The following is a 576,716-nucleotide window of genomic DNA, read 5'->3' as shown; positions in this document are numbered from 1 at the left end:
TGAAGTTTGGATTTTTTGCCCCTATGCGCATCACTTTACATTTTGCGACATTGAACAGCATTTGCCATTTCTTAGCCCACTCACCTAATTTATAAAGGTCCGCTTGGAGCTCTTCGCAATCCTTTGCAGTTCTCACTACCCTACATAATTTGGTATCATCTGCAAACTTGGCCACCACACTACCCACCCCTACTTCCAGGTCATTTATGAATAGGTTAAAGATCCCTACATCTCTCCATTGTGAGAACTTCCCATTTACACCCACCCTTTGCTTCCTGTTTCTCAACCAGTTTTTAATCCACAGGAGGACTTCCCCTCTTATTCCTTGATTGCTGAGTTTTATCAATAGTCTCTGGTACTGACTGAAATAGAAATAACATTTTAAGGCAGAACATTCATTTTATTGTGGCAGTTCTGACCAACAGAGTCAGCTGCAAGTTCATCTGTATGTTTAGATCTTGTTTAACTTTCCTCCATTTTTAAAAATAATTATCAAATAGAGTATTATTTTTATGAGATATTTCAACTCCCAAATATTTACCTTTCTTTTCAATTTTAAATCCAATCATGGTTTCAAGTTTCATTTGATCCTGCCTATTCAGATTTACAATTTTTGTTTTCTGGTTATTTTTTTTTAGTCCTGATACTAATCCAAATTCTTCAAATATTACCACTGCTTTTTGAGATGATGGTATTGGGTTTTCCAGTAATAGAACTACAACATCATCTGCAAATGCCTTAATTTAATTTTTCCCCATGATCTTTTTTCCTTTCACTTCATCATCTCTCTAATTCTAGTAAATAACATTTCTAATATTAGGATAAATAATAGAGGAGAAAGAGAGCACTCTTGTGTCCCTTTCTGTTGTGATTTTTGAGAGAATTGTTCATTAACTTTAATATCAGCTATCTGCTCAGAATATATGGCCTTTTCCGCACATGCAGAATAATGCACTTTCAATACACTTTCAATGCACTTTGAAGATGGATTTTACTGTGCGGAATAGCGGAAAATCCACTGTGCGGAAAATCTACTTTCAAACAATTGTGAAAGTGGATTTAATGTGCATTATTCTGCATGTGCGGAAGGGGCCTAGGGTTAGGGTTCCTCTAAGAAAATGTTCCTCTAGCCCTACATTTTCTTTAAAAAATTGCATAAATTTCCAATTAACATTACCAAAGGCCTTTTCCAAGTCTAGAAAAATTAAGACTGCGGGGTTTTCAATGTGCAAATTTAAATATTCTATTACATTTATTACAATTCTTATGTTATCTTTAATCTGCCTTTTTATTTAAAAAAACTGATTGTTCCTTCTTAATATAATCTTTTAAAGCCTTTTTTAATCTTTGTGCTAAAATATCACTAAAAAAATTGGTAATAGTTATTTAACGACGTGATAGGTCTATAATTCCTTACGTCCATAAGATCATGGCCTTCTTTTGCAATTAATGTTATACAAGTTTGCTTCCATGTGCTAAGGAGCTCCCCTCCTTCTAGTTTATCATTCATTATCTTCTGTAATAGCAGCAATATTTCATCAGTGCAGATATTATAAAAATAGCTGAACTACCCACCTGGGCACAGGGCATTATTTAATTTGCTTCTTTTAATACTCTCTATAATTTCACATACCATAATCAAATTATTTAGTAATTTTCTTTGTTATAAGTTTCTTATTTTTTTTTGCACTAAGTAGTCCTCAATTAAGTTTTCATTTATAGTCGTGAAAAATAGTTTTAAAAATTTCTCTTGGATTTTCTCCTCTGTTATTACTATTTGCCGTTTTTTAAAATTAGTTATTCTTCCTTTTGCTTTCTTCTGTCTTAATTTATAGGCCAGCGATCTACCTAGCTTGTTTGCAAACTTGAAATTTTTCCTTTCAGTATATTTTAGTTTTTTCTCCATATCAGAGACTATTAACCTAGACAATTGTCTCTGGTGGTCTCTCACCTTTTGCTTAAGATGTTCATTTGTTGGATCTCCTTTTTCCTTTTCTATTTCTTTAATTCATTTAATATCTTTTCCCTCCCTTTTTCCTGGGATTTCATTTTTAATATAGTAGCCATCTGAATAAGTAAACCCTTTATGGATGCCTTACTAGTATTCCATGCAATATTATTTTTAACCTCATTATTGAGGTTAATCTCAAAAAAGTTTTTTTTATATTTTTCCACCAGTTTTTTCTTTTCAAAATTCATTCATTCATTTTCCACATGATCTTTTTTGTTCTTCTATCGTTAATTGCTAGCAATACAGCATTATGGTCTGAGAACACTCGTGGTTTGATATCAACTTTTGATGTTTTCAATGTTAAGTGACCTGTGTTGCATATCATGTCAAATGACTTATGCCTGTCTGAATCAGTGGCATCCCACTTCAAAGCAGTGGCGTACTCCCTGGCCCTGCCCAGTCCCCTGAATTCCCCCTGCCACGCAAGACACTTTCCTGTGTAGCCTGCCCAAAAGCAGAAGTGAATCAGCGGATTCAGCAGGGTTTGAAGGCTTTCAGTCAAATCCCAAATAAAGTTATGCTGGAAGTTCATTTAGAACTTCTCTTTAGAGTTGCAAAGCTACAGCTCCTTGCTTGTGCTGAGGTCCCAATACGACTCCTCACCTTCTCCCTGCGGTGGAAACCGGAGCAGGCAGTGTCCTTCCCAGCATCTTGCCAGCCCCTTGATCTACAATCCGCCTGCCTTTCCCTTCCTTTGCCCCCTTTCCTGTTTTGTAGTCAGGAACCAAAACTAAAAATCGATTCTGCACAAACACAGCTCTTCCTGTTACTGGCTGCCTGTCCCTTGCTGTGAGGTGGGGCCATGTGAGGTGGGCTTGTGTGAGGCGGCAGGCCAGGCAAGGTGGTGAGCAAATATAGATTGGTAGTTAGGGGCACAGGGGAGAAGGGGCAGCCAAATGCATCCCCCCATGTGACCAAGGCGAGTGGCACTTGGGTCGAAAGATACCCTCCCTCCCCGCCCCACAAGATATACCACTGGTTTGAATAGAAAGTTAAATTTTTAAAGGATTTTAGAGTTTAGACAGGATCAACCCATACCACCTCTATGAATTCCCTCATGAACTATTTCTGGCCTTCCAATGGGAACATGGGGTTTTATTGCTTCTATTTCAATAACTAAACCCTAAAGAAAGATGATTCTAGCAAATTATGCTGAGAACAGCTGAATGAGCTCCCTCCACCTGACCCAGAAGGAAAAATCAGGGCAGGCATTTTGCAGGGACAGAGACCTGATAGGGAAACTTGGAATTTATGTCCCTGCTGGATGAATCCAAAACCAGACTCTGAAGGTTTCACATGCAACTTTAGCATCAGAATAATAGCGACAAGGTGTTTTAGATTAGTGCAAGAACAGCAGATGTTTGGGAAGCTAAAAACCAGTTTGCTCACTTTTCGACTGCCAAAAATAATTTGATATTTCCTTGCTCCCCAAAATTTGTAATTAAAATAATTTTTCCACATGTTCAGGCACCTGTTCTTTCCCCTCTGTGATGGGTACAGTGGGACTTGCAGTGGGCAGAAGAGGCAGTTGGATCACTAAAGGCTCCAGCCAAAAGCAAAGACACTCCCCTTTAACCCACCCCTTTCCCCAATCCTTTGGAAAAAACAATAGCGTAAGTAGTGAAGTGTTTTACAGGTTATTGAGCAGTCTTCATAGCCACTGCTAGCAGCAACTGCGTGGCAAAATTCCAGCCCCTGCAGAGGAATCCGAATTCTGCTCTGCAATGAGCCTATTTTACAGTCCCTTCACCATGCACCAGAGCTCAGTGGCACAGAGTGGTAAGCTGTAGTACTGCAGTCAAAGCTCTGCTCACGACCTGAGTTGGATCCCGGTGGAGGTTGGTTTCAGGTAGCTGGCTCAAGGTTGGCTCAGCCGTCCATTCTTCCAAGGCTAGTAAAATGAGTACCCAGCTTGCTGGGGGTAATGTGTAGATGGCTGAGAAAGGTAACGGCAAACAAACACATAAGCAAAGTTGGTGTGGTAAGCGTCATGATGTGACATCACCCCATGGGTCAGTGGTGACCCGTTGTTAGCACTGGGGACTACCTTTCCTTTACCTCACTTTGCACCTAAATAAAACTCCAACTCACCAAGACCCTCTATTTCAATCTTCCTTTCTGGTGGAATGATATATTACAGTACTAATTTGTCTTTTCAAATGATAGGTTCATTTATGCCACTATAAAGTGTCAGTGATGAAGGATGCTTTTCAGGGAGAAAGGGCTAGGCGAGCAAAAGAGATACTTTTGCCTCTTGGGTTTCTCCTTATAATTTCAACACTCCTCTGACCATACATTCCAAATTTGGCTGACAGATGTGTGTTTCTGGCAGTCTGGAACCGGACCGGGAAGCAGAGGTGAACTGGGACACCAAAGGGGGTCAGGAGTAAGCCTAGCTGAGTGGACCACATGTACTAGCTACATCAAGGGGTTGTTTGGCTCTGATGGTCACTGATGGTCAGGTCATAGCCAAGATTCCTCTGCAGTGCTACCAGTGCACTTCGGCCACTCAACCCAGTTTGTTCTTGGCTTGTTTTAAAGTCCCAGCCCACCTGTTCTTCCAAGTCAGCAGCACTACTGAACTCACCTTCCTCTTGGTTGACAGTGGGCGTTTCCCCACTCTCCACGATCCCCCCTATGCCGCGCGCCCGGGTGTCCCCACAACCCCACGCTCTGCATGGGGTCATCAAAAGGCACCATTTACAAGAGCACTAGGGATGCTGTGCACTGAGGGGGCGCGACAGCGGCAGCGTTGGGGCGGCTGCGCTGTCACCGCCCCTGTCGTGGGGAGTGCCAGGGGACCCCACTCTACTTGAGGAGAGTAGCGCGGGGCTTAAGGTAAGTGGGGAAAGGCCCAGTGTCACACCGGAGCAGAAGATCACTGGGAATATTCTTAGAATAAAGTCGTTTGGTCATTTACCCCAGTGGTGGAATTCCACTTCAGCAGAACCGGTTGTTAAAATGGTGCTTGTAAACAACCAGTTGTTAAATGATTTGAATCCCACCACCGAAACCGGCTGTTAAATGATTTGAATCCCACCACTGATTTACCCCCATTTTCCACCAGTGCTTCCAAGGTTACAGGGAGAAAAATAGGAGAAAGTAGGAACGACGCCAGACAAATGTTGCAACATTACATCTAAGTGGTGTGATGCCACCTCTGGGTTCTCACTGGAAGTGACATTGTGGTGTTGAAGCAATATCATTCATAGGGGCTCAACCCTCCAGCTATAGGGGTTGCCAATGCTTGATTGGCAACTGTACACCATTCCAATATTTAGGAGTGGAATTAAGAGCTAGATTTAGCCTCTCCCACCTTTATCTACCCCTGCCAAAAGCTGATTATTAGGATTGGGGCCATCATATTCCATGTTTTTCACTTGGAAAACATATTTCCATTCTTCTCAAATATTTCTATTTCCTTTCCTGCAAAAAAAAGGGGGTATTCCTTTCCATTCGCTTCAAAAGATCCAGAAATATTACCCTTTTAATCTCAACATTAGCTAAATCATATCTGAAAATTCGGTACTGATCCCGGGTCAACAAGAAGAAGAAGAAGAAGAAGAAGAAGAAGAGTTTGGATTTATATCCCCCCTTTCTCTCCTGCAGGAGACTCAAAGGGGCTTACAATCTCCTTGCCCTTCCCCCCTCACAACAAACACCCTGTGAGGTAGGTGGGGCTGAGAGAGCTCCACGAAGCTGTGACTAGCCCAAGGTCACCCAGCTGGCGTGTGTGGGAGTGCACAGGCTAATCTGAATTCCCCAGATAAGCCTCCACAGCTCAAGTGGCAGAGCTGGGAATCAAACCCGGTTCCTCCAGATTAGATACACGAGCTCTTAACCTCCTACGCCACTGCTGCTCCTTTCTGTGATGAGAATTAAGTAGGTTCATTGTGGTAAGCTGTGGGATCTGTGAGCCTGGCCAGAGACTGGATTTCTTACTGTGTGAGATGTTTATTCGATAGGACATGGAGCCCTCTACAGCCTCCTGATACGAATGAGCAGCCAGTGAGGAAAGTGTTCATATGCTTACTAATGCTTCACCTCGGGAAGGGCAACACAACATCCAGCTTGTTCGGAACAGTCTTTTCCCTAAGGCTTAAAGAACGTCCTGTGCGAGAGGAGAGGGCCGCGGCATGCCTCGCAAGTGAGCTAAGGAAGGGAATGTGGTTTTAAAGTGTGACTGATGTGCTGTGCATTTAATAAGTCCCAGTGCATCCTGCTGGAAAGGGGATGGGACAAAACCGCTGACAGATTTATTTTCTGGTATCAGATGGCTCCATTATTAATCAGAGAAGGTAGATACTGAGGGAAGGAATGAGGTGAACAATAGAAATAACCTTAGGAACTGGGGAAACTTCTTATCTGTCTATTCTCTCTGAGTGTTCAAACGTTAAATGAAAGGTATTTGTTGAAATAACTCATATGTTTGCACTGTGCTTTAAATTCATTCCTTTGTATCGAATTCTGAACATGACCCTGGAGCGCTGATTTAAAAAATGCAGAATACAGTGGTTGCTTCTTTGCTACAGGTTTGGAGGAATCCCCCGGCTGGCAGAAAAATACAACTTAAAAACAACAACAAAAACATGGGAGGTTTTAAACCTCCTCAAATTGGAGAATGCAAACCAACAGCTTGTACAATATCACAACAGCATAGCTGGCATTGTGAGGTTGCCTAGCAACCAAGGCACAGGAGCTTTGGCCCAGGCAACCCCTGTATGACTTCCACTTTGAGGGGAGGCAGGAGCAGAGGGCGGGGAGAGGGGAAGGAAATTGGCAACTGGGAAGAAAGGGGAAAGAGGCAAACGGGAGATGGAGACGGAGAGACATCTTTTTTTTATGTTTAATCTACAACCGGGAGGTAGGTTAATTGGGGGACCCATCCAAGATTGGAGCTGATGACAGTCCTCCTGGTTGAAGGGAGGAGTCAGGTGTGTATGAAAAGAAAGCACAACGTTTTAGATTCTGATTTGGGAGAGGGGAAGAGAGAGAAAGGACAGTCCAGAGTTGGCAGCTCCGGGTTGGGAAACACCTGGAAATTTGGAAGTGGAACCTAAGGAGGATAGAGTTTGGCAGGAGGAGGGACTTCAATGTCAGAGAGCACACCTTCCAAAGTGTCCATTTTCTCCATGTGAGCTGATCTCTGTTGGCTGGAGATCAGTTGTAATCCCAGGAGATCTCCTGCCAGAACCTGGGGTTTGGCAACCCTGCTGTGAGTTGGCTGGAGCACTTTGCAGGGTTGCCAGCTATGGATTGGGAAATATCTGAGGATTTTGCGGGTGGAGCCTAGGGAGCGGGGTTGCCAACTTCCAGGTAGTGGCTGGAGGTCTCCTACGATTACTCAGGTTTCCAGGCAATAGAAACCAATGGTGTAGCAAAGGGGAGGTGTGAGGGAGCTTGAGCCCCAGACACCATTGAAACTGGTCACATAGAGGGCATGTTCAGCCAGCCACCCCCTCCCTCCCCCCAGCCAGCATCAAGCCTCCAGGTATGAGTAGAGTAGTCCCCGGGGGTGGAAGACCAGGAAGGCAATTGGAACGTGCAGAGTGTGTTCCACTGGGTACTGCCAACCTGGCTGGGAGAAGCATGCGAGATGAATCCAGCACAGTAGGCAAGACTCCAGCAGTGAGTAGACAGCAGGCCAAGTAGTGCCTGCTTCTGCTGCTCCCTAGGGGAGTTAGCCTCCTGCTGGGTGGGGACCAGTGACATAGGTATAGATTTTTTGTGGAGTGGGCTTGGGGGGGCGTGGCTCAGGGGGTGTGGCCACGACCAACCCCCACCCCTGGGGTTGTGGCCACACCTCCCCAAGTGCCACTATTCTGGTCATGTGGGGGGCACAAAATTGACCCCCCACCTGACTAGGAAGATGGCAGGGGTGGAGCCGTGCACCCTGGACCCTGCCCATGTCATGCCCATGTTGATGACAATGACATGGGTGGGGTCAAGGGCGCTCGAAGACGACGAGGCAGCAGGAAGTCCTGCTACCTCGTTGTCTTCGAGCACCCTCAACCCCACCCATGTCATCATCATCAACATGACATGGGCAGGGCAAGCAAGGAAATGCCAGACAGAGCAGTCCTTGCTGGGGCTGCTGTGGGGATCCGGAAGGCAGCGGGGGGAGCAATCCAGTGGGGAGCAGGCACCCTGGCTCTTCCCTGCCCCCGCCTGCTCTGGTGTTTCCTTGCTTGCAAGCAAGGAAACTCCAAAAGCAGGTGAACGCTCTGTCTGCAAGCAAGGAAACACCAGAGCAGCCAAGGGGATCCAAGGGGAGCCAAGGCTGCTGTGGGGATCCAGGAGGCGGCGGGGGGTGGGAGCGGTCCGGTGGGGAGCGGGCACCCCGGCTCTTCCCTGCCCCCACCTGCTTTGGAGTTACCACCCTAGGCTTATACACGAGTCAATACATTTTTCCAGTTTTAGGTGGTAAAATTAGGTGCCTCGGCTTATACACAGGTTGGCTTATACACGTTGGCTTATACACGAGTATATACGGTAGATTGCCCTCATGTATTTTGTCAGGAAATAGCAGCCTGTGAAGATTTTCAAATTAGTGCCACAGTACAAAGGAAGTAGGTTTTTAATGCTTTCTCCATGCAGTTTCACAGACTGAAATCTCCTTGCGTGGGGGCAGGAGTTATTAGTATTGGACGGAGAGAAAGTCATCTGCACTTTGGAAAGAAAGTCATCTGCACATTTTTCCACCTAGGGCACAAGGGAGTTTCAATTCAGCAAAGCCATGCAGCGGGAAGTGGTTAAAACATCTACTCCCTTTTATAGAGATTTCTGTCTGCTAATGAGATCATTTATTTGAAACTCCACCCCTGTGAAATATGGCTGCCCCACTTAAGGGAAGCTGACTGCTGCCCTGGTTCAGAATAAAAGGGGAGTAAGAGGAAAAGCAAAATGGTGGGCCACTCCCCACTTACCTCGTCTGAGTGCAACCCCACAGCGACCCCTCGTAGAAAAGCCTCCGTGGCTTTTGACAACGGAGACATTTGTTCCCCACTCATTTTCCATTCAGGAAATAGTGCGGGGTTCCACATCAAGAGTCAAAGAGGCAATCGAGCGTTCTGATTGGCTGGCACGTGTGTGCATCATTTACAAGTGGGAGTTGCAGCCAGCCGAAGGCGGGGCTCCATTTTGATTGGCTGACCCAAAAAAGTTACCGTTTGGATAGAGCTGGAGCGCATTGTTTTAAAGAGCGTCTGCACATGCTGGCGTCACTCACTTGCCATTGCAAATTGCTTGGGCAGAAAAAAATGAAAGTAAAATGCTCGGTTTGCGGTTTACAATCACGCCCGACAACCCTGTGCTCAGCAGCACTTTGCCAAGACTGCACAAAACAGTGGAGCTCGAAGCAAAAGAGCAAAAAAAAAGAGCAATGTTGGCACGTCTTGTTGTGCGTACTTTGCGTCTCAATTTCCAAGCACTTTCTGACGGGAATACCCTTCCTAAACAAAATGGTGGTTCCTGTTTCCTGATTGGCCGGAAGCTGCGCATCAGAGCGAATCAGCCGCGCGTAAACAGCCGAGGTTCCCCACCCCCCTTCAGCACCTGCGGGGTTTTTTGAAAATGTTGCTCTTTTCAGAGGACCTAATTTGCCGCTCGACAAGGAGGTGGGAGAGCGGCAAATTAAGGGCAGCTGCGCAGTGGGCGCTGGTGACGTGGGGAACGTCCATCCTCCTCGTGTCTTTTAAAGAGGTGACCCCGGGGCTTATGGTGAGTGGGGAGTGGCCCGGTGTGTTTCTTTGTGAACTTCTTCATGTTCTTCTGCCGCATAAATTAAATTTTAAATATTGTGTCAGAGAACATTAGATGTCTTCATCTAAAAATCTTCCACTTTTTTCTTGAGAAAGGGAGAGAGAGGCAGGAGCATCTCAATTACTAGCAACGTCACACTAAGCAGAGTTTCTCTAGTCTAAACTCAGCAATTTCTTTGTGCTACATGCATGACTTTGTGCTAAATGCAACGATGGGGCATGTTTCAACTTATGGAAAGGAATGAAGGGATTGAACTGATGCCAGATTGTGAGTTTTGCTAAAACAGGGAATCGCAGGACTTGTTGTCAGTCTCCGTGGCTGCAATAGCCAGAGACAGAAACAGCTCCCAAAAACCTTTGGGCATGGGGACATCCCACAACATCATGGAATCATTTCTGGCTGTATAATGATGTTTATGTTATGTTGAAACCGTTACATTTGAAGTGAATGCTACAGTGTCAGACGATGTGGGGATGTCACTTTCACAAGGATGTACAACGGGGGGTTCCCGTGCCCTCACTTGGCAAATTGTAATCATACCCTGGGAGGACTGGTTGGCAACCCCCTCCGTGTCCCCTCGGTTCCCTACATGCCCAATAGTGCCCTAGGATTTTTCTGGCTGGGAAAATGGTGCCCAGAAGAAGGGTTCTCCGTAGGCACTGCACTCCTGATCCTAATTGGGTACTGCAGGCTCAGAAATTGATCACAACTAATGTGAGATTGTGTCATGTATGACACAGGATGACAATCGGGACACAACTTGGGTACTCTGTAATGTGTGATGGCTTCCTTAATAGATCCTTGACTAGGCTGATGGGCCTCAAAAGAATAGAAGGCAGGAGATGTCAAGCAGCCCAGAGCTTGAACTGGGAGCCTTATGGACCAGAGCTGAATCCTCCTTGCTGAGAGCATTACGGGTCAAAGGACAGGCCCTTCAAGAAGTTCAATCATGGACCTCATAATTCCTCCAGATTCTGAGAATCAGATGACCCGGGCCAGTTCTGTGCCATTGCTTAGCTCCAAGATCTGCTGCAGTCCCTCAGTGTGGGGAATCTGTTGCCCAGGGCAACAGTGACTAGGGAAGTTGCTAGAATGATTTTTCAGACTGTTTCTCTGCCTGCTTCCTGACACCATCCTATAACCAAGGGCAGGCCCAAATGTCTTATCTGCAACCTGTCCCAGCTAACCTGCGCTTCTCTCAGGTATCATAATCCTTTCTGGTAATTGGGATCTGACTCCCAGCAATACTCAGAACTGGGCATTGGACAGCTAAGAAAAAGGAAGGGAAATTAGCTGGACTTTGAGAGTATTTTGTGCATATCTTGGAAATGACGGAAGTCACAAAGGGAACTGTAGCCTTCTCAGGAACTGATAATCTACAAAAAGGAAATGTGCCAGTGTGGTATAGCAGTTAAAGGTGGTGGATTCTAATCTGGAGAACCGAGTTTGATTCCCCACTCCTCCACAAGAGCAGCAGACTTTAATCTGGTAAACCAGGTTTGTTTCCCTGCTCCTGCACAAGGGCTGTGGACTCTAATCTGAACAATAGGGTTCGATTCCTTACTCCTTCACATGAGCAGGGGTCTCTTATCTGGTGAACTAGGTTTGTTTTCTCGCTCCTTTACATGCAGCCAGCTGGGTGACCTTGAGCTTGTCACAGTTCTCTCAGAATTCTCTCAGTTCCACCTACCTCACAAGGTGTCTGTTATGGGGGAGGGGAAAGTTTTATTATAATAAAACTTGTAAGCTGCTTTTAGACTCCTTTTGGTAGAAAAAAGCGGGGATGGGGGTATAAAAACCAACTCTTCTTCTAAAATTTGGCAGTTTTGACACCTGCCTGTAATTTTGACTTTCCATCCCAAAAGGACAATGTTTGCATCTTGGAAGCATACCTCTAGTTCCACACTTTAGGACTTGGAGCAATTTTTGAGAAAATAAGGTGCTAAGTGACCTCTAATTAAAACATCAGGCTGCAGGAAAACAGACAGGTACTGAGAATACTTGTTCTAGATGTCTTCTTTTAAAGGTGGGTTTCGGTTGTACACACATACACAGATCGCATATAATAACATCGTATGATCTAGGATAAAGAAAACCTTGCAAAAGGTGGCCAAGTATAAAAGAAAAATATATGTTTGATTGAAGTGGAGATGAAAGCTTTTAGCAAGGTTTGAAATTAAATTTCCATTATGTAAAATTTGAGTAAACTTCAAAAAGAGGCATGTTACAAAAATTGAGGTGCAGAATGGGGTGAGGGGGGAGAGATGCCAAATTATTCCTGCATTAAAAGAATCGACAATTCTTTTTATTCTGAAATTGCTTTGGCAAGGAACTCCAGCGGATCAAAGCAGCATTCCACATATGCTCCTCTATTAATGAGGTGCTCGGAGCATAATTACTCATACCTTTCCCCCCCTCTCTTTAACAGCTGAGCGGAAGCGTTCTCTTGGCAAAGACTACCATCCCCTTTGTCTGAAGTGCTACCACTGCAAACGGCAACTCAGCCCTGGCCAGCATGCCAAGGTAGGAGGGGAAACCCATCACCCCATCTGTCTCCTCCAGTGACTTCCTACAACCTGACAGCCATCATAGGACCTTCCAGCTTTTCAAAGGCTCCTCTAAGGGATTAGGTTGCACCATAGGCTGCTCAGAAGTGCTCTGATGTGACGGCAGGAAAGAGAGGGGGAGGAGAAGTGATGAGAAGAACATGCAGGTTTACAGCTGCCTCCAAGCTAGCAAAATGGCTGCCATTATAATAGGTGGGGTGTATGGGAAGAGACAACGTGGATGGAGAGCTAGGCCCCCTGGCTCAGGACATGCATGTGTGGGAGAAAACGGGCATTTTGGAACGCTGAGCCATGCAGAGTTTTTTTTAAAGAAAGAAATGTTGTGAACTGCATAGCAGAATGCAGTTGCGATTTGTGCTCATGTCACTGCTACACACTGGTGCTGTTTCCTTGTGCGCATGCATGCTTTGATGCTTATATTTCCACATGGATGTTTTGAACTGCCTCAGCCTCCTCAACGTGGTGCTGTTTTGGGGAACATCCTAATGAGGTAGGGCTTTTGTGCACTTACTGCTTGCCGCGTGGCTGATGAGCAGTCGATCCCCTCACAGTGAGGTTTCCCTGTGTTCACAGATTCACACCCACTGCCAAGGTTATTCTGTCTCCATTATGCCCTGTCCTCGATTTTGCCTGCTAACCTCATTTTTCCACCCCGCGCAGGATGGGAGGTTGCCTGCCTTTTTAAAATATAAGGGAGGGGCTGGTGTGTGTGCAGAGGTGTCTGGCACGATCAGCCAATGGAAAACATTCCCTGCTTCTCCCTCCTCCCCTTTCAATGTGTTTTCCTGTGCTTGGGAGGCTTGGGGGCACTTCCAACTTGGGGGCACTCCCAACTACCCAAGCCTTGTCAATTTCATTGGATGCACTGCAGTACCAATAGACTGCAGTTTAATGTTTTTTTAAAGGAATTCTACAGTGTGAACCTCCCAGGAAGGGAGGTGAGCACTGGTGTGGGAAAAGGAAGGTGGGCGTCATGAGCCAGCCCCTGGGTACTTACCAGGACACAGGACTCTGAGGCAGAACCAGGACACAGTGCAGCCAGAGTTGGCTGCTCCTGAGGAAGATGTGGCAGCAGAGCCAACGCCCAGCCCTTCCCTGCCTGATGGTGGAAGAGCCTGCAGATCCTCCTAGGAAACCCAGTAATGAGCCAGGTGTACATAGGAGGCAGAAGCAGAGGCTGCTACTGCAGAAGCAAAGAAGGAGTGCTCATTTGGCAGCAAGCTATGGGAGATTAGATGTCTCTGCATCTGATGAGGATTAACTCCTTGCAGAATCCCAGCCCCTTGAACAAGGCTCTCTATATAAGCCTTGCTGTGAGCTTGCTTCTGCCTGGGTGCAACAAGTGTGCTTCCTGCTGCTTTCGTGTGCCTGGTCTACTGCTGATCTCCAACCTGTTTACCTGATCTCCTGTGCCGTGACCTGTTGGACTGTGACCTGACTACACCTTGCCTGCCATGACCCATTGAACTGTGACCTGACTACGCTTGTGCTTGCCACTCGTTTGGCCCTGCTCAGTCAGACCTGATCATGCCCTGCCTGCTGGCAGCACAGCAGGGGATGGAGCGGAAAAACCCAAGGAAATCAATAAGTTTGGTGATTTCCTTTGCTTTCCCTTTGAAGCAGGAAAAGTCACATTTCAAGAGGTTTCAGAAAATGTTGAGACTCTCACATTTGAAACACAGCAGTTCAGAAGAGGGGAGAATGAGTGTCCAAACAAAAAGCTGGCCCACTGGGAATGTACCCTCAACACAAAGCAGACCACAAGTGCATAAAAGCTTGTTGTCTTTCTTGTTTTTTTAAATCCTGCTTCCATGTCCCCCCCACATTTCTGCAGTCTTTCCCAGACCACATTTTGATCTTTTAGAAAAGATCACAGTTAGAAAAATACCTGGAAATTTGAGGGTTGAATCTGGGAGGGTGAGCTTTAGAGAGGAGAGACCTCAGTAGGGTATAGTAGTGCCATACAGTCCACTTTCCAAAGCAGCCATTTTAACCAGGAGAAGTGGAATACATGTTTTAAATAGATAAATAGGCAGACTGGTGAGCTATCTCTGTTGTTTGGTGATTGGTTCTGATCCTGGGGGGAGTCTCCACCCCGCACTAGGAGGTCATCAAAGACTCAAAGAACAATTTGACTGTCAGGATCGGGCCATGCCCATTTCAGACTCAACTGTTACTCCGTCCTCCAGTGCTTGAGAAAAGCAAGCATGATTGGAACAGAAATACAGAGAAATGTGCAGAGATCTGCAAAGCTTATGAGAGCATCCCACACTCTGTTCCCCACGAGGCGCTCTGCTTTTGTCCCATTCTCTTGTGTTGCAGCCGTGCATTTTGCTCTGTGTGATGATTACAACCACATCGCTGCCAGAGTTTCAAGCCCATTAACAAGGACATTTGGAGGAGGTATAATGGCATGCCCCCGTACCTACATTTGAAATTGCTCTAGACTGAAAGTGTGTTTGGAGGGATCTTTAATAATAAGAAACGGCTGTCTCTCCTCTATAAATATTGGAAGGGCCTTACTGTACATACTTGATGTATGCATTCGAAATAATTTTCTATTAGTGCTGGGTTTAAGGTTCATTTGTTAGGCTTTAAGTGGGAAATAATATGGATGGACTGAAAAGTTTCTGAGATAAGCAACAGGTAACCCAGAGTTTCAGACTCTCAGATTCACGGGCTGCATCGAGTTAAAAGGAAGCAAATAAAATCATGTTCGTTAATTGCTTGTTTCAAATTTGCACCCCGTTTATAACAATGTATGCCCATGTTGCAGTATACTCCCTGCCTTGACATGGCTAACAACAATTCAAAAGGATAAACAATTACGATGTTATAATAAAATCAATTAAGGCTTAAAGTGTAGCATAAACAAACAATGACCACTCTAGGTTCTAATAAAACATCACTTCAATCTGGAATAAATTTTACCTTTCCCTAAATACTTGGGTTTATTTAAAAAAAAACCCCAACCTCTCTAGGGGGAGAATGTAATGTAGCAAGCCATAGTGCCTGTTGTAATTACCTTTGACATAACTGGTCTTTCATTTTGGCAATCTTTTGCAAGCAAGATCCAAGCTCAAAATATTTCAGGCTTTCCTGGCTGTGTTCAGATTGCAACAGGTATTGATCTTGAATCAAATGGGATGGAAGATAAATTCAAGGCCAAGGCACAGCCACTGATCACCAACAGACATGGATTAGGATTCCTTGTTTTCTACCTTCAAATGCCCAACTACTTAGTGAACCGAGAAAGGGAAGGTCTTCTATGTTCATTGTTTGTCCCATATTCTGCCTGTTTCCTTTGATTCCTGGCTGTAATTTAAATGGTTTACAGTGTGATGGCAGCATTTCTTATAACAGCACCTTCCTTATGAAGAGAGGCTGCCACGTTTGGGACTCTTTAGTTTGGAGAGGAGACGTCTGAGGGGGGATATGATTGAAGTCTATAAAAATTATGCATGGGGTAGAAAATGTTGACAGAGAGAAATTTTTCTCTCTTTCTCTCAATACTAAAGCCAGGGAGCATACACTGAAAATGCTGGGGGGAAGAATTAGGACTAATCAAAGGAAACACTTCTTCACGCAATGTGTGATTGGTGTTTGGAATATACTGCCACAGGAGGTGGTGATGGCCACTAACCTGGATAGCTTCAAAAGGGGCTTGGACATATTTATGAAGTTGATCTATGTCTACCAATCTTGATCCTCCTTGATCTGAGATTGCAACTGCCTTAGCAGACCAGGTGCTTGGGAGCAGCAGCAGAAGGCCTTTGCTTTCACATCCTGCATATGAGCACCCAAAGGCACCTGGTGGGCCACTGAGAGCAGAGTGCTGGACTAGATGGACTCCGGTCTGATCCAGCAGGCTCTTTCTTATGTTCTTAACACCTTGTAAGCTAGTGCTGATAAACGAAATGTTGTTAACAAAACTGCAACAATTAATCTTTTTTCTTGCCCTTGTTTCACAGTATGATGATAAACCCTATTGTTCCCACTGTTACATTCAACGCTTTGGACCAAGAGGTATCCTTCTCTAAACATCTGCAGCAAAAAACACTTATTGGGGCCAGACACGGTATAATTCCTGATTGACAACTGGTTTGTAGAGGAAGCTGTAGTATTGCCTGCTGGAGACCTCACAAGTGAGGCACACATAAAGAATCCATGTCTTCCACTTTGTCAGGAAACCTCCTGCCCCCACCACCCAGCATTACATGCCACCACTCATTGGGGTGTTGGGGGGGGGGGAATTCTGGAGGGCAACCAGCGTTGCACCAATGAGAGGATGTTATTTCCTGAATGACCCAGAATAAGATTCAATCAACAGTATCCACATAGCTATGATATGTATTATGTACCATCAAGTCACTTCTGACTCATGGTGACTGTATGAATCATGGCCGATTATACCCTAATGCTCTGTCCTGCAGCGAGGGTACATTTTCTTTGGGACAGAGTTTTCATTGTAAGCACACTCACACTTAGGGGACTACAGATTCCAGAAGCCCTGTGGTTCCTGACAGCAGGTAAACCCCGATGTTTTCCCTTGCTTTGGGGTTTCCACTCCTTCTGGACTCCCCACCCCCAGGCCCGGGCTGGCATTCCTGAGGTATCAACGGCAGACTTTTTCAAGAAACACAAACATTAATAATAACAAGCTGTAGACATTTTGAGATAAGGAATATAAAATGTTAAAGGGCTTTAAAAACAAAGCCAGCAATTTTGTGACTGACTGGGAGTGACCCAGAAGTGGAGACAGTCAAGTCGTGTAGCAGGCAGCGGTGCAACTCCTGGCGTGTAAACAGAGAAATGCGAGCAGACCCCACTATGGAGAGAAGAGTCCTGGGGAAAGCACTCCATGCATAAAGGGCCAGTGTCTTCCCAAACGTGCTATTGTTCATAGCCTTTCTCAGATCTGGCAGAGGGCCATAGCTTCCTTTAGAGAGTCCACCCATCTCATGTTGGGCCTTCCTCTTTTCCTGTTGCCGTCAACCGTTCCGAGCATTATCATCTTTTCCAGTCGCTCCTGTCTTCTCGCTATGTGACCAAAGAACAAAAGTTTTGTTGTTTTAGCTTCTAAGGACAGTTCAGGCCTGATTTGATCTAGAACTCACTCATTTGTGTGTTTTTGGGTGGTCCATGGTATCTGTAACATTCTCTTCCAACACCACATTTCAAGGGAACCTACTTTCTTCCTGCGAGCTTTCTTCATCATCCAGCTTTCACACCTGACACAATTCTGCAGAGCCTGAGAAACTGAGATGTTCTGCCAGGCCTGTGCTTTCCACCTTGCTGGCCTCTCTTTCTCCCTTCCGTATTCTCTTTCTCCTTTACCTTTCCCCTTCAACCCTTTTCTCCCTTCCCTTTTTCTCCCTCATGTTATCCATCAGTCCTCTTTTATTAGAAATCAATTTGGTCTGCCCGTCCTTTTGATTGGTTTGGTTGTTGTAGTGCCACTCAAGTTTTATTAACTAAGTTTTTAATGTTATTCTATGATTTTATTGTTAGGAAATTTGTTGGAACTACCCTGAACTCAATCTACTGGGAAAGGGCAGGGCAGAAATTGGGAATTCTAGGGAATTCTATGGGATGAATGAATTTAATCTTGGTCACCAGTGACATATCCTTTCAATCATTTCTAGCTCCTTCATTCATTTCTAGCTCCTCCTTCTCAGTCTCAGTTTCCTTCTGGTTTCTTGGCTGCCATGTGGATTTTCAACAACATGGCTTGCTGCTGACCTGTGGAACTATGAGCTGGTCAACTCCAGGTTTAAAGAAAGGCTGAACTACCAGTCTGAAATAATCTACAACTGATAATTGCTCCATGGGTGCTTAATGTCCCCATTTAATGAGACTGAGGGGACTATCAGGAATCCATAATATAGCTGGCTGTTTGCATGGTCCTTTATGAAATGCTTTGCTTCCTTGCCCCAATGGCCGTTCTGACTGTTCTCTAGAGTAGCGCTTTCCAAAATCCTTTGCAGCCTCCAAAAGCAAAGGAAGGCACTTGGCTTCGCCAGCATCAGCTTGGCAGAAAGCCAGCTTTCTGTCTGTGCCTGGCATCTGGCAGAAAGGGGTGAGAGAGGTGAAAATGCAGGAGCTGCTAATTCCCTCTTCATACCGTGTGTGCCTGCCACTGAGTCAGCATGCTCTTTCCTAGCTCAGGCCAAGTGGAACATGATACCATATGTTGCTTTCCATTTGTGAGAGTGGAGGAGACCGGGAGGAAAGGGTGGAGGGATGAGAGGCATTCCTTCTTCTGCTCAGCATCCAACGTGTGGGCAGGGAAAGCCACCACGACGGTCCACTGGAATTTTACTGGGTATGTGACATACATAGTTACAATAATAGTAATTCCATTTGAGAAAAGACTCCTGGTTTATTGCAAAGCATGGATCTGGGTGGAATGGAAAGAATAATCACAAAAGTGAGAAGTCTTGTTCTTGAGTTCCTACTGCTGCAATCCGAAGGGCACTTTCCGGGAGTAAGCCCCACAAGATAGCATGGGACATACTTCTGAGCAGACCAGATTAAGATTACTCCCTAAGGGTGCTCATTGTTTTGTGCCTAGCTTGTTTTCAACACAAGATTTGATTCTGCATTAGCAAACAAAATTTGAATCTGTGGATTTGTAGGCATGTTCTTACCTCTAAGCCCTGGTTTAGGTTTATATACAGAGTTGACGTCTTCCGAGTATACTTCAGAGACTGCTGTTCAGGGTCATTATTCCTGAATTAACAACATTTTTAAAACTCCAAAGACACCTCAGGATTCAGGCTTAGGTTTCACAGCACATCTTGGGTCACCGAGTTCTTGCTCTGGATTCTAAACGTCAGCCTCCCCTACAAATACCGTTCACATGACAGAACTTGTCCTAGTCCGTACCACTCTAGAATGCAGGGTGGTGAGAGACTGCTTGAATGCAGGCTTTTAAAAAAAATCCTCCCCTCACACAATACAATAGTAGTTCTTCCTCCTGTTGACAGGATGAAACTTTCGTCGATGTGCTCTATGAAAAACTTGGAAGTATTAGATCCAGTTCTCTCATTAGAAAAACATAAATATGGTAGCAAAAATGTTTTTTTTTACAGCTGCATTTAGTTCGGAAATGGGCCCTGTTTATGCAGATACTTTCCTGGGAGTAAACCAAGTGCTGACCGTGCTAATTCATGTGGTGGCTATTTTAGAGCTGGATTATTGCAATACGTTCTACGTGGGGCTTCCCTTGGAAAGGATTTGGACCCTTCAGTCAGCCCAAATTACTGCAGCCCATTTGCCATTAGGGTCCACTTGTCTGATCCACCTTCACCATCTGGTTAGGTATTGGTGCAGTCCTATGCCTGTCTTCTCAGAAGTAAGTCCCACACAGTTTGATGGTGCATAAGATCGTGTGCTGAATTGTGCAATACAAAGCCACTACTATGTGAGTTTCCCTCCTGCTGCTCCATTACTTCAGGTGACATTTGCAGGGCATAAAAACTTTCAATGCAATGACATGGTAGCACATGTTTTCATTTACTGGATATTACCATGGTACAGTCTAAAAGGAAATACAGGGATACTATTTTTGGCATCAGCCGTTTCTCAGCCATAATGTCAAGTTTCAACCTTAGGTCACTTACAGTATTGCCATAACTAGCATTGCACAGTACTGGTGTAATCTTTTCCAGTCTAGCCCATTATATCAGCTGGATTTGGATGCCCTGTCTACAACTTGTATGTCAAATGATATAAACAATTTTGGGGCTTATGTTCATTCTGGTTTCTCATGAGACCAAGCAGTTCAGAGAGTCTTTCCATTGAACGCTTTGGCTAGGCTACTGCAGAACTATGAGCTGGATGGATTTCCTGGCAAAAAAAAAAATCTTTGATAAGAGTTTCAAAGGAAGTTCTGCAGTTCAGGTCTAGGCAGCTTGGATCTGAACTTTAATTACCCAGTTCTTCAATTCTGAATTCCAGAATTTATGGCTATATTTTTGTTTTGTCATCTAACAATTTTTAAAATCTGTTTTAAAGGGACAAGACCATTAGCAAGTCACTCATCCTTTGGTGCATCCGCTTTATCAAAGGTTTCAGGAACAACCCGAAAGGCCTCTTAGATGTCCTGTTACACTGATGAGGTGGCAGTTCGTGCAACAAGAAGCAAGATCTGCATTTTCAGAATTTTCAGTCATTGGAGAACGTTGCTTGAACATGATGATGTAACGTTACAAGTTGAGACAGCATCCCGCAGGAAGTTACCCCTCCTGTTGATTAAAGCGGTACCTGCAATATATATATTTTAACCAGCTGTAACAAGGCTCGAGCAGGGGGTTCAATATTTTCTAGAGAATGGAGAATATTCCCAACTGAACTTTGATGAAGGGAAGTGCCCGTCTGGTATGTGAGAGCAGTTTAACCATAAAATATTGATGAACAACCGAGTTCCAGTTTAGATATTTACTTTTGTTGTTTTCTAATGTGATTAATGGAATGTGCACAGTAAGTTACAGAGAGAGGTGGGATCCAGAAGATTCTCACAGGTTCCTGAGAGTAGGTTACTAATTATTTGTGTGTGCCGAGAGGGGGTTACTAATTGGTGATTTTGCCACGTGATTTTTGCCTTAGTTACACCCCTCCTCTCAGCAGTAGCACGCAGAACTTGAAGCAGTCTAGCAGGAGGTGCACCGGCATGCGTGGCAGCCTGCGCCTGCATGCATTCGTTTCCCGCCCAAGGACCGGTGCAGCGGCTGCGTCCTTGCCACAGCCCCGCCCAGGAATGCCCCACCCCAGGAATGCCCGCCCACGCCCCCGTCATGCCCCGCCCAGCCCCATTGGTGCTACGCCACAGTTTGAATCCCACCACCATGGGAACCTGTTACTAAAATTTTTGGATCCCACCAGTTGTTACAGACAGTTTATGCATTTCTCTGAGACTTTTTAAAGCTAATTTTCTTATAATGCTGTGGCCATTTCCCCCTCTTAAGTCACTTTGAAGTGCTGCATGTTATAAGTCTTCTGCAAAGGAAGGTGATAAAGTTCTGTTCAAAAATTCTGCCCCTATGTTGATTGTCCCATTAAACTGGGACCTTTAAATTTGAATTAATAGAAATGTCTGGCAGAGAAAGTCTGTTTCCTCTGTGGAAAAAAATTATCTGCACACAGTGAGAGAAATCTTTGTGGCTGTATTTTCTGGTATTGTAAAAGCCTTAAAGGCTCAAGTAGATGAGTCGTCTCAGTCCATTCATAAAATGTGAATTGCAGGTGTATGCAGCCTCATTTTCCCTCAGTGTGTGGAATAAAGAGAACATTTAACTCTTCAATCTCTACTTCATGTTGCAATTCAAACCTCAAGTTCCCCAGGTTGATGTTAGAATTTTAAAGAAGAAAAGGCTGTTTTAAAAGGGCACACCTTTTCTTTTTTAAAAATATGAATAGCAAAATAGGGAACCTGTTTCCATTTGAAACAGAGCGGAAGTTGAAGGGTTAAATTCCCCATCTCTTCCATTCATGTAGACCTAAGGCAAATTGGGGCTTTATGCACCTGCACTTTTCATTTGATGCCCGACCAAGATATGCAATCTTTTTTGACTAAGTTCATGGAAACAAAGGAAGGTCTCCATTTATTCTGACACTCTGGGTTCTGTCCACATTGTTTTGGAAGAAGCAAGACAGTCAAAGCTGCATCCCATATGAACATAATGCAAATGTTCATAATTCCCAGTGGTGAAAACTAGCATGCCAAAGTGTCACAGAATTCATGGATTTAAATTCTGGTGTGGAAAGCAAGAATCTCAACATGCCAATCATGTGCGACATACATTAAAAACATACCACATGGGGAAGAAAGAGGAAAGCACCTGGTACATTTAACCTCTGCTCTGGAGCTCAGGTTTATTTTTTAGAAGAAGAAGAAGAGTTTGGATTTATATCCCCCCTTTCTCTCCTGTAGGAAACTCAAAGGGGCTGACAATCTCCTTGCCCTTCCCCCCTCACAACAAACACCCTGTGAGGTGGGTGGAGCTGAGAGAGCTCCGAAAAGCTGTGACTGGCCCAAGATCACCCAGCTGGCGTGTGTGGGAGTGCACAGGCTAGTCTGAATTCCCCAGATGAGCCTCCACAGCTCAAGCGGCAGAGTGGGGAATCAAACCCGGTTCCTCCAGATTAGAATGCACCTGCTCCTAACCACTATGCCACTGCTGCCCCTTTACACTAACATTTGGAAAAAAAACAAACATATGAATTCATCTATAACTCGACATCTTACAGGACTGTTCCAAATTCACACTCAATCCATACTGTCGCTTGCAAATAGTTAAGACTGGTTCTTACACTTAACACAGTTAAATGGTCCACTTTTTCCTGGATGCTGCATCTAAATGTTCTCATTAACTCTGCTATAAAACTAGTTGGACTTTTCACGAGGCAGCATTTGAAGAGGCACACCTGTACATTCATCCTGCGGAGAGACTGCACAACAAAATGTCAGCACTTGACTTGCCTGCATGTGTTTACATGAGGATGTTTAGTGAGACAGGAGTGCTCCAGAATCCATGGCAATGTCACTAAGGTACTAGAGTACAGGTGTCAAAATCACCTGTTATGGACTACAGCTCCCATCATCCCCTTCCAGCATGATGCTGGCAGGGAATGATGGGAACTGTAGTCCATAACATCTGGAGGACTACAGATGTACTAGAGCATGAATCTTGGATCATGAAGAATTGTGGGCAATCCACAAGCTCCTTTCCACCATCCCTGCAACATTCCAAGGGGGATTTGAATACTTTTTATTGCCTTGGATCCGATGGAGGATTTCTGTGAACAGATGGATTTCTGCTCCCAGAATGCCTCTTTCTTGCCTCCCCCTCCCACTGCAGCCCAAAATGTCCATTGAAATGCTGTTCTTGGCAATCTCCTGTTGTACTATCTGGGTAGAAATTCTGCTGCCTATGAGAACTCTCCAAGGTTTGGGTTGCATAATGTGAAAATATGTCTGAGAGAACCTGTCTGGCTGTTTCATATCAACATGGAAAATCCCAGCCTATTATTTCAAGTTAAAAACAAGAGGCAAGATATCACTTGAATAAATACTCAGTGCAGCCCTGAATCTTGATCGCATTTAAGAAAAGGATTATAGGATCCCCCCCGCAAAAAATGTAATGTGGATTTTACATAAGTACATTTTAAAGAATGGAATGAATAATGTAGATTAACAATAAAGACCTTCATCACGTTTGAGCACTGTAGCTGGTTTTTTAAAAACAGACATAAAACATATTTATACTTGGGAGATGAACAGTAACACTGCCAGATTCTTTTAGAACTTTACTGGATGATTTCGGTGCGCCAGAATGGGTTCTAAGATGTCTGAACTTCTTTACTGCATGGAGGAGCATTAGATTTGATGTGAGGCAACGGTATCTCTGTGGTCATACATTTGTACATGTAAGTATTCACTTGAGGCTGCGGTAGTCAACTCTGTGTATCCTAATCAACTGCAATGGAAACTCTTCCTGCAGAGAACAAAGGGCGTTTTCCCACTTACCTTCTGCCCCGCGCTACTGTAGGCAAGTAGCACGGGGTCCCCCGGCACTCCCCACTACAGGGGCGGCAACAACGCAGCCGCCCCGACTCTGCCGCTGTCACGCCCCCTCAGCGCTCTTCCTGGCGCTCTTCCAAACGGCGCCTTTTGATGACCCCGCGCTCGTGGGGAAGCCCAGGCACGCGCCAGAAATGACGCGCGCTGAGAGCAGTGCACGGCATAGGGGGGTCGTAGCAAGTGGGGAAACGCCCACTGTTACATGCTCTTTGCAGTTTGTTTCTTGCATAAATGGTTTTGGATGAACATCCTGGTGAGGTGATGCAACTTATCCGGCCAGGTTCAAAAAAAATCATTAAAATTTGCTGAAATAAATAAAGGACATGTGGGTGGGGGTGGGGTGGGTGGGTGGGGTGGGGAGGAAGAATATTGATGTCAAAAACAAATTGGCCTTTTCAAAACAGACTGGCCTTTTCTACACTGTTCACATCATAGAAAGCCTACACATGTGCTTACTCCCTAGGTAGAAGAAGAAGAAGAAGAGTTTGGATTTATATCCCCCCTTTCTCTCCTGTAGGAGACTCAAAGGGGCTTACAATCTCCTTGCCCTTCCCCCCTCACAACAAGCACCCTGTGAGGTGGGTGGGGCTGAGAGAGCTCAGAAGAACTGTGACTAGCCCAAGGTCACCCAGCTGGCGTGTGTGGGAGTGCCCAGGCTAATCTGAATTCCCCAGATAAGCCTCCACAGCTCAAGCGGCAGAACTGAGAATCAAACCCGGTTCCTCCAGATCAGAATGCACCTGCTCTTAGCCACTGCTCTTAGCCACTATGCCACAGGTAAAAGAAGACCTTGAAACTTCGTGGTTCAGTCAAGCGCTTTGAGATGACCAACCCACTACTCTAAATGCTTCAGCCCAAGCCCTGAACAATAAATAAGAATCATCTATTTAGGCACTGAGAAAACTGAAGCTTCATTCACATGACCCCTAGCAGGTGTTGAGATGTAGGCCAAGTGAATGCAACTCGAACTCCAACCAGTTTGGAGGTCAGTGTTGCACCGTCTGGAGAATTCAATGGTGATATGGAGAAGGGGAAAGTGATCACTCTCTTTGCAATCAGTATGTGGCCCAAAGGTACATTTTCATTGCAGCAGGTAATATATACAGTGTTATGTGCTGAGCCACTCCTTGCCTGGATGGTAGGGACATATGCTCCATAAATAGCCAGGCATATGTACTAACATTCCCTATTATTCAGAAATTTAACCCATATGTAATGTAAGTGACCACTTATGTTTCTAAACCAGTGTTTTATATTGCAAAAGTGGTTGATGGGCGTTACTCTCAAGCAAATTAGCCACCATGAATATTTTTTTTAAAAAGACATAGGAGGGTGTAGGTTTAAGATACTTGAGAATGTCTAACAAATTGAGCCATTAGAAACTTTAACAAGTGCAATTAAAACTTTGGCAGGTTTGAGAAAAAGACTTATGGATTCTGGGAGAGGAGGAATTTTTTAAAACAAATTTGGACCAGTTTTTTGGGGGGAAGAGAAAAGAAAGAAAGAAAGAAAGAAAGAAAGAAAGAAAGAAAGAAAGAAAGAAAGAAAGAAAGAAAGAAAGAAAGAAAGAAAGAAAGAAAGAAAGAAAGAAAGAAAGAAAGAAAGAAAGAAAGAAAGAAAGAAAGAAAGAGTGAGAGACACCGGTTGGTGGGTTTGGATGCCAACCGGGAGAAGATCCCCCCCCCCCCCCCAAGAATTGAGCCTCTGCCTTTTCTACAAATCCTCCTTCTTGGAATTTGGCCGGGGGTGGGAGCATTGTTTGGGAGCTGCCCAAAAAAGTAGCGGCTGCCGGCCTTAACCGAGAAGATGAAGGCACAAAGTGAAAGAGCCATTTCGCCACAAAGGCCCGGCACACTTACATGAGTAACATGAGTAACATCTAATTTAGGACAAAAAAAGAGAAGGGAACCTCGAAAAAAGCCACCGCCCCACTCCAAAAGAGCTGAGTGGCTGAGCATGTGCCGCGCTGCTTCCCCTCCTCTATGCTATCGGCTCTCTTTCCATGTCTGGGGGGAGGGAGAAGGAGATGGCAGCCATTTTGTGGCTGGGGCAAACAGCGGGAAACTCAGTCTGCCCAGGCTCCATTTTCCCTAGCTACGCCCCTGCAGGCTGGTGTGTGTCTGTGTAATAAGCCAGCACAGTTTGAATCCTGGAAGAGATGGCAGCAGACTGACTAGGTTGGGTAGTTGGCTAAAACACCGGGCTGGGGAGGGGGGCAGCACAGTGTGGTAGTTTACGTGCTGGATTAGGACCTGGGAGACACTCTGCCAGGGAATCTTGATGGGGGGACCTTGGACCAGTCATTCACTCTTAGCCTAACCTAACTCAAAGTGTTGTTGTAAGGATAAAAGGGAGGAGAGGAAATTGATGCCTGGTGCTTTGGGTGCCCAATAGAAAAGAGGGTGAGGTATAAGCATAAGCATTTATTGTCATTGTGCATGCACAACGAAATTTACAGCAGCATTCCTCGATGCACACAATTCCTCGATGCACACAATTTCAGACTCATACCCCATCCTCACTTTCCCCTTCCTCCACCCATCCCTACACAGCCCCAAACACATCAACACGTTCCAGTGGGGACTTCCGGTGGGGCAAGACGTTCCGTATAAATGGAATAAGTTAGTTAAGTAAATACAGTATCCCTCTCTACAGATCTGACGTGGGGAGGCTGCTTTGAATGTCCTGTAGGAGTGCTTCAGTCCCTCTCTACATGTGCACTACTTTGGTAGTAAGTACTACCAAGACATGATCAGCCTACTATGCTCTGTTTTCCAAGGGGAATCCACATGGCTAATTTCTGGCCCTTGGAATTTCTCACCAATTGGAGAAGTGGGCTGTGCTGGCTACCCACATTCCATTTGATGGTATATTACCACCATAGAGAAAGAGAACTATGAGTCTCTTTTAATGTACCTGCATCTTCTCTGTTTGTTCACTTTTGAGCATATGGATTGGCCCTCTGTTAGTTCTCTTTGGCTGGCTTGAATGCTGCTGTCTCAAAACCCTTGTTGCTTTTGTCTCTGGTTTCCACCTTTCTCTAACCAGCCTTTGCAAATGAGCCAGATGTTCCACACATCTGCACTTTCTCCTTGACTATCTGGCCTTCCAAAAAATGCATCCTTCTGAGATTAGTTGGGTGCACCATTGGGAAGTTTCTCTGGGTGGCATGAAAAGCAACAACTGAGCTGCAGTCAGGGCTAAGTAAACATCACTAAATGCTTACAAAATATTCATAATAGTTTTTAAATGGGTCCTTCAAGGTATGGGGGAGGGGGGGAATACGCGCAGTGAAATATGAAAAAAGCTTCATTGTTATCTCTTCTGCAACCATAATAGCAAAATTATGACATACCATAACTTGTAGGGGGAAATTATTGAAAGCATTCTTCTCAGGTGCTATTCTTCAAGAAGAGAGGCTATTACGGTGACACAGTCATTTTCCGTGGGTAATTTACTCGCTTGATTAAATGTTAATTTATTTTATTACGGACTATATTTGGGGATTAGCCAAACCATAATGTACTTCAGCGAGTAAGTCAAGGAAGAATGAGGAAGCCCTCGTGATAAATAACACCAGCTTCTCACAAAATAGGCAATAAGGTTATCGCCGCTGCTCCGGCACACCTGGAAGTCACCTGGAGGTTAAGGCCGGGGGGGCGGGGTTGCAGTTTGCTGTTTCTGCTGAATTATACAGTTCACACACAGTTAAAATTGTACATGGGCCCCTTGCACACATTTCCAATCAACCACATCTGGTTCTGATTAATTCTAACCTGGTTGATTCTAATGGGAGGAGAGGTGCAGTGGTGGGATTCAGCAGGATCGCACCACTACGGCAGAACCGGTTGCTAAAATGGTGCTTGTAAACAACGAACTGTCAAATTATTTGAATCCCACCACCGGAACCGGTTGTTAAATTATTTGAGTCCCACCACTGGAGAGGTATACCCACCACTGGAGAGGTATACCTATTTCATCAGATCATAGAAGCTAAGAAGGGTCAGTATTTGAATGGGGGACCACCAAGGAAGAGAGCGGTTGCTATGGAGAGGAAGACAATGGCAAACTTCCTCTTCTTGTCTCTTGACTGGAATGCCCTGTGGATGGGGTTGTCATAAGTCAGTTGTGACTTGATGGTAGATATGTATATAAAGGTAAAGTTTCCCCTTCAGTCATGTCTGACCCTGGGGTACCACTGTGAGCAGTGATTTCATAAGCAAGCCTATTTTGTGGGGTAGTTTGCCATTGCTTTCCCCGGCTATTCTTTACCCCCTAGCTATGAGCTAGGTACTCATTTACCGACCAAGAAATGGATGGATGGCTGAGTTGACCATGAGCCAGCTGCCAGGATATCTGACCCACAGGGGGCTCGAACTCCTGACCGTGTGAGTGGCAGTGCAAGCACTTAACCTCTACACCACGCGGCTCCTAGATATGTATATAGTAGGCTCTAAAGCAGGGCTAGGCAGCCCCTGTCATACATGCCAACGTCACATCAGACCCTTTCGATTGGCATCTAGGGCCAGAATTCTGCCCAAGCCACTGAGAGACTGGTGGAATTATTGAGACCAGCTCTGCGGAGGAGGCAACTGACATTGAATATTCCTGTCCCTTTCAAACTTAGCCACTGAGTTCCAGGATGGTGGCAGCACCACAAGGTCCTGGCTTCTTCCAAGTGTACCTGGAAGAATACAACCCTCTTCGCCCACCCACCCACTCCATTTTGTTTGCCAGCACACCTGTCTTCCCAGGTACTTGGGCTCTGAGGTCACATCAGGCAAGGTCGTAGCGAGCAACCACAAGTGACTGTGTTCTGAGGCATAGAGTCGAGCATACATGACAGTGCCCTGCACATTCAGTCGGCAGCATGCACCCCCAATCACAGCCACCACATTGTGTTGTGCTGTTTTCACACATGCCGAATAATGCATTTTCAATCTACTTTCACTGCACCTTATAACTAGATTTTACTGGGTGAAACGGCAAAATCCACTTGCAAACAATTGTCAAAGTGGATTGGAAGTGTATTATTCAGTATGTGTGAACGCACCAGTGCCAGACCAGGCAGAGACAGATGGAGTTGACAAACCAAACCGGGCACCAAGGATTACACTAGTATTTCTGCCTCATTTCTGCAACTTGTATTGGTCTCATTTCTGTAATCTGCATCCGGTCCCGACCCTAAATCTCAAAACCAGTTTGCCGGCAGCAGCCAGGTCGGCAGCACCTCTTCCTACAGAACCGTGAGCCCCGTTTGTGCTTTGCTGTTCATGAGCCAAAAGGCTTCTGGGAGCAGCCCCGACATAAGCAGTCAGCCAGTGAACATCTGAGCTTGGATGCATGGCTGTCCGAGCCAGAACCTTCATTGGAACCGGACAGATGGGGGGGATGTTTATTTATTTACTTTCGCTCAGCATTATCAATTCTGAGTAGCAGCTGTGATTCTGAGTCTCAGCAGAGGAAGGTCTGTTCCCAGGATTTACTATCCAAGATGAACTGACCTGGAGACGCTAAGGACTAGTGGACCTGGCACTGTTTGCGTAGCAAAGCATGTGCCCTGCCACTGAGCCACAGACCCTTCCTTTTCCCCCAAGAACTCTCCTACTCCAACCGTTTTTAACCTCTTTTTGCACAGGTAGCTTTCAGCACCAGAAGGAAGTGCAGGCAAAGGGCTGGAGACAGAGGGAGAGGCTGAGGGACTCCCACATATTGTCTCCCATTGCCCAAGGCTAGCAGACACACGGTTGCATTCATGGCATCCATCCAATCTTTCACCTTTGACCTTAGGGGGTCAAATGGGAAGCCTACCTAGTTAATTCATGATTATAGAGGAATTATATCTGTACATGGCTGCCGTGGGGGCTGGGACAAGTCACAAAATATTTGGAAGTTCCTCCTAGGACACTAAGGACAGAGATGGGTGCTTCCTGTTCCTCCTAGGACAGAGATGGGTGCTTCCTGTTAATGCTTCCCAGGCTCCTCTGCTGCTCCAGTGTAGTGGGGGGAAACCAAGACTGTCTCTTTGCTTTGAGGAATAGGGAAGTGGGTACCAGGAAACACAGTGACAGGCGTCATGATGCCCATGTGCACAGTGTTGGGAACACTGAATTAAGCTGTCCCTTCCTACCATTATTCCTAATTCTCACTGATGCCTCCTCACCCGCTCCTCTTGGCAAACCTGGATTTTAGAACATGTCCTTGGTGACATAACAGTAAACTCCATCCTTAGGCTGTATGATCTTTGTTCAGCTCCTCAAAATAGCTGCAGTATTGGTGGCAATTGTGAAATTGGCTTGGTCTCACATTAGGGTTCTCAGCTGCACACTGACAACCAAGCGGGAGGCTCAGGAGGACAGAGATATTCTGATGGAATGGTATTACTTCATTTCCATTGTGAAGCTGGAAGTGACATCATCACAATCTAGGATTCCATTGCAATTCTATGGTAAAACATTGGAATCCAACAGCATTGTCTTAACAAGATGATACCACTTCCAGATTTACACCAGAAGCGACATCAGGTCATGGGAGCAACTGTGATTTTTGCAGCAATTTCCCCCAGTTCTTACTGAGCAACAGCAGGGGACAGTTTGCTGGCTGGGATGTCTCCTGCTATAGTGGGTAAGCAGACAACAGTGTTACCAGCTCCAGATTGGGAAACATCTGGAGATTTTGGGGGTGGAGCCTGAGAAGGGTGGAACATTGGGAGCAGGGGTGTACCGCCAAGGGGGACATATGGGGTCAAATGTCCCCGGGCTGCAGCCATTTAGTCACGTGGGGGTGGAAAATCACCCCCCACACTCCTCCTCCTTCCTCCTGTGTCTCTCTGACTTTGAGATGACCTGGTGCAAATAAAGTTGTTTGGTCATGGTGGGGGAGCGTGACCGCCCATGCCCCCCCTCCCGAAAACTCAGATTTTGCACCAGGCTACATTATCCCTAGATACGCCTCTGATTGGGAGGGACATCAATGGGATATAATGCCATAGAGTCCACCTTCCAAAGTGGCCATTTTCTCCAGTTGGCCCCTGTTGCCTAGAAATCAACTGTAACCCCAGGCGATCTCCTGCCACAGCCTGGAGGTTGGGAACCCTAGTTGGGAACCCTCGTTCCTAGTGATCAGCTTAAAGCAGGTCAGTACAGTGTAGTTAAAAACAGCTCATCTTTCCCATGTTGTGATCTTCAGACGCTTGACAAGTATGTCCCACACTCTCACATATATACACACACAATTGTTTCATCACCAGGCATGTACTGTTGAGCTTCCATCTGTAACTGGTAAACATACATACATTAGCCTTTATTGGCATAATCAGAAAGCAAAACAAATACATCGGTAATAAAAGCAAAAAAGCCCCCAAAGGACCATAACAGATACATACTATTAGATACTCCCAGCTATCTCCATAATAAAATTGGCGACCTCTTCACAAAAACCAGGGTCCGAGTTATTCAGCAATAAAGATAACCTGATCAGATCTGGCAGCCCAGATTGAAAAAGAGGATATAAATTGATATATTTGGATCTGATTTTAACAAATCTGGTGCAGTGCAGAAGTTGGCGGGCCAGGGTTTCAGCTGCATAACCTTGCAGATTTTTCTAGGTTACTAAACCTACCCTTTAATAGGGCAGAGGGCATAACATTGAATCGCGCAATGGTGAGAGCTCTCCTTGCTCAGGGGTTGTAACTGCTGGTAAACTACATTCAGCTGGGCAGGTCTCAGCTTTCTGCAGGCTGGGCTTAAGGTGTTAAAATAGGAACATACGGCTGGAGTCTCAGCTCTGCACCCCCAAATCCCAAACTTAGCAAGAGGAAATTCAGGTTCCGTAGCAAAATCTAGTATGCAAATGAACAGCCGGCTATCGATGGATGCAATTTGCATAATCCTGACCACAAAATTTCCATGCCACGGGGGTCTTTGAGAATTTCCTGACAGTAAATGGAAGCAAACAATTTACCGGAGAGCATCTGAGATATTCAATAGCTTGCAGCCCTGTGCCTCTGGTGGAGAGAGGGGACTACGAGTGCTTATTGGAAGGAAATGCGAAAATGGAAGTGATACATAAACTGCGAGATGTTGATCAGCCACAGGAAAATGGCCTTGTCGGCCAAGGACATGATCTTACATCATTGCAAGGACAGGTGGCGGATCGGAAAGCTCTCCTGGGCTGCATTTTTGCTGGATCTGTACGGCATGGAAAAACCGCAAAGGCAGAGCTGTGGTGGCAGTACAGAAAGCAGTGCAAGTCTGCAATGCATTCTCTCAGGCAGCAATAAAATAATGCACTGCACACACGGGCTCCTTGATGCCTGCGTAGCACTAAGGGCAAAGACAGAAACAGCCTAAAGCCGTGGTGGCGAACCTTTGGCACTCCAGATGTTATGGACTATAATTCCCATCAGCCCCTTCCAACATGACCAATTGGCCATGCTGGAAGGGGCTGATGGGAATTGTAGTACATAACATCTGGAGTGCCAAAGGTTCGCCACCACTGGCCTAAAGGGAGGTCTGTGGGTACCGCTGAGGGCGAAGACAGAACTTACATGAAAGGAGGACAGTGCATGTACTTCAGCAAAGAGTGGCCTGAGAAACTGAAATGGCTCAGAAGCAAGGCAAGTTGAGCAGCCCTTGTAAGCATATCCACACCCAATCGCTTCAGACCCAACCAGTGGCTCTGTTTGCACCTGGCCTCTGGTGGCCCTGCAGGGCAGAAGCCCACCAGGAATTATTCTGGTGAGCCAAATGGCTTGTCCACCCCTGCTCTAGAGTTTCCAGCTCCGGGTTGGGAAATACCTACAGATTTGGGGGGATGAAGCATGGTGAGAGTGGGATTTGAGGAGGAAGGGACCTCAGCAGGGTATAATGGCATGAAGGCCACGCTCCAAAACCACCCTTTCCTCCAGAGGAACGAATCACCTGTAGATCAACTGGAATAGCAGGAGAGCTCCCAGCGCTATCTGGAGCTGATGCAGAATGCTGATGAGTCAGCCTGACCAAGCAATGCCGATTCAATCTGCACTGGCTGCCTATTCACTACTGAAGAAGAAGAAGAAGAAGAAGAAGAAGAAGAAGAAGAAGAAGAAGAAGAAGAAGAAGAAGAAGAAGAAGAAGAAGAAGAAGAAGAAGAAGAAGAAGAAGAAGAAGAAGAAGAAGAAGAAGAAGAGGAGGGGAGGGGAGGAGGAGGAGGAGGAGGAGGAGGAGGAGGAGGAGGAGGAGGAGTTTGGATTTATATCCCCCCCTTTCTCTCCTGTAGGAGACTCAAAGGGGCTTACAATCTCCTTGCCCTTCCCCCCTCACAACAAACACCCTGTGAGGTGGGTGGGACTGAGAGAGCTCCGAAAAGCTGTGACTAGCCCACAGTCACCCAGCTGGCATGTGTGGGAGTGCACAGGCTAATCTGAATTCCCCAGATAAGCCTCCACAACTCAAGCGGCAGAGCAGGGAATCAAACCCGGTCCCTCCAGATCAGAATGCACCTACTCTTAGCCACTATGCCACTGCTGCTCCCACTACTGGGTGCAATTCAAAGTTTTGACATTGTTGCTTAAAGCCCTAGATGGCTTGAATCCTACCTGTTTGAAGGGGCGCCTGCACCCATATGAACCTGTCCGAGCACTAAGGTCGAACGGGGTGGGGGGCTTTCCTAGGGGGCCCTTCCCCCACCAAGGTGCGGGGGGAGGGAATATGCTGGAGGGCTTTCTCCGTGGCTGGCCCCAGACTGTGGAACAGCCTCCCTGTGGAAATTCACCCTTATGAGTTTCAGTATCTGGTGAAGACCTTCCAATTTGGCCTTTGAACCTCTAAATAATTTCTCTAATGGCTGACCATCTGGGGTGGGGGAAAGTATGTGGGTGAGTACTGCTAGGGTTTTAAGGATTGCCTTATGTATACCTATGTTATATACATATGTTTTTAACTGATGTTTTATTGTTACTTCTAATTTTGTAAGCTGCCCTGAGACCTCCATATAGGGAGTGGCATCGATCTCAACCAACAAACAAACAAATTTATTATCAGGGCAAACCTTCCCCAGATGGGCTCAGGGCAACTTACAGTACTCACTATAGTAAAATAAAACAATAAATCTATGAACATACAGCGTCTCGGTGCCTTGGAAATAAAACTAATAGTGCATCCCCCCACTCATTTGTTGGTCACACCTGAGGGTAGGAAAGAAAGAAGGGGAGGGAGAAGGAAGAAGAAGAAGAGTTTGGATTTATATCCCCCCTTTCTCTCCTGCAGGAGACTCAATCTCCTTGCACTTCCCTCCTCACAACAAACACCCTGTGAGGTGGGTGGGGCTGAGAGAGCTCCGAGAAGCTGTGACTAGCCCAAGGTCACCCAGCTGACGTGTGTGGGAGTGCACAGGCTAATCTGAATTCCACAGATAAGCCTCCACAGCTCAGGCGGCAGAGCTGGGAATCAAACCTGGTTCCTCCAGATTAGATACACGAGCTCTTAACCTCCTACGCCACTGCTGCTCCTCAACTGCAGGCCTGGTGGAACAGCTCCGTCTTACAGGCCCAGCAGAACTGCAGTGAGTATCACAGAGGTTTCACTAGACAGAGTATTCCACCAGGACGTGGCCAGGGCTGAGAAGGCTCTGGTCCTTATCAAGCTCAACCAGACTATTTTCGGACCATGGCCCACCAGTATGTTATTTCCTGAGTGCAAGGCTCTTTGGAGAACGTAAGGGGAGAGGCAGTCCTGCAAGTATGACAGTCCCAGACCATTTAAGCTTTGACAGTCTCAAAGCCTTGAACCTGATTCAGTACTCCACCTTGAGCCAATGGAGCTGGAAACAGCCCTACCCTGTTGTTGGACCACTCAGCCTGGCATGTTCCAGGCCATTTTCATTTCTCAAACTACTCCTGCTGTATGAAACTGCCCAAAGGTAGGAGATGTGGCTCAGTGGTAGAGAACCTACTGGACATGTAGAAGGTTCCAGCTTCATTCCTCAACATCTCCACTAAAAAGGACCAGGTAATAGGTGATGTGAAAGAACTCATCTCCAAACCTTGGAGAGTGGCTGCCCATCAGAGTAGGCAATACAGATCCTGACAGACTGGTGGCCTGACTCAACTGTAAGCTAGCTTCGTGTGTGCAAGTCACAATCAATGTCTGTTTCACACAGAGAACACTGTAACTACAGAGACTTGCCCATCTCTTGTCATTCCACCTTCCATTCTGCCTTGCTGCTTTATGTAATTAAGGCTATAAGACCCTTCCTTAAGGGTATAAGACCCTTTTTTAATTAGGCAACAGTTCAGAAGAAAAATGATTCACACCACACTTGGGTCGAATCCCCACTACCGTCTTGGCCAGGTTTCAGAACACAAACTAACCAGGTTTGAGGGACGACCTCCCCGGTCGAATCCCCGCTACCGTCATAGCCAGGTTTCAGAACACAAACTAACCAGGTTTGAGGTTGTTTGTGTTCTGAAACCTGGCTAAGACGGTAGTGGGGATTTGACCATAGGCCCCTTTCACACATGCAGAATAATGCACTTTCAATCCACTTTGCAGCTGGATTTTACTGTGCAAAATAGCAAAATCCACTTGCAAACAATTGTGAAAGTGGATTGAAAGTGCATTATTCTGCATGTGCAGAAGGGGCCTCAGTCATGTTGATTAAAGCAGGTTTAGAAGCCAGCCATTACGCCTTCACAAGGAATGTGATTCTATCCATAATGTTGGGGAAGCAACATTAAAATGACATTTGCCCTCGCTGATTTTTTTCCCCAAAACCCACAGAACAGATGTTCCTGAACATCTGCGCCTCCAAGTTACTTCCTGGTCTGACTTCAATTGCAGGCAATTCCTCATTCTGTGCTTTGTCTATGTTATTGAAACGTGCATTCTACACTTCTTCTCAGAGAAATGAAAAGTTTCAGGAGCCATGTGGCAGAGTTTGGTTTCCTTTCAGATAAGAGAGCAAGTGTGGGAGACTTCTGGTATCTTTGAAATAGTTATTTGCCAATACACAAGCAGGGCTTACTGGAAGCAAGCAGAGCGCAGAAAAACTGGAAGCAGATCCCTTGAGAACAATTCTCGATCAGTTCCTGCCACATCCCGGTTTCAGCTAATGATAGCCAGAAACCCTCATCTGTCACTCACTTTCTGTCTCTGTCCATTCCAAGGCTGAAACCTGCTGTCTCTAGCCCCTCTACACATGACACTGAGCAGCCTGGACTCAACACGCCCAGAGAGGGAGCGGATAACCAATTCTTCTCTGTCCATATGTTCCCCTTTACCATTTATTTCCTCATCCCGAAGCTTTACTGGGAGCAAGATGACAAAAAACAGGTAGGTAGAAGCAGGCATTTGCAAAGGGAAGTCTTAATCAGAAAAAACTGTGTGCTGCCTGTTAGACTAGCATCTGGGAGATCCATGTTTGAATTTCTTCGCTGACAGGGAAGGGCAGTTTGGGCAGAGCCTTTTCTCCCAGCTATTCCGCAGGATCATTGAAAGAACAAACTTTTATACCAACTTCTCAAAGGAGCCTTTTCTTTCTTTTCCATTTTTCCGTTATGTCTTTTGGAGACTAGCACAGTTCTGTCAGCATCCCCACCCCCACCCCCCCCCAAATGGTTTTCAATACCCTCAAAGCCTCTTTCCCAGATGTGCTGTGGAGTCTCCCCCCCCCCCAGAAGAAAACTCAGGCTCCACGTACCCTTTGCCAAAAGTACGGTTGGAAATCCTAGAGAACAAGTAGGCAGAGACGCAGGAAGAACAGGGAAGTCAAGGCAAATAGGATTACAGTGGAACCTCGGTTTTTGTTGGTAATCCATCTGAAAAGAATAGATGAAAACCAAAACTGATGAAAACCGAGGCAAACTTTTCCATAGGAATCAATGTAAATCCAATTAATCCATTCTAGGCACTCCAAAAAACATACAAAAACCACATTTTTTTGGTGAATAAACATAGTGTTTAATGCTGAAAACAGAAACAAACAATAACACTAGGACCAGCTTCAGAGCCAGTGGACCAATGTCGCACCAGAAAGCTGTCCCAAGAGGTCTGTTTCTGACGCCTCTTCGAGATATGTCTGAAATGGGGCAAGACATTTTCATTAAACAAGTTGCAGAGACGGCCTGCAACAGCTTTGTGATTTTTCTCCACAAACCCCTGCACCTTACTGCAAATCCATGAAAACTGAGGCAAATCGATGAAAACCGAGACAAATTTTTCACTGAAAAAATCGATGAAAACCGAAGGCAATGAAAACCGAGATTCCACTGTATCTGGCAATGTAGCACTGTGGGGCACTGTTTGGGCTGGCATATGCTCCACTGGGAGAGAATGGGGAGAGCTCTGTCTCCGGGACCCAGCAGCAGAGAACAAGGTTATAATGGAGAGATTGAAAACAGAAGCCTCCAAACAGTTAAATTATTTATCTTGGCACCCTGATTCTTCCTTTCTGTAAGGCCTTGGCCTTCCTTAAGCCAAATGTGTAAGGGAGAGGCAGGGACTTTGTATCCTGTGGATGTTAAATCAACTGTGAGTACTGTGCTTCCAGTTCTTTAGTTGGTTTAGAATAAAAACTGCAAATAATATTGTAACAAATACATTATATGAATGATCTATGTGCCCTTGCTCTCCAGTAACACAGCTGCGATCCCTTTTTAGTACATGGCACAGTTTAGTTTTTAGACTGCCCCAGTCCTCTGAGATAAAATTTAACTACTCACTTTGATGCCCAATTCCTGTATAATTTATCAGCAATGTCACAATTATGTGGGCCTCGGGGGGTTATTTCCCTTCTGAGCACTGCATAAGCTTTTTTAAAATGAAATCTTTCTGAACTAAATTTGGAACAATCATACTGTACTTAGCTCATTTACTAAAATATGTTTGTAAGGGTCCTCACAAAATGGATGAGAAAAGGGACGTGGTTGAGGGGAGCGCAGAGAAGTAAAGACAGGAGTGGCAAACACAAACTGATAAGGATAATAAGTGTTATAAACTCACAGATGTGTTACGTATTAAATGAAAAGCTACTGAGAGATAAAAAATGGAAGATGCAGGGCTCGGTGCAGTGGAAATTTCCACTGATGGAAAACAGTCGATGTACACCAATTCCCCTCTCCCTTCTGCAAACAATAGCACACTCCTTTCATATCATTCTATCATGAAGGTGAGATTAGGGTTGCAGCAAGAGGGAGAAAGTCCTTCCCTGATGCTGATGGAAATCCCTTCATCCATCAGAGATTTTACACAGGATCCATCACACACACACACATTACATGATTGGATGTGGAAAGAAATGTTATGGCACAGTAAGGATCTCAACTGGACTACAGTGCAGCGAAAATGCTAAAGAGAGTTTGCTTATATTCTTGATAATAAACTGCCCTTTTCTGTATCCCAGAACACATCTGGTTGAAGTAGCATTACCAGTTGGGTTTCCAGTGAAGGTTGGGAAATATCTAGAGATTTTGAGGGTAGAGCCTGAGGGAACGGTTTGGCAGGGGAAAGGATTTTAATGAGGTATAATGCCATAAAACCCACCTTCCAAAGTGGCCATTTCCTTCAGGTGAATTAATCTCTGGGCCTTTCCCCACTTTCCCCACTTTTCCTGCTGCTGCCGTCGCTGCGCACTGCTCTCAGCGCGTGGCATCCCTGGCGTGCGTCCGAGTGTCCCCATCAAAAGGCACCATTTTCGCCAGCGCCAGGGATGCCGCGCACTGAGGGGGCACGAGAGCGGCAGCATCGGGGCGGCTGCGCTGTTGCCGCCCCTGACGTGGGGAGTGCAGTGGGAACCCACGCTACTTGCGGAGAGTAGTGCGGGGCTTAAGGTAAGTGGGGAAAGGGCCTCTGTCACCTGGAGATCAGTTGTAATAGTGGGAAGCCTCCAGCCACTACCTGGAGGTTGGCAACCTTAGTTACCAATGTTAAAGTCAGGCCTGGAGTTCTCCTACAGTTACAACTGGTGTCTGATCAGTTCCACTGGAGGAAATGGCACCTTTGGGAGTGGATTGTATTGGCAGCACATTCCTGATAAGCTTTCTATTCTCCCCAAACTCCACCCTCCCCTGGCACCACCGTCAAATCTCCAGAAATTCCCCAAGATAGAGTTGGCAGTGCTAAGCATAAGCTAAGGACCACAACTTTTCTGAGCGGGTTGTTAGAAACTGGAGACATGATTACAGATTCTTGGAAGAGTATAAGGCATATTGACTGGGTATGTGAAAGAAGATTACCGTAAACAGATGCGTGGAGGATAGGCTAATCAAAAGCTAATCGTTATGAGGACTCTTTAGGAGGCAACTTCAGGAGAAGGCCTCCAGGCCCTGTTCGTTGGTCTTCCAGGACAACTGGTGAAACAGGATGCTGTACTACAAAGGCCACACCGGTCTGAACCAGAATTAACACATGAATCTGTCTGATACTAAATCAGATCATGGATCCATCAAAGTTAAGATTCTCTGCTCAGCCTGGCAGTGGCTCCGCTGAGATCTTTCACATTACCTCCTCCACGGTCCTTTTAACTGGAGAAAATCCTTCTTGTGAGGCTTGGCACACTTCACTTGCTTCAGTTATCAGCCTGGCCTGAGTTGTCAGCAGGACACAAGGAGACAGAGCATCTTTTCCGACCTCCACCCCCCTGACATACTGGGCTGAACTCTACTGAGCTGATATCACAATATTGCCTGGATATCAGCAAATCCATGGAAGCAAGATAAGGAGCAAGCTCACCTGAAGCAATACCAGAGAGTTACCCAAGCACAGCCAGAGGTCAGCTGTTTCGCACCAGAAGATTCAAGTCTAACCTGAAAGCTAGTATAGCCATACCAGAGCTGGACTCGGGGCAGTGGTAGTGGAATACTGCTGAACTTGAGACGGCAGTGGTATTCTTTCTCAATGTCCTTGAATGGCTCACTACCTGGGATATCAATATGGGGCATCAAAAAGAACATAAGAACGAGCCTGCTGGATCAGACCAGAGTCCATCTAGTCCAGCACTCTGCTACTCTCAATGGCCCACCAGATGCCTTTGAGAGCTCACATGCAGGATGTGAAAGCAATGGCCTTCTGCTGCTGCTCCCAAGCACCTGGTCTGCTAAGGCATTTGCAATCTCAGATCAAAGAGGATCAAGATTGGTAGCCATAGATCGACTTCTCCTCCATATAAATCTGTCCAAACCCTTTTTAAAGCTATCCAGGTTAGTGGCCATCACCACCTCCTGTGGCAGCATACTCCAAACACCAATCACACGTTGCGTGAAGAAATGTTTCCTTTGATTAGTCCTAATTCTTCCCCCCAGCATTTTCAATACATGCCCCCTGGTTTTAGTATTGTGAAAAAGAGAGAAAAATTTCTCTATGTTGGCATTTTCTACCCCACGCATAATTTTATAGATTTCAATCATATCCCCCCTCAGACGTCTCCTCTCCAAACTAAAGAGTCCCAAATGTTGCAACCTCTCCTCATAAGGAAGGTGCTCCATTCCCTCAATAATCCTCGTTGCCTTTCTCTGCACTTTTTCTATCTCTTCGATATCCTTTTTGAGATGTGGTGACCAGAACTGAACACAGTACTCGAAGTGTGGTCGCACCACTGCTTTATATAAGGGCACGACAATAGTTTATTATTAATTTTATTATTAATTCCTTTGTATTATTTTTTTAAAATTTCTTTCCTAATTATTCCCAGCATAGAGTTTGCCTTTTTCACAGCTGCCATGCATTGAGTTGACATTCCCATGGAACTATCAACTAAGAAGCCCAAATCCCTTTCCTGGTCTGTGACTGATAGCACTGACCCCTGTAGCATGTATGTGAAGTTTGGATTTTTTGCCCCTATGTGCATCACTTTACATTTTGCTACATTGAACTGCATTTGCCATTTCTTAGCCCACTCACCTAATTTATCAAGGTCCGCTTGGAGCTCTTCCTCAAGCAATCCTTTTAAGGCTCTCACCACCCTACATAATTTGGTATCATCCGCAAACTTGGCCACCACGCTACCCACCCCTACTTCCAGGTCATTTATGAATAGGTTAAATATCCCTACATCTCTCCCTTGTGAGAACTTCCCATTTACACCCACCCTTTGCTTCCTGTTTCTCAACCAGTTTTTAATCCACAGGAGGACTTCCCCTCTTATTCCTTGATTGCAGAGTTTTATCAATAGTCTCTGGTACTGACTGAAATAGAAATAACATTGTAAGGCAGAACATTCATTTTATTGTGGCAGTTCTGCCCAACAGAGTCAGCTGCAAGTTCATCCGTATGTTTAGATCTTGTTGAACTTCCCTCCATTTTTAAAAATAATTGTTATCAAATAGAGTATTATTTTTATGAGATTTTTCAACCCCCAAATATTTAGGGAGGTTCTCACCACCCTACATAATTTGGTATCATCTGCAAACTTGGCCACCACGCTACCCACCCCTACTTCCAGGTCATTTCTGAATAGGTTAATCTGCAGGGGAGAGCCAGCATGGTAAGAGCAGGTGGATCTGAAGAACTGGGTTTGATTCCCCTCTCCTCCACAGGAGCTGCAGACTCTAATCTGGTGAACCGGGTGTTTCCCCACTCCTACACATGATGCTTGCAGGGTAACCTTGGGCTAGGTGAGGTTCTCTCAGCCCCACCTACCCCACAAGGTGTCTGTTGTGGGGAGAGGAAGGGAAGGAGCTTACAAACTGCTCTGAGACTCCTTATGGTGGAGAAAAGTGGGGTATAAATCCAAACTCTTCTTCTTCATGAGGCCCCTGATTCAACAGGCATAAGAACATAAGAACAAGCCAGCTGGATCAGACCAGAGTCCATCTAGTCCAGCTCTCTGCTACTCACAGTGGCCCACCAGGTGCCTTTGGGAGCTCACATGCAGGATGTGAAAGCAATGGCCTTCTGTGGCTGTTGCTCCCGAGCACGTGGACTGTTAAGGCATTTGCAATCTCAGATCAAAGAGGATCAAGATTGGTAGCCATAAATCGACTTCTCCTCCATAAATCTGTCCAAGCCCCTTTTAAAGCTACATATCCAGTGTTGAGTGGCCATCACCACCTCCCTGCAGCAGCATATTCCAAACACCAAATCACACGCTATGCGTGAAGTAAAGTGTTTCCTTTTATTAGTCCTAATTCTTCCCCCAGCATTTTCATAATGTATGCCCCTGGTTCTGAGTATTGTGAGAAAGAGAGAAAAATTTCTCTCTGTGGCCAACATTTTCTACCCCATGCATGAATTTTATAGACTTGCAATCCATATCTCCCCTCAGACATCTCCTCTCCAAGCTAAAGAGGTCCCTAAACTCTGCAGCCTCTCTCCTCATAAGGAAGGTGCTCCAGTCCCTCAATCATCCTCAAGTTGCCCTTCTCTGCACTTTTTTTCTATCTCTCTTTCAATTATCCTTTTTTGAGATGTGGTGACCAGAACTGAACAAACACGAGGTACTCCAAGATGCGGCCATGCACTCCCACAGCTTTATATAAGGGCATGACAATCTTTGCAGTTTCCCATTCTCAATTTCCTCTTTCCTAATTATCCCCAACATAGGAGTTTGCTCTTTTTCACAGCTGCCATGCATTGAGTTGACATTCCCATGCTGAACTATCAACTAAGACACACCCAAATCCCCTTTCCACTGGTCTGTGACTGGATAGCACTGGACCCCTGTAGCATGTATGTGAAGTTTGGATTTTTTGCCCCTATGGTGCATCATCCTTTACATTTTTGCCACATTGAACTGCATTTGCCATTTCTCTAGCCCACTCCACCTAATTTATCAAGGTCCACTTGGAGCTCTTAAGCGCAATCCTTTTCATGGTTCTCACCACACTACATATAATTTTGGTATCATCTGCAAATCTTGGGCCACCACCATGTTACCTACTCCACCCCTAATTCCAGGTCATTTATGAATAGGTTAAAGAGCGCTGGTCCCAAAACGGATCCTTGGGGACACCACTCCCGACATCTCTCCAATTGGCCGAGAATTTCCCATTTACACCCACTCTTTTGCTTCCCTGTTTCTCAACCAGTTTTTTTAATCCATAGGGAGGGACTTCCCCTCTTATTCCTTCATTGCTGAGTTTTCTCAATAGTCTCTGGTGTAGGAACTTTTGTCAAAAGCCTTTTGGAAATCCAAGTGAAGACAATGTCCACTGGTTCCCTTTCATATCCACATGCCTGTTTACACCCCTCAAAGCAACTCACGTAGTAAGTTTGGTAAGACAGGATTTTTGCCTTGCTGCAAAAGCCATGCTGACTCTCTTCTCAAGCAGGTCTTGCTTTTTCTACACATGTTTTATAATTTTATCTTTAATGATAGATTCTACTAATTTGCCAGGAACAGATGTGAAACTGATTGGCCTGTAATTTCCCGGGTCCCCCCTAGATCCTTTCTTAAAGATTGGTGTGACATTGGCCATCTTCCAGTCTTCAGGGATGGAGCCTGATTTCAGGGGATTAGAGTTGCATATTAAAAGTGAGAAGATCCGCAATTTCATGCTTGAGCTCTTTAAGAACTCTTGGGTGAATGCAATCTGGGCCAGGGGATTTGGTAGCATTTAGTTTATCATTGGCTGCCAGAACTTCTTCCTTGTCTACCACTATCATCGCTAGTTCCTCAGAATCGCCTCCTAAGAAACTTGGTTCAGGTGCAGGAATTTTCCTCACCTCCTCTTGGGTGAAGACAGATGCAAAGAATTCATTCAGCTTCTCTGCAATCTCTCTGTCATCTTCTAGCACACCCTTTGTTCCTTTGTCATCTAACGGGCCTACTGTTTCCCTTGCTGGCTTCCTGCTTTTGATGTACTTGAAGAACTGTTTGTTGCTGGTTCTGATGTTCGCAGCCATGCGTTCCTCATAATCTTTTTTTGCCTCCCTTACAGCTAACTTGCTTCTCTTTTGCCACCATTTGTGTTCCCTCTCATATTCTTCATCAGCCAAACTGGACTTCCATTTTCTAAAAGACATTTTCTTTTTTCTGATAATTTCCTCAACCTCTCTTGTTAACCATGGTGGCTTTCTTTTGGCCTGGGTGCTGCCTTTCCTAACCTGCGGAACACATTCCAGCTGAGCTTTTATTACTGTGTTTTTAAATAACCTCCAAGCATCCTGGACAGTTTTGACTCTCTTGATTTTCCCTTTCAGCTTCCTGCGCACTATCCCCCTCATCTTTGAGAAATTTCCCTTTCTGAAGGCAAATGTAACTACATTAGTAGTTGTCACTTGTTCGCATGCAAAGATACTGAAACTGACAGCATTGGTGGTTGCTGGTGGCATCCAGCTCGTATCGATCATTTTCACCAATTAGCATATTACGAAATTAATACCTTACAAGGGGCAGAAATTGTATTTTGTGCTACAGAATTTTCCCATTGTAATCTGTGCACCATCTCATAGGCTTCCAAACGAAAATACTGGCAAGTATGACTGATATTGTAACTTGGAATCTAACATAATAACCACTGATCTCTATTGGGGCGGGGTGGTGGTGGTGTTGTAATTTAGCAATCCTTCATTGTAACAAATACATTTTATTTCGAAGATGTATATGAGCTTGTTATCATCATCTATGTCTTTCATTAGAAATCAGGAGGGCAAGAATAGGGGAGAGGTTTTCTAGAAGACCAGGAAGTCCTGAAGGGAGAGATATCTGATTGCACCATCAGAGTAGATTGCAATGGGCATATTTATTCCGACTCCTGAAGGGAAAAAGGTTTGGTAATTTAATCTACCCATTGTGAAACAGCTTTCATTAGCAATGATTCATGATAAACCAGAGTTACAGCTTTGATGCGTTTCTGTTTAATACAGGATTCTGTGCATTTATATGACCCACGCAAAGTTAGATGAACCATCAACCCAGACTATTTGTCTGGTGGAAGTAGTGGATGCAAGTAGATGAGGGGAAAAAATCAGTTTCTTCTTCACCATCTGTGCTGTTAAGTTTCTGGGTGTAATTCAAGGAATTTGTGATTTGAACGCTTCGCAGCCCAGGGATCTAAATTCCTTAGAAAACCTTTCTTTTCATAGAAGCACTTTTTAATAGCATCTTCGAGACACCAGCTGCTAGTCTGTTACAATTAGGGGTGGGTCAGACCTATGTGGGGTGGGTCAGACCTATGTGGAGGCAACCATATTTTTGGGGTTCAGGCAGAGGCGTAGCTAGGGAAAATGGAGCCCGGGGTAAAGTTTTGTGCGCGCGCCCCCACTCCCTGTATGGGCAACCTCCCCCCCATCATGACCAAAGAATGATTTTTTGCACCAGGTCATCTCCAAGTCACCATCACATTATAGAACATGCCCCAACTCACAAATCGGAACACAGCAGTGGTCCAGCCCATACAGCGGAAATAAAAAAATTTTGACGACATTTTCAAAATGCTTTCAAAATGTTTAACAACTGTTATAACGCTTTAAAATGTTTTAAGTGTTACATGACTTAAAATGCTTTCAAAATGTTTTATTACTGCTGTGAAAACATTTTATGGGGTTACACCCATCACCCCCAATTGCCCCCCAGCATTGGAAACATAGCACAGAGCCATTTATCATCTGGGAGTGGCTAGAGGCATAAGCCTTTGGCTTGTAGCTATGGTTGTGGAACCACCATGAGCCTTAGATGATCTTGTAATTTATCAGTGTTTCAAGGACATATGGGGACCTGCTACATGAAAGGGTTGATGATGAGAAAGCCCACTTGCTCAAGCAGCACTCTGCTTGGAGAACATTAGATCTAAGCCATAACAAGCAAATGACATTTTTTAATGAGACAGTTACAACACTGGTTAAATAAAACAAAACTTGTAGATCTCAATTCTAATAAAACAACAGTATATATAGGCTTATTTAGCTCAAGGATATGTGGGTGTTCCTAGAATTTCAGCCTGATCAGTCAGCTGAAAGGAGACGGTGTTTCTCTGTGCATATTTGCAGTCCATTCTTCTTCTTCTTTTCTTTTTTGCCAAACTTGGTCATGGATACACTTTAAAAGTATTCTCCACGTTCCAAATGTTCGGTAGACAAACATGATTTGCAGTACAGGGGGCTACTGCTACCCCCCTTCCCCGCCAAACTTTGGTGCTGAAAAAGGCCAGGCGAGGAGGGAGGGGGCCGATGTGGTGCATCAGGCCACCTCCTCTGGGTGGGGGCACTGCCAAGAACCTTCCCACACTCGGATGCAACCCCCCACCAGTGCAGAGTTGGAAATGTCTGACGCCCACCCCTCCCCCAGGCCCGTGCCTAAGCCCTAGGAGGGGGCACTCACTCTGCACCTGCTCAGGGGCCCGAGGCTCGCCCCTTGCCCGGCACTCACTCACTCACTCGTTAGCAGCCCATGCAGCGCCTTCAGGCTCCTGGTGCAGCTGGCCTGTGCCGCTTCCTTCCCGCTTGCAGTGCTCTTGGTCTCCGCTCTAGTGCCTGTGCACACTGAGCCCCCTCTGCCTTGGCCCTCGAGCAGCAGCACGGAGCACGCCCACCAGGCCAATCGAGGCCTGCCCGCACAGCGCGTGCACATTGCACCTAGTCAGGCTAGAAGTATGGGGGGGGGCGATTTTCCACACCCCCCCCCCACATGACTGAACAGCGGCTGCCCAGGGCATTTGTCCCCAGATGTCCCCGTGGAAGCTCCGCCTCTGAGTTCAGGTTTAATAACCAAGACATTTTCAGAGAAACCTAAAAAAAGCTGATGTGTAATGTTGGCCTTTTCAGGTTCTTTGACAATGTTATGGGCCTTAGAAACCTGAACCTGAAAAATACCATAGGGTTGTTTTTTTTTTAAGGATACTGAGATCACTCACTGTTTTACCTTGCACCTTTCTTGCCTGTTGTGATCAGGAAGCCAATTTTTTGGCAAGCTGTTGAGATTTATCCAAACAAATTCAGTGTGTCCATTTGAACATTACACTGTTTCCTTGCTTTTCACCCCAGTCCCTGCACCACCCACCTGTCACTGCCTCCATTTTTTTTAAACATCCAGAGTTTAAAAATGAGCTTTTGAGTTGAAATTACTATTTAGATTTCTCTGTGTGCCTCTGGTGTCTGCCCATGAACCTAATTATTTTGCAATCAGTTCATGACATCATTTTATGATAGACTGAGCAGGGACAAAAAGCAGGCTAAATATCTAAGGTTGGTCATTTTTAGCAAGTGTCCGACTGTGAAGGCATGAAGGGAAGACACACTGAAAGCGATTCTACGCTTGATAAGTAGATCAGTTCTATGATTTGTCTAGGTGTCTTTTCTCTGGATCTCCAAGGAGCTCCAGGGAGCATACATGATCCAAGGTAGCCCTTTTTTTTATCCAAAACATTTCTGGGGAGTAGGCTAAAGAGACAATGACTGGATGAATGAACATTTGAAGATGGGCCTTCCAAGTCTAAGAGTGCTCTTTACCGAAGTCCATGGGCCTAAAAGGATACAACTGTGTTTAAGGCTGTAATCTTTAGGTATCTTCCAAAGAGCGCTGGCTCAACATGCCAATTCCAAAAGCTCTGAGAGTGGCGAGTCTCAGCTGCATCACAGGCAAAAATATATCCTTTTTTTGAAAGTTGCACTTTAATATATCCAAGACCAGGCCTTTAAGCTAAGCTAAGAATTTTTATCCTCTCCTTTTTTAGGAAATCTGAGATGGCTGAATAGTGCCAAAGCCATTATATGTCAACGGGTAGCTTATGCACCTCCCAAACCATCAGAAGAACAGATTTGGTCTACAGCCTTGGTTTTCCCTTTCTAGTAACCTTTTTCTTTTTGACAGCTGGTTATTGTGTACTATATGTCCAGGGAATGTGAAATCAGAAAGTGCTCTGATCCATCTGTTAATTGTAGCTACACCTCTCTGTTTTCGTTTTTTGGGGGTTTTTTTTGACAAATGAGGAAAAAATGCAAAACAGAACAACCACCCAAATTGCTCAACAACCAGAACATTTAGAGCCAAACTACTCAATATGTTTTCTGGCAAGTTGAACCTGGGGTTCCCAGACCAACTCATGAACCCTGAGGTTGCTCGGTAATTATGTTCCAGCTCAGGGAAATGACGGGGAGGGAAGACAGGAGCCCCATCCAGGCTGCAATTCTGAGCTGAATTGGGCTCCCGTCAGTTTTTGAAACGATGTGCCCTGTTGCTGTTGTGGTGGCTGTGAGGAAGCCAGTTGGGTTGCCGGGACCTGAGTCTCCCCCACAAACAAGTATTGTGCAGTTTGGCCATTAGTTGCACAAGGACCCACATTCAGTCACAGACTTGTGTGGTTAAAAGAATCTCAAGATATCTCTGGGAAAACTGTCAGATTGAGTAGTGTCTGGCTTTGACAGGCAAATAGCCTGATGGAGTACAAGTCAGTTTCCTATGTTCGATAAACAGTTAATATTTAAAATATCCAGGAGGGTACCCTCCGAGACTTCTTTCTGAAATGTGAGCCGTATCATCTTTGTGTATTCGTCTCTGACCCTTTACAAGACAGCACTTCTTCACTTTGTTCTAGGAATCATCCGGTCAACATGAAAGCATTGCATACAAAAGAAAAACACCACCCCACCTTAAAAAAATAAAAAACAACCGTTCATCCAAAACATGATGGATTCCTTCAGCAGACTTCCCGGGACAGTACCACATTGGAAACATGTTTTCTATATCAACATAGAATTTTTGCAGAAATGTTCCACTCGGTCAATAACATCTCTCAGTGCTCCGGGGTAGTGCAAGGTCTTGGAAGACGAGACATGCAGCTCATGTGGTCATTTGATGATGGAAAGCTGACGGGAGCCCAATCATCATTTTTGAAAAAGCGAACTTTTGTATTAAGAATGGCTGGAAAAGTAATCGTGGCGTCTAATTAATGAGGCATACCTTGCTCTTTCGATCAGAGTTTTCTTGCTAGCTTCCTCCTGGCAGAACCTCGTAGATGATGATGATGATGATGATGATGATGATGTATTAAGAAGAGTTTGAAGAAGAGTTTGGATTTATATCCCCCCTTTCTCTCCTGCAGGAGACTTAAAGGGGCTTACAATCTCCTTGCCCTTCCCCCCTCACAACAAACACCCTGTGAGGTAGGTGGGGCTGAGAGAGCTCCGAGAAGCTGTGACTAGCCCAAGGTCACCCAGCTGGTGTGTGTGGGAGTGCACAGGCTAATATGAATTCCCCAGATAAGCCTCCACAGCTCAGGCGGCAGAGCTGGGAATCAAACCCAGTTCCTCCAGATTAGATACATGAGCTCTTAACTTCCTACGCCACTGCTGCGCCACTGCTTAAATTTAGTATACCGCCCCATCCCCGAAGGGCTCTGGGCGGTTTACAACAGAACAACAAAACTAATACAATAAAACCAACACATAATTTAAATAAATACATTAAAAACTAATACAGATAAAGCCTCACTGTGGCGCCCCAGAGCCCTTCCGCCTCCTGCCGGGAAGCCAACATAGGTGTCACAATCGACTGGATGGCATAAAAATGTTACAGCGGGGAAAGCGGGGGAGCGGACAATCAGCGACTGGCTCCCCCAAAGGCCCGGTGGAACAGCTCCATTTTACAGGCCCTGCGGAACTCGTGTAGGTCCTGCAGGGCCCGAATAGCTGGAGGAAGAGTGTTCCACTAGGCTGGGGCCAGGGCGGTAAAAGCCCTGGCCCGGGTGGAAGCCAGTCGCATAATTGAGGGGTGGGGGACTACCAGTTAGTGCACCAGTTAGTGCAGAATGCAGAGGCCTCTGCATATGGGGTAAGACAGTCTCGCAGGTATGAGGGAGAAAGATGAGAAAGTTGCCGGGTTGCATTCTGGATCTGTAGTTGCATGTAAATGAAACAAGAGTTGGAACAGGGGGTGCCACGTTGCAACGGAGCATAACACACACACACACAGAGAAAAAAATCAGGATTCCACATAATGTTGTCAAGAGATAAGACATCCTCATATGAATCAATCTAACCAAATCAAAGGTTAAACCAAGCATTAGATCAAATCATAAAACTTTGAGTAAACATCCTGCTGAAAGTGAGGAAAGCCTCAATCTGTTTAGAAAACTGCAAGGTCCCTTTGAACAGCAAAAGAGCTGGCCTGAGTGTTAATCCTAAAGCAAATGGCAAGAGGGGGAGGGGGGTGTTCTTTAAGACAGGCAGAGTGAACAAAGAAGACAGCTCTTATGAGCATGGCCATGCACGTGCACCAAAACTATGAACCTCTTGTGACTTTACTTATGATTATGAGTATTAAAAGTTATTCATGTGAGTATTAAAAGTTAAATTTTGTTATGTCTAACTGCACCAACTTAATAGAATAGTGCTTCTACCTGAACTTTTTATTTTATACCAAAACAGTCAAAAGCTTTTACAGGTGTGGCTTTGCTGTTTGCAAGAGTACAACCCAGACTTGGCCACGGAATGACTGGCCACGCCCCTGTCATGCCCCGCCCAGCCCCATTGGTGCTATGCCACAATTTGAATCCCACCACCATGGGAACCTGTTACTAAAATTTTTGGATCCCACCACTGGGAAAGGGGCAGGTTTATGTCATACCTAGTAGATGACTGGTGACTGTGGTATCCCCTGTCATATAGTATTCACTCAGGCACTGGTTCTCAGACAAACTAGAAGTCTCATCTTGATGCCCATGATGCCCATGATAATTTCACCAAATTTCTGTGGATAAGGACCACAGAAACTGGGGAAATTCCTAGAATGTTACAGACAAGGTGACTGGAAGTGACATCACCATGCCCACAGGGTCGTTCCCTTCCTTCTTGTTTTTTCCTGCCACTGAATGTGGGGTTCAGCCAAGCTCGGTATTCAGCTCAGCCCTGCTACCTGTGAAGTTCACGTGGACTTTGGAGTGGGTGCAGAACTGAACACTGGGCTTGGCCAAGTCAAGTGGTAAGTTCTGCCCAGCTGCCTCTGATACACATGTACGCTTTGGAGGTGGTAGGACAGAAATGAAGGCTGGGCTTCGGCATTCAGCTCTGCCCTGCTATCTCCAGAGGGCACGTGGAGGTGGCAGCACAGAGCCAAATGCTGGGATTGGCCAGTCTGAGGCCGCCATTCAGTTCTCTGCCACCTGCTGCCTCTGAGCCCAGGTGGACTTCACCAGCAGTCAGCAGGTAAGTGAAGAGGAGAAGGAAAGGTGTTTCCCCATCTTTTTTCTAAAACAGCAATGTGGCCAAAGCTTTTTCGGTCCCTTATATTGCTTTTTGATTCCTTTATATTGCTGCCATTTTGGAGGGAAACCCCTCCCCCCCCCAAATACCAATCTTTTTCAGTTTTTTCTGGTTGGGCTTTGTCAAATGCACGCCCCTGTAAGTCCCACAGTGCTCAATTAGCCACACTTGCAACAGACTATCTTTTTTTTTGGGGGGGGGAGGTCTGCTGGGTTTGTGAGCTGGGGCCCCAGACTTCAAAGTGGAGCCTAGAAGTAGGGCTGAGGAAATTCCTGGAGATTTGGGGAGTACAGCCTGGGAAGGGCAGGGTTTGAGGACGGGAAGGACCTCAGCAGGGTATGATGCCATCGTGTCCACCCTACAAGGCAGCCATTTTCTCCAGGGGAACTTATCTGGGCAGCCTGAGATCAGCTGTAATTCCAGGAGGTCTCCAACCTTCATCTGCAGCTTCATAACCTCACCCAGATGGCACCACTATCCACATTGTGGGGTTGTTTTCTAAACAGCCTGTCGTGCATGTTAGTGGCATCTATGGGCAAAGAAGAGGAAGACACTGGAGGATGATCCAGCCCAGAGGCGTAGGGGGGGATGGTGCCCAGGGCAACACCTGCTCCAGGCGCCCCCAGCTCCTACACCCCCAACCCTCCATGCCCCACTACGGTAAGGAGCCTGCCCCAGGGCCCCCCCGACCCAGCCCTGCCAAGCTGCTCCTTCGGCTGGCGGAACTTCCGCTGGCCAAAGGAGCAGCCTGGTAGGGCGGGGCGGGGCGGGGTGGGGCGTGCCCGGCAGCAATACAGCCAGGCTGCTCCTTTGGCTGGCAGAAAAAGTGCAGAGAAGGGCAACGAGGATGATTGAGGGACTGGAGCACCTTCCTTATGAGGAGAGGCTGCAGCATTTGGGACTCTTTAGTTTGGAGAGGAGGCGTCTGAGGGGGGATATGATTGAAGTCTACAAAATTATGCATGGGGTAGAAAATGTTGACAGAGAGATTTTTTTCCCTCTTTCTCACAATACTAGAACCAGGGGGCATTCATTGAAAATGCTGGGGGGAAGAATTAGGACTAATAAAAGGAAACACTTCTTCACGCAACGTGCGATTGGTGTTTGGAATATGCTGCCACAGGAGGTGGTGATGGCAACTAACCTGGATAGCTTTAAAAGGGGCTTGGACAGATTTATGGAGGAGAAGTCGATTTATGGCTACCAATTTTGATCCTCTTTGATCTGAGATTGCAAATGCCTTAACAGACCAGGTGATCGGGAGCAACAGCCGCAGAAGGCCCTTGCGTTCACATCCTGAATGTGAGCTCCCAAAGGCACCTGGTGGGCCACTGCGAGTAGCAGAGTGATGGACTAGATGGACTCTGGTCTGATCCAGCTGGCTTGTTCTTATGTTCTTATGTTCTTAAGCTCCACCAGCTGAAGGAGCAACCCGGCGTGGCCAAGGGGAGGGGTGTGGGGGTCCAGCTGGCGTACACCCAGGGACCTGTGACCCCACATGTCCCCGTGAGCACTCCGCCTCTGATCCAGCCTCTCACATGGATTAGGAAAATATCCTCAAACATACTGTTCTCTTTGATGAATATAGTCCAACTTTACTGCTTGCAATTCTAGATCAGATCTAGAGAGTACAGCAACCGGTATAATCAAATTTTACCTTCATAACAGACTCCCTGATATTTATGATATTCTTTTTGAACATCGATCGGCCGAGAGACCATCAGTTCATCCTTCATCAGATCTTTCCTGGAGAAACATCTGCCTTATTGCGGCGTGCCCGTGGCTTTATTTCCTTTCAACCATTTTTTTCCTGCTCGGAGCAGTTTTGCATTTGAAAAGGCTCTTCTGTCACATCTGGGTGCCTGTCATCTTTCTTGGGCTTAAAGCCGCACCGTCCTTCACCGGGTCACAGAGCTCATCCTCTTAGAGAAAAGGAAACTTCACAATGCTACAGGGCGGTGTCATGAATTACGTGTCTTGAAGAAGAGATAACACGCTTGCGAGCTTTCTTCTGTTATTGTAATGTTTCAAAAGGGAGGAGAGATTCGAAGGGTTAGATTGTGATCTGCTCTCTGAACAAACTGAAAGCCGCTTCTTTCAGACAAGCAAAGGGGAGCAGACGCCTTGCTGAGGACGAGGCAGTGGCGAAATGAGTCTTTTCAACAGCATTTTCCCCTCAAATTTAAATGCCCCACTCTGAATACTGACCCGCTAACCCCGTACGGCTGCAGTCTTACAGCTCAGTGTGTCCTGGTTTTCTGACAACCGAGCGGACTTTTCGCATCCAAGATGAAAACAGGAGACACATTATCAGGTTCACACTGGAAAGGTTTACTTTTAGAGTGGGGAAGGAGAAGAATTGCCTACCATCAGAGGAGACAAAGGCTTGCATTTCTCCATGAACGTGCACCCTAACTGAAAGAAGACCACCTGGAGAAGTGCTTCGTGCAGATCCTGAGTGAACACCTCCTGTTTAGAGACATCTTTTTCATTAATAGAATCTACTGTGATTTCACTGGATTTAATTTGCAATGGCCCTCTTGAAGTTCTGTTACGGCACGCAGTTTGGAAGTCAGTAAATTAAGGATGTCGGTAATGTCCTGCAAAATTATGGGGAATGAGGTCTTGAGCAGGTGTTCCAAGAGCTTGGTACCCCCCCCCCCCAGTTGTTTCATCTAAGTATCATCAAGAAGAGTTTCCTAGATCATAATTGTCCCTTGAGGTGCTGTCTTTTAAATGAATTAGGTGAGATTTATTCTAACGAGTAATGTCATAGCTGGTAGGTTTTTGATTGGTACCTGGGCATCAGAGACGCCGCTGTGTCCTCTGCGGTAGGCAAGATCCACCAATGGTCCTCCAGGATAAGGCTCCACATCTGACCAGCTCGGGCCTCAGTTCTTCTGGTTCGGTCTCTGCCGGTGCTGGCATGACACACTATAGGGCAGTGATGGCGAACCTTTTCGAGACCGAGTGCCCAAATTGCAACCAAAAACCCACTTATTTATCGCAAAGTGCCCACACGGCAATTTAATCTGAATACTGAGGTTTTAGTTTAGAAACGCATTACTGGGGAGTAAGCTTGGTAAAGCAACCGTGCAACGCTTCAAATCGGTGAATCACGACCCTAGGAGGGTTTACTCAGAAGCAAGCCTCATTGCCAGCAACCGAGCTTACTCCCAGGTAAACAATCGTGTGGGGGGGTGATTTTCCGCCCCCTCCACATGACAGACTCTGTGCACGCGTGCCCACAGAAAGGGCTCTGAATGCCACCTCTGGCACCTGTGTCATAGGTTCGCCACTGTTGCTATAGGGTGCCAATTTCACGTTGAGATATATCTAGAGATCAGAGGGAGCTAGGGAGGGCAGATTTGGAAAGGAGAGGGGCCTCAGCAGGGCATAATGCCATTGAGCATAGGTGTCAAACTCGTGGCCCTCCAGATGTTATGGACTACAGTTCCCATCATCCCCTGCCAGCATCATGGAGGACCTCGAGTTTGACACCTGTGCCATAGAGTCTGCCCTTCAAAGCAGCCAGTGTGGAGATCAGTTGTAATTCTGGGAGATCTCCATGCCCCACCTGGAGGCTGGCAACGGTACTTCTAGCCCAGTCTTATTTACATCCAGCTGGGCTGATTGTGCAATGGAAAGTGAACAACCACTGCAGCCTCACCACCATGACAAAGGTCAGCTGCGTTTCTGAAATGCTTTCTGAACAGGACATCCTGTCAACTGAGGACAAGAGACGGTCAAAGTTAAGAAATTCAATGTCCCATTGGTTTCAGCAGAGGACAGGAAAGCATTACAACCTAACTGAATTCAATCTCAAAATGTGACTTCAGTCTTGAGGGTGAGTTGGTGTTTGCCTGTTTGAATTCTCCAGTGATTTAAAAAAAACTATTCTCTGCACATGGAAAATTAGGCTGTGAGGGACAAACTCTCTCCCTGCCATGCTAGCTGTCTACATCATAGGAAGTCCTCTTTATGTTGTCTTGTAATTTGCTATAAACACATTGTGCCCATTTTTACTAATTGTTGAGGATTGCCCTGCATATACCATGAAAAGGCTCTATATACCATATACCATGAAAAGGAGCAGCAGTGGTGTAGGAGGTTAAGAGCTTGTGTATCTAATCTGGAGGAACCGAGTTTGATTCCCAGCTCTGCCACCTGAGCTGTGGAGGCTTATCTGGGGAATTCAGATTAGCCTGTACACTCCCACACACGCCAGCTGGGTGACCTTGGGCTAGTCACAGCTTCTCAGAGCTCTCTCAGCCCCACCTACCTCACAGGGTGTTTGTTGTGAGGGGGGAAGGGCAAGGAGATTGTCAGCCCCTTTGAGTCTCCTACAGGAGAGAAAGGGGGGATATAAATCCAAACTCCTCCTCCTCCTCCTCCTCCTCCTCCTTCTTCTTCTTCTTCGGAAGCACTGACCAAAACTGGAGCAAATGTTAAGTCCCCTGAGCCTGTTTCAGCGTCTTCCTGGCTCGACAGCCTTATTTCAGCCATTCCTTTCGCCATTCCTGTGTCTGCTCTTTGTGCTATTATACTAATGAAGAAAGGAAGAGTCTCTAATAAGGGGGAATTAGTTTTCTAATCTCTGACTAGTGCCCATGGTTAATTGTTTTTAAAATTACAGCGCAAAGCACGTTCCTACCCTTCATTGCCCTCTTTATTATCAGCTGCAGGGAGAGAGAGAGAAAGAGAAAAGAGCTCTAAAGCTTTTTATACGGTTCATTAATTTCTCCATAATCTGTTGTATTTTTATTTGGGGACTCATAATACATTTGCAAAATGGCCGTTTGAAGTGATTTTCAGGACGTTCTTGGAGGTTTGCTCTTTGACTCATAATATTTTGCTCTTCCAAGGAGCAAATCAACCGTTCACCTCCCAAAGCTATCAATAACCCTGCTGTCCCTTGGTGGGTAACATTCAGAAGGGAATGCTGGCTTCTCACAACTTGCTCGGTTTTCATCTCCGGGACTGGCAAATTGCAAGGAATCACAATGACACCTGTTCAGAACACCCCAGAGAGACTCCTGTTTCTCTTGTTATGATTCTATCAGATTGGCAACCCTGCCTGCATTTCTTGGTGTAGCACCATTTCTCCCAGCAATTTCTGTAGTGAATGAATGCTCTTGCAGGGAGCAACTCTGTGTTTCCATCGGGCCTTGGAGAGTTCTGTTTGGAGAGGAGCTGTGGCTCAGTGGTAGAGCATCTGCTTCAGAGGCAGAAGGTCCCAGAAGCAAGCCCTGACATCCCTAGTTAGAAAGGACCAGGCAGCAGATGATGTTAAAGACCTCCACTTGAGACCCTGGAGGGCCGCTGCCAGTCTGAGTAGGCAGTACTGACCTTCATGGACCAGCATCTAATATAAGACAGCTTTATGTATGTTCATTTATCACTTGAGTCACCCAGAGCCTGTCATGTTAGGGGAAACCTGCATAGAAGTCCAAATAAATAAATAAATAAATGAATGAATGAATGAATGAATGAATGAATGAATGAATGAATGAATGAATGAATGAATGAATGAATGAATGATTGATTGATTGATTGATTGATTGATTGATTGATTGATTGATTGATTGAGCAGTTGCAGTGGAGAAGAGGAGTAGATTAGAAAGAGCTAAGTGAGCTCTGGTTTTCTTTTTGGAGGGCTTTTCTCAAAGACACATCTTTTTTAGCCACATCTTTTTAACAGGGGTTAAGATTTTTTTTAGCCACATCTTTTTAACAGGGGTTAATGGGTTAACAGCCACATTTTTTTAACAGGGGTTTTCTTGTTTTCTTTGTTCTGAGAGGTGGGGCTGCTGAGAGGTGGGGCTTCCAATTAGCTGTGTGACTCAGCCTCTGGAAGCAGCAGTTGTTTTACTGAATAAGGATATATCTTGAGGGATAGTAGAAGGTATAGAAAGCTCAAGGGGGAGGCACTCTGGCCACAAATTAACATCTGGCCTCCTGTGGGCGCAAGGAAGAGGAGGGGAAAAAACTAAATTTTCAGACGCCATCAACAATTTATGGTTCTTTTAACTTTGTGAGGGTGGAATGTTTTAGCTGTTTTAATGTATTTAATTGTTGTCAACCACTCTGAGCCCCTTGGGGAAGGCCGGTATATAAATTGAATAAATGAAATGAAATTTAAACCAAAAGAGAATCCCTGTGGTAGCTTTTATTAGGACCAACCCAAGGACTCATAACATTCTGCAAGTTTTTGAGTAGCCTGAAACTCTTCATCAGGCCAGATGTTTCAAAAAAAAGGAGGGAAAGCAGATATTTAAGTCTTTGAGATCTTAAGAGCTTCTCCAACCAGATTATGGTAGACCATCTCTGACAGGCAAAGAAGATCCGGGCATCAGGTTGCTAAAAGCAAGAGTCAATAAAGCAACAAAGTCCACAGCAACTATTCTTCCAGTGTTCTTAACCTCCCCCTTAACCAATGAGACTTCAGTTCCTTCTCAGAAGTAGAAATTGCTTGAAAATCCTGATATTCTCAGGAGGTAGATTTACAGTGTAGCGAGGTATATATAGCCAAATTGGACAGTGGTTTCATCTAGCCTGAAGAAGCGGTTGGTGCTGACAGTGCTGGCCTTCTCGACTGGGGAGCGAACTCCTGGTTCTTGCTCCGTTAGTGGCAATCAAGCATCCACCCCCAGCACAGACTTGCCTGGAAATAAAAAGCATTTGATTACCCAGTTCCTGGTTCAATGGAGTGGGGGACACGTGAAGCAGTTGCTTCTGTGCACAGATCACCTACACTGGGTTCGTTTGAGATCATCGGGTGTAGACTGAGAAATTAAAATGGCCTCTCAGCTTGCAGTATCACGAGCCAGCACTGGGGGAGGAGGCATTCAGCTGAACTCTGGCCAGCAGCACCAATTACGAGTGTTGGCTCACTGATTGCTTTCTCCCTCACCACCACCAAGCAGTACATGAGGATCAGAGAATCATACAGTTGGAAGAGACCCCAAGGGCCATCAAGTCCAAATCCTTGCAATACAATAACATATAATCAAAGCACTCTTGACAGATAGCCATCCAGCCGCTCTTTAAAAACCTCCAAAGAAGGACACTCCACCCACTATCAAACAGCCCTTACTGTCAGGAAGTTTTTCCTGATGTTTAGGTGGAATCTCTTTTCCTTCGCCTTGGACCCATTACTCCTGGTCCTAGTCTCTCGAGGAGGAAGTTGTTGAATAGCCATCAAAATGTCCAAGCCAAGTGGGCCCTGCAATACCTGGAGAGCCCCCTGGGTTTGGCTCAGCTTGCTCTGGCCTGATAGTGGCTATCCAAGGCATTGGCCCAACAGGAATTTTCCTGGTTGAGTCAAATGGCAAGTCGACCTCTGGAAATTGTCCTGAGTTGTTTCAAACATGTGCAACTCCTATACAACCCTAGTGATAAAAATTCATTTTAATACAAATATAAGATATTGCTTGAAAAAGATACAAATTGCTTGAGAAAGGCAGACATTGGTAAACTGGATCTTTGCAGAGTTTTGAAGTGATCAGGCGCTGATCAGTCAATATTTTAACTCATATTTCAGAGAGAAACTTTGTGATGGAAAACAGGTATCAACAGGTACTAAACCGGTACTAAACTGCCAAGCAGCTGACAATACTGTCTTGGGGTCTGATCCCAGGAGCCAAACAGATAGAGAAGAGGGCATTCACGACCACCATGCAAAACGTACGTACAAGTTAACATCGGAGTCCGCATAGTTAAAGGTAGCGGCATTTATGGCTTCAGCTATAAAAAACTTGAGACTGTTAAATCCTTTCTTATGCCAGAATGCTCAGAAACCCTCGTAATCTCTCTCTCATACACATATACAGGACATGTGTCCAGAGAGAGAAATAATTCTACACTCGGCTTGTGAGGCTTGGCGGCAACTCTGCAACCCTGCAATATTACTACTGAGTCCCAATTTTCAGAGATACACACACAAATTCCCTAGGCATCTTCCATAACGTTCTTTCACTCTATCCAGGTTTTGGCATGATAAATTGTACCATCATGTTTTTATGAGGATTTCAAGAAAGAGAATAAATAAGAACTGAAGTATATTTTCATGGCATACTTAAACAGTGTATAGACATTCCATTTCCCTGTCATCACAAGCCAGTTAGTTGTTAAGCAAAAGAATAGAGAGGCACAGACGGATATTTCAAAATATCAAGAGATACCAGTGGGAGGGCTTCTCACAGTGCAAACCTAAATAGAGTTACATCTTTCTAAGTCTTTCTAAGTGCATACCAAAAAAGAAGTATTGGATATATATTGGAATAAAAAAAAATCTGTACAGCCTTGCTGGTTCGAATGGCATGTCTATGTAGCATCCGATCTACCTCACACACACACACACAAAAGGACAAATGACATATATGTGTAATCGGCAAGCAAAACTGAATGTATTAATACACAGCAATGATGGAAATTGTGGGCTGCCATGATGACAGATGAGGAAACATCTGTTGGAAACTTCAGCAAATGGTGGACGTGCAAAATCACAGAATATTTTCAGGAATCTTAAAATATTCATCTCCATTATAACCTATAGGGAAGTTATCTGGAAGTCGGGGGAAGGGGGCTGTTTTTTAAGCTAGAGTCACCAAAATTGCAGCAGTGTTGTTGACTGTAAATAAATAAATGATTGAAATTGCAGCAGAGCTATAGGTGCCTGTCCACAGAAGAACCACCAAGTTTTAAGAATATTGGGTCAGGGGTGTCATGATGGGCTTCTTCCTGGCGATGACTCACCCCCCCCCCATCCAGAAGGCCATCAGCCTTGGCCAGGTGCCAGCTCGTCTGCTTCCCCCTCCCTTCCTGCAGCAGACTGATAGCTAGGTGGGGCCATGGCCCTCCGAGGTGTGGCATGGCTCCTACCTTTTGTGTTTACAACTTTGTATTTGAATTGGAGTATTCTTCCTTTTGTTACCTTGTTGCAGCTGCGGCACCTTGGGCCCGGCAAGGGGCGGGCCAAGGGCAGCAGGGATTTAAATTTTAGTTTGTGCTATGTTTTCTCAGAAATCGTCTATGTTTCGTTATGCTTTGGTCATCCAATAAAGTCTACAGTTTTAAAACTACGGATCGCTTTATTTTGGGATTGAGGTCTCACAAGGGGGTCCGATGCTATGGGTCCCTAAAACAGGTGCCCCATTGTTCCAATTGGGGGGAAAAATAGCCTTTTTTCTCCAGGGCAAAGGCAAACAGGGATACCTGCAGCAAACACTGGTCAATGCGTCCCATGCGAAGAACCAACACAATCCCAAAAGAACCAAAGCAGAACCCAGGAATCGCAGGAGCACAATAAGCCAATAGGGCAGGTTTAAAAGAATGAATGTCAAGCCAGATAATCTCAGCAGAAAAAAATCAAGGGGGGGGACCACTTTAGACTGATTTTTCACTTTCAAAATGCCCCGTGGCATATGCGGGAGCGTACCTGCTGCAGGGCCTCCCACCCTGCTTGTAGTTCCCCACGGCTGCCTGACTCTTTCCTTTACTCGAGTCAGGGCCAATGCGGGAAGCCCCAGCTGGTTCCCCACGAGCCTGGGGCTTTCCCATAAGCACCGCACTCTTCCGCAGCCTCTTCCAGGCGTGCGTGGTCAGCCTCCATTTCCTGCATTCAGATTGACTGAATCTCGTCCCGCTCCCCCCACTTACTTTCAGTACTTAAAAAAATTAAACAAAGAGAATCGCCCTCCCCCCGCAAACTCCTTGCACTTGGGGGCGGGGTCTCTTGGTGGGGAAGGCCAAAGCAGCGAGGCAGGAAAAATGGCCCTGGTGCTGTTGCCATGGAGTTCTTCACGGCAGGGAAGCCCCCAGAGCAACACAGGGGCATTCAAAAAGAACCTCCATTTTGGCAGTTGTGGAAAGCCACGGAGCAAAGGCAGTGCTCCGGGGTGGCGCTGGGGCAACAGTGTGGCAGACACGCTGCAACAAGGGGGCAGTGAAGAACTCTCCATTGCACCAGAGCATTTCCCGTGCTAACAAATTTGACCGTGAAAAAAAATGGCCTTTGTAAGTCCAAGAAGGCCTATGTGTAACAAAGAAACCCAGAAGAACCCAGGACCAATGTGGCAGTGCCAGCCCAACAGTACCAACGTCAAACCAGAGAATTCCAGCAGGATTTTTTTTTCTGCAAGACCAAGGGCAATTCACAGAAGCCTAATTCAATACACTGTCGAAGGCTTTCAAGAATTCAGGAGCTCCCTTCTGAAAAATGGAACTATAGGACATCCTAAAGTACTAGTTTCTAAAATTGCCTGGCTTCAATTGTTTTGAAGCTCAGAGTGGACACTAAAGAGGGTTTTTAAAAAAAGTTAATATATGCTAATTACTGTTTGACAAACAACTTTGCATCTTCTTAATTGCCTAGCACTAGCCTAATTGGGGAGAAACATAAGCCTTACGTTGAAGCTTCATTTGAGCTTTTTTGTTTTACAATTCCTGATACGCCCTTATTAAAAGTAACCGCTTTTTTAAACCTTACCGGAATCTCAACGATCAATGGCTCAACTTGTACTTGGTAAAGGCCATGCTCAGTAATGATGGAAACAGTAGTAGTACTAATAGTAGTACTAGTAGTAATAGCATTAGTTGTTCTCTTTGAAAGCTTAGTGGAAAACGTGCCTAGCAGGACACCTGCCCAGTTGTACTTGGGAATCATGCTTACAGAAATATTGGAAAAGTGATTATGAGAAGATCCATTTCCAGAGTTCTTTTTTTGTAAAAACATTTTCCATTTCTCAAGCTGTAGCAACATAAATAAGTATTAAAGCCAGCCTTTTATTTGTGTTTAACAGATGCCCACAAACACTGTTTCTCATCCCAGCAGGGGGCATTATTTTTGCCAAAAACTTTCCTTCTCTGAAGTGCTGAAAAGAATAACACCAGAAAACATCCTTGTTTTCTTTTCTGGCAGGCTCGCGCTCACTGCACCTGGGGGTCAAATGTGGTAATGTGGAGTAAAATGGAGCCATTTGCTTGTGAAAATCCTTCTAGGCTAATTTTGATGCCAACTCTTCACCTCATATCCTCTGAAAAATTGCAGAAGACTGTTGGCATTTGTAGTGGACCTACCACAACATAGATGAACAGTCTGTGTCCCTTCCACACATGCAGAATAATACACATTCAATCCACTTTCACAATGGTTTAAAAGTGGATTTTGCTATTCCACACAGTAAAAATCCAGCTTCATAGTGGATTGGGATTGAAAGTACACTGTTCTGCATGTGCGGAAGGGACTTTTAATCACTGACAGCATCTGAAGAGTGACATACATGAGGTAGGCTCAACAGATAAAACTTCATGCTGAACACCTTCCAAAATAAAAAAACTATCAGGTGGTACCAATATGAGTTCTGAGGGAATATGCATTCAAAATATACATTCAGCATTCTGCATTTGAGACTGGAATGGCAAAATCTGAAATTCTGAGGACCTTCAACTATTTATTTTGTAGCTCTTTTATTGCATGTCATCCTCACCAGGAACAGCATTGTCATTAGGCTGTCTTACTCCGAATCAGAGAGTTGGTCCATCAATGTCACTATCAAGTACTCAAACCAGCAAGGTCTCAGACAGAGATCTTGCATATCAACTACAACCTGATCCCTTTCACCAGAGATGGAATTTGGGACCTTCTGCATGCTAAGCAGTTGCTCTGCCAACATGGCACAGCTTGTCCCTTTACAGTACTATGACATTGACCTGTGGATTTGAATTCAACAATCTGTGCATTGAATTCAACCCTACAAGTTGCAGACCCAAGAAAGGAACAAAGTTGTCAAAGGTTCCTTGTCAATATTTAGGTGGCTGGTTGTCAGGAAGAGCTTTTGGGTGCTTGGGGAGGAATCTCTCTAGATCAGGGGTCTGCAACCTGCAGATGTTCATAGACTACAAATCCCAATTGGCCATGCTGGCAGGGGCTGATGGGATTTGTAGTCCATGAACATCTGGAGAGCTGCAGGTTGCAGACCCCTGCTCTAGATAAACGTCTTCTCTAGCTGGGCTGTGCTTTGCCCCTTCCTTTTCTTCTGCACTACATTGTGGCCTCTATGCAGAGTCTGACAGGTGTTAATGTCTAGTCTTATTTATTCAGGGCTGCCAACACTCACCATGGGCTCCTGGAAATATATCTGTTTTATCCCCCCAAGGATTGTCATTCTCTACATGGGGGCCTGCAGCTCTCCCAGAATTTCAACAGATCTTCAAATGACAGAGGTTAGTTACCCTAGAGCAGGGGTCTTCAAACTATGGCCCTCCAGATGTTCAGGAACTACAATTCCCATCAGCCCTGCCCCTTGGCCATGCTGGCAGAGGCTGATGGGAATTGTAGTTCCTGAACATCTGGAGGGCCATAGTTTGAAGACCTCTGCCCTAGAGAAAATGGTAGTTTTGGAAGATGGAGTCTATGGTATTATAACCTACTGAGATTTCTTTCCTTCTGCAATCCCTGCCCTTTCCAGGCTCCATCCCCCAAATTTTCAGCAATTTGATAATCCAGAGTTGGCAATTCTATCAGACCCCCTCCGCACTTTTACTTAAATTACAGAGAGAGACGGGGGAGGGGGGAAGGAGGGAAGGCATTGTCCAATCCTTAATAAAATGAAAAGCCTCTCTAGAAATCTATAATCACTTTAATCTTTTGATTATCTGGAAAATAAATCAAGTGTTCTCATGCTGCAGGAGAGCACTCGCTATAATTGCAAGTCAAGCAAAGGGTTAAAAAGAAAGATTATAATTTTTAGAGAGGTTTCTAGCTGTTGCCGCCAACCCCATCAGACTGGAATGAGTCAGGTGGACATCCTGCCCTTCCCCCACAAGCAATTTTGGCTCCTTGGTTCCACTCTCTCTAGGTTCCTGTACTGTTTATTATAGTTGTACTCCACTGTCTTCCGGCTGGACAAAACTGGTATGGTCACATGCAAGGTTTCCCAGCATAGAAATTGTAGCAGCACAAGAAAATCGAGTCGAAAGTAATAAAACAAAACGGTAGTATTTTTTTTAATTTACTGTACATTAAAATCATATGTGAAACCATAAGATGCCAGGATAGATAAGACCACCTCCAATTAAAACCACTGCAACAGAGTCAAAGAGTTATTAATGAGAAAAAAATCCAGCTGCTACCTCCTGGCCTCCAACAAATTCTTCAACGATCTACAACTGCCTGGGAATTTTTTTAAAATTAGCCTATTAGGGTTGTCCGCTCTCGATTGGTAAATTCCTGGAGGTTTGAGGGTGGAGCCTATGGAAGGCAGGTGGAGAGGGACCTCGGTGGGGTATAATGCCCTACAGACTACCTTCCGAAGCAGCCATTTTCTCCAGGGGGAATTTTGCTGTCTGGACATCAGTTGTAATTCTGGGAAATCTTCAGGCTCCACCTGGAGAATTGTTTATAACCCTGCTTGTCCCTGAATCAGTGCACAGCACTATTCAATGGATTCCACACAGCTCTAGGGCCACCTGGCCATTTTGTACCTGTGCAGAAGCTATTAAAGCAGTGGCGTAGTGGTTAAGAGCAGATGCAGTGGCATAGTGGTAAAGAGCAGGTGCATTCTAATCTGGAGGAACCGGGTTTGATTCCCAGCTCTGCCGCTTGAGCTGTGGAGGCTTATCTGGGGAATTTAGATTAGCCTGTGCACTCCCACACACGCCAGCTGGGTGACCTTGGGCTAGTCACAGTTCTTCGGAGCACTCTCAGCCCCACCCACCTCACAGGGTGTTTGTTGTGAGGGGGGAAGGGCAAGGAGATTGTAAGCCCCTTTGAGTCTCCTACAAGAGAGAAAGGGGGGATATAAATCCAACTCTTCTTCTTCTTCTTCTTCTTCTTCTTCTTCTTCTTCTTCTTCTTCTTCTTCTTCTTCTTCTTCTTCTTCTTCTTCTTCTAAAAAATAAACCTGAGCTCCAGTGCAGAGGTTAAACGTACCAGGTGCTTTCCTCTTTCTTCCCCAAGTTGTATGTTTTTAATGTATGTCGCACATGATTGGCATGTTGAGTTTCTTGCTTTCCACACCAGAATTTCAATCCATGAATTCTGTGACACTTTGGCATGCTAGTTTTCACCACTGGGAATTGAGAACATTTGCATTATGTTCATATGGGATGCAGCTTTGACTGTCATGCTGCTGCTGCTGCTGCTGCTGCTGCTGCTGCTGCTGCTGCTGCTGCTGCTGCTGCTGCTTCTTCTTCTTCTTCTTCTTCTTCTTCTTCTTCTTCTTCTTCTTCTTCTTCTTCTTCTTCTTCTTCTTCTTCTTCTTAACACTCCAGCTAATAAAGCACATGCTGATCTCCTGAACAGGGATATGACCCTCAAAATATAACAATGGCTTCTACAGTGAAGGAGGAGACTCAGGTTCTACTTGAACACCTCCCAGACTGCTTCTTGGGACCCATTCATAGGTGATTTGAGTGATGCAGGCCGCATCCTCCATGATGCTCTGATGACGTTCATACAGAAGGAGTGGATCAAGTACAAGATCATTCTGATTGGGAGGGTAATTTTTGAATGTGAATAATTAATAAGGTATCTCCCTGCACACCCAGATGTTAGCCTCCTCAAACATTCTTGGCACAATGTTGTATACAGCTGCAGGGAAAATGCAGCCCTGCCCCCCAAAATTTCGAATAGGACTAAGACAACCCATAACTAAGCCAATTGCTGCTGGTATGAAACTTTTAGAAATGATCGGCACCATCACCACCACCACCACCTGCCACAAAAAAATCCTTGAAGGTGCTATAATGGAACCGCACTTTTCCCCTCAAGTCTCCCCTTCCTTGTCATCTTAAAGTAGGTTTGGAGGTCTACAGAACTGATCCCTCTAGCCTTCTTTTTATCTGCTGCTCTCCAAGCCAAGGATAAGAGGGGAGATTGCTCAATGAACTATCTGTCCTGCATTTGAGAAAGGTTCTAGAAACATATTTTTTAATAGCCGGCCTTCCCATAAAGCAACACAAAACATACTGTCGAAGGTTTTCACAAATGGAATCAATTGGCTGTTGTGGGTTTTCTGAGATGTGTGACCGCGTCCGTCCGTCCGTCCGTCCGTCCGTCCGTCCGTCCGTCCGTCCGTCCGTCCGTCCGTCCTTCCTTCCTTCCTTCCTTCCTTCCTTCCTTCCTTCCTTCCTTCCTTCCTTCCTTCCTTCCTTCCTTCCTTCCTTCCTTCCTTCCTTCCTTCCTTCCCTCCCTCCCTCCCTCCCTCCCTCCCTCCCTCCCTCCCTTTATTAGGCATAGGATAAAACAACAGACTAACAATAACAACAATAAAAGGTTATTAGGTGATCAACAGGAGTGCACAGTTGTTGATAAAGCTGTTGCCAAAAACTTTGCTACGTCTGCAGTTCTTTTAGTGCAGCAGTCATTCCAAAGTTGACATAACTTGTCTTGGTCAGAAGTGGCAAGACATGAATTAATATCAGGTTCAATGTAGAGACTTCTGAGTTCTGTGTGGCGAGAACAATGCAGGAGTATATGAGCAGTTGTTTCCACTTGGTTGGCCGAACATTGACAAGTTCTCGCTTGTAATGGGACCTGAAGGAATCTGCCACAGACAACTGCAGAGGGGAGGACATTTAGACGAGCTTGCATAAAGAAGCTTCTCTGTACTGGGGATGAGAGATTTTTGAAGTAGGCCGGAAGGGATCCATCAGGTGGAAGAAGTCCATAGCTCAACGATGAATAAGGCCTGTCAGTTTCAGATAGCAGTTTTTTGTCTTTCTAGATCAAGTACTCTTTGTTTCAAGGTGCGAAAGGTACTGATCTCATCCAAGTTGGAAAAAAAATTCCACAGAGAAGCCTAAGGTTGTGATGTAATTTGTTGGTTCCATTTGGAGCGGTATGAATCAACGAACATGCGCCATGTTAACCTGCCTGCCCTTGCATTGTGATGGAGGTGCACCCAAAATTTCAAGGCTGGTAGCCAGACTCTCGTAGTCATAAGATTTAAACCCATTTCTAGGCATAGGCTGACATTTGCAACACGGTTGGGTAGTCCGAGAAGGCTGCGAAAAAACTTGGACCTGAATTCTTTCTAGGTCTTTAATCGGGCCACCTACCCATGTTGGGGCTCCATATAGCATCTTTGGAATTAATTAAGATTTGAAGATTTTAACTGCAGAAAGTATGTAATGACCTCCTTTGGTGAAAAAGAAGTGTTTAATCGCAGCAGTATTGCGTTTTGCAAGGGTGGTAATGCAGAGGCATAGCTGGGGGCGCACTCTGGATTTTTCGCCCCTCCCCCCATGGCGCCCACTCCCCCTTACTTTAGAAAATCAAGCAGGCTGCAGAACAGGCCTTCCTGTTCTGGTGGGAACTACATTTCCCAGGGTCTCCTGGGAAATGTAGTTCCCACCAGAACAGGAAGGCCTGTTCTGCAGCCGGCTCGGTTTCCTAAAGTAAGGGGGGGCGGCGCAGGGGGGCCGCTGTGGGAGGGAATCATACCGGATTCCCCCACGGGAATCATACCGGGCCCCCCATGGAGACCCTGGGAAATGTAGTTTCCACCAGAACAGGAAGGCCTGTTCTGCAGCCTGCTCGGTTTTCTAAAGTAAGTGTGTGGGGGGGGGGGGCGCCGCAGAGGGTGTGCTGCGGGGGGTGAGGGAAAGGGGGAGGGTCCGGGGGGATTTTGCACCCCCCATGTGACCCAAATCCATGCGCCCGGTGCGTCGCGCACCCCCCCCCCCCCGTCCCCTGGGAGCTTCGCCACTGTGGTAATGTGGCTGAGTTGAGGTAAGCATTTCAGATTGAAATGAAACATCACCCCCAGGTACCGGAAGCGTTCTGGTAGTCTTTGCTCCTAAAGCTTTGCCTGCATCTGTAGCTGTCATCTTCAGAGGCACATCGTGATCAGTTTCTCTCCATGGCACAGAATGGAGTGAGATATATATTTTATCTATCTCACAGGTGGGAGGGAGGGTGAGGAGCATTTGTGTGTGTCTCGATGGAGTTGCATTTGGATGTCTCTGTTTTTGGGGTTTGGCCACTACACCTACAAGTGCAGCTCTACTTGGACACATACAAATGCACCTCACCTCCCTACTCCCACCTGTGAAGTGGACAAAACATTTACCCCACCGCACAATCACTCCACGCTGTTCCACGGAGAGAAACACATCTTACCGTGACATGCCTCTGAAGATGCCAGCCGTGGACGCAGGTGAAACGTTAGCAACAAAAACTACCACAACACAGCCACATAGCCCAAAAAACCCACAACAGTGTGTGTAGAGGAGGGAGGGGGGAGTCATAATTTTCTTTTCAGATGGAAAAACTACCTCAAGCTGTCGTAGTGCATTTATGACCTGGGAAGGCTCAGTATGATCAACGTCAGAGCTGTGCTCTAGGGGGAAAAAGTCAATATGGTGTTCTCCTGATAAGAACTCCTATGGCTTTGGATCCTCTACCTTTGCTAATGGATAAAGGTCACAGAATTCCAATGCAAAGAAGGAGGGATGTTATTTCCGTGCAGCTTCATGAATTTAACACTGGCAGGATAAAAAAGTTGTTTTTGGAAATAAAAGGTCTTACCTGGAGAACCCCAATTTCTACACGATTCAACAGAAGATGCAAGATGCCCTCATGACTGCAGGGACAGCAGACATCTACAAAGCAAAAAGGTATGAAAATTGGGTGACCTATCATAGCAAAACAACCACACAGTCAAAACACACAATAACTGCCTGAAAATTCATTGCATTTCAAATATATAGGATTTTATATGTACGTGTGGGGAGTGTGTGCACGTATAAATATATATAGCACTTCAGTACCATGTCTGTCACGTGCAGTCCAGTCTTGTGGCCGTTTTCCTGGAACTCCACCCTGCTGAGTTCAGCACCATTTAGGGAACAACATCACATTTTGGAAGACACAAGGCGGCGGCTGAAAAAAGGCATCCCTGCGTTTTCTCCCTCTCGCCAGCTGTTAATTGGTTATTTGGTTTTGTGGTGTCATGACTTTATATCAGAACAGACCAATCCCATTAGTCTTTTGCAGTAACCCCCCCCCCCCTTTTTTTTTAAATTAGCAGAGTGTTCAAGGGCACATTCACACAGCAGTGCACCATCTGGTATGTGTGCTGCTATAAACAAGTGACCCCGGAGCCTCCTTATCTTTGCAAAAACTAATATTATTCCTTCATTCTAAGGAACTCCAATCTAGGCAGGATAAAGATAGGTTTCTAATCTACTCCAACTAGGATGGATAGAGATGCAGGATGCATGTCCGGCCTGCGTGGTGCCAAGATGAAGTGAGGTGGAGAGAGGGTGTAAAAGGTGGAAGGAAGATTCCCTGAGAGTAGCAATCTAAAACATCAAAGGGATAGCAGCAGAACAGTAGAAAAGATAAGATGTTCATTGTCCTGACCTATGTGTCTGGGGGGGAGGGGGCGTCTTGTAGTCCATCTCTGAAGTCTGGGGCTGAGAGGCAGCGCAAAGCCTTATACTTCCAACAATCCAATCAAGCAGAGCTTTTCTTGAGTTCTTAGGATAGTCACCATTTAGGATCAACAAAACTTGTAAATAACTTGTGGTCAATTGTTGAAGGCTTTCACGGCCGGAATCACTGGGGTGCTGTGTGGTTTCCGGGCCGTATGGCCGTGTTCTAGCAGCATTCTCTCCTGGAAGAAACCATGAAAATGAACAAAACTTGGCTACCAGTGTTGAAAAAACACTAGAGTCAAGGCAGTGACTAATCAGCTCCACACAAACACAGGATGACTATACACAGTAAACAATCAAAGGGAACAAAGACCAAGCTACTCCTATTCAGATGCCCTCACCTATTGACCTTGCTATCTTCATTGCCACTCACAAGTATATATACTCCACTTGCTTTACTACTGTCAGATCCTCTGAGGATGCCAGCCACAGATGCAGGCGAAACGTCAGGAGCGAATGCTGCTAGAACACGGCCATACTGCCCGGAAACCACACAGCACCCCAACTTGTGGTCTGGTCGCCTGTGGCAATTGCCCCAAGTGACTAAATTGGGAAGCTTTGTAATGTAGGAGTTGGGGCGTCACACCCAAGCTTGAATTCCCACTTTGCCATGGAAGCTGGACCGCTTTGAGTCCCCACTTTGCCACGGAAGCCATTCTCAGCCAAACCCACTTCACAGGGCTGTCTGAAGATAAACATTAGGAAGGGGAAAACACTTGTTGCTCTGAGCTCCTTGTAAGGAAGAGCAAAATACATAGAAAGACCATAGGCCACTTTAAAGATGTCAGTCTTTCCATCAATGTATTTGTTTCCTTTGTGTGTTGAGGTGCCTTAAAATGCTATATATAAGAACATACAAAGGCCCCTTCCAGTGAATAAAAGGGGTTTGCAGTACCTTTTAAAGACATCTAAAGACTTCAGGAAACCTACCTCACGAGGCTCTTGTAAAGATAAAATGGTGGAATCGTGCATATAGTCTTGCACTCCTTGGGAAGAAGGGCAGAATAAAAAGGTGCTTAAAATGTATTACGTAAAATGGGTCTATCTGGACAGGCAGTTTGTAAACGGATTTGGATTGACGAGACTGCAGGTGCCCAACAAGACTGAACACAAGAAGCAGTTCGCTCTGATTTTAACCATTTGATGTTGTCACCGGAGAGAATCCTTTTTACCCAATCCAGCTGGCACCTTCACCATCAAGTCATTTCCTGGTGAGTCCTCTGAAGGGCTTCTACTGATGTACACAAAATTCTTTGAGAAGTGCTGAGACAGTGATACTTAAAACAGCCAATAGACTGCCTTTGAAATAACGGCGTGCTCTACATTTGTATTCTCGGAAGAGAGTGAAAGATTGAGTTGAGCAGATAGCGTACTCCCATTATGCAGAAGGAAAGGAGTGCTGGCCTCAGGCAATAATTATAACTTCAAATTAAAGAATAGTTATTCTTTAATGACAGAGTAAAGAAAGCTCTTTCTTTGGAAAAACCCTCCACAGGCACAGCTACAGCTTAGGATGTTGCATTCATTCGACAAAAAGGTAGACAACAAAACCCACCTGCATTAATACGCATGAAGTCCTAAGAATATTTTTCTGGGGGTAGACTCCACTGAATAAAATGGGAGCTACTTCTAAGCAGATCTGTTCGGGATTGTTCTCTGCGTTTTTAACCAAAACAACACTGAAGATTTAAAGATAAATTTGAAGAAGAAGAAGCGTTGGATTTATATCCCCCCTTTCTCTCCTGTGAGGAGACTCAAAGGGGCTTACAAACTCCTTTCCCTTCCCCCATCACAACAAACACGCTGTGAGGTAGGTGGGGCTGAGAGAGCTCAGAAGAACTGTGACTAGTCCAAGGTCACCCAGCTGGCGTGTGTGGGAGTGCACTGGCTAATCTGAATTCCCCAGATAAGCCTTCACAACTCAAGTGGCAGAGTGGGGAATCAAACCTGGTTCCTCCAGATTAGAGTACACCTGCTCTTAACCACTACACCACTGCTTTAAAGATAAATTAAAGATAAATTTTCACACTGGACTCCAAGACAACAAGAATTTCCACAGCTCTTAAACAGAATCAATATAAATCCTTAGTATCAACACATACTGGGATCTTATGTGGGGCAATTCATGAAGCATGGAACTGCCATTTGGTGAAGGTTACCTTGTAATCTGAAACAGTTACATTCTTTTGAGCCCACTGATTTCAACAGACTTACAAGGGTAAGTCTCTGCTCAGCACGGTCAGTTCAGTACTCAGGCTTATACTAGCCCAACCTGAACCCATTATAAAACCTAGAAAACTTGCACGAGCAGAAAAAAGTTCATTGAAGTTTTATCAGGCACACAAAAACTGAGCTTGTTACAGCTCCTGAATATACAAAGACATATAGAAGAGATGAAAGGATTACAGATTCCTTCAAAGCAGAATCTTTAGAAGAAGAACCTGCAATTTTAGAAAGTGAAGTGAAACCAGCACTCAAGGCAGTTGGGAGAAACAAATCACCAGGTGTAGATGAGATACCAACACAGCGTTTGCAAGTCACGGAGTCCATCAAAATTTTAATAAGACTATGCCATCAAATAAAAATAATAAGTTAGGGTTGGGGTTAAGGCAAGGGCAGGGGCTCAGGCTTGCCTTAGTGTTATGTTGAGAACTAAGGCGCTGATCGAGAATAGGGCTATGGTCAGTTTCACATTTTGGGTTTTTGTTACAATTTTGGGAACAATTTATGACTGAATAAATTAAATAAAAATAATAAGTTAGGGATAGGGTTAAGGCAAGGACAGCAAGACAGCATTGCCTTAGTGTAACGAAGAGTTCTCGGGTACAGTCAGATTTAGATTTCGGGTTTTTATTACAATTTTGGGAACAATTTATGACTGAAAAAATTAAATAAAAAATAATAAGTTAGGGTTAAGTCAAGGGCAGGGGCTTAGGCTTTTTCGGACTGCGCCCTAGAACTCTACGTGACCCTAAGGCAATGCTGTCCCACTGCCATTGCCTTAACTCTAGCCCTAACTTATTATTTTTATTTAATTTATTCAGTCATAAATTGTTCCCAAAATTGTAACAAAAACCCGAAACGTGAAACTGACCATAGCCCTATTCTCAGGTTTCGGGTTTTTCTTTTGGGTTATTTTATCTTTTGGGTTCTTGTATCGTCATTTTAACGCCATTGTAATGCCGTTTCAACGCCATTGTAATGTCGTTGTAACGCCGTTGTAATGCCGTTGTAATGCTCAGGCTTGCTTTAGTGTGAAGTGGAGTTCTAGGGCACAGTCCGAGAATAGGGCTATGGTCAATTTTACTTTTTGGGTTTTTGTTCCAATTGTGGGAACAATTTATGAGTGAATGAATTAATAAAAAATAATAAGTTAGGGTTAAGGCAATGGCAGCAGCTGAGGCTTGCCCTAGTGTTACGTGGAGTTCTAGGGCGCAGTCCGAGAATAGGGCTATGGTCAGTTTTAGGTTTCGGGTTTTTATTACAATTTTGGGAACAATTTATGACTGAATAAATTAAATAAAAATAATAAGTTAGGGTTAGGGTTAAGGGAAGGGCAGCGGGTCAGTATTGCCTTAGTGTTCTGTTCAGTTCTCGGGTGCACTCTGAGAATTGGGCTATGGTCAGATTTATGTTTCACGTTATTATAATGCCAATGTAACGCTGTTGTAACGTCGTTATAAGGGTTAGGGTTTAGGCAAGGGCAACAGGTCAGCCTTGCCTTAGTCTTTCGTAGAGTTCTAGGGCATAATGCGAGAATAGGGCAATGGTCAGTTCTTGGTTTTGGTTTTTTTTTACAATTTTGGGAACAATTTATGACTGAATAAATTAAATAAAAATAATAAGTTAGGGTTAGGGTTAAGGCAAGGGCAGGGACTCAGGCTTGCCTTAGTGTTACTTAGAGTTCTAGGGCACAGTCCGAGAATAGAGCTATGGTCAGTTTTAGGTTTCGGGTTTTTGTTCCAAGTTTGGAAACAATTTACGACTGAATAAATTAAATAAAAATAATAAGTTAGGGTTAGGGTTAAGGCAACGGCAGCAGCTCAGGCTTGCCTTAGCGGAACATGGAGATCTAGGGTGCAGTCCGAGAATAGGGCTATGGTCAGTTTTAGGCTTTGGGTTTTTGTTCCAAGTTTGGGAAAAATTATGACTGAATAAATTAATTAAAAAGAATCTTTAGGGTGAGGGTTAAGGCAAGGGCAGGGGCTCAGGCTTGCCTTATTTTTATTTTGAGTTCTAAGGCACAGTCCAAGAATAGGGCTATGGTCAGTTTTAGGTTTCGGGTTTTTGTTCCAATTTTGGAAACAATTTTCGACTGAATAAATTAAATATAAATAAGAACTTAGGGTAAGGGTTTAGGCAAGGGCAACGGGTCAGCATTGCCTTAGTCTTTTGTAGGGTTCTAGTGTGCAATCTGAGAATAGGGCAATGGTCAGTTTTTGGTTTTGGGGTTTTGTTACAATTTTGGGAACAATTTATGATTGAATAAATTAAATAAAAATAATAAGTCAGGGTTAGGGTTAAGGTATGTTAAGTACAGTTCTAGGGCGCACTCCGAGAATTGGGCTATGGTCAGATTTATGTTTCATGTAATTGTAATGCCGTTGTAACGCCGTTATAAGGGTTAGGGATAAGGCAAGGGGAGCGGCTCAGGCTTGCCTTAATGTTACGTTGAGTTAGGTTTCAGGTTTTTGTTAGGTATGTTAGGTTTCGGGTTTTTGTTACAATCTTGGGAACAATTTATGACTGAATAAATTAAATAAAAATAATAAGTTAGGGTTAGGGTTTCGGCAAGGGCAACGGGTCAGCGTTGCCTTAGTGTTACTTTGAGTTCTAGGGCACAGTCTGAGAATAGGGCTATGGTCAGTTTCATGTTTCGGGTTTTTGTTACAATTTTGTTGTAATTTTGTGTTTTTGTTCTAATGCCCAGCAGACTGTAAATATTCAATCGACATTCTAATCCCTAAAAAAGAAAACGTCAGACCGCAGCCACTACCTGACCATTGTATTAATTTCTCATGCAAGTAATGCAATGCTCAAAAGTTTACAACAAAGATTGTTACCATAGATCAGGCGTAGGGAACCTGCGGCTCTCCAGATGTTCAGGAACTACAATTCCCATCAGCCCCTACCAGCATGGCCAATTGGCCATGCTGACAGAGGCTGATGGGAATTGTAGTTCCTGAACATCTGGAGAGCCGCAGGTTCCCTACCCCTGCCATAGATGAAAGAAATGCCAGATGTTCAAGCTGGATTCAGAAAAGTTAGTAGAGATCATACTGCAAATTTACAATGGGAGAATTTCAAAAAGAAATCAGCTTGTGTTTCTTCGGTTTTGACTGTGTGCATCAAGAAAAGCTATGGTTAGTTGTAAAAGAAATGGGTGTGCCATGTTATGAAAAGCCAGGACTGACTAGAAAACACAATAATGCTCAGAAAAGTTGAAAGCAGCAAGAAAATAGGAAGATGGATTGACTCAACAAAGGAAGTCACAGCTGTCAATTTGCAAGACCTGAACAAGGCTATTAACAATGGCACATTTTGGAAGCCATTCATAGGATTGTTTCTAAGTTGGAAATGATGACAGAACTTAACATACACACAAGCTGTTATTGGGAGTTGATCAATCTAATTCACCACATTGGAACATTTAAACTGAAAGGCTCTTAGCGATTTTTGTAATGGTGGCTTTATTTGTGTAGGACAGAGGGTTACTTCTTTTCTGGCACAATGCATCACAAAGTGCCTAGCCACTTGAAGAACCCACAATATAAATAAAACGATAGAAGGTACAGGAGAGAAAGTGTCATGGATATTTGTGAGAAAGAACCCTGAGGCTCATAGAATCACACTCTCCACTGCACACCAAACTACAAGAGACACTGTAGCTGAAGGGGGAACTGCATGTTATTAGCAGGTGGAAGCATAGCAATATGAATGATGACTAGTAGGATTAATATCTCTATGCAACAGAAGAGTTACTTTGGGGACAATAATGTTTATCTCAAAGTGCCACTTAAGAATGAGCGTCTCTTGAATGATGCATTCATGAATCAGGAGAAGTAGCCATTGTCTCAGAAAGCATATAGGAAAACCATTCGTCTTTAAGATGTGTTAAGATTGGCTGGGATGGGAGCAAAACACTGCACCTCCCGGAACATCTACATTAAAGTAATCATTTAGACAGCTTATTGAACAGCAGACTTGCCATAGATGCAATATCACAGCCGTTCAGAAAGAAAGCAGATAACGCTTGAGTGACTGTATATGACGGACCCAAAACTGGCAGAGCAGAGGAATAGCCAATATTCTGCTGCCACCTTCAGGCCTACATCAATCCCAGGGTTTTCAGAATAGTACAAAGGCACATTTCGTTTTATGGAAGGGATGTTAATTTAGAAATATTTGGCAAATATTTGCTACCAACATTCTTATGTTGTCAACGTGATGGAATGAATACTATTTTGCTTCCTCCAGATATGCTTGCTGATCTTTCTTAGGTGCTTCCTCAAAGTTCCAGGTTTCTGACCTACACAGGGTATTGTTAGCACAGCTTACATTATTACATTGGAGGATAAGCAGGCAGAGAAGCCTTTTCTGGTTTCTCTTTATACACATTTTCATGGTTGCAAACAAAGATCTCAAGGTCAAAACGGGGTCAAGGGAGCTTTTCACTCACAACACTTGAATCATCCTAATAATTTGTTGTAGTGAGGCACTAAGCCAGTGTAGTGTAGTGGTCAGTGTCAGACTAGGATGTGAGGGAACAGGGTTTGAATCCCCACTCTGCCTTGCTGGGTGACTTTGAGTCAGTCACAAACTCTCAGATTAACCTATCTCTTGGGGATGCTGAGAGAATAAATGAAAGAACAATGGTAGCCGTATTGGGTCCTCATTTGGGTGAAAGGATGCGATTTAAATGAAGAAATAAACAGAGTTAAGCCAGGTTAAATGTGTGTGAGTGTGTTATGTTCCACGAGCAATGCTGTCAGGTTGCCATTTCCCGCAGCAGCTGGCAGGAGATGGGGAACAGAGTTGCCAGATCCAGTTTGGGAAACTCCTGGAGATTGCAGATGGAACCTAGGGAGGAAAAGGACTTCAGTGAGCGACAATGCCAGATCCACCCTGCAGAGCACCCATTCAAATCAGAAAAACTGTACTTTGGATATGAGCTGTCATTCCTGGATATCCCCAGATTCCACCTGGAGGATGGAATCCCTAATTGCTAAATTGCTTTTCACTCATGGAGACCAATAAATTCCAAAACATCCTTTGCTAAGGTCTTGCAAACCTCATGATTTGTTAACTCATGATGAGCTAGTTGATCTATTCAGTGAAGTACTTTTTAACACTCTCTGAGGTCAATAAAATAAGTATCCAGCTTGCTGGGGGTAAAGTGCAGCTGTCTGGGGAAGGCAATGGCAAACCACCTCATAAATGTAGTCTGCCTAGTAAATGTGATGTGATGTGATCCCATGGGTCAGTAATGACCCGGTGCTTGCACACCTCTACCTTTGTAGAGGGAATGATAGTGAATGATGCCTTTTCCCAAGCTTACAAAATTAAATAAATAAAAAACTTCCTATCCCAGGTTTTTTAAAACTGCAATTTGAAGTTGACTTCAATTCAGCTTGAGGTTATAAAAACATAAAACTACATCCTGCACGCACACACACAAAAAATCCCCCTGCAATGATAACCCCAAACTGCTACGTTAAAAGGGCATCTTGAGCGCTCAAACCAACCCGCCTTTAGACGTGACCACACGAGGCAACCCGCCCAGCCTTACAGACACACTCAAGATAGCTCCCAACTGCCTGGCTTCGTTCCGCTTTTCTTCGACCTTCTTCCCATGCGCCCTTTCGTTAAACCCGCCTGTTCCGGTGGGAATGCGTGGCTCTCATTGGATGGCGATCGGAATTGAGATGCCCGTGAGGGAATTTTAAACGTTAGCTGACGGAGGGGCTGCTTTTTCTAGGAAGAACTGAACGGGACGGTTCTGCTCGGTGCTTCCCGTGGTCGCGTTGGTCTTGCAAGCGGGGGAGCGCCTCTTCACTCCTGTTAGTTTTTTGTCTTTTAAGGGTTTCGTCGTCTTTCTTCCCGCGCGACCCGATCCGCGTCTGCTCGTGAGCAAACCTCACGACGTTTGGGAGGTACCGGTAAGTCTGTGCGTTACAAAGATGAAGTGGCTACAACCTCCCCCCCCTTTTTTTAAAAAATAATTTTTATTTGTATATTTGGAATCATTTTTACATCTTTCCGCATCTCTGTGTTCAATCCAAAATATACTCCCCCCCCCTTTTTCTCCTCCCTCCCCCAAAGTTCTTTCTTCTCTCTTTAAGTAACCAGCAGCAGGTTCATCCGTTTCAATCTCTTGTCCCATCTTCCCTCTTTAACTCCGGTGGCTACAACCCCCCTAATTCCTTGAAGGTAGAGAAGGATTTAATAAATGTGATATGTGACCCCTGTGTATTTGGGAGAAAAATTGATGAGGCAGTTAGGTGTAGCTCTTTGGTATCTCTTCTTGGAAATCTAGCCACTGTGGCTAAATTTTAAAAAAGGGTTTCTCCATCCAATTCATCTGTGACTTATGCGGATGCTGTAATCATCTGGTTAATTTCTGAACAGAAGAACCAACTGGCCAACCAAAGAAATGTAAAAATGGGATAAGAAATTAAAATGCCTTAAATTGTAGCAGTAATTAGAGTTGGGTGCCTGAAGAAAGGACAATCTGGCCCCCAGGACAATCTCAGCCTACCAGCTCTGCCTTTCTTCTGAAGCAGTGGTGAGTATTTACAGAGTAACGTTAGTTAGATGTTCTAGTGCCGTGGTGGCGAACCTTTGGCACTCCAGATGTTATGGACTACAATGCCCATCAGCCCCTGCCAGCATGGCCAATTGGCCATGCTGGCAGGGGCTGATGGGAATTGTAGTCTATAACATCTGGAGTGCCAAAGGTTCGCCACCACTGTTCTAGTGGCTCCTTTTAAAAAAACCCGTCACACAACTCTACTCATATATGCACAGAATAGTAAATTTGACATGCCTCGGGAAGAATCCAAATGGCAGCTAAAAATAATCCACCTGTGTGTTGTATAATTCTGTAGTGAGTAGCTGGTCCTGGGTGAGGGTTCTCCGACTCAAAATCCTGTCTGGTCTTGAATCGGGCTGACCCCAAGCAGCACTTTCTCCCTGCCTGTTTCACTGAGTTGTAACAACTGCAATCCTACTTTGAGTTTTTGTAGTCAATGTATTGTTTTTGTAGGTATCAAATCTACACTTGTGTTTTAAGCATTACCCTTCCCTTCTTCCAAGGAGTTCAGGGCAGCCTAAATGGTGGTTCTCCATTTTATCCTAAAGGAGGCTAGGCTGAGAGAGACCCAACAAGCTTCTATGGTGGAGTATGGATTCAGACCTGGGTTTTCTAGGTCCTAGTCCAACACTATTCACTATGCCACAGTGCTTATAGTAAGAAAAGCTTCTACTTTATTCAATTTGAACTTCATCCTTGGTGATGTTAATGAGTATCTCCCTGCTCAAGTATTGCCCAAAATATGCAATACTTAGTTTCCTATCAAACCTAAACTTGTTTCTCTTCTTTAATAACATGAACAGCAATGTACTATTTTGCATCTTTCAAAGAAGCAGAAAAGTCTCAAGTGACTTACAACTCCCTCCCTTCCCCTCCCCGCAACAGACACGTTATGAAGTAGGTGGGGCTGAGAAAATTTGGAGAGAACTGTGACTAGTCCAAGGTCACCCAGAAGGCTTCATGTGTAAGAGCTGGGAAACAAATCCAGTTCACCAGATAACAGTCCACTGCTCCTGTGGAGAAGTGGGGGATCAAACCTGGTTCTCCAGATCCACATTTTTAAAGTATAATTTAAAGTATAATTGCCTTAGTTTTCTGTAAGCAAGAATGCAGATAAACTTAACACTAAAAAGAAGGCTGTAGACTTCAGCTCCCTGTGCTAACTCACCACATATATCTGAATTTTTGCTAGATGACAAATAGGAAACATGTGTTCGCATGCACAGTCTCATACAGTTATAGCAGAACTAGCAGCATATGTGGATGTACACTTAAACTTGGCAGCTTCGTTGTTGTACGTCCAAACTACACATTTTTTCTTTACAACACATTTGCGGTCAAACTTGGTCACGTTTAAACAAGATATGAACATTTTTAATGTTCATGGTGTTTATAGAATTGATCGCTTATCCAGTACTTTGGATTATCTGTTGTAAAAATCTTTGTATGCTACCCCGTCTGAATAAAACCTACTGTTGAAAGGCAGCTCATTAAGAACATAAGAACTAGCCTGCTGGATCAAACCAGAGTCCATCTAGTCCAGCTCTCTGCTACTCGCAGTGGCCCACCAGGTGCCTTTGGGAGCTCACATGCAGGAGGTGAAAGCAATGGCCTGCTGCTGCTCCTGAGCACCTGGTCTGCTAAGGCATTTGCAATCTGAGATCAAGGAGGATCAAGATTGGTAGTCATAGATCGACTTCTCTTCCATAAATCTGTCCAAGCCCTTTTTAAAGCTATCCAGGTTAGTGGCCATCACCACCTCCTGTGGCAGCATATTCCAAACACCAATCACACGTTGTGTGAAGAAGTGTTTCCTTTTATTAGTCCTAATTCTTCCCCCCAGCATTTTCAATGAATGCCCCCTGGTTCTAGTATTGTGAAAAAGAGAGAAAAATTTCTCTCTGTCAACATTTTCTACCCCATGCATAATTTTATAGACTTCAATTATATCCCCCCTCAGATGTCTCCTCTCCAAACTAAAGAGTCCCAAACGCTGCAACCTCTCCTCATAAGGAAGGTGCTCCAATCCGTCAATCATCCTCGTTGCCCTTCTCTGCACTTTTTCTATCTCTTCTATATCCTTTTGGAGATGTGGCAACCAGAACTGAACACAGTACTCCAAGTGCGGTCGCACCACGGCTTTATATAAGGGCATGACAATCCTTGCAGTTTTATTATCAACTCCTTTCCTAATGATCCCCAGCATGGAGTTTGCCTTTTTCACAGCTGCCGTGCATTGAGTTGACATTCCCATGGAACTATCAACTAAGACGCCCAAATCCCTTTCCTGATCTTTGACTGATAGCACTGACCCTTGTAGCGTGTATGTGAAGTTTGGATTTTTTGCCCCTATGTGCATCACTTTGCACTTTGCTACATTGAACTGCATTTGCCATTTCTTAGCCCACTCACCGAATTTATCAAGGTCCGCTTGGAGCTCTTCGCAATCCTTTGTGGTTCTCACCACCCTACATAATTTGGTATCATCTGCAAACTTGGCCACCACGCTACCCACCCCTACTTCCAGGTCATTCATTCAAAAGGAGAAAATATTTTTATGTGTGTTTTTTTCCTAGTGCTTTTCACAATTTCCATTTTTTTCTCTTGAAAAATGCTAAATGCTAAATGCAGACCACCCCTCCCCCACTGAAATAAGTTGTGTCTTTTCCAAACCTTCCCGTCTTTAAATGTAACATAAAGAATCAAGACCTAGTTTTATAGCTTACCTTTTGAACAGGACAGCAAACAGAAAAGAACCGTAGCAGTGGGAAAACTTGGCTAGAGTTGTATGAAGAATTCATTGCTGGATGTAGTGATAGCCATTAGCCTAGAATGCTTTTAAGAGGCATTTGAGATCCACAAAGAAAGGGTTAATCAATGGTTTCTAGCCAAGTATCTAAAGGAGACTGCCACCATCAGAGGCACCAAACTGGATTTTGGTGGTAGAAGGAACATCAAGGGAAGGCCTTCGTCTCAGTCCTCTGTTTGGCCCCCTAGGGCAGCTGGGTGCCCAGGGAAGGCTACATCATGCTGGACCGCTTGTCTGATCCAGCAGGGCACCTCTTATGGTTAAGTTTGAATGACAGAATCCTAAGCTGCACTGTGATGTCATTGTAATGCTTTGTGTCATCACCATCAATCCACCAACAGGCTGCTCTTCCCTTAGGAGGTTGCTTATAGAGCATTCCTCCCTCTACAGTTTTTTGTTTTGTCTTTCCTTCAGAATATATTGGCATAAATTATCACTTTCTGTTCTCAGGTTTTAGAGGGAGGAAAGCCTTGCTTGTCGCCATGGCTGTGGATGACTACGAGGAGCTTCTCAAGTACTATGAAATACGTGAAACAGTTGGTACAGGTAGGTTTCCTGAAGACTCTTGTTGAATGGTATACCAATGGTATCGAACAGGGCTGGATATTACATAAATGTACTTGGTTGGGCTGGGCCCAGGGGGGGAAGGGTGACTGCCTTGTCTTGTCCCAGAACAGCACTGGAGGTGTGTGTGTGTGCCTGGACTGATGAGCCCAGAGCAGGGTGGGTTGGCTGAGGGGACTCATCAGACCCACGAGCCAACCCTCCCCCTTGTTCATGATCTGGCAGACTCACCAGGTCCAAGCCGGGGCAGGGTGTTGCCTCAGCTGGCTCACAGGCCGGATCTGGCCCCCAGGCATCATATTTGACACCCTTGACCTTATGACCTTTCTGATACTGGTGAGCCTCAAAAAGCTGTACTTTTATTTAAAGGGACACTGGATGCAGCTGGCAATTCCTTAACCTAGTAATTACCCTTCTATCTGTGTCCCACAATTGCTGAAGTAAGAACAAGACTCATGAATCTCATCTTTCTTTTTTCCTTCCCGCTCTTAATGCAGGTGGCTTTGCGAAAGTGAAACTAGCGTGTCACAGGCTTACTGGCGAGCAGGTTGCAGTAAAAATAATGGACAAGTTAGCGCTGGGGGTGAGTTGCTGGCAGAGGAAGGATGTGGTTCAAAATGGCTTGTCAGCAATGAGGGGGGATAATAGGGGATAGATTCTGGCCTTATGAAGGCTAGAACTTAAAAGGGCTGCATTCTAGCTTCCAGATCCCTTCAGGGTCGACTGATTCTGCCTAGATAGCATTCTCCCAAGTGATCCAGACCTTAAGCTGACCTCTGATAGTAATAAATATTAACACAAGTGGGATGCCCACTAAAGAAGCCCCATCTATTTCAGCTGACCTTGTCCGGCCTTCCTTTTGCTTCTGTCCTCAGTTTGGTTTATGTCCTTGATTAAAGCCTCTACCTCCTTCCATTCTCCTCTTCAGCTAATACCCTCTGCCAATAAGATGGCCATCATATGTGGTCCTCTGGTAGATATCAAAGAGAAAAACAGCTCCCTTGTGACATCAGCAGTCATAAAACCATGCTGTTTGCTAGCATGCTATAATGTTCTGTTGTGGGTGGGATTGATCTTGATTCAGGTGGGTAACAGGGTTGACCTGCAGTAGCAAAGCAAGATTAAGGACCACCAAGACCTCTAGGATATTTTATTTATTTATTGAATTTTTATGCCGCCCTCCCCCGAGGGGCTCAGAGCTGTGTCCAACAATTATATATCTAACAATTGAAATCAGCTAAAAACAACCAATCCCCACTAATTAAGAAACCATAATTGCATAAATTACATAGATTTCAGATGACATCAGAAGTTCCCCTCCCTCCCCCTTCCTTGCACCCATGATATAAACTTTCAAGAGTCAAAACTGCTTTTGTCGGATTGATCTTGTGGCATCTGATGTCCTAAAAGCAACCCCCCCCCAAAAAAAACATGTGGGAAGGCACTGATGCTCCCCATATGGTTTATAGGAGGTAGGAGCATTGGGGGCAGGGGGAGGAGACACAACTTCCTGTAGATGAAAGGTGACAAGCTCTGCAAACGATCTGCTCCCAGTTTTTGGGTGGTGCTTCCTCCTATCCTAAATCTTGGAAGAGAGGGGACAGCCTTATTCACAGAGTTGTAGGGCAACAGTGCGTGTTGTGAAAGTTTATGCTATGGTTAATCTGGGTCCTTTTAAAGCATCAGCAGCTGCTCAGAGGGTGGGTTGCAGGGACTGGCCCATCTGCTGCTGCTGAAGGAGCAGAAGTACCCTTAATGGTGAAAATCAGGAAGTTCCTGGGGTGGGTGGGGGAGCATGGTTGAATTTTAAGGGTAATCGGGAACAGCAGAAGAGGAGTTTGGATTTGTACCCCACTTTTCTCAAACGTCAGAAGAAGCGTTTGGATTTATATCCCCCCTTTCTCCTGTAAAGAGACTCAAAGGGGCTTTCAATCTCCTTTCCTTTCCCCTCTCACAACAAACACTCTGTGAGGTAGGTGGGGCTGAAAGAGGAGAGCTTCAAAGAACTGTGACTCGCCCAAGGTCACTGTGTTGGAGTGCACAAGCTAATCTAGTTCTACAGATAAACCTCACAGCTCAAGTGGCAGAGCGGGGAATCAAACCTGGTTCCCCAGATTAGAGTGCACCTGTTCTTCACCACTACACCACGCCGGCAAGGAGTGGCTTACAAACTCCTTTCCCTTCCTCTCCCCACAATAGATACCATGTGAGGTAGATGGGGCTAAGAGAGTTCTGAGAGAACTGTGACTAGCCCAACGTCCCCCAGCAGCCTTCATGTGTAGGAGCATGGAAACAAATCCAGTTCACCAGATAAGAGTCCACCGCTCATATGGAAAAGTGGGGAATCAAACCCAGTTCTCCAGATTGGAGTCCACCCCTCTTAACCACTACACCAGCAGTGTACCACTACACCATTTCCTGTTGCTGCGTTCCCATACCCACATTTTTGCAAGGGGCAGCAGCCATGACCTGGCAGGTCTTCAACGTGTTACTAGGGCACTGCCTCCCCCTTCACCTGACCACAGTGGCAGGGTCTGGGATATTCTCTTTTGGCCAACCTGTGATTCGTGGCTGATTTTAAAATGCTGCAAGACTCCTGCGTTCTCAGCCCAAAAGGAATTGCAGAGGAGATTCTCCATTGTGCCGTCGGGTTGTGATGCTGCTGAGAATGGCATGAAAGCTCTTTGGAGAAAAAAAGGCAGTGACCTCTTTTCCCTTCTTAGGATGACTTGCCTCGTATCAAGATGGAGATTGAAGCCATGAAGAGCTTAAGCCATCAACATATCTGCCGGTTATATCAGGTGATTGAGACGCCGGAGAAAATATTTATGGTAATGGAGGTAAGACCAGAAAGCTTGTGGCCGTCCAGATTTCCTTCTGTGATGAATTGGTTTAGGATACAGGGATAAGGAAGTCACACCAGCCTGTTAAAACCTTTGATCCTCAGAGAAACCAAACTGGGCAGCCAAATGGTTTGGAACAAAGGATTAGTTTAGAAGCTCATGTCAGGAAACGGAAGTTACCTGAGAGGCAAAGTGAGACAAAGAGATAGATTTGACCATGGACCCTAGGAAGCATCTCTTGGCTCAAGGTCTGAACAGAAACCTAATGGGAACATGCTTGGCTGAGAAATCTTTGAACAGAAGTTTGTTTATTACTTTGTTTTCAATTTTGCAATAAAATCATTGAGAACTCAGCGATTGGGAGAAAAGAACCCAGAACTGAAATGCAGGATTGGACCTCCCCCAATTCCTGGTTATTGTGATATGGTTATCGTGATAACTTCCTTGGCCAAAAACTGGCAGGGAGATCTTTGGAATGTACATTTCTTCTTTGAGGAGATGAGCATCCAGTGGTGGCCCTAGACTAGGGTGGGAGGGCAGAGTAATACCTGGTTCTTGTCTCTAGTGGTTAAATTTCACTCTTGGCGGATCTTGTGAAAGTACAGTCCAGCACCCACCCCCTCCCAGAAAAGACCACAGGAAGCTTTGCTTTCCAAATTGAATGTTCACACTTAATGATGAAAGTGGGCACTCTCCTCCCAGCTTATTCCCGCAGGAGCAGAATATGTGCTAAGTGACCGCTGAAGCAAAAGCAAGAGGACTTGGCAGGATGGGGCCCCAGGCTTTTAGTGGTGGGGGATGGGGAAGAGGGCTCTTTGGATAGCTCTGACCTTAAGGGCCTTTACCCATGTAGCTTTTAGCGCTTGTTGACATAGTTGTCTGCATTAAGGGACAATCATTTTGTGTGAGGGTTGTCATGTTCCAGTGCCTGGAGAGTGGCAATAATGCGCCTTTCTTTGTTCAACGCAAACCTTCTTTTTCTGGCCCCCATGAGAGCATCCAGATTCTTCACACCTGTGGTCAAACTCTTTAATTTCTCTCCAAACGAGCTGGTACCCTTCCTGAAGCGCCCTTGTCTTCTCTCCCACTGCAGTACTGCCCTGGTGGAGAGCTCTTTGATTACATCATAGCGAAAGATCGCCTGACGGAAGAAGAAGCCTGTGTCTTTTTTCGTCAGATAGTCTCTGCAATTGCATACGTACATAATCACGGGTACGCACACAGGGATCTCAAGCCGGTAAGTGTGGAGGGTCAAACTTCCTGACACAACGGCTCCTCCGTGCAACAGGCTTCCTTGGGAGGTGGTGGATCCTCCTCCTTCGGAGGTGTTTAGCAGAGGCTAAATGCCCATCTGACATCACGGCTGGCTCTGTCAACTTCGCTCAGTCGTGAGAAGGAGGGCAGGAATGGACGAGCCAGTATTCAGTCGTTGTGGCTTTTGCTTACATGCTGAGGGTAATGCTGAGCACCACTTTGGGGTCCGGAAGGAATTGTCCACCAGGTCAAATCGGCCAGGGCATAGAGCAGGATCACTGGGGTAGTAAGGAGGTGGAAGTTGTTGTTAGTTTAGATGACCTTTGGTGCACCTTCTAGCTCAGTGATGGTGAACCTTTTTGAGACCAAGTGCCCAAACTGCAACCCCAAACCCACTGATTTATCGCAAAGTGCCAACACGGCAATTTAACCTGAATACTGAGGTTTTAGTTTAGAAAAAACGGTTGGCTTTGAGGCGTGCGTTACTCGGGAGTAAGCTTGGTGGTAGTTGTTGGCTTTGCTTTGAAGCAAACAGGCAACTCTTCGAACGGGTGAATCACAACCCTAGGAGGGTTTACTCAGAAGCAAGCCACATTGCCAGCAGTTGAGCTTACTCCCAGATAAAGGATTGTGCTTTAGTTTTTTGCATGAAAATCAGTGGGGTTTAACAGCGCTTAACAGGGTTACCTATACTGCTTCCCCAAAACTAGGTCTTAGGTTTAATGCTAATAATCAAGCCCCAGCAGCCCAGGCCAACATAGATGTGGGGGGGGGGGGCAATTTCCCTCCCTCATGATGAACTCTGTGCGTGCCCACAGAGAGGGCTCTGAGTGCCACCTCTGGCACCCGTGCCATAGGTTCGCCATCACTGTTCTAGCTCTATGTTTCTATGTTATTGGGGCTTCCATAGAAATAGACCAAATTTATGCCAGATCCCAGATGGCTGTGTCTGAATTCCCCATTCCCTTTTAGTTATGCCCAACTGGGTAATTTGTATGGCTTTTGTTCTTTTGCCTAATGGTAACAGGCTCCAGTTTTTAAAACCCAGTGTTGCTAAATTGTGAGCGATAAGTATTCGACCACTTTCTCTTGGAGAAAAAGAATAAAGCACTGTCTGTGGGCTGGCCAAGGGGATCCGGCTCCAAGGGACGGAATGACTCCTGGAGGTTTCATTGTCTAGCAGACATTGGAATGCTGGAGTGAGAAATGCACCTTCTCAGACTCCTGTGGCCCCCATCATTGCCCATCCGCCTTTGCAAGGATCCTCAACCTTGCTGACCTTGTGGGCACCCTGCGATATTGAGAACAGCTCGTGAGTACTGCCGCAAAATGGCAGCCTTGTAGGGGCAGCGGGGCCTATGATGGAGGCAGCTGTTTTCAGTTGGGTGCCCCCTGCAGACCCAGAGGTGGGGTTCCCTAGCCTTCTCTGAAGGCCCTACTGCTCCTGTGAATTTGAGGAAAGTTAGCACTGGCTCCTAGCTTTGGGGAAACACAGTACTCTGGCAGGCATCATGCTGGACATCACTGCACTGTTATCAAGGGACAAGTTTGATGCTGTGATGGGTTCTGGTCAGCTCAGTTGTGCTAACACGCAGTCTCTTTGGTCAGGAGAACTTGCTGATTGATGCTGAGCACAACTTGAAGCTGATCGACTTTGGTCTGTGTGCAAAACCAAAGGTGAGTGCCTGCAAGCAGCCATCTCTAAATGGCTCACCACTGGCGGTGGGAAGCAACTAATGGTCTTGCCCTGCTCCAGACGATACTCCTCCTTCCTCCATTAAGGTCTCCTGGAAGCATTTTGACTAAAATCTGAACGGAGGCTTATCTGTTGACATAATTCACACCAAAGCGCACACTTTGTCCCTACTTGCATTCCAACGGCGTGCCGCTTTTTCAATTTTGATCTTTCTCTTTCCTGCTGGCGCCTCCTTCCAGTTTAGCTAATTGGAGGGAATTTGAAAAGGTGTGCCCATGAAGTGTAATACTGAAGTGTAGTAAAAACTGTGGTAAAATCATACCATTCTAGAGCAGTGGTGGCGAACCTTTGGCACTCCAGATGTTATGGACTGCAATTCCCATCAGCCCCTGCCAGCATGGCAGTCCATAACATCTGGAGTGCCAAAGGTTCGCCACCACGGTTCTAGAGCCTGGTTGCCAACACACTGCAAAGCCTTGAACGGTAGCGCTCCAAATTTTGCTGGGGTCCTTATCAAACTGTCAACATTTGTGTTGCTTTCCGTTCAGCACTTTGGCAGGATGAAATGCTTTTGGGAAGTGTCTTTTTGGGACTATCTTTTCTGATACAGCTAATAAACCAACCAAATTTTTCAGGGCTCACATAAGTATTGTTCTGTTCTGGATGTAGGGTGGCTTGGATTACCATTTGAACACATGCTGCGGGAGTCCGGCTTATGCGGCGCCGGAGTTGATCCAGGGCAAAGCTTACATTGGTTCAGAGGTAATTTTAATCTGAAAAAAAATTAAAAAGGGGAAACTGTATATTGCCAGAAACAGCAGGACAAGCAGAGTGCAACCGTGTACTTTTTGGTCTGAAAATGTGTCCGGGATTGGAGCCTGCAGAGCAAACATCGGGGATCACCAAATAGCTGCCCTCACGGAAGTTCCCTGCAGCACGAAATGTTGGGTCCCAGTGGCAGAGAAGAGGAAGAAGAGTTTGGATTTATATCCCCCCTTTCTCTCCTGCAAGAGACTCAAAGGGGCTAACAATCTCCTTGCCCTTCCCCCCTCACAACAAACACCCTGTGAGGTGGGCGGGGCTGAGAGAGCTCTGAGAAGCTGTGACTAGCCCAAGGTCACCCAGCTGACGTGTGTGGGAGTGTACAGGCTAATCTGAATTCCCCAGATAAGCCTCCACAGCTCAGGCGGCAGAGCTGGGAATCAAACCCGGTTCCTCCAGATTAGATACATGAGCTCTTAACCTCCTACGCCACTGCTGCTCCTGACAAGAAATTGACAAGAGGCTTTAATGGTCAGGAGGGAAAAATCAGATGTCTCCTCAGTTCCGCACAGTTTGCAGGAAACGATTTCAGGGGAAAAAAGTCCACATTTTAGCGGCTTCAAAAAAAAGACTGAGCTGAAATGAGGTGTCCTGAGGACATCTTGGGGGGAAAAGCTGTGTGGAGTTCCCATGTTAGGATTTGACTCCTTTTCTGGTCTCTCAGCGTTTCTGGCTATTCTACAGTTCAACTTACCTCTCATTTGAAAGAAACACACACGCAGCATTTCAAATTGTTACAGGGTCTTTCCCCTTTTAATTGACACTCAGCAGCAGCAGCTGCCTCTTGGCTCAGTTTGGAAGGAATCAAGCGGCTGCTTAAGGGATGATAACCAGTCCAAAACAGGGACATTTGTAGTACTTTCTCCTTTATTCTGTGTCTTGGAGGCAGCCAGGTGGGGAATGGTTTGCTTTTGAAGTTCCCTGTTGTTTTTGCGTAAAAAAAGGCACATCGAGGCGTGAGGTTCTAGCCTTCCCCTCTGTGTGCAGTCCCACGTTCCCACTTTCAGGGAATTATTATTGTCAAGGGACTTCAAAAAGTAAACTTCCCGCCACAGCAGTCCAAAAGTGTTCAGTCCAACTTTTGTTCAGTCCAAAAGGAGCAGCAGTGGCGTAGTGGTTAAGAGCAAGTGCATTCTAATCTGGAGGAACCAGGTTTCATTCCCTGCTCTGCCACTAGAGCTGTGGAGGCTTATCTGGGGAATTCAGATTAGCCTGTGCACTCCCACACACGCCAGCTGGGTGACCTTGGGCTAGTCACAGTTCTTCTGAGCTCTCTCAGCCCCACCCACCTCACAGGGTGTTTGTTGTGAGGCGGGAAGGGCAAGGAGATTATCAGCCCCTTTGAGTCTCCTAAAGGAAAGGGGGGATATAAATCCAAACTCTTCTTCTTCATTCTGCTGCCTTATTGCCATCTCATTCTGCCGAATGTCTGTTCCAGGGTGAAGCTAGCATCTAAGGAACACTGTTGTGGTTTCTCTGTCTTGGATTCAGGGCTTATTGTGGGGGACTGACTAAGGCGATGCACCTGCACGTCACTCTGTGTTGCCAGCCCTGCTGAGGAATGAAGCCATTTTTATTTGCTTCCTTTATGCCCTTCTGTTCTCCCCAGTGTGGACCCAAAGTGCCTTGTGTTGTTCTCCCCTTCCCCTGTAGTGTGTCTGCCATCTGCTGAACAAAATGACTGTTTTGGCATTGGAGGGTAGACAACTAATTAAAAAGCAGGCATTATCTGTTACCCAAAGAGCCAGTGTGGTGTCCCGGTCAAGAGCGGCATACTCTCATCTGGAGAGATGGGCTTAGTTCCCCACTCCTGGTGTCCTCTGGCCAGAATGCACTCAGCCCACACAGAGGCAGGGAATGGTGAACCACATTTGAACATCTCTTGCCTTTACCTGTAACTTGGAGGCACTTTACACACACACACCTGTTACCTGCTTCACTCATGGGAATGATTACTAGTTTGACACTGAGCGGAATTCAACATGGATCTGTGCTTTGATAATGTTCTCTGCTCACATTCCAGGCAGATATTTGGAGCATGGGAGTACTCCTGTATGCCCTTCTCTGTGGATTTCTGCCTTTCGATGATGATAATGTGATGGCTCTCTATAAAAAGATAGTGGTACGTATCCTCAAGTATGACCAATGGGTCTGTATCCTATCAGCTTCTCTGCTGGTGAAAGACAGAGATGTGTGTATCTCTTCTGGCAGCCGAAAAATACTACATTCTGGGTCATGGGACCCAGTAGACAAAAGCCTCACTGGGTGGTAGCTTCGGTGAAATGGGGATGAGAAAAAATTGTGCAGGAGAACTGACTGGATGCAACCCTCTTTCTAAGGTGCTCCTCAGGGTCTTATGCATAACCACTCAGTGTAATACTGTGTGAAGTTGTGTTTCCTTGTTCACACCATTTTAGATCTTTTTTTCTAAAGGTCTTTTAAATTTTCTTCCGGAGTTGCCCAAGCATGATGGTGTGAACCTTTCTGACTCCAAAGGGGACTTTGGAACTGTTTTGGCAATTCAGATGCTGGCTTGCTTTTTCCTGTATTTTGTTCAGCAGCAGCTAGAAGGGACATGAGAACATAAGAAAGAGCCTGCTGGATCAGACCAGAGTCCATCTAGTCCAGCGCTCTGCCCACCAGATGCATTTGGGAGCTCACATACAGGATGTGAAAGCAATGGCCTTCTGCTGCTGCTCCCGAGCACCTGGTCTGCTAAGGCATTTGCAGTCTCAGATCAAGGAGGATCAAGATTGGTAGCCATAGATCAACTTCTCAATAAATCTGTCCAAACCCCTTTTAAAGCTATCCAGGTTAGCGGCCATTGCGTGAAAAAATGTTTCCTTTTATTAGTCCTAATTCTTCCCCCCAGCATTTTCAATGTATGCCCCTCACAATGTATTGTGAGAGAGAAAAATGTATCTCTGTCAACATTTTCTACCCTGTGCATAATTTTATAGACTTCAATCATATCTAATATTAAAGTTTTTTTTCCCTTGAAGTCCACAACTGGACAGCTTTGCTGGAAATGTTTTTTTTTTAAAGACAATTTTAGTGATACTTCTTAAAAATAAAGATTACAATTGTAGCTAATTAATAGCTAACAATTACAAATACAATTAATCAATAACTTATACAAACTCCAAATAAAACACAATTTACACAAAGCTATTCCGATTCATTTGTTACAAAAGTTGACTTTGGAAAATGTGTTAAAGGTTCCCACACGTGATAAATGGCTTGGCACGGCAGCCGCCCCACACAGAACGCTCTTGCGATTTTAAGCACCCACGTAATCCAATCTGTGCAAGACCATTTCCTCTCTTGCACCCCGGGCCGGTGTGTAATTCCTTTTTTTAATGCTAGCTGTGTCGTTCTCAGGGGTGGTGTGTTTATCTCCTGGCGTTGTCATGGAGTGAAATGAAGAGAAGAGGACTCCTGTAGAGTGGAAAACTTGGTTATTGTCTGGAGGCTCATTTTTATCTCAGCCTCTCTTTCCCTCCTTCCTGCTTCCCCTGCTGCTTGCTGGAGCAGGAGTCTAGGGAAACAAAGCATCTTTGCAGCAAGATGTTTTCTTTTCTTTTTTAAGAAAGCATCTTAATATTTGGTTATTACACCCCACCCCCTCCCTCCAAACCAAACAATTTCAATTGTGGTAAAAACTGTGGGGGGAAATATGCTGTCTAAACAGGTTCGGAACCGTATCTAAAACATTGGTCACTGTCATTTAGATTTAGAGAGTGCCTTTACTGATCTGAGCTTCAGAGTGCAAGTTTAATGTGCAAGTTACCCCATAAGTCCCTAATAGACTGCTAAGTTCTGCTTCGGCGGAGTTGCTGGAAGTCCCCGGCCCTTCAATGATGCGACTGGCCTGTACCTTGGCCAGGGCCTTTACGGCCTTGGCCCCTGCCTGGTGGAACGCTCTTCCTCCAGCTGTCCAGGCCCTGCGGGATCTTGGTGAGTTCTGCAGGGCCAGCCGCAATTGGCTGCCCCCTTGTGAGGCCCTGCCATATTAGTTCCATCTGGGGCGCTGCCAGCCCCTCCCAGCCTTAAGACCGGGTGCCACTAATATGGGTTGCTATGCTGCATACTGATCTCAATGTTTTTAGACGTATTTTAAGTAATTTATTGGTCGTTATTTTGTCTTTGTGTTGTGAACCGTCTAGAGCCCTCTGGGGATGAGGCGGTCTATGAAATCCAATGAAATTTTAAAAAATTAAATGGGGCTGGGACTTGGGCCCGTTTCACACCGTTGTGTGCACAACTTGCTTCCTTGCTGATTCGCAGCTGACAGTGTGAATGGGTTCATCGTTTAAAAAATGGTGTGATTCTGAAGACTGCTTCTGGCTTATTGATGAGCATATGCATGATAGGATTTTAGCCTCTGATGATGGCGAGGCGCTCCAGAAGGTCCCCTTTAGCACGAATGACAGCATCTTGTGATACTTAAACATAATGTTTGCCAGTGCTTTCAAAACTTATTCACCTGCCCTATTAAGCATAAGCATTTTATTGTCATTGTGCGCGCACAACGAAATTTACAGTATTACAGTATACACTGTGGAAATTTATTGTATTGCTGGACAGTGTTAGTTGGCTGTGTGGTAAAGAAACAGATACACAATGACCCACCCTGACCTGCATGGCCCCGTCGAGCCTGATCTTGACAGCCAAATGAGGTCATCCCTGGTTAATAGTTAGATGGGAGACTATCAAGGGTCACTGTGTGTAGGAAGGCAAAGGCAAACCACTTCGGTTCATCTCTTGCCTTGAAGACCTGCAGGGTTGCCTTAAGTCAGCTGTGACCTGATGGACTTCACAGATACATGTAATGGCCCATTCTCATAAGTAAGTTCGACTGTTACCAAGGGTGTTGGTGTGGACAAGCTTGAAAGCCAATACAATCAGGAAAAGATCTTGCTTTTTTTTGACCACAACGAATGAATGTCAAGATGAAGCATCCCTTACTCCCTTGTGCTGAAGGTGGTTGCCCTTGATGACTACTACTTCTTCGTCATTGTAAGGGAGGAGAAAGCTTAGAATCTTCCCAGCATTCTTGGAGTCAGTACATTAAAGTGTGCTGTAAAATAACTTATTTAAAATTCTTTTGCTGCATTAAAATTTATCTTCCAGTTAAATAGTTTCTGATTCTTAACTCCTAGCACTCCAAACTTCTTAGTCTTCTGAGAAGTCAGAGATAAAAGCACATGGCCAAAAGTGCAACGATTCCCACGTTTAGGCGCTGTGGAAATGGAATAAAATGCCCTTGACTGTCAAACACCGGGCTGATGTCTGTGATGATCAAGAGCTATGATGCAGACCTTGGGGGTGGGGGGGGGGGGGGGACACTTCAATCATATGAAGTGTTGGGAATTACACTGGCTATTAACACTGAATTTCATTCACGCTTCCTGATTCTGCTCTCCTCAAGGTGAGCGAGAGGTTTCCTGGCTAACCTTCTTGTCTGCTTCAGGCTTAATCTTTAGCTGCATTGACACCCACTTCAGATCACGCACTTAAAAGAAGTCGCTTAAAGCTGCAGCCAGGTTGCCTGTCACTGGTCAAGCTCTGCTGCTTTCAAGCTTGGAAACTGACCCTGAAAAGTAATGGGTGCTGCCCAGGGAGAGGGGTCCTGTTATACCTGGATGGTGCAGGGAGTAGTCTGAGATTCGCTGTTTCGTCTACTTGTGCTCACATGAAACTCCTTTTCTTGACAGAGGGGGAAATATGAGGTTCCGAAATGGCTTTCACCGGGCAGTGTACTGCTTCTTCACCAGATGTTGCAGGTAATCTTCAAATGCATCAGATAGCCTAGTACAGTGGTGGTGAACAGGGGCTGATGGGAATTGTAGTCCACAACATCTGGAGTGCCAGAGGTTCGCCACCACGGGCCTAGTATCCAATGCTGCTGAAATATTGAAAACGAATCTTCGAATGCATCAGATGTCCAACACCCTTTCCCACTGAAAGATCGAAGTCAAATTTTGGATTCATTCGGCACCACTTCCTGGACCTTTTTTTGTTCTAGAATGCTCTCGTTTGGGTCCTAGTTCCTGGCAGTATAGCCTCCCAGTTCCCCCCAACCCCATCCTCCCTCCGCCCCAAACACCAAGGATCGTGATGGGAAAATGGGGAAGCTGCTTGCTGCTGCAAACACCAAGCTAGGCCCAGTGGAACAGCGGCAGTAAGCCACTCTCCCGACAGGCCCAGCAACAGTATCGCCTTTCCCCTCTCACCGTCCCTCCACAGCCCAAACATTAAGCCACTACCGGCAACCGCCTCCCCATTCTCCCACCCACTCTCCCCCCTGCCCCAGCTCACCATTCAGGACTATTTTCTATGGCGGAAGCACACTCTTTCACCCCACTACTGCTGACTTCACTTATATTTTTTGGTGAGAAAGGGTGTAGTGTTAAGTGCTGCCAAAATATTGTGAATGAATTTTCAGATGCATTAGATGTCCTTGTCTCAATTGCTGAAAATTTGTAAATCGGTATTTTTTCAAGTTGATTTTCCCCACCTCAGTTAAACGCAAAGCTACAGAGGGTTTTCAGTTACTGGGTGAGCAGCATCGTGGTACTTCGTTTTGAAAATGTGCTGAGATGGAGATTGTTCAAAGCTTTCAGCAGAGCATAAATGGCTGCTCCCCTTGCCCCCACACCAAGTTTGTATTTATTGATTCAGGTTACTTTTCAACTTTCTCTTGACCTGAAGTGCCGGGGGGTATCGTCCAATCAGATAAAGCAGTTTTCAAAACTTTTTTTTAAAAAAGAGTATCCCAATGTTGACTCTTGCTATTCTACTAATGGGGATTCTTTAACTCCTTTTCCCATTTTCAACAAAAGAAATTTTGCTTCCTAATTTGTGCCTGCTGAGAGCTTGCTGGAGGGCCCCCAATTCACCTTCCAACTGTTCTTAGAAAGTGAAGAAGAAGAAGAGTTTGGATTTATATCCCCCCTTCTCTCCTGTAGGAGAGAAGGGGGGCTTACAATCTCCTTGCCCTTCCCCCCTCACAACAAACACCCTGTGAGGTGGGTGGGGCTGCGAGAGCTCCGAAAAGCTGTGACTAGCCCAAGGTCACCCAGCTGGCGTGTGTGTGAGTGTACAGGCTAATCTGAATTCCCCAGATAAGCCTCCACAGCTCAGGCGGCAGAGCTGGGAATCAAACCCGGTCCCTCCAGATCAGAGTGCACCTGCTCTTAAGTGGAGTGGAAAAGCAGTTTCCCTCTGGCTAGCCACTGGAAGAAGTCTCACTACCCTGTTTCCCCAAAAATATGACCTACCCCGAAAATAAACCCTAACATGATTGTACGGGATTTTTGGAAGATGCTTGAAATATGAGCCCTACTCCAAAAAATAAGCCGTAGTTACAGATTTCCCAGTACAGCTGATCTGGTCACGCGTGGGGTGCAAAATCATGCAAAAAAATAAAAGACATCCCCTGAAAAATGAGCCCTCTTTTGAAGCAAAAATTAATAAAAGACCCAGCCTTATTTTCGGGGAAACATGGGTATCTGCGCATCCAGCTGATAGCAGGAAGTCTGATTGTGGATTTTATATTTCTTCTTCCTTAAAGGAAGCTATGAATGGCTATAGCCTGAAATCCCTGACATTTGTGCTGATGGAATTTTGATTTCCAGATGTCCTCATCCATGAAAAGATTACTGTCAGGTTCTACTTAAAAGTCCAATAATGTTACAATACATGGCATATTTGTTTAACATCATCGCAGTAGCCGTCTTCAAAAACGTTCTTGCCCACTAGGTGGACCCAAAGAGACGGATTATGGTGAAACATCTCTTAAATCATCCCTGGCTCATGCAAGGCTATCCTTTTGCCGTCCAGTGGCAAAGTAAATACCCGGTAAGTAAACAATTTTGCTTGAACCAGAGTGCAAAATTAAACCATTTCAAAATGGGGCTGACAGGAGCAGTGCAGGACATCATCCCTAAGGAAACGGGACCATAGCAGTGAATGTTGACGGTCTTGAGTTTCAAACTCTGACGAAAAGAATGCGAAGGATGAACTGTGGTCGTTCTACTGCGCAAGCATGGTGTGTTCTGCCCCAGCAGGGACCTGTTGAAAGGGCTGCGAATTTACTTGCTAGAGGCAAATAGCAGACCTTTATTCTTTACTTTTGACAGAAAGTGTCATCGAGTCTTAGGCAAGGCATACGCAAGGCATATGCGGGCAGTTTGCCATTGCCTGCCACTGTGTAGCAACCTTAGACTTCCTTGGTAGTCATCCACCCAAATAGGAAGCAAGGTTGATCCAGCTTAGCTTCAAAGAGCTGATGAGATCAGGCTAGCCAGGGCCTAGTTCAGTGATGGTGAACCTATGGCACGGGTGCCAGAGGCGGCACTTGGACCCCTCTCTGTGGGCACGCACACACAGAGTTCGTCATGTGGGGTGCGGAAAATCACCACCACCACCCACACACACATCTAGGCTGGCCTGGGCCACTGAGCATGACGTGCGTGCACCGCAGTGAGCAGGGAGGACTCGGCTGGAGGACCTGGTGCCTGTGTTCCTGCCTGAGGTGGGGGTGCAGAAGAGGCAGAGATGCTAGAGAGGCACAGAGCGGTGTGTGCGGGACTTGCTGGAGGCTTGAGCAGGCTGGCCCCTTCTCGAGCAGCTTGGGCAGAGGAAGAGGGAACGAACCGGTTTGTTCTAAACTAAAACCTCGGCGTTCAGATTAAATTGCCGGGTTGGCACTTCGCGATAAACAAGTGCGGTTTGGGTTGCAATTTGGGCACTCGGTCTCAAAAAGGTTCGCCATTACTGGCCTAGTTCATAGTATTGCTAAGCATGAGTGTTAGACATTTCTAAACATGCTGCGTAAGTGCAACGATTAGACTAACCATTGCTTGGGAAAAAAACAACTGGGCTTTTGACAAAAGGAAATCTAGCTTGCCCAGTAACCAGGTTTCCATGCCACTCTCAAAAGTTTATGTGAAGATTTTCGTGGAATCTCCACTGTCCAAAAACAGATTCCACTGCATTGCTGACCAATTGCTTAGAAATATTCCTGACCTCCTTTTAATACTGAAACTTATCCATAAGATAGCACACTGGGTCAAATGTTCTGAGAACTGGGCTTCGTCAAAACACGAGAGGGGAACCCATGTAAAGATAATCGGAGGCATGATTTAAATCTAGCCAAGAATATATTGACGAGTGACCGGATGAAATTTTTCAGGCCTCCGACTGTCCATTGAGTGTCACTGTTTCTCTTCTGGAGAACATGTTGGGGTTTTTTGTTTGCGCCTAACAAGAAGAATTTTTGACCGATCACGTCTCAGTTTTATTTTTCCACCCGTACTAATGGAACAGTATGTTATAGTTCCGTGAATTACGACAGATTAACTGCCAACTCCTTTCTCCAGTCGAGAATTGAGAGTTCAGTAGCTCAGGTATTAAGAACAAGTGAGAACACTCGGTCTCAGCCTCTACAAATCTTTGTGACCAATGTTCCCTGCAAGCCTTGCGGCTGCGCAGTCACAGGATCAGGGCCGTATGGACTGGGCAGCCGCCTGGCAGGGGCAGCTCTCCCAGGCTGTTCAGTTCTGCTCAGAAGTAGGGAATTTCCATGCAGCACTGGGGAACAGTCAGAGGGACTATTGTTTGTGACAAAGGCAATGCTGATAGTACCTGTTCTTCCAAGATCAATCCGGCATAGTCAAAGTTGAATTTACAGAGCCTTTTTTTAAAAAAAGCACAAATGTGTGCTAAAATCAGTTTGTCCAGGATTTCAGGTAGTGTTTAAAAAAGCAAAGTGATCAGGTAGTGACGGTCTTCCAAGTGGTCATGTTTACAAATAAGTAAACAATGGGAAAGAGGTGGTGGAGGTGCCCAAAGCTGCAAGACCGTGAGCATGGGCAAATGAACACTAATACTGAGGTGGGTTTTTCCCCCCCCCAGCTTGGGCGTCTCGATGAAGACTGCGTCACAGAACTCTCAGTGTTTCACAAATGTAGCCGAGAAAGAATGGCGGATATCGTTTCAGAGGTATAAAGTTTCACTTCAATTATGGCTCTTGAACAAGACAAATGAGCCCAAATGAATTTGCTCATGCACCTGTTACCCTCTTGTACAGTGTTTCTCCAAGCTGAGATCTGTATTTTTGTTGAACATTTTAAGTACTTGTTCACTTTTCCATCTATCACTTTTGCTCCTTTAGAAACTTCCTTGGATATCTCTGAAGTTGTCCCATCTTCAGCTGTACTTTAGAGAAAGATGGATTTTTAAAAAAATGTTCAACATTAAATGTGGCTGACGAGAGCTGCAGGTGGTTTGGCACCCCTCCGACATTAAACCAGCGTTTTTCAATCTGTTTCAGCAAATGCTGGGGTTGTGGAGACCTTGCTTGAGCTTTTCTTGGCAAAATCCCCATTCCATTTATTGTCCTCCACCGCAGTGTGCGATTGTGGGGAGCTTGAGGTGCGGGTGTAAGCTGCTCACATGAAGCAACAATCAGGTCCATTTTCTTGGACAAAGTATGCCCTTGACAAAGTGATTGATATCCTGGGCCACACACAATGAATGAACAAATCTGTGTTTTAATTTTATTTTTTACCCCTTTCTGTGTCACTCTTTGCTGCCCCTCCCACAATTCTGTGCGGTAGAGTAGGCTCAAGAGAGGTTGGTTCGAGGTCACCCACGAGCCTCATGGTGGAATGGGGACTTTAATCAGACTGTCCAATGAAGTTGAACAACATGAAACTGCTGTTGGTGAGAGCCAGTGCGGTGCAGATAGTGGTGGTCCAGCGTGGTGGACTCTAATCTGATGTCCCATTCCTCCACATGAGTGGTGGACAAACCTGATGAACTGGATTTGCTTCTGCGCTCCTATATATGCAGCCTGCTGAGTGACTTTGGGCTAATCACAGTTCTCTGAGAATTATTTCTATCCCGTCCACCTCGCAAGATGTCTGTCGAGGGGAGAAAAAGGAAAGGGGTTTGTAAGCCGCTTTGAGACTCCTTGCAGTTGAGAAAAGCAGGGTATAAATCCAAACTGTTCTTTTCTTCTTCTTTATAGGGAAGTAACTAGAAATGCTATCTAAACATTATATATCTACTGCGAGTGTGAGAGGGCATTGAGAAACCAGCATTTGTCCCAAACGTTTTTGCCTTCTCAGAATGCATTGGGACACATGTGCTAAATATTGCTTATGTGCTGATGTCTTTTTATGTTTCTTTGAAACGCTGACTTGAGTTGGCGTCTGGAGGCTTCCTGCCTTCCAGGACACTTTGCACACTTGTGGCAGAACTGTTCGACATTGCTGCGGGTTCTGGGGTTGCAGGAGGGTCGGTGCTGCTTCATACAGGGTGCTGCCCTTGCTTCTTGGGCGTTTCCATTTTTCAGGAATGCACCTTAAAATTGTGCGCACGTTGCCAGGGCTCTAGTTGCACCAATAGGTATGTTCCCTTCTTCAGGGAATCTTGGCCCCCTCTGGGTCTTTTGATGTCAGAAGCACTGATACCCTTCTAAAGAGATGTAGAGTTCCCCGAAACACTCCTCTGAAAACTGCCAACTGAAACTCCTATAAATTAGCCGATCAACACACCTCACTGATAACGAGTTTTTGCACCTCTGGAGAAGGTTTCTCTTTCCCTTTTTTCCCCTTTGCTTTCCCCCCTTTTTTCCGTACTAAATTCTTGCTTCTCGAGCAATACCTTCACAGCAATCAGCTGCTTATTTCATGGTAAGCATTTGCATATTTCATGGCACATTGCCTTGACCAGTACAGACTGTTCTACAATTATAAAATTAATGTGGCAGGGGGCTCGAAGCAGAAGGTGAATTTCACAGAAATTGGGGAGCACCGTGGAGGAAGAAAGCGAACACAAATGCAATCTTGAATCCAAATTGCTCTACTTATTCAGATGGGCATTTTTTTAAAAACATCATGATGCTGCTATTAGTTTAGCTAGACAAAAAATGGTAGTTTTTTTTTTTAAAAATGATACTACAGAGATTTCTTTCCTCTAAAAAGGAAAGGATATGGCTACCTTTCTGCTGCAGGGTGTGCGGTATGACCACATGCGTGCCTGGGAAGACCAGAACACAGATCAGAGTCCTGGGAACCTTTCCTGATGTTAGAACATAAGAACAAGCCAGCTGGATCAGACCAGAGTCCATCTAGTCCAGCTCTCTGCTACTCGCAGTGGCCCACCAGGTGCCATTGGGAGCTCACATGCAGGATGTGAATGCAATGGCCTTCTGCGGCTGTTGCTCCCGAGCACCTGGAATGTTAAGGCATTTGCAATCTCAGATCAAAGAGGATCAAGATTGGTAGCCATAAATCGACTTCTCCTCCATAAATCTGTCCAAGCCCTTTTTAAAGCTATGTTATAGAAAGGGTCTCCTGTCTGGCACATGCACTGCAGGCTGGCCCTGTGTGATGCTTCAGGAGGTGAACTGCAGCAGGTGGTCTTTCCCATTCGAACACTGGAAGTTCTCTCTCCCTAACAAAAGCAGTTGCATGGGTTTGAAAATTACTGGAGGAGTGTCAGGCTCCCCATTCAGACAGTAACTCACTTGAAGGGTTCAAGGATTTTATTGATGACGCGAGAGTAACAGCGAAAGACAGTTCTGTCGAGAAGGCGCCAAAATTGTTGATAATATGGGGTGCTGTGTGGTTTCTGGGCTGTATGGCCGTGTTCTAGCAGCATTCTCTCCTGATGTTTCGCCTGCATCTGTGGCTGGCATCTTCAGAGGATCTGAAGGATCTGTTGATAATATGTTGGATCTGTTGGATCTGAAGGATCTGTTGATAATATGTTGCAGCAATTCCCCCCCTCCCCTCAATGAGAACCAAGACAGTAAAAAGAGTCCAGTCTGAGAGCCTGTCCCAGCCGCAGAGCTCCAAGGCCGGAGAACCAGATAAGCACCTGCATAAGCAAAAGCATTCCCTAGCAGCTCCCCCTCCCAGCAAATGGCATCCTGACAAAAGGCAATCACTAGCTGAGCTTCCTTCTTTGTGTTAGCCCAGGGGCCTGCAACCTGTGGCTCTCCAGATGTTCCTGGACTACAACTCCCATCAGCCCCTACCAGCATGGCCAATTGGCCCTTCTCCCCTGTTAGGACGGATTAATATCCACTGAAATCTGCCAAATGAATTCCCCCCCCCCTACTTGTTCCAAAACTGATGCTGCAAGTTTCCTCCTACTTGTAATGCATCATGAGGTTGGAGTGTGGAAATCCCATTGTTAGGTAGGGTGGAGAATTGGCCAGCATTCTCTTTTGTGCTTCATCTTTCTGCATGGTGTGTGCTGGAATTCCATCTCTGGGGCACAAACTGAGTCCACAGTGAGAATAAGCTGTAGCAGTTGTACAAGCAGCGATGCCGTTTATGCTTAGCGTACTGAAATCCAAAGGAAGAAGTCTGAATTCTGCTAATGAGCCTTTAATTCTGTTTCTGTTTTTAACCTGAAATAAGAATAAGCCTGACATGTAGCCTGGCTCTTGCAGTTCCCTCCCTGGGAGATGGAGAATCCTGGGGGCCGACAGAGTTATTGCAGTAGGTCTGTGAATCGATAGGCGGACTAAGCATTATCGCTGGATCTTTTTGTCATTATGTACTTGGTCAATCAATTGATGCTGACATGTAGAACTGCTATCATGTAGGGACCCGTGAATTTTTTTTAACTTTAAAAAGGGGTCTGCATGCGCGTAAAGGTTTGGAAATCTCTGATCTTGGATAAGGTGGGGTACTATACCATCTCTCTATCTCTGAGCCAGTGTATTGTAATGTTTAAGAGCAGATGCACTCTAATATGGGGAACCAGATTTGATTCCCCGCTCTGCCGCTTGAGCTGTGGAAGCTTATCTGGTGAACCAGATTAGCCTGTGCACTCCCAACACATGCCAGCTGGGTGACCTTAGGCTAGTCACAGTTCTTCAGAGCTCTCCCCACCCACCTCACAGGGTGTTTGTTGTTGGGGGGGAGGGAAAGGAGATTGTAAGCCCCTTTAAGTCTCCTTACAGGAGAGAAAGGGGGGATATAAATCCAAACTCTTCTTCTATTATCTCTGTATAATTTTTTGAGGAGGGGGTTAGAATTGTCTGCCCTCCACGGGATTCTCTAAGTACTTGGGAGACTTGAGAAGTCTGACTGCTCCCCCCACTCACTTTTAAGTTGCACTCTTGGTTGGGGAATTCCTGGAGTTTCAGGGTAGAGTTTGGGGAGGGTGCAGTTAGGGGAGAGAGCTCAACATGGGTGTGATCCCATGAGAGTCCACCCACCAGAGCTGCCATTTCCTCCGCAGGAACTGATCTCAGTAGTTTGAAGATCAGGTGTCATTCAAAAGAACTCCAGGCGCCACCTGGAGATTGACACCCCACAGTCATTCGCTTTCAACATTCTGTCTCCTGTATAGCACTTTCATCATCAGATTTTTGAAAGGTGAATTCTTTTATTTTGTTCCCCCATCAGGTTAATTTGCGAGTTCTATCTTTCTGCATGCCTGGGTAGTCTCCCAAGGAGGTGGAGATTACACACACACCCACACACACACACACACACACCACCACCACCACCACCACCACGTCTGCAAATGGTCTAGTTTTGCTGCTTTCATTATTGGCCCAGGGATTGGGGTCTTTTTATACTAGATATACTGGTGCCACTTTACGTCCTCTGGGGTCTGCTTGTGTAGGCTTATAGGTAGCTCCTCTTGTTCCACGGACAGTGGTCTGAAAAGGTAACCCAGGTTCTCCTTGCATTCTCAGTGGAGATACGACCACGTGTCCGCAATGTATCTCTTACTCCAGTCCAAGAAAGCTCACGGCAAGCCCGTTCGTCTGAGGATTCCTTCTCTAGCGTCCGACTGCGTAGACGTCACTGCAAGCAGAGCGCGGAAGGTGAGTTGTCTTTCTTCAGAGTCGTGAAGACAAGCCAAAACTTGTGCATTGAGCGGAGGACTCTTGAAAGTTTGACTCATGTTTTCGATCGCAACAAACCATAGGGCTGCATGAAAGACTGCTGAGTGTATTGGGCAATCAGTATTCTGACTTCAGTAGGGCAAAATGATGAGGGTTGATCATTACAAAGTCTTGTGAGGAGCAGTTTGAAGGCACACGTTTGTTCCACTGCTCAAGCTGAGTGGATACGAGCTCATGTCTGAGAGGGAGACTCTTGGTAGCATCTCCGAATGTGTCAGTGTGACGGGGGTAGAAGAGAGAAGAGCTTTTCTCTCTCATTAAGCTAGTGTGGCTAGTGTGAAGAAAAGTGTTAGAACATGAATGGAAATGGTGAAGGAGATGTTGCCACTTAGCATGAACTTAGCAAGCCTCTTAGGAGCCGCAGTGGCATAGTGGTTAAGAGCAGGTGCACTCTAATCTGAAAGAACTGGGTTTGATTCCCTGCTCTGCCACTTGAGCTGTGGAGACTTATCTGGGGAATTCAAATTAGCCTGTGCTCTCCAACACACACCAGCTGGGTGACCTTGGGCTAGTCACAGCTCTACGGAGCTCTCTCAGCCTCACGTACCTCACAGGGTGTTTGTTGTGAGGGGGGAAGGGAAAGGAGTTTGTAAGCCTCTTTGAGTCTTCTTACAGGAGAGAAAGGGGGGATATAAATCCAACTCTTCTTCTTCTTAACTGCATGGGGGCAGTGCCCTCTTAAGGAACTTATTAAACAGCAGGAAATCAAACCATCCCAAACTAGGCTTATTTCAATGTATTGTCGAAGGCTTTCGTGGCCGGATTCAACTGGTTCTGGTAGGTTTTCTGGGCTGTATGGCCATGGTCTGGTGGATCTTGTTCCTGATGTTTCGCCTGCATTTGCGGCTGGCATCTTCAGAGGTGTATCACAGAGGTGTATCACAGTGTCTAACAGACTTTCCTCTGTGATATACCTCTGAAGATGCCAGCCACAGATGCAGGCGAAACGTTAGGAACAAGATCCACCAGACCATGGCCACACAGCCCGGAAAACCCACCAGAACGAGTCTTATTTCGTTTGTTTATATCCCTCCTTTCTCCCCAGTAGTGACCTCTCCTCCATTTTATCCTCCCAAGTCCTGCCAGGAAGGCTAGTCTGAGAGAATATGATTGGCCCAAGGTTGCCCGGTGAATTTCCATGGCAGAGTGGGGTTCGAACCGTGCCCCTTCCCCTGCCCCTGGGGTCCTAATCGGATACTCCAACCCTCTCGTTTAGGCATGAACAGACAGACAGACAGACAGACAGACAGACAGACAGACAGACAGATAGATAGATAGATAATTAAGCCAAGGCACGAACTTATAAAAGTAGCCTGATAACTGGTTCAGATGCTTTGCAGCATTTTTTGAATTGTTTATGGATACATTCCATGAAGAAGCTGCTGTGTAGCTCTGTAACATAAATACAGTGATTTTAATTTGACGACAAATTATTTTTCGCTCTTCCTGAAAGAAGGGCAGCTGTTTCTCAAATTTTTCATTTTGTACCCCTCACAGTCAGCTACATTGCGGTGGAATGCAAGAATCTATAAGCGTCAGTGTTTCTTCCCAGGACAACTAAAAGCATTTGTAATTTTTAAAAAATCTGGTCATTTTACAAACAAAACACTTGTGCTTCGCCCATTTCAAAAGGGAAAATATTACCTATAAGGCTTTTTCTGTGGTCCTCAGAATTGGAGAGAAAAAAAAACTTCCCATGTGTTATAGGACGTTAGACCATTAAAACCCTCACTGTAGTTACATTACTGTTACTTGTTGATCTATAAAATATTTTACAGTGTTTTAGATTATGTTAACTTTAGGGTTGTACTGCTTTGAATTTTGAATGGTGACCCTCTGAGAATTTGGTCTAAAACACTGTGTGGATATATGGCAAATAAAGCATCTTCTTTGCAAGTCGAATTTAACACACACAAACACACACACAGCAGCTTCTTTAATTCTGAAAGGGTTAGGGAGACCGGTCTGTGTTTTCGCTCTAAGAACAGGAAAAAAAGGAAGAGCAGCGGGCCATTCCTGTTGAATAAGAAATACTTTTGTTTTTAAAAAGGAAAATTATGCCTGTCTGAGACACTGAGCTACAATTGGGCAGGGAAGGAAAGTCAGTTTGAAATCTTGCTTGAGCCGTTTTTAAAAAACCCCGTTAATGAAATAATCACTGCTTTGCCTGAGGCCTCCTGGGTGGTTGGCCTTAAATCTTCTCCTTCTGGTTACTGCAAGGATAAGGTGACCAGATGGTCACCTTTGTGATCTGGGACGGGTCACAAACAGGCGGCAAACGGCAAGCCCCAGAAGGCCGTGCTCCTGCGGCCACGCGCGCGGGAGGCTGCCACACTGCCTTGCGCCCCAGAAGGCAGTGCGGCAGCCTCCCAAAAATCGGGACAATTTGAAGAACCCGCGGGACAAATTGTTTAAAGGCAGGACTGTCCCGCCAAAAGCGGGATGTCTGGTCAGCCTATGCAAGGAGAACCGTTCTGTCCAGGATAAAATTGCTTGGTTATGTTTCTTGAAGTGTGCACGTGTGTGAATTTCTTTGCACTTTCCCCATATGTAGTAATGGAAATATGAGCAGAATCAATGATGTCATAAATTTGACCCTACTTTACATAGAATAGAAAACAAAACCCTAACTCCTGCACAATGAACGTTTTTTTTTGCAAGCCTTAAAGTCAGACGAGCGGTCTTCAGCATGAAGATTGATCCAATTCGGTTAAAAAGTTGTACTTGGTGTGGTGTAGTGGTTAAGAGCAGGTGGATTCTAATCTGGAGAACCGAGTTTGATCCCCCACTCCTCCACATGAGTGGCAGAGGCGTATCTGGTGAAACAGATATGTTTCTGCACTTCTACATTCCTGCTGGGCGACCTTGGGCTAGTCACTGTGCTTCGGAACTCTCTCAGCCCCACCTACCTGACAAGGTGTCTGTTGTGTGAAGGGAAAGGAGCTTGTAAGCCACCTTGAGTCTCCTTACAGGAGAGAAAGGTGGGGTATAAATACAGTCTCTTCTTCCTATGAACTTCCAAAGGGCAGCTGAACCATTCTAGTTTAGAATACTGAAGTGCAATGCTGTTCACTAGCCCTGCCCTCAAACCACACTGGTGCAATAGTGAGAAGGATTTAAAACTGCTTTTTCACGATTAAATGCTAAATAACTAAAATTAGAATACAAATAAAACTTCAAAAGAACGTCTGAGCCATAGGACCACACCCGAACAGCCTTCCTCGTTGGGTGGAGTTGCTCTGTTTCAGTTATGTTCCATGTCTGGGCTCGACCGTAGCACCCGGACTTGCCGCCCGCTGGGTCACGCGTGGGCTGGCACCGCGGGAGATGGGAAGGCTGCAGAGGTCTTGTTCAAAGAGGACGGTGGAGGCCTTAGAGGCCTTGTTCAAAAAGGAAGGCAGGGAAGAGGGGAGTTTTAGGCCCAGCAGGACCCACCTGCTCACAGCTGAGCCGGATGTGGGAGATGGGCTGGAGAAGCAGCTTAGACCAGGCAGGGCCTGCCCGCTCCCAGCTGAGGCGGATGTGGGAGATGGGCTGGGGAAACAGCTGGTATGAGGGAGAGAAATGAGAGGGCAGAAGGGATATAAGGAAGTGGGAAAGGGAGAGTCAGGAGCTGCCTCAACAGCAGGGAATGTGGGTGGTGTGAACAGACAAGGGAAAGGGGCAGCTCAATGGTGGGAAGGAGGGAAGAGGACCCTGGAGCCCAGACCCCCTACCAGAACCTACAGCACAGTTTAGGCTGGTCCCATCCCTGTGCAGTAACAGGGTGGGAGTTTTTCACTCAGGCTGGAAACACCTCTCCCTGTGGGGCAACAGGGGAGAGCCAAACCCCGGGAAACTCCTCTCCCTGTGAGACAACAAGGGAGAGAGAGGGAGGGTGTGAACTCTCAAGTCAGCCCGGGGAAGGAAGGCAGAGAGACCTGCTAAGAGGGGGGCGTTGGCTGTGTGGGGAAGGCCAGGGGGTACACTTACACAGGCGCCCTGTGGGCGAGGTTGTTTCTTGGCCCTCTGGGCCAAGGGGACGAAACACCATCTGGGGAATCCAACCCCCAGGTTAGGGAAGGAGGGACGGTACACTCACCTGAGGACACTGGGTGGCTAGGGGAAACACCACATTCCAAGTTAGGCCAAACTCTCTGTTGCCAATTTATATGGGCAGAAGTTAGACGCCACAGTGATTTTATAACCAGGGAGGATCTGGCCATCCTGACCCTAAGCACTGTGGGCATAGTAGCTCTAGGAAGATTTCTTGTTTGCCAGCAATGTTCCTCATTTATCAGCTCTGGTCTCTGAAAGCGAATTGCTTTGATACTTTATTGTTATGGGACAGATGAAACAGTGTTCCAGGTGGGGGAATATATCTGTTGGCCACAGCTCTGCAAATTGTTGTACGAATGCACTAATCTAACTCAAACATCTTTTCGAACAGGTCAAAAAGAGCATGACTTTTGAAGATGTTCCAGACAGTAGTAGCGAAATGCCTGGTGTGTTTGGGTCCTTGGAATTTCTCGGCTCTTTCGAAGCTCTACCTGGGTCATGTGTAACACCCAAAGCCAAACAGGTAACAATCCCTATGGTATACTTTTAAAATCGAAGTTAATGCTTTACCGATGCATCATTTCTGTAACTGTGTGGCAGCAGGCTTGTGTCCTTTTAAGAGGAGCGTCAAGAAAGACAGGGCACCTCCTTCCCCAGCTGCAGACTTTAGGGGGACTTGAAACGTCTCGCTGCTTTCCCAGTGTTTCCTGCAGTCAGTTTGGGGAGCAGAAGAACCCCCAGCTTCGTAGATGCTTTGAAGGCAACACAAAGATCTTGTGGTTTTTGAATCCTGCCAATGATCTTTGTCCTTCTGGTCTTGATGAAGGATGAAGCTCTCTCTAATGTTGAACCTTGGACACGCTCAGAAAATAACAAGAATTCTGGTTCCAAGTTTCTGAAAATATACAGTATATTCTTCTGCTGAGCAGCCTGGTTCCATAGCCAAGAAGGGAACAATGACTTCCTTGGTAACTCCCTTACAGTATCATGGGTTGGATTCAGCACAGTGTATTTATGGACACAAGGAGTTCAGGTATTTTAACCTGGTTCTTGGGGCATGATTGGAAGGTGGGGCATTTTCTCGCTGCTGCAGGAGGGTTTTAAGTTTTTGCCCCTGTGGAAAAAGCTGTAATGAACCTGATCCATTCTAATATGCTAATATAATAACTCTCCCATATTTAAACAGATGCTTTTTAAAGTATCTTGTATGCTTCCTAAGTACTGGGAAGCTTAGGCAGATCCCGCATGGGCCAAAAACAGTGGTATGAAAACGGTGTAAAAGGGTTTAAAACAGTGTAAAAGGGTTTACACAGTTTTCATATTGTTTTCACAATGCTGTTTTTTGGCCCCTGTGGAATCCGCCTTCGATCTAGGTCGAAAAGGTCTGTGTACCATTGCATGAATATTCTGATAACCTTTTGTTTGGCAAATATCTGACTCTTGGAATTCAAAGTCAGTGACAAGGAGCTAATCCAAAACCCAGAACAACAACAGAATCCATGTAATACCTTTTATTAGGGTCAACCAAGCTTTCTTGTACACCAGTTCACTTAAGCGGCTGGTTGTTACAAAATGTCAGGCAATATAGGGTAGAAAGCTGTTTCTTCAGGTTAAGACCTGATTTTTTCCCCAAGTGTCTGAGGTCTGCACATTTGCAATCAACATAACGTTGCTGCCGGTGTGATGTCATCTTAGGGTACAGCTTCTCGGGGAAGCTGAATTCAGTTCATGTTGCCCATTCTTTGTTCTTTCAGAACAGAAATGCAGTCCATCCAAAATTCTCCCATATGTCGAGCAAGAAACCCATTTCCCTTTGCTCTCCGCTTGCAGATTTTGTTCATGTTTTTCGAGAATCCAGTGCTGCTAATTTCTTAGATCATAACTTTCTCCCCATTGGGTTATATATGCATCTCTGAGCACTAAAGAGGCGGAACTAGAAGATTGTTCACAATGCAAATGGCCAAAAAATTTATGGCTGCAACCTGTGCAAACAGCTGCTAATGATAATAATCTCACATCAAGATGATGGGAGGATGGGACACATTTTCATACTTGATAGAGAATCCTGCCCCCATTGAGCTGTGTTCTGTCTAACAGAGGCTGTAGAGCAGGGGTCCCCAAGCTTTTTGAGCCTGTGGGCACATTTTGAATCCTCACATAGGGTGATGGGGGTCACAACAACATGGCTGTTGCAGAAGGGCAGAGCCAACCACAAAACATTACACGTCACTCTCACAGTAACACTTCAACATTAGGAGCAGGAGCTCTGCTTCAAAGGATTCTTTTTAGTCTGCACAGCCTATCAGAAGCTGGGCACAAGCACCACCTGACCTTGCCATCTTTCTAAAATACTTGGTGGGTGCCAGGAAAGATTTTGGCAGGTACAATGGCATCTGTGGGCACCCTGCTGTAGACAATCCCCTTGGGTCTTCACTTGAGCTGTGTACCATCTTCACCTGCAGCTTCAGTGCGTTAACAAAATTTGGACCTTAATAAAACCATTATTTTTTTAAAAGCACTGTGTGTTTCTGGATGGCGGAGAATTCACACCACCGCTCCTTCCTATGCCAAGAAGAGGAGCATCGTCCAAGAAAAAGGCCAACAAGGAGAACTCTGATGCCAAAGTTGCAGCAAAATTGGACCCTTTTGTGCTTCCTCCTCCCAAGATGTCGACATGGGCCATGAACGAGAAGAGGGTGTTGACCGCCCCAAATCACACACTTCCATCTGAAGGTATGGAGTATGGGCTGAGCTCAAGGAGGAGCTTCCTCTCTCACAAGTTAATGGGTTTGGTGGCTTAGTCATAGTGCGAAATTGTCTGTTGGAGGCGGTGTCTGCTGCTTGAAAACATGGAGGCTCCATAATCCTTCAGCTCGCATCCTGATGTGGATTGGTATACTGCTTTTCCCACACTCATAGCGGCTAGTACAGGGATGTCCAACTCTGGCGCTTCAGATGTTCATGGACTACAATTCCCATCAGTCCGTGCTGGCATGGCCAATTGGCCATGGGGCTGATGGGAATTGTAGTCTATGAACATCTGAAGCGCCAGAGTTGGACATCTCTGGGCTAATCGAATACCATGACACAACAAATGCAAGTACCAAACTGTGTTCTTTCTCCTCCCCCCACTTATCTCCTGATGTGTTTGTTTTCTCCCTTTTACCTCCACCTCCTCCTCACGGTAGCAACAGCCAGCCCCTCTGCCTCCTGCCATCCTGTGCTGCTATAGCAAATGCTTACAGAACTTTTTTTCCCTTTCCTGCTGTGTTTGCATGAGGGGACACTGGTATCATCTGGAGGATTACTCTTAAAATCCAGTTTCTTTTTGTGTTTTTCTGTCAGCCTAGAATTTTCCCACATTTACAAAATCCTACAATTTAGTGATCGACGGTCCCGTTATGCTATTTTTTAATCTGCACAACAGCGAGCCCTTGGCTGTTAGATAAAAAGCGTTGCGCCTACTCTCAGCTGATATTCGTAACAACTAATCTGTGAAATCCCTGTTTTTCCTGCGTTGCAGATGATGAAATTACATAGCAGACTTGCTTGAGACAGAGAATTGGGGCTGGGGTTTGCAGGCTGTCCCTCTCTGCCTCTTAGCTCCACTCGATCTTGCTAGCTACGTGGCCTCTCTGCCCCAAGTCTACTCAAGATATCTTATATCTGCATGCAAATGTCAAATCGTAATAACGCTTTTTTCCCCTAAACCTTGTTTGCTCAAATCTGACTCTTGGCAGAGAGCAGTCAGGCCATGACAGACAGCCCAGCTAAGAAGCCACCAACTCCCACCGATCCAAACGAATTGGCAACAGGGGTCATTAGCCCCGAGCGAAGGTAAATGTCCACTTTCTCGAGCACATTCCGATGACACAATAGACTATCCTAATCCTTGTATTGATGTGGAGAAAGCTTTTTTAAAAATGGCATCTGTTTGCCATGTTAAACCCTCTTTTAAATCCTTTCCTACACCTACCAACAAATGTTAAAAGGCTGGGGAGGAGGGGGGAAAAACTCTTAACATTACACACTTCAGTAGTCTTGGATACATTCCTATTTTCCATAATTAAAATTCACTCGTGCCCCCGGAGGATTGGAGCATGTATACAATTCGCTCTCGAAATCCCAAATTGCCGTTGAGCAGCAGATCCTTTTAACCATGTCTTTGTCTGGCAGATCCTCTCTCCTCTCTTCCCCCCCCCTTAAAAAAAAAGCAAGCCAGAGGTTGAAAGACCCTTTACTTAACGTATTTTCCAGGGTCCAGCCACTGAAAACCGACATGTGCCTTTTTGTCTCCACCTGTCCAGGTGCCGCTCGGTGGACTTGGATCTAAACCAGGCTCACCTGGAAAGCGGTCAGAAAAGGAAGGGGGCAAAGATGTTTGGAAGCTTTGAAAGAGGCTTGGATAAAGTGATCACCATGCTCACGCCCGGCAAAAGGAAAGGCTCGGCAAAAGAAGGCCCAAGGAAGCTAAGGGTAGGCTGCTCAGGCATAAAGAGGTCCTGTGACCAATTTGGAAGGGGTGGTGGTGAAGGATGTGGCCAAGCTAGGCCCCATCTCTAAAAACCAAACTACTGCTGGTTTTAGGAGGTAACTATGTCAGTCTGCAGTAGAAGAACTCGATTCCAATCCAATAGCACCTTAGAAACCAATGGGTTTTTTTTTTGTGGGGGGTATAAGCTTTCAAGAGTCAAAGCCCCCTTTGCCATATCTTGTTAGTCTCTAAGGTGCTCCTGGACTTGAATCCAGCTCTTCTACTGCTGGTTCTGTTGACCCCCAAGGGAACTCTTCTCTCTCTCCCCACCACTCACACACACTATTCCACCCCACTGCATAACAGTTAGGAAGTGGAGGGGGGTATTCCAAAGCTCTTTATGTTGTGCTGGTGATATCTGCTGCTTAGAGAGCTGAACGGCTCCGAGTCCACACCGGTCCCTTGTATTAAAGCCCACTGTTTTAGATCCTGGCCTGCATTTCCTTAGTCCAGGGGTGGGCAATTATTTTTTCCATGGGGCCACATAGGAAACAGAAAATATTGTGGAGGGCCGGGCCAAAAGGCAGGGGGGCAAGGCACTTTTGAAAGCCCTGCAGAAGCCGGCAGCCAAGGCAACCAGCTTATGCAGAGCTTTCAAAGGTGCCTCGGTCCCCAGCATGGCAGGGGGGCCAGTCAGGATCATCCAGCGGGCCGGATGTGGCCCGCGGGTCGTATAATGCCCAGGTCTGCCTTAGTCTGTAGCCACAGCTCTAAATATTCTTTCTTTATGCTGGTATATATTGGTTTGCGAAAGTTATACCCTACTTTTTTCTCCCAATGGAGACCCGAACTGGTTCACATCCGTCTCCTTTCCTCCATGTTATCCTCGCAACAAACTGTTGTGGTAGGTCCAAGGCCACCCAGCCGGCTTCTGTGGCAGAGTGGGGATTCGAACCTGGCTCCCCGACACCATACCGTATGACAGATCTCACCATCAGCCTGATTATGACAGTCGGGTTTAAGTTCTCGTGTATACAAGTGGTCTGCCTCTTTAATTTCTGCCCTCCTGCCTGAAGGCTTGTATTTAACTGGGCTTGTTTCCCTGCTCCTCAGTGTGAAACCTGCTGGGTGACCTTGGGCCACTCGCAGTTCTCTCATAAGAACGTAAGAACTAGCCTGCTGGATCAGACCAGAGTCCATCTAGTCCAGCACTCTGCTACTTGCAGTGGCCCAGCAGGTGCCTTTGGGAGCTCACGTGCAGGATGTTAAGGCAGTGGCCTTCTGCTGCTGCTCCTGAGCACCTGGTCTGCTAAGGGCATTTGCAATCTCAGATCAAGGAGGATCAAGATTGGTAGCCATAGATCAACTTCTCCTCCATAAATCTGTCCAAGCCCTTTTTAAAGCTATCCAGGTTAGTGGCCATCACCACCTCCTGTGGCAGCATATTCCAAACACCAATCACACGTTGCGTGAAGAAGTGTTTCCTTTGATTAGTCCTAATTCTTCCCCCCAGCATTTTCAATGAATGCCCCCTGGTTCTAGTATTGTGAGAAAGAGAGAAAAATTTCTCTCTGTCAACATTTTCTACCCCATGCATAATTTTATAGACTTCAATCATATCCCCTCTCAGACGTCTCCTCTCCAAACTACAGAGTCCCAAACGCTGCAGCCTCTCATAAGGAAGGTGCTCCAATCCTTCAATCATCCTTGTTGCCCTTCTCTGCCCTTTTTCTATCTCTTCGATATCCTTTTTAAGATGTGGCGACCAGAACTGGACACAGTGCTCCAAGTGCGGTCGCACCACGGCTCATCACTCTCTCCGCCCATGCGGAGACAGGAAACGGCAAACCACCTTAGAATCTCTCTTGTGTAGATAACTTTGCCCAGATCAGCTGTGGCTTGACAGCTCTTTCCATTACCATGATAGCTAGTATGTGTTTATGCTTAGAGAGGGTAAAATGGAGCATTTCAAATATTGAAGCTGATTTGGGTGAAATCTTTAGACGCTTTTGTGTGGCATACCTAGGTTTTAACGTCCAAAGCAGTTTCTTGTTCCTCGTTTTGCAGCTAATGTGCTGGCGATGCCAGTTTTTTGCACCTCACTAAGCTTGGCCGGCCACCACGGTGATTAAACGTATGTCGCACAATTGTTTCTAAAGTCACCAAGTTGCCTTGTCTTTCAAAACAAAAGCTTCCAAAGCGCACTGTCAGCATTTTCGAAACGCTCCCCCCTCCCCACAAGCTCCACTTAAATTCACAATCCAGTAAGTTTTACTGCTTTCACCGCTGAAGGGCAGTATTTGGAAGGTTACTTGCAGGTTTAGCTCCAAATAATGGTCTGCTTTTGGCTCCGTCTGCTGGAACACAGAAATTAAGGTTTTCAGCTTTTTCTTTTAAACTCAGCTGCATCCGGGTACCTGTTTGCGTTACTGAACAGCTTTTGAATCTAGCCCACCTGAGCAGGTCACTCCGCGAATGCAACAAGGGTCCAAATGTCTGGCATGAGGAGTAAAGAGGGAGCCACATCCAAAGGGCTTTCAGAGAATTTCCAGGCTTGGGATTTAAATGGCTGAACAGATTGACACGGAGCCATAACAGCTATCAGTTGAAACAGCCGCTCCTCTAAATCTCTCATTTTGAGGACTGTGAGGCCTCGGGTCTCTTTTGGACGAGGAGGGAGCTACTTTGCAGGTGGTGGGAGCACAAGACTCCGGAACCTGCAGTAGCCAACTCAAACTGAGCCAAACACTAGTCAGTATGTATTTCAAAAACGCATCTGCCGCCTCTCCAGAGACCTGCTTGAGCGAGGTCTCAACAACAGCGAAAGCCTAAAACCTCAGCCATCGATCCGGGACACAAACGTAACATTGAAACTCACTCAGCAGCTTCAGACAGAAGACCATAACATTGTCCATGCTGGAACGATAGTTTCCACCTGTCATATGGCAGACACTTGCCTAAACATCCTTCACTTTTACACATGAAAATATATTCCAAAAAAATGGATTCTTAACTCTATTGCATCTCATGCTTTCCCCCCCCTCTAACTCAGCCATAAACAAATTAGCCATGTGGAGCGCGATTGGGTCCTCCACTGCCATTCCTGACACCTGAAAATAAAAGTTGATGTTTAAATCCAAATCAAAAATCAAATCTAAAAGACCTAACAGGAAAAAAAAGCTGGAGGATGGAGCTCTTTTTGTCAATTTAACATAGTATCCTCCATAGTTCATGCCTCCTCATTTACTGACACTTTCTGGGACTTTCATTACAATGAATACGCACGGCCCCACTCCTCCTGAACGAGCGGAGGTGTTGTGCTGAGGTTTGAACTTGAAATGGGGAACCGCATCTTGAAGATGCACACCCAAGTTTCACACTGGTCCAAGTGCTGAAGGGTCATATCATCAAATGGAATATCAGGCAGATGAATCATAGGTTTCCTGCTTGTTGGGCTGTGTACACACAGCCATGAAACTGCCTGATGCGGAGCCACCCCATTGGTCCCATCAGGTCAGCATTGTCTCCTCAGACTGGCAGCAGTTGTCCAAGGTCTCAGGTCAAGGTCTTTCACATCACCTGTGAACTCTTCCCTTTAACTAGAAACCATAGAGTTGGAAGAGAACCCAAGGGCCATCAAGGCCAGCCCCCTGCAATGCAGGAACGCACAATCAAAGCACTCCTGATAGATGGCCATCCAGCCTCTCTTTAAAAACCTCCAAAGAAGGAGACTCCACCACCCTCTGAGGCAGTGCGTTCTGTTACCCAAGGTGGAGACACAGTGTCTTTCAATATAGTGGGGGAATTAGCTTAGAGCAGACTGCTTTTAAAATGTTGCAAGAGGCTCGGCTAGGAGATTTTTTAATACCACTGTATACAAGAAGAAACTCTCAGAAGAAAAACCACAGAGAGGAGTGTGATACAAATTTGACAATCTTTATTGTAGGGAGAAGGGGTTCACACGCATTTGATTCAATTCAGCAAACATCCATACACAGAGTTCCTAAGATATAGACAGGTTTGAAAATAGCTTGGGAACAGAAATAGGGCATGAGGTACATAGGCAATACGACCTGAAAATAAAGTAAATAAGATCCAGGGTCCAGAGCCAAACGACCAGCATCTGGTTCCAGTGGGGGTTGCAACGCATTGGGCCCAGCAGCGGAGATGGAAAGATGTCGATGGGGCTGGAACAAAGGTTTCTGGGGGGTGTTAGGCTTTTATGGTAAAGCTTCACCTTTGGGAGTGGCAGGACTACCTCTAGGGGCTGGCGAGTCAGCCTTTGGGAGGATTCTGGGTGGATGTTGTTGAGAAAACAATGGAGTTCTGTGAGGTGGTCACAAGACGTTAGTGACAAGAGGGAGAATTTTTGGTTAAGACAATTAAAGGCTTGACATCAGCAATTGTCTTGTGGCTGAAATGGGTATTGTATTCGGCTAACGTAGGTGTTGAACTTGTGGCCCTCCAGATGTTATGGACTACAGTTCCCATCATCCCCTGGCAGGAGATGATGGTAACGGTAGTCCATAACATATGGAGTGCCACGAGTTTGACACCTATGGGCTAGGATACTGTATCTTTTTGGGAACACTTTCTTCTGGGAAACTGAAAATATGCTGACAGGGCAGGCAGGCTGTGAGCATGAGAACCGGAAAACCATACTTCAGGTGAATATGGGGATTGCCAGAGAAAGCCTCTCTGCAATCCCAACATCACCTTTCTAGACTAGCATGTGGGCAAGGAGACCTGAGAACCACCACCCCCACACACACACTATGCCAGTGTGGTATGGTAACAATTCCACTGTCGAACATCCCTTGCTGTCTGGAAGTTTTTTCCTGATGTTTAGGTGGAATCTCTTTTCCTTCACCTTGAACCCATTACTCCTGGCCCTAGTCTCTGGAGCAGCAGAAAACAAGATTGCTCCCTCACCCACATGGCATCCCCTCACAAATGCCGAGGATCCCTTCAGAAAGGCTGAGGATCGAACCCGCGACCTTTTGAACGGCAAGCGGATGCTCTGCCGCTGAGTCACGGCCTCTCCTGTGTTGAGAGTAGCTTTTGGGGCTCTGTGGTTAAAGGGTCACAGTCACCAGTGCTCCTTATTGCTGTAAGGGTATGGAACTTGACGCATTGATTTGTTGTGGATGCTGAAAACTCGACATCCTCAGTACGCTAGCCTCACTTCAGTCGCACGCAATCGTGGGAAAAAAGTGTTTATCTTTGCCCCCTAGGCTCATTACAATGTGACCACAACTAACCTGCTGAATCCGGATGAGTTGCTAAAGGAAATAATTGCCATCCTTCCCAGAAAACATGTTGAATATGTACAGAAAGGGTAAGTTTAAACGTCCATCTTGGCAGCTAATGGCTGGAACTGTTTCCCCTGGGCCGTTTGTCCAAGCCTTGTTACCTTGCTGAACGTGATGCCCCTTGAGAAATGGGCATTTTGAAATTGTGGCGCTGCTTCTCCAGTGGAGGAGGAGGAGGGGAAAGTACTGGTTTTTATACCCCACGTTTTTGCTACCTTTAAGGTGAGACTTACAAAGCCAGCATGTTGTAGTTAAGAACAGATGGACTCTAATCTGGAGAACCGGGTTTGTTTCCCCACTCCTCCACATGAGCAGCGGACTCGTATCTGGTGAACCAGGTTTGTTTCCCCACACCTATATTCCTGGGTGACCTTGGGATAGTCACAGTTCTCTCAGAACTCTCCCACCTACCTCACACAGTGTCTGTTGTGGGGAGAGGAAGGAAAAGGAGTTTGTAAGCCACCTTGAGTCTCCTTACAGGAGAGAAAGTGGGAGGGGGGGGTATAAATCCAAACTCTTCTTCTTCTTTTCCCCTCCCCACATCAGACACCACGTGAGGTAAAACAGGACTGAAAGAGGAATGGGGAAACCAGCCTGGTTCTTCTGATTAGAGTGTGCCGCTCTTAACCACTGTACCATGCTGGAGAAACCAATAGAGTTGTCTTGGTGACTTTTGCAGCGAAAGGGAAGATGAATGTGCTGCTAATGACATCTTTGAAGACATTGCTTGGGAAGTAGTGGTCACAGGGGTTCATTTAGCAACGAACAGCCGGAGGATCCCCATAATGGATGGTGGTGGGGTCTGCACTTTGTCCTTCTGCATGCCAAGCTGGTGATCTGTTCACAAGTCATTTCTCCCATCCAACGATGGAAGATTATTAGGTGGTGGATTTAGATGCATTGGCCGACTACCAGGAGAGCAGCACAGAGGCCTCTTCTGAGATAAGGAAGTTAACTATCTTGGGCAAACTCTGGCAACTCTCTCTCTATTCGATTACCACCATATGCTACCCTCTTAGAGGGGAGTCCGGCCGTTCCCTTTCCTTAGGGAGGCCTTTAATTAAATTGGGTTTTGGGGTGCCTGATATCTTTGTATTGACCGCTGCCTTTAATAGATTTTAATAGATTTTATTGGTTTAATAATTTTACTGATTGTAATGAATATTGTTGTGCACCGCCCAGAGCCCCTAGGGGATGGGGCGGTCTACAAATTCAAAAAATAAATAAATAAATAAAAATAAACCCTTGGTTGGAAGGAAAGGAGGTTTCCTGTTTTCTCTGGTTCACAGCTTCATTAAAAGAACACACCAGGCTGAACGTGGTCTCAGAGAACAAATGCAAATTGTTCAATTTCTTTAGCCTCATTGCCATAAAGACTAACCTGGGCTATCCAGAAGATTAATTAGGCCACAGCTCTGAAGCAGGGGAGACTCTGGTTTGGGCTTAGATGGGAAACTACAACGGACATCGCTACACAGATGCAGGCAGTTGCAAACCAGCACCTTATAAACCCTACTGGGCCTCCCTAAGTTGGCTGTGACTCAGGGGCACTTTCAATCAATAACAGGAGGCACAGAAATGTCAACAGTGGCAAATTAGGAAGCAAGCATTATTGTGCAAGATGTACAACCGTTTTTCCTCTCAATTTTCCCATGAGCCATCTACTGGAATACTGACAGTGTTCTTTGTAGGCTGCAGCAGGCATCACCACGGAGCCACCATACTGGTATGGCACAGATAGGGAGCTGCCCGGCAAGGGGAGTTTTCCTGGGCAGATCAGTTCTGTGCAGTATTTCCAGGCTGCTACGTTGCACCCAGGAATGCTTAGAGGGACCACTGAATACTGAATTAATTTTAAAAGCTAGTGGAAGACATCCTGTCTAGCTGCAAATTGTTCGAGCTGATTGAACTGTTTGAACAGCTATATTGTTAAGTTGTTTTAAATTATGTGACTGCTGCTGGTTTTAAGAGTGTTAAATTGTGTTGTTGAGTTTGCTGTCGGAGAACAGCCATGTTGGAAGCCGCCTCGAGCCCCTTGGGGAAGAGGCGGCCTACAAGTTCGAAATATAAATAAATAATAAATAAATAAATAAATAAAAGCGTTACTTGGACTGTTACAATTCAGGCTGCGGGGGTGGGGTAGGGGGTCTAGCATGTTCTAGTGCTCCCAGCATGGTGTAATGGTTAAGAGGAATGGACTCGACTCTGGAGAACTAAACTGTGCAATTCCTCACTCCCCTAACATGGCTGGGGACTCTAATCTGGAAAATCATATTATTTGTTATTTAGATTTATTCTCCGCTCTTTATGTCCGTCTCAGATTGAATTCCTCACTCCTCCCCAAGAAGCTTGATAGGTGATCTTGGGCCAGTTACAGTTCTGTCAGAACTCTCTCAGCTCCACCTGCCACTCAAGATGCCTATTGTGTGTCGCGGAGGGGGGGGGGGGGGGGGGATTGTAAGCTGCCCTGAAAGAAAAGAAAAGTGGGGTACAAAAATTAATTCTTTTCCCCATGGTGCAAGGATAGAATGGCCCTTATGTGCTAGCTCAACAAGGCAAAGAGTTACCATATATACTCATGTCTAAGCTGACTTTTTCAGCACATTTTTTATGCTGAAAAAGCCCCCTCGGCTTATATTCGGGTCGGCTTATACTCGAGTATATACGGTATTTATATACAACTGTATGTGCCCTAGTCTGTGCTGATAACCTCACACCAGCTATAGCTGAAGCTCTGTTTGGACATACAGATGAGGAGGAATCCAGTTTTGAAGGATTTTAACTCTTGTGTTTTAGCTTGGTTGCTGATTGAGCTAAGGTTTTTGTACTTTTAAGGTTATTGTTGAGACCATATTGTTTTTTTTGACCCTCTTTTCCACTTACAGAGCTAGTTTACTGTTTTTCTTTGAAATTAATATTCAAAAATATTTATCCTACTGATGTCTCAATTAATGTAATTTTATTGGTATCTATTTTTATTTTTGAAATTTACCAGTAGCTGCTGCATTTCCCACCCTAGGCTTATACTCGAGTCAATAAGTTTTCCCAGTTTTTTGTGGTAAAATTAGGTGCCTCGGCTTATATTCGAGTCGGCTTATACTCGAGTATATTCGGTAATCTCATCCTTCTCTACCACTTGCCGTTTTCTCTGGGAAGGGAATGTTCTGTTCTGCGGGGGAGGCTTCAGTCATTCCATATACACCCCCTGGCACCCTGAACTGGTACAATCCAGGAAAAGCTGCCCGCCCCCCCCCCCCTTGATTCTACAGGTTATGTTTCTAGTATTTGGATGAAGCATTGGCTCTTCTCCCATTCAGTCACTGTAACAATCTGCACAGCATCCAACTTGTATGAGCACCTGGGCTAATTCCCACTTTTTAAACTTTCTTTTCCCACAGCTATAAGCTAAAGTGTCAAACACAGTCAGACTTTGGCAAGGTGACCATGCAGTTTGAGCTGGAAGTCTGCCATCTGGGCAAATCCGAAGCCGTGGGCATCAGGAGGCAGCGGCTGAAGGGGGACGCTTGGCTCTACAAAAGGCTAGTGGAAGACATCCTGTCTAGCTGCAAATTGTAGTCCTTGGTCTCCCCAGTAGGAGGCGCAGCAGCTTCAACTCGCCATGGTTCATTTGGTCATGACAAGAAGTTAACGCTGTCCGAAAGACTAGCGTGTTGTTTTTAAAATAGAAAATGTTTTGTGAATAAATATATAACCTTCCAGGTCATGTTGTCCTTTTAAAAACAATGCATACCTTTTGTGCATTTCTATGATTTGTGGGGGTCTGTACATAAAAACATTGATCTATGCCTTATTGAACCACCTTCTCAGCAATGAAATCTCATGGAGACTGTGCCATCTTTGCTAGGAAAGAAGGGGCTATGGTTTGAACTAGCAGGAAATTTCTGCTGATTGAGGGGCTTCACCAATTTTCCCTTCATACTGTTTCTGGGGGAGGACTGTATCCCCAGAGCTCCATTTTAGGGTGCAACAGGAAGGGGAAATCAAATGTCCTTTCCATCAGCAGACAATTTCTTGCTGGATCCCATCCACTGCATTAACTTTTTAGCAGCTTTTTTGGGGGGTGCGGAAGGGGGGATTAACAAAGAAGTGCTCCAAAGAAGCGGCATGTGCAAACCCATACCATCGTTGCACACAGAAGACTGACTGGCTGACCACGCCCTTTACACGGAGAATGGTTGGATCTGAAAGACGGCAATGAGGTGAATACCTTCTGATGCCAAATGATAGTGAGGATGTCCCTGAAACACCTGGAGGAGAACGTTTGAGCAAGACCTGAAGGCCTTTAATATTGCATGGAAAGAGGCTGAAACACTCGCCCAAGATCAGAAAGTGCAAGAGAACACTCGTTGCCTGATATGCTACTTAGCATGATGGATTTGATGATGATGACGACGACGACGGCAACTAACCATAAATTGGGGAATGGAAGACTACAATTTGAGCAGCATTTACTAGAAAGGCTAAATGAAGTCTGTGCTTTGATGTAATAAACTCTAGGCTGTGATTAGAACAAGCCTTATGTGCATGAAGACACATGAAGCTGCTTTCTCCTGGATCAGACTATTGGTTCATTGAGGACTGTCTATTTTCACCAGCAGTAGTTCTCCATAGTCTAAGGAAAAGGTCTTTCACATCACTTACTGCCCGATCCTTAGAACATAAGAAAGAGCCTGCTGGATCAGACCAGAGTCCATCTAGTCCAGCACTCTGCTACTCGCAGTGGCCCACCAGGTGCCTTTGGGAGCTCACATGCAGGAGGTGAAAGCTATGGTCTTCTGCTGCTGCTCCCGAGCAGCTGGTCTGCTAAGGCATTTGCAACCCCAGATCAAGGAGGATCAAGATTGGTAGCCATAGATTGACTTCTCCTCCATAAATCTGTCCAAGCCCCTTTTAAAGCTATCCAGGTTAGTGGCTATCACCACCTCCTGTGGCAACATGTTCCAAACACCAATCACGTGTTGCGTGAAGAAATGTTTCCTTTTATTAGTCCTAATTCGTCCTCCCAGCATTTTCAATGGATGTCCCCTGGTTTTAGCATTGTGAGAAAGAGAGAAACATTTCTCTCTATTAACATTTAACTTCAAGTGGGGATGTCTGTAATCGAATCTGGGACCAGGTGCATGGGAAGCAGATGCTTTACTCATGAGCAGTGGCCCCCTCCAAATCCATTTTCTGCTCTCGAGCCCCCGCCCCCCCTCTTTTGGTCAATGACATTCAGCAATGAACATCCACTATTTTATGTGCATCCAGTATCATAGCTCAATGCATTAAAAGCCTGACTGAAGACTTCCTGGTTTGAAAGAGTGCGTTTTGTGTGACATCCAAATAGGGCCATGCCAGCACATTGAAGTGTGTATCTGAAGAAGTGGGCATACATATTAAAGCATATACCAAGAATAAAGTGTTGGTCTTAAAGGTGCCATTGGACTCATACTTTTGTTTTACTCTGAAGTTAAGCAAGATGCAATCCAGGATTCTAAACCACCATGTAGTTTCACAATCCCCGTTTGTAGTAAAACAAACTGCAGTTTGTTGCAGTATCCAATCTGGGCTGCTTCAACCAGTTGTGACTTCGCCTTCAAGATTTCCTGGGTTGAAAGAATTTCCCCTCCATGCATGGGGTTTGAGGTAACCCAATCAGAGTTTCCGTGTCATCTGAATCCACAAACTCATGACTGGATCCAAAGATAAATTTGAATTTTGCGGTTCCAACAAAACTGGATTTTAATGCATGGAGCTATGATACTGGATGCACATAAAATAGTGGCTGTTCATTACTGAATGTCATTGACCAAAACCCATCTGCAGAGTTGTTAACTGCCAGCTCTACAACCGAATTCTGTCCTCTGCCTGGATAGACATCCCAAAGCACGTGTAACAGCTTCAGTTCATGGAAGAGCCCGCTGGAGAACTTCTGCTGTCATTAGTTGCTGGCCGACTGGACTGGCTGATGTTGGTGCTTCTCTTGAGCCTACCATTGTTGGAAAATAGCTGGGCTGCTTTGAGGGGCAGGACTTTGTAGATGTGACATGGTAACTCTTCTGAGCCTTGTCTGCCCTTGTTATTTGGATTTCCTTTAATTCAGAAAAGTAGTGAACACACACATAAAGCTGTCTTTATCAGTCCCACAAGATCAGTGTTGTCTGCTCAGACTAACAGCTCTTTCCTACTATGTTTGGCAGAGCCTTTCCCACCATCGATTGCTTGCAGTGGCGTATTTGCCTAGGGACAGCGGGTACTCTCTGTCCCCGGGCGCCACTAATCTGGTCACGTGGGCCCACCCGCAAAAACCCCTACGTGCCCAGGAAGTTCTGCTGCCTTGTCTTCTGATGCCCTCGGCCCCGCCCATGCCATCATTGACATTGGCGGGTCCAAGGAAGCTAGAGGACCCCCGCCCAGGCCTCGCCCCCCTCCTGGCTGCTGACTCCCTCAAGCCCTGCCCCCCCGACTGCCGGCTCGGAGCCGACAGTCCCTTCTGCCCTCCCCTTTGGGGAGGACAGAAGCAACTGGAAGTCTCTGTGCTGGGGCCTTTGCTTTTATAAGCTTGGGAGCGTGGCCCCACCCCCAAGCTTATAAAAGCAAAGGCCCCAGAGGGGAGGGCAGAAGGGACTGCTGGCTCGGAGCTGGCAGCCAGGAGGGGGCGGGGCTTGGGGGTGAGCCCCACCCCAGGCATAGCAGGGGGCATGCTTGGAAAACGGATGCCTCCAGGCGCCATTTTCCCCAGTACGCCTCTGATTGCCTCGGCCTTTTAACTGGAGATACATAAATATTAAAACAAATTATTTTCTTGCATAGTAAAGTAAATCATTTTTTTCATTTGCTGTACAGTCAGATAATATGACAAACGTCTGACACTTCAGCCATACATGGAGATATCAATTGCAATCATCAAAAGTAAAAAAGCTGCAATTTAAAAGAGAACCGGAGTGGTGTAGTGGTTAAGAGCAGATGAACTCTAAGCTGGAGAACTGGATTTGATTCCTCATTCCTCTGCATGAAGTCTGTTGGGTGTCCTTGGTCTAGCCGCAGTTCTCTCAGAACTCTCAGCCCTATCTACATCAGCCCAGGTGAAATGGTCTTTTGCAGGAAGAAAGCTTTGTGACCTGGCTTTCCTTCTATGGGTATGGGGCAAAAACTTTTCTAGTAGTCCACAAAGCAAAGTGATATATTGAGGCCAAGGGGAAAAAGAAAAGACACATTAACCATCATGAGGAATTAAAAGAAGAAACACAACCTGCTAATGCTAAACTTTGGCGTATGAATAAAACTGTGGGAAAACAAAAGGGTTTTTTCCCCTCCGAATCAATGAGGAGTTGAGGCTGTTAGTCTAATTATCCACCCTTTGTTTTACTTAATTAAGTCAATATATTAACCTGAGGGAATTATTGAGATGACATCTATAATTTATGAAAATAGTGTGCAGTATTTTAGGAAGCAAACATGCCAGGGTGCCATTTGGGAGGTTTGTCACATGTCTGAAAGCCGCCAGCCATCGTTTCGGGAACAGAAAGAGGGTGATAAGGTTGCTGTTGGCCCCTTCCTTGTTAATACTTTTGGCAACGGTGCTTGTGCCTGTAGCTTTAATTTGTTGGTCCTTGAGAAAGGTAATAGAATTGACGATATCTTCACCGAAAGGCTCCAAACGGCATGTTCTGTGATCAAAGCTCATTCAGCTAACAGAAGAGAAAGGAGGCTGCTTCTGTTTTCCTCACAGCAAAGCAGCTAAGAGTTGGAAGAGGAGCAGCCATATATGAAGCTATGGTCCCTTCTGCACAGCAAATGCATAATGGATTGCAGTCAAGATAAAGGACCCCGTTTTCCTGTTTATCCATTCACATGCGTCCCATACAGGCAGTGACTGAAGCCCACAAAAACAATCCGGGTTGCTTAAGCCCCTTTGCACAGAGATGCTTCCCTTTTTAAAAGATTTCCAGCAAAACGTGCGTAGCGACATAGGCATACAGAGATGAACACCCAGTGACGAAGCCACCAGGGGGCGGGGTGTGTGCGACGCACCGGGCACACCATTTCTAGTCACGTGGGGATGGAAAAATCCCCCTCCCCTCCCCCCGCGGCACCTTCTCCCTGCAGCGCCCCCCCCCCACTTTTAGGAATGGAGCAGGCCGGAAGCCTGCCTGTGTTGCCTGGACCTGGTGGGAGCTACATTTCCCAGGGGCCCCTGGGAAATGTAGTCCCCACCAGGCCCAGGCAACACAGGCAGGCTTCCGGCCTTCTTCTCCGGCCTGCTCCTTTCCTAAAAGTAAGTGGGGTAAGGTGCGTGGGGGGAGCCATGGGGGGGGGCGCGGGGGGACAGGAGGCGCTGCGGGGGGGGGCGCAAAAGCCAGAGTGTGCACCGGGTGCACTCTGGTCTAGCTACGCCTCTGTGAACACCCCCTCCCCCAGCCATGCCAGTCATCCCATGATATGACTTGACGGCACCTGCATAGCTATGCAGAAGCAACCGGCAAAATTTTTAAAAAGGAAAAGGGGCCTCCCTGGAACGACTGGGCAATGACAGGTGGCTTCTCCCTCACCGTGGACAGCGTGGTGGAAGGGAGGAAAATAAAGCACCTCCTACCCAGCTGTTTTCTCAGGAGCAGCTCCAACCAGGATTTTTCAAAAGAATCACTAGTCTAGTGATTTCAAAAAACCTGGGTTGGGGGAAATAAAACGGGTCAGATGCATTTTGGAGGCGGGACTTGTACAAAGCCCCCCCCCCTCCCCAAAGGGTTGTATAGCATCCTACACTTGTGTTTGTTGGCCCATGCGGAATGGGCCTATGTTATGTTGAATCAGACCAGTAGTTCACTCCGGGGTCTCCTGCCAAGGTCTTTCACATCAGTGCCATCTGATCCTTTTGACAGGCATGCTGGAACCTTCCACAGGTAATGCCCATGCTTTGGCACTGAACCTTATTTTTATCCAGCTGGTGCCCCAAATTGGCACAAGAAAGACCTCCAGCATAGAACAGAATATTTTTTTCATGGTTTGGTTTCATCCTGGGGCTGAAGCTACTAGCTCTGTTTCTAAAAATATGCTGCTTACAAATTGTTTATCAAGCCTGTGTAAGCAGGAAGGGTTGTTTAGGGTACTACAAATGATATGTAAAATGGGGCTATTAACTAGTCAGCAACATGGCTCCAAGGTATGTTTTTAAAAGGGGGTTTACGATGTCCCCATGGGCGTTTTAGAGACAGAAGTCAGAAGTTCAGAGATAGGAGCGCACAAAGGCCAAATAAGAAGTTAAGCTAAAATTGGGTCCTGTATAGTTGGCCCTTGGTCACACCATTGTGGGACCAGAATCCCTATCTAGCCCTGCTCAGTTACATATAGAAAAAGAATACCAAAGAATTAGGCTTTAGACAGAATAATATGTTTTACTGTGTAGAATAGGTATCTCTCACAGGGTGGTCTCTCTAAGATCGTCTTTTATAGGCACAGAGAATACATACATCATAATTCATAATCATACCTGCATACATACATACCCTCTATATGATCATATTTCTCCAACATATGCTTTCTTCCTTAAAATCAAATTGGCTTGTCTGACCTTCTTGTTACACAAAAGCTGGAAAGTTCTGTCCTTCTCTGCCCTAGGCTACATGTCCTTTCCCATGGGCAAAGGGGGCAATAAACTGAATTCTATATTTGGTTTCAGTCAAGATAGATAGTTCCCAACAGTCCTAAGTGTGGGGTTTTCCCATGGAGATCCCTCTTCAGGGTGTAAAGATTTCCCATGCACCTTATTCACTTTAAAATGTTAAAAATGATTATGACAATTATAATATGTGATTCTAGTAGAATACATGTTATTTATAGATATATATTATATATATACTTTTCACACTTTTATATATACTTTATATATACACACACACACACATATACTTTTCATATATTTCACTATCATTTTAGTGTTCATTAAAATATAGGAAAACAAATGTTCAATTATCTGATCAGATTCATCTCTATTCTAATCTTTGATCTCTTCATTTCTGTGTTTATTCACGTAGCCCATCTTATATAGCTGGGTATGCCTTAAAGATCTATAAGTTATGCTCTCTCTCACGTCTCTGAATCTGTACCATGATGTTATAAATTCCTTAGTGATATTATCTTTCTTGCATGACCAGTTGGCCTAAAGAGAGCCAAAGAACCATCTTAATTTTAAATATATTAATCCCTTATTCTTCAATCTCAAATACAATTTTAGGCCTATTCTCCTGTCCCACACCATAGTCCCAACCCAAAACTGGCTAAACAGGAAGGTACCCCCTTTCTTTTAATACATGAAGATGCCTTAAACATAATCATTCTTCTATCCACCTAATTATTGTCTGTTTCCATTGGCCTGGGTTCTTCAGGTCCTCAGGTGTTTCACATCACTACCTAACCCTTCTAACTGGAGATTGGGGGTGGGGGGGGGTGGAATTAGAGCTGGGTCATGATTCTACCAGTGAGCTGCAGCCTCTCTGCTCAGTCACAAATTCACTAGATTGGGAACTATGTGCTGGAAAACGCCGAGATTCATCAGTGGCTTTTGCTTGTCCTTTTACTGTGGCTTCACTTTGGCTTCACTTTTCCACAGTTGCCTTCCCTCCCATTCTTCAGCTGCTTTCTCCTCCTATCTGTTACCTTCTGTACCCTCTTGTTCCTCACCACCAGCACTGGTCCCCTCTGGTTCATTTACAGCCATTTTTGTGCCATTTAAGATACTGCTGTCCCCTCTTTCTTCTCTCTTGAACATTCCCTTCAGGAGGAAAAAGATGGTGGTGCCTGGGGAGGGGTGGATGCTGATCGTTGATCACTTTTAGGGAGGAGGGAACCTACAGCCACCCAGGTCCCATCCTAGCCCAAGCCTCACTGACAATGACGACCTTACCTATTTGCCTTTTTTTCTTCTCCCATGCCGATGCTTGTGGTTGCTAGGCAACTCCCAAGATGGCAGTTGAGATATCACAATGTACTGTCATGAGATCTCTTTCATTTTATTACATTTGAGGGGACTTTTAAATCCCCCTTGTCTTTTTTCAGGTTTTAGATTTTCTGCAAGTGGATTCCCCTGGCCCATAGAAATAACCATGGTCATAGCCCCATGGTGCAGATTCTTTAATCTGCGCTCTATGGTTCAGAATTAGATCTATGGATTACATGTGGAATCACTAGGCCAAGTCCAATGAGTCTCAGTTGTTTAGAATGCTGGGGATCTAGCAATTCTGAAAAAGAACTCAATTTACGTTCTAGAATCCTCTGCCAATGCTCAAGGGTTCCTTTGTGGTCTTGATGGCATGGGAACTGTTTCTGGAAGATAAGAGATGGGCAATCCAGTGAAGGAGGTGGTCTCTGGCCATCTCTGTCTCAGATTCCACATTAGCAATAAAAATGGTCTATTTACAGTATTGTTACAATGATTATAGAAAAAATGTGAAGTATTTTGAAGACAGGAATGTGTTATATAAATATAACATGCCAAGCTGCATGTTATACAGAGTTGTTTACCTGAATAACCAGATAATTGCAGTGCTCACAAAGTATCCACAGCCTTATGCCCGATTGTTAAATAGGAATCCACTCTGTTGAACTTACTTGCAATCCACATGCTTTGACCTTAGGAAACTTTGTCCCAATTTGAGATGTGCACAACAACATTGTGATTGTTCAGCACTAGCATTTATTTTATCTAGGAACGAATACAAATGCCACTTCTTCCAAAGCCTACTTGAAGTAGTTCACGAAATAAAATTGTTCAATAAAATCATATAACCACAGCATTAAACACATTTTTTTCAAAGCTAATACACATAAACAAGCCCAAGTAGATGATACTAACCATAACGGACCACTGGACTGGCTTGGTATCAGGCAGCTGCATATGTTTCTGTTAGAAATATAAACTTGCTCTTTTCAGCTGTATGTCAGTCATAGCATTTAGTTCAGGCTTTAATTAAATCCCATGGATGGAGTTGCCATGAGATGGTGGCAACTCAACAACACTTCCTTTTTCCTCTTCATTAGGTCCAGTCACAGTTCATAGTTTGAAGTATTGTCTTTCAAGTTATGCAGAACTTCTCTATGGTTAAAGTTTTTTTAAATGTCCAAAATGGTTACCACTATCCTAATATTATGATGTATCCGCACAAGAATATACATCTCTATAATTCCACCCTAGCACTTAATATAACAAGATGTCCCTTCCCTAAGGTAAGGTGACCAGATAGTCACCTTTGCTATTCGGGATGGGGAGGTGGCCTATATCGTCTTGCGCTGTATGTCCGCATCAGCGCCACCTGGGCTTCTGGGGCTCGCGAACCCCAGAAGCGGTGCCACCACACGTAATAATGCCACAGGCGCCTAAGATGGGCTTCTGGGGCTTTCGCCGTTTGCCGCTTCTGTCACAGGGCGGCAAAACTGCGTCGAACTCCCAGAAGCCGGTGCACCTACGGCCACAGGGTAGCGTGCGGGCTTCTGGGGCTCACCGCTTTTGACACTCTGTCACAGGTGACGGCAAACGGCGAGGCCCAGAAGCCTATGCGCTCCTGCTGGCACTGGCGCTATCGGATCGAGGCTGCTGCGATCGTCCTTGCACCCCCAAGGCAGTGCAGCAGCCATCTAATCAGAGAACAATTTGTTGATGATGTTGAACCAGCGGGGCCAGCGGACAAATTAATCCCAAAGAAGCGGTCCCGCCAAAAGCGGGACGGATGGTCAGCCTACCCTAAGGGCCTGGCATTTCAAAATTCAATAACAGTAGACAGTCCCAAAGAGATAGAGGAGGTTACAGGGAAAAAGAAAAGTTGAAGGGATGAATATAAACAGATACAATTGCAAAGTCATAGGCTTTATTTCAGTTGATGAAAGCCAGCGTGGCATAGTGATGTCCTGATCAACTAAGTGCTTTTACAACTGCTGTTATTTACCATCTAATCCCTGTCACATTTTCAACTACTAAACACCTAATTTGATGACAGGTTATTGCTGCTTCCTGCCAGGAGACTGGCACCCAAAAGCCTGTTCATGTCAGAGCTGACATCATTCAGTTTGCAACCATTTGGCCTTAATCTCTAACTGGTCTCGCTTCTCAGATTCTCCCAGCTCTACTTGGCCCCCACATTCCACAACCCCGTAGTCCTGGGCAACCAGATAATGTGAGTCACCTAGCTCAGGGGTCTGCAACCCGCGGCTCTCCAGATGTTCATGGACTACAAATCCCATCAGCCCCTGTCAGCATTTTGTCCTTGGTTCAAATTGTGAGTTTTCAAGTTTGGCCCAGGACTTTCCAGACTTCTTTTCCCACTTCAAACCTCTGAGGACATACGAGTCAAACTCTAGATCATACAGATTCCTCTTTAGGGTTCCCTACAATGCGCTGTCTCGTGACTTAGGTGATTATGAGGCTTTCTTTTCTGTAGGCATCTTCTGATCAGGTTTTATTGGCATGGGAGGAGATAGCACCAGTAAATTGAGTTCATCTTTGTGTGGATAATTCTGTAGATCTAGGCACTCTGATGCATTGCTATAATTCCTTGCACGCATACATATAATAGAATTGTCACATTCTTTCTCTCCATTCTCCTTGCTCTCTTTTGTAGGTGTCTGGTGATATCTTATCCTTTCTATTTTGTTTGTTTCCAGTCTTCTCTCAGAGTTTTGACTGGCCTCAGAGGTTTATTGCAATTAATTAATTCTTGTTTTGCTCTCTCCAGTAGTGATAACATTTTATCTGGGGGGAGTTAACTCTGCTTTTTGTTATTAATGGCCAGATCAGGATGTTAAATATTCACCTCAAAAGAATCTTCCTTCTAGCTAATTGTTCCTTCATATTCATTAAAACTGGGAGAATAGCATTTGAGTAAAAAGTCAGAGTTATTATTTGGTGGTGAGTAGGGAGCATTTCTATCATCTTCAAATCACAGCGTATAGCTCTCCCTCTCAATAAATCTTTCAAATACCCTTCCACCCATAGTTTATCAGGCCATTGTGGAGGGGAGGTTCTGCAATTCTCAGATTCCAGACAGATCTTATTTGTTGCAAGCATTAGCTGTGAGGGTTTTTCAGTTTCATTAAATATCAGTCCCTTTTCATCTGAAGTTGTCAGTTTCTGCCTCCTAATTGCATTTGGTTCGTTTGTTTTGAGAACTGAAATCTATTTTATGATTTAAAATTTGTATTTCTTTAAATATCTTCTCCATCATTTCAGCTGTGAGCAGGAGCAATTGGGCATACCCAGCTGCATTGGTTGCTGCTGCATACTTGTTTGTGAGTAGCTCCTCCTCCACCATAGAAGTTCTATCTCCTCTATTATTAGTTTTATTCATTTCTACAGGTGTTGGCTGTAGCTCTAAAGGGTAATTCTCTTCATCCCCCTCAGCCTGTAATATTCCATAGCGATTTGTTGTCGGTATTTGTACTGAATAAAATTTGTCAACCTTTGTCTGCTTGGCTTTAGGGGAGATACCTTCCTCATTATCTCTCCCACATTTTTTACAACCCACAGTAGTTTAATTTGCTGTTTCTCCATCTCCTCGTAACATTAACAGCCCAAAGATAGCACACACCTTCACTCCCACTATATTTATGGCAATAGAGATAAAATAAATTTGGTGCTGATCTGAGAGGAGTGACGGAGAGCAAAAACAAAACTGCCTAACGTGGACATGCCGGAACTGGAACCCAATAAAACTCATTCAGAATCACTTTTGAGTAAGCATTGGCTAGCACAGCATGACTCTTTCTGTGACACCTCATAGTTTGCCAGACTAGAAAATAGTTACAATTTTAATTTAAATTGAAATGGCTGTGTAATCATTCCAAGGTCCCTAGAGCTCTTAATTGTAATTCACCATTGTTTCTACGCATAAATTTTCTCTCTAAGTTCTCATTCTGAAATAGTCACTATTCCTCCTTTTTTAATGATTTGAATACTCAGTTAATTTTTTCTCTTAATGGTTAATGGCTTAATGATTAAACTTTAATGTTAAATATCAATGCTGAAACCGAAACCCTTAAGCAAGAATTTAGAAGGAAATCGAGGTTTAAGACCAGAAAAAAAAGGGACATAAGAAATTATGACAAAATATTACTATATTGTTTGCTTCCCCTTTCCAGTTTCAACAATTTGTGCTGTTCCTCTGAATGCTGATCAGGAGAGTCAGCAGAATTACAGAGTACATACCCTGTTTCCCCGAAAATAAGACCTATCCAGAAAATAAGCCCTAGCATGATTTTTCGGGATTTTTTGAGGATGCTTGAAATATAAGCCCTACTCCAAAAATAAGCCATAGTTACAGATTCCCTGGCACAGCTGATCTGGTCACGTGGGGGGCACAAAATCATGGAAAAAATAAGACATCCCCTGAAAATAAGCCCTAACACAATAAACCTACAGAATCCCGCATTTATCCCTGTTACCCAACACCTAGCACATGTAGTCAACACAGAAAGTTTGTTTTAGTAGGGCACTTGGTGAGTATGGTAGATTCTTTAACAATGAAAGGCCAAACACAGATTCTTCTCAGAAGTGGATTTGCAATGATTTCAGTGGAATGGGAACAATACTCATAAAACATAATTATTTTCACAGTTTGATTCTAGGTGCTCATTTTTTTTATTATATTGTATTCTTAGCGTATCCATTGACTAATGTTGTGATATTTGAAAACAACACTGGTGGCAAAGCAATTTACAAAGACTTTATGAATTTTCCTATAGAAAAACTGCTTTATTCGCCAGAAGCATTTTTATGACACATATTGCATTTTGCTAGGAACAGTTTTGCTTAGAAGTATACACACATTTAAACTAATTACTCAGTATATGTGGGGTTCTCAGCTTCTCACAGGGAATCCATTGACTTGATACCTTATGCAGGCTTTGAAAAATTGATTAATTTGGGCTCAGGTGGTCTTCCCAAGACGCAATGTCCTCTGGATTTCTGCCTACATGCCTCAGTTTATTAAGAGTAATAAAGAAAGTTACAAAAGGCAAGATCCTGCTTACGATGCAGAGTACAGAAAGAAAGAGAAAAGGTTAATCAACAAAGGTTAATCAACACATTCTAAATGAACACAGGTGCCTGCTGAAAAGCAATTATCTCTCCAGCAGCTTTGTCATCAGCCCTCCGCCCTCCCCCGCTGTAGTTGGGCGTAGTCTTGAGTCATACAGCACTCTATAAGAAGTATATCATTGTTCTAAAATGCTAACATTTTGCATCAGGTATATCCCTTCCTACTCACCTGAAGATGGTAAAGGACATAAGGTTCAAATGCCCCGGATACCGTAATTATCCTTGTATAATGCCAATAAAGGCTTCTGGCTTGATAATTATCCTTCCTCACTTGTTAAGAGAGCTTGTCTGGCTGTCTGGGTGTGCTCTGGATTGTGGTTCCCCATACCTGCCCATGATCACTTGACTGAGGAGGAGCCAAGCTCGGTAGCAGAGCATGTGATTTTCATGCACAGGGTCCATGTTCAATCCCCAACATCTCCATTTGAAAGAACCAGATAGTAGGTCACATGAAAGACCTTTGTCTATGACCCTGGAGAGCTACTGCCACTCAAAGTAGGCAGTACTGACCTGGATGGGCCAATGAGGTTACTCAGTGTAAGGCAGCTTGCAATTTACAGCCCCTCTGTCATGGACAGTGGACAAAGTGATGCATCAACGTGGTTGGTCCTCACCCTCTTTTTGAAAGTAGCCTTGAACTCAAAAGAATGTCTGTCTACTTATACAATGATAATGAGTACCACTGACCATGGGAAGGGGATTGGACTTTTTTCTTGACAAATGAAAACTTTCTTGCTGTTCCTGCTTGAGGTACCTGTTGGTAAAGTAGTCCCAAGAAATAACTGGTTTGATGAAGCTTGTAAGACTTCTAAGCATTGGGTATCTCATAATTTGTGACATTACAAGACAATGTCAGACTGATAGTTCAATAGTGCATCAACAAAGGGGGCAAATGCCTAGCTTATAAACCTCTTGGTAAGTTTTGCTTATGGAGAAAGGGAGAGCATGGATCAGTTTGCAGCCACAGGGAAGCACAGGGGTGCAGGAGAAAATTTCACCAACAGAGAGCTTGCAGTCCCCAAAGTGTCATTCCAGGAACTATGTTACCACTCAGTTACTGACTTGCTAGCACAGCTTTTAGGCTTTGTTTCTAGACCTCGAGTCTGTTAAGGAAATTCTGGGTCCCCAAAGATTTGAATCGTACCTGAGGTGGGCCAGCTATCAGAGCTTCAGGTGGGTTCAGCCCAGAGCATCTCCAGATGAATGGACCAGGTAGGATGTGATGGAAAGACCTCTGCCTGAGACCTTAGAGAACCACTGCCAGTCTGATGTGGTATAAGGTAACTTTATATGGAAAGACAATTGACATTTGTAAGAGCAAGTAATTTGACTTGGACAGAGAAAGCGGCCTTATGCCAAGTCTGGTAGTGACTCTCTATGATCTTGGCAAAAACACGTCTTTCCCAATACAGTTATCATATATCCTTTCTAATAGGAGACAGGACTGACCAGGTGATTTTCTAAGTCCAAATCAGATCCCCTGCCACCGAGCCATGGCCACTCCCCTTTTTGGAAAGAAGGTGGAACACATGATCTGAAATAGCTGAGTAGGGTTGTTGTTTAGCAGCTGAGCTCAGTTTTAGCTGCTGACTTCCATTCATGCACTTCCCCTGTGACCTGTTTGTACACCCTTCCCCATTTGTTTGATGTATTTTGCCATCTATGTTCCCTGCTGCCCAGCATCATTGGGGAAAGGAAAGCTATGTAGTGCACAAAGGTAATGCAGCTAGTGGGCATAGCAGCAGCACCTGCAGCTGCACATAGGCCAGTGCTATTGGGGAAAGGCAATGCATACCACACACACAAACACCCCTTTGACAGAGGGCAGGTCTACTCATACAGCAGAACTGTGCAGAATTCTGAGGAAGGAGCATGGCTTGCTGGTTGAGAATAACATTTTTAAAATATTCCCCTACATTAAAGGAAAGGGGGAGTGAGAATCCAAACTCTTCTTTTTCTTTGATTCCCTACTCCTCCACCTGTGGCAGAGCCTTATCTGGTGAACAAGATGTGTTTCTGTTATTCCTACATTCCAGCTGCGTTACCTTGGGCTAGTCACAGTTCTTTGGAACTCTCTCAGCCCCACCTATTTCACAAGGTGTCTGTTGTGGGGAGAGGAAGGGAAAGGAGTAAGCCACCTTGAGTCTCCTTACAGGAGATAAAGGTGGGGTATAAATACAAACCCTTCCTCCTCCTCCTCCTCTTCTTCTTCTCAAGTAGAAATGAAGCACAGCAAAACACAGTTGTGCCAAGTCACATTAGTTTTCTTTTTTGCAGGGAACTATATAGGGAAGGATTTTTTAAAAAAATGAAAACTACTACCTGAAGATGGGCAATCGGTTTTACCACCCTTGGGGGTCAGTCATTTCATTAGGCTGCATGTGTGGACCAGCTTTGACTAGTGAGGCAATGCTGCTAGAACACAGTCATACAGCCCGGAAACCACACAGCACCCCAGTAATGTGAATGGTAGAGTGTGCAGGGTGGAATGGACACAGAGAAGGAATCTGCTTACAGAAAGCCTCTGAGACATATTTCTTTTCCCCACTGTTGCAGACTTTATTGACTGGCTCACTGATCTGAGCAATCGGGGCGCCAACCTCCAGGGGAGGCCTGCTGTTACAACTGATCTTCTGGCTACAGAGACCAGTTCCTGTGGAGAAAATGTCTGCTTTGGAGAGTGGACTCTGGGTGTTGTACCCATCTGAGATCCTGCTCTTCCTCAAATCCTACCCTCTCCAAAATCTCCAGGTATTTCCCCACCTAACGCTGGCAGTCCTACTTTTTATTTTGCTGAATCACTTCGGATAGTACTTTCTTTTTGGCACCTGTAACATCTGCACTGAGAGCAGCAGTTAATCTGGGGCCTTTCCCCACTCTCTTTGATCCCCCCTATGCCGCGCGCTACTTTCTGCGTGCGGCATCCCAGGCGCGCGCCCAGGCGTCCCCACCCGGCACCGTTAAGAAGAGCCCCTGGGATGCTGCGCGCTGAGGGGGCGAGACAGTGGCAGTGTCGGGGCGGCTGCGCTGTCGCTGCCCCTGTTGTATGGAGTGCCGGAGGACCCCGCGCTACTCTCCTCAAGTAGCGCAGGGCTTAAGGTAAGTGGGGAAAGGCCCCTAGTAAGCTAAAAAAAATTTAATTTCCCACTCGTCAGTTGTAGTCCTGAAAGGCAGATTAGGGAGATCCCTGATAAAGAATACCCCTCCTCCTTGCCAAACTGTAATTTTCAGGATTTTTTTGAGTGAAGCTGGGGTGCTTAGACTAATATAAACTTGAAATGTTGGCATTGTCGATATGCCTTTTGCCCTTGCAATTAAAACAACAACTTTGTTTCGGCAAGGACAAAAAACAGGCAAATGCTTATGAATTCTATACAAGATTTCATCAAGTGCTTTGGGCTATACCTGCTTGTTGTGTATTCCTGTTCTTAGGGGTCAAATATGCGTCTGAGACTGCAGCTGCCAGTCTGCCTGTCACTTATTATTACTTAAAGAACAGGATCTTGCTACCAGCTAAAGATATTAATTTCTGACTTATTACTGACAAAAAAATTGCACAAAATAGCTAAAAGCAAGATATTAAAACAGAGATTTACCCAGAGGTGATTGATGCTCTCCATTACACTCCATTAGATATTTTATTCTTGTTAAATGAAGAGCAGCCAACTTTGTCAAGTATTTTCAGTTCCCTCTGGTCTTATTGGTCCAATCTATTCTGGGGGATGTCCCGTAAATGGCCGCATATGGCTTTGTGTCTGTAGGAGTGATGGTAGTACAGATGGCGTTCATTGCCCACCAATTTAGCAGAGCCCCTTTTTATTGTATGTCTGACAGCACCGGGGCGCTTTGTAGATCTAACAAAATATATCTATTTTCTAATTGTCTATTTATCACTTCCCCGGGATTTGCGGGGCCTCTCCTCAGAAAGCAAAAAAAAAGAGGGGGGGTGGGCGGCGTGAGGGGAAGGAATGGCCTTGAACAATGAGGCCTGTCAAGGCACTTGCTCACTTTAAATTAGGGGTCTAGTTGCTAAATAACTAATTTAGTCTTGCTATCAAGCTGAAAAAGTGGGTATTCAGTGTAAAGTGCCAACTAGGGAATTGATTATGTCTTCGGTCGGTGTGCATGATAAAACGGCCAGACCTGGCTAGTGTGGAAGGCTGTAGCTAGTTCCCGAGAGGCAGGCAGCTTTTCATCATGGAGAATTAGCACAAGATCTACCAAATAGGCCTCACGGTATGGCAGCTAAATCCCCAGGGGCCCAAAGGCACAAAACTGTAGAATTGGGTCCGTCACAAACATGGTTCATTGTTGGGAACGTTTTTGTCATTGCCGTTCCCTTGGCTATATAAAAGAAGTGGTGGTTGGTTTTCCTTTGTGGCAGGGAAGAGAAACTCTGCAGTGGGTGAGAAACAGCTGCAACAGCTGCTATTCCAAATTTGGGAATAATTCGAAGGTGAGTGATGTCAAGAGAGGAATATAATCGGGAGCGAGGGTGTCGAAAAAGATGTACTCCTGCTTGGCAGAAGTCTATGTCCCATTCTTACCAAAAACTCTATCCTGGAGGATTTTCTTCAAATGTCTTTGAAAACCAAATGTTCCCAGGTGATGTTCCTAAACGCCAGCATCAAACCTCTGGACAAAATGTGTACTGGACTTGCCTCTCTTTTTTAGCTGATAGTCATACCCAAGTTGCTCTCCAGGGGAGAGAGGCAATCACAATACTAGAACCAGGGGGCATTCATTGAAAATGCTGGGGGGAAGAATTAGAGCGTGTGATTGGTGTTTGGAATATGCTGCCACAGGAGGTGGTGATGGCCACTAACCTGGATAGCTTTAAAAAGGGCTTGGACAGATTTATGGAGGAGAAGTCGATCTATGGCTACCAATCTTGATCCTCCTTGATCTCAGATTGCAAATGCCTTAGCAGACCAGGTGCTCAGGAGCAGCAGCAGCAGAAGGCCATTGCTTTCACATCCTGCAGGTGAGCTCCCAAAGGCACCTGGTGGGCCACTGCGAGTAGCAGAGTGCTGGACTAGATGGACTCTGGTCTGATCCAGCAGGCTAGTTCTTATGTTCTTATGTTCTTAATCTGTCCCAAATGTGATGGAGTACCTTTGAGCTGTGCTAGTGCTTAGTAAATACCAGCCAAAAGGGTAATGGTAACCAGGGGCAGACTGGGACATTTAAATGTCTTGGAAATTCAGTTAGTAGGACGAGTCTGGAAGGGTTGGAGACATGGAGCCACTGGCCCAACAGCATTACATTATTTCTGAGAAGAACTCAGAAGTGACATCGCACTTCTCTTGGAATTTCCAGAGAGACATGACCTGACATTTTTATCCCCCAAAGTGATGTAATGGCATCAGACCAACAGCATTTTTTTTTGTTTACAATTCTCCCACCTGCTGATGGAGCAGTGGTGGGCAGCAGGGGTTGCTGGTGGATGGATTCCTGCCAATGCAGGAAACCTAGCAACCCAACCCAGGCACAAGCCTAGCTATGTAGTCTCTACAGAGGCAGTCAGTCAGCCCTGTAGAGGCTGTTCAGCTTACAGCCAACCTGCTGTGCTGTTTATGGGCATTGGTAGTGCCAGAAGAGTAGTGCCAGAAGAGGCAACTGGGGGAGCCAACAGAAATCACAGATGCTGCTGAAAGACCTGAGCCAACTAACTCCTGCTGTGCTAGTAGAGTTGCTGGGCTTTGGTTATGCTTATTCCAGCCACCAGCGGCCTCTATGGCAGCAGCTCATCAGAATGTGTCACATTAAGCTAGCTAGCCAGTCTGGTTCTGATGCTAACCCAGCAGTGACATCTCCATAAGAGGTATTAAAAAGACATGCAGTGGAGATGGGTGTATGATCCTGAAACAAGCACCCCTTGTCTTGCTGCTGGACAACATATTGTTATATTCTGTTTAGAATTATGGATCTGCCCAGTAGTGTGTGTGAGTGCAGTTTATAGAAACTTCTCAAAAGATAAAAGGTAAAAGGTAAAACTTACATTTATTCAAGCATCTCCCGTTCACAGCTTTGTTCCAGGAAAAAGGTAGATAGAAAGAAACCCTAGTCTAAGAGAATACTTTCCCTATGAACAAGTGGGCACTCTACCGCACGTTGGGACAACGAAGGGTTTCTTTTAGTATCAGGAAACATTTGATTGAACATTCAGTTCCTTACCTACAGCTTGAAATGTTACAATCCAGCAGAAGCTATGTCAGGTATTTACTGATAATACCACTCAACATTTGGGATTAGTGGGAAACAGCAGTTCAGTCTGAAACTTGTTTGCTTGAAAAGAAATTCAGTTTATTTGGATTTTCTTTCCAGATCAGAATGTTTGGAAGACATGCTGTAACCGTGTACCACCAGATTTACCATTTTTTCCAGAGCTCAATTGCTATGTTGGAATATAACAAGAACCCCACCCTGTTTAGTTTATTTTTAAAAATTGTTTTAATGCACAGGGTACACTGACTACCCATGCAGAAATGTGGTTATGAACAACTGTTACATAAATGAACCTACACAGACAACAAAACAGTGCTTTGAAAGGGCTGAGATATTGAGACCTCTTGGTGATCTTACTGCTCAATGGAATAAAACTCAGTAAATTTGTTTGCCAGTCTTATTTTTATCCCAGGATATTCAAGGGGATTTTTTTTGAAGCTGCAGGCATATATGTGAAGCATCTGACTTTAGACAAGACAAAAAAAATAGCAGCTTTACTAAATTAGCTGCTCTTTCCCAGGAACAAGTCCCAGCTTAAAATGTCTGGTTAAATTACAACAACATGAGAACTAATGAAGAGGTTTAAGTTACATAAGTATGAAGAACATCATGGGTTAAAAAATTAAAAGGGGAAATTTGTATGATTAATCAGAATAAGTAAAAAGATGAAAATCTGATACTACGATATACAGATTGTAACAAATGATTAGTAGAAACTAGTGATAGTAATCATATGTCAATGTTTATTTTGTATTAATATCTTTGATTACTAGAATTTGCATATGACTTTATAGAATATCATTTATATAAAATGCTAGCTTTCTAGTGATTAGTTATGTTACAGAAGATCCATTTTTTACTATTCTGTTCTATTGCTTTTACTGTCCCTATTATTTTAAAATAAAAATAATAAAAATAATAACTAATAAAAAAGAGATAGATTGAGCTTGATTGGCTGACCTAGGAAGGGTATTTAATAGTTGCCAGACCTCCCAACAATCACCCCTGTTAAAAATAAAAATGCTAACCTCTGTGCCAGTCTGCCTCTTCATCATTTCACTATTGAATCTACAACAATTCCTAGAATTACTCATTGGCCCTTTCAGCATAAACTTTTGAAAACGTTTTAAGGCAGGAAAAAAAATGTTTCCTCCATGGGGTTCTGCATTGTTTTTACCCCCAAATGTTTTATTTCCAGCCTCAAAATGTTTTAAATTGATCCCCTTTTAAAACAATTATCTGACTGAAACGTTTTGAAAACATCTTCAGTTGCTGTGTGATCTATTTACTATGTTTCCCATGTGTCTCTGATCCCCTGAATTTCATCCTTGCTGCCATTTTCTGGTCTCACTCAGTTTCCCCTCACCTGTTTATTTACAGCATTTTTCTGTTTGTTCTTTTATTTGGGGGGGGTAATCTTTGAAGCTTTGAGTGTACGAGGAGTCTAGAGAATGCAGCTACAAAACTGTGAAGCATTGAACTAAAAAAAGAGAGAACTAAAAAAAGAGAGAACTAAAAAAGAGAGAGAAAATCACGTATTGGAGGCCAGGAATCGTTTGGGGGGCAGAGTGAGTGAAGACATACATCATTGTAAAGGGTGGGATTGAAAATGTTTTAGAAACGTTTTACAGGATTTGTGAGAAAAGAGCCATGGTTTCTTGCAACAGTTCTCAAAAAGACAAAGGACTGTAGAGAGTTGTAGCTGACACCTCAAAAAACTGACTTTATACTTACAGGTAATACCTTGTTTCCCTAAATATAAGACATCCCCTGAAAATAAGACGTAGTAGAGGTTTTGCTGAAGTGCGAAATATAAGGCATCCCCCGAAAGTAAGACATAGCAAAGTTTTTGTTGGGAAGCATGCCCGACGAACAGAACACAGAAAAATAAGACATCCCCTGAAAATAAGACATAGCGCATCTTTGGGAGCAAAAATTAATATAAGACACTGTCTTATTTTTGGGGAAACACGGTATCATGTGCCCCTCATGTCTCCATACCCCACCTCTCCTGGTAGTATCCATGCTCAGCCTCTCAGTCCTGCTCAGCCTGGCAACCCTCTCTATTCCATGGTAGGTGCTGATAAAGAGAAGGCCTCCCCAATGAATGAGGGCATTTAATTGCTCAAAACCAAGTTATCCAAAGCAAGTTCTTTCTGGATGATCTCAAAGATCAAGGAATTCGTTTGTCAAGCTGACAGACTGAAATAGTCAAAACTCACAGAAATCTCCAGACTCACCATTTGCCTCTTTGCACATAAGTTGATATATTGCACATGAAAATTTCCCTCCAAATTTAAAATGGGAGCGTGCCTGTCTTGATGGCATTTCCTGACGGCATCAGGAGACTTCTCTTGTGTATCTCAGAGTCAGGAGCCAACAGGTGTCAACCACTAAGTATCACTACAAGTCTAGTATCAATTTTCTATTAAACATTAAAATCAGATATCATAAGTTGCCAGAAATAAATTTGTTGAATTTATAGAGACCATCTGGAGGGGATTTTACAATGAAATTCACAGAGGAGGCTATTTAGGAGTTCTTTTTTAGAAATTATTTTTTGAGTCTGGATTAAGAGATTAGAAAGTGAATAGCAGCAGAACGGACTGGTCCAACCGGCTCACACTAAAATGTGGAAAATATCCAAAGCTGCAGGAGAAATCTATCTGGGGAAACATTCCTGACATGGTCAAAACTTTGTAATTCATGTTTTTTATCTTCTCCATTGCCCCAGAAAATCAGGACAGCATTACAGTTGCCAACTCTTAGGAAATTCCTGGGAATTAGGGGGCAGAACTGGGACAGCGGAGTTTAAGGAGGGGAAAGAGCTCAGCTGGTATGTAATTCCATACAGCCTACTTTTGGAAGCTACCATCACTGCCAGGGGAATGGATCCCTGTGACTGGGAGAACAGTTGTAATTCTGTGAGAACTTCAGGCCCCAGCTGGAGGATACAAACCCTTGACGATTCCCAAATAAAATAATATCAAGTCTCTTTAAACAAGATACTGTCTCTGGCTCACTATATACCGGTATATATATTTTGCAGTTCTTCAGAAAAGCTCAGGAGGCAGTTTTTTTTAAATCTGCCTGGAACTATCCTTCAGAAACACCAACTTCTTCCATAGGAGGATACTTTGCTTGGAACCTCTCAACATTTTGTTATTGGCCTCGGTTCCCATGGCAGCCAGTTTGTGATTGGTCAAGCTTCAATCCCAGCCTTCTTTATGGTGATGTCAGAATTCTAACTATGTTCCTCAGAGTCCACAAGACTGAGAATCCCTGCTGTTACCAGCACAAACTGGGTCTCATATTTCATACAGGGCACTCAGACCATGGAGTAGAAAACATTTTTGTCACTATAAAGCTGATATATTTGTATTGTCCGATAGATTTTGAAATCTATTTCACTAAGAATGATTCTCTTCAAAGCAAGGTGGAATATTTCGCTCATTCTTCTTAGAAACTCAGTTTTAACTCAGTTTGTCTGGGAGAGTATTTTGACAGCATCTGGCAGAGGTAGGGATTTATATTTCATATAAACTGTTTGTTTGCAGCTAACTGGATGCTTTGCATCCCTAGTAGGATTGCCAGGAAGAAAAGCCAAAACCTTTTGAATTGGTTTGTTGTATATAATAATTGTTCATCCATCTGATGTGGGTTATGGCCAATAGCAGTCATACTGATTTCCACTCAGTTGCCCATGGTTTGGTACACCCAGTCCAAAACAGTTTAGCAGAGCTGCAGACTTATCTAACTGCTAATTTTTTTAAAAGGCTATATATATAGCCTTTTAAAAAAATTAGCAGTTAGAAAAGAATATATATTAGAAAATTAGTAGTTAGAAAAGCCTTTTAAAAATTAGCAGTTAGAAAAGAATATATATAGTTAGAAAATTAGCAGTTAGAAAAGAATATATATATTCTTTTTTGGAAATAAGAAATTATGCTGTTCACACAGAATTTAGGACAAGATTCTTCACAAAAAATTTAGGAAAATTTGGGGGATGGCTGGAATCCAGGAATCCCTGGCCTTGTTGAGTTTGTGAGCACTTCGCGAAGAGTACTGCTATAGGGCAGCACCACAAAATGGCTGCCCAAGGGGGTGGAAACAATCACAAAGAATTGGGAGGATTCAAACTAAGCATGCACCTGTAACAGAGGCAGATGTTTGTTGAATAAGTGTTGCCTTCAAACACAAAGCTTTAATGAAGCATGTCCTGCTCTTATGCAATGGGGAGGGGGGGGAGAAGAAGAAGAAGAAGAAGAAGAAGAAGAAGAAGAAGAAGAAGAAGAAGAAGAAGAAGAAGAAGAAGAAGAAGAAGAAGAAGAAGAAGAAGAAGAAGAAGAAGAAGAAGAAGAAGAAGAAGAAGAAGAAGAAGAAGAAGAAGAAGAAGAAGAAGAGGAGGAGGAGGAGGAGGAGGAGGAGGAGGAGGAGGAGGTTGGATTTATATCCCCCCTTTCTCTCCTGTAGGAGACTCAAAGGGGCTTACAATCTCCTTGCCCTTCCCCCCTCACAACAAACACCCTGTGAGGTAGGTGGGGCTGAGAGAGCTCCGAGAAGCTATGACAAGCCCAAGGTCACCCAGCTGGCGTGTGTGGGAGTGTACAGGCTAATCTGAATTCCCCAGATAAGCCTCCACAGCTCAGGCGGCAGAGTGGAGAATCAAACCCGGTTCCCCCAGATTAGATACACGAGCTCTTAACCTCCTACGCCACTGCTGCTCCTGGTGACTGGCTTTTTGCTTTGTAAAAGAAAAGCTTTGGAGAAGAAGGAATGTGCACGAGGAAACACATTGGTCAGCACTATTACACCAAGTACCACTGCATTAGCAATCACTGATCTGTGTCATAAGTAACACCACCAACTACCTGTTTGATAGGAGAGATCATTGCCTCAAGATTCCCACAAGCATTAGGGGATCACACCCAGGGTCTTCAAAGTGGGATGATTTTGGGAAGCATAGGCCTATTTAGTTTAACTTCTGTCTCTGGAATGTATTACTCTGGTGGATCACACAACAATAGTTTTGTAAACATAGAATATCTGTAAAGTCAAATAGAAATTGAAGTGAAAATTCCATGTGCAAACATGTTAGGGTTATAAGAACATCTTGGCTGAATCACCAAACTTGGGGGTTCTTCTGAGCAGAGTCACTTGCAGCTATGCTGGAAAGCTGGTTCCTCTACCTAGAAAAACAGCCCGTCCCCCCCCCCGCCCCCCGCGAGCCCCGCAAATATTCCTCATAGACTCCAATGGGCAATCACACTTGAGCATCTTGTGTGAAAACTCCCACTATTGATTTCAGTTGGGGTTAGGGGGGTTGAGAAACTGTTTTGCACCAAATGCCTTCAATGGGGGAACTTTACAGGGCTCAGGGAGACTATTTTTCAAAGTAGCACAAAATTTTCAGCACTGTTGCTGGAGACCCTCCGCAGAAGAACTCCCAAGTTTGATGAAGTTTAGGTTAGGGTGTCCAATTTTGCAGGCATCCAAATGGAGGGGAACTGGCTGTCCATAGAAATGGATCCCCTGACCCAAACTTGGAGGTTCTTCTAAGGAGAGTCACTAGCAGTTGTGCCTCCAGCTTGAAAAACAGCTCCCCCAAGTCGTGCAAAGATCTCCCATTGAATGCAATTGGAGCAAAGCCCCAATCCTCCCATTGTTTCCAATGGAGGAAAAAAAAAACTGTTTTTTTTTCATCCATAGGAAAAGCAAAGAGATATGCCTGTGAGCAACCACAGGTCAATGCCTCCCACCCCAAGAACCAACACAGGGTCAACAGAAGCACACCGGACTCCAATCCAGCAGAACCACAAACCTCTGCAAAGCCTAACAGAACCATTAAAAAAAAACCCCACAGAAACACCACATGAAAAAAAAATCAAAACAGGGGGTACTTTTGCCAGCCCAGACAGAGCTACAAGTCAATTCAATGCACAGGTGCCTGGCAAAACTCGGGCAGCACAAGCAAAAGAGAACCCATGTCGAACCACACAAGGGTGAAAAAGCAAAACAAAAAACCCCTCTGCGTCCAACTAAACTGCAAAATAAAATAAAAGTCAAGAACCACACAACCAATCAGAAGAGGCCAATCTGCTGGTGATCCCCGCCCCCTCTATGATGCGGCTGGCCTCCACTAGGGCCAGGGCATTTACAGCCCTGGCCCCCCCTGCCTTTGGGTGGAATGCTCTCCCTCCTAGTTGTCCCCACCCCAAGGGACCTTTAATGAGTTCCGCAGGGCCTGTAAGACTGAGTTATTCTGGCCGGGCCTTTGGGGGAGACTCAGCTATGCTGATAAGGTGCCCAGAAACATCCCAAGGCCCGCTGTTCCCTTCTGTAGGAGTTTTTAATAGATGCCATCTATTTTATTCAATTTTATGGAAATTGAACGCTGCTTTTAATTTTAATTTTAAATTTAATTTTAATTTTTTATGTATTTTATGTACCCACTGCTTTGTTATTGCTGTAAACCACCCTGAGCCCTTCGGTGGAGGGCAGTCTATAAGTGGAACAATAAATAAATAAATAAATAAATAAAGAGGACAACCAGTCCCTCAAGACTTGTAAAGACTTTTGTGCCACCTGCCCCTGCCATCCTACACCAAAAGAAAACAAGGATTTCCAAGCAAATATAGAAGGGGTGCCTTACTGAAATCCAGTTAGTCACTCTAAGGCTGATTTCGCACGGGCCAAAAACAGCAGTGTGAAAATAGTGTGAAAATGTTTTAAACCCTTTTACACCAATTTCACACCGTTTTCACACCACTGTTTTTGGCCCATGCGGAATCAGCCAAAGTTTCTGCCCCCCCCCCTTTCATCCTCCCCGCTGTATAAGTTGTTGCAATGGATTGCAGCAGTCCATTGCAGCCACTGGCCAAATAGGAAAGCTCTGAAAAGTTCTTCTATTTGTCCCTTCAAAATGATTCTCCCCCTCCCTCCTATTGCCCTGGAAACCAGCCAAAAGGAAGACAAAAGAGCAGCAGGAGAGTGCTCCTTCCAGAGCAATCTAGCAAAGCAGGGCACCTTTGCAAGCTGACAGAATCCACCTGGAAGTCCAGCAGAGCGCCAGCCAAGGTAAGTTTAAAGGGGGGTTAAAATTTAAAGCCCAATCACCAGCCTTTCAAACGGGCTTTAATTGTTTAAAAAGAATTTTTAAAATTTCCCCTTGTGCCCTTTCAAAAAAGCTGAAAAAAGGTGAAAATTTGTCAACTTTTTGGATTTCAGTTTTTCAGCTTCATCCCGATAGCTGGGTTTTTCTCCCTATCTGAATACACGCCCTATTAAACATACTGTAAATGAAGGTGATGGGACTCAGTGAGCAAACAAGTTATGGCTAGTTTATTCAAACTCTGTAAAAAGGATTTAAATTAAATTGTGACACCTCCCAGTGGGCGATCATCTTTTCCATTTCTACCATGTAGGAAATGCAATGACACCTGGGAATTGTTTTGAAAGAACTGCTATTTTTTTTTCCCAGCTTCTACGCTGATAACTATTACTACGGATAATGGGTCCTAGGAAATGATACATTGTTGGCGAACAGATGTTAATTTTAAGGTTGAAATAACATTAGAGATGAGAACACCATTATGATAGCTTCTCATCACAATATGGGCCAGCTCCACCATCCAGTTCTGCATTCAAGCTGGTATATGCAATTTCCTGGAGCTGCAATGTTTTTCATTCTTGGACTCTTCCCATACATAAAACAAGATATTTTAAACTAGAGTACTACATTCTGATCTCATGGAACTTGGTACAATTTTTCCAAACATTTCATTTGTCAAAAAAATACAGAATGTTGATTGTTATCAGGTAGATTGCAACTCCCATCCACGGACTGCTTACTGCAGATGTTTTAACAGTGGCGAAGCTCCCAGAAGGCGGGGAGAGGGGGGTGCTCACTGGCACACGGATTTGGGTCAATGGGGGGCACCTCTGGCCCCCCCCCCCCTTCTTCCCCTGTTTCCCCTCATTTTGTTATTTTAGGAACAGGTTGAGAATAGGTTTGTTTCCCTGTTCTGGTGGGAACTACATTTCCCAGGAGACCCTGGGAAATGTAATTCCCACCAGAACAGGAAGGCCTGTTCTCCAGCCTGCTCAGTTTCCTGGGTGCAAGTGTGTGTGTGTGGGCACCTAGGGGAAGCATGATTTCCCCATTTAAGCCCCCCCCCATGATGCCCCCCACACCCTAGATTCAAGTATTATCCAGGGCTGACCCTGCTTAACTTCTGAGATCTGACAAGATCAGTCTAGCCTGGATTATCCAGGCGGCTAGCATATTTCGAAGGAGAGACTTCTTCTTCATCATCATCATCATCCCAGAATCAAATTAAAATTTAGGACCTAGAAGAAGGGATCTTTTGTACCATTCTCTCAGTGTCTTTATTAGTCACCCTCCTCTGCTTTTGAATGCTAAGAAACCCTACTTTGTTGATGGTATCATCATTTCTTTGGTTAAAGCAGTTGCCAACAGTTCTGGAGAAAAATGTCCTTCTCCTTTTGGATCTCAGGCTGAAAGGAAGCTTATAACTTCCACCCTTAGCCAGTGGAGAACTTTTACACTGTGAAGCACCAAGCAGCTAGCAGGCATTCTGTGGGGTTTGGAGGCCTTGGGAAAAGTCAGGGTGGTCATCCCAAACTTCTCATTTTTCCTTTTTGTGGAGGTGGTTATCTCTTCCATCAGTTGAGACCCTTTCCTGTCATTCTCACTATGTAGCCTCATGCCCCTATTCAGCATAACCACTTTTGAAAGCAAGCTAACAGCACCTTGTTTGTAGAATTTGTTTTAGCAAATCACTCATATTTCCAATCTCTGTTGAAAAGCACCTGGAGATTTTCAGAAACTTTCTCAAAATTCATCAAGTCGGAGCCTAGGGGATTGCCACAAAATGATCAGCAAATCCCTACTTTCATTAAAATATATAACAACAAAAAAGGACATCAGTCCTTATTTGCTCCCCTTGGAAATGAAGCCAGTTTTTATAATGTGAAACTTAAATTAAAGAGATGACTAGGGAGAGGGGTACATGTTTCATTAATCAAGTTAAATCAGGTGTGTCATTAATGAAGAGTTAACGCTGATACACATTTTCAATCGGTAGAAAAAGGAGAACTGGCAACCACAGAAGAGCTAACAACTTGTTAAGTTGTTCAAGGTTTTTCTGAGAAGCATATCTGGAGAGGCATTCACACTTTTTGACAAAGAGGAAATGGAATTAGCAGAGTGTTCCTTTAGAATAGCAAGAAATAAATACCCTAGTACTTGAAAGGGACAATGTGCTCCTTGTGGAAGAAATCTTGAGCAGCACTACTCAGGAGTAAGTTCCATTGTCTTCAGTAGGGAACACCCTGAGGAAATTTGTTTTAGGGTTGAGTGATCTATGTACCATGAACCATGATCCTGACATTCATTCAGTAGGGCTCAGTAGGAACCATGGTAGGAACCATGATCCTGAAATTCTTCAGTAGGGCTCACCCTACTTCAGTAGGACTCAGTAGGAACCATGATCCTGGTAGGAACCATGGTCCTGAAACCATGGTAGGAACCATGATCCTCAGGGCTCACCCTGAGGAAATTTGTTTTAGGGTTGTGTGATCTATGTACCATGTACCAATGCACAGAAAGGATCCTGAAATTCATTCATGCCAACCTTCCGCCCCCTCCCCATGATGAACTCTGTGCACGTGTCCCCACAGAAAGGGCTCTGAGTGCCACCTCTGGCACCCGTGCCATAGGTTCGCCACCACTGCCCTATAAGGCTCTATTAAAAAGCGCATGAAGTTAAATATCAAACAATAAGATTTTTTTTAAAAAAATACAGTGTACCTTTATAATCACTGGCTCACTAATTGATTTACTAACAGTTTATATGATTGGCTTCCAAATGCTATGCAGCAAGAACAGGCCTGTGGGGGGTGGAGATGAGGAAAAAGAACTCCCAATCAGTTGTATGAAACACTGATGTTTCACTGTACTTTACAGTCCTGCTTGAAGATATAAGTAACCTGAAAAACAGACTTGAGGTGTTGAGGAACAGTTTGTTTGACAAAAAAAATCTGCTCCTTGTTTGTCACTGGCGAACAGACTGTGAGCCGAATCAGTTGTTCAAGCAACCCTTCATTTGTTCAGCCCTTCATTTGTTCAACCCTTCAGTTGTTCAAGCAACCATTCACCAAATGGTTGTTCAAGCAACCCTTCAGTTGTTCAAGCAACCCTTCAGTTGTTCAACCCTTCAGTTGTTCAAGCAACCATTCACCGAATGGTTGTTCAATCAAGCAACCCTTCATTTGTTTGGATTTTTTTATTTACTTGTTCGTTGAAAGCATTTCTGCAGTTTACATCAGCTATTAAAATACAGTTTACCAAATGTGAAACACAACAGAAAGTTGCAAATGCTGCAGTAGAATTAAATGGTAGTGGAGGACAGAAGAGGTAACAGTTCAAAACTGGTGGTGGAAAGTGTTGTCAAGTTTCCGCCTACTTAATGGTGACCCCGTAGGATTTCAATGCAAGAGACAAGTAGAGATAGCTATTGCCTGCCCTTATGTAGCAACAAAATGTCATCTTCGGTGCTCTCCCATCTAAGTACTAACCAGGGTTAACCCTGCTTTGCTTCCAAGACAGGACAACATTGGGCTAGCTTGAGCCAGCCAGGTCAGGAAGTTAAAAACTCTCTCCCACTGAAAACTCATATCAAGAATACGTATTTAATTTTATGCCAAAAGGAAAATAGTAAGTGCCTCTGGGGAGGAGGCATTTCCCCACTTGAGTGCCCACTACTGAAAAGCCCTTTGCCTCTGTGAGCTAATTTGGATTCCTGTATGAACATGATGGAACAGAATGGATTTATATTATTAGAGATTAATATGCATATAAAAGTTTTATTATTTGATAAGTGTAAAGTAAGATAGAGTTAAGCTACAGATTGCGAGGAAGTAAAGCCACAAGCCCATAGGTTATAAGCTAATAGAAGGATAGTGTTATTTAAGAAGAGAAGTATAAAAGAAAAAGGTTTAGATTTTATTATTTAGAAAGGAAAGGTATACCACAAAGTGTTTAGTTAGGTTTAGGTAAGGTCTTATATTTCCAGTGTTAGATTTAATCTGAGATCTTTACACTGGGCCAGGTCAGGACGCACAGGGAGCCTGGCGGGGGTGGCAAGTGCCAAGGGCACTCCTGGCCCAGGGGCCCAAGGCACCAGTGCCACCACTGGCTTCCAGGTACCCCTACCAAGCCCATCCCACCCCCGGTTGGCTCTAAGACTCCCCGGCGGCCTTGGTGGTGGTGGGGGGGGCATCTGGCGCTCTTTTCATGCTGGTGCGGGCCCAGCTTCTCTTGCCCTGGGCGCCATTTTGGTTAGGTACACCACTTGTTGTGTGGTGGTGTTGATGACTTCATGACTCACTTATGGATTGGAAAGGAACCATCCACCAGGATGAGAAGAGGCACACAGACAGTTTCCACAGTCCGCATCGGAATGCCAGGAGCGTTGCCACCCCCACCTCTGTTCATGGCTTTGCAAAGTTTGGGCTCATTGAACACGAAAGCATCGTGGTTCCTACCAGAATGCCCAGTCTTCCCCTTTGGTGAACCATCCCTTGTGGTCCACTGTGGCCAAGAGGAGGACAGAAGAGAACATCTTCCCATTGGGGTAGTTCCAGGGCACCCCTCCAGGATGTTTGATTGGGAGCTATCCATCATGCCAACACAGTGTGGGAATCCCAACTGCGCAGAGTCAGCCATCACCTGTGGATTCAGGGGAAAGTAAGGTTCAGTGGACAGTAACACACGTCATGTTTCACACTCCAGCATCATTCCCCAAGCATTCTTCTCTACTATTCATGTTATCACAGCTCAAAGTGCAACCTGAGTCCAGGAAAGTTAAAACCATAAGTGGAGATGAGCAAGGAGCAGATATGCCACAAGCATATGACTGTGCCATTCTGACATGGAAAAGAACTGCCTTGGAAATGAAGAAACAGAAGGAGAAAAGTTTGGATTCAAGCTTCTCCCCTTCCTCTCCTGTAAGGAGTCTCAGATTTCAAACTCCTTTCCCTTCCCCTCCTCACAACAGACAACTGGGGTTATTGGGGCTGGGAATGTTGTGAGAATAGTGAGATGGGCCCAAGGTCAGCAAGCAGGCTTAATGTGGAGGAACGGGAAAAGAAACCCAGTTCTGAAGGTTGGAGTACACCTGCTTTCAACCACTAAACTACAGCATCTCCCTCCCTCACGCTGGTTCTCCTCCAAAGGATCTTCAATGCACAGAATTATTACTGAACTGTGTTATAGGTGGGCATCTGTTAGTTCTTGCCACAAGACCAACAATAGTGATAACAGCATAGCACTAGTGACTTACAATACTGTAAGGCTCACTGTTCAGATATTAATGTATTGTGGTCCCATACATAGTACTGTTTATGGTATACTGCAAGGGAGGCAGGAAACATGACAGGGAACATTTCTCAAATCTGCAAGGCATAGGCAAATACCAGAGCCACAGAACAGACAGCAAGCACAAAACAAACATAACAGAGAATCCATTCACCTCTGCCATATCTTCCCCAAGACATACGGCCTTTCTGAAGAGCTCTGCCTCATTGGCCAGGCACACCTCCAGGGCTATCTCAATGACTGTGGTGACTCCAATGCTGAACTGGAGTTGAACCAGGCAGAAATATCTTGGGCTGGTAAGGTACTATAAGGAGATTGCCACACACTTCTCCACTAGAACTGCATGGTACATGGTGTTATCCAGACACTGCAGCTGTCCCCACAAATGTCCCTTTGGTCATTTGGAAGTTGGCCAGCCACTGCTCATCCCCCCAAGTCGCCATCACCAGGTTTCCCCACCACTGAGTAGTCCTGGGGTATACCCAGTAGTGAGGTTGGTTAGGGGTGCTCACCAGGGCAAACCAACCACGCCTGGCTCTGTGACTGGCATTGCCTGATATTGCCTGATAGCAGCAAGAGTCCTCCTTCCTGTAGTACTGCATGCCTTGGTGGGATCACAGGCTGAAGAAATGTCTAGAGATCTATGCGATCGTAGAACTCCATGGCCATGTTCATGGTCTCCTGCCAACAATTCAGCAACAATAGCTCTTCCAACTCCATTTCTGTCAGAGATCTCTGTTCACCATGGAGAACTGCCAAAATGGGCACCCACCAAGGCAACAGGAAGTTTATTTGAAAAACTGTTTGTGCTTTGTGTACATGCTGAACACAGGAAGTGAGGGCAGTGTCAGCAACACTTTCCTCCAATCAGATCGCAGGCCACACCAACATCCAATCAGAGAGCGTCGAGAGAATGGGGAAAAACACCATGGCTCCAGTGAATCACATTTCCATATCTTTGGATCTGCACATGTGTAAAAATAAAATTTTCAAAAACAGCCAGGAGAAACCTTAGTGGTCACAAATGCAGAACCAAACAAGAATGTGCCTCTTGTAAATAAGTCCTCTGTACATCTTACAAAGACTGTGCAGAGTGAAAATAGCAAGTCGCCTCCTGGCAAGATGTCCCACAGATGTCTTTTTTAGGCTATGTGGAACAGACCACTGTCTCTTAGGAGAAGAAGAGGAAGGAAAGACAAAGAGAAAGCAGCTATATCAGAGGATGTAGATATGAAGATAAATAACCCAAGTAGTTCTGGTCTTGGAGAATGGACGTGGTTATACAAGCTTCCCTCTTTATATGTCAGAAGTAGGTTCCTTTGCAGATATTACCCGACGTTTCCAAACATATCTTTAGCACGATGAAAACTGTAATGATTTTTTTTTAAAAAAAGGAAAATGAAAGCCCAGGTGTTCCCAGATTAAATGCCAAATACCGTGTGCCCACTTTCATAGCAAAAAGCCAAACCTGTGCATGATCTTCCTTTTTCACTTAACGTGACACAATTGCACCAATCTTAATCTGTTACTAGATATAGAGAATCCATTTTCAGGTAGGTTGGTTTTACCTATTAAAGGGTTTTATATGACACCCTTAAAAGCACAAAATGAATGGAAGCGAATAAGGCATTTTACAATATCCTTCCATGACTAAAAAGTGCAAATAAGATTTTTAAAGTGAAACATTCTGATATTTTAAGAGGCTTGAAACCATGAAAAATGCCAATAAATATGCAAAGTGGGTTAAAAGACCATCTTTCATTCAGAAGACAGTTTAGTGTTTGTCTTTCAGATTTAGCTCTGCTGTCTTGTGAATTTTCTTTTCTCAGAATGGGAAGAAAAAGGAGAGGGTTGTTTTTGTTTTTGAATGATAAATTTATTGGAACCTTTGTTTGTCTGATTGTTTTTTTCCTGTTATCCATTCATTCTAAAAGGAAACAGAAGGCCAAAAGAGAACTAACATCATGAATCTCCCAACAGCTTTTCCTCCCTTTACTTGGAAGCATCCATATGTGACTTCTACTTAGAGTAGAAATGATGAGGGAAGGGATGTTTAACCCTCTCCCCTCTGGCTGTTTTTGCAGTCAACAACACAACACAAGCCTTTATTGGCATATAAAACAGGACAAAATTTTAAAACAAAACAAGGTTAAGAAATACAGTTAAAATTACTAATTTCCAGTATAAAATTTGCAACCGTTTCACAAAAGAGTACATCAGAGCTGTTCAGGAGATTGGGTATCTTATAACACTCATGCCACTGAGAACATTGCAAGAAAATGGAATTCATGTATTTCATGCGTATCTTATTGTATTTAGGGCATAGAAACAAAGAATGGTCAAGTGTTTCAACCATAGTCATATCACATGAACAAACTCTTTTAGAACGTTCCATATTCTGTTTTTGCAGTCTAAATTCCCTTCAGCTGTTACTAACCCAAAATGGGGACCAACAATACAGGCATCATAATGGGCACTTAAATTTTTTAACCCCAGTAGGTCTATACCATCTGTTGGTACAAGGAGGAGAGAATTTAGACCAGGGGAGTAGTTGAGCTGGAAAGAGTTAAATATCTTTTTCCTGAATGCTTCCCAATCAGTTCAGAAGCTCCCTGTAGTAGCTTTGTGGCAAAAAGTCAGACGGATCCCTTCATGGATCTACTAAAGTGCAGAACCTTTCTCCAGTTTAAAAGGCCCTTCTGCCCCATTATGTATTTGCTGGAAAAATTTATATCCTGTCCGGCAAGGAGTCCTGAGACATAGTATTTCTCCCAGCATGGCTGACTATTCAGTAGGGGTGTCAGGGACTCTATAAATGGCATGCCCGAGTTCCTTGCATCCAGAGGGATCCTTGTCAGCATCCCGGAGGAACAAGGAGACTTGGGGCATGAGTTGTAGGCTCTCTGACATGGGTACCCTCCCTGTAAAAGATTTCCTGGGAACCTCATGTGCTGCTGTTTCAGAATACTGGGATCCAGAATACTGGCAGATGAGCCACTAAATTGTGGCTGCTGTTGCTACTTGCAGGCAATTGGTGGATCATGGTGAGGATCAGCCCAGAATGCATCATCGACCCAGTTTATCACCCATACCTTTCCATAGGTCACAGCTGATTTATATAGGGTTTTCAAGGCAAGAGCTGATCAGAGGAGGTTTGCCATGGCCAACCATTGCATAATGGCTCTGTTCTTCCTTGTTGGTCTCCTATCCAAATTCTAAGCACCCGGCTCAGCTTCCAACATCTGAAAAAATCAGGCTAGTCTGGGCAGTGAACAAAGCCATAGCAAGGGGGAACTGTCCCCAGGGCATGCGTGCGTCCTGCGCCCCTGCCACACCCCTGCCTGCCCCTGGAACGCCCCCACACTGGCACGTGCCCAGTGCACCACGCCGCCCCCCCAAACTCCCTTGGTGCTACGCCACTGGCAGTGTAGGTAGGACTTTTGCCCAGCTAGGCTTCTGGATGGCTACTGGAGATTTGATTGCCAGTGCAGATTTTTAAAAACGTTGCTTGGGCAACAGCTGCCACCACAGCACAAGGATCTTCACCATGATACTGAAAGTTAGCTATAACAGCCATTTTGTAGCTGGCTCTGTCTCCAGTGGCAGCCATTTTGTGACTATGTCCACCATGTTGTGTCAGAATTCCAAAGGCGTCCACAGGCTGAAAAGATTGGGAAGATCTTGTCTATTTAACAAGATCCCTCCCAGCCTTCGCAAAACATCTCCAATACTGAGCCCAACCACTGCGTCATCCTCCTAGTATTATCTTCCATGACTGGCTGTTCAAAGCCCTCCCAGAAGACCAGTCCCTCAGTCTGTGCACTAACAGTTACACTGTCATTGGAGATATTGGAGATTGACGCTGGAAAGGAGTGTGGCCTTCAAGGCAGTCAAACTCATTTATATTTCTTAATTAATTGGTGAGCTCATGGGTTACACAGTTCATTCATGCAACCTAGGGGTGGGATCCTGTGATTTCCCTTTCTTGAAGTGAGAAAGACTTCCTTCCACAAAGAAAGCGGAAGCCTTTCTTTACCAGGAAATGCCAATCTCCCATTAGACAGAAGAACCGAATAATCTGTTGTATATGATTTGATCTAATTGTATTAATCCCTTTTGCAATACTATACATGTAAACAATAAGAGGAAGGTCACATCTTGGAAGCGAAACACAGCCAGCCCTGGTTAATACTTTGATGGGAGATCCACCCCGAACATCCAGGTTTCCTATGCAAACTGTTTGCAGACTTTTCACAGCAAAATCTCATGTAGGTGGGAAATCCGCTTTCTCTTCTGAGGTGCTTTAGCCCCTTGGGAGAAAAAGAGGAGGGGAGGAAGCGAGGGGTGGCATGCGAGGGAGGGGAGGGAGGGGCGCATCTGGACATGGCCCACCCATCCTGGCAGAGGGAGAGGGAGGGGAGGGAGAGGCATCATGCAAGGGAAGGGGAGTGGGAAGGGGAGGTAGTGAGGGGTGGCATGCAAGGGAGGGAGGGACAATGGGGACATTTGGGGCAGCTTGTCCCAGGCGCCACCATTACCATCACGCGTCAGGGGCATTGGCGTGTCAGGGGCATTTGGAGGTGGGGCAGGAGGGGGCACGTGGGCAGCTCATGCCCTGAGCACAGTTCCCCCTCCCTTTGTCACTGTTTGTTTGTCTCTTGTCTTGAAAACCCTGCAGAGCCACCATACATTTGCCGTGACTTGATAGTGCTTTCCACCACCAACTTTCTAATCTAAAATTGCTCTTGAAATTAGGGGAGTATTTGGAGATTACAAGTGTCCTTTTTTCTGCCTCTTTTTTTTTTCAGGAGGAGATTTGCTCCTCGATGGGCTCATTGATCATGTTTATAATTAACTTGCAAACTGATCACCAGATACTTTGTTTCAGTGGTGTTACCTAGATATCTAAAATATGCACAAAGAGGGGTTCAAGACCTTTTAAGGGTGTGTATTTTTTTTAAAAAAAAACACACAACAGGAAAGTAAAACCCTGGCTTTGCACAAAGAAATATACCATAACCTTTGAGAAACAGATGTCGATGAACTGAAATTCATTAACTTTTTTTATCTTAGGCAACAAGGGAAATTGGTTTTTAATGCTCCTTTGTGCTAATAGAAGAGAATAAATCCATAGCACTTAAACAGAGACGGAAGTGTCTCTCTCCTGTCATCCAGTTCCATTTGGTTTGACTTTCGGCACCCTCCCATCTTATCCTCCAATGGCCAGCCCAGTAAAATAATTAAAACTTTAATTTATTTATGTATCTTTCATACAGATATTACAGATCTGACAATTACTGCCCTCTAATTTATTCATCCGGTGCGTCCTTCAGGGGTCTTCCACAACAAAATGTATTGCAGGAGATGGTTTTTCCGCTCCCCCCATGCACAGAAAAGCAAAGCAAGTTAAATACTCATATTCCTGAATTATTAGGCCAACTATATCTGGAAAGCCAGGAGATAGCTTGCTCTTGGCTCTTGAAAACTGGCTGGCTCTGGAAACATCAGCAGCAGCTTTTGTATCCCTGAGCCAAGGAACAATTAGGTGATGCTTAATCCTTTTAGTAAACAGGCCAGGCACATTTTTAGCCTTGGGTTCTATTTTGTTGCGAGTACACGGTTGTGTCCTCCCCCATCCGCCCCTGTCCTTTAGCCTGCTATAAAAAATGTTGATGTACATTCCGTCAACTTGATTATAATTTCTGTTTCCTCCAAGAAAGCCCCATTCTTTTCCCCCTCCGCTGTTGTTACTTGAATATGTAATAGGTACCTCCACCTGGGTGATGGGCACTTCCCGTGACTCCCTGGGACTACCTGACAACTGCACAGCTCCAATTTTTAATAGACTCCGAGTAGTTTTCTCGTGGAGAAGCCTTAAAAACTCCCCAAGGAGAGATCATCAAGCGGAATGGTCCCCAGTGCAGGATTTATTAGCAGGAAGGATGGGGAGGTTGATTAGCCGGTGTGGCTGAACAGACATGCTGTCAGGCGGGCCTCTTAATCTAATCAGTTACCTGTCAGAGGGGGAGCTGTCTGGCGTTCCCCAGAGCAGCGCATCCCCTGCCCGTTGCTCCCTATGCCTCCGTACCTGCCACCAAACAAGGAACGGTCCCTGCAACCCCTTTGAAAGTTGCATGCAAGAAAATGGAAACTGATGCAAACAGCTTTCCGATGCGTGGAACCACGGCAAAGTTGGTTAGTCTGAACTTGGAAAAAGAAAATGTTAATGCAAGAATTTAACAATAGTAAAAATGTGAATAAAAATATGTGCAAGACCCGCTGATGATCAGCTCCAGCTAAGAAGAGGCTGTCAGGACACTTGGAATTGGTTAATATAGTTAAGCCTGAGGCACTTGCTTCCCAAGGAAAAGAACGTATTTCTCTTCAGATCTCTTCAGATTCTTTACTACTGAACACCAAGTTGATAGTAAAAAGCAGAACAGGGTACAGGAGAATTGTCTTTGTTCTTATTTTACATTAATTCTGGGTTCTGAGATCTTTTTCGTTAGCTTTCTCGGGGTTGTAGGGGGGAGATCTCCTCTCCCGGGATTTCAGTGTAGCACCTCCCTTCAGGACTTTGTTGGCTATAGTCAGGCTCCTGGGGCCTAACTCTCGCCACGCCTATACATTCCTTCTTGGTCTATCACTTCCACAGCTCTCTTGCTTCTTCCACTTCCTGAGGGAATTCTCTGCTGAAGTTATCTGGACTTCAGCTCCGTCCCAGTTTTCTGAAGTTCTTCAGAGCTCTTCCTCTGTGTTCTTGGCTTAGCTAGTTCTAGTTATAGGCTGAATTGGAATGGAAACATCTAACTTTTGATTGGCTACTATCAAAGTTGCCAAAGGAACCAATAAGACTGCCACATTCTCCTTGCTCTTTGATCAGTTCTTCTCTTACCATACTAAAGGACCAGTACAACAGCTCTATTTACTGTCTTTCTACTCTAATTGGTTAGCTTTACAAACTCTGAATTTGTGTGTTTGCTAAGCTTTTTAATACATATACAGACCTTAAATTCATCATGCCTCTTTTGTGATACTGCCCGCTGCACCATGTTTGTATGTCACTAACAGTAAAGTACATTTTTCTTCCAAAACAATGCTTTTCTTCAAACACAGCTTTAAGTGGATTTAATCAATGGGTGGATAGATTGATTAATCAGTGGATAAATCAATTAAAGCTCATGCAATTAACTAATAAAATGTCTTTAACCCAGTGACAGCCCTAGTGAAAATACAACCCAAACTGGCTACGTAACAATATCACCGAAGAAAAATGTGGAATGTTGAGAGGGAGAATACGTGTGAGCTGAGATGTTTTCACAAGGAGTGCAGAAAAATTGTAAAAGGGAATTGCTGCAAAAAAAGAGCTTAAAATAATGGTGAATACTTTTATCTCTGCCTCTTTGCCTCTTTCTGAAGAGAAATCTTTTCTTATTTCAATGATCCTGACACAATTCTAGAGACGGCTTGAATGATCAAAACAGCCAGGGACCTGAAGGTCTAGCAACCCTTAAAATTGCCACTGTAATCTCAGAATGTCATCTCACAAAGGTGGATTCTGCACCGGGTGTTTTGGAAAGAAAAGTGATATTGAAATGGTATAGAACACCAAAACAACTAGCATATATGATTAAAGGCCTCAGTCCTAAATGCTGGCATTGTGGAGATCAAGAGGCATATTATAGCCATATGTCTGTGGTGGCAAACCTTTGGCACTCCAGATGTTATGGACTACAATTCCCATCAGCCCCTTCCAGCATGGCCAATTGGCCCAGTTATGATGGAATAGGAATCCTGATAGGAGCGTCCCTCAGCATCTGGAAGTGCTGGAGATTTTCCACTACCATATGGAGTGGGATAGAATGTGAAGAAGTGAAAAGGCCTGGACAACTGCTGATGTTATATAGGCACAAGTGGTAAAGATTCCAAGTACAGCCATTACGGGGATAAATAATGATTTAATGTTCGTCATGGTTGTAATGGATATGGACAGAATGTGTAGATAAAAATAGTAGCTATATGGCATAAAATAATTGACGTGCCAAAAGCAGCACATGCAACAAAAGAAAAAATGGACAATCCCGGTAATGGTTGGAATGATATCTGGAACCAAGTGACCCTGGAAAGTTTTTTGGACATTTTCTATTATTTCAATACGGGCCAGTAAATCAACTGTAAAAAAGATAAACAGAACCAGAAGTTCAGCATGAAGATATGGACCATATCATGAGGACTGGATTGTTAGAAGCTGGAGTCAATAATGAGCTAGTTGAGAAATGAGGAGAATGGAAAAGACTACAAAAAGAATGAACTTACTGCTGTTTGTTGTTTGACAAAACTATGAAAAATATAGGGGGGAGGGGGAAAAGGGGGAAATGTATTGTTTGAAAACAAATGAAGAAAAGCATCAATATAAAATGTAACATTCAAATAATACAATAAAAAAATTAAAAAAATATATCTGGTGTAGGTCGTTATATAAACCATTTTTCTGTTGTGGGGGGACGTCACAGAGGTCCCATTCTCAAAATGAGTTTGGCCCATTTTATTCCCCTCAAACCTGGATTTTCGAAGATCGCTAAACCAGCAATCCTTTTGCAGTCCCAGGTTGGAGGTGCTCCTGCACTAACACAACAGGCAGGAAACACTTTATTTCCTTTTTTTTTTTTGCAAACATGGGCTTCCCTTACATTTGGATAAAAAAATTCCCCTGACCGATCCTGGCTCCATTACATTAATTTTTGATCCCTACTCTAGGGTCAGATTCAGATTTCACTATAATGATGTACCCCTTAATCATCTTTTTAAAAAACTCAACAGCTGCACACAGTATTCAAAATGCCACCATACTATAAATAAACTGACTGTTTTATCTTCGATCTCTTCCTCCTTTGATAATGCCTTTAGCATTGGTAGAATTTTGCCATTTTTTTTAAAAAAAATTGTTATTCTGCCCTCACTGAACTGAGTCAAGATTTCCATCAACCTGCCCATCCCAACTCAGAATCTCCTTCCTGATCAGTCCCTGCCACATCAGAATGTACTTAAGAATAACTATATCTGGCGCTCAAAATCTGAACGGGGGCACCTTTCAATTTGCCACAGTCAGTCTCCGAGCATAAATTCAGACTTTGGTCATTTCCCCACTTACCATCGACCACCCTTGCTTGGCAAGATTCACTCTCAGCGCACGGTCATTTCTGGCGTGCTCCCCGGCTTCCCCATGACCCCAAGCGCCTCTGCATCGGGTCATCAAAAGGCGCCGCTTTGAGGAGCCGCCAGGAATGACCAGCTGCCGAGGGGCTGCCAGAGTGGCAGCGCCAGGGCAGCTGCTGCATTATGCTCTGCCGCTTCCCCTGTAGTGGGGGAGTGTTGGCGGGACCCCGCGCTTACTTGGCAAGAGTAGCTCGGAGCAGATGGAAAGTGGGGAAACGACCTTTCTCTCAGCACTGTCAGTATTCTCTCCCTCAGTGGCCCTCTGGGAGCCATACGTGGCTTGGGCAGTATCTGGGCAGGGGTGGGTGATGTTGCCAACTAGCCAACCCCTTTAAGGCTTCAGCAGGAATGATCAAGGCATGGAACAGCTTCTTGGCAGCTGAGGGGAGGGAGCAGGGCTCAGGGGGAACCACAGGACAAGACAGGTTGGCCTGCACTCCTGTAAGTCGGGGATTCCTAATGAGGAGGTAAGGGCTCAACTAGATCTGAGTAGCTTGGGAAGGGGGGGAAGAGGAAGCTGTCCCAACCGGCAAGGGATTAAGAAAGGGGGTACCCTTCAGGCTGTGTGGGAGGGTTGCAGAGAAGAGGAAGGAGGTGTCTGTAATCCTACTCCCCTCTACATTCTGAGGCCTATCCAGGCCCCCTCTGTTCAACAACAACTCCCAGAGAGCACCACCATGCCTCATAACTACCACTAATAGTTTCTGATTTCCTTTGTGCAAGTTTCCATGTTGCTTCCTCACAGCTGGCAAATATCAGGATAAAAGCATGGAAGGAATGGTGACCTTCATTGGAGTGGATGGGCTTACTAAGCAGAGAAAACACAGGGAAGAATGACCGTAAGGGATTCTAATAAAAGAGGGGAAAAACACCCCTCATGTACACGCGAGGCATCCAGAAATGCTGGCAAATTTAAGACAATGCTTTAAATAACAGCTAGGGCATCCACCATCACAGCAGAGAATACTCCAGGGCAATATTGGATAGTGGAAATCCTCATTATTAAGTATTGATCTGTTGTCTGTTTTGCAGATAGCTGCAGACTCTGGTGAGAGCTAGTATCAATTAGCACAGGAGCTTTAATCGATCCACTTTGCATATTTTTCTCATGCACAGCATTCATCAGGTGTTTGGAAAGCAAGAATGATGGCTATTTTTAGGAAGAGAAAAAAAGGAGAAAAAAGAGATCCATGACCTATATTATGTGTGCATCCAAACATGGTCGGATATTGTGCTACCCCTATACGATAGCTGTCATTCACCTGGATTGTCTTGTGCATGCAGTAAAAACCACTGGGGGTTGGCTGCTAGAGCATCACAACAGCACAATATCCCACAGTGTGTGGATGTTGCCAATGTCATTGTGGGTTTGGTGTCCTCTGGACAGCCAACATTCTAGAAAACTTGGAGATCCTTGTCTGAAAGTCCTACCAGACCTGAACATAAGAACATCAGAACTAGCCTGCTGGATCAGACCAGAGTCCATCTAGTCCAGCACTCTGCTACTCGCAATGGCCAACCAGGTGCCTTTGGGAACTCACATGCAGGATGTGAAAGCAATGGCCTTCTGCTGCTGCTGCTGCTCCTGAGCACCTGGTCTGCTAAGGCCTAAGGAGGATGAAGATTGGTAGCCATAGATTGACTCCATAAATCTGTCCAAGCCCCTTTTAAAGCTATCCAGGTTAGTGGCCATCACCACACCTACTGCGGCAGCACATTATTCCAAACACCAATCACACGCTGCATGAAGAAATGTTTCCTTTTATTAGTCCCTAATCTCTTCCCCCCCCAGCATTCTTTTAATGTATGCCCCCTGGTTTTAGTGATTGTGAGAAAGAGAGAAAATTTCTCTCTGTCAACATTTTCTACCCCATGCATAATTTTATATGACTTCAATCATATCCCCTCAGACATCTCTCTTTCTCCAAACTAAAGAGTCCCAAACACTGCAGCCTCTCTCCCTCATAAGAGGGGAAGGGATTATGCTCCAATCTCTCAATCATCCTCGTTGCCCTTCTCTGCACTTTTTCTATCTCTTTGATATCCTTTTTGAGATGTAGTGACCAGAACTGAACACAGTAGTCCAAGTGCAGTAACACCACTGCTTTATATAAGGGCATGACAATCTTTGCAGTTTTATTATCTATTCCTTTCCGTGCCTGAAAAGGCACGGCTGGTCAGCAAGCTTGCCCTTCTTGTTCCTTTGCTCAGCCGATAGGAGCAGTAACTAGTTAATTTTGTACCCAAGACAAGAATACCAAATGGCGTTCCCCACAGTTTCATAACAGTAAAAAGGTAAATATGTAAATAACAAGAAACAAGAATATAACAACACAATGTTTATTTTAGTCATGAGCTCTGCACACTCAATCAACGAACGCACAAATGAATGATTATTTCATTATTTTAAAAATATAAAATTCAACTCCATCAAGTACAACCATTTTTATCTTTGCTCTTTTAATGCTTTCAATGACATTGACATGAATATATATAATTTTAACATCTATTTGTCGCCAGGCAACCAAAACATTAAAACATGAGCCACCCAGCACTGATGACTTGAATTATTCCAAGCATTTGTATTTCAAACATTCTCCAATGCCACAAAGCAACTGACTGCTATTAAAAGAGCAGAGACAGTGGGGCAACATATCAATCAATCAATCAATCAGTCAATCAATCAATCTTTATAATGGTCATAGACCAGCATAGAAGTATACAGAAAAAAACTACTACACCCAGGCTACAGGCTACAAAAGGCAAACCAGCGCAACGTAAATATGGTAAAGTGTTCTTATTTAATAGTGTCTAATAATGCATAAGTTTGAATCAAGTGCACAATATACAACACTTACATAAATCATAGACAAAAAGAAAACAGTGAACAGATGTGTATAAGCCAAACAGCAGACACAGGTATGTCCTTAAAGTTTGAGCCCCAGTACAGAAGGTCTCAAAACAGGACACAGTGGAGGATTCTCTTATGCAAGCTGGAAGCAGGTAAGTCCCAGATAAGTAGATTGGAAATTACAGATCTTACCCGTTTTGCTGCCAAACAGCTTCATCAGTAATGTGCTTGTTCCAAAACCTGTCCATAAATAAGGTGACCAGATTTTCACCTTTTTAAACCGGGACCCAGGCGTGGTTTAAATTGGTTTAAGGCGGGACTGTCCTGCCAAAAGCGGGACGTCTGGTCACCTTGTCCATAAAGGGATAATTGAAGCAATCCAACCACAAATGTAGTGTAGCTTGTAACTGTTCCCACTATGTAAAGCCCTAAGCATTAGTAGTATCTTCTTGTACTTCTTATGATTTATGTAAGTGTCATATGTTGTGCATTTGATTCACACTTATAGGTTATTACAAGGTGACCAGACATCCTGCTTTTGGCAGGACAGTCCTGCCTTAAACCACTCTTGTCCCCGCCCCGTGGGGTTTCTTCTTTAACTGTTCTCGATTTTTTGGAAGGCTGCCGCACTGCCTTCTGGGGTGCTCCCCTTTTCCCGCCAGGGAGCACCCCAGAAGGCAGTGCGGCAGCCTCCCGCGCACGCGACCGCAGGAGCACACTGCCTTTGGGGTGCTCCCCTGTTTCCCCCCTGTCACAGGGGAGCGCCCCAGAAGGCAGCGCGGCAGCCTCCTGCGCTGCTGCACTGCCTTCTGGGGCGATCCCGGTTACCGCCCTGTCACAGGGCGGGAAACAGGGGAGCGCTCCAGAAGGCAGTGCAGCAGCCTCTTGCGCATGCGGCCGCAGGAGCGCACTGCCTTTAGGGGCGCTCCCCGGTTTCCCGCCCTGTGCAGGATATGTGACACCATCTCAGAGCAAGGCATTTGGGTGGCGGGAAAAGCCTAGGAATGGTACTTAGCACTACTGAGCGAGGACTTTGTGCCAACAAAAAGTATATTCTCTGTGGCTGACCTCTTACATTTCAGATGCCAAACAAGTACCTCCCAGATCCACACGGAGTCTGGAGGCAGGCATACATTTCAGGTATGATTTTAATAACCCAAACCTAAGAAATACCGATATTTTTTTTGCCCATTCCTACCTAAAATGAGATGTACCCTTCTAATCTAACTGAAATTAATGGGCTTAGAAGGGTGTAACTCTGTGTGGAGGATTGCACTGTCACAAGATGCAGTATCTTCCATTGAAGGCAGTGGACTTAAAAGTGCCTCAGGTTGATGGACCATGCACTGCAAGTTTTGTGGAGTTCTGTGAATAATCCTCATCTGATCATGCAGCTTTAAGTGAAAACGAACTTGAGGTTTCAGAAGAAAGCAAAAAAGAAATTTGGGGCAAGGAAAATGTGTAATAAATGGAGTTTCATCTACATAAATTAATGTCTAGATCTGATGAAGATTGCTGGACAAAACTGTAACCGTACATACAAACCATTCTTTACCTTTCGTCATTCTACCAGACTATAACGGTCCACTTCCAACTACTGTTGAATTCTCTCCATCGTTAGTTGCATAATATTCTCCAATGAAAATAGTCAACTTTAATATGTGGTCAGACTCATCGACTTTGACAGTGTGTTATTTAGGGACTCTCTCAATCAAACCTGCCTCAAAGGGTTGTTGTGAGGATAAAATGAGGCAGTGTTGCTTGGAGCTTCTTGGGGGAAGGGAGGGATAAAAATGCACTCAAAAGATTGACATGCAGTTGTCTTTGTGCCACAGCCAATATATCTGAGCCCTTTCGGTACAATTGAAGAGCTTGAAGAAGATTTGGCTTAGATGATTGGCGGGCAATTGAGCATCTCTGGTCAATGGAATTAAACTCCCCCTTAATATAGATAGCAAGATATGCCAGGCATCAAGGATAACCAGTTCTTCCAGTTTTTATACTTTCCCCTAATCTCTCACAATTTTTTGTCAGTTGGAGAAAAATGCTATCGAGTTTTCTGAAGCTCCTAAGATGATCTGACACCTTCAAGTGTATTTTTCTGTTAGTGGAGAAGACATGTGAAATAACATTTCTTTTCAGGAATCCCCTGTAGGTTTCCTCCCACAAATGCCCTGCACACTTCGAGAGTTTCCTGCTCGGCTTTTTGCTGAAGTCTATGAAAGATAGCAAGCAGTACATCAGAGGAGTAAAAGTACTGGGCTCTCCTTTCTCCTTCCCCCAACTACTGCTGCATCTGAGCTACAGGATATCCTGAGCATCAAGTGATGTTTGCTGGTCATCTACCTTTCTCTTATATCAGTTTTGTTTTGTTTTGTTTTAAGCTTACACTGACATGGTAAAAGCAAAACCAATCCGAGCAATCGAGCTATGAGCAAAGAAGAAATGCTGCGGTCAAGTATTATTCCCAAAGTATTTAAGAGCGATATTCCACTCTAAATTATAATTATCCATAATAGGGCCAGTATTTGAGAGTGTGTAGTGTGCCCTGATCTAGATGAGCTGATCTCTCCAAATTTCACGCGAACACACGAAGCATGAACACTGCTAGCGTTACCTGGAGGAAAATGTTCTGTTCCTTTAATAGTGGCTTAACGGAATATTATCTATCTCTGTACCATGAAGAACATCGCTTACTCATTTCCGTACACTAGCTCCTGTTTTCCTCTCCTTCCTTTCCTTTTATTCTCAACAATGCCTCGTTTTCCCTCACTTTGAACCTGACAGCTCACTTCCTGGCTTCATTTATCATTAAACTATTTATCAAAGCACCTCAGATACAACTTTGTCCTTAAAGGACCCACACACACCTTTTTTTTTTTGCTAAGGTTCCTATACTTTTATCAACCTCTAACCTTTTCCCATGGGTAAAAAGCTTCTCATCACTGTGATTCCTGTTGAATTTTATTAGGCGACTACTCGACCGAAGGAAGCCTGAATTCTCATTACAACTAAAATGACTAAACTGAGGCTCTTGTACTTTGGTTACATTATGAAAAGACAAGGGTCACCCGAAAAGACAATAAGGCTAGGAAAAGCTGAAGGCAGCAGGAAAAGAAGAAAACCCAACATGAGATGGATTGACTCCACACACACAAAAAGCCGCAGCCCTTCGTTTGCAAGACCTGAGAAAGGCTGTTAATAACAAGACATTTGGGAGGTCTTAAATTCATAAGGTTGCCATACATCGGAAGTGACTTGGTGGCACCTCTCTCTCTCTCTCTCTCTCTCTCTCTCTCTCTCTCTCTCTCACCCACCCACCCACAGTAAAAGCAAATCTTTCCACCTGTAAAAACTTCTATGAGACAAGCCAAGACAATTTCCTATTATACTACTTTATTCCGGGGGGGGGGGGGCACACTTTTAGTGGCACCTTAGACATTATATCACAGGTATTAGAGTTCAATTAGAATTTTAATTAAGGCAGCAAACCCATTGTCGTTTGGCTGCCATACGGTTTCTAGGCTGGGTGGCCATGGTCTGGTAGTTTTACTCCTAACACTTCACCCACATTTATAGCTGTCATCTTCAGAGACAAGTCATGGAGAGAAACACATTTTAACGTGACAAGCCTTTGAAGATGCCAGCCACAGACGTGGCAAAACCTTAGGAGCAAAAACTACCAGACCATGGCCACACAGCCTGGAAAATCCAGAACAGCCAGTTGATTCCGGCTGTGACAGCCTTCGACCAAGCACATTTATTTGAGAATAAATCCCACTAAACTCATTGGTACTTACTTTTGAGTAAGGGGATTCTATTGCATACTGCTGGGGGAAAATGTTAATTGAAGTGCCAGCTTTCTTGAAGTGGCGTAGTGGCTAAGAGCAGTGGCGCAGTGGCGTAGTGGCTAAGAGCAGTGGCTAAGAGCAGGTGCACTCTGATCTGGAGGAACCGGGTTTGATTCCCAGCTCTGCCGCTTGAGTTGTGGAGGCTTATCTGGGGAATTCAGATTAGCCTGTGCACTCCCACACACGCCAGCTGGGTGACCTTGGGCTAGTCAAAGCTCTACGGAGCTCTCTCAGCCCCACCCACCTCACAGGGTGTTTGTTGTGAGCGGGGAAGGGCAAGGAGATTGTAAGCCCCTTTGAGTCTCCTGCAGGAGAGAAAGGGGGGGATATGAATCCAAACTCCTCCTCCTCCTCCTCCTCCTCCTCCTCCTCCTCTTCTTCTTCTTCTTCATCATTACCAACATCTATGCTATTTGTACAGGATCAGAGCATTATGGGTAATTGGGAACTGTGTGGAAATGGCCAGGTGAAACTTTTCATGACATGGAGGTAAGTAACATCACGTGGTAAATCATGTCCCATGAAGCTTCTATTTTCTCCAGGCAATTGGTAACCCTTTCAGGGAAGAAACTCTCTCCTTTCTTTGAAACCTGAAACCAAATAATATGCCTTTCTCAAAACACAAGAGCCCACTGCAGTTTTCCTCTACCTTTTAAATGCAGGAGCATCTTCAGAGGAGCTCAAGATGCATCAATTTCATATTTACAGGAAGTGCCCCTTCAGAAGCAGGTGCGGCTGTCATTAGGGGATATATGATACAGATTCTCCATATGTTTTGTGAATTGCTTGGCCCACCTTCGTGGCAGCCATTTTGCGACAGATCAAGTCCATAGCAGCAATTGTGTTGTGGTGGGCCACCCTTCAACATCCCAGAACTTCCTGCCGGCTCAACAAAGATGAGGACTTTTGCTTTCAAGATTGTAATGGGCTCTGGGGCTTACAGGCTCCAGAATTTCCTAGTCCAGAAGTAGGGTACTTAAGAACTACCGCAGGCCTTCAAATTCCTTCTGCCCTTCCCCAACACATCTAAAAAACAGAACAATTTAAAAAAAGGAAGACAAAGAGGTGTGTAAAAGCCTCTCTTGCCATACCACTGTGGTTTTCTTGGCTGCCAGGTCAAGTTAAAGGTTAAATGGAGCAATTATGGATCCTCAGAGAAGATTCAAGTTGTTATGTTTCTCTTGTATGGAATTGCCTGACTTCTCAGCCGCTTAAAATGTTGTACCTGTACTTCCCCCCACCCACTCCCATTCCCCTGTTTCAGCCATGTCTAGAAGGTAGGCATCTAAGGCTGAAGTTTGGTAAGAGCATCTTGAACTGATGCTGAACTGAGGAATCCCTCTCCAACTGAGGTGAACTATTGGAGTTAGCTATGAGATTCATGTATGTATTGTGAGTTTTGGAAGATGTGTGGCTTGCTGCTTTGAGAATGATGGCCTGTAAGGCCCCCAGGGAGGAGCTGTGTTTGAGTGCTATAGCATCTATTTTATAATCAGAAGGTTACCGTTTCGATCCCTGGGATCTCCAGTTAAAGAGATTAGGGGTTCTGTGGTATAAAAGACCTCTATCTGAGACCCTGGAAAGCCATTTCATGTGTTCATGTGTGAACTTGATCCAATCCAGTAAGATACACACATGTAATATATGTGTGAAATGTATGTATTCATTTGTTCTGATGTAGGAATTGCTCGGGTCTTTTTGTAGGTTGTCTTGCCTCTCACTTTTTGCCTCTCACTTTTCACAGACACACAAATGTTCTCTTGGGTCCTAATAACCCATTTGGGCTGCAGTTTGCTTAGGATTGGGGCCTGTGTAGTTTCCGGGCTGTATGGCCGTGTTCTCGCAGCATTCTCTCCTGATGTTTCGCCTGCATCTGTGGCTGGCATCTTCAGAGGATCTGATCCTCTGAAGATGCCAGCCACAGATGCAGGAGAAACGTCAGGAGAGAATGCTGCTAGAATACAGCCATACAGCCCGGAAACCACACAACACCCTAGTGATTCCGGCCATGAAAGCCTTCGACAATACATTGCTTAGGATTGTTTGCTAACTTCTGCAGAAACACTCTGGGGATCTGGCCAACTCAAACTCAAAGAGTACTTAGAAAGATGAAACACTTTTCCCTGCAAAAGATCTGTTTGACCACTGCATTGAGTTCCTTGACTGAAAATTAGAAGTGACGTGCAGTTGTTTTGTGAGGCTATATGCATACGATAAATAATTCATTATAAACTGTTTACTTGACCTTAATTAAAGCTACATGGAAACAGGCCAAAATATACACCCGCACCCATATTTTGCTATGCATACATCACCTCTGTTTTTATGTTTACTCATTCCTATTTGCAAAAATTATTAACTCTATAGGAAAATCCCACTCATTAGGGTAAATTAGTACTTGCTATTGTGATTTGACTTTGCTTGTTGACAGGCTGCCACTGATAACCAAATTTGTACACTGGGAAATTGTTGAAGTAATGGTTTGTGTTAGGGAACAGGAAATTGCACTGTTATTTTATGTTCTTGTAGAAATATTTGATGCGACATTTGTTTGATACACCCCTTTTTACTTGAATTCAACTGAAAGTTGCAAATTCAGGAGGCACAATCTTCTGTCTCTCACCCATCCACCCCCAATGCTTCAGCTCAAATGTGATTGTTCCCCTAGAAACATTTATATTTCTGTCTAGATCTGTCATTTTCCGGCCTGCAGTAGGCAACCCTTGGCCCAATCATCCCACCCTTGAGAAACTGAGAAGTTGAAGAAAAAAATTGCCTCTGCAGCAACACTCCCGGAATTTCTCTATGACTGTATGATTTTTACCATAGAGATTAGGGTGTGATATCACTTGGAAGTGACATCATACCCCCCACAACTACCACCCTAAAAATCTCCTAGTATATGCTGAGGCAGTACTAGCAACCCTTCTACTTTCTAACTCAATGATTTTATATGCTGACCACATTTAGACATTCCCTTGCATGGTTTGTCTCACCCCCACTGTCATATTCCCCTTGTTTCCATAATTAAATAAATAGAAACATCTCCTCCCCTCACCTTTAAGTCCCAGGTACATGGAATAAAACCTTAGCTACCGTTCAGTCCCCGCACAACACAAAAGAACTCAGTGCCATGACTCTTCCTCATCTTTTCCTTCCCTTCCCTTCCCTTCTCCAAGTCCCTCATCCAAGATAATATAATGTTGCCCTTTCTGCACAGCCACAGTACAACAGCTTGCAACTGTCATAAATTAAGCTGTCTTCCCCACGGTCCATTTGCATGGGTGGCCATTCCGCAGTCAGCAAGCTATTTGACTCGTCTACGTGCCTTTGCATGAAGGTGCTTCACGGATTTCCCCCCCCGGTTGTGCCTGCATAGCTATGCCAGGACAACATACAGAAAACAAACAAACAAAAATATGCAGAGACCGTCTGGCTATTGCCAGCTGCTGGGGACCTTGCTGCCAAGTCTCCAGGTGCACCCTTGGATGCCCGCCGAGCCAGGCAGTTTGCAATCATGCCCATGGGACAAGCTGGCCATGAGTCACTACCATGGAAGGTGGTGGTGATGGCCACTAACCTGGATAGCTTTAAAAGGGGCTTGGACAGATTTATGGAGGAGAAGTCGATTTATGGCTACCAATCTTGATCCTCTTTGAGCTGAGATTGCAAATGCCTTAATAGTCCAGGTGCTCGGGAGCAACAGCCGCAGAAGGCCATTGCTTTCACATCCTGCAGGTGAGCTCCCAAGGGCACCTGGTGGGCCACTGTGAGTAGCAGAGAGCTGGACTAGATGGACTCTGGTCTGATCCAGCGAGCTTGTTCTTATGTTCTTATGGAAGCACCGCTGCAGGAGGCAGGAATAACAAACCCATCTCCTGCCTGGCCGTTTGCTCGGTGGCGGTGGCTCATGGCCGGATTTTTTCTGAAGGAGCTGCTTTTTCAGCAACTTTTGAAAAAACCCAGCTTGGCCACTTAAACACAGCTCTGACTCATTGTGGGGGCAGGAACTATGTGAAGCCCCCCCCTCCCAAAACAGTTTAAATAGCGGCCTACAGCTGTATTTTTTGGCCCATGCAGAAGGGGCCTATGAGATGTGCTAAGAAAAAAATATACAACTAAGAGCAATATAAGTAAAAATATTTCACGTTCTGCTTGTTTTAGTTGTGGAGGGATTCTGACTACAGCGGGGATCTTGACTGCATACATAACACGAGTTACCATCTCCTAAGTTTAGCAGATGTGCTGTAGAGTTTTCAGTTCTTTACCCTGTCCTGCAATTTTGGTGGAAAACTCAGCAAGACAGTTAATGATTGATTCACAGAGCTCCTACTGAGAACCTGGCAGTTCCAAACAGAAGGGCAGAGCCATTTGAGAGAGCTTTATACTTTAAGCTTGCAGGTTTCATGTGTTGAAAATTCAGTCAATCTGGTATGGTATATTCAGTGGTGGGGTTCAGCAGGTTTGCACCACTTCTGCAGAACCGGTTGTTAAAATGACGCTTGTAAACAACCAGTTGTTAAATTATTTGAATCTCACCACCGGAACCAGATGTTAAATTATTTGAATTCCACCACTGGGTATATTGTATATTTAATTTATATACCGGTGTCACAAGACCAGGAATGTGGGGGTCCATGCCTGTCTTATAAATCCTGGGTCCTTTTCCCCTGAGTTTTCCAAAGACTTTATTGAAAAAACAGAAAATAAGAAATGTTCTAATACATAGATTTCTCAGCTGTAGCATCGCTCCAAGCAGCTTTTGTTTCAGACCTGGGATCAGCAGTTGTTTTCTCCTCCCCAGCCTTTTGGTTTCCTATCCGGAGATCAAAGATCCTTGTCAGGCTAGTGTGAATCTGCCTGATACTGTAACCAGAACAACTTATTCACAACCGCCCTCCCCTGAAAGGCTCAGGGCGGTGCACAACAACATAACAACAACATCAATAAACATAACATCGTAGAACAACCATCAATAAAACACATCAAAAACATAGGGTGTCAATAAACATGACAGCATAAATCATAACATAGCATCATAAATCATAACATTGTACAACAACCATCTGACTAGGAATTCACTTTTAAAGCTTCTTTGTCATTTTGGGAATGAGTGAAAAGTAACCCAAATTCCCAGTTTTTTGAAAGCAAAATCCATTGTACATGATCTGCCACAATAGTACCAATACAGAGTTGAAGCTTTTCGGTTTTCTTTTCAGCTGCCACTGCTCTCCCATTTTGAGCAAACAAAACTGCCTCTCAGGAATTTACCTACCGCAAGGTAAGCAGAGGTAAAAGAATACTGATGGGGTTGCTAAGAAAATAGAGTTGGGACTTCATTAAAATATTCTGATTTGGGTGGAATTTTTTGTGTGCACACAAAATTAATTGCTTGCATTAGAATGTGCAGGATTGTTGCGTCTCCTTACATTAACCCCCACCCAGACACACAGTCTATTCAGCTCTAAAAACTAAGGGTACAGCCCTTCCGTACTTGAGGGTACCGATCCTGCTTTTGATGTGATCCCATAAAACTTACAGAAGTTTTGTCATTCTCCATTCTTCCTCCTTGACGCTTACAATCAAGCTGAGCAAAGGGCTGATATGTTGAATGTATTGAATGTGAGTGTATTCCTCCCATCCCTTTTTACTCGGTGTAGTTACTCACCCTCCCACATCTTAAGTGACTTGAGAGATTTTTAAAAAATCAAATTGCAGCTTTCTTACAGCTGATCTTATAGGATTTTCAAGGCAAGAGATGTGTGGAGGTTGTTTGCCATTGCCTGGCTCCGTGTGATATTCCTTGGAGGTCTCCCATCCAAAATACTAGCCAGAGTCAGAGTTTGCCACCCCAGAAAGAAGTAAAACTTACAGTTGGGCTCATACATGGTCACCAAGTTTCAAATGTGGCCTGGAGATCTTCCAGAATTGCAGCTGATAACCAGTCTACAGAGATCAGTTTTCCTTGGACAAAATGGCTGCTTTGAAAGGTGGACTCTGTGACATTACGCCCTGCTGAAGTCCCTCCCATCCACAAGTCCCACCCTTCCCAGGCTTTAAGTTTACCCCCAAATCTGTAGGAATTTCCCAACCTGGAGTTGGCTGGTGTTACAGGTAGGAATTGTAAGGTGCCTGTTGCAAGCACTCCGACAGAGGACCTACTAACACTCTTGGGATTCTCTGGCCCTGTTTCTCCTCTTTGCAGCTGATGTTCACTTTCTTCTAGTGTGAATAAACAGTGACAGGAGGAGAAGCTGTTCACACCTCCTCTCTCTGTGAGCAGTCCAGATTGGGCCCAGAGGGACAGGCAAATGAGTGCACTGCTGTGTAGACATGGACTTATAGTCAGCACCTTAGGAACCGTTGTAGTTATAGCAACTATTGTGACTGGACTATGACCTGGATTACTTGGATTCAGAACACTAGTCTGTCATGAAGTGGGCTGGGCAACCTTGGACCACACACTAGCAGCCTGATGTTCCTCACAAGGTTGTTAGCTCCTTGGTATAAGGGTAGGATCATAAGTTTATAAATAAAATTGAAGAACTCAGTGAAGACTGGAGAAAAAGAGGGAGTGGTCAGTTGGGAAGGGACAGCTGAAGCCTCGGAGATCGCGCAGACAGGAAGGGCTGAGCTACATGTGCAGTGTTCGAGTGGAAGGGCACTGCTGACACTGGAAGGCATGTATAACATTGGCAAATGAACAAGTGAATGAGTGGATATGAGGACAGATCTTGGTTTGTTGCAGGCCCTGGTTGGAGACTGTCTTTGGGCAAGAAAAGGTTTGCCTCCCGTTGACTGTGAGAAGAGCATCATTTTCCAGCATGGGTCGCTGGTTGTTAAGGATGTGTTCAGCCAGTTTGAACTGAGTGCCATATTTTAATGTTCTAAGCTTGTTGGAACCCGTCCAGAGCCCTTCGGGGATTGGGAGGGAAATCAAACAAACAAACAAACAAACAAACAAACAAACAAATAAATAGCCCAAGTCCTTCACTTCCATCACTCTTTTATTAAGTCTAACAAACTAAATTAAACTCTCAAAAAACTTTGTATAAGGTACACAAAACAAGTGCAGCTATTCTATTACCTGGACTACCCAGGTATTTTCCTTGATGTGAGCTTTATGCCTTAGCATTGCTCTGCTAAGGTATATGGGGTTCCCTCCATACATGGGAGCTGTGTCCTTTCCCAGGGTGCAACAGTGCCCTCACCTCAAAATCCTGGCTTTCAACACTTTTCTCTCTGCCTTTAAATATGATATTTGAACACTGCTTGAAAAGCACAAACTTAGAAAAATGTTAAAGTCAGCCTGCAAATATTGCAGTGTTAGCAAGAAGTGTGTATAAATTGTGACTTAGATATTTCCTGTTCCTTGCAGTTTGTAAAATTCACCATTACCATAAATTTCACTGCAGTTAGGCTTAATGTATGCAAAGATAAATCTAATAAGATGCAAAGGCCCTGAAGATCAGAATGTCATAACATTTACAGGCCGTGAGGAAGGGAACAGACCCTCAAATAACCAGCTACCATAAATTATATGCAGAAGACGAAAAACGAGTAACATCCATTCAACAGACAAGTCCAGAGTCTTAAGATCTTCCAAAGAAGAGGATGAGGTGGTTTCCACTGATTCTCCCCTGCTCCCCCATCCAACTGTAAACCCTCTGTTTTTCCCCAGTACCATTCATGGGGTCCACTGTGCTCCCCCCCACTGTGCTCCCCCCACAAGCTCATGAACACCTCTATGTCCCCACAGCTATGTCTCCACTAATGGGGATGCAATTTTTACACCTCTACTGAAAAGAAACATTGTAAATAGCCAATATTCTCATGTGACATTAAGTTTAAAAAACCCTCTAAACCACTAAAAGCCAATTAATTTATTTTTATCACCCCTTCAGCCTTCTACCTCATTCCCTGTATTAAGATCTATGAGGGCAAGGGATGATCAGAGACCCAACCTGTGATAGAAACCTGGCCATCAGCAACGCTCAGCCTACCAAAAGTATCAGACCAGCCTCCATTTTGACCTTTGCCAATCGAAGACTCGCATAAACATGAAGGGGATGACAAGAGGTATCTATCACATTTCAGCAATCATTACAATAGAAAGGTTGACCCCCATCCCCCATAGCAGGTGGACTGCCTCAATTATGATGGATGAGGAGTGTGACAGTTCTCAGGAGATGCACTGGGAAGCTGGCAATTGCTCACTGAGCTATGACATTGCTAGTAGAGATCTGACAAGAACAGCGTTTTTGTGAAACTACAGAGCTTAAGTTTCTCTGTTCTTTAATTTGCCTTATGACTGATTGCTCACACTGGGCCGTGAAGAAGAGAGAACAATTTCATAGCCACCAGAGATGTGGATGCTGGGTCAAGGTGATCCAAATATGCTCTTAGCAACCAATAGATTAAATACAGGATTTGGAAAAAAAAACAGTGAAATCCAAAGTGATACTGACACACTTCAAGAAGCATGAAATTTACCCATGAAAGAGGAATGTATTTAGATATGGGAAATATTACATAGGTGGGTATATTGATCAGATTATATCATAAACCCAGTATGAAAGAATGCAGTGTTAGGTGATGACTAGGAAAATCTTGGTTCAAATTCCAACTCATCTATGAAGATCAATGAGCCAGTTCGTGTAGACCAAAAGTAGATGTAATAGTGTCTGCTGTGTGTCTAGTTCCCCTTCTCCCTCAGTAAGTTCTAATAAAACTTACTGCATGTTGTAACTTCTTGATGTTCCATGTTTTTCCACCTTCCTCTCGTTGGCAGGGAAGGAGGTAGATCAAGCAGGAAATGCTGAAAGTTGTGGCATCAAGAAATACTCTACAAGAATGGATGGATGGATGGATGGATGGATGGATGGATGGATGGATGGATGGATGGATGGATGGATGGATGGATGGATGGATGGATGGATGGATGGGGTGCAGGGCTTGATGCATGGTGGCCATAAAGAGTTCCCATACAAAGTTTTCCTTCTCAAAATCTTTGTAGTAATAATCACAAGGAATTAATTAGTGTAGCATGGTGTGTTGAAGGGTAAAACTGTGGTTCAAATTTCCTCTCAGCCTTCAACTTGTAAAATAACTGTAGGCAATCAATATCACTGCCTTGATTGTGTATTCCTGCATGGCAGGGAGTTGGGGCATATTGCCCACAGGGATGGGGGGGTCAATGATCCCAGATGCACTGGTGGGGAAGCACAAAATCACTCCCGTCCTCCCCTGCACCAGCCCAGGAGGTCATTTGACACCCCCCCATCCCCACGGGTGGTACGTGGCGCCTATCCGAGCCACCTCCTTCCCTCCCCAGACCCTCGAAAGCCAGCCTGTCCCTGCAGTGCCCATCCAAGCTGCCCCCACCCCAAGCCCCACTCATGAGCCCCACCCCCAAGCACAGGGGGTGGGGCCAGGGGACACACAGAGCAGGGGTTGTCCCTGGGCGCCATTTCCCCTCGATATGCCTCTGGTTGGAGTTGATGGCCTTTGTGGTCTCTTCCAACTCTATGATTCTATGATTCTCAAACAGGAACCAACCAACTTTGCTAATGATTGGTTGAGGGGGGGCAATGCTATGAGCACCCAAGTGAAGGAGAAATTGGTGCCCACAGAACTGGGCTCTTACCCAAACTTCAGCAAAGTTGGTTGGTTCCTGTGAGGAGAGTCACCAGCAGCCCTGCAGCAAATTTGGTGCCCCTACCCACAGCAAGACCCTCATCAGGGCCCCCAGTAAAATCTTCAGCACAGTGTAATTTGAAGCACAACAGAAAGCCCCATGGAAGTCTATGATGGGAAAAAAGTAAACACATGCAAGTCTACGGAGGAAATTTTACTGCCATAGATAGTGAAGCCTGCCAGATCTTCGCTCTTTGTGGAATTCTGGGGGTGTTTGTAGAGGATGCATTTTTAAGGTAGAGGTACCAAACTTGCAGGGTGTTTTTGGGAAATTCTCCTGATGAGAGCACCCACTTTGGGTGATGTTTGGTTCAGGAGGTAATGGGGGATTTGGGGCTACCCCTTTAAGGACCTATAGCACTTGCCCCCCTGAACCAAACTTACCAAACCTTGGTGGTCTTACCAGGAGGGTCTACTGAAGCCACCCTGAAAGTTTGAAGCCTCTATCTTGAAAAATGTGCTCCCTGCATACACACCCAGAAATTCCCCATTGGCAACAATGAAGTCATGTCAGTTCAACAGGATAATTTGGGTGATTTCTGGGGGGGGGGGTGTCTGTAGGGGATGTATTTTTCAAGGTAGAGGCACCAAACTTTCAGGATAGCTTTAGGAGACTCTCCTAATAAAAGCAACAAGGTTTGGTGAAGTTTGGCTTGGGGGAGGGGTCCAACTTTATTGACTCCCAAAGGAGTAGCTCCCATCTCCCATCAGAAACATTGGAAACAATGCAGATGGGGCACCCCTTTGGGGGGTCCATAAAATTGGACCCCCTCAATCAAAATGTCACCAAGCCGGGGTGATCTCATTAAGAGAGTCTCCCAAAGACACCCTGCAAGTTTGGTGCTGCTATCTTAAAAATGCGCTCCTACTGGTAAAAACCGGGGGGGGGGGGGGGGGCCCTATAATATTAAATGGACCTGATTTTTTTCAGTTTTTTTTCAGGAAACTCAAATATTTTCAGGTTTGTCAAATCAGATATTTGGGGTTTGGGGTGGTTTTTTTTGATAATTTAAAAGCCTAGCGTGGAGTAGTTCTGCCTTTTCTCTGTCCCCGGTTAGCATTTTGCCATCTTCTCCATGCAGGGACCCTATCATATCCTTTTTCTTCCTTTTGCTACGGACCTAATGAAAAAAGCCTTTTTAATGGTTTTAATCTCTCTAGCATGCTTGAGCTCGTTCTGTGCTTTAGCTTTTCTTACTTTCTCCCTGTACGTCCTGGCTATTTGTTTGAATTCCTCTTCAGTGATTTCCCCCTTTTTCCATTTCTTGTACATGTCACTTTTAAATCTTAGCTCAGTTGAAAGGTCTTTAAACATCCATCCTGGTTTCCTTAGACACCTCCCATTTTTCCTCCTGATCAGAACTATTTGAAATTTTGCCTTCAAGATCTCACTTTTAACAAAACTCCCAGCTATTATGTACTCCTTTTTTTAGTATTCTTAACCATGGGATCACACCCAGTAGTTTACTGAAATCAGCTTTCTTAAAGCTTTTTTAACAGTGGTTCTCAACCTGGGGGTCGAACGACCCTTTCACAGGGGTTGCCTAAGACTCTCTGCATCAGTGTTCTCCATCTGTAAAATGGATAATTGTTAGGGTTGGGGGTCACCACAACATGAGGAACTGCATTAAAGGGTCGCAGCATTAGGAAGGTTGAGAACCACTGATCTAGAATGCATGTTTGACTACGCTTAGAATCCCCTGTCCACTGTATACCAAACTTCAGGAGAAAATGGTCACGCCCTCCTAAGGATCCTACCACCTCAACCCCATTAACCAGGACATCATTTTTGGCTAGGAGCAGAACTAAAATAATTGATCTTTTTGTTGCCTCATCTGCCTTCTGGACCATGAAACTGTCTGCCTGGCAAGTGAGGAATTTCTTGGACTTTCAGTGGGGCCCAGACGAGCATGCCATATAATGCACAAGCATGTGCATATTTTCATATACAGATCTTCCTTGCTGAAGTGGGGTGGGGAGGAAATTGTTTGAATGCAGAAAACTGGGAAGGGAAACAAATCACAAACAATGGTAAGAATACCAGGTTCTTGCATTATTCATAGCCACAAAGTTTGCATAGGTCAGTGGTGGTGAACCTTTGGCACTCCAGATGTTCATGGACTACAATTCCCATCAGCCCCTGCTGATTGGCCATGCTGGCAGGGGCTGATGGGAATTGTAGTCCATAACATCTGGAGTGCCAAAGGTTCGCCACCACGGGCATAGGTGAATCGTCTGCAATTTTCAGGTGCAGGTTTGTTTAGATCAAAAGGGGCAGGACCATCATGTATCAAGAGAGCTGAATGAATGAACCTGATATGGATAACCCATAAGTCTAGCCCCTGCCTTTCTATCTCATTAAAGCACACTTAATTTTTAATTCTTCATATTTGCCACACTCCCTTTACATTATCGAAACACAGTATTTTATCTTTGAATCATTAAGTTTTGCTGCCTTCTTCGGTTCTCCCTCTTCTCTGAACATCTCGGATTATAAATATTTCAATAATTCAAGTCTTTCTTATTTTAACTCTATCACTTATATAATTGGAAATATGAATGTGAAGCAAGTTAACACGGTTGCCATAAAAAAGCCAAAATAATTAATCGCTCAGGCTCTGTTAATGGATCAAGGGCAAGAGAACATACTGTACTTCCTCTAGAATTCTCTAAACGTTTCAGAAGGGCACAGGAGAGAGAAAAAATACTGTTTGGTGCAGATTCATACAAATTTACAGCAGAGGGAATCGGCTTCATGCTCTCTCCAGCCCTTTTCACACTTCATTCCTTTGCTATCAAATGAAACAACAGACCTTTTCAGATAACAGGCTCATGTGTAGCAGGAGCCTAACAAACACACTTAATGGGATTGTTCACTGCTCATAGGTAAATTCCCCACTTGCAGAATAGTCCAAGGTCGACCTCTCACCGTCAAATTTCTGACTTCACCAGGGAGGTACAACTTTTTCGGCAAACCTAGGTTGAACTCAGGTCGAAGCCAATAAAGTGGGGAATCGTCCTTTCCACGACTCTCCTGTTCAGCCAATCACAGTTCAGTGTTTTGGGCATGCGCAGAACGGGAGACTCACGGCTGGGAAAAGAGCGCCTTTAATTTTTTTTTCCTTCTTGTATACAAAGCGATGACCATATATATAAACAGCACACATTTAAATCTGCTTTTAGCTACATAGAGCACTGCTTTGTTATTTCGTGTCTATGTAGCCGTTAAAACAAAACAAAAAAGGGGCACATGTTCACGTTTCCCGTCATAGAACAGCAGCCAATTGGGAACGAGCAGCGAAGAGGTGGCAATGTGATCCTACCCTCTATGCTCAGCTCCAGCGGGATGACCTCAGCAGCTTTGGGGATTAACAACGGAGTCGACCTAGGTCAGTACTTTTCAGGGACCCAGGTCAAACCTAGGTTGATTCTCAAGTGCGGAATCAACCATAATAGTCTTTCCAATATGCAAGGTAATCAAGCTGTTTTAACTGACACAATGCACATATTTGCCATGCAGGTACAGACTCAGTATATGCAAACTGTCCTCTGAATTTTTCAGTGATTGTATCCACATTTTCTGAAACTATTTATGAGCTCTGTGTGTGTGTGTGTGTGTGTGTGTGTGTGTGTGTGTGTGTGTGTTGCTCCTGCTCACTCACCATGGAGACCCTGCATATTGGGAGGATTGCAGATTGCTCATGCTTTCCTTACAAACAGTTGGTGCAATTCCAATATGCATGATGCCCCTCCCCTCCCTTGCATGCCACCCCTCCCACCCCTCCCTCCCTCCCCCCTCTCTTGCATGCTGCCCCTCCCCTTCCCCTTCCTCTGCTAGGGTGAGTGGGCCATGTCCAGATGCTGGGCCCCCTCCCCCTCCCTTGCATGCAACAGGGGATATAAATTCAAACTCTTCCTTCTTCCCTGTACCCTTCACCCCTACCTCTCTAACCACATATATTGGGTGATTACAGTGTCTGTAATGGTTACATTGCATGATTACACTGTCTGAAAAGGACTCTTAAAGGGTCAAAAGTTTCAAGCTAGCATTTACTATTTCCATGTTAGGAAAAAGTACTTGAGATCTGTAGAGTTTTTGTAACACTTGTTTATTTACAGCTATACATGTTGATCAGGAAGGATCAAGCAGACAACAGGAAAGGCACCTCTAGAGGAGAAACTACTCCCTCCCTCCAAGTGTCATCATACTCTTGGGGCTTCCAGTGGGGGACTGTTGCCTTTACAAATGTGGAGGATCTTCAAGGCCTGATCTCTGATTAGTTGGTGAAAATAACCAGCTGAATAAATCATTCTGATCTAAAGAGTGATCAGCCCACATTGCTTCAAGAAGCTCTCCTCTTCAGTAAACCATAGAAATTGTGGCTCCAGAAAGAGTTGGGAAGCAGGTTGGAAAAAGACATCTCCTGATTATGTTGAATATAAATTGGACTTTCAGCATGACCAGCCCCCATTTCTTCACTGCTGAAGGATAATTAATCTTATAGATAAAGAAAGATTTCATCTGTGCTGAAGATTTCTAGCTTTGAGGTGAGATACTCCTTTTCTCTGGGAAAGTATACATCAAAGTGGAACTTTTTTTAAAAAAGGACTTAAAATAGATTTGCAGAAATAGGATTAAAGGAAAAATGTAAAATGGGATATTATTTTTTTCCTATTTCTGCACCTACTTGGGTTTTTTTTTCTTCTGTGGCAAAAGTGTGCTTGAAAGAAGTTCTCTGGGAAAGGTTCATGCTTGGAATACATGGATTATTTTCTTTTCATTTTTGGTTTTAATTCCAGCTCTGAGAAATGGTTGCTATGGAAATTACTCGAATGTAAACAGAGTAAGCTTCAGCCACGTGTATGCTTCAGGACAGCTGCTGCAGACAGGGTCTTTCAGATCAAAAAGTCTATTTTCTCTCTTTTTTAATTATTTGGAGCTTAATTTATGGCTGCAACCAGAAAAAAAATCTTGGGATACCACTCTTATAAAATCAGTTATATCTCAAATGCTGAAAAAAATGAGCAAATGACAGAGTGGGACTCTTTTGAAAATAAAATAAATGAGAGATTTACAAAATAAACCAAAGGTCCCTAAATTTGAGAAAGCAGATGTCAAAAGATGTTTAAAAATGGAAATTTCTATAAATCAAATATCTGGAGAAATAAAATAAACTGATTATAAAGTGGAAATTCTTGATGGGAAAGTGGAAGTTGTAAATAGAGAGCTCAAAAAAGAAATGGACAGTTTCGTTTTACAGTGCTGAGACAATTAATTTTATTTGAGATTCAATGCTATTCCTGGGACTGCAGATGAAAATATTAGACTAAGGATTACAATTGCTTTTGCTATTACTTCCGGGATGTTACCAAAAGTGGAGGAAGTCTCTCCCTTTTAAAGAGGGGAATTAGCAAGAGCAGACTTTTGGATTAACTAGAGGTCAGGCAAACTGGAGACCTTAATAGTCTGTATATACTGGAGTCAGGTTTTGCAAGAAACTCACAGGACAGTGAATAAAGGTTCACAATTTTTATTAAGGGATAATGGAGATACACAAGCACACAATAAAATCAATGCAGCTGAACACATACACAGTTCTGGGATATAGACAGTTTGTAAGGGGATAGGTCAGGGATAGATGAGGAAATTGGGGAGTGAGGGTTATAGTCATCTGAACTTGGAGTGAAATGGTCTGATGAACAGAACTGAGCAACCTGTGTTTATCTCTGGAAGAACAATGTGTTGTGGAGCAATATCACAGACAGGTGTCCAGAGATACTGAGCACTAGCCACTGGGAGAGGGGGCTTCTTACAGGGACCCTTAGGGTTATGCAGAGTGATCCTTAATCTCCCAGGACAAAGAAGAGTTCTGTCTTTCCCCAGACATCAACCTTAATGGTTGGGTTACTGGTCTAATGGGTTGAGAATCAGCTTGATATTCCAAGCTCGGGAGTGTCGCCAAGGGGGAAGTTAGCTGATGAAATTATAGTAAAACAAAGACAATGTAAATGATATGGTTATTAAAGGTATTAGTCAGAGGAAGAAGCATTGGTTAGTACAACACTGGTCAGGCAAGCACATTAGCACACCATTGTCTTCACCAGAGTGTATGGTTCTGGGCTGGAGATGGGAACTCTTGGTGTTTACTTAATCCTGTCAGTAAGGGTGTGAGAGAGACATTATGCAAGGCTGGTTTGGAGGGAGACAAGTCCAGACATAGTTTTTTCTCCTCGTGGAAACACTGAGCCAATGCACAGAATGGATTCCCCCATTTTGGAACTGCCTTGCTAAGCACCACCAGGGTTGTCTGAGGTGGGTATAGACACCACTGTATTCCAACATGGTCACCTTGGTCCACCATAGGTTGCTCTGGCAACAAGGAGGGCTTCTCAGCCAGGCAGGGAGGCTAAAAACAAACAAACAAAATTCTCCCTGCTGCCAAGAAGCCCTCCATTGGGCTTTATGGGTTTATATCACCCACAAGGGTGATGTAAGCCCAACCCCCCAGCATCAGCATTTAGGCAAGCAAAGGTGGGAAGAAACCAACTAATGTTGACTCTGCCTCCCACCAGAGTACTCTTGGCCGTGCCTGTGCAGTTTTTTGCACAGTGGGCCTAGGTGAGGGCCGCAGCTTCTAGGTCAGGTGCCATGCAGAGAGGTTACGTTAAGCTACCAGGTTAAGTAACCCTCCCTCCACTGGCACATTTGCCCCTTGGACTGGTGAGGCAGGTATCCACAGTTCCAGAGAAGGGTTTGCAATCACGCACGCACGCACGCACGCACGCACACACACACACACACACCGATTGAGCTGATAACAGAGAAACATAACAGTGAAAATTGGGAGCCTTCGCTTCCCCCTGTAGTGTGGTTTTTGTGTTTGCTATTTGTTGCTTTTTGTTTGTCTCTAAAAAGTCCTAACATTAAAAAATATTTTTTTAAATATATCAGTGTAGATCTAGTCCTTCTTCTTTTCTGGACAGATTTGAAAAGCAGAACTGCTTCCTGCAGTGCCATGTTGGCAGTAACGGGTGGGGTACAAATGCCAGCTGCAACCCCAGGCATTAGAAAAACATCTTTGGATATCTATGCATGCAACAGCCTAAAGAAAAAAATATCTTCTGATACTGCCTAGTAGAGCATTCCATAGAGCCATGTATAAAATTAGGCAGTATGGTGCTATCCTTAAAAGCTTATCACTACCATTGCTCTAAAAGCCTATGTCCACAAAAGTTAGCCTAATTTGTAATAGATGTGTAAAATTGCTGGGCTTGGGTTCTGGCATGTCTCTTGTGGAAAGAAGTTCCCTAATTGAGAGCTCATCCTCAGTCACGCCTCTCAGAACAAATGTGGCAGGCAGGTAATGCAATCATAAAGTGTTTTTCCCCCCTAAGTTGTTCTGAAATATCTTGATGGCACATAGGAAAAGAGGTCAGGCGGCCTGTTAAGAATGTAAGGAACAAGCAGGGATGCCATTTACACACTCCCATTGATCCTGCTAGGAACTGTGTTTTGAGATGCTGCGGCAGCCATTTTGTGATTGATTCTACCTCCTATGAGCTCCATTTTGTGTTGGTTCCCACTATTCTTTTTCAAAATTTCATAGGCTCAAAAGGGCTGGATACCCCAATCTAGTAAGTAAAGTTGCAGTGTAAATTGAAAAATTTTGCATTCTTCCCTGAGGAAGATGAGGGGTTTCATTTAAGGCAGGTTTTTTTTTACTGACCCTATGAGTTTTATTATAATAGACTAACACAACTACCTGATATTGTTCTATCCCTCAGGATATTATAGAAACAAAGTGGAAATGATAGGAAGAGACACAGGAAGGGGGACTTTTGGGTTGAAATGTTGTTCTCAGCCAAGCAGAAAATGGGGAGGGGGGGATCAGCTAGAGTGAACAAAAATTACACAATAAAGAGAAAACTTCTTTCTTATTCATGTCAACATTTGTCATTTATTGGCTTTGGAGGGCAGCATTTTGTTCTTTGTCTTTTTAAGTGTTTCTCCTTTTTCCCCCTTTGCTCCTGCCTTTCCAGACAACCGAGTATTAAAGCAATAAGGAAGTTTTATCACAGATTACAGGCAGGTCAGGGAGGGCAAATTATGTGCCAAAATGATCTCTCCATGGGATCTTCTTGGTGTTACACATTCTAAGTTATGTGATAAGTCAAAGTTACTGTTGCATAAAATCCTCTCAGTGTTTCATGTTAACTTTTTTTTATACCCAGGGAAAAGCAGTGATATGGTTTGCAGCACATTCCTGCCGTTTCTACAGATACACCCCGTCTCCCTCTCACTTTTCCCTTACCATTTTCTTCTTAGGGTCAGATTAAGATTATGCAGAAGCATCTGGGGCCAATAGCCAAAAGTTTCTGATACCTGATGATGCGGCAAGATGAGAGAGATCTCTAGGTCAGATCCCATGTCTTTAAAGTCAGATCGGGCGGAAGCATTGATTGGACAAGAGTTGTGACTCCGAGGAAGGCTGCGAATAACCCTTCCCCCAATCTGTTTCCACAAGAGTAATCACGCATCCCAAGCTCTATTCTTATCCATTGGGCCTAATTAATAGTTGAATGAAAGGAATGGTAACTTAAAGCAGAACTGTGAAATGCTTTATACTTACATTTTAATGGTTTATATATATCAGATATCAGGGTGAAAAATGGGCTTGAGGGTGAATTCACAAGTTCAAGTAAGGTCAATTTGATATTCTAGAACAGGAGTGTGCACTTCAAAAACAAAACAAAACAAAAAACAAAAACACTTCAAAAACAAAAAAACAAACTTTAATTTCTGGTTGGGTTTTTGTAAAAAGTATAATTTTGGGTGAGCCGAAATTTTAGAAGGGAGTTGAATCATTACTGTAATTATTCTTGGGTGCAGTTTCTGGGCTTGAGAAGTTCATTGCCTAAAAATCATGTCCTTAAAGAACACTCTGCCCAAACTTAAAACAGTTTGGGCTACATCCCCCACCCAGAGGAAGTGCACGCGCACGCATGCACACGCACACGCACACACACACAAAGCGCCCCCCCCCCCCAGCACCCTGGAACAGATAAGAGCTAGGTCATACTTCCTCTGTCTCTGTCTTTCTATCTCTATGGTGGATTCTTCACAGACCAAATATAATGAATGTAAAGCACAATACAAACCTTTTGGGGGGGGGGGGCTTCACACAGGTCTTGTGCCAAAAATGAGCCTGGCCCGCTTTAGTTCTCTAAACTAGCGATGCTTTTGCAAAATCTCAGGTTTGAGCCACTCCTGCATGAACGGCCGGGCAGGAGACGCTTTATTTTCCGCCCTTCCACTCGTTCACTGTAAGTTCCATGCCGTCCACCATCAGGGAGAAACTGCCCACCTGCCATTCTCTGAGGGTCCCACAGGGTACAAAGTCCCCCAAGCATGTTTCCTCCCCATGGCAGCGAGCATGACCAATCTACAACAACACTTTCATTATTGCCCTGCAGGGAGGTCTCTTTTCCCGCCCTTGTATTTAGCATGCTGCGCATATGCAGCTATGCAGGTGCAGCTAATCGGATTGTGGGACAATTGGCATGGCTATGGAGGTTCATTTCTGTATGCCTGCACAGCTACGAATGTATTACAGGAATTTTTTTAAGAAGAAGAAGAAGAGTTTGGATTTATATCCCCCCTTTCTCTCCTGTAGGAGACTCAAAGGGGCTTACAATCTCCTTGCCCTTCCCCCCTCACAACAATCACCCTGTGTTAAAAAGAGAGAAGTGTCTCTGTGTGAAGGCAAAAGCAACCTGGATTGTTTCCATGGGCTCCAATTGTTACCTGCATGGCACACATGTGAACAGGACAAAGGCAGAGGTGGGATCCAGCAGGTTCTCACCAGTTCCCGAGAGTGGGTTACTAATTATTTGTGTGTGCCGATAGGAGTTTACTAATTGGGTCTGCTTTTCCATTAGAAATTCCATTAGGTCCAAAAATCATGAAGTCCTGTTGTTTCCGATGTGGCTGGTTAACGAAGGTAGAAAACGGGATAATTCTCCCTGTTGGGCTGTTTTAAAAACATGTTTTAGAAATATGGTAAAGTTCCTTGTTTAAGGAAAGTATCCTTCTTTTGATTTCTACAAACAAAATTAAGTATTTGAAAGTAGTAAGTATTTGACAGGCAGTCAATTAGAGGAGAAGTAGTTGTTTCTGTTGGCAGTATACGATAGGACTTGCTATAATGAGTTTAAATTATGGACAGAAAGATACCAGCTGGAAATTAGGAACTTTTTTTTTACAGTAAGAGTTTTTTACAGTAACAGAGAAATTATTAATGCCCCGCCCCCGGAATGCCCGGCCACGCCCCCGTCGTGCCCCGCCCAGCTCCATTGGCACTACGCCACTGTTTGAATCCCACCACCATGGGAACCTGTTACTAAAATTTTTGGATCCCACTACTGGACAAAGGAAAATGGGTTCCGTTATAATGACTGCAAACTGTTATACATTTGCTCTGTGGAATCAGCCTACGTCTCAATCTGTGCTCCTGTGCCCCCCTGAAATCTGTAATTTTATTGAAATTCCAGAAGATAAATTATCAGTATTTCCCAAATTTGGAGTGAGTGTTTTGTATCATTTCAGATATTCTGAGCCAGTCTCTAGGATATCCAAATGGATATATCCCTATTCTAGAAACAGAAGCCAAACATTCTGTGTTTTCTACGTAGATTGTATTTAATAGAAATGTTTTAACAGACAGGGCGGCTAGCAGTTCCTAAAACCTTTCCTTCTGTGTTTCAGAGATACTTGATCTTCAGGTTATGGCAGTGGTGGCGAACCTTTGGCACTCCAGATGTTATGGACTACAATTCCCATAAGCCCCTGCCAGCATGGCCAATTGGCCATGGCCATGCCACTTATGGTCCTGCCAGCATGGCCAATTGGCCATGGCCACGGGCTTATGGTCTGTTTGGGAGTCCATTGACTGATATCTGATAAATAGTCTACTGGTGTTTGAACCATTTGAACATGTTTCATTGTGATGAAAAGCTGATTCATTATGCACAGTGACTTACAGATGCAAGATATTTCTGTGTCTCTGATTTGATGCTTGTTAATCACAAAGGTTGGGAAACTGTTTGGATGTGGATGGATTTGCACATTCTTACAGTGCCTCATGGGAATGGTAATCCCTCCTCTATCTGTTAAATGATTATTATTGTAGTTAAAAGTTTTTCACTTGCTGATTAAGCTTAATGCTGATTAAGACCACTTGCTGATGTCTGGAGGTCTATTCTTGGCTTATCACATTGTTTTATGATGTAGAGCTGCGTGGAATTCAAAATTCCCTGTTTTGTGATTTGTTTGGAACCCTAATACTTTGGCCTGGGGCTATTCGCTTGGAAAGTATGACCAAACACTCTACCCTCACCTTTGGTCTCAATTTGCAGCTGGTAATTTTTGGACACTGGCTCAAGATCACATTTACAACCCACTGAATCGTGAATTCTTAGAATGGCTGGGAAGAAAAAGCAAAAATTAGTCAAACAGAATAAGATTTCATCCAAGGCAATAACATTTCCTCATCCTCCCTTGAACTCCAGAGGCCAATTCATTCAAGCCTGTCTTACAGCAGTTCCTAATAGATGCTGAGGCAAAGGGCCAAATTAGATGATACTGCATCTTTGAGTCAACCCCGGGGATTTGGTGCCATTTTAGAACTCACTCTTTAACTTATCAAAATGTTATGGGGGCCTAACCCTGTTTGGTAGTGGAGGGTCTTCTCTGCCCCCTCCCCACAATATTTTCTAGACCCAAAATGATGGCCATTTTTGGCTCTTACAAATGGAACAGAGGGAGACAGAAGTCCTTCGCCACTCACACTGTGGTCTCCACCAGGACTGGACCCCCTCAGCATTTTGAAAAGATAACATCCCAAGCACACTTCACAATTAAAGGGTCCTGAATCGTGTTGTTGTATGCAAGCTCCAACCATTAGAGTGGAACTGCTGGCCTTTATTGGGGGCAGGGCCAGAAAGAATTGATTGATGACATCAGTACTCCAAGTCCTGGTACTCTCCAGCAACCTACACCCCTGATTTTGAGGGGGGGGGGGAAAGGGAACAACAAGGAAACTACAAAATGCTCAGGTGTTGCCTCTCTCTGTCCTAGAACAATTCGAAGGGCTGTTCTCTCAGCCCAGCACCTGTCAATCTGCAACTGATGTCCAGCTTAATTTTTTTTCTCCCCCAAAATAAAGGAAATGGAAATAAAAGGAAACCTTTTCAAATGGTAATACTTTTCCAATAGACCTTGCATATTCCAGGCTCCCTTTTGTGAGATGTCAGGAAGGAATCTGGCTTTTAAAATTCTCTTTGAATTGTTCTGTTTAATTTAACCACTCTACAATTTAATCGTCATTGTAGTTCACAATCCAGAAGATGCTTATCTGCCTGCTTAGTCTTTTTTTAAAACCCCATCGTTCTTTCAAGAAGCTCAAGGTACCTGGTTTCCAATTCCCTTTTTATTATTATAAAAATCCTGTGAGGTACATTAAGCTGAGTTGGAATTCAGATTAGCCTGTGTACTCCCACACACGCCAGCTGGGTGACCTTGGGCTACTCACAGCTTTTCGGAGCTCTCTCAGCCCCACCTGCCTCACAAGGTGTTTGTTGTGAGGGGGGAAGGGCAAGGAGATTGTAAGCCCCTTTGAGTCTCCTACAGGAGAGAAAGGGGGGGGGTATAAATTCTTCTTCTTCTTCTTCTTCTTCTTCTTCTTCTTCTTCTTCTTCTTCTTCTTCTTCTTCTTCTTCTTCTTCTTCTTCTTCTTCTTCTTCTTCTTCTTCTTCTTCTTCTTCTTCTTCTTCTTCTTCTTCTTCTTCTTCTTCTTGGTGTGGTTGGCCCAAGGTCACCCAGCAAGTTCCCAAGGTAGAATGGGGATTTGAATCAAAATCTCCCAGATCCTCATCATTCTACTACCTCACAACGGCTCCTTCCACATGCTCCCCCCAACACTGCACGTCAACAAAATAGCTCTGTAGTTCGCGAGCAGCAAAAAGACACATAACTCCAGTTGGGCTTAAATTAGTCACGATGAAGTCCCATTGAAAGCAGCAAGTTAAGTTAGTTAGATCAAAGTAACTCAATTAATTTGCATGGGGCTCAAGCATGGCTCAGAACACGGGTCGCACTTGCCGGATGAAAAGTTGCCAGGCTTGGACTGCTGAGAATTCTAAAGGTTGCCCTCTAGAGACAGCCAGCCTTTGAGAAATGTGTACAGATCTTGGTTTCATGCGGAGAGAGAAGAAGTTTGTGCCAGCCACCTGGCTGTGACTTCCTCTAACTCACTTCAGCTTAGAGGTTCTCAGACTTTTCCATGGGAGGCTTACTTCTAACCTTACCCAAGTAGAAGTAGAAGTTGAAGAGTTTAGATTTGTACCCCACCTTTCTCTTGTAAGGAGATTCAAGGTGGCTTACAAACTCATTTTCCCTTCTTCTCCCCTCCACAGACACCTTGTAAGGTAGGTGGGGCAGAGAGCGCCAAAGAACTGTGACTAGCCCAAGGTCACCCAGCAGGAATGCAAGAGTGCGGAAACACATCTGGTTCACCAGATAAGCCTCTGCCACTCAGGTGGAGGAGTGGGGAATCAAACCCAGTTCTCCAGATTAGAACCCACCTACTCTTAACCACTACACCACGCTGAATCTCAAGTAACTCTAGGCGGCTTTCTGCTCAAATCCCCGCTGGCTCAGCTCATGTCCTGTTTGCCAAGTAGACTATTTTTCAGCAGATTTCATTTGTTTGTCAACCCATTAGTGACAGTTCGGCAGATTGCCATATCCCTCCCTCGCAGTGCAGTACAGCGCAAGTGGTTTTTTGCACTGGCGCATTCCTCCGTCACTTGAGTTCTGTTCTCACCTTACTTCACTGCTGCACCAATTGGCAGGCAATTATTTAAAAAGGCAGTTAAATCGGCCACAAGCCATATAAATCAGTCACAAATAAACACATTAAAAAAAACAAACCTTCTACCATCTAGAGTCTATTTGGACTGGTGCATTTCCAGGCATGTGCTATACTGAAAAGGACCTGATGCGAAACTGTTTGGCAACCATTTGAGTTTTCTGGTGCAGAGTAAAAATACCAGGTGATCAGAACATATCTGATTGTCAAACAAAAAGCAGTAAGTTGGACCATCTAACCTGTTTGTGGCAAAACTGATAGCATCCCTCCTTACTATCTCCCCAATACAAAAGGCAGGAATCTTGCACCAGCTAACAATGAACAAGTTTCTCTTTTGTTTATGCTTAATATCTAGAAAAGTTAGTGTCTCCTGGTGTAACCTCTATCTGTGGGTTCTGTGGGACAGAACTTGGAATGAGTTTGCAACAACAAATTTTAAAAAACAAAATGGTTTACTTTCTTAACATATAACATATAACATCAACATTTAACATCACACTTCAAGGCCCTGTTCAGGTTGCATTTTCAAGTCCTTATATTTACAGTCTGATACTGCCAAGTCCAATTCTTCTTTGCAAGTGGGTTGGCTCCTGAAGACTCCAAGGGCTTGATGAACAGGATTCAACATGATGAAGGTTTCCAGGAGAACTCTCACCCATTACAAACATAAAAAACCCTTAACAAGGTGTTAAGGGCTTATAGAAATCAAGGTCCAAGTCTGGCAGCCTTGTCTCCTCCAAACTACATGAGCCCTGCAGCCTTCTGCTGCTTTGTCTCCACCCCTTTCTGGGTCAACCCATTCTGAGCATGGGGGTTACACTGGCACCAGGCTGTATTTTCTTGGCCATTTTCTACATGCAAACCTAAATGTTTGGGTTGGCCAGCGGGTAAAGATATTGTCTTGTCTGGCATTCCCTCACTCCATCCTGCTCCATGTTTTCCTTGTTGTTTTTATATTTCTGTATGTGTATTTTCCCCCTTTTAACGACGCGTTTTTAAATTTTAACGGCTTTTCAAGATGTGTTTTTATAATCTATGCTTTCAATTTGTTAGCTGTCTCAATAGCCCCGATGAGGGCAGGAGGGCAGGGTATAAATACTGCAAATAAACAAACTTTTCCTTCATCCAGCTCTCCACGTTCATCCCATTCTACCTCCTCCTTCTTGGTCCCGCAACTCACCTGCAAGCCACTTTTGGCTTCTGACTCACAGTTGGAGAAAATCTATCTCAGCGGCTTTGTCACAAAAAGACTTTAAAGTGGGGCTCAGGATCTAACCTGAGGACAACTTTTTTAAAAAATGCTGTGGTCCTGAGCAGCTAGCCACTTCTCTGTTGCATCCGTTTCTTTTAAGAGCGTGCTTAAATGTGCTTAACTGTGCATTGGATTGCGTTCAGTTAGCCACACTTTTTTACTTTGATGAGCTATGAACATTTCCTTTTGTGTGCACTTTTTGTGGATCTAAATGGAGTGACAAGAGCACAGTCTAAGCAGAATTCAGATGAAAGGACAAATGTGGCTGGCCAAAATGAACCATTACGGGGAAACAAAGGGAAAATAACGACTAAAGATCTTTCATTACAGCCAGCTAATTATCATGAGTTTTGGACTTAACTGTTCAGGCATAGAATTAAAAACCTTAATTATATTGTCACCTTTGTCTCTCGGCTTCTATTGCCCACAAATGAATCCATTTACTGTAACTGCGGCTGATGAGAAGAAATTGATGGGAGTCCCAGCGAGGTGGGAGAGAGGGATGCAGGAGGAGGGGCAGGGAGGAGAGAGGACTGGAGTGGGAGGAAGGAAGAGAAAAGTAACACTGTCATAGATGCACAGCTGGATGACAACTACATTCCAGGACATTATAAATTAAAAACACTTTTAATGAGACAAAAAATGTGTTTGATGGATCTGGAGTTCCTTTGTCTTCCCCTCCCCCTTTCCAAAGGCTTGCAGTACCTTCTCTCTTTATTCATCTCTTGCCTTCTTTTGAGATGCTGGACCCAGGAACCACACACAAAAAAAGTAGGATGTGACCCAAACACTCATTTATGGTTATAAATCTCCTATCGACTCAGTGGTTGCTGTCCGGTATGAAGCTAAGCTCACAGATCCATTGATTTCCAATAAACGTATGATACACAGCTCTAGGTTGGATTGTGGTATATATGTGTGACATTTGTTGGCCCAGACCGGCAGCTGAGATCCAGAAGCTAAAGGCCAATCAGAAATATCCTGGAAGGCAGTGGTCTACACCCTTTCTTGAACTGGAGCTACCCAGCATAGGATCCAGTGAGCAGCAAACATGTGACAGATAGTCACATGATACCGTTCCTATCTCAGAAAAAGAAGAGTTATTATATCAGCTATCTCCAGGCTCGGGTTGTGGACTGCAGATGGAAAGAGTTGAGGACAGGCAACATCCCAAATGCCAGGTGGTGTGGCTTAGTGACGACTAAGCCAAGAGTCACAGCCATGGATGGATTCTCACCACCCCAAGCAACCTCTTAGTTATTTCTGTACAAAGGGAAGCAGGAGAAGTGCAGAGGAGCACTGTGGTGATATAACTTGTGGATTCCTAGCAAGGAGTAATGTAGCAGTGTGATGTAATGCCATTTTGAAGTCACTCCCTCACCCCCAGAAATCCTGCCACAACTTGGAGTTAACCTGGCAACCATATACAAAAGTAGAGGGCAGGGCCATTATGTTCACTCTCCCTCCTCACAATGGTGAGTCAACATGCAGACAGGTCATCTGGACTAAGAAGCTTGATGGCTTTTAACACTTCCATGTTTCCTTGTCCTGCTTATTTCACTGTCCAATAGACCTGGTTTCTACTGAAGCCAAATCTGATGTGTGTTTATTCAGAAGTAAATTCCATTGTCTGTCTGCCTGCCTGCCTGCCTGCCTGCCTGCCTGCCTTCCTTCCTTGAATTTTTATGCTGACCCTCCCCTTTTGGAGTGGCTCATCTCATGATAAAACAGTATACACATTTTAAAAACCAATATAAACCTTCACAATAAAACCAACAGCAATAAATACATCTTCATAGGAGACTCTGCCATTTAACTCAGTAATGTTAACTCTTGGAAGTTCATTCATTCGGACCACTTTCTTATGGGAGTCTTATCAGCTTGGATTTCCAAAATAGAACCCTTTTTTGGAGCATTTACACAATATTCTGTTTGTACTGTCCTCTTTCCAAGTTTTCTCCATTCTCAGTACCATCTTTCCCAAACCTGCTTTACTTGGATCAAAGGAATGTAGAAAACTCCCCTATCCCAAAACCTAGTTAATTTTTCTGCCCCTTCCTGCAAGGAAAAAAACCATAGTATTAAAATCTAAATATTTTGCTAAGGGCTCTATTTGTTGAAGTAAAAAGTTAGATAATAAAATTACATTGTGCAATTTATCTCTTTTAAATGAAGCCAATGCTTGCCGATGGTATCTCAGTAATGGTCTCGCCTTGTCTTGCAGTTCTGGTTTAGGGTCATTCTGAAGCACCTGCTCGTTATAAATAAAATTAAGCAGATAGATAAAATAGGCTCCCGATAGCTCTGATACCTACAGAAGTTCTTCTAAGGCTTTCCCCAAGACAGGTGCTGAGGTACCTGGAAAGGATGCCTTTTCAAAGCCATGCAGTGTGTTCTTCACATGTGTTGCTATGGTTACACGGAAGGAGTTAATGTGTCGGAACTCCCAAGCAGAGCAGAGGGGGTTGTTTCAGACATAGTTTGCGAACATGGCTGCATCAGAGCCAATGTGCATTTATACCCTGGTTGATTATTGCTTTGATGTAGTGGCAAGGCTTCCAGCTGTGCGTTTGAAAGCTCCAGTTTCAAACTCTATTCTAGTCCCATTTCTGCAGGGCTTTGTCTCTGTTGGCTGCCATTGAACCAACAGTCGTTAGCAGTGTAGTGCAGCTCTCACAAATATTGATTTTATTACCAGTGTTCTCGTTTTCCTGAGCAGGAAGGGGCTCCTTTCCCAATCTTTTCATTATGGGCTGAAGACAAAATATGTTTTCCACCTTGATAATAACATGTTAATAATATCATACTGCCATTTTTTCTATGGAGAAGATAAGCCAGGGCCTTTTGGTTATTTATATAGATCTGGGGTGGCCAATTCGCAGTCTGTAGGATCTGTTATTCCCCCTGCCCCACTCCACCCAGTGCTGGAAAAGGCTGGTCAAATTACAAAGTTCAATGACTTTGTTTAGGAAAGAACACTGGTTAGACCAAACTTTTAACCTGACTGATGTTCTCCCAGGAGAATTTATTTATTTAGAAATTTATATCCCACTTTTCTCTGCAATGGGGACCAAAAGAAGCTTACAGCACTATTCTCTCCTCTACTTTATACACACAACTCCTATGTGAGAGGGGTTAGGTTGAGAAAGAGAGGGGACATAATTACTCAGTAAGCTTCCATGGGAGAGTGTGGATTCGAGGTTCCATGGCAGAATGTACCGGGGCATTTCCAGACTATATTCTCACACAGTAAACATTATAACATTCAGATTGTAAAAGGACACTATAGAAAAATCCAGCTCCTTTTCTGTGGAAAAGGTAAAGATGGTAATTGTGACATTATGGCTAGTTGACAGTTTAGATCCCATCCATCTAGATCAGTGGTTCTCAACCTGGGGGTCAGGACCCCTTTGGGGGTCGAACAACCCTTTCACAGGGGTCGCCTAAGACTCTCTGCATCAGTGTTCTCCATCTGTAAAATGGATAAATGTTAGGGTTGGGAGTCACCTCAACATGAGGAACTGTATTAAAGGGTCGCGGCATTAGGAAGGTTGAGAACCACTGATCTAGATCTTGGTTGGACAGTATCTGCCCTCCTCTTAAAGCAAAAAGGGTGACTATTCCTGATGTAGGTGCCTCATCTTTTGTCATCCTAAATCTCAGGTGAAGCACTCTGATGCCATCCTATATATTTTCTAGCTGCTTCTGTAGAAACATGGGACACAATTCTGTCAGAGATGAGCACTTTCAGCATCCATTGTTTTCTACTGTGAAAGCTAAGCATACACTTCACTTTGAAACCATCAGGACCTAAAAGCAACATATACTAGATTGCCTTCATTTAGCTTTGTTTGTGTCCAGAAGTCAAATGTCTTTCCCAGTGCCATCCATGGAACTGAACAGCATTTAAATCTAACTAGAGTAGACCTTATATTTTTAGTAATACTATCAAGAATTACAAAACCATCAATGGTTGTTAATTTAATTTAAGCTTATTTACTAGACATGTGTACTCACAAGTAAATCACACTGAATACCATCCAATTTACTCTCCCCAAAGTATATATAGAATTGCAGCCTAATTTGCATAGTTAAAGCATCTTCACCAGAGGTAGGATCCAACCAGTTCTCACCACTTCTCTAGAAGTGGTTACTAATTTTTTCTGAGTGCCAAGAAGGGGTTACTAAAGCAACCTCCCTGCCCAATAGGGATTCGGAAAAGGGAAAGCCACTGTTTTGAACTTCCAATCTCCTCATCGGAACCTGTTATTAAAATTTTTGGATCCCACCACTGATCTTCACATTTTAACCCAATGAATCTCTACTTGATACTTTGTCCCACAGATGTGGCTTTGCTTTGTTCTATGATTTCATCTGGAGCTATTGGCTTATGAACCATCTTTCTAGAATGTCAATGCACTTTGCCTATTTACTTCTGCCTGCTTCATGAAACTCATCTCCAAGAGGGAAGGGATGGGGGAAGAAACCTGTAGGATAGATGGTCCTCCATATCAGCCGAAAGTGTAACATACAGTGCAAACATTATATTGAGACTTTCACCTTTGGGACTTTCACCTGGTATTTGGGAGATGCCTTCTTTAAAAGACTCCAATGTGGGTTCTGCCAGGCCAGGGGTGTCCAACTCTGGTACTTCAGATGTTCATGGACTACAATTCCCATCAGCCCCTGCTGGAACCCTGACGAAGAGACAGCAATTGGTCATGCCAGCAGGGGCTGATGGGAATTGCAGTGCATGAACATCGGAAGCGCCAGAGTTGGACACCCCTGTGCTAGACCATTTGATGCCAGGTGACATGGTGCAGCGGTAACATGCCGAATGCCATTTTGTTCCATAAATTATTTGAATTGTTGACCACTAAAAGAACTTGTATTATCCATCACAAGCATTTCTGGCAGCTGAGGCATACTGAAACACGTTCTTTTCAATGGTAACTTCATTAATTGATATAGGTTTAGGATAAATCATCACCCATTTCGAATGCACTGCTACCAATGTGAGGAACATCTTTCCCAAAAAGGGGCCTGCATAATCTACATGTAATTGCCTCCAAGATTGATCTGGCCACTCCCAAGGATGGAGGGGAGTCACAGCAGGCATTTTATTACTTTCTCGCACGCATCACAAGCCTCTACCATGTGATCAATTTCATGCTCCATTCCCAGCCGCCACAAGTAGCTTCTAGCTAACTGTTTGATCTTAGTGATTTCAGAGTGAGCCTAGTGTAGGTCTCATAATATTTTCCCATCTTTGTTTTGAAATCACCACATGGGGGCCTCACAATAGCACCGTCATAAATGCCGAGCTCCCATTGGGAGAATAATATAAGCTCTTTGTTTTCTAAAAAATGTGGCCAACCTATCAATATAAATTCCCTGACTTTGGCCAACATGGGATCTGCATCAGTCCATAACCTGTTTGGCTGTCACTGGTGGAATGGCAAGACAATTTATTAGTAAGAAATGATTGTCATCATGCACTGTTGTTGGTACTTCAGGTAATGGTAGGCAGCTCTACATACAATATTATACTCATAGGCCGTTTTTGCACTGTCAGAATATCCTGGGGTGAGCACGGAAAATATCCCTGTGCAGCCAGGAATTCCACACAGTTCCTTAAGCTGCACAGGCTCTGCCCTGGTGTTGCCCTGCTATTTTTCCTTTGCCTCATGACTTTAAAAAGATCGCCAAGTGGACGGTTCTTTTAAAATGCCCCTGTGTAATCCCATTGCTATGCAAGCATTACGGGAGCAGACCTGGTAGATTTTCCCCTTCCCTCTTGCCTTGGAGCCGGTGATGTGTTGATTATGCAGGGGAAAGCGTGGTGGGGGAGCTGTTCCCTCTTGCCTTTGGAAACGGCGATGCGTGGATCATGCAGGGGAAGCCATTCCTTCTTGCCTTTGGAGCTGGCGAGACTTGAATCGTGCAGGGGAAAGTAGCAGAGGAGAGCAGTTTCCCTGTTTTTTTGTCAATGGGGTAAATACAAAAAACCCATGACGTGTGGAACAAACTGGAGTATTATCTCCAGGTCCTACCTCGTCTCCTGGAAAGAGCAGGGAGCCATGCAGAGGGAGAAACTGGGATAAAATAGCCCCGGTTTATACAATCCCAGGTCTACCCTGGTGTAATTGTGCTGTGCGGAGACAGCCATAGGCTCACAAAGTGACAGCCCATCTCTTGATCCTTGGTGAAGCCATCTGTGGCTTCATTTAATTCAGTAAATTCATTTCATTTAATTCAGTAAAAAAAAATCAGAAGTTTGTGGTCTGTTCAAATTCTAAAATTCCACGCATAAATATATTTATGGAATTTTTGAACTCCAAAACATAACAGCTAATCCTTCCCAATCCAGCTGTGAATAATTGTGTTCAGCAGGGGATAGACTTTGTGATTTAAATTCTATGGGTTTCTGAGATCCAACCTCCATCTGATGAGCCAATTCTGAAAGGAGAAGCATCACAAGTCAAAACCAGGGCTTTATCTGGTTGATGATGAACGAGCACATCTGAAATCTGCAGGAGTTGCTTCGAGTTCTCAAAAGTCTGTTCCTGAGAAGCTCTCCAATGCCATTTGACTTGTTTCTTGAGCACAGTGTAAAGAGGCCAGAGAGGTATTGATAAGTCTGGCAAAACCTTACTATAATAATTTAGCAATCCAAAATCTGCTTTTAGCTCAGAAATATATTTCAATCTGGGAACTTTCCAAATTGCTTGAGTTTTGTCCATTACAAGGTCCACTTTATATCCTAAATAGATCACTTCTGGGTTTTTTTTTTAAAAAAAGCACTTGCTTTTCTTAAGGTACTATCCTGCCCTCTTCCATCTATTTAAAACAAGAGCCCAATTTTGTGTATGTTCATCTGTTGTGGTCTCAGTAACTAATATGCCATTCAAGTAAACAACTACCTTGAACTAATACTTCCATAGTCCTTTGAAAGACAGCTAGGGTAGAAGAGACCCCAAAAGGCTGGCGATGATACCTGAACAACCCTTTGTGCATGTTTATTGTAACATAGTCCTTTGAGTCTTCATCCAGCACTAGTTGTTGATAGGTATGTTTCATATTTAGTTTCCTAATCAGCTGAACCTCCTGCTAATGCTGCAAAAAATAATTGTTCCAGCAACGCTACCCTGTCAGCAGTCAATTTGTAATCCCCACATATGTGCACAGAGCCATCAGGGTTTAATATAGGTACAATTGGTGGTACCCACACTAAAAACTTTACTGGTTCAATAATACCTGCTTTTATTGCTCTTGCCAATTCCATTTCAACTTTTGTTTCATGACAAAAAGAACAGATCTGGGCTAAAAATAATGAGGTCTTCTGTTCAGTTTCACACATATTCTTTCAACCATACCCTTCACAGCACCTACATTTTCCTCGAAGAGTTCCTGATGCATTGATAATACAACTTCCAAAGAAAATCTCCCCTCCAGGTTGAAAACCTGAAACTGTTCTTCAAAATTTAAACACAAATCAGCTAACCACCCTCTCACAAGTAAGTTGGGGCCACTCCCTGAAATAACTACAACAGTGGTAATAGTTTTACTTTATCTTTGTAGGACACAGTGGCTAAAAACTTGCCTAGTAATATAAGTGTTTCTCCTGTATATGTTCTTAATTGAACTGTACTAGGCTGCAACAAGAATGCCCTTCCATTCTGCCCTACAGCCTCTGTGTCTAACTCTAAAGTAATGCAAATATGGTATATCTTAGGAAGTTTTGTTCCAATCAGATTGTAAATTGTGTATATCACCTCCTCATCTACCTACAGGATTTTCTCCTCCATTGCATATATCCTATGCAGAAGCATATCTAGGGTGGGGAAAGGAAAGTCATGTGCTCTGGGTGCCCCCCCCCCCCCGTGACACCAGTGTGCACTCCATAGAGGAACTGTGCCCATCCTGAACTCCATGTGGAGTTTGGGATGGGTGAGTCCAGATGGAGTTCAGGGGCAGATATGCAGTTGAACGTTGAACCTAGTCAGTGTTCAGTTGGACTGTACCATCCCAAACTCTACATGGAGTTTGGAGGTGGGGCACACCTGTTCGACACTGGGCTTGTGGAGCTTGTGGGGGATCAAGCAGGATAAAACTGGAGCCAATCAGACTCAGTGGACAGTTTGATGCTGGGATGAGTCTGGCTATGTCAGGATTCAAACTGCTCATTCAAAGACTGCATTTGAAAGCTTGATCCAGCCGAGCCTAGTGTCAAACAGGTGTGACCTGCCCCTGAACTCTGCATGGAGTTTGGAGACAGAGTGAGCTGTAGTGTTTGCTCTGGGAATCCTTCGACAGATATGTGTGACAAGTGCTTGTGTAACCCCTATGTTAATAATGGGATGACCCAGAAATGGTGGAGACTGAAGGAAGCAGAAGGCTGCAGAACTCATGAAGTTGGAGGAAGCAAGGCTACCAGACTGGAACGATAGATTATTATAAGCTCTTAACACCTTATTTAAGGGCTTTTTGTGTGTAATTGGTGAGAGTTTTTTGGGGGGACCTTCATCATGTCAAAAAACGGACCGGAAAAATTATACAAGACACACGTATGCTGCTAAAAGTGGCATTCAATGTATTACCCTCTTATATTTCCAATCATACATAAAATACAAGTGCATCATCTCAAATCCAGTACGCCATGCATCTGGAGTCTTCACGAGCCATCCATTTGCAGGAAGAAATGGACTTGGTATTTTCGGACTGTAATTAGAGGGACGTGAAATGAAACTTAAACAGGACCTTGAATTTTTATGTTAAATGTTAATACTTGAAGGGTGTTATATGTCAAGGAAAACTAAGCAATTTTGTTTAAAATGTAGTTGTTGCAAACTCCTTCCAAGTTCTGCCCCACAGAACCCATAAGCTGAGGTTACCCTTGGTTAGCCACCTCTGCTTGAAAACCGCACAATAAGTCAGATGTGACTTTATGGCACTTAATTATTATCAGAGAGAAAAACAACTCCAGCAATTGCACAGATTTGCATCTAATTGCCTCAGAGATGCTGTGTTGCACAATGGTTAGAGTGTCCGACTAGGACTGGGGAAATCAGGTTGAATCTTTACTCTGTCATGGAAGCTTGCAGAGTGACCTTGGGCCAGTCACACAGCCAGTTTCATGCCACTGATTACCTACTACTGCCTAGTGCAGTGGTGGTGAACCTTTGGCACTCCAGATGTTATGGACTACAATTCCCATCAGCCCCTGCCAGCATGACCAATTGACCATGCTGGCAGGGGCTAATGGGAATTGTAGTTCATAACATCTGGAGTGCCAAAAGTTCGCCACCACAGGCCTAGTGGTATTTGTTTAGGAAACACACCACTGAGATGGTTACCTATTGTACTTCCAAATTATACTTCTGCCTCTTTCCTGCTTTAATGATTGCAGCCCTGTTGGAGGTGGCCAAACTCCAACCAATAAGACCAAAGGCCTACTCTGACTTCCCATCGGGGCTACAGCCTCCATTTCTTTTACCCAAGCTTTCTGCTTCCATAACAACAACCGGGGTATGACCCTTCCAGCACTTGGCATGGAGGCTTCTGACAGCAACAACGGAAAGGAATATATATATAAGAGCAATTGCTTAGCAGAATCTTGTTCATGACGAAAAGAGTATGTCTAATCATTACCCAGCCTTTGCTAAGCGTATCAACTAATGGAGCGAGAGACATGAATGATTTTCATGGGCCATCTGGAAATGTAATTCAAACCTAACCTGAGGAGGTCATACTAAGTAAGATGAATTCTTCGCCTCCTCTCCCTTCACAATATTGACCTTTGACTTGTGAAAAAGTCATCAAAAAGTGGTACTTTAGCATGAGACTTTGGTGTCCTGAGGAGGCCTATTTTCTGTGAACAGTAAAAATGGCTGAAAAGGCAGTGGATTTTTTTAAAACCATCTGTGCAAACCTGTATTTGTTTTAATTTTTAAAAAAACTAAAGTAATGGAGGTATTGAAAGATAAGTGCAAACACAATGCAAACATATCAGTTATTTCTTTAGGTCAGCAATGATCCTGTGCTGTCGCAGGAGACTACCTTTACTTTAAACTAAACATTACAGCAGTGGCTGTGAACCTGGGGTGTACGCAGTGGTGGGATTCAAATAATTTAACAACCGGTTCCGGTGGTGGGATTCAAATAATTTAACAACTGGTTGTTTACAAGCACCATTTTAACATCCGGTTCTGCCAAAGTGATGCGAACCTGCTGAATCCCACCACTGGGTGTACATGAAAACATTTGGGGGTATGTGAAAAAATTGGGTTTGCTAATGGGGGTACAATTTTAGGGAAATGAGTCACCAAGGGGTATGTGAGTGAAGAAAGGTTGGGAACCACTGAATTACAGCATCCACAGGTCATGTGTATTTATGACCACCATTTTAAAGCTGAAGACCTTTTAAAAATGCTGCAAGAACCTGATCAACCTCTAGGGGGCACCTTCCCATAATACAAGAGCCATTCCCCTACAGAAAATGGCTGCTTAGGAGGGTGGATTCTACAGCATTATACTCTGCTGAGGTCCCTCCCCTCCCCAAACCCCACCCTCCCCAGGCTCCACCCCCACAAAGCTCGGGGGTATTTCCCAACCCAGAGCTGGCAACCTACTGACAAGGCCATAGAAGTTTTTTTGTTAGTTTTGAGGAGGGCCTAATTTTCCACTCAGTTCTTTGAAGACCCATCTGAAAATGTGATGGGTAATGGTCCTGTTCCCTCTTCCCATCATCCTGTTCCCTTCCCATCTCCACCTTCTTGGTGCATTGACATCATCATTAACAGCCCCACCTATGTTTGAAGTTCTCTCCATGTTTAACAGTCATTTAAAATGCCCCAATGTTTCACATTAATCACAAATCACCCTGAACTTCAGCTTGTTTCTCTTGGCATTTCACTCATCATAATATTCTCTCTCTCTCTCTCTTTTTCCAGAGTACCTAAAGATATTAGAAGTGCACAGAGCTGACAAAATGAATTCTGACAAAAGATAATTGCATGAACCCTTCATAGTCAAGTACTTAAAATGTCTCGACATTGTCAGTTTTTATTTGAGTCAAATCTCAGAGTTGAAGCAGTTCTATCAAAGCAGGGCAGGTAGAAAAGGTGGTATTCAGGGTATGGGAAGGACACAGTGAAATTAGGGCTTTTAAAAATAAAGTTAGGGAGTTGGCACATTTGTTCATTGATACATATAATGCACAGAAGATGATTCAGAGCTTGGGGGATTTGCTTGCAGTGTACCAGCGCACAGCTAGAAATATATTAATGATGATTTTTAGACAATGTCATTGTACAGCCAGATATTTCTTAAATTGCTGCTAACATGGTTGTGTTGATAATCAACAGTTTCCCTGTACTGGACATGGTGGCTTACGAGTATCTAATAATGTCATTGGATTAGAATTACACCCTTCTAAATGTATCAACTTCCATAGATTTAGAAAGGTGTGACTCTGCTTAGGGGGACACAAGTAACCTTGAGATGTATCTCCATCAATCTGCGCTTTATTTAATTCCAGGTACCAAAAGTAATTGAATGGGATTTGTTCGTGCCAGTCACATTTCTGGGCTGTTAATTCATTTATATCTCATTCTGAATATGGCCCCTTAGAAACAGAAGTGGCTACAGTGTGTGAGTCCATTAGACCTCTCAGTTCAGAAGTACCGGTTTAAGTAACACACTTCCTCAATGACATCCCATCATATTTAGTCACTTTATTAACCTTATTCTCTCAATCCCACCTTCATTTAACTGTTAACACAATGCCCTCAAAATGTAATTTAGCAACTGCACACAACTTATAAGTAGAGTATAATTTCCTTCCCTCTCTCTTAGGGACCTCTATGTATAAAGCAAATGAACCTGGTCTCACAGTTATATAAACTTAGTTTTACTAAAGGAGGTGGGGGGATACGTAGTCACTTAAGCAAATCCCCCACCTGGCCCCCACCATCAAAAATTACGAGTCCTAATGGGCTTAGTCAAAGACACTCCATTTCCAGCTGAAAGAGCTAGAAATTTGTCAACCGGACATAATTAGAACTTGATGAAGTGCCATGTTAGGACAGCATAGTGCATATAAAGATGTGGCCTCAGTATAAAACCTTCCTCATCTTTTTTTAACACACTGAATCCCCTCTCTACAGACTTGAATATATATATATATATAGCAGCTGGGCCCAAGCGAGAGGAAAGAATGGTATGACAGAAACATACCCAATGGTAATTCCAGGCCTAACCCGAAAAGAAGGAAAATCTATGGATGGCCATTCAGGCTGAAACACTAAGAAATCATTAGTGAGCCAGGTCCATTGACAATGACAAAAGAGATTTAGGGATGGGGTGGAATTATTGGCATTTGCTTAAATTTGCCAATTTCAGCTGCATTGCGGACAGAGGACGCAGGCTGGAAACCTTGCAGGGGAAAATACAAGTCAAGAGGATGCATTCAGGCGCATGGCGAATGGTCACAAAAGGCTGACCAACCATTTATTTCTGCCTTCCAAGGAACTACTGTACTGGATTCCTCAGCTTATAAATGGCAGGGGAAAGGAAGGGTTCAAAGATCAGTTGTAGTAGACTAGCAGAGGTTTAAGAGCTAGGGGGAAGGCTGACATCCAAAGCAAATCTTGCAAATTTGCCTTCTGTAGTTTTTACATTGTTCCTCCCCATTAGGCCGTGTTTATTCCTGGTCCTGTGATGGAACAGTTTTAAGAGCTGGGCTGAAAAATCACCCCCAACGACAACTTCTTATCGATCCTTTGACAACAATAAATGCTGGATATTTGGGGAGAGGAGTTTTGTCTATTTGCAGCATGCATTGCTATTAAATAGTTGTCTACATAAAGCACTGAAGAGTTTGCTTACTATATTAGTTTACTGTTGCCATTTAGAAACTTCCAGTTCCAGTTTTGGTTAATGGATCATGGGCATTTGAACATGTGCATCTGTTTTCTATGGTGGCAGGCTACTGATTCCTCTTGCCTAATATTATCTTCTGAAACTGAAATAGATCTCAAAGGTCTCGTGCAGATGAATTTCCTCTCTCTCTTAGCGTGAGATCTTTCTAACCAACTGACCCAGGAATTGGACTGAGACATCCCCAAGGCCAGGGGTGGCCAACCTATAGTGCTCCAGATGTTAATGGACTACAATTCCCATCAGCCCCTGCCAGCCTGGCCATGCTGGCAGCGGCTGATGGGAATTGTAGTCCATGAACATCTGGAGCACTGTAGGTTGGCCACCTCTAGCTAAGGCAAAGCATGTGTTCTACAACTGAGCCCCTTTCCCTCTTAATTATTTTAACATCCTGCCTTGGAAGGAGGCAGAACTGAACCCATTACCCTAAAGCCGTGGTGGCAAACCTTTGGCACTCCAGATGTTATGGACTACAATTCCCATCAGCCCCTGCCAGCATGGCCAATTGGTCATGCTGGCAGGGGCTGATGGGAATTGTAGTCCACAACATCTGGAGTGCCAAAGGTTCGCCACCACTGCCCTAAAGCCACAAGTAGAAGGAAAACAGTCCAACCAGTTCGGGATGCTGATCCTTACTGGTTCAGCCTGTGTTCTATTCACTGGTGATGAATGGAAACTAGATATTTCAACAGTCAGTGCTGTAGTTCATTAATCCATCTATCAGTGTTCCACAGGTTGTTTCATTGCATTCTTTCACCATACACATTGTCACTCAGCCCTGTTGAGTTCTATTATCTCTCCCACCTGTGGTGGATCTACTATGATTCAAGGCCCCTAACCTCAGAGGGGCACCAGAAGCAACTTTAGCCCATATTGCTTAAAAAAAATTGGTTCTGATGTATGAGAGGGGGGTGCAAGTCAATACAAAATAATAATTAAAATAAAAAATTAAAAGATTATTAAAGTATCACATAGGCTAGCTGTAAATGAAAAAAAAAAACCCAGTTCAGATTAAGGATGTTTCATTCTAAATGTATTTAATATACAATCATTATAATGATTTAAAACACTATTAGCATTTATGACAGTAATTAAAACATTTATTAAAATTTTCTATCTCAGGCTAACTAACTTTAAAAAAAGAAAGCATATTTCATAACTTGCAATCATTGTAAAGGACAACATTTTGGTAACATTTTATTTTCATGAAAAATCTTCATAAAAATATCAACTAAAAACACACTTCATAAAAAAATCATAAAATTATTCATGTAATGTATAAACACAGACACTTGTCTATTCATATAATGAGATTGCTCCAGCCAGTGATAACAATGGTCTTTGATCAGTTTGAATTTGCAGCATTTTGCAAAACACTGATGTGGACCAGTTCAGCAAGCATTTGCAGCTGTTCAGCATGAACTAAGCACGCTGGGAGATTGAGTCAGATCTGATACATCCTTTCAAACATGGGAAGTTCAACATGTTTGTGGCAAAATTGACAGCAGCCCTGCGCTGTTCCCAAATATGTCCATGTGCACTGAGCAATAGGGAATCATTTGGGTAGGAATAAACCCTCTCCTAATCCCAGTCTGGGATTTCTCTATGATTTGATTGGACAAATAAAGAAAGCATCAGCCTGCATCTAGCCAATCAGTGCAGACCAAACATACATAACTGAGATTGTCTAATAAATTAGACAGCCTTGTACAAAGAGTCAAAAAACCTTTAATGGCATAAGAGGAAAAATTATAAACAATGAAATCAGTTAAAACAGCAAAAACAGTATAGTTAAATTGGTAGTTTGATTCATTTTGGACCTTCTTATTAAGAATTTCAGCTTAGTAGAGTGCAGCCACAGACATAATTTTGGGGTTACGTTCTTACATGAGATGGTAAGTGAGGCGTTGCTTATTCTGGCTGGGACTTTGCAGGGTAACTTGCTGAAAGATCTGTGAGATAATAAAGCAAGCAGTGGACAATCTAAAAGAACATGAAATAATGTTTCCAGAGAGTCAGCCTCACAGCTATATAACCTTTGGTAAAAGGGGATATGATGGCATCTCCCCTTAGTGACCACGGAGGGGAAGATGTTAAATTGCACCACATAAATGTTCTCCAATTTTGGACTACAGTTAAACTAAGCAGGTAGTTTGTGTCGTGTTCTGTGGATCTCCCAATAAACAGACTCAGATGAAAATGAAATCAATTTTATTGATTGGAGTTCAAACAGATTACACTGCAAGATCTTTGCCAAGGCTAAAACATTTTGTGTCAACTGTCCCAATAAGGATTACCGGAACACTTTCCATGCCCTGTTACTAGGCAGCAACTCTCCCCCACCCCACCTTCACTCATTCACAAGCTTACTCTTTCCCTCAAGCCCACCCCCAGATAACAGCCAGCTTTTTGAAATGATCATGACTTTGGACTTACTGTAATTCATTGTTGACTGGTTAGATGTCCAGCATTTAACAAACGCTTGAGGATATTGTTGTCAGTGGCATAGCTGCCACAGGGACTTCCAGGAACAAATGCCCCGAGTGCCCATAGGGGATGTGGGGATGTGGAAAAATCGCCCACACACTTCCGGAAAGGAGGAGGGGCATGGCTGGGCCTCGGCATGATGTCCATGGGCCAGGGAGGAAGGCAACCAGGGGCTTTCCCTCGACCCAGGAAGACCACCAGTAGCTCCCCATCCAGGCCCTGGGTCAGGGAGGGAGGCAGCCAGGAGCTTTCCCCTGGCCCCAGAAATCTAGCTGAGCTGTGACCCTACCCCCAGCATATCCCCAGCCGATCCCTGAGCCAGGGAGGGAGGTAGCTAGAGACTTTTTTTCCAAACCACCTGTTTGAAAGTAAAAAATATAGGAGAGAAGGCAGCACGCTGGGTCCAGGAGGCAAGTGGGCCGTGGGGGGCATGGCGTGGGGGCATGGCACGGGGGCCCATGGGGGTGTGTGCAGAAAATTCAGAGTCCACCCCGGACTCCATTTTCCCCAGCTATGCCTCTGATTGTTGTAATCCAATATTCATACAAGAGAGGATAACTGTATCATTGGTGTATAAAAGTAAGGGAATATGGTGTTTATCCAGTTTAGGAGTATGACGATTGACCTCTTCTGATTTTGCAGCTCCGTTAAGTCATATAAAAATTTGCAGCTCAGCCAAGTCATACAAAGATTGAATAAGTGGGGGGCTACCACACACCCCTGTTTAACACCTTTGGTGACTCTGATTTTTGGTGTTAGATTGCCGTCTGCTTTGTACTTTATTTGACAGGTTGTAGAGGTATGTAATTTATGAATTTAAAATAGAAAATGAGCATCCATTTTCAGACAGTTTGTTTATCCTGTAGGGTCTCTCTCAGCATTGCATTGAAGGAGATTCTCAGTTCAAAGAAGGCCACGTATAACTCCTTCCATCCCAGGCTAGTATATTTCTCAGCCAAGTAGGCTAAAACAGTACAATGATCAATTGTTGATCTTCCTTGTCCAAATCCATTCTGCTCACACCCTAATATGTTATTCTCTGTTATCCACTCAATCAGTTTCTCAGTAAGGTGCTTTGCATAGAGTTTCCTGATTATAGATAACAAGCTTATAGGCTGGTAATTTTCTGGTAATGTTGGAGCTCCTTTTTTGTAAATTGGATTGATAATAGATATTAGCCTGGAGTTGGATAATGCTCCAGATTGGTCAATTTTTAGTGAAGCCACTGGAGAGGACCACCAGTCAGAATGCTCAATTAGCAATTCTGCAGGTATCCCATCTGGGCTGGGGAATTTGTTTCTTTTTAGTTGTTTAATTATTTGGTATAGTTCTTCAGGTTGAACTGGCTGCCACTGGGGGGTATCTATGGAACAAGATAAATTAGAATGTAACTCTGTCCTTGGGTGAGCCAAATACAATGAGGATTAGCGATCAAGCCATTATTATTTTGGGATTAAACAGTTGATATTACTCCTGGAAGAACCAGCCACTATTTTCCACTATTTATGGCTCAATTTTACTTTTAAAATCTGCAGTTAGTGGCAGGGTGTTCAACATCCATCTATTGCTGAACATGCATGTAGTCTTCTTGGATGCTACAGTCTTCCAGTGTAAAGTATCCCTCAGGAACATCAGTGACAGGAAGTCTCTGACATCCATAACAATATAAAAGACCTGCTAGATCAGACAATGGTTCATCCACTCCAACATCCTATTTCCAACAGTTAGCAACCATTCACATTCCTCTGAGCACTCAGAGGCCTTTTATATATGACCTACTTACCTTGTGGCTGTTTGCTTCGCAGTGGGTTTTCCCCCACAGTGTTTTGTTTACACCCAGGATTCTCCTGCTGTGAAATGTCCCAAGCTGATCGGATCCACCATTTTGCTCCCTTCTCATTCCTTCTATACAACTTCCAAATGGGAACTATACCAAATGGGAAGATTGCCTGCCGCTTTTGTGAGTGTCTGTGTGTGCCGTCCACAGTCTAGCATTAATTTTATGCAAAAACAAATTGCCCTTTTGATCCTTTGGAAGTGGTGGCCAGAAGAGTGGGAGAAATTGTTGCTGTGTGGGTGGGGAAAGGTGGGGAGGAATGAGAAACCTTCCTTCACTCTCTCTGCAAAGGGAAAAGAAGAGTCTCATTTTTGGAGGTTTCAGAAACTGCATTCTCTGATCTGAAGTGTGTGAGTTCAAGAGCAGGGGAAATGTATGTGTATGCGAGAATCCAACGCTCAAAACAAAGTAGACCACAAGAACATAAATGGACATGAACATGACAATAATTCTGCTATTTACCTCTTGGTATGCAGTTATATTGTCTCTGAGTTTACATGTTCTGTTCAGTGTTTCTGGAAGGGAAGGAGTTTGTAAGTCCCTTTGAGTCTCCTTACAGTTGAGAAAAGTGAGGTATAAATCCAAACTCCTCTTCTGTCTTCTTCCTCTAAGGTTGATAACCCTAATAATAGAGTCAAACAAGATGTTGCATTTTAAGAGTAACCCTGCAGCCACACAGAAGCTGTGAGGAAAGTCTGTATACAAAGATGGGAGTGACAGATTTGGCTCAGAACTGTAGCGTGGAGTTGAAGAGGCTCCTTTCTTCCCCCAGCAGCAATGTGGCATCAAACCAATGTAGTTTCATTTAGGGAGTTTTTAAAGGAGGAAATGTCCCCCTGGCATCATTTTGACTGGGAAAAATGACCCTCCTCCCACCCCCACATACACAGACTGTAGTTCTGAGCCAGAGTGGGGGCCCCTCATTTTTAGAGAGGCATTTTCCACAGCTGCTGTGTGACTGTGGGGAGACACTTAAAAATGTAACATCCAGTTTGGCCGAAGGTCACCGAGAGAGGCTGTAGCAGTTTTGTCGAATTGTCCTTGTCTATTACCAGGAAACTGCAAAGATTACCCCTACATGGACATTTTAAAGCACTTCAAAATCTAGGAAAGACGGTTGCATCAGGAACCCATCGATACACACACTGGCTCATTACCTCGCCTCTCTGTTACTTCTCATTACTGTTCCACAGTTGGGAAGGGGATCATCTATTCATATGTTCCCACTAATTGTCTTATTTCTACAATGGTCTGTACTTTAACAAAATCTGAAACATTTAATGAGCAATATAATCTCTTTCTTACAAAAAGATGTCGCTTTTGTTCCTCTTTAATCAGCAATATGACTGCTTGCCCTTTTCCACCCCCAACAGTTGTAAATCATTCCTTTTGTTTCATTTGGGGAAGGAAGAGGAACAGGGCTGAGTAGCTAAAAATGCAACAGTGTCCTTCATTCATTTTATTTTCAGCACTGAAGTTCACCCAGAAAGGAGCCTGCAATCCTAAATACACCTAGGAGGGAGTATATGTCCTCAAGATGAGATTGCACTGCTGTTCTATATGAAGGATCTGCATTCCTTTCTTAATGTTTCAGGGGTATTTTAAAAAACACAGCTCTTTTTCTGAAAACACATTTTTTGGAACATCTGCTGTAATTTAAATCAAATCACCATCTAGCCATTAGGACAACCAGAGAGCAGGATTCCACAGTCAGTCAGGTAACTTCTCCTGTTCCTAGGCCTTTATATATACATACATACATAAAACCTTTATTAGGCATAATACTAATATAACAACCAGCATTATCCAGTCAAATGTTCCATACATAAAACCATCACAGGTATTATTCCAAAGTTCCTAAAAGGAACCTAGCTACAGAATTTAAAATCACAGAAGAAGAGTTGTTTAGTAGGAATGCAACCTTCCCAGCAACAGAGTATTCCTTAAACTTAGCAGGAAGAAGAGTCAAAAGCCTGGTCCTAGCTTCTTCGTATTTGGGGCAATTAAGCATTATATGTTCCATAGATTGCACCACTATAGAACAGTGGGGGCATTTCCGCTCTTGCGAGTCAATTTTAAGAAACCTCCCTTGGAGTACAGAACAAGGGAAGGAATTACAACGAGCCCTTGTGCATATCCATCTAAGCTTGGGCTCTTGGAGTATACTGTAATTTTAAAATGCAACTTGCCAAGGAGTCGCTTAAAATGGGCACTGCCCAATCAAATTTTGTATGAAGTTCTGGAAATGTGTGTGCTGCTTTTCCAGAGACTTGCTTGAAGTGGCAAGTAAAATAATAATAATATAGATTACTGTAAAATCATAACATTTAAAATATAAAAATAATCAACATTAAAACAGGCCATAAAAATTAGGGCGTGCAATGGAATGACACAATATTTATCGCTCTAAAATAATGCCATAAAACAGCCCTCGGGCTAGAAGTAGACCATCAAAAACGTCTAAAACGACTAGTGGTCATATGATGTATTTATGCCTTTAAACAAACTTGAAGATTTGATAGTTCAGTCAAATCCAGGAAAAAGGCCTCATTGCCATCTCTTCTTGTATTCATGATACAGTTGAAATGTGTTGGGTATACAAAACAGGTAGGGGGAAAGGTTTTTCAGTCAAGATTTTATTAGAAAAGACCTTCGGTGAAGTTGGTTTTTTTTTTAATTTAAGGATTAGAAAGGACTGCCTTTAATTATATTTTCCAGGGTATTAAACCCAATTAGGCTATCTAAAATTTCAGGAGGCACTGATCTTCACTGGAAATATGTAAAATCTGAGGGCTCTCTAATTCATATGTGGTAGGATTGTAGATCAGTTGGAAAATGTTGGGTCATGGTACACAAAAAGAGATAAACAGTTGGCTATACTTGTACCCCTTCACGTATGATTTATCTTCTGGTGGATCTATCCACATGAAAAAAGGAACCTCTTGGTTTAATTGTTGGATTTGACAGCCTTGCATTCAGCAGGCATAGAATTCTGGGAGAGCTCAGTGAACATTCTAAAAGTGACAGTTGGTCTGACCCTGAGGAAAGATGTTGTTCAGTGTTGTGTTAACTAAAGCTATGTAAAAGCCTCTGACTGAAAGTTAATACTGTAAACTGTGCTTGTCATTGGTAACCAAACTGTAACCAAAATGATGAACTGTAACTGTATCGACATAGGTGTCACTATGTTTATATATATATATATATATAGTCTTTCTTTTTCTCTCAGTATAAGTAAAGTTCTTTTGTTTATGATTTCTGAGGTTAAAAGGCTAGTTTTAACCAAGATAACTGTTCTTTTTTAAAGTGGCAGTCAAGCGACATTCTTCTCATTATTCTCTTTAAATAAGTACACCCTTCTGAATAAGACTGCCACTAAAATGCTAATTTGTATCTAATTCTAGTTATGGGTTGTGGTATGATGATTATTTGGTTGTGATGGTGTAGGTGCAGATTATATTCTGGGGATTCTTTAAATCCTCATAGAAAATTGCTTTCTCCTTAATTATATGGACTTTATAATTCTGTGCTTAAATCATAACCAATTGAATTAAATGCATGTAGGCCTTTTGCTCTTTGCCCTTCTTTTCTGTTGCTTACCAGAACTGTAACAGCCTTGATGAATACCCTTTGTTCTAACTTACCCCTTTGGAATCAAGAAGATGTTAAACTATGTTGTCTTTGAGGTCTTCTTGTCCTCACTGGCACCATAAGTCTGTCGTTTTTCTGATACAACTTAGAACACAGCCAAATGTTTAGGCTCTTTGTTTAGATAAGTAGGGCAACAGAGAACAACACTGATAAGGTGATGCTGGGCCTTAGTTCATAGGACGTCAAAAGCGTGACTTAACGACACCCTCCAATGAGGGCATCTGCCTGTCTAAAATGTTTTGGGTAAGGAGATGATCTCCACCCTCTTTGATGATTGATTGCTGATGCTAACTTTGGGGTGTATTCTTTCTAATGGTACCATTTTGATGTAACCTATAAAAATAAGAGACTTCAGCCACTTTGGTGTGGCTCCTCTGATGCTAACTTGCCCGTCGTTGGCCTGAATAAAATTTTTCTTGAATTTTATTCCTTTGTCGGCTTGAGGTCTTTGGGCTTTAATCTTTTTAACAAGTTACCCCACGGTAACATAGGCATTAAAAGAAAGAGAAGAGAAAGCTGTGCAACAGAATTTTGGGTCTGGCTTATATTTTGTTTTTGTCTCTGTGTGTAGCAATTGCGGTTTTGTAATTTTGTATGTAGCATAACATAAACGTTTGGGCCCGGCATGTAAAGCAAAGTGAAGTCCCTTATAAAATCCCCCAAAGTATGCCCTGAATCATGGTGCCCCATATGCAGTGTTGACAGGAGATCTAGGGGTTTCTTGGGGATTGGAGTTAGACCAAGTTACCAAACCAATGAAGGAAACTGCACCACAAGTCCAATTCATAGATTAAACTGTTGGTTAGATGCTGAGCTTTTTACAAGTGTGTTGATAACCACCACAAATCAACACTCCATTCATGCAAATTAACTAGTAATAACTTGTAGGGCTGTCAACCTCCAGGTGGTATCTGGAGATCTCCCACTTCGACAAGTGATCTTCAGGCAACAGAAATCAGGTCACCTGGTGAAAATGGCTGCTTTGGAAGGGGCACTTTATGGCATTATACCCAACTGAAGTTTTTTCTCTCCCCCTGTCCTCCTGAGGTTCCATCTGCAAAATCTCCCAGTACTCCCCAACCTGAAGGTGGCAGCCCTAATGACTTGCCAGGAATTGGACTGCCCAGGCTGGCCCAAGCTCATCATATCTTGGAAGTAGAGTTGCCAACCTACAGGTTATGGTTGGAGATCTCCCGCCATTACAACTGGTCCCCAGGTGACAGAAATTAGTTCACCTGGAGAAAGTAGCCACTTTGGAAGGTAGACTCTATGGCCGTGGTGGCAAACCTTTGGCACTCCAGATGTCATGGACTACAATTCCCATCAGCCCCTGCCAGATGACCATGCTGGCAGGGGCTGATGGGAATTGTAGTCCATAACATCTGGAGTGCCAAAGGTTCACCACCACTGCTCTATGGCATTATACCTCACTGAAGTCCCTCCCCTCCCCAAACTCTGCCCTGTACAGACTCCACCCCCAAATATCCAGGTGTTCCCCAACCCAGACCTGGCAATGCTACTTGGAAGCTAAGCAGAGGTGACCCTGGTCACTGCTTGAATGGGAGACCACCAAGGAATACCAGTGTCCCTACACAAAGGCAAGTGATGGTAAACCACCCCTGAATGTCTCTTGCACTGAAAACCCTACAGGGTCACTGTAAATCAGCTGTGACTTGTTGGCGAACCCTCTATTGTTCTGCGTAAAACAACAACAACAACATATTCAAAATTCCCCATCACTGAGTTCTGCTTTGCAATAACTCTAGGTTTTAAGACAAGCACTTCTAATTGTACACGCCAGCCCTTTTTTCCTCCGAGTATTTTAAAGCATCTTGCTACAAGAAACTTCTATCAGATCTAACTTTGCAACTAATACTGTGGTCCTCATCACTTAACACAAAACTCCCGGTTGGATTTTAGACAGTGAAGCATTAAGGAAATGAAATATATATTTAAATGCATACAGCAATGTGTGATTTGTTGGGAGCATTTGTTGAGTTGACAAGTTACAAGCCATGTCTGCAAAGCCCAGTGGGAACTTTCAAAACTCAGCCAGCAGTTTCTAATCACTGCCTATCATTAGCATTTTAGGAAATGGATTCTTTTGAAAAGAAAAATCTTAACTGTAAGGGGGGAAAAGATGACATTTGTGTGCATACAAACCATCCGGTACTTTTAAGGATAAAGATGTGATATTTCATGAGCAGTGATATTGGCATTCAATCAAAATCACGGCCCTCCAAATTCATACACATTTTTCTGTAGCTTTTCAACTTCCAACGAAGGAAGAACATTTTGAGTTGGGTGTCTGTTGGTAAGTATCTGAGACGTCTCCAATACCACCATTGCTGATACATACCACAATTTTACTACTTTTTAAAACACCTGTGGACTTTTTTTACAATATGAAAAATGAACACATAGCACATCTATGTAGTGCTTTAAAAAAAAGATAAGCAACTCCTTTGTTGAACAAAAGCAAAGGCTCACATTTCTCAGTGGTGTGGTAAGCAATTTGCTGCTACCGCATAAGTTTCTGCAGTGTGAAGCCTACTTATATGTTTCAATCAAGTATGAAGTAGTGGTTAAGCATATGAACCAGGATGTCTGTCACTCAAATTTCAACTCAATTATGAACTTAATAGTTGACCTAACTCGATTTTATGGCGTGGAATACATGATTGTCATTGACTTGTGTCTATATATACTTTTGAAAATGGCTTCACAAAATCTACACAATGGAGCCATTCACAGATGGAGTTGGAAGAATCCCAGAACAGGTACAAAAGGGGAGGGAACTAAAATCCTCCCAAAATACAGAATGCCAACTAAGATAGTGGAAAACCATGCAAGATCATAAACAGCATTTTGGGTGGTTGCCTAGCAACATGGTTGTGGAACAGACAGTGGTCATGGATTGACAGAAATAAAATAGCAAAATTTAGGGGGCTCCTGAATTTTCAGAAAAGTCTTCTGGGGGTCAGTTTGGCCCGTATTTATGGATTTAAATAAATTTATATTTAATAGGTTTTATATTATATAAAAAGTTATAGATATATAACATAGGTATACATATGTGTTGCTATACCAACGCCAGTTTGGAAACTCCTGAAATATTGTGGAACTATGCTTGCAACACAGCAGTTATTGAAGTGCACATTATTGGGCTATATTACCCCCCTGAATCCATTCGTTCAATTTGGTTACCCAAGGGTTCAGTCACACATGAGTCTTCAATGCTTGAATTCATCACATGGTTACTCAAGTCCTGTCCCAGATGACATATGCTTACTGATGGAATGTGTGAATGCAGGTTAGATTGCAGTCTCTGGATCCATCATCCAGGCATTTGCTATAACTTCTGAACAGTGTATATGGATATTGAGGAGATAGAAAAAGTGCAGAGATGGGCAACAAGGGTGATTGAGGGACTGGAGCACCTTCCCTTTGAGGAGAGACTGCAGCGTTTGGGACTCTTTAGTTTGGAGAGGAGACGGCTGAGGGGGGATATGATTGAAGTCTATAAAATTATGCATGGGGTAGACAATGTTGACAGAGAGAATTTTTTCTCTCTTTCTCACAATACTAGAACCAGGGGGCATTCATTGAAAATGCTGGGGGGAAGAATTAGGACTAATAAAAGGAAACACTTCTTCACGCAACGTATGATTGGTGTTTGGAATATGCTGCCACAGGAGGTGGTGATGGCCACTAACCTGGATAGCTTTAAAAGGGGTTTGGACAGATTTATGGAGGAGAAGTCGGTTTATGGCTACCACCTCCTGCAGGTGAGCTCCCAAAGGCACCTGGTGGGCCACTGCGAGTAGAAGAGAGCTGGACTAGATGGACTCTGGTCTGATCCAGCTGGCTTGTTCTTATGTGTTTGTGGTCACACATATAGGCACATATGCATTCAGTGCACATAGTTTTGCTGTCTGAACAGAATGCTGTCTGAATGCTTGTGATTCACAGATGAATGTGTTAACCAGCTCCACTGGAAAGCATAGCCATTGACTGAGACACTGTGCTAGCGCGGAGTCATGCAATGTATTTTGATGTTATTACTTGTCAACTTCGAGTAAGAAGTGCAGTTGCAAAGCCCCATACAGGTTGCAAAGGCCTTCCACAGAGCTATTACCATTGAAACATCAGAGATGGCTTCAGTTTTAAAAATACAAGTAACATTGTGTATAATTTCATCACATCATGTGCCCCAGCAACTGACTCCTGAGTGATTCCTGCCCCAGCAAATGGAAGCATGCAGCAAGTATATGTAGCTGTAGGAGACAAATAATCCTGAGTAGAATTATGCCCTTCTAAGCCTATAAACATCAGTGGGCTGAGAAATGTGTTATTTTACTTAGGATTGAACTGAAAGCTCATTATATTCAGGATCTCCTATGAAAATGCTCTAGCCTCTTGGAAATGTGTGCACAATGGGCTTTTCCGCACAATTCATTCAAAACACTTTGAGGCAGGAAATGTTTCCTCCATTTAAGTTCCACTTTGTTTTCAAACCCCAAAGATGTTATTTCCAGCCTGAAAATGTTTTAAATGAATCCCCTTTTAAAATGATTCTGTGGCTGAAATGTTTTGAAAATGTCTTCAGTTGCTGTGTGATCTATTGACTACATTTCACATGGTTCTCTGCTTCACTGAATTTCCTCCTCAACACCATTTTCTGAGCTCACTTAATTCCCCCTCACCTGTTTATTGGCATCACTTCTCTGTTTGTTATTTTATTTTGGGGGGAACAATCTTAGAAGCGTCGATTATATAAGGAGTATAGAATGCAGCAGGAAGCAGTAAAGCATCGTCAACACAAAACTAAAAAAGGAGGGGGGAATCACAAAATATAGTTCGATATAATGCTGCTGTTATTGTTGGGAAAATTGTTAGGCTTGATATGTTTCAGTCGCCATCTATAATATGATCTTCGTTCTTAGCTTTATTGTATGTTACCAGTATTTACTTTGTTGTAATGTTTACTGTTTTATGATGTTGTAAGCCGCCCTGAGCCCTGCGAGGATAGGGCAGGGTATAATTCGAATTACAAAAACAAAAATATAAAAATGGAGGCCAAGAATTATTTCAAGGGGGCAAGTTTTACAAAAATTTTAGGAAATTTGTTTGGAAACCAGGCGTGCACCAGTGCGGGGGCGTGGTGGGGGTGTGGTGGGAGTGTTCCAGGGCATTGTGGGGGTGTGGCAGGGGCGCAGGGCACACACGTGCCCCGGGCGCAGTTCCCCCTCGCTACAGCTCTGCAAAGATGCACATATAAGCTTTTTCTGCACAAGTCAATGAAAATGTTTACAAAACATTTGCAAAACATTTTCAATCTCCTTGGCCGTTTCCGCACGGCGGCGGAAATGGCGAGGTCGGCGCATTGTGCGCCGACCTGAAGATGTTGGGACCGTCCGCATGGACGGTCCTTGAAGCTTTAACTAAGCAGCCGGGCGCCGCTGAGCCGCTTCCAGCTGACTCCGGGTTTACCTGAAATTGGCGTCGCCGCTGAAAGCCTGGGGATTTCTGGCCCTGTGCCTGAAGCAGGCGCTGCGAGGGCCAAAGCATCCCCAGGCTCCTCGCGGCGCTGGAGGTCTGGAGAAGGTGAGTGCGGTGGGGGAGGCATGAAACGCTGCGCTCGCCGCAGCGGCGCCTACGCCGGCGTTTCAAAAGAGCTGGGAAGCCGGGGAAACGCCGCCTTCAGGCCGGGCCGCAGCGCGAGGGCGCGCGGCTGCATTGCCTAAGGCGCCCGTGCGAAGTGCCTGGAGACGGTGTTTTAACCGTCTCCAGGCCGCCATGAATTGCCCGTGCAGACACGGCCCTCCATTTGTTTGCACTTACCCCTCAAAAATGATTCTTAGCCACCATTTTGTGCTTGTTCCATTTTTTAAATACTTTTCCACAGATCCGATGCTTTGATGCTTCAAAGGCTCATGCTGTGATTCTTCAGAGGTCGTGCATGCGAAGCTTCGAAGACAACACCCCCCCCCCAGTTCTAAAAAACTGACAAAAATAACCAGGTGAGACAATGCAGCATGCTCAGAAAATGGTGCTGATGAGAAAGGCCAGGGACTTCAGAGAGGCAGGGAAACATTTTACAGAGATACACACAGCAAACTAATATCCCAAAAATACTCCCAAAATTCGGTAAATTTCGGATTCGGATTTTTGGGACATAAAATGATCTGTATGCCCAAATCCGACTCATAGCCAATTTGGATATGCCCAAAAATTCGGGTAAATCTGAAAAATTCGGGTCCGTTTTAATTTTCTTGTAATTTTTGCTGTTTTTACAAGTTTTGGCCTGCAGGGGTGAAGGCTGGTTCAGGGGGTCCAAAGTTATTGACCCCCAAAGAGGGTGCCCCCATCCCCCATTGTTTCCAATGGGAGCTAACAGGAGATGGGGGCTACACCTTGGAGAAAGTTCTTCCAAAAACCCATTCTGTGAATAGGCATTTTCAAGCTTGAAGTGGGTCTTGCCTTCACTCTGCACTGGCCAGAATGCTCATTTGCATTACAGATAGCTCAGGGGCCAATTTATCCCTCACATGGGAAAATGTTCCCTCTCCCTGTTGTGTTTGTCAATGTTTCTGACACAACCCCCCCCCCCCACAAGAAGCCATCTTTAGATTCTTGCTTTGCAAACAGCTATTCTTTCTGTTCATACAAGGGCTTGCAGTTCTTTAACAGGAGAGCCTTTCGAAGCATGCGACTGTGAACGAGGGTGAGGGGAATACACACATCACTAGCTGCCGTTCTGACCTTACCTGAGCTGGGTGGACATGTTGCAAGCTAATATATTTTTGTACTGATTTTAAGGCAAATGTTGGAAAGGGCAAGTTCTTGTTTCCTCCTCCTCTTGCCAGCCTGCCAGGCACAGCATTTTCTATTTTCTCAAAGTGCAGAATTTTTTTTAAAGGAATATTTTCAGCTCCGAAATAGAGCTAGCTACGGAATACTCTTGAGGATCTCCAAGCCAGGGAGGCAGTGGGGGGAACTGCGAAGCTTTCAAGGGGTTATTTATTTATCAGGAACGCAAGATTGAGCGAATTGTGCTGAGTGTCACTTGCCTTGTTGCTCACTGATAGGCTATCACTGACAGGGTGAGCTTGACAACATGACATGCAGTGTCCTATCCAGCTCGGAGGGTCAGCCAGAGCTTAGGGATGGGTGGCCAACCAGGAAATCGGAGCTGAGAGATGGAGTTTGGGGATTCGGCTCCCTCTGGGGCAGACAGTAAAAAGCTCGGCTGACTGCCACATGCCTCCTGCTGGCTGATCCATGGAGAGAAACGTCTGTAGGTTTTGGTGCCAGAGCTATGGGATGGATGCCCCTCAGGGACCCAAGAACACAAAGAGAGTAAAGAGACCTGGGGCAGCGGGAAAAAAGATGGACGCTTCTTGCCAGGAGGTGGAGAGTCTCCAGGGAATGAGGGCAGCAAATTATTGACTGAACTGGCACCTTTTGTTTGTTCCTCAAAGGAGCTACTTCAGTGGAAGACATAAAGTGTGTGTGTGTGTGTGGGGGGGTTCACTTACAGGAATACACAAAATGAGGTTTGCAATTAAAGCTTAAAAATTCTGCACCGAGCCATCCTCCTCTGGTGCCAAGAAAAGACGAATTCTGCAACTGGCATGCATTAAGAACATCAAGCAAATTTGCCTAACTAAGGGCTATATGTTTTGGCAAAACAGTCCTTTTTTATTAGTGCTGGAGAGGAAAAGAAAAACACTGAAGGCCCATGCCATGAACATGTATTCTACAATTCCCGTGACTTCTGAGATTTCAGTTGCCATTGCTTACTCTGAAATATATCTTCGCAACTGTGAGGTCTAGAAATTGCAACATACACAAAGCCTTGATAATTCTCACACATTCTGCAGTTATTTATTATATGACCTATCCTGGTTTTCCAAATGAAAACATGTCTCTTTTTACATGTAACATGAAATTCAGAGATGATATCTTCTTGGTTTCCTTTGCAATTTTTCTCTTCAGAAGGAAGTCTCTCAAAATCTTTAGATCATGGCAACTAAATTTCTATTGTGATCATGGCAACTTTATTGTATTGTGAACCACCTAGAGCCCCCTTTGGTGATGAGGCGGTCTACGAAATCTAATAAATATGAATGAATGAATGAATGAATGAATGAATGAATGAATGAATGAATGAATGAATGAATGAATGAATGAATGAATGAATGAAAGTGCACCCCTTTCCTTGCCCCTATTGAATGAGAGTATGGCTATCACAGGGCATTTTCATTCCATTCCGTTTTTTTCTCTGCAGATACAAGTAATACTTGGTTATTATGTCCAAAAGTTGACTGTTTGGACATTGTTTATGTTTAAATAAATATTTTTAAGTATTTGAAATTTGCAGCACTTTCCAACATTACTACTTAAATTTTTGTTATATTTTGAGCTACAAATAAACGTTTGACTTCTTGGCCTGAAATGTTACTTTAAAAAATTGGAAATATGAGTGTTTTAAACATGTTGGCAACATGAAACATCAACTCTCAAGCAGTCAGTTGCTAAATACCTTTGCAAGTCAACCATCCAACAGCGTCAAACACCAACATGTATAATAAAACATCAAATACAAATACTGGATAGAGGGACAAATGTTAAGAATGTCTGAACAGTATTCCATGACAAACTTTGGAGAGGAGAATTTGGGAAGGAAAGGTTAGGAGCAAATTCATCTGAGAAACACATTTTAGATCATATATAGTCATGAGTATATCACTGAATATGGAACAAATCTGTGTGAATCCTTTAAGACTCTGCTTTTTCAATTTAAATTATAAGGTTTCTGAAACAGATCTCTCTTCTCCTAGAATTTTATGTCCCAGTCCAAGAAAACTGCTCTAATTTACTAAACTGTATGGAGAATCTCTGAGGATAAACAGAATGAAGATTTATGAAGTGATCATGTACTTGGTACATGGGGCATGCTGCATCGTGCAAAATGGTAAGCATTTTATCATCTCCCTTAATTTCTGATGAAGCACAAAGTAAAATTCCCCTCACTGCTCTGTAGGACATGACAGATAACCAACTTGTCAAACATTGACCCTTTCCACACAAACCTTTTAAAATGTTTTGAGGCAGGAAATAAGATGTTTCCTCCGTGGAGTTGCACTTTTTACCCCCAAACGTTTCATTTGCAGCCTCACCACTCGTTAAATGAATCCTTTTTAAAAACAATTTTCTGGCTGAATCTTTTTGAAAATGTCTTCAGTTGCTGTGCCGTTTATTTATTATGTTTCTCTGGTTCCCTGAACTTCCTCCTCAGTGCCATTTCCTGAGCTGACTCAGTTCTCCTTTTCTTGTTTATTTCAACCATTTCTCTTTAATTTTTTTATTGGGGGGGGCTAACCTTCGATGCTTTGAGTATATGAGGAATGAGAATCGCGGCAAGAAGCTTTGAGGCATTGAAGCAATGATTTAACAGAAAAGTCAAACCAAAAATAAAAAAGAAGGAAAAATCACATAATGGTGGCCAGGAATCACTTTGAAGGGGTGAGTGCAGAAATACATCATGGTAAAGAGAGGGCTTGAAAACATTTTCCAAACATTTTCAGTGATTTGTATGGAAAGGGTGACCATGATGAATAACCCCTGAGTAAACAACTGCCTGTCTTTCCTCTCAGAAAAAAACCTGAGTCGGACAAGCTGTGTGAGGTCAAATTGCCTAAGGCCAAAACTCTGAGGTGAATGCAGTCCTTGATTGGCAAAATACAGAAGAAATGTTCCAAGAAGTGAAAAAGATGAGCAACGTCCCTGAACAGTATCTCAACCTCAGTTGCTCCAGAGGTCCACCTATAACCAAGTGCAAAGTGAATTGGGAGGAAACCGAATCTGATGAACTTTTAATGAACCATAAGATTAGCTGAAGTATTTTCATGTATCCATAATGTCAGGCGTAAGAGCCGCAGAAGGGTGGGATGGGGGAAAGGACTTTTCAATGTTCTCTTCCTCCCTGGGCTTTTTCCGTGGTAGGCCAAACTTCTGTGCTCCACCACAGCTGCCCTAAGCCGACTCTGACAGGAGGAAGGCTGGGAGCTGACAGTGCTTAAGAGAGAGGGGATGGAGGGGGGGGGGGCTGGTGTGCACAGCCAGCTCCAGTCCCCCTCTCAAAGCTGATAATTAATAAATGAAATGCCCTGGGACTCCACTAAAGCTTCTTTAGATGACATATCTGTCGTGAGCTCGGCAAAGCATTAAATGGCCATTTTCTGACAGAATGACTTCACTGCCTTGGCGCTTCCTTGACTTTGTGGGGAATGTCCCCCCCCCCTTTTTTCTCTTTTTCATTTTTTATTGCCTCTCTCTCTCTCTCTCTCTCTCTCTCTCTCTCTCTCTCTCTCTCTCTCTCTCTCTCTCTCTCTCTCCTTGGCTTATTCTTTCTCTCTCTCTCTCTCTCCCTGGTTGACGGCTCTAGTTCATTTCTGCCTGTTTAATTGGGCCCCGGATGAATTTACTCGACAGGGCCATTCATCATGTGGCAGCCGCTGGCGGACGAGCCCAGGGGGAGTGGGGCTGACAGCTCCGGCAGCCTCGGATGCTGCCTGACTCTGGGAAGTTCACATATTTGGGCATTAGTGCAGCTATTAGTTTAACAAGCTTCGTTTATCCTTGTCACTACCACTTCAGCTTCCCATGTAATCATTTGAAATGTAGATTACTGCTAGACAAATGGGACAGAGCAAGAGTATGGGGGGGGGGTTGTGGAAGTGACATGGATTGCTTGTTACGAGATGTGTTTTTTATTTATAATAAAACCTCACTCCTCTTAATTCCCTTCCAACGTGAGCTCTGTGATTAGCTTAATATTCACATTATTTCTACGGTGAGCGGTCTGCCACCTGTGCGCGCCCCTCTGTTTCAAGACTGGTTTGCTTTGACCCCAAAGCATTAAAATCCTTGTCCAAAAAAAAAGGCCAGACAACTGCATGCCCAGAGATTTTCTTCCTCCGCCTCCTCTCTTGCTATTAGTTAAAAACATAACAAAACTTGACTTTCCACAAGGCGGAAGCTACTGGCACCGCGTTAGACGAACCCATCAATGCAATCCATCATGTGCGTAAGGAGCAAAGCACCACTTTGCCAAATGACCAGAAGCATTCCTGGTAATTCCAGCTCTGTTCCTTGTTATCCCCCAAGACAGATTATTCTAAGCCTTGTTGCAAGAGAGATATTTGCCAAGACATGGAAATGCTCTTGTCCCCAGACCGTTGTATGCGGCATACACATTTATTTCCCTTTGCACTGCCTACAGTACTCTGGCTTTTTGAAGATTTCTGAAAACTTCAAGAGGAACCAGTAACATTTGAAATTCTCCAGAGCCCCTAGGATACCACGGACATCTATTGAAAAATGGCCACATCGTCACTGATGAGCACACACTCCCTACCCTTGCAGTCTGGAATTTTTTTTAAAAAAAGACTGTGGGTTGGTATTTTTTATCGGTTTGTTTGGAAAACGTTAACCTTGTCTTTCCAGAAACCTTCTTGAGGCAGATTACAACAAAAATATTTTTTTAAAAAACGAAAGAATGAAAGTGCTACATTAAGAACAAACCAAAACCATTTTCAAAAGGGCACAAAGCAGCATAAAGCAGACTAAAATGATATCAATGAAACAGTTGTCCAGCCAGAAGCAAACCATAAAACTGTTAAAAGAGATTAAAGCTATTAGCAAATAGCCAAAGTAAAAAAAGGAAGGTTCTGACCTGGTAACTAAAGGACAGTAAGAGAGAAGGCATTCCAAATAGAAGAAGAGTTGGATTTATATCCCCCCCTTTCTCTCCTGCATGGAGACTCAAAGGGGCTTACAAACTCCTTTCCCTTCCTTCCCTCACAACAAATACTCTGAGGTAGGTGGGGCTGAGAGAGCTCAGATGAACGGTGACTAGCCCAAGGCCACTCAGCTGGCGTGTGTTGGAGTGCAGGGGCTAATCTGAATTCCCCAGATAAGCCTTTGCAGCTCAAGCAGCAGAGCGGGGAATCAAACCCGGTTCCTCCGGATTAGAATACGCCTGCTCTTAACCACTACGCCACTGCTGCTACTTTGGGCCACCACTGAAAAAGTCCACTATCTGGTCACTACCCTTGCAGATGAGAGCACGTAACAGCAAGTTTTCAGAAGTAGATTTTAGAATGAACAGTATACCTGGAGATGGATGTTTGTAACTTTGCTGCTAAAACTCTCCTGGGCAGGATTACCAGAAAAGCAAGAATTTTCATACACATTTAAGAATAGTCAGATAATCACAAATCTTATGTGTATGCTGACAGGATTGAGCGGAAGTGTCTTCTTCAGCTTAGTGGACCATCTAGGAATGGGATTACTGAGAGAAAGGAGAATTCTAGAGAAGAAGTGAATTAAGGTGAATTGTGAGAGAAAGGGTGCAGGAGAAGACTAAAGTCACTACTCTCCTCCCCGGGGGATTTCTCAACACAAACTGAGTATTTTATTGGATATATTTATCTGTCGCTTTTCAACCATTCCAGAGACGGCAGTTTACAATTCAGTTCAACAGCCCTCAATATAAGAGACACATAACAAAAGGGATTGTTTGAAAATTTAATTACAATGTAGAGCAAGATTTCTAGGGTATAAGCACTTGAGAGTCAAAGCTCTGATGAAGGGAGCTTTGACCAGGGTCAGATCTCGGGGGGATTAGGGGGCAGGTGCCACGGGTGGCAGGCAGAGAGGGAGCAGTGGTGGAAGGTGGGGGAGGCTCAGTTGCCTAGCAGAGATTGCTCGTTCTGCAGTGTGTGTAATCATCCCACTGATTAGGCTGCTGCTCAGAGGTGGGGAAGGCCCAGTTGGCCCTCAAAGATGGCTTGTTCAGCAGTGCACATGCTCCATTCTGTTACCGCAGCGTGGGCAGCAATAAAACTGAAGCCACAAAATTTAAATTGAGAATAAAATAAAGTTTTAATGCGGTCGGACAGAGTTGCGTTCGGTAGGAAGAGAAGGCAGTAGCAGACATGTTGGTACAATGACACGAGGGCGCAGTGCGTGGGAAGGCACAAAACCAAGCCGGGTAAGGCACACTGAACACAGAAAAATACAGACTTCTTATAGATACAGGCTGACAAACCAGATAATAAAATACACTAAAAAAAGCAAAGAATTAATATTGTGTTCTAGAAGTTCCTTTTGAAATTAATCACTGATTAGCTTTCAAATATTGTTATGTTCTAAGGGATGTTGTTCCAGGGGCAGCACACCTGACACACCTGGTTCTCACTCAGATGATATACTCAGGGAGCCATACTGCACAAGACTCGTTTTCCTGGCAGCCACACAGGAACTTTGGGAGGCATCAATCGGAACACATGAAGCTGCCTTGTGCTGAATCAGATGTTTGGTCCATTAAGCTCAATTGTCTACAGACTGGCAGCATCTCTCCAGGGTTGCAGGTTGAGGTCTTTCACAGCAGCTACTACCTGGTCTTTTTTAGTTGAAGATGCCAGGGATAGAACCTGGGACTTGGAGATTTGAGTGCAATATATACCAGATTCGGCCCAAGTCTGGGCAAATTTGGGCATATTCGGGCCAAAATTGGCCAAATATGTGCTGTCCAAATATGAATGAATCCGAATGCAAGGATTTCGGGCTTTGGGGTTTTTTTTTTCCACATTTCAGCCTGCAGGGGCACATTTTTAAAGCTAGAAGCACTGAAAGTTCAGGGTATCATCTGGAGATGGTCTTGATGATATCACCCAAGTTTGGTGAAGCTTGGTTCAAGAGGGCCAAAGTTATGAACCCTCAAAGGGGGTCCCCCATCCTCCATTGTTTCCAATAGGAGCTAACAGGAGATGGGGGTACCCATTTGAGGGTCCATAACTTTGGCCCCCCTGAAGCAAACTCGGGCAGTATCATCAGGACAGTCTCCAGATGATGCCCTGAAATTGTGGTGCTGCTAGTTTTAAAAATGCACCCCCTGCAGGCCAAAATGTGAAAAACCACCAAAAATATCAAAAAAAAATCAGACGGACCCGAATTTTTTGGGTATACCCGAATATTCGGGTATATCTGAATATGTTATTTGTTTTATTCAGGTTTACAGATAATTTTATGCCCAAATAAATTCAAATCTGGATTTTACTGAATTTTTAGGGTATTGACCAAGCCTGCCTGGGACCTTCTGCATGCTAATCAGAGGCTCAACTGTTGAGCCATGGCCCCTCCTCTAAACATCTGTGGGGGCTCAATTTGGCTCAGATTTTCAAACGTCATTCCCAACAGCTATTGTGTGGCTGTAGGGAAAGCAAGGACCCAACTCATCTACCTTGGTGCTACTTCATAGTGGCCGTAGAGATGGTTCAAGGCATTTTGACATCCCAAGGGAGATATGCCCAAGCTCTCCTGATTCTGCATCATCACACTGCCACTGGAGCTTGTCTTGGACCTGCCAGTAGTGGCACGGGCCCAGATCATGAAGCCAGCCACCTGGCCTGTCTGATGGTTGGAGGAGAGATAAGTTCTTGCATTGCATCAGCACCCTTCCCCTCAAGCACTAGAATGGATGGTTTGTCCAAACAAACAAACAAACAAACAAACAAACAAACAAACAAACAAACAAGCCCAACAGCAACAACCCAACCACCTGCTGCTGGCATCCTCTGAAAATGCCAGCCACAGATGCAGGAGAAACGTCAGGAGAAAATACTACTTTAACACAGCCACACAACCCAGAAAACCCACAACACCCCAAACCCAACAACAACCCAGACTTCAGTGGGGGCTTGCACGATTGAATTCCTCCTTCACACCTTGCACATAGAAAACTAAGACATATCGAGAAGAAGTCTAGCTAGCCCGTTTTCTCCTGACCGCTGTTCTTCTATATGTAAGGAATATGTTCTAATCTGAAATAGCTTTCTGTTCCAAGTGTCTTCAGCTGCAGCCTGAAATGTTACATCCCACACCCCCTCAGTGACAACAAAAATAACTGTCTGAGCAACTGTGATGTCATAATGGGCTGAGAGGAGAGGGAAGCTTAGGGACAAGCAGCTCAAGGTGGAGTTCTTGAAGAAAGGCAGCAAAACTAGAAATGGACTAAACACCTGAGGGAAAGGTAGGTAGTGGGATGGAAAGACTCAATGAACTATGGGAAAGAGGCATTCAGGGAAGGATTTTTAGTCATAAGTGGACAGAGGAGATACAAGAAGACATACAAGCTTAGAAAAGAAAGGTGAGAAAATGTTCTCCATAGGAACCTGGCAAATAAGCTAGGTTCATACTTCTTACTGTTCAGTTTTGGCTGGTCCAACCAAGAGGGTGATGGTGCTACATGTGATGCTGTCAATACATATAGTCACTATTTTGTATGAACAGGGCAACACATTTTTCATCTTTGATATGCATGATTGGAAACCCAGATTTTTCAGCTCACACACTCGCATATACCCAAGCTGGGCAACTTATTCCCACAAAAAGCAACTGTGCTTATTGGGATGAATATGAATAGCATGTTCTTCTGTTTCGCGAAGTTGGAAGCAATACAACAGGGGAGAGAGGAATGGAAAAGGCAGAAAGGAGATGAAGAGAAAACGGGGCAGTGGCTCTTCGCAGAAGCAATCGTCGCCTTAGCTTTCTAGTATTGAATATTTTGGTCTCATCTTGTAGTGGCTAAGACAGGGGTCTGCAATCACCCCTGAGGGCTAATGGGAACTGTAGTTCATGAACATCTGGAGAGCTGCAGGTTGCAGACCCCTGGGCTAAGAGCAGCAGACTCTGGAGGACTAGGTTCAGTGTGCCACTCCTCCACATGAAGCCAGCTGGGTGATTTGGGGGACAGTCACAGTTCTCTCAGAACTCTCTCAGACTATGCAAAGACAGGAAATGGCTTTTTTGACGACAACATTATTGTAAGCCAGCTTATCACCTGCCTTTGGCACATGGGGATTCTTTTATCAGGAAACAGTTGAAGGCTGCAGGAAAAGAGGAGGACCAAGCACGCGATGGATTGACCCAATAAAGGAAACTATGACCCTCAGCTGGCAAGATCTGGCAAGGCTGTCAGTGATAGGATGTTTTGGATGTCATTAATGCATAAGTTACTTGACAGCACGTATTACACACAAGCTCTCCCTAAAGCAACAGAAAGCGAAGAGAAACTTGTAGCGGCGTAAGTCCCTTAGCAATTTTAATTGTCTTTTACTTAGCTTGGATTTGGTTTTAATTATTAATAGCTGTTTTAATTTTTTTATTAAATTGAGCTTTATGATGTTATGTTTTATTATTGTGAGCCGCTCTGAGCCCTTTTAGGAAGGGCAGCATATAAATAGAAATAAATAAACAAACATCACCAAAGAACACATATATGAACAACAGCCTACTCTGAGTTTCCTTTCATGTGTGTCCTATCCCAGAGGAGATACCCCAGAACCCTAGCATGAGGAGACATGTTTTATGTGGTTCTATAAACATACTAGCCAACTTTGCCTTTTTGACAGCACTTTGTTCATATAGAATACAGTAAGTTAACAGGTATTCTCAGTGGTGGGATCCAAACATTTTAATAACAGGTTCCGATGGTGGTGGGATTCAAACAGTGGCGCCACTGCACACACGCACCTCCAGTCCCTATTGGGCAGGGAGGTTGCTTCAGTAACCCCTTCTCGGCACTCAGAAAAAATTAGTAACCACTTCTAGAGAAGTGGTGAGAAATGGTTGGATCCACCTCTGGGTATACTCCAGAACACGACTGGAATGAGGAGGCTAGCTTCTTAGCCCCTGATAAACTGAGGTTCAACCCTAGTCCTATTGCCATGATGATCAGCCCCAGCCTGAGTATGGTGATCATGATGGAGCAGGGGTAGACAGACATGTGCTGAACATGCATGTGCTGAACACGCATGTGCCCCACACATGTGCTGAACAACAGCACACCACACCATTTTGTTTTGCAAGGACAATCCCCTCCAAAAGCTAAGGTGCTGACTTTCACACTGGTTAGGTAGTGTCAAGAAAATGAAGGACGTAGCTGAGGGCCAAGATCTCTTCCACACAGCTGCCTGCTGAGTCTATGGCAAGCCCCTGGGGCACTGGCAACACTTCCAGGGCTCAGTATGTTCCCAGCGAGTCCAAATATAGCCCTTGTCTCCCTTCTTCTTTTCACCACACATACCTTACTTTGGAGGGCGTGTTTTGGAGGGGGGTTGTTTTGTTTTGTTGGTGACAGATCAATATCTTTTCAGGAAGATTTCATGTTTTTCATCATGGACTGGAAAAGTTTCCTCTTGTATGAGAGAATGATGGGAAGTAGACTTCCTTCCTTCCATCTTCCATCTGTATCATGAAACTTAGGACTATGAACCAGTGTTCATGCATGCATGTAGTCCCAGGTGCAAATCAGGAGCTGGAAGAAGTAATTGAGAAGGAGCTACTCAGCAGCGGTCGTGGTAACAGCAGAAGCAGTTAAGGAAAAGAAAACACAGGAACCCAGGCGTTGTTCACTTCAAAGAACAGAAGGGTTTTATTCCTTGTTTCCAAAAGCACATTTGGTGATCACAACTGTCAAGTCCTAACACCCTTCCCAAAACTGCATGACAGCACCTTTATTACTTTCAGCTGTTCTAACATTGTCTGATGCTTATTCTGTGACACAGCTTTAGTAAACATCAGCAACATTTGGCTCTGTCTCAACATAGGCAAGAGTTGGATAGTTCCATTCTGTACTAGCTCTCTAACATTCTGGTACTTTACTCCTATGTACTTAGTTCTTGTCTTCATGTTTGCAGTCTCTGCTAACGCGATGCAGGTCTGTGAATCATCAAACACGATTATAGGCTTCTTTATTGATTCACCTAACTCAGTTAGCAGTGTCTCAACCCAAAATGAACATGTTTCGAACAATGCGCCAGAACTCAGCCTCAGAAGTGGACAGGCTGATTGTGGTCTGTTTTCTAGAACACCAGGTGATAGCTATCCATACTGAATGACAAAAACCAGTACAGGACTTCCTGTCACCACAGTCTGCAAATGAACTATCTGCAATAGCCGCCAACTCTGTGCTTTGCATGGACTGAATCAGTAAACCATGATCAGCAGTTCCTTTTAAAACCTAACCACCACGTTTAACACCCTCCCAATCATGTTTGCTGGGCTTGCTAGCTTTTCTGCTTAAGCGCACTAACAGCAAGCATATATCTGGCGTGTCAGTTAGATATATGGAGACTACCTACAACAGATTTATACAGTTCAGGATTGTTGAACTCCTCACTTTCACTAACTTTCTGAAAGTCTAGGGACATTGGTGTTGTAGCAGCCCTTGCCTTTGATAATCTAGTCTTTAGCACCAACTCATTTTGTTCTTCGGCAGGGAGATAACCTTGCTTTGGTGTAGATATGACATCAATACCCAAGTAATGTTTGATAAAACCTAAGTCCTTTAGAATATACATGTCACTGAGTTGTTTGTACAATTTGTCAAATTGTTGTGTAGATCTTGCACATATATCATCAACATATGACCTCTTGATTCTTTTAGTTCCCCTGATATATAAACAGCCATCAGCAATGAACTGCTTAAACCCCGGTTAAGCAATGTACTGTTCAGTTCATCATACCAGTTAGCACCAGCTTGTTTTAAACCATGCAAAGAACGATGCAAAGATAAACGAGTATTTGGGTCTCTTCTTCATGCCACAGTTACGGGCTTCAGATAAATTACTTCCTTCAATTTAGCACTTAAAAAAGCACACTGGAAGTCATAATGCTTCACCATAAAGCCTTTGTACAAGCATAACTCTCAAAGGCCTCAGATGGGTAACAGCCAGGAGAATAAGGTCACAGCAAAAGCGGTCTTGTACAAACCCCTGGGCGACAAGCCTTGCTTTATACGCGCAGTACCATTTGGCAGCTCTTTCCTCGAAACACCCACTTTGATGCCTCTTCTTCTGGCAAAAACAGTCTTGGTAAACACTGTTGTTGCACTAAGGTTTTACTCCTCAGCCATAGCCTCAGCATGAGCTCTATTTCAGCTGGCGGGTAGCTTTAACATCTCTTTATAGGGCTTTGGCTCTGATACCAGTAACCCGACAAACATAGGCGTTTGCATACCTGTCAGGAGGTATCCCTTTTGTGAACTATCCAGAATCACGAGGCACTTTAATTTGGTGCCTCATCTTCTTCGCTAATTATTAAAACTTAATCGCGCAGCCCTTCCCTTCTCAGCTTTCTTCCTTGGACGTTTGCCACTACTGGAAGCAGTTGGTTGACCTTGAGCTGCCGCGACGCTTGCCTGGCAGTTCTGTTTAACCTTCATGCTGAGTGAAGGTAGCAAAACCTCTGTGTTAGCACATGGATGGTTTCCCCATCTGCATGCTTTTCAAAGTTTGCGCCGAGAATCACAACCTTTCCATAGGAATGTGCAAAAGCGAAAACATGCATTACAGATTATAACCAAGAAACCTCAATCTCACCCACCTCTGATCCCCTTCGCCTTTGAGTCGATTTACCAACACATTGGCACTGCCAAAGATACCAAATGATCCAGAGATGGTTACAGCAAAATAAAGAGTCTAGTTCACACTAGAAGACCATACTCTGTTGAGTTAAGTATGTGGCAGTTCACAGCCTCGAAATGTTCAGGCATGTTGGCATCCAGCAGCAAACACCGTTTTACTCGTATGTAGAACCCCAAATTTCCTCTCCCGTAACCCCGTTTTTCAAAGAGAGTTGGATGTTTCTTAATGACGTATGCCTTTTCTTTTTCTCAACCAGTTCTGGAACCCAGAACCGGAACTCACCTCCTCTGTGTCGTTTGGAGCCGACGCCCTTTATCCGAAACTCTTTCCACCATTGCACCTCTTTAAACCTTGGGTAAACTCAGCTTTGGATTTCAGGAAAAGACTATAGGTGAACCTGCTATGATCTCCACACAAAACCATGTGGTACTTTGCATGCCTGACTGGGTTGAAATGGTCCAGAAAGGTCTGCATGAATTAAATGCTCTGACTTGTCACCAGTGCTTTCATGGCAGAATGCCTTTACTTTAACACCGGTACAATCAAGATTAGTGGGACGGACGGCTTTCAAACCACAACCTGGACATGTTTCCTAGCACTTTGAAACTGGCATGTCCCTGCTTGCGGTGCATATAATGAATACAGTCATGCATAGGTTTGTTAACTGCATTAGCCGTACTTTTGTCCTACATCATTGTTATTTAGCTGATAAGGTTATTCTGCAGTATGCCCGTGGCACAGACTCTCCCTTGTTTCTTAATAGAACGGGTCATACCCCGTTCCACCACATAACCCTCAGCTGTCAATCTTCTAGCGGCAACAAACAAAATTCAAATGAAGGCACAAAATATACATTATCAGAGAGCCATTTAGAGCAGGAACAAATGTTGATCCTTGTAGTTGCACCTTTGCTTTCTTGGTGCCATCAATGAAACAAATGTGGTCAAGCAACAGGTTGGCGCCGCGTGGTCAGTAAGGGAACTTTCCTTATTCACTATATGCTCAGAACAAAGCAGAGTCAATGAGCCATAGTGAGTTGGAGTCTTCTCGCTTGCTTGTTACCAGGAAAGTAGATGCTTGTGATTCTGTCTGTTAGCCCTCGCTTTCCAAGGTGGCTTGTTCCCCTGGCTACTCTGCGCCACTTTTGCATTTGTACAGGCCGGTGCAAAATGGCAGGATTCCAGCGAAAACATTTTTTTTCACAGCACAGGGAAGTAGGGGCGGCAGAATCAGCAGAAAATCCCTCTGCAATGATTTCTCAGCCCGTGCTCTCGAGCTAGTAGTCCCTCTGCTTCTGGTGGTCAAGCAGCTTGGCAGTGGCGTAATGGAGATCAGCGTGAATTCCCGCGGCTCTGGAAACTGCATACCAACTGGTCCCAGCTTTATCAACGGCGAAAGCAACAGATAAACTTTGTGGGAGTCTTCAGGCTGTAAGCCTCCATCAGCCGAGCTGTGCAAACAGTTCCGCGCATCTGCTTCAGATGCTCCAAACACAGATCCTCTGGCCTCAGTTTGATTGTAAGGATTGTCTTTAATGAGGAGGACCTTTGCTAGCCGACTCGCATTGTCCGATGCCTCAAAGCATGCCTTGTGGCTGCAGTCTCGGCTTCGCTGCATAGCCAACTGTGAGTTTTCACTGCTAGCACAATGGCGCCGTGCTTTTCATCTGCGATCACTCAGCAACTGTAGGGGCAGCTGGAGGTAGAGATAACATTCCACAGGTCCTCCCGCGAATGAGATAGCTCTGCATCTTCTGGCTCCAAAGCCATAGTTATGCTCGTTCAGCCTCTCAAACAGCCGGACATTGTGGAAGCCATGGCAATAGCTGAATCACGCAACGCGCCAGTACACTCCTGTTACTCACGAGTAACGCATTAAGGGCTGGGCCATAACTGAAGGAGCTACTCAGCAATACGATGCGTGGTAACAGCAGAAGCAGTTAAGGAAAAGAAAACACAGGAACCCAGGCGTTGTTCACTTCAAAGAACAGAAGGGTTTTATTCCTTGTTTCCAAAAGCACAAAACAGTCTGACAGAGTGCAGCGCAGCAACTGTATAACCAAAGCACGCATAGACCAAACTGTTCTGTGCATACATATAGAGACATTCAACCAATCAGGGAGCAGTGATGCAATCACACATGATGTGCTTGGTCATGGTTGCATCACCCACTGAAACTAGGTGAAAGGTGGAGGATTGCATCAGCCAAGCTGTCAAGTAGATTTTGGTGATCTAACTGTCAAGTCCTAACAGTAATTACATAGAGCCAGAGGTGGGATCCAATTAGTTCTCACCACTTCTCTAGAAGTGGTTACTAATTTTTTTTCTGAGTGCCGAGAAGGGGTTACTAAAGCAACCTCCCTGCCCAATGGGGGCTGGAGGTGCGTGTGTGTGGTGGCGCCACTGTTTGAATCCCACCACCATCAGAACCTGTTATTAAAATTTTTGGATCCCACCACTGCATAGAGCCAATTAAGGGCTACCATGCTTCCTATCATCTGCCACTGACTGTTTTTTCTCTCATGTATGAGAATGGGAAAGTTTTGTCTCCACCATAGCCCCAGGCAACTTTTATTCTGCTCTACAATCAGTGCCTTGAATCCAATCGGATCCATCCCACCAGCAGAAGAGCCTTGTGTCTTATGGGAAAGTTTCTGCCAATGTTCTTTCCCTAGCAAAATTGAACCAGGAGATCCAACCCAACAGTAGCCATAAATTGCTAGAAGATGGAAAGTTGATTCAGTCTGTCACACTGATGGCCAGTTCCCTTGTGACCAACATTTGTATGAGCAGAGAAAACAGACATACAGTACCAGATCTTCTTCTGGCAAACGAGGTTGACTTCTGGACCTACATTTATTTTCACTCCTCCACAACCTTGCTCTGTATCTGTGGCAGTTTATTCCAGTCACTCGCTGAAATGTCAGTCACGGTTTCCAACTTTGGAGGCTGTTGGGGTGAATCAGTGAGCCAGAGCCTTTTATCTTTGTGACCACCGGTCATGTCGGGTCTGTGTTTTGCAGGCACACAACTTTGCAAACCTTACTTCATTTCCCTAGTGAAATGCACTCTCTTGTCATGAACGGAGGTGGATATGGTTTCTTCTTAAGAGAGGCGCTACATCATGATATCAAACCTCAAACCTTTGTTTTCTTAGCTTGTTTCTGGGTCTGTGCGCGTGCTTCCGGTGGAAGAGAGGTCATTGTTTTCGGTGAATGTTCGTATTTGTCCATTTGAGCAACTTTTAAAACTGGTCTGCCTTCTGTTTTCTTTAAGGGAAAAGGCAAGAACAGAGAGTGCATTTAAGTGAAAATATGCGAAAAATAAGAAAAGACTAGCACATGGTGATGCAATTAGTTTTATATGCGATTTGTCACATTTATTAATTGTTACGTGGAGCCATCAAGAGGATTCTGTGAACTCTTCTGAATGAAATCCAACTTCTGCATAAAGAAAAGTTGAGCACATCAGTATAATTTGTATGCACGTCTCTAGTTTGACTGCTTCATTCTTTTTACTATTCTGCATATTTAATTCCAGATTTATTAACTGGTATCCTGCTACTCATCCTGATCTGGACAGCCCAAATTTGTGTGGTATCAGAAGGTAAGCAGGCTGTGATTAGTACTTGAATTGGAGACTTACATAGGAGCAACTTTGCATAGGGTACAATGTCATTCTACAGTAGGATGCATAGGACTTCAGTGTGAGCCAGTGTGGTGTAGTGGTTAAGAGCAGGTGGACTCTAATCTGGAGAACCAGTTTGATTCCTCACTCCTCCATACGAGTGCAGACTCTCACCGGTGAACTGGATTTGTTTCCATGCTTCTGCATATGAAGCCTGCTGGGTGATTTTGGGCTACTCACAATTCTCTCAGAACTCTCTCAGCCCCACCTACCTCACAAGGTGTCTGTTGTGGGGAAAGGAAAGGAGTTTGTAAGCTGCGTTGAGACTCTTTACAGGAGAGAAAGGCGGGGTATAAATCCAAACTCCTTTTCTTCTTCTGTACTTTCCCTTCTAGAAACATGAACTGACAAGGTGGTGCGAAGACCAAACAATACCATTCTCCACATCATGGTTATAAGAATGACCATGTAATTAAAGAGCACTAAAAGGAAATTAATTTGCCTTTAAATATTTTGTGGCTCACCCTTGTCTATTTAGGATGTCCTAAATAGGCACCCAGAATCAATAAGAGGCTGAATGGAGCGACTAAATTAAGGTCCTGTTGGTAAGCAATTGCTTCCTCCTGAATGAGATTGGTTTTGGGCCCCTTCCGCACATGCAGAATAATGCACTTTCAATCCACTTTCACAATTGTTTGCAAGTTTGCAAGTTGATTTCGCGATTTTGCTATTCCACACAGTTAATCCAACTTCAAAGTGGATTGAAAGTGCATTATTCTGCCTGTGCGGAAGAGACCATGGTGGTGGAAAGTGCCCTCAAGACGCAGTTGACTTTTGGCACCCCGTAGGGTTTTCAAGGCAAGAGAAAGAGTTGGTTTGCCATTGCTTGCCTCTGCATCTCACCCACAGACTTCCTAGTGGGCCCCCTCCCAAGTATTAATGAGGGGTGGCTTTGCTTAGCCACTGAGATTTGAAGACTGGACTCATCCCTTTCAGTGTGAGGTTACACTCCTTTAAGAATCGTGTTTGTCAGTGGGGTGTTTGTGAGCACAAATCTGTGACTGGACGTCCAAGTATCAACAATCCACAAAGGTAGGGTAAAATACCTAACATAACAAGTATACCAAATTTGCACATATAAACCACCCTTTACCGGTTTGGGAGAGCTCCTATTATCTGGAAGCTCAAGTTTCCTTGATCTCTTGTACATGATCTTGTTCTTTATGGCCACTAGAGGCCACTGTGACACCTATCTCAGTGTAAGCTTAGGGTCTCTGCCCTTTGCTCTCCTGCTGAGATTTACAGAAGAGGAGGGGCAGAAGACTGGAGGAAACCCAAGAGGAAAGAGTCAGGCCAATCCAGGGAGATTCAGTTCTGGATATTATTGGAGGCCTTGGCTGGTATAAAACACTTCCAAGTTGTGTCTCTCCACATCTTTGGTCTTTGTACTTTCCCGAATTATCATATAGTTCAACATTATCCTAAGTCTAATCCTTGGAAGAAAAGCCTGCTTATCTTCCATTAGACTTGGCGAGGGTGCTTAGGATATTTCAAATGTGACGCTTCAAGTGATGGTCTTTCACAAATGGAGCTATTACCCTCAACTGGGTTGTGCTCTGGCGAAGGTGATTCATACTACTGGCAACATCATAATTTGGTTTGCTTTGTTCATTTTGGAGTTCTTTTTTAGAGGGGGCTTGAGAAAGGAGAAATGTTTAAAAAGAAGAATTAATTTGATTATTGGAGAATGGAGGGCTTTTGGCTCAAGGGGGCAGCCAACTATGGCTTGAGTAATTCCTGGAGATTTGGGGGAGGTGCAAAGTTTGGGGCAGAAGGGAGCTCAGCAGGGTACAATACCATAGAGTCCATCTTCAGAAGCTCCTATTTCCTCCATAGTGGGCCCCCTCCCTAAGAGCAGGTACATTTTAATCTGGAGGAACCGGGTTTGATTCCCCGCTCTGCTGCCTGAGCTGTGGAGGTTTATCTGGGGAATTCAGATTAACCTGTGCACTCCCACACATGCCAGCTGGGTGACCTTGGGCTACTCACAGCTTTTCGAAGCTCTCTCAGCCCCACCCACCTCATAGATTGTTTGTTGTGAGGAGGGAAGGGCAAGGAGATTGAGCCCCTTTGAGACTCCGAAAGGAGAGAAAGGAGGGATATAAATCTAAACTCCTCCTCCTCCTCCTCCTCCTCCTCCTCCTCCTCCTCCTCCTCCTCCTCCTCTTCTTCTTCTTCTTCTTCTTCTTCTTCTTCTTCTTCTTCTTCTTCTTCTTCTTCTTCTTCTTCTTCTTCTTCTTCTTCTTCAGGGAAACTGATTTTTATATTCAGTTTCAGGTTGAGTCTCCAACATCTCCAGTTAAAAGGATCAGATAGCAGGTGATGTATAAGAAGAAGAAGAAGAAGAAGAAGAGTTTGGATTTATATCCCCCCTTTCTCTCCTGCAGGAGACTCAAAGGGGCTTACAATCTCCTTGCCCTTCCCCCCTCACAACAAACACCCTGTGAGGTAGGTGGGGCTGAGAGAGCTCTGAGAAGCTGTGACTAGCCCAAGGTCACCCAGCTGGCGTGTGTGGGAGTGTACAGGCTAATCTGAATTCCCCAGATAAGCCTCCACAGCTCAGGAGGCAGAGCTGGGAATCAAACCCGGTTCCTCCAGATTAGATATACGAGCTCTTAACCTCCTACGCCACTGCTGCTCCTCTTATTTTGAGAACCCAGGGACCAACCACCAGCCAGAGCAGAGAGCACTGACTTTGATGGACCATGGTTCTGACTCAATATAAGGCAGATTCATGTGTTGGGAATTTCAGCCAGTATTGACAGCATCTTTTCAAATTGCCTGTACAAGATTTGGGAGCCTTGTCCATTATGCCTGCTCACTGTAGAGAGGGTAGGAGAAAGTCTGAGTTATTTGATTTTCAAATTAAGAGATTGAGATGAAAAGTGGGTCTTGGGACAGAAATTGTTGCAGACTGATTCATTTAGAGTAAGAACCCTTGAACACCCACTAGGTCAGCTCACATCCTGTTCAGCAGTCACAAAATGGAGCCAATTTTTCAACATTTTCATCAACCCATTTGTGGCCGCTGGACAGGTTCCATCACCAATAATAGTACGGGGCAGGGAAATTGCCATTTTTTCACATGTGCCTTCTCGAACAGCCCAGCGGACGCCTGCTCCCTTGCTATATGGCTGCTTCACATAGCAGACATTGCCCATTCACACATTGGGCTTCCCAATGCAGCCTGCCTACCTTCTCGTCAGGGCAGATTTTCAGTTATGCACTTTGTTCGCTTCACTATCTGGATGTGATTTGCATTTATGCAGTGGTTCCAAATGCAAAATGGACCTGTTCCGCCAGGCTTTTGGCCAGCCGGGGTGACCATCAGACCCTCATACTACCTAGGTCTCCCGTGGGCGGGAATGGGGTTGGGACAAGTCGCCATCAGTTATCATTGGATGGATGGATGGATGGATGGATGGATGGATGGATGGATGGATGGATGGATGGATGGATGGATGGATGGATGGATGGATGGATGGATGGATGGATGGATGGATGGATGGATGGATGGATGGATGGATGGATGGATGGATGGATGGATGGATGGTAGGATGGATGGATGGATGGATGGATGGATGGATGGATGGATGGATGGATGGATGGATGGATGGATGGATGGATGGATGGATGGATGGATGGATGGATGGATGGATGGATGGATGGATGGATGGATGGATGGATGGATGGATGGATGGATGGATGGATGGATGGATGGATGGATGGATGGATGTCACTGTGCTTTTGATGGACGAAAGCACAGATCTTCCCAATTCATCCAAACTGCAACCTTTTCTCCAATTCACTGGAAATCCAAACTTGCACAAGTTTGCCATGCCTGCCTCAGGTTTGTTTTACTCCTTTTCCTGCCACTTCCTCACATCCCCCCCCTTCCATCCATCCACCCATCCACCCTTCGCCCATTCTGCTGCCGGCTGCCTGGTTCACTTCCCAGCTTTCCCCATTCATTGCTTACTATTGTCTGTTGAGGGTTGGGGGTTCCTTTCCCTCACTTGCCATTAGTGGTTTTCACCTCTCACAGTTACATTGGGTAGATGCTTTCCAGTGCTGCAACTAGCAGTTTCGTGTTTTTCATCTCACTTTGCCAATTGGTTGTTTTCATAAAACTATTATTGCCTCCCAACAACTATCAAATGCACAATCCCAACTTCACAAATCTGCACACTCCAATTCATACAGCTGTCTATTGTGTGTCTTATTTAATTCTGTTTTGGGGTGTTTGTGGCTTGCTGTTGAAGGGGAGGAAGTGCCCAAAATATTTGCTGATTTACAATAATGTTGGCCACACATGAGTGTAGCCTCAGGGCTGCACAGTTGCAATAGTTTCACTTAATGAATTTTTTTTAAAAAAAATTGCCCCATGATTGACATCACAGGGAGTAGGCAGAAATGCAGGGAACCGAAAACCGAATCCTTGCAGAGAGTAAATGATGCTCTGCCGCAAATTTGGGGGGGAAAGCAAGGAAAGGAGAAATGATTGATTGATTTGAGATGTCCTGGGGGAAACATATGATGCAAAACTAGGGGGGAGCCGAAATTGCGTAAAATGGCCACTGTTTGGATAAGTGGTTAAATCAGTCATAAGTCATTAAAAATCATAATTACATGATGTGATTAAAAAAAAACAGTCTAACATTCAGTGTTTATCTAAGAGCCCCATCCAAAAGGGGGGCGCAAATCTGCTCTTGAGAGTGATGCACCATTGCACTGGAGGATTTGCCCTCCCTGGAGCACTTACCTTGGTGGGCAATCCTGCAGGCATGCAGCCACCCCACCCCAGTGCTGGACCGCAACACCGAATGACGCCAGTGTCCCAAGCCCCTGCTGCTGGTGGCTTAGCAGGGGAGGGGCGTGCCCAGGGGAGGGGCTAACATTAGGAGCAGCAGTGGCGTAGGAGGTTAAGAGCTCGTGTATCTAATCTGGAGGAATCGGATTTGATTCCCAGCTCTGCCGCCTGAGCTGTGGAGGCTTATCTGGGGAACTCAGTTTAGCCTGTAGGCTCCCACACACGCCAGCTGGGTGACCTTGGGCTAGTCACAGTTCTTCTGAGCTCTCTCAGCCCCACCTACCTCACAGGATGTTTGTTGTGAGGGGGGAAGGGCAAGGAGATTGTAAGCTCCTTTGAGTCTCCTGCAGGAGAGAAAGGGGGGATATAAATCCAAACTCTTCTTCTCTTCTTCTTCCATCCTGGCCTTTGCTGGCATTATGCCAGTGGGTCCTACTGCAGACTTAAGCCACTGTAAATGTGGCATAAGTCTGTTGAGGCTGATAGAGACTTCTCAGTGGTGGGGAGACTTTTTTTCACTTTGCAAGCCTGTCCATGCTGCCTTGAAGCCCTTATGTGGTGGTGGCTGTGCAGGCACCCAACTCTTGGATGAGGCTGCCTGTAATCCATAGAAAGATTAATGGCTGCTGATGTTTGGATCAGCAATGTTTGCCTACATGGACAGTTTTGATGCACATAAGTTCAACTGGTTTCAAGACATATGGTGTGAACAAAACAGACCAGGCAATGAGCTCACATCTGACCATCACTGCCAAATATGTCTATGGCAAATTTGACAGCATCACTAACACTGTAAGAAGAAATGAATATAAAGAAGAATATAACCTAAGAGCAGTGGCGTAGTGCTAACGGTGCAGGGGCGCATGACTCCCCAGGTTCCGCCATGGCAGGGGTGTGGCCAGGCAGTGGAGGTATTCCGGGACAGAGCAGGCAGCACCGCAACGCCACAGCAAGGATGCAGGGTGCACACGTGCCCCAGGTGCAGTTCCCCTTCGCTCCGGCCCTGGCTACAAGCAATCTAAGAAGGCAACAATGATCCCTAATGCAGAATTCACAGCATCCGAAATGAACTACAATTTCTAGAATTTACTAAGGAACCAATAGTTTATTTGCATTATAGAAACACCAGCCTCAGCCGAAGAAATGTTTCCTCCACAGTAGGATACACTGCACAGTGATTCCTTTTCTGCAATCAGGAGCAGCACCTGATATAGCATTATGTTCCCCCTTTAAAGATCCAAGAATTCACGGTTCAATTTTCCTTTGTTTCCTTTCTTTACAGCCTAATTTGGCACTTCCTATGGTCAACGCATTCCTGAATTAGTGGTTCATTATAAAATTACTCTGTATTTCTTTACCTAAGATTTTCATTTTATGGTCTATTGATTACTGGTGTTTTATATTTTTTCATGATTGCAATTTTTAATAGCATTGTAAGAATGATAAAAATTAAGAGCGGCTTTGGATGCAAAGTGAAAAGCAGTTCTTAAAAACCTAGCTTCTCCAAAGCCTGTAGTTATCAATTAATTTATGATGTTGTTGTTAGTCAACAGGAATAAAATAAATAGATGCAGAAGGGAAGCATGAAAATGGAAAGGAATGAAAGTCCAGCACAGGTCAGAGTGTTATTGCATTTATATCTCCGTGTGTATAACATTTAAAAAAACCTACTAAAAATATCAGGACTGAAAAAGGATGGGATGAAATCTACAGAAATACTAGAATGTAGCAGGTAGCCAATAATTAAATCCAGCTTCTCTACTAAAGCCTATTGATGGCAATTCCATACTAAGCAGCTAGCGTGGAAGTAATTGGAGTATCTAAATCCATGTCAGGACAGCAAAAGCTGGTACTCCAGATCCAGAAGCAATAAAGCCCAAAATCGATCTCTATCTTCTTTTAGTAAGAGCCATTTTGGTGGCCTTTTCATAATAGACTGCAGTTGAAGAGACTAAAGTGGCCAGAAGGGCCTCCATTCACACCTTCTTTAGCCATCATAAGATGAACCTTTGGCAACTTTTGGACCCAGGGTGATTACAGGAGCCAGGAATGCCCACCTGACTGGGGACAGTACTTGGAGTACTGTGTTCAGTTCTGGTCGCCACATCTCAAAAAGGATATTGTAGAGATAGAAAAAGTGCAGAGAAGGGCAAAGAGGATGATTGAGGGATTGGAGCACCTTCCTTATGAGGAGAGGCTGCAGCGTTTGGGACTCTTTAGTTTGGAGAGGAGACAGCTGAGGGGGGATATGATTGAAGTCTATAAAATTATGCATGGGGTAGAAACCCCCCCCCCCCCCACCCCCCCCCCACCCCCACCCACCCCTCCTCCCCCCCCCCCCCCCCCCCCCCCCCACCCCCCCCCCCCCCCCCCCCCCCCCCCCCCCACCCCCTCCCCCCCCCCCCCCCCCCCCCCCCCCCCCCCCCCCCCCCCCACCCCCTCCCCCCCCCCCCCCCCCCCCCCCCCCACCCCCCCCCTCCCCCCCCCCCGCCCCCGCCCCTCCCCCCCCCCCCCCCCACCCCCACCCCACCCCCCCCCGACCCCCCCCCCCCCCCCCCCCCCCCCCCCCCCACCCCCCCCCCCCCCCACCCCCCCCCCCCCCCACCCCCCCCCCCCCCCACCCCCCCCCCCCCCCACCCCCCCCCCCCCCCACCCCCCCCCCCCCCCACCCCCCCCCCCCCCCACCCCCCCCCCCCCCCACCCCCCCCCCCCCCCACCCCCCCCCCCCCCCACCCCCCCCCCCCCCCACCCCCCCCCCCCCCCACCCCCCCCCCCCCCCACCCCCCCCCCCCCCCACCCCCCCCCCCCCCCACCCCCCCCCCCCCCCACCCCCCCCCCCCCCCACCCCCCCCCCCCCCCACCCCCCCCCCCCCCCACCCCCCCCCCCCCCCACCCCCCCCCCCCCCCACCCCCCCCCCCCCCCACCCCCCCCCCCCCCCACCCCCCCCCCCCCCCACCCCCCCCCCCCCCCACCCCCCCCCCCCCCCACCCCCCCCCCCCCCCACCCCCCCCCCCCCCCACCCCCCCCCCCCCCCACCCCCCCCCCCCCCCACCCCCCCCCCCCCCCACCCCCCCCCCCCCCCACCCCCCCCCCCCCCCACCCCCCCCCCCCCCCACCCCCCCCCCCCCCCACCCCCCCCCCCCCCCACCCCCCCCCCCCCCCACCCCCCCCCCCCCCCACCCCCCCCCCCCCCCACCCCCCCCCCCCCCCACCCCCCCCCCCCCCCACCCCCCCCCCCCCCCACCCCCCCCCCCCCCCACCCCCCCCCCCCCCCACCCCCCCCCCCCCCCACCCCCCCCCCCCCCCACCCCCCCCCCCCCCCACCCCCCCCCCCCCCCACCCCCCCCCCCCCCCACCCCCCCCCCCCCCCACCCCCCCCCCCCCCCACCCCCCCCCCCCCCCACCCCCCCCCCCCCCCACCCCCCCCCCCCCCCACCCCCCCCCCCCCCCACCCCCCCCCCCCCCCACCCCCCCCCCCCCCCACCCCCCCCCCCCCCCACCCCCCCCCCCCCCCACCCCCCCCCCCCCCCACCCCCCCCCCCCCCCACCCCCCCCCCCCCCCACCCCCCCCCCCCCCCACCCCCCCCCCCCCCCACCCCCCCCCCCCCCCACCCCCCCCCCCCCCCACCCCCCCCCCCCCCCACCCCCCCCCCCCCCCACCCCCCCCCCCCCCCACCCCCCCCCCCCCCCACCCCCCCCCCCCCCCACCCCCCCCCCCCCCCACCCCCCCCCCCCCCCACCCCCCCCCCCCCCCACCCCCCCCCCCCCCCACCCCCCCCCCCCCCCACCCCCCCCCCCCCCCACCCCCCCCCCCCCCCACCCCCCCCCCCCCCCACCCCCCCCCCCCCCCACCCCCCCCCCCCCCCACCCCCCCCCCCCCCCACCCCCCCCCCCCCCCACCCCCCCCCCCCCCCACCCCCCCCCCCCCCCACCCCCCCCCCCCCCCACCCCCCCCCCCCCCCACCCCCCCCCCCCCCCACCCCCCCCCCCCCCCACCCCCCCCCCCCCCCACCCCCCCCCCCCCCCACCCCCCCCCCCCCCCACCCCCCCCCCCCCCCACCCCCCCCCCCCCCCACCCCCCCCCCCCCCCACCCCCCCCCCCCCCCACCCCCCCCCCCCCCCACCCCCCCCCCCCCCCACCCCCCCCCCCCCCCACCCCCCCCCCCCCCCACCCCCCCCCCCCCCCACCCCCCCCCCCCCCCACCCCCCCCCCCCCCCACCCCCCCCCCCCCCCACCCCCCCCCCCCCCCACCCCCCCCCCCCCCCACCCCCCCCCCCCCCCACCCCCCCCCCCCCCCACCCCCCCCCCCCCCCACCCCCCCCCCCCCCCACCCCCCCCCCCCCCCACCCCCCCCCCCCCCCACCCCCCCCCCCCCCCACCCCCCCCCCCCCCCACCCCCCCCCCCCCCCACCCCCCCCCCCCCCCACCCCCCCCCCCCCCCACCCCCCCCCCCCCCCACCCCCCCCCCCCCCCACCCCCCCCCCCCCCCACCCCCCCCCCCCCCCACCCCCCCCCCCCCCCACCCCCCCCCCCCCCCACCCCCCCCCCCCCCCACCCCCCCCCCCCCCCACCCCCCCCCCCCCCCACCCCCCCCCCCCCCCACCCCCCCCCCCCCCCACCCCCCCCCCCCCCCACCCCCCCCCCCCCCCACCCCCCCCCCCCCCCACCCCCCCCCCCCCCCACCCCCCCCCCCCCCCACCCCCCCCCCCCCCCACCCCCCCCCCCCCCCACCCCCCCCCCCCCCCACCCCCCCCCCCCCCCACCCCCCCCCCCCCCCACCCCCCCCCCCCCCCACCCCCCCCCCCCCCCACCCCCCCCCCCCCCCACCCCCCCCCCCCCCCACCCCCCCCCCCCCCCACCCCCCCCCCCCCCCACCCCCCCCCCCCCCCACCCCCCCCCCCCCCCACCCCCCCCCCCCCCCACCCCCCCCCCCCCCCACCCCCCCCCCCCCCCACCCCCCCCCCCCCCCACCCCCCCCCCCCCCCACCCCCCCCCCCCCCCACCCCCCCCCCCCCCCACCCCCCCCCCCCCCCACCCCCCCCCCCCCCCACCCCCCCCCCCCCCCACCCCCCCCCCCCCCCACCCCCCCCCCCCCCCACCCCCCCCCCCCCCCACCCCCCCCCCCCCCCACCCCCCCCCCCCCCCACCCCCCCCCCCCCCCACCCCCCCCCCCCCCCACCCCCCCCCCCCCCCACCCCCCCCCCCCCCCACCCCCCCCCCCCCCCACCCCCCCCCCCCCCCACCCCCCCCCCCCCCCACCCCCCCCCCCCCCCACCCCCCCCCCCCCCCACCCCCCCCCCCCCCCACCCCCCCCCCCCCCCACCCCCCCCCCCCCCCACCCCCCCCCCCCCCCACCCCCCCCCCCCCCCACCCCCCCCCCCCCCCACCCCCCCCCCCCCCCACCCCCCCCCCCCCCCACCCCCCCCCCCCCCCACCCCCCCCCCCCCCCACCCCCCCCCCCCCCCACCCCCCCCCCCCCCCACCCCCCCCCCCCCCCACCCCCCCCCCCCCCCACCCCCCCCCCCCCCCACCCCCCCCCCCCCCCACCCCCCCCCCCCCCCACCCCCCCCCCCCCCCACCCCCCCCCCCCCCCACCCCCCCCCCCCCCCACCCCCCCCCCCCCCCACCCCCCCCCCCCCCCACCCCCCCCCCCCCCCACCCCCCCCCCCCCCCACCCCCCCCCCCCCCCACCCCCCCCCCCCCCCACCCCCCCCCCCCCCCACCCCCCCCCCCCCCCACCCCCCCCCCCCCCCACCCCCCCCCCCCCCCACCCCCCCCCCCCCCCACCCCCCCCCCCCCCCACCCCCCCCCCCCCCCACCCCCCCCCCCCCCCACCCCCCCCCCCCCCCACCCCCCCCCCCCCCCACCCCCCCCCCCCCCCACCCCCCCCCCCCCCCACCCCCCCCCCCCCCCACCCCCCCCCCCCCCCACCCCCCCCCCCCCCCACCCCCCCCCCCCCCCACCCCCCCCCCCCCCCACCCCCCCCCCCCCCCACCCCCCCCCCCCCCCACCCCCCCCCCCCCCCACCCCCCCCCCCCCCCACCCCCCCCCCCCCCCACCCCCCCCCCCCCCCACCCCCCCCCCCCCCCACCCCCCCCCCCCCCCACCCCCCCCCCCCCCCACCCCCCCCCCCCCCCACCCCCCCCCCCCCCCACCCCCCCCCCCCCCCACCCCCCCCCCCCCCCACCCCCCCCCCCCCCCACCCCCCCCCCCCCCCACCCCCCCCCCCCCCCACCCCCCCCCCCCCCCACCCCCCCCCCCCCCCACCCCCCCCCCCCCCCACCCCCCCCCCCCCCCACCCCCCCCCCCCCCCACCCCCCCCCCCCCCCACCCCCCCCCCCCCCCACCCCCCCCCCCCCCCACCCCCCCCCCCCCCCACCCCCCCCCCCCCCCACCCCCCCCCCCCCCCACCCCCCCCCCCCCCCACCCCCCCCCCCCCCCACCCCCCCCCCCCCCCACCCCCCCCCCCCCCCACCCCCCCCCCCCCCCACCCCCCCCCCCCCCCACCCCCCCCCCCCCCCACCCCCCCCCCCCCCCACCCCCCCCCCCCCCCACCCCCCCCCCCCCCCACCCCCCCCCCCCCCCACCCCCCCCCCCCCCCACCCCCCCCCCCCCCCACCCCCCCCCCCCCCCACCCCCCCCCCCCCCCACCCCCCCCCCCCCCCACCCCCCCCCCCCCCCACCCCCCCCCCCCCCCACCCCCCCCCCCCCCCACCCCCCCCCCCCCCCACCCCCCCCCCCCCCCACCCCCCCCCCCCCCCACCCCCCCCCCCCCCCACCCCCCCCCCCCCCCACCCCCCCCCCCCCCCACCCCCCCCCCCCCCCACCCCCCCCCCCCCCCACCCCCCCCCCCCCCCACCCCCCCCCCCCCCCACCCCCCCCCCCCCCCACCCCCCCCCCCCCCCACCCCCCCCCCCCCCCACCCCCCCCCCCCCCCACCCCCCCCCCCCCCCACCCCCCCCCCCCCCCACCCCCCCCCCCCCCCACCCCCCCCCCCCCCCACCCCCCCCCCCCCCCACCCCCCCCCCCCCCCACCCCCCCCCCCCCCCACCCCCCCCCCCCCCCACCCCCCCCCCCCCCCACCCCCCCCCCCCCCCACCCCCCCCCCCCCCCACCCCCCCCCCCCCCCACCCCCCCCCCCCCCCACCCCCCCCCCCCCCCACCCCCCCCCCCCCCCACCCCCCCCCCCCCCCACCCCCCCCCCCCCCCACCCCCCCCCCCCCCCACCCCCCCCCCCCCCCACCCCCCCCCCCCCCCACCCCCCCCCCCCCCCACCCCCCCCCCCCCCCACCCCCCCCCCCCCCCACCCCCCCCCCCCCCCACCCCCCCCCCCCCCCACCCCCCCCCCCCCCCACCCCCCCCCCCCCCCACCCCCCCCCCCCCCCACCCCCCCCCCCCCCCACCCCCCCCCCCCCCCACCCCCCCCCCCCCCCACCCCCCCCCCCCCCCACCCCCCCCCCCCCCCACCCCCCCCCCCCCCCACCCCCCCCCCCCCCCACCCCCCCCCCCCCCCACCCCCCCCCCCCCCCACCCCCCCCCCCCCCCACCCCCCCCCCCCCCCACCCCCCCCCCCCCCCACCCCCCCCCCCCCCCACCCCCCCCCCCCCCCACCCCCCCCCCCCCCCACCCCCCCCCCCCCCCACCCCCCCCCCCCCCCACCCCCCCCCCCCCCCACCCCCCCCCCCCCCCACCCCCCCCCCCCCCCACCCCCCCCCCCCCCCACCCCCCCCCCCCCCCACCCCCCCCCCCCCCCACCCCCCCCCCCCCCCACCCCCCCCCCCCCCCACCCCCCCCCCCCCCCACCCCCCCCCCCCCCCACCCCCCCCCCCCCCCACCCCCCCCCCCCCCCACCCCCCCCCCCCCCCACCCCCCCCCCCCCCCACCCCCCCCCCCCCCCACCCCCCCCCCCCCCCACCCCCCCCCCCCCCCACCCCCCCCCCCCCCCACCCCCCCCCCCCCCCACCCCCCCCCCCCCCCACCCCCCCCCCCCCCCACCCCCCCCCCCCCCCACCCCCCCCCCCCCCCACCCCCCCCCCCCCCCACCCCCCCCCCCCCCCACCCCCCCCCCCCCCCACCCCCCCCCCCCCCCACCCCCCCCCCCCCCCACCCCCCCCCCCCCCCACCCCCCCCCCCCCCCACCCCCCCCCCCCCCCACCCCCCCCCCCCCCCACCCCCCCCCCCCCCCACCCCCCCCCCCCCCCACCCCCCCCCCCCCCCACCCCCCCCCCCCCCCACCCCCCCCCCCCCCCACCCCCCCCCCCCCCCACCCCCCCCCCCCCCCACCCCCCCCCCCCCCCACCCCCCCCCCCCCCCACCCCCCCCCCCCCCCACCCCCCCCCCCCCCCACCCCCCCCCCCCCCCACCCCCCCCCCCCCCCACCCCCCCCCCCCCCCACCCCCCCCCCCCCCCACCCCCCCCCCCCCCCACCCCCCCCCCCCCCCACCCCCCCCCCCCCCCACCCCCCCCCCCCCCCACCCCCCCCCCCCCCCACCCCCCCCCCCCCCCACCCCCCCCCCCCCCCACCCCCCCCCCCCCCCACCCCCCCCCCCCCCCACCCCCCCCCCCCCCCACCCCCCCCCCCCCCCACCCCCCCCCCCCCCCACCCCCCCCCCCCCCCACCCCCCCCCCCCCCCACCCCCCCCCCCCCCCACCCCCCCCCCCCCCCACCCCCCCCCCCCCCCACCCCCCCCCCCCCCCACCCCCCCCCCCCCCCACCCCCCCCCCCCCCCACCCCCCCCCCCCCCCACCCCCCCCCCCCCCCACCCCCCCCCCCCCCCACCCCCCCCCCCCCCCACCCCCCCCCCCCCCCACCCCCCCCCCCCCCCACCCCCCCCCCCCCCCACCCCCCCCCCCCCCCACCCCCCCCCCCCCCCACCCCCCCCCCCCCCCACCCCCCCCCCCCCCCACCCCCCCCCCCCCCCACCCCCCCCCCCCCCCACCCCCCCCCCCCCCCACCCCCCCCCCCCCCCACCCCCCCCCCCCCCCACCCCCCCCCCCCCCCACCCCCCCCCCCCCCCACCCCCCCCCCCCCCCACCCCCCCCCCCCCCCACCCCCCCCCCCCCCCACCCCCCCCCCCCCCCACCCCCCCCCCCCCCCACCCCCCCCCCCCCCCACCCCCCCCCCCCCCCACCCCCCCCCCCCCCCACCCCCCCCCCCCCCCACCCCCCCCCCCCCCCACCCCCCCCCCCCCCCACCCCCCCCCCCCCCCACCCCCCCCCCCCCCCACCCCCCCCCCCCCCCACCCCCCCCCCCCCCCACCCCCCCCCCCCCCCACCCCCCCCCCCCCCCACCCCCCCCCCCCCCCACCCCCCCCCCCCCCCACCCCCCCCCCCCCCCACCCCCCCCCCCCCCCACCCCCCCCCCCCCCCACCCCCCCCCCCCCCCACCCCCCCCCCCCCCCACCCCCCCCCCCCCCCACCCCCCCCCCCCCCCACCCCCCCCCCCCCCCACCCCCCCCCCCCCCCACCCCCCCCCCCCCCCACCCCCCCCCCCCCCCACCCCCCCCCCCCCCCACCCCCCCCCCCCCCCACCCCCCCCCCCCCCCACCCCCCCCCCCCCCCACCCCCCCCCCCCCCCACCCCCCCCCCCCCCCACCCCCCCCCCCCCCCACCCCCCCCCCCCCCCACCCCCCCCCCCCCCCACCCCCCCCCCCCCCCACCCCCCCCCCCCCCCACCCCCCCCCCCCCCCACCCCCCCCCCCCCCCACCCCCCCCCCCCCCCACCCCCCCCCCCCCCCACCCCCCCCCCCCCCCACCCCCCCCCCCCCCCACCCCCCCCCCCCCCCACCCCCCCCCCCCCCCACCCCCCCCCCCCCCCACCCCCCCCCCCCCCCACCCCCCCCCCCCCCCACCCCCCCCCCCCCCCACCCCCCCCCCCCCCCACCCCCCCCCCCCCCCACCCCCCCCCCCCCCCACCCCCCCCCCCCCCCACCCCCCCCCCCCCCCACCCCCCCCCCCCCCCACCCCCCCCCCCCCCCACCCCCCCCCCCCCCCACCCCCCCCCCCCCCCACCCCCCCCCCCCCCCACCCCCCCCCCCCCCCACCCCCCCCCCCCCCCACCCCCCCCCCCCCCCACCCCCCCCCCCCCCCACCCCCCCCCCCCCCCACCCCCCCCCCCCCCCACCCCCCCCCCCCCCCACCCCCCCCCCCCCCCACCCCCCCCCCCCCCCACCCCCCCCCCCCCCCACCCCCCCCCCCCCCCACCCCCCCCCCCCCCCACCCCCCCCCCCCCCCACCCCCCCCCCCCCCCACCCCCCCCCCCCCCCACCCCCCCCCCCCCCCACCCCCCCCCCCCCCCACCCCCCCCCCCCCCCACCCCCCCCCCCCCCCACCCCCCCCCCCCCCCACCCCCCCCCCCCCCCACCCCCCCCCCCCCCCACCCCCCCCCCCCCCCACCCCCCCCCCCCCCCACCCCCCCCCCCCCCCACCCCCCCCCCCCCCCACCCCCCCCCCCCCCCACCCCCCCCCCCCCCCACCCCCCCCCCCCCCCACCCCCCCCCCCCCCCACCCCCCCCCCCCCCCACCCCCCCCCCCCCCCACCCCCCCCCCCCCCCACCCCCCCCCCCCCCCACCCCCCCCCCCCCCCACCCCCCCCCCCCCCCACCCCCCCCCCCCCCCACCCCCCCCCCCCCCCACCCCCCCCCCCCCCCACCCCCCCCCCCCCCCACCCCCCCCCCCCCCCACCCCCCCCCCCCCCCACCCCCCCCCCCCCCCACCCCCCCCCCCCCCCACCCCCCCCCCCCCCCACCCCCCCCCCCCCCCACCCCCCCCCCCCCCCACCCCCCCCCCCCCCCACCCCCCCCCCCCCCCACCCCCCCCCCCCCCCACCCCCCCCCCCCCCCACCCCCCCCCCCCCCCACCCCCCCCCCCCCCCACCCCCCCCCCCCCCCACCCCCCCCCCCCCCCACCCCCCCCCCCCCCCACCCCCCCCCCCCCCCACCCCCCCCCCCCCCCACCCCCCCCCCCCCCCACCCCCCCCCCCCCCCACCCCCCCCCCCCCCCACCCCCCCCCCCCCCCACCCCCCCCCCCCCCCACCCCCCCCCCCCCCCACCCCCCCCCCCCCCCACCCCCCCCCCCCCCCACCCCCCCCCCCCCCCACCCCCCCCCCCCCCCACCCCCCCCCCCCCCCACCCCCCCCCCCCCCCACCCCCCCCCCCCCCCACCCCCCCCCCCCCCCACCCCCCCCCCCCCCCACCCCCCCCCCCCCCCACCCCCCCCCCCCCCCACCCCCCCCCCCCCCCACCCCCCCCCCCCCCCACCCCCCCCCCCCCCCACCCCCCCCCCCCCCCACCCCCCCCCCCCCCCACCCCCCCCCCCCCCCACCCCCCCCCCCCCCCACCCCCCCCCCCCCCCACCCCCCCCCCCCCCCACCCCCCCCCCCCCCCACCCCCCCCCCCCCCCACCCCCCCCCCCCCCCACCCCCCCCCCCCCCCACCCCCCCCCCCCCCCACCCCCCCCCCCCCCCACCCCCCCCCCCCCCCACCCCCCCCCCCCCCCACCCCCCCCCCCCCCCACCCCCCCCCCCCCCCACCCCCCCCCCCCCCCACCCCCCCCCCCCCCCACCCCCCCCCCCCCCCACCCCCCCCCCCCCCCACCCCCCCCCCCCCCCACCCCCCCCCCCCCCCACCCCCCCCCCCCCCCACCCCCCCCCCCCCCCACCCCCCCCCCCCCCCACCCCCCCCCCCCCCCACCCCCCCCCCCCCCCACCCCCCCCCCCCCCCACCCCCCCCCCCCCCCACCCCCCCCCCCCCCCACCCCCCCCCCCCCCCACCCCCCCCCCCCCCCACCCCCCCCCCCCCCCACCCCCCCCCCCCCCCACCCCCCCCCCCCCCCACCCCCCCCCCCCCCCACCCCCCCCCCCCCCCACCCCCCCCCCCCCCCACCCCCCCCCCCCCCCACCCCCCCCCCCCCCCACCCCCCCCCCCCCCCACCCCCCCCCCCCCCCACCCCCCCCCCCCCCCACCCCCCCCCCCCCCCACCCCCCCCCCCCCCCACCCCCCCCCCCCCCCACCCCCCCCCCCCCCCACCCCCCCCCCCCCCCACCCCCCCCCCCCCCCACCCCCCCCCCCCCCCACCCCCCCCCCCCCCCACCCCCCCCCCCCCCCACCCCCCCCCCCCCCCACCCCCCCCCCCCCCCACCCCCCCCCCCCCCCACCCCCCCCCCCCCCCACCCCCCCCCCCCCCCACCCCCCCCCCCCCCCACCCCCCCCCCCCCCCACCCCCCCCCCCCCCCACCCCCCCCCCCCCCCACCCCCCCCCCCCCCCACCCCCCCCCCCCCCCACCCCCCCCCCCCCCCACCCCCCCCCCCCCCCACCCCCCCCCCCCCCCACCCCCCCCCCCCCCCACCCCCCCCCCCCCCCACCCCCCCCCCCCCCCACCCCCCCCCCCCCCCACCCCCCCCCCCCCCCACCCCCCCCCCCCCCCACCCCCCCCCCCCCCCACCCCCCCCCCCCCCCACCCCCCCCCCCCCCCACCCCCCCCCCCCCCCACCCCCCCCCCCCCCCACCCCCCCCCCCCCCCACCCCCCCCCCCCCCCACCCCCCCCCCCCCCCACCCCCCCCCCCCCCCACCCCCCCCCCCCCCCACCCCCCCCCCCCCCCACCCCCCCCCCCCCCCACCCCCCCCCCCCCCCACCCCCCCCCCCCCCCACCCCCCCCCCCCCCCACCCCCCCCCCCCCCCACCCCCCCCCCCCCCCACCCCCCCCCCCCCCCACCCCCCCCCCCCCCCACCCCCCCCCCCCCCCACCCCCCCCCCCCCCCACCCCCCCCCCCCCCCACCCCCCCCCCCCCCCACCCCCCCCCCCCCCCACCCCCCCCCCCCCCCACCCCCCCCCCCCCCCACCCCCCCCCCCCCCCACCCCCCCCCCCCCCCACCCCCCCCCCCCCCCACCCCCCCCCCCCCCCACCCCCCCCCCCCCCCACCCCCCCCCCCCCCCACCCCCCCCCCCCCCCACCCCCCCCCCCCCCCACCCCCCCCCCCCCCCACCCCCCCCCCCCCCCACCCCCCCCCCCCCCCACCCCCCCCCCCCCCCACCCCCCCCCCCCCCCACCCCCCCCCCCCCCCACCCCCCCCCCCCCCCACCCCCCCCCCCCCCCACCCCCCCCCCCCCCCACCCCCCCCCCCCCCCACCCCCCCCCCCCCCCACCCCCCCCCCCCCCCACCCCCCCCCCCCCCCACCCCCCCCCCCCCCCACCCCCCCCCCCCCCCACCCCCCCCCCCCCCCACCCCCCCCCCCCCCCACCCCCCCCCCCCCCCACCCCCCCCCCCCCCCACCCCCCCCCCCCCCCACCCCCCCCCCCCCCCACCCCCCCCCCCCCCCACCCCCCCCCCCCCCCACCCCCCCCCCCCCCCACCCCCCCCCCCCCCCACCCCCCCCCCCCCCCACCCCCCCCCCCCCCCACCCCCCCCCCCCCCCACCCCCCCCCCCCCCCACCCCCCCCCCCCCCCACCCCCCCCCCCCCCCACCCCCCCCCCCCCCCACCCCCCCCCCCCCCCACCCCCCCCCCCCCCCACCCCCCCCCCCCCCCACCCCCCCCCCCCCCCACCCCCCCCCCCCCCCACCCCCCCCCCCCCCCACCCCCCCCCCCCCCCACCCCCCCCCCCCCCCACCCCCCCCCCCCCCCACCCCCCCCCCCCCCCACCCCCCCCCCCCCCCACCCCCCCCCCCCCCCACCCCCCCCCCCCCCCACCCCCCCCCCCCCCCACCCCCCCCCCCCCCCACCCCCCCCCCCCCCCACCCCCCCCCCCCCCCACCCCCCCCCCCCCCCACCCCCCCCCCCCCCCACCCCCCCCCCCCCCCACCCCCCCCCCCCCCCACCCCCCCCCCCCCCCACCCCCCCCCCCCCCCACCCCCCCCCCCCCCCACCCCCCCCCCCCCCCACCCCCCCCCCCCCCCACCCCCCCCCCCCCCCACCCCCCCCCCCCCCCACCCCCCCCCCCCCCCACCCCCCCCCCCCCCCACCCCCCCCCCCCCCCACCCCCCCCCCCCCCCACCCCCCCCCCCCCCCACCCCCCCCCCCCCCCACCCCCCCCCCCCCCCACCCCCCCCCCCCCCCACCCCCCCCCCCCCCCACCCCCCCCCCCCCCCACCCCCCCCCCCCCCCACCCCCCCCCCCCCCCACCCCCCCCCCCCCCCACCCCCCCCCCCCCCCACCCCCCCCCCCCCCCACCCCCCCCCCCCCCCACCCCCCCCCCCCCCCACCCCCCCCCCCCCCCACCCCCCCCCCCCCCCACCCCCCCCCCCCCCCACCCCCCCCCCCCCCCACCCCCCCCCCCCCCCACCCCCCCCCCCCCCCACCCCCCCCCCCCCCCACCCCCCCCCCCCCCCACCCCCCCCCCCCCCCACCCCCCCCCCCCCCCACCCCCCCCCCCCCCCACCCCCCCCCCCCCCCACCCCCCCCCCCCCCCACCCCCCCCCCCCCCCACCCCCCCCCCCCCCCACCCCCCCCCCCCCCCACCCCCCCCCCCCCCCACCCCCCCCCCCCCCCACCCCCCCCCCCCCCCACCCCCCCCCCCCCCCACCCCCCCCCCCCCCCACCCCCCCCCCCCCCCACCCCCCCCCCCCCCCACCCCCCCCCCCCCCCACCCCCCCCCCCCCCCACCCCCCCCCCCCCCCACCCCCCCCCCCCCCCACCCCCCCCCCCCCCCACCCCCCCCCCCCCCCACCCCCCCCCCCCCCCACCCCCCCCCCCCCCCACCCCCCCCCCCCCCCACCCCCCCCCCCCCCCACCCCCCCCCCCCCCCACCCCCCCCCCCCCCCACCCCCCCCCCCCCCCACCCCCCCCCCCCCCCACCCCCCCCCCCCCCCACCCCCCCCCCCCCCCACCCCCCCCCCCCCCCACCCCCCCCCCCCCCCACCCCCCCCCCCCCCCACCCCCCCCCCCCCCCACCCCCCCCCCCCCCCACCCCCCCCCCCCCCCACCCCCCCCCCCCCCCACCCCCCCCCCCCCCCACCCCCCCCCCCCCCCACCCCCCCCCCCCCCCACCCCCCCCCCCCCCCACCCCCCCCCCCCCCCACCCCCCCCCCCCCCCACCCCCCCCCCCCCCCACCCCCCCCCCCCCCCACCCCCCCCCCCCCCCACCCCCCCCCCCCCCCACCCCCCCCCCCCCCCACCCCCCCCCCCCCCCACCCCCCCCCCCCCCCACCCCCCCCCCCCCCCACCCCCCCCCCCCCCCACCCCCCCCCCCCCCCACCCCCCCCCCCCCCCACCCCCCCCCCCCCCCACCCCCCCCCCCCCCCACCCCCCCCCCCCCCCACCCCCCCCCCCCCCCACCCCCCCCCCCCCCCACCCCCCCCCCCCCCCACCCCCCCCCCCCCCCACCCCCCCCCCCCCCCACCCCCCCCCCCCCCCACCCCCCCCCCCCCCCACCCCCCCCCCCCCCCACCCCCCCCCCCCCCCACCCCCCCCCCCCCCCACCCCCCCCCCCCCCCACCCCCCCCCCCCCCCACCCCCCCCCCCCCCCACCCCCCCCCCCCCCCACCCCCCCCCCCCCCCACCCCCCCCCCCCCCCACCCCCCCCCCCCCCCACCCCCCCCCCCCCCCACCCCCCCCCCCCCCCACCCCCCCCCCCCCCCACCCCCCCCCCCCCCCACCCCCCCCCCCCCCCACCCCCCCCCCCCCCCACCCCCCCCCCCCCCCACCCCCCCCCCCCCCCACCCCCCCCCCCCCCCACCCCCCCCCCCCCCCACCCCCCCCCCCCCCCACCCCCCCCCCCCCCCACCCCCCCCCCCCCCCACCCCCCCCCCCCCCCACCCCCCCCCCCCCCCACCCCCCCCCCCCCCCACCCCCCCCCCCCCCCACCCCCCCCCCCCCCCACCCCCCCCCCCCCCCACCCCCCCCCCCCCCCACCCCCCCCCCCCCCCACCCCCCCCCCCCCCCACCCCCCCCCCCCCCCACCCCCCCCCCCCCCCACCCCCCCCCCCCCCCACCCCCCCCCCCCCCCACCCCCCCCCCCCCCCACCCCCCCCCCCCCCCACCCCCCCCCCCCCCCACCCCCCCCCCCCCCCACCCCCCCCCCCCCCCACCCCCCCCCCCCCCCACCCCCCCCCCCCCCCACCCCCCCCCCCCCCCACCCCCCCCCCCCCCCACCCCCCCCCCCCCCCACCCCCCCCCCCCCCCACCCCCCCCCCCCCCCACCCCCCCCCCCCCCCACCCCCCCCCCCCCCCACCCCCCCCCCCCCCCACCCCCCCCCCCCCCCACCCCCCCCCCCCCCCACCCCCCCCCCCCCCCACCCCCCCCCCCCCCCACCCCCCCCCCCCCCCACCCCCCCCCCCCCCCACCCCCCCCCCCCCCCACCCCCCCCCCCCCCCACCCCCCCCCCCCCCCACCCCCCCCCCCCCCCACCCCCCCCCCCCCCCACCCCCCCCCCCCCCCACCCCCCCCCCCCCCCACCCCCCCCCCCCCCCACCCCCCCCCCCCCCCACCCCCCCCCCCCCCCACCCCCCCCCCCCCCCACCCCCCCCCCCCCCCACCCCCCCCCCCCCCCACCCCCCCCCCCCCCCACCCCCCCCCCCCCCCACCCCCCCCCCCCCCCACCCCCCCCCCCCCCCACCCCCCCCCCCCCCCACCCCCCCCCCCCCCCACCCCCCCCCCCCCCCACCCCCCCCCCCCCCCACCCCCCCCCCCCCCCACCCCCCCCCCCCCCCACCCCCCCCCCCCCCCACCCCCCCCCCCCCCCACCCCCCCCCCCCCCCACCCCCCCCCCCCCCCACCCCCCCCCCCCCCCACCCCCCCCCCCCCCCACCCCCCCCCCCCCCCACCCCCCCCCCCCCCCACCCCCCCCCCCCCCCACCCCCCCCCCCCCCCACCCCCCCCCCCCCCCACCCCCCCCCCCCCCCACCCCCCCCCCCCCCCACCCCCCCCCCCCCCCACCCCCCCCCCCCCCCACCCCCCCCCCCCCCCACCCCCCCCCCCCCCCACCCCCCCCCCCCCCCACCCCCCCCCCCCCCCACCCCCCCCCCCCCCCACCCCCCCCCCCCCCCACCCCCCCCCCCCCCCACCCCCCCCCCCCCCCACCCCCCCCCCCCCCCACCCCCCCCCCCCCCCACCCCCCCCCCCCCCCACCCCCCCCCCCCCCCACCCCCCCCCCCCCCCACCCCCCCCCCCCCCCACCCCCCCCCCCCCCCACCCCCCCCCCCCCCCACCCCCCCCCCCCCCCACCCCCCCCCCCCCCCACCCCCCCCCCCCCCCACCCCCCCCCCCCCCCACCCCCCCCCCCCCCCACCCCCCCCCCCCCCCACCCCCCCCCCCCCCCACCCCCCCCCCCCCCCACCCCCCCCCCCCCCCACCCCCCCCCCCCCCCACCCCCCCCCCCCCCCACCCCCCCCCCCCCCCACCCCCCCCCCCCCCCACCCCCCCCCCCCCCCACCCCCCCCCCCCCCCACCCCCCCCCCCCCCCACCCCCCCCCCCCCCCACCCCCCCCCCCCCCCACCCCCCCCCCCCCCCACCCCCCCCCCCCCCCACCCCCCCCCCCCCCCACCCCCCCCCCCCCCCACCCCCCCCCCCCCCCACCCCCCCCCCCCCCCACCCCCCCCCCCCCCCACCCCCCCCCCCCCCCACCCCCCCCCCCCCCCACCCCCCCCCCCCCCCACCCCCCCCCCCCCCCACCCCCCCCCCCCCCCACCCCCCCCCCCCCCCACCCCCCCCCCCCCCCACCCCCCCCCCCCCCCACCCCCCCCCCCCCCCACCCCCCCCCCCCCCCACCCCCCCCCCCCCCCACCCCCCCCCCCCCCCACCCCCCCCCCCCCCCACCCCCCCCCCCCCCCACCCCCCCCCCCCCCCACCCCCCCCCCCCCCCACCCCCCCCCCCCCCCACCCCCCCCCCCCCCCACCCCCCCCCCCCCCCACCCCCCCCCCCCCCCACCCCCCCCCCCCCCCACCCCCCCCCCCCCCCACCCCCCCCCCCCCCCACCCCCCCCCCCCCCCACCCCCCCCCCCCCCCACCCCCCCCCCCCCCCACCCCCCCCCCCCCCCACCCCCCCCCCCCCCCACCCCCCCCCCCCCCCACCCCCCCCCCCCCCCACCCCCCCCCCCCCCCACCCCCCCCCCCCCCCACCCCCCCCCCCCCCCACCCCCCCCCCCCCCCACCCCCCCCCCCCCCCACCCCCCCCCCCCCCCACCCCCCCCCCCCCCCACCCCCCCCCCCCCCCACCCCCCCCCCCCCCCACCCCCCCCCCCCCCCACCCCCCCCCCCCCCCACCCCCCCCCCCCCCCACCCCCCCCCCCCCCCACCCCCCCCCCCCCCCACCCCCCCCCCCCCCCACCCCCCCCCCCCCCCACCCCCCCCCCCCCCCACCCCCCCCCCCCCCCACCCCCCCCCCCCCCCACCCCCCCCCCCCCCCACCCCCCCCCCCCCCCACCCCCCCCCCCCCCCACCCCCCCCCCCCCCCACCCCCCCCCCCCCCCACCCCCCCCCCCCCCCACCCCCCCCCCCCCCCACCCCCCCCCCCCCCCACCCCCCCCCCCCCCCACCCCCCCCCCCCCCCACCCCCCCCCCCCCCCACCCCCCCCCCCCCCCACCCCCCCCCCCCCCCACCCCCCCCCCCCCCCACCCCCCCCCCCCCCCACCCCCCCCCCCCCCCACCCCCCCCCCCCCCCACCCCCCCCCCCCCCCACCCCCCCCCCCCCCCACCCCCCCCCCCCCCCACCCCCCCCCCCCCCCACCCCCCCCCCCCCCCACCCCCCCCCCCCCCCACCCCCCCCCCCCCCCACCCCCCCCCCCCCCCACCCCCCCCCCCCCCCACCCCCCCCCCCCCCCACCCCCCCCCCCCCCCACCCCCCCCCCCCCCCACCCCCCCCCCCCCCCACCCCCCCCCCCCCCCACCCCCCCCCCCCCCCACCCCCCCCCCCCCCCACCCCCCCCCCCCCCCACCCCCCCCCCCCCCCACCCCCCCCCCCCCCCACCCCCCCCCCCCCCCACCCCCCCCCCCCCCCACCCCCCCCCCCCCCCACCCCCCCCCCCCCCCACCCCCCCCCCCCCCCACCCCCCCCCCCCCCCACCCCCCCCCCCCCCCACCCCCCCCCCCCCCCACCCCCCCCCCCCCCCACCCCCCCCCCCCCCCACCCCCCCCCCCCCCCACCCCCCCCCCCCCCCACCCCCCCCCCCCCCCACCCCCCCCCCCCCCCACCCCCCCCCCCCCCCACCCCCCCCCCCCCCCACCCCCCCCCCCCCCCACCCCCCCCCCCCCCCACCCCCCCCCCCCCCCACCCCCCCCCCCCCCCACCCCCCCCCCCCCCCACCCCCCCCCCCCCCCACCCCCCCCCCCCCCCACCCCCCCCCCCCCCCACCCCCCCCCCCCCCCACCCCCCCCCCCCCCCACCCCCCCCCCCCCCCACCCCCCCCCCCCCCCACCCCCCCCCCCCCCCACCCCCCCCCCCCCCCACCCCCCCCCCCCCCCACCCCCCCCCCCCCCCACCCCCCCCCCCCCCCACCCCCCCCCCCCCCCACCCCCCCCCCCCCCCACCCCCCCCCCCCCCCACCCCCCCCCCCCCCCACCCCCCCCCCCCCCCACCCCCCCCCCCCCCCACCCCCCCCCCCCCCCACCCCCCCCCCCCCCCACCCCCCCCCCCCCCCACCCCCCCCCCCCCCCACCCCCCCCCCCCCCCACCCCCCCCCCCCCCCACCCCCCCCCCCCCCCACCCCCCCCCCCCCCCACCCCCCCCCCCCCCCACCCCCCCCCCCCCCCACCCCCCCCCCCCCCCACCCCCCCCCCCCCCCACCCCCCCCCCCCCCCACCCCCCCCCCCCCCCACCCCCCCCCCCCCCCACCCCCCCCCCCCCCCACCCCCCCCCCCCCCCACCCCCCCCCCCCCCCACCCCCCCCCCCCCCCACCCCCCCCCCCCCCCACCCCCCCCCCCCCCCACCCCCCCCCCCCCCCACCCCCCCCCCCCCCCACCCCCCCCCCCCCCCACCCCCCCCCCCCCCCACCCCCCCCCCCCCCCACCCCCCCCCCCCCCCACCCCCCCCCCCCCCCACCCCCCCCCCCCCCCACCCCCCCCCCCCCCCACCCCCCCCCCCCCCCACCCCCCCCCCCCCCCACCCCCCCCCCCCCCCACCCCCCCCCCCCCCCACCCCCCCCCCCCCCCACCCCCCCCCCCCCCCACCCCCCCCCCCCCCCACCCCCCCCCCCCCCCACCCCCCCCCCCCCCCACCCCCCCCCCCCCCCACCCCCCCCCCCCCCCACCCCCCCCCCCCCCCACCCCCCCCCCCCCCCACCCCCCCCCCCCCCCACCCCCCCCCCCCCCCACCCCCCCCCCCCCCCACCCCCCCCCCCCCCCACCCCCCCCCCCCCCCACCCCCCCCCCCCCCCACCCCCCCCCCCCCCCACCCCCCCCCCCCCCCACCCCCCCCCCCCCCCACCCCCCCCCCCCCCCACCCCCCCCCCCCCCCACCCCCCCCCCCCCCCACCCCCCCCCCCCCCCACCCCCCCCCCCCCCCACCCCCCCCCCCCCCCACCCCCCCCCCCCCCCACCCCCCCCCCCCCCCACCCCCCCCCCCCCCCACCCCCCCCCCCCCCCACCCCCCCCCCCCCCCACCCCCCCCCCCCCCCACCCCCCCCCCCCCCCACCCCCCCCCCCCCCCACCCCCCCCCCCCCCCACCCCCCCCCCCCCCCACCCCCCCCCCCCCCCACCCCCCCCCCCCCCCACCCCCCCCCCCCCCCACCCCCCCCCCCCCCCACCCCCCCCCCCCCCCACCCCCCCCCCCCCCCACCCCCCCCCCCCCCCACCCCCCCCCCCCCCCACCCCCCCCCCCCCCCACCCCCCCCCCCCCCCACCCCCCCCCCCCCCCACCCCCCCCCCCCCCCACCCCCCCCCCCCCCCACCCCCCCCCCCCCCCACCCCCCCCCCCCCCCACCCCCCCCCCCCCCCACCCCCCCCCCCCCCCACCCCCCCCCCCCCCCACCCCCCCCCCCCCCCACCCCCCCCCCCCCCCACCCCCCCCCCCCCCCACCCCCCCCCCCCCCCACCCCCCCCCCCCCCCACCCCCCCCCCCCCCCACCCCCCCCCCCCCCCACCCCCCCCCCCCCCCACCCCCCCCCCCCCCCACCCCCCCCCCCCCCCACCCCCCCCCCCCCCCACCCCCCCCCCCCCCCACCCCCCCCCCCCCCCACCCCCCCCCCCCCCCACCCCCCCCCCCCCCCACCCCCCCCCCCCCCCACCCCCCCCCCCCCCCACCCCCCCCCCCCCCCACCCCCCCCCCCCCCCACCCCCCCCCCCCCCCACCCCCCCCCCCCCCCACCCCCCCCCCCCCCCACCCCCCCCCCCCCCCACCCCCCCCCCCCCCCACCCCCCCCCCCCCCCACCCCCCCCCCCCCCCACCCCCCCCCCCCCCCACCCCCCCCCCCCCCCACCCCCCCCCCCCCCCACCCCCCCCCCCCCCCACCCCCCCCCCCCCCCACCCCCCCCCCCCCCCACCCCCCCCCCCCCCCACCCCCCCCCCCCCCCACCCCCCCCCCCCCCCACCCCCCCCCCCCCCCACCCCCCCCCCCCCCCACCCCCCCCCCCCCCCACCCCCCCCCCCCCCCACCCCCCCCCCCCCCCACCCCCCCCCCCCCCCACCCCCCCCCCCCCCCACCCCCCCCCCCCCCCACCCCCCCCCCCCCCCACCCCCCCCCCCCCCCACCCCCCCCCCCCCCCACCCCCCCCCCCCCCCACCCCCCCCCCCCCCCACCCCCCCCCCCCCCCACCCCCCCCCCCCCCCACCCCCCCCCCCCCCCACCCCCCCCCCCCCCCACCCCCCCCCCCCCCCACCCCCCCCCCCCCCCACCCCCCCCCCCCCCCACCCCCCCCCCCCCCCACCCCCCCCCCCCCCCACCCCCCCCCCCCCCCACCCCCCCCCCCCCCCACCCCCCCCCCCCCCCACCCCCCCCCCCCCCCACCCCCCCCCCCCCCCACCCCCCCCCCCCCCCACCCCCCCCCCCCCCCACCCCCCCCCCCCCCCACCCCCCCCCCCCCCCACCCCCCCCCCCCCCCACCCCCCCCCCCCCCCACCCCCCCCCCCCCCCACCCCCCCCCCCCCCCACCCCCCCCCCCCCCCACCCCCCCCCCCCCCCACCCCCCCCCCCCCCCACCCCCCCCCCCCCCCACCCCCCCCCCCCCCCACCCCCCCCCCCCCCCACCCCCCCCCCCCCCCACCCCCCCCCCCCCCCACCCCCCCCCCCCCCCACCCCCCCCCCCCCCCACCCCCCCCCCCCCCCACCCCCCCCCCCCCCCACCCCCCCCCCCCCCCACCCCCCCCCCCCCCCACCCCCCCCCCCCCCCACCCCCCCCCCCCCCCACCCCCCCCCCCCCCCACCCCCCCCCCCCCCCACCCCCCCCCCCCCCCACCCCCCCCCCCCCCCACCCCCCCCCCCCCCCACCCCCCCCCCCCCCCACCCCCCCCCCCCCCCACCCCCCCCCCCCCCCACCCCCCCCCCCCCCCACCCCCCCCCCCCCCCACCCCCCCCCCCCCCCACCCCCCCCCCCCCCCACCCCCCCCCCCCCCCACCCCCCCCCCCCCCCACCCCCCCCCCCCCCCACCCCCCCCCCCCCCCACCCCCCCCCCCCCCCACCCCCCCCCCCCCCCACCCCCCCCCCCCCCCACCCCCCCCCCCCCCCACCCCCCCCCCCCCCCACCCCCCCCCCCCCCCACCCCCCCCCCCCCCCACCCCCCCCCCCCCCCACCCCCCCCCCCCCCCACCCCCCCCCCCCCCCACCCCCCCCCCCCCCCACCCCCCCCCCCCCCCACCCCCCCCCCCCCCCACCCCCCCCCCCCCCCACCCCCCCCCCCCCCCACCCCCCCCCCCCCCCACCCCCCCCCCCCCCCACCCCCCCCCCCCCCCACCCCCCCCCCCCCCCACCCCCCCCCCCCCCCACCCCCCCCCCCCCCCACCCCCCCCCCCCCCCACCCCCCCCCCCCCCCACCCCCCCCCCCCCCCACCCCCCCCCCCCCCCACCCCCCCCCCCCCCCACCCCCCCCCCCCCCCACCCCCCCCCCCCCCCACCCCCCCCCCCCCCCACCCCCCCCCCCCCCCACCCCCCCCCCCCCCCACCCCCCCCCCCCCCCACCCCCCCCCCCCCCCACCCCCCCCCCCCCCCACCCCCCCCCCCCCCCACCCCCCCCCCCCCCCACCCCCCCCCCCCCCCACCCCCCCCCCCCCCCACCCCCCCCCCCCCCCACCCCCCCCCCCCCCCACCCCCCCCCCCCCCCACCCCCCCCCCCCCCCACCCCCCCCCCCCCCCACCCCCCCCCCCCCCCACCCCCCCCCCCCCCCACCCCCCCCCCCCCCCACCCCCCCCCCCCCCCACCCCCCCCCCCCCCCACCCCCCCCCCCCCCCACCCCCCCCCCCCCCCACCCCCCCCCCCCCCCACCCCCCCCCCCCCCCACCCCCCCCCCCCCCCACCCCCCCCCCCCCCCACCCCCCCCCCCCCCCACCCCCCCCCCCCCCCACCCCCCCCCCCCCCCACCCCCCCCCCCCCCCACCCCCCCCCCCCCCCACCCCCCCCCCCCCCCACCCCCCCCCCCCCCCACCCCCCCCCCCCCCCACCCCCCCCCCCCCCCACCCCCCCCCCCCCCCACCCCCCCCCCCCCCCACCCCCCCCCCCCCCCACCCCCCCCCCCCCCCACCCCCCCCCCCCCCCACCCCCCCCCCCCCCCACCCCCCCCCCCCCCCACCCCCCCCCCCCCCCACCCCCCCCCCCCCCCACCCCCCCCCCCCCCCACCCCCCCCCCCCCCCACCCCCCCCCCCCCCCACCCCCCCCCCCCCCCACCCCCCCCCCCCCCCACCCCCCCCCCCCCCCACCCCCCCCCCCCCCCACCCCCCCCCCCCCCCACCCCCCCCCCCCCCCACCCCCCCCCCCCCCCACCCCCCCCCCCCCCCACCCCCCCCCCCCCCCACCCCCCCCCCCCCCCACCCCCCCCCCCCCCCACCCCCCCCCCCCCCCACCCCCCCCCCCCCCCACCCCCCCCCCCCCCCACCCCCCCCCCCCCCCACCCCCCCCCCCCCCCACCCCCCCCCCCCCCCACCCCCCCCCCCCCCCACCCCCCCCCCCCCCCACCCCCCCCCCCCCCCACCCCCCCCCCCCCCCACCCCCCCCCCCCCCCACCCCCCCCCCCCCCCACCCCCCCCCCCCCCCACCCCCCCCCCCCCCCACCCCCCCCCCCCCCCACCCCCCCCCCCCCCCACCCCCCCCCCCCCCCACCCCCCCCCCCCCCCACCCCCCCCCCCCCCCACCCCCCCCCCCCCCCACCCCCCCCCCCCCCCACCCCCCCCCCCCCCCACCCCCCCCCCCCCCCACCCCCCCCCCCCCCCACCCCCCCCCCCCCCCACCCCCCCCCCCCCCCACCCCCCCCCCCCCCCACCCCCCCCCCCCCCCACCCCCCCCCCCCCCCACCCCCCCCCCCCCCCACCCCCCCCCCCCCCCACCCCCCCCCCCCCCCACCCCCCCCCCCCCCCACCCCCCCCCCCCCCCACCCCCCCCCCCCCCCACCCCCCCCCCCCCCCACCCCCCCCCCCCCCCACCCCCCCCCCCCCCCACCCCCCCCCCCCCCCACCCCCCCCCCCCCCCACCCCCCCCCCCCCCCACCCCCCCCCCCCCCCACCCCCCCCCCCCCCCACCCCCCCCCCCCCCCACCCCCCCCCCCCCCCACCCCCCCCCCCCCCCACCCCCCCCCCCCCCCACCCCCCCCCCCCCCCACCCCCCCCCCCCCCCACCCCCCCCCCCCCCCACCCCCCCCCCCCCCCACCCCCCCCCCCCCCCACCCCCCCCCCCCCCCACCCCCCCCCCCCCCCACCCCCCCCCCCCCCCACCCCCCCCCCCCCCCACCCCCCCCCCCCCCCACCCCCCCCCCCCCCCACCCCCCCCCCCCCCCACCCCCCCCCCCCCCCACCCCCCCCCCCCCCCACCCCCCCCCCCCCCCACCCCCCCCCCCCCCCACCCCCCCCCCCCCCCACCCCCCCCCCCCCCCACCCCCCCCCCCCCCCACCCCCCCCCCCCCCCACCCCCCCCCCCCCCCACCCCCCCCCCCCCCCACCCCCCCCCCCCCCCACCCCCCCCCCCCCCCACCCCCCCCCCCCCCCACCCCCCCCCCCCCCCACCCCCCCCCCCCCCCACCCCCCCCCCCCCCCACCCCCCCCCCCCCCCACCCCCCCCCCCCCCCACCCCCCCCCCCCCCCACCCCCCCCCCCCCCCACCCCCCCCCCCCCCCACCCCCCCCCCCCCCCACCCCCCCCCCCCCCCACCCCCCCCCCCCCCCACCCCCCCCCCCCCCCACCCCCCCCCCCCCCCACCCCCCCCCCCCCCCACCCCCCCCCCCCCCCACCCCCCCCCCCCCCCACCCCCCCCCCCCCCCACCCCCCCCCCCCCCCACCCCCCCCCCCCCCCACCCCCCCCCCCCCCCACCCCCCCCCCCCCCCACCCCCCCCCCCCCCCACCCCCCCCCCCCCCCACCCCCCCCCCCCCCCACCCCCCCCCCCCCCCACCCCCCCCCCCCCCCACCCCCCCCCCCCCCCACCCCCCCCCCCCCCCACCCCCCCCCCCCCCCACCCCCCCCCCCCCCCACCCCCCCCCCCCCCCACCCCCCCCCCCCCCCACCCCCCCCCCCCCCCACCCCCCCCCCCCCCCACCCCCCCCCCCCCCCACCCCCCCCCCCCCCCACCCCCCCCCCCCCCCACCCCCCCCCCCCCCCACCCCCCCCCCCCCCCACCCCCCCCCCCCCCCACCCCCCCCCCCCCCCACCCCCCCCCCCCCCCACCCCCCCCCCCCCCCACCCCCCCCCCCCCCCACCCCCCCCCCCCCCCACCCCCCCCCCCCCCCACCCCCCCCCCCCCCCACCCCCCCCCCCCCCCACCCCCCCCCCCCCCCACCCCCCCCCCCCCCCACCCCCCCCCCCCCCCACCCCCCCCCCCCCCCACCCCCCCCCCCCCCCACCCCCCCCCCCCCCCACCCCCCCCCCCCCCCACCCCCCCCCCCCCCCACCCCCCCCCCCCCCCACCCCCCCCCCCCCCCACCCCCCCCCCCCCCCACCCCCCCCCCCCCCCACCCCCCCCCCCCCCCACCCCCCCCCCCCCCCACCCCCCCCCCCCCCCACCCCCCCCCCCCCCCACCCCCCCCCCCCCCCACCCCCCCCCCCCCCCACCCCCCCCCCCCCCCACCCCCCCCCCCCCCCACCCCCCCCCCCCCCCACCCCCCCCCCCCCCCACCCCCCCCCCCCCCCACCCCCCCCCCCCCCCACCCCCCCCCCCCCCCACCCCCCCCCCCCCCCACCCCCCCCCCCCCCCACCCCCCCCCCCCCCCACCCCCCCCCCCCCCCACCCCCCCCCCCCCCCACCCCCCCCCCCCCCCACCCCCCCCCCCCCCCACCCCCCCCCCCCCCCACCCCCCCCCCCCCCCACCCCCCCCCCCCCCCACCCCCCCCCCCCCCCACCCCCCCCCCCCCCCACCCCCCCCCCCCCCCACCCCCCCCCCCCCCCACCCCCCCCCCCCCCCACCCCCCCCCCCCCCCACCCCCCCCCCCCCCCACCCCCCCCCCCCCCCACCCCCCCCCCCCCCCACCCCCCCCCCCCCCCACCCCCCCCCCCCCCCACCCCCCCCCCCCCCCACCCCCCCCCCCCCCCACCCCCCCCCCCCCCCACCCCCCCCCCCCCCCACCCCCCCCCCCCCCCACCCCCCCCCCCCCCCACCCCCCCCCCCCCCCACCCCCCCCCCCCCCCACCCCCCCCCCCCCCCACCCCCCCCCCCCCCCACCCCCCCCCCCCCCCACCCCCCCCCCCCCCCACCCCCCCCCCCCCCCACCCCCCCCCCCCCCCACCCCCCCCCCCCCCCACCCCCCCCCCCCCCCACCCCCCCCCCCCCCCACCCCCCCCCCCCCCCACCCCCCCCCCCCCCCACCCCCCCCCCCCCCCACCCCCCCCCCCCCCCACCCCCCCCCCCCCCCACCCCCCCCCCCCCCCACCCCCCCCCCCCCCCACCCCCCCCCCCCCCCACCCCCCCCCCCCCCCACCCCCCCCCCCCCCCACCCCCCCCCCCCCCCACCCCCCCCCCCCCCCACCCCCCCCCCCCCCCACCCCCCCCCCCCCCCACCCCCCCCCCCCCCCACCCCCCCCCCCCCCCACCCCCCCCCCCCCCCACCCCCCCCCCCCCCCACCCCCCCCCCCCCCCACCCCCCCCCCCCCCCACCCCCCCCCCCCCCCACCCCCCCCCCCCCCCACCCCCCCCCCCCCCCACCCCCCCCCCCCCCCACCCCCCCCCCCCCCCACCCCCCCCCCCCCCCACCCCCCCCCCCCCCCACCCCCCCCCCCCCCCACCCCCCCCCCCCCCCACCCCCCCCCCCCCCCACCCCCCCCCCCCCCCACCCCCCCCCCCCCCCACCCCCCCCCCCCCCCACCCCCCCCCCCCCCCACCCCCCCCCCCCCCCACCCCCCCCCCCCCCCACCCCCCCCCCCCCCCACCCCCCCCCCCCCCCACCCCCCCCCCCCCCCACCCCCCCCCCCCCCCACCCCCCCCCCCCCCCACCCCCCCCCCCCCCCACCCCCCCCCCCCCCCACCCCCCCCCCCCCCCACCCCCCCCCCCCCCCACCCCCCCCCCCCCCCACCCCCCCCCCCCCCCACCCCCCCCCCCCCCCACCCCCCCCCCCCCCCACCCCCCCCCCCCCCCACCCCCCCCCCCCCCCACCCCCCCCCCCCCCCACCCCCCCCCCCCCCCACCCCCCCCCCCCCCCACCCCCCCCCCCCCCCACCCCCCCCCCCCCCCACCCCCCCCCCCCCCCACCCCCCCCCCCCCCCACCCCCCCCCCCCCCCACCCCCCCCCCCCCCCACCCCCCCCCCCCCCCACCCCCCCCCCCCCCCACCCCCCCCCCCCCCCACCCCCCCCCCCCCCCACCCCCCCCCCCCCCCACCCCCCCCCCCCCCCACCCCCCCCCCCCCCCACCCCCCCCCCCCCCCACCCCCCCCCCCCCCCACCCCCCCCCCCCCCCACCCCCCCCCCCCCCCACCCCCCCCCCCCCCCACCCCCCCCCCCCCCCACCCCCCCCCCCCCCCACCCCCCCCCCCCCCCACCCCCCCCCCCCCCCACCCCCCCCCCCCCCCACCCCCCCCCCCCCCCACCCCCCCCCCCCCCCACCCCCCCCCCCCCCCACCCCCCCCCCCCCCCACCCCCCCCCCCCCCCACCCCCCCCCCCCCCCACCCCCCCCCCCCCCCACCCCCCCCCCCCCCCACCCCCCCCCCCCCCCACCCCCCCCCCCCCCCACCCCCCCCCCCCCCCACCCCCCCCCCCCCCCACCCCCCCCCCCCCCCACCCCCCCCCCCCCCCACCCCCCCCCCCCCCCACCCCCCCCCCCCCCCACCCCCCCCCCCCCCCACCCCCCCCCCCCCCCACCCCCCCCCCCCCCCACCCCCCCCCCCCCCCACCCCCCCCCCCCCCCACCCCCCCCCCCCCCCACCCCCCCCCCCCCCCACCCCCCCCCCCCCCCACCCCCCCCCCCCCCCACCCCCCCCCCCCCCCACCCCCCCCCCCCCCCACCCCCCCCCCCCCCCACCCCCCCCCCCCCCCACCCCCCCCCCCCCCCACCCCCCCCCCCCCCCACCCCCCCCCCCCCCCACCCCCCCCCCCCCCCACCCCCCCCCCCCCCCACCCCCCCCCCCCCCCACCCCCCCCCCCCCCCACCCCCCCCCCCCCCCACCCCCCCCCCCCCCCACCCCCCCCCCCCCCCACCCCCCCCCCCCCCCACCCCCCCCCCCCCCCACCCCCCCCCCCCCCCACCCCCCCCCCCCCCCACCCCCCCCCCCCCCCACCCCCCCCCCCCCCCACCCCCCCCCCCCCCCACCCCCCCCCCCCCCCACCCCCCCCCCCCCCCACCCCCCCCCCCCCCCACCCCCCCCCCCCCCCACCCCCCCCCCCCCCCACCCCCCCCCCCCCCCACCCCCCCCCCCCCCCACCCCCCCCCCCCCCCACCCCCCCCCCCCCCCACCCCCCCCCCCCCCCACCCCCCCCCCCCCCCACCCCCCCCCCCCCCCACCCCCCCCCCCCCCCACCCCCCCCCCCCCCCACCCCCCCCCCCCCCCACCCCCCCCCCCCCCCACCCCCCCCCCCCCCCACCCCCCCCCCCCCCCACCCCCCCCCCCCCCCACCCCCCCCCCCCCCCACCCCCCCCCCCCCCCACCCCCCCCCCCCCCCACCCCCCCCCCCCCCCACCCCCCCCCCCCCCCACCCCCCCCCCCCCCCACCCCCCCCCCCCCCCACCCCCCCCCCCCCCCACCCCCCCCCCCCCCCACCCCCCCCCCCCCCCACCCCCCCCCCCCCCCACCCCCCCCCCCCCCCACCCCCCCCCCCCCCCACCCCCCCCCCCCCCCACCCCCCCCCCCCCCCACCCCCCCCCCCCCCCACCCCCCCCCCCCCCCACCCCCCCCCCCCCCCACCCCCCCCCCCCCCCACCCCCCCCCCCCCCCACCCCCCCCCCCCCCCACCCCCCCCCCCCCCCACCCCCCCCCCCCCCCACCCCCCCCCCCCCCCACCCCCCCCCCCCCCCACCCCCCCCCCCCCCCACCCCCCCCCCCCCCCACCCCCCCCCCCCCCCACCCCCCCCCCCCCCCACCCCCCCCCCCCCCCACCCCCCCCCCCCCCCACCCCCCCCCCCCCCCACCCCCCCCCCCCCCCACCCCCCCCCCCCCCCACCCCCCCCCCCCCCCACCCCCCCCCCCCCCCACCCCCCCCCCCCCCCACCCCCCCCCCCCCCCACCCCCCCCCCCCCCCACCCCCCCCCCCCCCCACCCCCCCCCCCCCCCACCCCCCCCCCCCCCCACCCCCCCCCCCCCCCACCCCCCCCCCCCCCCACCCCCCCCCCCCCCCACCCCCCCCCCCCCCCACCCCCCCCCCCCCCCACCCCCCCCCCCCCCCACCCCCCCCCCCCCCCACCCCCCCCCCCCCCCACCCCCCCCCCCCCCCACCCCCCCCCCCCCCCACCCCCCCCCCCCCCCACCCCCCCCCCCCCCCACCCCCCCCCCCCCCCACCCCCCCCCCCCCCCACCCCCCCCCCCCCCCACCCCCCCCCCCCCCCACCCCCCCCCCCCCCCACCCCCCCCCCCCCCCACCCCCCCCCCCCCCCACCCCCCCCCCCCCCCACCCCCCCCCCCCCCCACCCCCCCCCCCCCCCACCCCCCCCCCCCCCCACCCCCCCCCCCCCCCACCCCCCCCCCCCCCCACCCCCCCCCCCCCCCACCCCCCCCCCCCCCCACCCCCCCCCCCCCCCACCCCCCCCCCCCCCCACCCCCCCCCCCCCCCACCCCCCCCCCCCCCCACCCCCCCCCCCCCCCACCCCCCCCCCCCCCCACCCCCCCCCCCCCCCACCCCCCCCCCCCCCCACCCCCCCCCCCCCCCACCCCCCCCCCCCCCCACCCCCCCCCCCCCCCACCCCCCCCCCCCCCCACCCCCCCCCCCCCCCACCCCCCCCCCCCCCCACCCCCCCCCCCCCCCACCCCCCCCCCCCCCCACCCCCCCCCCCCCCCACCCCCCCCCCCCCCCACCCCCCCCCCCCCCCACCCCCCCCCCCCCCCACCCCCCCCCCCCCCCACCCCCCCCCCCCCCCACCCCCCCCCCCCCCCACCCCCCCCCCCCCCCACCCCCCCCCCCCCCCACCCCCCCCCCCCCCCACCCCCCCCCCCCCCCACCCCCCCCCCCCCCCACCCCCCCCCCCCCCCACCCCCCCCCCCCCCCACCCCCCCCCCCCCCCACCCCCCCCCCCCCCCACCCCCCCCCCCCCCCACCCCCCCCCCCCCCCACCCCCCCCCCCCCCCACCCCCCCCCCCCCCCACCCCCCCCCCCCCCCACCCCCCCCCCCCCCCACCCCCCCCCCCCCCCACCCCCCCCCCCCCCCACCCCCCCCCCCCCCCACCCCCCCCCCCCCCCACCCCCCCCCCCCCCCACCCCCCCCCCCCCCCACCCCCCCCCCCCCCCACCCCCCCCCCCCCCCACCCCCCCCCCCCCCCACCCCCCCCCCCCCCCACCCCCCCCCCCCCCCACCCCCCCCCCCCCCCACCCCCCCCCCCCCCCACCCCCCCCCCCCCCCACCCCCCCCCCCCCCCACCCCCCCCCCCCCCCACCCCCCCCCCCCCCCACCCCCCCCCCCCCCCACCCCCCCCCCCCCCCACCCCCCCCCCCCCCCACCCCCCCCCCCCCCCACCCCCCCCCCCCCCCACCCCCCCCCCCCCCCACCCCCCCCCCCCCCCACCCCCCCCCCCCCCCACCCCCCCCCCCCCCCACCCCCCCCCCCCCCCACCCCCCCCCCCCCCCACCCCCCCCCCCCCCCACCCCCCCCCCCCCCCACCCCCCCCCCCCCCCACCCCCCCCCCCCCCCACCCCCCCCCCCCCCCACCCCCCCCCCCCCCCACCCCCCCCCCCCCCCACCCCCCCCCCCCCCCACCCCCCCCCCCCCCCACCCCCCCCCCCCCCCACCCCCCCCCCCCCCCACCCCCCCCCCCCCCCACCCCCCCCCCCCCCCACCCCCCCCCCCCCCCACCCCCCCCCCCCCCCACCCCCCCCCCCCCCCACCCCCCCCCCCCCCCACCCCCCCCCCCCCCCACCCCCCCCCCCCCCCACCCCCCCCCCCCCCCACCCCCCCCCCCCCCCACCCCCCCCCCCCCCCACCCCCCCCCCCCCCCACCCCCCCCCCCCCCCACCCCCCCCCCCCCCCACCCCCCCCCCCCCCCACCCCCCCCCCCCCCCACCCCCCCCCCCCCCCACCCCCCCCCCCCCCCACCCCCCCCCCCCCCCACCCCCCCCCCCCCCCACCCCCCCCCCCCCCCACCCCCCCCCCCCCCCACCCCCCCCCCCCCCCACCCCCCCCCCCCCCCACCCCCCCCCCCCCCCACCCCCCCCCCCCCCCACCCCCCCCCCCCCCCACCCCCCCCCCCCCCCACCCCCCCCCCCCCCCACCCCCCCCCCCCCCCACCCCCCCCCCCCCCCACCCCCCCCCCCCCCCACCCCCCCCCCCCCCCACCCCCCCCCCCCCCCACCCCCCCCCCCCCCCACCCCCCCCCCCCCCCACCCCCCCCCCCCCCCACCCCCCCCCCCCCCCACCCCCCCCCCCCCCCACCCCCCCCCCCCCCCACCCCCCCCCCCCCCCACCCCCCCCCCCCCCCACCCCCCCCCCCCCCCACCCCCCCCCCCCCCCACCCCCCCCCCCCCCCACCCCCCCCCCCCCCCACCCCCCCCCCCCCCCACCCCCCCCCCCCCCCACCCCCCCCCCCCCCCACCCCCCCCCCCCCCCACCCCCCCCCCCCCCCACCCCCCCCCCCCCCCACCCCCCCCCCCCCCCACCCCCCCCCCCCCCCACCCCCCCCCCCCCCCACCCCCCCCCCCCCCCACCCCCCCCCCCCCCCACCCCCCCCCCCCCCCACCCCCCCCCCCCCCCACCCCCCCCCCCCCCCACCCCCCCCCCCCCCCACCCCCCCCCCCCCCCACCCCCCCCCCCCCCCACCCCCCCCCCCCCCCACCCCCCCCCCCCCCCACCCCCCCCCCCCCCCACCCCCCCCCCCCCCCACCCCCCCCCCCCCCCACCCCCCCCCCCCCCCACCCCCCCCCCCCCCCACCCCCCCCCCCCCCCACCCCCCCCCCCCCCCACCCCCCCCCCCCCCCACCCCCCCCCCCCCCCACCCCCCCCCCCCCCCACCCCCCCCCCCCCCCACCCCCCCCCCCCCCCACCCCCCCCCCCCCCCACCCCCCCCCCCCCCCACCCCCCCCCCCCCCCACCCCCCCCCCCCCCCACCCCCCCCCCCCCCCACCCCCCCCCCCCCCCACCCCCCCCCCCCCCCACCCCCCCCCCCCCCCACCCCCCCCCCCCCCCACCCCCCCCCCCCCCCACCCCCCCCCCCCCCCACCCCCCCCCCCCCCCACCCCCCCCCCCCCCCACCCCCCCCCCCCCCCACCCCCCCCCCCCCCCACCCCCCCCCCCCCCCACCCCCCCCCCCCCCCACCCCCCCCCCCCCCCACCCCCCCCCCCCCCCACCCCCCCCCCCCCCCACCCCCCCCCCCCCCCACCCCCCCCCCCCCCCACCCCCCCCCCCCCCCACCCCCCCCCCCCCCCACCCCCCCCCCCCCCCACCCCCCCCCCCCCCCACCCCCCCCCCCCCCCACCCCCCCCCCCCCCCACCCCCCCCCCCCCCCACCCCCCCCCCCCCCCACCCCCCCCCCCCCCCACCCCCCCCCCCCCCCACCCCCCCCCCCCCCCACCCCCCCCCCCCCCCACCCCCCCCCCCCCCCACCCCCCCCCCCCCCCACCCCCCCCCCCCCCCACCCCCCCCCCCCCCCACCCCCCCCCCCCCCCACCCCCCCCCCCCCCCACCCCCCCCCCCCCCCACCCCCCCCCCCCCCCACCCCCCCCCCCCCCCACCCCCCCCCCCCCCCACCCCCCCCCCCCCCCACCCCCCCCCCCCCCCACCCCCCCCCCCCCCCACCCCCCCCCCCCCCCACCCCCCCCCCCCCCCACCCCCCCCCCCCCCCACCCCCCCCCCCCCCCACCCCCCCCCCCCCCCACCCCCCCCCCCCCCCACCCCCCCCCCCCCCCACCCCCCCCCCCCCCCACCCCCCCCCCCCCCCACCCCCCCCCCCCCCCACCCCCCCCCCCCCCCACCCCCCCCCCCCCCCACCCCCCCCCCCCCCCACCCCCCCCCCCCCCCACCCCCCCCCCCCCCCACCCCCCCCCCCCCCCACCCCCCCCCCCCCCCACCCCCCCCCCCCCCCACCCCCCCCCCCCCCCACCCCCCCCCCCCCCCACCCCCCCCCCCCCCCACCCCCCCCCCCCCCCACCCCCCCCCCCCCCCACCCCCCCCCCCCCCCACCCCCCCCCCCCCCCACCCCCCCCCCCCCCCACCCCCCCCCCCCCCCACCCCCCCCCCCCCCCACCCCCCCCCCCCCCCACCCCCCCCCCCCCCCACCCCCCCCCCCCCCCACCCCCCCCCCCCCCCACCCCCCCCCCCCCCCACCCCCCCCCCCCCCCACCCCCCCCCCCCCCCACCCCCCCCCCCCCCCACCCCCCCCCCCCCCCACCCCCCCCCCCCCCCACCCCCCCCCCCCCCCACCCCCCCCCCCCCCCACCCCCCCCCCCCCCCACCCCCCCCCCCCCCCACCCCCCCCCCCCCCCACCCCCCCCCCCCCCCACCCCCCCCCCCCCCCACCCCCCCCCCCCCCCACCCCCCCCCCCCCCCACCCCCCCCCCCCCCCACCCCCCCCCCCCCCCACCCCCCCCCCCCCCCACCCCCCCCCCCCCCCACCCCCCCCCCCCCCCACCCCCCCCCCCCCCCACCCCCCCCCCCCCCCACCCCCCCCCCCCCCCACCCCCCCCCCCCCCCACCCCCCCCCCCCCCCACCCCCCCCCCCCCCCACCCCCCCCCCCCCCCACCCCCCCCCCCCCCCACCCCCCCCCCCCCCCACCCCCCCCCCCCCCCACCCCCCCCCCCCCCCACCCCCCCCCCCCCCCACCCCCCCCCCCCCCCACCCCCCCCCCCCCCCACCCCCCCCCCCCCCCACCCCCCCCCCCCCCCACCCCCCCCCCCCCCCACCCCCCCCCCCCCCCACCCCCCCCCCCCCCCACCCCCCCCCCCCCCCACCCCCCCCCCCCCCCACCCCCCCCCCCCCCCACCCCCCCCCCCCCCCACCCCCCCCCCCCCCCACCCCCCCCCCCCCCCACCCCCCCCCCCCCCCACCCCCCCCCCCCCCCACCCCCCCCCCCCCCCACCCCCCCCCCCCCCCACCCCCCCCCCCCCCCACCCCCCCCCCCCCCCACCCCCCCCCCCCCCCACCCCCCCCCCCCCCCACCCCCCCCCCCCCCCACCCCCCCCCCCCCCCACCCCCCCCCCCCCCCACCCCCCCCCCCCCCCACCCCCCCCCCCCCCCACCCCCCCCCCCCCCCACCCCCCCCCCCCCCCACCCCCCCCCCCCCCCACCCCCCCCCCCCCCCACCCCCCCCCCCCCCCACCCCCCCCCCCCCCCACCCCCCCCCCCCCCCACCCCCCCCCCCCCCCACCCCCCCCCCCCCCCACCCCCCCCCCCCCCCACCCCCCCCCCCCCCCACCCCCCCCCCCCCCCACCCCCCCCCCCCCCCACCCCCCCCCCCCCCCACCCCCCCCCCCCCCCACCCCCCCCCCCCCCCACCCCCCCCCCCCCCCACCCCCCCCCCCCCCCACCCCCCCCCCCCCCCACCCCCCCCCCCCCCCACCCCCCCCCCCCCCCACCCCCCCCCCCCCCCACCCCCCCCCCCCCCCACCCCCCCCCCCCCCCACCCCCCCCCCCCCCCACCCCCCCCCCCCCCCACCCCCCCCCCCCCCCACCCCCCCCCCCCCCCACCCCCCCCCCCCCCCACCCCCCCCCCCCCCCACCCCCCCCCCCCCCCACCCCCCCCCCCCCCCACCCCCCCCCCCCCCCACCCCCCCCCCCCCCCACCCCCCCCCCCCCCCACCCCCCCCCCCCCCCACCCCCCCCCCCCCCCACCCCCCCCCCCCCCCACCCCCCCCCCCCCCCACCCCCCCCCCCCCCCACCCCCCCCCCCCCCCACCCCCCCCCCCCCCCACCCCCCCCCCCCCCCACCCCCCCCCCCCCCCACCCCCCCCCCCCCCCACCCCCCCCCCCCCCCACCCCCCCCCCCCCCCACCCCCCCCCCCCCCCACCCCCCCCCCCCCCCACCCCCCCCCCCCCCCACCCCCCCCCCCCCCCACCCCCCCCCCCCCCCACCCCCCCCCCCCCCCACCCCCCCCCCCCCCCACCCCCCCCCCCCCCCACCCCCCCCCCCCCCCACCCCCCCCCCCCCCCACCCCCCCCCCCCCCCACCCCCCCCCCCCCCCACCCCCCCCCCCCCCCACCCCCCCCCCCCCCCACCCCCCCCCCCCCCCACCCCCCCCCCCCCCCACCCCCCCCCCCCCCCACCCCCCCCCCCCCCCACCCCCCCCCCCCCCCACCCCCCCCCCCCCCCACCCCCCCCCCCCCCCACCCCCCCCCCCCCCCACCCCCCCCCCCCCCCACCCCCCCCCCCCCCCACCCCCCCCCCCCCCCACCCCCCCCCCCCCCCACCCCCCCCCCCCCCCACCCCCCCCCCCCCCCACCCCCCCCCCCCCCCACCCCCCCCCCCCCCCACCCCCCCCCCCCCCCACCCCCCCCCCCCCCCACCCCCCCCCCCCCCCACCCCCCCCCCCCCCCACCCCCCCCCCCCCCCACCCCCCCCCCCCCCCACCCCCCCCCCCCCCCACCCCCCCCCCCCCCCACCCCCCCCCCCCCCCACCCCCCCCCCCCCCCACCCCCCCCCCCCCCCACCCCCCCCCCCCCCCACCCCCCCCCCCCCCCACCCCCCCCCCCCCCCACCCCCCCCCCCCCCCACCCCCCCCCCCCCCCACCCCCCCCCCCCCCCACCCCCCCCCCCCCCCACCCCCCCCCCCCCCCACCCCCCCCCCCCCCCACCCCCCCCCCCCCCCACCCCCCCCCCCCCCCACCCCCCCCCCCCCCCACCCCCCCCCCCCCCCACCCCCCCCCCCCCCCACCCCCCCCCCCCCCCACCCCCCCCCCCCCCCACCCCCCCCCCCCCCCACCCCCCCCCCCCCCCACCCCCCCCCCCCCCCACCCCCCCCCCCCCCCACCCCCCCCCCCCCCCACCCCCCCCCCCCCCCACCCCCCCCCCCCCCCACCCCCCCCCCCCCCCACCCCCCCCCCCCCCCACCCCCCCCCCCCCCCACCCCCCCCCCCCCCCACCCCCCCCCCCCCCCACCCCCCCCCCCCCCCACCCCCCCCCCCCCCCACCCCCCCCCCCCCCCACCCCCCCCCCCCCCCACCCCCCCCCCCCCCCACCCCCCCCCCCCCCCACCCCCCCCCCCCCCCACCCCCCCCCCCCCCCACCCCCCCCCCCCCCCACCCCCCCCCCCCCCCACCCCCCCCCCCCCCCACCCCCCCCCCCCCCCACCCCCCCCCCCCCCCACCCCCCCCCCCCCCCACCCCCCCCCCCCCCCACCCCCCCCCCCCCCCACCCCCCCCCCCCCCCACCCCCCCCCCCCCCCACCCCCCCCCCCCCCCACCCCCCCCCCCCCCCACCCCCCCCCCCCCCCACCCCCCCCCCCCCCCACCCCCCCCCCCCCCCACCCCCCCCCCCCCCCACCCCCCCCCCCCCCCACCCCCCCCCCCCCCCACCCCCCCCCCCCCCCACCCCCCCCCCCCCCCACCCCCCCCCCCCCCCACCCCCCCCCCCCCCCACCCCCCCCCCCCCCCACCCCCCCCCCCCCCCACCCCCCCCCCCCCCCACCCCCCCCCCCCCCCACCCCCCCCCCCCCCCACCCCCCCCCCCCCCCACCCCCCCCCCCCCCCACCCCCCCCCCCCCCCACCCCCCCCCCCCCCCACCCCCCCCCCCCCCCACCCCCCCCCCCCCCCACCCCCCCCCCCCCCCACCCCCCCCCCCCCCCACCCCCCCCCCCCCCCACCCCCCCCCCCCCCCACCCCCCCCCCCCCCCACCCCCCCCCCCCCCCACCCCCCCCCCCCCCCACCCCCCCCCCCCCCCACCCCCCCCCCCCCCCACCCCCCCCCCCCCCCACCCCCCCCCCCCCCCACCCCCCCCCCCCCCCACCCCCCCCCCCCCCCACCCCCCCCCCCCCCCACCCCCCCCCCCCCCCACCCCCCCCCCCCCCCACCCCCCCCCCCCCCCACCCCCCCCCCCCCCCACCCCCCCCCCCCCCCACCCCCCCCCCCCCCCACCCCCCCCCCCCCCCACCCCCCCCCCCCCCCACCCCCCCCCCCCCCCACCCCCCCCCCCCCCCACCCCCCCCCCCCCCCACCCCCCCCCCCCCCCACCCCCCCCCCCCCCCACCCCCCCCCCCCCCCACCCCCCCCCCCCCCCACCCCCCCCCCCCCCCACCCCCCCCCCCCCCCACCCCCCCCCCCCCCCACCCCCCCCCCCCCCCACCCCCCCCCCCCCCCACCCCCCCCCCCCCCCACCCCCCCCCCCCCCCACCCCCCCCCCCCCCCACCCCCCCCCCCCCCCACCCCCCCCCCCCCCCACCCCCCCCCCCCCCCACCCCCCCCCCCCCCCACCCCCCCCCCCCCCCACCCCCCCCCCCCCCCACCCCCCCCCCCCCCCACCCCCCCCCCCCCCCACCCCCCCCCCCCCCCACCCCCCCCCCCCCCCACCCCCCCCCCCCCCCACCCCCCCCCCCCCCCACCCCCCCCCCCCCCCACCCCCCCCCCCCCCCACCCCCCCCCCCCCCCACCCCCCCCCCCCCCCACCCCCCCCCCCCCCCACCCCCCCCCCCCCCCACCCCCCCCCCCCCCCACCCCCCCCCCCCCCCACCCCCCCCCCCCCCCACCCCCCCCCCCCCCCACCCCCCCCCCCCCCCACCCCCCCCCCCCCCCACCCCCCCCCCCCCCCACCCCCCCCCCCCCCCACCCCCCCCCCCCCCCACCCCCCCCCCCCCCCACCCCCCCCCCCCCCCACCCCCCCCCCCCCCCACCCCCCCCCCCCCCCACCCCCCCCCCCCCCCACCCCCCCCCCCCCCCACCCCCCCCCCCCCCCACCCCCCCCCCCCCCCACCCCCCCCCCCCCCCACCCCCCCCCCCCCCCACCCCCCCCCCCCCCCACCCCCCCCCCCCCCCACCCCCCCCCCCCCCCACCCCCCCCCCCCCCCACCCCCCCCCCCCCCCACCCCCCCCCCCCCCCACCCCCCCCCCCCCCCACCCCCCCCCCCCCCCACCCCCCCCCCCCCCCACCCCCCCCCCCCCCCACCCCCCCCCCCCCCCACCCCCCCCCCCCCCCACCCCCCCCCCCCCCCACCCCCCCCCCCCCCCACCCCCCCCCCCCCCCACCCCCCCCCCCCCCCACCCCCCCCCCCCCCCACCCCCCCCCCCCCCCACCCCCCCCCCCCCCCACCCCCCCCCCCCCCCACCCCCCCCCCCCCCCACCCCCCCCCCCCCCCACCCCCCCCCCCCCCCACCCCCCCCCCCCCCCACCCCCCCCCCCCCCCACCCCCCCCCCCCCCCACCCCCCCCCCCCCCCACCCCCCCCCCCCCCCACCCCCCCCCCCCCCCACCCCCCCCCCCCCCCACCCCCCCCCCCCCCCACCCCCCCCCCCCCCCACCCCCCCCCCCCCCCACCCCCCCCCCCCCCCACCCCCCCCCCCCCCCACCCCCCCCCCCCCCCACCCCCCCCCCCCCCCACCCCCCCCCCCCCCCACCCCCCCCCCCCCCCACCCCCCCCCCCCCCCACCCCCCCCCCCCCCCACCCCCCCCCCCCCCCACCCCCCCCCCCCCCCACCCCCCCCCCCCCCCACCCCCCCCCCCCCCCACCCCCCCCCCCCCCCACCCCCCCCCCCCCCCACCCCCCCCCCCCCCCACCCCCCCCCCCCCCCACCCCCCCCCCCCCCCACCCCCCCCCCCCCCCACCCCCCCCCCCCCCCACCCCCCCCCCCCCCCACCCCCCCCCCCCCCCACCCCCCCCCCCCCCCACCCCCCCCCCCCCCCACCCCCCCCCCCCCCCACCCCCCCCCCCCCCCACCCCCCCCCCCCCCCACCCCCCCCCCCCCCCACCCCCCCCCCCCCCCACCCCCCCCCCCCCCCACCCCCCCCCCCCCCCACCCCCCCCCCCCCCCACCCCCCCCCCCCCCCACCCCCCCCCCCCCCCACCCCCCCCCCCCCCCACCCCCCCCCCCCCCCACCCCCCCCCCCCCCCACCCCCCCCCCCCCCCACCCCCCCCCCCCCCCACCCCCCCCCCCCCCCACCCCCCCCCCCCCCCACCCCCCCCCCCCCCCACCCCCCCCCCCCCCCACCCCCCCCCCCCCCCACCCCCCCCCCCCCCCACCCCCCCCCCCCCCCACCCCCCCCCCCCCCCACCCCCCCCCCCCCCCACCCCCCCCCCCCCCCACCCCCCCCCCCCCCCACCCCCCCCCCCCCCCACCCCCCCCCCCCCCCACCCCCCCCCCCCCCCACCCCCCCCCCCCCCCACCCCCCCCCCCCCCCACCCCCCCCCCCCCCCACCCCCCCCCCCCCCCACCCCCCCCCCCCCCCACCCCCCCCCCCCCCCACCCCCCCCCCCCCCCACCCCCCCCCCCCCCCACCCCCCCCCCCCCCCACCCCCCCCCCCCCCCACCCCCCCCCCCCCCCACCCCCCCCCCCCCCCACCCCCCCCCCCCCCCACCCCCCCCCCCCCCCACCCCCCCCCCCCCCCACCCCCCCCCCCCCCCACCCCCCCCCCCCCCCACCCCCCCCCCCCCCCACCCCCCCCCCCCCCCACCCCCCCCCCCCCCCACCCCCCCCCCCCCCCACCCCCCCCCCCCCCCACCCCCCCCCCCCCCCACCCCCCCCCCCCCCCACCCCCCCCCCCCCCCACCCCCCCCCCCCCCCACCCCCCCCCCCCCCCACCCCCCCCCCCCCCCACCCCCCCCCCCCCCCACCCCCCCCCCCCCCCACCCCCCCCCCCCCCCACCCCCCCCCCCCCCCACCCCCCCCCCCCCCCACCCCCCCCCCCCCCCACCCCCCCCCCCCCCCACCCCCCCCCCCCCCCACCCCCCCCCCCCCCCACCCCCCCCCCCCCCCACCCCCCCCCCCCCCCACCCCCCCCCCCCCCCACCCCCCCCCCCCCCCACCCCCCCCCCCCCCCACCCCCCCCCCCCCCCACCCCCCCCCCCCCCCACCCCCCCCCCCCCCCACCCCCCCCCCCCCCCACCCCCCCCCCCCCCCACCCCCCCCCCCCCCCACCCCCCCCCCCCCCCACCCCCCCCCCCCCCCACCCCCCCCCCCCCCCACCCCCCCCCCCCCCCACCCCCCCCCCCCCCCACCCCCCCCCCCCCCCACCCCCCCCCCCCCCCACCCCCCCCCCCCCCCACCCCCCCCCCCCCCCACCCCCCCCCCCCCCCACCCCCCCCCCCCCCCACCCCCCCCCCCCCCCACCCCCCCCCCCCCCCACCCCCCCCCCCCCCCACCCCCCCCCCCCCCCACCCCCCCCCCCCCCCACCCCCCCCCCCCCCCACCCCCCCCCCCCCCCACCCCCCCCCCCCCCCACCCCCCCCCCCCCCCACCCCCCCCCCCCCCCACCCCCCCCCCCCCCCACCCCCCCCCCCCCCCACCCCCCCCCCCCCCCACCCCCCCCCCCCCCCACCCCCCCCCCCCCCCACCCCCCCCCCCCCCCACCCCCCCCCCCCCCCACCCCCCCCCCCCCCCACCCCCCCCCCCCCCCACCCCCCCCCCCCCCCACCCCCCCCCCCCCCCACCCCCCCCCCCCCCCACCCCCCCCCCCCCCCACCCCCCCCCCCCCCCACCCCCCCCCCCCCCCACCCCCCCCCCCCCCCACCCCCCCCCCCCCCCACCCCCCCCCCCCCCCACCCCCCCCCCCCCCCACCCCCCCCCCCCCCCACCCCCCCCCCCCCCCACCCCCCCCCCCCCCCACCCCCCCCCCCCCCCACCCCCCCCCCCCCCCACCCCCCCCCCCCCCCACCCCCCCCCCCCCCCACCCCCCCCCCCCCCCACCCCCCCCCCCCCCCACCCCCCCCCCCCCCCACCCCCCCCCCCCCCCACCCCCCCCCCCCCCCACCCCCCCCCCCCCCCACCCCCCCCCCCCCCCACCCCCCCCCCCCCCCACCCCCCCCCCCCCCCACCCCCCCCCCCCCCCACCCCCCCCCCCCCCCACCCCCCCCCCCCCCCACCCCCCCCCCCCCCCACCCCCCCCCCCCCCCACCCCCCCCCCCCCCCACCCCCCCCCCCCCCCACCCCCCCCCCCCCCCACCCCCCCCCCCCCCCACCCCCCCCCCCCCCCACCCCCCCCCCCCCCCACCCCCCCCCCCCCCCACCCCCCCCCCCCCCCACCCCCCCCCCCCCCCACCCCCCCCCCCCCCCACCCCCCCCCCCCCCCACCCCCCCCCCCCCCCACCCCCCCCCCCCCCCACCCCCCCCCCCCCCCACCCCCCCCCCCCCCCACCCCCCCCCCCCCCCACCCCCCCCCCCCCCCACCCCCCCCCCCCCCCACCCCCCCCCCCCCCCACCCCCCCCCCCCCCCACCCCCCCCCCCCCCCACCCCCCCCCCCCCCCACCCCCCCCCCCCCCCACCCCCCCCCCCCCCCACCCCCCCCCCCCCCCACCCCCCCCCCCCCCCACCCCCCCCCCCCCCCACCCCCCCCCCCCCCCACCCCCCCCCCCCCCCACCCCCCCCCCCCCCCACCCCCCCCCCCCCCCACCCCCCCCCCCCCCCACCCCCCCCCCCCCCCACCCCCCCCCCCCCCCACCCCCCCCCCCCCCCCCCCCCCCCCCCCCCCCCCCCCCCCCCCCCCCACCCCCCCCCCCCCCCACATGTCAGCATGGCCAATTGGCCATGCTGGTAGGGGCTGATGGGAATTGTAGTTCCTGAACATCTGGAGAGCCGCAGGTTCCCTACCCCTGGTCTAAGCCAACTGGAGTAATCTTGCATTGGAATGTGTTGCAGGAGTTCTAGACTTGAACCGGACCATACTGCAGGGAAGCAGCTCCCATCCCGTAAAAGTAAATCAAACCAGTTCCATTGCTTAAAAGTTCTTAGAAACCTTTTTAAAAATCTAGCAACTCCACACACATTCATGATGTTGAGTTAATATACATCAGCTAGAGATCTGGAGCATGTGCTTATTAGGGCATTAGTAGAAGTCCCGCATCTTTGCCTTGTTAACAGTGTGATGTGAGGAGCAATTTCCGTCTCCAAGACCCTTCTAGGGATGCTTTGCAAAAGGTTTTAATAACACACAGTGCTCTTCCATGCTTACTAATGTAAGGGACAGCAGGGTCCTGAATTTAGAGAAAATTATTGAAGGAACCCTGTTGGTAACGCAAGGGAGGTCGGTGACAACATTGTTCCAGTTCTGAAATCTCTTATTCGGGCAGGATGTGTATGTGTCCCCTCCAGTGAAGTATATGGCTTGATGGTGACAGCAATTGTTTGTGTCTGTTTAATATTGATTGGTCACTCTCAAAAGATTTGGAGGTGTGACTCTCTTTTGATAAGCCCTAAAAAGTGTGGATGCTTATCTGAAGCATCTCCAGTTCTTTTGAGGTCTAATTTTTTCATTCCCTTTTCTGATCTGGAAGCTTGTTCCTGTGGATCTGGATTAAGTAAATAATTTTTCAGGGGAAAAAGCCCCTGTAAAAATGTGTACTGATATTCCCTGTATGGTCATTTTTTTTACACTTTCTGTTGGATTCTTTCAACCTGGCTAAGAGATTTTTATTAAAATACTGAGGAACTTCAAGCTATCTGCATTTCACATGGAAAAATCAAATTCGATCAACTTTCGGAATTTTACAACATTAAATTTGCATCCTCGGTTCCTTATGGATCATTCCATAACAACTTTATGGTGGTAGCTTCAATTTTTTAAATGCATATTCTGAAAAAATTAAGAAAGTTGGCTTTCTAGAAACAGGTCTCAAAACAGGAAACCAAGCCTAGTGCGAATGTCCAACAGATAAAAGTTATGGAATCTTGAGGTAATGGGCTATAACAGGGGTAGGGAACCTGCGGCTCTCCAGATGTTCAGGAACTACAATTCCCATCAGCCCCTACCAGCATGGCCAATTGGCCATGCTGACAGAGGCTGATGGGAATTGTAGTTCCTGAACATCTGGAGAGCCGCAGGTTCCCTACCCCTGGCTTAGACTGAAGTAACTCTGCACAGGACTGGAAGAGCAACATGGGAAATAACACCAAAAACATATGCAGAGACACACTCAGTGTGATGCTTGTTTATACGTTACCAAAACTGAATGGATCCAACCTAGAATTTGCCATGAATTGTCCTGCAGTGTTAACAAGTGATAATATTATCACGCAGTAGGCATCCTTCCATTGGTAGGTATTTTGTTTATTTAACTATAATACTCTGTGGCCTGGTACACCGGTTTGCCTTTCTGGGAATTCGATATGTATGATGGAACACTGAACATATCTCACATATCTCGCACATACACTCATAACTGCGCAATGTAAACTGTGATATGGGTGTATGTACATACTTCTATACACTTGTACATTTAATCCTTGTACACTTTTTAAAATCTAAAAATGGGATGGAGCATAGGGGTCTGGTATATATGTATATCACACTTGTTTGCTGCCCCTCTTTGTTTATGGGGCTATAAGATGGGTGAATGAATTGAAACCAACTAATATTTGATAGATGTTTTAGGTGACTGAGTTATGATTGTCTGAACTGACTCCGAGAGAAGCTTACAAAATGAGTGGAGTGGTAAAATTCTTGATATTGGTAAAATGTCTATCACCTCAAAATAGAGGTAAAATGGTAAAATGTCTGATATCACTTCAAAATAGACATGTTCTAGATCAATATCCTTAAAATGGTGAGAGAGGAGACAAAGAAAAAAACCTGTACTGGATGTTCATGAAATCCTAAACCATCAGTCAAAGGGGTGTATAAATGCATAGGCATAGCTAAAATGGAGATATCTGGGGACAACCGCCCCAGGCGGCCCACGTTAAGTCACATGGGGGGGGGGGCGGAAAATCACCAGTCAGATGCGACGTGGAGCAGAGTCAGGCACCGCCCGGCCAGGCCTCAGCCGGCTCAGCTGCTGTCCGAGGGGTGGGCTGAGGCGAGCCAGAGAGGGCCTCCACTTTTTTTCTCCCCACTGCTGGCCAAGGTAAGTGGGGTGGGGGGAGGCACGGGGGCCCATGGGGGGGTCGGAAAACTGGAAGTCTGCCCTGGGCTCCATTTTCCCTAACTACGCCACTGCATAAATGTCTGGTTGCCCTCTCTTTTCCACCAAGGCACACTGACTGTTCAACTGGAGAGGATATGAGGCAACAATAGATTTAGAAACTGTAGGGTATAATGTATGTCTGTATGTAGGAAGGAGGTTTTTTATCCAAGCTATTACGATCCTGCCAGCATTTTCACCTGTCTTCCCACAAGGGCTAACAAACCCAGGAACACACAAACATGATGCAATGCCATATGATGAGCTGGCTGGGTGGGGCACACTGGGGAACAGGACCCAACAAGATGGATTCTCAAGAGAAGCAGGCTTCTGCAAACACCAGTACTAGTCAGACCACGACATTTCTCAGTACAAGTGACTGAAAAACTGTAATAGGGCGCTGTGTAGAATCAGTAAAGGTTACATTTGTTATATTGTCAAAGGCTTTCACAGCTGGAATCAACTGGCTGTTGTGGGTTTTCTGGTCTGCATGGCTGTGATCCGGTAGTTTTTGCTCCTAACATTTCACCTGTATCTATGGCTGGCTTCTTCAGATATGTGTCACGGTGAGGTCGTGCCATGGAGAGAAATACATCTTGCCATGACATACCTCTGAAGACGCCAGCCATAGATACAGGTGAAATGTAAGGAGCAAAAACTACCAGATCACAGCCATGCAGACCAGAAAACCCACAACAGCCAAAGGTTAAATTCTTATTCTTTGCATTGTCTGATATTGCTCAAAATATACACACCAGCTCCTGAGGGTGCAGTGTGCATACATTTGCATGTGTTGGAGCAATGCAGTGAATAAAGAGAGCCTGAATAAATACCACAAGCATCACTTCTATAAATAAGGGATTTTGTTTGTTTGTTTGTTTTTGATGGCTTAAATGAAACTGGTTCTTCAGAAACTACAACATAGAGGGGTAGCAGGTGGGGTGTGTGTGTGTGGGGGGGGGTCAACTTTATACAGGAGCCCCTGCCTCTATGGGTTTTGAGTACTTTTGTCATTTGGAATAATATAGGTACCTGACACGTAATAATCTGTTCACTTTCAATCCATAGTTTGAAATGTTGCAACTTAGCAAGAATAAGGAGTTGTGTAAAACCAGGTCCCTATGCTAAAATTCAATCTGCAATCAACATTTATGTTCCAGTGTCATAGTCTGCCTTAATGCATACAATATGTGTTTGTGGAAAATTCAAGATAAAATTTCAAGATAATATTTGCCTATCTTCAAAAGATTGACCCAAAGAGTTCCAGACAGACAGTTCCAGTAGGACCACAGGTGTGGGGTAAAGTTTGGTGGAATCTGGGCTTTGTTCTGTCTTCTCTGCACAGTGGAGAATAGTACCTTCAAGGAGCAGCCCTACACAAGTCTATTTGGAAGTAAGTTATACAGTAAGGATTACTCCCAGTATTCTGAAAAGGGTTAGGCTCCATATCTTCCTTTAGTGCAAATTCCATTTATTTAAAGATGCTTACATACAAGGGCCCAAGAAACTGCAGCTGAAAATACATTTCTGACAACTTCAAGCAATCTGCCTCTTGTAAACCAGTATTATACTTTGTACAGTTGAGTTGGATACATTGTGATATGCTCGATAGCTGTTGGGAAACAAATCGTGCAAAAGAATATATTTGTAATGTTAATATTGAAAGGTCAAACTAGCCATTTGGGAACAACCTGGGTCTAAAAACTGCAGTCGAAAGGCATGATTTGGGGGGCAGGGGAAGTGCTTCTCCCCTACTTTCCCTGGCCATCTATCTCCTAAAGCCAGAGCAAACACACAGGGAGGCAGGGAGAGATAGGTTAAGGAAGAAGAGACAAATGTAGACCTTGCTTTAGATTTCCAGCATAACTATGTCTTCTATCAAGCAATTAATTTGGTGCTATTTTTAAAGTAGGGCTTGGGGCTGCTGCTGCTGTTTATTCCCAAAAGGAATGGCTTGGTCTTTTTTATGCCAGAAAAAGCAGTACAAAAACTTGCTGTTCGTGTAAAATTAACTACTTAAAATATTTGTGTATCATATGTTCTACAACAGTTGTGTGGAACATAGGGGACACATTTTGGCTGGTGTATGTTTTGAGTAAGCATGTGATACTCAGACCCCTTCTGCACATGCAGAATAAAGCACTTTCAATCCACTTTGAATGCACTGTACAGTTGGATTTTACTGTGGGGAACAGCAAAATCCACTTTCAAACAATTGTGAAAGTGGATTGAAAGTGGATTATTCTGCATGTGCGGAAGGGGCCTCACATTAACACTAACTTTCATTCCACCCACCAGCTAATGGGAAAAGGGCTTGGCCTACGCAAAACGGCTTGCCATGTTCCTGGCAGCTGGTGTGATGTCTGGCTAGACACTTGCCATGAGTGTTACTCTTATTCCGCACACGCAGAATAATGCACTTTCAAACTGCTTTCAGTGCTCTTTGAAGCTGTGTGGAATAGCAAAATCCACTTGCAAACAGTTGTGAAAGTGGTTTGAAAACGCATTATTTTGCGTGTGCGGAAGGGGCCTTAATCACTGCAAATGGTGATATGCATCGTATGGAGTAAAGGGTTAAAAAAAACCCCTCCTTTCCATAACAGTGTGCTTCCCCCTCCCTTCACTTGGAGCTTCAGAATTTCCAAATCCCAGGAATCAATACTAAAAGAAGTTGTAGAAGCCATTACGTTGAAAAAAATAATAGACAACTAGATTGTCTTCATTCTTTCAGGTCGTCTGGACTCAGAACTCTGAGCCCAAAAAAACCTAAAAGGCATTTTTCAGATGGACAAAATATTCCAGTGGATCATACATACCGGATCATACATGTTTCTAACTCAGTTTCTCCCTCTGCATGGCAGCCCGTCAGCGCATTCAGGCCAGGAGGAAGAACTGGCATAGCCCCCCGTTTAGTTTCATTTTCCTTACCGATATTGCCGCACATGCGCAAACAGTCCCGTTGTTCTGACATCCTGATTGGCTGCTGGCAGCAAGGTGGGAAAAATAGCCGTCTCCCGATGTTTGCATGGGAGCGGAATCAGTGCTGGTTTTTAAAAGAACCACCGATTTTATTGTTTTTTGAAAGGCGCGAGATAAGGGAAATCTCATGGGGTGGACCCTAGTTAGACCCAGAAGCACTGGCGTAATGCCCATTGGGCAAGGTGGGCAGCTGCCCAGGGCATCACCTTGTGGGGGGCATCAAAATGCTGGGTTCATTTTTGGGTATTTTTAGTGGTTTTCCATTTTTGGCCTGCAGGGGGCGTAGTTTTTTAGGCTAGCGGCACCAAAATTTCATCAGGTGACTGTCCTTATGCTACCCCCCAAGTTTGGTGAGGTTTGGTTCAGGGAGTCCAAAGTTATGGACTTCCAAAAGGGGTGCCCCTATCCCCCATTGTTTCCAATGGGAGCTAATAGGAGATGGGGGCTACAGTTTTGAGGGTCCATTTTTGGATGCATCGGCACCAACATTTCAGGGTATCATCTGGAAACTGTCCTTATGGTACCCCCAAAGTTTGGTGCAGTTTGCTTTAGGGAGTCCAAAGTTATGGACCATCAAAGGGAGTACCCCATCCCACATTCTTTGCTAAGAAGATGGGGGCTACCCTTTTGAGGGTCCATAACTTTGGACCCCCTGAACCAAACTGCACCAAACCTTGGGGGTGCCATCATGACAGTCTCCAGATGATACCCTGAAATTTTGGTGAGGAAACGTCCAAGAATTCCCTCCCTGAAAGAACATCCCAGAAATTTGCCCAAGAATCTTTGTTCTGCATTGAGTTTTCTGTATTGCTGTCAATGGGGGTTGCAGGCTTGGGGGGTACACATTTTTGAAGGCACAGTCTCAAAACTTTCAGGCTCTCATCAGGAGACTGCCCTGATGATACACCCCAGGTTTGGTGCAGTTTGGTTCAGGGGGGCCAAAGTTATGGACCCTCAAAACTGTAGCCCCCAGCTCCTATTAGCTCCCATTGGAAACAATGGGGGATGGGGCACACCCTTTGGGAGTCCATAACTTTGGACTCCTTGAACCAAACCTCACCAAACTTGGGGAGCATAAGGACAGTCTCCTGATGATATGCTGACATTTTGGTGCTGATATGTCTAAAAACTTCACCCCCTGCAGGCACCAATGTCCTGGTGCAAAAAAAAATTTGGTCGTGGTGGAGTGGCCGCCCATGGGGGGGCATCCAACTCAGGTTTTGCCCAGGGCTACAGTTTGCCCAGGGCTGCCTCGTTACGCCCCTGCCCAGAAGCCTTGTGGAAGTCACGGCCGAACTGGGATGTTTCAGCTCCTTATCCCAGGATATATTGGCCGTGGGGAAAACACCAAAATCTCTTTTCCGTGAGCTTGATGAAAACATTCTAACTGCCACATCAAAAGAAAAAAAAAGCACAGAATTGGCAAGCTAACACTTCAGTATGTCAAACATATTTGTTGTCCTTCCTGAATGAACAAATATGTGATGTGAAAGCAGAAGACTTCCAGCGGTGAGTATACTGTGCAGCCTAAACAAGGATCTCTCTCCCTGTACTCTTCCCTTTGTGAGACAAGTCATCACTGTTCCTGTGACTCAACAAAAAAATAATGGAAAAGATGAACTGATCTTCAATTTAGGAAAGCTTAAAAGCATCACAACTGATTGACTAATGTACATCATATCCTGTCATCTGTGAGGTTTGTTCCATAAGCATGGAGGTGTATATAACACTGAATAAAATGTTACTCCAGGCTATCCATCCTCTTTGAGCATGAAGGATGAAAATTTACACCATGAATGAGCAAATTTATCCTTGGCTCCAGTTGAGGGAAAATACACTGTGGCCCATGTTGTTTTAGAGGTAAAGGTCTTATCTTAGATATATGAGCATCCCAAACTGCATTACATCTCAAACAGCTTTCTTCTAGAAACCAAAATACTACTTTGGCCAAATTCCCACTAAAAATTTAATCTAGATACAACCAAGTTTCAAAAGAATCGGCACCTTTTCACCCAGGTTCCAACATCCTCACTGCAGCATGTTTCTAGTGAAGACATCTAGCTCTGCCACTTGGGGGGGGGGGGTGCCTGCTGTCAGGGGTGCAATTGTTCAGCTAGCAGCACCAACATTTCTGAGTACCTTTAGGAGACCCTCCTGATGATACCACCCAGGTTTGGTGAAGTTTGGTTCATGAGGGTTAAAGTTATGAACCCTCAAATGTGTAGCCCCCATCTCCTATTAGCTTCCATTGAAAACAATGGGGGATGGGGCACCCCCTTTGGGAGTCCATAGCTTTGGACTCCCTGGACCAAACTTCACAAAAACCTGGGTGGTATTAATAGGAGACTCTCCTGATGATACCACACAGGTTTGGTGAGGTTTGGTTCAGGGGGGGGCAAAGTTATGGACCCTCAAATATGTAGCCCCAATCTCCTATTAGCTCCCATTGGAGTGTTTTTTCAAAAAGGTGCATATACAAGCAGGTCCAGGAAAATCTCGTGATAAGGGGGGTGGGGGTGGGAGGAGCGTCAGAAACGGGACTGATCTGTGTTCTGCGGTTTGGCTATGAGGAGATCTCAAGGGAACCTGGATATTTCAGGTGACTATCCCAGGACTAATCGCCGGTGAGGAAATCACCGCTGTGGCTTTTATCATGGTCCAGAGGTACAACTGTTTAAGAAGACAGCTTGGGGGAAAAAATCATGCAGGGAAATATTGAACTACTTGAATTTTTACATCTAATTCATTTTGATGTGTGTAAGGCTTCGGTTATTTGGAATTTCTTCTTTGATATTTAGTTGAACGTAAAGCCACAAAGTGTGTACCAGTGCTAATAATGATTACAAATAAGAATAAATTAATATTCCTCAGTTAAAATATCACGGACTGTCCACGCCTGTCATTGGCTTGCATGTTTGATGCCAGCATATGGAGCACAGGATGTCCCCATGGTCATCAGATTAAGATGTATGTATCTAGAAAGAACAGCCCCAGAAAGACCCACAATGAATGTTAACCTGGTTCAGAGTTGGTTTAAAGCTTACTGAAACTAGGAGTCAGTGCACCAGATTCAAAACACATTTTTCCCAGTGTGTTTTGAACTCACCGTTTGTCCCATGTTGATGTTTTATGCTGAACCTCTCCTTAGCAACACAAAAGAAGCAAGGTATTTACATTGGTGTTTCTGTCATTTGAAGAGACTGATTTTTTTTTAACTGAATGCCTCCAAAATAAACCCCCAGACTCAGACAATACCATGTTAGTTCACAAAATCCTGTTAACAATGCACATTTAAGAGATATCCTGTAAAGGACTGCCTGACATTAGAGCGGTTCCTGTCCCCCCGATGTGTTTGGGAGAACACAGAGGCAACTAGCTCGTCCATAAGCAAGATGGCTGGGTGTAACACGATGACAGATGTATCTGGCGACCCACGTGGAATGCCAGCAAAGCTGTGATTGTTTTGCTTTTTTCATGGGAGATTCAGTTAAGGTCACTAGAATGTCATTGATTAAAAACAATAATTAATAACCAGTTCACCTAGCTCAAAGATTAAGGTTCAAGCCATTGTTTGAGTTTCCTTTTGTCCCGTAGCCTGATCTCTGTGGTTGCATTCCAGGTGGTTCCAGTGGTGTCATCCGGCATGATATGTTTCATAAGTGCTTCTTGATTCCTTGTGTCAGTGGCGGTCGTAAGCAGCAGTGGCTGCAGGAGGGGCTGCTCCTCGGGCGGCAGCGCTGTAATAATATGGAGAACCTAGAACAGAAGACACAATATCCTGGGTGAACCACAAAGTGTCAAAGGTATTGACAAGCCAATGGTTATCCAAGGCAAGATCACAGAAATGTTTACTGGATGGCTTCCTCAGCAAGTTATCTAGGCCCCAGGAACAAGATGGAATCTATGTATGTATGTTCCTGAGAAAATTAATAGCACCACCCTACGCAGAGTTATGTCTTCCTAAGGTCCATTTACACTGACCTGGATAGCCCAGGCTAGCCCAATCTCGTCAGTTCTTGGAAGCTAAACAGGGTCAGTCCTGGTTAGTACTTGGATGGGAGACCACCAAGAAAGTCTAGGGTCACTACACAGGGACAGGCAATGGCAAACCCACTCTGTTCACCTCTTGCCTTGAAAATCCAGTAAAGTCGAACATGTATCAGCTGTGACTTGACAGCACTTTACACATACAAGGTCCTTTGTAACCTATGGAGTTGGAATGCTTGGCACTGTAACCCATGTGGTTGTGTCTAGAGTAAGCCGGTTGGCGTGCTGCACCAGAAACACCTAATAATAATTCATTTACTGCCAGAAGTGATCTGTCATTCAAGTGGTATATCAATAAGCTGCTCGTCTCTAGTCCAGCTTGAGTACTTAACGAGCAAAAGTGAGCTGACTGAAATCAAGGAAGTGCAATATTATGCAGAGCTATAGTATTCTAAGCCAACTGATTGCAAAAGGGAAGTGGGGTGGAGCCCAAAAGATACCTGCTTGTACTTTTTCTTGCAAAAGCCCTCTTTGTTGAGATCAATCTCTTGGGCTGATTCCGCATGGGCCAAAAACAGCAGTGTGAAAACGGTGTGAAAACGGTGTAAAAGGGTTTAAAACAGTGTAAAAGGGTTTATACTGTTTTCACACTGTTTTCACACCGCTGTTTTTGGCCCATGCGGAATCAGCCTGGATCTCTCAATATGTGCACTTTAGAGAAGCAGGAAGGAGCTGGCAGCATGGGGTGGGGGGGGTGGGGAGGAAGGCTTCAGGGCACCTGGCAACTGAGGCTGTGCTGATAGAGGAGAGATGAGGTGGGGTTTCTCTTCCCACTGCACATATGAGAGATCCATCTATAGATCTCTTGATCAGTGCACTTAGGGAAGCAGGAAGGATCTGACAGCATGAAAAGGGGGTGAGGGGGAAGGCATGCAAAGTGCTGCCATGGAGTGGGAAGGCTGGCCATATGTGGGGGAAACAGGTCCAGGGCAAAGCTGGGCTCACTGACAAATCTGTCCCATTCTGGTGGCAAAGCAAGATTTAAGGTGGTTTTGCTTGCTGCGAAGACAGTGGAAAGTGAAAGTGGGGCTCCAGAAAATACATCCATACAAGAAATCTTCCTGCAACAACTCTGGCATCCGTTACACAGCAAAGACTTTATGCGTTATTGGCCATAATTTCTTAACTATGAAGTATTTTTTGTTATATTTAAAACTGATCAAATTACTTACCTGATTAACAAAGTCTACTCATGATTTGCATCATATTCCATTAGAGTAAAATGTTTTGAGGCAGGAAAATAAAATATTTTTCCCCAAAAAATGTTTTGGAAATATTTTATTTTGCCTCAAATAGTTTTATTTGGATTCATTAAACTCGTTTTCCAAAAATGTTTTCAAAATGTTTCCTGCTTGCTGTGTGGAGATCAGGAAACATTTTATTTCTCTCGCCTGACATTGAAGCTCTCACTTTCATTTCTGCTGCTTCAGTGATCCTCTGTGCTGTCTGCCATTTGCTGAAGTTTCCTGGGAACATTTTCTTTTCTGGCTTTGCAGATGCCCACCATTTTCATTATTGCTGTACAATAATAAATTCATTTTTGCCTGTTGACCACACAAATGTGCCATTTTTCCTCTTAAATTTTTTTTGGGGGGGGTGAGGTAGATTCTGTTACATAGTAACAACATCTGAATTAGCAAGGCTTCGCAGATTTCATGTCTTTGTAGGTTCAAAGACATGTCTCTGTGTGTATGTGTTTAAAGAACTGTTTTCAACTGAAATGGTTTATTTTTCCAAGCTATGTGGACAAAATCAATGAAAACAATTCTTTTCAAAATGTTTTAAATGCTTTGTGTGGAAAAAGCTGTTGTGTATAAGGATGTAAATCCAATTCCTGCTTCTGCATAAAAAGATACATCCAGTCAATTCTGTGGGATGCAAATACACCCCACAATAAATACACTTACATTGACACCGGCTGCATAGCTAGAAGGCTTCACCTGCACACAGAGCTTCCTTACTGGATCTGGGTGCTTGTGTTTGATACTAGGTCATGCATATGACTGATAAATATAGAATCAGCTTTAAAATATTAGACTTCACTTTCTTGTGTTTTAATTTAAATTTCATTTCCACCATGCTTTTTTCAAGTTTGCTATAGTTCGCACTAAAAATACTTCCCCAAATCAATGCATATAATTTGAAATCATACTTTTAAATATGTCATTGATTTCTGTCTAGCCTGCTACCCACCCATTTAATTGAACAATAAACAGGCTGGAATGAGTCACAGTCAATGGGAGAACAGAGCTCTGGGTATGAAAAGAGATAAGGGAAGGTGAGATGAATGAGTTTAAAGTTAGGATATGCACCCTTCCAGAAATTCCCAGCTAGCCAGAACTCATGTTCCCCTAGAACAGTGGTGGCAAACCTATGGCACGGTTGCCAGAGGCGGCACTCAGAGCCCTCTCTGTGGGCACGCGCACCGACACTCCAGCCAAAGGCGAAGCTGCCACGGGGTCATCAGAACAAATGTCCCGGCAGCTGCCATTCAGTCATTGGGGGGGATTGCCACCCATATCCCTCCTCCCTGATGCCACGCTCCAATCCCCGCCCTGCCTTTTAAGACAAATGATGTTAATGTATGAGTTGTTTTATCTAAACTAAAACCTCAGTATTCAGGTTAAATTACCATATTGGCACTTTATGATAAATAAGTGGGTTTTGGGTTGCAGTTTGGGCACTCGGTCTCTAAAAGGTTTGCCATCACTACCTTAGAAGGCTGCTTATGAGGTAAGTTACAAAAATGACCCGGGGAAAATGCTTCAACTAGAGGATTAGGTGCATAGCTTCTAAAGCACACATCATTTAAATGTAAAACCTGACTCTTCTCATTCTCCATACATTTCTGCAATGTATTTTGAACATTGTATTGGAACGATGTGAAATATGTTCTAATTACTAATGGTGTCATTTTAGCAAAACCAAGTTACTTTCTGTTGAAGAAAACAGTGGCTGAGAGTCAAGCTAGACACTATATATTTTAAAGAGCCCCAACTCCCCACTTTAAAAATCAGGAAGAGCCCAATTTGGTTCAGAGCTGTGGCACAGGAGGAAAAAAGGCACGGAGAAATGGTGCAAAGGAAGGAAGAAACCCTCCCCAGCCCCCCCCCCCCTTCCCCCTGCTGCAGTTCCAAGCCTAACCAGGCTCTCCCTGATTTTGAAATAGGCATTTGAAAAACTTCATTGTGGCTACATGTTTAAAAACATGTCATTTAAAAACATGTTGTCTTGTTTAACCCTGAGAAAGTTTGACTAGAGTCTTTCTCCCTGGCACCCTTACTTTCCACATGCAGGGAGTTTTTGTTGTGGAAGTACATGCCAGCTGCCAGCTATGTTCTAAAATTCACAGTCTCTCAAGGGCTGCACCATGTTTCTTTTGTGTTATAAATTGTCCCTTAGAAGAAGGAAATCGGCATTACAGCCAATTCTGGTCCAATTTATCAATTTCTTCACAGCATACATTAAAATACCTTGGATAAGAGAAAGTATACTCCAGTTATTTTTTCTTTTAAAAAAATTACTCATACTCTTTCAAAAGCTATTTCCAAACAAACAAAAAAAATTGTAAATCTCCACACAGGAGAAGCAACGAAATTGTTAACCAGCAAAAACCTTCTGTATCAGAGAGGACTCTACTGACAGTTTTAAAGGAGGAGAAACAGGGAGAAATCAATACCATAGTGACAGACATCATGGAGAAGTCACAAAGTTCAAGACATGTGTAAGGAACCAATATTTCAAACAGATGAGCATGCGGAAGGAGGCTAGAGGAACCACTACACAAAACTGATGAAAAAGACTTTTTGTAGAATACTAAAGGGAGCCAATTGGCACATATTTCAAAATAGGAAAGGCTTTCTCCCTCTCAGATGTCTTGCTGGCCAGACTAGGGGCAAGAGTAAATAACTAACACCTTTCCAAGCATTCTTTAATAATACCTACAATAAACAGATATATGCTTACTGGAGAATGTTCTTTGACCCTTTTTTTTTTCAAACAGAAAAAGTGGAACATTTGGGGGAGAAATGAAAAAAACCCTCCTTTTGGAATATGGGAAGTTCTTCTTAAAGCAAGATTTTCTCTCACTTGAGACGTACAGTATGAAGAATTAGTAAATGAGTGAAAAGTTTATGCTAAGGTTTTACTCAAAACATGCAAGGTAAAATGGTATATGTGACTATTTACAGCATTAAATAATCCCTTTGAATATTGACGCAACATCTACCGGTATGCATCTGATTCCAAAAAGCGCCCCCTGCTTGTGAATACTTATATCTGCACATAGGGGGCACACAAACCCCAACAGGTTTTTCTTCAGACTTCGGGGACCACCTTTGTCTTCAGAAAAATTGAAATAAAAAGTGGGGTTTGAATCCTCCTGATTTTTGAGACGATGTTGTCTACACATAAACACAATGCTTTTTCAAAATGGTGGTTGCGGCAGACCCTAGGACAGGCGTCAGCAACCCGTGGCTCCATAGCCGCACGCAGCTCTTTCGTCCTCGTACTGCGGCTCCACAGCGACGACGCCAACAACGGCAAGTTGCACTTAGATCTAGCCAGCACGCCTTCCTTTCCTGCTCATCTCCTCCCTCTCTTTCAGTCTGCCTTTCCCCTCCTTCCCTCGTCTGGTGCCTGGGAAGGAGAGGAAAGGACGCCGGAGAGAAGAAGGAAGGAAGGAGGGGGTAGGGAAGGAGGCGCCCAAGCCCCTCACCGCCCCAAGTGCGCTGATCACTTCTGCTTGTCGCTATTGGACAGCTGTGCGACTATCCCCGCTCGGCCATGGCTATTGGAAGGCTGACCTTGGAGAGGCCGGGGGCAGGGCTTGGGGAGGCGGGACCAAATGGTTTTTTGGGTGCTAAAGGTTGCCAACCCCTGCCCTAGGAGCAACTTCTAGACTACATTGGCACGGTGATGAATGCATCAGGTTGCTTCAGGGCGGCCACTGCCAAAAGTGGGCTGGCCATGATGCCACAGAAGTGGGTGCTAGGAGAAGTTCCGCTCCAGGGACAGCCAGGCTGAGCTTTCTGGAGTGGCAGCCATCCCCACTGCAGAGAGCCAGTCCTGACCAGGGGATTTCCCCTCCCTGAAGAGGGATGAATTCCACCCCCATGAGGGGGAGATAGTATTTTCCCCTGTGAGGGAAGGATGGCATCCCCCCCCCCCGAGGGGAAAATGGTGCCCCTCCTGCCAAGTTTTGCAGGTCTCCATTTGTCAAACATATTTTCAAAAATGTTTGTCATCTGAAGGTGAATAACTTCGACAGCAGTTAATATGACAAGACAAGGTTCATTGGAAAAGACAACAATGCTAGGAAAAGTTGAAGGCAGCAGAAAAAGGGAAGACCCACCATGAGATGGACTGTCTCCATCAAGGTCACTATCAACTTCAGTTTGAAACCTGGCTGTGGATGTTTTCAAGGGCATTAATTCATAGAATCACTGTACGTCAGAAAGGACTTGATGGAAAACACAGACAATATGCTGTAATAAGTTTAATGATGATATATAATTAAAACATTCAGCATTTTCAATGCTGGTAGCCTAATAAGTATGTATGAAAAGTGATCTGTTTATTACAGAACTTATTTTCTCTCTTCAAATTTCCTCCCTACTTTTGAGATAGCAAAAATTAAGACATGTGTGCTGAGGTACTACTGTCCCCAACTATCTCCCCAAAACTGGGTAATTTTCCTAACGTCCTTATAGAAAACTAAGACAGTTATACTTTTAAATTCCCTAAAAATCACAAATAGTACAATTTTACAAGCTAAGTTATAAATGATGTCTGTTTTGTGCTGTTAATCACTAAAATGTTTGATAGAAATATAAGTATTGTACATATTTCGATTTTCCCCAAATTTCTGTGATTTTTCTTCTTTAAAAATGGGTAAACTTCCCCCCCACAATTTCAACATTCCTGAAAATTTTGCATCATTACAAGCAGGGTCTGTCTCTCTCAGATTCCACTAGCAGAAATATTTCAGAGAATTATACTGAGGCATACAAGTGGGAGAAAACATTTCAGAAACCAAAGTCTGTAAATAGTAAAATGATCAAAGCTGAGTAATATTAAAAACAACAGAACAAACAACAGAAACAAAGCAAGCTAGTGTTTAAAAGGAAACACTTTGTTTGGCAAAAAAAAATAATCAAGCTCTTCTGAATCAGCTACCAGTTTCCCTTGACCTTCTTTTCCCTTCCTTACAGCTTCATGTTTTCCACTCCATCTGACTATTAAAGACCTATTTTTCTTTATAGCTCCTTGGCAGCATTCTTTATATCTTCTAGGTTGGACTTTTTTCCCAATTCACTTTTCAGTGGTGAAATCAAAAAGACTTGTATTTAAAGTGAAAAATGAAAATATTCCATCGCAAAACGTTCACTCTTCCTTTCCTGTCATTACGCCCTCCTCCAGAATAAACTTGTTCATGCTTCTGTCATTTTTCCCTCCACTTTCTAATTCATATTATCATCAATTTATTTCTTGACACAGTCATTTCTGGCTCATACTTGTTCTCTAATCTTTTCATAGAAATCCACAGAAGTACTGATTCTAATCCTAATTGACTGGTTCCAAACCCTTTCACCTTATATGAAGCCATGCCAATACTGGCAATCTCATGAACCCTGTACTCAGTATGACAACAGCTACATAGATACACACACACACGAGCCCAGGTATATCCAAAAGGGAGTCCTGTCAGGCTCACTTAGATCCCACAATGTACACAAATCACATCAGTTCAGAAGAGGGAACAGGGCATCAAACAAGATCTGCCCTGATCAACATCAAGTCGAAAGTAATGAGTGAAAATGGTAAAGAAGTTATTACAACAAACCAGCATGAAATTGAATCATTTTTCTTCATTAGTGCGGGTTGCTATTATCCACTTTTAGCGTGTTTGTATTAAGTAGACTTTAAACACGCAAGCTTGCCTGGTTTCAGTGGCTGAGGTCTCTTGGGGTGCGTGCGTGTATATTCATAGAAACAATGACAGCCATTACTGTTTCAACACTTCTGCACAATTGTCTCAAAGATCCCCACAATGCTCAGCTGTGTCCTAAATTCCCCAGTCAAACTATGGACTGGAGGTACATGAAGTCCTAGTTATTATTTCTGCCTAGCTACTGAAAAATACAGTGAAAACTGTTGGCTAGATCCAGACTGAACGCTGCAATTCCTGCTGATTTCCCTTTCACACAGAAGGTCATTCTATGCCACACCTATGCCATTCTTCAGGATTCCCCATCTCAGGAGCAGCATTTAGTGGACCTCAGTGTGGGAGGCCCTTGTGTCCCCCCACCTTAAATCTGAACCCCAATCTTCTAAGTTGTTGTGAAGGGCACCCACTTGAAAGCCTAAGCAGCAGTGGGGATCCCAAAAATGAGTTTCAAAAACACATCTGATCTGCCATAACTGAGGTAAATTCGAACACAGAGGCAGGATGTCACAGGAATGCATAGAGCATTTATGTTACCCCAGCTTCAAGGTGTGCCGAATTTAATCATGCCCCTTGCTCCAAGGGATACTTTATCAAGGCAATATGAACCGTCCCAGCTATAGACAGTTGGGCAATTGCTAATCCAATCCAGGCATTGATAAAAACAGCCTATCATCCTCTACACCCAGGGTGAACTATCAAACCCATTATTCACTCCTGGTCCTTGATCAATATCCAACAATCACTCCTCCTTGAAATGCTGGATATTTTTTCTCTTAATCGTCCTGGCAGATTTTAACAGCGCTCACCTTCAAACTGCCCAGGAGAATTCAAATCTCACCTCTTAGACCAATCCTGGCCCTGAGAAAATGGGGTCTTATGTCTACCTTTGTGACCTTTCCCCCCCAAAAGACCATCCCAAGTTGGTGGAAAATGTGTCAGGTCTTCCCTCCATCTAGATCAGGGGTCTGCAACCTGCAGCTCTCCAGATGTTCATGGACTACAAATCCCATCATGGCCAATTGGCCATGTTGTCAGGGGCTGATGGGATTTGTAGTCCATGAACATCTGGAGAGCTGCAGGTTGCAGACCCCTGATCTGGATAATGCTCCAACCCCCTTCTTGGCATTCTGCTGCCTTGGACCTCTGCTGCAGGGACTCTCTACAATCCTCCACCTTCTACCCCTTTGATCAGATACTGTTGCTCATTCGAATGTCCTCCCTTCCCTCTCCTTGTTTCGTAGTGTGTATGTGTGGCTTTTTCTGCACTGAACTTTTAAACATGGTACGCACGTTTTGAAAAGAACCATTTTGGGTTTTTTGTCTGCATAAGGTGGAAAAATAAATCATTCCAGGCAAAACCAATTCTTTTCTTTTTAAGATGTAGTATCTTTGAAGCTACAGAGACTTGAAATCTGGGTAGCCTCGCCTATTCTTATGTTGTGTCTACGAAGCTTCCAAGACACCTCACAGAAAACTGAAAAAGGAATGGAAAAACTTCATGCTTGCATAATTGGCAGGCAATATCGACTTTATGAGTGCATAGCAATGACAGAAATGGCGGGCAGCCACAATGCTAGATATAAGAAAATGTCAGTACGACCCTTCAGCAAATGGTGGACAGCATTGAGAAGTGACAGAAAATGATGCACAGCAAGCAGCGGAGAAACAAAAGCTGAGAGCTTCAAAATCGCACAGAAGAAATAAAACGTTTCTTGATCTCCACACAGCAACCAGGAAACATTTTGAAAACACTTCTGGAAAAAAAGATCATTCGTGTGTATTGGGAAGGAGTAGATGATTTATTTGTGGTCCTAAGGATTTGTTGCTTGGGTTTGTTCCAACTGGTGTATGTTTAATTGTTAGTAAATAAAACATTCATTATATCGGTTGGTCTCTGTCCCTTTTCCTTTAGAAATACTGCTCTAGAATAAAATCTCCCTATACGTAGAAGAAGAGTTTAGATTTATATCCCCCTTTCTCTCCTGTAAGGTGACTCAAAGGGGCTTACAATCTCCTTTCACTCCCCCCCCCCAACAAACACCCTGTGAGTTGGATGGGGCTGAGAGAGCTCCAAAGAACTGTGACTAGCCCAAAGTCACCCAGCTGGCACGTGTTGGAGTACACAAGCTAATCTAGTTCACCAGATAAGCCTCGGCAGCTAAAGTGGCAAAGCGGGGAATCAAATCTGGTTCTCCAGATTAAAGTGCACCTGCTCTTAACCACTACACCTTGCTGGGTAGTTCATGCCTCTGGAGATCCTTTAACAACTAATTCTCCCTCTCTTGGTCCAGTTTGGGTAACGTGGGCTGCAGAGGGAGGGGGGGGAGAAGGTTCCATTCTGGTGCTAAGAAATGTAAACTGGATCCAACCCCATACCTGAAAGAAGTTATGATCCAGATGACAAAACAGAACTGGAAGCTAAACACATGAAGAAACCAAAGATGAAACTGCATGCATAATTTCAGTAAAAAGCAGAGGGAATAATTTTAAGGCTAACTTCAACATGTTTCAGTTTGAAACAGGAGTCAAAGTGCAGAGCAAATCCTTTTTAGCTGCAGCAACAACACAACTAAGCCTTTTCTTATTGGAATCTGAAATGGATGAGCCTGTAAGTCATGACGCATGGCAGATGCCAGTCAGGCCATTTACAAAGCCCCAGGAAGGCCCTCATAAACCACAGTGATGGGTTACAATAAGGCCTTCAAGAGCACAAAAATATCATAATGCTAAGATTACTGACATTGGTGAACATGGTTTCTGTTGTCCACAGATGTCCTTATAAATGATGTGCTTATCGGATGAAATTCCAAATTGTAAAGTATGCAAATACATCTCCAAAAGTATAGATGGGTAGCTATAAATTTGATCTGTCCTTGCTATTATTGTAGCCCTCTTGTATGGAGCACAGAACAGACTGTGGGGTGAACAGAGATATCGGCATCTATCAAGCCCGTTAGCAAAGTTGTCGGAACACAGGGAGATGCATCAAGGCACCTCTGAGCTATGGAATAAATACTCCTAAGGGAAAAACAAATGTGTGGACAATAGCAGATATCAACTATTACACACATTAAAGACAAGGCTAAGCCCATAAGGAAAGAAGATGTATAAAATCAGAAAAAGTGGATAAAGAACTTGCCTTAAAGAGATTTCTTTGGCGTTGGGGGAAAAAATCTTTTAAATTAAATTTCCCACATGGTGGAAAAAAAGATTTAATGCAATTATTTGGATTTCTTTTTTTAATGGTTGGTTTGATTTTTGTTCACCCTATTTTTGTTTCATTCAATAATGATTATATCTTGTTCATTTTACAACCTCATTTCCCCTTATAGTGGGGAAAAAGCAATATAAATTAAAATTAACTGCTCAAAGTTTAAACAGTAATCTTTTGGGGATTGAGGCCAAGGTTACCTCTTTTTTTCTCTCCTTTTCTGTGTCAGTGATAGTGTTGGATTGGAATCTGTGAGTCTCGGGTTCAAATCCCCACTCTATCACGGAAGCCTATGAGGTGAATTTGGCCCAGTCTCTTTCTCAGCCTAAACTTCTTTATGGGGTCACTGTTGTGAGAATAAAATGGAGGCAGGTCAGACAATGTTGCAAACAGCTTTAGGCCATCGCTGGAGAGAAAAAAACAAGATATAAATATCTAAATAGAACAGTTAATGAAAACCTTCACAATAACTCTCTGAAGAAAGTTAGTTCAGAGATGGTGACTTACTCCATGCTATCCATCAAACCTCATAGCTGAGCAAAAGTCAGAACCCTTCCAGCAGTGGGTGTAGTGGTTAAGAGCAGGTGTACTCTAATCTGGAGGAACCGGGTTTGATTCCCTGCTCTGCTGCGTGAGCTGTGGAGGCTTATCTGGGGAATTCAGATTAGCTTGTGCACTCCAACACACGCTAGCTGGGTGACCTTGAGCTAGTCAAAGCTTTTCGGAGCTCTCTCAGCCCCACCCACCTCACAGGGTGTGTGTTGTGAGGGGAGAAGGGAAAGGAGTTTGTAAACCCCCTTGAGTCTCCTTACAGGAGAGAAAGGGGGGATATAGATCCAACTCTTCTTCTTCTCCTTTGCAAGCACTGATCCACCACACTTTGACATGAGAATATTATCATTGGCTTGAAATTCTTCTTTTGAGAAGCAGCAAGTTTTTAACTACCTAACATGAGAACTACCTAACATGAGATCCTCTTCCCTGTAGTGTGTTCCCAAATGCCTGGGGTACATTAGGGCATCCAATACACAGCTGTGTGTGTTGAACCAGTTATCTGAATCCATCCTACTCAGTTGGTACCCTTTCAGGAGAAAGGCTGAAATTTGGAGGGAAAGGCTCATTCAGTCTGCTCCCCCAACGTGGGCATAACGTTCACACACGTGCTGCAGCCATGTGGAAGCAACAGCGCTGTGGGCACAATTGTGTTTGTGAAGGAGGAAACTGAGGACTGAAAGTGAATGGGAAAGGAGTATGTGGGAGTAATTTCTCTTGCATACCTACGCTGCAGACCTCGGCACAGGATTGCAACAGTGCTGACCTGTTATAGTGGGGATTATATAGACAAATCCATCTGGTAAATGGCATTGCACGCCTAAGGATCAGTTTCCACTTGCATCGCTTGATGACTAATTCATCAAGTGATAACAGGGTTAGGCGATTGAGGTTTTCAAGCTGCATGTATCTCTTGATGTATAATGCTCACCAACAGAGTCACTTTACACATTCAAGCTTCGTCTACGTGTGCAACAGAATGTGGTGGGAATTGGATGGTAGCACCTTGGGGTTCCTGAATGTACTATATACTACTTTAGACTGCAGGTGGCAGAAGACATTTTAATGTACTCTTACATTTAAAAAAAACCCCTTTCCTTCAACTGCAGTGTATTGACTTATATGGGTAAATAAAATATTCCCACAAATCGATAACTAGAATTGCAGATAATACACTGAACTTCAACCTTTTGCCCTGATGGGCTAGCTTTTAAATTGCATGGATATTTTACATTTCACATTTTAAACTTGCATTGAAAATGTTTCGGATGTACACCTTGCCTATAGTTTGAAGCGGTACAGTGGATTCTACCACCTTGGCTGCGTGTGTGGATAAGGCCATAATTCATTGTGCTTTCTAATTAAGTGAAAAGAAATAGATTGACATGCATGCATTTGGGAAACCACACATTGGAAGCTAGGAATGGTCTTTCATGTGTTTCACACCTGTACAGATTGATTTGACACTGCCATCTGCTCTATTTGGGGCATGAATTGTGTAGCATTGAAGGGCAGTAATTTGTGGTGGTTAGACTGGGGCAGGGGCGGAGCAAGGGGGAATTGCACCTGGAGATCATGCGCGGCCTGCGCCCCTGCCATGGTGCTGCCCGCCCTGCCCCGGAATGCCCCTGGAACACCCTCACCACGCACCAGCCCCGCCCTGCACCAGCATGCGCCCAGGCCGTAGTGCCCCCACTGCCCCATGGGCACTATGCCGCTGGACTGGGGTGGGGAAGGTTCATATTCTATGCCTGCCCTAGAGGTTCGCTGGGTGACCTTAAGTCAGTCATTCTCCCTCAGCCCAACATTCCTCGCAGGACTGTTGTGAGGATAAAATGGAGAATAGAACGATCATATATGCTACTCTGAGCTCTTTGGAGGAAAGTTGGGATTAAAATGCAACAAATAATAACAAATGCACCTAACTGCAGCTGACATCAAATAGAAAGGAAACAGAAAACCATTCCTGCTTTTGGCTGGAAACAACAACAGAATGGAAGCCATAGTAAATGACCATTTTGTGCTATAAAAATCAGCGTGATGCAGGACACTAGAACCATCAGTTGCTCCCAAAGGATTAGTTTAAAGGCAAGAAATGCGATGGCTAAAAAGCTGAGGTGACTCAATTACTTAGGGACTCAATTACTTAAAACAAAGAAACTGGTTTTTTTTTAAATGACAAAAATTCAAAATTATTTCTCTGCTAGAGGTCGCTCATAACAACCTTTTCATCCATAAATCTGAAAGTCTCTAAGGTGCAATATCTCTCTGCGAGAGAGGTGACAATTAATTGGTATTTTACTTACCTCATCCACATAGATTATGCAGGAGAATTCTAATCACCATGTGCTACACACATGTAAGGTCAGCCTGGGCCAGATTTTGACAGTGGTATAAAATGGATGCTGCTTATTCTCCTTTTTTGAAGTGGGAGGTGGGAATGTAATTACCCTGGGATTTGCTGCATGAAGAGATTGCAAAGAGACTTCTGGAACCAATGGGATCCTACCTTACTATAAAAATGTTTTTGCTGGAGCATGATGCCTAACATACAGCAAAACGTGGAGCCAGCAAAAAATTTCAGGGATTTGGGGATTTTCAAGGGTTGTGTTATACTGATGTTATGCAAAGCAAGGTTTAGGAAAAAAAATCAAAATGAACCAGGCAGAACAGTGGAGGAGGGAGCACCTCTAGGACAATAACACTTGGTTTAGTAGTATAAGTGCTGAACTGGTTTCTTTAATAGCATCATGAATGTTGTGATATGCAGTGAGAACGTTTACAGGATACAACATGGAGAAATATGTCCACAGTTCCAGAAAACTGTCTGCTTCTCGGCTACTTTCCAAGACACCCACCCCCACTATTCTTCGATAGCAGGCAATTGGAAAGCAAAATAATGACCCTAACAAATAGCAAATTCTGTAGACAGCAGATAATTTCAAGGGGGTTGAGAAATGCTTTGCTTACATACAGGTCACATTTAGTCTCTGCCTGTGTCACTTGTATTCAAACAGATTTTTGCAATGTTTTGCTCTGCTTCGTGGTTTTTTTTGCTTTTTGGGGGGTATTGTAGTGTGTATTGAATGAAAACTGAAGGGATGAACACATCATGTGTACATACCCAGTGGTAGGATTCAGCAGGTTTGCACCACTTCGGCAGAACCGGTTGTTAAAATGATGCTTGTAAACAACCAATTGCTAAATTATTTGCATTCCATGACCGAAACCGGTTATTAAATTATTTGAATCCCACCACTGTACATACCCCTCTACCAATTTTTTAACAACTCTGCAAAAAACTATCATGTCTTCAGTCCTACAGAAATATAACACACTAACACTGTGATCCTAAACATGCTCGCTTAAAACCTATTGGAATTAGAAAGACTTCTGAAGAATTTAAACAGGCTGTTTCCCCACTCGCCTTTTGTTGCGCGCTACTCACTCCAAGTCCAGCGGCACTCCCCACTACCGGAGCAGCGACAACGCAGCTGCCCCGATTCTGCCGCCCTCGTGACCCTTCAGCACGCGTCATTTCTGCCCCTGTTCAGAATGGTGCCTTTTGCAAAACAGTGGGGAGCATGACTACGTGCTCAGAAACACCCGCGGTTAACGAAGCCCGGTAAGCCTCGCTTTTCTTTTCAAAGTGGGGAAACGGCCATAGAATAGGTTGTAGGTTCCTTACAGTTCCAATCCAGATACTCTGATATATAGGAGTTTAACACAGCAAGTTTACAGTATAGTTGATCACCAAGCACAAGGCTGTACCAAAAGTTGTACAACAGGGTTTCCTGGAGGCAACCTAAAGGTCTCAAACATAATGGTAAATGCTCTGCCATAGTATTATGCTTTGTAGTATTCCATTTGCACCAGTACCTTCAATGCTCAAGCTCAGGTGAAAACAAGGGAAGACTAAAATGTTCAGATTGTAGGCACTGTCAAATGGTTGCTCACCTAGTACTTAATGTCAGTTCTATACAGCAATTTTTTTCTGAAAACATGGTGGGTATATAAAACCCTAAACTGTAGTCATGACTCACCCTATTATGAAATTTTTTGTCCATTCATCAACCCTTGGCTGGTGGATATACATCTTACCTCGGTGCTGCTTTTTTCATTTTCTTGGTTATGGTTTTGATGAAAAAGCTTGAATTAAGCTATGTGTTCTTTTCTTACTAAATTGACTAGCAGTACAATCCAGAACAGAGTTACTCCAGTCAAAGCCCACTGATTGAAGTAACTCTGTTCTGAATTGCACTGCAAAGTGGCATTAGGTTAGATGTTCTAGCATTTGCATTGATATTCTTTTCATTTGGCGCTTGGTTGGTATATATTGTAGGATATGTATCTCCTACCTTATCCATCTTTCCTACTTACAGCTACAGTCCTGAGGTTGCCCTCCTGTCTTTTGGACTACAATGTTCAAGTTATAAGGGGGAAAAAACATACCTAGCAATCCAGGATTGGGAAATCTCCAGGAATCATTGTATGTTGAATACTGCGGGTGGCTGTATGGACTTCCAGAAAATTCACTCCCTGAATGAAAGAGAAAAGGAAGTCACAGCATTATTTAGAGAAAAAGAAATTTTAAATGTTACATTCTTGATATATTTGCAAAGGAAAACAACTTGAAGCAAAAGCCATTTCCCCACTGAGAAATTAAAGCTGGATACAACCATGATTCAAAAGAAACAGAGTCTTTTCATTGCGGTTTCACCCTCCCCACTGCAGCGTGTGTCTGATGATGTCTATCACGGTTTCAAACAGTGCAGCAATCCCCACGAACGCGCAATCTGCTCAGCGGCTCTGTTCTTCCTCGTCCTGATCGGCTGTTCTGTTGTGCTGGGTCGGGAATTTTTTAAAAACTTTTTTTGTGTGTAGCTACGTCACCACACACATGCGTAGATAGAATTTCCCCAACACTTTTTTTCGCGCTAAGCTATGTTTATACACGACTTTGACTTTTTCAGCACTCTTTACCCACGCAGCTGCTCTGGCACAAAAGTCTAATTTTAGTTTCCAGTTGGCACAGAAATCACATTCCATGCAGCCACGTTTCAATGGTGCGGAACAAAAAAAAGGGCTGTGCGCACATTGCGCACAACCCACTATGCTCTGATTGGCTGGAAGGCTTCACGTCACTTCCTACGGTGGGAAAATAAACCTAGATTCTGTCCCCTAATCCTCCCCACCGATCTGGCTTTGGCACGAGTTTTTTAAAAAGGTGCACTTCCATGCAGGTTCTTTAAAAACACGTGATAATGCGGAGAGGAGGAACCGGGTTGAATCCATGTTCGGCGGCTAAGCAGTGGGGAGTTCTTGCTGAAACCTTGATTAATTGACCGTGGGGAATCAACCAAAGTGTAGTTTTATCTGTCTAACTTGGCTTTCAAGTTACTTGCAAGTTGCAACAATAACTGCTCAAAGAAAGCCATTTTAAAGATCTGGCACTTATGTTCCAAAAATAAAATTGTGGACCATTTGACTGTTGGACAATGGGTTTTTCAGTGTAGTACTCTTTTTAACCTGAATCACAACTAAACAACGGACTGAAGACTGCTGTCCTGTGTTTTACAAGCAAGCAATGAATAAACGAGTCTTGGAATTATGCTGATTTTGATTTCATAGCACTTTGAAGGAGATGGGCCCAAGTGGCCCTGGCAGGGGGGATTGATTGCAAGGTTCAGGCAGCCGAGGGGATGCCCTCCCTCAAGCCATTGGCCCACCAGGATTTCCTCCATACAGGAAATGGCCTCCTGTATGGCCTCCATGCAGTGACAGGGGACATCTTGAATCTGTCTTGGGGGGATGGGGGGAAGATTGCAAGTTTAGCAGTTCCAAAATAAAATGGGTTGAGCTGAAATAAAACATCCTAAAGATGTTTTGGAGGAGGAAAGCTGTGCAGAACTCCTCCTCAAAACGCTTCTATTTACGTCCTCAAGACGTTTTATTTGTGTTATGTGGAAAGGGCAGTTGTAAACATAGAAACGATGCTGAGGACTTCCACTGATGCCAGATTAAGCACAGAGTCATTTCCCTGAGGCAGTGTCTCCACACTGTCTCACCATAGGTACCCAGTCGCTTTCACTGGCTCACACATGACAGCTGGAAAATATATCAGCAGTCAATTCTTTCTCTTTCATTTTTGTCCTGCCCTTCCTCCAAGGAGCTGAGGGTGGCAGACATGATTCTCATTTTTCTCCACTTCACTCTCACAAAGACCTTATGAGGTAGGTTAAATCGAAAAGAAAATAGTGCCAGCAGGGGCTGATGGGAATTGTAGTCCATGAACATCTGAAGCGCCAGAGTTGGACACCCCTGCTCTACTCCATGCATAACTCACAGGAAAAGACAAAAGAAAACAACCCTAATTTTTGATGTAGATTGCTGTGATGTTCACATAGCTAACAACTTCCTGCATGATAGCTGATCCAGTACAACCCCATTAGAAAACTAAACCATTGCAGAAAGAAAAGATTGTTCCTGCTTCATGTGTTCAGGGTGAGGGCAGGTTTTCCTCTGAGCATATACATTATATTTGAATTGATTCCTGTGTTTCCCACAACAACGAGACTAATTTTTCCCAAAAAATGTTGGGTTATGAGGTTGCTAGTATGGCTAAAAACCACAACTGCATTACCAGCGCCATGCATAAAAACACCAGCTTACTTGTTTTTCAAACAGTGAGGCATGAATGACAGTGAACCTCTAAAGAAAACTGTGGCATGTCCCCAGACAGAACCAAATTTGTAACTCAACTTCAGTCTTAGAAATGGTTCAGTTAGCAAAAACCACACATCTGACTCCCTTCCTTTGCAGCAGAGCTTGCCTGCTCAACCCAAGCTCCACTTCCTTTTCCCTAGGGCTTCCATATTGCTAGTGGTTCCTGCCTCATCAGAGACCAGAAGTGACTCCCTCAGACCCCTTAACACAGACTCTGTCCTACTGGCAGGTCTTTGGTAGCAAGGCCCGTGGGACAGCAAGATATGTAGTAACTGTACGGATGAGTGACACGCTTCTCTTCCTCCCCAGAGTCTTCAGGGAAGAGTGCTTCCTTGCAGTGTTTAGTATGTAGGAATTGTTTGGCATACAGAAACATTTCACGGAATTTCTACCTCAACTGCACAACCTCTCAGACATCTACAGAGTTTTCTTTATTGTTATTGTTATTATTATTTAATTTTGTTTTTTTTAATTAGCAAGCCTTTATTGGCATAGATTTAATTTTGTTTAATATCACAGCTGCCAGTTCTTTAGCTGGTTGTTTGCTTTTCATTACAAGTCAAGCATCACCCAGAGGCATAGGGCGTTGTAATGTATTGGTGTAGTATTCGTGTGGATCCCAGCCTTCTGAATCTGTCAGAGGTTGATTTTGTTGATTTGAAGATGTTTCAAGAGCCACCCTCGTGTTTTTGGAATGGGGCCCAGGATGCCAATTACCATTGGGATGCCCGCAGTATTGTTATTGTTGTTACAATTAACTGAAATTATTAATTCAGTTAGACCATAGGTTTTATACCCTAATTTCACATCTTACAAATTCCCATTCCACACAGCACAAAAAAGATATCTGTGGGACATCTTAAAAAGAGGCAAGTGCCTCTTTTCACTCCACACATCCAAACTAAAACTTTAGGGGGACGTCTTAAAAAGAGGCGGCTTCTGGGTGCTTTCCAGACAGCAAAAGCATCAGAGGAAAAGAGAGGCTATTAGGTTGTACACCACCCAGAGCCCTTCGGGGGTGAGCGATATAGTAAATCTGAAAGGAAGGAAGGAAGGAAGGAAGGAAGGAAGGAAGGAAGGAAGGAAGGAAGGAAGGAAGGAAGGAAGGAAGGAAGGAAGGAAGGAAGGAAGGAAGGAAGGAAGGAAGGAAGGAAGGAAGGAAGGAAGGAAGGAAGGAAGGAAGGAATGTCCTGGGTCAACCGTTAGCAAATGGCGTCAGGGAGAATCCCTTCAGCTGCAAACAAAATGTCAAGCGCAAGCTGAGGGTGAAACAGACCAGAGAGTAAAACGTTCAAGTGGAAAACATAAGATGTCTCCCGAACTCTCCATTCTGCACAGCCAAGCATGGACATCTTGCAGGTGGCTTAGGGGGAAAGGGTGAGCTTCGAAGTTTTTTTTTTTAAAAAAAAGACATATTGAGCAGAAATAAGGTATCCTAAGGATGCCTTGGGGAAAAGACGGTGCAGAGTGCCTTCCCAGATGCCTTTTTTTTTGCGTCCTCAGGATGTCTTATTTCAGCTGTGCAGAACGAACCACAGTGCTTCAGGAGATGTATCTGGGCAATAGGTTGGAGCTCTTTCTGCCATTATAATTACAGCATTTTGAATGTATTATTTAGGAAAAAATAGAGGGAGGACACACATTTTATACAGAATCAGTTGTTACAGTACAAGGTAGTAAATGATTATGTGCTGCATAATATTTTGCATCCCCCCAATATATATGTTCAAATATTTGCTATTATTCTATTCATTGTGAAGAATCATGTTCTACAGGTGCAACAAAAATAGAAATAAATGTTAGTTCAATACTTTTAAGGCATATAATTCTTAAATTCACAGCCTCTCTGCCTCAAACATACACAGGCACCAAATTCATAATATCTAGGTAGAACTAGTACAACATGTGGAGAGAGCTTGTGGAAATATAGAGCCAGTTTTGTTGTTCCTGACTCTTCTGCTAGCCTGGCACATGAATGAACAAGTTAAATGGCCCTTTCCGCGCAACCAAAGTAAAACATTTTGAGGCAGGAAATAAAACATTTCCCCTGACAAGGGCCTGTTCAGCATGGGCGGAAGAAGCGGCTGGCCACCAGCCTAATTTATGCAGGGGGAGCCTCGGGACCGCTCACACAGTCCCGTGCTGGCAGCCCTAAAGCCGCCGTGGGCCGCAGAGGCAGCTCTGCACAGAGCCGCCTTCGGTTTGTTTGTTTTCCTTACCTTTGCTCGCTGTGATGCTCCACAGGGAGGAAGGGACATGCCCTCGTGGGACTCCGACCCTGAGGGTTAGAGGGCCATGTGGGCGTGTCCCTTCATCCCTGGGGAGTGTCGCAGCGAGCAAAGATAAGGATCAAAAATAGGCAGCACCTAAAAGTAGCATACTCACACTGGTGCCCTTTGCATGGCCCCAGCGGGAAGATGCCGCTTTCGAAATAATTTACTCATTGAGCGAGTTACGAAAGCAGCATTTTCCCGCTGGTTGGAGGGAAATAGCATAGTGCTGCCTCCCTGCGGAGGTGGCAGCTGTGCTAATAGTGCCCCAGGGACGGTGTTTTTAGTGTCTCTGAGGTGCTGTTATTGGCCCATGTGAAATAGGCCTAGTTCCGTATAGCTTTCAGCCCAAAAAGTTTTATTTCCACTTTTAAACTGTTTTATTTGTTGTATCCTGTTTCATTTTCTGAAAACGTTTTGAAACGTTTTTACTTGCTGGGCATAGGACTTTACGACATTTCATCAGTGCCAGCGTATTTTTGTCAGTTTTTAAAAATTATTGGGGGGGGGGGGCGGGGTCAGGTCTCTGTAGCTTCAAAGATATAACCCCAGGGAATCACAGCACAGGTTTTTGAAGTTTCACCCCATGTTTTACAGAGTTGTAAAAAAAACACCCCAGAATGACCACATAACCGCAGCCGGGAATTGTTTCAAGGGGGTGAGTGTGAACAAATGGGGGGGGGGGGATTGAAAACGTTTTATAAATGTTTTCAATATGTTTTATAAATATTTTCAATATGTCCCTACATGGCCTCTCCGCTCGGTTGAGGCCAATCTACTGGTGGTCCCTGGCCCCTCAATGATGCGGCTGGCCTCCACACGGGCCAGGGCCTTTACAGCTCTGTCCCCGGCCTGGTGGAACACTCTTCCCCCAGCTGTCCGGGCCCTGCGGGACCTTGGCGAGTTCCGCAGGGCCTGTAAGACGGAGTTGTTCCGCCGGGCCTTTGGAGGGACCAGCCGCTGAAGGTGCCCCCCCTTTTAGCTCTTAATATCTAGGCTTTTCCCATCAAATGGGACTCGCCGCTCCCTCCCTCCTGGGGAGGATTTAAAATTAGGGTTTGTCGGACGCCTCTTGTTATTTTTACTGCTGTTTTTAAAAGGTTTTAATTATATTTATATCTGTACAGAGATTCTATGTTGTACACCGCCCGGAGCCCCTCGGGGATAGGGCGGTATAAAAGTCTAAATAATAAATAAATAAAAATAAATAAATTCAATGATTTGTGTGGAAAGGGCCAATGTGTGACATTACTTGTATCCCTAGTTTAAGTAAACTCAGGATATGAAAACAAGGAATGCAGTAAGAACTTGCCTAGGGTCCCATGAGAGGAAAGTAATTAAAAAATGTTATTTTTATTAATATGAAAAGTTCAGCTGCATTCCTCGAGGACCCTGCCCATTGGTTGCCCATCTCTGTTATCTCACAGGAAGTTTCTTGGAGGAGTCAACCTCCCCACAAGGGAAGAGTCAGTTCACTCAGAGTTTCATCGGAATCTCCTTTCTCCTGGCTCCAGTAAACCTCCTTCATGTTCTTGCAGCTTGCTAATCAAAAAAATAGCCTGCACTGGCATTTCCTTGCCTGGATGTGTTGTTAAGCAGGAGGCTGCACTTTCCCCAACAATAATCAACACCCCGGCACAAGTATCAGTGGAGGCAAGCTGACATTTCAGTGCCGAATCTTCAAACCTCCTCTTTTCCCTGCTACCCCCTCCCTCTATACAGGCACACACACACACACACACACACACACACACATCTCCAGGCCTCTCTGGGGGACACTCCAGTGCCTGACAGGCTGAGGCTTCCAATTCTCTGTTTTTTATGCCTCAGCGGTCAGGGTGTCAAGTTCCTGCAATAGAGACCAGCCAAGAGCTAGAGGAGTCACTGAATACCATCAGTTCGGTGACAGTATTGCTTGCTTCATCCCACATACTCTGCATATCCATCAGCCATGCAAAAGGAGGGAGGGCAGAAGATGGAGGGAGATAAGCCAGCCAGGAACAGAAGGGGGTGGAAAGAGAGCGAAGAGGAAAGCCACCAGCCCCGCTATTAGCATCACAGGCTTCGGACAGACAAATGGTGCGGTAGTACAGTGAAACTAAACGAGATGAATGAACGCCGCATGAGCGCCTCCTGATTTCCTCCAGATACTCCCGCACCCATCAGATATACTTCTTGACAGCACTGTTTAATGATCAGCCCAGTCAAAAGAAATACTATGCACCAGCCACCCAGGGGAGTTGTGAGTGCTTCTTCTTTTTTTGAGGGGGTGGGGAGGCATAGATTAAGAAGATGAAATACTTGGGAAAACGATAGTTCGATACAACCGGGCTTTTGTAAGATGCACAGCTTAGTACTTCATTAAGGATGCTAATTTTTTTTAAAAAAGAATATTGCATCATACAACCTACCTTAAACTAATGGGCCTTTGTCAGCCACCAAGATACAAAGAAATAACAGTGATCTCGTTTGTCCTATGTTTGATGACCCTAGAAAATACTTTTAATATGCTTTCCACAAAAAGGACAGGATTTACGGTTAATTGTTATTTAGGCCCCTTCCACACATGCAGAATAATGCATATTCAATCCACTTTCACAATTGTTTGAAGGTGGATTTTGCTGTTCCACACAGTAAAATCCAGCTTCAAAGTGGATTGGAAGTGGATTATTCTGCATGTGCGGAAGGGGCCTTAGAGCTATTGGCTCAGTGGACAATACTCAGGATGAGTGTTGCTAGATTCCTAGTGGAGCTTGGAGATCTCCAGGAATTACAACTGATCCCCTGAAGAAACGGCAGCTTTGGAGGGTGGACTCTATGGTATTATACCGGCTGATATAGTTGTGAATTTCCTGCATTGTGCAAGGGGTTGGATTGGATGGTCTTTGAGGCCCCTTCGAGTTCTATGTTTCTAATCCAGGTAGCAATGGGGGAGAGTGGGCAGATACAAAAACGGAGTGACAGTAAAAGATTGGCTTGACTTGGTGGCAGTGCCTAGGCGTGGTGTAAACCTAAAGGCCTCTTCCGCACATCCACTTTCAATGCAACTGGATTTTACTGTGCGGAATAGCAAAATCCACTTGCAAACAATTGTGAAAGGATTGAAAGTGCATTATTCTGCGTTTGCGGAAGGGACCAAAGAGTTACCCGCTGACTTCAATGGGCTTAGAAGTGCATAATTCTATTTTGAATCATACAGATGTTTCATATTTCCCTAACTGATAGGCTCAGGAATGGACCAGGAAATGAAAACAGATCCAGAGCAAGCCAAGCTGAGCAGCTCTCATGGCTCTACCAGCAGGTGCTGCAGAGATCTCTCAGCTTGGTGATACAAATAATAGGTATCAGCTCACCAATTGCTCCCTCCTGTAATTTGGCAGCATTGTGGGAAATGACACCCATTACCATTGCGAATGAAGTGTCTGGACCAAGCAGTCTTTGAGACTCTGGTAAAGTTTCAAACACTTGGTCAGGCTTGCTTCTGGCCACTAGCAGCCTTCTAGGGCAGGGGCAACAGGGATAAAGGACCAGAAGAACTACAAGGGAAAGGGGAAGTTAGTGCAAATATTTTTTTTTACAAACTCTTGCTCCAAGTGATTTCTACCATTTTCTATGGCTACCCCTTAAGTTGTAACTTAATGAGCGAAGATCTCTTCCCCAAATTTTGTTCTGTTTGTGATCCAGGTCATAAAAATTGATACATTAAAATACTAATGGTTCACAGAAACCGGGGGAAAGTACTCCTAGCCACCAATCTCACCAGAGCATCAAGTATCAACAATGGTTCTAGGAGACCCTTGAACTGCAAAATTAGAGTGGAGAAAGATGTCACCACAGAGAAAGGGCCAAAATCTGGTTTTTCTCACCCACATTACAGTGTGACACCCTCAGCATCTTACCTCTGCTTGGTAGGAATGTGCAGTATGTTTTGTGTGGCTAATGCCCATTAGCGACATAGCTACAACGGTTCAGATCAGGAAGTTTCCATGTACAGAATTATTGTAGTACTCAAGATTTTGAGAGTATCTGTTGCAAGAATTGCTGGGGAAAGGCACATATGTGAGACAGCCTTTGTAAGGAGTCTGTCACATTACAGGGAGGGTGGTACGCAAACTGTCCATAATACCCAGCAACTGTATGTACAGTCACTACCAGAAGTCCAGTGCCAAAGTATTAATGAAGAATCCTAGCTGTTAGAAACCAGGTGGGCATTTGATTGCAGCAGGAGAAATGGGGAAGGGGCCGTGGCTGAGTGGTGGAACTTTTCATGTAGAAGGTCCCAGGCTAAATCTCTGGCATCTCCAGTTAAAAGGATCACGTAGTGGGCGATGTGAAATACCTTCACCTAATACCCTGGAGTGCTGCTGACAGAAAATAGTGACCTTCACAGAACAAAGGTCTTACTTCAGTATAAAGCAGTTTCACGTGTTCATGTCCTCAGTTATTCCATTTCTCTTTTGAAACACTTGGTTCTACCCATAATTAGCAATTAAAACATGGTGAAAAGACAAATCCCCTCACCCAGTCTTCTAGCAATTTATCTCCAATTTCTCATAAGATCTTTTTTTTAGTTCTAGGGTGGACGGGTGATGATAGAGATGATATAAAATCCTTTCAGCCCCTTTTAAGAAATAAGTAACCCGTAGCCACAAACCATGGGTAACATTAATAAGATCACTACTAACCGTTTTACTTTAGATCCAAAACAAGGATTCAACATCAACAAAATCTGAAACTAAGGCCCTTTCCACACGGGCCATATATGGCGCCCTGGGGATGGCAAAAACGCCGTCCCCAGGGAGCCGTTTGCTAAAACGCAGCAGCGCCGACCTGGCTCCCCTCCACCACGCCCAGGGCGGCATCAGTCCACCTCCAAAAACCTCCCTCCTGCGAACGGCACCGCCGGGAACACGCTGTTTCCCCCATCCCTCTCCCACTCACCTCGTCGTCCTGCATCGCTCTACTGGACTGTGAGACCCTCCCTCGCTGTCCTCCAACCCCTGGAGGTTGGAGGGCAGCGTGGGCAGGTCTTAGGAGTCCAGCCTCTGCGAGGGCCACTCGCATGCTCCCGTGCGAACGGCCCCCACCCCTCCACTGGCAGAATTCCTGCCGGTGCAGGGGCACCCTTTCCGCAGTGCGGAAAGGGCCTATGACTTAAAAACTTGGGTTCAGTTCTTTTCCAGGTAGACTTTTAAAAAGAGAAGTTCAACATTTCTTGATTTTAACAAAGTGATATTAGATATCAAGTAATTTACTGGACCATTCCCAACTTCCACCTAAACAGACTTTTTGTATTCAGTGTTTAACATTTCAGGCTTTTTTGAAGAGCGTGGGTCATAAATTTCTTCAGTAAATTTCAATAGCAATCATTAGCTAGTGTGTTAGGATATGCTTGACTGCGTGGAGACCAGGACTAAATACTACATTTAACAAACAAAGTGTGCTGAAGCAGTTTGTATTTTACATATTCCCATTATGAAATAGCAGTTAAAATACACACTTTAAAATCTATTTTTAAAAAATCCTGTTTGCAAGAAGGAAAATTTGAAGTGAATAAACTAAACAGTGATAAGGGTCTTTCAGCGTAACAAAATTATATCACTATCTAAATTACTGGGATTTTAACTATGGCAATTTATATCAATGGAAATGTTGGACAACAGTTACATTTACTATGAAATGTGGTTCATTTTTTTGAAAAAAGAAAGAGTGGTCATTCAGTCTTACAAGAGACTGGATTCATGAAATCCAGTATCACAATATTTTCAATTTAAATTGCAAACTAAGCAGGGAATTGATTGATGGAAGAACTTTCTCTTCAGACTACATATTCTTCATATGTGTTTATTGATTTAATATGTCATCCCTTCACTTCCGAATCGGGTCGGCTTACCATACACAAAACATTTAAAACATCTGATAAACTCAATAATAAATACCATAATAAACTCAATAATAAATACAATTTCTTCCAAACAATCCTGCAAATGTTTGCATTGTGATTTTTCAATGCTTTGTAACCAGAACTTTAGCAGTTACAAAACTGCCACAATTGTAACAGACACATAGTTTTATATTTCAATATACTGATTGGTTTACGTCATTTACAACTTGCCTAGACGAGGCTTACCCTACCAATAAATCAAACAAAATTTTATCTTCCATATCAACAAAGATCCTCATGATGCCTTAAAAACTAACTGAAGTACTGTAGGTCAACTGAAGTACTGTAGGTCAACTGAAGTACTGTAGGTGGGGCGGGGTAAATATAGCGGTAGGCGGTGGCCAGATTATAGAAGGCGGACGAGATATGGGAATGCTCGTTCGCCTTCTGACCTCCGACCTATCTCGAAGAACGAGGATGGCAGGGTTCAGGAATACTCCGCTTCGTCCCTGGTGTTGATAAATGCCAGGTCCATTAATAATAAAACCGCTATACTCCGAGATTTTCTCGGAGGCCAGCAGATGGACCTGGCTTGTGTCACCGAGACCTGGGTGCGTGAAGGTGAGACCGTCGCCTTGGGCGAGGTCGCGCCCCCAGGTTTCGCGTGCCTCCACCGGTCACGAACCCGGGGCCGGGGGGGTGGGGTGGCAATGTTCACCCGTGATTCTACCACCTTCAGGGCTGCCCCAGTCCCGGAGGATCTCTGGGTAATGGAATGTGCCGGTTTTGAGTGGATTTGGCGCTTGGAGAGGTATTGGCTGTTCTCCTGGTGTACCGGTCACATACAAGCGCGACCGGGAGACAGCCTGCTTCGCGGCTGCTGGAGGTGGTGGCAGACTGGGCATTTTCGCGGTACCCTAGACTTATAGTCTTGAAGGCGACTTCAATGTCCATGTCGCATAATCGCCTGCGTGTGCAGCTGCCTGCGGACCTTAGTGTCATCCATGGCGACGCTGGGCCTTTCCTTCGTAAAAGGTGGCCCCACCCATGAAGCCGGTCACAGTCTAGAGTTGGCCTTCGGGCTGGGGATTGCTATGGTCGGGTCCTCTGTCGATAGTGTGCCATGGTTCGTCCATTACGCCCTGAGGGTTCGCCGGTGGAGCCTGCCACAACATTACTCCCTAGACTGAAGCGGCCGGAGCTGATTTATGCCCGCCCGCGGAGACTTCATGGGATCCACTTGGCTTCCTGGAATGCTCTGCGGGATCCTGCTCCCCTGCCGGCACACTTTCGATGAGCAGGTGGATGACTGGTATTCCCGGCTTTCCGATGCCATCGTATGTTGTTGCCCCCCCGGCGCCTTCAAGGCGTCCCGGATGTTCGGCGGGCTCCATGGTATACGGCTTGAGGGAGCTCCGCCACATGAAACGGGCACTCAGACGGCTTGAAGCGAAAGTGGTGGAGGAAATCTCGTAGACGGTGCGGCGCTAACATCTTATAGGACGCTTTATGAAAGCCTATGAGATGGCGGCGAATTTGCTGAGGCTGGCTAGAACTTTCTTCTCCTCCTCTCTCAAGCATCTGCTAGCTCACGCCCAGCACACTATTGTCTTCGTGATAATTCGGTCCCTGGACCTCCTTATCGGAAGGCTCTGTAAAATCCATCAATTGGCTATTAGTTAGCTGGTGAGGCATTTATGAGCTTCTTTGCAGACAAAATCTCCGATGCCGCTCGCCAGGATCTTCTCCTCCACTTTGACTACAATGAGTGAACTGGAGGCTCCCTTTGCCGCCTTCTTCTCCGCCCTTTGTTTGGCCCAGTTCTCCCTTGCTCTCCCGAAAGGCCGCTAAGCTGACAGGGCCCCTGGCTGCTGTTAGACCTACTACCTGCCCTCTGGATCCATGCCCTCCTGGCTTATTCAAAACCTGCCGGGCGGAGCTCACGGTAATCTCCCACATCTGTTGAATATCATCAATAGCTCCCTTTGAGCAAGGAGTTTTTCCGGATGGGTTGAAGGAGGCAGTGGTCCCGCCCACTCTTGAAAAGAACGACATCGCTAGATCCAGGGGATCTGGCCACATTACCGCCCCGGCCTCTCGAATCTTTCTTCGCTCTCTGGGGAAGGTAATTGAGAGAGTGGTGTTAGAGCAGCTTCAGGGGTTCCTGGATGACACATCGGTCGCTTTGACCCCTTCCAGTCCGGCTTCCGTGCTGGGCATGGGACGGAGATCGGTTCTCGTCAGCCACGATACAGATACGCCCTCGGTATGCAGCTTGACCAAGCAGGCGGATCGGGCGCTGCTGGTTTTGTTAGACCTTACCGCAGCATTTCTGATGTGGTTGGATCACTCCGACACCTTGACCCAATCACCGCCACTGGCCAAGTTTCCGGGATCACGGGGCACTGTCGCTTCCAATGGATTGCCTCGCGTTTCTCCGGGACCGCTGCCAGCAAGTGTGGCCGAATCGCGGGGACCAAGCCTCTCGGAGGTGCCCACTTCAATGTGGGGTGCCTCAGGGAGCTGCTGCTGTCCCCGCTATTATTCTAACATCTATATGCACCACTTGCTCAGCTGGTACGGGAGCTTTGGGCTGATTTGTCACCGAGTACGGCTGATGACACTCCTCAGCTCATTCTGTTGGATGGAGGGGGGGAGCTGTCCACGGCCCCTGCAGCTCTACAGCATTATTGTTTGGAGGCTGGTCGCTGGTTGGTTACAGCAGAGCAGGCTGAAACTGAATCCATCGAAGACGGAGATCCTTTGGCTGGGCCGCAGGGGAGGCAGGGGATTTCCAGCCGCCGGGAGTGGGAGGGGACTCATTTTGGCGCCGGCCCCCTCTGTCCGGCGAGTCTGGGGGGTCCGCACCGTTTGGATTCGCCTCTCTTCAATGGAGAGCCCAGGTGGCCCTTGTAACCCTCGGACTGCATTTTTTTCCATCTTCGACAGGCCCGGCGGCTGGCCCCCTTCCTCTCTCAGGCAGACCTGGCCACTGTGATACATGCAACGGTCACCTCCAGGAAACTTGACTATTGTAACTTTCAGCTCTACGCTGGCCTTCCCCGCCTAGCGCTCTGATTCGAAATTGAAACTGGTCCAACATGCAGCGTAGCGCTGCTTGCTCACAGGGGGCTCTCTTCTGTGATCATATATTCAACCTGTGCTCAAAGGCGCTCTAGCTGCACTGGCTTCCAGTGGGAATTCCGAATCATCTTCAAGGTGTGGGTTTTAACTCCCTTTGTGCCTTACGCTGCCTGGGACTCCTCGTAGATTCTGAGAGACCGCATTACCCCCCCATATGCCCCTACTCGCCTCCTTCTGGCGATCAGCAGAGGCCAATTTGCTGGCGGTTCCTGGCTCCCTACGATGATGCGGCTGAGCCTTCCACACGGGCCAGGGACGCTTTACGGCCCTGGTCCCCAGCCTGGTGGAACACTTCTTTCCTCCAGCTGTCCTGGCACCCTCGCGGGACCTTTGATGAGTTCCGCGAGGGCCTGTAAAGACCGAAGTTGTTCCGCCGGGCCTTAGGAGTGTCCAGTCGCTGAGTGGCGCCCCCCTCCCCCCCCCCCCCTCCTTCCCCCCCTGCATCTTCTTGCACATACCATCTGTTGCACTTTACCACCTATTATCCTCCCAGAGAGGAACCTGACCCCTCCCTTTTCTTTTACTGGGGTGATCTAAATTGAATTGGCCATAATAGGGCACCTATTATGATGCTAACCGCTGTTTTTAAGTAGTTTTTAATGGTTTTTAGTATTATATTGTTGTTATCGATTTAATTAATTGTATATGTGAATGTTGTTCACCGCCCAGAGCCCCCAGGGGATGGGGCGGTTTATAAATCGAAACAATAAATAAATAAATAAATAAACTGTAAGTCAAATTTTCAAATACATGAAATGTTACCAGCAGTGGCATAGTGGTTAAGAGCATGTGTACACTAATCTGGAGGAACCGGGTTTGATTCTCCTTGTCGCCTGAGATGTGGAGGCTTATCTGGGGAATTCACGCCAGCTCGGTGACCTTGGGCTAGTCACAGTTCTTTGGAGCTCTCTCAGCCCCACTTACCTCACAGGGTATTTGTTGTGAGAGGGGAAGGGAAAGGAGTTTGTAAGCCCCTTTGAGTCTCCTATAGGAGAGAAAGGGGGGGGGGATATAAATGCAACTCTTCTTCTTCTTCCTATATACAACATTTTTATTCTTCCCTTCCTCCAAGGAACTCAGATTGATATACATGGTTCTTCCCTTTTCTGTGTTATCCTCCAAGAAACCATATAGGATAGACTGAAATGAATGAGAATGGATGCACCAAAATAACCCAGCAAGTTCACGGCTGAGTTGGAATTTGAACCAAGGTTGGTCAGTTCTAGATCTACATTCCAGTCATGGCACAGTTTTGGTATCCTCTCAAATCACCTCAGACTCAACGTTTACCAACAGAATTACTGTACACATCCATCAAGTGCTGAGAAATCAAGTCACATACATTCACATGTGAATAAGCTCTTTTAAAAATCCCTTGTTTCTCCGAGAAAAGTCTGGGATTTGTCAACTCTATAAATGTGGAAAGAATTCCACAGAAGTGTTGCTGCCTCTATTATTCTTTGTGCCACAAAAAGTGATATTGAACAGAGCAAGGCTTAGTTTACCTTCAGATCTCAATATTTGGGAGAGGTTTACACAGAAGAAGGTGTTCCATACTATACAATGGACCTAAGTTTTAAAGGCCACCACCAGTAACTTGAGTTGAGCTTGAAGGAAACAGGAAGGCAGTGCTGCTGCTTTTAGAAAAGGGAGCGACGTTTTCTGGGCTGCGGCATTTTGCACCAGCTGTATTTTCTGGACAATCTCCAAGGGAAGCCCCATGTATTTTAAATTACAGTAATCAACACTGAAGGTTACTAAACAATGGGTCATAATGGCAATGTCCCTATGCACCAGGAAAGAGACATGGCAAACCAGCTGTAACTGATACAAAACACCCCTGACCAGCACTGCTAATTGGGCATCCTAGAGTCAATCTGGGTCCAAATGGACTCTCAAGCTGTATTCCTCATCTTTCAATGAGTGTGTAATTCCACATATTACAGGTGAAAACCTTGTAATCGCTCAAATTTTATTTATACCCTGTCAGCCTGTCCATCACAGCCCTCAGATGCAAGTTCAGAACACCGATCATGTCTGAGAATCCCTTCCAGTAACTTCATGCAGATATTATTATTATTTATTATTATTATTTATTATATTAGACTTCTATACCGCCCATCCCCGGAGGGCTCTGGGCGGTGTACAACATATAAGAATACAATATGAAGTTACTGGAAGGGATTCTCAGACATGATATATAAATAGAACAGGAATACAATTGTGCCCAGTGGTAATGAGACTGCAGAAGAGAAAGATGGGGAGAAATCAACTTTCCTCTTTTTCGTACTGGTGGAAAAGCTGGCATGATCTATCTATCCCCTTGTGCCACCCTTATTCTTTCCCTAATGATATATCCATCAGTGAACATGCCAGCAATCCAACTGGGAAATTCGTGGAGATTTGGAGGCCGTGTCCAGAGAGGGAGGAGTTGGAAGGGGAGGGAGTTCAGCAGTAAGTAGGGTTGCCAACTCCCAGCTGAGAAACTCCTGGAGACCTGTGGGCAGTGCCGATGGCAGAGTGAAGTTTGAAGCAGGAAAGGAGCTTAGTGGGATATAATACTAAAGAGTACACACTCAAAAGCAGATATTTTCTACAGAGGAACTGAGCTCTGTTATCTGGAGATTCTTTGCAATTCCAGGAGATCAGTGGCCATTTCCCCACTTTTAAAATTATGTCGGTTTCATCTGGTCCAGGACCTTTTTAGCACGAGGGTCGTGTTCCTGGGCTTCCCCACTGCCTCGCACTCCACACGGGGTCATAGAAAGGCGCCGTTTTGAGCAGCGCCAGAATGACCCGCGCTGAGGGGGCACAAGAGCAGTAGAGTCGGGGCGGCTGCGTTGTTGCCGCCCCTGTAGTGGGGAGTGCAGGTGGACCCCGCGCTACTCGGCAAGAGTAGTGCGCAGCAAACGGTGAGTGGGGAAAGGGCCTCCAAATTCCAGACAGAGGTTGAAAAACCCCACCAACCTTCAGAGTATAGGTGTGAGGAAGGAGATAGGGCTAAAACTGGGCTCCTTTGACCTCAGATAGGAGATTATTTCCATTAGATTTTGTCCTCTTAGGATCATGTTTCCTTTTGGCCTCCCGCTTTCCTTTTGGCCTCCCACATCTTCCGCTGTATATCCATCAGTTCCCATGTATACGTACTTCCCAGCTTCTTAGTAAGATTGCAACTGTAAATCCATCACATCAGAACCATCTTTATCTTTCAAGCACACTCGGCATTCAGAATTAAGACAACCTATTTGTGGCAAATGGTTGCAAGGCACTATTTGCGAGTCTTTTGAAAAATCCCAGGTTGTAGCTGCGTGCAAGTGAATGGCCGGGCAGGAGGCGCTTTATTAACCTCAGTTTTCCTTTTTAAAAAATTCCATGGCTTACATCTGTGTAGCCACACAGGTGCAAATGGCCATATCGTCAGACGTCAGCATGGGTGCGGGGTTCATTCGTACATGCCTGCGTAACTACGCATCGGTGGGAAGTAAACTAAAAAAAGAGACGTGTTTCCATGCGAAGGCACAACAGCAACTAGCATTGTTTCCATGGGCTCCAATCACAGCCTGCATGGATGAATGTGACCGCGAAAACAGGAAAAACGGGTCACTATCCCGATTGCAGCCCGCTATACATTTGCTGTGCTGAAGGGGCCTTGTATGTTCACTTTCAATCTCCCTTTGCTTGTCATTCAGGAATTATAAGATGCGGAAGAAGACATCATACCATCTCAATGTCTTTGTGGGCTTGATCTTGCAATTACATACTACAGTTTGTTGTTATGTTTGTTATTACGTCTGTATATCCTAATCAGAGTTTCTTCTTCTTTTCTCTCTCTCTCTCTCTCTCTCTTTCACACACATGCACACACCTGCCCTCTCTCATCAGCTATCATCTCCCCAACCCTGATGGCTCCTTCAACAAAACAGTGAGAGAGATACCTGTAGACCATACCCGCAAAATCAGCTCCAACCAAAGAAATGTCTAAAGCCATTCAGGCACATTCATGCTCTTGTGTCATAGATCTCAGCTCCAGCAATTGACCCATTCACAGAACTCAGACCACAATCTTACAGCAATATGAAACCACAAATGAAGCATTCATCGTTAGAAACCAGAGTTTTACAACATTTAGCACAGAGCCATCAATAAGATAATATTAAGAGCTGTAGCTTTGGACAAGGGGAAACTGAGTTCAAATGCTTACTCAGCCATGAAGCTCACAGGCCGAAAAGCCAAGCAGCATATATCCCAAAACATCTAGAGCTGTGAAGACTTTATTATTAGCTATGCAATCCCAAAAGCACTAAATGGTTCATAAGCACACTAAGATCTCTGTGGGAAGAGATGTATAACAGGAGAAAGAAAGATACTTTATGTTCCATGCCCTAAAAATGATCAGCAGGTATTGACGATGGGTACTGCCTACAGCAGCGGTTCTCAACCTGTGGGTCGTGACAACTTTGGGGGTCAAACGACCCTTTCACAGGGGTCGCCTAAGACCAATGGAAAATGGTCTTTTAATATTTTATATATACCAATTTTATGGTTGGGGGTCACCACAACATGAGGAACTGTATTAAAGGGTTGTGGCATTAGGAAGGTTGAGAACCACTGGCCTACAGCATCTTTCCAGAGGACAAGGGGGCTATTTCATCTGGCCATACCCTGGCTCTGTTAAGGAATCAGCTGTAGTCAGACTGTCTAAAGTGGATGAGCATGATCCCTCTCCCAGTACTATAGCAACTGTCGAACAAAACGTAGCCCATGCTATCAAAAGTAACCTAGAGATGCAGTAGGGGTGTGAATCCAGATGAAGCCAAACTGAAAATAATATTTTGGTCCAAAAATGGTGGTAATTTTAAGAGAGCCCAAAAGTGGATCTAGAAAAAAGCAGAATTTTTCTGGCATTTTCAGGTCACTTCAGCCTCCCCGTCATTAAAAAAAAATAGGGGGAACCTCTCGCCCCCCTCCCTCTTCCCCTCCCTTACCTGCTGACTGGTGTTTCTGCAGTCCACATGGGCTGGGAGGAGGAAGGCAGATAAAAGCTGGACACTGAATGGAAGTTTGCCGTTTTTCAAACATTTCCAAGTTTTTTAAACCTGAAAAATCCTGAAAAAATGGCACACATCCCTTCATGGAGATGATCCTTTCCCTAGGAAAGATCATTGGGTAGCTCTGAAGGGTTCTGCCTAGGGTTGCCAGCTCTAGATTAGGAAATACCTGAAGATTTGAGGGTGAAATAAAGTGGTGACTGAAATATCTGGAGATTTTGGAGGTGGAGCCTAAGGAGGGTGGGGTTTGGGGAGGGGAGGGGAGGGACTTCAGTGGGGCATAATACCATCAAGTCCACCATTCAAAGCTGCCCTTTTTTCCAGCTGAACTGATCTATGCTATGCTGCCCACAGATCCGGTATAACCCCAGAAGAACTCCAGTCACCACCCAGAAGTTAGCAACCCCAGTTCTGCCCCACAGCATCCTTCCAGTGAGAAAAGCTGTGATGTCCACTGACTTTGTAATGCACCAGGAGTGTACTGCATTACTGTGTTTCAGCTGCAGGAGTGTAATGCACCAGGAGTGTACAGGAATGAGAGTCTAGGTATCCTCATATTGCAGCTGAAACACAGCCTTATAAGTCACAGATAGACAGATCTGTTAAAAACCTATCCTCTTATTTAGAAAACAAATCTTAATGCAGTCCAACTTGATTAAAATGAAATACCACAGTGGATAAAAGTTTAAAAGCAAGACTGTGTGGTAGCAAATGCAGGTGTAAAAATCTTTGTGTTCCTGGGAAAGGCTTGGGGGACGTATTTCATAAAGATGTCCAAAGCAGCATTAAAATTTCATGGAAGGCAGCACAGGTTGAGAATAGTACAGGGACTTCACAGCAAGGTTTGTCCACCTTAATCCACAACTCATTAGTCATAGCTGCATAATTGTTGTTTGTACCGTTTGGCTCCATAGCAAAAAATTGTACAAAGTTGTGAGTTCCTTTGCAAGTTTAAGTTTTTCACAGGGAAATATCCTTCTAAAACCTTTCCTGAGTGTAAGTCCTATTTCTAGGATTGCTCTCCAATAGCATGGTCCTAAGCTGCGTTACCTCCTTCTAAATCCAGTTAAGCCCATGGCCTTAAACTGGTGTAACTCTGCTTAGGATGGCACTATGAATTGCTACAGTATGAAGGAAAATGCAAAAGATCAATTTGGACTGTACAATTGATAAGATATAACAGATTGCTTGCTTATTATATCACTTCATGGTCACCACGGAAACTGACAACCTGTAGAAACTCAGGATTATATTGGAGGTCTATTATCTGAATCCCTGACCTGGAGGGCCTGATCTCTGCTTATTCCTTTCACCAACTATGCAATAATGTGTGTGTGTAAAGTGTCACCAAGCCATAGTTGTCTTAGGGCAACCAACCAGGGTTTCCAAGGCAGGACATTTGGAGGCGGTTTGCTATTGCCTGGCATTGCATCACATCCCTGGACTTCCTTGGTGGTCTCCCTGCTTAGCTTCTGAGATTTAATGAGAACAGGCTAGCCCGTGCCAGCCACGTCAGGGCACACTATAGTCGCCCACCTATGTTAACAAATAGGGAAGATGATTCTCCCAGTCACATATACCCCAGATCTTCACTCTTCAGAAATTAAGCACCGATATCGGTCAGCAACTTGCAACGATACCTGAGGATACCTAGACTCTCATTCCTGCACACCAAGAGTTTTCCAAAAAACCCAAAAGTAGCTTTCAGGGGGAGTTAGGAGAAATGTCAGCTTCCTCAAAAGTGTCATACATAGTAAAGTCAAGAAAAATACAATAGCCAGCTACAATTAAGGCTAGCCAGTAGCCTAATTAACATTCCCTACCCACCCTCAAAAATGTAAAATTGGAGAACAGTCGCTAATTAGATTTATGACTCATGTTCAACAGTTCCTCCTAGATGGCTGGGATTTGACCACCAAGTGGAAAGCTGTTATGCGGAATTTCTGATTGGGCCATTATGAAATTATGCCAATGATGATGAAGAATCCAAGGCTGGGTTCCATGGTAACCTTAATTTCCAAGATTCTCTTTAATGAATGTGTGAGATTAAATATTAAATACATTTGTGCTGCTTTGTTTCACCGCGTTTTCAATTTATTTGGTTGGAGAAAAGAGAGTGCTGGATGGAAGCAGAGTGTGCAGGATTCTGAACACTGAGCAATCCAATCTTTTAGTGGAAGAAGAGGTCAAAGTTGGGAGACTGGGGGTGGGTTAAATTAGTGTTGGGAATTCACAAAAAAACTACCTGTTTAGTAACTGAGGTCACATCAAAGGAACTAGGTGAGAAGCATCAAAATGAAATCAGATACCAAGAAAGAGAACTGCAAGTTTTGCCAGAATTCCCCTAACCCTTTTCTGGTACAACCCTACATTTATTGCTTACAACCCAATGTATTGATCTTCCCCGAATCAAGGATTTTTGTATGAAAAAGTGCTGGAAAGATCTAATCTGTTTGTTATTTTGGTATAGAACGTATAGAACGTATGTCTGATAATAGAATCCTACATTTTTAGTGCAACCCTAAACAGAGACAACTCCTCTAAAATTGACTTCACAGGGCGTAACTCTTTAAGATTGCTAACATCCTTAAATCTGGGAGACCTGAGTGCATATTTGACACGACTAAAAACAAAAACTATTGCCTATATCTGATTTTGCTGGAAAGCTATATATTTGATATAGCACTCCAGACACATTTGCCTGGATGATAATCCACACGTTTTGAAATCATGAAGCATTGGCCCATTACACATGGAACGCTTACCTCGGGACTCTTCTCTGCACAGTGGGCTTGCAGAGGCAATCCAGTACCCAGCCTTGCAGCTGCTTGCTGAAGTCTTAACTGACCTCTCCTTTTGCCGCTTCCTTCCTGCTTCTCTTAACTCCACCCATCAGAAACTTTAGAGACCTCGTCACACTCAGTAGTTCCAAGACTAGAGCTGATATTCTCTTCCCTTCTGTTGCCCCACTCTCTCTCTCTCTCTCTCTCTCTCTACCTTCAACCATTCTGAGCATTATCAATCAATCAATCAATCAATCAATCAATCAATCAATCAATCATCGGCCATTAGTTTATAAATGTGAAATTCTAGGGAGGAAATTGGGGGGGGGATTGGGTTTTCTCCCCAAGGACTCCCCCTCACCCATTTTTTTCTGATGGAAACATTGGAACATTTTGAGGGAGCATTTTAAAAAACCCTCCTCAAGGATGTTCTTTTCTTTGAAATGGGTGCAATTCCTGTAAAGTTTTACTCGTTCAAAATGTATAGCATGAAAGTCTGAGAATCCCCCTTTCCCAGATTTTCCAACAGCAATTTTGGGAGCAATAACAAGATCCCACCCCCCACCCCCTTTCAGAATAAGTGAGGAAAGTCTCTTCAAAATTTTCAGAAATTTTACAACCTTGTAATAGTTAACAGGAGGGGAAGCAGAACGGCCTAGGCTAGCCCAATCTCATCAGCTCTCAAAAGCTAAGCAGGATTGATACTTGGAAGTGAGACCACCAAGGAAGATTCTGCAGAAGAAGGGAATGGCAAACCATCTCTGCTTAATGTATTGATGAAGGCTTTCATGGCCGAATTGAACTGGTTTCCGGTCTGTGTGGCCGTGGTCTGAGGGATCTTGTTCCTAACGTTGTTCAACCACATCTTTGCATAGCAAGTTCCACCCAAACACTTACTGATTGGTTCCCCACCCTGGGACGTGGACAATATATATCCCAAACATTCCCTTCTCTCTGGACACAGTGGGTCACTATCCACTCACCATAAGCCGCGGGGTCACCTCTGTAAAAGACGCGGGGATCCCGGACGCTCCCCACATCACTGGCGCTCACTGCGCAGCTGCCCGGGATTTGCCGCTCTCCCACCTCCTTGCCGCGCGGCAAATTAGGTCCTCTACGAAGAGGAACATTTTCAAAAACCCCGCGGCAAGGAGGTGGGAGAGCGGCAAAGACTCCTCCAGGCAACTGACAGGAGTGTTTCCGGAGTGGGCTGAACGGCTTGAAACAGTCTAAAATCCCCAAACCTCGCCCGAGTTGGCAACGGAGGGGACTTTTCACGGAAAGCGAAAGCAGCCAGGACGACGGAGAAGGGAGGGGGAAGAGCGAGAAGGAGGGGGGAGGAGTAGAGCGAGAGGCCGAAAGCGAAACCGGCCAGCAACAGCAGAAACCACAAGAGCAACAGCAACAGCAGGGAGAGATCCCCGTTGCTGTAGCACCCGCCGAGAGACAAATGACAGAGACGCCACCAGTGTCCAGGGAGCAAGTGGGAAACAAATGTCTCCATGGTCAAAAGCCACGGAGGCTTTTCCAGGCGGGGGCGCTGCGGGGTTGCACAGTAAGAGGTGAGTGGATAGTGACCCAGTGTGTACCAGACTTCCCTCTGTGATACACCTCTGAAGATGCCAGCCACAGATGCAGGTGAGACGTTAGGAACAAGATCCACCAGACCATGGCCACACAGCCAGGAAAACCCACCACAACCATCTCTGCTTAATCACTTGCCTTGAAAGCCCCTTGCTGGGGTCGCCATAAGCCAACTGCTACTACTTGATGGCATTCTACATACGCACATAATAGCTTACAGTCAAATTAAAACTTGAAGAATCAAATCTGAGATTCAGATTTTTAGAAAAACATCTCTCAAATGATATTCCAAAATGGAGAACATATTAAAGCTAATATTGACTTATACTAAAGGTAATGATCAAGTTAATTCATGCCGTAGTATTCCCTATTACTATGAATGGGTATGAAAAGCTGGACAAAGAAGGAAAAAATAAGTTCCTTTGAAATGTGCTGTGGGAAGAGAGTGTTACAGATACTACGGACTGCTAAAAAACACACACAAATGAGTGGGTTCTAGATCAAATCAAGCCTGAACTTGTCCGTAGAAGCTAAAATGACTAAATTGAGACTGTTATATCTTGGTCACACAATGGAAAACAAGAGTCACCCGAAAAGACAATAATGCTCAGAATGGTTGAAGGTAGCAGGAAAAGAGGAAGACCCACCATGAGATGAATTGACTCTGTAAATCAAGCCACGGCTGTTAGTTAACAAGACCTGACCAAGGGTGTTAACAACAGGACGTTTTAAAGGACACTGATTCATAGGACACTGATTCATCAGTTGGAAGAGACTTGACGGCACTTAGCACATGTGTGAACACACACACAATGACATTTATTTATGAAAATTCTTGTCTAGATAGCTTCTGGAAATGGTATGAAGCATTTTATTTAAATTGCCATTTAATAGTCAAGAACTGCCCTAACCTAAATGGCCCAGTCTAGCCTGATCTTGGAGGTTCTTGGAAGGTAAGCAGGATCAGCCTTAATTTGCACTTGGATGAGAGTCAAGCAAGGAAGTTCAAGGTTGCTCACTTCTCACCGGAAGAAGAAGAAGAAGAAGAAGAAGAAGAAGAAGAAGAAGAAGAAGAAGAAGAAGAAGAAGAGGAGGAGGAGGAGGAGGAGGAGGAGGAGGAGGAGGAGGAGGAGGAGGAGGAGGAGGAGGAGGAGGAGGATTTATATCCCCCCTTTCTCTCCTGTAGCAGACTCCAACGAGCGTACAAACTCCTTTCCCTTCCCCCCTCACAACAAACACCCTGTGAGGTAGGTGGGGCTGAGAGAGCTCAAAACTGTGACTAGTCCAAGGTCACTGCCCTTAAGCCCTTGGAACAAGGCAGGCTAAAATGAAGAATGCAAGACTCCCTATTGTGCTCTGATAGGGCTGGCTCAAGTTTCCACATAACTTATTTGTTGGTGGAAGCTCATCAACTTGCTGAGACACAATGGCCTCAAGCAGTTGACAATGGACGAACTGAATTTTGCATACTCTGAAAATAAATTCACCTGCCAGATAAAATGTGGACATTTCCTCCCCCTCCAGCCTTCTCCTTCGCTGCTCTGTTTCCTTGCCATGTCTGGTGTGTGGTAGTCTCAACAATTACACTGCATGAGCTCAGTTGCACGCCTCCCCCTTAAAAAAAAACCCAGGGCCTTTAGTGCAATACCAGAAGAAATTATTATAAACACCAGCTTTCATCCATCAGCATTAAATACGTATGAATAGGAAGCCTTCTTTTTTTTTTTGCAGTGCGCACGGTCGCTGTTCTTGAAAATCAATATCTGAATATAAAAATCCTTTGATGCACTCCCTTGCCCCCACAGGCAATGTTTCAAACAAATTGTTTAGGGAGCACCGAGAGACCCCTGTTCCCTGCTGTAGGCCTTTGATGGGCCATGGAAAGTTTGGGTTATTGGGTCTGCTGGAAAAGGGTGGCCTTCTGCCCCTATCTCCCCCTTCTCCTCCAGCATAGCTTGCTCACTGCTACTAGTTGACGTGACTGATTTATTTGACTGAAGCCGGCCCAACTGTCACTCAGCAAGTGCCCCCTAGGTGCCTCCTCTGGCTGGAACTACTTGAGGGTGGGATTGCATAAACCGTTCCTGTCAGGGATTTCAAATGGAAACAAGCCACTGAATGTGAATCTGACAGCTCAGAGTACTGAATTAGGGCTATTTGCATGCTAATTTTCACCATGCTTAACTCACTGGCAGACCTAGAGCGAGGAGCAGTCTCCGTATGTTTGGAACAATGCTTGACTGATCTAGCAGCGGTAACGAGCAAATTATGGTAATTTTGTTATTACAAATGCATAGAAATTTCCAAAGAGTGGAGCAATACAATATGGTTTTTTTCCCTCTCTCCTCCTCCCCATTTCTAAATATGGAGGCTTTTGTTTATACACATTTTGCCTTGCTTACTTATGTTTAGATATGCATAATGTTTCACTTTTAAAAGGAAGGAGGAGAAAATGAGTGTGTACAGCAAAAACCAGTACACTAGCACCTCTGTACATGTCGCCAGGTCCTTGAGTGATGTAAATTGGGTGGTGATCTATGGAACTCAACAGAATCATGCCAGTTTATACCAGTCGAGTTTTTACCTCATTACAAATAAATACCGCACTTGTGGTAGATGATATCGCTGTGCCCATTCTTACCAAAGTAAACTCAAAATCCATAAAATATTAGATTATACCAAGAATATATAATCTAGACCTACACGAATAGGTTTATTATGCTCCCGGATGCTAAATATCAGGATATATTTAGAAAATGTTTTAAAGAACCTGTAACAATATAATCAAGTTCTGTTTGTGACAGAGGCACAAATGCTAGCATTCATGTTATTAGCTAAGCAAGTTGTCAGAGAGAATTAACAAGCTCACTGGAAATAATAACGACCTTAAGAAACCAGTCCCCAAACTTGTTGAACCCAAGATACTTTTGAAAACATGTAGTGGGTGGGGTAGATGACATCATAAAATGGCTTCCAATGGGGAAGGGGGTCAAAGACAATGACTATGGTGGCTCCTGTCAATCAGAAAACGTTAGGCGATTCCTATCCAGGCATCTTCCTCCACTGGAGGCACCTCTTTCTGAATGGGTATTCTGAAGAGATATAAAGGTGATGCCTCCTGAACATTTCTGAAGCACTTCCTACTCCAATGGGAGTACTGGCTTTTCTCATGAACGGACTCCAGGGCAGAAGGAAGAGGCTAGCAGGAAACATAATAATGGACACCATGGGACCCATGGGTAATATAACATCAGGGCGAGAGTAATTTCAGCAGTTTTGGTGTGCCCAACACTCCATTTACTGAGCCAGGGATTTTCATGGATCTGCTATTATTTGTTGGTTGGTTGGTTTATCCCACTGTCCTCCCTAATGGAGAGCAAGTGGCTCTTGTTGACCAGTTTCATCTGCAAATTTAATGAATGTGCCAACTCTGCTCGCTCAATGTGTAGACAGACCAGCGGCTGGACTAGAGCACACTCCAGCCAATGGGGCTGGAATGTGCCATAAAGTCACAGCTGACACATGGTGACCCAGCAGGGTTTTCAAGGAAGAGATTGCCAGAAGTGGTTTTGTTATGGCCTTCCTCTGCATAGCAGCCAGGACTTCCTTGGTGGTCTCCCATCAAAACACTAGCAGCAAAAATATTTACCAGCTCAGCACAAGATTTCAATAGGGAACTTTGTCATTGGCTTTCCCTCTCAGAATCCCATCAACCTGAGACTCCAACTCCACTACTATAGGTCTTATGCGTTGAAGCTGAATTTAATAGTTTGTGTTTCATTTTTTGAAGACAGACATCAACATACACCTATGTTCGTTTCTGACAGCAAGCAGAGATTATTTTTGAAATATTATGTGTGGCGGTGTTTGTTTATTTATGCCATAAAAAACTGATGTTGTCACAGCTTGCCATGAGAAAGGAGGGACTCAAATGACACTCAGGTCATGGCCTCTCAAAATCTTTTAAAAGGGCCTGGTTATTTTATTATAGACTGTGACTACTGTTCTTTAAGGTTGTGGATTTCAGTTTCTCACACACCACAGGACTTAACCCAAAAACTCTCAAGACCAGGTACAAGTATTCATTATTTCCTGAGTAACTGGTTGAAGGCATTTCAATCTAGGAAATAAGAGTGCTGTGAGGAAAAATATAGGTAGCAAAAACATGCTACCCTGAATTTCTTAAGGAAATAAGGAATGCAAATATAAAGCTTTTCTAAAGCCACGGTTCTTCAGTCACATTTTCTCAGTCATAAAACCAGCATAAGTTCTGCTGGAGGAAGTAAAAAACCAGCATAAGTTCTGCTGACTCTTTGCTCCCAGGATGCCAGGATGCAGCGGATAACCGCTGGGAACAATCAGAGGCAGGAACTGACATGCCAGCATGATGTCATGGAACACTCTAGGAATGGCAAAACTGTATGGTAAAGTCAAAGGAAAGGTGGCACTTGCACAAGGATGTTTTCTACACTATGTAATCCTCCGCGGGACAGGTCTACCTATTGCTTCTTAATGGGAGGTAGACCAGCCCTCCAAGCAGCTGCTTTTTATGCTCATATTGTGACTTCATAACTATGCAGACACCTACATAGCTGTAGGTGGCCTGTGTGCGGGATTACCTGGCAAAACAAACTTTATTGATGTAATTTTTAAGGTGAAATCACGCACGGATGAGCTGTTGCCAGAGGAAACCTTCAGCAAATATAGGCAGGGACAGAGAATCTCTGCAGAAAAAAAATGGCGAATGCGAGCGGCAAAAATGAAAGTAAGAGGCTGAAAATTATGGGGCAGGAAAAGTAATCTGTTTCCTGCTCACCTGCTCTCTGCACAGCAAGCAGGAAACTACTTCACACTGTCTGGAGGGGGAGACTGATAGTTTGTCAATTTTTGAAAAACCCAGATTGGGAGAAAACCCAATCTGAAGATCACTTGAGGGAGAAAGCTGTGCAGAGTTCCTCCCAAAAACGTTTTTATAACATCCTCAAGACGTTATATTTATGCTGCGCAGAATCAGCCATTGTTTATTTAAAACATTTTAATGCCGCCTTTTGATCGTGTCAGGGTCAACAAGGCAGCAAACATGAAAACATTTTAACAATTTAAAAATACTCATAAAATGATAAAATTCAGTTAAAAACATAAACAGCACTAGAAGTAGGTCGATAACCATTATTGGGATATGGCAGATGAAACAAAAAAGATCTCCATGTACTGGAGACAGACACTGATATACAGTCAGACAAATCTCTCTGGGGAGGGGGCTTCACAGATTTGGTGTCACAATAGAGAAGGTCCTTTCTTGGCTCTCGGATGGAAGTGGCAACCAACACACGGTGTCTGAGAATGACTAAAGTGAGCATGGTAGAAGGTGGTCCTTAAAGTATGCTGCTCCAGGCCATACAAGACTTTAAAGGTCAATACCAGCACTGTGAACTGAGCCTGGAAGCAAACTGAAAAATACTGTACGTGAATCAAATCTGGAGTGATATGTTCCTTACAACCCGCTCCAGTCAAAACTCTGACCACAGCATTCTGTACCAACAGTAGCCTCTGAATAGTATTCAGGGGGCAGCCTCACATAGAGCACATCACAGTAATCTGACCTAGTTATTAGCAAGGCACACACCACAGTGGCAAGATTTTTTCTGCCCAGGAAGAGCAACAACTGACTTACTATTGAAGCTGACTAAAGGCACCCCTGTCCCCCTAGTAATCCAAATAGGAGACCTGGACTCAGGAGCATCCCAAAGCAGTGATGTAGCGCCCACGGGACAGGGGGGAGCGACGCCCCAGGCAAAGCAGCAATGGAGGCTTGGCCAGACCGTCAAGGGGGTGTGGCATTACAGGGTGTTCTGGGGCGGGGCGGGCAATGCCGTGGCAGGGGTGCAGGGCATGTGCACGCCCTGGGCGCAATTTCCCCTTGCTCCACCTCTGTCCCAAAGCTACAACTCTGGACCTTTAGGAGGCAACCCATACAGAACACAGGCAACCCATTTCCTGGACCAGAGCGTTCCCTGTTCTTTCTCCAAGATGCTTAGTGCACAGGGTTACCAACCTGAAGGAGATCTCCCAGAATTACAGCTGGTCTCCAAATGACAGAGATCAGTTCCCTCGGAATATGTGACTGCTTTACAGGGTCGCTTCTGTAACATTATATCCCATTTAGGCCCTTCTCCTTTCCTAAATTCCAGAATCCATCCCCAACAATCTCCAAGAATTTTCCAATCCAGAGTTGGCAAACCTATACAATGCAGTGTACACACAGACATCCCATTTTATACATACAACAACCCAGTCAGACAGTTTAGACTGAGAGATATCACCAGAGGTGGGATCCAGCAGGTTCTCACAGGTTCCCGAGAGTAGGTTACTAATTATTTGTGTGTGCCAAGCGGTGGTTACTAATTGGTGATTTTGCCACATGATTTTTGCCTTAGTTACGCCCCTCCTCTCAGCAGTAGCGTGCAGAACTTGAAGCAGTCTAGAAGGTGCACCAGCGTGCGTGGCAGCCTGCGCCTGCGTGCATTCGTTTCCCGCCCAAGGACTGGCGCAGCGGCTGCGTCCTTGCCACAGCCCCGGCCAGGAATGCCCCGCCAACAAAATGCCCAATCACACCCCTGTTGTGCCCCGCCCAGTCCCATTGGTGCTGTGCCACAGTTTAAATCCCACCACCATGGGAACCTGTTACTAAAATGTTTGGATCCCACCACTGGATATCACCCAAAATCACCCAGAAAACCTCAGGGATAAGCAGAGATTTGAATGTAAATCTTTCTGCTGTGGTTGCCAATCCCCAGGTGGGGCCAAATTTCTCTAGGAAGTACAACTGATATCCAGACTACAAACATCAGTTCCACCTAAATAGATTTTAGGTGAAATTCACCCAAATTTCCCCCTTAAATCACTAGGAATTCCCCAAGCCAGACTTGGCAATGCTACAACCTGCCCAACACTCTGTTCACTACACTAGAGTGCTAAACAGGTTCACTTAACTTATGTGCCCAGCCAAAGGAATTCTACTTCAGTGCTGTAGCTTTGCCATGAAGCCTGAATCAGTCATGACCAAGTGACATAACATGAAAACACAAGGTTTGGCAAGGCTCCCTGCATACTTAAAACAGGGGCGACAAAATAATGTTGCTTGACCACCAGGTCCCAAGGTTTTTTGGCTGACCACTGTTGGGCTGAAATCTGAACTAGGTGGCAGTTCTATCCAGCAAAGCAATTCCAACGTTCCTACATCAATACCCTCCAGGTGCTACCAGCTGCTTTACAGCAACATATATGCCTCGGCCATGAATTTTCGGTTCTTATTCTTAATAGAAAATCTATCTGGAGCAAATGAAAAAGAGAGGAATACAGCTTGCCCAGTTAGTGTTCAGAGCCTGTAAAAATGTTGCTTCTCTGGAACACAATATCAGCTCCCTCCACATGAGTGTTGAAAAACCATTTGTCACACTATCAGTTTACGAAGTAGAGCTAGGATAGAGACGGCCTGCATTGAAAAGAGCATGTGTCTCCTTCCACTCATATCTGTGTCATTCTAAATTCAATAAAGTCACACCCGTGTAAAAGTTACATAAGTCAGAAGGAAAATAAAATGCTGGCCTCCTGAACCACTAGGGAGCATGCCCTGGCCCCAACAGCCCAAAAGGATTCAGTGCTTTTACCACAGGGCCCCTCAAGAAGATTTAAAGCTGCCAAATACTAAAAGAGGTTGTTTTTTTTAAAAAAAATCTATCTTCTGATATTATGCATAAACTCATATCTTTGTACCCAAAAATGGAACAGTTGTGCTTCATTTTCCTTTTTGCGAAGTAAATTTCAAATACATTTCTTTGCATGTATAGGTGAGATATAGAGCCATTTCACACAGGGAGATGTGTGAACCTCTGCTGTTGCTGTTTCTGTGAAAATTTTGATGGTTGTTGATACGGATTGAAGAGTCTTTGTAATTCGAACAGCCAATGTCAGTTTCAAATGGGAACTGAACTTAGAAAAGCAGCAACTGTTTTAAGCCTCCTGAGTGTCACGAGAGAACTAATCTCACCATCAAAACAACTCCTAAACACTATTCTCAAGTATGTTGTTTTTCACTCACACACACACACACACACACACACACACACACACACACACACACACACACACACACACACACACACACACACACACACACACACACACACACACACACACACACACACACACACACACACACACCCGCCCCATTCTTTAAGCATGTTTTAATGTTTCACACTTTGGATCTAGCAACTTAAACAAAAGGATACTGGACACCATCTACCTTGTGTGTATATATATTTTAGTGAACCAAGGGTTTGCGTTTGATCATTTTCAGATCCCTTTAGTCGGGTAATTGCACACATAGAATTCGTATAAAGGAAATTCATTTGTTCAGGGTCACTGCATGGTTTTTCATTAAAAATAAATTACCAATGTTCAGAAAGGACATCTGGGTTTCCCGAGTCCCATTAATGACTATATTTTCAGCATCGCTATCCCGGACGGTCTATCCTTTCCTGTCACCCTCCGTTTAGAGCCCCAGGAGGACAATGAGAATGACAGTCGAGTGAAAGGCAAAGCATGAAGGATGAGGCCAAAACCTTAGTCCCCAGAGAGAGGAATAAGGTACAAGAGAAATAAAAAAATATATAGCCAGAGGGTAACAGGGGCCATTGTCTGAGCTTTTCCAGTACAAGAACCAGAACAAATATTTAAATGAACAAGCATGATTATTTAAGCATAACCTTATTGCAATTCAATTACAAAACCATGTAAGCCCTCAGGGCAAAGTAGATGCTTAGAAAGTTTTCAACCTGAAGATATAAGAACCAGGCAAAAGAAAATGTCCCCTTCACTTTATACATAATAGGGATAATTCCCTCATCAAAAGTGATGCCTAAAAGGTTCACTGTATGGTGCATATGAGTGAATTGACCAAAACTGTGAAAGGCAGTACTTGGTGTGTATGTGTGTCAGAGAGAGATAAAAATCACTATTGGGATCCACTCAGTGCTACCCCTTTCATATGGGGTCTTAAACCCAGTTTGGCTTCTGAAGACAGTTTAAAAAAAGATCCTCTGAAGATGCCAGCCACAGATGCAGGCGAAACGTCAGGAGAAAATGCTGCTAGAACACGGCCATACAGCCCGGAAACCACACAGCACCCAAGTTTTTAAAAAGTTTCTACATGCCTAAAGGATACAGTGCAACAACAACAGCAAAGCAGTTCAAAATAGGTTTGTGAAAGTCCCGATAAAAGTGTTACAAACTGCAGGACAGCATTTTATCCTTAAGGTATGTAAAACCTAAAAAAAAAACTTTTGTCTTCAGAAACCAAAGTGGATTAAAGACTAGGCTTGAAAGGGACCTAAAACTCGTCTCTCTTTGTTGACTGACGGGAAAGATGTGACAGGATATGTACAAAGCTGTAAACACAATCCATTTTTCCTACTCCTGATATTTTGAAGTAACACATTTCTTTGGAACAAAGCAACATTAATCGAAAACATTAAAATACACTGTTCACTCCTCTCATACCAAATGTGTTCACGTAATTAATTTTGTCTTTGGTTTGTTTGTTTTTTGATGGGTCAGAAAATTGTGGGAAGCTCTCCTCAACTGCAGGCCAGCAACAGTTAAAATTAGCTCACTGCAATCACACTTGGGGGTATATGTGAACTTAACGCTAAGGAGAGCGGATCCATTCGAACGCTATTGTTCTCTTAGATGGACACCAGGAACCAAACAGAGCACACTGAAACAAAGACGGTCCAGCATGTGGTACATGAAGTCACTCATTTGGTTTTTTTCTTTTGGTGAGCCCGCCTCCCCTTCCCCATCCCCTCAGCTGACAAGATCACACGAACTGATTATAAACAACATCAAAGGTGGCTTCCCACTGCAAAGTCTTCCTTGTTGGTCTCCCATCCAAATACTGACTCCGCTTAGTTTTCAAGAGCTGATGAGATCAGGATATACACCATGCAACCTTCTCTCTTATTAAACATTTAGACCAACAACACTGGGCGGGGTAGGACCCTTTGTGAGGCATATAAGGGCTCAACAATCACCATTCCCACTTTCAGAGGGTAACCGTGTCGGCCTGCAACTGAAGAGCTAGGTTCGAGTCCAGAAATCTCTTAGACACTTAAGATTTTACAGGTCTAACGTTTCAAGAGCTAAATGAGATATAAACAACCAGAGAATCTCCATTCCTGCTAGTATCTTGTATATGCAAGGAGTCCTCTAGAATTATATTACCATTGATAATGCTTTAAAAGCAGCCCAACGTTTGACCAGGTGAAGTCAAAGAGGACCTTTGTCGCATAGAGGTTCTGCATGACCCATTACCTGGATGGGTTCCTAGCATTCTAAAAACCTCCCACCATTACATTTGCTTGTCCTCCCTCTCTCTCATACTCACTCACTCACTCACTCACTCACTCACTCTCTTTAATTTCTACATACAGGAAAGGCACTGTCAACTCCACTAGTAGATACTGAACTGGCAGATACTTACAAAAGACCCTTTCCAAGGCAATAAGACATCCTGTGGCTTATTTGACATTTTGTCATGGCTCCCTCAAGACTTCTGCCAGTCTCTCACAAAACAGATGACAGGGGCATAATATTTAGAGAGCTTTTTTAAAATTAAAATGCACATAAGGAATCAATTATCCTCCACTGATGGAGCGAGCTACCTATTTTTGGAACTGCAACTTGATTCTCACCAGGGAACAGATTCTTCATAGTCAATTAAACCATTCAGAGCAAGAGTTTGCAAATTTTCGGTCTCCGGGAACCATTTCTGCACCACACGCGTGGTACTCTCGTATCTTTCAAATGATTCTGGGATCATTCACCAGGGGAGGTTGGAGTGGTGGTGGTTGGGATCGTGAACATTATGTGCACCATTTCTAGCCTTTTCATTGAGTAGCTCACTCCATCAGTGGAGGATAATGGATTCCTTAAGCGCATAGAGCTAGCATGGTATAGTGGTTAAGAGCAGGTGCATTCTAATCTGGGGAACAGGGTCAGATTCCCTGCTCAGCCACTTGAGCTGTGGAGGCTTATCTGGTGAACTAGATTAGCTTGTGCACTCCAACACATGCCAGCTGGGTGATCTTGGGCTAGTCACAGTTCTTTGGAGTTCTCTCAGCCCCACCTACCTCACAGGGTGTTTGTTGTGAGGGGGGGAAGGGAAGAGTTTGCAAGCCCCCTTTTAGTCTCCTTACAGGAGAGAAAGGGGAGATATAAATTCAACTCTTCTTCTTCTAATCCCTGATGAGCTCCAGAGAGAAAACTAAGGTTCCTCCACACACCGTTTGAAAACCATTGGTTTAGATCATTTACAGTCCATCTCTGTCTTTCCCTGGTTCTGCTAGATGGCATCTTCTACATTTTAAAGGCAACTCATCCCATTGATGTATTCTGATTGAACTACTAGCATAACTGATGTGCACAGGCAAATCTATTGCTTTGTTCTTTATGGTTCATTGAATTAATCTCTTTGACCATTCTTGCCTTCTGTGTTCACAGTGAAAGACAAAAAGCATACAAAATGTGGAACATTTCTGCGGGACGTATTCAGTGATTCCATAAAAAATACATTCTCAAACCTTGTTAACCTGTAATGGAACTCATGCTTTTTACATATCCATCCATGAAATGATTTGACAGTCTCAGTGCCAACATCAGAACCACAGAGAACAAAATTATAGGAAGACTGGAAATGAATTGACAACTATACTTTGTCTCAGAAAAAGATGTTAGTATGATCAGTTGAGGTGTAGAAGTAGAGAAAAGTATATGCTTTCGCGTTAGAATATAGTCCAAAACAAATATGAGAATCATTCATCTTTGCATGCTGCCTTTGTCAAACCATTACTTTGTGTAATATTGAACATGGTACTTTGATACAAAAGCATGTATTTTTACTTCAAAGCTTTCGAACGGACAGTGGGGAGCACGGCTAGGTAAACACTAGGACCCAGGCAAGATGGTCCTGCATGTTGAGTTTTGTGGCAGAGGAATATACAACTCTACTAACATCTTTTTCTGAGGCAGACTTATCTAGAACAAGCCCCATCTCCAAAGGAAGTCTCTCCCACAAATTAACCCAGATCCATACCACAGATCTCATCCACTCACCCCACAGTTATTAACAGGTGCCTTGCAAGACAGAGCATGCTTCAAATATAAGAGCAAACAAAATGGCAGAAAATTATTTGTTAGTTGTATCTGTTCAGAGCAGATTTTTCCCCTGTCCCCTGAGATCTAGTATGATGCAGTAGAGCAAGATTCAAATCTAGCACCAACTTAAAAGTCCAAAAGATTTCCAGGGTATAAGTTTTCAATAGTCAAAGCATCCTTTGTCAGATAGCCTAGTAGTTAGAGCAGTGGAGCAGTTAAAGTGTTGGGCTAGGATATGTGTTTGAATCCTCACACTGTCACAGATATTTGCTGGGAAACTTTGGGTCAGTCATACACTACCTTGCAGAGTTGCTGTGATAGTAAAATGGAAAAGAGAACAGAATAAGTCACTTTGGGATCCCACTGGGGAGAAAGGTCGGGTTAGGCTTGGTCAATACCCTAAAAATTCTGTATAATTCAGATTTGGATTTATTTGGGCATTAAATTATCTGTAAACCCGAATGAGACAAATAACATATTCAGATATAACCAAATATTCGAGTATACCAAAAATTCCGGTCAATCTTTGGGTTTTTTGGTGTTTTTTCACATTTTGGCCTGAAGGGGGTGCATTTATTAAGCTAGCAGCACCGAAATTTTAGGGTATCATCCAGAGACTGTCCTGATGATACTGCCTGAGTTTGGTGAAGTTTGGTTCAGGGGAGCCAAAGTTATGGACCCTCAAAAGGGTAGTCCTCATCTCCTGTAAGCTCCCATTGGAAACAATGGAGGATGGGGCACTCCCTTTGGGGATCCATAACTTTGGCCCTCCTGAACCAAACTTCACCAAACTCAGGTGGTATCATCAGGACAGTCTCCAAATGACACCCTGAACTTTTGGTGCTGCTAGCTTTAAAAATGCACCACCTGCAGGCCGAAATGTGAAACAAATACCAAAAAAACCCCGAATACCTTGCACTCGGATTCATTCATATTCGGGCAGCACATATTCCGCCAGTTTTTGCCCGAATATGTCCAAATTCGCCCAGATTTGGGCCGAATCTGGTATATGTTGCACTCGAATCTCCAAGCCTAGAGGGGACTATAAATTAAGTAATTTTAAAAAGATAATGCAATGCTGATTTACACGAGGCACCAACATGTTTTTACTTCTGTATTGTTTTGCCCCATAATGGACCAGCAAATGTTTCTGGAATATCTATGTGGGGAGAGGGATAATCCTGTGGTACTTCCCATGCAAGTATCACCCTCCCTCTCAGCCAGCCAATGTTCACATGAGAACAGACTACAGCAGTCATCCCAGACTTCTGGACTGTTTATGACTGCATGTGGGATGCAGGTATCAGAAACTACGTGGTAGAGTTCCCCATGCCTCTGCCATTCAGTGTAAATCGGCCTTGGACCCAATTTCTTTGTTATTTCTGCAACACAACTGTTGAAACAAAGAATTCGTCATCAAGGGCTTAGTTTATGGATACAGATATACCATTCTAAATAGGCATACTATCGAGTGAGTAGAGATTGGAGTGTCAAACTAGAATCTGGGAGACACAACTTCAAATACCCATTTGACCATAAAGCTCACATGCCCCATTCACACTCTCATCCTAGCTTAGCTTGGTGGTTCTGAGGATACAATGGCGAAGGAGAGAACAATGTTTGCCACCCAGCACTCCTTGGAGGAAGAATGTGTTTAAAATGTACTTAATAATAAAAAACCCACAGTATTTATTGATTTATATTATATGTCACTTCATGCCTAAAAAACTTCAATGTTTAAATTGTCCTCTGCATAGATGCTACAGGAAAAAGAAGTTGCGGTGGTACATTTGGGAAGAGTAGCATTTAAAAGTTAGAATCATGGATTCGGAAGGGTCATGCAGGCCATCTAGTCCAGCCCCCTGCTCAATGCAGGATCAGCCCAGAGCACTTCCAATATATGTTTGTCCAGCCACTGCTTAAAGACTGCCAGCTCATCACCTCCTTCAGCAGTTGATTCCACTGTTGAACAACTCTTACTGTAATTTTTTTTCTAATATCCAGATAGTACCTTTCCACCAGAAATTTAAATGTATTATTGAGAGTCCTATCATTTGCTGCCAACAGGAACAGCCTGCCCTTCTCTAAGGCCCCTTCCGCACATGCAGAATAATGCACTTTCAATCCACTTTCAGTGCACTTTGCAGCTGGATTTTACGGTGTGGAATAGCAAAATCCACTTGCCAACAGTTGTGAAAGTGGATTAACAGTGCATTATTCGGCATGTACGGAAGGGGCCTAAGTGACAGCCCTTCAAATGCTTAAGGGGAGCAGCCATGTTCCCCCCTCAACCTCCTCTTCACCAGACTAAACTTTCCCATCAGCCTTTTCTCCTAGGGCTTGATATCCAGGCCTCTGATCATCCTCATTGCTCTCCTCTGTACCTACTTCATTTCGTCCACAGCCTTCAGAACTGCACAAAATATTCCAGGTGGAGCCTGGTCAATGCAGTATAATGGGACTATAACTTCTTGCAGTTTTCATGTTGTTCCTCTATTGCTACACTCCAAGATCACATTAGCCTTTTTTGTTACTGCATCACACTGGCTGTTCATATTTAACTTACTGTCGATAGAGAAGAATGTGAGTTGAGGAGTAATTTACAGCTATGACTCCAATCAATATCAAAACGTACAGTCATGGTTGCTTGACAGCATCGACCTACACAAAAGATTTAAGGTTACTCATATTTAAGTTTTCCAGTGCTCACTGGAAGGCAAAGTGTACTCTTTTCAACCACAGCACCAGCATGTTAACAGAGTTGAGGTGAACCTCATGGTTGCCATACTTCTCAAGTCTCCATGTATTTGCAGTTGAGTTACACAAAGCCACGAGAAAACCCCCTCCTGAGCTGCCATTGGCCTGTTGGATGTCAGTCAAGCCCTACCAGTCCCCTGACTGGCCCCTTTGCCTGTGGGGCCACCTCTCCTTTTAGGCCAGGGAGGGGAGGGGCAAGGACGGCTCTCCCATGGGTTTCTCGCTGTCCCTAGCCCCACCTGGCACTTCCTCGCACCCAGGTCCATTAATAATAAAACAACGACACTCCGAGATTTCCTCGGGGTGCAGTCAGTGGACCTGGCCTGCATCACTGAGACCTGGGTGCGAGAAGGCGAAACGGTCGCCTTGAACGAAGTCTCGCCCCCAGGTTTCGCTTGTGTCCACCAGCCTCGAACACAGGGCCGGGGGGGAGGTGTGGCGATGTTCATCCGGGAGTCTATCGCCTTCAGGGCAGTCCCTGCCCCTCAAATTTCCGGGTTCGAGTGTGCCGGACTGGAGTGGCTGTCAAGGGAGAGGTTGGCCGTTCTCCTGGTGTACCGGTCGCCTAGCGCACCCGGTGACGGCCTGCCGCAGCTGCTGGAGGCGGTGGCCGAGTGGACGTTGCGATTCCCCCGACTTATTGTCTTGGGGGATTTCAACGTCCATGTGGACACTGCCTCATGCTCAGCGGCAGCGGACCTGGTGTCATCCATGGCGACGCTGGGACTCTCCCTATTACACACTGACGCCACTCATGAGGCCGGTCACACTTTAGACCTGGTTTTGGGGGCAGGAGTGAATATGGTCGTATCCTCTGTTAGCAGAGTGCCGTGGTCCGACCATTTTGCCCTGAGGGTCCGGGTGGATTTGCCGTGCCAATCCCGTCTAGGCGACGGACTTATTTATGTCCGCCCGCGGAGACTTATGGAACCAGATAGGTTCCTGAATGCTCTGCGGGACCCTGAGCCCCCTGGCGCCCTCGATGAGCAGGTGACAGACTGGAATTCCAGGCTCTCTGATGCCATCGAGGAGATTGCTCCCAAGCGCCCTCTGCGTCCCCGCTTACGGCAGGCCCCTTGGTATACCGAGGAGCTGCGCCAAATGAAGCGGAAACTCAGACGGCTAGAGCGAGTGTGGAGGAAGCTCCGTGACGAAGGGACGCGAACAACTTATAGGACGTTTATGAAGGCCTATGAGTTGGCGACACGGAGGGCGAAGAATGCCCATTTCTCGTCCTCCCTCGCATCTGCTAGCTCCCGCCCAGCACAACTTTTTCGGATCGTTCGATCCCTCACCTCTTTGGTGGAGGGGTCTACAAATTCTCAATTGGCAATTGGCTGTGAGGCATTTCAGAGCTTTTTTGTAGATAAAGTCGCATCCCTCCGCCGGGACCTTCCGGCCACGCTTGATACAGTAACAGAACTCGAGGCTCCCTCGCCGGCTTCAGGTCCTAGTCTGGACCGGTTTTCCCTACTCTGTGAGTCCGATGTTGACAGGGCCCTAGCTGCTGTTAGACCTACTACCTGTCCTCTGGATCCGTGCCCCTCCTGGCTGATTAAAGCTTGCCGGGAGGAGTTACGACCCCACCTGTTGAATATAGTTAACTGCTCCCTTGAGCAAGGAGTATTTCCGGGTGGGTTGAAGGAGGCAGTGGTCCGCCCACTCTTAAAAAGACCATCCTTAGATCCTGGAGATCTGGCCAATTACCGTCCCGTTTCGAACTTGTCGTTCCTCGGGAAGGTAATTGAGAGAGTGGTGTTGGAGCAGCTTCAGGGCTTTCTGGAGGACACATCGGCACTCGATCCCTTCCAGTCCGGCTTCCGTGCTGGGCATGGGACGGAGACCGTTCTCATCGCCATCACAGATATGCTCCGCATGCAGCTAGACCGAGGCGGATCGGCGCTGCTGGTATTGCTCGATCTTACAGCAGCGTTTGATGTGGTCGATCACGACCTTTTGATCCACCGCCTGGCTGCCTCTGGAGTGCGAGGCACAGTCCTTCAATGGATTACCTCGTTTCTCCAGGGTCGGGGCCAGCAGGTATGGTGCGGGGATGAGGCCTCCCACAGAGCCCCACTTAATTGTGGGGTTCCTCAGGGGGCCTTGCTTTCCCCGCTCTTATTTAACATCTACATGCAGCCCCTCGCTCAGCTGGTGAGGAGTTTTGGGCTGGTCTGTCACCAATATGCGGATGACACCCAGCTCATTCTGTTGATGGAGGGGGGAGCGACCTCCGCCCCTGCAGCTCTACAGCACTGTCTGGAGTCGGTTGCTGGTTGGTTGAGACAGAGTAGGTTAAAGCTTAACCCAACGAAGACGGAGGTCCTTTGGCTGGGCCGGGGGGAGAGACCGAGGGAATTTCAGCCGCCGAATCTGGAGGGGGTCATGTTAGCCCCAACATCTCTGGCTCGCAGCCTGGGGGTCCGCCTGGACTCTTCATTATCTATGGAGAACCAGGTGGCCCATGTTACCCAGGTTGCGTTCTTCCACCTTCGCCAGGCACGGCGGCTGGCTCCCTATCTCTCCCAGTCCGACCTGGCCACTGTGATCCATGCGACGGTCACCTCGAGGCTTGATTATTGTAACTCGCTCTACGCGGGCCTTCCCTTGCGACTGATCCGGAAGCTGAAGCTGGTCCAGAATGCAGCGGCACGGCTTCTAACAGGTGGTGGTTATTCAGATCATATCACCCCTGTGCTGTGCCGTCTGCACTGGCTTCCGGTGGAGTTCCGGATCGTTTTCAAGGTGCTGGTTTTAACCTTTAAGGCCTTACGCGGCATGGGGCCCACATACCTGCGGGACCGCATCACCCCTTATGTCCCACATAGGTCGCTGCGCTCGGCAACGGCAGATCTACTGGTGACCCCTGGTCCTGCAATGATACGGCTGGCCTCAACCCGGGCCAGAGCCTTTACGGCTCTGGCCCCCGCCTGGTGGAATGCCTTACCTCCGGCTGTGCGGGCCCTGCGGGACCTTAATGAGTTCCGCAGGGCCTGCAAGACGGAGCTTTTCCACCGGGCTTTCGGGGAGGCCGACCGTGGATCTACTGCCCCCTATCGACACTGGAATTGAAATCAAAACTGAGACTGCCGTTCCATTCTATTAAAGCTGGGCCTGTCTTACTTATAAATTCCATCCCAGGCCCTACTTACTCCCTCCCCTTTTTCTTCTTTTAATGGCCTTCGGCGGGGCGCCTGTCTTAATTAATTTATGAACTGGGTTGCTTAACCTATAGTTCTGTAGTAAACTGCTGCTTAGTTCTTAGGTTTTAATGATTTTAGTATTTTATGTTGTTGATTGCTGTCTATGTAACAGCCATGTTGGAAGCCGCCTTGAGCCCTTCGGGGATAGGCGGCCTATAAGTTTAATAAAATAAAACTTCCTCCCTCCCCCTGGGCATTCTGCCTCAGAGCCCAGCCTCCCGTCTGCTTTGCCCAGCAGCACCAACCCTCCCCGCTTGCCTCCTCTGATACATCTGGATTCAAACCAGCAGACTTTCAGACCTTCAGCTCTTGCACATGCATTATGAACACTGTATACACACTGATAAATGAAAGATTACCTATCAACAGTAACATTTTGTAAAGCAGTACCAGGCTGTAAGGTAAGATGAAAACATGAAAGGAAAGATTCCTCACTACTCAATTATTTCTTAGCTTGCATTTCTTCCTCTTCCCATGACTTAATAACTTCAGAATTCTATAATTCTAGGCTAATTATTAAAGGTTGTATCAGAACCACTTTTTTGCATATGCTTTCATAATTATTACAAGAGATCGATATGTCTAGAAGTGGGTCTTTGAGAATTGGTGGAACAAACTCTCCTTGTAAAAATGTCAGAACAGAATAATCCAGTCATATCAGAGTGCAAACACTGATGTGCGTGTAATAAAGCTGATCTATCGGCTGTTTCAGAGCCAAATCATAAAAGACTGCATGAATTCACAAGAGGCTTCCGAAACCGCCCCTCTAAATGATAAGAGACAAGAGAGGATCAAGAACTTAGTTTGGATGCTAGTTAGCAATGTCTAGCTTTAAATGAGGAAGAGAGCTTGGAAAGAATTGCAGATAACCTTCACGTTTCTACAGCAGAAGGCAGTTACTAAAGAAAGAGCTGAAGCAATGATGGTAACTACCTAGCTAAAGTCTATTAAATATGGAAATTAGCCCAACAGAGCTTGGAACACTGAAATTCAAACTAGAATTTATCTTAAGTGGGTTGGTTATTGTTTAAAAAATGTGAATTTTTGAATTTGTGATTACTGACAGAAAACTACCTCAAATAGCAGCTATTTGTAAGAGCATAGACCAGTGTTTCCCAACCTTTTTGAGGTCAGGGTACCCTTGACCTCATTCTTCATATCTCACGGTACCGCTACTGCCACCCCCCACCTTCCCCTCCCATTGCTCCTGCTTGCCACACCCCCACCTTCCCCTCCCAGGGTGAAGGGAAGCGCTGGGGGGGAGGTGGTTGCTGACCTTGCAGCAGGCCCTGCCCCATGGGTCAGCTCCATGTCTTTGTTGGCACCGGTGGGAGACACCACAAAAATGAGGGGGGGTAGTGTTGCCGCGATACCCCTGGGACATGCTCATGGCACCCCAGGGTACCACGGAACCCTGGTTGAGAATGGCTGGCATAGACATATACCAGACTCATTCATTTCAGTGACTAGGTCTGGTGCTATTTCATGGACACTGTCTGCTCCCCAAGCAAACTAAAATTCAGGTGCCTTGCACTTGGCCAGAACAGAGTGTAAGACCCACAGACAAATAACAGTTCAGAAATGGTTTAATAATATTGAAAGTTTAGGACTCTAACTCATCCCATGAAATCTAACTAAATAAAGAACACTTGCAATGCTGGGAATGTTTGGAGAGTGTTTGAAGAACTTGAGAACGTCAACTCTTTCCTTAACTGCTTCTAAGGAAGTCTGTGCTGCTTGTGCTGCTTCTGAGATCTCCTGGAGTCTTCTACTTGGACTCTGTTTCCTTGTAATTCTGTTGAAACTGGATTACTGAAAACATCATGGATCTTTTACACCTTAAACGTAACACCTTACACATGTGAGATATTGCTGTCTCCAGCCTTTCCCAGACACCTGAACTAAAAACAAAACTGTAAAACAGGAACTGCTAACCAATAAGAATGCTATATTGCTCTTGCCTCTAGAGCACTTCTTAAAGGGACAGGGTCTAACTAAGGTTCCCTCCCACAGAATGCTGTACAAAAAGCAACTAAACCCATTCTAACTAAAGGCTTAAATAAGGAAAATAGTGAGGGTGTCTCTAGGGGCATGACACTATCACTAGACCAAATGTCACCCACACATTGGATATTTGCAATACTGTTGTGCAATAGCAATCTTTCGTGTGCTGCAGTAATCACTGTTACCGTACAGCAATAATTTGCAGCTGGATTTTCTGTGGACAAAAAATCCTATTGAGTCGGACTTCTATAGCACAGCAACAGTGGAATATCCACTGTGCAGCCAAAGGCATCTGCACTGCCACTAATCCCATACACACCACCATCTGCAAGTTATATCTTTCAGTAACATATCAGGGGAAAGGAGAATATCTATGAGCAAAAGAACAAATGAACCCAAGTTAAACTGGGAATGTACAAACAGAAGGGAGCAGTTCATTTTCTCTGTCGCTCTGTCCTCTGATCTTAAGATAACTATTCTGAATAGCTAGATTCTAGTCCAGTAGCTCCTTAGAGAACCACAAGGTTTTGGGGATATGAACTTTCAAGAGTCAAAGCTCCCATCATCAAATATAGCCTTCATTTGGTCCAGTCTCCAAGGTGCTACTGGACTAGCATGTAGCTGTTCTACTGCAGAACAACACAGTTACCTTCTGAACATATCATGGGGATGGGGCGGTATAAAAATCTAATAAATAAATAAATAAATAAATAAATAAATAAATAAATAAATAAATAAATAAATAAATAAATAAATAAATAAATAAATAAATAAATTAAAAAAGGCATCTTTCCAGAAACCACTGGAGCAATAGGCAACAGAACTGGAGTTCACTGACACATATGGTTGGCTTTTTCATTTGAACAAGAACTATCGGTGGTTCTCCCAAGAAATAGGTGACTAACTGCAGACACTTGGTGGGGCTTTACCTGGCATCCGACCATGCTAAACACCCAACCACTTTTAAAACTAAAAAAATATTAAAAGGCAGTTTGACATTATGGGTTTTTTTAAAAATCTGAGACATTTCTATGCTGTTTTCAAAACACAAGTCTTAACACAGCTTACAAAACGTCATACTATAAAATACACCCAAAAAAGTAGCAATAATAGCTGGTAGCAGCAACAGAACAAGCATTAAAACTACAGTCTAGGACCGTAATGGCGAACCTTTGGCACTCCAGATGTTATGGACTACAATTCCCATCAGCCCTGCCAGGATGGCCAATTGGCCATGCTGGCAGGGGCTGATGGGAATTGTAGTCCATAACATCTGGAGTGCCAAAGGTTCACCACCACTGGTCTAGGAGTTAGAACAATCCATCATGAGGAAAGGAAATCATTCCTATTGCAAAAAAACCGGGGCCAAAAGCAGCATCAACTCCTGGTGTTTAAGGCTTAATAGAGCAGATACTAGTGAGTGGATGCAGGGAGAGAATTCCATAAATAGGGAAGGTTTTCCCTCCTCACCTCTGCATAGGAAGAATATACAGAGAAGGGCTTCAGCTGAGGATCTTAACAGCTGTGGGGTGGTTAACAAGGGGGGCAGATAGCCCTTGAGATACTCTGGTCCTAGTTAGCTCAAACTTTTATCTATTAGAACCAGATTTTTTAATTACAGCCATCAGGGTTGTTTTTTTTTCATGACTAGTGAGCTATGTTTCCAGTAACCTCCTGGCCTCTTGAATGGTTCTGCTAGTCACCAACTTTACAGCTAATTTTGGCACCTGAAATTTTCAGGTGGTTTTAAATAAAGTTCACTGCAGTAAACTAACATGGATGTGACCAGATCATTGGCAATCACAGCCAGATCTTGCTTTTCCAGAGAGAGAGCAGCTGGTGAACTTACTGAAGTTTATTTAAAGAGCTGCATGTCACAGATGAGATATGAGCAGCCATGGAGACATAGCTCTAATATTCCACCCACCCACCAGACTGTAAACCTGATCTTTCAAGGGGGGTGGAGCATTGGTATCTGGCGGGCTACTATATTGCTGACCAGCAGCACCTCTACCCTGCCTAGGTCCCATTTAATTCACATGGCAAGCAGGCTACTCATTTATAGAAAAATATCACCAAGCCTACTTAGAAAACAGAATTCCTGCTGTGTTCATAAGAAGAAGAGGAAGAAGAGTGTGGACGTATACACTGCTTTTCTCAATCGTAAGGAGTTCCAAAGCAGCTTACAAATTCCTTCCCTTCCTCTCCACAACACACACCTTGTGAGGTAGGTGGGCTGAGAGAGTTCTGAGAAAACTGTGATTAGCCCAAGGTCACCCAGCAGGCTGCCTGTGGAGGAGCAGGGAAGCAACCCAGTTCGCCAGATAAAAGCTAGTTGCTCATATGAAGGAATGGGACATCAATCCCAGTTTCCCAGATTAGAGTCCACTGCTCTTAACCACTGCACCATGGATTATGGCCATTATCTTCAGTTCACCTATGTACTCTATAACAAAATTAAGGAAACAGAAGCTAATTAGAGTGATGGAGACTGGCACAAAGTCATGTCTTTTTAATAGTCCACATAACCCAATGTATGTGTGAGAAAGCACTGGGTCTATGAATGAGAGTGTGAGAGTTTGAGAGGAAGATCGCATTCTGATTTTTCAGATAACACTTTTATTGGAGTTACAGATAAAAATGGATGGTTGAGAAGACATGTCAATCAATCATGTACTCACCAATAGAGCAAAAAACTGCTGGCAAGCAGATGAACAATGAACGGATTGATATTGATAACAGTGTCGTTCTATTTATTTATACAAATAGACTTTGACTAGTTTAATAGTCAGAGAGAGCAGAAGTAGTGTAGAATAGTCCAGAGGGGAACCTACCAGGATCTTTTTCCGAGTGAACCAATGTGGCTGTTCAGAACTGGAGATGGTGGTAGCATGGTAAAAGAAACCTCTATATTTCCAGGGAATTTAACTGGTTTCCATTTATGAACAACAAAAAAAGTTATGCTAAATCATCATCTCTCTCCAGCAATTAAGTACAGTACTAAAATACAAGGATAAATAATGCTCCTGCACTTGCAATGTAAAGCTCTCATAAATTAAGTTGCTGAGGGCCTTTTTAAAAAACGCATCACACTGTTCCAACTCTCCAGAAGTGTTTGAATGTCCTTCCTATGGCAAAGGGCACACGGTATTCTAATGCTCAAACCCGGCTCAAGCCACAGTGACTTCGAAAACAACCAAGAAATGGTTGACTTCTCTTCAAGAAGATATAATCAAGAGCAAAGGTGAACGTTGAGGAACATTAGGTGATTCAGTGGAGACGTTAAATGGCTAAGATCTCCCGTGTGAAAAGCCTTGGGTAAGATCATTTGCAGGCACCCATAGTAAGCAGCATAATTTCAAAATAGGAGATTCTGCTTATGGCTGAGTTAATTAAAATGATTCACATGACAAAAATTCAGAGGAGCGAGGTATGTCTGAGATTAACCTTACGTACAATTTATCATGTGTATCTAACAGCTGTGTGGCAGGGCTAAATACTTTTTTTTCCCCCGGTCTATTCCGACTGAATATTAGATTCCACAATTCCAGTTAAGCCAAGTGCATGGATTTATGTCTCCCACCGATTTATCACAGGCTGCATTAGCTCGCCCTCCTGTTCTTCAGCTTATTTGGGTTATGGGTCAATGTGGGAACGATGAAATTATGAAGCGCATAGGAAGGCAGATGTTTAATTTGCCCCATTTTACATCTCGTCTTCCTTTTGTCGCCATAACTTTGTCTGCCTCTGGTATAAAGCAGAACACAAAGGAAGCGCTTGGCTCTGCCGCTAAAAGACAGCTTTTTTTTTCCAATGTGAAAACTCACCAGGCACCATTCCTGTCAGTGTTGGAGCAGAATAGCTGCCCTGTCCAGCAGGGGGGACGTGTGGAGGGTATCCAGGGAGGGTTGTGCTTGCCAAATCACGACCTGAAGAATCAAACCAACAAATCACCATGTGAGCATTCGCAACAACTAGACATGTTTTTACATTTCCCTTAACACTCAGAACACAGGCCATGCATTTGTCATAACTGTACTGCGAATACCAAAGTGGAATGTGTTTTTTTTTTCCCCTCAGCCTTAGCTTTGGCAGATAGGAGAAACATTCCCTTTTCCTTCGAAGCTGCCACAAAATAAGAGACAGAACAGTGGCACGAAACATCACAAGCCGCTTAGTAGTACTTTGAACACAAAGTTTTCTCCCCAATTTGTCAAATATACTGATTGTACTTCAAAAGGGAGGGGGGAGGAGGATTTCAGAGGCCGAGAACCTGAAGAGCGCTCTTGTAATTAGTTCTATTCAAATAAACACAAGAACTGTAGATGGGAATTTGAGACTTCGTTGCAAGGATAGATAAGTATGTACAGAAATTTTGTAGATACTCGTTTTCAACAAAAGACATACAGATGATGGAAAAGGTATTTTCCATTTGACCAAAAAAAGGCCAAATCATATCTGAGTACTTCCACCTGTTCAGGCTGATATCCAGTGCTTATTTGTGAATGCATGAAGCATCATGTGCTTAAATCTCATTGATTCCAACATTTAAAAACTGGGTGAAATTGGGCTATTACATAAGAAAAGGTAAAGGCACAGCACCGTTAAGCTTGTTTGCCGTTCCCATTTAACAAAAACTTCTTTACAATTTGGCAAGGCTGCCATTCAAGTCATGCTTTCCTGTAATTGGGGTCCACCAAACATGAGTCTGAAAAGTGGTGTTGAGGTTGAACAACTTAACTAGGGCTTAGATGTGTGATATGGAATATTGTTGGGAGTGCTCCAGAAAGATATATTGTGGATTTTAAAAACTACTGGAGAAAAATTGGCTAATAATTTGAATTGCTAGATTCAAGGGGATTCCAAAGATCTTTTTTCAGACTTCCAGGGTACATATTCTCCCATTATTTTTACTACCTGTCACTGTTTATTTTGCAGGACAGAACAAAAGAAAATTAAAACGTCCAGTGATTCATAACATCACAATTTCAACAGTTTTCAATACTACAGAAAGGTTCTTGATATCGATCAACATAAATAGTGCATAGTTTCCAGAAAAATAACAGTCCGTCCCTAAATTACATCCTTTGACGAAGCATTCCCTGATTATGCAGAATCCTCTGCAGTCGCTCTGTGGTGAGAGAAATGCCTTCTGCTCACTCTCAGGGACATGTTAATTTATTTCAGGGATCGATAAGGGGCAGTGAAGATTCAGAACTTTTAGAACTATACAGAATCAGAGAAAAGTAAGATGAGAAGATTATGTTTGAAACAGAGGCTCATTCTGCACATGCAGAATAATGCACTTTCAAACTGCTTTCAATGCTCCTTGAAGCTGTGCAGAATAGCAAAATCCACTTGCAAACAGTTGTGAAAGTAGTTTGAAAATGCATTATTCTGTGTGTGCGGAAGGGGCCAGAGAGATGTTGGAGACACCCACTGAACAGGGAAATACAAGTACAGACTCACAAGGATGCACAGAACTCACTTCATTTCCTCAGCACCTTCCACAATGGCCATCAGATGGCATTCTTTTCTGACAGGTACATTCTTTTCTTAAAGGTGCATTATTTTCATAAAGGTGTTGAGGAATTTTACCCTTCTCCTGTACTTTTTATTTTGTTTTGGATTTTTTTTAATGCAAATCTGGTTTTTTTCCCTGTTTTTTTTCTGCCCATAGCCCCACAGATGAGGCCATGTTGAGAATTAGCACATATTCAGCACAGACTCAGCAAATAAAGATTGAGAAGGTCACCAAAATAAAGAAGCGGCATATAAATGAAACAAGCAACATCATGACTGGAAAGAAGAAAATATTCTAATATTGTGATTCTTAAAGCCATACCCTTCCATCCTCACCTAGGCAATTTACGAACCTTGTGTGGCATTCAATACTTTTAGGTGCAAATGGGAGGCATTTGGGAATTTAAGGAACTTGTTTGCATATGGCTTCTGAAAGGAAAGGAGTTGTTACTGCTCAACCAACCTGCACATAAAATCTCAGATTCATCCCTCAGCCCATGAACAGCGTAATCGAGAGCAGAGTTACAGACCTCTAAATCCCTTGACGTCAGCGGGCTTAGAACTGTGTAACTCTGTGCAGGACTGGACTGTAAAACGGGGACACAGCAAAGAGGAATACAACAAGAATACTGCCTCATAACTTGCCTCCAATACCCTTTTATCCATGAAACAAAGTACAATATTTATTCGCTGAGAGGAAGATGACTCTGACTGTAAGACCTTCTAAAATAATGTTATACATCCAAAACAATGTTTTTACTGGACATAAATTTAACTGTATACAAATGCATACAAGTTTGTCATGGTATACCTGGATGAAAACCTAGTTTTGCACTGGAGTAAATATTATATGTGTGATGAGGCTCCAGAAAGAAAATAACAGTGAGGCACTGTAATAGCATCACAAAGAAGAAGAAGAAGAAGAAGAAGAAGAAGAAGAAGAAGAAGAAGAAGAAGAAGAAGAAGAAGAAGAAGAAGAAGAAGAAGAAGAAGAAGAAGAAGAAGAAGAAGAAGAAGAAGAAGAAGAAGAAGAAGAAGAAGAAGAAGAAGAAGAAGAAGAAGAAGAAGAAGAAGAAGAAGAAGAATTGAATTTATATCCCCCTTCTCTCCTATAGGAGACTCAAAGGGGCTCACAAAACTCCTTACCCTTCCCCCCTCACAACAAACACCCTGTGAGGTAGGTGGGGCTGAGAGAGCTCAGAAGAGCTGTGACTAGCCCAAGGTCATCCAGCTGGTGTCTGTTGGAGTGTACAGGCTAATCTGAATCTCAAAGGGAGAAATCAGTCCTTCAAGCAAAGATCTTGTCTACAAAGATCACAAATATACCTCTGTACATACAACTGGCTTGCCTATAGAGCTGCTCTTGGCTGCACCCCCAAGAACTCTTTCTTAGGAGAAGGCCAACTGAATATAATGGGACTAACTTCCATATAAACCTGGCAATGATTGCTCTTATTTTTCCTGTTGCTGTCGTTCTTTTATTAGTGGCTTAAGGGCATTTGATAATAATGTTGTATACGTGGTAGACAGTAATGGATTAAAAATTAAGAATCACTGCTGTGATCCGTTAAATTCTATAAAACAGAGATTTGTCAGAGGCTTTTGGCAAATATTATCCAAACATCAGGCACCTAATAAGACATAATGGCATTATTACTTACAGGATTTCCAAAAATGATGTAAAATGTAATTGCCAACTGGCCTGGAGGGAAAAAATGTACCTTTAAAAGAGCTTAAAGTGTGGAAAAGCACAAGCTTTTCAGGCATGGAAATAACTAATGGCACTGGGTAAATAACTTCCTATTAAGCCTCCATTAAAGAGACACAACATTCTTCTCCAGGTTAGTTAGCAACTCCACTAAGAGACAATGTTAGCTAACAGCCAATCTATACTTTTTGAGAGATTTATCTCTGTTCTAGGTATTCCTATTCTAAAATTGCCCCATTTCAGAATTCGGAAGCTGTATGTTAGTGTAGTATAGTCAACATGGAGGAACACTCCTCCACATCAAATTCTTGGATCACAGAAAGCTAACATGTCAGGAAGATGGACTTTAGTTTAACCCTATCATTGACATGGTAGCTCTCTATGTGCAAGGAAGTTTTTGGTGGGACAGGTAGTATGGGATATTTAAAATATTTTTTTTATTTATGAGGATGAGCCATGTCTTAGATATAGCATCTGACTGACACACAGAAGGTCTTAGGTTTCATCTTCAGCCTCTCCGGTTTAAAAAAGTATCAAGTAGCAGTTTTCCAACATGGTGCTGACACCGAACAACACCTTTTCTGGCACTTGCTAACTGTTTGTAGAAAATAAGCAGGGCCGGGTATGGCTTTTGCTCACTGGGGCTTCTGATTGGCTGTGCAGACTTTTTAAAAAAGTTGTGACTGTCGGAGATCTGATTGGCTGATCAGCTTCCACCACAGAACGAAGTTCTTAGAATCTGTCATGCAGGGAAGCTGTGTGTATGCATGAAAACATTTTAAATAATTTCCTCACTTTAAAAGGCATCCTGTTAAACAGGCCTTTTGCTTGAAATGTTGAAGAGTTACCTCACTCGCCTGACATTTTGTGGTTGGCTCTGCTTCCTAAGGCAGCTTTTCGTCATTCGCTCTGTCTCTAGGAGCAGCCATTTTGTGATAGCCCCCACAACCCCGTGTCAAAATTCCAAAGTGTTCACAGGCTCAAAAGGTTTGGGGAGCCCTTGGTAGGTGATGTGAGAGTGCTGCTAGTAGAAGTAGTGACTCTGTGGTTCCCTTTTCTTCGTCTTCAAGTGTTAAAAGTCCCAACAGCATTGTATCACATTTCTCCCCCTGAAAATGAGGATTGGTTCTTAATCTGCAGATAGTAAGCTTCAACACAACTGCTTGGCTTTTTTTAAAATGCAAAGGTTAGCCAATGATTACAGTTCATAAAGATCTTCAAAGAGGAAAATGTCGGTCACTAAAGGGTGTTTTAATCTAGCACAGCGAGGCATAGCAATAGACCAGAGATGTTAAAACCTGGACATAATGAAATCAGAAAAAAATAAGCTGCAGATACAAAATGGTCTTATATGGAATAGATTTCTAATGAACCGACAAACTGATATTTGCTTTGCTATGTTTATGCTACTATGCTCTCTAATACTAAGACTTCCATCGCATTACAAAAATAATGACTATAAATTATTCCATACAGGCATACCTATAGTTTCAGAGGCAATCAGCAAGGCTAGGCTTTAAATCAGACAACCAATCAGCAATGACCTTCCTGCGCAGAATGTGCAGTTAGTAACTACCTGCCATGGGGCTGATGGCTTGACTGAATGTCTTTTTTTGAAGGTCTAAGTAGGAGACAGCAATCCCGCACATTTTCCTTCTTTTCTAAATTTATATGTTTCACTGGTAATTATTAGATTTTTGCAAAATAACAACTATAATATTTTTTTAAAAAACTAAAGTAAACTATATTTTTTTTAATTGGTGGCCTATAGGGAAAAAGCCATCAATAAAAAGACAAACAAGAAACAGAAGCAGGGGTATGTTGATAATTTCAGAGAGTAGATGTGTTAGTGAGCAGACTAAGAGCTAGATTTGAGTCCAATAGCTCCTTAGAGACCTGTTAGATATAAGCTTTTGAGACTCAAAGGTATCTCACAAAAGGAGCTTTTACACTCAAAAGCTTATAACCCAAAACCTTGTTTGTTTCTAAGGAGGTACTGGACCCAAATCTAGAGGCATGTTTGTAAGAGTCCATTTCATAAGTGTCCTGACTTCACTTTACTTTGCAGACACAGTTCAAGGTTACAGTTTTAATATATGAAAACCCTCAATAGCATGGGTTCATACTACATGTTTCAGAAATCATTTTGCATCTTATGTGACATTTATGATTAACAGTGCCTCCTTGATTGTACTATATTGACAGTAGGTCAAGAAAAATGGAGACTCATTTTTAGTCACTGTCCCGAAATGATAGAACTCTCTTCCCCCAAAATACCATCAAAGGATTAATGGGAATACCACCTTGAAGTGTTATACAAGTTTTTAAAACCAGTCAGCCTCCCTGATTTTCACAGGAGCAGGTTGCAGTGCGATCCTATGAAGAATGAATCCCATCTAAACCCATTTATTTCAATAGGCTTAGATGGTAATAAGTCCACACAGGATTGGACCATTAAGCATGTATTGAATTTTCCTATTGAAATAAATCCAATTTAACTTTGCCCGGACCATTTTTTTAAAATTACAGGTATGATGCAATCAAAGTTAATTACTCTTAGGCTGAATTCTACTGATACTCTCCTGGGAATAACTCCCACTGAATAATATAGGACTTGAGTAGACCTGATTTAAAACCGCTCCCTTAAAATTGCAATTGTTTCAATGGGAGGGCTATAAGTTCACACTTATTTCTCATGCTTGAAGTCAACAGAAATCAAATGGATGTTGGATTGTGACTGCATTTTCATTTTTTGTTTGTTAAACTGCAGTTAATTGCCTGCAAAATGGGAAGAGGAGCAACAAAAAATAAAACTACATAAAAATAATTTAATGAGATTTCTTTATTTAAAAAATTGATTGCAGAAACTTTGGAAGTATCAACAGTGAGCATGATCCATTTTTACTTAACACCATTTCTACCTCCAGCTAAACTTAACTGTTCAAGGCTCAGATAATCATGATAAACAACCACGGTCCCTTCATCAACCTGTCAACACTGGCACTAAGGATTACCGGGAAACATTTTTTTTCTTATGATGTCAGCAAAATTTGATTTGAAATAAATAATTTGTGAGGTTCTGAAGAAGCAATGAATTCTACAATCTCTCAGTAATGTATCATATTCATGCCACATGCTATTAGTTTTCAATATTCTAGCGTATCTGCTGTATTTCTGGCGTAAAGGATGGCTAGGTATGTCGAATACGGCCACTAGGATTTTATCCTGAGTAGGCCATGCTGAAATGAGTTAGAGTTCTGCAAATCCTCTAGTGTCTTGAATAGATACTCATAAAGTAGAATTAAATGTAGAAGGAAAATTAAGGTTGCCATTACTTGATCCACAGACACCACCGATAGTGACCCTTCTATTAAGGACTTCAAACCTAAATCACCAGTCCATGCACAGCCACTCAATCTACTAGAAACACAAGAACACAAACTCCCTCCAAGGCATCGGATACAAGGCTAGATTGCGAATGTATAGACATCTGAGACCTTCCAACTAAGTCAGCTGAATCAACCTGACTAATCTCATTGAAAGTTGTCAGGTTCACAAGACATCCCTGATCAAAAAGGCAAAGCTATTCTATGGAGGCACAGAGTTACAGATCCAAGCCAAACATCACCCACTACATTTCTTGCAATTTCACTTATGGGGTGGTCCTTCATAAAAAATTGTCTCAGAATTCTTGGTATCTCTTAGACGGTTCCTTGTTGCCAGCAGTGTGTCCTGGTCTAAGCCCGGTCCTCCTGGTCTTTGCCAGCATCCTCCAGATCCTCTGAAATGTATGGATGTTTACAGCCTTGGATTAACCATTAAGCAAAATAAGTAAGGACCTCAAGTAAAGAGAGCCCAATAGAAGGGGTTTTTTTCTCCTTATCTCTGCTAAGTACTGAAGCAGATTTGTTACATCAGATTAATTTTGAGTATAATCAAAGACTTTGCAATTAAAAAATGAAGGAGAAAACTTTTTGTAGTATAAATAAAATTATAAATACGCAACAGTAAACATTATTTTGCATCTTTGATTCGTAGAAGTTAAAATGCTATGTATCTTCAAGACAAGAAATTAATGGAATAATAGGTGTTTTGTTTCATACAAATAATGATATTTGTTCATAAGAATATATACATATATATTACAGTTTACTATTGTTTATATTTTGAATTACATATACAGTATATTTGGGGGAGTGGGGCATTCCATAATCTTGTCAGTGTTTAGGGCATCTAAAGATCTTAATCCAGGCCTGGATGTTGATTTGGTGGGAGGAAGGAAGATAAATAGAATCGCTGTATGCAGTGAAGTGCCCAAGCAGATATAAGAAATATCTCTCTCTCTCTCTCTCTCTCTCTCCCTCCCTCCCTCCCTCCCTCCCTCCCTCTCTCTCTCTCTCTCTCTCCCCATACACTACCACCTGCTATCTGTCCTCTTGTTGCAGACATTAGTTTTAAATAACTGTAATCTATTCTTTTGGGATGGATCTTCATATGGTTTGTGGACATCAGTCCAAAACAGACAGTGTTCTTCAGATTTCCTCCACCCCCATTATTACAATCCCTCTAGGGTTCCTAGGCCTTGAAGGTCCAGCAGTTGGAGGCTCCAGCATTGTGAATGGGCAGAAATGGCATCGTTCAATGTCATTGCTGGCTGGAAAACAGTAATTGATGTCACCACATTGCAGTGATGCTCTAGGAATGCAAGGTGCTCTATGGTTTAACCATAGAGATCCAGGGGATTCCTACAGTATCACCAGAACACAGTGACGTCATTCAAGTTTTTGAGCTGGAAATATTGCTGTCATGTGACACTATTTTACTCTCTCTATTTCCCCTTGCTGCTCATTTGATCAGTTTCAGGGATCAAGGAAGATCAACGGGAGCCATTCTACTGGAAGCAGCTAAGTGGCATGCCTGAATCCCTCAGATGTCTCAACTTGATTTTATTCTGTTGGCATGTATTATATAATGCAGTGCTAATAACACATTTTAACATCAGATACAGAAGACCTAGAATATTATACATGAAGTAAGCAAGAGTCTGGAGGGAAGGTAGCATGGTGTAGACAAATCTTGTCAGATCTTGGAAGCTAAGCAGGGTCAGTAATTGAAAGGGAGACCACTAAGGAAGACTCTGCAGAAGAAGACAATGGAAAACCACCTTTGCATCTCACTTGCCTTGAAAGCCCCTTGCTGGGGTTGTCATAACACGGTTGCAACTTAACAGCACTTCACTCATACACACACGCACACACTCAAGTCTATCATATTTAAGGAAACAGAGATACAGAACTAGATAGATAGACAGACGGACGGACGAACAGATAATCAGTTGATCTTTTTTTTTGTTTGGTTGGTTGGTTGCACATACACAGTCTCATAAAACAATTGCTGGTACCCAGAGGTGAGTTGTCATTGTTTTTTAAAATCTGCCTTTTTCCTCATTGATTGGATCCAGCCCATTTACTTCACCCAATTGTTCAGCACGCTACAGCTCTCATTCCACATGACTTTAGTATAAACAGGTCCCATATTCGTTAGCACAGCCCTTTAGGGTGGTCTAAGAGGACTCCTCCCTCCCACTTTCACCAGCAGAAAAGCTAGTTAGATTCAGCTCATCATGTTCAATCTAGAGAATAACCTAAGCTACATGACTAGAAGATAGGCTCAGCAGCTGCTGATACAATTTCACAGATTCTGCCGATTGTTCAAAACCAATTGATCTAATATATATTACCATATAATGATCATATATTCCATGGCGGGTCTCCCAGACTTGATGAGACCTCTCCTCCAATATAATTTTCAGTTAGATTACATCATTTATATTTCAGTTAAATTGATTAAGTTAAATTATAGGTATTTAATTAATATGATGTAGCATCACTGCTTGAAGCAGGTTGAAAAAAAAATGTCAGAAAGAAGGTGAAAAGCTGTCATTTTAAAAAACCAAACAAAATGGATCCATCCAGTTTTCTCAGAATACCATATAGACACTTAGGAGGAACTGCAGTGAGTTAGCAACTTAAAGAAGCAGGACATTAATTTTAATGCAAATGCTTTATCATGAATTTCAAGTAACTAATTTTCAACACACATGTTTGAAACTTCTGACCTGAGGGTTGCATTCAAGTTTTATCAAATCCAATAAATGGCTGATTGTCCTTAAGAGACCGCTTAGCTGCAGTTTGTGAGTTCTGTTTTTCCCTTTCCACTAGGTCATAGCAGGAGGTAAGCTTATCACCCGGGGAGCATTTTCAAATTAGATAACTTTTGTTGCTGAGTTTTGAAACAATGCAGATGTTGAGCTTGCAAGAGGATAGTTTGCAACAGCAAGTTTCCAGGAAAAGAGAATGAAGAACAGTACTATCCTTTTACTAACCCTGCAGCCATAGGGATCATCACGCTATGGGTCAGGAAGAAACCTAATTTCGGACGTAATTGGTTGTGAGATGCAGAATATATTGTGACCAGTTTTTTCGGTGTGTGTCAGCATTACAAGATTGTTCGGGGAGGGGTAGTGTGGAGCTGTTCTGAGAAATTTTTTACAAACTGATGTGAAATGAAAGTAAATAATACCCCGTAAGAACAGTACTAATCATGGTTATCTTTCCCACCACATTGATACCCATCAGATAGAAAGAACATGCAATAAGTTATATGCTATGTGACTTCAGTAGTCATGTACGCATTGCAGTTACACTGGAAGGCACTATATATCATATTTTTATGCCACCTTTCCTCCAAGAAGCTCAGGATGGGGTACACGTTTTCTCCTCTTCCATGTTATCCCAGATAGCAATCCTATGAAGTAGATTAGGTCAGCCCAAGATCACCCAGTAAGTATCATTGTAGAGTTGGGCTTTGAAGCAAGCTTATCCCAATCCTAGTTCAACACAGGCCCTTTCCGCACAAATCTCCTACAACATTTGGAAAATGTTTTTAATCACAAACACCCCCCCCCCCCCATGATATACTACCACACTCAACCCCTCGGAATGATTCATGGCCGCCATTACTTGTTTTTTTCCCTTTTTTAAGTTGGCTGATAAATTGATGCATCCATGCTTCACAGCATTGAGCTATGATTCTCCAAACCTTGTATGATGTGCTATGATTCTCCAAACCAATGTCTCAAAAATTAGCCCCTCCCCAAAAATAAACTCACAGAAATGCTCCAAAACAAGTGAGGTGGAACGTAATATGAGCTCAGAAAATGGCGCTGAGGAGAAAGTTCAGTGAAGGCAGAGAGGCATGGAAAACATCTTAAAGTGACTGCACAGCAGTGTAGCCATTTTGAAAATGTTTCAACCTAAGGAATTATTTTAAAGGGAATTCACTGAAAACATTTTAAGGCTGAAAATGTTTCCAGAACCAAAGGGGGAAAAACAATGCAGACCTCAATGGAAGAAACATTTGTTTGCCTGCCTCAAAATATTTTAAAAGGTTTATGTGGAAAGGGTCGATGTCTTAACCATTACACGACAGTGGCACATATGAAGCACAAAGCAGCATGGTGAAACAGGTCCCAAGTGGGTATTCTAAAGAAGCTGCAATATTTTCCATTAGAAGCATTACAATTATGAAATTCCTTCCCCAGGACATCTATCATGTGAAAAGGGATTTTTTGAACGCATAGGTTTTAGAAGGCAAGTGAAACTCTTCTTTCCCATAGCCATTTGTTGATGGTTGGTCACTGCTAGCTCTGTTCTGTTGTTATTGTCGTTGCTGCTGCTGCTCTTTAATGTTGGGCAAACTTTTACACGTGGAGACGTTACAGTGAGTAGTTTCAAATAGCGATTTGATTGTAAACTGCATTTTGAAAAGTGCACAGAGATGATCCAGAAATACCCCAAAAAAGTAACACTAAAAGTCATATTCCTAACTGCAGGTACAATGTATCTTTTGTCTTTAGTTTTACTAGCAAACACTAGGTGAAATCGAAAAACAGCACACAATCTGCCTGGCTTGTGTTATTTGGCCCTAACATTAGTCCACTAATACGAAGGGGGTGGTGGGAATCAAAAACTGAGAGGGAAGGTTTAAGGATAGGATTAATGCGCCGAGTGAACTAAATAAAATTGTCAAATGGTTAACTTTGATTGGATCAAACTGCTACTTTATAACCTCAGTTCTGAAGGATGAGTGGTAAGTAAACATACAAAATACTTAAAATATAAATGCAATATATACAAATGATATGCTATGCAAAAGTAAATAGACCCAATAAAACCAATGAAGGCAGGCAGGATTATCTATCACTTATAGATCAGATGCTACGCTGTTAGAATCTACAATGTCAAAGAAATGTATTAACCTATTAATGACCACACTGTATGATGATTTCCTCTTCACAGATGAACTTTGTTCTCAATGACAGATATTACCTTCAAATACACTGAAAAAAATAACTGCAGAAAAACTTTAAATAACTTGCCCATCTCATTCAAAAATCATGATTTTGTGAATCTGCCTTCAGGGTGTAATTGAAGTATGACATTTTTGTTATCATGCTAATGTTATTTTGACTACAAGATACCAAAACAGGAGCTAAGTCATTTTTATGTACTGGACAACCTCACCACACTCTGGGTGCCAACTGAATGCAGTGTAGTAGTAGCAGGAGAAACTGTGAATTACTTACAGACTGGACCTTACAGTGCAGTCATGAATTCACTGCAAATGCGCTCCAATTCTGCAGTTGTTTACAACACAGAATATAGTGATCTTGCTCAACATGGCATGATCTATAGATGTCCTATTACTTTGGATGGAAGAAGCAAAAATCAATTGCTGAATTATTACCTATTAGCAACCGCTAATTGGTTGAAAACTGGGAATTGAACCAACAGTTGGTTAGAAATTTTGGCTTTTTTTTTTTTTGCAACTTAAGAACAAGAAGAAAAGTACAAAGCCCAGGAATCAGGGTGGGGGGGAATGTTGATTTCATCTGCAGAAGCCTAAGGAACTCAGTAACAAAGGAATGTAAAACAGATAGCAGGAGCCTGTGGAGTTTGTAATATCACAGTTCAAAAACGGCAGCCGACAGTTCTTAGAGCTGCCCAGTCTCACTGGGGATGAAAAGATGACCTTATGTCATTTCAAACAGGGCTGACTGTATGTCATTGTCAATGACAGAGGGAACATATACAGCTCACTCGTGTCTATCCGTAAGAGGAGTATTGTCTACTGTTAGCTGCTGAGCCCTCCAGATAATTGATTAGCTGACAAATGGCAGCTTACATTTTGCTGATAATCAACCGCTTTCGACCTTCTGCGCAAAGGCAGCCCTTGCTGCAGTAAGGATGTTATTACTGATCTTTTTTAAATTGTCTTTTAAATATTCAACTTCATAAAGGTATATATATTTTCCAGACACTTTTTTAAATTTTGTTTTTTAAAACACATTGAATGTAATCAAGTAGAAAGAATTTTAGTGGAAGCAGCACTTCTGAATGCTGCATGCCGTCTAAATTCGTCTGATGGAACTCCCATTAATTTCAACAGAGCTTGGACAAAACCTTTCTGGATTATATCCCTGTTCATTCCTAACATTTAGATACTCTATGGCTGCTGCTAAAACTAAAACAGACACCTGTCCCCATTGGGTGAAGACCATCAGTTGTATGCAAAATCTTTCTATAGCTTTTGGATATATAGAATGATAAAATATTGTAACACTAATGGATATAAGTAATCATCAAGTGCTTTTTTACTTAAATAGGGCCATAGAAGTTGTAATTTGAGCAGTGATAACCTGAAACATTGCACAATGTTCGCATGCCTATTGATTGCAAAAAAAATCTGTGAAAAGGTCAACCATCTGTTGCAAGCAGAGTCCTTCGCTCAAGAAGCTGGTGGTGGAAAGTGTTCTCAAGTCACAGTAGACTTATGGTGACTCCGTAGGAGTTTTAAGGCAAGACACAAGCAGGTGGATTTATTTTCTCTATTTCCTCTAGCCCCGCTTTCACTTTCCACTTTCTTGGCGGCAAGCAAATTCACTTACAGCATGATTTTAATTTTGCTTTCCTGCCAGAGAAGGATAGATTTGCCAGTGGGCACAATTTTGCCCCAGACTTCTTCAAGCTTCCACCTGCCGCCAGCCCACCTAGTCTTACCCTGCACCAGGGGCGTAACGAGGCAAACTGTAGCCCTGGGCAAAACCTGAATTGGATGCCCCCATCCCCCATTCTTTGCTAAGGAGATGGGACTACCCTTTTGAGGGCCCATAACTTTGCCCCCCCCCCGAACCAAACTGCACAAAACCTTGGGGGTGCCATCATGACAGTCTCCAGATGATACCCTGAAATTTTGGTGCTGATACATCCAAGAATGACCTCCCTGCAAGAACATCCCGAAATTTGCCCAGGAATCTTTGTTCTGCATTGAGTTTTCTGCATTGCTGTCAATGGGGGTTGCAGGCTGGGGGGGGCACATTTCTGAAGGCACAGTCTCAAAACTTTCAGTGTCTCATTAGGAGACTGCCCTAATGATACCCCCCAGTTTTGGTACAGTTTGGTTCAGGGGGGCCAAAGTTATGGACCCTCAAAACTGTAGCCCCCATCTTCTATTAGCTCCCATTGGAAACAATGGGGGATAGGGACACCCCTTTGGGAATCCATAACTTTGGACTCCCTGAACCAAACCTCACCAAACTTGGGGGGTAGCATAAGGACAGTCACCTGATGATACGATGAAATCTTGGTGCCACTAGCCTAAAAAACTGCACCCCCTGCAGGCCAAAAATGGAAAACCACTAAAAATACCCAAAAACGAAGCAGCATTTTGATGCCCCCCCCACAAGGTGATGCCCTGGGCAGCTGCCCACCTTGCCCAATGGGCATTACGCCAGTGCCCTGCACTCACTCGAGCTGCTTTGCATGCTTCCCCTTTACCTTCCTCCCTGTTGGTGATGACTACCCCCTTTTTGACCTTCTGCGTCCTTTCTACCGCCCATGGCATCCCCACAACCACACATCTTTAGATACTTTGATTTTTTAAACAAAATGAAATGACCATATCAATAGAACAATAAATTGATACTAACTCCAACAAAATTCAAAAACAATAAGACTAGTCCAAACACCCAAATTGCCTTTGAGAATACACCCAATTTGCCTCTGCTTTTGATCAACAAACTGGGACATATCCAACCTCATAGTTTTATACACAAGCAATCAGTGATTCCAGACCACATGGAGAAAAGCCCATCGGTCTTGATGCTTGGGTTTACAGCACATTGGGAGACAAGTGTTTGTCAGCTTGGGGAGCTTAGCAAATGGAAGTTCTCACTGTCTTTTTGCAGTGCACATCCCCATTACACCCCTTCACTTCCCACCATAAAAGACAATCAGTGTTCAGGCAAAGTATACTGATGCCATATTCAAGACTTTTCTTTCATAGTTTGCATTTTTTATTTTGATCTATTGATCTACTGATAGATTGATCGATTAATATATTGATCTATTGATAAGATTAAAAATAAAAATTAAAGATCATATTAAAACTTAAAGCAAGCGTGCATGATAGAGACCCCACAAAACATCCCCCCCCCCTCAGATGCAAAAAGCCAGCTGATGGGTAATGCCTGCCCCATTGCAAACAAGGCGGTGGGTAATAATGTTGAACATGCCCTGAAACAAAGACTCCCTGGGCCAATTCTTTTTGAAGTCACGGGAACTTCGCAGTGTGTAATTGCCAATATATCCGCACTGTACACTCAGAAGTAAAATTTAACTAAACAAAGCAAAATTATTTCATCAGTCATAGTGAGTTTTCAATTATACTTCCGTGTTTCCCCGAATATAAGACAGTGTCTTATATTAATTTTTGCTCCCAAAGATGCGCTATGTCTTATTTTCAGGGGATGTCTTATTTTTCTGTGTTCTGTTCGACGGGCATGCTTCCAAACAAAAACTTTGCTATGTCTTACTTTCGGGGGATGCCTTATATTTCGCACTTCAGCAAAACCTCTACTATGTCTTATTTTTAGGGGATGTTTTATATTCGGGGAAACAGGGTATATATTTGTTGATTTCTTCACTGAGCAAAGGACAGAAAAGCCTTCTGTAAATGTTCACTTGCTGCTCCACTAGCATCTGTATCCCTTGCTTTGCCTTGCAAAAAAATGCTCTCAGAATATTATTTCCGCTGTGCCCAGGTTTTTTGTGAAGGTTTCATTTGCCAAGTGACCTGTGAAGCTGTCTGGTGGTCTTGCTGGACTTGTAATACTTCCTTTCCTAGGTGTTGGTTCATCTAAAGTTGGTGGGAAGGTTTTGGCAGGAGGGGATCTTAACCCCTTTTCTGCAGAGTTCCCAGGAATGTGGTAGTTACAAGTCTCCTGTAGGACATATTCATTATTTATTTATTTATTTATTTATTTATTTATTTATTTATTTATTTATTTATTTATTTATTTATTTATTTATTTTATTGGATTTATATCCCGCCCTCCCCCCAGAGGGCTCAGGGCAGGCTACAAGACGACTTAGAACATTCAATAAACTTTAAAATATAAATTCCAATATAAATAATTAAAACCAATTAAACTGCTTTGCAACAACGCTAAGCTGATAATTAAAAAACGATAGCATAGATTAATCTTTCCCGCCTTTTCCACCTTATATGCCTTCCTCCCTTTCCCCAGAGACCGAAAGATGTTCTGCTAAATTCAATCAACCTGGCTGGCTAGTTGGAAAAGGCCTGGTGACATAATTCCTGCAGGTCCCTAACATCACCAGGTAACTTGTTCCACCAGGCCAGGGCCAGGGTCATAAAAGGCCTGGCTCTTGTCGAAGCCAGCCAGATATCTCTCGGGCCAGGGATCACCAAGAGGTTCCCCTCCAACGAGCAGAGGGGTCTTGTAGGGCAGTCCACCTTATGGTAATGGGCACTCTGTTGCTTTTGTTCCTTCCTTAATTGTGTTCTGTGGGTGGGTCGGGGCAGGATGATATTGGAGGAGACATGCCAGCATTGCCATGCATTGATTAGCTACTTGCATCCTTTCCTAACATCATCAGCAAGCTGCTCCATGATCAGTGAATGACTTCAATCCCTCTGCTATGCTCCTTCAACCTAGGTCTTTTTTGGCATTGTTGAGAAACACAGGATATGGACTATGTATGCCAAAGTTTCGGCAGCTTTGATGGTGGACTAGCATGCAGTTTTTAAGACAGAACTGTAAATGTTGATACTAATGTGTATTTGAGGTACATGCAACAATCTTCTAATGGAGATGTTCAGTAAACAGAAGAATAATGAACAGCTGATATTACAATGGCTGCAGAATGGGAAACAATGAGAAAAGGAGAAATGTTCAGTTGAGTTACCCATTATTTAGCCCACAAAGATTCATCTATTCTTTGAGAAATGTATCACTAACTCCTTAGAGAATGTTTCTCCACACAAACTCCCCATCAGTTTCATACAACTCACACAGTTTCATACAGCTACACTCTTCTCAGTGCACTCAAGATAATGAAATTAGAAGACTGTAACATTGTTCAGGACTGCACTTGTCACAGATTTTGCTGCTAAAATTTCAGAAATCCCTTCATTTGTTTTGTTCATATAATAGGTTTGCTGAGTTAATGCATAGAGAAACAAGTCTTAAAATTAGCCCTAGCTGAAAGGATCAAAAAGGAAACATTGTCCACAATGTATTATATATTCTAAGCCTCTACCAAAGGGTTTTTCAAAGATGGAATTAAGTATTTGGTCTTATCAGTATCAATGAGCATAGGCAGTTCATATATTGATTTTGAAATTCTTTAGCCCACTGCCGGATTTCTACTGGTGAAGGACAGAAATATATAAACATGGTAAAAGAGATACAGAAACTAGTTTCTTGTCCTACATCTTAGGAGTTAAAGGAAGCAAATGTTATTGTCAGTGCTGATTCAATTTTTTTAAATGGACAAATGAAATTACAGAAGATATGCAATGCATTTACTGACTATGCTTGACCACAATAGTGCATTCATTCAGAATGTATGATCATATGATATATGCATAGCTAAAAATAAGCAATTAACAGTGTTGCTACCAATACTCAAATGTCTAGCAGAGCTCTCAATGTTCCATTCCAGATTTCGAGGCAGGACTTTAAATTTATGTATATACAACAGGAACAATGACTTTATAATGACGTTTAACTCCAGCCCCAAAGCATCATCTGCTTGTGACGACCTCACATGAACAACAGTGAAAAGGGTTGAAACCATGGCAAACAATTCAAAGAAAACTTTACTGTAAGCTCATGCTGCTCTTCTAACAATGCCTACTTTACAGTAAAACTGAAATCAATGGGCTTACTTCTAAGTAAACATAGGCTCAGGTTGCAGAGCATGCAAACTATGTACTGAAGAGGATTCAAAAGAACAGACAAAAAATTGACTGTCTCAAATCAAACCATGGAGATGCAGCCAACTAAATTTCATAGCCCCTCTCAGTCATTACAATTCTGGTGATACACAATTCACTTGATGCATGTGGTTATCAGCTTCAAGGAGTGCAATAAGAAACCAAGACTTCTGAGGATACACATTTGCCCGTGCCGAAGATGGAAAATAAACGTATTGCCCTATTCATACAAAATGGGAATTCTGTGTGTCAGGGGAGCTGTAGGCACAGTATTCTCCCATTATGAGAGGCTGGAGCATCAAAATCGTAACAATTGTGCTGGGTTTATGGCTCGCCTAAGCTGTGGTAAGCAAGCGAGCTGTGTCATTTGTTTGTTTGCTGTGTCCTCAGAATAAATAGCTGATTCAAACCCATCAGGAAGACTGCTTATCTTTCCTGGTCTTTTTCTCTGAAATACAGCAGAAAGAAATGCTTCCATTTGCCTCTGCAAATCAGAGGCCTTTCCAATACTTCTCAGAGTTGTGCTTTTTTTAAAGTTAAGTTTTTAAGCATCTGGAATCACGTTCACAGATTTTTAAAACCTCCATTCAGAAGACACTGGGAAATTAAAAGTTATGACCCAGCCAAAGTTAATTTCATTTAAGTCTCATTGATTTCATTGAGAGATATTTCAGTATATGTTCAACTCTTCCACTGAAATTTATGGAGCATAAACACCCTTTCTCACTGTTGAAATAACACAAGCCTTAATAACATATTTCTAGAAAAATAAAAATACAGGAATTTGCACTCAGATAAACACTTTCAACTTTCTGTGTAAAAAGAGTTATGCAAAAAAAAATCACTGCAACAAGAAAAGGGCTCTTAAAAGACCGAGGTATTGTGACTCATAGGTCCTTTCCGCACATGCAGAATAATGCACTTTCAATCCACTTTCACAATTGTTTGCAAGTGGATTTTGCTATTCCACACAGTAAAATCCAGCTGCAAAGTGCATTGAAAGTAGATTAAAAGTGCATTATTCTGCTTGCGCAGAAGGGGCCTTAATGAAAACAAATACATTTCCTGAAAAAAATAATACAGCACAGCATTAATGTTTTACCTTTCCTAAATTGTATCTTATTGCTAATAGCTGGGAAACTGTCACAAAACAGGACACAGGGCTAGACTGCCCACTGATCTGACCTACCCAGGTTGTTCCGTGAGTTTCAGTCCTGTGCACAAAGTCAAGCTGCTTCAATTGCATAAACTCCAAAGGGATTTGCACAGCCCAAGATTGGAGCAAAGATCTTATGAAAACTCTTTGAAAGAAAATCAGGAATTAAGAAGATATATTACACACAAACACACACAAAACCCCACTCCGAACGCATAAAGTCAGAAAAGCAAGAGGGCAGAAGGGTTGCTCTATGCTTCAACTTATGCGCAACTTTCTTCTCACTAAAAAGAGCTTTTCTGGGGGTCTCTTTGTATACTAATGGGTGAAAATGTGAATCCAATTAACTCCAAATTTAGCTCATAATGAACTTATCTCATTTCGCTACCAGCTCAGCTCTCATCCATGGCAGTAATTAACCACTGGGGGTTGTCACTCCCAGACACATGACACAGAGAGAGTTCCCCACGCTCAAGCGCTTCAAACCCTTGCAGAATTCATTACCCTGACAGTGTGAAAACCCTTCACTTTTAATACCACAGGGCACCAACCAACAAAAAAAAATTCACTTTATCTACCTGATTGCCAGCAACAGTATGAATGAAAGGAATCCGCAAGAGATGTAATTAATTACTGCAAAAGATACATTAGAAAATGAGGGTGGGTGCAGGTGGTAGGAGGGGAAGACACCCAAGCCACTTATCAGTGCTTCAGTTTCCTGCTCTTCTTTCTCTCGATACAGGGACCTTTGGCTTCTGTCCTAAACTGTGCGACACTTTATGAAAAAAAAAACCATATTTTTTTCCCCAGTACGGACAGTTATCGGTTAATTTGAGAATACAGTCTCTCCTGGTCTGGCAATACAATCGTGAATTGGGTTAATAAACTAACCCCTCCTCTCTTGAGACCAGGGTTCAGATTTAGAATAGGTCACACGTAAAAATGATTTTGATTGTCACAGATTAATCCCTAGTGGGTGTTTGCGCACCTCGCAAACATCACAAGGTTGTCAGCTTAGGAAAGAACCTGGTTTGATGATCTTTCACGGTCTTACCCTGTAATTTAAAGCTATCTACAGCAGACCCGTACATAACAAAGCCTTCGATTCATACAATTCCAAAACTACACGACTGAAGTATAATGTTCAAGAATTATCATGTCAAGGCTTTTCATCAAAAGTTCTTTCTTTTTTTTTCCTTTTTTGCATCCTTCCTTAAAATAGGCACAGAGATTGAGCTGCAGGGTCTAACTGTAGGACTGTGTCTTTCTGCACTCCAAAAACTAATCTACATGAAAGATACCCCTAAAATCATAAAACTTGTGTGTGGCAAAGCAAATATATTCAGTGTTGCCAGCAGGCATGAGGGAAAAACATGCCCTATCCCTTTAATAGAGGTTAATAAAGGTGAAGCTTTTCAGATATGGAGTTAAGTAACCTCAAGTAGTAAATAACATCCCATTACACCTCTGTTAAATGGAAAGGACAATTTTTCCCGTGACTATTGGCAACTCCCAGTATATTCCTGAGACTATTGAGCTCACAAAGAACTGCACTGTTGAGTTCATAATAGTCTTGCAGGTGTCCTTGTAAACCATGCGAGTAGATCCTGGAAATAGTACAAACGGAAGCTTTCAGAATATGTGGATAGTTGCATGAAAAGTTGCCTACATCTAAGCCCAGAAGCAAGTGCCCTTCAGAAGTGCCCAGACTGAATAATTCCATAATAATTAAAGTTTTTTTTAAAAAGGCATTATGGTTGATTCCCCACGGACAATTAATCGCGTGGTACTCACGCAAAAAAATGAGGTTTCAGGCATGCCTCCTCACTGCTTGAGCAACAAAGGGGGTTTCTTCCCAGTTCTGTCACTCGTCTCCCCCCTTATTCCGCGTTTTCTCTGTACCTGCTTAGAAGATCAACTTTCTGTTTTGCCATGGTTCTTTCTAGTCTCGAGGGGAGGGACGGGGTACTAATCTTCACCAATTTCCCACCCTAAAGAGTGACACAGATCCCATTGACCAATCAGTGGTCGCCGGGACTTAGCGATGCATGCGCAACGTTTATTGGTTTCGTTTTCGCCTTTCAGGTCAGAAGAAAGCACAAGCGCTAGAAGGAGATGGGAAAATGTGCGAGCTCGGTAAACATGAGATCAAGCAGACTCTTAAATGATTTGCCATCCACCAATTTGCCAATCAAAAGGCAGGGGTGGACATGCTTACATGTCTAACGTTATGACGTGATTGTGTCATGACGTGATCATGTTTTTTGCGGGAAAGAAGGAACCCTCCCAAACACGGCACGGCAGCCAATTGGGAGAGGCAAAAAACGGAGATCAATTTGTTGTGGGGAGTGCTGCATTTCCGGAACCTGATGTAGACCTACATGTTTCGCAGAATAAATCAGCAGTGGGGAGGTTGAAACCCCGATGAAAAGGTGCAGTTTATTTTAAAACTTGGTTTAAACTATGTTAAATTTCCAGTGGGGAATCAACCTATGATGGCATTAATATTGGAAGGTGACTATGTACATCTCCTTATACATACACAGACAGAATCTTTAAGACCCAAACATGTTTTCTTCAGTCAATTGCTGCCTTTATTCAACAGAGTATATCATGCAAAACACAGCTGGTCCTCTATATTTCTTAAGAATGTAAATTATCAGCTGAAAACTCCTGTTTCCTAATCAAAGAATTTATTTACTTCATTTATACTGTACCTTTTGTACCCAACAGGACACAAAGTGGCTTACATTGTTCTCCTCACCTCCATTTTATCTTCACAACAACCATATGGATAGATTAGGCTGAGTGTTTGTGACTGGCCCAAAGTCATCCAGCAAGTTTCAAAGGCAGAATGAGAATTTGAGCCTGAGTCACCAAATCAACACTCTAACCACTATACGTCACTGTCTGTCTAAATGTAGAGAGGTGTGTGTTTTGCTTTTGAAGTATGCTGCATCCCACCCACTTCCAAAACTCAACTTATACATGGACTCAGTAGGTGAACGAATATGTGCAATCACCACACTGTCAAAAGGGCCAAGTCCCATATTTACTATTTGCTTACAGTTACAGTATGTGTGAACATGAACCCTTAAAAATCCAGGGGTAATTTTGTGCATACCAAGGCTGTATGTGCATGGCAAATATACCCATTGTCACTGTTCACATAACATGGCAGCTATACATATCAGAAGGATCCCAGGTCGCATGCACTCCCCTCATGCAAGGTCACAGAGTATGTGTGATCCTAAAGTCTGAAAAGGTCTTGTATTATGCAATATTACTGCTCGTTTTTGATGCTTACATTATGTTGCAAATCACTCTTACAGTAAACTGTTGGGCTTTGAAAGCTGTGCAACAGGCCACCCACAAGCAAGGGGCATACATGGGATCAATGGGATCCCTAAATATGCAGATGTTTCCACACGTGCAGAATAATGCACTTTCAATTCACTTTCACAATTGTTTGCAAGTGGATTTTGCTATTCCGCACAGTACAATCCAGCTGCAGAGTGCATTGAAAGTGGATTGAGAGCGCATTATTCTGCATGTGCTTTAAGTTAACCAAAATACTTGATATTACAGCTTGATGAATCCTAAATATGCTCCAGAAGGTACAGAATATAAGCATGCGTTGAAACGTTTTGAGGCAAGAAATATAACATTTCCTCCATGGAGTTCAACATTGTTTTATGTGCAGCCTCAAAACATTTAAAACAAATCCACTTTTAAAACAATTCTGTATCTGAAAGCTTTTAAAAATGGTTTCATTTGCCTCTGCAGTCCCTTTCCCAGGCCTCTCTGCCTCTGAACTTCCTCACTGGCATCATTTCGGAGCTCACTCCAAGCCCCTTGCCTATTTTTGGAGCATTTGAGTAATTTGTTCAGTTTGGGGCAGCTAATTTTCAAAGGAGGGAGGGCAGAAGGCGCACTGCATCACCCTACTGTGAAGCATTAAAGCAGCGATTCCACATGACAAACTCATGTTTGGAGTGGTGTAGTGGTTAAGAGCATTCTAATCTGGAGAACCAGGTTTGATTCCCCACTCTGCCACTTGATCTGTGGAAGCTTATCTGGTGAACTTGATTATCTTGAGCACTCCCAACACATGCCAGCTGGGTGACCTTCGGCTAGTCACAGTTCTTCAGAACTCTCTCAGCCCCACCTACCTCACAGGTTGCTTGTTGTGAGGGGGGAAGGGAAAGGAGATTGTCAGCCCCTTTGAGTCTCCTTACAGGAGAGAAAGGGGGGGATATAAATCTAACTCTTCTTCTTCTCCTTCTTCTCCTTCTTCAAAATAAAAGGCAAAAATCACAAAATGGTGGCCAGCAGTCATCTGCAGGGGGTGAGTGCAGAAGTTAATCATTGTAAAGGGGGAAACTGAAAATGTTTTAGAATCATTTGAGGGGATTTGTGTGGAAAGGGCCAATATTTAAAAAATCTCTAAGGGCCGAACTAGACATAATTTTTTAAAAGAGCCACATGTGGGTTCCCAGATCTGTGTCTGTTTCCCCACAGCCAAAACATCTCAGGGGTGGGGGGTAGGGACTTTTACCTTCCCACCACTACCATTTTCCATTTGGCTTTGAGTGTCAGTTAAAGTGGGGTTCAGGATGCTCAAGAGCCTGATAAATTAAAGAATCCTAAAAAAGAAGATTTGTCTCCCCTCCCATGATTCTTCACAGGCTCTCAGTTTGTAAACCCTTGATATGCCATTAAAGGTTTAATTCATTCATTCAGTTTGTAAATTCTAATGTTCAAAGTATCATCAGTGACATGGTACTGTAGCCAAAGGGGGAACACTTGGCAGTTCTAGAAGGGCATGAGGTACATATTCTTTTTAATGGAGAAAAATAGGAGAACGAAAATGTCATTTGGCTCAACATGAAGAGCATCAGTTGGTAAGGACTCTGAAAAAATATTTTTACAATGATAACGCATGTGGGACAGCTGTATATTTCAGGTGCACTAGCATGTGAAACACAAAAAGCTGCCTTATGCTGACACCCCTTTGGACCACCATGCCAAGTATTGTCTACTCTGATTGGCAGTAGTTCTCCAAAGATTCAGGCAGGCAACATTTTAAAGCACTGGGCACAATCTAGTCCATGAAAGGATAATTTATTTCCAGTTGAAATCAATAGAACTAAAGTAACTTTGGTTGGACTATGAACATTCTTTTTATGATTAAACAGTTTTATACACTAACATACAGGCAGGCAAATTTTAATCCAAATTCAGCAGAAAGAAAGAAAGAAAGAAAGAAAGAAAGAAAGAAAGAAAGAAAGAAAGAAAGAAAGAAAGAAAGAAAGAAAGAAAGAAAGAAAGAAAGAAAGAAAGAAAGAAAGAAAGAAAGAAAGAAAGAACAATATTTATATTAATTCCTGCTTCTTTATCTGTTTCTAGGATTTTCTATTTGATCCTGAATAATTCTCATCACCATTTGAGTGTATTTATTTCTGCCCCTTATAAATGAATTTGCTATCAAACAACAAACATCTGCAACAAATATGCCATCAAACAACTCATGGTCACACCATCCACAGAGTGTTTAAAGCAAGAAATGATGATTTGCCACTGCCTTTTTCTGTATAGTGACCAGGGACTTCTTTGGCATCTTCCCAGCCAAGTACTAACCACAGCCAACCCTGCTTAGTTTTGCAGTTCCAACAAGCTCAGCCTAAGGTAGGGTATTCTGCCACATTCTCAAATCTCACACAGAGTACAATTTCAAGTCTTATTCTTATCAAAAAGTTATTGTGCTGTCCCTTGGCTTGTGAATATCTTTCCATTCCTCTGAATGCCTAAGTTTTATTCTTATTTAGAAGAAACATGATCCAAGAAGATTCCACATACAGAAACAGAAGTCTTATGTTCACATCTTCCAGATAGCACAGGCAGGAGGCTATTAGTGGGAATAGTGGGAAGGTAGGAACATCAGCTCCTCGCCCACTTACCCAACCCAGGCAAACCCTCTCGGGTAGATGTGTTCATGGCCTTGCTCCTAGAAGTTCTGCTGATGTGGCAGGATGTAATATTTGATTTTCAACCAAAACAAAAATTTGGTTCAATGTTTGCTAGAGAAATGGGAAACCTCAAATGTGAAAACATAGCATTCAAACTTGCACGATTCCTGTTTTTACATGCTCCCTAATGGCCATCACTATTGGATCTGATATACTTTTCAAATTGATCAGATATCCCGTTATCTGAAGCTTAAGTTTAATCATGTGTTTCTCACTTGCCTCTATTGTCGGTATGTGTGTAATATTTGGGTGCTGCTATGGTAAATGGGATACTCATGTGCCAATTCTTTTGGAGATGAATCTATCCATGTATCAATCTGAAGTTTAGGGGAGGATACGTTTCTGCAGGCAAACTCTTTCACATGGCAGTGGTGCTCATTGTTGGTGTTGGAAAACCTCAGTAAGAGAAGGCATGTCTTGCTTCAGTTTATGGTTCTTTCTTAATATCCCTCTGCGTGAGAACCCACCACCATCTTTCCACCTGTTCACTCTAATCACCATAGAAACAGTGAAGCCTAGCAAGAGTAAGAGAGAAACAGGGATACACCTTCCAGCACCACAAACCCATTCCAGTCTCACTAAGCTTACCACCTCCCGTCCCTCTGCCCACTGAAAACTCCTCTTTGCTATTTACACAGAAGCAAAATGGTAGCTTTCATCAGCACTGACTTGTGCTTAGATCTGGAGTACTGCCCTACTACCATCCAAAAAATTAGATATGCATGGGGCAGCATTTAAAGATTGGAAGATGCTTTTGAGGGACAGTATTAATTCCTTTCTGTCTGAGGACATCATCTTCATCATAAACCTGATCCTCCAGACTTTGGACTGTTATTGTATAAATTATTACAGGAACTAGTTTGAAAATTCAAACATGCTATATAAACTGTAGCATTATTATCTAATGAGAACCAGTGTGGTATAGTCATTAGAGTGTCATATTAGGGTCTAGAAGTCCCAGGTTCAAATCCCCACACTACCATGGAAACTCACTAGATAGCCTTGGTCCAGACATACTCTTAGCCTAACCTGCCTCATAGCATTATTCGTTCATTCGTTCGTTCGTTCGTTCGTTCATTCATTCATTATTGAGTTTTATATACCGCCCTACCCCCGGAGGGCTCTGGGCAGTGCACAGCATAACTTCACAACAAAATACAAGCAGAACAGATGGAGCAAACAACAAATACAGAATATAATAAACAACACAGGCCTCATTAACTATAAAAAACTTTAAAAAACCATTAAAATGCAGTGGTCAATACGACAAAGCGGCATCTAGTGATAAAACCCTTATTTAAACCCTCCCAAGGAGGGGGGGGGATGGTGGGTCCCATTGATGTTAAAGGGACCCAAGATGTAAGGAGAATAAAAGGGAGCATTATGGTGATGTTACAATGGAGGGGGGAGTATAAATGAAGTAAATAAATCAATATGAATAAATGAAATCATCTGAAGAACTTTGATTGTTTTATAAAAACAATCACCGTCCTGAGCCTTTGGGGAGGGTGGTATATAAATATAATAAATAAATAAATAAATAAAATGGGGGGGGGAAATTCCCCAGTCTGGAATAGTCCTTTAAGGAATAACAACTCCAGTCACTATATAAAACTGGGAACTGTCAAGGTCTACCAGGATATGAGTTAGTAACCAACCAAGGACACTGCAGGGCCCAGGACATCTGCAGGTAAAAGGTTAAGGAGATATAATGACAAGTACTGCAATGCTCTCAGCCTAGTTAACTTCACAGCATTGTTGTGAGAATGAAAGGGAGAAAGGAGAAATAATGCTATAAGACGTCAGGAGAAAATGCTACTGGAACATGGCCATACAACCTGGAAAACCCACAACACCCTAATACTGTAAGACATTTTAGATCCCCACTGGGGGAGAAAGGTGTGGTATAAATATCTAAATGATAAATAAATAAGAACAAACACAGGATTGAGGAGTTGGGTTAACAAGGGAAGTTGAATTAATGGCTGCCTCTTGCAGATCTGACACATTAATAGGATTGCTACTCCTGTATGAGCTGCAGAGAAATTTCATTCACTCTTGATCTTTTGCTGGCCCAGATATAACCAAGCTGTGCAGCTTAGCTGAGATCCTCTCTTGAGTTACTTCTGGATGTACTTTTTTGCCCCCACGGAGGACAGAATCCAGTGTGTACTTATAAGAAGCCAGGTGGAAGACTGAATCCTGGAATCAGGATGAAAATGGCTAGGTTCACAGCAGCCATAGACAGATAACCAGGTGAGGAAATCCATGATACGTCCTTGATGGAGGAACCAAGACTTCACTTGGGATCTCAAGGAATCAGCCCCTGAAGAGATGTCTTCCTACAGGATTACATCTTTCCTAGTTCCCAGAATAGGAGTCCAGCGAGGAGGATGTTCATCATACTATTCTGAGGAGGGTCACTGTGCCCACCATTTTTAAGTCACAGTCCTTGGATCAAGGTGGAGCTACAGAAACTATCTGACAACACCAAATAGAGAATGCAAGAGGCAAAAGGGAAACAGAAGCAGAAAACAAGATTTCCAGGACCATGGACAGCTCTATGCAGACAACTTAAATGCCAAGACAAGCTCTGAAAATCATCACCGCCAAGACCACCAAGGAGACCAGGGTTGCTACACAGAAGTAGGAACATCAAACCACCTCTGTTCATCTCTTGCTTTGAAAACCCTTATGGGGGCACCATAAGTCAGCCGCAACTTGATGCCACTTTGCACCACTATTTTGGCAGATGTAGTTTGTCAAACAGAAGGCATTCCAAAGTCCTGTTTATTTCAAACTGAACTCCTTTTTAAAGGAAAATGCAAACAGGACAGAGGGGTTCAAATCGACCTGCATAAAAACCAGTTTGATTGTGATCTTAGTAAAATATCCATTGATACAAATAAATCGCACAGGTCATCACTTTCCCCTGAAATTAGTTCCTATTGGAAAATTCTTTTGGGCACAAGAGCAACATAATATTTCCGGAAACAAACTACCGGCAGGCACAAGGAGTCCCTGTACATCCATCTCACAAACAACACCGCAAGAGTTGAGAATGCAGATCAGAATTAAAATGCCAAAATGAACTTGTCAAAGTGACCATGATTTTCCCCCTCGTCATGCTGCCCAGCAAAGTACATTCAAGCATCAAATCTCACGTAGCTTGCTTACTATGATCTGCTACCTCCCCAGCACCTAATTAGGAGACAGATAAAACAGTGGTAACACACAGATCAGCTGTAATGATTTTGTTAGCTCGATTATTCTTCTGACAATTAGGTCCGGCTGCCATGGCCTCACAGGAATGTCAAAGTCTTCTTTCTACAAAGCAGGTAATGTCACAGGTGTGACCGTGAAATCAATAATGAGGCATCGCTCTTTGCAGAGGGCATCCAGGTCAGACAGAACAGCCCTTAAATTAAACATTGATAAGCAGAACACAATTATCCATCATGTTTAAGTGCCTGCGTGAAATTAGCAGCTAGGGAATGGGAGCAGTGTGGGAAAGATTAGAGAGGATGCGTTGAAATGCACAGTGGCCACTAACCCTGTTGCTGTTTGTCTCTGACAGCGGTATTGGTATCTGCTATCTAAAGCCGTAAAATTCAAATTACAAACACTGCTGAAATCATAGCCCAGATGTTGCTTTGTTTATTCCTTTTTCTTGCTTGCTATAAAACCAGGACATCAAAGAGTGCATCCCTGTCTTTGGGAGTAGTTTTAGAGTTCAGCTATGCTTTCCCTGCATGGAAAGTAAGGCCATGTCAGGCAAATGTTTGTCATTGAAAGGGAGATGAAGGGGAGGACACGTGTTATCTGCACACCATTTTACAGCAGCTTTGTTGGTTTGATTCCTTTCATGGGGATGAAATCAAACTACCTAGCTTAAAATTCTACTTTTATTCAACGTGAAATGGTTCTACTTATATTTAAATTAAGCAAAATAAGCATGTTTAAAACTGAAATCATTCTTCTGTGCTAAAGTTTCACTACATTGGTTTTTCATCAGTATTTGGGCAATTTCTAATGGGCTCTTAAATTTTTAACAGTGAGATACCAAGGCTGCAGATGGTTAATAATACATGAAGTAATAAAAGAAATACAAACTAGTGGTTTAGACTAAATATTACCCAAAAGTACTGAAAAGCAAAGATTTACTTTGGTTAACAAAAGACAGAGAAGTCTACATAACAAAAGGGAAGTATGTAAGAATTCTCATTTGTTAACAATGAGTATATCCATTTCTTGTTTCCCTTTCCATGTCTCACACCCACCTTTCTACATCATTTATGCTCAATATATTGTCTGCCTGGACCACAGAAATGAAATATTGAAGATCTTTGTTATTCAGAGCAAAGTTAACTAAAAATTGGGGGACCCACTGGAAACTACTGAAAACAGACTGAAGTGAACTAATTCCAATGCAGTGTGGATTCTACACCTTTCTTCTGTCTCTGTAATTATTCTGAATGGCTTCAATATTTACGTGAATTGCATCCTGCTAATATGATGACATCAATGACTCCATGATGAACTGAAAGTGTACTTGCTTGGGGGTGATGCCTAGTATTGAATAGGAATGCCATTTAACCTCTCTGGACTGTGATTAAGTCCACATTTAATTTGGGGCACAGTTCCCACAGAAAAGGAGCCCTCAAATCTAGGGAGATTTTGAGATCCCAGGGAATATAAGTAGTAAATATTATCCAATAATTCAAGAATTCTACTTGGGCATAATTTCACATGTTGTAGTGGATAAGAGTTGTGGACTCTTGTGGGGTGAACCAGGTATGTTTCCCCACTCCCACACATGAAGCCTGCTGGGTGACCTTGGGCCAGTCACAATTCTCTCAGAACCCTTTCAACCCCACCTGCCTCACAAGGTGTCTACTGTGGGGAGAGGAAGGGAAGGAGTTTGCAAGTTGCTTTGAGATTCCTTACAGTTGAGAAAAGTGGGGTATAAATCCAAACTCTTCTCTTGTCCCTTCTTCCCTTGGTACAACCATGTGAATACAAATAGCTTCACAAAGAGGTCATTCAAAGCCGTGTGGAGAACCAAATAACCAGGAATGGCTAAATTGTGGGCTGTGGGCCTAATCTGCAAAGAAGTATTACTTAATTCCTAGATATTTTTTCAACTGTTAATCAAGTTGAGGTTACTAAAACTTTTTCTTTTTGCTCTCACTTGCAAGAAAAAGAAACAATGATTCTGCATGAGTTTTACTGTCAATAGTCTTTCCAATATAATTTCATTGCCAATAGACACTGCCAATAGAGACAGTGTGGTGCAGTGGTTAAAAGCAGTAGACTCTAATCTGGGGGACCGGGTTTGATTACCCACTCCTCCACATGAAGCCTGTTGGGTGTCTTTGGGCTAGTCACAGTTCCCTCAGAACTCTCTTAGACCCACCGACCTCACAAGGTGTCTGTTGGGGGAAGAGGAAGGGAAGGAGCTTGTAAGCCACTTTGAGACTCCTCATGGTTGAGAAAAGCAGGATATAAATCTAAACTCTTCTTATCCTCCTAAAAGAGATCCTACATGAAGCATTCTCACTGGTCAACATCTCCATTGCCACCTTTCGTAAATAATAATTGCATACTATCTGATCCCACCTTCTACATATGTGTGAAGTTAGGTGATGGACAACTTCTCACACAACCAGATAAGGTCAGATTCCCTGGGGAATACAATAACCCCACCTCAAAAGTGTATCATCCCTGAAACAGAACATTGACCAAGGAATTGCATGGTCATAATAAGGAAGACGAACAGCTTAGAACTGCACCTTCAATCACTTGCTGAATTGAAAATTGTATTTTGTACTGTTGACAGAGAAGTGCAGTTTGCATTTGGAATGGAAGGTAAGCTACCCAGCTTTCCTACTTGCCAAAAAGTACTTTGGCCCACTTTCTTTAAAACAATACAGCTTCATGTATTTCATCATAACTAAGGATTGTTGTCTACAGTATGGCTTGTTATCAGAAGCTGTTGTGGCTGACTAGGAATGGAGACCGGTCCCGGTCGTGGCACAAAGGAATCATTGAATCTACATAGCTGTACCGAGACCCTTATGCCCAGTCTTAAGAGAAATTTGGTCATGAGCTCTAGCTTTTAGAAATGAGCTAAACATGTCTTAAAACAATAAACACCTTCAAAACAAGAACTGTATCAAAAGCTCTCCAAAACAAAGCTGTTTATAAACGTTATTTAGAATTCATCTACCAATCTTTCCAATAAACGTATGCTAAAGGAAGAAAAAGGAACTCTCCATCTTCAGTCTGAAAAACCCTGACTGCCAATATTTCTCTCTTTTTTTGCCCTTAAGTCACAGATGACCTCTGGAAACGCCATAGGGCTGTCAAGGCAAGAGTCCTAGGCCCCGTCCACACATGCAGAATAATGCACTTTCAATCCACATTCACAACTGCTTGCAAGTGGCTTTTGCTATTTCGCACAGTAAAATCCAGCTGCAAAATGCATTGATAGTGCATTATTCTGCATGTGCGGAAAGCGCCATTATTCTGCATGTGCGGAAAGCGCCATTGCCATTGAGAGGTGGTTTGCTATTGGGCACCTCTGCATATCCCTGGTATTCCTGAGAGGTCTCCCATCCAAATACTAGCCAGGGTCAAGACAGAGAGTGTGTGACTGCCCCAAGGTCACCCAGCAAGTTTCTATGACAGAGTGGAAATTTGGACCTGTTTTTTTCCAGATCCTGGACCAAACCTTACCACTACACCATACTGAGTCTCAGGTGCGAATTATACAAAGCTATAAATTGCACGATCTCAGAAGGAAATTGTTCCACACATATCACTGTTTTGCATGGCAATTTGTGTTAGTTTTGACCAGATATTAAGAGTAAACTTCAAAGGCTACTTGAGATATATTTGGACATCTCACCTCATGAAAATGGGTTGAAAAGTCCTAGAAATAAACAGGTCTTCCAAGAAATCGCAATCTTAGATTCCAACAAATTATCTCCTCCTTACAAAATGCGGCCTGTGTTCTTCCCTGAGCTTTGCAATCAGGAATGAAATGAAAATTTAATCCAATGAATAACCTCCAAAGACATAAAACATTAATAATGGGAGCAAACTTCTGGGAAAGGACCATTTTCTGCTCTCATGCAGCATACCCTGTTTATTTCATATCTTCTTCCATTTCAGCATTGAACTGCCCTGATGCACCTCACCACCGGTGCCAAATTAAAGATGGGTTTTTTTCACCCCATTATTTCTGAAATGTACTGCAGCCAGCATGCTATACGCAGTGAATGGAAGAACTAAGAGAATTAAAACCACGCAATGAAACAGCTTTTTGACGGATAAAGCTATGGAAATTTTAGGCTCCATTTACTTCTCAATCTAATTTTGCCCTCTGATGCACATTATGCCCGAAATGGGATCTCATGTGGTTTGATCAGTGCTCTTAACGCGTGCCGGAGCAACACATTCCCCACTATTGTTGTTCCTTTTTCAGTGGCACAGCAATACTTTTAATAAGAGCAGCTCAGCAGGCGCTTAAAGGACATCTCCCTGGCATCTCACCGCCAGTATTAGGAAGCTGCAAAGATTACAAAAGACAGCCTCCCACTTGTTATATGAACTTTAGCACTATAAAGTACTATACAAAGTCTTTTACTATTTTGATCTCCAGAATAAACTGAAAGAGAGGCATTCTGCAGTGATTAACTCTTAATTAGGCTACCAAAAGCCATTCAGGCTGCTTAAGCTTCTAATTCTTTAAAAGTATTCAACATGGGCAGATAATACCGGTCAGAGCATCTGTTGGCATGCTAAATAATCCATATTTCCAACACTTTTGGAACCACTTTATTGGACATGACAGAAAACCAGGAAAACCTGACTATCAGTTCTGCCAGATTTTTTTTACTCCACAGTACCAGCTGCATTTTAAAAAAAAATCTAGCTTCACATTTTTTTAACAAACAATGCCATTTTAATGAGGAAAAACTATAATTATATAGGGGACAATCTATGGAGGACTTGACATTATAGATAAAGTTATTGAGCAGTCACTGTTTCTAACTTGATTTGGACTGCTTGTGTAAGCTCACTTCTATTAAATGGCATTGTGCTTGAGGTAAAACTGTGAGGTTATATGTATGTTCTCTCTGTGATATTTGGGACTTGATGGAAGATTCATTCTTGTTAAGTTACCAGCCTTGAAATATGGACATGCACATTGGAATTTGTCCATCAGGGAAATGTGAGCACAACAAACTTTAGTTTAGCCTAAATGAGAAAATGAAGAAAAGAGACCACTCTTGTAAAGAAGAGAAGATCACGTTTAAAAATTTAAGACTTAACTGAGAATATATTCCAGATCAGAATAATAATACCCATGGTCTAGAACAGTGGTGGCGAACCTATGGCACGGGTGCCAGAGGTGGCACTCAGAGCCCTCTTTGTGGGCACATGAGCTGTCGCCCCAGTTTGGGCGCTTGGCAGTGGCTTAGAACCAAGGGGACAAGGGGTGTGCAACGTACTGGGCGTGCGCCCCTGCAGAGGTGTGGCAAAGGTGTTCTGGGGGGCAGGGTGTTTTGGGTCATTCTGGGGGCATTCCAGGGCAGAGTGGGAGCGTGGAAGGGGCACAGGGCGCACATGTGTCCCAGGTGCAGTTTCCCCTCGCTCTGCCCCTGGCATTCAGTCTCTAAAAGGTTCACCATCACTGGTCCAGAAGCATACAGAATACTTAATATATAGGATGTTTTTATGTTGTCATTGGATGCATTAAGAACAATGGAAATGGAATACAATTAAAGCATTTTAAAAGCTACTATCCTTAGCAGTAGCATGAGATGCAAAATAGAATTGACGCTTCCTAAATTTGAAAAGAGTTTTCACAACCATGTAAACGATGGAAACATGAAAATAAGCTATTCGTTATCATTATATATAATCCTGAACATGACCCCAATGGATACAAAAAAAATTCCTATTTGCATATGTCTGTGTGTATGTGTGTGGTTTATGGATATAGATATATGGATTAGAAAAACACAAAGAATATTGAAGCAATGCCTGTGTTTTCTCTTATAAATAAAATAAGGCCATGTTGTGAGATCTTGGTGTCCATCTGCGGTGTTGCTAGGCAACCCCCAACCCACATTGCTGAATGCTGCAAGCCTCAGTTAGTGTCATCACAGGAGAAGGGAGAAAGAGAAAGAATGTTTAAAAATTAAAAGGCAGGGAGAGGGAAGGTAAAGGTGGACTGGAAAAGAGCTAAAAAGGTAAAAAGGGGAAGTTGAAGATAGGGGAAGATAAAGAAAAGTGGTGGCAGAGACTGTCAAGGGGAAGACATAGAAAAAGGCCAGTGGGTTTGTAACACGTGTTACAAACAATACAAATGTAAATGTACAGTTTTTTGATAAGGGTACAGTAGAACAGAAAATTGGTACGGTAAACTGAAATATATCTACTTACTCAGAAATAGAAACAAAACAAGCGATAACGACAAAGAGATAAGGGGAAGTCGCACACTTTTAGATGGGGTGGGTAAGGGGCTCCATTTTGAAATCTTATCTAGGGCTAAGGGTCTAAACCTATTCTATTCTTTGTATGAATTTAGCAGCCAATGCAGAGGTGGGATGCAGCCTATTCGTACCTATTCGGTAGAACCGGTTACTAAAATTTTCTCAGTCCGGAGAACCGGTTATTAATGATTAACTCCACTAGAGACAAGGGGGTAATCTCTGTCCCTGGGTACAACAAATCTCGTCAAGTGGGGGATGCAAAATCTGCCCCCCATGGCACCCCCCACGTGTGTATTAACTATATGAAATAATACAATATATAGTAATTCTATTTTTTTTGTTCATTGGTATAAAGGTTGGGAAAGTATTATAGGTAAAGATTTTTCATTTTCTTTTTTCCCCTTGAAATTTATATTGGAAAGAGAGGAGTTTAAACTACTCTTTTAGATTAAGGATTTTGGATCTCTCCCTTTGTTAGTTTTCTTTCAAGTGGAATAGATAAAGTAGTTATAGGAATCTGAAGGGGAAGTAGAAAGTAGGGAGGGAGGGAAATATGGGAAGGAGGGAGGCAATAGTTGGGAGGGAGGAGGATGTTTTAGTTGGGAGGATTGAGAGAGATAGACAATTAGATATGTTTGTAATGTTAACAATTGTAAACAGTTTTTGGTTTCTCTCCTTACTTATGTTATTATTTAAAATCAATCAATATAATTATATAAAAAAGAAATAATACACTACCTTTCGGTATATTGCTTTTTTAATACTTTAAACAGCCATTATTTGAGGCAGGACGAAGGGGAACTGCACCTGGGGTGTGCGCGCCCTGCGTCCTTGCCACAGCCCCGCCCAGGAATGCCCCACCCCTGGAATGCTTGGCCATGCCCCCATCATGTCCTGCCCAGACCCATTGGCGCTACGCCACTGTTTAAATCCCACCACCATGGAAACCTGTTACTAAAATTTTTGAATCCCACCACTGAGCCAATGGATCAATTCCAAGCTACAATTGTATGTTCTTACTATCCTTTCTTTTTCTTCTTTCTTTTCTTTGCATGTTATTTGTATTGGATACATATGTTTCTATAATTAAATAAACTATTTTTTAAAAAAAAGAAAAAGGTCAGTGGGTGGGAAGAAGAGGCTGAATTACCAGCGGAGGCGGGGAAAAAAGCAGGAGCAAGCCATGGGATGAGAAAATTACATCCATCTACCTCAATGCTCAAGTTCATTCCTAATGGAAATTCATGTCACTAATAATACCAAACCAACAGCAACAATACAATAAAAACTGGAAAAAAAACCAAATCAAATAATATTAAATAAATAAATTAAGGCCAGATCAAACAGAAAGCATGATTAAATAGAAAGTTCTCAGGCTGCCCAACCAAAATACCAACTTTGTGCCCCATGCAGACTGTATTGCTTGGATAGATAAAACTCAGGGCAGGATTCCCCCCCCCCCCAAATTATCTTAGGATGCACAGAGGATTATAGGGTACAAGAATCTCCCATACGGAATGCATACCTAATTCTTAATCCAACTAAAATCAATGCATCCAATATTTTGCGGAGAAAAAAAATAAACGGAATTGTGTGTATTATTTTAATCATATGTGAACCATGAATGTGATGTTAAGTTAATCAATCCTGGCCCTGGTTATTTATTTATTTTACAGCCCAATTTGGGCTGGGGAAGGGGGAGGGAGAATTTCCTGGAACCGGCACAGGAATACACTGACATGTTTGTCCACCCTGTCAGCATAAGTGGCATCTACTGTGGCAGGGAGGGCAAACAGGCCAGGCACTGCACAGCTCTGGGGCACTTGACTTGGAAGAGGCTGAGTTCAGGATGCTGCACCGGCATAACAGAGGACACCAGCATGACTGGGGACAGGCAAGAGGTATTCCTGGTGTTGGAGCCACATTTAATCAGCTTCCAACATGTTTTCAGCCTGGGAATGTCTCCTTCCCCAGTAACAGACTTATGGCACAAGTCTGTTTTGCCCGATGGGCGCTTTTCAGGTGCCTGGGGTTTTTCGTGTTTGCCATACCTTCCTGCACCACCTGAACCCATTTTGGAGGCAGCAGCAGCACTGCAGTGCCCTCTGGATTCGGCTTTAACTGTGTTAAGTCAAACAGCAGAGTTATGGCTATTTTGCCAGAAAATAGTACTTTATATTATTTAATTTGTCCATACCTCATGCTTAAACCCTCCATTTATTTTGCTCTTGAATATATTGCCTTTACATATGTTCCCTACTAATCCAAGTAGTTTTATGCTTTTGTACAGGCAAGGGACACTAAAAGGAATGAGCATTCAGAATTATGAATTAGCATAAAGAAATCACCAAAGAAATGCTCCATAATACAGACGTAGAGTCAGAATTATGAACCAGAGAGATATATTATAAGTCAATGATTAAAGTAACAACAAAAACCTTGGGAATGAAAACTTCAATTGGTTTATTTCACAGAGGAGTTAATCCCATGTTAAATTTCCTATTTCACAAAAATCAATATTTATGATCTGCATCTCTGGAATTAATTTGGAATTGAGAGACATCAGAATTCAAGATAATTTTAAATGCAATGAACAGAGGTTTTAATATTAGGGTCTGGAAAGATTATACTTAGCCCTGAGCTTTAACATCTGATTTGCATGCAGGATGGTTTTACCTAAAGAATTACTGCTAAGCCACCACACATACAAGACAATGTTCCCTATGAGAATTAAGGAATGCCTGCGTCTTTGGTCAACAAAATGCAAAAGGCGACAAAACAGAGCAGAGGTGAAAAGCAATTACCAATTTTAGGTTTTTGGCCAGCCAAATGCAGTTGGGAAATCAGTGACAATACAAAGAAAACATGCTTTTCCCATACCTCAAAAGCTGCTTAAGTGTCTTGGATCTGGGTGCATGTTTTGACAAGCTATGTCTTTTATCTTGTAAATGTAGCTTCTGCTGATCTACACTGATAAGAAATACTGAAGGTTTTATCATGATGTGGGTGAATAAAGTTCAGCGATCAGCAGAGGTGGCACAGTCAATGTGGCCTCTTCTACAACTGAAATCACCACAGATTCCTAGATTAAAAATCTACCCATTGTCTGAACCCATTCTGCCAGGCACAAACATCAGACGAGTCCATTTCTTATATGGATTTTCCTTGTTGCTACTTGCCCTGTGCACCTTCCAAAATATGTTGAAATACAAGATCCAATAATTTCCCCAGCTATTTAGTATTTTTCCCACAAAAATTGCTGCCCCTAAGTTGCTTTTTCCTGTGTTAAATAAGAAATGGAGGCACTTGTAACTTTTTCCAATGTTAGCAGAAGCAGTTGGTAGTGCTGCTATTCTGCAGAAAGAAGTTAAATTACCTCTACAACCTCCAAACCAATTTCTCTTTTTCAACTGCAACCCTCATAACTGCATTATGGTTTTAAAAAATCATCAGGAAAATAACCGCACAACTTCCCTGAAATTATTCAAAGAACTACACGTGAATACATTGATTAGTTCTTGTAATTACCCTGTAAGGCTGGCCGGTACTATTACATTCTGCATAGTGGAAACCACAGTGGTTTGTGAAGAGCTCCAAGAGGATCTATTCAGATTTGGAAAGTGGACAACAACTTGGTGAAGAAAGTTCAGTGTAAGTACAAGCTGATGCCAATTGGAGCAAGAAAAAAAATCTGATTTTAAATATATGATAATCGGTCAGAACTGGAAATACTAAGAAAGGAAAAGATCTTGGGGTGACAGTGGATAGCTCAATGAAAATGTCAAACCAGTAAGAGGCAGCAGTGGAAAAAAGCGAATTTCGTGTTGAATATTAAGGAGCCGAAAATAAAATTACCAATATCGTAACACCCTATATAAGTAAAGCTATGAGGCAGCCATGTTTGGAATATTATGCACAGTTCTGGTCAGGGTATCTCAAAAGGGATCACTTAACTGGAAAAAAGTAAAGAGGATTATTGAGGAGTTCGAACACCTGTCCTTCAAGGAGAAGACAAAGTGTGTAGTTTGGCCAACAGTTACTGACAATTCTGACACTGATGAATTGCTATGATTTTGTAACTGGTAAATACTTTTGAAAATATAATATTGATTGGTGATTGAATTTGAAATGTAATTCCTCCCTCCCTTTCTTTCTTTTAGGGGACTTGATAGTTGGTGCCATCTGTTATGGTGATTAGTGTGCTGCGTTTTAATGGGGTGGGGTTTATTTATATAGAGCCAAATTAACTAATATTTAATTGATTTTAGTCTCTGGTTTTATTGTGCTCTATTTATGTTCTGTTGTTCACCGCCCTGAGCCCTCCGGGGGAGGGCGGTAGACAGACAGACAGACAGACAGACAGACAGACAGACAGACAGACAGACAGACAGACAAGATAGATAGATAGATAGATAGATAGATAGATAGATAGATAGATAGATAGATAGATAGATAGATAGATAGATAGATAGATAGATAGATAGATAGATAGATAGATAGATAGATAGATAGATAGATAGATAGATAGATAGATAGATAGATAGTTTTTCCAAAAATTGCTGGTGTCCACCCACCAACCCACAACAAATCCTTAACAGTTTTAGTTGCCGAACAATCATAATTTAATGTATTGTCGAAGACTTTCACGGCCAGAATCACTGGGATGTTGTGTGGTTTCCAGGCTGTATGGCCGTGTTCTAGTAGCAATTTCTCCTGACGTTTCGCCTGCATCTGTGGCTGGCATCCACAGCCACAGATGCCAGCCATAAATGCAAGCAAAACGTCAGGAGAAAGTGCTACTAGAACACAGCCATACAGCCCGGAAACCACACAACACCCCAATCATAATTTAGTTTCGGACAACTGAGCATTTTTTCAGATTCTGGATTTCAGAGAACAAAATTAAGTCCAGGTACTCAGGATTACCAACCATTGTCTGGCAACCAGCAGGAGGTCCGTGGTGGGGGGCACAGACAGGCATGAACAGCTTTGCATGACACTGGAACATAATTTCCAGCTGGAAAACTGGAAGCAGTGTCACTGCATCATGTGATGCTCTAGGTACATCCCCCCTCCCCCATCTGTATGGTTTTTACTACAGGGATTATGGGGATTCCTAGAGCACGGCACAGTGTAGTGATGTCACTTCTACATTTTCAGCCAGAAATGAAGTTGTGGCATTGTACAATATCATCCCCCACCCATTCATCCCAGTCTGCTTCTATTGCTCATTAGAACAGTGATGGGGTCGGCATAAAGGGCAGGAGGTTATCTGGTGAAGTAGGCAAGCTGGCCGCTGTACACTAGATAGCAAAAAATCTGATCATGTTTAAACTTGGGATGAAAGGTGTTAACTCTGTTTTAGTTAACCTCTCGCAACTAAAAGCCATTCAGAATTCTAAAATACTGTGGAACATAAAGCCATAAAGTTGGTCAAACACTTTGTTCAACTTTTTTTTACCAATTATAAAATGAAAAGGAGGGATGCTTCCTCGGCTGCGCTTATGTTTCACAACAAGCTCCAACTAAATCAACATTTGTGTATATCATGGCTTGTCACAACATTCATCTCCTCCTTCCTCACATGGAATGTGATTCCTTGTTTGAAACAAACATGACATAGGAATACAAGAAGCTTGGTGAACCGGAATATGTTTATACCCACAAACTGGGGTTCTATACCTGAATTAAACTTACCTAGGTTTAGGACCTGCAGAGGGAGTGGGGCTAAACAAACTCAGTTTCACTAAGAGCTCCTGAAGTTTTATGTCACAGGGAACTGGAATATGTTTTGGACCAGAATCAGAGAAGGAGACCTTTCTGTGCATTCATGCAGATGAATTAACCGGACTTAGTTCTGATGTCTGATTGAAGCTCACGTACTTTTCTTCTAGCTTCTTTAATTCAACTGCTTCCTAACTTTATAGCTGCAGTTACTTTTTACAGGAACTTTCCATAATTTCAAGTGCCACATGGATTGCCTTGACTCAGCGACTAGCACCACACTTGAGCCTATGACACGGCTGCATGAATTCCACACATTCCTTAAATAGCACCGTCTTACACTGCAGAAATCCCATGGCAGCGTTTGCAATGAGGAAGCCCCCTGTAATCACCCATTTGATGTGATCCCTGCTCCACCTCTTCTCACCACTCTCTGCCTCCCCTCCTGAGCATCTGGTAGAAATTTTGGCTGTTGGGGACTCCCATGCTTTTAAATTACAGTCTGAACACTGCCCTCTGATGAGTATAATAGTGACAGTCAGGCCAAGAGCTGTGAAAAGGGAGAATCTATAAAAGTTTAATGAAGACCGGGGAGGGGGCGGAGAGGGAGAGCCAGCCGGAGCAGTTCGTTCTGCTGGAGAGTGGGTGACGTCAGGATTTATAACTGTATTAAACGCCATGACAGTGAGCCATGATAAATCAGTTCCCCCTTCTTCCCAAATCACAGACAATAAAAGCTTTGGCAGTGAAAGTCATTCATCATCATAAAGACTGGAGACGTTCTAGTCATCAATTTCACTCACATCCCTAATACTCTGGAGAGGAGTGCAGGAGTTTGAAAGGGGGGGGGGAGGAAAAATAACACGAAGAAAGATTGAACAGGAATAATTACAAAGGTCAAAAGGAAAAATCCCTCTAGAAAGCAAGTTTGTATTTTGGCAGACCAAAAGACTACAGTCCTAATGCTTGAAGGGTGTTATTCTTGCAAAACCATGCTGCACCTAGTGGCGAGGAATACTCAGAAACATGACAGGCTGATCAGGAGGCAAAGAACACCAGGTTTCACCTTAAATATATTTGCAACCTTACTTTGGGGGATGCACTCTCTCAAACAAATCCCTGTAGCAAATGAAATCCTTGGGGAGAGGCTGACAGGTGTTCCATTTCTTACGATTTATTATTTGGTTATTTAAATATTAATATGCCGCTTCTCCCCTTGAAGGGATCCCAAACAGCTGACAATAATAGCAGAAATATATCAATATAAACAAATCAATAAATAAAGAGGACAAACTCTTATTTCAGGGTTGGCTCACATCTTGGGCCCCAGCCAGCAGGCATGATGGAGACAACCCCCCCTCCCCCACCACCACCACCCAGACAAAGCTGAGTTGTTCAGCTGACATGATGATTCTCAGAAACAGTTCCCCTGATTTTTTTATATGACTTCTACCAAACCAAAGTATGAGCTCTGAAAATATATTTGCCAGACCAAAGTCACATTGGAAGTTTGGCGGACTTTTGCTCTGATCCACAGTAATATTTTTTTCTAGCAAGATTCCTCCCCAAAGGGACAGGAGTATCGGGGTCAGGATAAACTTTCATGGGCCCAGACTTGGATGACCCATGCTAGCCCCATCTCATCCGATTTCAGAAAGTAAGCAGAGTCAGCCATGGTGAGTACAGCTCAGTGTAATGGTTAGGAAGTGCAGACTCTAATCCAACATCATGCTCCCCATGACACCTGGGTATCAATCCCGACATGGGTAAGATGGCCAATTATCTATTACAAATTTCAGATCCCAAACAACGCTGGGTTCTGACTAGAGCCAGATGCAATGTCTTCTCCCCTGCCCTTTTACAAGGTTGGATTGAGAAGCTCCCCCTATCTGACAGAGGATGCCCACATTGTCCTACCGCAGTGGAAGCGTTGGAGAATATTGCATGTTATATTGGAGCATTGGAGAATATTGCATGTTACCTTGTCCTACTGCAGTGGAAGCACTGGAGAATATTACATTGGAGCATTGGAGAATATTGCATGTTACCTTGTCCTACCGCAGTGGAAGCATTGGAGAATATTGTATGTTAGTGTCCAAAATATAATTCACAGAGGGAAGCTCTATTATCTTCAATTATGAATAAAGCCTCTCCCAAAGTTTGCATGGTAAAACTATTTAATAGTAATGATCCTCTGATTTTAGGAAAAACAGCTCACTATTTGTTGCAGGTCATGTCGCTAAGAGTGAATTAACAGCATACATTATACCTTTTCTTGTTGTAATTTTATATAAGACAAATATGCCAAATAAAGGTCTTTGTATTATATTGTATTGCAGACTCTAATCTGGAGAACTGGGTTTGATTCCCCACTCCTCCACATGAGGAGCAGACTCTTATCTGGTGAACTGGATTTGTTTTCCTGCTCCTACACATGAAGCCTGCTGGGTGACCTTGAGCTAGTCAAAGTTCTTTCAAAACTCTCTCCACCTCACCTATCTCTCAAAGTGTCTGTTGTGGGGAGAGGAAAGGAAGGTGATTGTAAGCCGCTTTGAGGCTCCTTACAGGAGAGAAAGGTGAGATATAAATCCAAGCTCCTCCTTTCTCCTCCTTGGAAGAGAAATCTCCACATAACTCCAGGGCTTACATGCAGAGGAAGGCAATGGCAAACCATCTCTTGTCTTGAAATCCCTACCGGGTTGCCATAAATCAGTTGCAATTTGACAGCAAAAAAACCCCTCTCATGGACTAGAGGTCACTTCTAACCCTGAGAGCTTACGTTGGAATTAAAAAATCAGTAAGTGTTTGGGTAGAACTTGTTATGCAAAGATGTGGTTGATAGTATTGTATTGCGGGTGGGGCTTATCAGTCCAGTGAGTGATTCACCTTTTCATGCCCTGCAGCAGCAGCAGTATTGGTGAATGCAAATCCTGTGTTTGGGTGGAGTCCATTGGTTCCCCACCCTGGGACATGGACAATATATACCCCAAACATTCCCTTCTCTCTGGACACAGTGTGCAACAGACTTCCCTCTGTGATATACCTCTGAAGATGCCAGCCACAGATGCAGGCGAAATGTTAAGAACAAGATCCACCAGACCACACCCACACCGCCTGGGAAACCCACCACAACCAGTTGAATCCAGCCGTGAAAGCCTTCAACAATGCATTTTCATAGCTTTCTTTTTTTTCTGTAGATACATTTAATATTGCATCTTCAGTCTCTATCCAACTAGATGTCTTCCTTTTTAAAAAAAAACATCAAAAGGTAGAATGTCAGTAAGATAGTTTATGATATAATCATTCCAATGGAAGTGTTGAACTTTAATTATAAGATAGGTCACTGTTTAGTGGCTCAATTTTGAACCTGCCCCAGTGTGTTACTTAGGACTTAGTCAGAGGTGCCCTTTCCCTTTCATTTAGTGTGTCCCAGAAAGTAATTAGTTCTGTTGTCAATAAATTGCCTTTCTTAACAGATTAAAGTCATAGCAGAGCATACTTATTATTTGGGCAACTGAATTTGCCCATTATGACTTCCCAGAGTAGTATTTTTTTAAAAAAAAATCTCTTTCATTGCTGTCATCACAGGAAATTTTTATTGTTTTTCTGATCTACGGGCTTACTATTAAATGTTCTAATGACTTACAGTGCAACCCTGTGCCAAGTTACTGCAGGCTAAGTCCTTTGAAGTCAATGTCTGTATAAGTAATTATTTTTGTACAATGATCATTTCGTCCAGAAATTTTACTTAAAAAAAATGGAATCTTTAATCTCTTGCATTAATCTCATTTATTTCAGGAAATAATTTATTTATTAGCCACGCCACTTCTCTCATATTATCTTTGTTTCACTAGGTGAAACAAGGGCAAGATTATCATTGCCCTTTCCACACAACACAAATAAAACATTTTCAGGCAGGAAATAAAACATTTTACATGGTTTTCACGCCAAAACATTTTATTTCTATCTTGAAAACATTTTATGTGCATGTTGTTCCCCAGCCATTCTTTTTGTTAAAAAATCTTGAAAATGTTCTCCTTTACTGTGCAATCTCTTTAGACATTTCCCATGCCTCTTTGCAGCCAGACTTCCTTGTTGGCACCATTTTCTAAACTCATATCAGTTGTCTCGTGCTGTGTTTCCATCAGTTTTTTTCATTGGGGGAGGCATGGCCAGTGGTGGGATTCAGCAAGTTCGCACCACTTTGGCAGAACCGGTTGTTAAAATGGTGCTTGTAAACAACCAGTTGTTAAATTATTTGAATCCCACCACCGGAACCGGTTGCTAAATTATTTGAATCCCACCACTGGGCATGGCTATGTAGCTATGCAGACACAACCCTTAGAGAATCGCAACATAAGGCTTTGAGACTTCATAGCTACAAACCTAAGAAAAAGTTTTTTAAAAATAGAACAACCACAAAATGGTGGCCAGGATGTGTTTTTAAGGAGATGAGTGTGAACAAACAGGAAGTTTTGAAATTTTTTTGAAAACATTTGCAAAACGTTTTCAGGGGCTTGTGCGGAAAGGGTCATAGTCATAAAATTCATAGTCATGTGTCCTGCAATCCGCTACTTCTCTCATATTACCTCATCCTACAGCTCTCTTTACTGCCTGAGTAAAGTTTGCTACACTGACCCGGTAGTTTGTAATACAATATTCAGATGGTGTCCTAGAAAAGATGCTACTTTGAATTATCTAGCCAAAAGCACCTGCTGTCAATTATCAGTTCTAGAACCTGTGGCAAACTCAGATCAAAATCCTAACATGGACCATTGGTGGCCATTCTTTTGGGCAAATGTGTAAGTCCAAAGTATTTGAAAGCTGGATTCTAGAGAGTCATATCATATAGTATGTAAAAGCCACTTAATACCTTCTTATAAGACTAATCAAAATGACATAAAACAGCATGTGAGCTTTCAAATACTCTGGAGCTCTTCATCAGGCTGGACACTTTAAAAAAAAGATATTTCAGACTGTGATGTTGAGACCTTTTGTCGACTCCTGTTTGAAGTCCTGCAGACTTATGATGTATTAGAGCTCTGGGCAGAGCTGCTATCAGGTCCTCAAGCCATCTGGGAGAAAGGTGACAATAATGACAGTTATCATTGTGAATATAAAAATCAGTGGTTAATGAAATGTCTCCCTAATGCTAGTTAAATTACGCAAGTCTCTTTAAAGGCTGAGAGCAGAGGGAAAAGATTATTATAATTATTGTCATCATTATTATTTGAAAGATATTTGTACCCACTTTTCTCCACACTGGAGATGAAAAGCATCTTACAGTATCATTCTCCTCTCTCCCACTGTATCCTCACAACAAACCTATGAGGATGACTAGACTTGTGAGAGAGAGAAAGAGAATTAGCCCAACATTACTCAGCAAGCTTCCATGACAGAGTGAAGATTTGAACCTGGGTCTGACACTCTGACTATTATAACACACAGGAATTTTTACAGTAACAAAATTGAAGGTTCATTTTTATTTTATAGCCTACAAAATAAGTAGTAAGCAAACAAGGAGTATAGGAAATTAGAAGCTGTTGGTGCCAGGGGATGATTTTGACTTTAGTCATGTGATCTGAGGATTAGGCAGCAGCCAGAGAAGTACAGCAAAAGCAGCAAGCCAGCCTCTGTCAGCTCTTTACAGTTTGTGACACACAAAACGAGGTTTGCCGAGTCTCCTACTATGGCAGGAGACCTCCAACCAGAAACCCCACTTCGCTCCACCACTCGGTGGGCCAGCAGGAGAAAAAGTAATACTTAAATATTGCCACTAGCACACTGGCATTGTCACTTCCAGGAAAATCTGAATGTGATATCATTCCACTCCAGAAATCATCGGAAACTCTATGGTTTTACCATAGAGTTTTACCATAGAGTTTACCACAGAGTAACATCATTTCTGGGTTTTTCTCAAAGTGGCATTAACTTCATCACCCAGTGGTGCCTTCATGTCTCCCCTACTCCAGCTTCGGCCAATTGCTAACCTGTTGCTGCCAACTCTATACTAAACTGAACACGGTTCTGAAGATATGCTTGTGGCTTACTAGTGTGGCACAATGGCAAGAGTGCTGGGTCCCCAGTTTCAAATCCCCACTCTGTCATGGAAGTTGCTTGAATGTCCTTTCCCCTCGGTCACATACTCTCAGCCTAACCTACCTCACAGGGTTGTTGTGAGGATAAAATGGAGGAAATGAAATTGACAAATGCCATTTAGAGTCTCATTTGATAAAAACACAGGCTACAATTAGGTAAATGTATTTTAATGATACTGTTCATTTAGTTAACTGGCCTTAAGCAATGTCACACTAGACACAACCAAAACTAAGTAATTTCAATTATCAACCAGTTTCTATCCCTGAAGTCCTTTAGATTTAATTACATAAGCCAAAAAAGACTACTACCTACTACTACTCCTAACTTCATGCCTACCAAGCATTTCTTAACCTTACTTGATGTTAGCAACCCTTCATTAGCATAAAGAAAAGGAATAATTCACAAATCTCTAATATTAGAGATTCACAAATCTCTAATACCACATTCCAGCAATGCTCCAACATGCTCACTGTGCCACACAGAGAAACACATCTTACTGTGACATGCCTCTGAAAATGCCAGCCATAGATGCAAGTGAAATATTAGGAGCAAAAACTACCAGACCATGGACACACAGCCCAGAAAACCCACAACAGTCAATGCTTCAAAGTTTCTATCTGTCCAGAAGTACAATCACAAAGTCTATCAGAGTATGGCATCCTTTGTATTTGAACTTGCATTGCTTGGAATGGATAAATAAATTACATGAAACAGCAGAAGGAAATCTGCATTCCTCGATTTGAGGAGTGCCTTTGATTTGGTCACAAGGAATCTTTTATGATGTAAACTGCTATTAATGGACATGCACTCTTCTTTATTCATACTCATTCGAAGATTGTATTCCAATACAAGCTGTAGAGTTTGCTGCAATCTCAAGGGTCATCTAACACCTGATATTCCCTCTAATAGAGGTGTAAAACAAGGCTGTGTATTGGCTCCTCTTCTGTTTAACTTGTTCATTAGTGACCTGACATCCCATTTTCTGAAAACAAAAGACCACAACCTCACCTTGAACTTACAGAAGATCCTAGCGTTATTATACATGGACGATGTGGTTTTGCTTTCACAAACAAAAATCAGACTTACCCACATTCTCCAGGCATTTTCTGACTATTGTAAATGAAATGCTTTAAAGATAAATTATACCAAATCCAAGATCATGGTGATCTGTTTCCAAAGCTTGGTGACCTGTTTCTTGGGAAATTGACAGGAATATACTATAACAACTGCCATCTTTCCATTATCTGAGGTTGATGTTTTATTTCAATCTGAAATGGTCACCTCAATTCAGCACATTACCACCCTTGCAAAACACAATAGAGCTGCAATCAAACGTGTGTTTCACCAAAGGAGATCAACTCATACCTTCTGCAGTTAAAATCTTCAAATCTAAACTAATCCCAAAGACGCTATATGGGGCTCCAATATGGGTAGGTGGCCTAATCAGAGATCTAGAAGGAATTCAGTCCAAGTTTTTCCACATCCTTCTTGGACTACCCAACTGTGTTGCGTAAGTCAGCTTATGTCTAGAAATGGGACTAAATCTTATGACTTCGAGAGTTTGGATATCAACTCTGAAATTCTAGATGTACCTCCATCATAGAGTAAGACCAGGTAGTTTAACACGGCACATACTAGCTGATTCCTATCGCTTCAAATGGAATCACCCAATCATAAATTACACCATGACCTTAGATAAAATTTTCTCCAACTCAAACAAGATCAGCACCTTTTGTACCTTAAAACAAAGAGTACTTGATTTGGAAAAGCAAGAATTGCTATTGGAATTTAACAAGCCTCGCTCATCTTTGAGCTATGGGCTTCCTCCATCTAATGGATCCCTTCCAGCCTACTGTAAAAATCTTTCATCCCACTACTGAGACAATTTTTTATGCAAGTCCATCTAAATGTACTCCCCTCTGCAGTTCTCCGTGGCAGATTTCTTCAGGTCCCGTTGCACGCAAGAACTTGTCAATGTTCGCCCAACCAAGTGGAAACAACTGCTCATATACTCTTGTATTGAACTTGTTATACAGAATTCAGCAGCCTTTGCACTGAACCCCATATTCATTTAAATCTTGCCACTTCTGATCAAGACAAGATACACCTGCTTCTGAATGGTCGCTGTACGAAAAGAACTGTGGACGTAACAAAGTTTTTGGCAACAACCGCTCCCTCTTGATGATCATCCATTAACCTTTTTCTTTTGCTTACTTGATCCTTGTTTTATCTATGCCTAATAAAGGTCCCAGCGGACAGACAAAAGGTTTTTTCTTTTAAAAAACCATATTGGGTCTCCAGTCCCTTCCTAATGGAGAGACCAGAACACTTAAATGAGACAAAAAATGCTTTCAAGACTGGCTGGTGTTTGAAGAGAGTTTATGTGCCTCTTTTCTAAGTCTTGAACATGACAGGCCCTATTTGGAGTGACAAATAGATTATTGGAAAATGCATCTGCACTTTTATCTATTAAATATAGTGAGAAGGAGCTGTAAATCTGGTACTGTGCTGCTTTTGAGAAGGCAACTACTAATGCCCATTCGTACATCATCGTACAGATCAGTATCAAAGTCCACTATTATCCAGAAGCCTCAAAAGAAATAGCTGGCATATTTGCATGATGCAACACATTTCAAATCAGAGCAGCCAACAATATTTGGATTGAAATTTAAAAAAAAACCCTAAAAATGAATTAAAAGTTCCAGGGCATTTGTAGAGTGGAAAATTAAACTTCTCTAAATGTCACAGCATTAAATTTGATCCCCTTTAGCCCACATAAGTTTAAAAGATAGCTGCCTCCCGGAAGGAAGTTATCCCATCTAGGGTACCTGTTTACCATCCACTCTTGCACAGCGAGAGAAGATGGTTTGAAAAGGTTGCAAACAGGGGAATTGTTACAAAAGGGGTTTCATAAAAACCATTTTCAGGCTGGAAATAAAATGTTTCCAAAACCAAATGGGGGGGGGGGCGGAGGAATGGTGCAGATTCTGAAGAACTCCTCAGAGGAAACATTTCATTTCCCATCTGGAAACATTTTAAAAGTTGTGCTGCTGTTTTCCACACCTCCATGCCCTGGCTCAACTCCCCCCCCCCCCAGCACCATTTTTCCCCATCCCTGAGCTGATCTTTTGCCCTGGCCTCTTTATTTTCCTACGCAGTGGCATAGGAGGTTAAGAGCTCGTGTATCTAATCTGGAGGAACCGGGTTTGATTCCCAGCTCTGCTGCCTGAGCTGTGGAGACTTATCTGGGGAATTCAGATTAGCCTGTACACTCCCACACTCGCCAGCTGGGTGATCTTGGGCTAGTCACAGCTTCTCGGAGCTCTCTCAGCCCCACCTACCTCACAGGGTGTTTGTTGTGAGGGGGGAAGGGCAAGGAGATTGTCAGCCCCTTTGAGTCTCCTGCAGGAGAGAAAGGGGGGATATAAATCCAAACTCTCTTCTTCTTCTTCTTCTTCCTCCCCCTTGCATTTTCTCTTATGCGTGGGCAAATTGACTCAAGAGTAAACCCACAATTACACAAAGCAGCAATTTTCTTCCTGCAGTTTCTTTTACACACTTCATTTACTCATGAATAAAAGTAGCCCCGCAATTAGTACAGAGAAGCTAAGACTCTATGAAACATTGTTTCTATGAACAGCCAAAAAAAAAAGATTTTAAAAAACCCTCACAGCTCCAAGAAATGTTTGGTGGGGATGAACGTGGACAAATATTGTGGCAAAGGTGGGGATCAAAAACATTTGGTAAACATTTTAGGTGATTCGTGTAGAAAGGGCCTTCTCCTATATTGGACTCATTCCACTCAATTACGGTTGCCAACCTCCAGGTCACACCTGGAGATCCCCTGCTATTACAATTGATATCCAGAGAACTAAGATCAGTCCACCTGGAGAAAATGGCTGCTTTGGGGGGTGGACTCTATGGCAGTGTTTCCCAACCGTTTCGACATCACGGTACCCTTGACCTCACTCTTCATCTCTCATGGTACCCCTGCCACCCCCCCTTCCCCTCCCAGTGCCCCTGCTTGCTACCCCCACCCCCACCTTCCCCTCCCAGGGTGAAGGGAAGCACTGGGGAGGGGGGTTCGGGAATTGGCTGCTGACATTGCGGCAGGCCCTGCCTCCTGGGCCAGCTCCATGTCCTTGCTGGCGCCGGCAGGAGACACCACAAAAGTGAGGGGGGCAGTAGCGTTGCCGCAGCACCCCAGGGTACCACAGAACCCTGGTTGGGAATCACTGCTCTATGGTATTATACCCTGTTGAGATGCCGCCTCTCTCCAAACCCAACCCTCCCCAGGCTCCACCCCCAAAAAACTCTTTTAAGTATTTCCTAATCCAAGGCTGGCAATTCAGTGCATCCTGATGTTTATGATGTGTGGGACAACTGATTTTGTTGTTAGGGATGTCATGAGAGGAAAAGAAAAGAAGGGGAAAAGAAAGTTGTCACCATGAAGTGAAAAAAGTTTTAAAGTTACAAAAATAATAATGGGCATCTTACAATTTTAAAAGAATATAGCAATAATAGAATTAATAGAATTATCCCCCAACAGCTTCTATAAAAATATTTCCTATAATATTATCCGGGGCTATTTCATTTTATTCTCAATGTGATCTAACCAATCCATGTGCGTCCTCCCCCTCCACTCAATAACTGACTTCAAACTGAAATTCAGGGTGATTCAACTCATATTTGATTAATTTGTGTATTTATTTAATATATTTTGCTATCCAAAGATAAACAACAAGATTGTTTCTGTCTGTTTTCTATTCTTCTCTTTGTGTGTTTTTCTTACCGTCACGTTACATTTTCAATTTGACACAAAAAGTAGTTAGCTGTCTTGGATCATCATCCAAAAATGGGTCATAAAAGGCAGGGCAAAGAAGGTGCCCTCGCTAAAAGAAAAATAGCCCTTTCATAGCTCCTTTGGCATCAATCCCAGAAGGGTTGAAGGGGGCAGAGCACTATCTGTTAGTTAAACTTTTTTCTTCTTCTCTTTTCATCATGACTGGAATGAAGATGAGGTAAAGTGAGAAAAGCAGTTACCATGATATAGAACAAACCTATTCATGAAATCCATGAGGGCTTCAGGGTAAAAGGTATATACTCTAGCAGATGGGATAAGTGGTTTTACAATTAATGATCATATTCTATTAAAAAAACTGTGTTTTGTTTTGATGTCATAACAAGAGATTCCTTCCTGCATTCTATTAGAAGACCTGCACTAAACAATTTGAAAGGCTTTGCTTGTACTAAACTGTCTAGTAGCAGAGTCCTCCAGGATTTATCTGTTAAGAGGTGATTAACATCCTTTAATTCTGATAATAAAAAAGATTAAGGGGGTTGAGTTGGTTCTTTGAGCTATTAACGAGCAAACCATACCAAACACCTATAGAAACTTTTTTTATTGAGATGAGAAAATATTCTTTTTATTAAGACAAAAAGGCATAAAAAGTGAACCCTACCATTAATGTGAAGAGAAATTATAAAATTACAACAGTTCCGATCGTTGCTTAATCATACTATAGCATGCAATAATATTAAAAGCAAATCAGGGTCCAGCTTTCATCTCATTGCTTCTTCTTCTTTTTCCCATCAAGACACAGCTGGCCCATGGTGACTCCATCAGGTTTTCAAAATGACAGAAGATCAGAGATAGTTTGCCATTCCCTGCCTCTACATCACAAGCCTGATACTCACTGGAGGTCTCCCATCCAAATACTTTCCAGGGTTGAAGTTGAAAGTGTGTTACTGCCCCAAGGTGACCCAGCAAATTTCTATGGCAGAGTAGCTATTTGAACCTGGGTTACCCAGATCCAAGTCCAGGGGTGGCCAACCTATGGCGCTCCAGATGTTCATGGACTACAATTGGCCATGCTGGTAAGGGCTGTCGGGAATTGTAGTCCATGAACATCTGAAGTGCCATAGGCTGGCCACCCCTGTCCTAGTCTAACAACTTAACTACTACACCACTGTTCGAGGCTTTTAGGGATTATCAAAAGGCCCATCTCACCTATTCTTCTGAAACTTCCATCCAGAGAAATTTGATTTGTTTATCAAGGAGTGCAAATTCATAGGAAAATACCAATCTCATCCTTCTATAAATCTGTTCTATCATAATCACGTGGTTGTTGCCTAGATAACTGATTGGTTCATAACTAAATATGACATAATCAGCATAAGTACAAACGAACCAATCAGCATTGGCATATGAGTTACATCTGACATAGCAAAATAAGGCCAATTTCACCCTTAACCTCTATTAAAAACAATTAAACTAACTTTTCTATAACTGTTTCAATTAACCGTCCAAGATGAAAGCAGCTCGAAGCAAACAAGTTCATTGACAGTTGACAAGTGCTTGAACTCTCAGTTAACTTGCAAACTCAGCAAGAAAACAAGGAGACTCAAAGAAGCTTACAATCTCCTTACAAGTTTGGATAATCTTGTTTTTTGAAATATACATTACAACCCAACATGCATGTAATGGCATGTGCATCCTATTGGAAATCCTGTCATTATAAAAACTGAGAGGAGCCATTCAGTGCTAGAGTTGCTAACTTCAGGGTGGGGAAATTCCTGGAGATTTGGGGGTGGAGCTTGGGGAACATGGAATTTAGGAAGGAAGCTCATCAGGTATCTGATACCATAATTTCTGCCCTGCAAAGATGCTATTTTTTACAGGGAAATTGATCTCAGTTGTAATTCCAGATGATTATCAGGCTCCACTTGGAGGTTAGCAACCCTTTGAACATTTCCTACAGTCACATCATGTCACTAAATCGCTGGTTAGACCCATCCAATGTGCCAGGCACCTGGACACCACAACTGTCCCGCTGTTCCCAAGGGGGCTTCCCAGCAAAATGAGGGGGGCAAAAGTACAAAAAAAACCCCACTTCCCCACTGCCAGAAATCCCTAAAAGGTGGAGTAAGTCTAAAGCTTTGGCTGGCAGCACACTGGAGACAATAGCTAGCTAGAAGCCGATTAGTGTCGGCTCTTCCCCCAGTCACGCTCCCAAATCACCCTCCGCTACACCGGGGGCGCAGGGATGCTGGTACAGTGTTCAACACTGCATCCTACCACCATGGAGCACCACAGCAGCTGCCTCCTGGCTGATTCACTCCTCCACCAGGGCAAGTGCCCAGGGGAGGGCAATTTCACAGGTGCTGCCCTGCACCACTCCCAACGGTGGATTCACCTCCCACACCCCTTTGGACGGGGCTGTTGGTGAATCAGGCTGTTCATTTTTGAACATCTTGATCATTATCTTCAACCACATTTTCACTAGGCTAACATTAATGCCTCATTCTGGTCCATCCCCAGCCCCCACCATAACTACAATCACATTATAATTTCAGATATTTCCAGAGAATACATAAAACCAATTTCAGCATAGGAATGTAAAACTCTGGAACTGGATGAGAAGTGGAGATGTAAGAGTATTGCAAGAAACATAATGAACACATAACAAAAAAATTGGAAACCATTTTGTTTTTGCAAAGCTTTCTTTCTTCATTTCTACTCGATTTTTTTCTATCATGACATCTGAAGAGTTGCACTATTAATTCTGGGCACCCACATAGTCTTTCGACTTGCTAGATTCAAGTCCAGTAGTAACAAAATTTTCAAATTATAAGCTCTCGCAAGTCAATGCTCCCTTAGTCAAATATGTCAGAATTGACTCTTCACCAGAATTGACTCTCAAAAGTTTATAACCAGTAAATTTTGTTGGTCTTTAATGTGCTACTGGACTCAAATCTAACTGTTTTATCTATAATTGTATTTTACCATTGTTCATTCATATAAACAAGGAAGAGTAACACCTAGCATAGGCGTAGCTATAGGGGGACAGGGGTGCACCATACACCGAGTGCTCGCCAGTGGAGGTGGAAAATCGCCCCGCCTCGCCGCCTCCACCTTGCCAGGCCTGGCCCCACCCCACCAGCCTGGTCCATTTTCAGCCGGCAGAAACGGTTTTCAGGTGGCAGGAAAAAAATGGGTCGGGAAGGGTGGGCCAAGAGGGGGGCATGGCCTGGGAACCATTTTGACCCAACTCCATTTTCTCCCCCTACACCCCTGACTTCTAATGAGGCGATAAACCTGTGTCTGAGCTTTATTACCAGACTGCAAGTATGGCTTCATGTGATGGAATGCTCCTCCTTAACATAATAAAACACAACCTATTCACACAGAAAGCTAGCAAATCAGAGGGAATTATTATAGCCCAGCCCACTAACTATCAAAGTGCAGGGATTTTCTTTGTAGTGAGGAGAATTCAATAATGTGAGCGACTCCTTTCTGCAGTCTGAAGTGGTGCAAACCAGAAGAGGCAGTTAGCTTGCTTCATTGAGAACTAGACTTTGATTTAAGGATGAGTCAACATAGGCCATTTATACAGGCACTAGTTATATCATGGCTGTTTGCTTCACAGTGGGTTTTTCTTGCATTTTTTGTTTGTTTACACAGGGAGTCTCCCCCTACAGTGTATCCCTAGCCAAGCTGATCTGCCATTTTGCCCACCCACCACTTTCTTGTTCTCACCATGCAACCTCCATCTGCCTTCTGCTTCTCTGTGTGGCCCATCTTTGGCCTAGTGTTACTTTGCTAAACCATGTAAATTTCATTTCAATTTCACTAGGTCTGTAGCTCTATAGTGTTAAAATTAAAAAAGAGCCCTTCTAATTGTTTTGAAATGGTGGCCCGAAGAGTAGGAGAAACTGCTGTTGTTTGTGTGGAGGAAGGTGGAGAGGAGGGGGAAAAACAGAGAAAGCTTATGCAAAGTGATGTCCTTCACTTTCCCTGTGAAGGGAGAGAAAAAGTCACAGATTTTAACAGATTTTGTAAATGGCACAGAATCTCTGAGAGTGTGGTAAGTGTCAAAGAGGGGGAAACATGGACGTATCCAAGAATCAAGACCAAAAGGAATGTATGCTCAATGTGAAAGAAACTACGGGTATGTAAATATAAGACACTAACAATGCACCGGGAGGGTCAAGATGTCCTCTTGCCTACTAAGAGAAGGACCTTCTCGGTGAGTAACCAATGGACCGTTCTCTTCGAGTCGGAGGACATCTTCATGGGACCTCCCAAAGCAGAGTCCCTAATCAGGGTGGGCTACCGTTAAGTGTCTATAATGTGTTTGAGGACTCTCCTACCAAAGACTGTTTCAGCAGCCCCCCAGGCATGCAGCTTATAGTGGCTGATGGATATGACAAGTACAGACCAAATCTAGAAGAAAGGAAGGACAGATTGGACACACAGATCACCAACAGACCGAAGAGTGGAGACCAAAGAATTCCATGTGCTCCCTGTTGAGGCAGGAAAAATACTGGCCAAAACGGACACCTGAGCACGACAGGAAGTGACGGAATTCTTTTCCTGCCTCCCTGAGTTCGGGCGGAAATCACCCATGAAGATGTCCTCTGCCTCCAATAGAATGTATGCTCAATGTGAAGGAGACTACAGGTATGTAAATAGCAGAGGGGTAACTGTGTAATGTATAGTGTGACAGACCACTCACAAGTTTATTACAGCAGTGACAGTGATGCCTGTGTGTATCTTGATGATGTATTCCTCCACTGCTCACAATGTGGGGATTCAAAGCAACCTCTTTCATGAAAAGGCCTCCTCACTGGCAGCTCCTGCCCCTGCCATGGCTCTATGGGCAGTGACAGTAGGGATGGAATAACTGTTGCTCTTATGGTGCAACTTCACCTCTGCACAAACTCAGAAGTAAAATAATCTCACTGGGCCAAAGCTCCAGAATTCTACTAAAACTCAATGGTGGATTCTAGAGCATCACCCCAACTTGATGATGTCTCGTCCAACACTTTACATTTCCCCATCCCCTTGAACCTCTCACCCTAGCAACCCAGGGAAGAGAGTGAGCATACCTTGGTAATGTTTGTAACCTTCCTTAATAGGTAGAAGAGGGGGGGGGAGAATACTTTAATGATTGAACCAGATGCATTATCTTCTCAGACACTGGGATCTATAGGACAATATAGTATAGCATTTTAGGACAGAATTAGCTCATTCGTTTTCACTGAGAAAATTTTCAACCAATGAAACTGAAAGGCACTAGGTTGACAACAGAGAAAAGAAAATCCTCTATACAAAATATATAACTACTGTAACCTCAATGTTCCTCCACAGTGCCGAAACAAAACAAACAAGAGCTTCAACATCTATTGTTTTACTCTCAGATACCTTTTATAGACTTCAACTGTTCTTGGCATCCACATTATCAACCAATTATTTGATTTTTTTTAAAAATGGCTACTCTCCATGACCCCAGAAAGCAAGAAAAGCTAATGTGATATTCACAAGTCAAGGAAACATACACTGAGCACATAATTTAACATGCTGACAATCTTCAGAGCAATTATTTAGTGGATATCAGACCTAAGTTGCTAATTTAGCCCTTTGACCAAAAAAACTATCAAATCTCCCTAGACACCAAGGGGCAAGAAGCCACTAATAAAAAAAAGACATCAGGAAGCAGAGAAATAGCACAGGAAACAATGGCTTACGATGCATTGATGGATGCCTTTTTATGATTTATATAACCCTTATTTTTCCTTTAAGTACTCAATAAATTGTTGTTAAAAGTATATGCTGCAGGTACCATTTCTACCCAGGGTTTTTAAATCTGGTCTTTTAAAATCTGCTTCTAATCTGAAGACTTTCACAGGAGCATTGTTTTAGGTTGTTAAGTGTTTTGTGCTGTTTTTATGCTGGGTGTTGTTGCTTTTTTATTGGCTAGGTTTGTTATGGTTTGGCAATTTAAATTATTTTAATTTTGGTTTTGTTGCTATATCTTGTTTTATTTTGTGAGCAAATATCTGGAAAGGCAGCATATACATTTTCTAAACAACTAAATATATATATAAAGAATTTCCATTACTTTTTATTTGTTGTTTTGGTGTCTTATTTTATTCATGACTGCTGATTGTTTTACATGTGTTTATGCTTTGATAGTAAACTACTTTGAACACAATTTTAGAACAATTTTCTTTTCAATGCCATTAAACTTAAAATATCATTGGATTAACTTGGCAAAAACCTAGTACACAAGTGAGACCAGACACAGAACATAATAAAAAAACCAAGTAGAAAACTGTTGCTCCAGAAGGGGGGATTATCCGAAATATTTCTATGAGCTTAGCCTGTTAAGCACCATCGTGTGGGAGGGTTACCAGTTTCCTACTCAGCAACTCCATCTGTTGAATTATGCCACAAAGAAGTATTGAGATTCTGCATGATCCAAGCTAATAAAATGTTGACAGCCAGCTGGTAGAATGCAGGTGGAATAAGAGTCAAAAGAAGTGGTATGGCCAATGGTAGTTCATGGCAGTCTTGGATCAAAACAGAAAGGTCTGTGGGGCTGGTTTAGGCATAATAGATGGGATTGCAATCCTATCTCCTTTTTTCAGCACTACATTCCTGCTGTCTGAATCATGCCTTACAATTCAAACTTAAGCAGAATTGCATCCTTCCAAGCCCATTGACTTCCACATTGACTTCCACAGATGTAGGAGCAGCAGTGGCATAGTGATTAAGAGCAGGTGCACTCTAATCTGGAGGAACTGGGTTTGATCCCCAGCTCTGCCACTTGAGCTGTGGAGGCTTATCTGGGGAATTCAGATTAGCCTGTGCACTCCCACACACACCAGCTGGGTGACCTTGGGCTAGTCACAGTTCTTCTGAGCTCTCTCAGCCCCACCTATCACACAGGGTGTTTGCTGTGAGGGGGGAAGGGCAAGGAGATTGTAAGCCCCATTGAGTCTCCTACAGGAGAGAACAAGGGGATATAAATCCAAACTCTTCTTTTTCTTCTTCTTAATGCTTGCAGGGGATGATGGGGACTGTAGTCCGTAACATCTGGAGGGCCATGAATTTGACACCTGTGCTCTAAAGGGACAAATTTATAAAAATACAGCTGAGGCCATAGCACCATTATTACTAATATATATGGTTCTTCAGACAGTAAGATGAATGAAATTATGTGAGATTTGTAAATAAAAACATATAATATTGAACAGTTGCTGAACCCACAAAATTAAAAGTTTTTTTTTTTTGCTATAACACAAAATTCCCGATTATCCAGTTAAAGGTCAAGGTCATGCAAGTACTGGGTCGTTACCATATGGTGATGTCACATCAGCAGGCTTACTAGGCAGACTATGTTAACAGGGTGATTTGCCATTGCCTTCTTCAGTTGTCTACACTTTACCTCCAGCAAGCTGGGGACTCATTTTATCAGCTTCCAAAGGATGGAAGGCTTGAGCAGGAGACCTGAAACTGACTTCTGCCAGGATCAAACTCAGGCCCTTTCCACACCGCGGAAAGGGTGCCCCTGCGCTGGCAGGAATTCTGCCAATGGAGGGGTGGGGGCCGTTCGCACGGGAGCGTGCGAGCGGCCCCCGCAGAGGCCGGCGCGGGAGAGGTGGCTCTGCACGGAGCCGTCTCTTCCCCATCCCCCCCCCCACTCACCTCGTCGCCTTTGTTGCCCTGCTGGACTCCTAAGACCCGCCCACGCTGCCCTCTGACCTCCAGGGGTTGGAGGAAAGCGCGGGAGGGTCTCAGCAGTCCAGTAGAGCGACGAAGGCGACGAGGTGAGTGGGAGAGGGACGGGGAAAACAGCATGTTCCCGGGGGTGCCGTTCGAACCACGCCGGCGGAAACGCGCTGTTTTCTAAAAACCTCCCTCCAGGAAGGAGGTTTTTGGAGGCGGCCTGATGACGCCCTGGGGGTGGTGGAGGGGAGCCAGGTCGGCGCTGCTACATTTTAGCAGCGCTGCCTGTGCAAACGGCTCCCTGGGGACGGCGTTTTTGCCATCCCCAGGGCGCTGTATATGGCCCGTGCGGAAAGGGCCTCAGATTGTAAGCAGAGCTTTGACTGGAGGACTGCAGTTGACCACAGAGTTCCCAACACTGGATAAAAATGACACAAAAAATGGATACTTAACTGTGGTGTATCAAAATGAACTTCATGCTATGGCTCGTTGGAAAGGCAAAAGAATAAGCTGCAATTGTCTAATAAACTTCAAGTGACTATCTGGATTAGGTAAAGTTTTGTAAGCTGTAAACCATATAAAAATGTGAGGGAAAGTGCTTGGGCCAAGGAACTTGGTCCCAACTCTTCAAAAGCAGTAACACTTAGTTGGGTCATAACCTCGAATGAAATGCCAGGAATTTGTTTAGATTCTTCTCTGCCTCCATTTCTTCATGCATTATTCCTTCTAACTGTTAAAGCCATACTCCTTCTTCAAATTACATCTTAATCCCACACTTTCTCCAAGGAACTCAAGGCAACATTCATAAGTCTAGGCTCCTACATTTTATCTATTAACAACCTGCAAGGTAAGTGAAACTGAGATAACAGTGAGTGGTTCAAGGTCATCCAGCAGGCTGACAAGGGATTTGAACCCATGACTGAGTAGGGATTTGAAGTCAGGTCCTCTCTGGTCCAACGCTTTAAACACCACATGGTTTCTCAGCAATTTGATCTGCGAATTCCTTTTAGACTTGCCTTATTTTATTACCTATATTTGTCCTCTTTTTTCTCTCTCCACTGGATACAGCCTTCATTACATTTGTGACAAGGATACATATGAATTGTTTACATATACCTCCTATTTAAAGTACTAATACACACCTTGCAAGGTAATTCATTAGGGTTATCCTGATAAATGTTATTTGTATTGCTCATGTAATACAGGAAGCACTCATGTATATAGAAAGCAGTACATGATTTTTTCCCCCCTCAGAACATTGTACGTCGGTATCTGGTCACCAAATGTGAGTGGCACCAGAGGGTCCTTCCAAAACCCATAAATGAAGCTATCCATCTTTTAACTAAAACATGCAGTTTATCACTAAAAACAGCCTCCCTACCAGAAAACTAACACCAGTTTTTAAAAGTGATCCAGGGGGATCTAAGACATTAATATTATAATACTAACCATCAGGGCATATGTATATATACTTGTTCAAAGACCTTCTTAGCAATCCTGACAGATGTCCACTGAAGTAGCATTAACACGCAGAGCACGTGCTGCTATATGAGAGCGAGCTAATACATTTTAGGTGGGTGCGTTGCCCTTACTGTACTCAGTTTAAAACAAAGCAGGGAATGAAATATGCTAAGTGACAAGGTCTTCCTCACAAAACCCGCAGAAGGGAATCCAACATGACTGACATTCAGCAAATTTCTCCCCACCTCCCAGCATGACATTTTTCAAGGGGACTTGGCTTCTAGCTTCCTGCTCGTTCTTCTTTTCTCCATGCCTTTAAACAGAAACTCCCCAAACTCTGAAAATCATCCTGATGGCGGAAAGCACAAAATTTAGCTGAGAAACTTTTTCACAGGACAGCACGCAAACATGCAGTCCCACTACTCATACTGAAAAGCAGTACGCTGCAGTACAGGAAAAGCTATATCAGAGATTTCCACAGCATATTGTTTAGCAAATTGGCTCTTAGCCACACATACAGCCAAGACACTGAACCTAGAATAACAGACTAGGGAGAAGAGTTAGGGGAGGAATTTTCAGCCTATGGCTCCAGAGTCCAATGTGGAGCATATGGAGTTTAAAAAGATGACTCTTTTTTTTAAAAAAAGGAAAGGAAATATTGAAACGAGGGTGTTCTGTGAGGTGCTGGAATAACCAGCATGTGAAGGGAACTGCAGGCAAAAAAATTTATGGGACCAAAGGACATCTTGGAAATACTTTGCAGAAAGAGGAAAACATACAGGTCAACAGCAGTCAGTAATTCTGAGTGCAAACAATGCATAGATTTATGTCAGTGCATGAAAACAATCCTGTGTATATCACATAACGGTGATATGGAGATCTCATAATAAAGGACTTTCAACAACCACTCTTTGGGTTGAAGAAACTGTATGGATTATATTCCCACATATCTGTAAAGTCAAATTCTATATTTTAGTGATGCAAATGAGATTCCTTATGCTGGCTTTTTTTTTTAATCCCTCCCTCGGAATTATGGTGCAGTTTGGTTCATTAAAGGTTGCAGAGCCCCTGTGCTAGGGAAAAGAGGGATTTTTCAAATCTGCAAACACTCCTGAAAAGAGCAGCTCCTACATCGGACCATCTGTTATAAAAAACACACTCGAAGCTGCCTTGAAAGCGCTTTTTTATGCGATGGGAAAGTGTGTGAGATATCGTTTGCATCCATGTCCACGGAAACGAAATGTTCTCGTCCAGCTCCCTTTTGCTAAGTCGCTCAGCCCTCTCATCCGTTTCTAGGGACTGAGAACACAACGTGAGTTCTCCGGCCAGCTGCAGCCGCAGCCGCCTGTGGATTTGTCAACCTGCCCTCCGCGCCTTATTGGAGAGGCGAGCAAAAGTGTCAGTTCCAGGGGCCACTTTGTCCTCTCAAAGTGATCCTCGGACCAAGCTGAAGTCAGCACAGTCGGAGCAGAGAAAATGCATCTGCAGGTAATTAGTAACAATCAGAGGCTGTTCAGGAAGTGCTGACGACGGCAGTAATGAGCTGGGCACATGTCATTGGCTTGCAAATGGAGAGCACGCTTATGAACCGTGGCAGCAGGCAGTAAGAGCAAGAGGGGTTTTTTTAACTTAATATTTAATGTGGCATAAAAACGATGGAAAGAAATCAACTAGTTCTCTAATCAGATGTTCAGCCAGTGGTCCATAACCACAAGCAAGTTGGTGGATGAAGCAGTATAGGAAAGTGTCATCAAAATTTCCTTTTACCATTACTTAGGCCTATTTTTTTTATGGATGCCTGATGTGAATGCCAATGTCTAAACAGTACTTTTTCATTCAAATGATATTACCGACAGATCAGATCTGCAGATCTGCTAGGAAATGCAAACCCCACAGACTGACACCCCAGCTGCACGGAGGGATCTTTGACATTATTATTTCCTCAATGCTGCCTTTCCTACGGCAGGCCAAGGGTTTGAAAACAAGAACAATGAAACACTGTGGTCATAATTCTCTTATCTGCATGGTTCTCAGCCTATTTTGAATTGATTAAACTATTTTATGAGTTGGCTTAAGAACTCGGGACTCACAATACAAACTAGACGTAGGGTCAGTTTGTGAATGGAAGCCAAGCTCCGGCCCTAGACATTCTCATAAAAACTGCTGAAGCTTGAACTGCAGATCTGAGCCCTATCAAAAGAACCAGATTAGTTTTCTTGGCCACAATAAAACCCATTTCTCAAATTCTCTTCATCCCAGAATATGGGGGCTTTTAAGCATTCGGCACACTAATATCCTGCTTGTTGTTGAATTGTGGAGCTCTAAGGAATTTGCTGTTGTTTTTTAATTTTATTTTATTTTTATGAAACAGAATTGTATCGTGTATTCATGGATGCCATTTACAATTCATTAAAAACACACACACATACACGGTTTTTGGTCTCCCACACTGAACAAAGATGTTCAAACATGTAGGTTTATGCACAAATACAATATCCTTCAGAGTGAAAAAAACATATTCAGAGATGACCAGATTTCAGACTCGCACAATTGGATTCTGTTAAACATCTAGAGAAAGGCTAGGGGTCTTCAACCTTGTGTGGTCTAGTTGTTTTTTAACCTGTGTTCTCCTAAGTGCATTAAATTCAGAGTAACAACACCTACTTTTTATCTCTTGATATGGTATAGCAAATCCATATTAATGGATTCTTCATTAAAAATATGTGCCTTGCAAAATCAATCCAAGGTCCACTCAGCTGAGAACTTTTTGCAAGTATCAAAGCAACCAGTACATGCTTTATTTATAATATGATGGAAACTGCCCTGAGCCCATGAGGGGAAGGGGAGGCATACAAGTTAAATAAAATAAAATGATTTACTGGGAATTAGCCAGTAGTCTACTGGTAGATCCTAAAGTCTATCTTCTACCCACATTTGACGTAGAGTTTTGGAGGCTTGCTGACCTAATGCATAATACTACAGAAACGTGACTGTGAGTGGCTTAATTTATTCTGGCATCGTGGCATCTAGGAGTGTTGCTTTTCAACAGGCCCACAGAAAAAGGCATCCTTTCTTCTGGATGCTGTGATCCTATTCACACTTATCTGGGAATTATTTCTGTCTAGGACTGAGCTTTGAAGTAGACACAGGCACTCAATTCAGCACTCTGCAGGACTCTGAAGAGGAGGCACAGAAATATTCTAAATTAATAAATAAACATAGGCATCCCCACTATATGATAATGATTATACATGTGACTCTGAATCACTTCCTAGCTTTCCAAATAAAACATTTCCCCTCTTACTGAAAGCATTCTATGCAGTGAAGTATTTTTGTTTTATTTTTTAAAACATGATTAATTGCCAGCTGACCAGACCCCTTTTGCCACCCAGACAATCCTAGTCAATGGCAATTTTTTTTCAAATGGGCAAATGCTTAAATAAATCATATGCAAATGAGCTCTGACAGTTTTTTTATTCCCCTCTGAAAAGGTGGCCACCTTAATTCATTTGCCCTTTGGAGGTTTCTATTACTTTTTTTGTTAGGTGGAGTACCTACAACTGAGAATGACCCGCCAATTGAAGTAACAATAATACAGCATGTTGACTACTCACGAAAATTCATTTTAATAATTAGATCGACATAGTGATGGGTTACATTTGAGGAGGTGTGGTTTCTGTTTTCTTGACTGCAGCGCACATATCTCCTCTGAGCTGCAACGCACTCCTTCTATATTATTTATTCTTTTTTATTAGTATTATGGTTGCATCTTTTAATTAGCTCAAGCTGCATATTAATCAACTAAAGGCATAATCCGGAGGAAATTCTCCTATCCAAAGTTCACTGGGATGAATGTAAGGAGATCAAGAGCTCCCATTTATTCCAAAGAAGCTTGAAAAGGAGAAATTCCCTCTTAGGAATGATCAAAAGCTTTAACAGATTTTTTTTTTGGCATCAACAAATTTTAATCACCGTTACTGAGAGATGGAGCACTAGTAGCACTTTTTTTGCTTTTTTTTTAAATGGAAGATTGATGTTATTTGGGCTCTAGTGTTAAAAACTGGGGTAGAAATTAAATACAAAATAAAACATTGGATGGGTTTTATGTGTAGTAGGTTTGGTTTTTGGTGCTTGCTTTTTGGTACTTGCTTTTGGTGCTTGTGTTGTGATGGGTGTGGCCCTTATATCCTGTTTTTCCTTCACATGCTTGGAGGATTCAAGGGGTGGTGGCAGTCAGTTCATTGTTGCTCTGTTGAGCTGGTGAGGTTTTATTGTTGTGCCCTTTCAGGCAGTTTTTATTTGAGCCGTTTTGATCTAGTCGTTGAGATTTAAATGGAGTCCAGTTTAATAATGGTATGTTGGGGATTCGTTTTTTAAAACCTCAAATTTTAACTTAGTTGTAGGGCTTTAGTTTCTTCCTAATTAGGCATGCAGTAGGCATTAAGAATAGTCAAGTTCAAAAGTGTCTGTGCCAAATATTTAATTAGCATATAGTAAGGCTTTTCAGTGCCATCTCTGAGCTTCATAACAATTGTAGTTGGGTGGCCTTGGAAAACCAGTTCATCAGTTCGGGCTGCAGCTTGACTTGCAGAGGAGCTCTTCGTAATGTTTTTCTGGAACTGGGGAGCTTGTAGTGGAGGAGCCAGGACAAATTTTAGTGCAGTTGCCTTTCACTTTTTTTAAAAAAAAAATTTCATTCCATCTCCTTGATAGTTGCAAGTTAACCTTAGACAGGTTATCTAGAATAGCAGACACGTACCTGACCACACATGTCCCCAGGCACAAGCCTTCCAGTCACGTGGAGGGCACAGAATCGCCCCCACATGGTAGCAGCAGCCGCGGCCTGTGGCACGGCACCCAGTGGCTCCCTCCATGCCAGGGCCGCGCTTGCCGGCTTCAGGCCCGCCGCGGGTTTGCTGGCAGCCACAGTTGAAGCTGCCTTGACAGAGAGAGCTTCCAGGCACTGGCCAGGTTCTTGTGCCTGGTGGCTCCTTCTGTGCAGCAGCTGCCGGCAGACCTGCGGCAGGCCCGAAGCTGGCGAGTGTGACCCCTGCACAGCGGGAGCCGCGGGGCGCATGGACCCAGACAGCTCCCAGTGGCTCTTTCCATGAAGGCAGCAGCAACTGTGGCTGAAATACTACTCCTGAAATGCCACTCCTGCCCAGCTGGAGGAAAACCTCTCCAGGCAGGGGGTAGTGGTGGTGGCAGGGGCGGAACAATCAGGTCTTGCCACCGGGTGCCATTTTCTACATATATGCCTCTGGTCACTAGGTAAGTGTTCTTTAAACAAAACAAAACGGAAAATCCCACTTTGAAGCAAGGTCTGATTAAGTGAATTTTTACAAAACTATGGCCCATTTCACACAGCAAATGTATAATGGGTTGCAGTTGTGATAAAGGAGCCTGTTTTCCTGTTTTCCCATTTGCATGCATTCCATGCGGGCAGCGACTGGAGCCTACAGAAACAATCTGGCTTGCTGTCACACCTTCGCACGGAGATACTTCCCTCTCTTTAAAAAAATTCCAGTAATATATGCATACTACACAGGCATGCAGAAATGAACCCGCACAGCCATGCCAATGTCCCATGATATGACAAGCTGTATCTATGTAGCTACACAGATGAAAGCCACAAAGTAAATTTTTTTAAAAGGAAAAGGGCCCTCCTGCAATGGTAGGCAGATTCTCCCTGACCATTGGGTTGCAAGAGAAGGAAATAAAGCACCTCCTGCCTGGACTTTGCTTAGGAGCAGCTCCAACCCGGGACTTTTCAAAAGGATCAATTGTTTAGCGATTTTCAAAAACCTGGGTTAAAGGAGATAAAAAACGGGGCAGACTCATTGGCCCTTTCCTCACGGGCCAAAAACAGCACCCTGGGGATGGCAAAAACGCCATCCCCAGGGAGCTGTTCAACTCCGGAGCGGTCATGCAGGGCAGGGGGGCGTGTCCCCTGGCCTCAGCGACATGCCGGATGGTCACAGGGAAAGTAGGTCGATTGGGCGACGGCGCAGCGCGGCGCCATCTTCCCGGTAGTTTCTGGGACCATTTGTGCGAATGGTCCCAGGGGGTTAGGTCGGCGTCATGTACGCCGACCTGACCCCCAGCGTGGCCGTGCGGAAATGGCCCTAGGGATGGCAGGACCTGTGCGAAGTCCCCCCCCCAAAAAAAACGGGTTATATTGCGTCCTGCACCCGTGTTTCTTGGCCCATACGGAATAGGCCACAACCTTAGTTTTCTTGGGGGCGGGTTTTTAAGAAGTTTTCAGGGTCTCTCAGGTTGCAGTGCAGAACAGGTAGCTAGACACCACAAAAATCTCCCATTGAATACAACTGGAGGAAAAAAGTTTTCCTGCCCCACCCCATTGGAGTCAATGGGGGGAATTTTTCCCATGAGGTGCTCAGGCATGACAACAGCCCATTAAAGTCTATGGGAAATTTGGGAGGCTTGGGGGGCTGTTTTTTAAGACGTTGGAGACAAAATTTGCAGCATAGCTGCAGGTGACTGTCCTCAGAAGAACTGCCAGGTTTGGATAAGTTTTGGTCAGGGAATCCAATTTTATGGGGCCCCAAAAGAGGTGCCCTGATTTTCCATTGAAACAATTGAAAACTCCATTGGAAAACTCCATGCTGCAAATTTGCTGTCACCGTCTTGAAAAACAGTGCCACAGCTCCTCCCCGCCCACGCCTCTCAAAAATACCCCACAGACTTTAATGGAGCAAAAAATTTTTTTCACATATCTAGACAAAAGTGGGGGGGGGGCATTTACCCACCTTTTTTCAGCTTTTCCAAAAAAATTCAGGTCTAGGAAACCCAAACCCAATACATACATACATACATACATACATACATACATGCATACATACATACATACATACATACATACATACATGTCATATCCTTACCTTTGTGTGTTCCTCATGTCTCTCTGAATCTCTAACATAACCACTAGCCCCCAATTCCCTATGGCATTTAAAGAGAAAACCCCTTTAACCTCAAAAGGATTTTAGCTTTTCGTTACAAATAAATGCATTCTGGTAATGCTAAATGCAGACTTATGACATGAGTAAGAAAGAAAAGTTATTTATCCCCCTATTCATAAACGGAGCTATTCTTATTTCTTTATCTGCCTGGGACAGGCAAGTCTTGGCTCTGTCCTGCAGCTATTATCCTCCTCCAAATCCATGCAATGAAATGAACCGATATAACACATGGCTAATTAAATTGTCCTTATCTTCATCATTGCTCTGGATGCCTAACAAAAAAAGCATGGCAAATCTCCACAGTGTTTATAGTGTGTATTTAAGGCATATTGGTAGGAGAGAAAGGAGAACAGAGGCAAACTCTCCTGTTGCAATCAACCACACGTGCACAGAAGTCATTAATGTATACCGAATTCACAGCAGGACTTGAACTCAACAACTATTTTAGTTAATTGATTTATAATGTATATTTTCAACTCAAAGTGTCCAAGCAAGAACATCCAATCCAAACATCCAAACTAAAATAATAAGCACATGTTTACAAATGAACCACCAGAAACTCAATGGTAATTAAGAAATTAACCACTATTGCCACAAAGCAAGAGGAAAGTTCTTAAAAACAGGAAAATAATCTCCAGTTCACAGAAAGTATAGCCTGGCAGGTGTAGCTTAATACAGGTGTTCAACAATGTGAGCACAGCAATGCTTCATTTGTATATATGGTGACAGAGAAGAGAGTTGTTTTAACCAGTGTGAGAAAACCAGGAACACATGCAGGACAAGGTGTTCCCTAAGGTATAAGGCCCTTTAGGGACTTACATACTTTAGGGCCAAAGTTCAAATGTCAAAAGCAAAACAATTCCACAAGAATCGAAGTAACATGCTAACGAAGAAATAATCCATTGCCACAAGTACAACACAAACATCTCAATTTTTAATATACTCTCGGGTTACATTATCTGGCATTTCTTACCTGTCACAATAGGATATGACTGTGGTCCTGGGACACTGGCTCCTATATCTGTTGAAGCAGGGCTTGATAAATTGGCCTTCATATCATCTAATCCACCAGCTAATGATGCCATGGCTGAATATTCTGAAGACTGGGGGGTGGAGAAAAAAGATACAATTTAAGGCATCTTTGGGGTGTCGGCAACGTATGTCTAATGCATAATAAAACTAAGCTATCAGAGCCTCTTTTTAACCTTATAAAGCAAAGATGTAGATTTCTGCATTCATGTGCAGCAGGTTAGGGGAAGGTTTTCAACTAGGGTTGTCGACTGCCATGTGCAGACTGGAGATTTCTTGGAATTACAACTGATCTTTAGACAACAGAGGTCAGTTCCGCTGGAGAACATGTCTGCTCTGGAGGGTGCACTCTGTGGCATGATAACCAGCTGAGATCGCTCTCCTCCCTAAACTCTGGCTCCCCAAGTTCCACTCCCAAAATCTCCAGGGATTTCCAACTCAGTTGTAGCAACCCTATTTTCAACCTGCACTGGGCTCACTTGCCAACATGAATTCTGCAAGGCTCAAATTATCTAGCTTGCTGGATATATGTTGACTAACACAAGTTTTGTGAGAGCCAGTGTGGTGTAGTGGTTAAGATGTTGGAACAGGACCTGGGAAACCCAGGTACAAACCCTCACTCACATAATAAAGTGACCTGGATGGCCTTGGGCCAGTCACACACTCTCAGCCCTGACCCTGGCTAGTATCTGGAGGGGAGACCTCCAAGGAATACCAACCAGGGGCATGACACGGAGGCAGGCAGTGGCAAACCATTTCAGAAAATCTCTTGAAAACCCCATGGGATCATAGCCGTAAGTCAGTGTGAAGGCAAAAAATAAATAAACAAAATTCTGGGCTTCAAGAAATTTTGATGTTCCTTTCCTTCAGTCTCTCTCGATCTAAACCAGGGGCGTCCAACTCTGGTGTCCCAGATGTTCATGGACTACAATTCTCATCTGCCCCTGCCAACATTTGGGACCAATTGGGACTGATGGGAATCGTAGTCCAGAACATCTGGGGCACCAGAGTTGGACACACCTGATCTAAACACACAAGGTGTTTCCTAAAAAGTTAATACACAGTGCAAAAAAATTGTTGTATGACTCCACAAAACTAGGGCTCCAGAATATCATAAAGCAACATCCTTCAATAGTAACATTCAGCATAACAATAGAAATCTAAACTTCATGAGAATTTTATGTTCACCAATTATTTTGAAGTTTCTCTTCCTTTTAACCCTGTTTGCTTTTTTAATGCAGTGAATTCTTTATTCATAATGTGTTATATTTATCTATTCATTTATATGTTCATTTACTTGCTTAATTTATACTCCATCTTTCTACCTAAGGCTCCTTCCACACATGCAGAATAATGCACTTTCAAACTGCTTTCAGTGCTCTTTAAAGCTGTGCGGAATAGCAAAATCCACTTGCAAACAGTTGTGAAAGTGGTTTGAAAACACATTATTCTGCGTGTGCGGAAGGGGGCTAAGACTCAAGGCAGATTTTAGGAATTTAAAGCAGTGTAATCATACAGCATAAAACAACCAAGGAACAATGCAACAGGACAAGGATTACAGAATTAGAGAGCAATGCAGATGACAAACAAAAGCAAATGTATACTATAAACAATGCTGAATGTTGGTTACAAGGCAATGCAGCAAAAGCAAGCATCCTCTGTGCATGCGTGCGTGCGTGCGTGCGTGCGTGCGTGCGTGCGTGCGTGCGTGCCATCAAGATACTTCCAACTCATGGCAACCCTATGAATCAACGTCCTCCAAAATGCCCCATCAGTAACAGCCTCGCTCAGGTCTTGCAAACTGCAAGCTTCCCATCTCACGTTAGGATTTCTTTTTTGTTACCTGCTGTGGTCTTTTATTATGTATGTAATTTGTTTTTGCAGCAGTTTGTGTACCGGTGCTACAATAGACATGGACATTTTAAAAAAATGTCACTGTTTATTTTACATTCTGGCCATTTGCCCAATTTGTTGTGTGAAAGTCAGAATTTGGAGCTGGCTGCCAGACACATTACAAATAAAACTGACATTTTGAAGTAACACTCAGCATTATTACTTTCTCTTTTTCATGTACACTACAGGCACACAAAGCTGCCAGGTTCCTGAGCTCAGTTTCTCTGCTGGACAAGAGAATGCAGAGTGCATATATGTCTGCTTCCTGTGCAGCCAACACAACACCACTGTTCACAGCAACTTGGGAGCTGAAGCTGTGTAAGGCTGCTCTTCCACCTACTTTCCTATGTAACTCCCTCACCCCATCTTAGAACCCCCATCAATGGCTCAGCTTAATGAAAGCTTCCGCTTTCAGCTCTGTCAATGCTGGAGTTCAGTACATTCCAAGCACCAACCTATCTCAGGTTGTCCCTGATGACATCCAGGAATCAGATCTTTTACAAAGTCAATGGAAACATGGAGTTTCTGAGATTCATAGAACCAGTACCAATGAGTCATGTGGTCAGCACCTGAAGCCAGCAGGCCTTGACAGAGATTACATGCTACAAGAAGACTGGTTTGGATAGCACCTAGATGCGTGCTTTGGCTCTAGATCCAGGATAGGGTGTCCTCTGCACTTACAAAGCAATAACCTAAAATCCTTCCCAGGTCAGCCTCTCCTTTGAAAACAGGGTTGCCAACTTTGGGTTGGGAAATACCTGGAGTCTGATGAAGAACAGGTTTGGGAGGGAAGGGACTTCGTTGATATATAATGCCATAGAGCCATGGTGGCGAACCTTTGGCACTCCAGAGGTTATGGACTACAATTCCCATCAGCCCCTGCCAGCATGGCCAATTGGCAGGGGCTGATGGGAATTGTAGTCCATAACATATGGAGTGCCAAAGGTTCGCCACCACTGCCATAGAGTTTACCCTCTAAAGCAGCCGTTTATTCCAGGGGGACTGACCTCTCTCATCTAGAGATCAGTCATAATAGTGGGACATTTCCGAGCAGTATTTGGAGGTTGGCAACTCTATCTGCCCAAAGAAATGCTCAATTCTGCAACCTCTGTAAACTGTAGTAATTTGCAGGATTTCTCTTATTCTGTACAATTTATTCTGCATTTGCTTCATCCTGGGGGGAGGAGGAAAAAAGCAGCACTGATGAGAGAGTGCCAGGATTGTATAGCGGTTAAGAGCAGGTGGACTCTAATCTGGAGAACCAGGTTTGATTCTCCACTCTGCCATCTGAGCAGCGGACTCTTATCTGGTGAACCAGATTTGTTTCCCAGTTCTACACTCCTGCTGAGTGACCTTGGGCTAGTCACAGTTCCTCTCAGAACTCTCTCAGCCCCACCTACCTCACAGGGTGTCTGTTGTGTGCAGAGGAAGGGAAAGGAATTTGCAAGTCCCTTTGAGTCTCCTTACAGGACAGAAGTGGGTGGTGGTGGTGGTGGTATACAAATCCAAACTCTTCTTCTTCTTCCAGCATTCCCAATACTGGAAATCCTATTTAATGTTTCCTCAGATTCCAGAGATTTCACAAGGCACTGTCCATATAATTTATTATATCTGTATGATATATTAGAAACTCAAACCCTTTTTTGAAAAATGAAAGCTGAAATTCTTAGCACGCTAAATGCTATGGTCAGTTTAGATTGTCTGTGCCTCTAGAGAATCATAGCTAACAGCCTTGCAGCTATCTTCATTCTCTTTCTTCCTTGCTACATATCCTATTAATGCACTGTTATTCATTCTCCCACTTGCATCTTCTTGAGCATTCCAACATATTTCCACATCAGCTTTTGTCAACAAAGTAGTTGTTCCTTTCCAGCATACTCCGACATCCACTAGTTTCTCCTGCCTTTACCGCCGTTCTGCTTTACCATCCTCTGTTTTCCTGCCTCCAGCTCTGTCTTTAAGATTGTGAGCCCCCTTGTGGCCGGGAACGGTGACACAGCTAGGCTCTGCACAAAGCATTTACACTGTAGTGCCTGCAGGTTAGCCCAATCTCATCCGACTGACTCTGGCAAGTATTTGGATGGGAGACCTCCAAGGAGTACCACAATCATGACATGGAGGCAGGCAATGGCAAATCACCACTCAACATCTCTTGCCTTGAAAATCCCACTTGGCATTGCTATAAATCAGATATGACTTGATTGTTAAAATAAAAGTGCTTCCAAAACATATTTGACTAGACTACAACAGGCTAGGAAGGAAAAACAATGTGTATTGTAGACAGCAAATGCGAACAGAGGGACTTCTGAGCAGTGATGACTTTATCAAATGTTCTTCAAGGCTCTGAAGAAAAACACCATCTATCCACCACTTCTGACAAAAGACATGCAAAGGACATGCAAACATATGAAGCTGCCTTGCTGAACTATCAAGGGTCAGTATCGTCCACTCAGGCTGGCAGCAGGTCTCCAGGGACTCAGGTTGAAGTCTTTTACATCACCTATCACCTGATCCTTTTAACTGGAGATGCCAGGAATTGAACCTGGGGGCTCCTGTATGCACAGCAGATACTCTGGCACTGAGCAACAGCCCTTCTTTACTCTAATTTTGATGAGCAGCCTTAAACAATTAAATTGGGTTTGCGGCTTGATTCGTATTTTGACTGACTTTGTTTCCAAGCAAAATACCTAAAAGCAACCCTTTCTTACTAATAAACCTATTAGATCAAATCAATGCTCCATCCTAGTTCTGGAATTTGCATGCATTAGCTATGCTAGACACTTCACTGCTTATATTTCTCAAGCCCAGCCTTGGCTGGTGGGCTTCATGAGAGGTTGGACTAAATGTGTTTTTTTTGAAATCCCAGTCTTATTACATTGCTTATTAGATATCTCATCCTATTAACTGCATTGATTTACAATATGTGATCCCATCTTGAGTCTCAGTGATAAAGGTGGACTGTAAATGATATGAATAAATAAAAATAAACGGGAAAAGATGGTCCATTCTGCCCAGCATCCTTCTCCAGCAGTGATGCCTCAGGGAAGCCCATAAGCAGGGCCTATTGAAAAAGACATCCCCTATTGACCAAGCATTCATTTTGGCTTATCCTGGCTAATGGCAACGATAGATCCATCCTTTATAAAGAACATATTTCCTTCTAAATATAAGAATATAATGCTACAATCTTAACATCCCAGTCCAGAGGGCTCCAGAGGACAGTCACAGCACCACTCCCACACCATCACACCACCTCCAGAAGACTTCCAGGTGGTATGGGAAGGCAACAAAACCCAGGAAACTCCCAGTTGCTGGAAAGCCCTCCAGGGCGAAATGAACTTACACCACCCTTTTAAGTAGCATAAGTCCGAGGCCTGCACCAAGGGTGTTCCCAGCTCAAAAGCCTGGTGGAAGCTGTCTAAAGTCTGCTCCACCCCGGGAACCCCTCTAGCCCACCCCCAGTGCCAGTGACCAGGTTTAGGCTGGCGCAGCTCTGCAGGGTACAAACTCTTCTAGATTGGATGCCATGGAGCTCTGTGGAGCCCACCTACTTCCCTGTTTGCCCTCCAAGTAAGTGCCACTAATGCCAAACGCACCAGAATGACCATCCATGGGTTCCAGCAGCCAATTTGCCCCGCCCACATCAGGACTGGGCTGTAAGTCATATATGCCACCATTTTTTGACATCTGTTATTTAAAGAATTCAATTTCATCCATAACATCACCCATACCAATTGTTAACAACTCCATATGGTTTTGAAAGTGCTGGAGATGATCTGGTAGAACTAACTTCAGAAAAGCTCTGTTTGACTAGAGATGATGGTGTTGGAAAGTGCCTTCAAGTCACAGCTGAATTATCATGGGCCCCTTCCGCACACGCAAAATAATGCGTTTTCAAACCACTTTCACAACTGTTTGCAAGTGGATTTTGCTATTCCGGACAGCTTCAAAGAGCACTGAAAGCAGTTTGAAAGTGCATTATTCTGCATGTGCGGAATGAGCCATGGTGACTCTGTAAGTAGGGCATAGGTGTCAAATACAGGCCCTCCAGGTGTTCATGGACCTTCAGGTGTTCATGGACAATTCCCATCAGCCCATGCCAGCAGGGCTAATTGGCCATGCTAGCAGGGGCTGTTGGGAATGGTAGTCCATGAACATCTGGAGGGCCTGAGTTATGTAATGACACTTATGCTGTAAGGTTTCCATGTCAAGAGACCAACAGGGGTAGTTTGTTTTTGCTTGCTTCTGCCTTAGCAACCCAGGACATCCTTCGTGGTCTCCTACCCAACTACTAACCAGGGCAGCTGACCGTGCTTAGCTTCTGAGATCTTATGACAATGGGCTAGCCTGGGCATGACAGGTCAGGCCATCAGAGGTGACAGGCAAGTAAAACTAGTTTATATTTGTTAATAACTATTTTTCTCTTCTCCCAAAGAAATTTGGAATATCATTGCTTTTTAATAAATTGCTTTCAATTTAGATTTGACAGGCAGGCAGGCAGACCAGATTGCATAATATTATGCATGTATGGTTAAAGTATTTGTTGTTTATTATACTATAAAATAAAACAAATCATTTAACAGAAAATGTTTTTGTGCACCATGGCCAACCATGAATCTATTTTACTACCTCCCACTCTTACAAAAACCACTATCTGAAGCCAAACAGCCAAATTCAGAGAAAGTTAGTTGTGTTTGTACCCCACTGAAATTAATAGGACTAAATTCAGTCATGGCCAACTTGTTCCTATTCACTTCAGTGGCACATAGCTTCCTCCAAGTTATGGTCAGTGTCCCCTGTGGTTTTGGCATGAATGCTTTCTCACTTTTACTTGGGAGGAAGACCCCACTACTATCATTTTCAGTTTCTTTACCTATTTTAGAACCCAGCTTTAATTCGCATGTATTGGGAAGAAAGTTCTTCAATTTTTGTTATTGTTATTATTTAATTTTGTTTAATATTGCAGCTGCCAGTTCTTTAGCTGGTTGCTGGCCTTTCATTACATTTCGAGCCTCACCCAGAGGCCTAGGAAGTTGTAATGTATCAGCGTAATATTTGTGCAGATACCAGTAGGGCTGTCTTCTGAATCTGACAGATGTTAATTTTGTCGATTTGAAGATCGTCCAAGTGCTGCCCTAGTGTTTTCGGAATGGTGCCCAGAGTTCCAAATACCAGTGGGACAACTTCGTCTGGTTTGTGCCATAGTCACGGAATCTCGATTTTCAAATCGAGTATTTAGCAACCTTTTCATGTTTTTTTCAACAACCCTGCTGTCACCAGGTATCGCTATGTTGATGATGGTCACTTTCTTGTCCTTGATCATTGCGATGTCCGGTTTATTGTGTGCCGACATTTTGTCTGTTGGACGTGAAAGTCTCACAAGATCTTGACCTCACCTTCCGTGACTTTCTCCGGACAATGTTTCCACTAGTTTTTAGCTATCCGGATGTTGCAATTCTTGCATAAATTCTTGTGGATCATCTTGGCCACTGAGTTGTGCCTCTGTTTGTACTCAGTCTGGGCGATTATTATTTTTTTGCAACAGCTGAGTACATGATCTACAGTTTGGTTGACTTCGTTGCACATTTTTCACTTTGCATCATATGAGGATTTTTTGTTTCTGGCCTTGATCCTATTTGTCCTAATTTCCAGGTCTTGAGTGGCTAAAATCAGTTATTCAGTTTCCTTTTTCAGAGTTCCAGTTGCTAACTACAACCAGGACTTTTCAGTGTCCACCTTGCCTTAATGATGATGACGACGACGGCGACTACGACTATTATTATCATATTAACACCAGTTTCATTTATTTCATTCCAAGATACATACCTTTTAGGAAGCAAAGACACAGGTGGCAGTTCAGTGCAGTTATACTAAGAGAGCTTTACTATCTCACACTTAGGGACCATTTAGTCCAGCATCCTGTTTCCCAGTGTTGCTTACCAAATGCCTCTGGGAAACCCAAAGCAGGAAAGAAGGCAGAATTATTTTCATCCAGCAATGGTGGTATATACTGCTTCTGAAGATGGAGGCTCCATTTAGACATCACAGCTGAGACATCCCAGCTAATAGCCATTGATGAAACAATCCTCCATGATTGTTTAACCCTGCATTAAATCCATCTAAGCCAATGACCACCACTGCATTTTGCAGCAGTGAATTTCATAATATTAATGATTCACTGTGTGAAGAAGGACTTTATTTTATCTGACCTGAATTGACTGCCAGCCAGTTTCATTAGCCAGAGAGTTGTTTGCACAGAGTTCTGCCAACCAGCCAGGCCAACTTGTCCACGGTCCAGGTCAAATCAATCAAACGACAAAATGTGTTAATTTTGCCTCTCACCAACTGACAACTGTGCCTCATGTTTCTCAACCAAAATTGCACACAGTGCAATAACCATCCAGGAACAACTTCAGTTGACTTTATATCAATATGGCATGTAAATAATCTGAAACCTTCCCGTTCAATGTCGTAAAGTAATCACATTAGCAGACCATGTAAATTTCACGCAATCACTGCTGATTAAAACACTGTAGAAACTTTCATCTACCACATTTGTATGTCCCCCATTTCCCACCCCACCCCTGCTCTCTTGCTGTAGCACAAGGCACTTCCTCACCTATTGCAACCCTACATCAACCCTAAGAGGTAGGTAGAGCTTAGACATAGCAAATTACTCACCACCCTCCAATCAGCTTTATTTTTATTTTAAAAATCATTGTTTTGAAAAGATTTACAACAAACACCATAGCAACAACAACCACTTGGCTTCATGGCTAAGTGGGGGGACTTGAACCCAGATCACAACAGTCTAAGACCCAAACTTTGCCCAATATGTCATTCTGTCCCTTGAGCAAAAGAAGATTCTTGGATTTCACATGTGTAGCTGTAGTAACATTCAGTGCTTGGCAACCTGTTTTTCATATCACTACCCTTTTTGAAAAGCAGTCACTACTACTACTACTACTACTATTATTATTATTATTATTATTATTATTATTATTATTATTATTATTATTATTATTATTATTATTGTAGATTTCACAGCTGCCAGATTGTTGGCCTTCATTACAATTCGAGCCTCACCCAGAGGCCTAGGAAGTTGTAATGTATCGGCGTAGTATTCGTGCGGATCGTCCGGATTCGGCGTAGTATTCGTAGTATTCGTGCGGATCCCAGCAGGGCTGCCTTCTGAATTTGACAGATGTTAATTTTGTCAATTCGAAGATGTTTCAAGTGTTGTTGTTGTTGTTGTTGTTGTTTAGATTTAATGAACCGCCCACCCCAAAGGGCTCTGGGCGGTATACAACAAAACAACAACTAAAACAATAATACACAATAAATAAGTAATTAATTAATTAATTAAAATGCATAGCTTAAAACTCAGTAGAACAATATTAGACACTTAGGAATGTACGTTTGTAGCTAGTTTCCTTATGAAACTGCCTGTTCGAATACGAGCAGGAAAGACAAGATACATATGTTTGCTAAGAATCTCAAAACTCAAATTCTTCAGCATTTATCAAAGCTGACAGTATTAGTGAGAGAAGACTTTCAGTTTTGAAATTATTAGCAAGTATCTATTTCTTATCTTTCCCTTTAAAAGCCCCATTTCAATTACACATTATTTGAACCCGTGGCAGCTGTTCAGTAAAGTCATGACAATGTTGTGCTTGTCAGCTACCCGTTTATCAACAGTTGGCTACCTAACAATGCAGTCCCATGCAGAGTTACTCCAACCTAAGGTCACCGATTTCAATGGTCTTATGCCGGCATAACCTTGCATCGAATTGTACTGTAAATCAGCTACCATGAGCAGGATTCAGCTTCAAGCAAGTAACTGTATGTTCAATAAACAGTGTTGGTAGTGGTTGGGTCTTGCATATGATAGCTGATGTACTCACTGTTGTGGGTTTTTGGGTCTGTGTAGCTGTGGTTTGATAGTTTTTCCTCCTAACATTCCACCCTCTTCTATGGCTAACATCTTCAGAGGCATGTCACAGTAAGATGTGTTTCCCCTTGTGGCAAAGATAGCTGATGTACATGAATAATCAACCATGAGAGAAAAGCTAGATGCACTGGTTTTTCCAGTGTCTACACTCCCTAAAATAGTTGCATTAAAAACCTCAGTGGTTGGCCAAACATCATCTCTCACAAATGCCCTGTTAAACTATCCTATTTGAATATACTTCCATATCCCAGAACTGGTCCATGAACTCTTAAGAAGAGGCCTGCTGAATCAAACCAGTCGTCTACCTAGTCCAGTGGTTCTCAACCTTCCTAATGCCGCGACCCTTTAATACAGTTCCTCTTGTTGTGGTGACCCCCAACCCTAATATTTATCCATTTTACAGATGGAGAACACTGATGCAGAGAGTCTTAGGCGACCCCTGTGAAAGGGTCATTCAACCCACAAAGAGGTCCCGATCCACAGGTTGAGAAACACTGATCTAGTCCAACATCCTGTTTCACACAATGGCCAACCTGTTCCCCTGGAGGGCCAACAAACAGGGAACAGAGGCCAAGACCTTCCACTGACATTTCCTCCTAGCAATAATATTCAGAGGCTTACTGATTCTGAATTTAGAGGTTAGTCATCTTGGCTAGCAGCCATTGGTGGACTTATCCTTCATGAATCTAACCCTTTTCTAAAGCTGTCAGTGCTAGCATCCCTCATAGTGGTAGCAAATTCCAGAATTTCACTGAAACACTATACAGTCTATGTTTCTGTTAAATTGTGACGTTCATGCACTACAAAAGAAGAAGAAAAAAATCAAATGATGATGCAGATGCCTGAATGTCATGTCAGCCTCTGCAAGCGAGAACCATATAACTATTGGTTCATTCCGCACATGCAGAATAATGCACTTTCAAACTGCTTTCAGTGCATTTTGAAGCTGTGCGGAATAGCAAAATCCACTTGAAAACAGTTGTGAAAGTGGTTTGAAAACGCATTATTTTGCATGTGCGGAAGGGGCCATTGGCAGTTCCAAACTAAGCTGCTGAACTATCTAATTATGCTTCTTCTGCAAAAACATACTGCAAAAAATTGTATTCTTCCCTTTCAGATTCTGGGTCAGCACACTGAAACACACAACAATGTAATTTGGTTACAACTGTAAAGAGACTTTCAGATGTTACAGAAGTGACCCAGATTAGCAACTGCATAGATCAGTTCACAGCTGATTTCCTGATTTCTAGAACTTCTTATTTTCTAGGAAATGTGAAGAGGTAACTCATATTGTCCTCATTGCTCCATGTTTAGCACAATAAAGCTGCTGAGGGTTTCTCAATAAACAAGTACTTTCAGGGACCACAAAATTGGTTCAGAGGAGCCTGTTATGGTTGTACACCAACGGGATCTTGAATCACACAGATTGATGTGTGGATCTAATCAATCCACTTATCTTAACACTGTTTCCAGCTTTAGCCAGTCAGATGCTAAGAAAATGATTTTAGGCATCCCACATTTTTTAATCCTCAGCATTTCATGTTGACATCTGTTCATAGAGGATCTGTTTTGCTATCACAACTTATAACAGTGGTGGTGAACCTATGGCACGGGTGCCACAGGTGGCACTCAGAGCCCTCTCTATGGGCACACGCAAACAGAGTGCCCCCCCCCCATCTAAGCTGGCCTGGGTCGCTGGGCTCGATTACTAGCATTAAACCTAAGACCAAGTTTTGGGAAGCAGTGTAGGTAACCCTGTTAAGTGCTGTTAAACCCCACTGATTTTCATGCAAAGAACAAAAGCGCAATCCTTTACCTGGGAGTAAACTCGGTTGCTGGCAATGGGGCTTGCTTCTGAGTAAACCCTCTAGGGTTGTGACCCATTGGAAGAGATGCACAGTTGCTTCAAAGCCAACTACCAACTACCACCAAGCTTACTCCTGAGTAACGCACGCCTCGGAGCCAACCATTTTTTCTAAACTAAATCCTCAGTATTCAAGTTAAATTGCCGTGTTGGCACTTTGCAATAAATGTGAGTTTTGGGTTGCAGTTTGGGCACTCAGTCTCGAAAAGGTTCTCCATCACTGACATACAATGTGTTCCATGAATCCTCCATGAATTTTTCTAAACCCTTTCTTAAAAGGGTTCCCTTCCCTCCCTTGCATGCCCCCCTCACTCCCTCCCCTTCCCTTGCATGTCACCCCCCCTCTCCCTCCCTCTGCTAGGGTGGGTGGGCCAGGTCCAGATGCCTGGGACCCTCCCCTTCCCTCCCCTTCCTTGCATGCCACCCCTCACCCCCTCCCCTCCCTCCACTAGGGTGCGTGAGTCAGGTCCAGATGCTGGGCTCCCTCCCCTTCCCTTCCCTTCCCTCCCTTGCATGCCACCCCTCACTCCCTCCCATAGTTCTCCCATCATACCAAGGTTCCCATCATACCAAGCCACAAGGTTGACATCACTATTGCAATATTCCACAACCACAGTGTGTTAGGGTTGCCAGCTCTGGGTTTGGAAACTCTTGGGTGGAGCTTGGGAAGGACAGGATTTTGGGAGGGGAAGGATTCCAGCAGCATATTATGCCACAGAGCCCACCCTCCAAAGCAGCCATTTTCTCTAAGGTGACTTTCCTCCATCATTTAGAAATGAGCTGGAATTCCAGAAAATCTCTACACTCTACCTGAAGACTGGAAACTTTACTGTGTATGCACAATTGCTACAACTATATAAGCAGGACTGAATAGGAAGACTTTATCTCAAGTAGGTGTGAGACTTCAGTCTTCATTTACTAATCATCATTGTACTAAATTAGCAAGATCCTACCAAATGGTGCAAGATGGAAATGTGGTCATATCTCTCATCCTAACTTAGATCTGCCTCCTCTTCTCCATTCCTTGCTTCAAGTTTTGGGCTTTCAAGTCCATTGTTTCATCGCACTTCTCAGGCCCCCTTCCTCTCCTCCATTCCTTCTTGCAGAGGTCTTCACAAAATTTTAACAAGTGTCGCCATTGATCTGCCTGGCAGCATACTTCTACTGCATCTTTATATTTAGAGGCTGAGGGTCAGACCCCAACAGCTGAGTCCAGTAGTCATAAACACTCTCACAGGAGAGAGATACCAAGCATGGCGTATGTTTGTTGCCAGGCAAGTAAGTAGCAAGGGAGAGAAGAATAGTCTTTGTGACATCAGAAGCCATAGCACCAATCCCCACTCACTGCTAACACTGCTTGAATCCTTGTGTTGGTTGGTAGACCTGGAGGTAGTTTGTGGATTAGTCTAAGAATTTCTAACATCACCAAGGCTGTGAAAGTCCCTACAAGAAGGGGTTCCTTATTGATCCTGCCATGTTATATCCACCTGGGGCCTGGGCACTTGCTTCTGTTCAGACCTCCCCGCCCCCCCTTCATCTTTTTCCTTTTCTCAGACTTGTTATCAGATAATTAGCCACCTGCCATTGCAGCTCTCTCAGTAGTGTGGAATGCAGGTTGTTTTGACCCTGGTGGGGAGGGCAGTTTCTCCTTCCAGCAGACCATTGGATGGAGGAATGGACTCTCCTCCTTGGGAACTCGGGGGCAGGGTGGGGGGACTGGACTTTGGGGTGATATGGGGTGTAATGGTGCTTGCAGTATTGAATATGCTTAGTTCTGGCAGTAGATAGTCAAATGCTCATTTCCTGATATGGTTTCATAATAAAGAAATCAACTGAACCCAGAGTCTTCTATTGAACAGTCCGGGGCTATGGCACTACTGTTCCCTTATCAATTCCTTGGGCAATGAGCATTTTGAGGATTCTTTCCCACGTTCCCCAAACATAGTTATCTTAACTTCCCTCTCTGCTTCTAAGCAATACCTCCCTGACATGTCATAGCAAAGAAGTCTGGGAAATAAACCCTTGGAGAAAATTATGGCCTTGAAACCAGCAGAATATTATGGAAACCTGTTCTCAACAACAGTGTTGTTGAGAGCACTGGGGGGGAAGGGGATTGATTTCACTTGTAGTAATGAAGTGATACCTGCAATTATACAGCTAAGCTCAGAAAAAAAGGACAGACCATTATATAGCTGGAGAGGAGCTACAGTTCAATATAAATGTATCTTCTTGGCATGCAGAAGGTCCCAGGCTCAATAATCAGCATCTCCAGTTAAAAGGGTCAGGCAATAAATGATGAGATCTTGGCCAGAGATGCAGAAGAGCCACTCTGAGCAGACAACTCTAACCTTGATAGACCAATAGTCTGATTCAGTATACCTCAGATTCATGAGTTCGTTGCTCCCCATCACCAATAAAAATAAAATATATTCCAGGTTTTTTCTTCACTTTTCTAGCCTGGATTTTTATTTTTTTGTAGTGTTAAATCCCTCAAAATCTTTAATTTTCTGAACAAGAGTTGCATAGTTACCTGAACCCTGTAATATTTTGGAAACTGAATAATAAGTATTCTGTTTTGAAGGAAACTAACATCTTCTTCCAGCCTTCTCCCCGAGTCTTAGAGTTATTTATGGGTCTCGGTCAAATGGAGACCAAAAACTCCATTGAGGTTATCCCAGAAATCATGTTACTGGTCCATGTTTCAAAATCATATGAAAGAAAAAACAATGTGTTATAAATTCTGTAGCCACACTTCCTATCACAACCAAACCCACAGTCTAGTTAAATAGTGTGCAGCATAGAGGAGAACCATGCAGACAGAGGTAGCTGTTTCACTGACATTTCTCGATGTGCTCTGTTGAAGAAGCAAGCCACATTTCAAATTGACAAGCCACATGCCTCTTGAACAATGTTATTTGATGCTATAGACATCGGCCACACTCACATGTAGTTTTGCATGCAGCCCATCGTGTCCTCCATCCTTTGAATCACCTGCTTTTTATCTACAAATCTAATTCTGCAGCTGGTCCCAAAGAGCAAACCCAAAAATCCACACAATGGGGCCAGATGCAGACAGTGAGGATATCCCTGCAAATCTGGATGAAATGAAAGTGACGGGAGGGTGTAAAAAAATTGTGAAGATTCCCTCATGAGAATTTGACAACCATTTTTATGAATGGCAATGAGAAAATTCAAATTGGCTACCACTGTTTCACTTTGAATCTGTCTGGAGGGGAACTGGAGGGGAAGAAGGCACCTAAAGTAACATCATCATCGAGTGACACTCTAGGAGTTTCCCAATCTCTATGGTACATATAGTTCCCCCTCCCGTTCTGCCCCCACCACCTCCATTGAGGGAATGCTTAACAATGCCTAACAATGGCAGCGACTTCACTGACATCACACACATACCCTGATCCTGCCCCCAACTGTCCTACTGATTGCCAGGCTCAACCTAGGGCCCTGCTTGTAGGCCACAAGGCAAAACATAGCCTTGTCTTTACCACCTTCCTGGAACTTCAAAAACTGGGAGTTTATCAAGCACTCTGCAGATTACAATAAGCAGCTAGTGAAATGCATTCAATTTTTATGTGTTGCGCTGCACAGATCTTGTCCAGGACTGTTCTAATCTACTAAGGACTGTTCTAATCTACTGTTCTAATCTACTGTTCTAATCTACTAATCTACTAAGCATAAGAAATAACCAAGAATGTTGTATTTTTCCCCCACCTACAATATAGCACCATGATCACTGGGCCAGTCAAAAACAGGATACGCAATCTACCTGGGTACAGCCAGAGTACCCCCTCCATAATCAGGAAACCCGACCTGCTTCATACCTTTAAGCATATGAGTCGGGTGTTTGGTATCCTAAGAAATTACCTGAAAAATGACTGCCTGGGGTTGCACCAAGTATTGCCTCATCAGCATGGAGCACCACTGCCATAGCATGAAGGAGAAAAAAAAAACAGAAAAGTAAGGATGTATTTTTTCTATAAAGTGTGCAGTGAGCACTTGACAAGAACTATTATTTCTTTTCCTGTACCCTAACCTACCAAACAGCAGCAAATGGACATGTCTGAATTACACAATGCTAAAAGTAGCTATTGCCAACCTTTCTACAGTGCCTGAGCATTGTGTCAGAAATACCATCACACTGTTGTCCACTTTGCACATCCTATGACCCACCATATCGGGGGCGGGGGGGGAAAGTCCACTGTAGAAATTGCCCACTCCTTCTTGGAAAGTTCTTGCAAATTTGGAGGCAATGGCTGTGAAGAACAGAGTATAGAGAAGAGAGAGAGCTTAGCAGGGACGTGGTTCCATACTGTCACATCTCCCAAACTGCCACTTCCTACAGAGGTAACTTATTTTTTTTTGTCTGGAACTCTGGATATCAGTTGCAACTACAGGAGAACTCCAGGCACCACCTTGAGGTTGGCAACAATAGTCCACCAGCCATGTATGTGACCTAGCAAGTGCTCGACAGCCCTTCCCATTTGGCAATCCCAGGCAAGCAGCAAAGCAGGAAGAGTATGAAACTTTCAGTGGGCTGCTACTCGTTGTGGCTAAATTACATTTCATTCACAATATCCACTGGTCTGATGTACAAATTTCACTGAAAAATTGAATATTCTAAGGGACTTGGCAACCAGTGGGAAAGCAAGGTCATTGGGTGGGGGGCGCCATCAGTGATGATGTGATGTCAACACTGGAAAAAACAGAAAAGAGTGATGTCACTTACTGAAAAAATTGAAGTGACATCATACCTTTCTAGGAATTGCTTGGATCTCTATAAGTTTTGGTTATTCCTAGAGAGGACTGGTCCCATTTTCAGGTTTTCATTGGAAATGTCATCATACATCTCTAGGAATCTCCAAAAACTCTGTGCTAAAACCAAAATGCTTTCAGCAATTCCTTGAGATATGTGACATCATTTCTGGGTTTCCCCCAGGGGATAATGAAGAAGAAGGAGACTCAAGGTGGTTTACAAACTCCTTTCCCTTCCTCCCACAACAAACACCTTGTGAGGTAGGTGGTACTGAGAGAGTTCTGAACTGTGACTAGCCCAAAGTCACCCAACAGGAATGTAGGAGTGAGGAAACAATTCTGATTCACCAGATAAGAGTCTGCCGCTCATGTGGAGGAGTAGGAAATCAAAACTGTCTCCCCAGATTAGAGTCCACCTGCTCTTTGAGAGATTCTGTTTCTAGTAATCTTTTTTTTTCAAACTATTATAGGCTTCAGAAAGGAACAGCATACCCAAAGATTCCATAGAAATGCCAATTTCCTCAACTTTGTTTGTAATTAATGGAAGCAAGTTGGAAAATTTGGGTTCGGTAATCATTAAATATAAATAGCTTGAAGGATCCTGTTGAAGATGGATGCGCAATGAGAACCTAAAAGTTCTCAACCAAGCTTTTGTTTCCAAAGTTGATTGTCCAGTTTCTAAACACAATGCTGCATAGGGCACACAATTTGGCAGCCCCATAATTTTGTGTAGAAATTTGGAGTGGACTGAATTTAAAGAATAGTTTACCAATTTAATCCAAATAGGGGCTCATATAACAGTTGAGCCGCCTGCTCTTAACCACTACACCACACTCTCACTAACGTCATGCCATCAGCCTGATTACCATTTTTAAAGATTTTTCTCCTACTGGGAGGATTGGCAACTCTAAATACTCCAGATATTCATAAACAAGGTGGTAATTAATTTTTTAAAAACCCTCTCTCGTTCTTTCTCCTACAGGTTCTCAAATTTTCCAAAAGGCTTTATTTTAATGCAGTTTTTTGAACCCTACCCATGGTCCCTTCCACACATGCAGAATAATGCACTTTCAATCCACTTTCAATGCACTTTGCAGCTGGATTTCACTGTGCGAAATAGCAAAATCCACTTGCAAACAATTGTGAAAGTGGATTGAAAGTGCATTATTCTGCATGTGCGGAAAGGGACACCGTTCACTATTAAGCTCCTCCTAGAGAAAGACCCCATAGTCCAATCGTAGGGCCCATTCATTTAATTTGTAATATTTCTAAAAAGATTCTAAGTAGCAAAGCTGGAGGGAGAACCGATAACCTCTGCCTTGACCTTGGGGAGTTACTGCCAATTACTGACTCCACCAGCAGTCTGACTGAGAATATGTATGTTCATCATCAGCTGCCCTGGAGTGGCACTCTTGTAAATCATGCCCAAACATCTTGTAACTCACTAAATCCAGCACCAGTTAAGCACTGCAGACTATCAGATCCTTCTCAATTATCATGTTTTGGAGTCTTAAGAGAAGCAGGGGGGAAATCTCCTGCAGGGCTACCATCCATGGATAGCAGGCTGAATCTGGGCTAGTAGATCTCAACATACATGGGACTGATCAGACTCACCATGGCTTCCTATTATCTGCTTCACAAGTACAGCAATACCTTCACCATGTCAAACATGCTTTCCGAGGATCATGACTAATAATGTAAATAGGTTTTAAACAAATATTTCTCTGCTTTAGCATCGAAGGCACTGCTACCACCTTCTGGGCTGTTCAAGTTAGGGGAATACTTGGAGAATCCCCCAAAGTAAGCACTGCTATGAAAAGAACTATACCCAATAACATAACAAGTGCAATGCTTTACAGTGCAGCCGAATTAAACCGAATTTAAGTCCACTGATGTCAACTGACTGATAATACTAAGAACACTTTCCTTGGAGTGAACCCCACTGAATAGACCTGAGTAGAATTCTGAGTAGTAGAAGAAGTTGGTTTCTATATCCTGTTTAGGTCCACAGCTTATGATTTGGCCATTCCTGGTTTATTTGGTTCTCCACATGGCTTATAATGACCTCTTGGTAAAGCTATATGTACACACATGGTTGTACCAAAGGGAAGAAGAGACGACAGAAGAGTGTGGATTTCCCCTTTTCTCAACTGCAAGGAATCTCAAAGTGGCCTACAATCGCCTTCCCTTCCCCTCCCTACAACAGACACCTTGTGAGGTGGGGTGGGGGATGAGAAGTTCTGAGAGAGCTATGACTAATCCAAGGTCACCCAGAAGGCTTCATGTGGTGGGGAGGGGAAACAAACATGGTTTACCTGCAGAGGATTTCTCTGTTAGAATGGCATAGAATGGCAAGCCTTCACCTGGGCCAGAGCAATGTCAACCTTTGGTGTACAAGGTAGAACACTCTGATAAGAGAAATCAAGGTCCCGTGGGACATGATGCAGTTCCACAGGACCTGTAAGACAGAGGATCCTTCTAAGACAGAGCTATTGCACCAGGCATATGGCAGCTATGGTTGACCATCATTCAGACCTCCCCTTTTCACTCTTCTGCCACCCTACTTTCCCCCCTTGCACTGGATAGGCAATGGTTGAAATCCTGTTGCCCTCATTTTATTACACTGTGTTTGTTGTAGAATTGTTGGAAGCCACCCTGAGCTGCTAAGGGGAAGGGCAGCATACAAATCTACACCTTCACCGGCAGTCTCACAGGCCCCTGGGGCGTAGCCACACCTTTCCAAGCCCCACCCCCAGCCTCAGTGCTTATAAAAGCAGCTCTCCGAGGCCAGTAACGGCAGACTCCAAAGTTATGGACCCTCAAAGATGTAGCCCCCATCTTCTATTAGCTCCCATTGGAAACAATGGGGATGGGGCACCCCTTTTGGGAGTTCATAACTTTGGACCCCCTGAACCAAACCTCACCTAACTTGGGTGGTATCATCAAGAGAGTCTCCCAACAAATCCCTGAAATGTTTGTGCTGCTAGCCTAAAAACTGTGCCTCCTGCAGGCCAAAAACCAAAAAAACACTAAAAACAAAAAACCCACAAAAGGGGGGCGGAGCTTCGGAAATGTAATGGGGGGGTTGAACCCAGGAAAAAAACCCTTACCTACGTCCTTGACTATGTAGTGGAGTACCTGTCAGACTGTGCCCAGTTTGTCTCAGAAATCTTAGCACAAAGCCCTGGGCTGAAGTAATGGGCCTCAGGATCACTGATGCCACGTGGCCAGCTCCTTTGCCAGGCCAAGGCCTTTCTTCACCCCTGCAAAGTGGATGGAGATGCTACCAGAAGCCAGCTGTCAAGACCCTAAACCAGGTGGGTGTGAGCAGCCTCAGGAGCCAGCTCTTCATTTGCCCACTCCTTTCGGAAAACGGGCGCATATGTGGTTGCGGACCCTCCAAGTATGGGGCCCGGCCAGCTGTCCTTTTTCCCATTAGCTAAGACCAAAAGCTATTCCTCTAATACAGCATTAAATGCATAAAGGGAAGAAAGAATGTAGATGAAGGGTAGCATCTTGCTATTTATTAGGTCATCCTTCCAGTAACTTATGCCTACATAAAAAAGATGTTGATGTTGGCCTTGAATATATGGGTCAAATAACATTGTCAACAATATACAGTATAAGTTTTTATTTTAAAGACTCCTCTGACCCGGGAGGCTGAGGAGAGTTAAGAGGTTAGATTTCCTACCATTGCATTCTCCATTGCTTATAAAGTGCTTTTTTCTCGACAAATAAAAATAGACGCAAGATTAAGAGACCTTCACCATTACCACAGACTTCCAACAGTGACTAACCCATTCAAATAGACAGGATATATTAAGTAGGCTACCTGCTGAGTAGAACTGGATGCCCATCTGACTTTATGGCATTGCAGCAGTGGTAGATTATAACAATTGTGTGTGTGTGCGTGCACCTGCTTGAGTGTGTGTGTGCATACAGAATTCACCCTGCTTTAGATCTTTGAAGAAATTTCTGGGTTGTGCCCATAGAGAAAAGGTTATGACTCAAGAGTGTTTCAGTTCTCAAGCTCAAATTCTTTCCCTCTTCCCTGTTACAGAGATTGGTCAGCAAAACTTGTGATACACATTTATGATCAAAATTAAACATTTCTTTACCAATTTATTTTGACTTCAGTAATTTACAAGCGTATTAAGAGGACAAATCAAATAAACAATAGAAATGTCCCTTTGTGGTTCAGTATAGATTGGTCTAAATTACACACTGATGCGTATTTGTTGTTATTTACTGAGTTAAGTCATTTGAATGATATAAACAATTTGTCCACTAAAGTTTTTTTTTTTAAGATAGGAAAAGGAAACGATTATGCCACTTTAGGAAACTATCACTGTAAACATAATTGTCTGTTCTTTGGTTTATAGAAAATATTATTAGGGTTTTTTTCTCTAGTGAGAATTACACAGTTGGACATTCAATGCTGAAAGCTATGTTACTGTATCTCATTATTTAAGTTTGACTCATATTTTAGAAACAAAACAATTGCATGATTGAAGCCAAATGCTTCTAAAACCATATGACCAAATCTAAATCATTTCCAAAAAGTTGCAAGATATTACAATTTTGTATTTGTTTTTCCTTCCTATCCACAGACTTTCTTTGGGGTTTATGCCATTAGGAAAAATCATTTGGTGAGTATATTTAGAAAAACAAATTACAGTGTTTTGGGCATACAATCAAACATTTCAACCTTGCCCCCCACCCCCATCCCAGCACAACTCCTTCATCTATCCACCATTATCCCTACTTTAGATATTACATTTGAATTATCTGGATTTTCATTACATAAGCAATAATGGGCAATGTCCTATTGCCCAAACATGAGAATGAGGGGCAGGGGTAGAATATAAGGATCATATTAGCAAGCAGTTTTTCCACAAAAGCTCTGCTGTCAGGCCACAAAGACAGGAGGAAAAATTGTAACATTTGACATGGTTCGAAGACTTTAATCCAAAGCAGTTCTAATTAATCTCCACAGCTTTGCAGAACCCCTGTGCCATGTGCAGCTCTATTGGGCATTGATGTTCTTCTGTCTTAAATTTTATAGGGATTGAAATTTCATTACCAGAGCCCCCTCCATGCCTCCCCCAGATCTGAACTGGAAAGATTCTGATGGACCATTTATCAAAAATGAGTGCTCCCCTCCCCCCTGTCCTCATCTATCTATCATTTACATCACATTTTCAATTCCACTTTGCACTATCAATGCCACTAATTTTTCTTGGGGGTAAATTCTATTTACACAGCCAATTACAGCAGCGTTCTAAATCCCCTTTGTTTTATGCAATGTTTGTCCATCGACTTTTCAAAAAGCAGCAGGAGCTCTATGTCAAAGTTGGGATCATTTTCCTCCCTTTACGCAAATTATTTCTAAATCTCCAATATTTTTTTTTAAGATTTAAAAAATTTTGTAGCTGCATTTCATTTTCCCCCAAAATCCAATTAGACTCACGACACTCCCTGGAGATCTTCCTTTAAAGACTAAGAATTATTTAGCGCACCCTGCCATGAACACTTTTACTCTGATACTTCAGAATAACTGACCTGTTTTTGACCTAAACCTTTTTATTATTTGCATGCCGAAAGCCATATAGGCTACGTTTTACAGTTTTCCTACTAAAATCTGCAAATACATTAAGTCACTCAGAGTCGTTTTTGTAAAGGGACCCCCAAATCCAATCTAAATGCTTAGAATTTACCTGTTGTTTTCCTTTTATACATATAAATAGCTGCATTTCCATTCTCTCTTTGTTTCTCATTTTCATTTTCTCCTAATATCTGCATGTAAATGTCTGAAAATAGCATCTGTAATTGAGGATTATGAAGTATAGCCAGCTCCTGACAGGCTGCTAAGGAAGATGGATTATCCTCATTTTTCTGTAAATTTTGTCAATTTTGGAATTCATAAGCTATCAACACTGATCAAAATGTGACCGCACAGCTGTGTCAAAAAAGAAAGGAGCGATGACGACGGAGCTCCCTTGTTCGCTGAGAAGATTGGTTCTCTCGTCCATCCCCCAGTCCTCAACCCTTACTCCCCAACACACCCCTCCTGAGCAGGGAACGAGCGAGAGAGAATAAGAAAGCACCACTTGTCACTGGTATTTTCAACTACAGCCCCCTCTCACCCACCCCCCAAAATATTTAGATAAACAAATTGAACGTACACAAATCCTCTAGTGCACTGATTCAAATCACAAAGTATAATTTATTGCATGTTCTCCCTTCTTTATTTATCCCTAAGTAGTGAACACGATTTCCATTCAGGAGGTTTGTTATGTTCCACTCCTACCAGACAATCACAGCACACTTGAGGCAATTGTTTAGTCTCTTCCTCTCAATTTTCCCATTACTGGGAGTAAGTACTGTTGGGACTCTTTAATAGCCTGACTGCAGCCCATATCAATAACAGATGAGGTTTAATCGTCCAACACAAAAATTATTTAGGCTCGGTAAGGACATTCAATGTCATTTGCATAATGGCATTTCTATCCTGAGCACCTAGGCCGTCGTGCATAAACAAGGCCCTGGGACCATAAATAATAATAAATCATGACGTCCACGCTCCTCTTGCCATAATAGGAGCCACTCTTTGTAGAAATTATTTTGGCAGAAAATGGGCACTGTAATTTTAAAGACATGTGACAGGCCACAGATTCGTAAATCACACACACCCCTCAGTCAGCCTTTCTCTCTCACTTACACACAGACATTAAGTGTTTCCAAAGTGAGAATCAAAACATGTGAATTGCTGCTAAAATTACTGAGACTTGGGGCTGAAACTGTTAATTCTTTTTTTTGTAATGTCTGTTTATATTTTTTTCCATGTTACCAGAGAATTTGTTATCAATTCAGGTGTTACCTAAACAAAATAAGCAATAGTGTGGAGTTCCACACCCACCCCCACCCCCCACACACACCTTTATTGTAAACAGACCATGTTACATGAAAATGAACTGAGATGAACAAACAGAGCAGAAGTAGATCTGTAAACCTAAGGTGCAGAGAGACCTTGTGGGTTGTGGGTTTTTTCCCAGAAAAGTTGAGATTCTGAAAATAGTCACCCCCCTCAAGTTACCCAATTTAAAAAACTTGTTTTAAAAAAACCTTCTACCTACACACGTACATTTGAAAACAGTAACAGCTACTGCAAGGAAAGCACATATACAATAATGAGAAAGACAGGAAAGAAGACTCCCTTTGAAAAGTGGTCACCATCCCAGGCATACTTTGTGGAGGAGATTTGCATCATGTTGCGAAACTTCACAAATTCAAAAGATGTCATAAGAATTACAAAGTGAAGGTGTGCAAACGCAATTATTTTGGAGGAAACCCATCTCCTCATTTTGTTGGCTAGATCATTCAGGAAGGTTCATGTCATCAAAGAAATTCTTAACATGCTGGAAAACCCGGCACACCAAAGTGTACATTATCACCCTGAACTTCCTTGGTTTCCCATCCAAGTCTTCATCAGGGCTAACCTTCCTTAGCTTCCAAGATCTCATCAGACAGAGCCAGCTAGGGCAACTTTATTACCTATTCTTTTCATACCAGAAGCTACGACTGGTTCTAACCAGTCCCTTTTAACTCCCAGCCCCTTCCAGGTGTATTAACTAAACTCAGCCTGATTATCAACTAAAGCTGTACAAGGCAAAGTCTAAGAAATTTACTCAGAAGTAGACCCAATTACTGTCTTTGTAACTGTGCATTAAGGATTAAAGCCTTAATTGGTTAATGTATCAATTAAGTCAATCAATGCCAGCAGTCCTAATTGAAAGTCTTAGAAATGGCAAGGGAATTAAAATTGACTTATTACAGGAAATTCCAAGAGAAAAAGAACATGGGCAGCCAAATCCATAGCTCGAGGCAGGTCAGAGACAGAACTGCTGCCGCACCGCCACACGGCCTCCAGAGAGCTTCCAGGCGGTATAGGGAGGCAGCTAAAGGAGAATAACCTGGCCAACTTAATGGATTATTCCACCATTTTGGTCTGAAAGTTATACCCTAGCAATCTTGTTGGTCCTTACAATGTTACTGGACTCAAATCTTGCTGATCCCTCTGAGTAAATAACCCTGTCAAAGGCAAGGAACAACCACATTCCCAGGGTGTCTTTTCTGAGACTCATTCTAAAGGACAATTTTCAGAAGCTGAAAACTTCTGAGGACAAAGCCAGCAAGAACCCCATGCCAAGACATTTTGAAAGTTTCCCATTGCTGGAGGATTTTAGCTGCGTTGTGTCCCTGTTAGAGAGGGAAGTGAGGTATTAATGGAGGAAATGAACTTAGAAAAATTGTGTATGTTGTAACACATGTTGTGGATTCATTCGCAGTAACATCAAGGCTATGCTACTGTAACACAGTCTTCTTGGATCTCTCCTTAAGAAACTCCAGCTGTTTCATACCACCACCCTCCAGTATTTTCAGGAGCTAGGTAGAATATGCATATTACACCTAATCATTGCATTAGTTGCCAATGAGTCACTAGGTCTGATTCAAGGTACTAGTTATCTCCCACGAAGTCCTTCATGACCTAGAATCATGCACCAGCTTTGCACATGTGAGTGAAATCTCCTGAAGGTACTGAACCCTACAAATGGGTAAGATCAACAGCTGCCCTACCTCAGTTTTCTATGTTGTGAAAAGTGCCATCAAGTCACAGGCAAGTTATGGCAATCCCATCAAGTTTTCAAGCCAATAATGGTCTCCCATCCCATTACTAACCAAGGCTGACCCTGTTTAGCTTCTGAGATCTGAAGAATTCAGGCTAACCTGGGCTTTCCGGGTTAGGGCACCTTGTGGGATAGCCTGCTCAAAGAGGCCAGGAAGCTCACACTCTTATCATTCCATAACATGCATAAAACAGAATTATATAGGAGGCCATTCCTGTAAAGGGAACAAGAAGGGTATATACTTTAGACAGTCTGTGGCTATTATATAGCCCAGCCATTCTCAACCAGGGTTCCCAGGTACTCTGGGGTGCTGTGAGCATGTCCCAGGGGTACCGCAGCAACACTACCGCCCCGCCCCCCTCATTTTTGTGGTGTCTCCCACCGGCGCCAGCAAGGACATGGAGCTGGCCCATGGGGCAGGGCCTGCCACAAAGTCAGCAGCCACCGCCACCCCCCAGTGCTACCCTTCACCCTGGGAGGGGAAGGTGGGGGTGTGGCAAGCAGGGGCAATGGAAGGTGGAGAGTGGCAGCAGGGGTACCGTGAGATATGAAGAGTGAGGTCAAGGGTACCCTGACCTCGAAAAGGTTGGGAAACACTGGTATAGCCTATATACCATTTTGAGTGTACTGCTCTGAACTTACAATCAAATTTAATTGCATTGTTTGGTATTTAACATTGTCCCTATTTGTATTGATTTATAATTACCTTATAGTTTCCTTACTGCATTATTTTTAATTTTATATTTAGCCTTGAGTTTCAGTGAGAAAGGCAAACTGCAAATGAATTTAGTAAGTAAATAAATTTTCAGTCTATCTTCTTGCTTTGTTTGACTGCCAATCGATGGCTGCACAAATTCCCCTTAGAACAGTACAAATCTGGCTTAGAAGAGCCATTTTGCTAAGAATTGCTTGTTAGAGAATGCTCTTAGTATCACCTACCTCACAGAGCTGTTGTTAGGGCAAAATAAGGAGAGCCTTGTTTGGTATCCACTCTTGTATGAAAAGTAGGATCATGGAACTGTGTGTAACAAGTGCTTGCTTTTAGCAAACAGCTACCGTGTTTCCCCCGAATATAAGACAGTGTCTAATATTAATTTTTGCTCCCAAAGATGCGCTATGTCTTATTTTCAGGGGATGTCTTATTTTTCTGTTTTCTGTTCGTCGGGCATGCTTCCAAACTTTGCTATGTCTTACTTTTGGGGGATGCCTTATATTTCACACTTCAGCAAAACCTCTACTACGTCTTATTTTCCGGGGATGTCTTATATTCGGGGAAACAGGGTAAATATGATTGCTCAGAGAGAAGGAGAAAGCCAATAAGATGTTTAAGCAAGAAAGAGTTAAGCCTGATCTCATATGAGCATGATATTATGGGAATAATGTTTTTCTCCTTCTCTTTCCTAGGAGAAGTTGTAGTGGACTGTTAGCCAACTATTTAAGTCTAATTAGATATTTTTCCAGTAATTAGATACTTTCTGTTTTCACTAAAGTGGATATGCCTGCCTCCTTCATCACAAAGCTAAACTAATTAGGGTAAGTTCACACAAGAATTTCTACTGTGGCTAACATTTGACAAGATAGTGCTAACACCAGATGGAAATTTCAAGAGAACAGGCGGCTACTGCACAACTTGGTACCTCAAAGTGTGTGTGTGTGCATATGTGAGTCCCCATAAATACAAAATATGTGGGATGGGACATTGCACCACTGGTATGAATGAGAGCTAGTAGAACGACAGCATTAAGGCTAAAACCTGGGTTTTTTATTATTTAGCAAGAGTCCCTCTGCCAAACACGCTCTAGGTGATACATAACATTTGATGCTGTCATACAAATTAATATTAAAATCCTTAAAATCAAACAGTCATGGCATAATCTGTGCAATTTGCAATAGGCAGGGTCAGTTCCCATTTTTAAAAAATGTGGCTTATATTTTGGGGAAATGCAACATCTGAGTTTGTGTGAATAGATACACAGCATACACAAATATTACAATTCTCATTTTGTAAATAGATGCATAAATTCATCTTCATCTTCTGTATGCCTCCCACCCCATGGCAGGTATATGGGAGAATCAAAATATCTCATGACTTTATACACCATGCCGCTCCTTCTCATATGCTATTTTATGGTACCTTGTCTACTTTAAAGCACCTATAAACTCTGTTCACATATCATATGAAACCATGGTTTTATTAAACTGGTTAATGTGATTTTCTCAATGTGGGCCACTCTGCTAACTGAAGTTAGTTAAAGTATGCCAAATCAGGATCTGAAACCATGCTTTGAAGCAGAGGCGTAGCTCCAAGGGGACAGGGGGGCGCGACACACCGGGCAAGTGCCCCTGTTGGGGTGTGGCGAGGGCGTTCCGGGGGCATGGCAGGGGTGGGGCAGGGGGCAGAGGACACACCAGTGCACCAGAAGCTTTTCCCTCTTGCTATGCCTCTGCTTTGAAATAAGTTATGACCCATAGATAATCTTAGCTGCAGTTTTGGGTGGTGGGAAGTTGCCAACTCTGACATGTCAGATTTTTGGACAGCTGGGGGGCAGAGCCTGCATTCAGGAGAATTCGGAAGTGATTTCACCTAAAGTCATATACCATAAAGTCTGCCTTCTGAAGATTCCATGTTCTCCAGATGAATTGATCTCTGTAGTTTGGAAATCTGCTGCAATGCTGGGCAAACTCCAACCCCAACTGGAAGCTGGCAACCCTAGCTGGTGTGTGAACATGATCAACCGGGTCATGATCATGGATTGCTCTTCAGCACTCTCCTCCCCAGAGAAGGTGATGAAGCCTGCATTCATAGAGGCAAATCAGGATTTGACTGATGACTTACTAATTGAATGCTGGTTTCATAAACTAGGCATGGCTAAACGAAACCATGATTTGACACTGGATCTGAACTGAGCCATAGCATTCAGATGTACCTTCACAGTTCTCTTAGAATTCTTTCAACCCACTTGGAGGCAGGCAATGGCAAACCACTTCCAAATGTCTCTTGCCTTAAAAACCCTACAAGGTCACCATAAATCAGCTATGTCTTGATGCTATGCAAATATACCCATGCTGCAGTATTCAATCAGTTATATAAAGCTGGGGAACTACCATGATTATACGTTTTTTTTAAACGTGCCAGCAGCAATTGTATCTATGGCCATTCATGCACTTGTGGTCTCCTTCACATTGAGAGTCCATTCCCTCAGAGTTTGATTGTCATATACCATGTACACATTTTCCCCTTTTTGGCAGTCACCCCATCTTCAGAGAATCCCTGTAATTTCTGGAAGTTCTGAAATGGCAGCTTTTCCCCTCCCTTTGCAGGGAAACCGAAGATCAGAATGCATTTAGCTTTCTTCCGGTTTTCTCACTCCTCCTTGCCTTCCCCCTGACCACACCACCGCAGTCCCTTCCAGTCATTGGGCCATGGTTTCATTAGGATCAGAAGGGCTTTCTTTTTAAATTTTCACACTGAAGGCCTATTGCTGGAGCAACAGACTCAGTGAAATTGACAAGAAATTGACATGGTCCAGCAAACGAATGCTAGAAGCAGCAGGAAAAAAAACAGCCAGCAGGCAACCTCCCCTAGGAAACAACAAGGAAGTTGTGGGGAGGAAATGACAGTTGGTGACATTTTGCAGAAGGAGAATCCCTCTAACCAAAAAACTGTGGGATAACCCTGCTGTGAAGCACAGTCGGGTGGGTAAATAGTGCATGAATAAATGGCCTATTTTAAGTCCACAAAATCCATACAATGGCCTTTCATCTATGAAATGTCTTCCCAACATGACAGAGCACAGCAAAAGAACCTAACTAACTACCATGCAAGTGATCATGTTATTAGATTAGCTCATCTTTAATGGAGAAAGCAGAAATGGTGTCCTATTCCAGGCGATAGCTGACCGCACAATCTAGAAATCTGAATCCATGGTCACTCATACAACATTTTCACCACAACTGCTCAACAAGCCCTGAAATAACACTGCCAAATTGGAGGAATTCCTTTTTAAAAAAAATCTGGTACTTCTTCAAGGCACCACACTTTAAAAACTATATGGCAAATACTGCCTTGAAAGATGTACCTTGGAAATATAAATTGGCTCATAAATGTAAGAAGTTTCTGCAAAATGAGGTGGAGAATATTAGCAATTTACAGATCTAAACATGAAAGAATTCTATTCTGGTTTAGTGAAGAATGAAAGCAAAGGATAATTGCAGAAACTATACTATGAACCAATATAACAGGATGCTTCCATTAGTTGAGGTTTAAGTGCATATTTCCAGCCATTTCCAAAACTCAACTGCAACACGGCACAAAGACTTTCTGTTTAAATTAGCAGGTTCTGGGTTATCGCAGCTTCCCATTACACAAGTCAACAACCAGGTTTACTTGCTTATAGATTTCTCTTTCACTCTCTAGTAGGGGTAATACAGGCAGCATAGTAAGTGAAGCTTCCATACCATGGGATATAGTTTTTGTCTCCATTATAATGCCCAGTTCCAGACAGTTCTATATCTATTTTCCCAGCACAAGCAGTGAACATCACATACACACTGTAAACTGCATGGATGATCTCCCTGGTTCTATTATTTTTCAAAGGCACAAAGACTATGTGAGCAATTATATTGTACTCATCTCACTCAAACATTATGTCTTGACATTATATTGAAAAATCTGAAGGATGGCCAGTAAATCACTGCTCAGCCCCAGTTCATGTGCAGAGTCCAGTGCTTACTTTGCTACTGTATGTGATGCCTGAGACTTACGGAGTTACCAATAGCTGTCTGTCAAAACATATGGGAGCTATGAAATCAAAAATGCTTTCCAACACTACCCACACTTTGGTTTTCTTTTAGATAGTTAAAAGCGGGCTATTTAAACTCATGTGGGTATGCTACCAAACAAGAACAAACTTACTAACAAAATAGCCAAAAATATTTAACAAGCTGCTAACATTCATGAGCAATATAGTTTGTTTTCATAAAAGATTCATTAGCCACCTTTCTACCTTACAAAACTCAAGGGGCAATCAAAGCAATAACCATAACAATACTGTATTGTCGAAGGCTTTCACGGCCGGAATCACTTGGGTGCTGTGTGGTTTCCGGGCTGTATGGCCGTGTTCTAGCAGCATTCTCTCCTGACGTTTCGCCTGCATCTATGGCTGGCATCCTCTGAAGATCCTCTGAAGATGCCAGCCACAGATGCAGGTGAAACGTCAGGAGAGAATGCTGCTAGAACACGGCCATACAGCCCGGAAACCACACAGCACCCAAACATAACAATATTTTTAATTAAAAATCACAGTTTATGACAGATCCTAGAATTGCACCAAAAGCACATTAGGGGCTCTGGCCAATGGCAATACTTAACTTGGCAGTGCCTAAATAAATCAACATGTATTAAAAGAGTATTGCAAACTCTCCATAGCGTTGTTGGCTCTGCTCCTGATTCTGCTTCCACTGCTGACAAGAGACTACAGGATTCTCTCTTCAAGATAAGACAGAAAGACTACGTGGAATATCTTACATTTATCTCTGCTGAAGTTCATTTTGTTAGCTTTGGCCCATCTCTCTAACCTGTCCAGGTCATTTTACATCCTGACTCTGTCCTCTGGGGAATTAGCTACTCCTCCTAATTTGGTGTCATCTTTAAATTTGATTAGAATGCCCTCTGTTTCATCATCCAAGTTATTGATAAAAATATTGAATAGCACTGGGGCCAGGACAGAACCCTGTGGCACGCCACTAATCACTTACCCCCACAATGAGATCACTGCTGCTTTTCTCTCCCTTAATTTTTACCCAGATGCTCTCAACATGGCCACCAGGATTTAAGTCATGGACCTGCTCACAGCTGTAATCATCCCTGATGTATAATGCTACTCCTCCTCCTTTCCTGTTTGATCTATTTCTCTGAAATAGGCTATACCCTTCAATTATTACATTCCATGAAATAATAGGCTATACCCTTCAATTATTACATTACATGAAATAAGCTATACCCTTCAATTATTACATTTGCTCCTTAGGTTGGTTTTCTCCAGAACACCCACAAGAGGGACACAATTTCAGGTTCAAATAACTATAACTGTGCATTAGACTAAAGCAGGGTTGTCAGACCTGTTAATCACTACAGTGGGAGAACAGAGGAGGGATTATATCTGGACTAGAAATTGTGTTACTTCCAGGCAACACTCTAGGAATATCCCAAATCGCTATGGTAAAAACGACGGACACTGGAAGGGATTCCAAGGGGAATGCCCATCTCTTTCAGGTTCAGACGCCAGTCCCACCCCTGATTTCTCCTACTGCAATGATAAGCACTGGTTGGCAAATGAATAGATTAGAAGGCAAATGCTTGCTTCACCCAGCCAAATGGCAATAATAGTAAATAACTACAACGGGACACTAGGATTTTGCAAAGTGAATGGCACATATATAGGATTGCCACAAGTAAGCTGTTAGTATTTGTTATCATCGAATAATTTAGTTTTGCTATCTTATACTGCTATCATTTTATTTTTCTTGCTACTCTGTACCCTTGTTCAGTACAACAAAACACCTCTCCATTTAAGCACCTGTCTGCTTTCCTACTTATCTTTCATTACAAGATTATTTATGCCAAGAACCAGAGCTGCACAGACAACAGACTGAAATATCTTGTGTCTAATTCCATACCTGTAGGGGATGCTCTTACATCCATATCCCAACATGGAGACCAACCTGGGTAAATCATTGCCTGACTTTCAGGAAAATACCAACATAAAACCATACATGTTCCAGAAGCTCAAGCAGTATAAATCAATGAAGTTTAGCCACGCTGACCCAGGAAGGCTTAAGTGTACAGCTGTGGGGCTTTTCAGGTGAGTAGTCATGTTTGTCTGCAGTAGTAGAACAAATTTTGAGTCCAGTAGCACTTTAAAGACCAGCAACCTTTCCCAGGATATAAGCTTTCATGAGACAAAGCTCACTTGGATATAATGTTGTTAAGAAGTCTCTATTGGACAATCTTAGCTGCAAAGAATCAATGAATAAGAATTAAATGAGGATAGGACCAAATAAATGGGCTGAATTAAATGAAGAAGCATGGTGCCAAATGTTCATGTGACTGCATATCAGATTTCATTTCAGATGTTATCGCATGCTTTATGATATTATACTAGCATATCTGTTGCTAAAGTCCATGCCATGGTTAAGAAGTGACATAACAGTACTATGTGTCTTAAACAGGTTGCTAAAGAAACAAAGCACACTGCTTTTTTTGAAGAGGTGCTTAAATGTTTTCACAAGTTGTAGAAACCCTTTCAAAAGCAAAAAAAAAACCCTGTAAACTGCATACGTGAGTCCAGCAGCTATTCTTTTCACAACACATTTCTCAGTAACCACAAGTCGATTGTCATGCAACACGCCGGGCTGCATCAATCACACTGTGTAATGTTGTGTCACATAACATAACACAATATGACTGACGCCACCCAACTTGACATGCTGCAACATGGTGCGATACGTAAAGAAATTTTATACAGTTTTCCATGAAAACTGCAAGCACAAAACCAGCTTGTCAGAAATGTACGCAGAGAGGGTGGAGGTTGTGGCTTGTGAAGGCTGAAGCTTTTGCAATTGAAAAGGTATAATTCACAGTCTGTTTACACAACTGTAATAAATGTGATCAAAGCAACAGAAATGGTCTCTAAGACATTATCCCTTTAATCGGAAACGTGTCAATTTAAACAAGCATCTTCTTGCCAGAGGAAAGGCATCTTCTGTTGTTCTGTCCATTGTCACAAACATGCTCTTGATTATGCAAAGAGGTCTTCTTGTGGCCTGAGCTGTGATGGGCCTATTAAGTTGCTCTCATAAAAAGACCATCTAGGGATGCTGTATCCACCTGCTTTCATTGGAGGTTATAGACTTTGTTGTGAGCTGACGCAGGGGAAAATAATTTGACCAGAGAAAGCAGTTTGAGATTTGGCTTTCGGCAGTTACAAGGGGCTGCAGTTCCTTGAAGGGTGGGGGGGGGGGGGCGGGCTGATGTTGCCTTTGGACTGGTCCAGCCTGTGAGCCTTATTTGCTACCTAAAAGAATTGGGACCATGCAAAAACACAAGACTCCAGGACTTTATCCTCACAAGAAAATGAGAAGTTGGCACAGCCTCAGAGCTTCCTGCAGCTTAAAGAATTGGCAAATGCAAAATACTGTAGTTGATATTTGTAATACAAAATATTCATTACTTTAAATTTCAATCTGATCATCTGGATGGGACAAGAATTCCTTGAAGTCAATAGGTAAAGGTAAAAGAACACTGGGCCATTACTAATCCATCGGTGGCCATCACCTCATGACACTTATTAGGCAGACTACGTTTACGGGGTGGTTTGCCATTGCCTTTCCCAGCCATATTGAAATCCAATACCTGCCATAAAGTAGGATTCTCCAGCCTCTGGTAGGTTAATCCAAATAACTCTAGACGATGCAGCATTTGCAAGATTCAGGAATGCTGCAGTACGCCACTTCTCATCCTTTGAGCCTTGCACACACTACATGAGATGGCAGGAGAGGCTTCTAACCAATAAGATCCAGGAGATCTTCCCAACTTCATCTTTTAACTTATCTTTTTTTCTTTGAACTTATCTTTTCTGGAACTTATCTTTTTCTTCCCAACTTCAAACATGCCAATCCATATTTGGTTTACTATTGGCCAATGGAAATCCTGAATAGGTAAGAACATTTAGGCACCACATTTCTGTAATGTCTTTGAGGGGTGGGAGGGGGGAGGGGGGGTGGCTCAGTAGTAAAGTATCTGCATGGCATACAGAAGGTCCCAAAATTAATCCCTGGCATCTCCATTTAATAGGACCAGGTAGTAGGTGATGTCAAAGAAACTGAGCAAAGAATACTGACTCATGGTCAAATTCAATATATTGCAGCTTTATGCAGTGCTGGGGCATGGGGGGAGGGGGCTGAAGCCCCAGGACCCATTTCCTTGGGGTGCATTGCAGCACCATGACCCTGTGCAACTGCCTCCTGCCCCCGGTCGCTATGTGGAGATGGGGGCCACCAGGCTGTTTGATGCTGGCCTCAGCTCATCCAGGTTCAGTCTAAAGCTCAATCCAAGCCTCAATGATGCCAGGATCAGATTGAGCAGTAGGGGATGACCAGCTCTAGCTATACACAGTTGGCTCCACCACCCCAGCAGCTCCAGCTCCAGTCAGCCTGCAGTTTAATGCTGGACCTAGGCGAGCTGAGGCCAGCATCAAACTCCCCCCCCCACCCGCACAACATCTCCACATGGAAGTTGGGGGCAGGGTGAGCTGGAAGGCTCCAATCAGAACTCCATGTGGCAATTGGGGGTGAGGTAGTCTGGCTGGCCCTGCTCCTGAGCTCCACATGGAGTTTGGTGGGCACAACTTGGGATGGGTGGGGGGGGGAGTTTTGGTCCCACCCATGGTTAGCCCCAGGCACCATTTTATAAAGTTATGCCCCTGGCTTTATGTGTGGTCATGTGTGTATATTAATGAAAAAATTGAGGATTTTTTTCACCACACTGATTTATTTTGTACCAAAAATAACGTTAAGCAAGTTTGCAAAATAAATATGCCTTCCCCTAGGCTTGTCAAATTTTTATTTCAAAAATACCGGGAAAGTGTCTTGTGAGGTCAGAGGTAGGAACTGGGTTAAGACAGGACACCAGAAGACCAACAACACAACCAAGGAGGTAAACTGACTAGCCATGGGCCGACAGATGGGCAGCGTTACAGGACAAGTCAATGGCAGAAAGTCTATGTCAAGTGAGATCTAAAATGAGGTGTACTTAACCTTTTTGAGCCTGTGTGCTCCTTTGGAATTCTCACTCAGGGTGGCGGGCACAACTACATATGGCTGCCACAGGATGTAGAGCCAACCACAAAACGTCAGGGAGTAAAGTTGTGCATAATTGTAATAGAAACTCTTCCACATCTCAGGCAGAGTTCTGACTTAGCCAGATACCTTTTAAAATTAACACAGCTTTTAAAAAAACGCATTACTGTCACACAGTAAATATCCCTGTGCTGTGCTGATATTTCCTATCATAACTATCTGAACAGTCAATCAAATCTCCAATAGCCAATCGGAAGCCCTGCTAGGCAAATTGCCCTAGCAATTTTCTATCAACACTTAGGAGTTGGGGACCCCTGTTCTAGTGATATCTGATTTTTAAAACTCTGATTGTCCACATAGAATTGTATCAGTTAGGTCAATAAAATAACAACTGATTTGACAAGCCTATCTGATCTGAGCTCTTCAAAGATGCAAAGTCGTTTCCAGGAATTCTATGTGGCCCAAGTAGAACCATCCTAAATAGGGGGACCTCTCTCATTTTACCAGAATAAAACAGGTCCATGAAAGATATCATAAATCAAAGAAGTTGTATTACCAGCACATTGTTAGCCCTTCAGCATGGAGCTTACATGCCTGTCTGTAAATATACTAACAGACAGGTATCACTCTAGAGTGGCGTAGTGGTTAAGAGTGGTGAACTCTAACTCTAATCTGGGGAACTGGGTTTGTTTCCCCACTCTTACATATGGAGTTGGCCGGGTGACCTTGGGTCAGTCACAGTTCTCTTAGAACTCTCTCAGCCCCACCTACCTCACAAGGTCTGTTGTGGGGAGGGCAAGGGAAGGTAACTGTAAGCAACCTTGAGACCTTAATGGTAGTGAAAAGCAGGGTATAAAAACTAACTCTTCGTTTAAAAATAGAACACTGCCAAAGCAAACCAAATTCCTCTGCATACAATGCCCAGTAGATGCTATCTGAGATAACTATGCTTATTCCGTGATATTATTATGCTAGCTCTGTGTAACTGGAATGGTTAGGAGAAAACAAAACAATACTGGTACATTTGCTGTATTTACAGATTCTTACAGATTCTAGTACTCAGTTGGTAGTCCAGAAGAGGATGCATATCTTTAAAAAGAAAAAGAGAAGATACCCATTGCACAGTTTAACCCCCACTGACCTTTGAACTCTGAGGGGGGTCATACACATGTCACTGTTCCCAGCTGTCTTTCTGACACTCTGCCCATCGCAGGCCTTAGCCCTTTCCATTTTGTGGAGGTATTGATCTGTTGGCGGCAATGTGCTGGATAATTAGCCAGGAATTAGGGTTTCTATTACAGCCAGGAGGTTGCCCCAGCTGATTTATCACCTGAATAATTTACTGTGATTGAAGGGAAATTAAAATGAACTCCATTCGACAACTGTGCACTTTTATGGGCTTTAGTGAAGACTCAAAATCCAAATTAATAGCCTGGTGCTGTTTAATAGTCTACTGAGAGTAAATAAGGGAAGGTTTTTCTCTGCTGCTGATGTGCTTTCTTGTGCGGGATTTAGAAGCCATTCCTCCTCCCCCTCCCCCAGTATAACTACTGATACACCGAAAAGTAATTTCACTTGAAGGAGATACAACTGTAATAATGATTAAACTGCTTTAAAGTTTTTTTAAAAAACAGTTGTGACAGTATATTTGTCCTTTTCTTCTGATACCATTCCTCAGTTTTGAGACAAAATTATGACAAATCATATAAAAAAGACTGCATCCTACATTATTATTTCTATTTACATACATGCATTTACAAATCATTTGATGAAAACTATAGTAATACATCTACTGCTAAGTCCAGGACAGGTTTGCACAACAATCTGATAGTACGTGGCTTCCGACTCACAATTCTTTCTGTTTGCTTCTTTACAATGGGTTTAGCATCCCTCTTCAATTTCTAAAAATTTTGAATTGGAACTGAAGGTTGAACATGAAATTTTAACTCATAATTCAAGGGGTTTGGACTGGTGGACAACTTTTGAATATTTTGATTTTGTGACAGTCAAATAAACAAAATCACAAGCTGTCAATTAAGAAATGCTGTCAAATTCTAAAGGCCGTTTATCAAACATTGTTAGTCATAAGAACATAAGAACTAGCCTGCTGGATCACACCAGAGTCCATCTAGTCCAGCACTCTGCTACTCGCAGTGGCCCACCAGGTGCCTTTGGGAGCTCACATGAAGGATGTGAAAACAATGGCCTTCTGTGGCTGCTGCTGCTCCCGACCACCTGATCTGCTAAGGCATTTGCAATCTGAGATCAAGGAGGATCAAGATTGGTAGCCATAGATCGACTTCTCCTCCATAAATCTGTCCAAGCCCCTTTTAAAGGTATCCAAGTAGTGGCCATCACCATCTCCTGTGGCAGCATATTCCAAACACCAATCACACGTTGCGTGAAGAAGTGTTTCCTTTTATTATTTATTATTTGCACATTTCCAAACTGTCCTGCCAAAATTGTCACTTTCCATTTCAACAATTACCTGTACTACATATACATCACTGGATATTAGAGACTGTTATTGTCCTTCCCAACCTAGGATCCTATTATTCATGCAGATCTGATCCATATTGATCAGTTATTCATACCTGTTAGGTCTCACAACCTTAAGCCAATAAATGGACTCTGAAGCATTGATCAATAGCGTTTGTTGAACAGGCATTGAAGCAACACACCTGGCAAAGTCAGTTCTGACAAAGCTGGCATTCACAGTCCCCTTTATCTCCCATAGAGAATCCTCCTCCCGTTTTCCCAAGAGTTCATGAAAAACAGACTTTGGAGCTAAGGTGTCCCAAGGTCGGTGGCAGATAGCAAGAGAAAGCCACCTGGTTTCCTGGCCTACAAGATAACAGATTTAAAAGTTCCCATGGGACAGGAGCACCAGGGGAAGCCTAGTTGTCAACAAAACATGTGAAGCCATAAAGTAAAGATCAAGGAAAGAATGCAGAGATTGCAGTGGATACATATAGCAGGCTGGTTACAGATATCTTTCTAGCAGCAGTAATTTGTTATTTTAAGCAGTTGCACGGTTCCAAGAATGTGTCTCAATCACCTAGATAGCATCTCCCTGACAATAACTGAATGTGATATCATTGTTCCACACTTTGGGTTCTAAATATTAGCACAACCTGTAATGTTATCATTGCTAAAGCAATTAAAGGAAGGGAGATTGGTCCTTACCAATTTCTATTGAAAATGTCTTGCATTTCTCTAAAATGTAATGCATTTCTTTTTGGACGGGTTTTTTTCTGAACCAAAGGGACAAAGAAACGGCATGAGTCCTTGATGAATACGGTGCACACATTGTGAACCAGACTGTGGACATAACAATTATTTGCTGTTCAATGCTGTTATCAGTCAACCCATGATAAGCATCCCATCAGTAGCAAACTTCTAATCCCACCATCCCTGACTACTGGGCAGTCTCACACATAGTTTGTTGCATGAGGAAACTGGAGGGAGGAAACTCTATGTGGTGCCACGGACATCACCAAAACATCTAGCAACAAGCCATTATCGTATGCACAATAGATATGCACAGTGTGTAGGTCAGATCTGTTTCATATACTTCATCGCTCCTTAAATTCCTCTGTTTGCCAAAAGTGAATTTATTATCAGTATCCTTTCTCTCTTCCCACACCCATCTATGCCTTTTCCTTCTTTTTTTAAAGTTCTTTCTAAAGACCTGAACCTTTGACAAAGATTGTCCTAATTCAATACAGTTGCCAACCTCCAGGTGGTGGCTGCATAACTCCTGATCTCCAGGCAACAGAAAATGGCCAGTTTGGAAGGTGGACTCTATTGCATTATCCCCATTGAAGTCCCTCTCCTTGTCAGAGAAAGGCCCTTACCAAGCACAATTGGAAGCAGCTCACAGCCAGTTCATCAGCTTAATGTAATCAAGCACCAAGTACAGAAGGGTACAACAGAGCTGAGTCCAGAATCCAAAGCAAGGTCAAAACTGGGTTCAGGCAATAGAAACACAAACCGTGGTTTTTAAGGCCAAACATGACATTGCTGCCACAACACAGCTTATCTTCCAACTCCTTACATAGCAGATATCCCACCCACCAGTGCAATAACCTCATGTAGCTGTGTTACTTCAATCTGGCTCCTGCAGAGACTTCTCGATGAACCCAATTCACCCCAGAGCTGCTAGCCTGCTGCTACGTCCCCTTTCCTGCATACTGGCGTGCAGTGTCCTCCAGAATTGCTGCTAGGGCTCGGAGACAAAGGGAGCAAGAAAGCTGGCAGGGCCTTCCCTGGCTTGGTGTCAGGAGGCTGGGGGATCTCACAGTTGGGGTCTGGCTGTGGCTCTCAGTCTGTGTGCTCTGACTGAGCCTCTGGACCTGGTCCTTGGGAAATTACTGAAGGTTCTGTCTGAGCCTGTGGGCCAAATCCTCCAGGTACTACTGAAGGCTCTGGTTTCAAGCTTGTAGCAGTACCTTGGACTCTAGAGTCAAAGCTGTGCCCTCTCTTACATCTGAGTCTTCCTCCAAGGACATTCCAGACATACTAGGTTGGGCCATAATACCCTCCCCCCCAACTCCGCCCCCCCCCCCTCAGACTCCAACCCCCCTGACATTTCCAGGAACTGGACTGGCAACCCTAGATCTAGCCTATTCACCCAGAAATCTTTTTAGACATGAAGATTGTAGCACTTTTGTGTGTGATTGCACCCAGATCTGGATAGCCCAGACTAGCCTGATCTCTTCAGATCTTGGAACCTAAGCAGGGTTGACCCTGGCTAGTATTTGGATGGGAGACCTCCCTGGAATGCTATGGTCACGACACAGAGGCAATTAATGGCAAACCAACTCTGAATGCCTCTTGCCTTGAAAACACTATAGGGTCGCCATAAGTCAGCTTTGATTTGATGGTGCTTTCCACCACCATAGCCCATTCCGCACAGGATAAAAACAGTGCCCCTGGAATGGTAAAAACACCATTCCAGGGGAGCACTTCACATGGCTGCAACAAGGCAGCACCGTGCTTCCCCACCACCACCACCACCAGCAAAGAAACGCTATTTTTGAAATTCGTTCAATGAGCAAGTCTTTTCAAAAATAGTGTTTTGAACCCAGTGCTGAGCAAATGGCACTGGATCAGAGACACTGCTTTTAGGTGCCTCCATTTTGTTTGCAAACTTACCTCTTCTTCCCTGCACTGCTCCACAGGGACAAGGGGACACACCTCCTGCCCTCCACCTCCAAGGTGTTGCCATGGCCCCGGGGCATGGCCCCTCATCCCTGTGGAGCTGCTCAGGGAAGAGGAGGTTTAGGAAGAGGAGGTTAGAAACAGAATGGAGGTGCCTCGGTGCAAAGGTGCCTCTGTGGGCTGCGACAGCTCTGCGACCAACCGCACGGGAGCATGAGAATGGTCCCGGGGCTCCACCAGCATCATATATACCGGTGTGCCACCACTTTACTGGCCCGTGCAGAATGGGCCCAGGTGTGATTGCCATTTTGTGTGAATAGAGTAATGTGTATATTTTTCACCTACTTGGTAACCCCTTCTAAAATTTTAATTTTTAGGATTTATGATAATGTATACTGAAAAATACATTGTCCTGTCCACACAAAAAATGGCAGCCAGCCATGTTGAGACCATAGCATATAGAATATTCTCCTGGTGCATGGAGGAACAGCACAACCAGAACAAATGAAAAGAAGTACTGTCCTTTGACTATCTTCCTCCTTCATCACATGGGACTTGTGTGTTAACCCCTTTCAAGGACGTAGGTAAGGGGGGGTTCTCGGGTTCAACCCCCCCATTATATGTCCGAAGCTCCGCCCCCCGTTTGTGGGTTTTTTGTATTTTAAAGTGTTTTTTCTATTTCCGGCCTGCAGGGGGCACAGTTTTTAAGCGAGCAGCACCAAAATTTCAGGGTATCATCAGGTGACACTCCTGATGATACCACCCAGGTTTGGTGAAGTTTGGTTTAGGGGGTCCAAAGTTATGGACCCCCAAAGGGGGTGCCCCCATCCCCCATTGTTTCCAATGGAAGCTAATAGGAGATGGGGGCGACACATTTGAGGGTCCATAACTTTGGCTCCCAAGAACCAAACTTCTCCAAACCTGGGTGGTATCATCAGGAGGGCCTCCTAAAGATACCCTAAGAGTTTGGTGCTGCTAGCTTAACAATTGCACCCCTGACAGCATGCACCCCCAAATTTCCCCAGATTCTCTTTTTAAATCCACCCCCTTCGGCATGAATTTAAATCTGAGAATCTGAGGTCCCAGTTTAAACATTGAAAGTGATGCTGTTTAAGGGTGGGGGATAATCCACCCCCAAACAGCATCACTTTCAATGTTGTTTTAACTAAGGACCCCAGATTCTCCCTTTAAGGTGGATTTAAAAGGAGAATCTGGGCTCCCTAGTTTAAACACCATTGAAAGTGATGCTGTTTGGAGGTGGATTCCAGCATCACAGTGGCCCCCATGGGGGGGTGCAAAACTCAGATTTTGCTCCGGACTCCATTTTCCCTAGCTACACCTCTGCCCGGAGGAGAGGGCAGAAGGGACTGCCGGCTGGGAGCCCAGCCGGTGGGGGGGTGGGGCGGAGGGGCAGGGATGTTTGCCGTCCCTGGCCTCGGAGAGCTCTCTGACTGGGCAGCGGGGTGTGGTGGGTAGAGTGTCGTGCTGAGATTCAGGAGCCTCGAGTTCGAATCCCCAGTCTGCTGCAGAACCTAGCTGGATGACCTTGGCCTAGTAACATGTTCTCAGACTCTGCTACCTCAGAGGGCTGTTGTAAGGATGACAGTGGAGAGCTCTGGGAAGCAGAATGGAGTTCCCAAATGTGTTAGTGCGCTCCCTTCTCTTTCTTCTCTACTAAGCTCCTCCAAATGTTTATATTTCTGTTAATATATGTTTATATCCTCCAAATGTTTACATTTTTGTAATGTTTTAATGTTTACACTTTGTAATGTTTTATATTATTGTATTTTTATAACTAAAATTTAAATAAAAAATAAGTACTGAGGCCAGGGTGCGGCTTGGGGAGGCATGGCCACGCCCCCCAGGGGTGGCTGGGGGCATGGTCCCACCCCCGAACCCTCCCATAAAAAATCTATACCTACATCCCTGATCCCTTTCTTTATCTGTCCCCATTGTTTTGATTGTATTGCATTTTTAAAAACCATGATAACTTGAGTTCATAGTAATGATGAAAATATTTTCATTTCTAAAAGGAACTTTCCTGGAACATGGGGCAGGTTCCATAGGGAACAGTGCTCAGGAGAGCCACTGGTGGTCTATCTAAAAGCACTATGTGACTCCCAAGTAAGTAAATATCACTGCCACAGACCCTATCAAGATGTAATCATGAAATCTCCTTATTTACTTTGGAACAATTCATTTGGGCCCTTGAAAATTATTTTTCCAAACATTCATCCTAAACTTGCAGTAACCAAATGAAATGTTGCAGGCTAGTATGTTTTAGGAAGATGTGGTTTTGAATTTGATATTTGCAAGGTGCCAAATTAAAAATTACTGCCCCACTCTGCCATGGAAGCTTGCTGGGTGAGGGCAACCTTGGGTCAGTCACTCACAAGTCATTTATGCATGCACTACTTACCCCGCAGCTGTTTACTTCACAGTGGGGTTTTCCCACAGATTTTTTTTACACAGGCATTCTCCCCCTGTGAAGTTTCCCTTGCCAAGCTGATCTGCCATTTTTCCCCACCCACCACTTCCTTGTTCTTTTCATGCAACTCCCATTTGGAAAGGTTGGCTGTCACCTTTCTTTGATTAGCATTTCTTTGCTAGACCATGTCAATTTCACAAGGTCTATCATTCCAGCAACAGAACTTCAGAGTTAAAAAAAAATTAAAAGCCCTTCTATTTTTAAATGGTAGCCTGAAGAGTAGGAGAAACTGCTGTTGTGTGGGCAGGGGAAGCAGGGAGGAACAAGAAAATCCAAATAAAGTTTAATGCACGGTGATCTTTACTTTCCCTGAGAAGGGAGAGAAAAAGTCACACTTTAACATGTTTTGGAAACCATACAGAGTCTCTGATCTGAGAGTGTGATGACCTCCAAAGCGGGGAGGAAATGTGTACATAACCAAGAATCAAACAAAAAGGGAATGTATGCTCACTGTGAAGGAGACCACAATGACCTCAATCTAACCTACTGCACAAGCTTATGGCAAGCATAAAAATAGAAGAGAGGAGAACGATAGAAGCTGCTTTGGGGATCCAATGCAGAGAAAGGCAGGGAATAAATGAAGTAAACTAAACAGATAAAAATAAACTGGCAAATAAGAAACTACACATTTCTTACATATGGAATACATTTTGTTCTACAAGTTTGCATAGTTGCATCCCTTTAATCCCTTCCAGGTTCCTGGATTTCTGATTTCTGTGTGCCTTGTAAACAACTGTTCCATTTAAACCTTTTACAATAGCTAAAATAATTTACACTAGCTAAAAATAAGTGCATTTTCCCAACATGTTTGCTCAATTTAGTCCCAATACACTGGGGCTGCTGAGCTAAAAGAACCCAGAGAATTCTCTGAACTTTTCAAATTATTATTAAAACATTTGTGATCTGGATTTCTGCTGTCTCTCACCAAATTGCTACCAATATCTCTTGTCGAGAGTCAACTCCACCTAATGGTTCATAAAAGCATTTCAGTCTTCACTGTTTTGCAAACTTGGAAAAAATGTAGTTTGACAGCCAAATGTTCCTACAGACTCTAAATCTGAGGTAAAATATAGGATAGAAACTCAGGCCATTTATGTACGTGTGGTCTCTCCACTCGATTTTCTTGGGGGAAATCTATGGGTAACGCACATAGCTTTCCCTGCCCCACACTCACTGTGCCTCAAAGGACCAAGGCTCTGCAGCTCAATTCTTCCCCTCCCTTTGCACCAAAAGCATGTACATTTTGCCTTTTGCTGGTCTTCTTGCTCTTCCTGGTTGTCTCTGCCCTCACAGCAGCAGGAACTCTGGGAGGGAGAAAATCAAGAAGCTGGGGGGCCGAGCTGCATAGCTGCCAGGTGCCTCGCTGCTGGAGAAACCCCATTTGCCCAGGAAGCTCATAGCCACGGTGCAGGAGGTAGCCATAGGAACCTAAAGCCAAATGCAACCTCAAGGGTTCAATACTTTGCCCAATGCTGGAATAACCCTTCTGCCTTCCGCCTCCGACTCCAGTGACCCCTGGTCTATGAATATTTACTGCTTGATAAATGTTTACTGCTTCTGGGAAATTTTATAAAATGCAGGTTCAAGGCAAAGATTTAATTTAGAACCAGGTCTGACACTCATAAAGAATCTTACGCATTGAATGGGAAGTTCCATCGTAGATGAGGGTCTTTCTCCATACAAAACAAACTTTTTAGCTCAACAGTATATTATATATGTAACCTTAAGTATTTGACAGTTTTCAAGCAATATTCTTTCTAATTGCTAAATAACAGTCCAGATTGATACCTTACTCTTGTGCACATTGTTATTTCTAGCTGAAATACAGATGTTTGGAAAGTTGTTATAAAGATGTACAATAATAATAGGGGGAAATCAAAAACTTTGATTTTGTTTATTGAAGTTTACCTCAAAAACAAAAAATCTGGTAGAATTTTGTATGTATCCACTTCAGAGTGCAACATCTTTTAAGGTAGAGGTTTTTATTATTTTATTTTCGGCTCTTGCAGATATGTTGACTGATTAACTGGACATAAGAGACAGAAATTAGTATCTGACTGCACAGGCCTTTCTAGAGATTGTAATTTTTCTACATTAACTGTAACTCTGCCAGATTTCTCTTCAGTGTGAACGTGAGAATACAAATTCTATGTTTTCCTCTGATTTATAACCCCTTCATACTTGATTTTGTAAATCCTTTTTTTCTTCAGTTCTTGAACTACCTTCTTTTCATTTTTAGCATGATCTCAAAGGGTTCTATATACCACTATGTTTAGGTTTCAAAAAAGAGAAGATCGAATACAAAGTATCAGTTATCAGTGAATAGCAAATATTGAATATGATGTATAGATTATTCAATACTACTGAATATCAAATAAGATTATAATGTGCTGAAATCAAATTTCAAATACTATGACAAATGTCATATATTGGATATCAAATGGCTGATGTCAAACACTGTTTGATGAACAGTGGTCAAAAGTTAGGTATTAGGGACAAAGTGAAGAAGAAAAGCCTGCTTTAAAAATTACCTGCTCTGGTTTGATGGGTTCAGTTGTTGTGAAGATGTCAGAATAATGCTGTCTTTCAAATACTCGATCCAACACTTCTAACTGTTGCTGGGTGAAAAGATCTCCCCGCATTTGTTTCCGTAGGAAATCTCTACCCGGAAGGGAATGGCCGTTTGGTACTGGAGATTCCTGAATACCTTTCCAAGAGGGAACAAATACAGATACAGATATATAGCTGTTATAATGGCAATCACCTTTTTAACAGGTAATTTCTATACATTTGTAACATAAGTGATAAAATTTAGTTGTGTATTTTCTTTAATTCCAGTATGACCTTTGATATATTTAACTTTATATTTATATAATACGAGAAATGTATTCCAGAAGAGGCACATGGAAATGCTTCAAGAAGATCACACAGCTGTTGAATAACTGATAGTAGATAATTAAATGTAAAAAGAGTCCAAAGTATCCATAGCATATGACAAACATTTCTCAAAAATATAATAGTTTGCCTCATGGAATAACTTCATATAACAGAATAGCAGAGATAGGCTTGGACCCTGCATAGAATTTCAGCAAGCACAATATTTATCAATATCCCCACCCCCCCCATCTGCCAGAGAACTTTAATTCCCTCTTCCTCCACCTATTCCTGGGAGCCATTCTCCCAGGACAGCATTTGGGGAGTCATTTGGGATTGCCTTAGGAGGGGAAAGTGGTGAAAATACCTCCCTTTGCACATGCAAAAATTTTAGACACTATCCAAACCACAAAACACTAAGTCACTTATATAGTCATAGGCCGATTACATACAACATGTCTGCTGCACAATGGGGGGAAATGTCCATTATAGCAAGATTTCTTGTACGAACCTATTTCTGCAAGCCCTGCTTTCACTTTCTATCTTCCCTGCAGCAAGTAATAGCACTTCTAGCATGAATTTAATTTTGTTTCACTGCCAGAGAGGGCAGATGCGCCAGTGAGCATAGCTTTGCCAGGGACCTCTTTCCTCTTCCCATGACCAGCCTCCTAGCTCCAACCTTCCCAGTCCATCACTCTGCTATCTATGCCTTTCTCCTCTCCCATTCCATATTGCCAGTTTTTTCCTGCTTTAAGTGCTTATTTTGAGATTTCAATATAAGTCAGTATCTTTCTGGCTCCAGCTCACCTCCCCCGCTCTGCTTCCGCACTCCCAGGTGGTCAGGAGGGCTTTAAAAACTTTATTTGAAACAAACTCTTTTAAAAACAAGTATCTCCCTCTTGCAGCAGTAGCAGCAGTGAGGGGGGAGGGGAAGGGAAAGGGACAGAATATCAGTGGCATTAAAAGAACCAATGATGGGCAGAGTTAAGAGAAGCAGCAAAAGGAAAGGACAGATGAGACTAGCAAGCAGCTGCGAGGTAGGCATTGGACTGCGTCCTCATATGTAAACAGAGAAATGCGAGGAGACCACACTTCAGTCCCACCATGCAGCCACCAGCCCCAAAGTAAGGGTTTCATGAGTAATGGCCATAGAGTGCTGCTATCACTGGTGCTTTTTAAATTCAGTGTAAAGTTTTCACTGACTTCAGTGATGTATATTTCTTCCCTACTATGTATTAGTCTTTGTTTCAAAAGTAGTTCAGAATTCAAGTCAAGAATTCAGAAGTCAAGACCATCTAAATTAGGAACGGTGAGAGAGATCTGGATCTGAAAGCAATTTTTTTTTCTTCTGGTCCTTGACTGAGCCACTGTTTGAAGAATCAAAACCTTTTAAAATAACCCGGGGAAAGAATTAATAACAATCATAATCTCATCAAATGACACAGGAACATCTGTGGGGTTTTCTGAGGTTAAAAAGTATTTTTAAATTCTTTTGAAGCTGAATATTGTACACTGTGAGATTTTGTTGTTAGCAATAACAATAATAATCACTAGTTCCATAATCTTTTGCTGGTTTATTTGTTTAATGGAGATAAATTTGTTCTCATACTGGCATTGTGGGATGTCTGATCCTGAATAAAAATTATATTCTGGCATACTAAAGGGCAAAAAAGAACAAATGCATAAAAACACACAGTATCTTCCCCGACTTCTCCAAATAATATAATGTCTAGAAGAACAAGTGCTGGGTTTAATCAACCGTGGCTTATAAAATTAAAACTGTGGTTGGTAGCTGCATGATAGCAAAAGGCCAGAAGCCCCTTTCTGCGGAGCATGGAATTGCTTGTTTTACATTTCAGGTTAAACCAACATTATTTGCAATTGGGCTTGGAAGTTATATATTTATATATAGCTAGTGATGTGAAAACAAAAAAAAAAGTTCTGCTCTGCTTTATTAAAACGATAGCCTCATTCCCATAGGAAATGTTTGTTAGTTATGTGAAGTTTCTCTCTCTCTCTCTCTCTCTCTCTCTCTCTCTCTCTCTCTCTCTCCCCCCCCCCCCCATTTTACCTCAGATAACTATGCAAGAAGCCTTGGGCTGAATTCAATCTAGACCAAACCAAGTTTGAAAATAAACTGCACCTTTTCATCAAGGTTTCAACCTCCCCACCGCAGCATGTTTCCAGTGAAGCCATCTAGGCCTATCTCGGATTCAAGAAATGTAACAATCCCCACTACCATGCAGTCTCCTGATTGGCTGTTGTGCCATGTTGGGGTGGGACCTTTTTTTCTCCCACAAAAACGTGCTCACATTATGATGTCAGCACGTCATCACATCAGCACAACTCCCCCACCCAAGTTTCTGGTTGGTTATTGTTCTCTCGTGCTCTCGCGAGAACAGCACTGCATGCACTGATTGGTTGTAAGGCATTTGCGTCACACTCCGTGGTGGGAAATTTGAACCAGGATTAGACTCCCGATCCTCCCCTCCAAACTGGATTGAAGACGTGTTTTTTTTAAGTAGTACTTTCAAGCAGGTTCAGCAAAGACGCAGGATAAGGGGGAGAATGAGCGCCAGAACCGGGATGAATCCTTGTTCATCGATCAGGCAATGGGGAGTTCTTCCTGAATCCTTGATATTTCGCGTGAGTATCACGCTATTAATTGACCGTGGGGAATCGGCCTTTTTAAAAGTTAAATAAATTGTAGAATTTTATTAACAACTTCAGGGGATTAGATTAGGAATTGTCAGCATAGAAAAAAGGCAGTTTTTATTTACATATATTAAGGTGTTTTCAGAGTTCAGCACAGATGGTAATTGATTTTTAGAAAAGATATCAGTTTGTCACAGAATTCTTAATGCTTGTAAAATGTGATAAATTTTCAAGATGTTACACAGAATATATTCAAGCTAGCACCCAGAAGTTGTGATAACTCTGGTGTTCTGTTAACTATATGGAAAAAGTATTTCACCACTCACTTTCCCTTCAGATTTTTCAATTCTTTGGATTACCTCACAGCATTTGAAGTAAATCCTATCGCAGAACTAGGGATATCTCTCTCACAATATGCAGCATGATTTCCCTCTTCTGATAAGAAAACTGGTCCCTTTCTGACACAGTCCATTTCCTTGTCAGTTCCCTTTGTTCTAACCATCTAGAACACTGATCACCTCTGTTCCAAGAACCTGGGCTAGGAATTCTTCTCTACCTAGAAATAAATTCCTTTCCTAGCTAGAGATAGGGATTTTCTTTTTCCCAATACTCGCTCCTCCAGCCAAAACCACAGGTTTCTCCCAGACATTAAAACACATCTGTTCTCTCTGGAATTCAGAGCTGAACTCCTTTCAGATCTAAGTTCTAGTGCTTCTTAAACTCCATCCACTTCCAGCTTATCACTCACAGGTTCTGTGAAGGTTCAACACTTTTTATTCCAGCTTTATGGCTCTGCACGTTGCCAGATTCATTACAACAACAAAGAGGCCTTACACTGGACTTGAGTGTACATGTGGCCAGATCACATGGGCCATCTGCAGATTTTGTCTGATCACATAACTGAGTATCCAATTTGAACATTAACCTGCCCCTCAAAAAGACTTTGGAGATTGAATAGACGCATCCTCACTCCTCACCAAATTTGGGAGAGAAGGTCACCTTTGCATTATCCCCTTGTAGGGAAGACATTTTGGAAACCATTTGCAAGTGTCTTTAGAAGAACAGAAGAAAACAAATGGAGTAAATAATTAATATATCAGATGTATCCCAGTTGTACATTTACCCTTCACAAAAAGTGTAAAATCAGAGGGAATTGCAGCCAGGGACATATTGCCCAGGGGGACATATGGGGTCAAATATCCCCGGGCTGTGGCCACTTAGTCATGTGGGGGGATGGAAAATTGCCCCCACACCCCTCTTCCTTCCCCCTGTACACCCCTTCCAAGTTGAATATCCAAACGCTTGTGCATAAATCTGTCCTCTAGGTTTCCTTGACTGTAACGCCCACGTAACCCATCTTCATACATTGTCTGCCATTGACATCACTGGCATCTGACCTGACATCACTGATGTTTCCCTGGTAATGGACTGTGATGTCAAAGAGGGAACTGGGAGAAAACCGTGGGGGCGTTGAGATTTTGCAAACGTCTGGGCACAGTTTCTATGGAAACTAAACTGACTACTAAAGCCGCTTGGTAGGAGGCCTCTGTTTCCACAGCCCAGAATCCAACGCGAGAGGCAAGTTCCGGGGGTGCAGGATACTGCTCAGTTTCCCCTTTCCTCCCTTGCATTGCACAATACTGGATTGCAGCAACCAGCAGTGCTTTGAATTGCTTTTTACTCCTCTCTACTTTTTGGGTGGGGGCACCCACCACCTCTGTGACAGATAATAAATTGGCCCTCGCTTCTCTCGTGCTGCTCGCCCCCAAAGAGCTGGGCTGCCTCACTGCAAGGTTCCCACTGCAAAGGCAAGCTGCGAGTAACTTCCGTAACCCTGCAAGTGACATCCTCTCCACACAGGCTCCCGTCTTTCCCTTTCCTCCGGGCCCCTACCTCTGCACTCCTTTATACACACTGTTTGTTTTGTCAAAGTGGGGGAGGGTGGCCACCCATATGGGAGGAGGGACTCAGATTTTCCACCAGGCTACAAAAAAAATACCATGTGGGAAGGACAGCCATAGTTTCCTTTTATAGAATCTGTTGTAGACTGTTTATATCTGCCTATTCAATTTCAACTCACTCCAAGGACACAGAAAACCACATACACAGCTGCCTCACAGTCACCGGTTTTCTAGAAGAGTTTGATTGTCATTTCCATTGACTGATATATCCTGCTTTTGTTTCATGTATTTATCACTTCATTTACACCCTGCCAATAGGGATTCAAAATGGCTTACATTGTTCTCTATTTTATCCTCACAACAACTCTATGAGTAGGATTGCCAGCTCATGACAGGCAACCAGAAGGAAATCACAGGGGAAGGGGCCTACCTTTTCAGCATGGTGCCCACCTGGAAATGATGTCATCACACCAGGATGATGCTGAAGTTTAACATTAAAAATTCAGGTGAATGCTAAACCATTGCCAAATATGATGATGTGAGTCTGGACCACACCAGATGATGTAATCACGTTGGCATGCTGCTGATCTCCCCCCCCCCCCCGATTTCCTACAATATTTTTGCTTGCTGCCCAGAAAGAGCATTGAGAGGAGGAGCCAACAAGGGGCTGGAGCTGTCCCACTGAAGCAGAAAACCTGCACACACACACACAGCTCAACCAGGTAGCTTAAGCACCCTATCAGATAAGTGTGTGTCCAGCTCAAAGTCAGCCACTGAGCTTCCAATGGCAGTGTTGAGTTCAAATGTGAGCTATTTCTGCACAGATTCTTGGTTGCACACACGTTTAACCTGTTCCTGAACTCGCTGCGCTGCAAATCAGAGAACCCCCACAATTTTTGACACCTGGCAAAATGCACATTCCCACCCTGCTTCACAGGTAAGGTGAAGGGAATTAGCATGCATTTTGCTTTCTTTTGTTTCCTCGCTCCTTCCGGCTTTACACACACACACACAACAGCAGTTCCTCCCTGCGTAGATAGAACAAACACGTGGAGGGTAGGCAAAAGGATAGATTGGATCAGTTGTGTTCACTTTACAGAGGGAGAAACCCATTGAAACAGTAAACTGCGGGAAAAATCCACTGCAAAGCAAACAGATGCAAGGTAAATATTGCATTCGTAGATGGCTATGGAGTCTCCGAGATCCTATATTCTAGCCACTGAACCATACTTTGGCTAACTTTGAATGGATTCTTTATGTTCCAGAAGCACTCTGGTATTCAAACATGTATTCACCAGTAAAGTAGTAATCAGAGCCCTTTCTCCACTCATACTGACCAATTTCAAACATTTTTGTGTCCAGTTTTACAAAATTCTTGTGCATTAAAACAGCTATGTACATACACATGCAACCATTTTAACTTCAGTCAAACATAATAATTTTAACAATTTGCATTTTAATTTCTCCTATTATGAATTTAGGCATTACTACTGTATGCTGTTAAATGCTTGTTACATTTCATTATGAAGGTTTTTAATATGAATAAATTGTGAAGGAAGATGGATTTTTCAAATGAGGCCTAGGTGACCATGTCAGCTGAAAGCCAAGATAGTAACTACACTTGAAAGAAATTCAGTTTTGAATCTGAAACTGCACTGTGAACATTAAACAAGAAATTGCTGCGCGGTTGTACAATGAAAAAATAATAGTACAATCCTAATCAAAGAACACCCTTCTGAACCCATTGACTTCAATGTACTTAGAAGGCTATAAATCTGTTTGGGATTACAATGCAAATTACCATTAAAAGATCAAGCCTTCTTTGTGTTGTTAAACGCTGTAGTGTCAACACTTCAGAAACATACAAATTTCATAACTAAAACCCAGGTTGTATGTGATTTGTAATAATGAGTGATAATTCACAACTGAATGGGGCAATTACACATGTAGAGAATTTGTCAGAGTTTGAATCCCTGTAATAATTCATCTCAATACTCGGATAGATGTGAGATAATTACCATTACCATAAGACATTGTTTTTGAGTACACCAGAACATCTCTGATAATTAAAAATAGTGGTGGCAGACTTCTAACATTTCAAATTGTAAATATGCTCCAGGGAGCACTAAAGGAATTCTTCATCCAGTCGTTCCATGATGTAGGGAAATTGTGCTTTCCTGCATACCGCTAGCATTCTAGTCCTAAGCATCTTTCTGAGATCAGTGGGGTATACTTCCAAGCAAGCATAGGTATGCCAGGATCCAAAAAATCATGAAACCAGTTCAAAGCAACCAAGGGGGCTTTACACTCGTTTCACTTGAGCATAAACCCTCTCATTCCGCTTTCCAAACTGGTTTTGAAACCGAGTGAGAGGAGCTGCAGGAAGCCTTGATGATATGATAGCTGCCCCAAAAAAAGTTCCACTGAGATAATGAACACATGAAGCTACCTTGTACTGAATCAAACACTTGATCTATCGAGGTCTGGGTTGTCTACTCACTGGCAGCTGCTGTCCAGGGTCTCAGACATAAATCTTTTCCATCATCTACTCCCTGGTCCTTTCAAATGGGGCTGTCAAGGAATGAAACCAGGGCCTTCCACACAGTGGCGTAGTGCCAACGGGATAGGAGGCACAATGCCCCAGGCCTGCGCCGGTGCAGGGGTATGGCCGGGGTGTGGAAGGGGCGTTCCGGGGTGTTCTGGGGGCGTTCCGGGCAGGGGTGTGGCAGGGGCGCAAGGCATGCACGTTCCCCGGGCACAGTTCCCCCTCACTCCACCCCTGCTTCCTCATGCAAACTAGATGCTCTATCACTGTACCACATCCCTTGCTTTTCTGGTGTAAGCATCAGTATCTTTTTGGGATCCATCCATGATTAGGAATGGGGTTGTAAATGTGGTTTTGCACTGTGATGCCTTTCAACACCTTTTTCCCAAGCTGAAATACAGATGAGGAGTCCCCATAGCGCCCCCTGGAATGCCCTCGCCAAACCCCCACAGGGGCGTGCACCCAGTCCATTGCACACACCCGTCCCCTTGGAGCTACGCCTCTGGCACCCTGTAAGGAAGGTTAGGTTGACAGTGATTAGCTGAACATTCCATGGCAAACTGAGGAATCAAGCCAGGGTCTTTGCGATCCCAATCTGATCCTCTAACCACTACACCAAGTAGAAGAACTTTCTGCTGTGACCAGCTGGTTCTAATCTTATTTAACCAAGACTTAGATCCTCAAGTCTCAAACAGAAATGTATTGCTGTAAGTATAACCACCTTGACTGTGTAAATAGGCCTACTCCTGGGCCAACTGATGGCTTAACAAAAGACAATGGTAATTTGCTGGATTTTTTTCTTTCATAGCCTCAAACCTTTTTCCAGCCTTTAGCAAGTGATATCCTCTCTAGCTAAGCATATAAACTCTTAAGAGCAAGTCTGAATTAGGATATTTACAGTGCAATCCTAAACAAAATTATGCCCTTTTATGTCCAAAAAAGTCAAACGAGCAAAAATCAGGCAAAAGCACACACAAAAAGGTACCATAAACCGTCAGTCATTAATTTGGTCCTTCCCAAGCCAGTTATGACTCCTGAAATATTTCTATCATGAAATGCACTTTACCACAAGAGACCAGCTGTTAAATTGAATACTCTGACTTTCTGATGTAAACAAAAGGCCATCGGCAATTTGTGTTGAAAGAATAACATAATTGGACCACCACAACAGTCTAAAGGCTGATCCATCCCTGCCTCAGGGCGGCTCTTCTATGCTCAGATGCAGTCTACGCTTTATCCCACTTCCTTCAAGCCCAAGACTAGTAATTTGTCTCATTCAGACAGAAGAAGAAGAATTAGGCCGTTTCCACACGAATGCGGAAATGGCCGGGTCGGCATACTTGACGCCGACCCGACGACGCTAGGACCGTCCACACGGACGGTCCTGGAAAGAGCCGGACAGCTGGCGCGTCGCCAAGGCCTGGGGACACGCCCCCCCTGGCCCTGCATGCCTGCGATGCGCCGGAGGCCCGGGGACAAGGTAAGTGCCGGGAGCAAGGAGGGGGGGGAGGCGTCTCGAAGCCGCTGCCGTTACCGCCGGGCAGTGGCGCTTCTGAGGTACAAGGCGTTTCAACAAGAGCGCTTCCGAAGCCTCTTGGGAAACGCCGGCTTCAAGAGCATGTAGGGCGCTGCTGCTTTATGCAGCTGCGCCCTCTGGTGCGATTCGGAGGCCTGGGGACGCATTTTGCCATCCCCAGGTCAGCCATATTCACTGGCAAGGAAACGGCCTTAGATTTAGACCCCACTTTTCTCTACTGCAAGGAATCTTAAAGCAGCTTACAACCCTTTCCCTTCCCCTCCCCACAACAGACACCGTGTGAGGCAGGTGAGGCTGAGAGAGTTCTGAGAGAACTGTGACTGGCCCAAGGTAAATCTAATTTTGATCAAGGTTTTCAGACATAGTTAAGTAAAGAAAAAAAATCTGGGCAGCCTTCTGTTCCCTGAATCAATAAATTATTCTGACCCACTAGTACTGGCCACATTTTTCGGGGCTAACCTGAACTAACGCCAAGCAGCTATTATTGTGCAAGACAAAATAAGAAATGTACTCTACGCTGCTACTATGATGTTAATAAAAAATATTCTACGATAGGATTTTAAAGTTGATAGTTTAGGAAATGAAGAAGCTATAAAACAGAATACTAAGAATAGCCTTTACCCATGAAGAGAATGGAAGGGGAGGTTTTCCACTCAAGCCCACTCTGTCCGCATTATTTCCTTAACTAATATAACAGCATTATTTTACCTAATAAGATGATCTAGGCTAATTAGGAAAGGCATTTAATGATACCTTTTAAAACTCTGCTTAATCCAATTAAACGTTACCAGGATGCATAAACCACATTCCTTTTCTTGCTGTTTTTAACTGAGACTAGAGAAGAAACCAAGACTTTGCTTTGTTGCCACTTATGAAGCTTTGTTTACAAACTGAGGAGTGTTAGAGTTCTGCAAATCTACTCCTTTTATCTGACATGCAGTTCAGGCATTCTGACTTAAATAGCAGAGGAGTTATTTCAATATAATAAAACAGTGGGAGATTTCTTTGCATGTACCCTATTTGAGTTTTCGAAATGCCGTTATATGATGGGATTTTTATGTTTTGAAAGACAATATCGCTAAGAAAAAGCTTTATATTTTGCAGGGCATGTGACTGAAGATTGCCCAAATGTTTTCAAGAGAAATCACTATATTTCTCCAAGATGAGTATGGGTTTTTGCTGTATATCAAAGGGAGGAGGGAGGGGGTGGCTGAAGAGAGAGAAAGAAAAGATAAATCATCAGAGATCCAAAAATACTTTTCATTTGGAGAAGATATCAGACCATTTTGATGGCACTGATAGAGTCTCAGCTCTGTCTCCATTACCCACTGAAGGCAGCCGGAGTCGGGAGCTGACAACAGTAGATTATATTCCCTATAAGATGGTCACCAATATATATATATATGATCTTCAACCTCTATTGATTGACCAATTTCACAAGCAAAGACTGGTGAAATGAAGCTGAAATGAACATCATGCTTTAACTCATTGAACCTATCAGACCTGAGTTAATCTCACTGTCCACTATCTCTGATAGAATTCAATTGATCAATCATGTTTCGGTGATAGTACCATTTCACTGGCTTATTGCTTCTTCATTTCAAAGCTTGACCTGTTAGATATACTTGGACCACTGCTAGTCTCGATACACAGAGATCAGCATCACTACCAAAGTCTATTGTCTGGTGTGCAAGAACTCAGAGAATTTTCATCCTTTATTTCACACATGCTAGCAATATAGTAGTCATAATGACTATAGTAAATATAACTCAGCAAAATACAATGCTAAGATTAACATTCAGATTTCCTCTGTTGCTTGTGCCTTTGCCATGATATCTTTTTGTAATAAATTCACTGTACTTTCCCAGATTAAAACAATAATAATTTAATTTCTCACTAGCTATATACAGAAACTTCTGATAAAGAATGTGATAGCATGGACTCAGATTTTCACAGCAGACCCAGCAATTTAAAAGTATTTCAAAAGAAAAAAACAAAGGCTGAACGTTACATGATTGTTATTCAGAGACCACAGAGTTATTGCTACCTGCATTTACATGCATTCCTCTTTTTCTCTGGTTTCAGTATGGTCTCAGCTTCAACAGGGCTAGCAGGTTCTAGTACTGCTTTAAAAACCTGCCAAGCATATTGACTATAAAGCATGGAGGGCCAAAGTAAGCTGCCATTCATGGTTAAAAAAGAAAAAACAATTTTATATTTTCTTTATTCCATATTATAGTAGCACATGTCTATTAAACTAACCTCCCCCAAAGTAACTGTGCAATCCAATGAGAAGAAGAAGAGGAGTTTGGATTTATATCTCCCCTTTCTCTCCTGCAGGAGACTCAAAATGGGCTTACAATCTCCTTGCCCTTCCCCCCTCACAACAAACACCCTGTGAGGTGGGTGGGGCTGAGAGAGCTCTGACTAGCCCAAGATCACCCAGCTGGCGGGTGTGGGAGTGCACAGGCTAATCTGAATTCCCCAGATAAGCCTCCACAGCTCAAGTGGCAGAGCAGGGAATCAAACCCGGTTCCTCCAGATTAGAATGCACCTGCTCTTAACCACTACGCCATTGCTGAGGGGGACTGAAGCCTCATTAGAAGTGGCAGAAGGGTTGTGCCAGCGCCCACACCATAAGCACTGTGCAAAGTGGCACAAATACCAGTGCCAAGGGAGGTATCTCAGCAGCCAGCCACCACAGCACCCCGAAGGTGGTCCCTACAATGGCAGGTCCCAGGTCACCACCACAAATGCCCACACCAGCATGGAGAAGGGCATTCTAGAGACATTCCTGGAGGTAGGGCTAACATTCTTTGGCTCCCAGTGAGCTATCAGGGAAGAAAGGCCGGCTCCCAGTGGTGCAGATTTATACTACCAAAAAGTGTGGCATATGTCACTTTATGCTACAGGCTTTGCCAAGGGAATAAAGGTTTTCTCCTTCTTCCTCAGTGACTGTGGCACCAACCGCCTCTTTGCAGGCAGCGTGGCAGCACTGTCCCCAACCACTTCTCTACCACCACCACCACCACCCTTAGGATTGGGTTGTAAGTGTTGTGTTCCTACCAATTAATCAACTGAATAACCTACTAATTAAAGATGAATAGTACATCTTAAACACAGTTATGCCCTTGACTTCAATGGGTTTATAAGCTCTACCCTGTGTTTAAAATATTAAAGACATTTTTTTACTGTTTGGAAATAGAATCATGGCCCTTGGGGTCTCTTCCAACTCCATGATTCTATGAAATCATTGATAACTGCAATCACCTCCAATGTATGAATACAAAGGAATATTTTATAAATAAGTTTGTAAAATATTCTCAATGAAATTGCATAAGATTGCTCTGAAACACCCTACCTTTAGTTTTTCCAGATTTCAGAGAGGGGCTGTGCCTCGGTGGTTGAGCATCTGGCTAGCATATATAAAATTCCAGGTTCGATCTCCTGCATATCCAGCTAAAATAATCAGGTAGTGGGCTGATATGAAAGCCCTCATATCATGAAAGTGGTAGGGAGGGAGTGGCATGAAAATGGGAGGGAGGGAGGGAGGGAGGGAGGGAGGAGTGGCATTCAAGGGGCGGGTCCGGCATCTGGACATGGCCCTCCCACCCTAGCGGAGGAGAGGAAGGGGGAGGGGTGGCATGCACGGGATGGGGAGTGGGGAAGGGAGAGACGGTGCTGTGGAGAACTGCTGCTAGTCTGAGTAGAAAATACTAACACTGATGAACCAACGGTCTAATTCAGTAGAAGGCAACCTTATGTGTTCATGTTGCGATCTCAATATTTCACCAGTACTCAAAGCGCTTTCAGAGAAAACTTCTTTTAGAAATCAGGAGAAATGCCAAGACTTTCCTTTTAGGAAAAGTTTGTAATATTTAAACAGAATAATTATTCTGTCACAGATATGTACATAAATACAGTACTGACACATAACTATTCTAATGTATCAATAATAATAATGGTGGTGATGATGTATTCATAAACACATTTATAATCACAGCCCACGGCTGAAAGTGAAATTCATTTTTTAATAAACAAACATGAATTGAATTACCATTCAATTCCTCTAACTACAAACTAATACTTATAACCCAATCATGACAGCAACGGCACTTTCAGCGCCAGACTTTGGGAAGGACTTAAAAGCAGGCTGCAGCTTTGCATTCACATGATCATGTAAGGAACCCCATGAGGCCATTCAGTCCAAAGCCTAAAACTGTCTAATTGTATCATTGCATGATAGAATTTTTCCAAGAAAAGCCAATTCAGAAGGAGGGTGTCCATGGGATGTACAGGGAAAAAAAAGAATGGGGGTAAATTCCACTCTCCATTTCCCTATTTCAAATCCCTCAAAGCAGCTTTCCCCCCAAGGGAGTGGTGTCCAAATGCTTCCTTATGAAGGCAAATATGCAGTTGAAACTCTGGCTCATTCCGCACATGCAGAATAATGCACTTTCAAACTGCTTTCAGTGCTCTTTAAAGCTGTGTGGAATGGCAAAATCCACTTGCAAACTGTTGTGAAAGTGGTTTGAAAACGCATTATTTTGCGTGTGTGGAAGGGGCCTCAGTTAGGGAAAAGCAGCTTGGAGGAGTGATTTAGAATACGTAGTTGTGCAGTGGCCAGGGTAGGTCACAGAATTGCAGCTAACTACAGAGATCAGTTCCTTGGAAGATTAATTCTACGGCATTACACCCTGCTGAGGTCCCTCCCCTCCCCCAGGCTCCACCTCTATATTGACAGGTATTTTACAAACCAGAGGTGGTAGTTCTAAGTAATGGATACGGAAATGTAAAGGGCATGATATTCTTTCTTCTCTGCTGGAAAGCACCAACCCCAAAATGGCTTTCCTGGATGAAATGGGACTCACTGGGGACTGCATGCATGAGATTACATGTAGGTAGCGTAACAGCAGCTAAGCTTAAATATACTTAATGTATATTGGTAGTACATTACTTAAACTGTCATAGCTTCCCGCAAAGTGTCCTGGAAATTGCAATTTGATAAGAATTTACATCTCCATAGATACCTCTACAGAACTACATTTCCCAGTTTTCTCTGGAAAGACAGGATGGCTTTTCCCACACAGAACATTCAAAACATTTCGAAAAGAATTGCTTTGGGGGGGTTTTGTCCACATAACATGGAAAACTTAAGTGTTTTAGTTGAAAACGGTTCTTTCATTTTTTAAAAAAACAGTCATATCTTCAAATCTATGGAGACTTGATATCTGAAGCTCTGCTGATTCAGACGTCATGTCTGTGCGACATTGAATATACCTCACTGGAAAAAAAATTTCAAAGGAAAACTCATGTAATCAGCAGGCAATACTGAGTTTAGTAGTACACATCAATGACAGAAATGGTGGTCATTGACAGCCATGATGCTAGATGAGAAATCATCTGTAGGACACTCCGGCAAATGGCGGACAGCATGGAGAATCACTGAAGTGGCAAAAAATGGCGGGAAGCAGCAGAGAAATGAAAGTGAGAGCTTCAAAATCAGGCAGGGAAAATAAAATGTTTCCTGATCTCTGCACAGCAAGCAGGAAATGTTTTGAAACCATTTGGGGGGTGGGGAGATTGCGGATCCTAAAAAGTTTAGCACATCCTAAACAAAACGTTTTGAGCTGAAATAAAATGTTCTCAAAATGTTTTGGGGAACCAACTGTGCAGAACTCCTCCCCACTCCGTCCTCAAGATGTTTTATTTATGTTTTGAGGAATCGGCCAGTGATTCCTCAGTTAAATCTGAAGTAGTCAGAATTACTCAGAGCAGTCACTTCAAACATGGGGTCAGAATTACTCAGAGCAGTCACTTCAAACATGGGGTCAGAATTACTCAGAGCAGTCACTTCAAACATGGGGATCAGGTTTGCCGAACACATTATGCAGAAATCCCAATGAAATGTGAATGTTTCCCATGGTGGAACTAGCTGTACCAAGAAGTCTGAAATATGCTGCAGAATAGGCATCAGATGAATCAGTGCTGGTGGTAAAGTTTTGTTTGTTTGTTTTTGCTCCCAAGTAACAACTGACTTATGGAGACCCTTCAGAGGGTTTTCAAGGCCAGAGACATTCGGAAGTGGTTTGCCATCACCTGCCTATGCATAGCAAACCTGGAGTTCACTAGTAGTCTCCCATCCAAGTACTAACCAGGGCAGGAAATTAATTGAAGGGGAAGAAACTAAGCTAGAAAAACAAAGTGACTCATGCCAAGTAACCCACACTAAACATACTTAGAACAGATTGTAGGATAAATCTTTGCCATTTCCATGCCTTCATTAGCAGCATGGTATAGTGGTTATGAGAGGTGGTCTCTAATCTGGAAAACCAGGTTTAATCCCCCACTCCTCCACATAAGTGGCAGACTCAAATCTGGTGAACCAGGTTTGTTTCCCTTCCTCTGCACATGAAGCCAGCTGGGTGTCCTTTGGCTAATCACAATTCTCGTAGAATTCTCTCAGCCCCACCTACCTCACAGAGTGTCTGTTGTGGGGAGAGGAAGGGGAAAAGTTTGTAAAGCATTTCAGGACTCCTTACAGTTGAGAAAAGCAGAGTATAAAGCCAAACTCTTCTTCTTGTGCCACCCCACGTGATTAGCTACTTCCAAGAATCTAAGAACCTTGGAGTAAAAATGACTTCTACTATACAGTTTTTGCCCAAATACCGAGCATCCCATGTCAACAGCGACACAATAACAGCACTTCAGAAACAACACTGCTGTGTTACTGGTGACATCCCTGGCATACCAGGGTAGGCCTTAAGTAAGACAGTAAGTCCCCCCCACCCCTCACCAGTTGCCAGAAAGAATATGGCAACCCCATCTCCGAGAGAACTGATCCCGGTAGTCGGGAAATCAGCTGTAATTCCAGGAAAACTCCAGGTCACAACAAGGGCCCCTTCTGCACATGCAGAATAGTGCACTTCCAAACCACTTTCAGTGCACTTTGCAGCTGGATTTTACTGTGCGGAATAGGAAAATCCACTTGCAAACAATTGTGAAAGTGAATCGAAAGTGCATTATTCTGCTTGTGCGGAAGGGGCCAAGGTTTAAACAGAAAGAGGAAATGAGCAGGAATAATAAACTCCCCTTTGCAGCTACAGAAGCATCAAGGCCATAACTTTTGTTTCTGCCAACAGGGAAATTCTGTTCCTGGCAGGAGCCTGGAGAAGCATTGCTGGATAAGTCTTTGTCTTTCCTTCCACACATATTTTTGCTGCTCATAGTCTGAACACAGAAGGGCTGTTTTGATTTTGCTTGTGTCCCTCTGAAACTGCTGCAGCAAAGACACATTCGGTCTTATGCTTCTTAGCTGTAGGGTTGTTATGGATATAATACATACAGGGAGACTAATGAGACAGAGGAGCTGGCTCTCCCACAATGACTAGCCCCTACAGCCACTTCTTTATTTAAGGAGGGAGAGAAAGAGAATCATGATAATGAATTTTGGAAGTCCGCGCTTCATCCCAGCCTCTCGTGCTTTGCTCCTGGTTCCATCAGCACAAGGTGGAATCACTCAACCTTATTGACATTTCATCTGCCAAAGCGCTCCTTGCTGCATGTGGATCATCTGGTACACTGCCCGGTTTCTTGCGGCTGGACTCCACTCTAAAACACCTCCCCTGAGCCTCTGAGGAAAGCTGGCATCCGATGTTACCATAACAAACTCAATTGTTCTCAGCAGTGCTCCGGCAAATAAAGTCATTAATTATGGCCCTCTCTCTTGGCCGCCGTTGGCTGGAGCGGCAATCAATGTGAAACCGCTCATTGCCTTCTCTCGGGGAGAGGAGGCAGATGTCATAAAAATAAACGGCAGCCCAAGCAGAACCCCGCCAGTATGGCAGCAGTGAGCTCTACCCAGTAACGGCCATCACGCTGGTTCTATGTGCCTGGCTACATTCATTTGCCCTGCCTCAGCCATGGGGGAAGGTATCCCATTAGGCAATTATTTTTATCTTATAACGTCAATTTACTTATACTGATTGGCTTCCTGCCGCCAAATATCAATTAAATTGCAAATGCCTGCAGAAGCTGATTTTCTATCTCTGTTCCTACACACATACACACACACACACACACACCTTTGTACCGCGCTGTATATCCCCCCCCCCTCTATTTCCCTCCCTTCCCTTCTCTTTTTATAAACTATGTTCCAACATAATTTAATTTATTTCCCTTTCCATATCTCAAAGGAAAATCTATATCTCCTCCTGGAAGGCCATTTGCCCTATGTTATTGGGAGGCTGAGGTATCACACTATCAAGCCATTTGTTTCAGCTGACTATCGGCAGCTCATCAGCACTCGTGAAGAGCTCTCTGCCACCTCCCCGCAGTTGTATCCAGGATTGCTCAGTTTATAATTTGTTTTTAAAGAAAAGTGTGTCACCATCAAGCTTGTGTGTTTTTTTCCTTTTAAATTCATTTGCTTAAATGATATTTCCTGCTCTCCCTCCCGCCGACCAACTCATTCGATGAGATCTACTTTATTAGCAAACTTGAAAGGACCGGGCTGTCACTTATTTTACGCTGTCCTTTCTTTGAAGATGTGGATCTCAAGAGGAGATGAGGATATCAAAAGAGGCTAGTGGCTGCTGGCGGTGTGTTCTTCTGTGATAACTAAATGAAAGGCCTTCACAAAATGAAAAAAGGCAGGTGGGGAAAAGTGAATTCTCTGTGTGTAAACCATCAGTGGCCTTTGTGAACTGTAAAGGATATAACAGTTTGTGCGAGTGCAGTCCAACAGTAAAACGTATCCAGATATATACCTACGGGGTATAGTTCTGTTTTGTTCCAAACACATTTTTCTATACAGAAAAATCAGGTACATTAGTTTTTGTTTGTTCATCAACTGAAAGCCCCCTACCTCTTTAATAGTTATACGGAAAAGTGTTTCAAGTATGTGCACATTTTTCCTTTGTGGAAAGCTGCTGAAATTTCCACCATTCCAAAACTATGAAAGGTACCAGAGAGTCCTGTTCTCCTTTATAACTAGTAATTGTTTATATTGTTTATGCACTTCAAGTTGTATTTTCACCCAGCAATCATCAGATACCAAAAAGTTTGTCATGAGGAAACATTTCTCAAGTAAGCTCTTAGATGAGACACCAAAACTGGGCCTTGACATCCTGGAGTACTTTAACCCAGGCAAACCTTGTGCTTGGCTATAATTTTTGTCTGCATTTATTAATTTGAAATATTTATGCACTCTACTTTCTTCCAGGCTCCTCAAGACACATGGTAGCAGGTATTTTATTTTAAAATCTAGTAATCTACTTTATTTTTTAAGGTTATTGATTGGCCTATTAGCATCACACCTATTACAATTTAATTAGGACCATTGTATCACTTCATTAGCATGCTAATGCATGATAATAATATATTATGAGCCCACAACCAGTGGTAATGGTGTTCGAATGCCATCAAGTTGTGGCCAATTTATGGCACTCCCATAGGGTTTTCAAGATCAGAGACATTCAGAGGTAGTTTGCCATTGAGGGTTGGATCATTACATAAAGTACACTTGGTTTGGTGTTCTGTTCAGAATGGGATGGGAACAGTCCACTGATGAACAAATAATTATCTGGCAAATTTTGTAGCCCTAGTCCTGTTGATTCATATACATTGTGATCAGCTCCTATAATCCAGTTCCAATAGGTCAGGGTCCAGCAGTTTTCCAGAGGGAAATTAGGGAATCATAATTCCCCATCAGCCCCTACCAGCATGGCCAATTGGCCATGCTGGTAGGGGCTGATGGGAATTGTAGTTCCTGAACATCTGGAGAGCCGCAGGTTCCCTACCCCTGCAATAGGTGATGGCTCCATTGGGGTTCCAGAAGGATTTTGAAGCTGATTCTGCCCATTTGCCTATCAAATCTCTAGTCACAGGGAGATAACCCCAACAGTTGATGTGATCCTTCTTCAGTGCCCTCTCTCCCTGAACAGAGTCCAAGAAGCTTGCTAGTTAAAAGAGAATCTTAAGGACAATGAAGCTGTAGGAACCATGGGTGGAACACAAGTACAGAAAAACTCACTGACCTTCAGTTAATTTCAAAGCCTACTTTGTGACAGTAATGGCAGGGAAATATATTCCTATTTCTCCACCACCATGGGTTTTCTGAAGGACCTTAACCACCTTAGACTAAATAATTTCTATTACAAAAGGATACTCAGTACTGATACTCTTGTGAAGCCTTTCACAGATAAAATTGTGTTCATTCTAGCTTGGATTCTACATATTAGAGGCAGTGTCTGTACATGAGGTTTCTTGGGCTTCCTCCTATCCAATTTGTTCTGATTAGTTATTTATTGAAGCTTGCCAATGGGCTTGATGCAGTGAGGCCAAGTGGTACATGTAATCTGATTCCTTACTGTACCTGGTTGGTTCAAGTCTCCAGAGGTAAACTGGCCAGTATCACTGAAGAAGCTAAATACCTCATTGAGAGACAACATATGGTCACCAGAGTTTTAAAAAGAGGGCAGGAGAGAAGCACTTTAATAAGTTGTCCCTTATAAGACCATCAGAGGAGGGCAATGGTTTCATTATTCCGGAGGCAGAAAATATCAGACTCCGGGGCATCCCTCGGTAGCTCAATTGTTTGCAACTATTTCCCCACATATGTGTACTTGGTTAAATTCCTTACCAGTTTTACGAACTAGAAAAGACCTTTTTAAAAGGAGGCTTTAGATCAGGGAGGAATTGGACCTTTAACTCACAGGGATATTTCCCAGAAGGCCACTGCTCTTGAAAGCAAATGGAAGTCAGGATGAAGCTAAGGTAAGTCCCAGGAGTGTTTCCAATAACTGGGGCTACTTGGGTCAGCTTGCTCGTGGCCAATTTAACATCTCAGTTTACCCTTGCCTACTTGATTGTTTAATTGATTTATTTAAATGTATTTGTTTATTTAAAACATTTCTATGCCTTCTTTTCAGCTAACCAGGTCCTGAAGATGGTGAACCAGTTGAATCCGGCCGTGAAAGCCTTTGACAATACAAATCATTTTTAATCCTCATATTGATTATCAACTTTCAGAGAGTTTTGGTATTTTAGCTTTAGAAGCTTTCCCACCTTGCTGCTTTTATGTATTTGTTTAATTGGGTCTTTTGATGTGTTTTATTTCTATGATCCCTGCCACCCTAGAGTTTGTAAGCTGCAATCCCTGCTTGAACTGAGTACTGCAGGGTAAAAATACGAGTTAGTAAATCTAGATTAGCTCTTAGCTATTTACTTGATGCTGGTTTTGACTGGCTCAATCCAGGGAAGGGACAGTACCATGATTTTAAATAGCTGGTGGAAGTTATTGAAAGGTTTCGTCTGGTGCTCAATACAGGGGAATCTTAGTTCTCAGGGCTGTATGTAATGGGTTTCTAAACAGAAAGCTCTGGACTCACACCAGTGTAGTAAAGTGCCCAAGGATGTTCTCATAAATGAGATTTAAATAGGTATTGAATCTCTCCGAAGCTATTTTGTTACAGCAGAAAAGAAAGCAAAAGAGAAGCATTTATAACACAAATAACTTTATGAGCAATGTACATGCTATATTTGCATGTTAACTTTCCTATGCGAAAATGGCCCAAGAGTCCTCAGTGGAAAGTCCCTGGTTGAAATCTCACCCACAACCAGGCAGGATTGAGCAGCCACTTAGCACATTAAGATGTTTAGGGGATGCAAAAATCTCTGGAGGGAAAGCCCCTGTGACTAAAAAAGGCAAAGGTGAAGAGCTGAGGGAGCATTCCTTTAATCTCGGCTTCAGCTGATCCATAGGAAAGACTTGAGTTGCATTTTCAGCAGGTTTGTTCTTCATCAGAAAGGTAGATACTCAATAGCTTCCTTGTGCTTTGTTATGCATTGCAGTAATCTAATTAGTTTTGAATTTTGGGAAGCATATTTTCACTGAGGTCCCTTCTGCACAGCAAATGTATAACGGGTTGCAGTCGGGATAAAGTAATCATTTTCCTGTTTTCCTGTTCACATGCATTCTATGCAGGCAGCAACTGGAGCCCACAGAAACAATCCAGGTTGCTGTCGCACCTTCGCATGGAGACGTGTCTATTTTTAAAAAATTTACTTCCCACCGATGCGTAGCTATGCAGGCATGCACAAATGAACCCCCACAGCCATGCTGATGTCTCACGATACAACAACCTGCACCTGCACAGCTACGTAGATGCAAGCCATAAAAAAAAGTAAGGAAAACTGAGGCAAATAAAGCACCTCTGACCTGGCCGTTCGCTTGCAAGTGGCTGCAACCCAGGAGTTTAAAAAAGACTCGCTAATAGAGCGATTCTCAAAAACCCATTTTAAGGGAAGTAACATGGGGCAGACTCATTTTAGGGGCAGGATCTGTGTGAAGTTCCCCCCACAAAAAAACAAATATGGATTTTTTTACAGTCCTCCACCCGTGTTTATTGGCCTATGCAGAAGGGACCTGAGATCCTTAAAATTTGAAATTTCAAAATTAACACACGAATTTGGTTGTCTCGCAGGCTGTTTACACATCATTGATCTCCTTCGTACTCCTCTTAGGGTGCATTCTCATCAGACTTTTTTGCACTTGTGCTTTTTTCCCTCTTCAGCAGTGACCTTGCTTTCAGTTTTCTGATGACCTCCGTTTTGTGGATGCTCGCAAAACACAACTTTCTTTTCCCTTCACAGGGAAAGTGAAGGAAATCCCAGTGCATAAAGATTTATCTTGGATTTATTTCCTCCACCCCCCCCCCCACCTCTCCCTGCCCACACCACAGTCATCCCTCCCCCTCAACTACCCACCCACCCCTTCATTCCCATGCCCATGTCACTTCCATTTTCAGACTTGCATTCTGGAAGTTTTGGGATCTTCATCCAATGGTTTGTGTTTTGGGCACTGGCGGCAGCATGACAATGGTCTCCTTGTGCCTCCCAGCTGTGGACCCAGAGCCTATTCCTTGGGATCGGTTCAGCACCACTACCAGTGGTGGGGTTGAATGTGGTGGCCTGCGGGAGGTGGGGGTAGACTGCATTGGGAGGGGGCTGCCCAGCATGCATCTAAGGGCCTGCTCAGCCACCTTCTCTTAACCACTACACCACGCTGGCTCTCCAAGCACTGAGTGAGAACATTGCAGCGCTCAGACCATGGCCTTCAACTTTAACAATATAGTCAAGCAAGGCTGCATAAAAATCCGGTCTTTCTTTCTTTCTTTTCTATTTTAGTGGCAGCAATCTATTAAAAGAACGATGAACCTAACTGACATTGGCAAGATTGTTTTCTTGGATTTGATGTAGCCTTTCCCATGCTGCTGCTTCTCCTGTCATCCTGCCTAAAATGAGGAGGACTTCCTTGGTCACACCAACATCCTGGAAGGATTTTTTTTTTCAAGTGCTGTTCTCTGAGCAGTGGAGGAGGAGGAGGAAGAGGGGGCTTCGGTTTTCAACAGAATGCAAGGGCAATCAATTGGCACCCCTGACAGCCTACCCCACACACCAGCCCCACCCCCAGTCACACAACGGCACCCACTTTCACAGGGTGCTTGTTGATTAATGTGAATGTGTTTTGTGGCACAATAAAAAGCTCGACTTTTTGGATCACTTAGAGCCCTTACAGATTAGACCACATTCACTAGTCCTCTGCCCCCGAAACAAACCTAGGGGGCAAAACGGTGGATCAGGACACTTCAGAGGAAGGGCAGGCAATGAATGGGGAATGCTGGCATGCAAGCATCTACAATGTGCCTCGGAGATTCACGTTTTGCACAGCTGCAATAGAACTTGTGCCCAAAAGGGGGGAAAGGAACACCCCTTGTCACCAAGACACAAGTTACACACCCACGCCCAGATATGCACAAATGAAAACCCTCAGTACATGAAACAAAAACTGGAATTTGGGGGCGGGGGGGGGGGGGGGGAGAATGGTCCACAAGAAAAACAACTTTGAAGCCAAGATTGCAAATCGACTTCATCTCAACCATGTGACAAGTAGTGCACATGTAAATGGCCACAACAGGCCCCAGCATGCAATCTGAAGACACTAAGGAGGAGCATAATTGAGACCCTTTGACTGTAAACTGCCTCAGGCCTCCACAGTGGCCTTTGGTATTCAACAGCATCACCAAACAGCAGAAATATTAAACTAACTCAAAAACTGGATCCAAACCACCTCAGAGTCAAATCTTAATTTCTTATCTTCCTGTACATAAAAAGGGGGAGTGTTTTTTTTTAAGCAGAGACACACCGTTCCAAATTGACTGAACCAATGGACTTAGAAATATGTTAATTTTGCTTAGGAATGCACTGTTAAGGTCACATAAGCACAAGGTTTTTTGATCCATGTTCTCTTTAGAATTACTAATAGTAAATCTGAAAGCATGCACACAAAATCCTAGAGTGCCAAAGAACTTAGAAGCTGCCTAAGCCAAGGGAGCAGCAGTGGCGTAGTGGCTAAGAGCAGTGGTTAAGAGCAGGTGCACTCTGATCTGGAGGAACCGGGTTTGATTCTCCGCTCTGCCGCTTGAGTTGTGGAGGCTTATCTGGGGAATTTAGATTAGCCTGTGCACTTCCACACACGCCAGCTGGGTGGCCTAGGGCTAGTCACAGTTTTTTGGAGCTCTCTCAGCCCTACCCACCTCACAGGGTGTTTGTTGTGAGGGGGGAAGGGCAAGGAGATTGTAAGCCCCTTTGAGTCTCCTACAGGAAAGAAAGGGGGGATATAAATCAAAACTCTTCTTCTTCTTCTTCTTAATGCTGGAATGACTGCAAGACTAAATCTACTTCAGGAACACTAAATCTACTTCAGGAAAAATTTTTATCATACAGTGGAATAGATACCCTCCCCCATTACAATGAAGAACAACAGTGATCTGAACAGAAAGCGGACAGAACATAGGGTTCAGTCAGTGCATGAAGTAGCTGGCAGCCTGCCATGATAAGAGAGACCATTGCCTCAAGGTCATGCCCCATGGGGCAGAGTGGTAAGCAGCAGAACCACAGTCAAAGCTCTGCTCACAACCTGAGTTTGATCCTGACAGAAGATGGTTTCAGGTAGCCGGCTCAAGGTTGACTCAGCCTTTCGTCCTTTCAAGGTTGGTAAAATGAGTACCCAGCTTGCTGGGGGTAAAGTGTAGATCACTGGGGAAAGCAACGGCATATCACTCCGTAAACACAGTCTACCTAGTAAACATTGTGATGTGACATCACCCCATGGGTCAGCAATGTGCTTGCGCAGGGGACTACCTTTGCTCATAAATATGCTGATGATCTGTCCTACTACACGAGCAACAAAAAGCATTGAAAAGAAACAGTGATTTTTTTTCTGTCAAAGGAACTTGCAGCACACTAAGATTCCATGCACTGAGTGTGTGTAAAGTGCCATCAAGCCGCAATCAATTTATGGCAACTCCGTGGGGTTTTCAAAGCAAGAGACTAGCAGAATTGGTTTGTCATAGCCTTCCTCTGCTTAACAGCTATGATATTCCCTGGTGGTCTCCAATCCAAGTACTAACCGGGGGCAGCCCTGCTTTAGTTTCCAAGATCTGATGAGATTGGCCTAGCCTGGGCCCTCTAGGTCAAGGCATTCCACCCATTGCCATAAACTAACTGATGTGCCAGCATAATATTACAGTTTGTGGCAGAGATGTTGGCATGATTGACCTCCCTGCAGATTCTGCCTCCACTCAGATGCATAAGACCAGAGGGATAAATTGCAGAGTTCAAAATATACTTTTGATAGCACTCCACTGTGGGACCATACTTGATCCAAATAGCTTGAGGGTGGTGAATCAAACATAACTAACAGGACATTCATATGCTGTGCAGTTATTCCAGTTGAAGTCCACTGATTTCAGATTTGGACTTGTTGAGAGCAATAAGCAGGTCTGCTTAGAATCTTGCTGAGGATTATTCACTGGGGCGTATTCCCTGGAAAGTATCCTTAGGAATTCAGTTAGAGAGCCAGCTTGGTATAGTGGTGAGGACATGGATCTCTAACAAGCAACTCGTAAGCTGCCCGTGGTTCACCAGCTGCTGCAAAGTAGTTCATGTGACCCTTAGAAGACTCAGGAAAAAGACTGCAAAAATAGCTGCTGCTCCTTTTTTTTTTAATTGAACAAAACAAAACTTGGTACTATGCCGGCAGGCAGAAGTAGCTCTTGATATTTGTCATGCTTCAGAAATATCTCTCATTAAAGAAGGTTTTGGCAAGCCCTAGATTAGGATGTCAGACTAGGATCTGAAAGACACAGGTTCAAACCCCACTCTTCCATGGAGCTTGCTGAGTGGCCTTGGGCCAGTTGTTCTGGATAAAATGGAGGGGGGGATGTCATATGCTGCCCTCAAGCCAGCGTGGTGTAGTGGTTAAGAGCAGGTGCACTCTGATCTGGAGAACCAGGTTTGATTCCCCACTTTGCCACTTGAGCTGTGGAGGCTTATCTGGTGAACCAGATTAGCCTGTGCACTCCAACACATGCCAGCTGGGTGACCTTGGGCTAGTCACAGTTCTTTGAAGCTCTCTCAACCCCACCCACCTGTTGTGGGGGGGAGGAGATTGTAAGCCCCTTTGAGTCTCCTTACAGAAGAAAAAGGGGGGATACAAATCCAAACTCTATCTGGAGACTGGCTCAAGGTAACACATAACACTGAACTGTGGTTTGGTGCTGTGCAAAAGCCCTGCTCATTGTCTGAATTGATAAACCCTATTTTCAGCGGCTGTTGTGTCTCTGAACTACAGTACTGTGGAGATGGGAATGAGTTGATTATGGTATTTGAGTGAAAAAACCAATAAACCCTGTCTTGCTAACTTTAGATCTGGAAGCTCAAACCATCTTTTGGGTTCTAAACTATGACTCGTGCAAACAAACCACAATTTGGGGAGATGTTGGAGTTGAGGTAACAGACACAATAGCGTGGGAGGGGGAATGAAAAAGGTAGCACAAAGGCTGTTCAGTAAGGGATCATGGCCTCACAACTAGTGTAAGGAAGAAGAGGTTTTACACCATGGGTTGAAGATTACTGGACTAGAATAATCAACAGCCTGGCTCACTAGAACTTTGCAGCGATAAAACACATGCACCCACACATCCACAAATAACACTGAACTCCGGGAAAACAATTCTCAGATAAGAGACTCTATTATTCTTAGACAACAATCTTACACACACTTGTTTGGCAACTCAGTGAGATTTCCTTCTGGAAAAAGATAAGATTGGGGTGCTGGTTATATATTACAGTTATAATAATCAAACACCTGTTTTTAAAGAAGCTGGGATTCACTGAAATCAGTCAAGAACTTTTGAGGACTTAGGATCATAGAAGAAGCTGGAATTCACTGAAGTCAGTCAAGAACTTTTTGAGCATTTAGGATCATAGGGCGGGATCCAACTAGCTTTTTCACTCAGTCTCTCCTGGTTTCCCTCCATACTAAAGCCCCTTGCCACACGGTTTTTGTACATGCCCTTTCCATGATTCTCTGTATAGTCTTTGAGGGGGGAGGGTTTAAACAGGACACCCACTTCCTTTTTCACCAGCAATGAGCTGATTGGATCCAACCCATAGAGAACAGACACCAAAAAAACCCACATTATTCCTATTGATTTAATGATTTCAATTTACTAATCTTTGGCATATGTTTTGACGAGAATCTTTAATATAATTAAATTTATTTAATTCTATTAAAGCACAGTTTTAATACTGTCACTATTTTTCTGGCCTCTTTTCTTTAGAAGTAATATATACATGCGCACACAAATACAAATTAAATAGGTGAAACTTTTGGGTATGAGGAGAGGCTGCAGCGTTTGGGGCTCTTTAGTTTGGATAGGAGAAGTCTGAGGGGGGATATGATTGAAGTCCATAAAATTATGCATGGGGTAGAAAATGTTGACAATACTATGTTGACAATTTCTCACAATACTAAAACCAGGGGACATACATTGAAAATGCTGGGGGGTGGGGGTGGGATTAGGACTAATAAAAGGAAACATTTCTTCACTATTACTGTCTTTTTCAGTGAGTCTTTTTCCAGTAACAAAAGTACAATAGCTCCTCACGGTGACATACCTCTGAAGATGACAGCCATAGATGCGGGAGAAACATTAGGAGCAAAAACTACTCGACCACAGCCACACAGCCTGGAAAACCCACAACAGCCAGTTGATTCTGGCCATTTGACAATACAGTAGCTTCAGTCTAGTTGTTTTAGACTCTAGCAGCATAATTACCAGATGAAGCTTTTCTTGGGGTGTACTTTATCAGGCTGCAAAGGAGTGTGGGGTGTGTTTGGTGTTTCCCATGTCAAAATTATATGTGCTATATTTTTTTAAAAAAGCTGGGCTGAAAAACTTTTTCCCTGGTTGGGTTTTTTGTGTGGAAAGTGTTTGAGGGAGTATTCAAACATTAAAAGTGTAATTATTCATTAACAGTTTGTAGGAGTCAACATAATTTATCATTTAAAAGAGTAGTATATGTTGATTATATACATGCATGGAAACAAAATATGTATATAATGTATGTACGAGGACATCATTTTTTACTTTTGCCTCCTTCAAAAAAATGTATATTGAACTCTCTTTCTGCTAAACCAACAGAACCAGAGTCCCTAGTGCTCAGTCCCAGAGAGAAATAAGTATATCTGTTATTCATGGGGTGAATGTACCTGCGGGGGGGGGGGGGTTGTGTGTGTATGGGTTGGATCCAAACTGCAGCCCACTGATCTCTCTGAAATGCAGTTCTTATGGTATGAGATACAGGGGACCCTCAAGGATGGTATGAGGGACAAACAAGGGTCTGCAGTAGAAATGAGAACTGGCAGGAGTTGCACCTCTTTTTCCATTAGCAGGAAATTTAGTCTGGATCCAACCCTCTGTCACTAGTGGAATCCCCACAGTCAATTAATCACATGATACTCACACGAAACATCAAGGTTTCAGGAAGAACTCCCCACTGCCTGATTGCCAACACGGATTCATCCCGGTTCTGGCACTCCCTCTCCCCCCCCCCCCATCACATGTTTTTAAAGAACCTGCATGAAAGTGCACCTTTTTAAAAAAACACGCGCCGAATCCAGATCGGTGGAAAGGTTTGGGGTTTGAATCTAGATTTGTTTTCCCGCTGTAGGAAGTGACGCAGAGCCTTCCAGCCAATCAGAGCACGGCGGGCTGTGCACGATGCTCACGCAGCCTTTTTTGTTGTTGTTTCACGCCAGCAGAGGCTGTGTTGAAAAGTGGCTGCATGGAACATAATTTTTGTGCCAACTGTAAACTAAAATTAGACTTTTGTGCCAGCACAGCTGCATGGGTTAAGAGTGCCGAAAAACACGAAGTCACACATAAACATAACTTAGCATAGGGGAGAAATTCTATCTACGAATGCGCATAGTGACATAGCCACAACACAACAGCCAATCAGAACGGACCCCCCCAAGCCGATCGCGTGTCCATGGGGAGTGTAACATTGTTTGAATCCGTGATAGACATCGTGGTCTTCACTAGAAACACACTGGAGTGGAGAGGGAGAAAACGCGATGAAACCTGGTTATATCTGGCTTTCATTTCTCAGTGGGGATTCAGCCTCTATGCACCCGAAGTGACAAGGAATAGCATCATTTCCTAAATTATTTCATTTTTGCTACGGTTCTGCATTTAAAAAAGTAAGATTGCAGCTGGATCTTACTTCTGCTATGAGAACATTCTGTTTCTTTCTAAACAGGCTATAAACCAAGGGAGTTGCCAAAGTTTCAAAATTTGGAAGAAAACCAAAGAATCTCCCTCTATATCAGCTGTGGACCAATTGCTCTCTCTTGAGCAAAAGAAATAGTACAAGGACAGAACAGCCTGCCATGTATTTCCCCAGAATGTTCTCAAACCCAGAGAAGAAAGGCAGACAGAACAGAGTGCCAGATACTTGTGTGTTACTGCATTCACCAATAACAATACATAATGGATGGTAAATATCATTCACTAGTGGCAGGAGAAAATGGCTACATAAAAAGATCTTCCCTCTGTTTCTTTCCCATCTGTCTTGTGCCATCATCAAACTCAAAGCAATTGGCTGAAGAATGCCCAAAATTCATAATGCTTAATCGTTCGCTAGCAAGTTGTGCAGTATGCAAACTGAGGTTTCCAGATTTGTGGGACAGCTGTGTGGAAAGCCTCCCTGAATCTGAGGAAATAAGGCAGGAAAGAAACATTTTAAATAATTAACAAACACTAGCAACCATGTGTTTGTGCAGCTTTTAAAAATATGCATAAAGCCCTCATACTGTGGTCATTCGCAAGTATATTATTATTATCCATAACATGAAATCCAACTATTAGCGGTCACTAGATAAAATGGATTATTTCACTGACTTACAACTAGCAAGAAACATGAAAAGAAATGGACAATTTTCAGAACTGAGAGAGCTAGAAATATGTTGGAAATAGTCTGACATAAGCTTTTTCAAATTCATCCATAAACAGCCTTGAAGACACTGGTAACTAGTACTGTGGCTGTGACTTTTTTGTTATTGTTAATATCTGAACTTTTGTATATTGGACTATTGGAGTCATTGAGCCAAGGCACTTTATTTTTTCACACTGCAGTTTTTTCGTTATATAAAAATAGCAGCTATACCACACCCTCTCTCCAGAGTATACCATGGGTTTCTCTATGATTAAATTGAAGGCTGAACTAAAACTGAAAAAAAAATGTTTTGTTTCCACAATGACCAAACAGCATTATTTTTTTCTTTCTTTTTTTCTTTTTCAAAAAACTGATCTTACTCACTGGGGACTTCTCTATTTTTCTCCAATTTCACTTCCTCGGGGACTTTACATCTCCAACGCTGGAAAATTACTCTCCAGAAAACAGTCTCAAAAGCATCGATTTTCACATCAGTTGCCTACTTTTTCTAACAAAAACTTCAGCTTGTTGACAGCACAACTTTCATTACAAAAATTGAATCACTTGAAAATTCATCCCAAGCCCTGTTTCACATCTCTTATTTTAAAGGACACTGTGTGGAACATGGCGCCTTGTGGAGTTCTCTGATTAGCACCTGAAGTTCCCCTGTCCATGAGGCCTTCCTTAATCATTGTAAAGGAAGGGTACGATTACATGTTCTGCATCCTTTTGTTCCGCTGCCTCCTGAAAATGCTGGAGGTTTTATCAGCCTCATTTTTACTTAGAAGCAATGCCCCCCTTAGAAACATCTGTGCCCCCTCTCTGAATTTCTCAGTTTCATCTTTCAAAAAACAAACCAATACAACTCTAGAGCCCTTATGGAGGCAAAAGGGAGATGAGCAATTTTTTACTAGGCGCCCTCAGAAGCGAAGGAATGGGGAAGCTGCAAAAACTGTTGCAGCTCCGATCTTAAATCTGCATCCCCTACTGACCATGTTCGTCCTCATCAGTTCCATAACCTTTTGTCCTTGTTCCTTTCCCTTACCCCCACAATTTTCTCTCTTCTTACTGCTGACCATGGCCCCTTCCACACAGACCAATCAACCCGGGATAGGGATGGTTAAAAAAACCTGTTTCAGGAGGGAACTTTGCACGGGTCCCGCCCCTAAAGCGAGGCTGCCCCATTTTAAGTCCCCCGAACCAGTTTTTTTGAGAATCGCACTATCCATTATTCTTTTGTTTAAACCCAGGTTGCAGCCACTCACAAGCGAATGGCTGCCCAGGAGGCACTTTAATCAGCCGCACCTCCCTTTTAAAAAAGTCCCTGCCTCGCAGCTGCGTAGCCACGCAGGATCACACGGACGTCTCGTGCCATTGTGAGAAGTCAGCATGGTTGTGGGGGTCCATGCCTGCCTGCCCGCGTAGCTACACAGCAGAGGGGGGTAAGTTTTTTAAAAGACTTGCCTCTGTGCGAAGGCACGACAGCAACCCGCATTGTTCCTGTAGGCTCCTGCTGCTGCCTGCATGGAGGCTTGCGAATGCAAAAACAGGAGAGAGGGTTACCATATTCAAGCAGTCTTAACATTTCACAACTGAAAAACATATTCTTTAGGAGAATCTGAATTAATTTTTCTCAAAGATAACCACATGAGCACAAGAAGTTGCCTTATACTGAATCAAAGATCATTGGTCCATCAAGGGCAGTATTGTCTACTCAAGCTGCTAATGACTTTAGCATTAAGTCTCAGGTAGAGGTTTTTCATATCACCTGTTACCTGATCCTTTGAACTAGAGATAATGGGGATTAAATCAGGTACCTTCTTCATGCCAAACAGATAATCCACCATTTCACCATGATTGCTCCCTACTTCTCCTGAAGGAAAAATCTGTGAATCAACTAAACAGAGCATTCAGGGAATGTGCAGAATTACTTTCTATCATTACGCAGAAACTGAAGGGCAACAGGTGTATTTACAATATATAATCCTGTCAAGCAGAGTAACGAGCAGAAATGTGGATTGTGTGGCACGTTAAATAGGAATAGTTATCTTTCAAAAGACCAGTCGTTTTTCCTGAGAAGTTCATAAATATAAAGAGAACTTTACTTTTAACCAAGAGAGAAAAATAAACAGAGTGTGTGAGTGTGTGAGTGAGCGAGTGAGTGAGTGAGTGAGTGAGAGAGAGAGAGAGAAAGAGAGAGAGAGAGAGAGAGAGAGAGAGAGAGAGAGAGCTTATACAGTATCTTAGGCAAAGGCAATTTTACATAGCATTGGTTAGCAGTACACAGAGAACATCTTTCTCTCAGTTAGTCAGGGAGCAGAAGAAAACAACTACCATTGGTTTTTTACTGTTATCACAGAGGTATCCCAGCGTTCCTTGCTGCTGGTGCTGCTGGTGCATGTAAGCAAGGCTGAACATTCCAACATAAACCATGCACATCTATCTACCTGACATTAGGAAGATGAATTTCAAGGCTGCAGGCAATGAAGCCCACATGGGACTATGGATCAAGAAGCATTTATGTGTGTTTCTGTGTTCCACAGAATAACATGGCTCCAGTTTTTTAAGATTTGTAATTTAATTAAAATGTTTAGTAATGTGGATTCATAATATATAATGAGCACACCCTATTTTCTTGTAAAATAAAAAAAAAAGTCAACACCATGTCGTATGCTTTGGTAGCCTTGCAGATTGCAATGGCCATGCATAGTATTTGGGGTTGGCTTTAAAAAATTGCCAGGAATCTTCAACTGTTCTAAAATGTGGCTATCCACAGTGCAGATCATAGAGGTCATACTACTGTAATTTTGGCCCAATTGCCCAAGTTCCCAATACACAAACCCTCTTCAAGGGTCAGAATATGCTCTTTAAAGCCCTAGCACAATTTGGACCTAGGGTAACTCAGTGAATTTCTGCTCTCCTGTGAACTGTCCTAATTATTAAACTTGTATGTCATTTATTGTAGACTGGGTGTATTTTGATGTAAAGTGAAATATGAGTTCCATAAACGTACAGATGAACTCCTGTCTGAAAGGACTGGCATTATCACTACTCCAGTTTGATTATTTTACTGTCTTAGTCTTTTAAAAAACCCAGCTAGATTCAAGCCCAGGAGTACTTTAGAGATCAACAAGATTTTAGAGGTATAAGCTTTTGAGACCCAAAGCTCCTTTCATCAGATATCTTTCAAGAGCTTTGTCTCTTAAAAGCTTATACCTAAAAATCTTTACATCTCCAAGGGGCTACTAGACATGCATCTAGCTGTTCTACTGCAGACCAAAATGGCAACCTTCTGAAATTAAAGGAGAAGGGGGGGGTGAGGAGGAAAAGAGAAAAAGCAAAGCCAGGAATAAGTCCACACCTACCTTTCAGCAGGATCTTTAATAGGGATCTAAATGCATAATTGATCATGTCCTAGGCTTCCTTTCTAAATGAGAATGTCAGCGAGGTGGCTATGCAGCAAAACATAATGTTCTGGGCTGCTCCGCTCAAGCCTGGCGGCAGGTGTCACAATTCACCTCCTGATACTTGGCCCATTGAAAGCAGATTTCATCCAATTGACCTTCACTAAGAGGTCAACTGACCTATAATTAAAAAACCTGAAGTTGCTTGCCTGGAACTGTTTTACTGACCTGCACTTGCAGATTTGCCCCAACCAGTGAATACACTGATTTCTCTTTCTGCTTTCACACGAAAGCTCACCAGTGCTGTGTAGCTGAGGAGTAGATCCAATAGTATGATTTAATTTTTCTGTCATTTCCTACAATTATTTTTTCTACAATTTCCCATTAGAACTAAACTATGCGCCATATTGAAATTGCTGCCTAGGACACTATTAACAGTTTTTTTTAAAAAAAAAATACTAATCCAATTATTATTTAGATTTTCATGTATGGAATAGAACTCATGCAAGCTCTACCTCTGTTGTGGCCCCTAGCCAGCATGATAGCATTTCTGAGGAGATGAGGAAGGCTCTGTCATTCCGCAAGCTGCATAATGTTTAGGAAGGTGATTTTATAAAGGGAAATGAATACTATGCTACTGTTTCTAATATATATTAACTTGCTTTAGCTGTATTGTTTTTCTACTTTTGTAATTTCATTTTTTTCCCATTGCTTGACACAATCCTAAACAGGTCAACACAGAGGTGAGCCCTAGGCCCGTGGTGGCAAACCTTTGGCACTCCAGATGTTATGGACTACAATTCACATCAGCCCCTGCCAGCATGGCCAACTGGTCGTGCTGGCAAGGGCTGATGGGAATTGTAGTCCATAACATCTGGAGTGCCAAAGGTTCGCCACCACTGCCCTATGCTATACCATGCAACTTCCTCCCAGGAAAATGTCCTTAGTATTTCAGTCCATGTTCCATATTTTTTTTTGAATTGTTTCTAAATTTTCTAATCCCAATCCTATTACATTGGTTATTGGGTATCTCATGCTATTATACCGCATTTTTTTAATACCTTGTATTAAACTGCGAAAGGCAGGTTACAAATAAAGCAAAATAAAATAAATAACTTTCCCTACACCCATTCATTCAAAATGTTATTGTTCTAATATTTTGGCTTTTTTGCAACATATTACAAATTAAACACTGTTTTAAATTGACGAAAGAGGAATTGTGCAAAACAGATTCAAGGAGAGATGCATATTAAATATGTTGTTTTAGTCTGGAGGAGTGTTTATAACATATTGATTAAATTTTGATGAGACAATTATTATAGCTATTAAATCCAACACAGCACTGCATTTTAAAAAATCTAACAGCCCAGAAGGAAGGTTTCTAGAAAACATATCTTTCTCTGGTGCAATTTTAATTGGAAAAATTGCAGCTTCCACAAAAAAAAATTAATTTTTTACACACAACAACTGTGTATGATCACTCCCTTGTGTTTGCATCTGGAAGCTCGGGTGAACTGGTTTGCCCACCTAGATTCCAGCCCTATAGCACCTTAGAGACCAACAAAGGTATAAGCTTTCAAGGGTCAAGGGTCATTCTGTAATGGAAAAGTCCTGATGTTCAAAGAGTTGGCCTCTTGTGAGTATTCAGGCCAAATAACAGTTTAATATTTTGCACCCACTGAATTTTGAAAGAACATTTCCCCCCTCTCCAGTTTCAATCTGCTAGTTCTTAACCATGCCCATGTACCACCCAGACTCTATTATAGTAATTCATTCTATAGAGATAGCTCTTGGAAGTATATTTTACATCTTTACCTGGTATAAGATTAGGGTTGCCAGGTCCCCTGGCCCTTGGCAGGGGGTGATAGGAAGGGCTGCCAGATACAGGCTATGGAACTCGTGGAGACATGGGGGTGGAGATTGGGGGTGGCAGGGACCCCAGTGCGGTACAATGCCATAGAGTTCACCCTCCAAAGCATACATTTTCTCCAAGAGAACTGACCTCTATAGTCTGCAGATAAGCTGTAATTCTGGGATCCACAGATTTCACCTGCAGGCTGGCATCACTACATGTGGTACTAACATGGTGATAGTTTCACAAAGGTAGCCAGGTTGGTATGTGGTAGAAGAGCTACAAGATTCACCTTGTCTTTCTGTACCTTAGAGAAAGATAAGCAGCACCATAGAGACCAGCAAGGCACGACCTTTCAGGAGTCAAAGCTCTGTCACTCTCCGACACTTACACCTGGACAATTTGTTGGACTGTAATGTACATCTGGACTTAGATCTAGCTCTTAAAAGGGCAAGTCACAAGAAGGTCATGCTGTCTCCCACCTCACGGACCAACCAGATCCCTATGGGTAGGATAGCTCGTGAGCAATAAGTGTTGATAATCACTCGCTCCCAGTTTTTGGAATCTAAAAATCTGTTTCCAAACGTGAAGATTCCATTTAGCTCCTAGACATCAACCTAGCTATCCTCTTTGCACAATTTTCTGTTGTTGTGGGCATAGTGTCATTATCTCAACTACATTTGAAAGCACAGATAAATGTGCATATGATGCTACTTTGTCAGCAGACATACACCCTTCCTATACTACTACTACTTTTACTTCTTCTAAAGCTGAAGTGTAACACAGGGCAGTTACGACAAGCAGCTAAATGTGCATAGCATGGATTTGCAAGCATTACACAAACATTATTGTTTCATCAAGGTCGGTATTGTCTCTTCTGATTGGCTATGATTCTCCAGGGTCTCAGGATGAGGCCTTTCATATAACTTTCTGCTTGTTCTTCCCATAGGGTATCCAACCTCCACGTGGAGCCTAGAGAACTCCCGGAATAAAAACTAATCTCTACAGAGAATAGTTTGGATTTATACCCTGCTTTTCTCCAGTGTAAAGAATCTTGAAATGGCTCACAGATTTCTTCCCTCCCTCTCCCCACAACAAACACCTTGTGAGGTAGGTGGGGCTGAGAGAGTTCTGAGAGAACTGTGACTAGCCCAAGGTCACCTAGCAGGCTTCATGCAGAGAAGCAGGACAACAAATCTGGTTCACCCGGTAAGAATCTGCTGCCCGTGTTGGGGGGTGGGGGATCAAACCCAGTTCTCCAGATTAAAGTCCACCACTCCTAACCACTACTACACCATGCTGGCTCTAGACTACACAGATCAGTTCCTCGGGAGGAAATGACAGCTCAGGAGACTGGACACTATTGCATTACCTCCCTACTGATCTCTTTCCCCAAACTCCAGCTTCCCTCCAAAATCTCCAGGAATTTCTCAAACTGGAACTGGCAAGCGTATCTTCTTGCCCTCAGCCCCTCTTCGAGAACAGCTGTGGTTAACATACACAAAACTGCGTTATACTGATTGTGACCATTGGTTTACTCGGGTCGGTGTTATGCTTTCTGATCAGCAATGGATTCCCCGCCTCTCGGGTTTGTAGGGTGTCACCTACAAACTGATCCTTTTAACCAGAGATGTCAGCAAGTTACATGCAAAGTGGAAGCTCTACCACTCTACCCAGTCAACCACCCCCCACACACAAACACATCCTTAAGGGAGAAAGGTCATTGCTCAAAGCTAATACTTAACAGTAGGTGATGTTATTATAGGATAATGTGAAGTAACAAATGCTTTTCCATTCACTTTAATCTCAGTTAAAGGTATATCCAACAGCTAACCTTTGAGATTCTTGACATCCATACCCAATAAATCTGACATACTTGTGACTCTAATGTGATCGTGCAAAACTGCAGGCGTCATCAAAAGAGGAGTGCAAAATCCTACCATAACATGTTCAGTCTACCTTTAAGGCTCTCTGTGTTGTTTCCCCCACCATTATTTTAAGTCTATAAACTCCTTGGGGCACAAGAATATTTATGCTTGTGACTAATTAACCACAATTCCAAACAGAGTTACATCGTTCTAAGGTTATTGACTTCAGTGGATTTAGAAGGATGCGACTCTCCTAAGGATTGCAGTATAAAACTCTTTGAACCCTAATGATTAAGTAATAATAACTAGAACACCCTTCATTGGTTTTCAATAAGTTTGCACACAAATGGCCTGCCTACAGAAAGGTAACTACATTAGTCTGAATCTAGTGCAACAGAGAAGAACTTCTCCTCATATAAAGAGACCAGAAAATACTTCCTACCACCATTTCATTAAATTTCAGTATCAGAGTTTTGTAGCATTTTTAGGGTAATGTAGGTATTTTACCATTAAAGAAGTGACAGTACAATCTTATGCAGGGTTACTCCAGTCTAAGCCTATTGAAATAAATGGACTGAGATTGATAACTGTCCTCAGAATTTCACTATAAATGCGTCTTGGGGATAGAGTTCAACTAATTTTGTACATCCGCGTGGGATGACTTGGAATGTTTACTGAGGAAAAAGAATATTCAAATATTATTTTTAACTTTTAAAAAATATGCCATTTGATATCCTGTTTTTTATATATATCCCATTCTACACCTGTGACAAGAAAAGCAGAACAAATGTAATAAAACTTGACAGTTAAAAAATAGCAACTGCTCAAGAAAACTACACCCAACCTCCTTCCTCCTATTTGCCTATCAGACTTCAATTATTATGTTTTTTCTTTCTGTTCCTCTTTTCAATCAATATTTTATTTCGGTCAAAGACCAGAAAATATCAGATATAAAATATAAAATCCAGATAGTACATTTACAGACCAGATACAAAATAAAATTCAGGTAACCAGTTTCCAAAGACTGTTTGTCCAAACCGTAATATAAGTTCAAGTTAAAAACTGGAATAAAATTTGAATAAAAGATAAAATCATTAATCCAAAGTTCCTATTTTTATTGCCCTACTTGTCCACGCCTTTTAACCACATAAGCACTGAATTTTGCCACCTCTCTTTCTGTTCCTCTTTTTGGGGGGGCTGGGAGGGTTCAAACTGGAAAACATCGACACTGTGTGTGTGTGTGTGTGTGTGTGTGTGTGTGTGTGTGTGTGTGTGTGTGTGTGTGTGTGGCCAAGGCTCTTTCTTGTTGTTGTTATTTGTCTGGGGGAGGGGAGAAGGGGTTTCAAAAGGCAGCCCTGAGAGGCCTAGCAGAAACCAACACTCCGGAAGATCAAAGTCACAGCCTCAGAACAGAGATCGGCAACGCTGCCTGCCACCCGGTCATTCTTTCAACGCAAGCAGCTATTCATCTGCACATCATTCCTGTCATCACTGTTTGCACCCGCCATGGGCACCACCGCCATTCCTTCCCAGAGGAAGAGGAGGAGGGAAGGGGGAATTCATTATCCATTAATGAGCTCTTCACAGAACCTGATCCCCATGGCAAACACTGCTCCATTCATAAAACCTCTCAAAGGCTAGCCAAAAGGGGACACAAAAGCAGGCATTTCACAGCCAGACAGCACACCATCTTGTTCTGGTTTGCCCCCATGTTTTTTTTTCTAAATATATACAACAGTTTTGAATGGAAGGTAACAAACAGAGAGGAAGGAAGGGAAGAAAGACAAGGGTAAAGGAGTTATATCTAACATAATACAGAGTGAGAGAGAGAAGCTGGCTTCCAATAGCTATCACAAGTGCTGAAACTATTACAACTCCAAAAAGATTAATATGAAGAGCTAAGAGTCTGACATGGGTTGGTTAAAAGATCAGTTTTGCAGGGTGGGTTTTGGAAATTAAAATTACTGAGGACAAAAGAAGAAGTGGCAGGTGGGGAGGGAATCAAACATTTTGATCATTTATTTAGGAATCAGTATGTAGCTGTTCCTTCCACACAAGGGAACAATATGTGTGTTGATCAACCACATATGTAATGATCAACCACATCCTATTAGTCAGTCTGATGTAATGGCTATGAGAATAAACTGGGAGCCAGAAACTGACTGATTCCCATTCATCAGAAACAGGAATCCACGAACAGATAATTTTAAACAAGCTGCTCTCTCTCAACATTTATACTACGAGGATAATAATTTATCCCACCTTGCAGGGGTATTGTCAAGATTACTCAGATGAATACACATACACAGCGATTTTTAATTACTGTTGACCAGCTCATTATTGTTGTAGTTAGGCATATAAGCCATCATTATTACAGATTAACAGTGCAATCCTAAAGAGAGCTACTTCAGTCCACACTCACCCATTTCAGTGGGCTTGCATTGGAGTATTTCTGCATAGGATTGCACTGTAAGATCCATATTTTGCAGACAGGCAGGCAGATGATATAAACACATAGCACATACTAATTTTTAACACTCTATAAACCATAGGTTTTATGTATAGGAAAGTAGTCCAAGAAATTCTCTACTGCATTTAAGGTAGACATAACAATAAATATGAGACACCCTGAGGCGACAACCGAAAAATACAGAGCCGCTGTTTGGACATGAGTCCTTCAAAGAACACTTGGTCATTGAAATAACAGTTCTCTAATTATGGAACCCATGAGAGACTGCATTTTTTAAAGTTGCATTTGCAGCTGAAATTTAACTTTTCTAACTAATATTTTAGCAAATATAAATGTTTTCACCCCCGTCAATCATTCTGGTATGGTTCTTTCATCAAAGCATGCATATAAATTCATTCAAATGCACAGTCAGTCCATATAAAGATTCACATCTAACCTAGGGCTGAAACACTTAATGTTGTCAGGTCCTAGAATGTGAATAGAAATGTCAGAGATTTAGCTCCATCCCTGGGTTACAAGAAGGAATGGCAATCCAAAAACCAAAAGGCCAGGCAGTGGTGGAGTAAACACTGAAAAATAACAGAGAGTTCACTATTAACTCTGCTGCTGTATCTACCATGCTCCATCAGAGGCTGCTATGCAAAGCAAGTCTCTGCCACCTAACCTGATGTGCCTCTCCCTGCTTCCACTAGGTGTCACTAAACTCCATCTCTGTCTGGGTTCAAGAACAGGAATGGATAGGAAGTTAGATGGCACTGGAGCAAAGTGGTCTTTGCAGTTCTACAAGCCAGCACTGCAGGGTCATTTAGTTCAACTATGCTTATTATGGGGGAAATGACGAAGGAGGTAATTTGGCCCTTTGTGCAAATGATTTTTGGCACAGCTGTGTCCTTCACAGTGGGGTCTCCCCACGTTTCCTCGTTTACAAAGGAGGAATTGTCCCACGGCTTCCCCCGAGCCCAGCCACCATTTTGCCTGCCCCCCAAGAAGAATGCTTCTGGGTTTGACTTGTTGTTTGCCATCTGTTTCTTAATTTTGAAAAGCCACCCTTCTATCTATTGCTCTGGGATAGTTCAAAAACGCTTAAATTTAAAACAATGACAAAAAGGGACCTTATCAATCCCCAAAAAATGCTGATGGAACTGCTCCTGTGTGAGCAGGGGAAGGTGGGGAGGAGTGGAAAAGCTGAACAGAGTAAAACACACACTGTTGTGCTTTGCTTTCCCTGCACAGGCAGGGGGAAAACTGCATTTTGCCTGCTATTGGAAACCATGGGGGTTCTCTGATCTGCAGCACAGTGTGTTCTGAAGAGGGAGAAACACATGCGCAATTGAGAATCTGAACCAAAGGTAATGTAAGCTTGACCTGAAGAGAACAAATGTGCGCCCACTTCTAGGTTTCACTGCCATGCAGCTGTGGGGCATCTGGACACTGTGTCCTTGCCCTTTCTGCTGGCCGGGGTGCCCCTTGCGCCAGTGGAGGAGGCAAACACACCAAGTGCCAATCCAGCTCCTCCCAGAGATGGGATCCAACCAGTTCTCACCACTTCTCTAGAAGTGGTTACTAATTTTTTCTGAGTGCCGAGAAGGGAGTACTAAAGCAACCTCCCTGCCCAATAGGGACTGGAGGTGCGTGTGTGTGGCGGCGCCACTGTTTGAATCCCACCACCATCGGAACCTGTTTTTAAAATTTTTGGATCCCACCACTGGCTCCTCCCCTCTGAGTTGGACCAAAAGTGCCCCAAAGCAGTTTCAAATAATGTCAATAATGGACAATTCATGTGATCCACTGAAAAAGAGGCAAAGACATTAGGAAACAGACCCAATCTCGGAAATAGAGCACAAGGCCATGTATAATCTCTTTCTAAGTGCAGGTGCTGCTGCTGTACAAATTCCCATAGCAACACAACTAATTACAATTCTTGCCCATGTCAAATCCAAATATGAATTTTCTAGTAGTATTCAACAGTTTCGAAAGCACCCACTACCACCATTACCACAAACCACGTGCAAAAATAGGGATGAAAATTTGATTGAAGCCCTAAAATGCAATCCTGCATTTTATGCACAGTGAATGATATCAATGCATAAATAAAGGACTGAATACAAAAATAATGTAATCTCATCAATTACAACAAGGAAATATGAGGATTTTTTACATTTAATTTTTTTTTAAGAGAAAAATGTAAGGGTAGACTGAGGGAGAAATTGGGAGAAAGGTAATGGGAGAGTTTAGTGCAGTGGTGGCGAACCTTTGGCACTCCAGATATTATGGACTACAATTCCCATCAGCCCCTGCCAGCATGGCCAATTGGGTTTATGCATTGCCACCACGGATTTAGTGCAAACATTGTTATATCTGAACAACCTGAGCCAGAAAGCAAAATCCCAGGACTGATGGGGAGACACTCAGTTGTGGATGGTACAGGTATGATGCAGAACAGTTTTATCATCTAGCACCTACACAGCTTTACTTTAAAATATTTTAAAGTAACTAGATATATAAATGCATCCATTAAAGATCATTTATTTAATCCAAAGTATCATATTCTATACACAAATTAAAATTTCTAATCTTAAGTGGATTCCGCATGAGCCCAAAACAGTGGTGTGAAAATGGTGCCAAGGGTTTACACCGTTGTCACACCGTTTTCACACCGCTATTTTTGGGCCATGCAGAATCTGCTTTACATTTTCATTGGAAGTTCCTTGATTTAAGCCCCAAAATGCAATCCTATATTTTATACTCAGTTAATGATCTCAGTTATGAATCAAGAATTAGGAGTTAAGAATGATTGCCATATCTTAATAAATATCTCTGGATAATAATATTTCTTTACCCATAAATATTTCTACACCATAAATTTAGTATATATCATATAACATACCAATGACATAACTGGTGCAAATTTCTGGTGCAAATTTTTTATCCATTAATATGCTGTCTACAGCAAACAAATTATTTACAAAGCAGTTATACTCTATTTAGACCTCATTTTGAATGTATCCTAACAAAGCCATTCTCATGGACATAGAATTCTTTATTTCATTTTGCTTGACCACATATATATACCATGCCAATGCTTTATACCAACAGGGCACCATTACTGTATGGAGCAATTGCTTTGGCTGTTTATTACATTTCCAACAAATTCAAGGTTGTTGACGTTATTTTAGCTAACTCAGGCAGGGTGCAATATTACCTATACATCAGCTTCAAGCCATTCTCTCTTACCCCTACATTCAAAGAAGATTTACAAATAACTTCAGACACAGAGGTGGAGCGAGGGGGAACTGCACCCAGGGTGCGTGTTCATCCTGCGCCCCCAGAACGTCCTCACCTGCCCCCACCATGCCATAGCCATGCCCCGCAAGGCACACACCCAGGGCATTGTGCCCCACCTGACCCCCTGGGTGCTACGCCACTGTTCAGGCATCTTGGCAGCCTCAGTTTAGCCTGATCTTAAAGAGAATCAGCCACAGTCAGTATTCGTATGGGAGACCATCAAGGCCCCTGGATGTTGCTATGCAGAGGAAGGCAATAATCAACCATCTCTGCATGTTTCTTTCCTGGAACACTCTGTGGTTGGGATTGTCCCGGGGTTGTTGCAATTCAATGGCATGTTCTTCTTTTTAGCCAGACATGTTAGTTGATAAAGCCTTTCCCCCATATTTACAGTATATGTTTGTATTTTGGTTTCTAAAGCAACTAATATTGCATGTACTATAGGACCAGCATAGGAGTTTGCTTCCATTGCAGTCTGTTAGATTGTTCATTGTACATATAACTTCCCTTTATACTGCAAGTGTCCTTTGCAACCCCCTTTCTTCATTACAGTATGTCACGCTTTTGACTGGTTTTCATTTTCACTGTTTTTTTTCCCAGTTTTATGAACCTGTTCTTGCTGTATGGTTGAACCACTTTTCATATTTTCTCATTCGCTGTGAGTCTCACTGAGAATGGCTGTGTATAAATGAAGCTTATACTGATGATAAAAATTACAGTCCTTTTTGCTTAGATGACTTGACTGGACTATCGTCTGCTCACATTTGTTCTGTGGTCGAACCGTATTTACAACTTACGTTGAATGCAAAACATTTCTAATCCATAACTACTGACCTAAAGATAAACTGTGTTTTATTTTCCTACCTCTTACAGCCCCATCCAAAGCCAGAGGTAGCAGGATGTGGCACTGCCCCGCCACCTCTGAAAGGGCTTTCTGGAGCAAAAATTTAAAAAGCCCCTAAACCCCCTACTGCCGAAAAGTCCCAAAGGTGCTCCCAGCCCAAAATCTTGGGAGGGAGCTAATTAACATTGGCTCCACCCCCAGGAATGCCCTGGTCTGCCTACTCCTCACTCTGGCATCCATTCAGGATTCCAGCACAGCCTCACTGTGGCCCAGTCTTCCGGGTTTCACCACAATAGGGCTGAGGGACAGACGGCCACTGGCACATCTGCCTCCTCCGCAGGATAAGTGCTCCAGGAAGGGCAAATGTACTACCGCAAGGGTACATCACCCCTCAAGCACTTTCACACATATCCCTTTGGATGGGGTTGTTCGGGTTACCAGTTTCAGGTGGGGCCTGGATTTCTCCAGAACTAGGTTTTATCTCCATGAAGTTTTAGAGGGCAGCTATGTTGGTCTGCAGTAGAAGAGCTAGAGCTCAACAGACTGCTCTGTAGAGACCAATAAGGCTTTCAGAATATAAACTTTCAAGAGTCAGAGTTTTGTCTGTTAGGTGACAAAGGGAGCGTTGGCTCTTGAAAGTTGATACAGCAAAATTCTTGATGGCCGCTCAGGTGCTCTAATCAAGTTGCTTTATCTCAGTGGTGGCGAACCTTTGGCACTCCAGATGTTATGGACTACAATTCCCATCAGCCCCTGCCAGCATGTCCACCCCCCCCCCCCCCCACCCCCCCCCCCCCCCACCCCCCCCCCCCCCCACCCCCCCCCCCCCCCACCCCCCCCCCCCCCCACCCCCCCCCCCCCCCACCCCCCCCCCCCCCCACCCCCCCCCCCCCCCACCCCCCCCCCCCCCCACCCCCCCCCCCCCCCACCCCCCCCCCCCCCCACCCCCCCCCCCCCCCACCCCCCCCCCCCCCCACCCCCCCCCCCCCCCACCCCCCCCCCCCCCCACCCCCCCCCCCCCCCACCCCCCCCCCCCCCCACCCCCCCCCCCCCCCACCCCCCCCCCCCCCCACCCCCCCCCCCCCCCACCCCCCCCCCCCCCCACCCCCCCCCCCCCCCACCCCCCCCCCCCCCCACCCCCCCCCCCCCCCACCCCCCCCCCCCCCCACCCCCCCCCCCCCCCACCCCCCCCCCCCCCCACCCCCCCCCCCCCCCACCCCCCCCCCCCCCCACCCCCCCCCCCCCCCACCCCCCCCCCCCCCCACCCCCCCCCCCCCCCACCCCCCCCCCCCCCCACCCCCCCCCCCCCCCACCCCCCCCCCCCCCCACCCCCCCCCCCCCCCACCCCCCCCCCCCCCCACCCCCCCCCCCCCCCACCCCCCCCCCCCCCCACCCCCCCCCCCCCCCACCCCCCCCCCCCCCCACCCCCCCCCCCCCCCACCCCCCCCCCCCCCCACCCCCCCCCCCCCCCACCCCCCCCCCCCCCCACCCCCCCCCCCCCCCACCCCCCCCCCCCCCCACCCCCCCCCCCCCCCACCCCCCCCCCCCCCCACCCCCCCCCCCCCCCACCCCCCCCCCCCCCCACCCCCCCCCCCCCCCACCCCCCCCCCCCCCCACCCCCCCCCCCCCCCACCCCCCCCCCCCCCCACCCCCCCCCCCCCCCACCCCCCCCCCCCCCCACCCCCCCCCCCCCCCACCCCCCCCCCCCCCCACCCCCCCCCCCCCCCACCCCCCCCCCCCCCCACCCCCCCCCCCCCCCACCCCCCCCCCCCCCCACCCCCCCCCCCCCCCACCCCCCCCCCCCCCCACCCCCCCCCCCCCCCACCCCCCCCCCCCCCCACCCCCCCCCCCCCCCACCCCCCCCCCCCCCCACCCCCCCCCCCCCCCACCCCCCCCCCCCCCCACCCCCCCCCCCCCCCACCCCCCCCCCCCCCCACCCCCCCCCCCCCCCACCCCCCCCCCCCCCCACCCCCCCCCCCCCCCACCCCCCCCCCCCCCCACCCCCCCCCCCCCCCACCCCCCCCCCCCCCCACCCCCCCCCCCCCCCACCCCCCCCCCCCCCCACCCCCCCCCCCCCCCACCCCCCCCCCCCCCCACCCCCCCCCCCCCCCACCCCCCCCCCCCCCCACCCCCCCCCCCCCCCACCCCCCCCCCCCCCCACCCCCCCCCCCCCCCACCCCCCCCCCCCCCCACCCCCCCCCCCCCCCACCCCCCCCCCCCCCCACCCCCCCCCCCCCCCACCCCCCCCCCCCCCCACCCCCCCCCCCCCCCACCCCCCCCCCCCCCCACCCCCCCCCCCCCCCACCCCCCCCCCCCCCCACCCCCCCCCCCCCCCACCCCCCCCCCCCCCCACCCCCCCCCCCCCCCACCCCCCCCCCCCCCCACCCCCCCCCCCCCCCACCCCCCCCCCCCCCCACCCCCCCCCCCCCCCACCCCCCCCCCCCCCCACCCCCCCCCCCCCCCACCCCCCCCCCCCCCCACCCCCCCCCCCCCCCACCCCCCCCCCCCCCCACCCCCCCCCCCCCCCACCCCCCCCCCCCCCCACCCCCCCCCCCCCCCACCCCCCCCCCCCCCCACCCCCCCCCCCCCCCACCCCCCCCCCCCCCCACCCCCCCCCCCCCCCACCCCCCCCCCCCCCCACCCCCCCCCCCCCCCACCCCCCCCCCCCCCCACCCCCCCCCCCCCCCACCCCCCCCCCCCCCCACCCCCCCCCCCCCCCACCCCCCCCCCCCCCCACCCCCCCCCCCCCCCACCCCCCCCCCCCCCCACCCCCCCCCCCCCCCACCCCCCCCCCCCCCCACCCCCCCCCCCCCCCACCCCCCCCCCCCCCCACCCCCCCCCCCCCCCACCCCCCCCCCCCCCCACCCCCCCCCCCCCCCACCCCCCCCCCCCCCCACCCCCCCCCCCCCCCACCCCCCCCCCCCCCCACCCCCCCCCCCCCCCACCCCCCCCCCCCCCCACCCCCCCCCCCCCCCACCCCCCCCCCCCCCCACCCCCCCCCCCCCCCACCCCCCCCCCCCCCCACCCCCCCCCCCCCCCACCCCCCCCCCCCCCCACCCCCCCCCCCCCCCACCCCCCCCCCCCCCCACCCCCCCCCCCCCCCACCCCCCCCCCCCCCCACCCCCCCCCCCCCCCACCCCCCCCCCCCCCCACCCCCCCCCCCCCCCACCCCCCCCCCCCCCCACCCCCCCCCCCCCCCACCCCCCCCCCCCCCCACCCCCCCCCCCCCCCACCCCCCCCCCCCCCCACCCCCCCCCCCCCCCACCCCCCCCCCCCCCCACCCCCCCCCCCCCCCACCCCCCCCCCCCCCCACCCCCCCCCCCCCCCACCCCCCCCCCCCCCCACCCCCCCCCCCCCCCACCCCCCCCCCCCCCCACCCCCCCCCCCCCCCACCCCCCCCCCCCCCCACCCCCCCCCCCCCCCACCCCCCCCCCCCCCCACCCCCCCCCCCCCCCACCCCCCCCCCCCCCCACCCCCCCCCCCCCCCACCCCCCCCCCCCCCCACCCCCCCCCCCCCCCACCCCCCCCCCCCCCCACCCCCCCCCCCCCCCACCCCCCCCCCCCCCCACCCCCCCCCCCCCCCACCCCCCCCCCCCCCCACCCCCCCCCCCCCCCACCCCCCCCCCCCCCCACCCCCCCCCCCCCCCACCCCCCCCCCCCCCCACCCCCCCCCCCCCCCACCCCCCCCCCCCCCCACCCCCCCCCCCCCCCACCCCCCCCCCCCCCCACCCCCCCCCCCCCCCACCCCCCCCCCCCCCCACCCCCCCCCCCCCCCACCCCCCCCCCCCCCCACCCCCCCCCCCCCCCACCCCCCCCCCCCCCCACCCCCCCCCCCCCCCACCCCCCCCCCCCCCCACCCCCCCCCCCCCCCACCCCCCCCCCCCCCCACCCCCCCCCCCCCCCACCCCCCCCCCCCCCCACCCCCCCCCCCCCCCACCCCCCCCCCCCCCCACCCCCCCCCCCCCCCACCCCCCCCCCCCCCCACCCCCCCCCCCCCCCACCCCCCCCCCCCCCCACCCCCCCCCCCCCCCACCCCCCCCCCCCCCCACCCCCCCCCCCCCCCACCCCCCCCCCCCCCCACCCCCCCCCCCCCCCACCCCCCCCCCCCCCCACCCCCCCCCCCCCCCACCCCCCCCCCCCCCCACCCCCCCCCCCCCCCACCCCCCCCCCCCCCCACCCCCCCCCCCCCCCACCCCCCCCCCCCCCCACCCCCCCCCCCCCCCACCCCCCCCCCCCCCCACCCCCCCCCCCCCCCACCCCCCCCCCCCCCCACCCCCCCCCCCCCCCACCCCCCCCCCCCCCCACCCCCCCCCCCCCCCACCCCCCCCCCCCCCCACCCCCCCCCCCCCCCACCCCCCCCCCCCCCCACCCCCCCCCCCCCCCACCCCCCCCCCCCCCCACCCCCCCCCCCCCCCACCCCCCCCCCCCCCCACCCCCCCCCCCCCCCACCCCCCCCCCCCCCCACCCCCCCCCCCCCCCACCCCCCCCCCCCCCCACCCCCCCCCCCCCCCACCCCCCCCCCCCCCCACCCCCCCCCCCCCCCACCCCCCCCCCCCCCCACCCCCCCCCCCCCCCACCCCCCCCCCCCCCCACCCCCCCCCCCCCCCACCCCCCCCCCCCCCCACCCCCCCCCCCCCCCACCCCCCCCCCCCCCCACCCCCCCCCCCCCCCACCCCCCCCCCCCCCCACCCCCCCCCCCCCCCACCCCCCCCCCCCCCCACCCCCCCCCCCCCCCACCCCCCCCCCCCCCCACCCCCCCCCCCCCCCACCCCCCCCCCCCCCCACCCCCCCCCCCCCCCACCCCCCCCCCCCCCCACCCCCCCCCCCCCCCACCCCCCCCCCCCCCCACCCCCCCCCCCCCCCACCCCCCCCCCCCCCCACCCCCCCCCCCCCCCACCCCCCCCCCCCCCCACCCCCCCCCCCCCCCACCCCCCCCCCCCCCCACCCCCCCCCCCCCCCACCCCCCCCCCCCCCCACCCCCCCCCCCCCCCACCCCCCCCCCCCCCCACCCCCCCCCCCCCCCACCCCCCCCCCCCCCCACCCCCCCCCCCCCCCACCCCCCCCCCCCCCCACCCCCCCCCCCCCCCACCCCCCCCCCCCCCCACCCCCCCCCCCCCCCACCCCCCCCCCCCCCCACCCCCCCCCCCCCCCACCCCCCCCCCCCCCCACCCCCCCCCCCCCCCACCCCCCCCCCCCCCCACCCCCCCCCCCCCCCACCCCCCCCCCCCCCCACCCCCCCCCCCCCCCACCCCCCCCCCCCCCCACCCCCCCCCCCCCCCACCCCCCCCCCCCCCCACCCCCCCCCCCCCCCACCCCCCCCCCCCCCCACCCCCCCCCCCCCCCACCCCCCCCCCCCCCCACCCCCCCCCCCCCCCACCCCCCCCCCCCCCCACCCCCCCCCCCCCCCACCCCCCCCCCCCCCCACCCCCCCCCCCCCCCACCCCCCCCCCCCCCCACCCCCCCCCCCCCCCACCCCCCCCCCCCCCCACCCCCCCCCCCCCCCACCCCCCCCCCCCCCCACCCCCCCCCCCCCCCACCCCCCCCCCCCCCCACCCCCCCCCCCCCCCACCCCCCCCCCCCCCCACCCCCCCCCCCCCCCACCCCCCCCCCCCCCCACCCCCCCCCCCCCCCACCCCCCCCCCCCCCCACCCCCCCCCCCCCCCACCCCCCCCCCCCCCCACCCCCCCCCCCCCCCACCCCCCCCCCCCCCCACCCCCCCCCCCCCCCACCCCCCCCCCCCCCCACCCCCCCCCCCCCCCACCCCCCCCCCCCCCCACCCCCCCCCCCCCCCACCCCCCCCCCCCCCCACCCCCCCCCCCCCCCACCCCCCCCCCCCCCCACCCCCCCCCCCCCCCACCCCCCCCCCCCCCCACCCCCCCCCCCCCCCACCCCCCCCCCCCCCCACCCCCCCCCCCCCCCACCCCCCCCCCCCCCCACCCCCCCCCCCCCCCACCCCCCCCCCCCCCCACCCCCCCCCCCCCCCACCCCCCCCCCCCCCCACCCCCCCCCCCCCCCACCCCCCCCCCCCCCCACCCCCCCCCCCCCCCACCCCCCCCCCCCCCCACCCCCCCCCCCCCCCACCCCCCCCCCCCCCCACCCCCCCCCCCCCCCACCCCCCCCCCCCCCCACCCCCCCCCCCCCCCACCCCCCCCCCCCCCCACCCCCCCCCCCCCCCACCCCCCCCCCCCCCCACCCCCCCCCCCCCCCACCCCCCCCCCCCCCCACCCCCCCCCCCCCCCACCCCCCCCCCCCCCCACCCCCCCCCCCCCCCACCCCCCCCCCCCCCCACCCCCCCCCCCCCCCACCCCCCCCCCCCCCCACCCCCCCCCCCCCCCACCCCCCCCCCCCCCCACCCCCCCCCCCCCCCACCCCCCCCCCCCCCCACCCCCCCCCCCCCCCACCCCCCCCCCCCCCCACCCCCCCCCCCCCCCACCCCCCCCCCCCCCCACCCCCCCCCCCCCCCACCCCCCCCCCCCCCCACCCCCCCCCCCCCCCACCCCCCCCCCCCCCCACCCCCCCCCCCCCCCACCCCCCCCCCCCCCCACCCCCCCCCCCCCCCACCCCCCCCCCCCCCCACCCCCCCCCCCCCCCACCCCCCCCCCCCCCCACCCCCCCCCCCCCCCACCCCCCCCCCCCCCCACCCCCCCCCCCCCCCACCCCCCCCCCCCCCCACCCCCCCCCCCCCCCACCCCCCCCCCCCCCCACCCCCCCCCCCCCCCACCCCCCCCCCCCCCCACCCCCCCCCCCCCCCACCCCCCCCCCCCCCCACCCCCCCCCCCCCCCACCCCCCCCCCCCCCCACCCCCCCCCCCCCCCACCCCCCCCCCCCCCCACCCCCCCCCCCCCCCACCCCCCCCCCCCCCCACCCCCCCCCCCCCCCACCCCCCCCCCCCCCCACCCCCCCCCCCCCCCACCCCCCCCCCCCCCCACCCCCCCCCCCCCCCACCCCCCCCCCCCCCCACCCCCCCCCCCCCCCACCCCCCCCCCCCCCCACCCCCCCCCCCCCCCACCCCCCCCCCCCCCCACCCCCCCCCCCCCCCACCCCCCCCCCCCCCCACCCCCCCCCCCCCCCACCCCCCCCCCCCCCCACCCCCCCCCCCCCCCACCCCCCCCCCCCCCCACCCCCCCCCCCCCCCACCCCCCCCCCCCCCCACCCCCCCCCCCCCCCACCCCCCCCCCCCCCCACCCCCCCCCCCCCCCACCCCCCCCCCCCCCCACCCCCCCCCCCCCCCACCCCCCCCCCCCCCCACCCCCCCCCCCCCCCACCCCCCCCCCCCCCCACCCCCCCCCCCCCCCACCCCCCCCCCCCCCCACCCCCCCCCCCCCCCACCCCCCCCCCCCCCCACCCCCCCCCCCCCCCACCCCCCCCCCCCCCCACCCCCCCCCCCCCCCACCCCCCCCCCCCCCCACCCCCCCCCCCCCCCACCCCCCCCCCCCCCCACCCCCCCCCCCCCCCACCCCCCCCCCCCCCCACCCCCCCCCCCCCCCACCCCCCCCCCCCCCCACCCCCCCCCCCCCCCACCCCCCCCCCCCCCCACCCCCCCCCCCCCCCACCCCCCCCCCCCCCCACCCCCCCCCCCCCCCACCCCCCCCCCCCCCCACCCCCCCCCCCCCCCACCCCCCCCCCCCCCCACCCCCCCCCCCCCCCACCCCCCCCCCCCCCCACCCCCCCCCCCCCCCACCCCCCCCCCCCCCCACCCCCCCCCCCCCCCACCCCCCCCCCCCCCCACCCCCCCCCCCCCCCACCCCCCCCCCCCCCCACCCCCCCCCCCCCCCACCCCCCCCCCCCCCCACCCCCCCCCCCCCCCACCCCCCCCCCCCCCCACCCCCCCCCCCCCCCACCCCCCCCCCCCCCCACCCCCCCCCCCCCCCACCCCCCCCCCCCCCCACCCCCCCCCCCCCCCACCCCCCCCCCCCCCCACCCCCCCCCCCCCCCACCCCCCCCCCCCCCCACCCCCCCCCCCCCCCACCCCCCCCCCCCCCCACCCCCCCCCCCCCCCACCCCCCCCCCCCCCCACCCCCCCCCCCCCCCACCCCCCCCCCCCCCCACCCCCCCCCCCCCCCACCCCCCCCCCCCCCCACCCCCCCCCCCCCCCACCCCCCCCCCCCCCCACCCCCCCCCCCCCCCACCCCCCCCCCCCCCCACCCCCCCCCCCCCCCACCCCCCCCCCCCCCCACCCCCCCCCCCCCCCACCCCCCCCCCCCCCCACCCCCCCCCCCCCCCACCCCCCCCCCCCCCCACCCCCCCCCCCCCCCACCCCCCCCCCCCCCCACCCCCCCCCCCCCCCACCCCCCCCCCCCCCCACCCCCCCCCCCCCCCACCCCCCCCCCCCCCCACCCCCCCCCCCCCCCACCCCCCCCCCCCCCCACCCCCCCCCCCCCCCACCCCCCCCCCCCCCCACCCCCCCCCCCCCCCACCCCCCCCCCCCCCCACCCCCCCCCCCCCCCACCCCCCCCCCCCCCCACCCCCCCCCCCCCCCACCCCCCCCCCCCCCCACCCCCCCCCCCCCCCACCCCCCCCCCCCCCCACCCCCCCCCCCCCCCACCCCCCCCCCCCCCCACCCCCCCCCCCCCCCACCCCCCCCCCCCCCCACCCCCCCCCCCCCCCACCCCCCCCCCCCCCCACCCCCCCCCCCCCCCACCCCCCCCCCCCCCCACCCCCCCCCCCCCCCACCCCCCCCCCCCCCCACCCCCCCCCCCCCCCACCCCCCCCCCCCCCCACCCCCCCCCCCCCCCACCCCCCCCCCCCCCCACCCCCCCCCCCCCCCACCCCCCCCCCCCCCCACCCCCCCCCCCCCCCACCCCCCCCCCCCCCCACCCCCCCCCCCCCCCACCCCCCCCCCCCCCCACCCCCCCCCCCCCCCACCCCCCCCCCCCCCCACCCCCCCCCCCCCCCACCCCCCCCCCCCCCCACCCCCCCCCCCCCCCACCCCCCCCCCCCCCCACCCCCCCCCCCCCCCACCCCCCCCCCCCCCCACCCCCCCCCCCCCCCACCCCCCCCCCCCCCCACCCCCCCCCCCCCCCACCCCCCCCCCCCCCCACCCCCCCCCCCCCCCACCCCCCCCCCCCCCCACCCCCCCCCCCCCCCACCCCCCCCCCCCCCCACCCCCCCCCCCCCCCACCCCCCCCCCCCCCCACCCCCCCCCCCCCCCACCCCCCCCCCCCCCCACCCCCCCCCCCCCCCACCCCCCCCCCCCCCCACCCCCCCCCCCCCCCACCCCCCCCCCCCCCCACCCCCCCCCCCCCCCACCCCCCCCCCCCCCCACCCCCCCCCCCCCCCACCCCCCCCCCCCCCCACCCCCCCCCCCCCCCACCCCCCCCCCCCCCCACCCCCCCCCCCCCCCACCCCCCCCCCCCCCCACCCCCCCCCCCCCCCACCCCCCCCCCCCCCCACCCCCCCCCCCCCCCACCCCCCCCCCCCCCCACCCCCCCCCCCCCCCACCCCCCCCCCCCCCCACCCCCCCCCCCCCCCACCCCCCCCCCCCCCCACCCCCCCCCCCCCCCACCCCCCCCCCCCCCCACCCCCCCCCCCCCCCACCCCCCCCCCCCCCCACCCCCCCCCCCCCCCACCCCCCCCCCCCCCCACCCCCCCCCCCCCCCACCCCCCCCCCCCCCCACCCCCCCCCCCCCCCACCCCCCCCCCCCCCCACCCCCCCCCCCCCCCACCCCCCCCCCCCCCCACCCCCCCCCCCCCCCACCCCCCCCCCCCCCCACCCCCCCCCCCCCCCACCCCCCCCCCCCCCCACCCCCCCCCCCCCCCACCCCCCCCCCCCCCCACCCCCCCCCCCCCCCACCCCCCCCCCCCCCCACCCCCCCCCCCCCCCACCCCCCCCCCCCCCCACCCCCCCCCCCCCCCACCCCCCCCCCCCCCCACCCCCCCCCCCCCCCACCCCCCCCCCCCCCCACCCCCCCCCCCCCCCACCCCCCCCCCCCCCCACCCCCCCCCCCCCCCACCCCCCCCCCCCCCCACCCCCCCCCCCCCCCACCCCCCCCCCCCCCCACCCCCCCCCCCCCCCACCCCCCCCCCCCCCCACCCCCCCCCCCCCCCACCCCCCCCCCCCCCCACCCCCCCCCCCCCCCACCCCCCCCCCCCCCCACCCCCCCCCCCCCCCACCCCCCCCCCCCCCCACCCCCCCCCCCCCCCACCCCCCCCCCCCCCCACCCCCCCCCCCCCCCACCCCCCCCCCCCCCCACCCCCCCCCCCCCCCACCCCCCCCCCCCCCCACCCCCCCCCCCCCCCACCCCCCCCCCCCCCCACCCCCCCCCCCCCCCACCCCCCCCCCCCCCCACCCCCCCCCCCCCCCACCCCCCCCCCCCCCCACCCCCCCCCCCCCCCACCCCCCCCCCCCCCCACCCCCCCCCCCCCCCACCCCCCCCCCCCCCCACCCCCCCCCCCCCCCACCCCCCCCCCCCCCCACCCCCCCCCCCCCCCACCCCCCCCCCCCCCCACCCCCCCCCCCCCCCACCCCCCCCCCCCCCCACCCCCCCCCCCCCCCACCCCCCCCCCCCCCCACCCCCCCCCCCCCCCACCCCCCCCCCCCCCCACCCCCCCCCCCCCCCACCCCCCCCCCCCCCCACCCCCCCCCCCCCCCACCCCCCCCCCCCCCCACCCCCCCCCCCCCCCACCCCCCCCCCCCCCCACCCCCCCCCCCCCCCACCCCCCCCCCCCCCCACCCCCCCCCCCCCCCACCCCCCCCCCCCCCCACCCCCCCCCCCCCCCACCCCCCCCCCCCCCCACCCCCCCCCCCCCCCACCCCCCCCCCCCCCCACCCCCCCCCCCCCCCACCCCCCCCCCCCCCCACCCCCCCCCCCCCCCACCCCCCCCCCCCCCCACCCCCCCCCCCCCCCACCCCCCCCCCCCCCCACCCCCCCCCCCCCCCACCCCCCCCCCCCCCCACCCCCCCCCCCCCCCACCCCCCCCCCCCCCCACCCCCCCCCCCCCCCACCCCCCCCCCCCCCCACCCCCCCCCCCCCCCACCCCCCCCCCCCCCCACCCCCCCCCCCCCCCACCCCCCCCCCCCCCCACCCCCCCCCCCCCCCACCCCCCCCCCCCCCCACCCCCCCCCCCCCCCACCCCCCCCCCCCCCCACCCCCCCCCCCCCCCACCCCCCCCCCCCCCCACCCCCCCCCCCCCCCACCCCCCCCCCCCCCCACCCCCCCCCCCCCCCACCCCCCCCCCCCCCCACCCCCCCCCCCCCCCACCCCCCCCCCCCCCCACCCCCCCCCCCCCCCACCCCCCCCCCCCCCCACCCCCCCCCCCCCCCACCCCCCCCCCCCCCCACCCCCCCCCCCCCCCACCCCCCCCCCCCCCCACCCCCCCCCCCCCCCACCCCCCCCCCCCCCCACCCCCCCCCCCCCCCACCCCCCCCCCCCCCCACCCCCCCCCCCCCCCACCCCCCCCCCCCCCCACCCCCCCCCCCCCCCACCCCCCCCCCCCCCCACCCCCCCCCCCCCCCACCCCCCCCCCCCCCCACCCCCCCCCCCCCCCACCCCCCCCCCCCCCCACCCCCCCCCCCCCCCACCCCCCCCCCCCCCCACCCCCCCCCCCCCCCACCCCCCCCCCCCCCCACCCCCCCCCCCCCCCACCCCCCCCCCCCCCCACCCCCCCCCCCCCCCACCCCCCCCCCCCCCCACCCCCCCCCCCCCCCACCCCCCCCCCCCCCCACCCCCCCCCCCCCCCACCCCCCCCCCCCCCCACCCCCCCCCCCCCCCACCCCCCCCCCCCCCCACCCCCCCCCCCCCCCACCCCCCCCCCCCCCCACCCCCCCCCCCCCCCACCCCCCCCCCCCCCCACCCCCCCCCCCCCCCACCCCCCCCCCCCCCCACCCCCCCCCCCCCCCACCCCCCCCCCCCCCCACCCCCCCCCCCCCCCACCCCCCCCCCCCCCCACCCCCCCCCCCCCCCACCCCCCCCCCCCCCCACCCCCCCCCCCCCCCACCCCCCCCCCCCCCCACCCCCCCCCCCCCCCACCCCCCCCCCCCCCCACCCCCCCCCCCCCCCACCCCCCCCCCCCCCCACCCCCCCCCCCCCCCACCCCCCCCCCCCCCCACCCCCCCCCCCCCCCACCCCCCCCCCCCCCCACCCCCCCCCCCCCCCACCCCCCCCCCCCCCCACCCCCCCCCCCCCCCACCCCCCCCCCCCCCCACCCCCCCCCCCCCCCACCCCCCCCCCCCCCCACCCCCCCCCCCCCCCACCCCCCCCCCCCCCCACCCCCCCCCCCCCCCACCCCCCCCCCCCCCCACCCCCCCCCCCCCCCACCCCCCCCCCCCCCCACCCCCCCCCCCCCCCACCCCCCCCCCCCCCCACCCCCCCCCCCCCCCACCCCCCCCCCCCCCCACCCCCCCCCCCCCCCACCCCCCCCCCCCCCCACCCCCCCCCCCCCCCACCCCCCCCCCCCCCCACCCCCCCCCCCCCCCACCCCCCCCCCCCCCCACCCCCCCCCCCCCCCACCCCCCCCCCCCCCCACCCCCCCCCCCCCCCACCCCCCCCCCCCCCCACCCCCCCCCCCCCCCACCCCCCCCCCCCCCCACCCCCCCCCCCCCCCACCCCCCCCCCCCCCCACCCCCCCCCCCCCCCACCCCCCCCCCCCCCCACCCCCCCCCCCCCCCACCCCCCCCCCCCCCCACCCCCCCCCCCCCCCACCCCCCCCCCCCCCCACCCCCCCCCCCCCCCACCCCCCCCCCCCCCCACCCCCCCCCCCCCCCACCCCCCCCCCCCCCCACCCCCCCCCCCCCCCACCCCCCCCCCCCCCCACCCCCCCCCCCCCCCACCCCCCCCCCCCCCCACCCCCCCCCCCCCCCACCCCCCCCCCCCCCCACCCCCCCCCCCCCCCACCCCCCCCCCCCCCCACCCCCCCCCCCCCCCACCCCCCCCCCCCCCCACCCCCCCCCCCCCCCACCCCCCCCCCCCCCCACCCCCCCCCCCCCCCACCCCCCCCCCCCCCCACCCCCCCCCCCCCCCACCCCCCCCCCCCCCCACCCCCCCCCCCCCCCACCCCCCCCCCCCCCCACCCCCCCCCCCCCCCACCCCCCCCCCCCCCCACCCCCCCCCCCCCCCACCCCCCCCCCCCCCCACCCCCCCCCCCCCCCACCCCCCCCCCCCCCCACCCCCCCCCCCCCCCACCCCCCCCCCCCCCCACCCCCCCCCCCCCCCACCCCCCCCCCCCCCCACCCCCCCCCCCCCCCACCCCCCCCCCCCCCCACCCCCCCCCCCCCCCACCCCCCCCCCCCCCCACCCCCCCCCCCCCCCACCCCCCCCCCCCCCCACCCCCCCCCCCCCCCACCCCCCCCCCCCCCCACCCCCCCCCCCCCCCACCCCCCCCCCCCCCCACCCCCCCCCCCCCCCACCCCCCCCCCCCCCCACCCCCCCCCCCCCCCACCCCCCCCCCCCCCCACCCCCCCCCCCCCCCACCCCCCCCCCCCCCCACCCCCCCCCCCCCCCACCCCCCCCCCCCCCCACCCCCCCCCCCCCCCACCCCCCCCCCCCCCCACCCCCCCCCCCCCCCACCCCCCCCCCCCCCCACCCCCCCCCCCCCCCACCCCCCCCCCCCCCCACCCCCCCCCCCCCCCACCCCCCCCCCCCCCCACCCCCCCCCCCCCCCACCCCCCCCCCCCCCCACCCCCCCCCCCCCCCACCCCCCCCCCCCCCCACCCCCCCCCCCCCCCACCCCCCCCCCCCCCCACCCCCCCCCCCCCCCACCCCCCCCCCCCCCCACCCCCCCCCCCCCCCACCCCCCCCCCCCCCCACCCCCCCCCCCCCCCACCCCCCCCCCCCCCCACCCCCCCCCCCCCCCACCCCCCCCCCCCCCCACCCCCCCCCCCCCCCACCCCCCCCCCCCCCCACCCCCCCCCCCCCCCACCCCCCCCCCCCCCCACCCCCCCCCCCCCCCACCCCCCCCCCCCCCCACCCCCCCCCCCCCCCACCCCCCCCCCCCCCCACCCCCCCCCCCCCCCACCCCCCCCCCCCCCCACCCCCCCCCCCCCCCACCCCCCCCCCCCCCCACCCCCCCCCCCCCCCACCCCCCCCCCCCCCCACCCCCCCCCCCCCCCACCCCCCCCCCCCCCCACCCCCCCCCCCCCCCACCCCCCCCCCCCCCCACCCCCCCCCCCCCCCACCCCCCCCCCCCCCCACCCCCCCCCCCCCCCACCCCCCCCCCCCCCCACCCCCCCCCCCCCCCACCCCCCCCCCCCCCCACCCCCCCCCCCCCCCACCCCCCCCCCCCCCCACCCCCCCCCCCCCCCACCCCCCCCCCCCCCCACCCCCCCCCCCCCCCACCCCCCCCCCCCCCCACCCCCCCCCCCCCCCACCCCCCCCCCCCCCCACCCCCCCCCCCCCCCACCCCCCCCCCCCCCCACCCCCCCCCCCCCCCACCCCCCCCCCCCCCCACCCCCCCCCCCCCCCACCCCCCCCCCCCCCCACCCCCCCCCCCCCCCACCCCCCCCCCCCCCCACCCCCCCCCCCCCCCACCCCCCCCCCCCCCCACCCCCCCCCCCCCCCACCCCCCCCCCCCCCCACCCCCCCCCCCCCCCACCCCCCCCCCCCCCCACCCCCCCCCCCCCCCACCCCCCCCCCCCCCCACCCCCCCCCCCCCCCACCCCCCCCCCCCCCCACCCCCCCCCCCCCCCACCCCCCCCCCCCCCCACCCCCCCCCCCCCCCACCCCCCCCCCCCCCCACCCCCCCCCCCCCCCACCCCCCCCCCCCCCCACCCCCCCCCCCCCCCACCCCCCCCCCCCCCCACCCCCCCCCCCCCCCACCCCCCCCCCCCCCCACCCCCCCCCCCCCCCACCCCCCCCCCCCCCCACCCCCCCCCCCCCCCACCCCCCCCCCCCCCCACCCCCCCCCCCCCCCACCCCCCCCCCCCCCCACCCCCCCCCCCCCCCACCCCCCCCCCCCCCCACCCCCCCCCCCCCCCACCCCCCCCCCCCCCCACCCCCCCCCCCCCCCACCCCCCCCCCCCCCCACCCCCCCCCCCCCCCACCCCCCCCCCCCCCCACCCCCCCCCCCCCCCACCCCCCCCCCCCCCCACCCCCCCCCCCCCCCACCCCCCCCCCCCCCCACCCCCCCCCCCCCCCACCCCCCCCCCCCCCCACCCCCCCCCCCCCCCACCCCCCCCCCCCCCCACCCCCCCCCCCCCCCACCCCCCCCCCCCCCCACCCCCCCCCCCCCCCACCCCCCCCCCCCCCCACCCCCCCCCCCCCCCACCCCCCCCCCCCCCCACCCCCCCCCCCCCCCACCCCCCCCCCCCCCCACCCCCCCCCCCCCCCACCCCCCCCCCCCCCCACCCCCCCCCCCCCCCACCCCCCCCCCCCCCCACCCCCCCCCCCCCCCACCCCCCCCCCCCCCCACCCCCCCCCCCCCCCACCCCCCCCCCCCCCCACCCCCCCCCCCCCCCACCCCCCCCCCCCCCCACCCCCCCCCCCCCCCACCCCCCCCCCCCCCCACCCCCCCCCCCCCCCACCCCCCCCCCCCCCCACCCCCCCCCCCCCCCACCCCCCCCCCCCCCCACCCCCCCCCCCCCCCACCCCCCCCCCCCCCCACCCCCCCCCCCCCCCACCCCCCCCCCCCCCCACCCCCCCCCCCCCCCACCCCCCCCCCCCCCCACCCCCCCCCCCCCCCACCCCCCCCCCCCCCCACCCCCCCCCCCCCCCACCCCCCCCCCCCCCCACCCCCCCCCCCCCCCACCCCCCCCCCCCCCCACCCCCCCCCCCCCCCACCCCCCCCCCCCCCCACCCCCCCCCCCCCCCACCCCCCCCCCCCCCCACCCCAGTGTAAAAATGAATGATAATTCTCATGTTCATTTCGGACTATATTCTAATGCGGAAGCATACAGTTTTCTCAGCCTCTGCACCTCAGCTGACCAAACGATCATCTTTCTGTGGAACAGAGTATAGCAGGGCTCACTCAAGTCAACAGGCACTTGGCAGAAAATGTAAACAATATCCCTTCAGTCATATCCAAAATCTGTCTCTGGAGTCTGCCAAATGGTAAGTTTGGACCCATTCAATGCTTAGAGCTCTGTTGATATCTCAGGAAATCCTAGCTTTAGAAAGAAATGCTGCTACTGTATTCAGCACACAAACCAGATGTTTTGTTGTGCCTTGTTTTTACTGGTTGGTTGACTTTTTCATATCAGTAACATTTTTTTGAGTTTATAGGCAATGGCTGCATTGATTTCTGTACTTTGGAAGCTGCATTTAAGAAACCCATTATTCAACTGCACGGATCTGCTAAATGCAGAAAAATACAAATAGTTTGGCTAAGATCTATTTTGAGATGAAGCTGAGTTGGTTCTCTATGTATGAATTTGCTAATTTCTCTAAAGTACAGCTGAAGACAATGGGGAACCACCTCTGAATAAAAAGACGACTTCCTTATAACCCAGGGGTCTGCAACCTGCGGCTTTCCAGATGTTCATAGACTACAAATCCCAATTGGCCATGCTGGCAGGGGCTGATGGGAATTGTAGTCCATGAACATCTACAGTTCATTGATCTGGATTTCAACCAGTTGTGTTCCTTCTAAAATAGATGGAATTATGAAAAACTTCTAATCGAAGAACTTCATTTTAGCTAAATGATGGATCAGTCTCTGAATACTGAAAACATATCTGCAGCTCAGAAAATGTGGGGAATTTTTTTAAAAAATTGCAAATTAAATTTAGTGTATTAAGTTCTAATGGATGGTGCGGAGAAGAAAATATTGCAATCTTCACTAAAAAGAAAAGAGATCATTTTAAAAATCTGATTAAGGTAGTCACAATTCAGTTAAGCCAAAGTACTTTGATTCAAGCTGGTTTCATCTTATTTTCTTCAGCGGGCCTGTATCAGCTTGAATAAAATATACAAGTGGTTTGAATTAACTGAGTCATATTTAAGCTGCTTGGCTGTGTTTCTTGGTTAGCGATTCCACCAATGACTGTAGGTAGATGGATTGCATCTGAATTAGGCAACACGCAAAGGGGAGGGGAGAAGTCAAAAGAAAGTTTTGAAAGTTTTACTACCTCTTCACTCCAAATTGCAAATGCACAAAGACTTACGGAAGGGTTGGGTGATAGAAGAAAAAATACATTCAAAACTACTTACTGACTAATGATGCAGAAAATGTTATGAATAACTATCCCTTTCTTGATTTATTACTTTAATTATCTGACATTCTATAGACCCCTATTAGTGGGCTGATTTTTTTGGTTTAGATTTCAATTTTCTGTCTCATGGTGAAAGCTATTTATCATAATAATCAGTAAAATTCAAAACCTTTTAGCAGTATTTATAAAATTCATTTACCATGTTCAGCCCTTGGAGAATGACAAAGAAGGTGCATTAGTACGTGTGGTGAAGTGTTCTGTGCAGAATTATCTGCCCATAAGAGTGATTAAAAGTTCTTTAAAATGAACTGCATTATATATATTTTTTTTAAAAAAAAGCTTTGCCTTACCTATGCTGTGACTGGAGGCAGGGACTTGCTGGTTGGGTGGTTGTTGCACCTTTGTCCGTATAATCCTGCATATAGACAAACGGCTACTTAATATTAGGCATGGGAATATATCAATTTGCAAAAAAACTATCAACCAAGTATGATGTGAAATTGTTTCATTGATTACTGTTGCATTTCCTGAACAAAATGCTGTAAATATCTTGGAGATTCGCCAATGAATACGAACAGTTACATATATGTAAGTTTAGACTCAAGTAGCACCTTAGAGACAAAAGAATTTCGGGGCGTAAGCTTTCAAAAATCAAAGCTCCTTTCATTTCAAAAGCTTACACCCTGAAAATCTTATCGGTCTTGAGGGTTCTTCTGACTCAAATCTAGCTCTTCTACTGCCAACCAACATGGCTACCCTTTGAAATTACCAATATATAACACCAGATGTTAGTAAAAAGTATGGAGTACATATCTATTTTTAACATTCTTGATCGTTATTTGAAATTCTGCACATTCGTATATGAATGTCGACATTCACTGAAGTCTGTACATTTATTCTAGCCCAGATATATAACTATCTCTCAAGAGACAGAGGAAAAAAGGCAGCTGATACAAAGAGATCAAAGTAAAATATAATAGATATATCTGAGCCTAAATGCAGAATCTCAGTTCTTCACAAGTGCCCCCTGTTCCATATTAAATTAGTTGTGTTTAGATCCTGTTTAAATTAATGCGACACAAGTTTGGTGCAACTATCCTGTCTCATTAATCTCACTGGGATTTAAACATGACTAACCACATCAAAACTGAGGGTCTGGAAAGTTAGACGGGTTTCTAGATGATCCATCCTTTAAACGTGAACAACCCACATATTTGGGTAAATGATACCTTATCCTTGTTGCTCCTGGAACAGATGGGTCAATTCCACAAAGGGCAAATATAAAGGGTGTAGGATGCTATATAACCCATTTGGGGGGATGGACTTTGAACAGGTCCTGTTCCCCAAATGAGTCTGCCCCCTTTTATTTCCTTCATCCCAGGATTTTCAAAAATCTCTAAACCAGCTATCCTTTTAAAAAAATCCCAGGTTGGAGCCACTCCTGCACAAATGGCCAGGAGGTGTTTTAATTTCCTCCCTCCTACCATGCCATCCACAGTCAGGGAGAATCCACCTGCCATTGCCCTGCCATTGTGGAGGCCCCTTTTTCTTTTGTGGGTTGTACCTGCATAGCTACACAGGTGTTGCAGGAAATTTTTAAAAAGAGAGAGAATTGCCTCCTTGCAAAGGTACAAAAGCACCCTGGATTGTTTTCGTGGGCTTCAAATGCTGCCTGCACGGCACACATGTGAATGGGAAAGAAAAACATGTTCCTTTATAATAACCGCAACCCGATATACATTTGCTGTGTGGAATCGACCATGAACTAGCATGGTCAACACGAGAGGAAGTCAAAATAGCAATGACAGCTCTAAATCCCCATACTAGGAAATTTCTCATTAATTAGGTCATTTCCCCGTTTTGTTTGCTCCTGTTGGTAGATTACAGCAACATAAGCAAGTGTCATTATTATTAGCATCACTATAAATGAAGGTTTTGTGCTGGATTTATTTAGGTATTTGGATTCAGACCTAGCTTCAAAATATCTGTTTGAACCAACTTCAAAATATTTGTTTAAACCAGCATAGGCTGTAAGTAGAATTGTTCTGTTTCCTATTTGCACTTATTCAAAATACACATTTTCAGAAAAGAACATTTCCAGCAGGTTGTTGTGGTATTCATGTAGGGATAAGGAAGAGAAGTTAATGATTTATAAATAAGATTGTTATGGCAGAAAATCTACAGCACAGAGGTGTTAACAACTATAAATTCAGGAGGTCTAACTCTTCCCTTTTTCCTACTGACACAAATGGGAATCTTGCCATTGATTTAAATAAGAACAAGATTGATGCATTCACTATGAAGTGGTCTTTACTTAAACTGTGCACAGTTAATTGATATAATTCTCCACATGGTAGATATACCTCTTTTAATACAATATTTCAGCAGCTGCCTGCGGGTTGTTGATTTCCTCTGTGGATAGGTAACTGGCCACGCTCCCAGGTTATGTCTGACTATCATCCAATTTTGTTTTTTCTTGTTGGGAATGTTCACAAAATAATACTTGCTATTGTTAATAGTTTAGTGCTTCACTATTTTACATCCCAGAATAGTGGAGAGGGGTGACAATGCAAAATTATTGCATATTCCTTTTCTTTTGGATGTTTCATTAGTTTGTAAAGATAACGATGGTGTTTTTCATATATCTGTAGTTATGTCAGTACTCAGCAAGCTATTAAGTATGTGGCCCCTTTGAATAAAGACTATGAGTTGGATCCTAACGCTCACAAACTGAAAGAATGAAGTTAATCCTTTATCTATTCCTTTCCCAAACAGCCTGCTACAGTTTCCAAAAATGCTCTGCCAAAGGAAAGGGGAACAAAATTTAATACGATATGAGGAGAGCTGCAGTAAGAGGAAATTCTTGTAGAAGTGTCCTCCTGGTTCTTTCATGAGCAATTGGTGTTGCCCTGGAACAGAGGCTGACTGGAATTATTTAAGGATTAGTGCTTAGTGTGACTGGAAGAAAGTCTGCTTCTACACTGCAAAAAATCAGCAGATTGGTTTCATAACAGTTGTGTATCAATGTGCAACGGATGCAGGCTGTGGGCTGGTTGTACACGTAGCTGAATGGCACACTTCCTGTATCAAATACTCTGTGTACAGGGCCCAAAGAAGGTCGACCAGACAACCCTAAATTTAAGGACTTGCTACCCTAAAGTTGCTGGGTTATTGTTTTTCCTGCTGTGATAAGGAATGAAAAAGAAGAGTATTTGAACAGATTGCACTTCCATTTTACTGAGCAATCCTGGACAACACCCACACATCTGAGGGTTAACCAAGATAGGGTGGTGACCCAGCCATTCTCTCTTTAGATATTAAGCAGGAGAATAATTGCATTCCTTTCCCCCCCCCAAAAAAAAAAGTTGTATACTGTACTTTGGGGTTTACTTCCCCCCCTTACTTCTCGCTACAGCAGCAGAAATTGCTGAGCAAACTGAACATATTTTTCCAAAGGTCACATGATGGAAATCATCGTGCATATGAGTAGAATTAATAGGATAAAGGTGCCTCTGCACCCTTTCCACAAATGGTTTGATCCCTATGAGTTAGGCCCCTTCCGCACCCGCAAAATAATGCATTTTCAAACCACTTTCACAACTGTTTGCAAGTGGATTTTGCCATTCCGCACAGCTTCAAAGAGCACTGAAAGCAGTTTGAAAGTGCATTATTCTGCATGTGCGGAATGAGCCCTAGTTTTGCAGCAACGGTGTTTACCATGCATATCCCAGTGGTTGTAACAGAGAACATAAATGCACAAATGGGGACAGCGGATCTCTCCTGATGCTCAAGGACATCCACTGGAATATGCCAGAGATCCACAATGCACCATAGCTCTGTGGCATGTGTCCACTGTGTTTACATGAATGAATCCTCACTTGAATGTGTTCACAGCAGTAAACTGTACAGGACATTCCTGAGCACCACATTAAAATATGAATAATCCCAAAATCTGGCTGCACTGTTCTCATAATATTCCAACAACCCTCTATTCTGCCCTCGAAAATTCCACTATGCTGTGCAATTTTACCTGCACCTCTTTAATACATTATGTCTCATAGTACTGTGCTGAAGTATGTATTTCAAGAAAGCAACACAATACACTAATTCAGGCACTTATTCATATGGCAGCACTACATTTGCCTTCACACAGATATAATGTGAAACAGGTAAGAAAAGCGTGCCCTCTTCCTGTGTATTTCCACGTACGTAAACCTAAGTGTTTCTTGGGACACTTTATTTTAAATTCTTAGATCCTGCACTCTTCAGATGAAATTCTCAAGAGGGCTTACAACAAACAGTAATTTAAAAAAAAATAAGACACATACAAAAGTCACAAAGCAACAATATAAAGCAGCCCTTGTTCCTTATCATTCAAGAACTGTAAAGAATTATACTTCATAAAGGTGTGTCATTCTTGCAAACTAATTTTTTAATATATGTGACAGACAAGGAGCATTAACCAGGAGCCCACATGAGCCTGCAGTATCAATAACTGGGGTGGAATAATCAAGACCTTATTATGAGAAAACAGATCAAGAGGGACAACCAACAAGTAAAAACCAACAAGTAAAAACCAACAACCTCAGGTCAAACATATTACCTAATGGTTTAGTATAAACCCCATTAGGTTTTTTTAACTTTCAAAAAGTATTCTAAACAATAAAATGATATATATAAGACAAAGGGTACATGTAATGTGTACAAAGTGAGGATTTCTGCTCGAGCCATAAAAACCCTGAATCTCACATTTTTCTGCAAGTTCCATTCTCTGTACGACCCCCATGCATAATAAGTGTAATCTGGAAGTCTCTCTATTTTGTTGGTAGACAGTTTCACCAATGGGTGGGTCGCTTTTCCTTTAATTAGTCAGTTGTGAATTCTCAGACTATTCTTTAGTTTCCAGTTCCTAGCAAAGACCAGTCTGGCAGTGGTAATAATAAATCCCACTGATATCAAATGGGTTGGAGCATACACTTCCTTCTGCTCATATTAGTGGCACCCGCCCTCACCTGAATAACCCAAGTTAGCCCATTCTCATCAAATCTCAACTACTAAACAGGATTAATCCAGGTAAGTAGTTAGATGAGAGACCATCAAGAAAGTTGGCAGTTTCTATGCAGAGGCAGTTTCTACACACACCTCCTCTGAATGTCTCTTGCCTTGAAAACCCTACAAGGCAGTGGTGTACCGCTACCCCATGTCCCTGGATGCACGCCATTTCATTACATGGGGGGCCGCCGGGCTCCGGTAAGGTCCCCACACCCAGTCTCTCCCATGGCATGGCGCCCTGGCCGGTGCCCAGCGGCTCCTCCCATGGCCAGCGCTTGTTGGCTGAGCTGTTCGCCGCAGCTGCAGCCCGGTTCCCCACCCCCCCGGGGAGGCCAGGAGGGGCATGAGCTGGCCTACCTCCATGGCGCCCGCACAAGCCACCTGCCACCGAGCCCAGAACCCCCCCCCCAGCCTCCCTAGAGGCTGGCTCCTGCCGTTCCCAGGCCCTGGGACAGAAGTAGCCGGCCTGCAGATAGGCCAGGGGCTGGGCTGAGTGGCTGGCGGCCCAGGAGCCAGACTGCCAATGCGGCACCTATCTGAGCACCGCACTCTCCCGGCCTCCCTGTTGGCTCCCTGCCTCCTGTAAGTGGAGTACAGGAAGCTGGGCGTGGGGAGGCAGCAGTCATACTTCTGGGTGCAATTTAGCCCCAGACCAGCATTGCTACAGGGTCACCATGAGTCAGCTGTGACTTTTTTGGCAGTTTCCTCCACTACCAAGTGGTACTACCATGCATGCCCAGGAGCCAGCCTGCCACCATGGCACCAGTCCAAGCCCCGCTTCCCCGAGCCCCGCTCTCCCCCAGCCTCCCTGGCTCCCATAAGGGCAGAGCCGGGCAGGGCGGGAGGCAGTCATGCCCCTAGGCGCAATTTAGCTGCAGTACAGCACTGCCTCACAGGGCTGTTGTGAGAATAAAATAAAGGGGAGAATGTTGTAAACCACTTGGGGTTCTCCTTATGGACAAACAGAGTGGTAAGCTGCAATACTGCAGTCAAAGCTCTGCTCACCACCTGAATTCAATCCTGAGTTGGTTACAGGTAGCTGGCACAAGGTTGACTCAGCCTTTCATCCTTCCAAGGACAGTAAAATGAGTACCAGGCTTGCTGTGGGGTAGTAGAGTCAGCTGGGGAAGACAATGGGGAACCTCCCCGTAAGTAGAGCCTGCCTAGTAAATGTCATGATGTGATGTCACCCTGTGGGTCAGTATTGACCCAGACCTTGCGCAAGGGGACTACCTTTACCTCTTTTAGGCTGATTCTGCATGGGCCAAAACAGCACTGTGAAAATGGTGTGAAAATGGTGTAAAAAGTTTTAAAACAAGGGTTTATACTGTTTTCACACCATTTTCACATTGCTGTTTTTGACCTGTGCGGAATCAGCCTTAGAGACAAAAGTGGGCCATAAGTGAAGCAAATAAACAGAAACAGCAATGCTACCTGATGCTTCAGGCCGTTTCCGCACAGGCGGAATATGGCGGCCTGGGGACGGCAAAAACGCAGTCCCCAGGCCGCCATTCGCACAGGGGGTGCAGCTGCGCCCTCGCACCGCCCGCCTGGCGCCGAGCCGGCATTTCCAGAATGCGCTGGGAAGCGCACTTTTCTGGCAACGCCGGCTGGAAGCCGCTGCCGTGCGAACGGCAGTGACTTCCTGGTGCTCCCCCCCCCCACTCCCTCCCTTCACTTACCTGCTCTCCGGCCCTCCGGTAACCGGCGGAAGACGCAGGGACCGCCCTACTCTGCGACGCGGAAGCAGGTGCGCAGGGCAGGGGAGGCATGTCCCCAGGCCCCGGCGACACACTGGAGGGCCGGAGAGCAGGTAAGTCGACTGGCGATGGCGCCCAGTGGCGCCATCTACCCGGTTCTTTCTTGGACCGTCTGTGCGGATGGTCCCAGCGTCAACGGGTCGGCGTCAGAAACGCCGACCCAAGCCCTTCCGCCTCCGTGTGGAAAGGGCCTCAGAGTCATTACTAGAGAATTAATGTAAAAGTTGAAATGCCATAGCTGGACTTTTTTTCTTTATTAAAGTATTTGCTGATAAAAGCTTGAGTTGAATCAGGATCATATTATTGCCAACTGAAAAATTAAATAAAAGCAAAGTTAAAGGAACAATCTTTCTTCCAAGTAAAAAGGCATAGGGTCAGGGCTGCATACATAATAAAAGCATAGCCCATAGCATGAGTACTGATGAAACCAGAATCCAGCTGATAGTTTCTGGCAAACATAAAATGTCACTGTTTTAGTCTTTTGTTTTGGTTTGCTTTTAGGACAAAAATTCAATCAACCAGCCCGAGCCAAAACTCAGAAATATCTGGACTCGCGCCAGCTCTTCTAGGTTGACATTCATGGGACTAAATTGGCTTAATTCCAAATACTTTCTCTTAATTGGGTTGTAGGTCAAGCTGTTGTTTTACTTCACAGTTTCGGTCAAAACTTTTTCATAAACTCAAACAGTACAACTTCATTTAGCAGCACATATTTAATTTGTCCTCAGTACAGGAATGTTCATAGCAGTAGAAGCATAAAGCCACATAAACATAACATACCGAAGTATGTTAAAAGACCTCAGATCTGCTAAATCCAGGCAAATAAGGTTAAATTCTAATATTTTTTTCAGCATCAGCATTACCAAATAATGTCTTGCAAGCAGGTCAGTCGTTAATATTTTGAACGGCCTAATCATTAACAAAATGGCCTCAAGCCAAACTAAGTTAAAGTCCTATTGAAATGAATGGGGTAGACATTAGTCATGACTAAATTGCCCTATTGATTTAAATGAAAAAAAATGATTCCAACTTTCTCTGGATTGACAATATGCATGAAATGATGTAGTTCTAATGCAAAATTTCCAGTGAAAAATATACATTCAGACTTATAAACCAATGTGGAGGGAAATTGACATATTTATTGTATACAGGGCGTCCTGCAAACAGGGCTGTCTAGATTTATTCTTTTAATCCTGCAAGGAATTGCCAAATTTTTAACATTAATTTCCAAGGGGATGCCTAAAAGGGACATATGAAAGTACACTGCAATTTTTCATTGCGTGCAAATCACGACAATTGTTTGTAATTGTATCAAGGACATTTAAACAAAACTGCTTAGAAATCATCTTCATTTCCCACTAGAGTCTCTGAGATTCTTGAAATTTAAAAGGGTGATTTTTAATCAGCGAGGTAGCATATATGTTCGGTCAAAATTCTGTAGACAAGACATGGTGATGTGTGGTGCATGGCGGGGCTTTCTTAGGTTTTTTTAATGTCTTAAGCAAAGGGTACAAGACAAGCTTCTGGGAAGCCCACCTCCTTTTGTGAACATGCACACCAGATTATCTGCGATGTCTCAGAGGTTTGCGCAACATCGTCAGTTTGCACAAGATGCTCTTACTCCTAGACGCTGAATGTAGCCTCTGCTTCAATTGTTACTACCCATTTTGATTGAGTTGGCATTGTGAGAATGCCTAAAATTTCCTTAATATTAAAGGGAATTTGCTGCTAAGGTTTGGTGTCACCGGAATTAATGTAATAATTCACAGAGTGCACAAAGAGTGCACATGTTTTGGAGCAATGAGGTTGCCTTGAATAGAACAACCACACAGTAAACAACCAAGCTATTTTTTTCCCAGTTTCGCCATGACATGTATATTTTGAGGAGGCAAATTACAGCCGTGCTCGCTATTATTCAAGATTGTTTCTTGAAGACAGTGGTAGCTGACACCCAGTTCATAGCTATTTATGAACTGGAATTTAGTGCAAACTATGTAATGCGCAATCTGGCTTAAAAGCAGCACTTTGTATACAAGATTCTCACAACATTTGCAAAGCTAATGCTTTCTGATGTGTAAGGTTTAATGGGCATGATGCTCAATAGACGGACATGTCAGACTCTACCACTCCTATTTCACAAAGGTTTAATGGGCATGATGCTCAATAGACGGACATGTCAGACTCTACCACTCCTATTTCACAAAGGTTTAATGGGCATGATGCTCAATAGACGGACATGTCAGACTCTACCACTCCTATTTCACACTGGCAGAAACATTACAAGTTTCTCCAGGATCACTTCCAGTAAGCCAATAATAAAGATGGAAGGGAAATCTGGGGGGGGGGGGGAACGGTGACCATTTGTTCCGTGTCCCAGACAGAGCTTTGATCACTTCCCAGTCTGCCTTCCACATTGCTAGGCTCAAATATATTTGTATTCAATAGCAAGTTACTAATATTTTCAGTTTGGATCCTGATGTTCATATTTCAGAGCATCAGTAGTAATGTAAGCACTGATATGGAAGGGCAAGACAGAAGCTACGGGGCTACTTCAATTCTTACTAGAGTCTTTGATAGATTCTTGAAATTTAAGAGGGTGCTTTTTAGTCAGCAAGATAGCAAATATATTTGGCCAAAATTCTGTAGGCAAGACATGGTGCATGTGTGGTGTATGTTGCTCCTATTGTATGCAAATCAGTAGAAGCTGCGAGAGGCGAACCAAACATACACAAAAAGAATTTGCGATAGGTGAGTTTTACACCGGTAGCATCATGCAAATGACCAAAACAGTCTCGTTCCATTTTTAATAACATAAATTGCTGAAACATAAAATGTTGAAAATGTCTCAATTATACTGTACAGAATAGTCTTACCTGTTAATTGAGCTAACGCTGGGCACAGTGTCGTTGTCACATACTCGCTCTGCTAAAAGTCTGTCCCTGATCTCCCAGGCAAACATGGTGGGGTTTTGGCGTTTATATTCTGCAATCTTTTCTACTACTTTGGGTGTGGCGACCTTTGGTTTTGACCCCCCAATAACTCCAGGCTTAATGCTTCCAGTTTCATAGTACCTAGGACGACATTTCAAAGGAAAAAATGCATTTATGCTGAGTTCACAGAAATACGTTTTCAATGGTCTTGGCAATTATAATGTTAAGCCTAAGGTTAAGGATCTCCAGTAAATTTCAAGAACTATTACAGGTACAATCTAAGATAAGATTTCAACTGGAAAGATTTCAACATACACTTAGTTATCTCATTCAAACCAATAGACCTAGGCTGGAGGCATTTAATTTTGCCCTAGTTCTATGACAGGAGGGTAGATTTTATATTGTTGTTGAATTTAACAGACGGGTGTGTGTGTACATGAATCTCATGGTAGCAAGGTATTAGAAGCAATATGAATATAAAAATGATCTTGAAAACGAATTGAAATTTGTTTTTACTCAGTTATAGCAATAGTGATTTTTCTGAAATTCACTAGCATCAGAGATTTTGTTTTTGCACAAGTCCACTTTGTATTAAATTGCTGTAAAGGGCTTACCATATTTTTCTAGGAAACTGAATGTCAGGTAAAATGTTGAAAACCCCCTCTTCTTTGCTCTGCTCCTTGGCCTTTTCGCTCTCTACCTTATAATTTATTTTTGTATATTGTTATTTTAAGGAAGAGCTCGGCCGCTCCCTTCTTTTTGGGGCGGTTTAAAGGAATTCGGTTACGGAACGCCATCATTCTTATTCTTATTGTTACTGTTTTGACCGCTGCTTAAATTGTTTTAATGGTTTTTAACGGATTTTAGTGTATTTGGTCACTCTTGTGACCTTGTTATATATTGCATATATAGTGTTGTGCACCGCCCAGAGCCCCTTGGGGATTGGGCGGTTTATAAATTCAAATAATAAATAAAATAAATAAATAAAAATAATGTCATTTCACAAAGTGCAATCAGTGTAAATCGCTAACCCTTCTTGCAGTTGTTTTTTTATGCTAATTGTGCAAAAATGTATATATTTTTACTAGTTGATATTTTCAGAAAGAAAAAGTTAATTATTTCCTGGTGTCTGATACATTGCCTTTATTTATGCTAATAGCCATACTTGTTTATCGGTTCACTGTATTTAAACACCATTCTCATAAGTAAGCAATTGCAATTTACTAATGAGAACAATAAGTAGAATTTACCAAGCATTTCTCCTACACAGGCATAAATAAAATGAATGAGGGTATATTATAGGAATAATGTTATAGAAATTATTTGGTAATAAAAGGCAACCTTTGAACCCAATGCTGTATTGTTTTGAACTAGATCAGGCACCATCTGAGTTCATCACAACAAACCCATATAACCTCAACTGAGAAATCAAACAAGGGAAATAAAAGTACATGCATATTTTGCTACAAATCACAGTTCTGTGTGGTTAATAAATTTTCTGTAATTATTATTTTTCTGCACTGAAGACATACTACATTCAAACAGGACAAGTTTCCATTTTGTTTCTGACGTGAACAAGCCACCGTTGACATTTTGGATCCAGTATTTGAATGTGCTTCAGTGCCCCATCATGTTTATGAAACTACACAATCATTTTTGAAAGAAACCTTGTTAAAGCTAGTATCTTGTTAACAGGAATGGCAAAAGATGTTGAAATGCTACCCTAGAATACAAAAAGGCATAGCTCATTATTGCTTTATTTCTAGTCCACTTTTCTTCTAAAGACTTGGACCGATTGCCTGCTGTTCTCATAGGATTTTGGAAAAAAATAATCTGCTATTCTATTCAGGCTTGTTTGGGGAAATCCTAATTTCAGAGCAAGAAAAGCTCCATTAAAGATTAACCTTTCCATTAGAGTTTTCTGAGATACTATATAGCTGAACCTAAAGAGTAGGCTCAAAGCTTGAACTCTCTCTCTCTCCAAATGTATTTGTGTTCATTCATTCGTTCATATGTTTCTTTTACAGTCTGCTAATGGATGGACCTTGTTTATATTGCAAAAACAATCCATAGGAGATATAGCTGCTTAAAGGTCTTTGTGAAATGAATGTCCTGTTTTGATCAATCTTAGCTGAGTTACAGTGCAGAACTTACATTTTAATCATTTCATTCCTATGAAAGCCAATGGAACCAATTCAGACTCAGTCCAAGCAAATGCACGATAATCAGCTTATGAATCAAGCTTTTGGAGCTAATAAACAAGGTATTTATCAACGGTGAAAGTTGTTTTTGTTTCCTTTTTAAATGGAAAATGGCTAATTTACTGTGTTTCTTTTCATGCACTTTCTCCCTCAATAACGAAATACTGTATTTTGGTTACTAGTCCATTTATGCACCATGAAGGAAGGCCCAGTGAATGTTTCAGAAAACATCTGATAATAATAATACCAATACTTTACATTTCAGAAGGCTTCAAGCTGATTCAAAGCACTTCATAACATTGTATTGATGGAATCCTTACCACAGTCTTATAAGATAGTTCAGTATTGCTATCTGAGAGAGTGGTGTGCTCAATAGCCTTCTGATATCATGGCCAAAGTAAGCTTCAGACCAGAAACTTCCAGATTCAAAGATGTCTCTTATTGACTATACTACATCATCCTCCTGATACTGTTGAGACAATTCAGCTATGGACATAGTCCGTGGGGTTCTGTGCCACTCATCTTTGAAAATGAACAGGATAAGCAGGATTCCACATAAGACTGGCTACTAGGCCTCATATGCATCCCAGCGAAAAAAGAGAGAGACGATCCATGGGTGAAAGGTCATAGCATGATCCAATGAATAGTATAATTGTTATTCCCACCCCACAAGAGTACAACACCCAAATGTGAAAACACATATCGGACAAAATAAGGACTAATAACTTCCTCCGTGCGACAAACTGTCACTTTATGTAAACAGTCCTCACATTCAATGCATAGCCCAAAGAGTCTACAGTTCCAAGAATGCAATGTCCAAACTTGAACAGAAGAATCTGTACTGAGCGCCATATTTGGGATGAGGGCTGGCAAATGACATTGGATCCTGATTTGGGATTTACATGGCCAGTAAAGACACCATCAGAAGACATGATGGTCTCCAAGATCATTTCCTGTCCGAGATCACTATCAGCTATATGTTTATAACCTGGTGGATCAGAAACAGCACATTAAGTATGGAAACTATGGTCGAATGCTTATTTCTCTGGATGGCTCACAGTGGTTACTCTTTCTTCTATGCCAGTATTGTAATTAAGAAATATTAACTTCAAAATGTATAATCAAGTTTATTTTATATGTGGGTTCACGTTATATTTTTATGCACACAAACACATACACAGAAAGAGAGGGAGAGCTCCAATTACAGTGACATTTTACCAACTGTAATTATTAGTTATGAAAATAATGAGCTATGAAATTCCAATTTATTGTTGACAACTTAAATGACAAAGCTTCGGAGCTCAGCTCTTAGCTCCACAGTAATGCAAACATATCCGGTGACAAATCTATTCAGAAACAGTAAAACTATCCAATGTTCTCTCTGGTAGGTAAATATGCTGCCTGTTTATTAGTTTTATTCACTGATATTAATAGAAATGGGAGGGGGGGGAGAGAAAATAGGTCAACAACCTATCTGTTGACATTCATATTTATCATTAAGAAACAACACTCTAATAAAATTCCATATATCACGCAAAATAATAATGGCCTGTTGTAGGATCTTAAAACTATTTTTAAAAATCACTATTTGCATGGCCCTGATAACATGTGTGTGATACACGTTTTCTTGAGTTCACCGCACTGTTTTCTTAAGGAAATATCAAATACCTTACAATTGTTAAACTCACAGTTCTGAAGCTAGAGTATTCCCACGTAGAGTCAGATGAACAATTTCAAAATAAGCAATTTTTGGATAAAACCATAACTTGTGGTCCTGTTATTTCATTACACAACAGTACAAAATCAGGACTGTCTCCATTTGGTCTGTTTAATTCCAGTCACCCCCGCATGGATATAAGACAGTAAAGGTCTTTCCTACTGTTACTTATAACCTTTTCTACATCCTACTACTGACTCTCAAATTTTAAAAACAAAACGTAAAGTACAGACAAAAGATTCACCAGCAGTGGGAATTATGCAAAGTCATTTGAAACAGGGACGATTTCACCACACTCAAAACAGAGTAGAATTTGCACCCATACTCAAGAAACTGTATATAATGCTATTTATCAAAATTTATCAAAATTACATTTTATGGAAGTTCTATTCTAATTAGCGTAGAAGTGCGGAACTTTCCAAGGGAAAAGGTTCCATTTGCAGAGCACTAGCTTTCCAATTACAACTATAATATCACTGGCTTTTTAAAAAAAAGTATATTAAAAACACAGGACAGATGGTAGGTAAGGTGAAATTTAATATGCATATATGCTGTTGAAGCAGAGTTGACAGAAATCTAACTTGTGGCCTACACGTATTTACTCAGAAGTAAATCCAACTCTGTTCAAGGGGATTTACTTCCATGTCAGTATGCATATTATTGTATTTCAAATTAATCACTAGTTCTCACCAAAATTTGTTGAAACCTCAGCCTTTTATGAGTTAGGGTGGAGAGAAAAAAAGAGCGAATAGAAAATAGAATAGCCTACCATAAGTTAAATTTTTCTGAATATACTGGGTAGGTGAAATGTAGAAAAGAGTCCTGTGGCAAATTAAATAGTAACCATTTTAGAGAAGCATAAGCATAATTTTATTAGAGTGTTGTTTCTTAATGATAAATATGAATGCATTTGTGGGGCGAGTCCTGAATATCATTGGAAGCAGAGCAATAGGTAAATATATTCTGTTTTTTGAAAGAACCAGGGTAATAATTGTGTCAGGCTATCCACTTAAATCGGTTTGATGCATATGGCAAGTTTATTTCAATGAAAATAAAAACTTTGAAAACCTGTAATGGCTTGTGTTCCAAAATGCAATATGCTCAAAATCAAACTGTTCTTCAACCTACCAAATTATGTTTTAAACTGGGGAGAGGGGGGGAGGGAATATAGAAATGTGCACTTTTTAAAAGTGTTCTGCTGTTTTTGTAGAATCGCCATTTTGAACAGGCTTAAATTAGAAATTAAGAACAATCTCTACTTGCAAATTCACTCCATTGCACACACAAAGCACAATTCAAAAAGCATTATTCTTGCAACATTCAGAAGGAAAAATATGGCCCCAATCTCAGGCAAAAGGTTGACATTAATTAATTTCAATTTGCATTAAGACACAGTTGACTTTTCTGTGTTGTGGTATGTATCTCAAAATGTGCTGCATTTACAGTGGGTTTGGGTAACTCTCTGAAAACAGAGGGGACTTTATAAATGATAACTATAAATGCGAAAACAATGTGATTCTTAGAAAACAGGAAGGTCACCTTTCATTGAATGATTAATAATTGATTTCTGAGTTTTCTGTACTATTGTAAATGACTCACAGATCTGTCTACATAGTAGGAAGCACATCACCCATCTCTTAAATCCAGTTGAAAGAACGTATTTTAATAAATATCTCAGCTTTGATGAGTCAAACATTGCCTGCGTAAGTGACCCTTCGAAAATTCTGCTCTTCGTTGGGTTACCCACTTGTTACAATTCTGCTTAGTATCCAGCTCAGCTTTTTTTTTTTGTCTTTTCAACTGAGAAGAGCATTGAACATTTAAAAAAAATTTTAAAAAAAGTTAATTCTGATATCCTTTTACCTGCCAAGTATTTTGCTGACACAGCCATGGCTGACCCGGAGTTGCCTGGAGATATCACACGGTCTGACACCTTGATGGGCAAGTTCCACAATCCTTTGGCGGACGACGTCAGGGAGCGGTCGCCCATTCACAAAAACACCCCCTAACTGATTCACTCCTCCATGTCCTGAAACATATGGGGGGAAAAACAAACAAAACAAAACAAGCAGAAAAAAAAATCTTTGTGACTCTTTAAGAAAACTTCTTGCTCAGCTATAGACTCCCCTCTGCTATTAATCCCTGAAAAACTTCTGGATATTGGCAAGAGTTTGGGCATTTCTTAAAATGCAGGCTATGGTTTATTTGCTGAGAGCAGAAGAAACAATGCTAGTTACTGAGGCCTAATTTGACACTGATAGAAATTTTACACTTGTGAAGCTCCAATGGCTTCCATAATCATGGGTATGTGGTATGAGAATCAGGCCTATAGTTTGTAAAAAATAATTTTTTGAAAGTTATTTTAAAGCCAATATTTGTGAACATTTAGCAAATTATGAATTGTAACTAGATGAATTACAAGAACTGTAGATCATAAATCTGTAGCACGCTCACTTTTTAAAGTACTGTTATGATAATATCAGACTGATTTCTGTGTAAAGGGTGAATATTCTCTGAGATAATGCCAGACTATTGTCTTCATCAATGCAACTTATTTGATCCGAATATGGATTTTGCCACAGCACTCACTATTTCCCCCCTTCAGATTCACAGCTGAATTGCAAATATATTCAAGAAATACCCTGTATGTGCATGGAATAATTTCTCGCTGATATAATTTACAACCATCTCTGAACGTATTAAGATTCTAGTATGGGAACGAGATGGTTCAGCCAGTCTTGAAATAGAATCATTCCTGATTTCAGGTTTCCACTAGCCTCCTTGTGGAACATATAATCTGAAATAGATCCTCGCTAGATGAATGGCAGTTAACTGGGTAAAATCAATGAGCACAAAATATAACGCCATGCAGTTGAGTGAGAAAATACAATTAACTCTCAAACTGTTAATCATGCAGACTATTTATGATATCAGAGAAGTGGCAATGCAGGGGTCAAATCACTGCCTCAACCAAGATCACTGACCACAACTGGCCACAAGCAATAAACTCACCTCTCTGTTTACAGAGGGGCTTGAACTGTAAAGATACAGCTGACATATCAAACTGTCTCTGTGTTAAACCAATCGGTTACAAATAAAAGCCGCTTGTATGTAAATCTAGTCATTTCGCCATGGATAAACTGCTATCAAATTTTGCAAATAGCTTCTAAACCTGCCAGAACACATCATAAATCATGATAAAATACTTGATTATTCAAGCCAGTTTGAGCCCACACAGAGCAGCCTCCCCGTGAAGTTCTCTGTCATTTCTGAAGAGGGGGGTGGTGGGAGGGGGTTGCTTAATTTGTTTATTTCTATTGACTGCTATGACTCAAAGTTGTTCTTACCATGGAAATTAAGTTTGATGCTTTTCAAAAAAAATTAGGACATTCACATCTCTTCTTTTTGAGCTACAACATTCTGTCTTGTTGATAAAGAAGGAAGGGGTGTTAATCTGAATCAAGAGCTACAATATCCTACACAGCTAGCCTAACCATACACTGGACTATATATGATTAGCACTAATTATTGTTACCCCTTCCAACCTGTTTGTTTCCTGTAAATACAAAAATTGCCTGCTAACCCTCCCAATGAAGACACCAAGGTTATAGATAAAAGTCCAAATCAACATTAGACAAAGAAACTACATGCATTTAGGTCTTGATTAGCTCTATGTTTTAGCACAATACTTATTGATTTAAAATCCAAGTTAATATTGCAACAGCAAGAAATTTATCTGATTTATCTGCTCACTTGAGTGTTTACATATACATACTGCAGAAGTTATGTAGCCTAGAGTTTAAGCTTCCTGGCTGAAACAGACTGTTTCAGTGAAAAGTGGGACCTTGATGGAGTAAGATTTAACAGCTTTCAGCCATCTACATTCATTAAGTAAAAGCCAAAAAGAAAAAAGAAAAATCTCCAGTTCCCACACGTCAGTCTAAAATTACTACTTATTAGGAGAATTTCTAAATGTTAGAATTACCAGTATTTTAACAAAAAGCAACTCAAGTCAACATGAAGGAGAATCTTTAGCATATTAGTGTACAAGGACTACTAAAGCCACAAAACTAATTAATTCTAGCAATAAAACCAGTTTATCCTGGATTTCCACGCTCACATGTTTTAATAAGAGCAGTAATAGCTACAGGCCCATGTCCAGTTGGGCTGCTTAAATCCAATTAATGTCAAAGAAATTTAAACAGCCTACCTGTGTCAAGGACTGCAGCTTAAAGCCCTATACTCAGCATTTGGGGGAAAGTCCTACTTAATTTAGTAGCACCTGTTTCAGATAAATGCTTGGTGGACTGCAGAAAAGCAGTGGATTTATGTATGGGGAATAGTGATATCTTGAGATATAGGAAGGAAGGAAGGAAGGAAGGAAGGAAGGAAGGAAGGAAGGAAGGAAGGAAGGAAGGAAGGAAGGAAGGAAGGAAGGAAGGAAGGAAGGAAGGAAGGAAGGAAGGAAGGAAGGAAGGAAGGAAGGAAGGAAGGAAGGAAGGAAATTAAATCTACAGCCAAAGTTTGAGCAGGTGATGTTTTAGAAAAGTTTGAACACAGGCACACAGGCACAGTCATGTTGACAGGTGTAGACACACAGAGAACGCCCTGACTTTACTCTCCCCACCTCTCCCCTTTCCAGCCTCAAAGGCTTGCTTCCCAGCTTAAAATGCTTTGGTTTTGATCCAACACTGGAAAAACAAGCAATCTGAGCTTCCTCTCCATTGGATGTGGACTGCAGAGTGGGCCAAGGAAAGGACATTCTCCTATCCAGGCCCCAGGCCAGCTGCTGTCACTACTGCTCTCCGTCTACGTGGTTGCTAAAATGCATTAAAATATAATTTGCGGACTGGGCTGAGCGCAAGTCTTCCAGAGGCCCCTCGCTGGCAGTTATAAAGGGTCCTCCGGATTTATGCCGTTCATCTCTCTTGCTGGAGAAATTTATGGTACGGAAAGGGAATAACTTGCTCAAATGAAAAGAAAACGATCCATCCGTGGGGATGCCTCCTTTTGATGCAGTATATACCTTCTCCATTATCGGACAAGAAATGTTCAGTGTTTAAAAGGCTTGAGGGGAGGGTTGGAGTGGGCGCAGGGCGTGGAGGAAGAGATGCCCGGTTACTTGCACCAGCCAGGGTCAAGTTGTCTCCTGGTCTTTCCCGAGCAGTTTGGGTTTCCTGCTTGCAGAATTGGCATTCATGGAGAGGGGGGAGCAACTTCCCACTGCGGTACAGAATTAATTCAGTACTCATAAGGAAAAAAAAAGACTGCCACAAAACGAGACTAGCTGGAAATAAAGTGCGTGCCAGGGTTAATTCACGTCGTGCGAAAACTGCTGTGCCCCATCATGCGCTGTACATTTGCAAAGCCAGGCGCATTACTTATGTAGATGCACACACGGGTGAAAGAGGTATTGACTGTCTTGTCCACTGGACTCTACACCCGTGCAGAAAAAAACGAGGACAGGAACCTGTCGAAGATACTTAATCTTGCTTTAAAGGGCTCTGTCTGGGCACCAAGTTGTTCAGTGGGACTGATGAGCCTTTCCTAGAAGTAGGAAATTGGGCACATGCTCATATTGCCTGCTCTAGGAAGAACGACCCGCTAGCCAAGGCAACTTATTTCATTATCATGGCTGCTAATTTTTTTTTTAAGGAAATAAAACCAGGCCCTTTGAAATGTATGCCCGGTGTCTTTGGCTTCTGCAGACTCTGATATCCGGAAGTCTCAGTTTAACTGTGTGTCCATCTCGGTCTGTGTGTCCATCTTTGTGGCTCATTTTGGCCCCGTGCAGAATTTCCTCTGGAATTCAGCTTCCAGCATCTTCCCGATGTTATAAGAAAGAGCTGACTCAGGATTGGGGGGTGGGGGTGGGATGGACCCATCTTCGAAGCATCGTCTCACAATTTCTTCTCTTAGCTTTCACAGTTGGGTTGTTGTTTTTTCCGTCCACGTCCTCTCAGTTTGGAAAAACAAGGCTATTATCCGATAGAGACGCCAGACAAGGCCGCTGACCGAGATTTTGCCTTGGAGACGCAGCCGCCTGCAAGATCATCCCGGAGTTGGTCGACAGTCAAAAAAAAGGTCTTTTTTTTTTAAGTCTCCAAAAATCAATTCTTCTTCCATGAATCTTTTGACAGTGGGTAAGGAGTCAACGTCACAAGCAAATGACCCAGGGAGGGGTTTGGAAGAGTGAAACTTTGTGAAATGAAGGAATTAATCCAGACAAAAGTTTTCTTGGCATGAGATGCATCACCGGAACCAGTTTTTAATCTCTCTCTCTCTCTCTCTTTTTTTGCACCAGAAGTAGCCGGAAGATCCTTTCTCCCCTCTGCCCAGGTCTGCCATGCTAGTTGAAAAGGCAAGTTCAAGGCACGTTAATTCCGTCACTAAGTGGAGTGTTTCATCCTGGTTAACTCGCGCCCCAAAGGACCAGCTAGATTCATCTTCACACCAAAAAAAAAGACGCGCGCAGCATTACTTGTGAGTAACTGTGGTGAAAAGTAGGAGATTGGGAAGGCAAAAGACACGGAGGCCAGCAAAACCACGGACTGCTCCTCTCTGGCCTTCTCCCACCCCAAAAAGTCTGGCTCTCCTGGTCTCAAGGCGTTCCCCCCTCCCGTTGACCCAGGGCACCAAGGGTCCCTCTTCCCTACCTGCTACGTTTTGACGCCGTTTAGGATTGACTGGGGAGGGGGGACTGTCTGGGGGCTGCTCAGAACCTCCCTGGATGCATCCCGGCCCTTTATCCTAAAGGGGGACGTCGGTGCTTTTTTCGCACAGGAGACTTTTGGAGAGGTGTCCCTGTTAATTTTCTGTGTTGTTGTTTTTTTAAAACAGGCAGGTCTGTCTCCGGTTTTCCAAGGGGGGACTTCGGTTCGGGGTAAAAACTAGATGAATTTTTAGAAAGACAAACGGCAGGTTCCCGTTGGCTTCTTGGGCAGCAGCAGAGGCTGCGCGCCGCGGGCGGAATCTCCGCTTTTCCAGTCGTGCGGAGCGAAAGCAGCTTTGCACAGAAAGCTTGGCGGGGACGGTGGGTCTCCAGAAGGATCTCTTACAAGGCAGCCTGGCTCTTCTGGTGGAGGGCAGAGGGGTGTCGACGTGCGGGGAAGCCCCTCTCTCTCTCCTTCCCCTCCTCTCCCCGCCTCCCACGGCAGCATCCACACGAGCCCCACCGCTTTCCGCGCCGAGATCCAACAAAGTGCCTCTCTTTTTTTTCTTTCCGCGGAGCTTCATAAATAAAATTAGAGAGGAGGGAGGGGAGGGAGAAGAGGGCAGGTGCCGCGGGTGGGCGTCCTTCCCCTCTCCCCCCTGCTTGCTTTTCGTTGTTGTCAAATTCCTGCAGCAAAATATCGATTTATAATTATTTAGGTTAATAGGGGGGAGCCCCCCCCCCCCCGTCCCTTGGTAGCTTCCACAGGCAGGGTCGCTTGTCAGATTAGCACAAAGGCAAGTCCAAAAGCCGGGGAATGGGGGGGGGGGGGGATGCCTTGATCCTGGTGTCCAGATTCCAGAGGGTTTTATGAAATAATACACGTTATTATCCTGCCTTTGTTGTTGTTTTATTCTCTGTTGTTGTTTTCTCCCTACATCTCTTATTTTCAGCCTCAGTTGGAGCAAGGAAGTGGAATGCTTTTTTAAAAATAAACACACAGAGAGATGAATGGCCTTGCAATACTTCCCAGGAAATTTTCTGTCGCGCCTGCTATGTGTGATCTAGAGTGGAAATGTTTCATCCAGGGGAGAGAGCTGGCCTTTTTATTTAGGAGAACAGCCGCCCCGGTTAAAAGGCTGCGGCGCGTGAGGGAAATACGATTCGTTCTACCCAATATTTCCTTGAAATCTCTGGATCTAATCCGGCGTTTAACTCACCATGAGAGAAGATGTCATTTCACATAACATTGTGCTAATGGATAAATCTCCCCCCAGCCCTCTCGAGCACAGCAAAGCTCAAGCCAACATATTACACGCGGCCAGCTAACTTATAGGAAGGCTAGTCCCGACGTTTCAGGCCTTTTCAAACATTCTGCCTCGTCCACACTACAGATATTGCAACCAATTTGCATTTTTTTTAATTAAAAAGGGGTAATAAGAGCAAAACGAATGAACAAACCCACACGCCCCATTCATCACAGCTATGCTGTTGTTGTTTTAAAGAGCACTTTTTTCCCCCTGGAACACAGGTTTAGGAAAGAGCAGCCCACTCCAGACTAAACTTTTTTCCCTGGGACTTTTAAATACAGTTTGAGTTCCCTGCCGGAGGGAGCGGGAATCTGAATGGAGTTTTAAAAAGCTTTAGAACTGCCTTAATATTCAAAGAGTTTTTAAAAATATATATTTCTAAGGTCTTTCACCCTCCCTTCCTCCCGCTTGAATCTATATATAGATTAAACGGCAAAAAAAATTTTAAAAGTCAAGTTGGGCAGCCCGGAACTTTGTCACACACACACACACACACACAGAGAGAGAGAGAGAGAGAGATGGTAAGAGAAGAACCAGTGGTTATGAGTAAAGAAGGATGAAAACGTTTCTACGTTCAAAACAAAGGAAGCGTTTATTAACTAGGTCGGTAAGTAGAGCTAAAAGCCTGCGGGTGGGGGCGGGGGGGTCCGTCTGTTGAGCTTCCGTAGTATTAGGGGAGTTTCTTGTGCTTGTCGCCCCAGGTTCAGTTTCTGGAGTGGAGCTAGAAACCCTGAATTATGCTGGGGGGGTTTAGTGACTTTGTATTGCTGTTCTTATTATACGCCCCCACCCGCCCCCACCCCTTCAAGTTAATTATCATTTAAAACGGGCCGTAGAGTCCTGCCAAGGGCGATCCCTTTTTGTCGCCCCAGTTAAGGGCGCGCCTTCCAATCTCCCGTCCAGGAGCGCCTTCCCAAAAAGGGGCTCGCTTTGCACGGATCGCCTCCTTCCAAAACCTTCCTCCTGCCTTCCCAAGGGGGGGGGGGGAGATGTCAGTTCGTTCTTCGACACCCCCCCTTTCCCCCTTTTTCGCCCCAGTCTTTGGGGTTGGATCAATGTGCTGATCTAACCCCAAAGACGCACACGGGACCCAGCTCGGCACCGCCGGGCTGAAAGGGAGGGGAGAGTCCGTGCCTGGCGGGGAAGCTCGGTCACTCACGGGGTCCTGCGGTCCGAAAGTGCGAAGCCCGAAAGCATCTCGGCTCCAGCTGCCTTGCCTAGCCCCCCTCCCCCCCGCGGCAGTGCCCCCTCCCCAATTGAAGTAAAAAGCGAGAGAGAGAGAGAGAGAGAGAGAGAGAGAGAGAGAGAGAGGGTCTCCCGGGCTGGGCGCGGGAGGAGAAGGCGCCGGTGGCCTCTACTTACTATGCATGGCTGCAAACGGGTCGTGCTTACAGTGTATTTCCATCGGGGCCGGTGCGCGGGCTGCAGAGGGGGCGAAATCCGCGGGCGGCCGCCTCTCCGCCGCGCTCTCTCTCCTCCGACGGCTCCCCGAAGGCGTCCCAAAGCAGACTCCAAGCGCCGGGCGCCAAGCAATCCGCGGCCCCCCCGCCCGCCCCCTCCCTGCAGGGGCTCCTGCCCGCGATCCCACCCGGCAGGGCGTTGGGGAGGGGGGGCGGCGAGGGTCCCGTCCTGGCCGAGCGGAGGCGCCGCCGAAGAGGGGTCAGGCGAGACTAGGCTGGCGGCGGCGGCGGCGGCGCTCTCCCCCCCGCGCGGATCCTCCGGGGCCACCCCCGGCGCGCCGCTGGCGGCTCTTCCTTCGCTGGTCCCTTTCGGCTGCGGTCCTCCGGGGCTCGGGCGCGGCGGGCGGCTCAGGGGCCGGCGAAGTCAGCCTTTTGTCTGCGGCCACACGGGGCGTCGGGGGGGGGGGGGCGTCCCTCCTGCTGGTCCGCGGCGCTTCGGCAGCCCCCGCGCCTCGGCCGGGCTGCTCTCCTAGGCGGCGGACAGGTGCCCTCTGCTCCTCCTCGTCCTCGTCCTCGTCGTCCTGCTTCTGCTTCTGCTGCCGGGCGGGCGGGCGGGCGGTGGGGCGTCAGGCGAGCGGCGTCGAGGGCAGCAGCAGCAGCACCAGGCGGGCCGGGCCGGGCGCTTTCCCCGGTGGGCTGTGGACGAGCAGAAGTTGGCGGGAAGTTGCGCTTGGAGGGAGGCCAGCGGCGGCGAGGCAGGGCGAGAGGCGGCGGCGGCGGCGGCGGCGGCGGCGGGAGCAGCCCGAGCCTTCCAGCGGCATCCCCGCCGCGCGCCAGAGAGGCAGCCGGGCCGAGAGAGCCGCCGGGGGAGGGCGAGGGGCGTCTTTTGCTCGTGGCGCGCGCCACGCGTCCCGCCTCACGCGCTCTTCCCCCGGCCCAGCCGCGCGCCCCCGCGCCACCCCCAAACTTTGCCCAGCGCCTCCGGAGGGGGGCGAGGGCTGGTGACCGCGCGCGCGAGGAGGGAGGGAGGGAGGGAGGCTGGGGCTGTCTGGCGACTGGCCCTGGCCTGTTGTGCGCGCGGTGGGGGGAGTGTGTAGCGGGGGGGGGGGAGCGCGTCTGCGCGCGTGCGCCTCCGGGTCCACCTGGTCGGCTCCCACCCGCCTCCTTCTTGTGAGGGAGGCGCGAGCCGGATCCCCCTTTCGCCCGGGAGCGCGCGCGCGCCACCCACACCCCCAGCACCACCCCCACCCTTTGCGCACCCACACCTGGGCGCCTTCCCAGCGCTCTTGGTTCAGGACCCCGCTCAGCATGGACAGCGGCTGCGGGGGGGGGCTCTGGGCGGGCAGCGCTGCGTGCGGGGGGGGGGGCTCCGGGCGGCCCCGTCACTCAGCCCCGCGGGCTCCAATCAGAAAAGTAAAGTTACGGCCCGACGCGCATTGGCTGAAGGCTGGGGGAGCGCCGGGCGGGGGTGGGGGCGGGGGAACGGGGCGGCGTCTGATTAGCCGGCGGTCGAGCAAGGGGCGGGGCCAGGGTGGGGGGGGCGGGGCCACGCGCTGGGTTGGGGAGTTTCATTGACAAACTGGAGGGGGCGGGTGGCTGCGCGTGGAGCGCAGGACCCGCCGGCTCTGTCTGGGAAGCGCCTGGCTGGGTCCCAAGATCCTGAGCGCCTCGCCGGGGGTGGGGGGTGACAGCGCCCTCCGCGCGGGGGTCAGGGCTCCAGTGCCCCGGCCTGCCCTTCCCCCGCAGCCCCTTCCCCCGGGCTTGCTCTGCCTGTTCCGTGGCCAGCTGACTCGTGCCCAGTGGACTCCCTGCACCCCTGTCTCCCCACGCAGTTTTGCTTCCCCCAAAAGGGTCCCCGCCTGAAGCCCCCCTCAGACTGGATTGGGCTTTCCTCGGGCAAAAAGGAACAGGGAGGGGGCTTGCACGGTGCTCTAGGGTGCGGGGAGGAAGGCCGGAGGGCCGGAGCCATTGATGAGAACATCTACCTGTGTGCGTGTGTGCACGACCTGCTGTCTGGAGGGGCAAAGAGGGAGGGGCGGGGAGGGGAGGGGGCGGGGGGAGTGCGTCTCCGTCCCCCCTTTTCTGATGCCAGGGCGGTGTTTCCACACCAACCCTTTCCAGCCCCAAATCGCCCCCTCTCTGAGGCTTGTTCCGTGGTGGCCCTGGCCGGCAGCGCGAGTCCCAATGAGCGCTCACGTCTGAACTGGCGCCTGTAACCTCAGTGTCAAGTCGAGCATTGAGTGCGCTTTAGAGGCCGTCGCAGATGCAGCAGTGCCGGTTCCCCGCGCCGCAAAAGCCACGGGAAAAGCCCCCTCCCTCCCCGTTCAGCAACTGAGCTGTCCGGTGACGCGGGAGCCCTGAACGTGTGAAGCCGACCCTTAAAAAGAAACTGCGGGTTGCCTTGTGCGCTCCTTTGCGTGCCACCCTTGGGTGCCCGTACAAAAAAAGGTGCCGGTGGGCGCCTAAGCCCCCTGTCAGAATGCGCTCCTGGAGAAATGCAATGGCTACTGCTGCGTTAGGCTAGCAAGAGGCGCTTTGTGCCCGAGGGGCTGTGCCCCGGGAGTTCCGTGGCGTCTCTGCAGAGCAAGACCCACCAAAAGAGGGAGGTCGCGGGGTGGGGAGAGAGAGAAGAGGGGGGCTGCCCATTGCCCTGGCCAGGAAAAGAGCCGAGCAGGCGCTGGACTTGGCAGGCTCCGTTCGCCCCCTCCCCCTCTCACCGAGGCCTGCAAATCCCTCCTGAGCTGCGGGGCGCCTGGGGCAGGGGTCGGGCCCTCGAAGGAAGGGGCTTGTGGTTTCCTTCCCCCAGCGGTGACGGAGGGTCTGGGGGCTTCTTCGCCTGGAATCGCCGCCGCCCTCCGCCCCTCCGGCGCTTCTCTGCACCTGTCAAGTCCGACCTCATCGATTTTGCCATTGAACTTCCATCAAGCGCCGGGGAAGCCCGCCTCGCCTTGGGGTCTCGGGGCAGCCCTGGCCGCCGCCGAGCAGTGGAGCCGTCCATCCCTCCGGGGCGGCAGGGAAGCCGCCCCCACCCTATTCCTACAAGCCAGCCTTCTCCAGCGGCAGTCACAGAACCAGGGTTTGGATACCAGGCGGACCACTGGAAGGAAACGCAGGCAGGCAACGCGGAGGGGTCTCCAAAGACCTGAAAACAGACAACAGCGGCCGCCCGTGGCTTCCGAAACCCGCACCAGCCTCCCCGTGCAAAAGGGCCACTCGACGCTTGCCTCTCCTCGCCCGGTGGCCCCGAGATGCCGAGCGGATCCTGGCCCGGGCCTGGCACAGTTAAGCATCCTTCGGCGCTGAGCTTGGGGGAGAAAGAACAAGGCAGAGCGCGCTCGAAACGGGCCTGCGGGTCGCCAGCAAATCTTTGCTCTATCCCGATTCCCGACAGGCAGGGGGAAACCTACACGCGTGGGTGGGATAAAGGGACAGGGGAAAGGCAGGACTTCCTTCGGCGTCAAACATTCCCCGGATCCGGGCGCCCGGCTGCAATAACCGGACCCTCGAAAGCATCCTCTGCTGAAACGAATCCGATCGACTTCCAAATGTTCGCGTCTGGAAGCGAGGTGCTGATGCGTGGCCCGCATTTTAAATAGGGTGAAAACGCGTATGTGTGCAAGAGGGGGGGGGGTGAACGCAACTCTAGAGGAGAAGACATTCAGCGTGATACAAGAACATTCTCGGAGAGGAGACAGCAGCGGCGCTTGCACCAAAAGGACCATGGGCTTCCCTCGCCCACGGAGAGCCACACACAGCTGACCCAGCGGCCGCGTGTGGCTGTGTGAACAGACCTTGCACGTGCTTTCGAGGGCACAACGTGGTGACTCTTGCCAGGACTGCCTGCTCCAGTCTATGCCTACGTGCGCTGGGTGCCTGCGTGGTGACCCAGCTGGGTGTCATATGCATTCACACACATACAGCGCTGCACTTGTGCATTTACGCCCGCTTGCATCTCATTAAGGGCATCCTAATTGTATCCCGACCCCAAGGACGCGATTCGTCCGTCCCCCACCCCAAACCAGCCGGGGCGCGCAGAGTTCTCGCATGTGCGCTCTCTCGGGCACACGCGTGTGTCGTTGGGAAGGCCGCAAAGAACGAGGCAGCTGCCTCATTTCTAAAGAACAGGGCATTGCACATCCGGAAGTCCGCAGGCTAAAACCCTCCACCCTTTTTAACGAAACTGGATGTAAATAAAGCCATGATGCGCGCATTCTCCGGGACCTTTTTAAGTGTGTGTAATTTTTTTCCCCCATCCACAGCCACGCAGGGGTGTTTTACTAGGGTTTGCAGAGCAGGGCCCCTAGATAGATGTCTCAGCTGACAGGACAGGTCGAAGGCCCGGATTTGTCCCTAGAATCCCTTCAGACGGTATGGCTAACCTGTCAGACCCGGACACCTCCGAGCCCAGACAGGCGAGGGAAAGGTGGTTTTGGAGGGATCTGATCGTCCCGTAGTGGTAAACGAGGTTTCTTTCCCCAGTTCCTTTCTTCCCGATTCATTCATAGAAGACGGCTTTTTGAGATCGGCGGCTCGGCTGCGCGCTTCGGGGCTGGCTGGCTGGCTGGCTGGGGGGCGGGGGGGGGGGGTGTGGGGCTGCGGGATCGCTAGGCCTTTTTAGCCGGACAAGGTCCGGGGAAAGCTGTGCAGCTTGGCCGCATCCCCTCAAGCCTATGGAGACCCAGTGGGACGCGTGACTTCAGGGCAACGCCCGAGAGGAGAGGGGAGGCGTTGGCACAACGTGGCAGAGTGGGGACCGAGCGTGCCCCCATCGCCCCGGCACCGTCGCCGACCCCCGGGATTCCAGTCCAGGGACGGTCAGGCACTTGCAAAGGCTGTGGGTGACACCCGGCCTTCAGGCCTGGGAGCCTGCAGGCCCGGAGTCCGGAGCTCGGTTTCCAGGTGGGCAAATGCTCCGAGCAGGTTTCAGCGTCGCGCCTCGCGGGCGCCAGAAGTGAAGGATCGATGTTTTAAAGGGATCTCGACGGCCGCGATTTAGAAGTCAGATCCGAGGGAATCCAGGCCAGGCTGGGCTGCAAGGAAGCCTCGGGAAAATGAGGAGAGGTGGCCTGGAATCGCAAGAAGCCGGTGGGGGACCTCGGCGGTTCTGGCCCGCTGCCTTCCTCCAGCCACAGGGGAAGAGAGGAACTCCGAACGGACCCAAAGCCTTTCCCCCAAATCCCTCCAACGACGCTGTTTAGACTCAAAACAGTCTTTCCTAAAAGGTAGGCCAGAAGAAGCTGGTGGAGTGAAGGAGGGATCCTTGGCACATGTTTGCTCCGGAGTAAATCCTGCCCCAGTTCCTCCAGCGCAGTCCTAACTTATTTAGGATTGTAGCCAGAGATGTCCAACAACGGAGACTCTTGAGACAGCGGGAATGAGTGGCAGGATTTTTGAAGGACAGCACACGGCTGCGCGTAAAAGGCCAGCAGGAATTATCTAGCAGCCCTCTTCTTGAGGAGCTAGCTTATTGCATTCGGGGAGCGGGGTGTTGTCCCTTGGGAGGGAAATCCTGGCCCATTCTTGCCCTTCAGGCTGAAGTGGAGTCGGCCAGAAATCTCTTGCAGGGCTGCACTGGACACACAACCATCTCCTTTGGTCAAGAATGAGGCTGGACAGGCTTAGTAACTTTGGCTGAGGAGGAGGGGTGCTGTTCTTCCCCTGATCTTCCTCTGCGAGGCTGTGGGTTGCCCCGCGGATGTGCGCGCTAGGCGTAAATCCCTCCAGGGATGTATCCTGACTGTCTCCAAACCAGCGCTGGGCTGTTTGGCTTCCATTGGGAGAGAAAAACCATCCAATGGCGGGCCAAGATCAGCCTGGAGAAAACCCCGCAGGAAAAAAAAGGAGCGAGAGGGTGATTGTTTGGGGAGTTGTGCCTTCACACCTACTGCGAATGTTTACAGAATGCCTCCCTCTCCAAGACTGGACCGTCCCATCTCGCTGGAAGCAAACTGCCCTTCTCCTGGGAGCCCTCTCAGCGTCCAGAGCCCGGCCTGGAGTGGCTCCTCCAGTTACAGTATCCACGGGTGACAATTCGCAGTCCCAGACCGTCTTCCAGATGACTTCCCATGCCCACACGCAAAAATGTATTTCGACGTCCCGCCTTTTAAAACTCTGTTACATATTTTGTTGAAGTTCTTGCATGTAACACAGTTAGGGTGTGGGGTTTTTTTTAATTTTTAAGCTGGGATGTAGGAATCTGCAAGCTCCCATAAATCTGAAACCATTCTTAACTTCTCTCCTCCTCCCAGGTCAGCTTCCCCCACTGGTTTTCTTTATTTGGCCACGGGCAAACCCGCCTGAATCATACCTAACCACTCAGGGGCGTAAAAGGTAGTCCATTTTAGAGGTTTTAGACCACAGAAGATTATTTTTTAGAAGCGCTTTTCTTTCTCCCAAGGTTGAAGATAATCGACAATTACACATTTGTGTGTTGCATTAAGCAGTGTCAAGTGAAGTCGTTTCCGACTTATGACCACGCTATGAAACAGTGTCCTCCAAAACATGCTCTAGATAACAGCCTTGCTCAGCTGAAGGCCGTGGATTCCTTTATAGAGTCAACGTATCCATTTCATTCTGGGTATTCCTCTTTTCCTGCTGCCTTCCACCGTTTCTTAACATTATCATCTTTTACAGTTAAGTTTGCATTACTGTGAAAGATAGTGTGATTTTTAAAAAAAAATCACCGAAATGTTATTGACAGGATGTTATCTGGGTTCTCCTTGATTTATTTTAATCATTAATCAGTCCCAAAACTGGCTTGCTGTATTTTTCATGAGCAGGGAGGCTATCTCAAGTCTGAATAAAAAGGGTTTGGGGGCAGGGGGAAGGAAGGAAGGAAGGAAGGAAGGAAGGAAGGAAGGAAGGAAGGAAGGAAGGAAGGAAGGAAGGAAGGAAGGAAGGAAGGAAGGAAGGAAGGAAGGAAGGAAGGAAGGAAGGAAGGAAGGAAGGAAGGAAGCTTCCTTCCCTTTCAAATGCATAACCCAGTGAAATCACCTTCTTATAACTGAGCTTCGGTGGTTTAGGCATGAATCTGTGAACGGTTTACATGCTTTTGTGAGCAACTTCAGAAAGGCTGGGGGAAAGGGAAAGGAAACTGGTCCGAGATTTCTCAGGATATAGAGACCAGGACCTCAGTTTCCCACCCACCCCCACGCCCCCAGCATTTGTTTTTTTTGGGAACCAGATCCTGGCCATTCGTCCTGTCACTGAGGATTCTCCAAGTAAAGCTGACTTCCACAGCCAGACACCCAATGGTGACCAACCCTTACCACACACAGAGAGGAGTGGGATGGTGGTGATGCACTGCTGTACCGCCCAACACCTGTCCAGGTTCCCCAGACCTTCTCACAGTGCACCCTTAGTCTCCCAAGTCCTTGCAAACAATGTCCTCACACTGACCCCTGTATACCAAAGTGACTCTCTGCCATTTGCCTCTTTCCTACCCAAAGCGACATTGCTGCCTTTTCTCCAGTGCACAAAACAACTCGAGAGCAACATTTTCAACTGCTCAGCTTGTTTATTGTGGGGGGCCAAAGACCTGATCCTCAGGATGGCATGATAAATTGAAGGGATGCTTCCCACAAAGACCAAGCATCTCCTGACTTAAAAGAAGCATTGGGATCTTGAGGATATTATTATTATTATTATTATTATTATTATTATTATTATTATTATTATTATTATTATTATTATTATTATTATTCACATAACAACACAGCACAAGTGTCTGGAATTCATCTCTGAATATCGAGTCCTTCCCAAGGACATAGGATATTAGAGGTATTTGCGGAGAATGCATGCAGTTCCGAGAAGTGCTGCTTTCTGAAGCATGTGGACTGATGTTCTGTCCAAGTTCAGGCTTTTCAGATGCTTTTCAAGGTTTCTTAAGATTCCTCCTAGAGCACCGACTTCAATTGGGATTACTGTTGTTCTTTTTCGCCACAATCGTTCAACTTCAATTTGTAGGTCCTTGTATTTCCTGATCTTTTCCAGCTCTTTGTCCTCTACCCTGCTGTCAACTGGCACTGCAACATCTATGATCCAAACATGTTTTTCTCTACCACTGTCATTGTTGTTGTTGTTGTTGTTGTTGTTTATTAATTTTCCTATACCACCCAACCCCTGAAGGGCTCTGAGTGGTGATCCCCTGGCAGAAGGAGCTTGGTTTTCTATTTGTTTGTTTGTTTAAATCAATCAATCAATCAACAGAGCAATACCTTTCCTCCACTATGGATCAACAATGAATGAGTTTAGACTCACATTTGGCCTGTCTTCAGTGGGATTCAACTGCCCTTTGCACAGTATCTGATCCTGGTCCTGAAGCAGAGCTAAGCCCATTGAGAGTTCCTCAGTGGGGCATTTCACACCTTGGTCCAGCAACAAAGACCAGTGGTCAGCAAAATGCAGGATTTGGCAGAGGCTACATGATGACAGACATTTAAAAACACAAACTGGAGCATCAATATGCCAGACTCCACTCCCACCCCTAGCACAGCTCTTTGAAAATTATAGGTCAGGGGTGGCCAACCTATGGCACTCTAGATGTTCATGGACTACAATTCCCATCAGCCCCATCAGGCAATTGTAGTCCATGAATATCTGGAGTGCCATAGGTTGGCCACCCCTGTTATAGGTGAACGGAACCCATGAAAAGGAAATGTATAAAGAGCACTCAAGTGCTCAGTCAAATGTGGAGGCTTCAGATAACTTGAGGCCCAGTGGTGCAGAGGTCAGAGCAAGAGTCCTTAACCTTATTCAACCTGTGAGCATCTCTTTGACATAAGGCAGTAGGCACAATTACAAAATGGCTGCTGCAGGAGGTGGAGCCAACCACCAAATGTCAGGAAGTGAGGTCATGCATAACTAGACCAGTAACCCTTCGACATTTCAGGATCTGTTTAGCAGTATGAAGGTAGAGTTTAGATCCAATCATAGGTGTCAAACTCGCGGCCCTCCAGATGTTATGGACTACAGTTCCCATCATCCCCTGCCAGCATGATGCACAGTCCATAACATCTGGAGGGCCATGAGTTTGACACCTGTGATCCAGGTGCTGCCAAAGCAACATTTAAAAAAAAATCTGCACAGGCAATCAGACCTCCAATGGAAAATCAGAAGACCTGGTGGGAAAAATACCCACATGGCTCTGCCAATTTCCTGCAAATACAAACTGCAAATGCAACTGCTCTCCAACCAGACACATGCAAATGTGCCTCACCCCCCTGCGAAGTGGACAAAATGCACAGTCACACCATACAATCGCTCCAGATGGAGAGAAGCACATCTTACTGCAACATGCCTAATGATAGCAGCCACAGATGCAGGCAAAACATAAGGAGCAAAAAGTACCCAACCAGTGCCTGGAAAACTCACAATACCAGGTTTTTTTAAATACTTGGTGAGCTACTAGGAAAAGTGGCCACAGGAGCCAGGGCAGGGACCCCAGTTACAGTGTTAGATTAGGATCCCTGGTTCACATCTCCACTCTGCCATGGAAGCAGGCTGGGTGGTTTTGGACTAGTCATGCACTCTAAGCTTAACCCACCTTATAGGGTTGTTGTGCGGAAAAAAATGGGCATGAGCTGCTTCCAGGCCTCATTAAACAAGCACATAACAAAATGCATATTAAGTCTTTTATTGCCACTGTATTTTAAATTGGCTTGCTTCCCAACAAAGCTTTGCTTAATGTATTGTCGGAGGTTTTCACTGCTGGCATCACTAGGATATTGTGGGTTTTCCGGGCTGTATGGCCATGTTCCAGTAGCATTCTCTCCTGACGTTTAGCCTGCATCTGTGGCTGTGATCCTCTGAAGATGCCAGGCACAGATGCAGGCAAAACATCAGGAAAGAATGCTACTGGAACACGGCCATACAGCCCGGAAAACCCACAACATCCTAGTAAACCTTTGCTTTATTGGTTTCCTATATGGAGCCTTGCAGTTGTCCTGTTTACCTGCTCTAGGGTGGGTATCTACAGCCAACTACACCAGTGGTGGGATTCAAATAATTTAACAACTGGTTGTTTTCAAGCACCACTTTAACAACCGGTTCTGCCGAAGTGGTGCGAACCTGCTGAATCCCACCACTGAACTACATTATCCCCCAGCAGTTCCACCCCATAACCACAGTCTCAGCGCTTTGTCTAATCTGGCTGTGGTCGAAACCTACTCCCAGGGTAGATTTGTTAGGAGTGGGTAAGTCACCACTGCAGCCTTGGGGAACTAACAGCAGGGGGCATCCTTCTGGCAAGTTGGTTGGACCTTCTAACAATCCAAGCTCGGTGCACATGATCTTCCTTCCTGCAAACCTCTGGATTCATTTTAACACAGGTTATGAAATAGCGATGGTGTGTTGTGAATAAAGACCTGACAGTGACAGGGACTTTGCGGGGACAGTACCCAAATACTCCCACCCCTCCATAGGATTCCCCTGGAGTTGCAACATACCTCCCTTCCTCAAAATGAGACCTCCTGGGCCCCAACAGTGCCCCTCCTGCCAGTCTCAAAGGCCCCTACCACACATGCAAAATAATGCACTTTCAGTGCGCTTTGCAGCTGGGTTTTACTGTGTGGGATAGCAAAATCCACTTGCAAACAATTGTGGAAGTGGATTGAAAGTGCATTATTCTGCATGTGCGGAACAGACCAAAGGCGCAGGGGCTACCAGTGGAAGCTGCCAGGAGAGGTGGGACCTGACCCCCAGATGCTTCTGGCAGGTGACTTGAATGGGCGGGGCAAAGGCTGAGCTGCCAGTTCTCTTGGTTCGGTTTCATTTGCCCACTTCTGGCCGAGAGAAACCAGAGCGCGCCTCTCCAGAGTCCCTGGCAGGAATCACAGTGAGGAACAAAAAGGGGAGCGGGTTATTCAGAGCGTGTCCATCCAGGGGAAAAGACCCCCGACCAGTTTTCAAGGCAGGGGAAAGGACCACAGAACAAGGCAGTGATTTGCCCTTGGGAATGAACCGTCCTCCCACCAAGAAACACTGGGAGACTTCTATGTTGCTGTATCTGACTATCCCGATCTTAGAATCACTTTTATCAAGACTTTTAAAAAAATGTTTTTAAGCTTCTAGGGTTGGAAACCGCCTAGTTTAAAAAACAAACAAACAAATCTCTGTCCCTTTCATAGAGGCTGAAAGGAATATGATTTACCTTCCTATCACAGAAAGCTTCACTCGCCTATTCACTTCGGTTAAAGAAGAGTTTGGATTTATACCCCGCTTTTCTCTACCCTTAAGGAGCCTCAAAACTGTTTACAATCACTTTCCCTTCCCCCTCTTCACAGCAGACACCTTGTGAGGCAGGTGGGGCTGAAAGAGTTTTGAGAGAACTGCCCCATGTTACCCTGCAGGCCTTATGTGGAGGAGCATGGGAGACAAACCCCATTCACTAGATAAGAGTCCACCGCTCATGTGGAGGGCTCAACAGGGGGCCAGAGATTCAGGGGTGGGCTGAGATCAGTGGCGTATTTGCCTAGGGAGTGAGGGTACTCTCTGTCCCAGGCACCACTAATCTGGTCACTAATCTGGTGCAGAATCAGTCCCCCACATGACCAGGAAGATGATCTTTGGGCGCCCTTGACCCCACCACATATCGAAATGGGCTGGGGCAAGGGCGCCTGGCTGCCCCTCCCCCCGCTGCTAGTTGGGCTCCCAGCCGGCAGCCCTTTCTGCCCTCCCCTCAGGGGAGGCCAGAAGCAACTGCCATCCCCTGGCCTCTGAGACCTGCTTTTATAAGCACTGAGGCTGGGGCGGGGCTTGGGGTGGGGCCACACCCCCAGTGGCAGGGTGAGGCATGTCCCTGCCTCCTGAGCCCCACCCTTGACTTTAGTGCTTATAAAAGCAGCTCTCTGAGGCCAAGGAAGGGCAGATCTCAGTGCTTATAAAAGCAGCTCTTGGAGGCCAGGAGGGAAGGGGGGTGGCAGCTGCAAGGGGGGGGCACCCGGAGACAATTTGTCTCCAGGTGCCATCCCCCCCACCCCAATTCGCCTCTGGCTGAGATTCAGTGCAATTTTCTGAAACAAAATACGGGATTGTATTTGCACAATGGATTGGTTAGCGGGGGAGCCTAATAAACCTGAAATGGTTTGCATCTATAAGGGATCCAGGCAGTGCAGGGGTGGGGGGTGACCCAGAGGCCTGTTTTCGCAGCCCCGATCCTGGAGCATCACTCCAGCTGAGCTGCACCCCTTCCTCTCTGTGGTTTTCTTGCTTGCTTTTGTGGTTCAGAAGCCCTGTAAAAAGACCAGGTGTGGGTGGAGGGGAGGGGGACTTAATTAAGGTTTCTTTAATTAAGCAGACATCCTAGTTAAGATGCCAGGCCTGAACCCCCAAGGCGCGGCGCCGTGAGACAAGCCCCCCCCCCTCCCCGCCGCCTGAATCCTTGAGGGGGATGCAGAGGCACTTCATTCAGTCAAATGCACAAGCCTGCGGGTTCAGGGGAAGAGGGGCTCGCTGCAGGCCCTGGCGGCGGATTCCCACTTGGCAAGAACCGGGTGGCGGCACCGTGAAGAAATCCCATTCCGATACAAACTGTTTAGGGACCAGAAGAACATCAGCTCTTCTGAACGCGTCTTTGACTGCACCTGAAGCATTTGAAGGAGTGCCCAGATCTGGCAAAGTCATGACAATTTTGCTTCGAATTCTGTATTAATGTACATTTTAAGAAGAAAAAATACGCATCTCAATCCGAAGAAATGGGTCAGAGGAGACGGGAAGGCTAAAAGCTTTATTATTATTTTTTATGTCAGACTATACTCCGCCTTTTCCTTCCTCCAATCTTTTCAGGCGGCTTATAAGAAAACAATCTAAAACTGATTTAAAAAAAAAACTCCAAAAGGACAATGAGATTGCAATTAAATCAAGATAAATTAGAGACCAGCACAATAAGGATACCTCCAAGTGCCCTTAGATTACCTGAGTGGTTTACACTCGTGGGTAAAGCACGTGGCAAGTGAGGGAACTCCAGGGACCTGGCGCCGCCATCAAAAAGGACCTGCCCTGTCTGTTGCCAGGAATCAATTTACTCCTTGGGATTCTTCTCTGAGCCTCGACTACTAAAATTATTGGGGAAGGGGGGAATTAACATATGCCTAGTACCCTATTCTGAGATGCCCCAAGTGTCAAAACCCTGGGTTAATGAGGGTTAAATTTTTGGAAAAGTAGGGACTAGCTACTACGGCATCCAGAAAAAAACTTCCTATAGGTTTCTGGATGGTTCCTGTATTTATCAGTGTAAAATATTTATACACCACCTCTGTAGAAAACTCTCTGGAAACGGTTTACAAAGTCATAACCCGTTCAAGTGACGGCATAGTTTTCCCCTAGCAAGTCGGTACTCCGCACATGCAGAATAATGCCCTTTCGATCCATTTTCACAATTGTTTGCAAGTGGATTTTGCTATTTTGCACAATAAAATCCAGCTGCATAGTGCATTGAAAGTGGATTGAAAGTGCATTATTCTGCATATGCGAAAGTGCCCCCAGTGAAATGAATAGCACTTCTCCCACGCATCTCTATATGGCAAAAGAAGACCTTTCTCACTCCATAGCTCCCGTATTTTCTCTGCTCAGGCCTCTTGCTTTTGGTAGCTTTCTAGGCTAACTTCGTATGCCCCACGAGATGGACTCTAACGCGGGACAGTTTAGGGGGGGACACATTCGTTCGACTTCCAGGTGGCACAGGACGCTTCGTCAGCGCGCGCTCTTCTTCCCTTCGTCCCATCTATCTGAACAAGAGGCTGAGCGGTGGGTGGATTTTATGGCAAGCACGTTGTGTTTGTACAGAAAGCAAAACTAATTGGATTATATGCAGATCATCTCGCCGGAGTTAAGGCAGAGAGCGCGTGCCTCCTCTGGACTCCTTTTAGGTAGGAGAGAGAGAGAGAGAGAGAGAGAGAGAGAGAGAGAATGACCCCACCCCCAACCCACACGTGGGACAGCTGTCATCATTTGCCATCTCTGGCATATTGTTTCCTAGTTGGTCCGTTCGGGGTTGTGCTAGCTAGGGGGTGACCAAAACTGTAACCCTCTCCCATTCATCCTTTGCTGGGAAGTAGATCCGGCTGGCTCCCTCCCCCTCCCCCAGAGAGTTGTGAATGAGGCCGCAGAAGGCGGAGTGGAACGCCAGACCTGTCGGCTGTGTCTGAGAGTGTCTTTCCAAACGCCCGGCCAGCCGGCCCATGCGTCCAGTGAAGTTTAGGAATATAAAAAAGTCCTCAATGGCCAAAGAAAGAGCAGAGGGCACGACCGATTCACGGAGGGGGGTGGGGGCCAAAACTCCCCATCACACATGATCACAGCTCCGCCAACTCACACTCCTATCGCACAAAAGTACTCAGAACAACTCATCGTTTCGTGTCACTGGGCCAAGTCCCAAATTTGGTGCTCAGGAGCAGCAGCAGCAGCAGAAGGCCATTGCTTTCACCTCCTGCAGGTGAGCTCCCAAAGGCACCTGGTGGGCCACTTCGAGTAGCAGAGTGCCGGACTAGATGGACTCTGGTCTGATCCAGCAGACTCTTTCTTATGTTCTTAAGTTCTTATGTTCAAGTCTTTGTGTGCTGACACCACGATCCTAATATCCTCTGCTCAGGAAGAAGGAAGGGCCGTTCAAAATATATATTTTTTTCTTGCAAGTAAATAAATTAAGCCAATGTACTTAGACTCAACCCCCCCCCTCCCGCCCGCCCGCCCGCCCGCCCGCGCGCATACACACAAAAGACGTTTGCCAGGTGACTCGCAATCCAATTAAATCTGCATTCCTCGCCGTCATGCACTTAAGCCCCAGTTATTCTGTGGCAAATGGATTGTGGATCGGGTTGTCACTCACACTTGTATAAACACTGAGCGGCAGCCAAGGAAGTATCCGGATTGCAAGCAGGGAGGGCATCGCCGAAAGCAGCGAGCGAAATTCCCCTGTCTGGCCGAGGGCTTCGACCAGCCAGTGGTTGCAAACGCCTCCCTCTCCGAATTAAAATCGTCATCTTATCCAGGCGGGGAACGCGTCTTGCATACTGCTGCTGCCACCCTAGCTAAGAGGGTGGGAAATTTCTAATAGTAAAGCAATAGTTGAGTAATAGTAGTAGAGTAGTGGCAGCAGTGGCAGCGGTTACTATCAACAATAATAGACCAGAGTCGCTTGCCAAAGGCACATTGAAACATTTGAGGATGCTGCTGTTGTAAAATGAAATGTAAATGCCACCCAAAAAGACGCTCAAATGCATTGCTCTTCTCCCCCCCCACCCCCCCCCACACACAGCTGTATTTAGACCTTGCTGAAAAGCCAGTTTGGATACATTTCGCCCCCTCCCTCCAGTACCTACCCCAAACACACACCCCTCCCTGAAAGCACAGTTCCCCGCCCCCCACTCCTGCTCCAGCCGAGAGACCCCAGCCTAAAGACCAGCAAGGAGGGGCGATGTTTCGCACCCCGGAAGATCTACGCGCGGGGTGGGGGTGGGGGGAAGCGGGGGTCCCACGTGTGTTGTCGCGCTGAGCGTGTTTGACAGCCAGATCAAAGCGGGGAAGTAAACAATCCTATAGATTATTTCACGGGTCACGGAGGGGAAAAGCGCCTCCCGCCACAGACTGCCTGGCTGCAGCAGGGGCACCAGAGCCCTCTCCCCCCCACCCCCACCCACCGGACTGCGCATCAGCCCTGCGCGATCCTCAATGCAGGGTGAAAAAGAGGGCGGCCATTGCAAGCCACGGTTTGCTGGGCTTGGCGTTTGGACGCGGGTGGGTTTCAGGGGCTCTTCTGCCCTTCCAGGCACCCTCCCGCGCCCCAGACCACGCGGGAGACCTTGAAGCATCCGAGAGGCAACCGGCCTTTTCAGACCACGCTGAAAACATCCTTGCTTTCTTGTTTAGTAGGGACCTGCTGCTGCGTCCCAAACCAACATTGTCGGTTTGCAAGCCGGTCCTAAGCACCTTGGTTTGGGAGTAAATCCCCTGGGGGTTCTTTCTAGGAAGGCAGCACTCCGAACCGCATTTATTAAGGCCCCTTCCGCACATGCAGAATAATACACTTTCAAGCCACTTTTTGCAATTGTTTGAAAGTGGATTTCGCTATTTCTCACAGGTGCCTTCCACACATGCAGAATAATGCACTTTCAATCCACTTTCAATGCATGTTGCAGCTGGATTTTACTGTCCGGAATAGCAAAATCTGCTTGCAAGCAATTGTGAAAGTGGATTGCATTATTTTGCACGTGCGGAAAAGGCCACAGTAAAATCCAGCTGCAAAGTGCACTGAAAGTGCATTATTTTGCATGTGCGGAAGGGACCTTAGTGGAGCACAATCCTCTTTGGGTTTCTTGCTGAGCAGGCAAGTATAGGGTTCTGCTGCCGGTATGGTCCGGTTTGCAGCCACAGCTCGAGTTTTATACACGTGTTTCTTGGAGGTGGGTCCATTTTGCTCTCGAATCCACGTGCTTCAACCCCGGGGCTCCTCACTGTGCTACTTGGTCTTCTAAGAGGCATGTGCGAAAAGTCGAGCCCTGACCTTTTGGAGGAAAGGCATGGGGGAATATTTGGAGACGCTGGAGGGAAAGACTTTACACTGGGCACGATCCACCGGACAGAGCAGGTGTCACCCTTGTGGCTCTCTTCAAATCAGGGTACCTACTGTGGGTGGGTCGCGCTGTCCCATTAACTCTCTGTTGAACCGTTTCCTCGGGAGTCCTTCTAAAACAGCTCACTTGCTGCCGACTACTCGGGAGTAAATGATTAGAGAGTGTGCCCGCCCCCCTCAAAACCGAGCAAGGCTCGTTCCTGCACAATCATATAATGGGAGGGAAAAGACAGGATTTGACCACCTCGACTTAAGAGGGGGAAATGGGGGTCTTCGTCGGTGTAGGAAAGGGGGAACCCTCCGTTGCAAAGACTAGGCCGCGAAAAACGGAACGGAGGTTGTTGTCTTCCGGCGCTATTTCGGACCACGTCTTTTCCCCACCCCCTTTCTTCTGGTCCTCTTTGACGCTCCATAAATATTGATGGCCCTCCCTGAAAAAAAGAATCGCTCCCTGAAGGTATTCTGGCTCTCTTGGGGGCGGGGGTCTAACCAGTGGTGGGATTCAAATCATTTAACAACTGGTTGTTTACAAGCACCATTTTAACAACCGGTTCTGCCGAAGTGGTGCGAACCTGCTGAACCCACCACTGGTTCTAACCCCGCAAGTCCTCTCTGAACCCTCAGGTCTCAGTTTCTGCTTGGGTCCGAGGAAAGGGGGCTTATCTGTGGCTGATCGCGAAGGGACTCCTGTTCTCCAGGCCCAGGGAGTCACCAAGGAGGCGGATGGGCCACTCGGCCGGGTTTCTTCTGGCTCTCATCTCTCCCTCTGCCCTTTGGCGCCCTGCGTGATGTCGGGGGGGGGGGGCTTTTCTCAGAGCAGCCTCGTCCTCTCCCACCCAAATCCTCCAGCCAGGCAAAAGGGAGTCCTTCCGGAACCCGGCTGATTTCAGGAGGCCAAAGGTGCTCGCTTCGGTTAGTTGGGCCGGCTGATCTTTTTCAAAGGGATGAGCAGGAGGCCCCCAAAAGGCACCTTCCAAGTTCAGAGTCGCTTTTTGGCAGGAGAGGTCACGCCCCCCACCCCCATCACCCCCACGACCCCCGAGTCTGTTATGTGCTTAGTATTCCCATGTCCTTCTTGGCTGCGTGAATTGAAGCGCCCAGCTGAGCAAAGTGGCCAGGGACCCTGGATCTGCAGGCGGCGGGGTCGCTCAGCAGAGAGAAGGGAGGGGGCCTACCTTGGCCTTTCTCTCTGGGCTGGGGCCTGTAGCCCCCCCCCCATTTTCCTGCAGACAATCCTCGCGCCCCAACCCTGGGAAAATAATTGTTCAGTAATCGATCGTGATGGGAGAAGGCTGGGGGACCACCCCTCCCCCTCTCCCTCCCGCCTCACAATCCCCCCCCCAATGTGGAAGGAGATGGGGGTCAGGAAACAGTCAAGCAAGTTTTTGTTTGGGGGGGGGGGAGAAGAGGGTGGCGGAGGCGGGTCTGAAGCTCAGCGCGCAAGTCTCTGCCGATCGCCACGGGAGGGGGACTCCCAAACCCATCCCTTCTCCTCCCCCCTCTTCTCTCGGGGGCTTTCCCGCCACCCCCATCTAGGCCCCGCCGCTCGCAGCGACGAAATGCTTTATCGATGAAACGATTATTCAGACGATTTAACTAATAAAGGGCCTCATCGATCGCCTGGAAATCGCATTATTGATAGACAGCTTGCCAGACATGCGCTCCGCCGCCGACACCCCCACCCCGCCCCCCACTTTCTCCCTGCCGGGGCGAAGCGTGGAGGTTTCGCCACTGGAAGGGAGGGGGGACCTGGAGGAATGGGAGGATCCCTAACTCCAGGTCGAGGCCCCCGAAGCAGGAAGCCCCAGCTCAGCCTGGCCTCTGGAAATCCCTCCTGGCCCAAGCTGGGGGGTTGCTGCCGCCACCCCTCCCTCCCTCCCTCCCTCCCTCCCAAAGTCGAGATCGCTTGGGCTGCTGCTGGGGCGACCCGGCCCTCTTTGGAGAAGGGAAGCTGGCGGCAGCTCAGGTCGCTCAGGCAGCCGCGCGCACCCCCAGACAGACCGTCTGGCTGGACTCTGCACTTCCCAACAACGCGGGCCCCTGGCAAACCGGGGGTCTTAACTGGGGGGGGGAGAGAAAGAATGCTCCCCGCGAGTCGGTCTCCTCCCTTCCCTCCCTGGCCGGGCTCAAACGCCTCGATCCCCAGCCCTTTCATCCGAAACAAGCCCTTGCCAGCATAAAGGAACTCGCGCCCAAGTTTGAAGCGGCCTTCGGATCGCCATCCGCTTGCCGGGGAATGACAGGGGAGGGTAGATCTGCCCTCCAAACACCAACGCGGAGTACTGCATGAAGCCGAGGAAGGGGAAAGAGTCAGGGAGACATCGACTGTATCATTTGAACGACATTTCTGTAGAAAAAAGTTTTTTTTGGGGGGGGGGTCTGGGCTACGGAGATTTATCAAGAAGAAAGCAGACGTGGTCCCTAAAACTGGAGGTGAGAAGCAGGGACGCCCCCCAGGACTGTGTGGCGAGACTGTGGCCACATGGCTGGGATTTCCACGCCGTTCTCTGACAGCACCCCCACCCCACACCCCATCCGCGTGCTCCCTTTGACTCTTGCGCACGCCCACACAGGCACGCAGACCGCCGAGACCGGTCGTGAAACGCGCACAGACCCAGAGCACGAGATTACATTTGGGAAAGGAGAAAAACACCACAACACAAACATTTCTTCCAAAAGGCAAAAACCAGACCCTTACCTGATCGGCTGCCCGTCCTGTGAGTCGTGTAGTTTTTCTCTAATTCCATTCTGGGTACTTATATTATTTTTTCCCACCCGGGACTTTGTGTGACCGACGGGAGAGGGCTGGGGGGAAAAAAAGTTTCCACTTTTTTCTTCTTCTTTTTCTTCTTCTTCTTCTTCTTCTTCTTCTTCTGCTTCTCGCGGGGCTGCTCTGCCCTTCGGAATAATTCAACTCTTCCGCTCCCCGCCGAGCCTTTGCAGCTGATCACTGAGCTGCAACTAAACGTTTTAGGTGGGAAGAAAGCCTCCGAAGGAACCGTGAAATGATTAAGGAACTAAAGAGCTCCTCGCCATGTGAGCTCATGTCCTGGGCTCTTTCAAAAACACACACTCACACACATACACACGCACACATCACAAGATGTCCCCGGGCGCGGCCAAAAACTCAGAAAAACTCTCTCTTGACAGCTGTTGTGGCGGGAATCAAAGTTTGTTTGCGGCCTTTAAAAATGGGTGGGGGGGGGAAACCCCTCTCGCGGTGCGCTGTTTACAGACGAGCGTTTGAAGAGCGCGAGGCGGGGGCGAGGGAGAGGAAAGGGGGGGCGGAGAGAGGATTTGGGGGGGGGAGGACCGCTTGCCCCCTCGGATCCGGGTTCATTAGCACGGAAGGCGCATTAAATCGCAGAAAGGGAGCTAGATGCGGATTAAAGGCAGAGGTTTAAAAGAGAAACAACTTTTAACACACGCACACACACACACCCTCGGCTGGTTAATCATTCTTCTTGCTCCCAGTCACTTGGCCGTCTCCGCTGCTGCGTGCAGAAAAAGTCTGCCTTAAAAGGAAAATCGCCTCTTCGCAGGTAACCGGCCTTTGACAGTCTGCGAGGCAAACGGGAGGGTTTCTTTCCGCACAGGGAAGGGGTCCCTTCCTGGCCTAGCTGAGGGGCTCAAAGCTTTTTTGGGGGGGGGGTCCATGGGGGGAGTGTCGTCGTTGTTTACGACGGTTCTTTTTGTTTGCAAACGGGCCTTGCACGACTAGCAAAATAGCATCCTCTCCGTCCAAAGGAGCAAACGAAGAAACCATCTGTGGCGGTGGCCAGGAAAATCTTGGGAGCCAAGGGAAGGAGTCAAGAACAAAAATTGCAATTATTTCTATTTTAAAAATATTGCAGGTCCAAAAGTAAATTTGTCAAGCAGAAGGATTGCTTGCTTTCTGATGTTGGGGGGGTGCGGGGGTGTACCGTTTTAAAACACGGCCTCCTCCCATCGCTTCCAGCAGCCACGTGGGGACAAAACCTACGGTATGAAAACAGAGCTACCTCTCACAGCGCATGACTCCTAACCCTTTTTCTGGGAATAAACCCCACTGAATTTTCCTGACTAGGATTTTGTTGTTTGTGGTTTGTTTACACCATTCGTTTTTAACATGATAACTGCAACCTTTTGCAAAATGGCATCGAGTTTCATTCCCTGCCTGAAATATTCAGAGTAAGAATCGGTGTGCAGCGAAAAACTCGGGAGGAAAGGGAAGGCACCGAGAAAAAAAACCTATGGATCTTTTAAAAACCTTTTTATTTAAAAAAAAATGTGCAGGTCCAAATGCACAAATATGCCAAGCGGACACGTTGCTTGTGTGTGTGTTAATGGCATTGTTCCATACCTCCAAAAAGCTATGTGGGGGGGGGGGGATTCCACATATGTAAACAGTAAAATCCTTTTCCTGGGAGTAAATCCTACTGAGTAGCAGTTTGAGTAGACCTGCTCATTAATAAATTAGCAAAATTATGGAGCAATAACCCCTCCCCCTCAGCGCCGCAATTCAGGGCGGGCTTATTGGGGCCAGAGTTCGCCAGCCAACGCAAAAGCTTTAAGTTGTTAAATTCATGGTGAGTCGGCCAAACCAAAACGGATTTAAAAAAAAAAATCCTATTAATGTCTGCCGGTTGTCTCGCGGATTGTTGATGTCTCCGCCTTTTCCAGAGTCTCTTCCATCGACTTCAAGAAAACCCACCCATACACCCCACACATAACAAACCTAGGTCTTCAAACGTAACAAAGAAAGCGTGGGGTCCCTTCCTCCCCAATGAAAAGGAGAAAATTAAATATCAGTCTCGACTTTATTTGGGGAGTGGGAGAGGGCTTTCCACTGTAATTTCTTTCCCAGCCACCGCCAGCCTGATTAATTTTGAAATATTCATGGCGGTCTAAAATAAATCTACTTGTTCCACCAGAAAAGCTCAGCCACCCGCTCCCAGCTATCTGCCATTACAGCTGAACTTGGTATCAAAACAGTTCCTTAATCTAGACCGCGGGGGGGCTTCCCTCGCCCTCTTATATGTTTTTTTTTCTCTTCCCCCCCCCCAGCTCCCCCCCCCGCATCAAATAGGCGGACGCTTCAGTGGAGACAGTTTTAGGAAAGCGAAGTCAGAAAGAAGCAGGCTCATGCACAACATCGAGGGCGGGGGGGGGGTGAAAAGGGCCTCCCTATAGCAAGCGGGCCATTAAATAAATAAATAAATAAATAAATAAATAAATAAATAAATACGTGCGCGCGACCCCCCCCCCCAAAAAAAAACCCCTCTCCTTGGGGAGGTGAATGGCTCCCCCTTCCTCTGCCGCAGTCGGAATAGCAGGGGGAGCACCACTTTCTCTGTCTTCCTGTGCTCAGTTTGATTTTCACCAAATTGGGGCGACTCTTCAGTCACCTCTAAAAAGGTTTGACAAGAGGGACGCCGAAGGGTCAGGAGCAAGCAACAAGAAGGCAGTCGCATTCCGGGGCCTGAATAATATCTCGCAGGACCCACCGCCAAAAGCTGAGAAGCCCCCCCTCCACATCCACTGAACACCATCCTGCTCTTCCATATTTGCTTCTGGGCTGGGGGGAGTCTCTTGCGCGCCTGAACAGCCACAACTAAACGCCTAGGGGCAAACCTGTACAATTCGGATTTACACAAAAGTAACTCCCACTCAGGTCAATAGGTCTGACGTGGGGGGGGGGGGTTTGTGCGCCTTCAGATGGTGACGTCAGAGGCAAAGGTTGAAGCGCGTGGCTCTGTTTAATACAGACAATGAAACGCGGAGAGGGGGTGAAAGGTAAGGTGGATCGGGCCCATCCCTTCCCCCCTCCCCCCCACACACACCTTCAGCCTTTTATTCTGGAGGAAAAGGCAAGACAGGGGCTGACTGACCCCTCGATCCTGCAAACAGGGCGATCCCACCCCCCCACCCCCCTCAAAATCATCTCCAAGCTTCTAATTGTTTTCAGGAGTCATTTCCTTCCCGCTAATGAGAAGGGTCAACAGTGGGCACCAGCCCCTCCCAGGCACGTTTGCTCGGAAGCGAGCCCCCTTTTTTGTCAATGGGCAGGATTTCCATGAGAAAAGTGCTCTTGGACAGGCGTGAAAAACCACCTTCCCCAGGAACGCCGCTCGCTTCAAGCACGTCGGCGCCGGCTTCTTAAGGACGGGCGTTGATGTGTTTTGCTCAAGAAAGGCGGCCATTCACAACGAAACTTCTTGGGGATGCTTAAACGGGCGAGCAAATGGCACTTATGTGCCCAGATCTCAATCTGGAGGCAGGGGGGAAATCGCTCTCCTCATCCTCTGGACAAGGATCCTAAATGGTCAGGATCTCTGACGAGGCCGTTCGTCGCCTGCAAGCGAGCTCAGGTCTACTTGGGAGCAAGGCCTTTGAACTCAGCCGCCTTGGCCGCTGAGCAGATGCTCATCCGACTGGGAGCAGCGCCGAACGCAAAGCACCCTTTCCGAATAGGATCCCACGCACCAGACTCGGATGTCAATGCAACCCGTCTCTGAGTGTGTGGCGGGGGGGGGGGGGGGGGGTTCTTGCGCGAGCCACCTGGAGAAACGCCATTGCTCCTACGCCGGAGATTGACTTCCCAGAGGTGCATCCCGAGGGCAGTAAATAATATTTAAAAAAAAAAAAACCGTTCCGAGAAGCAGCTGTTTGCTTTTTGCAGCGCCCGAATAGGTTTCTGTGCGTCTTGGGTCTCCACTTCTCTTTTTCCTAACGTTCCCCTGGCCTTCATTTGTTTATATAAAAATAAAACATAGAAACGCCTCTGCCGTTGAGCTGCCCTGAAATGAAGCTAGCACTCTCTCTCTCTCTCTCTCTGCCTCTTGCCAGGGGCCTGCTGCGGTTCTCTGGTGTAAAGGCGCAAAATGTGCATTGATGTCTTTTTATTTACTTCGTTTGTAGTCCGCCTTTCTGGCGGGGACTCAAGCCGGGTTACCCCGGTGGAGTCGCCAAAAGGGGACATGCAATAATCAGTGCATCAGGATGTGGGACGTCAGGAACCTCCAGAAAGAACTGAAGCGCACCATAAGTATTCACAGGACCCATCAAGCGGCACAGAAACCCCCCACCCCACCCCTACCCCAGCCAGGAGAGGGAATGGATCCTACAACCCTCCCCACTCGCAAGGCAAAGGGGGAAGTTAGTTGTTGTTTTCATGCACCCTATAGAAATACCCTATATATAGCATTTGCTGAAGAGCAGACGGAGCAGTCTCCCCTCCCGAGAAGTGACTCAAAGCGGGGGGAGGGTAAGGCTTGGGGGAATGTTTTGGATCGCCACCAATTCTTTCTGGATCCTGCGCCCCCATTAGAAAAATAAGGGAAGGGTAGGGCGCCATCGCATCTCTGCACACTGCGGTTTTGCGCCCCCGGGCCTGGTTCCAGATTTAAATGCCAGCGTAAGAGATGCCCCCTTACATTCACACCAGGGTGTCTGATTAGGCCCAAGCAAATCCGTGTAGGATTCTGAGCTGGGCGGGGGGGCGGGGGGCGCAGAGAAACCTTTCTTATGTCCGGGGACTCAGACCACTTAAACCTGCAAGATCTGATCCGGGTCTCGGTCTGGTGCGAATGTAAGGTGGAAGAACATCCCATTGGAGTAAAGACACCAACGCATCTCTTTAGGATGGGGAAGGGGAAGGGGGGCAACGAAGCTCATGAGCGGATGGGTCGGGCCTCCCCCTTGGGCAGAGGGACCAAGCCTGGCATTTAACCCGTCTATAATTGTGGGAGATGGCTGGAAGATGTTCGTGGACTTGAGCCAGTCCGGTCTGCCTGAAGGCGCGCGCGCACACTCCTTTCAATGGTTTCCTTAAAGGTCAACATAGCTACGGGTTGCCAAGTTATAATGCTGCCTGCGCATGCGTGCCCGTGTGCCTCTTGGTGAGTGTGCTGGTGTCACGCGAACGTCCCTGCCAAGTCTCCTCCGGAGGGCTCACGAAAAAGGCGTCCAAACGGCACACCCGACGCGTGTCTGCAACAGTGCCTGCCTGTGTTTTCCCGTGGATGCCGTTTTGCCCACTGGTGGTAAGATGTACACATAGGCCACGACTCTGCTCCGGAAAGACTCCAGGCTTTCTTTTCATCTGGGAGTCCTCCCCAAAACCCTGCCCAACCCTCTCTGGGGAACGGGCGTGGCTGTTGGGCTGAGCTCGGGGTGATCTTGGCCGACCCTGAACTTTCTCTCCTTTGTTATC

The 576,716-nt window shown here is 48.6% G+C and overlaps 2 protein-coding genes and 2 long non-coding RNA genes across 7 annotated transcripts; 3 read left to right on the top strand and 1 right to left on the bottom strand.

Moving 5' to 3' along the window:
* The first annotated feature begins 6,071 nt into the window (after nt 1-6,071).
* On the top strand, nt 6,072-20,930 carry LOC125436815. Of its 2 annotated transcripts, none has more exons than XR_007245120.1 (4): nt 6,072-6,158; nt 12,201-12,295; nt 16,311-16,365; nt 20,359-20,930. It is a non-coding gene; the product is annotated as an uncharacterized LOC125436815 (long non-coding RNA). The 2 variants fall into 2 exon arrangements; XR_007245119.1 differs by lacking the exon at nt 6,072-6,158 and adding an exon at nt 6,814-6,945.
* Nucleotides 20,931-40,941: 20,011 nt separating this feature from the next.
* LOC125436369 lies at nt 40,942-43,048 on the top strand. The gene is made up of 3 exons (XR_007245052.1): nt 40,942-41,074; nt 41,511-41,515; nt 42,999-43,048. It is a non-coding gene; the product is annotated as an uncharacterized LOC125436369 (long non-coding RNA).
* A 34,347-nt stretch (nt 43,049-77,395) lies between these two features.
* MELK (maternal embryonic leucine zipper kinase) lies at nt 77,396-120,765 on the top strand. Of its 2 annotated transcripts, XM_048504721.1 has the most exons (18): nt 77,396-77,636; nt 81,549-81,644; nt 82,160-82,245; nt 84,386-84,502; nt 85,599-85,742; nt 87,368-87,436; nt 88,125-88,217; nt 90,301-90,399; nt 93,995-94,063; nt 96,042-96,140; nt 98,199-98,285; nt 103,012-103,143; nt 107,654-107,785; nt 109,779-109,995; nt 111,003-111,099; nt 111,570-111,738; nt 116,971-117,074; nt 120,447-120,765. In XM_048504721.1, the coding sequence occupies exons 2-18, from the start codon at nt 81,581-81,583 to the stop codon at nt 120,622-120,624; spliced, it is 1,956 nt and encodes a 651-aa protein (XP_048360678.1). In that variant the 5' UTR covers nt 77,396-77,636; nt 81,549-81,580; the 3' UTR covers nt 120,625-120,765. The 2 variants fall into 2 exon arrangements, with proteins under 2 accessions (XP_048360678.1, XP_048360679.1); XM_048504722.1 differs by lacking the exon at nt 98,199-98,285.
* Nucleotides 120,766-291,649: 170,884 nt separating this feature from the next.
* Nucleotides 291,650-571,536, bottom strand: PAX5 (paired box 5). Of its 2 annotated transcripts, none has more exons than XM_048502545.1 (9): nt 571,221-571,536; nt 544,457-544,622; nt 538,619-538,816; nt 529,284-529,348; nt 468,801-468,976; nt 423,540-423,669; nt 355,330-355,431; nt 308,336-308,422; nt 291,650-292,880 (listed from the first exon to the last, which is right to left on the bottom strand). In XM_048502545.1, the coding sequence occupies exons 1-9, from the start codon at nt 571,267-571,269 to the stop codon at nt 292,804-292,806; spliced, it is 1,050 nt and encodes a 349-aa protein (XP_048358502.1). In that variant the 5' UTR covers nt 571,270-571,536; the 3' UTR covers nt 291,650-292,803. The 2 variants fall into 2 exon arrangements, with proteins under 2 accessions (XP_048358502.1, XP_048358503.1); XM_048502546.1 differs by lacking the exon at nt 571,221-571,536 and adding an exon at nt 551,918-552,666.
* Nucleotides 571,537-576,716: the final 5,180 nt, after the last annotated feature.

This window comes from Sphaerodactylus townsendi, linkage group LG07 (genome assembly GCF_021028975.2).
Source record: "Sphaerodactylus townsendi isolate TG3544 linkage group LG07, MPM_Stown_v2.3, whole genome shotgun sequence".
NCBI lineage: Eukaryota > Metazoa > Chordata > Lepidosauria > Squamata > Sphaerodactylidae > Sphaerodactylus > Sphaerodactylus townsendi.
This window is presented reverse-complemented; position numbering and strand designations above follow the sequence as displayed.

Coding starts and splice junctions, on each gene's coding strand:
- MELK (XM_048504721.1), top strand. CDS start 81,581: ATGGCTGTGGATGACTACGAGGAGCTTCTCAAGTACTATGAAATACGT. Junction 96,141..98,198: donor AGTGGCAAAGTAAATACCCG/GTAAGTAAACAA, acceptor TCCCCCCCCCAG/CTTGGGCGTCTCGATGAAGA. Junction 111,739..116,970: donor AAGGCCCAAGGAAGCTAAGG/GTAGGCTGCTCA, acceptor TTTGCCCCCTAG/GCTCATTACAATGTGACCAC.
- PAX5 (XM_048502545.1), bottom strand. CDS start 571,269: ATGGAATTAGAGAAAAACTACACGACTCACAGGACGGGCAGCCGATCA. Junction 544,623..571,220: donor CAGGACGGGCAGCCGATCAG/GTAAGGGTCTGG, acceptor CATATGTTTCAG/GACATGGAGGAGTGAATCAG. Junction 308,423..355,329: donor ACTGACAGGAATGGTGCCTG/GTGAGTTTTCAC, acceptor TCTTTCATTCAG/GGAGTGAATTTTCTGGAAGT.